The 576,716-nt window shown below is 46.9% G+C and overlaps 4 protein-coding genes and 1 long non-coding RNA gene across 10 annotated transcripts; 4 read left to right on the forward strand and 1 right to left on the reverse strand.

Annotated features, from left to right (window-relative positions):
• Positions 1–53,702: 53,702 nt before the first annotated feature.
• XKR6 (XK related 6) lies at positions 53,703–324,255 on the forward strand (the record flags this gene model as incomplete). The annotated part of the gene is made up of 3 exons (XM_079926345.1): positions 53,703–55,306; positions 302,436–302,632; positions 323,291–324,255. Exons 1-3 carry the CDS (start codon positions 54,573–54,575, stop codon positions 324,253–324,255), a joined length of 1,896 nt encoding a protein of 631 aa, XP_079782471.1. The 5' UTR covers positions 53,703–54,572.
• LOC307188769 lies at positions 142,765–187,832 on the forward strand. Of its 2 annotated transcripts, none has more exons than XR_013829063.1 (3): positions 142,765–142,838; positions 159,799–160,013; positions 187,151–187,832. It is a non-coding gene; the product is annotated as an uncharacterized lncRNA (long non-coding RNA). The 2 variants fall into 2 exon arrangements; XR_013829064.1 differs by lacking the exon at positions 142,765–142,838 and adding an exon at positions 157,856–158,051.
• Positions 324,256–370,792: 46,537 nt separating the features above from the next.
• Positions 370,793–475,622, forward strand: PINX1 (PIN2 (TERF1) interacting telomerase inhibitor 1). Of its 4 annotated transcripts, XR_013828950.1 has the most exons (9): positions 370,952–371,202; positions 375,202–375,311; positions 376,880–376,972; positions 378,708–378,786; positions 389,506–389,598; positions 395,675–395,751; positions 451,699–452,425; positions 455,473–455,558; positions 475,474–475,622. XR_013828950.1 is itself a non-coding variant. In XM_079925612.1 (7 exons), exons 1-7 carry the CDS (start codon positions 370,907–370,909, stop codon positions 452,170–452,172), a joined length of 945 nt encoding a protein of 314 aa, XP_079781738.1. In that variant the 5' UTR covers positions 370,793–370,906; the 3' UTR covers positions 452,173–452,616. The 4 variants fall into 4 exon arrangements, 2 of the variants coding, with proteins under 2 accessions (XP_079781738.1, XP_079781737.1); XR_013828951.1 differs by lacking the exon at positions 475,474–475,622 and having other exon boundaries at positions 455,473–455,685; XM_079925612.1 differs by lacking the exons at positions 370,952–371,202; positions 455,473–455,558; positions 475,474–475,622 and adding an exon at positions 370,793–370,925 and having other exon boundaries at positions 451,699–452,616.
• Positions 475,623–477,770: 2,148 nt separating this feature from the next.
• On the forward strand, positions 477,771–484,493 carry SOX7 (SRY-box transcription factor 7). Of its 2 annotated transcripts, XR_013829178.1 has the most exons (3): positions 477,771–478,127; positions 481,536–482,875; positions 483,034–484,493. XR_013829178.1 is itself a non-coding variant. In XM_079927446.1 (2 exons), exons 1-2 carry the CDS (start codon positions 477,890–477,892, stop codon positions 482,462–482,464), a joined length of 1,167 nt encoding a protein of 388 aa, XP_079783572.1. In that variant the 5' UTR covers positions 477,771–477,889; the 3' UTR covers positions 482,465–484,493. The 2 variants fall into 2 exon arrangements, 1 of the variants encoding a protein (XP_079783572.1); XM_079927446.1 differs by having other exon boundaries at positions 481,536–484,493.
• Positions 484,494–507,368: 22,875 nt separating this feature from the next.
• Positions 507,369–533,662, reverse strand: LOC307189575 (uncharacterized protein C8orf74 homolog; the record flags this gene model as incomplete). The annotated part of the gene is made up of 4 exons (XM_079927759.1): positions 507,369–507,608; positions 509,976–510,379; positions 531,948–532,140; positions 533,615–533,662. 4 exons carry the CDS (start codon positions 533,660–533,662, stop codon positions 507,369–507,371), a joined length of 885 nt encoding a protein of 294 aa, XP_079783885.1.
• Positions 533,663–576,716: the final 43,054 nt, after the last annotated feature.

Below are 576,716 nucleotides of genomic sequence, written 5' to 3' on the forward strand. Positions count from 1 at the left end.
TGCCGTTGCCATCCTGGTCACGTGCTCTGAATGTTCTTGAATAACCTCTGTCTGCTTAAATTGTCCGGCCCAGAACGGATGGCACTGCTCCCTGGAATGTTCTGTGCAAAACACAGCAGCCTTCCATCACAGGCTGTTTCTGCAGGGTCCCATCCATCCCATCACCAGCTTCCCATTGACATACATCTTCCAAGTCTTTGCAGGTTATGATGCTGCTCTTAAGACATCTTCCCCACATCCTGTGCTCATTTGTGCCATTGACCTAAGTATATATAACCTTTCACACGTATCCCTGTTAAGCTTCAACATTTTTTCTTTTTGGCTGCTCTGCATGGCATGCAGGATCTTAGTTCTCTGACCAGGGATTGAACTCGTGCCCCCTTCAGTGGAAGCTCATAGTCTTAACCATTGGATCACCACGGAAGTCCCAAGCTTCACCTTATTACTTGAGCCCAGCCTATCAACTCCGTGAGATCTTGTGGGATCCCGATTCCACCATCCAGTCACTCCCAGCTCTACCCCATCCACCAGTTTCACCAACATGTCTGTCGTGTGCTGTTCTTCCTTCACTAGTCCATGTGACATACTGACTGACCATCAGCCGTGGGTCAGCACCATTCTAGGCAGTGGGAACACGGAGACAAGAAGGCAAACCCCTGGCCTTGTGGAGTTCACGTTCTAGTGATGGAGACAATAAAGAGATTGATGACTGGTAAGGAGAATGCCAAGTACTGAGGAAAGTTATAAAGAAAAATAAAGTATGATATGGGAGACAATAAAGAGATTGATGACTGGTAAGGAGAATGCCAAGTACTGAGGAAAGTTATAAAGAAAAATAAAGTATGATATGGGGTTTGTGGGATGTGCCATTGTAGATCTAGTGGCCAAAGGAAGTGATGTTTGTGCAGAGTCCTGAGTGAAATAAAGGGACGAGCAGGGCAGTCATTTGGGAGAAGAGCCTTCCATGCAGAGGGAACAAAGAGCGAGTGCAGAGGTCCTGAGACAGAATGTGCTGGGCTGGTAGGGCTGGAGTGTAGGGCCCTCTCAGCCAGGGGAAGGGATTTGGATTTTATTCTGAATGAGGAGGAAAACCATGGGGGGCTCAGAGAAGACACGCAACATGGTCTGATGGATGTTTCTTTTTTGTGAAATACACATAAAATGTAACCATCTTAAGTGTACAGTTCAGTATGCTCAGGCTGTTGTCTACCATCACACCATCCACCTCCAGAACTCTCTACTTCTTGAAAAATTGAAACTCTGTATCTATTAAACAACTTCCCAGTCCCCCCACCCCTCCAGCCACTGGTGACAACCATTCTACCTTCTGTCTTTATGAATTTAACTATACTATGTACCTCATAAAAGTGGAATCTACAGTATCTGTCCTTATGTGATTGGCTTATGTCACTTAGCATAATGTCCTCAAGGTTCATCCATGTTGTAGCCTGTGTCAGAATTTCTTTTCTTTTTAAGGCTGAATACTATTCCATTGTATAAGTAGACAACAGTTTGTTTACCCATTCATCCATCGATGGACACTTGGGTTGCTTCCGCCTTTTGGCTATTGTGACTAATGTTGCTATAAACATGGATGTACAAATACATCTTTGAGTCCTGTATTCAATTCTTTTGGGTATATACCCAGAAATGGAATTACTGGATCATATGGTAATCCCACGTTTAATTATTTGAAGAACTGCCATACAGTTTTCTACAAAGGCTGCACCATTTTACATTCCCACAAGCAGTGCACAAGTGTTCTCATTTCTCCATATCCTTGTGAACACTTATTTCCTGTTTTTTTTTTTTTTTTGTGGGGGGAGATATCACTTCATACCCATTAGCCACCCTAATGGGTATGAGGTGATATCTTATTGTGGTTTTGATTTGTATTTCCCTAATGATTAGTGATGTTGAGCATCTTTTCATGTACTTATTGGTTGTTTGTATGTCTTCTTTGGAGAAATGTCTATTCAAGTCCTTTGCTCAGTTTTTAATTGGATTATTTTGTTGTTGTTGTTGTTATTGAACTGTAGGAGTTCTTTATATATTATGGATATTAACCTTTTTCTCAGATATATGATTTACAAATATTTTCTCCCATCCATCGGTTGTCCTTTCACTCTGTTGATTGTATATTTCAATGCACAGGTTTAGATTTTGATGTAACCCATTATCTATATTTTTTTCTTTTCTTGCCTTTGGTATGATAGCCAAGAAATATCTGATGTCATGAAGTTTTCCCCCTGTTTTCCTCTAAGAGTTTTATAGTTTTAGTTCTTGTGTTTAGGTCTTTGATTCATTTTCAATTAATTTTTTATTTTTGATATGGTGTAAGGTAAGGGTACAACTTCATGATTTGCATGTCAATATCCAGTTTCCCAACATCATTTGTTGAAAAGATTGAGTGGTCTTGGCACTTTTGTCAAAAGGCATTCGACCATATATGCAATGGTTTATTTTGCCTCTCTATTTTACTCCACTGGTCTATATGTCTGTCTTTATACCAGTACCACACTGTTTTGATTACTGTGGCTTTGTAGTAAGTTTTGAAGTCAGGAAGTGTGAGTCCTCTAGCTTTGTTCTTCTTTTTTAAGATTCTTTTAGCTATCTAGAGTCCCTTGAAATTCCATATAAATTTTAGGAGAGATTTTTCTATTTCTTCAAAAAAACACTGTTGAGATTTTGGATAGGTATCTGTAGATCACACTGGGTCATATTTAAACACTACTAAACACAACCATACAAAATTTCCAGGATGCAGCAAAAGCAGTTCTAAGAGGGAAGTTCATAGTGGTACAGGCCTTCTTAAAAAAACAAGAAAAATCCCCAATAAACAACCTAATCTAACACCTAGAAGAATTAGAAAAAGAAGAACAAACAAAACCTAAAGTCAGCAGAAGGGAAGAAATCATAAAGATCAGAGAGGAAATAAATTAGAGATTAAAAATAATAGAAAAAAAATCAATAAAACCAAGAGCTGTTTTTTTGAGAGGATAAACAATATTGACAAACCTCTAGTTAGGCTCACCAAGAAGAAAAGAGAGAAGATCGAAACAAAATAAGAAACGAAAGAGGAGAAATAACAATTGATACTGAGGAAATATAAAATTATAAAAAGAAAATATTATAAAGTTATATGCCAACAAAATGGACAACCTAGAAGAAGTGGAAGTTTCTAGAAACATACAGCATACCAAAACTGAGTCAAGAAGAAAAAGATGATTTGAACAGACTAATCACTAGAAGTGAAACAGAATATGTAATAAAAACAAAAAACAACTGCCTGCAAACTAAAGTCCAGGACTGAATGGCTTCACTGGGGAATTCTACCAAACATACAAAGAAGAAGTTATAGCAATCCTTATCAAATGCTTCCAAAAGATGGAAGAAGAAGGAACACTCCCATAGTCATTCTATGATGACAAAATCACCCTCATACCAAAACCAGACAAAGATAGTAGCAAAAAGAAAATTATAAGCCAATATCTTTGATGAATATAGATACAAAAATCCTTAACAAAATATTAGCAAACTGAATCTAACAACACATAAAAAGGATCATATACCATGATCAAGTCGGATTCATTCCAAGGTCACAAGGATGGTTCAACAAATCAATCAATGTGATACACCACATCAACAAAAGAAAAGACAGAAACCACATGATCATCTCAATAGAGGCAGAAAAAGCATTTGATAAAATTCAACATCCATGCATGATAAAAACCCTTATGGAAGTGGGCATACAGGGAACATATCTCAACATAATAAAAGCTATTTATGACAAACCCATAGTCAATATAATACTTGACAGTGAAAAGCTGAAAGTCTTCCTGCTAAAATCTGGAACAAAACAAGGATGCCCTCTCACCATTTCTCTTCAACATAGTATTGGAATTCCTAGCCACAGCCATCAGACAAGAAAAAGAAATAAAATGTATCAAAAGTGGAAGGAAAGAGGTAAAGTTGTCATTATATGCAGATGACATGATGCTCTATATAGTAAACCCTAAAAACTCCATGCAAAAACTATTAGAACTGACAAATGAATTCAGCAAGGTAGCAGAATACAAGACTAGTATACAGAAATCAGTTGCATTTCTTTACACTAACAATGAAATATCAGAAAGAGAACGTAAAAAGAAATCCCTTTTAAAATCACATTTAAAAGAATACCTAGGAATAAAACTAACCAAGGAGGTGAAAGGTTTAGACACTCAGAACTATAAAACATTAATAAAGGAAACTGAAGATGATTCAAGGTAATGGAAAGATATCCATGCTTTTAGATTGGAAGAATTAGTGTAGTTTAAATGGCCATACTACCCAAAGTAATCTATAGATTTAATGTAATCCCTATAAAATTACCCATCACATCTTTCACAGAGCTAGAATAAGTAATCCTAAAATTTATATGGAACCACAAAAGACCCAGAATTACCAAAGCAATCCTGAGGAAAAAGAACAAAGCTAGAGGTATAACCCTTCCATTCTTCAGACAATACTGCAAAGCCACAGTAATCAAAACAGTGTATTGGAACAAAAACAGACATATAGATGAATGGAACAGAATAGAGAGCCCAGAAAGAAACCCACACACCTACAGTCAGTTAATCTTTTTTTTTTTAACATCTTTATTGGAGTATAATTGCTTTACAATGGTGTGTTAGTTTCTCAGTCAGTTAATCTTTGACAAAGGAGGCAAGAATATACAATGGAGAAAAGACAGTCTTTTCAACAAGTGGTGCTGGGAAAGTTGGACAGCCGCATATAAATCAGTGAAGTTAGAACACTCTCTCACGCCATATACAAAAATAAACTCAAAATGGCTTAAAGACCTAAATATAAGACAGGACACCATAAAACTCCTAGAAGAGAACACAGGCAAAACACTGTCTGACATAAATCATAGCAATGTTTTCTTAGGTCAGTCTCCCAAGGCAATAGAAATAAAAACAAAAATAAACAAATGGGACCTAACCTAATTTATAAGCTTTTGCACAGCAAAGGAAACCATAAACAAAACAGAAAGACAACCTATGGACTGGGAGAAATTGTTTGCAAATTATGTGACCAACAAGAGCTTAATTTCCAAAATACACAAACACCTCATACAACTCAATAACAAACAACCCAATCCAAAAAACGGCAGAAGACCTAAACAGACATTTCTCCAAAGAAGACATACAGATGGCCAACAGGCACATGAAAAGATGCTCAACATCACTAACTATCAGAGAAATGCAAATCAAAACAACAGTGAGGTATCACCCCACACCAGTCAGAAGAGCCCATGACCTCGGTTTCCTCATCTGTAAAGTGGAGCTGGTGGTAATAACAATATCTGCTTTATAAGATTTGGGGCAGGAGGAGAGGAAAGGAGGGGGACTTAGTTAATGGGTACGGAGTTTCAGTTTTCAAGATGACAAGAGTTAAAATGGCTCACTTGGCAAATTCTATGTTATGTGTATTTTACCACAATTGAAAATAATTTATAAAAACCAAAAAAAAAAAAAAATTGGGAGGAGGAATAAGGAGCTCATTTCTACCTGGTACCCCTGCGCCCTTTGCCCTCTGCTGGGGCTCGTGTTCACATCATTACCTGGTAAGGGTCAGCAACTCTGCTTGCCCTCTGGGCTTCAGTTTCCTCACCCTTAAACTGAAATCACTGTGAGAATTAGAAATAAAGCGGAGACAATTGTTAGACCGTAGTCCCAGCCTTAATAAACGGTAATAGTCGTGACTAGCCTGGAATCTATCTGGGAATGGGGTTGACCCAGCCGCCAGTGACCCGCACCGCAGACCTGCAGGGGTGGTATCCAGACAGCCCCTCGTTCGGGGGCGGGAACACGGCTTCCAGAGCAAACCAGAGGGGCAGAAACATTGTAGCAATGCCAACAAGAAGACAGAAATGTGGTCAGTTTCTCTCAACGGGTAAAACCTGACCAAGTTCCACGGAGCGCGGAGCATGAAATTATAACTTATTTTTGAAGCACGTGTGCAGATTTAACAAGACGCGTGTATCACTCGCGGTCGCGGCCAGAACACACTCACCGCCGGGCTTTCAACGGGTCTTCCCTCCGAGCCTGCCCCTCTAGCTCCAGGCCTAAGCTGCTAATTGTCAGTTGCTCTGAGATCCTCGCAAATACGGCCTCCTTAAATGAAGGGAAGGCTCAGGAGGGGGATGGGCCTGACCTCGGACAGGATTAGGAAACTGGACCGTGGTCTCCTCTGGCCTGAGGGCGGGAGGGGGGCGGGAAGGAGCGCGCTGCCTTGGCTGGAGCTGCCCACCCTACTCTCCTTCTCTTAGATTCTCCTCCCAGCCCAGCTGGGAGAGAAGCTCTGCCAGCTTCTCTAAAGCAGGATCCAGTTTCCTGATAGAAAAGCCTTCCTTCCTTTCTTGAATGGCTGTCAGCAGCTGGAAGGAAATTATTTGGGATTTACGACCAAGGCGGACCTAGCATAATTAACACCTGGAGTGGATGGTTTTTAACACTTCCCCTTCCATATACAACAAAATTACTTTTAGTAACAATATAATAATATTCAGTAGCTATTCAAGTTTAGAATATATTTCACATATGAACAAAATTTGCACTTGCCAATGGAAAATATTAGATATCACAGTTCTCACTCTATTTTACTGTTTAAAAAAGTTTTATTGAGATATAATTGAATATAACATTGTATTAGCTTTAGGTGTACAACCTAACAATTTGATATATGTGTATATTAAGAAATGGTCACCACAATAAGACTAGTTAACAACCATCACCACCCACAGTTACAATTCTTTTTTCTTGTGATGAGAACTTTTAAGATCCACTCCCTTAGCATCTTTCAAATATACAAAACAGTATTGTTAACTATAGTCACCATGCTGTACCTTACATGCCCAGGACTTTATTATGCTATAGCTGGAACTGTTTTTAATTTTAAACACAACCAAAACCTCCAAGTTTGTATCATGTAGAATGGCAAAAGTGAAGTAACTCAAGGCCTGTTCCTTTGTCTTTGCAATCGCTGCATTATCATGGTTCATTTTGAACCTGCTATTTAAACAGGTGTTGGAGACAGTTGCTGCTCAAGAATTAATCAAGAATTAAACTCCAAGCTCTCAATGTTTCTGAATCAAATGGAACTTACCCTGGAAGGAAAATGCACGAAGCTGAGTCCACGGAGCAGGAACTTCGGAACAACGGGGATTTCTCTGGATTAACTTCCAGATAGGATACAATTATTAATGGATAAATAAGGAAATGTACCAAGTTGAAGCTTACATATGTATTAATAAATCACAAGCATACCTGCCAGAAGTTTAGAACTTCAAACAATGAGAGATTTATTCTTTATTGTGTGTGTGTGTGTGGAGTATTTTACCAGAATTGCTGGCACGTGGTGATCTAAAAATATGAAGTGACTTCTGGTCGGTATTATTGTGTGGAATTACAAACGATGTGTCCCTTACTGCCTGCACCAGGACAGGCGGCTTCCCCAGCTCTGCCCTTTGTTTGCAGCTGATTTAGAGAGGCAGCCTCAGTGCTGCAAGATTACACATCCGACTTCATTTAAACGAACAGTCTCGAAGTTGAGTGCTTTTATTTTAGGTATAGGACCTCTCAGCGGGGAAGGGGAAAACGAATGGAAAGTCGCTGAATCCCTTTTCTCAGATACCAGTGCTTAGGATTTTTAGAGCATGTTTTATAAACTGAGAATTTGGGAGCAACGCTGGACAACAGCTTTTTCAAGTTCCAGGACAGTGTTTGGCGCGCCCTCTGGTGGACAGTTTGAAAATAGAAAGCTCAGATACTATATAAATTAATAACAGCTTACGTTTACATTGTTTATTAAGTGCTCTGCTTCTGGCTAGGCCTTTTGCGGGCATTCTCTCATCCTTACAAATGACTATAATTAGGCATCTGATTCCAATTTTACCAATTATAGAACTAAGAGAGGCCAAGTAAATTAACTACAGCTACCCAGCTAACAAGTGGCAAAGCTGGGATTGAATCCAGTTTTGTCTCATTCCAGAGCCCGAGATGTTAACCACCATGGACTGACTTGCTACCAGCTCCACATCTTAGAGCCTGGGGGCTTGAGGAGTGCCTACCCCAAACTGTGCTTCCAGAACTATAGCTGCTTGCACAATTGTGGAAGTTTTTGATGTTCACTTAAAGGTGGTGATTGGCTCTCAAAAAATCACTGTGGCTTGGTTTGTCACTCCTTTCTTCATATATTCTCATTGCCTTTGTGTCTTAACATGTTCTGGCCAGTTCACGGCAATGGACTTTGGTGTCCAGCAATAGTAACTCTCAGACTTCAAAGAACATTAGCAATATACCTCATCTGTGAAGCCTCGGCCATCTCAGAAGCATAGAGTTGAGGCAAGCTGGTCCTGGGAGCAGGTTGGGGTCATCCAGTTTAGTGGTTTCACAAGGTGGGCATCTTGAAAACCTCTGGAGGAAGTTTTGGTTGTCACGTGTTTGGAGGGGGCTACCGATGTTTAGTGGGAGAGACACTGGATGTCCTGCAATGCCCAGAGCAGGTCACACAAGGAGTTTACCCAGGTCCCTTAAGACTTTCCAACGTCCTGCCGGACATTCTGAGCTAGAACATCTGCTTCAACTGTGTGTGATGGGATTTCAAGATCTGGGATATCTTTTCTGTGACATTTTAAAATTTTTTTATTGGAGTATAGTTGATTTAAAATGTTGTGTTAGTTTCTGCTGTACAGTAAAGTGAATCAGCTATACATATACATAGATCCACTCTTTTTTAGATTCTTTTCTCATATAGATCATTACAGAGTATTGAGTAGAGTTCCCTGTACTACACAATAGGTCTTATTAGTTATCTACATGATATATAGTAGTGTGTATGTCAGTCCCAATCTCCCAATTTATCCCTCCCCCCCTTTTCCCCCTTGGTAACCATAAGTTTGTTTTCTACACCAGTGACTCTATTTCTGTTTTATAAATAAGTTCATTTATACCATTTTTTTAAGATACCACACGTAAGCGATATCATATGATATTTGTCTTTCCCTGTCTGACTTACTTCACTCAGGATGACAATCTCTAGGTCCATCCATGCTGCAGCAAATGGCATTATTTCATCTTTTTTTATGGCTGAATAACATTCCATTGTATATATGTACCACATCTTCTTTATCCATTCCTCTGTTGATGGACACTTAGGTTTCTTCCATGTCCTGGCTATTGTAAATAGTGCTGCAATGTTTTCTGTGATATTTCATCCCTCCCTCATCCCATGTCATCACAAGGAATTATTTTGACACTGCACTTACACATAAGGCCTGGATGATTTGCAAAGAAGTCATCCTTTCTTATTTTGCTCTGCAATCTATGACTTAGCTCGGCATCTTCTCTCTATTTAACTTAAGGTATTTTCCCCTTTCTCCTGCCATGTACAAATCAGTCAGCTCTGTTGATATTTAGCACTAACTTTTATCCCTTTGTCTAGCTGTTCTTTGACTTTCTCATTCGCTGTCCTTCTAGGAAATGAATCCTGATCTTTGACCTTTTTTTTTTTGGCCGTGCTGTGAGGCTTGTGGGATCTTAGTTCCCTGACCAGAGATCGAACCCACGCCTCCTGCAGTGGAAGTGCAGGGTCTTAACCACTGGACCGCCAGGGAAGTCCCTGACTTTTCTTAAATCTAAACTTATTCATTATAAGTAGGGGCAATAAACCATTTCCTAATGTCTTGTAGTCTAGTTCTGTTAAAAATATAGTGTATTAATATAAAATTTGAAGTATAGTAAGGCCAACAGGCCAAGAGATGACTGCCATTGAAATGATAGTTTGTTACCCACAGTTCCCAAGAGGGGGTACACCACGCCATGGGGGTGGGACACACAGGGAAGCACCAGGGTGGGTCAGGAGGCAGAGGGAGCTAGGGGGAAATGTGGGCAAGAGTCTTCACTGTGGTTTCTATGGGAAAGAACAAGTGAGGCAGGGGAAGCAGGCTTAGGACTGGCTAGTCTGGATAATTTCAGTGGGCTCTGGGGCATGGGGGCTGTCCCTAGTGGTCTGGTACCTGGCTCTGGGATGATTAGGACAGGGGGATAGTGGCCTACTGGGAACGTGAGAGCCTGAGAAAGGAGGTGGCTGGGTTGTGGGCTCTGAACTGGTTGGTTTGAATTTTAAAATCCTACTCTTGGGAATTCCCTGGAGGTCCAGTGGTTAGGACTCCTGCTCTGGGGCAAGTTGCTTACTGTCTCTAGGGACAGGCTAGCAGCCCTGGGAGGCGTAGTCTCTCCAGGAGCAGCAAGGCCCCAGATGTCAAAGCATCAGAATACAGACAATAAAAGACAGGTTTAGTACACTGCCCAAGCCTTTACAGATTAAAATACATATTATTGGTTACAACGTATTCACTTGAATTTTCCACTTAAATTACAGTTAGGGCACCAGAGTGGTTTTAAAAAATTATGTCTATAGGTGGTTATAGCTACAATTTTCATTTTAGAATAGCAAAGAAGATGTTACAAATGTTTATTTCAAAGCAGGACATAGGGGACTTCCCTGGGGGCCCAAGTTCAATCCCTGGTCAGGGAACTAGATCCCACACGCATGCCGCAACTAAGAAGTCCGCAGGCCACAACGAAGATCCTGCATGTCTCAACGAAGACCCAGCGCAGCCTAAATAAATAAATATTATAAAAAACAAAACAGGACGTAGGATCGATGAGGCCAGGAACCACAGATGTTTTACAGATGAGGAAGCTGAGGCCCGGGGATCCCAAGTGGCTCTGCTAGGGTGCACAGTGTGTTACGGGAAGGGCTGGTTCCAGGCACAATCTCCTGGTTCCCCAGGGCTTTCTTTGGCAGTAAGCAGCCTCAGTTGAGTAAAAGCTCTAGAAAGACAGTATTAACGTGCTCTGCAAATACCCTCGATAAATACCTAAGATAATGCTCTAGTGTGAAGGCCAAGTGTAAATGATGAATTACAGCAAAAACATGCCAACAAAATCGAGTCTGCGTTTCGTCTTTTGGTAATACTGGGGGGACAGAGCACCTGTGTTCCATCTGCTGCATCCTCTCTGCTTTTTCTTGCTTCCTCTGCTTCTGTGTTGGTCAAATAGAAGCAGTGGTTCACTCTGCCTTTTTGACCCTCTTAACAGCCCGACTTCTCCATGAAGTCTTTCCTGACCAGCTAACAGTGAGACCATCATGGTCTCCCAAAAACCTCCCAGGCGTGTGAACACCCTACACCAATGCCTCCCACGTTTTCCTGCCAATCGTCTGGGGAGCCTGTGAACATGCAGAGTGGGTGTTTCTAACAAGCTCCCTGGTGAGGGCCCTGGCAAGGAGAGCACACCCAGGCCAGCAGAACTCTCAGGCGAGATCTGTGGTTTACCATCACAGGCATCTGAGCAACTTTTGAAAAATACAGCTTCCCAGCCCCACTGCAAAGCTGGATCGTCGTAATCTCTAAGAGCAGAGCCTAGAATATGAATTTTTAGAAACTCTCCAGATCGCTCTGATAACTAACCAAGTTCAGAAGAACCATCTCCCTATAACAACCACCATAAAATGTTGACCTGATGTCTGTGGGTACTACACAGACCTTATAACTTAATCTGAAATCGGCTTTGGAATTAAGCACCTTGCAGGCTGCTGAGAACCTAGAGTGAGAGTGATGTTTTTTTCAGGCCAGATTCCAAGAACTGTACCTTCCCACACAATTACAGGACCAAACCAGATGGGGAAATGGTCTAAAACAGTCTTGTGATGTTAATACCTTATTTACATGTATTTATACATCTCTTAAGATGATCACAGTCGTTGCCAGACCCAAATTGAAACATTTTACTGCATCAGAATTTAAAAACTAGGGCATTGATGTATATGTAATTATGTAAATATGAGCGTAAATTATGTAAATATGAGCGTCACCAGACGCTCATATTTACATAATTATGAGTGGCCTGCAATTTATTTTTTTTAATATTTTATTTTATTTATATTTATTCATTTTCAGCTGCGTTGGGTCTTCGCTGCTGCACGCGGGCTTTCTCTAGTTGCGGCGAGTGGGGGCTGCTCTTCGTTGTGATGTGCAGGCTCCTCACTGTGGTGGCCTCTCTTTGTTGTGGAGCATGGGCTCTAGGCACGTGGGCTTCAGTAGTTGTGACACACGGGCTCAGTAGTTGTGGCTCACGGGCTCAGTAGTTGTGGCGCATGGGCTCAGTTGCTCCGCAGCATGTGGGATCTTCCCAGACCAGGGCTCGAACCCGTGTCCCCTGCACTGGCAGGTGGATTCTTATCCACTGTGCCACCAGGGAAGCCCAGCCTGCAATTTCTTAAGTCTATCTCTGTGTCTTAGTTAAAGGCTTGAAGTAGCCCTAGCATCGGGCCCAATCTTACAGAGGGAAATGCTTTTTTTTTTTTTTTCACTCAGCAAACATTTATTGGGTTCTTACTTATTTGACCACTATTACACTAGGTCCTGGAAGTTAATGATAAACGAGACACAGCCCTGACTACATGACTCTTACAGTCTAGCACAGGGCTCAGCAAACTACAGCCCATGGGCCACATCCACCCTCATTTTGTAAATAAAGTTTCATCGGAACAAAGCCACACCCACTTATCTACCTGTTGTCTATGGCTGTTTTAAAAAACTAGCTTTGTTGACATGTAGTTCACATACCATGAGATTCACCCCTTTACAGTGTACAGCTCGGTGGGTTTTAGTACATTCAGATCCTGAGGTTGCTTGCTGATACGTTCTCCCCTCCCACCAGCCCCTGGACGCCGCTCATCTATTTTCTGTCTCTATTGATTTGCTTATTCTGGACATTTCACATAAACGTAACCATACAATACACAGACCTTTGTGCCAGGCGTTTTTTCACTTAGCGTCGTGTTTTCAAGGTTCATCCTTGCAGCTCATGTCGGTGGCACTTTATACAGCTCTCTGGCAGCTTCTGCACTGCACTGGCAGAGCTACGTAGCTGGGACAGAGACTCCCGGGCCAGCAAAGCCTAAAATATTTGCCAACATTTATTAAATATTATCAAAGGACTTTGTGACCCATGGGCTAATGTGGGAAGAAAAAGACATTTTAGAATCAGAGTTGGAGAAGAGTTTATGTCAGCAAGTGCTATCCCTCACTTAATTCTGGAATCTCTTCATTGGCCCCCGCGCTGGATGTCGTAGTCTGCTAAGAGAGCATCTGATAGATTCTTTTTTTCTTTAATTTCTTTTTTTATTTGAGGACACATTGGTTTATAACATTCTATGAGTTTCATGTGTAAAACATTCTACTTCTACTTCTGTGTACACTACCGTGTGCGCACCAACAAAAATTTAGTTTTCATCCATCACAGAGGGAAATTCTTCTAACAGTCTCTTCCCCACCTCCAGAAAAGGTGGAAGAGGATGGGAGGGAGAACAGTGCAGAAACCCCCCCAAATAAGAATGCTGCTATACTCTACTCAATGCTCTGTGGTGACCTAAATGGGAAGGAAATGTGTAAAAAGACTGGATATATATATATATGTGTATAACTGATTCACTTTGCTGTACAGCAGAAACTAACACAACATTGTAAATCAACTATCTAATTAAAAAAAAAAAAGAATGCTGCTGTAGACTGAATGTTTGTGTTTCCCTAAAATTCATATGTTGAAAGCCTAACTCCCAATGTATTTGGAGATGGGCCCTCTGGGAGGTGATTAGATCAGGAGAGTGGAGCCCTTTTCCCTCCCCGACGTGGGGACACAGAGAAGTTGCCCATCCATGAGCCAGGAAGCGGGCTCTCACCAGACACCGAATCTGCTGGCACCTTGATCTTGGACTTCCCAGCCTCCAGAACTGTGAGAGATAAATTTCTGTTGTTCAGAAGCCACTCGTCTATGGTACTTTATTACAGCAGCCCGAATGAACTAAGACAAATGCCCCTCTGAGCTACAGAAACACTTACATTTCTTTTCCAAAAGAGCACAGTAGAGAACCGCGGTGATGGACGGTGCCTGCTGCAGACAGAGCTTACACAGTCTGACAAAGAAATAACGCTGAGGCCCGGATGCGAGGATTCAGACAGGTCCTCGGGCTGCTGAGAAAACTTTGGAAATGCCTCTGCTGGAGACTAGGAGCTCCAAAAGGCAGGGTCTTTCTTCCCGCCCAGCACGCCATATAGTGAGAGATGCATGATGTCTTGGGGCCCAAATGTGCCCCAGAGAGACACGCCTCCAATTTCAGATGACAAATTGTAACAGGGAAGAGCTAAATTGGACTCCATGTTGGATCTGTTTCTTTGACTTTGCTTTTCGTTGCTTTTGTTATTATAATCACACAGAGTGGCCTGACTGGGAACCGGGCCCTTCTGCATGAGTGTTAAGTGCCTTTGTTCCGCTCACTGGGAGACAACCTGACCCCGCTTACCAGTAAATGGCTGAAATTAACACAATTCCGCCCTCAGGCTGGCCATTCCAGGAGATGTTTTGCAAGACTGATGGCCCTTTTTACTTTACTTCCTCACCCCCTCTCCCTCTCTGATTCTGTAAAAGAAACTGGCACCCAGACCCCGATAAGATGGTTATTTGGGGACCTTAGTCTGCCATCTTCTTGGTATGCCCGCTTTCCGAGTAAAGTGGTATTCGTTGCCTCGACACCCCGTCTCCGATTTATTGGCCTGGTAAGCGAGCTTGGACTCGGTAACAAATTGAGTGGACTCGGTAACAAATTGAGTGTTCTCGGGGTGGGTTGGGGTGGGGCGGTCATTAGGCTCCCCAGGGAGCTGCTGAGGACTTCACGTAGCGGGTCCCTGCGAGGGCTTGACCCCAGGCTCCACGAGGCAGGGCCGGGTCTGTTCAGTTCACCCCGTCCGCCCAGCACCCAGCACGGTGCCTGGCTCGTGGCAGCTACTCAGAGAACACTTACGACTGATGGACTAACTTGAGGGTGAAATGCGTTTTAGTTCTAGCAGTGCCTTAGCTGACACGCCTCCTCATTTCCACATTCTTCTGGCGTCGCCTTCAGAGCCACGTACTGCTTTCATGTGACTTTGAATTAAGTATGTCTCTTTACTCCGATGCTTTGACATCTGGGGCCTTGCTGACCCGGGAAGGACCCTCTCCTGCCCCCAGCGCCAGCCGGTTCTTGGGCAAAGTAAAGGAATGGGGTAGGTGCTCACCTTTCATGTGCAAACCAACCAATTCCAGCCCCCTTCCCCAGCCACGTCCTTTAACCAGCGCCCACACTCTGGGCCACTGTCCCCCTGTCCTAATCACCGGAGGCCCAGGTACCAGACAAGTAGGGACAGCTTTGGGCCCCAGAGCCCGCTGAAATGATTCAGACTGGCCTATCCTAAGCCTGCTTCCCCTGCCTTGCCTGCCCCTCCCTGTGGCAACCATGATGGCCCCTCACTCCCTCTGCCTCCGGACAGACCCTGGCGCTTCCCCGTGTGGTTCGGTGGGTGTGGCCCCCTCCTCTTGAGAACAGTGAGTCATAAACTACTGCATCAGTGCTGAGTCTTCTCCTGACCTGTTAGCCTTACCATACCCGAATCATAATAAAACCCGCATTTTAAAAGCAGACATATTGTGAAGTTGCAGGATATCAGACCCATGCACGTTCAAGTGTAGGTTCCAGGACTGCTTCCACTACGTAGAGTGAGTATCTACTGTGGATCAGAAATAGTGCAGCTTCTTGAAGCTGTGTGTGGGGCTGTCCCAGGCAGGGTTCCATCAGTGCAGCAGAGCCACTAGCTTCTATATCTCGCCGTGTCTCCTACCAGGGTGCTGGTGTGGCAGATCGCCTGGAGAGAGAGGGGTGTGGCCCTCGGCAGGCAAGCGCAGGTGTGTTTGCTGTCTAATGTAAGAGAGATTCACATTTTGCCCTGGGGAGCAAAATTCAGACCAGCTTCCTGCCCTTTGGAAATGACTTGGGCTCAGGAAGCTCCTTCCCCTTAAGCCACCTGTTCCTGTGCAGGCAGCGCTGACCCCATCACAGCACCCTCTGGGAACGGGGTGGGGGAAGACAAGCACAGATGCTGATACCCTGTTGTTGCTCTGAGTAGTAGGATCCTTTGCCTCTGACCCAGAAGTCTCACGTCTCCTACCAGCAAGCAGAAAACTGGCAGGTTAACTCACTAGCTTGTGAGTAGGGTAAGTCTTAGACACTCCCCCGCCCAGTTGTTGGCCCTCCCTACCCAACACCAGTCTCCTGGGTCAGGGGGAAGGGGTCTTGCTCCTCCCTCTGTCACTGTCAGTGAGGATGTTCTCCTTGAGGAACGGCTCTATGTCCACCTCTGAAGGGACAGGTGTCAGGAGGGGTCAGAGCTGGGCTGGCTGTGCTGACCCAAAGGAAGGGTCACTGACCACTGGGCCACACAACCCGCCCACCACCAAGCCAGGTGACAGAAGAAACTCCCTTGGGGCGAGCCCCGCTATGAGAGTTCCCATCACAAAATGCCACAGACTGTGTGGTTTAAATTGCGGAAATCTATTTTCTCAGTTCTGGAGCCTGGAGGTCCCAGGTCAAGGTGTTGACAACTTCAGATCCTGGTGAGAGCACTCTTCCTGGCTTGCAGACAGCCACCTTCCCGATCCGTCTTCATACAGCCTTTCCTCTGTGTGCGCGCGGGGAGAAAGAGAGTGTGCCAATGTCTCTTCCTCTTTTTATTTTTATTTATCTTCTATTTTTAATTTTTTTTTTACTTTTTGGCTGTGCCACCCGGCATGTGGGATCTTAGTGCCCCGACCAGGAATGGAATCCGCGCCCCCTGCAGTGGAAGCGTGGAGTCTTAACCGCTGGACCACCAGGGAAGTCCCACTTCCTATTTTTATAAGAACACCAGCCCTACTGGATGATGGCCCCATCCTTATGACCTCATTTCACCTTAATTACCTTCCTAAAGGCCTCACCTCCAAATATAGTTGCATTGGGGGTTAGGGCTTCAACATATGAATTGGGGAGGGGGATGCAATTCAGTCCACAGTAGCCACCCAACAGCTGTGAGGTAATTCACTTACACTCATCTTAAAACATGACCAAGCATCTTTTTTTTTTTTTTGACCAAGCATCTTAAAGCATCTACCTGGGGGAGGAGGAGCAAAAGGTAAACAAGGCCACAGATATTTTACTGTATTTGTCTTTATTTCATTTTTAAATTGTGGTTAAATAGACATAACCTAAAATTTACCATTTTAGTCTTTTTTTTTTTGCGGTACGCAAGCCTCTCACTGTTGTGGCCCCTCCCATTGCGGAGCACAGGCTCCGGATGCGAAGGCTCAGCGGCCATGGCTCACGGGCCCAGCCACTCCCCGGCATGTGGGATCTTCCTGGACCAGGGCACGAACCCGCGTCCCCTGCATCGGCAGGCGGACTCTCAACAACTGGGCCACCAGGAAAGCCCCATTTTAGTCATTTTTAAGTGTCCAGTTCAAATGTCATTAAGCACATTCGCCTTGTGAACCATCAACGCCATCTATCCACAGAACTCTTTTCATCTTCCCAAACTGAAACTGTGCACCCATTAAAACTAGCTCCCCGTTTCCTCCTCTGTCCAACTCCTGGTAACTCTACCCTCCTCTCAGTCTCTGTGAATCTGACTTCTGTAGGACCTCATGTAAGGGGCACATACAGTATTTGTCCTTTTGTGACTAGCTGCTTTCACTTATCATAACATCCTCGTTTCACTTATGTTGTAGCCTGTATCAGAATTTCCCGCTTTTTTAAGACTGGGTTTTTATTTCTAATAACGGTGCAGCCCTGAATACGTTATAGGCAGAAGAAAAGAAAACAGTAAAGAAAGACAGAAGATGAGAAGGGTGAGGGTCTTGGAGGAAGGCGGGGGAGGGCAGAGGGAAGGTTTGCTTTGGAGCCAAGCAGATCTGCGTTCAAATTCTGAAATTTCTGCTGCATGATTTTTTGAGTAATTCACGTCATTCCCTCCCCCAGCTTCCTCCGATGTGAAATACAGTTAGTGATGCCCTTTGCTAGGATCAGTGTGTGCGTCCCACAGAAGGGAACCCACATCTGCTGAGTATTTGCCTTGTGCCCTCCTCCATGTTTGGATCCCTGCAAAGGATTGTCTTACTTAAGGGAGGGTTTGCCCTTGTTTTCTGCAGGAAGAAACAGAGGGGTAGAGAGGATATATGACCTGCCCAGGATCCCCGAAATGAGGAGAGAAAGAGCTGTCATTGGAGCCCCACATTTTCCTGGCTCCCAGCCCCCCTCCAAGGGCACCAGGCTGCCCTGTGCACCACCCTGTGAAAAGCAGGAATGTGCACCTGTGCTTTCCTTTTCCCCTGGAGGGAGAGGCACCACCCACCCGTCAAAGGGAAAGGGGAGCAGGTGGTAGTCAGCTTGAAAAAGAATGTAAGGATCCCATCACTATGGGGGGAGGGGGGAGCTTGGTAGACAGGGAGAGGCGACAGGTAGCTGCCCCAAAACCTACGAGAGGGAGTCTGGGGAGAAGGGCATCCAGGATGCAGGATTAACACCAGGAAGGCTTGTGAGACTCGGTGACAACTCCAGAAGCTGCACAGAGATCCTTGGTTAGCTGGGTTCAGTCTTGCTTGGAGGTACCACATAGATGGAGTCAGTTAAGACCTTTCCAAATGCCAACGGACAGAGGATTCTGAGTAGACCCTATCCTGGGTTCATACTCCACAGGAGAGAAGTCAGGGAGGAAAGGCACAGAGCCCCTTGCTGCATGTCTGGAATATTTTCTCCAGGACAGCAGCAGGGAGCTGGCGTATGTGTGCTTTCCAACGTACATAGAGGACTTCGGGTGCTTCACACAGACATCTGCTCAACGATCTCAAGCACCTGCCAGCCATGGAGTTTCAGATGCATTTCTTACATAAGCAGAGGGGTTTTTTTATTCCTGTTAGAAATCACTGAGTGACAAAAGCACAGATTCTTTCTGGGACTGGGGAATGCTGGCAGTGTTATCCCGAGGCTGCTATCTAAGGAAAACGTTCTGCTGAGGCCTGTGGACAACATGATTTCATGCACTCATTTGTTTCACGCCCATGTTTTAGAATAATTCTTTTCAGCTGAAAATGTATCTTCACCTAACATAATAGATGGACGTTGTGAGCAGGTTACATTCCCCAGTGACATTAGTATATGGACCGCCTGTCCTCCAGAATCCCACCCCCTCTTTCTGCTTTTCTGTCTTTTTCTGGCGCGAAGGAGGAAAATTTGAAAAGAGAATATTACCTGTATAATATACCTCTTGCTCACCTCCCTTTCCCCAAACTTTTTACAGGAGAAGGTGGGGAATCTTCCTACTCAGGCCCTTACCTGTCCCCACCTCTTCATCCCCACAGGCTTTGCCCAACTCAAGCGCTTGTCTTCTCACACCTGGATCATTACAATATCCTCACCCTCTCCTACTGGTCCCTCGGTCTTCAGTTTTGCTTTATAATCCATCCTCCCCACTGCAACCAGAGTGATCTCTCTAAAACTGCACACTGGGTCCTGCTACTCTCCTGTTTCACCCTTCACTGACTTCCCATTGTTGCAGGATGCATCCAACCTCCTTACCAAGCCATTCACCTCTCACCCTTCACCCTCCTCCATCTCTCCACCTGGTGTCAAGCTGTTCTACTCATGGACATGGATTTTCTATCTTCCCGAAATGCTTTTGCCTTCCTTGCCCCCCTGGCAAACTCCTAGTCGCTCGCTGGGATGTGGCTCAGGCATCACTCACTCTTGGAAGTATCTCAGGTCCACCCAAGCAGAGCTGATCACTTCATCTGAGGCTCCTCCACCAAGCATGGACCTGCCCCCGGGAGTCTCCGATGTCGCCCCTGCCTGACAGAGCATCTGGCTCTAAGGACTGACCTTCCTCTTCTTCACAACTCCAGCACACCAGTCCAGTGTTTGACTCAAAGGAGACTCTTTAAAAATGTATGTTGAATTGAAGAGCTATGTTGAAGAAGTCTGGCTGGCTGGTGGCAATGGTAAATCCTACCCTCTATGATAATTGGAAGGGCCACTCCAATTCAACAAACACATATGGACTATTCACTCTGTGCCAGGTGTTCTTCTGGGCACTGAAGATACCCAAGTGAACAGAATATCGTTCCTTCTGTTAATGAGCCTAGAGCTACTGAAGGCAAACCAGCGAGGAATATTCCTAATACAAAATGATTGTTACTGTACCAGGGGTAGGAGCAAAATACTATGCCCAAAGTCCTCAACATGGCTATACAGCCAACTCTAGGGAGTTTAAAAAAAATATGCAAGATTCCAGTTATATTAAGTATCTAAAATAGTCAATCCCAGGAATTCCCTGGTGGTCCAGTGGGTGTGCTCCACGCTCTCACTGCTGAGGGCCCAGGTTTGATCCCCGGTCAGGGAACTAAGATCCCACAAGCCATGTGGCGTGGCCAAAAAAATAAATAAAATAAAAAGTCAAACACATAGAAGCAAAAAATGTAAAGGTAGTTGCCTGGGGGAAGAGGAAATAAGTTGCTAGTCAACATGTATCAAATTTCAATTATGCAAGATAAGTTAGCTCTAGAGATCTGATATTTGTTGTACCTATAATTGAAATCATACAATTTGTACTCATTTCTGTGTGGCTTCTTTTTATTCAACTTTATGCTCAAGAGAGTTTTCCATGTTGCTATGTGGCAGTATTTGTTCATTCTTATCACCATAAAGTAGTCCCTAGAGTAAAACACTCATTCTACTGTGTTCCAGTGTTTGGCTACTGTTGCCTTGTGCTGCTATGAACATTCTTGTGTCTTTTGGTGAATACATGTACATTTTAAAAAATAAATTTATTTATTTATTCATTTATTTAATTTTTGGCTGCATTGGGTCTTTGCTGCTGCAAGCGGGCTTTCTCTAGTTGCAGTGAGGCGGGGCTACTCTTTGTTGCGGGGCCCAGGCTTCTCATTGTGGTGGCTTCTCTTGTTGCAGAGCACACGCTCTAGGCGCGCGGGCTTCAGTAGTTGTGGCTCGCAGGCTCTAGAGTGCAGGCTCAGTAGTTGTGGCACACAGGCTTAGTTGCTCTGCGGCATGTGGGTTCTTCCCAGACCAGGGCTCGAACCCATGTCCCCTGCATTGGCAGGCGGATTCTTAACAACTGCGCCACCAGGGAAGCCCCATGTACATTTTTATGTAGAGTATACACCTAGCAGTAGAAATTCTGGGTTATAGATTATGTACATGTTCAGCTTTATAGATAAAGTGAAATATTTTTTTCAAAGTGGTTGTACCAATATACACTCCTATCGACAGTCTATGAGAGTTTCAGTTCCACATCTTCTCCAGTACTTAATATATTCTGTCTTTTTCATTTCAGCCATTCTGGTTGGGATAAGGTGGCATCTCATTTTGGTTTTAATTTGCATTTTCCTGATGGCAAATGAATTTTAGCCCTTTTCATGGGTTTATTGGCCATTTGGATGTCCTTCTTTTGAAGTGAATGTTCATGTCTTTTCTGCATTTTTTCTATTGAGTGATATTCTTATTTCTTATAGATTCGTAGGATTGTTTTCTATATATTCTAGCTAAGAATTTTTGTTTTGTATACATATTACAAATGTCTTCGCCCATTCTGTGAGTCACATTTGACTCTCTTATGGTGATGTTTGATGAACAGAAGTTCTTAATTTTAAAGTAATCTAATTTATCTATTTTTTTCCTTTATGGCTACTGCTTTTTGTAACCTGTTTTAAAAATCTTTATCTACTTCAAGGTCATGAAAATGTTCTCCCATTTTTTCCTAAAATCTGAGTTTTACTTTTCATGTTTAGATATTCAATCCATTGGGAATGGCTATTTTGTTTGGTGTTAGGTAAGGATCATGATTAATTTTCTCTCATATGGAGATCCAATTGATCCAGCACCATCTATTGAAAAGCTCACCTAATGATTAGAGAAACAAATCAAAATTACAATGAAGTATCACCTCACTCCAATCAGAATGGCCATCACCAAAAAGTCTACAAATAATAAATGCTAGAAATGATGTGGAGAAAATGAAACCTCCTACAATGTTGGTGGGAATGTAAATTGGTACAGCCACTATGGAGAACAGTATGGAGTTTCCTTAAAACACTAATAATAGTTACCACATGATTCCTCAATCCCACTCCTGGGCACATATGCGGAGAAAAGCATAATAAGAAAAGGTACATGCACCCCAGTGTTCATTGCAGCGCTATTTACAATAGCCAAGACATGGAAGTGATCTAAATGTTGGATCACTTTATCCATTGATAGATGAATGGATAAAGAAGTTATGGTATATATATACACCATTATATGGTATATGTTATGGTATATATATACACCATATATATGGTATATATATACACCATTATGTTATGGTATATATATATTCCATTATGCTATAGTTATGGTATATATATATTCCATTTTATATATATATAAAATGGAATATTCGTATATCTATTATATCTATTATTATATATTATATATATTTATTATATATTATTATATACAGTATATATTATATATGACATATTATATAATATATTATATAATTATATAATATGTTACATATTACATGATATATAATATGCAACATATTGCATCATATATCACATGTTAATATATTATGTATTACATATTACATATATAATATGCAATATTATATAACACCATATACGATATGTAATATATCATATATGATATACGATATATCATGTAATATACTATGTATTACATATCATATAATATGCATGATATATTATACATAATACGCATATATAATAAGATACATATTACATATAATATATCATATATATTATATGTCGCATTTCACATGTTATATATTGCATATTATATAATATGTGATATGTAATATATTATATATGTAATATATAATATACCATATATTATGTATGTCGTATATAATATGTGATGTATTATATATGATGTATATTATATAATCTTTATATATGATATATTATATGTAATATATATTATATAATATATTATATATTATATAATATTATATAATATATTATATAATATTATATAATATTCCATTATGTATATATAATGGAATATTAGTCATAAAAACGAATGAAGTAATGCCATTTGCAGCAACATGGATGGACCTAGAGATTATCATACTAAGTTAAGTAAGCCAGACAGAGAAAGACAAATATTATATGATATTGCTTATATGTGGAATCTAAAAAAAAAAAAAAGATACAAATGAACTTATTTACAAAACAGAAGTAGATCCACAGACATAGAAGACAAACTTATGGTTAACAAAGGGGAAGGGGGAGGGGAGGGATAAATTGGGAGGACGGGATTAACATATACACACTACTATATATAAAATAGATAACCAACAAGGTCCTACTATATAGCACAGGGAACTATACTCAATGTTTTGTAATAAGCTATAAGGGAAAAGAATCTGAAAAAGAATATATATATATATATATATACACACATATACATATATATGTATGTATAACTGCATCACTATGCTGTACATCTGAAAGTAACATGACATTGTAAATCAACTATACTACAATTACGATAAATAATTTTTTTTAAAAAAAAGAAAAGATCTGGGCTTCCCTGGTGGCGCAGTGGTTCAGAGTCTGCCTGGCGATGCAGGGGACGCGGGTTCGTGCCCCGGTCTGGGAGGATCCTGCATGCCGCGGAGCGGCTGTGCCTGTGAGCCATGGCCGCTGGGCCTGCGTGTCCGGAGCCTGTGCTCCGCAGCGGGAGGGGCCACAGCAGTGAGAGGCCCGTGTACCGCAGAACAAAAAAAAAAAAAAAAGAAAAAAGAAAAGATCACCTTTCTCCACTCCACTTCAATGTCACCTTTATTGTATTTCAGGGGACCATATATGTACAAGCCTATCTCTGGACTCTCTATTCTGTCCCAGTGGTCTACTTGTCTATTCTTGCACCAATACCATATGTGACTTAACTACTACAGATTTGAACAGGTCTTAATACCGGCAGTGTAAGCCCTCCAGCTTTTTTTTTGAAACTCTCCCTCCACCCCCATGACAAATGAGGAACAACGCGAGATTATCCACAACCATCACTTCCACTCCACATCCCGGCTGCTGTAGACCATGCAATAAGGCAAGGGGGGAGAAGGTTCTGTTATCATCCCATTTTACCAGATGGGGAATCTAAGGCAAAGAGATGTTAAGTGACTTACCCAAACCAAAGACACAGCTCATAGGACGTCTTAGAATCTGATCTCAACAAGTCTGGCCCTTGAGCCTATATAGACTCTATTTTTATTTCTGTGATATGCTGCTTCTCAATATTAAATCTTCATTTGAAAGTTAACTTTGGCAGCAGTAGGAGGGCGGTTTGAGCCTGTGACGGGAGAAAATTCAGACAGAGATGACTTAGGAAAGCATCAGTGGCAAATTTCTGAAACAGAGCAACAGCAACGGGAATGGAGAAGAAGGCGTGGATTTGACCGACATCACTGAACAAGGACAAGATTTGGCAATTCACTGAGTCGCAAGACGGCTGAGAGTAGGAGGAAGAAAAGGCGGCCAATGACTAAACCCTGCCGGAAGGTTGTACTGTTTTCTTACACGGCACTTTGCTGGGGAAAGGACACAGATATACCTATGCTCAGCTCTGTAGGTGTAGGAGCCCTTGCAGTGGGCTTGGGAAGACAGGGGTTTTAAGTTACAACAATGAAAACCACTCGAAGTTCAAGTTTATGTAGTCCAGTTCCCCAAAAGTCCCTAAGTTATTTCTAAACCATGGCTCCAACCTCCCTCTCTATTTCTCTGTAGCCCCATCCTTCATTCCTTCTTTTTTCTTTCTCCCTTATACGATTTAAATGCAGAACAGTTCAGCAATTGTTTTTTGTTTGCTTGTTCTGTTTTCTGGGTTTGTTTTTGTTCTTTTGTTGTGTTTTTTTTTTGGCTGTGCCACGCAGCTTGCGGGATCTTAGTTCCCCGATCAGGGATTGAGCCCTCGCCCTGGCAGTGAAAGCATGGAGTCCTAACCACTGGACCGCCAAGGAATTTCCTTTTCTTGTTTATGATGCCCCCTGGATATCAGCGTCCAGTGTCAACATGTTTATCAAAGACAGTTTCCTCTCCAAAGAGGAATTCTGGTGCCAGGTGTTAGGAGCCCGCGTTTGTTACTCCATTACAGAACATCTGGTCTTTCATTATATATAAATTCGACTCTAGAGAGGTCTACCCTGGGGCCTGATGTCCTCAACTATGAACGGTTATATTCATGTGTTGACTCTGTATTTTAATTTATAAACGGAAACCTAAATACAGAGCTCTTAAACATTAGCGTGAGTTGACAATCACTTGGGGAGCTCATAGAAATGCAGGGTTTAAGGCTTCACTCTTCAAGAGTACTTTAGTAGGTTTGGAGTAAGGGCCCCAAATCTCCCTTTCTGGCATCTTATACTCAGCCCTTATCCCAGACAGTTTTGAGAAAGGTGGTTCCGGCACCCCGCTCAGAAGCAAGGCTTTGGTGGGTGTGGAAATGCTCTGGTACTCCACCCACAAGGCAGCGAGCCTGTTTCCACTGCCCAAGAACAACTGGCCTTGGATAAGCACTAGACATAGTGGATCACTCTCCCAACAACCCTATGGAATAGGTACTATTATCCCCTTTTCACAGGTGAGGAAACTGAGGCTCAGAATCGTTCACTTGCTCCAGGTTTCACAGCTAGTACTCGGCCATTCACTGACTCATTCATTTCTGCACCACCGTACGCTCTGCACTGTTCTAGGTGTCAGCGGGTGACAGAACAAGAATATGAACTCAACTCCGGGCCCATGTTCTTCACCGCAATGACATTATTTCTTCCTAAACATTGTTCAGACAGCTTATAGACCGTGGAGGCTGTGTACAATGATACGGCAGAGGATGCAGGTAGGAAGGAGGCTTCATTGCACTGGGCCAGTGCCTGTGGCGACTTGTGGGCCTGCAGGGGGCATCCGTGGGTGCAGAGGCATGAGGAGGGGCCCCTCCAATCCTCCAGGATGGTAACACCAGGAGCAGCGGGAACAACTCCCACCAGAGCTGGGAGAACTGGGATTGAGGAGAGAGGGGAGTTCCTGTTCAAACCTGTCCACCTTCTCGGAACTCCTGTCCCCCTTCCATTTCCTCTCTCTTCTTCCTTCTTCAGCCCCACCTTCCCTTTCCCATTTCTCCCTTGATCTCCTCTCCTCTGGCTCTCTTGCTAGGTGTTCCAGGAGGTCTGGGTTCCTGGGAACATATCTCCTGGGAGGTCCCCTTCTCTGGGAGTATGCTTACAGATTCGGTCCCACCCCTGGACCCCAGGACCAGTCGTGACAGGAGACAGTGTGAAATTGCTCAGCCATCTCTCACCTGAGCTCCACTTGGGTTCAGGGACCATGTAGGGGGCTATGAGAGCCTGAGGGGAAATGAGGTCTCTGCTCCCAAGAGGCCAAGGACACAAAACCCAGAGGGGGAGGATGAGACGATAAAGAAAGTGGGAAAATGTTATGAAAGAGATACAAAGGGATTCCACCCAAATGCCTTCTCGATCTGTCGCCTTTTCTACATTCTTACCACCACTGCCTTGGTCTTTTGTTTAACTGTATCCTTGTTCACCTGGTTCACTGCAGGGGCCTCCTTTAGACCTGCAGGCACCAGCATCACCTGGAGAGCTTGCTGAAACATGAGACTGGGGCCCTATGTCCAGGGTTTCTGATCCACCAGGTCTGGGTTGGGGCCTGAGAACTGGCATTTCTAACAAGCTCCAGGTGACCTGCTGTTGCCACCCAAGCACCCCACTTAGAGAATCCTCTATCTTCCCCAGCAGAACCACTTGCCGATCTGCTCTCTGCTGCCTCTGGGCCTCTGAGACTGGGCTCATGCCGTTCCTGCTCCCTGGGATGCCCTTCCTTACTCTCTGGCCACCTCCTAGCAGTCTTCAAGACTCCTTTTAGCTCTCCCTGCAACCCTTCCTCCCGTCCCTCTGCCCCCACGCAGCCCAGCACCCTCTACTTTCAGGCATCCGTCACGTGTCACACTGGCATGTCTTCTTTGCCTTTCTGTCTGCCTCTCCCACTAGACTTCCAGCTCTCCAAGTACAGGGACTGAGGCAGGAGATAGATGGGCTCCGAGCTAGACATTTACAACTGGCCTCCTGTTCACACTTCCTGGGGTGAGAAGAAGATGGCCTCCAACCCAGACATTCATTACCAGCCCCCTGTTTACATCTTCCGAGGCAAGAGACAAACGGGCTCTGGACTGCATATGTATGACCGGATCTCCTGTCTATATTTCAAGATCCGCACTTCGATATAAGAAAACAACAACAGGAATAGGGTAGATAACTGGACACTGGACACTTTTATGAGGGACAGAGAGGGGCTAAACCCTGTTAAAAGATCAAGAGGTCATACATTTCCCATCCTTGGGGCAAGGGAAACATTGCACATGTGCAGAAAGGCTCCTTGGGGGTCAAAAAGGAGGGGTCACCACCCCATAATATGTGATGCTAAGGCCGTCCCATAGGCCTCTGGGCTAAAATCCATCTTGGAATAAAAGTTGCACACGCATATTGGAGAGGGTCCTAGGGCAGGGCAGGTGTGGAAAAAGAAATCAGGTAACTGGCCAAAGGTAAACAAAGACCCGGAAGAACTGCCCTATATCAATGACTTAACCGTCTCTTTACTGAGCTTCTCCTCATTAGGGAGGATGCCCACACCCTTTCTCTCCGGGTATGCATCTCTGCCTTGCTTCTGTCTTAACTAAACAAACTGTTTCTCTACGTGCTCTCCCGCTTGTTGTTGTGCTATGTCTCTAACAATAAATTTGGTACCTGTTTTTACAGTTTTTGCCTCCGTGAGAAATGCATTTTTCACTGGGGGGCAAGAGCCAGGGGTGGTGGTGGCCAGGATTCCTGGTTTTCATCCAGGCTACCCGGGTTCAGTTCCTGGGCAGGGAAGTAAGATCTCGCTTCACGCCACCACTCACTGCTGCCTCTCCAGGACGAGAACGAGCCCAGAAGAGTGTCTTGGAATGGACACTTCATCCATGTGCCCAGACTGGTCCTCTTCTGTCCCATCTTTCTCTCCGGGCTCCCACAGTGCATGTACTCTTGTGTTTATCTGTTTATCCAGGGCACTGAGTATCAGTAACCTACAGAGCTGTGCACCACTCTCCTTCTGAAGTATCAGCCCTGAACCATTTTTGGTCCAGTCTCAGCGAGATGGGGCCCAGTGTCTGAGCCTCTGCCTTTGTGTGAATTCCCCTCCCAGCCTGCTGTCAGTTCACCTGCCTGCCACTGCAGGTCCCTTCTAGAAGCCACAGCAGATATCTTAGAATGTGCCCCTATGCTTCTGATGTGGCAGCATTTCCAAAAGCAAAGCGTATCAGCTTACTGAACCCTCTCCATCAGGCCAGCTAAACTCAGTCCTGTGGCCCTAACGAGAATGGGGATTTCAGAGAAGACGGGAGAGGTGAGCTGCACGTGTTAAAAACAAAAAAAAGGCAAAAATCTTTTCCTTAACATTTTCAGCAGCACTATAGCAGCAGGCACTATTTTAAAGTCTTGGATAATTCAATCTTAATTATATGATATGCAGAGACAGTAATAAGTTTACAAATCTGCCAGCAACACGAAACCCATATGTCTTAGAAAATGTTACCCTTTCCCTTGCTTATTGTAGGACTGGGAACTTGGGAAATTGTGAGCAATTAAGAGGGAGTGACCACATGGTGGTTCAGAGGAATCCTCCAGAGACAAGGAAGCCCATGGAAACAACAAGTCTGGCTGGGTGGGTGAGGGGCACCTGAGGGCTAGAGAGGCAGCATGGAGCTCACAATTGTGGATTGATCCATCCCAGCTGAATATGATCCAGAAAAGCGGGTCAGGAGAGCCAAGAGGCCTAACATGGATGCCAAGAGGCCTGTGGCAGCTTTGAGAAGGAGAACGCTGTGGGAGAAACACAAGTGTCTCCGAGCGCCTCGAGCCTTGGTGGGTAGAGCTGGTGTGGACCTTGGGATCCAGCAGTTCACAGGGCTCCCAACCTGGGTCTCCACTCATCAGCCAGATGTCAATGTATAAGTTACCATGGGTGTCCCTTGGCATTGTAAGGTCCGTTGGCCCGGGTGAAAGGAGGCCCGGCGGTAAGAGAAAACATCCACCAGTATGAGGTAGGAGAGGCATTGGGACATAACGACCTCACCTGTTCTGGGAATCAACAAGAGACTCTAACTTCCTGCCCAGAAAACAATGGGGCTGAGGGGAAGGGAAAATGGGCTTACGCCCCACAACAGACCAACCAACACCTGGCCCTGCTGTATCCTCACCAAATAAGGAATTACCCTGTATAGCAAACCACCCCCTCCCCTTGCAAGCCGTCTTCTGCTTTTACCCCAGTAAAAATCCCCCTCATCCAGTACTGGGAGCAACTTCTCTGGCCCTTTCTCTCAGACCAGTGAACCTCGCCCGGGAGCGCTCCCTAATAAAGCTCACTTGAAGCTTTCCTTCCTTTCGCGGTGCCGTTTGTTAAGATCGGACCTTACAGGCATCTTCCTTGCAGAACAGGGTAAATACCTCCCTCTTGGGAATCATGTTGGAAGTAACTGACACAGCACACGTGCAACCACCAGCAGATGTAGGTATGCAGTTAATATCCATTCATTTCCTTCCTGGCCTCCTTTCTTCAGAAGAGGATAAAATGCTTTCACTAAGGTCATCTGTGATTGATACATTTCCTGGCCCGTGGAGGGTACGTGGAAGGTCCCTACCGGCTCCAGGAAGGAACAAATAACTGTTTCCTACTAAATCAAAAAACCAAAAGCACAGAGAGGCTAAGTAAGTTGGCAAAAGCACACAGTAAGTAGATAGTAAGCTGGACTTTAGACCTAACAGCCATCCAAATTCAGCACAGCTGAATTCAACATGAGAGAACAAAACTACAGTGCGAGGCTCTGTCCCTTCATCTTCATTCTGAGGTTGCACTATTTTACAAGAATGTTTATTTCAAAGAGGATTAAAAGAAACACCCAAAGAGCTGAAGGAGTGTGAATGCCTGATTACAGTCTTCTTTGGATAAAAAAGAAACTTTGCTTTTGTGGTATGTGTGTTTAGGCAGATTAAATTCATGTTGATTACAAACCCCAGGGTAGAAGGAAAATAAATACGTTCATAAAGACTAGGAGTTCCCAAAGGGGAGGAAGAGGAAAAACTCATTAGTTAATACCCTGATGCCAGCTGTCTTTAGGAGAATCCAGATAGATCTCACCATGGCACCCCTGTGCTCAGAGACCCTCTGTGGATGGCTCCCCATTTCCCCAGAATACCCATGCTCCCATGCACGGCACTCACGACCCTCCTATCTGAACCCGAAATATTTTCTCTTCCACCTCCTTCTCTTGCACCCTCTCCTAAGTCACACAGCAGAGGGCTTACTGTGCCCCGAATACCTTCCGAGCTTTGCTGCCTGAGGGTCTTTGCCCCTCCCCTTCTTTACCTGTTGGGAAATGCTAATCAATCTTTAAAGCCCAATTGAAATAGCTAAATCCTCTCTAAGTCCTTTCCTAGCACCTTGGTAGGGAATGATTGCTTCCCCTGCAGCTCCAGAGCCTTTGGTAGTTTTCTTGTTCCATTCATCGAAATCTGCCTTTTATTAAAATGACATTTATTTGTGAACATGTCTGACTTTCCCTCTGAATCTGTAAACATCCTCTTGGTCCCCCACTCACAAGGCCCCGCACATTATAAGTGTTCAAAGAATGTTAATTGATGGAAAATGATTTCAATAGAGGCCCAGATGAATCGGGTATGGATCAGTTATGCAGTGGGGTCATGCCTTAAAAGATACAGAAGTATAGCTATCGGCATTTGCATTTGTGCGACCCTGGTGTGACCACAGCTACTCACAGGACGTTCCGTCTGCTTTCACGCATCTTCCCGTCTCCTTGCCGTGGCTTAGGTGGGACCATGCGCGTATTTAGCCAATGGGATACGGCCACAAGTGATTCTACTAAAGCAATGGAAAGCCCACGTGTGATCCGCCCAGGTTTTCCTCTGCTGCTGCGGTGACTGACACGGCCGTGGGGTTCAGACAGTGCAGCTACCAGATGGCAGTGCTTCCATCACCTGGACGCCTGAGCGACCCATGTGCAGCAGAGGGACGGTGCATAGGTTTCAAAAATGAGAACTGAAGCTTTGTTGTGTTAAGCCACTGGGATTTTGAGCAAAACACAAAACAAAGATGCCAATACCACCTGTAGAGTCTGCTGCGACCATGAAATGATAGCACAGAACCTGCCACAGTCTTTGCATACAGTAAATCCCTGCTCAATACTAGCTCCGTCTCCCCTTCTATTCTCCCATGTGGTGACCTTTAAACTTTCCATTAGTAGATCCAGTTATTCAGCAGAGTGCAAGTTGCGATGGAGCCCAGAACACGTGGTGTTGCACCTGCTCTGAGTGTGGCCCAGATGAGTGGTCTCGGAGGAAACTCCAGCAGGACCAGCGTGAAAGCTCTGAGCCTCCACCATGGATGTGGAAGTGGGGAACCCAGGGGTGCCCCCAGTTTGGTATTTTGACTTCTGGCTTGTTTGCCCTCTCTTACATCATGGAAACAATGAATCCTTGCCTGGGTGGGGCAAGAGGGTGAGGCAGACAGAGGCATTTCTGGGCGTCCGGTGTGATGGACAGGGCAGAGAGCTAGGGGGCTGTGTCTGCGGTTAAGAGGTTGTGAAAAGAGGTGAGGCTTAGGAGGTTCCCGGAGAAAGAAAAGCGTCTCCTTTAATCCTATTTGTCCTGTGGGAGTTTTCCCAAACCAGACAAAGGACATCTTATCTAACGCTCAGTCACATACAGACACCCAGGGCGGTCTTCGTGTTCTCTTTATACTCTGCCACACACTTGGCTGCACAGATTTTAAGAAAGACAAAGGTTGTTTTAATAGCATTAATGAGGGGTGATGGGCAAATCATAATCTTATAACCAAAACGGTTCACTCATTTGTGTCAGTTATTGAAAGCAAAGACTCTTTGGTAAGTAAAGAAGAAAAGGACTTGAAATTGCTTGCCACCCACCTCCTCCACAGGAGAGCTGTGAGCATTAATGAGGGAACATCTCAGTGCTGTGATCACCCTGGAAAGCAGCTGCTTTGCCAGTTTCAGATGTTCCTGTGACTTGCTTAGGCAGAGCTGAAGGAACGATGCGGGTGGGAGGCTGGGCACTACATGTGGTGTTTTTGTTCTGGGGCTCCCAAGTCACTTCAGAAGCAGAACGATCACTGAGAAAAAGCCCAGGGAGAATGGAGCACACAGTCTGGATTCTTTTTCCCACAATGCACTTGCCTTTCTGGGGGACCCTGGTCTCCATGCGGTGCCTTGCTGTGAGTTCACGTGGCTTCAGCGGCTGGCTTTTAGACACCTTTGGAGGGACACATTCAGAACTTGCAAAAGCTTGTTGGAAACATGTAACTAAATAAATACCATTAGCATAGTAATGAAATGAAGATAAAGCATAAAAATGTTGCATCCTCTTCCTTGCCAAACAGCTTAAAATGCTTCCAAGGGAGGATTTCATTGGTGGAGAGCTGTGTGTATAACTACTGGAGTGAAGTTGGGTGGCAGAAAATAATCACAGTAATAATAACTGTCTTTTCTTTGTAAAGCAGTTTAGAACTCACAAAGCACACTCCAGGGCTTCCTTGGTGGCTCAGTGGTTGAGAGTCCGCCTGCCGATGCAGGGGACACGGGTTCGTGCCCCGGTCCGGGAAGATCCCACATGCCGCGGAGCGGCTGGGCCCGTGAGCCATGGCCGCTGAGCCTGCGCGTCCGGAGCCTGTGCTCCGCAACGGGAGAGGCCACAACGGTGAGAGGCCTGCGTACAGAAGAAAAAAAAAAAAAAAGCACACTCCATGCACTTTATCTTCTGCAGTCCTACAACACTGAATTCAGGTAAGCAGGTGAACCTGATCGTGATTGCCTCCATGTCACAGGTGGGAACAACCACGCTCTTCAAAGTGAAAAGTCTGAGCAAAATAGCTAATAAAGTCTTCTGGTTTCAAATGCCCCCCCCAGCCCCTGGCTTTTTTTGTCCTACCAAACAAAAAAAGAAATATACCAAAATAAAAAGCAAAATATACCAAGAAGAATAACAAAGACACATACTCAATGATTTAAAAGAAGGGCTTCCCTGGTGGCGCAGTGGTTGAGAGTCTGCCTGACGATTCAGGGGACCCTGGTTCGTGCCCCGGTCCGGGAGGATCCCACATGCCGCGGAGCAGCTGGGCCTGTGAGCCATGGCCGCTGAGCCTGCGCGTCCAGAGCCTGTGCTCCGCAACGGGAGAGGCCACAATAGTGAGAGGCCTGCGTACTGCAAAAAAAAAAAAGAGAGAGAGAGAAACAATGTCAGGAGTGATGGGGAGAGGCTTTATAGAGGTGTAAGACGTGATTTTTAAACAAATTTTGTTTGTTTTTTTGCATAAGGAAACTGGTATATTTTGGTGGAAGAGAAGAGAACACAGACTTTTTTCATGTGGAAGAAGAGAACGTGGGATCTCTAGAGGCAGGAGAGAAGCTAGTGCTTTGCTAATCTGAAGATACAATGAAACCTCTCTTGGTGCCAAGAGAGGGCACTTGGATAAATTACAGTAAGTCCCCTACATACAAACCTTCAAGATGCGAACTTTCAAAGATGCCAACGTGTGTTCCATCAGCGTCAGGTGTGAGTGACATTGCAGCCTGCCCTCCATCTTCTATTGCTGACCATCCTTCAGCTCTACCATCTCCCACCTCCCCTCCCTCCTCCAGTCAGTAACTCTTCTTAACTGTTCACTCCATGCCAGCCCCATATGCCAGCTGTTTTACTGTACGACTATATTTTTCAAAGTACTGTACTATAAGATTAAAAATGTTGTCTTTGTGTTTGTTTTGTATGTATTATTTGTGTGAAAAGTGTTATAAACCTATTACAATACAGTATTATATAACCGACTGTGTTAGTTGGGTACCTGGCTAACTTTGTTGGACTTACGAACAAATTGGACTTACACACACACTCTTGGAATAGAACTCGTTCATATATAGGGAACTTACTGTAGTGGAAAAACCTCAGAGTGCATAATTAGTTTAAATTTGACTCAAGAAACCATTAGAAACCTGCGTAAGTTTCTAAGAAGGGTTGTGACAGGAGCAAAACGCTTGAGGGAGATGATTCTGACAGCACATGAAGCCATGCAACAGGAGGAAACAGGTGTGTAATTGGGAGATGTCGTGGAGAGAGAGGTGACAGAATGCACTCCCAGGAAGACAGACAGGAGTTGCACTGGTCTTTAGAGAGGTACCTGGGGTGGAGGAAGCCGTATTGGAGATGGACAATCAGAGTCACCTATGAACCCACTTGAATGACAAAAACCTCATGCTTGGGCTTCCCTGGTGGCGCAGTGGTGGGGAGTCCGCCTGCCGATGCAGGGGACGCAGGTTCGTGCCCCGGTCTGGGAAGATCCCACATGCCGCGGAGCGGCTGGGCCCGTGAGCCGTGGCCGCTGAGCCTGCGTGTCCGGAGCCTGTGCTCAGCAACGGGAGAGGCCACAACAGTGAGAGGCCCGTGTACCGCAAGAAAAAAAGGACAAAAAACTCATGCTCTACTCCCCTGCTTTCATGCATATCTTCAAGATTCCAGATAGACTTTCTAGGGGTTGGGTGTGTATTGGAAAAGGCACTCCAGGTGATTCTGACATGGGATACAAAAAAGGATGAAAAATAAGACCCCAGTCCCAGGAGAGTTGAGGTCTCACACATGAGTAGCTAGATAGTGAACCAGAACTGCACGATGCTGTGCCATGTGGTATGACGGAGGTATGCAGAGAAATCTCTGGAAAGTCACATGAAGGAATGATTCATCCCACATAGAGAAGAGAGGGTCACAAAAGGTATAGATGAGTCGTTCTCATCCCTGGCTGCACATTTCAAAACACCAGTTAAATCAGGCTCTCTGGGGTGGGACTTGGACAGTAGTATATTTTAAAAGCGCCTCAAGTGATTCTAGTGCAACTGGGGTTGAAAATAGTTGTTCGATATCAAAGTTATCCCAGCCTTTGTACAAGGAGTAGATGTTTTCTAGGTAAAAAGAGTAATGGAATTGCTAAAGGCACAGAGATATGGAAGGAGCATGTTTGGAGAATGGAGAAGAGTCTAGTGTGGCACTTTGGTGATGTGGAGGACAGACTGGAAAGGTAAGCTGGGGCTGCATGGTGAAGATGCTGGCAGCAGTGGCAGAGGAGAAGGAGACAAAGAGGGAGGGGGAGGAGGAAGAACATCGTCCTCAAAGTATTGGCAGCATGTTTTTCAGAAGAGTGATAAGAGAGACCCATTTTATAACAACTCTAGAGGGTGAAGATGGACAAAAAGAGACATAAGGATATCTAACTTTGTCTTAATTTCTTTGGGCCAGGGGAGCCGTTTTTGCCTGTACTATAGTTGTGATAAAGCAATGGTCATCGAGTCTTGGAAAGTATCATGCTTGATAGTCACAAAGATGGATGTCTTCATTCTCCATGACGTTCTGTTTTTAGTAGAATGAAAAGTGTCGGCGCCCACGTCCCTACCAAAGTACCAGTGTGACATTTTTCTCCCTTCCCCCTCCTCTGAAGATTAGAAGTGATTTCAAGACTGCCAGTCCTTTCCAATTTAAAAAGAGGAATTTAACCCCTCTGCCCCGACCCTTGGTAACAATTTCAAGCAGTGCATTCATATCCTACACACTTAAAGGCAGGCATTTCAAAGGCAGTCAGACAATGAGGCAGATCTTTGCCCCGGGGTCCAGGGAGTGCTATGTGGGCTTTGAGTCTTCCCTCTTCCCTGTCTTTCCCTTTCTTTCCTTGTCTTTCTAAGTGGTCTTAATATTACACTTAATATTAGCTTTTACTGAATAATTTTATTTCTGTTTTGAAATTTAAAAGCTGGTGAATGAAAGTTCATATTTAACCCTTTTTAAAACCTTTCAATTAAGTTGATTTTTACACATATGTTCTTGGATCGTGTGCTTTTCCTCTTTCCTCTCCTTCTGTGAATCCTAGTCGTTCATGCGAAGTGCACAAACACAAACAATTTCCAGATGGTAGTAAAAGTGTAATGGTGGGTAGGAACACTGAGGACTTGAGGTTTGCAGATGCTTGATTTTATTTTTAGACTCAGATGGATTTCCTTCTTCAAGGCACCCTTCAAGTATTCATTGAACACCCACTGAATACCCACCGTAGATCAGGCCCCCTGGGTTGGGGTGGGGGACACAGTCAGTCCTTGGTCCCATCTCATCTTCCTAATAACTTTAAGATATAAGTAGGGGTGGGCTTCCCTGGTGGCGCAGTGGTTGAGAGTCCGCCTGCCGATGCAGGGTACATGGGTTCGTGCCCCGGTCCGGGAAGATCCCACATGCCGCGGAGCAGCTGGGCCCATGAGCCATGGCCGCTGAGCCTGAGCGTCCAGAGCCTGCGCGTCCGGAGCCTGTGCTCCACAACGGGAAAGGCCACAACAGTGAGAGACCTGCGACCGCAGGAAAAAAAAAAAAAAGATATAAGTAGGGTACAAGATTATTTTTACATAATGAAACCGGGGCCCAGAAGGGTTGAGGGCACAGATGGAGGCTAAACAAATGTGGATCCCAGATCATTCTATCTTTGGAGTGGTGCTCAAAGCAAATCCTTACATCATGTGACACGTCTCAATAGCACCTGAGTTACTGCGGAGGTAGTGGCAACTAATAATTTACATTACTGTAATGGAAAAAGTGACATTTCTATTATGTATTATTGTTTTGAGATTTTAAAACATGGACTGAAAAAAATGATAGAACCTGGTAAAGCAATTATTTAACATAGGGAATTAAATACTTCATCCCTAACTGTTGCCTGTTGGAAAAGAACAAAATGTTTTAATAAGACACTTCAATAAATATATTTTTTAAATTTAATATTTTAATAGAAAATTTTCCTCAAAAATCCTTTTATAATTACAAACCCTTAAAAAGTATTAATTGATCCAAGGACTATTAAATTCCATATGGTTTGTATTTATATTTTTAAAATTTTAAGTAAGAGCACTGATAACAATGAGGATGATTTTTTATTTTCATATAACTATCTTAAAACGTTGAAGTACCTTGAAATCATTAGACACTAAAATATGAAAATTCTAGACTACAAGGAATCTTTCTGGCTTAACCCATACCAGTGTTTTATACCTTAAAAAAAAATTTTTTTTTTACCATATCCTAAGGGATCCTGTAATTCTTTATAATCTCAACTCACTCCTGAGCTTCATTTTAAAAAAAAGCAACAGCAAAATTTCTGAGCTATTGAATAGACACATAAATAGTTACACTTTCCCATTTTACTCACTGCTATGTTCTGTTCCTTCACCATGCCATGTCTTCCTTTTTCCATTGGGTAATAGAGGCGATTCTGATAATTTCCTTAAATAAATTGAGGTAGCTGAAGTGTAATTCATTAACTTCATATTTTATGTTTTCAAAGTTGAAAGTTTACCCGTGTGGGGCTTCCCTGGTGGTGCAGTGGTTAAGAATCTGCCTGTCAGTGCAGGGGACACAGGTTCGAGCCCTGGTCCGGAAAGATCCCACATGCAGAGCAACTAAGCCCGTGCGCCACAACTATTGAGCCTGCACTCTAGATCCCGCAAGCCACAACTACTGAGTCCGTGCGCCTACAGCCCGTGCTCCGCGACAAGATAAGCCCACTGGGTAAGGAGCTAGGGCTAGGAGCTAGCTCTTTTTGGTTTTAAGCCACAAATCACATTCACAGTCTCTTCATCCTGAATCAGACATTTTCAAATGCACATGCCATGAAAGCTGGGTTCTTATTTCTATATCTCTAGAAAAAGAGCAGCTGTATTAACTCTCTTCTCCTTTGCGAAATGCTAGCTTTCACTTCATAAATCAGAACCTTAGGAGGTTGGATTAAACATTTGAAAAGTCAGTTGGGTTGCAATTTTAAGCACATTTAAGTAAGTTAAAAATATATTTTATTATTTCTTTCTATAATAGTGAACACTAAAGATGGATGCTCTTATCAGTTGGGAAACCAGCCATGGGTATAAATGATAAATCTGTTTGTTCTGGACTTTTATGAGATTTTCCCTTCTCTTGGGAACCCAACCTTTCTGTGGTTTACCCTGTAATGTTCTTCCCTGACTTACTCTGCCCTTCTGCCCCAACCATGATTGATTGGCCCAGGAGAGGGCACCTGGAAGTAGAGCCAATGAGTCTGTTTTCTAGGATTTTTGGCCTCAAAACAAAAGAGGTCAATTAGAGTTTCTCTACTGACACAAACTATAAGATGTGAAACTTGAGACTCACAGTGGACATATTTCCCACCACTTGGATAAATCTGGTAAAACAAATAGGGATGAAAGATCTTGGATGTCTCAGGCACCAGTTGCTACACCCTTTCCCAAGTGAACTTGTAATCCTCCAGTTAGCCATCCTTGGGGATCTGCTTTTCTTTATTCCCAAGATAAAGTATTTTGATTGTGGAGGTGGGAGAGGAAAAAAGGAGGAAGGGAGATCAAGTCTTCTCTCCTTTGAGAAAATCTTCTCTGGAGGTAGTTGGTTTTATTTATTTATTGAATTTTATTTTATTTTTTTTATACAGCAGGTTCTTATTAGTCATCCATTTTATATATATTAGTGTATACATGTCAATCCCAATCTCCCAGTTCATCCTACCACCCCCACCCCCACCACTATCCCCCCTGGTAGTTGGTGTTAAATCAATCTACTCATGACAATGCAGCAATCACCACAGGTGATTATTTTAAAGTTTGCAGGCTAGAGTCTGCAATCAACTGTTTACTGAGTTGTCTGCCTCCTTTTCATCAACTAATTGACCCATACCTTTGATAATAAAATCATTTTGGGTGAGGATCAGAAGACAAAAAGTATGTGTTCACGTGTGTGTCCTAGGACATCTGGAGCACAGGTGCTTCATGATTAAAATGAAATGATAGTGAGTACTTACTATGTGCTTACGTGCATTGTTCTAAGAGTTTATATGTAGCAACTCATTTAATTCTTACAATATCCTACATCAGGGTAGTTGTTGTCTTCCCCATTGTATAGTTGAAGATACTGTGGCTGAGAGAGGCTAAGTAACTTGTCCAAAGTCACACAGGTAAAATGAGTGTAGCGTCAGTATTCAAATCAAGACAGCCTTGCTTCAGAGTCCTTGCTCTTACTGCCCATGGCACATGATTTTTTATGATAGGATGCAGGATACAGTGCTTCACAGGAGTGCTTTCAAGCCCCAAGGGATCACTGGACTCCTCTTGGGGAAGGAACGTTGTTTTAGACCTGCGGCCATTACCTGCCCATGGTGGGTCATGGGCTCAAGTATGTGTTTAATCGTCATCATCTGGGGCTTGTTGGAACAACCTAAGCTGGAATCCGAAAGGCATTAGTCAACCCTGTTGTAAGAAATTCTGCATTTAGGGAGTTATTAGAAGCACAAGGATTTCCTTACGCATAGTAGACATCTAATACACAATTGATGAATAAACAAATGAGCAACAACTAGTTATAAAGACTGTCTAAATGTATAACAGGGATCTAAAACTTAATGGCCCACTTCTGAGTGGTAGGATTACAGATGATTTTCACTCTATGTTTTCAGCTTTTTAACCAAGAACGTGTAAACAGACACGTTTACCTTTTTTTAAATCAGAAAAAAAGTATGTTTTAAAAGAGGAACATTCAGAGGCAATAATGATTGTGTTGGGTTTTGTTGCATCTTTGTGCTTTATACCCCAAGGTCCAGAAATATTTCATGTGTCCTCAGTGTAAAGTTTAATATAGGTCCTCAACAAGTACTTGTTGTCATGATATTTATTAATAATATATTCCATTTCTGTAAGACCCTGTCATTCTTGATTGAAAAAAATCATACAGTTAGAAAATACTAAATGGAACTCTTAGAACACTGGAATTAGAAAAAATACAAACGCTCCCGGACACGTGTATTAATTATATGTAACTAAATAGTAGTTTGAAATCCTAATTTTTTCTACATTTTTTGTATCTTTCAATTCAAGCACATCCTTCGTCACCTTAGGGAAAGGCAGAGGCAGGTAGGAAGTAGAAAGAATCTATCAAATCTCCAGGCTTGTGTTTCAAAAAGTCTAATTCATTAAGGATGATAGAGTCTGAGGTAGAGAGGGCCTTCCCAAAACCAAAAAGAAAACATTCTCATTTGGATGACAGAATCGAGGACTGGAGTGTTGGAATAGCAGAGTCCTCTCTGTCATTACCCTGGTGGGGGGGCAGGGCAAGATGTGCTTGGGACATGGGACCATGGGCACCAAGGGATCGTAGCCTTAGGGACCCATCCTGATACCCCAACATGGCTTGAAAGCAGTTGGCCTGAATGTACCCAGCCCTTCTTGGCCCGAGATAAGGCTCTTACCTCTGCATGGAAGACTGGCTGATGGTCAGAAGGAGTTACCCCAGTCTAGGCTGTTATGGGCTAAGTTGTGTCCCACACCCACATTTATATGTAAACGTAACCCCCAGTACCTCAGAGTACGATTGTATTTGGAGAGAAGGTATTAAAGAGGTAATTAAGGTAAAACAAGGTCATAGTGGTGAGCCTTAATCCAATCCTACTGGTGTCCCTATACGAAGAGGAGATTAGGACACAGACATGCACAGAGGGAAAACTTGTGAAGACATAGCAGGGAAACAACCATCTACAAGCCCAGGAGAGAGGTCCTCAGGAGAAGCCAACCCTCTTGACACTTTATTCTTGGACTTCTAGCCTCCAGAACTGTGAGACATAAATTTTTGTTGTTTAAGCCACACAGTCTGTGGCACCTTGTTATGACAGCCTGAGCAAACTAACACACACTGAGTCTACATGTGATCTCAGAACCTTATCACATCCCTGGGAGGACCACTCCAGGATGATCGGGGCAGGAAAGCTGCCAATCTTATAGGATTAGGGCTTGGAATAGAAACTCAATTGTTTAATGGAGAATAAAACCTTATTTCTTCCACACCAAAACTTGAGTTCTATGATTCAAACTTATTACTCACACTATTTTGTTTCATGTTGATTTTGCTGCATTATATTTGAGGGATCTGATTTTATTTCTACTATTTATTATTAATTCTTTTTTTTTTTTTTTTTGTGGTACGCAGACCTCTCACTGTTGTGGCCTCTCCCGTTGCGGAGCACAGGCTCCGGACGCGCAGGTTCCGGATGCGCAGGCTCAGCGGCCATGGCTCACGGGCCCAGCCGCTCCACGGCATGTGGGATCCTCCCGGACCGGGGCACAAACCCGTGTCCCCTGCATCGGCAGGCGGACTCTCAACCACTGCGCCACCAGGGAAGCCCTATTATTCATTCTTTTTAATATGTCTCTCTTAGAACTCATTATTTTATGACCCATTGTGAAGTTGTTCGAAATCATCTAGTACATTTCTCACTTTCTTTTCTTCCAGTAAGCTAGGTTATAGGAAAATTTGTGTGAATTGTTCCAAACTGTGTATATATATATATATATATATATATATATATATACACATATATATATGTGTATATATATATACATGTATATATACACACATATATATATACATGTACATATATATATATATATTCTCAATAGGAAATCTTCACAAAGAAATTCCACTATAGAGACAAGACTTGGGAGAAGGAATTGGAAACCAGATCCCCCAGTTTGCAGCTGATTCAGCTGATGGAAGGCAGAATAAACCACCAATAAATAGTGAGAACAATGGAAAAGGCTTGGAGACTTTTGTGATTTTATCAGCAGATGGCAAGTGTAATTTAATATAGACAAACTAATAATTAATTGGGGAGCAAGGAGGCCAGTCCAGTGATGTACCTAGGCAGAAAATAATCCTCTAACACAGAGATCAAGAAAAGGATTTAGGGATTATTCTTGAAAAATCATTAAAACCCTCAGTCTAGTGCATAGTTCTGGGAACAAAAGCGAACACAGTGGTAGCAAAGAGAAAGCACAGAAACTGGAGGTGGCAACCGTTAGTTTGAAAAGGACTTTGATCTAGTCAGGAATCTCACCATGTTAGCCATTAGGATGCAAGGAGGTGACAGAAGAAGAATAAAAACTCAAGAATCAAATGTATTCACTTACATAAGAGGGACATGAACTCAAATACCTCCAAGGACCAAGCAGGTGAGTAAATGTGTGAGTTGTCATGGTAAGACTTCAGGGAAGGGTGGGGACTGGGTCAGAATGGAGAGTGCTTAAAGGCTTTTAGATTCACGTATGTGAGCACGCCTCCTCCCTAATCCGAAGGTTCCTGGAGGATAGGGCTGTGTCTTACTCAGTCTTGTATCCTGCACTGCATTAAGCATAGTACTTTGCCCCATGAAGATTGGTTGAATATGTTGCAATGAAGAAGCTGCTCTATGCCATACATAGCAGAAAATGCTGCTGACAATTGCTGCGTCTGTTCCTCTCTGGCTGCTGCGTCTGAAGTTGCGTGTCTAAAAGAGCTTGTGAGTGGGCCTGAAAGCCCACTCTGTGCCTGGCTCAGCCTCACAGCACCTGATTTGCATGCAGTGTGTAAATTATTTCTGTCTCTGTTATGTATAATACTGCATTTTCTCTCTTCTGTCAGCTCCTCCCATTTAGCTCGGCCTTCCTTCATCCCAGATTTTCCCCTTTCCTTTTTTTAGCAACATAAAAAGGAATTTCTCAGTTGGTTTTTCCTTTTCTGTCTTCTCATCCTGTTTTGTTTTGCTTTGTACTCTTTCCTTTTTCTCATTATACCTATGCTACAAAATATGGGAAACAAAAACCATCTCAATGAATTATGTCCTCAGGTTGTGTGATATTCTGGTTAGCAGAGTTTGTGTTTAACTACCTTTTTGAAAGGTAGTTGAAACTACCTTTGAAACTACCCTTTCAAATGGCACAATCCTTTTACGGTAGGTAAGAGAAATAGGTTAACAATTAAGAAGTACATTAGGCTGATCTTAATGTTTATTTATATTTTTTGACATTCACTGATATATACAAAAAACCTACGACATATATATGTAAATTATAAAGCATAATAATAAATGAATAGCTATGAACCCACCTCTTAAGAACTAGAATGTTAAAAATACAGTTAAAGCTTTTGTGTTTTACTTAGTGTTTCTTTGGTGCCTACCAGTCCTGCCTTGGGACCATTACTATGAGCATCAGTTACAAGTGTACCATACTCTGGATGCACAGCGTAATGCTTTTGTCAAAATATAAAATAAGGACTTGCCTGGCAGTCCAGTGGTTAAGACTCCATACGTCCAATGCAGGGGGCATGGGTTCAATCCCTGGTCAGGGAACTAAGATTCCACATGCTGTGAGCACAGCCAAAAAAAAAAAATGTATATACATATGTATATAATATATATATGCACACACACACACATATATATTATATATATTTTTATATATGTGTATTTATATATATATATGAAATAAGAGTCTGAGTTGTTCCTTGCATCTGTCTCCTCTTCTCCTTCCAGATTCCATTGCTGAGGCCCAGCCTGGAGACATTCATCTAGACCATGACACCAGCCCCTTTACTTCTCTCTCTGTCTCTGTCTTCACCCAGGGTTGAAACTGCAGCTGGATGATGGGGCAAGCCAATAGGGCAGTTGTGGATGGGGAGATTCAGTCTACTAGAGACACAAACATATTTGAACCAATTAGAAATATGGTGCCAATTAGCTGAATTTTTATACAACTCTAAATAACCAGCGAAGTGTGAATTGATTCTATCTACCTGCTATATTAGTTTTCTATTGTTCTGTAACAAATTACTACAAACCGAGCAGTTTAAAACAACACACAGTTACTCTCCCACAGTTTCTTGGGGCAGGAGGTCAGGCAGAGCTTGGCTGGCTCCTCTGCTCAGCTCTCACACGGCTGTGATCAAGGCGTTGGCTGGGCTGCATTCTCATCCGGAGGCTCAACCGGGGAAGGATCTGCTGCCTAGCTCAGGTTGCTGGCAGAATTTGTTTCCTTGTGGTTTTATCACTGAAGGCCCTAGCTTCTAGCTCTCCGTTAGTATGAGGCTGCTCTCCCATCCTAGAAGTCATCTTGCCACATCCAGCCCACCAGGGGAGTCTCCAGCTTCAGCCTGCTGAGATGGAGTCATATATAATGTAATGTAATCCAGAAGAGTGACATCATGTCACCTCTACCACATTCCATGGGTTAGAAGCAAGCCACAGTTCTTTCTACATTCAAAGGGATGGGATTGCACAAAAGTGTGAACACCAGGAGACAAATCCTTGAAGGTCATCTTTTAGGGTCTGTCCACTACATATGCCTAAGTAGACAGTGATTTGGAGTAGGAAAAAAAAAATCCTAGTCAGCCATATATATATATATATATTTTAAAGTCTCTTCCCAAAGATTATGTGTGATTATAATTAACTGAAAGTTGGCTTTCCACGGAAATTTTAAAACCAAAGAATGCATTGCATAGTGCTGACTGTTTGGAAGGAGTGACTTATTTTAGTATCTAAAATGTAAATCCTTTAATGTGCTCTCCCAAAAGTTCTTTAGTTTAGAAAGTCATAAAATAGAACTGATAAATGCAAGAGAACTATATACAGAAGGAACTTTTTTGCCAATTTTTTTTTTTTTTTTTTTTGCGGTACGTGGGCCCCTCGCCGCCGCGGAGCACAGGCTCTGGACGCGCAGGCCCAGTGGCCATGGCCCACGGGCCCACGTGGGATCCTCCCCCGGACCGGGGCACGAACCCGCATCCCCTGCATCGGCAGGCGGACCCTCAACCACTGCACCACCAGGGAAGCCCCAATTTTGCCAATTTTTTAAAGGACAATTGATTCTGTTTGGGCTAGGAAAATTTAATCTGTTTATGAATATTATTTTTATCAAAAAGAATATTAGTTTCTTCCTGTCTGCACTAATAAAGGTTGAGCCAAAAAATACTGGTTTATAGAGATGCCAATTAATTCGTCAGCTTAGGATACCTGCATGTTGTCAGCTTTTGCTCTAACTTCTACACTTTCATCAAAGCTGTTGGTCTAAAACAAAAACTTAATTTTGTCATTTCTCTGAATCAAAGCCTCTGATGATTTTCCACTGCCCTATACAATCAACTTTAAAGTCTTAAACCTGACTTTTATGTATCTTCAAAAATGACTCCAGTCTACGCTTACCATCTTCCTCTTCTTTCACACCTGCATCTGATGCTGTAGGCACACTGAAGAGTTCCGAGAGCACCAGAGCTCCTTCATGGTGCTGCCTCTGCATCTGTTACGTCCTCAACTTGGCATACGTCCATCCCCTTCTCTGGGAGTTCTAGAGATTTTGCTTTGTTCTACTAGATTCCTTGGGCAAAGTGCTTAATACTTAGTAAGTACTCAATACCTATTGCTTGAATAAATGAGTCTCAGACTATTCTTATGTAAAATGAGAGATTGGATGAAATGACGGTTCCTTATGGCTCTCTTTTTAAAATAATTACACGAACTTAGACAATGTAAGAGTACATATAAATAAATGAAAATTTGTGATTGAAATTCTAAATGCTACAGGATTTCAGAGGAAGGAGGTATCATTCTGTGTTGGAATAATCAAGGACTTTTTTTTTGGTACGCGGGCCTCTCCCGTAGCGGAGCAAAGGCTCCGGACGCACAGGCTCAGCAGCCATGGCTCACGGGCCCAGCCGCTCCGTGGCATGTGGGATCTTCCCGGACTGGGGCACGAACCCGTGTCCCCTGCATCGGCAGGCGGACTCTCAACCACTGCGCCACCAGGGAAGCCCTCAAGGACATTTTTTGCTGAAGAAGGTGGGATTTGAAACAGGTGTTGAAAGATGAGAGTGATTTTGAGCCATTGCTAGCATGATACCTTCTTCTTGTAAGCCTTCATTAAGTTTATTGATTTGAATTTTTGAATTGAATGATAGACAAAGGGGAGGTAAATAGACTTTGTGAATGAAAAACACAAGGAGATCAGAAGCTCTAGTGCAGGAATGAGCCAGATATGTGTGGACCATGAGAAAATTTTCCTGATAAGGGTGTGTTCTGTTCAACAGTGAAGATTAATTTTGACTATGTAGGTTGGGAACAAGATTATGGAAGATCTGAAAACTAAGGGGTGCAGACTGAACTTTGTACTGTAGTAACTAGTGAGCTATCACATGTTTTCACAATAGCATGATAGAATTTTACGTTTGTTAGCCTGGTGATGGTAAGCAGGCTGGGTGGGAAAACAAGAGAATAAAGTCATGGAGATTAGGTAGGAAGCCTCAACTTGGATAAAAGTCATTCCTTATATTTTTTACATCTCTTTATGATTTAGAAAGCATCCAATAAGCCTATAAGAGAACTTCTCACAACAAGCCTCAGAGGAAGGTAGGGCAGACATTAATATTCTTATCCTATATAGAACTGAGATTCAATCTGGATTTGTCCAAAGTCACAGAACTGGCCAATAGTGTTCCTGGAACTCAACCCTAATTTGTGCCTTTTTAATCTCTAAGACCAGTATTCCTGTCATTAAGAAAGAGAAATGAAAGAGGAGATATCAAAAACTGAAAATATACAACTTTATAAGGTATAATTCACATTATGTAGCAGTAAGTTGTGGCCTGAATATCAGGAAATGTAAGTCCTAATCCTTGAGTTAATGTGATCTAGTGTGACCTTAAATAAATGTCTTCTACGGCCAGCTTCCTCTTCCTCATCTGTAACATGAAGGGTGTTCACAAAATGCTCTTTAAATTCATTCTGGCTCAATGGTCTTGGAGTTTGTGAGTGAGTCATCAGCTAGGGGTCTGGATGACCAAGTGAGGCTGGTATCACGGCAGTATGAAAATTGGAGGACAGCATCAATTTGAGGGCCAGGAATGATGAAATCAGGTTTGCACAAGAGGAAAAAGTTAAAGGGAGTGGTTGGCAGAATAACAGTCCTCCAGATATGGCCACATCCTTATCCCTGGAATCTGTGAACATGTTACCTTACATGCAAGAGAAATTGCAGATGTAATTAAAATAAGTATTTTTTTGAGATAGGGAGGTTATCCTGGATTATCTCGGTGGGAAGAGGGAGGAAGGAGAGTCAGAGTTAGAAAAGAAGATTTAACGACAGACGCAGACGTGAAGTAATTGCTGGCTTTGAAGATGGAGGAGGGATATGAGCTGAGGAACGCAGGCAGCCTCTAGATCTAGAAGAAGCAAGGACATGGCCTCTCCCCTAGGACCTCCAGAAGGCCCACAGCCCTGCTGACACCTTGACACTCGCTGAGACCCCCTCTGGACTTTTTTTTTTTAATGATTTATTTATTATTTATTTAATTTATTTTTGGCTGTCTTGGGTCTTAGTTGCGGCACGTGGGATCTTTGTTGAGCCACGTGAGATATTTCCTTGCCGCGCGCGGGCTTCTCTCTAGTTGTGGCACACAGGCTCCAGGGCGCATGGGCTCTGTAGTTGTGGTGCGTGGGCTCTGTAGTTTGTGGCACACGGGCTCTAGTTGAGGTGCACGAGCTCAGTAGTTGTGGTGCGCGGGCTCAGTTGCCCCGCGGCATGTGGGATCTCAGTTCCCTGACCAGGGATCGAACCTGCGTCCCCTGCATTGCAAGGTGAATTCTTTACCACTGGACCACCAGGGAAGTCCCTCCCCAACCCCGGCTCCCGGACTTACGACCTCCAGAACTGTGAGGCAATAAATCTGTGCTGGTTTAAGCTACCAAGTTTGTGATAATTTCTTACAGCAGCCTCAGGAAACAAATCCAGGGAGTGTCTAGGGAGGGAGGACTAATATTCACTGCCACCTACTGTATCCCAGGCGTTGATATCACAATAAGCTTGTGGGGGAATCAGTGTGCTCACTGTTTTATCCATCAGGAAAGTAAACCTGAGAGCGGAAGTAACTTGCCCAGGTGACACAGTAAGAGTGGGAATTCAGATTCCGGGCTGTGTGACTGCCGGTTCCATCATCCAATTTCCGGTATGAAAGGCAAAGTCCACAAGAAACCTGCATGGTTGCTTAATCTCGCAGTGCTGGAAAACCAGAGGAAATATGGTAAAAAATCAATGAACTAGGAGCTTGGGAATGGCGATGATCTAGCAACATTAAGATCTAGCAACATGAGGCAGGGATGGGCCAGCATCAACACTAACTCAGTGGCAGGTACATTTTACACTATTTCAATTAACCGTCACAAACCATGCTATGAGGTACATTTTATTCTCCCTGTTTTTATGTCTGAGGAACTGAGGCTTAATTAAGAAACTACCTTGCCCAAAATCCTTTAACTAATGACAGAGCTGGGATTTAAATACAAAGCTCACCTTTTTGACTAACAAAACAAAACAAAAAAACCCAGAAACTTTTATTTAAAAAAAAATGAGGGGCTTACCTGGTGGTGCAGTGGTTAAGAATCTGCCTGCCAATGCAGGGGACACGGGTTCAAACCCTGGTCCAGGAAGACCCCACATGCTGCGGAGCTACTAAGCCCGTGCGTCACAAGTACTGAGCCTGTGCTCTAGAGCCCATGCTCCACAACTACTGAGCCCGTGTGCCTAGAGCCCGTGCTCCGCATCAAGAGAAGTCACTGCAATGAGAAGCCTGCGCACCGCAACGAAGAGCAGCCCCCGCTCGCCACAACTAGAAAAAGCCCACACGCAGCAATAAAGACCCAACGCAGCCAAAAATAAAATAAAATAATAAATTAAAAAAAAGGAAGAGCCAGAGAAAGGCATAATTTAATTATCACTTGAAAGTATACGACACACACACAACCCCCAAGCCAAACTCACACAGAAGATTGTAATTGGCTTGAGGTCATGGATGTTTATATCATTATTTGCTCTCCAGGGTGCTTAAAACAGTCTTGAGTAGATTGTAGGCACCCAATGTACACTCACTAGATGGAATCTGTCAGCGGGATCCAGGGGATTCTGTATAAGGATGACTGAAAAGACTGAAACCCCGAAATCTGGAAGGATGAAGGTTGAGATCTGATGGAACCCAAATGTAGCAGAGTCCCCGCTCCCCCTTAAAGTTTTTCTCTGTGCCTCCATCCATCACTGATTTCCTCTTTCTCCTTCCTGATTTCTCCTTCCTGATTGCCCCAAGTGCTTGGGCACTGGATCACTCAGTTTTGCACTTCATTCTGCTGCACTGATAGCAACAGCGCCCCCTGCCTCCTGTATCAACCCAGCTTTCTAGTCTCCCCATCCCTCTCTCTCATCCTTGCTCTCCAGCCTGATCGCTTGTCTATGCAAATCCTTGTCTCTGGACTGCCTGATGCCCTGACTAGAGCCGGTGGAATCCCTGCCTCACACCAACCTGTATCTAGATCCTCCTTGCCCATTGCTCCAACTTTTGGGGTTAATTCTCCCTTCCCCCACAATGCCTTCTTTAACTCTTCCAGCTCTTTTCCTCCACTTCCTCTAATCCTTATAGAAATATAAGAAAATTCAAGAAGGGTTTAAGTCAATTCACAGATGGTAGAGTTCTTAAGAGACAGAAAGATTTACAAAATACTCCTCAGTGGAGCTGCTGTCCAAAAATACAGATGTACCTACCCCTTCATTCCTACCTGTCTCTGCAACCCTGCATGTGTGTGCACACTCTGCATCCTTCAAAAATAAAACCCTCCCTCAACCAATTATTGCCTTTCTCCCATCCCTCCCATTTCTTCCTACCACTACCACCATCCTATAGGTATCACTGTAATTTTTTGGAAAAATACAAGCAAATAAGAATAGGTAACCTTATCCCTTCCCCTTCCTTACAGAAAACATAGCAAGCTGTATTGTTTTGCACCTTACTCTTTTTGGAGAACAAAGTATACTGCAACTCTTTCTATATCACTAAAAAAGAATAGTGTAAATTTACAATATCACTGCATGTATTCTGTAGTGTAGATATGCCACAGTCTAACTAATTTAACTAGTCTCCTTTTGGATTGACACTTCATTTTTTTTCTCTCCCATCTTTTTCCTTGCTATTATAAACAATGCTAAATGAATAATCTTGGCCACATGTAATTTCTGGCATGTGCATATTTATCTGTAGGATAAATTCCCATAAGAGGGACTGCTGTCTCAGAGGGTGATTGCATTTGCAATTTTGATAGATACTACCTAATTCCCTTCCATAGAGGTTGTACCATTTTGCAACACCAGCAGGAGTGTGTGAGAGGGCTTGTTAAAATTTCAGTTCTTAACATCAAATATAGAAATGGAGCTTCTCAGGATAATGGGTTCTCTGTGCTTACTCTGCAGTGCTCAAAGAAGTCCTATATCTATTGAAGACAATTGGATACGAGGAATAGATTTGATAAGGATGACATCCACCTACTGGTTGTGAGGCTTTACCTAGGCTCAAAGTAGGAAAATCTTGTGAAGAATGTAGGAAGCCCTTTTGCAATGCTTTTTCTGGGGCAAATCCTCGTGTTGGAATTCAAGTGTCCTGTCTCTCAGATGTGTATCAGCATCTTACATAATAGGGTCCCTCCAGTGACTAAACCAGTGACACTGACTTCATTTCGAGGGGCCAATAGCTGTCTGGCCCAGGGCAAGGGTAGAGTAAGTGGTTTAGGCTTTAGAGTCTAGTCCATGCCTACCCTACCTCCTAAGGGTGAGACTCTGGGTGTCATGAGACTGATTCAAGCCTGTTTCTAGACCATTAGAATGGGGACACTAACGCTCATGCCTTTTTGGACTGTTGTAAGATTAAATGGAATAATGTTTGGGATAGTGACTAACACACAACAGTATTCGACACTAACTTGCCCTCTTTATCTTTCTGAAACTCACAGAGAATTGGGACAAAAACCCCAAAGTTCTCTCTAAACAGCCAAAATGTATGCCACAATTTCCATATATTAACTCTGTCTCACTTTACTCATAGAAGAGGCTCTAAAAATCTATTTACTGTTATTTTACATGTTATTCCAGCATCTTTTGTAGTTTGGCTTCTCAGCCTATATCCGAGTGGAAATAACAGGAGCCAAAGCTGTTAACTGACTGATGAAAAGCAGAGCTTAAAAAAATTGTTATTTCGAAACAACAATAACAACAAAAGTGACCAGTAGGCCTGGGTGCCTCTTTAGCAGGCCCATAGACAGTCAGAGTCTCTTAACATAAGGCTACCTTAAGGGCAAATCATCAAGAAAGGGTTAAGTGGTGTGCTGGTAAGAAAGCAGACCAGTGGGCAATGCATTTCTTTTATTCCCTTCCCCACCCCCGGTTTACTAAAGAATTGAGATATCTCTGTAATATATCAATTGAGTTTTATGAAGATTTACATCATAAAATGTAAAGTAATGCAATGAAAGTCACTTCAAAGGGTAAATTTCAGTTACGTGAAAAATTAATTAATTCACTCATTTAACCAATATTTATAGAGTGCTCACTAAGTGTTCAGGACTGTGTTAAATGCTGCACTGGCTTGGACATCTAATTGCCCCAAAATTCTAGGTTAAAAAAAAAAAGGACCATTCATAGCACAGTCCAAATTTATGTTAACCTTTCAATGAGTCTTCATGAGAGGTTTATTATCATTGATTTCAATTTTAGAAACTCCTGGGTTCTACAAAGTATCCCTTCCATAAAAGGCAGAATGGTAAAATTTTTGAAACAGCAAATGTAAAGTTGAAATCACTTGACAGTCTGTGAATCTTATATATGTACTTTAAACTTCAATTGTGATAAACCCTTTTGACTTAGCCTCATTTGTCCCCGTTATATAGTGACTGTAATTTACTTAGCTAATTTCACTAGTAGATTATGTTCCTTCAGGGCACAGAGAAACAGAAAATCGTAAATATGTCATTGCTGCTTGCTTTTTTATCTCATTTCACAGGCTCACAGGCTCAAATAGAGAAAATGTATTTAAAAACAAACTAATTGCATCTATTTCCTAGAATTATTTGAAAATGCTTTCATTTATTAGAGATACCAAATCTACTGGATGATAGAATTTAAGTAACTATATGTTGGCATATGTGAACATAGCAATAACAATAATAGCAATAGTAATAATAATAATAGTTATTATTAATCCAGTGCTTACTACCTATCAGGCATTGTGTTGAGAGCTTTGAATAGACTATGATCTTTAATCTGTCCAACAACTTCTTTTTAAAATAAATTTATTTGTTTTATTTATTTATTTTTGGCTGCATTGGGTCTTCGTTGCTGCTAGCGGGATTTCTCTAGTTGCGGTGAGCAGGGGCTACTTTCTGTTGTGGTGGCAGGCTTCTCACTGTGGTGGCTTCTCTTGTTGTGGAGCATGGGCTCTAGGCACACGGGCTTCAGGAGTTGTGGCACACGGGCTCAGAAGTTGTGGCTCACAGGCTCCAGAGTGCAGGCTCAGTAGTCGTGGTGCACAGGCTTAGTTGCTCTGCGGCATGTGGGATCTTCCCAGACCAGGGCTCGAACCCGTGTCCCCTGCATTGGCAGGCAGATTCTTAACCACTGTGCCACCAGGGAAGCCCTGCCGAACAACTTTTCAAAGAAGCCACTGTTATATTCCCATTTATATAATGGAGGAAACTGGGATTTAAAGAGGTTAACTATCTTGTTCACTTTATTCATGTTTTAGTGGAACTGGGATCCAAACCTGGGCAGTCCTACTCTACACCTATGCCATCTTTTAAAGGTGTTATTAACTCAAATTCAGTAAAGAAAGAAGTAGTATCTCATCTAAATGCAGAGTAATCCTTACCTGCTGGCTATAAGTTTTACGCCCATAGGAACAAGGAGGCTTAAATTATAGTGTGAAGTAAAAGGATACCCTTATGTGACATGTTTCCAAAAGTAGATTTTGGATTATTTCTTCCCCCCCTCCCCCCTCAAATGGCAAAGGTAAAAATTCTCTTTGAGTACTTTCTGTAAACGTCTTTACAGGTTTTAGCTTGGCATAAATACCCATGAAACGTTGTGTACCAAAATGTGGAATCCTCACCTTGCCCTGCCACCCCCAAAATTTAACTAGGAGCTATAGTGTTAAATATTATATATCTCAAAATAATGATACTGAAAATTTCAAAGGCATCTTTCTTCCCCGAAACCTCAATGCCATACAAATATTACCTAATTTGTCCTATTTGAAGGAAAATTATTGGCATGATTAGAAGGTTTTACTGAAGGAAGAAGTAGACAGAATCAGAAAAATGAGCACAAAAATCCAGAGAGGTCAATGAGAAAATTCAGGGTTAGAAAATTTTTTCTTTTAACTCCAAAATGTTCCATTCACCTGATCAGTAACAATTGTGACCATGTAGCTTTCTCTATCTGGCTTCAAATATACTTTCACTAGAAGATCATTGTAATTCAAATCCATTCAGTGCTGCTTCACTTTTGTAAACTGTTAGTTAAGTAGTGTACCCTGCACCTATTTTAATCATATAGCACATTGATAACATTTTCACTTATTTAAAGCCATGTTTACTGACAGATCCTTAGCACCAAAAAAATTCTGAAAGGCAATTTTCACACATCCAAAAGCTTGAAGAAGTAACTGACACAGCTTAAACCCTGGCTAGTTCTGAATTTTCCAAGTTAAGGTCACAGAATTGAAAAACTGCATACTTAAAAAAAAAGTTGGTAGAAATACATTTTAATCGTGAAGAAAATACACTCAAGGTCACAATATGCCAATTCAGTCTTCGCTGTAATTTTCAAGACCCAATCAGGCTGGTTATCACTGGATTTTTGCCTGCACTTTTCTTAAGGGAATGGTGAAAACTTTATTGCAAAAGATGGTAAAGTTATCAGTGACAAGAAAATCAGGGGGTCAACAGAGGTAAAAGAGGGAGTTGTCTAAATAGAAGTGAGAATCAGTGTGTATGGGAATCTAAACTGACTTATACAATTTCTAAAGACCCTCAAAATAAGAAAAGGAGACAAATTTAAAAGAAAAAAAATCAAAAAAGGAAAAGAAACAGCCAAAGAGGTGAGAGACAGCCATTTTGATGGGGGGGGCGTCTAACTACACAATGAGGTCATCCTATCTCCCGGAAGTGACACGTAATCACCTGCTTTGCACTAGCTCCGCCCCTTCCCTCACAGGTCCCGCCCCTCCGCCAGCAGCCGGGAGGGTGTTAGGGGGCGTTTCTCCAGGAGGAAAGCTGTGAGCTGCGACGCTGAGGAAGGGGACCCCAAAACGTCTGGCACTGCCCCCTCCAGGGATCACTTTGGACCGCCTCACTCGGCCCAGCGGGATTCAGAAACGCCGAGGGGTCAACCTGATGGGTTTCGGGGTCAACGGAAGAGGGGAAGGGGAGCCCTGGCGGGGTGAACCCCCCGGTCCCCCGCCCAGCAGCTGAGGCACAGGAGGGCGGCCATCTTGGCCGGGAGGGTAGGGCTGGGGAGCTGCGGGCGCCGTGCGATTGGGGGGCTCGCCCGGAAGTGACGCCAACTACCCGGAAGCGGAGGGGGTTCCCTGGCCCACTCCCCCCTCGTTCGTTTGCTCCCCCGCTTCCTCCCCGCCCCCCTTCCTCTCCATTCGTTTCCCCCCCCTTTCCCTGCCTTCTCCCCCCCCCCCACCCGTCCCTCCCCCCCCAACCTCCGGAGCTGGGAAGAGAGTCAAGATGGCGGCGAAATCCGATGGCGGTGGCGTGGGGGTGGGCTTCGCCCAGCTGCACAACCTGGACGAGGCGGTGGGCAGCGGCGGCGAGGAGGACGGGGAGCCCGGGGGAGGCGGCTGCGGCGGCGGCGGCGACGGCAGCGAGCCCGGCGAGAGCAGCTCGCTGCACATCTGCCACTGCTGCAACACTTCCTCGTGCTACTGGGGCTGCCGCTCCGCCTGCCTGCGCTCCCTCCTGGGCAAGAAGCCGCGCCGCAGCGCCGCCGCCGCCGACGGGGGGGACCAGCCGCTGCAGCCGCCCGGGGCCGCCGGCCGCCACCCCCCGACGCCCTCGGCCGAGCGGCCGCAGCCGCCGCAGGTGGAGCGGCCGTGGCTCGACTGCCTGTGGATCGTGCTGGCGCTGCTAGTCTTCTTCGGGGACGTGGGCACCGACCTGTGGCTTGCCCTCGACTACTACCGCAAGGGGGACTACGTCTACTTCGGGCTGACCCTCTCCTTCGTGCTGGTGCCGTCCCTGTTGGTGCAGAGCCTGAGCTTCCGCTGGTTCGTGCAGGACTACACGGGCGGCGGGCTGGGCGCCGTGGAGGGGCTCAGCAGCCGGGGCCCCCCCATGATGGGGGCCGTCTACGGCCATGGCGCGGGGGTCCCGGCCACGCCGGGGGCGCAGCGCCTCTGCCGCCTCTCCGTGTGGATCTGGCTGTCGGTCATCCACCTGCTGCAGATGGGGCAGGTGTGGAGGTAAGAGCACTGCGGGGGTGGGGGCGGGGGCGGGGGCCTGGCCAGCTGGCCCTGCAGAGGGCCCCGCGGGCGAGGCCGGAGCCCTCCGGAGTGCGCTCCGCCCTCGAGGGGCCCCGCAGGTGGGCCCCTCGGACAGGCCTGGCACGGGGTCTTGAAGGAGGGCTTTGCCACGCACTTCCCCTGGCGTCTCAAAAAGACCATCGTGCGGTCTGGATCCCTGGCCACGCCTTTTGGCCCGGGGAGGCCCAAGTCCCGCTGTATGTCTTCATCCCTGGTTCGCACTTAGCGGAGACCCTGCCTCATCCTCCCTCTCCTCTGTCTCTGTAGATCTCTATATTCCCGTGGTCCCTTGCCCCTGTATCCCAAGGTAACCAGGCGCTAGCGCTTTTTATCTGCACCCTAGCTCGCCTCCTGGGGGAACCTTCCTTCTTCCAGCCGGTTTGCACTCGGTTTTGTGCCCCGGTGAGACACCTTCCCCTCTTTCCCCGTCTTCTCTCCGCAGTGGCCTGTGTGGGGCTCTGTGCAACTCCCCTGGCTGCCTCTCCTTTCAGTGCTCCGTTATTCCACGCCCCCTCCCCCCTTCCTGCGACCCCCATCCCCTGCAAAGGACTCCAAAGCGCTGCTCTCCTTGAAGGAAAAATGACTTTTATTGCTGGATTAGACGTGCCCTTTTCTTAGTGACAGGTAAAATTGTATAATATATGATAGGTGTAAGCGTTTGTTTTTAACTCTCAACCTCCGAAAATCACTTAGCCACCTGGACATCTCTTCTGGTGGAACGTTGTTGTTGGTAGCCAGGCCAGTGCGCAGGTGATTTATGTTTACACAAGCCCCAAGCTTAGCCCTGGGGCTCTTTCCCTTCTTGTAAATTTCCCATGTGCCAGGTGAATCCCTCAAAAACCACTTGCAGATTTTTTTTTTTTAAATAGCTTAACTTGCTAAACTAAGGAAATGATTTCATTAAAACGTTGGTAAATCTGTGCCCTCCAACTTAAATCAGCTTGAGTGTATTCTGCAAACAGTGAGTTGTGGGTGAGAGCGTTCGCAAGAAAAAAAAAATCTTAAGAGAAATTATACAGAGCTCCTCAGGTACGTTGCTTCTGTGAGAAGACATTTTGCCTACACTGCTCAGGCACCTATTCCTAGTAGGAGATATTAGGTGCTCAGAATTTCAGTTTACTGGTGTGTACTCAGGTTAACTGAAATGAAGTTCAGTGTGTTTTGAATTGTTTGTCTAGGTCTCTGTTCAGAATTTTAAATAAAAACATTTCAGAAAGCATGGGGAGGAATTAAGTCGAATCACGAAAGAACAAGAACTTTGTCCTGCAGAATTTACATGCAAATTCAGGATAGGGGACATGTGAGTGGTTCTTGATTTTTCTGGTCCTTGCAGGGTAGTTTACTGGTGTTCCTAGATTGAACCAAGCAACTTTTTTTCCTAGCTCTGTTTGTCTGAAGATAATTTATTTCCTGCTGATAGGTTTGTAAGAAGAGAAGGAATAAAATAGAAACAAAGATTATTGATTAACTTTTAGCGATTATGAGCCTAATATGGGGTCAAGGAAAATTTTGACATATGTTTTGAATTTGAAATCTAAATCTAAAAACTCCCCAGTCCATACTGAATCAAAGATAGTGTGTTTAACATAGGGGATACCTTTTTTGGTTTCTTGCAGGTTGGTAAGATGCAAAGGTATGAAGGGGAGAGGGACAAAAAGTATGGGGAGAGATTTTGAAATAGTAGTAAAATTGAACAGCATCTAATTAATAAGTAGGCTTGTACCGAAAGTCACCTATCTCTCCATGTTAGGCGTGGAGATGTGGGCAATCAAAACCTTGGTGTCAGGTTAAAATTCCTGAGAGAATTGTTTCTAATGTAATCCATCATAGATATTTATTAGCAGTAAGCTTTTGGGACATACTGAAATTGGAGTTCTGTTTCACAGATTTTTTAGGCAGAGTAATCCCGCACTATTGACCTAAACCTTAATTGTATTTGGTAAAGTAGTAGAAGTCCCGGTTGTGGACAAACTGGAAAGTATATTTTAAATATGAATTTAGCTTTTATAATTGTTTAAAACAGGGTTGTGTATTATTTTTCCAGATTTTTATTGAACTTTCAGAGTCTGTAGTGGTAAATATATATATATATATTTTTTTTTTTTTTGAAAAGATGCCTGTGATATTACTATGTCTAAAGTTTTTGGTCCTTTTTCAAGATTAGAATATATGTCTAAATATTTTATGAAGTTAAGGTATTAAAAGGCATGCTAATTCATCTAAGTTATTTATTCCAACGTACTATACTTCAAAAGAAATATTTACTGAGGAAGGATTTTATTTTTTTTCAGTAAGCTTGTTTACTTGAAATACTCCAGGAGCAGAGTCTGCTCTTTAATACCTGCTAGGCATGTGGCTTGCATGGAAATCATTCATAAGTAAAAGCTTTGGAGAAAGGTATTTATTCTTTTCTAGTTTTAATCTCTTGGCAAACTTGTCAGTGTGTATAAACATACATCATCTCAGTTTTTTCTGCAGATCTTTTGAGGTTACAGTTTGTTCCCTTAATCATATTTGCTACTTAAATTTTATTTCATGTGGTCATGTGACATAAAGGTTAGGGTCTAAGAATTTGATTTGGGCCACATTTCTAAGAAAAGATATTGGTGAAGTATGTTGTCAAAACCGATTGCATTAAACCATGAAGCGTGTCTCTTCATATGCTTTTTTTTAATGTAAAATTATTTGACTCGCGTGAACAAAAGCACAGTGCTTATTTAAGAAAAATTAGTTTCTCTTGACATTAAAGTGGTAAATTTCTATGCACGTTGCCTTTGCTATCAAGATGGAAAATACTTGACATCTCTTTCACCAAATGACTTCACAGAATGTAAGAAAATATTTTTGGCTAGGCCAGAGTTGGAGCGTGGAAGAATAGTTGCCTGTAGGATGATTTGGTTTCATGAACCTTGTTTTGCAGAGCACTACTGTGTGATTAAGGTCTGTTTAATGGATGCTTTACCTTCCCTAATTAATTACTTAACGTGGAACTTACCGTCTACCTTTATGTGCTCTGTTTTTCAGGTGCTTTTCCCAGGGATAGCGGGTCTGTGAGTCACTCATACCAGGAATAGGGGTCTCACCAGGCTTCAGTTTAGTACAATGTGTTGTTATTAGAAAGTGAGATCATTTCCTTGGAGGGTTAGAGCTTAGAAACAGGTTTGCATATTGCATTTTTGTGTGTAAATTTTTTCCTTCAGTGTATCGGCTTTTCTTTGCTTCTGTGCTACTTTTAGGGGGTGCTTAGTGTTGGCTTGGCAGTTCACTGCAGTCAAGAAGCAAGTTCTTTGACTAAAATTTCATGTAATGTCATGATGTTGTAGCCGAATCATTAATCTCCCTCTTTATGTATTTATTTTTACGGGTATGTTTTAAAGACTTAAAACTTTTAATTAAGATTAAAGCCTGAATTTTATCTGCCATTTTTAAAGTGAACGTCAGCTGTTCTTTATCTTGGGAGATGAGGTGATGGAGAAGGTTGCCTTCAAGTGAGAGGAAGGAAGCGGTGTTTCACCTGCCGTAATGGGGTCATCAGTCTGTAAACAATCTAAAGCTTTGTTGTAGCATTTTTTCCATTTCAAGACTTTGATGTAATATAGGGATACAACTCTCTAATCAGCAGCAAATGTTGCTGGGCTGGTGAAGATGCTTTTTTAACTTATCTCCCCCTACCCTCCCTCAGTGTAGGGATACTTGGAAAATTATGGGGCTTTGTTCTTACTGAATATTTTAGAATAGCGGTTCTTAACTCTGGCTGAGAATAGAACCTACTACAGCTTAAAAAATGCCTGAGCATTGCTGGACCTGCTGAGGAAGAATCCCAGGGCGGGACCCAAGCAGTCTTAGTTTTAGAAGCTCCACAGGTGATCAGATGGGCAGCCAGGCTTGAGAAGCACTTTTAGAATTGGGTTTCAGGCTTATTCCATTTCGAGATTGTTATTGGGTTTATGTTCTTAATAAATAGGATGGAACAGTCGGAAATGGAATGCTTTGGTATTGTGAAGCTTGGTTCCTGGACAACACCATAACAAAACAACTTTACCTTGGAAACATGAGTGTCTAAATACAGTACTTGGGGCTGTCTCAAGTGTATGCACTTATAGTACTCAGTGTTTTTTTCTTTGAGCCTAAGTATGGATCTTATTCTAAAAGGATTCCTAGATTCAAAGCATTCTTCAATAAATGTAGCTCACTTATCTGACTTTTATGTGATTCAAATAGCAGGTTTATGATTGTGTTGCATGTACAAGGGAAATTAATTTTGAAATGATTCTCTTAAGTAGGCTTGAGGTAAACAACGCGATTACGAGAGGTGTTGGACTAAGTGATCTGTAATGTCCCTCTAGCTCTAAGATGTTGTGATTTAGGAATGGAAATGTTACCTTTCAAATAAGAAAATTCACTCGTGGGGCCAGAATACCAGCCCTAGTCACGATAAAAGATTGTATATGTGTATTTGTGTGTGTGTGTCCGTTTGTGTAGGAGACTTTATATAGTATCGGCTTATTACTGGATGAGAATCTCTATATTGTAAAAATCTTTTTTTTTTTTTCCCATTTTGGTCCATATGTTTAATGGAATTCTGGTTCAAAAGAAACTCAGTGGGATTTTTTTGAGGGGAAACTTGAGGAAAATTGATTGGAGAAAAGTAATGTGTTTGAGTAGTCAAAAAAACCTTTCAAAATTCAAAAGAAAAGTGTTGAGAAAAATGTTCCTCTGTCAAGAAGTGAATGTGCTGTAGTGTCAGTAATTAGATCAATGTGCCACTGGCAGAGGAATTAAGCAAATAGGTGTTGAAGCAGAGTAAAGAGAGAAATTGACAGGTTTGTGGGAATTTAGTAGGTAGTAAAGGTGGCATTCCTAATCAGTGAAGGAAAAAAAGATTATTTATCAAATGATATTGAGGCAATTGACTACGCAATTGGGGGAAAAATAGCTCTCTACCTTACATAAACAAAAATTCTAAAAGAATTAAAAGTGTAAACATGAAATATTAAATTGTAAAAGCACTAGAAGAAAATGTAGGATAATAATTTTATAATCGTGAAATGGGCAAGATGCTTTGACACCATCAAGGAGAAAAGGGATAAATTCAACAACATAAAGTCTCATCTAGTTACTCCCTTCCTCCTCCCCCTACCTGAAAAATCGTGGAAATGCGTGATGAGTTGTGAGGGTAGAAGAGTTATATTTAGACAACGAGCTACTTACCTAAAGGAGAGCGAGTATGAAGAAAGCATCTCTGAAGATTATTTCTCATTTTTGAGTGAACAGAAACAGTAAAAACTTGACATCTATGGTGAATTTTCAAGGGAAGGTGATGAAAAAATGGCACACTTTGAGTAAAATTGCAAACAGTGCTGATGGATAGTATTTCCAGAATGATCTAGAAACAAAACACCAAATTTGTATTGCAGAAGGCTAGCATTCCGGAAACCTAGTAGGCACATGCCAGAAATCATGAACAGTTCATTTCTGCCTTTTAACATCATTTGCTTTGCTTTTACAAACTTTATCCCTAAAGCCAATTAGTTAGCAGTATGTAATGGATAAATTCTGGAGAGTTGGCAAGATTAGGTGGGATGCAAAAAGAAATAAACTGTCTCAATTGTTGCTATTTTCATCATGGGTTGGTTTGATTTACAGTATGCTTTCTGCAAACAAGATTGTGGTTAAAACTTTACTCCTTGTGATACTCTGTTTACCTAGTTCCCAGTCAGAAATTGTGAATTTCAAAGAATTAATTTTTTTTAAATCATGAAAATATAGCCTTGTTTAAAAAGTTCACTGACTTTTGTTTTTTGCCGAAAGACAATCCACTATTTACCACTACTGGAGATACTCAAACAAAACAAAACAAAAACGAAGAAAAACACCACAGGGCACAGCAATAGTATAAAGGGAACATTGGAGTTAAGAAATCAGGTTTATCATTCTGCAAGTTCAAAAAAATCTCTGGCCTCCATTTCCTCATATTTATCAAATAAGGAGTTAAACTAATTGATCTTTCAGGTCCCTCAATTTTAGAAAGTCTATTATGCTATAGGTATTAGCACTCCGAAGTTTTAAACAAGGAATTTCAGACTCTAGTTTGAACAATTAAAATATTTAAAAATGTGGATTTCTTAGGAACTGCTTTGAAGTCCTATCATGTATTATTTTGACTTATTAATTTAAAAAATTTTCATCACTTGTAATCACTTTGCTACCTATAGAGGCATTATGTATATATTACTAGCTAATGTCAAAATTTATAGCAGATAAGACTTTCTGAAAAACTTGGTATCCTGGTTTATTAGCTACTTTTGGGCACTTGCAATTTCAGCTAAAATTACGTTAAGGTGTCCTTTTATAATCCTATGTTTAAAATTTTTTACTGTCAGGTTAAGCTAAAGCAATGCATATATCTAACATATATTTTGGAGGTTTTTCTGAGTCGTTTACCTAGATTAATTTCTAATTGGGGAGGAACCTCAAAATCTCCTACTGCAATTTATCGTTTGATATGTATTCTCTAACTTTGAAAAGTTACTGTTTGTAAAATTTTTTTTTTTAATGATAGCTTTTCTGTCAGTTGTGAGCTGTTTTAGGAAATGATTCTAAGTGAGTTTTTTTTGTGTTTTGTATTTTATTAGATTAAGGTATAGGTACTTTTTTGGTTTAAGTTGAATTTGGGGAAAAAACGTGATTTGTTTGAAGGATTCAGTGAATATTACTATGACAAGAACACATTTGTACATAAAATTCAGCTTTAGGTTTTTTTCTGTATGTCTAACGTAGGTGGATCTTGGTATATTGCATTACTGTATTTTAATATACTTTAAAACAAATGACAGTATCCTAAGGTATTTTGTATATTGCTAACAAAAAGGGTCTTTACGAGTATATTGCTTTTATCCTGAAATATCAAACAAGTGGTTTTAAAAATAACTTTTGTATGCAATATTTTGGTCTTTTTTCTTTTTAATTGTGAGAAAGCTATTTCTGTTTTATATTGGTCATTAATATACAGGGCATGGATTATATGTCCATCAAATCATTTCTAGGAAGAAATTTGAATATTCAGTTCACAGAAAGGTAAACATATCAGTTTTCTTCACAGCATCCTGGGAAGGGAGGAAGAGTTGATAGTTATTGTTTACCCTGGCCAGATGTTCTCAAAGAATCATAGGTACATGAAGTAGAAAGTTTCTCTTTGACCATTATGTCCGCTTTTTCATTCTGTCTTAAACATACTGTACACATGAAGAAAGACGGCAGAGGTGAGGAAGACACCAAATTCATGGCTTGGAAAGCCTGGTGATAAAATAGAGCCGGCAGGAAATTAGGAACCCAGGCCCTTCCAGACAGCAGACACTTTCTGCTTTCTCTCTTTGGCTGTGTTTCTTAGAGTGGTCAGAGAACCTCTTGTATTAGGATAGGCCTGGGGCTTGTTAGAATGCAGATTTGTGGGTCTACTATGGGCTTAAAGAATCAGAACCTCAGGGAGTTGGACCAGGGAATGTGTATTTTTGCTCTCTTTATTATGGAAACTTTTAAGCATACAGGGAAATAGAGGAGTATATTGAACACCCAGTACCAACTACTTGGATTCTGTAATTAACATAGATAGCTTTATGTGTGTTTAACATGTGTCATGAGGTTGCACCTCTCCATACTTTGCCTCAAATACTAAATAATTAGACTAATTCTACATAGCTATAATACTATTATCCCATCTTAGAAAATTCATGGTAATCCCATAATTATTCCATAATTGAAGAAAATCATCTAATAGTTGTTTCACGTTCAGATTTGCTCATTTGTCGCCAACAATGTCTTTTATAGGTTTTCTCCCTCCCAACACGGCTTAATCAAAATTGCTTAATCAGCATTGCTTTTATGTTTCTTTAATGCTAGAACAATTCTTAAATTTTTCTTTTCTTCATGATGTTAACTTTTGCAGAGTCTGGGCCACTTCTCTTGTATGTTCCGTATTTTGGATTGCCTGATTGTTTCCTCCAAGTTTGATCTGCCCTCTGTATTTCGGGTAAACTTGAAGGTGCTTCTAGGGGCTTGATTATATTCAGACTACATAGTGTTGTCAGAAGTACTGCTTTCCACTTCATATTTGCATCATATCACATTATAACATGATTCATCTCACTGTTCGTGATGCTAAGTTTTATCTCTTGGTTAGGGTTCTGACTGCCAGATTCTTCTGTATAAAGGTACATTTTCCCCTTTGCAGTCAGTAAGTCACTTGTGGAGTAAGACTTTTGGCAAGGTGTCAAGGCCTATTTCCTGACAACCTTTTACCTAATAGTTTTAGTGGCCATTGAGAATCCTTGCCTGAATCAATTATGAATTGCTGGTGGGAGGTGGGATTTGTATTTTAAACAAGCTCCCTAGGCGTTCTTAGCTCTCTAAAGTTGGAGAGCCATTGCTGTACTGGAATCAGGAACTGAGAGTTAAAGAAAAAAAAAATCCGTCCTGAAGAAGTTACTATGAATCTAGGCACTGGTGGGTTTTCAGCTGGTTGTCAGTAGACAGAGTTTAAACTTCATGTTAGTTTTGGAGGAACAAATTTGAAATATGTCTCATGTGTTCTCTGTATGTAACAGCAATAACCTGATATAAGGGCTAATATAACAGGTTACAGTGTATGACTCAAAGGAGAGTGGAGGATGCATAGAAATTACTAAGGTGGAAAGGAAACAATATTAGAAATTCTTTTTTTACAAATGTCTCGTTTAAATTTTTGTAAGTTTTTTTGGTGCCCATTTTCAGATGAAGAAATGGGTTTAGAGAGGTTAAGTAATCTGATAAGTCACTGGTGACTGGTGGAGGAAAGTTTTGAAGCCAGATCTCACTGACGGCAAAATATATGCAGTTTTCTATATCTCTTGTAAGGATCCGGAGCCTCTTCTCACTAATTACTTTACTTTACTTTGGGACTTCGCTGTTTTGGCTTATTGAAAGTGGAGGAATGATATTCTTGAACCACTGGGGCCTCTTCATGTACACGCTGAGGTTCTTTGAGACCTCTGATTTCAACTCTAGTGTATTAAACTCTGCAGACAAGATGCACCCATATGTTGATTCTCTGTTTACCTGTTGGAAATACCAAGAGTAGTAGCTCTTTCCTTAAGGTTATAAAGCAGTTTTCAAACTTGACTGTGCTTTGGGGTCACCTGGGGAGTCAGATATTTGGGTTTTACCATAAGAGATTATGATCCAGTAGGTCTGGGATGGGCCTTAGAATCTATTTTAAAAAGCCTGTGTTTTCAGAAAGATCCCCAAGCAGTGCACAGACAGGGATGAGAACCACATTTCTATAGGCTGATTTCTACCAATATTTACAGCGGTAGTTCTCCGGGAGAAGGAGTTTATATTAGAATCACTTGGGAATATTTTTTTGTGTGTGTGAACTTGAGCACTAGGCATATCAGATATAGAGGGGTGGAATGAATAAAGGAAGCTCTGATGATGATTTTAATGGAACACCAGTTTTAATGGAAACAGTCTCTGGTTGGACCGTACTCTTAGCTGGAATGGTTGGTGAAAGTGTGTATTAATCAAATGGTAGCTATATTTGCCATATACTATGGCATATGGGTTATACATAAGTTTTAGAATACTGTAAAGGCATTTTACGTTAAAACTGTACAGCATATAATTGAATATTCTTTTGATTCAGAAGCTTCTTTGGAAGTTTGAAGTACTTCAAGGTCATTATTAACACAAATGATCACTGTTGGTGCTCTAAAAGTGCCAGGTTAGAGGCATTTCATTATGTTGGGAAAATTGATACTCAGTGCAGAGTGAATTTCATGGCTCAGATTTTCAGAAATGTTATATTTGTTAAAATTGGTGCCAAGGATAGGATTCCTAAAAAGAAACTGGTGAATGAAAGGGGAGAAGTGTCCTAATAGGTATTAAATAGGTGTCATTAGAGACAGGAATGAAGGAAGCAGAGAAGGAAAATGACCTAACTACATTTTGCTTGATGGATTCACGGGGAGGAATAGCTAGGGGAGGGGTTGGGAAGGGGTTTTACAGTCTTTACTCTTCCCTGCTGTAAGTTATTTAGTACAGTGGATCAACAGGGACCCCTAAACTCTACATACACCAAAATAACATCCTTTGAGCTCCATCTAGCAATGGAGCTCAAATGTGGCAGTGGTGAGAAAACCCAGGCTCCTTGTAACTCGGAAGCTCAAGGTCAGAACCTCTAGGAGAGAAAACAGCTGGCAGAGAGGGACACAGGATGTATGGGCAGGCACACCGTACACTGGGTTGGATCCTCTGTGATTCTGGATAAAAATGAACAGAACTCCAAATCTGTCATTTTGCTTGGTTATAAGGAACACAGCTTTTGAGTAGTAAACTAAATAGTAGTTATAAATAGCCCTGTTATAATAGTAGTTATTAATAGCCCTGTATGTTTAGGATGCTGCCATTTTGCCTTTTGTAAGGCAGTTTTCATTAAAGCTTTCTCTGAAGGAAAAGATATGCATTCCAATAGAGAAATTATGTATTCAAAATTTAAGCAACCTCAGATGGCTTTGCTTAGACCTAGTGCGTGATGGCGCGTTTTGGGGTTGGAAGAAAAGAGAAGCAACATGAAGGACTTTTTACTCTGTTCACAAATTAAACAAAAGTTATCAAAACGAAGCTGAAGTTAAAAGCAATTACATTGTAAATTTGGAAAAATAGAGAATTACAACATGTTTATAGCATTTGTGGACCGTATTTGTGGTTTCCACTATTTGATAGGGACCACATAATTTTTAGGTAGTTTTCAAGATGTAGTCTAGGATTAAATGAGATGGTATTTGTCAGGCATGTTACAAGATTTTGAATAGGGCCCTGTGAGATTGGAATGTGTCATTCTATTTGTTTGGCATCTGCAATTCACTCTCTCAATTCGTGGTATAATCATATCTACCATAATGTGATAGTCCTGAAAACCCTCTCATTCTGTAAAATCACACAATGCAAACAACAGGGCTGTGGGAAAAATAGGATTAAGGCTAGACTACTTAAAACCATGTGACTTTGTAACCAGAACACTAACAAAACAATGACAATCCAAATATTAGCACCATAGTATCGGGGACATTTGCACTCAGCTTCATATCCAGATGGTTCAAGGCCTTATTTTATCCTGGGACATGCTTTTCCTTCTTTGATATGTAGATTCTTGTAGGTATTAGCTTCTACTGGAGGCCATTTTCACCAAAATTGAAGCTGTGGTCCAGGGTTTAGCCTTCATGTGTGCCCACAGCATCACTAGGTAGAGGAAAGGATAAGGAATATGGAAGACACTAAACCAGCCACCACTGCTTGTACAAAAGGAAGGTATTTTGGTAAGATTCTCACCGGTTTTCTTATTCTTGTTTTTTCCTAAGTCTTTATTATTTGTGAAAAATCTTGCCCTTGATAGCTTCAAAACATTAACATGCTGGGAAGAATCACTTACAAACCAAAACTATTTCCCCATTATACTATTGTCGTTCCCATTTTGCCAGTCATGTGTGAAATAATACATGTTACGGGAGCATGCATTGTGGCATAACTGACATGTTTTTGAATCTGTGATGGTGTCAAGATGCAGCTCTTGGAGTTGTCAAGGTTCTATTGTTTTGCGAAGTTCTAGTTTTGGAGATAGTACAGCGTTTCAAGGTTAAGTGAAAGTTATTCTTCTCATGCTTTGTTGGCCTTTATATACAATAAAGAAATGAAGAGGGGCTATTTCAATCCACTTTTAAATTTCTGCTTCTGTAACATAGTCATTGGATGGAATGAGCTAATGTCTCAATGCCACATCAGCCCTTGAACTACATGTATGGAGCAGGAATGGCTTTAAATTTCGGCCCATTTGAAATGTAGTTATAGTGAGGCTTTATATTAAAATTCATCTGAGTGTACAGTAAATGGAAAAAAGAGCAACAGTAGCCAGTTGTCAAGGAAAAAACTGATGGGTTTAACAAACACGGCTTTCAGCAATATAAACAATCTGTTTTCATAGGGTGGTTTTGTTTTGTTTTAGGATTGGGAAAATGTCCACATTAAGTCGAAGTTAGTAAAATGTGAAAGGCAGCAAATATACAATGTGTATGTTGAGTATTACAGTGTTTTTCTTCACTAACTGTAATAACAAACATTTCAGTGGCTTAACACAAGAGGTGTATTGTCTTCTGTGGGTGGTCCTGGCTGATCATGGCTTTAGCATCCTTTAGAGACTCAGCGCCCTCAGCATTCAGCCAGAGAAAGGAAAGAAAATATGGAGAAAGCACAACTGCTTCTTAAAAGCCCTGGCTTGAAGTGACTCACATCACTGGTGCTATCATCCCACAGGGAGAACAGCCCTGTGACTACGCCCATATAAACGGAAGCCGGGGGAATGTGGTCCTGCCCAGGGAACAGCTTTGTACTACAGAAGAGGGAGCTTGTGTTTTGTTGACTAGAGACTGAGGAAGAAACAATTCTCTACTTAGGTCAGGTATTCTCCGGATTAGATGGAGGGAGGGAGGGAGGGAGGGAGGGAGGGAGGGAGTGTGTGTGTGTGTGTGTGTGTGTGTGTGTGTGTGTGTGTGTGTGTAATGTAAATTGCTATTGATTGGAACATAAAAGAGACAATTCCTTTTAAAACTTTGATTTATATTTAATATTTTAGGATTTGCTAGCCATGTCAGGTGTCTCATTTTACTTTTTTTAAAAATCTTTATTGGAGTATAATTGCTTTACAGTGTTTTAGTTTCTGCTGTACAACAAAGTGAATCAGCTATATGTACACATATATCCCCATATCTCTTCCCTCTTGAGCCTTCCTCCCACCCTCCCTATCCCACCCCTCTAGGTCGTCACAAAGCATCGAGCTGATCTCCCTGTGCTATGCAGCAGCTTCCCACTAGCCATTTATTTTACTCTTAAAAATGTCAAAACTGTTCTTAGCCTGAGTGGCATACAAACACAGGTCAACCCTATTTTAACTGGTCAGGTAAAACAAGTAACTCTATTTAAATTAACTTTTAAAAGTAACAACTACGTTTAATAATTTTAAGTGTGATCTGTGCTAAATATACTAAATTAAAATATAATGAAATGGTACAACTAGAGTTTTGAATAATTTTTCTTCAGATGAGATTTCATTGAGGTAAAAATGGCCTTCATAGACTAAATAAAAAGTACTGTAGCCTTGTCAGTGTTTCATGTCTTAAATAGATCATCTGGTTTAGGACAGTTTGGGATCTTGACATGTGCTCACAGAGGTTGTAACTTTAACAAAACTGTGTCCCATACTTAGGGAACTTGTTGGCTTCTATTCCCCAAATAACTGCCCCCCAAAATCACTCCTTGTTTTTTGTCTTTTAATTGTACAGGCCACCAAATAAATACGTGTGCAAAATTCATACCTAAATTTGGAGATTTACACTAAAACTTTGTTAGTAAAACTGATTGGATTCTATTTGTTTTGCGTGTTAATAATCACTGGGAATGGATTAAAATTATCTAAAAATTCCTTATAAAGGTGTTAAAGCATCTAAATATGATTTAAAGTAAAACTGAAATGTTTTCATCAAAACACGTCGATATGTTTTATAAGTTCTTCTAGAAATCATAAAATATTATAATATAGAGACCTGTTAGTCTAGTAGTGAAGGTTTAACGGTCAACTGTTTTAAGATGCTTGTTCTGTTAATTCCAAATATGACTTAGGTTACATTTTCTGGTATTCTTTGTTTTTTGTTTTTGCCTTTTTTTTGCGGTACGCGGGCCTCTCACTGTTGTGGCCTCTCCTGTTGCGGAGCACAGGCTCTGGACGCGCAGGCTCAGCGGCCATGGCTCACGGGCGCAGCTGCTCCGCGGCATGTGGGATCTTCCCGGACTGGGGCACGAACCCGTGTCCCCTGCATTGGCAGGCGGACTCTGAACCACTGCGCCACCAGGGAAGCCCCCCATTTTCTGGTATTCTTAATTGGCTTTTAAAAAGTAGGTTGCTAAAGCATTAAAATAATAAATATGCGTATTTATTTAGAGGCTATTTAATAATTAAAGTTTCTCTACATAATATTATCACCAGGTGAGACTGTACCAGGGTCTAGATGAGGATCCTTTTTTTTTCCTTACAAAGCCAAAATCTGTGACCTGTATGGCTAGTACATAATTAATATCTTCTCAACTATTGTGCTTGAGAGATAAAACAGCAAATTATAATTAGAATAAAAATCAGACACTGAAACCTTTAATAGGAGCTGTATGGTGTTACAGGTCAAATACGCACTACTTGAGATAAAATTTTTTGCCTGGTTGATCTTATTAATATAATTTTAATACTTTTAGTGTGTTTACTTATATTATCTGGTGCTGGCTTAGTCTTTCACTCCCAATATTGCATCTGTTGTATCCAGACAACATTGCCCAGACTACAAGCAGACGTGACTCCCCAGTGTCATAAGAAGCCACTGGGTGACCCTGTCTGAGCTTGATCAAAATAATTACTGTTACGTCCAGGGATTCCAGAATGTAATACTGCTGCAGATGTTAAAATGCTTACACTGTGTTTAGAAACTTACTCCTAAGCCTTTTCAGTTTTCAATTCATAAGCCCACTTGGGTGGATGCTCCAAAATTTTACTTAGTGACATTGTAGTAATATTAATCCACACAGATTGTAGGACTTCTCAAGACCAAAGGAAAAATGAATTGCTAAACTTCACGATAGTCTTAAATAATAGTGTTTAAAAAATCCAACAGGGACTTCCCTGGTGGCGCAGTGGTTAAGAAGCCACCTGCCAATGCTGGGGACACGGGTTCGATCCCTGGTCTGGGAAGATCCCACATGCCACGGAGCAACTAAGCCCATGTGCCACAACTACTGAGCCTGTGCTCTAGAGCCCATGAGCCACAGCTACTGAAGCCTGCGTGCCTAGAGCCCGAGCTCTGCAACAAGAGAAGCCACTGCAATGAGAAGCCCGCACACCGCAAGGAAGAGTAGCCCCTGCTCTCCGCAACAAGAGAAAGCCTGCGCGCAGCAATGAAGACCCAAAACAGCCAAAAAATATAAAATAAATCATTTATATAAAAAAAATATATGCAGGGCTTCCCTGGTGGCGCAGTGGTTGAGAGTCCGCCTGCCGATGCAGGGGACACGGGTTCGTGCCCCGGTCCGGGAAGATCCCACATGCCACGGAGCGGCTGGGCCCGTGAGCCATGGCCGCTGAGCCTGCGCGTCCGGAGCCTGTGCTCCGCAGCGGGAGAGGCCACAGCAGTGAGAGGACCGTGTACCGCAAAAAAAAAAAAAAAAAAAAAAAAAAAAAAAATATATATATATATATATATATATGCACAAAAAAATTCCAACAAATAATACTTCACACTAATTAAGATGGCTCCTAACTACATCTGAAACTAGCATGATATTGTAAATCAACTATACTTCAATAAAAAAAAAGATGGCTCTTATCAAAAACCCTGAAAATAACAAGTATCGGTGAGGATGTGGAGAAATTGGGACCCTTGTGCACTGTTGCTGGGAATGCAAAATTATGTAGCCATCATGGAAGCAGAACGGTGGTTTCTCAAAAAATTGAATATAGAATTATATATGATCCAGCAATTCCACTTCTGGGTGTCTACCATAAAGAACTGAAAACAGGAGCTTGAAGAGATTTGTACAACATGTTCATAGCAGCATGATTCATAGTAGCCAAAAGGTGGAAACAACCCCACTGTCCGCAGATGGATGAGGAGGTGAAATGTAGCACCCATGTGTAATGGAATATTATTCAGCCTTTATGAAGGATGGATATTCTAACACATGATACAGCATTGGATGAACCTTGGTGACATTATGCTAAGTGACATAAGCTGGTAAAAAAAAGGGCAAATACTGTATGATTCTACTTTTATGAGGTAACTAGAGTAGCCACACTCAGAGAGACAGAAAGAATGGTGGTTGCCAGGCCCTGGCAGGGGGGTAATGGGAAGTTAGTTTCAGTCTGGGAAGATGAAAAGAGTTCTGTGGATGGATGGTGGTGATGGTTGCACAGCAGTGTGAATGGACTTAATGCCTCTGAACTGTGCACTTAACAATGGTTAAGATAGTAAAGTTTATGTCATGTGCATTTCATCAAAATTTAAAAAAATCAACGGACCTTTCGGATAGTTTTATTTCGTCATAGTCCTACTCACTGATTAAACACAGAAAACAAATGAACAAACAAAATCTTTTTCTCTTCCTTGCCCAGTACTGTTGTTAATTTAAAAAACAGAAGTAATATTAATTATGTCCCCACAGCCAATCCATTTGGATCAAGGCATACTGCTTTTTTTTTTTTAGTAAATTTATTTTTTATTTTTACTTTTGGCTGCATTGGGTCTTTGTTGCTGCACACGGGCTTTCTCTAGTTGTGTTGAGCGGGGGTTACTCTGTTGTGGTGCGTGGGCTTCTCATTGTGGTGGCTTCTCTTGTTGCAGAGCACGGGCTCTAGGGGTGTGGGCCTCAGTAGTTGCAGCACACGGGCTCAGTAGTTGTGGCACGCGAGCTCTAGAGCGCAGGCTCAGTAGTTGTGGCTCACGGGGCCAGCTGCTCTGGGGCATGTGGGATCTTCCTGGACCAGGGCTTGAACCCACGTCCCCTGCATTGGCAGGCGGATTCCCAACCACTGCGCCACCAGGGAAGCCCCAAGGCATACCTCTTACCAGTGTTCTAGTCACACTGTGCAGGGGGGCACCGGCTTCAATTGTGTTACCTAAAAATATTATTTTGAAATTGGTCCCTTCCACTTCTACGGCACAGTGCAACCGTTGTCCGGTAAGAAGTTAGTGTTCGTCTTCACAGTGATACTCATAGTCTCAGATTGGAAAATGAGAACCCAAGTGTTTTTAAATCTGAAATGACTCCAGTAAAGGATGGGTAGGTAGTATTTTAAATCAAAAGAGAGCTCTTCTGAGTTCTCTCTCCTACAGCCTGACCTGTGGTGATGAGGCACTGCCTGTAAGGAGGGCCAGAGAAGCCCAGGCCTTCAGAGCATGCCTTTTGGAGGCCAAGTGCTGGGTCTCAAGCCTGCCCTGGACCAGCTCTTAACTGGTTACAGTTATTTAACCACTCTGTTCTTGGGTTTCCTCACAGGTAAAATGGGGCTTATTTTGGGTAGAAAGATCAGGAACAGCTTTGTGGAGGAGGATATTACTACCTTACAGGGTTGTTTTGAGAATTAAGACTTAATACATGTAAAGTCTGAGGATAAAGCTTTGATACACTTACTTACTAAATGTTAGATATTAACAGCTTTTTCTACCTGGCCCACAGGATTGAAAATTGTACCAGGCATTGATAAGGTTCTACCTGGCCAAATTTTCTTTCTTTATTTAACTGTATCCAACCCTCTTTCTACACGTAGAAATATGCCTTGCTTAGGTGTTCAAAGTAAATCCTCCAAATAAAAATGTGATATTGTTAAAGCAGTTTGAACTGTGTATCTATTAAATGATTGTAAGTGAAATGATTGTAAGTTCTCATTGTAAGTGAAACCAGGGAGAAAACTATGGTCACTTTGTAATTTATTTACATATTGATAAATGCTTGAATAAAAAGTGGATTGTCCATGTTCAAAAATACATTAGGTAGGCAGTCTTTTGAAACAGTCTTGTCTAAATGTCAAAACATATTATCTAGCACCCAAAAAATCTAAAATGTTTATATGAGCTTTCTTAAGGAAAAAAATGTTATTATGAAATATGCATGTATAAACTTTTGATGGATAAAGAGTTTACCACCCTTTAGTTGATAAGGAAAATATTACGTATAAATGGTGTAACTATGCAACAATTCTTTAAAATCCCCTCAGTAAAGAAAGATGTTAACCAGCCATTTTACACCCTTTCCAAACAACATTGACAGATCTTCGTTCTGTGAACCTGTCAGCAGATCAAAGACCTTCAGTGGTCCCTGTTTGTTCACAGAATGTACCCCAAACTTCTAAACCCAAAGTGCTAAGTACATGGTTCCAGAAGACTTTTCTAACCCCATATTTCATTCCCTCATTACTCCACTGTCCCATTTTCATAATGAAACATTCTTACAACACTATTTCAACCAAACTGTTCTCATGCTCTTTACTGTTTGTCTCCGTGCAACCTTGTCTCTATTGCAACCTTGGAAACAGCCTTAGCAATTTGGGGAGACGTTTGCTGGTGACCGTCTCCCAGGGTCTGGTTGTTTCAGGCGGTGGTTTTGATCTCTTGCCTGGGAAATGTTACACAAACTGGAAGTATGTAGAGGTTTATTTTAGTCTGTTCTCTATGTGTGGTAGCTACAGTCCAGGTGGGAATTGGTAGATTAATAATCAGTTACTTGCTTTTCATAAAGAAGGCATCTGTCAACTTGTAGTCCAGCTGTTAACCTTAGATGTGTCTTCTCTAGCTAGATGCCTGTTCTGTGGGCGACTGGTCTCCTGTAGGCTCAGGCAGAACCAAAACCAGTCAAAAACTGGAGAATTAAAGAGCAGAGGAAGAGTTCACTTGGTACTTCAGCAACTGTCTGTAAGTGCTTTGTCTCACTCCTATTTACAGCCAAAATTACAGTAAAACTAGAAGTTTTTTGTTTGATCCAAGCTCCTCTCCCATTTCTTATTTTTTTCTAACCTCTCAGATGTTTGTACTTGAAAACTTGGTATTTTTTAAAGTGATTTCTCCACGGTTGGGATATTTTGTATCCTTTTTTTCTCAACTTTAATGTGTGTATATAACAAGTTCCTTTTTGATTGGAATTCAGGTTGTACTCTTCCCTAAGCCTGATGACCACATAAGTAAGACTATTTAATGAAGTTATCCATTTTTAATATACTAATTTGGGGGGCCCACTTGTAATTTTCAAAGTTTCATAATATTATATTATTAATCCTTGAGGTTGTTACAGGTCACTCGATCCCAGAGCTGATAAACTTTTGAAAGATTAGACTAGAGGCGCTAATTCATTGTTGAGCATGTGAAATTACTGATTTGACTGGAATACATATCTGTGGTCTGTTTTTGGTAATTCTGCCTGTAATGGTGTTCATTAGGGTAACCTGTCTCTCTGTAGGACGGTTTCCTACTACTTCTGCCTGTTGGTTGGAAGACCTGGCTTCCACCTGGCCTCTGTGGCTCGGTACCCTGCTCTCTGTGCTGTAGTCAGCTCTCGCCTCTGTTATAAAACCAAGTGTGATGGGATCAGTTCTGTGTAGCTTACAGTTAAGAAGGACCTCAGACTTCAGGCTTTCTATGTCAGAGAGGCCTCAGCTGGGCAGTACCTTGGAGTGTACATTAGCCCATTGTATTAGTTTCCTCCTAAGGCTGATGTGACAAAGTGTCACCAGTGGGGTGGCTTAAAACAACAGAAATTTATTCTCAACAGTTCTGGAGACTAGAAGTCTGAAACCAGGGTGCCAGAGGGCTGTGATCCCTCTGAGACCCTGGCTAGAATCCTTCCTTGCCCCTTCCTAGCCTCTGGTGATGGCTGTCAGTCCGTGGCATTCGTTGGCTTGCAGCTGCATAACTTCGTTATCTGCCTCTGTTGTCACATGGCATCCTTCTCTCTGTGTCTGTGTCTAAATTTTCCTTTTCTTATGAGGATACCAGTCGTATTGGACTAAGGCCCAGCCTACTCTAGTATGACTCTGTCTTCACTTATTACCTCTGCAACTACCCTGTTTCCAAATAAGGTCACATTCAGAGATACTGGGGTTAGTTAGGACTTCACATGTTTTTTTGGGAGACACAGTTCGACCCGTAACATCCACGATTTTTTCTTTAACCTAGTAGGTTTGGAAATTCTCTTTTGTGGTTGACCCAATGTCACTCTGACTAAAAATGAAGGCAGTTTGCCTGGGTATAGTAACCCTTCAAACAAGGAAATTATGTGTTTGTGAAAATGTGCTGTAATGAAGATTATGAAAAAGGTAAAAACTACAGCTTTGCTATGGGATAAGCGAGGGTCTTTGAGCTGGACTGTTCTGTGTGATGTTATACATCCTGTTCCAGCTAATGTCACACTGTAACAAATGGAAATACCGTGGGGCTTCCTTATGCATCACTTTAACCCTGCAGATAACGCATTTTTCTCAGTTCCGTAGTGCCATAGGCTTAGGTTTTGGAACAGATCGCTGAGTTCTCAGAGCCTTGGTTTGCCCCTCAGTGGAGTGAGAACACTACCTCCGAGGTAGGGTTTTCAAGGTTTGGATGAGTCGATGTTGGCGTAGCGTCTGGCACGCATGGCGTGCTCGCTCTGTGGGACTTGCCCTCTCCCCCTCTCCGTCTATCTTCTCATCGTCTTGGCCACGGTGAAAGTGGCTGTCAGTGGAGCAGCTGGAGTCCACCACGCTGCCAGCAGTAACATCTTGCTGCCAGTGGTGCCATACTTTGCCCAGTGTTGAGATGTCTAAGAATAGTAACCAGGAAGACGGCCAGAGGAGGCCTCTCACTCTGATCTAGAGGCTTTGCGCGGGTTTTCTTTCAGAGGGATGCTCGTGCTTTATTACGGTGCGCTGATTGCTGTGGGTCTGAGTGCCAGCGGGTGCAGTGCTGTGGGTGCCTCGAGTGGACCTCATCTGCCTTCTCACCCAGATTTTTCAATAGTCCTTGGATTTTGGGGTGGCGGGGAGCACTGTGGGGCAGTATCTTAATGCTTCGGAAAACAGTTTAATATGAAATTTAGCTTGACGTAATTTTAAAAAAAGTATATATATTTATTTTAGAAATAAAGGGACATTGTAATAAAAACACCAGTTTACCAGTATATTTGAACCATTTTTTGCCCTTTGAAGCGTCAGTAACATGCTTAAGTGTTCTTTGGAGGGGAATTTATTCTTGACATAGTAAATATGTTTGATCCTCACTTATCTGTTTTATTAGGCCATTTCCTCAGCTCACCCGCAGTTTCTGATTCTGTAAATTGGAAATGATAGTACCTATTATACCGACCTTAAAATTATTATAAGCATCAAAACAGGATATAGGCATATGCTGGTCAGTTGGACTAGGTCATTTCTCAGGTTTATTTCAACTGTGAGATGCTTCAGTTTTTTGGAGTTGGATAACTTGTAAAAGTGCTTGTGTAAAACAGTGATAATGTCCATTTGGGAACACTCGGCACACAGGTTGGGAACTTGTAAAATGAGTTTTACACTCACAGAATAGTGTGTGAGACAATCTCTCTCAGAGGTCAGAAATTAGTATTAATTTGTCAGGCTTTAAATGCAAATCAGCATTCCTCTAATTCTTTGACAAGGATAAACTTGCAAGCCTGTACTTTTGTACTTGCATTATGCTATTTGTACAGTCAAGAAAAGATCACGAAAAATGCTGAGTAGCACGGTTGGTACTGTTGACGCTGCGGGAGGTATAGTGATGATGTTGAGGTGTCATTGGTCTGGTAGGAGAGGGAAGCATAGTGAACAGGGTTTGAAGAACCATAAGTTGCTTTCAAAGTGAAATAATTATCTTCAAGTAGATAATCAGAATAAAAAAAAATTTTTTTTAAACCTATTACAGAGGGATCTGAGGAATAGATCTCGTAAATGCTTTCTATTTCCTTTTTTTCCTCCTGTATTTTTGTAAAATAAATTTTCACTTACCTGTTTTAGAAAGGGCATAGGGGTATCCTGATAATTCTAAATTCCTTTGGAATTTTAGTTAAATATTCTCCTATCCAGAATGTGGATTGGGGGTGTTTGAGAAAGTGGAAAGATCCTTTGGTTGTCCTTTCTCCTTTGCTTCCCTGGATCTTGAGGAACGAGTTACTGAAGGGAGCTGTGGGACTTGTCAGGAGATCTCAGGTGAGAGCTGGAGTTGGAGCAGTGCTCAGGGCAGGGTCTCCACGACTTAAGGCAGTGTAACCTCTCAGTGGATTAATGAGCCACCAAGGGAAGGCATGTGTGTTCTTTGCTACAGTCAGAGCCACTTTGTTCTTTGAATCAAAGGAAAGAACAGAATGTCTAATTATAATAATCTGCTAATAATTACAATATTTTGCATTCATTTTCTTAAAAAATCTATTTGAGTAACTACTAGCCTTCAGAAGATGTTGGAAAATAGTATTTAGGCAGCAGCTGGCAGCTACTAGTGTTGGAGTCTGTGCAGTGCTCAGCTCGTAAAAGATTTCATTAGTTGGACATATACTTTGATTTCCTTATTGCCGCACAAGTACATTCTTTTGAGCAGCTGCTTTGGAAGGGAACGTACACTAATCATTTCTACACTTGTTTTAAATATGTGGGTTTTGTTGGAGTGTCACTTGCCGTCTGGTAGAGAGAGGAGTGGCTTACTAGTAGAGAGGAGTGGCTTACTCGTAGAGAGGAAGTGTCTGGAATCTCTGCATGTTCTCCTAATGCAATTTCAGGTCCCCTCTTTGTCATTCACTGAGAGGAGATCATTGACAGCTGTAGTTATTTTGTTCCCTTAGATCCTTAAGAAGAATTACATGTAGGATAGAATTTATAGAAATGTTTTGAATTGTACCTGATCAGTAGTTGTTTTAATTTGAAACTGAATTTTTTATAGTGTTTATTGAAACTTAGTATATTCTAAACAAAAAATATATTGTAAACAAGTCAGACGAAAATACTGATATCTGTAAAAAAAATATAAAAGAACTCCCCTCATCCCCAATCACCAACAGCAGAAAGGTGCCACATTCACCCTCCCCCCACCTTTTTTTCCCCGTGTCCCAGCAACTAACAGAGTGATATCTGAGCGGAATTCTTCGAGTAGTGACTTGTGGTCGTGTCATAACCACATTGATTGCTGTTGATAAGAGCGATCACACATTAGTTCTCTGGAGGCTGCAGGGGCATTAAGGGACTGGTGGAGGTGGGTTGAATAAAGGAAAATCCTGCTTCAACAGAGAAGTGGGCAGGAAGGGTCATTGTTCAGGAACTTACTCATATTTGGAACAACCACCGTCACAACGACTGACTTATGTTGAGGGTCTCCCACGGGCAAGGCATTAAGCGCTTACATACATCTTACTGAGTCCTCACGGCAACCCTGTGAGGTGAGTACTCTTGTCCCCATTCATTTTACAGACATGCAAATGGAAGCACAGAGACATGAGTGGCCCAGCATCAGACAGCTTAGTGACAGGTTTGAATTTAGCTAGTCTGGCTCCAGAATCACGTTCTCACAATGTTGTGCCATCTTTTGGAAACACACCTCCGTTCTCTGGAAGCTGTTATATTTTAAAATCATACCTTTTGGTCCCCAAATGAGACAAATGGAAATTATAGATATGTTAATGACTTAAATAGCAGATGAGAAAGTTGGTATAATTAATTAAATCTATGACTTGAAACAATCCCACTCTTGCGAAGACTTGCAGGAATCCTCCTTCTGGTTTCGCTTGTTAAAGTAAATGTTTTCCCCCATGAGTCTTCTGTGGTGTTTTATTCTTGGTGTTTTTCTTTGGGGCCTGCATGCTTTCTGGCTTTTGCTCCTGCTGAGTAGGCAAACATATCTGGAGACAGCCATGGAGTAAAGGAAAAGAAAAGCTTTGCAGTTTAGAATTGATTTATGGGGAAGCTTCTTCTGTGGTTAAAAAAAAGGAAAAAAAAAACCCCAAAACCCTACCCTCCTTTCTATATTAATCATCCCGTTACAGTAAATGAAACTCATTTTATTTGGGGGGCAGGCATGAATGTGTCAAAGCACTCAGAACAGGGAGGTCAGTGCCACTGTGTTAATCATGTGATCGCCATGAGAAGTTATTGTTGAGAAAATGTACTTGTGTGGATGCAAAATGTGGAGGGAAACCCCCCTGATGATGGGTAACCTGACCTAAAGTATGTGCCTTAGTGAAGGAATGGTATTTTGAGGGATGCAGCTCCTTAACCTCTGGTAATTAGTAGTGAAACAGGCAATATTTCCTGGGCTGATTTTTCTTTTTTTCGCTCAGCCATTTTTTGAATTAGCTTGGTTTCTGTATGTGTGTGTGCACATCTGTGTATGTATATACATGTCCTTAATTCTAGTACGAGCAGAATTCTTAATGGCATTTTTTTTTTCTGAGGTGCCCGGTGTTCAGTTGATTTCTTTGGTGGCCCGTACTCCAGCAAATCCTTTCTTCTTTATGCAATCTGTCCCTTCACCTGACAAAGCATGTTACATTTATGACAAAATAGACTTCAGGAACTCAAGAACAATGTATGTAAAGAGGACAAAATATTTTCTTTTTCTTTTGTTTTTTTCTTTTGTAATTTCTAAACCAGTTAGAGTCAAGAAGTCAAGGTTGCTCATCTAAATCCTTAAGTTGGAGTAGCCATTGTGAAGGGTGATAGAATAGAATATCATTTAAATTATTCAAACCTAGGAATATTTTCTAACATTGCAAAGAGTTAAAAAAACAAACAAGAGGGTTTCCCTGGTGGCGCAGTGGTTGAGAGTCCGCCTGCCGACGCAGGGGACACGGGTTCGTGCCCCGGTCCGGGAAGATCCCACATGCCACGGAGCGGCTGGGCCCGTGAGCCATGGCCGCTGAGCCTGCGCGTCTGGAACCTGTGCTCCGCAACGGGAGAGGCCACAACAGTGAGAGGCCCGCGTACCGCAACAAACAAACAAACAAAACAAAACAAACAAACAAGAGTTGAATGTCCTGTGTGTTCAGATGCTATTGTTTTTCCCCTCTGAGATTTTGCTTTAGCACTTGAGATGATGATCAGAATGTTGACGGGCAACAGTTATTTTTAGCAGCGTTAGATATGTTGACCTCATAAAATTTACCCATTTGAAGTGTTTAATTCTGTGTTTTTAGTGTATTCACAGAGTTGTACAACCATCACCACAATCTAATTTTAGAACATTTTCATCCCTCTGAAAAGAAACCCTAACGCGTTGTAGCCACTCCACCTTCTCCCTTTCCTGCAACCCCTGGGAACCGCTGACCTACTGTCTCTACAGAGTAGTTGCCTATTCTGGACATTTCATATAACTGGAATCATACAATATGTAGTTTTTTCTGAATGGCTTCTTTGACTTTTACATAGTGTCAAGGTTCATCCCTGCGGTAGCCTGTATCAGTACTTCATTCCTTCTTATGGCTGAGTAATATCCAGCTGTATGGATATACTACATTTTGTTTATCCATTTATTCGTTGATGGACATTTGGGTTGTTTCTCCTATTTGACTGTTTAACAAATAGTGCGGTTAAAATTTGTGTGCAGGTTTTTTGTGTGGGCTGTTTTTATTTCTGTTGGACATATACCTAGGAGTGGACTTGCTGGGTCCTGTGATAATTCTGTGTTTAACATTTTGTGGTATTGCATAGGGTAGCAAGTTAGCACTGTATTTTTTGTTCAGTACAAGATATTATCTAATAATCAGGAGCTTAAGTCACCCTTGTTTAAGGTTACCCTAGGGTACTAGTTACTAACCCAGACCTAACATCAGATCCAACTAGAAGCTGCAGACTTCATTTTTATGTCTGTACAGGAGAAATTTTATTACACACACCTGTAAGATCACAGACTTTATTTTCTTGCTTCCTCTTTGTTTCTATATTGCAAAAATACAGTGGTAAAATACTAAACATAAAATATGCCATTTAAGATTTTTATCATTGTGGTAAAATACACATAAAACTTACTGTTTTAACCATTTTTAAGTGTAGTTCAGTGATACTAAGTCCGTTCACAATGTTGTGTAATAATCCTCACCATCCATCTCCAGAACTTTTTCGTCTTCCCAAACAGAAGCTCTGTACCTATTCAGCAATTCCCCATTGCTTCCTTCCCAAGCCCCTGTTCTACTTTCTGTCATTGTTTGTCTATTCTAGATACCTGATAGAAGTGGGATCATACATTTGTCCTTTTGTGTCTGGCTTATTTCACTTAGCGTGTTTTTGAGGTTCATCTGTCTTGTAGCATGTATCAAAATTTCATTCCTTTTTAAAACTGGAAAATATTCCATTGTATGGATATATACCACATTTTGTTTATCTGTTCATCTGTTGGTGGACATTTGGATTGTTTCCACTGTTTGGCTTTTGCAAATGATGCTGCTGTGAACACTGGTGTACAAATAAGTGTTTGAGTCCCTTCTCTCACTTTTGGGTATAGGTGTGGAATTGCAGGATCATATGGTAATTCTGTGTTTAACTTTTTGAGTAACTGCCAACTGTTTTCCTCAGCAGCTGATGAACAAGCGTTCCAGTTTCTCCACATCTTTGCCAACACTTGTTACTTTCCTTGTTTTTTTCATTAAATTCATCCTGGTGGGTGTGAAGGTATCTCACTGTGATTTTGATTTACATTTCCCTAATGACTGATGATGTCGAGCTTGCTTGTTGTCCATTTGTATATCTTCTTTGGGGAAATGTCTGTTGAAGTCCTTTGCCTATTTAATTGGCTTGCTTTTCTCCCTGGCAATCACTACAGTTTCTGTTACTCTATTTTCAGTAGTGTTGTTGACTGAATAGTAGTGTTAATGTTTTTTTCCTATCAAATATTAGATTAAATAAATAGTAAGTACTACATATAAGATTTTTAAAATTTTTTATCTATTTTATTTATTTTCGGCTGCGTTGGGTCTTTGTTGCTGCACGCGGTCTTTCTCTAGTTGTGGCGAGCAGGGGCTACTCTTCTTTGCGGTGTGCGGGCTTCTCATTGTGGTGGCTTCTCCTATTGCAGAGCACGGGCTCTACACACGTGGGCTTCAGTAGTTGTGGCTCGCGGGCTCTAGAGCACAGGCTCAGTAGTTGTGGCGCATGGGCTCATTTGCTCTGCGGCATGTGGGATCTTCCTGGACCAGGGCTCGAACCCATGTCTCTTGCATTGGCAGGCGGATTCTTAACCACTGCACCACCAGGGAAGCCCAACGTATAAGATTTTAATTAGGTTTGGTGCTGTGTGATCTTTATAGCTTAAGGCCATATTTTTGTTTTTTTTTTCCCTCGGCGTAAATGCACCTCTGAAATAGCCCAAGGCAGTGGTAAATATGATTTGATTTATTGTTTTATAGTTATGCATCTACTGGCAAAACTGAAATATAGCTAGAATGTTTTTTTATCTAGTTGGTAGATAGTATGCATTTATAATCAGCTTGCAAATATGGCATCACTTGGCAAAACATTAGACAGTGACCACTGCATGTGGCTTTTGAAGACCTTACTGCCCTCTTATGTAACATGAGACAGTATAACACAGAGTGTATTCAGAAGAAGACAAATTCTAGCATTATACATGAACTAAAAATGACCATTTGGACAAAAATTTGAGGCCCTTGGATGCAAGAATATATAATGTTCTTCTGCTCTTCTTTGTCTACTTTTGTCCCTGATCAGTCATTTTAATACTGGATTGGAATTGTTAATTTTTCAGGAGTGTTACTTAGGAGTTAACTCGTTGCCTTTATTCTGAAGACTGAGTTGGAGAATAAAAATAGAAAACAGTTGGTAATAGGTTATGGTTTGTACGAAGTGAACCTGAAGCTTGCTGTGACCGTAGACGGCATGCCGTCTTCCCAGCTGTACCTCATTGCCCCTCACTTTGCTTGTCCAGGCTTCAACTTGAAATGTAATTTGGTTCAAATTCTCCACAAAAGCATAGGAGTTAGTGGGTCTGCACTTCTCTGCTTAGGATAGTAATTACCAAGGGAAAGGTTGGATTACTTACTATACGTGTTGCTTCGGGGGATTTTTTTTGGACTGAAGGTATGTCCTAACCCTTTTGGCACCTCTAGTTCTTTCGTGACACATCTCCTTTGAACACTCCATTGGGGAGGTAAACAAAACTTTAATGACATTAAAATGTTTCGTAAGTAAGTGATGGTGGTGATCTAGGAGCCACGTCACAGAGGTCCAAGGCTGATGTTGCTTCTAATATTTCAAATCTGACAAATGGATTTTAAGAAATAGTTGATTATGTGATTAGAGAAGAGCAGTGTAGTTAGAAACTAGTGGATAGAAAAAAAGGAGGGATCCTAAGAATGAAAGACGACCCTGACTTTTATGGCATATATGTGTGTATTTATTTACTATACTTGGGCCGTATATTCCTTATGTTTTGACGCTTGGTTTATTTGAAAGGAACAAAGCCATTATACCTGTTGAAACAGTGACTTAAAACAAGACTTTCTTGAATTTTCATTTCATTTTATTAGTTCTACTTTTCCTCTCAAACCTTTCATTTTCCCCACAGGAATCCATAGGGGAGAAGACTTAGAATAACATAAATGTAGGAGCAGTAAAAACCAAGGGGAAAAGGCTAACGACAGCTCTGAGTAGGTGCTGGGAAAAGAGGCTGAACACCAGGGATGGAGAAAAGGGAGAAGTCTAGCAAGTGCCTAGAGTAATTGCCCTCATTCTGGCACGGCTGCTATGACACACAATTGCAGAGTTTGATACTGTAAAGGATCAGAGAACTGTTGGCTCTGCTTGAGGCACTTTCAAACCTCACTCGTGCACCTGAATTGAAGTAGAAGCCTGCGGGAAGGTTGGCTTTATGGCTGTGAATAGGCCAACTCAGTAGGGGAGCAAGTAGGAAGTAGTGCTGGCTTGGTCATGCTTATTCTTCCCATTTTAGAGGGGAGATGGTAAGGGGGGACCTAAGATGAGAGACACTCCTCCAGACACTTACCTTCACGTTACCATTCAGAAGCATGTGTCTGTAACCTACCAGAACAGTGAGGCTGAGGAAGGGTTGTCTCCCCCCACGCCCCCCCCCCCGCTCCTGGTGCCACGCAGCATGTGGGATCTGAGTTCCCAGACCAGGGATCAAAACCACCACCCCTGCAGCGGAAGTGCAGAGTCTTAACCACTGGACCGCCAGGGAAGTCCCAGGGTTGTCTTTTTTATGTTTGTTTGTCCTTTTGTTTTGCATGCATTTTTCAGAGAGAGCTGGGCCAGGGACAGCAGAGACGATTTAGAACAAAGTAAAATTTAAACCCTTCATTTAACTCTGTGACTGTGGGTACCTTGGACATCAGTGAACTCTCTCTGCCTCAGTTCCTCAACTGTGAAATGAGGTAACATAGGTAAAATAAGTGAGTTGATGTATCTAAAGTGCTGAGGCAGTGCCTAGCACAAAATAAGTACTACAGAAGTGGTGGTGCTGTCAGAGACTAAAAACAATGAGTAACAGACCATGTGAACAACAAAATGATATGTATTCTATCCCACCTGAATAAGTACCACTACCAAATTCAGTATTCATGTATTTTGTTACTCACTATGCGTTTTTAGAGTTTCGCCCTCAGATTTTATTATGGAACTTAATTTTATCATGGATGTCTATCTCCAGTAGATGCAGGACATCGTTAGTTGTGTGACCAAGTTAAGACATGGTACATGCAGATTTGGGTGGATTTTTTGAGCTCTTTATACTAGGTGAGAACTCAGAAAATGACAGTGGAAACATAAAAAAGACAAAGTCTCTGATGTGCCAGTCACATTTTTCCTGCAACAGTAAGTTATTAGAATTAAGTGCATATGGAAATAGGCTTAGTAATACATTATCTTGGGTAATAAATGCTGTGCAATGCTTATACTTTATATGCAACTGTATTTTTAAAAGCACTGTATTTTAAAAAAAACTGTATTTTTAAAGAAGTTTGAAAGAATGGTAATTATTAGGACTGACCCTCACAGAGTATGACTTAATGTGTTCTAACAATTTCTAAATTATTTGTTGATTTCTTGATCATTTTACATGTCCTTGGTTTTATTAGAAAATAATTTTAGGTTATGATCACTTGGCTTTGGTATGATATTGTATTAGTAAAGGGTTCTACTCTCCTTGTTTTCATGTGAGGGGAAACAAATTGGGTAAAATAAACCATTTCTCTTTAAAGAAGAGCTGTTTCGTTTTTCCTAAAGTGACATTTTTGGAGGCCCGTGGTCCAAACAGATTAGCTGGACTGAGAATGAGATCTCTGATGAATGCATAAAAATGTCTCTGAGGTCTTACATGCTTGTCCTACGGAGTTCTGCTAGGACTTGGCCATTGGATGTGACATCTAAGTAAATGGATAGTGGTTTCTGGTTCATTACAGAGTTCTTTTTCTGGATCCCAAGTGTCAGCCAAACAGACCACCTTAAAACTTCGAAGTTCAGTGCCTCACTGGGTTAATCAATAGGCCTTTTGTAATGTCTTAAAAATTTTGGAAAGTCTAAAGTCACACTTTTATATAAGCCAAAAGCAAACAAATAAAATGAATTTCTTATATTGTAGTTTGTGGAGAAGAAAGTATGTTCTGTAAATTTTCACTGTCACAGTGTCAGTATAAAACCATTTTCAGATTCTAATTTAGCTGCCTTTAAGTGAAATTGGAAGTGAAACTATGTACTACCTGATTATAGTAAAAAAAATTAGTATATTTTTCCCTTTCCACAATTGGTCAGGAGCATTCTACTTTAAGTCGTGACCTTGGTGAATCTTTATTCACCATTTAGAATGTTAAGGCCATAAAGCTTCAGAGAGTTCGGGATATCTTATGGACTAGGAGAAGGAGACATTTTTTCTGGGTTTACTATGTGGTAGGCATATATATTCCTATTTAATTTAATACAGTCCACTTGCATTACCTGCTTTTCCCTCCTTCCCTCAACTTTTTGTACCCTTAACTCTTAGATTCATTTCTCTGTTCATTCTTTTAAAACACTCTAGAGGCTTCCTTTTTTAGTTTTCTTTTACAATTAGGAAGGTTCCTGACTTGGAAAATAAAAAAAAGGACCTTTTTTTTTTTTTTCCTTTACTTTGGGCATATCACTTCATTTTTCTGAGTCACTATTTTTATATATAAAAAATGATGGAGTTGGATTACTTTTCAGATATGACATTCTGTGGAGTAGGATAAGATGAGATTGATCCTTCCGTAGTTTGCTTTCTTTTTCCTTTTCATTTATTCAGCTTCATGTATTTGCCAAGACCTGGATAACTAAGTACAATTCCTTTTTTACAAAGGCCTTTTATTCTTTACTTTCCTTCTTTGTTAGTTTAAGCCCACCAGAATTTTGAGTCACAGGTACTTGATGATATAGTTTAATAAATATTTTACCATTATATAAATATATTAAATATTAAACTCCTGAAAGATCTGTGATAGTTTCTAAAGTGATTGACTAATCAGTAAGGTTTATTAAGGGCTTAAAATGCTCCCAACATTGTAAAGAACTGTGGGGGCCCCTGATTGTGTTTACATTATAATTGGAAGAATAAAAACATCTGAAAGAACAGTCAGGTGCTCAGTCTTGCCCTCTTGAGTAAGTGCAGTCTCAGTCTAGAGGGAGTTGTGTGCTGTGCATTATGGGAGTTGTTGGCAGTTACTGGCAGGAGAATCATGGGGTCCATCCTAACCGTGGGACTGGGTATTTTGGTTGCACTTTTCAAGATTTACAAATTTCAGATGGGCAAAAGGGTTAATGCCATCCTAGGTTTGTAGGGACATCCTGAACAAAGGCACTAGATAGGAATTAGGCTGAGGTGGGTTTAGGGGAAGGTTATGGATAACTTGGAATGTGGACACTGAGTGAGTAGACTCCTTTTGGAGTGGAAGCTGTGTCAAGGTAGGTGGTGGTGGAGAGTTAACTTTAAATCCCAGCCACAGGAGTTTAGATCGGAGGTGGGTAGATCTTTGAAAGTCTTTGTTTTTAAAAATGAACATGAAGAAGGGGCCTTCTTTCTTCTAGCCTGTAGATGTTGTTGCTTGTTGACTTGATGCTTAGAGCTGCTGTAGTCATCTTATAACCCTGCGAGGGTTGTGAATTCTACGCCTCAAAGATATCTTGATTTCTTGAATTTAATTTCTCCTAGGTACTCTGCCTAGATCAGGTCCTACTGGCAGTTTTGATTTGATTTTGTGTTTTAATGAGTTTTCTTACCTTCGCTATATTCTAGTATTTTAGAATCTTATAGTTGAAAGGGTCCTTGGAGGTATTCATACCCTTAGTTTTTCAAGTAATTGTTATGTTTCTGCTGGAGCGCATGGACCTTTTTAAGACAACTCTTCCATTGGTAGATTTCATTCCTTAGGTTAAAATCTGCCTTTCCCAGCTTTATCTGGATAAGGTCTAATCCTTTTTTAATATTCCAGCCCTTCAGGTATTTGAGGACAGTCATGATGCCCTCTTCTAAATGTTCTTTTCTCAGTCTAAATATTTTACTTTCTCTTACTTCATATTTCAAGATTCCGCACCATTATTCTTGCCCATCTTTCATGTATTCTGTGTCTTAGTGAAGACCCAGAATTGAAAATAATATCCTTTTAAAACAATTATGATGTTTTTATAGCAGTAAGCAGCAGGAAACCCCTTCTTATTTGGCTTAAACAATAAGGAATTTACTGTTTTCAGTTGGGAGATGTACCTTTTCTTCATATCTGAACATTCCTGAAATTGAGACATTTTGAACATTTAGGTGAATAGCATGTCAGGGTAGTTGACAGCACCCCCCTTCCTTGATGACTTATAAAATAGTGATGCATTCTACCATTGCTGTATCTTACATTTGATGAAACATGTTGTTATCTCAAATAGCAGGAGGTCTCATGGAAGAGTAGATTCACAATTGGTTATTTTTTTCACCTTGATTATATCAAGGACCCGGTGTGGCAGATAGACTTGGCTTACCCTCTCAGAGTTACAAGATGGCTGCAGAAGTTCTAAACATCAAACCTCTAATCGACAACATTTAGAGGCTAGAAGAGAGAAGGTCCCTTCTTTGTGTTCGTGTGTGTGTGTGTGTGTGTGTGTGTGTGTGTGTGTGTTCATTTTAAGAATAAGCAGAATTTCCCAAAGTACCCTTCCTAGGTCAGAATTGTCACATGCCCATTCCTAAACCAATCAATGACAAGAGTTAGAAGTTACCATTATTAGCTCAGTGGTTCTTGGTCAATGATTCTCAAACTTGTGTACACCAGAATGACCTGGAGAACTTAAACACAGATTGGTGGGCCTTATCCCTAGGTTTTTTGATTTAGTACATTTGGATTGGGGACTGAGAATTTGTATTTTTCCCAAGTTTGTGGGTGATGCCAGCCAGTGCTGCTGGTCCAGAGAGTGGAGATGGGCCCAGTCCCCCTTAAAGTGCATGGCCAGCTGATATCCAAACAAAATCAGGGTTTTGTTAGCAAGAGGTGAGGCGGGGCAGTGTGAGGTAGGCAGTTATCCATTTCTGTCACAGTCTAGATCAGCATTTCTCCTAGATGTTGTAACACTGAAGTGTGGCTGTTACTGTGTACAGAATATATTATCATTAGTAAACTAAGATTTGAGAATGACTTACTTAAATCATACGGAGTAGATCAAGTAGATTCAAGATAATGGTTGTTACTCTCTGACATACTTTCTTGATGGAGGAGAGGACAGGATGGCCATTCAGTGAGGGCACAGAGAATATACACTTTTGGTAGTATCAATATATAGTGCCTATTAATAATAGCTGACAATGATAGTTAATAGTGTATTAACTACATTTAGACATCACACTGATTCATTAGGTAGGGACTGGTAATATCCACATTTCACAAGGCAGGAACTGAGGCACAAAGAGGCTAAGTAATTTGCCTAGTGTCATAGAGCCAGTTAATAGTAGAGTGGGGCTTCAAAACCCTGCAGTTTGGCCTCACGACTCCATACTTTTAACCATATGTTCTACTGTCAGGTGGGGCCTCTGATGCGGGAAGGGGGAGGCTTGAGAGGTTTATTTTATATTTTTGGCTTGTGTCAGTATGGTGAGATTAGTGTGGTGGTAATTATTCTTTCCCTCCATTCCTTCCTTTTCTCCTGGTTCACTTCTACCTGTGTTTGTGTAATTGATACATTTGAGCATAAGTGCAGGACTTAAAACATTGTGTTAGCAATGTCTGCCATCTATAGATTTTACAAACCTGCCTTCTTTGTCTTTTTGCACATACTGGGGAGAAAGATAGGAAAGTATAGAAAGTAGATAGGATTGAGCACAGAGACCTATGGTTAAACGCTAAGTTTTTGTTGTTTTTGTTGAATGTTATGGTGTGGAGGCTAATTATCTTCATAAGAGCAGTTTTGTTGGTCAGTCTTTATGGCAAATAATGAACTAAATACAAAGGTTTAAAGCTGCTTCAGAATTCTTGGGAAAGCTAAAGAAACTCTAGGCCAAGCTTCTAGGCACAACTCCCAAAAGCAGAGTGAAAAACTGAGCTGCCTCATTGCTTGCCATGCCCTGCTTAGCACTTTAGGCTGAAGCCCTACTGAACAACTGGCCATGTTCTCTCACTTGTAGGTCTTTGTGTAGGCTGTTCCCTTTGCCTGGTACGCTCAATCCACATTCTCTTGGCAAATGCTTCCCATCCTTCAGATCTCATTGTAAACTTTACTTAATTTTCCTGATCCTTCCGCCTTACTCTCCCTCAGACAGCCCAGTGCTCCTGCTCTGGCCCCCATTGCACCCGCTATCCCCCTGTCGTGGCACCTAAGCGTTTATTATTGTTTGTTGGTCTGTGTTTCCCCGCTCATTGTGTTGTAGTGCATTGTGATGCTTGAATGTAGAGAGTTGAATGGTTCAGATTTTAAATGTCACTAATTACACATTTGAAGCTTCATTATCAAGAAATAGATGCCAATCACTAAGTTCTAAGTTGTAATTTCTAATTTTCATAATTATAATTGACAGATTTTTGCTTTGGTTTGAGTAAAACACTCCTTATGGCATGTCTAATGTAACTTAATGGAGATTGGACAGCCGATCTGTTAGCTAATAGTTCTTTGAAGTTTGGAGACTATGAATCTGAGAAGTTTGTAATTAGGTGAAACTAGACTCTTAAAAAATAAGCTTTTTATTTTTGAATAATTTCAGGTTTACAGAAAAATTGTAAAGAAAGCACAGAGAGTTCCCATATACTCCTCACCCAGTTTCTTCCGTTGTTAACATCTTACACTATCATGGTACATTTGTCCCAACTAAGAAACCAGTGGTGTACATTACTATTAACTAAACTCCAGACTTCATTTGGATTTCACCAGTTTTCCTATTTGTATCTTCTCTCTGTTGCAGGATCCAGTCCAGGGAAGCAAATTGCATTTTGTTGTCACATCTCCTTAGTCTCCTTTGGGCCGTGACAGTTGCAATATTCCGTTGTTTTTCGTGACCCTGACAGTTTGGGGGAGTACTGGTCAGGCATTTTGTGGACCGTTCCTCAGTTTGGGTTGGTCCGATTTTTTGTCATGGTTATCCTGAGGTGATGGATTTTGGGAAAGAATACTAGATTTTTTTCAAGAAGGAGTGAAATGCCCTTCTTGACACATTGTATCAAGGGGCTCTGATGCCTACACTACATCATGGGTAAGGTTAACCTTCATCACTAGTAAGGTGGTGTTTGCCAGGTTTCTTCACTGTGACGTTACTCTTTTTCTCTTTTGCCGTTCTGTTCTTTGGAAGCAAGTCACTAAGTGGCCCACCCTCAAGGACTGTGTGAGCACATGTGCATGGGGGGATTAAGCTCCACCTCCTGGAGGGGGCAGTGATGACATGTTATTTAGAATTCTGTAAGCAAGATTTGTTCCTTCTCTCCCCGCAAATAAATATTTAGATTCATCACTGTGCAGTCACTTTGCAAGTATATTGATGACAATTTTTTTTTAAACATGTTTATTGGAGTATAATTGCTTAACAATGTTGTGTTAGTTTCTGCTGTATATTGATGACAATTTAATAGACACTTAATGGGTCTCTGCTATGTGACAGGTACTGTGCTAACTTAGGGGGAAGTATTTTTAAATTCTTTGGAGTCACATGCCTCTGTGAGAAACTGATAACTGCTATAGACTTTCTCTCCAAAAACAAAAGATATGGGAAATTTTGCATACAATTTTAGGGGTTTCACAGATCTTTGACTTCCTTTAAGACAGTCTCTGCCTTCCAGTAATTCAGTTCAGCTGAGGAGACAGGCAGGCAAGAAAATAGAATATGACGTATTGCCTGCTATCAGGGAAGTCTGAGTTAAGTGTTTTGAGAACACAGTTAAAGGAGTAGTTTTATTGGGGTGAGAGGCTGGGGAAAGTTACAGAGAGGAGATGCCATTTGAGTTTGGGCTTGAAGAATGAGAAAGTTAAATGAACAAAAGGTTGGAAAAACATTCTAAGCAGCGGGAACCCAAGGAGCAAGACCTATGCAGAAATGCATGGTGAGGATTTAGGTCTTGCCACCGTATAGCTAAAAGCGAGAGGTAGGTGGGCTAGATAAAAACTTGGAGTGGTAGGAGAAGCTCTAGCTGGGAAAGAGACTTGGGTAAGTTTCTGTTTATAAATCTTGAAATGTTTAAAAGTGTAATGGTTTTGTCCATAAATTATTTTCATCTTCAGTTTTATGGCTCAGTAATTTACTACTTCACTTGCATCATGCATATATGATTAAGGAGTGAGTAGGAGGTGAAGAAATGCAGACCACTTTCTCAAGATGTTTGGATATAAAGAGACTTGAGGAGGGAGAGAGCTAGAAGAGATCATGGGGTCCAGAGAAGCTTTATTCAAGTTGGGAGAGACTTGAATGTATTTAAATAAAAGGAAGGAGCCAGTAAAGAAGGAAAGAGGGTGATTGAAATAGGCTGCTCAAAAGGTAGCAGGGTTGATCCAACACCGAATTGACACTTGGCATCAGGAAAGAATGGGTAAATAATCTAATTTGTAATGAATGGCTTGCGTACATTGTATTTAGAACTATCGGACTTATATAAGACTTACAGTTGGCTTATAGGTAAATTTGGGCTGTGGCCTGACCTACTATCTTGCTGTTATTGTATTCATTGTGTTCATTTAATTCCTTTTCTTTGCTAGGTTCTGGTGATAGGAGAATGTATCAGAGAGTCCATGCCCTTGAACTTAGTTGAGGTCATTAAGGATATAGGACAGATATATGAAAGGATCAAACATAAATATAAAGTGAGAACTTCCACAGTTCTTCCTCATGCTTTGGGCTGTAGGCTTTGGCATTTTTTTTTCAGGGTGTGGGGAAAATGAAGTTGGGGTCTATGGTAGTTTATCTTGTTCTAAATAGTTTCTCATTTAGAAGTGAATTCAGCCGGTTCTACACTTAGTAAATCCTTGCTGGGCATTTTTCTTTTACTCTTAGATAATTTTAACTATAAACTATGAAGAGGATTAATTTTTATGGTGACCTGTTTTCTTTGTTTTAACTTAGGCCACAATGTTAATCGCTAGTTTCTAATCTCATAGATACTATTTATAAAGAAATCAGCTTCTTATGAGGGAAATTCTGCCTAAGTAAAGCATTAAAATTTAGCACATGTTTGAACATAGATTTGACCCTATGCTTAACAAAAGGAGGTTTTTTGGTTGTGGTTATAATGCCCTTTGGGCATGGCATTAATTGGCTTCAGAAATTAAAATGAAACTTCATTAGGCGGCCATTACTCTTGCATTTATATTCTTTCTGCTCTGAATCCTTAGTGAAAACATATGCTCTTTAAAGACTCAAAAATTGTATACTGGTTTTATTGTTACAAACCTGTGTAGTATTTTAATGACAAACTTTCACTTGAAAGAAACCTCTTTTGTGAGGGATTCTTGAAAAGAAATTTTAATAAGATTATATAATTAGTACTAATAATGGACTGAAGCCTTTAAGGTCAGTATAGTTTATGCTTCTAGACTCAATTCATTCAGCAAAATATGTGCAGAAGCACCGTGTACATAGCAGGGGATAAGAAAATCATGGTTTCTGTCTCAAGCTTCCTGTCGAGCGGAGACAAATTGAACAAGAGTAGTTGGTGCTGTGAGAGGTGGGTTGTCTGATGTGGGCACGTGTGGCTGTTTATTACTTCGTTTGTGCCAGCAAAGACCTCTTCGGTACTGTGAAACCTGCAGCCTGAGGGATGGGTAGAGTCTGGCGGAAGAGTGGGGGAAGGATGTATGAGGCAGAGGGCGCAGTTATGAGGGAGGGAGCGTGCCTGGGGAGAGTGGGGTTCCTGTACAAGCAGACCCAGAAGGCTGAAGTGTACGTATGCAGGGGGAGAGCAGGACATGGTGACTAGGGCCACATGGTGAGGGTCTTGTAAGGATTTTGGCTTCATCCTAAAGGCTCCAGAAGACCATTGCTGGAAGAAGATCAGGTTCTTTTATTAAGTTTTGGGGAAGATCACCCTGGAGTGGAGTGGAGCGGAGTGGAGCAGAGATTGATGGGAGGTTTGAGCAGATGTGGGGAGGCCAGTTAGCCTTGTGTAATAATAGTCTGCAAGGGGTGATGATGGGTGCTTTGTGAGAATTAAGTATTAAACTCTCTACACTGAGAAATCACTGAAATAGGTGGAAAACTGCATACTTGTGTAAAACAAACAGCATGTGCCTCTTTTCAGAAGTGTAAAGCTTTAGATAGTGTGTATAGTTCTTGAATCTCATTTAAGGATCCTGAATTCTGCTAAAGATCTGTATCCTAAAGATAGTACACGACTCTTGTGAAGTCTTTCATTTTTTTTCCCTCAGAGGGGGCGGGTGTCCCTTGTTTATTTGATTTTTTTAAATGAAGCTTTAATGTTCAAATTATAAAGTCTTTGGTCATACTGATTTAAAAACAGATTTTTCTTTTCAGTTTTGAACGTATCTGACTACCACTCTGGAATACTTGACCCTTAATTAACTAGTAGGGCAGGGAATTCAGTCTGCCCAGATGTTAAGTAGCGCTATTTAAAATTTGGAAGCCTGAAGCAAGACAAGGCTGAGGTGACTATAGCCAAGCCAAGCAGCCTCTTTTTGAGTAATAAAATAAGCTTGTTAAATGAGCGCAGTTCCAGGGAGTATGTCATGTCGAAGACTGGAGAAGCAGGTGCCAGTGGTTGGGGGCCTCAGGATGAAAACATGGGCCTGGCCAGAAGATTCTTAATTGTTTTCATCTCTTATTGCAGCTCAGATAAATACGAGGCTGTGCCTGTAGAAATCGTTTGTATTCCCTATTTGTCTTTCCCTTCCAGGAGGAGTAGAAACTTTATATAGCAGGTTTATGAGAATATGATAAGAAAATTTTAGGGTTCAGTTTTGAACTTCTCTTACTGAGAAGACTTGAAGAGAAGGATTGAAGCAGTCAGTGGAGAGAAAAGAAGACAGAGGGCGTGTGCTTTCATTTTCTCTTAAAGAATGGGATGATAGGCCATATTTATAGGCAGAGAAGGAACCAGCAGAAAGGAAGAGATTACATGTACATTAGAAACTCTTTTAATTTGCAAGAAAACTGCAAAAACACACTGGCTGATACCCTCCCGGAGTTAGCCAACTGCACAGTTTGAGGGCACAGTCCCCAAGACAGCCCTTACTTCTGACACCAATTGTAAGTTCATGAGTTTTATTTTATTTATTTTTAAAATTAATTAATTATTTTTCGGGCTGCGTTGGGTCTTTGTTGCTGCGCTTGGGCTTTCTCTAGTTGGGGCGAGCGGGGGCTACTCTTCATTGCGGTGTGTGGGCTTCTCATTGCGGTGGCTTCTTCTCTTGTGGAGCACGGGCTCTAGGAGCACGGGCTCAGTAGTTGTGGCTCACGGGTGCCAGAGTGCAGGCTCGGTAGTTGTGGTGCACAGGCTTAGTTGCTCTGCGGCATGTGGGATCTTCCCGGACCAGGGCTCGAACCCATGTCCCCTGCATTGACAGGCGTATTCTTGACCACTGGGCCAGCAGAGAAGTCCCAGTTCATGAGCTTTAAATAACATGTCATTCTGAGTGATGAAATCTTGTGCCATACAGCCAGGGACACGAAGCATCCCTTTGTCCAGTGTATCCCGTCTGTTAGTCACTCAGTAGCTGTCTTGGTTATCAGAGCAACTGTCGTGGTATCCCAGGGCTTATGCTCATGGGATATGACCCTTATTTTACTTAGTAATGACCCCAAAGTGCTAGAGTAGCAATGCTGGCAATTCGGATGTATCAAAGAGAAGCCATAAAGTGCTTCCTTTAAGTGAAAAGGTGAAAATTCTCAAGGAAGGAAAAAAAATCATATGCTGAGGTCGCTAAGATCTTCAGTAAGAACAAATCTATTTGTGAAACTGTGAAGAAGAAGAAATTCATGCTGGTTTTGCTGTCACATCTTAAACTGCAAAAGTTGTGGCCACACTGCATGAGAAATACTTAGATAAGGGACTTCCCTGGTGGCACAGTGGTTAAGAATCTACCTGCCAATGCAGGGGACACAGGTTCGAGCCCTGGTCTGGGAAGAGCCCACATGCCGTGGAGCAACTAAACCCGTGCACCACAACTACTGAGCCTGCGCTCTAGAGCCCGTGAGCCACAACTACTGAGCCTGCATGCCACAACTACTGAAGCCCGCGCGCCTAGAGCCAGTGCTCTGCCACAAGAGAGGCCACTGCCATGAGAAGCCTGTGCACCTCAACGAAGAGTAGCCCCTGCTCGCTGCAACTACAGAAAGCCCACATGCAGCATCGAAGACCCATTGCAGCCAAAAATAAAAAAAACAAAAACTATAAAAAAGAAAAGATGGAAAAGGCATTAAATTTGTACAATATTTTGAGAGAGACCACAACCATATAACTTTAATAAAAGTATATTGTTATAATTGTTCTTTTTTATTGTGTTACTGCTGTTAATCTCTTACTGTGCCTAATTTATAAATAAAACTTTAGTATGTATGTACAGGAAAAAATATTGTATATATAGGGTTCCATACTCTCCGAGTTTCAGGCATCCACTGGGGTTCTTGGAACATAACCCCTGCGGATAAGGGGGGACCACTGTGTACAGTAAACAGTACACATCTTTGTTATGGTTAAAGGAGGTAGACAGAATAAAAGAGAGGGGAAAACAATAAAGGACTTCAAGGTTGGAAGGAATTTTAAGTGATCATTCTGTTCAACTCCCTTTTTTCAGCTAGTCAGATATTCCAATTTAAGAAACAAGGTGGAATCAGGGAGGAAGTAACCCAGTATGGAGGATGTGGGTGTAGAGAAGGAAGTCCTACCTAATTAAATTCACTTTCACCTTGTTTCCTACTTTTATATGAAGGATGAAACAGCAGTGGGTTTTTGAAAGATTTAAGCATAGACATTCTGGAAATGTTTTCATCTCATTAATTTTTTATATAGTTTTTCACATTACAGAAGTGTGATACGTATTGGGTTGGCCAAAAAGTTTGGGTTTTTCCATAAGGTGTTATGGAACCCAATACTTACTTCAAAAGTAGAAGCCATTCTGGACATGAAATATACAGAGCAAAAATTTCCCATAATTTCACCCTCACAGAAATAACACTATTAAAAGTTTGTTGAGTGACCCTCTATATTATTCTTACTCACTTTTATTAAAAATGGGAGTATACTATACGTATCATGTTACAATTTGGTATTTTAACTTAACATCTTGCATGCCTTTCTGTATCAGTATATATAGCTCTGATTATGTTAAATGTATATGTAGAATTCCATTGTGTTGTACATTGTGCCATAATTTGTTAATTCCTTATTGAAAATATTTAGTTAATTTCTGCTGTTTCTATGAATGCAAAAATTATACATATGAATACAAAAAGTTCTTCAGTAAACTTCTTGATACATATTTACCTTTTGTACTTGTGTTAGTATTTAGTAGGGTAAATATTTCTGTATCTCATGAAACAAACATAAAAAAACACTCTAAATAGGTACCAGTTTGCATATACTTCAAAGAAGTATTATCAGTCTTTTAATCTATTTAGTAGCCAAAATTTATATATTAATTTGTAGTCCTTGTTGAATTCAAGTGGCTTTTTTTACGTTTTCGCTCAGTGAATTTTGACAAAGTGAGTACTCCCATGTGAGCAGCCTCTAGATCAAGAAACCCGGACCACAGAAATATCCTTGGTGACCCTTTAGTCACTAAAACTGCTCTTCATCTCAACTTAAATATTCTTCTGTGTTCTTGGTTTTTTACTTACTCCATCTGTCAAGGCCTGGAAGAAGTTTATTAGAAACCTTTATTGATGGATGATTTTATGTCCATTTCTCCTTTGTAGTATTTAATGTGTAATATGCACATATTTAACTTTTTAACAGGTTCATTGAAGTATAATTGACTTACAGAAAACTACACACATTTGAAGTGTGTAATTTGATATGTTTTGAAATGTATATCCTCACCCTTGGGATCCACAATTAAGGTAACCAACATATCTGTCACTGCCCATAATTTCCTTGTGCACCTTTGTAACCCCTTCCTGTCACCAAGCAACCACTGATCTGCTCTTTCACTATAGATTAGTATACCTTTTCTAGAATTTTATGTTAATGAAATTATACACTGTTTTCGTTTCTGTTTGGTTTCTTTTACTCAGCATAATTATATTCAGATTCATCTATGCTGTTGTGCATATTAATAGTTCATTCCTTTTATTGCCCAGAAGTATTCCATTGTAGAAACCCTAGTTTGTCTGTCCATTCATCTGTTGATGGATGCTTCGGTTGTTTCCAGTTTGGAGCTATTACAAATAAGCCATGAACATTTGTGTACAAGTCTTTGGGCTTTTACTTTAGGTGGTAAGTACCTAGTTGTGGAATGGCTAGATCATATGGGAGGTGTATGTTTAAGGTTTTAAGACATCGTTACTGTTTTCCAAAGTGGTTATACCATTTGGCATTAACATGAACTGTGTGAGGGTTACTGTTGCTTCATATCCTTGCTGGATCAGTTTGCTAGGGCTGCCATAGCCAAATACCATAAACTGAGGGACTTACACAACAGAAATTAATTTTCTCGTGGCTCTTGAGGGTGGAAGTGCAAGATCAAGGTGTTGGCAGGGTTGCTTTCTCCTGAGGTCTTTCTCCTTGGCTTGTAAATGGCTGCTCTGTGTTGCCTCTTCACATGGTCTTTTCTTTGTGGTCTTTTTTTGTGTCTAAATTTCCTCTTCTTATAAGGACACAGGTCAGATTGGATTAGAGCCCACCCTAACCTCGTTTTTAACTTAATCATCTCATTAAAGACCCATGTATTCTGAGGTACTGGGGGTTAGGGCTTCAGCTTATGAAGTTTGGGACACACAATTCAGACCATAACACTTGCCAACAGTTGGTATGATGAATTGTTGTGATTTTAGCCTTTCGAAGAGATGTGTAATGGTAGCAGTCTGCATTTCTCTAATGACTAATAATGTTGAGCATATTTTCATCTGCTTATTGCCATCCATATATCTTCTTTGGTAAAGTATCTGTTAAAATTTCATGCCCACTTTAAAAATGGGGTTGTTTGGTTTCTTACTGTTGAGTACTGAGAAATGTTTATTTTGGATACAAGTTCTTTATCACATACATGCTTTGAAAATATTTTCTCTCAGTCTCTGGCTTGTCTTCTTGTTCTTGTAACAGTATCTTCTAATGAGCAGAAGTTTTAAATTTTGATGAAGTCTCTTTTATTAATTTATTCTTTTATGGATTGTGCTTTTGGTATTGTATTTTAGAGATCTTTTCCAAATCCAGGAACACAAAGATTTTCTTATGTGTTTTTGTCCAGAAGTTTTATAGTTTTAGGTTTTACATCTAGGTCTATGACCCACTTTAAGTTACTTATTGTATATAATATGAAGTATGGATCAGTCCTTTTTTTTTTTTGTATCAACATCCAATTGTTCTAGTATCATTTGTTGACAAGGTTATTCTTTACTGAATTGCCTTTGCACCTTTGTTGAAAATCAGTTGACCATAAATGTGTGATTCTATTTCTGAGCTCTGTTCTGTTCCATTGATCTTTTTGTGTATCTTCATGCCAATACCACACTTTCTTTATTACTGTAACTTTAAAAATTAGTCTTGAAGCCTTGTACTGTAAGTCCTCAAATATTCTTCTTCCTGAAAGCTGTTTTGGCTCTTCTTGGTCCTTTGCATCTTCACATGCATTTTGGAGTCAGTTTATAAACTTCTACAAAACAGCGTGTGAGGCTTTTAATTGGGATTGTGTTGAATTTGTAGATCAGTTTGGGAAGAATTGAAATGTTAACAATATTGAACCTTCTGATCCAATAACACAGCATAGTTCGCCATTTATTTAGGTAGTCTTTAATTTCTCTCAGCATTATTTTGTTGTTTTCAGTGTAAAGTTCTTGTGTGTCTTTCATCAGATTTATCCCTAAGTATTTTATATTTTCTGATAATATTATTTAATGGTATTTTGTTAATTTCAATTTCTGTTGGTTTGTAGAAATACAATTGATTTTCATATATTGCTGTATCCTGGAACCTTGCTAAAATTAGTTTTAGTAGCTTCTTTGGTAGATTCCATGGGAATTTTCTATGTAGATGGTCATGTCAGCTACAAATAAATTTTATCTTTTCATTGTTTGTTTTGTTTCTTGGCCTTTTCAGCAAAGAAAATCATTATCTTCAGTGTTGGGAAAATTTTCTAGCACTACTCTTTTAATCTTTTTTTCTCTTTCTTTCTTTGTAGTGTCAAACTGAGCGGTTAGTATTCTAGTGTATGAACAAGGAAGGGCTCTGGAGATAAGGGCTTTTATTTCTCTTGTGGAGTCAAAATAGAAGGTAGTTGTTTGGTATATGCTCTTCCCAGTCTCTCGATGGTTTTTAGTAGTTACACTGTGTCAACATATAGCCATTAAATATTATAATCTCTCTTTTAACTTTCACTTAATCTTTGTTCTGCAAGTAACCATACAGTTAGTTGATGCTCATAGCAGTCTTTATATATGTCTTTGTAGTCATTTTAGTTTTCTAAAGCTTATTCTCTAGTAGATTACCCAGGAAGTTGTTGACAACTCTTCTTGAGTTCTTTGCATAGTGATAACTGTTCCCTTAATACTTGAAAGTCACTTTTGCTGGATATAAAATTTTTGACTTGCATTTTCTTTCCTTTAGTATCTTAATTATGTTTCTCTGTTTTCTTCTGTCATAAAATATTGCTGACAATATCAAATGATATTTTCCTCTGTGAGTCATTTGTTCTTTTTGCCTAGAAGTCCCAAAGACTTTTCTTTCAATCCAGTAATTTTTTTAAAATTTATTTTTATTTTATTTATTTATTTTTGGCTGCATTGGGTCTTTGTTGCTGCACACGGGCTTTCTCTATTTGCGGCGTGCAGGGGCTACTCTTCGTTGAGGTGCGTGGGCTTCTCATTGTGGTGCCTTGTTGCGGAGCACGGGCTCTAGGCATGCGGGCTTCAGTAGTTGTGGCACGTGGGCTCAGTAGTTGTGGCATGCAGGCTCAGTAGTTGTGGCTTGTGAGCTCTAGAGTTCAGGCTCATCAGTTGTGGCACACGGGCTTAGTTGTTCCGCGGCATGTGGGACCTTCATGGACCAGGGCTTGAACCCGCGTCTCCTGCATTGGCAGGCGGATTCTTAACCATTGTGCCACCAGGGACGCCCAGTGTTTTTTGAGAGTATGTCTGGTGTTGTTCGTTTGGGGTGAATAGTCTCAGATAAATGGTATGGTCTTTCGATATGTAGGTTTATATCATTTTTTATTCAGGAAAATGTTCTTGTATTATAATTTTCAGTATTTGTTCTTTTCCATTGCTTTGTTGTTGTTTTAGTTAGAGACTCCTATTTTCTGTTAGATTTTCCTTTCCTATCTTTAATATTTGTTATGTTTCTCTTGCATCTTGCATCCTTTTTATTTATCTCTGTTTTCTTTTATTTAAAAAAATTTCTCTTTTTAGCCATCTGTTTCTCTTAAAAGCATTTTTGTGTTTATTTGCTCTCGTCTTCTAAAATAATGTTCATTTCTAAAATGGTGTTTTCTTTTATTTGTTGTTCTTCCTTGAGTTTTCTGAATTACCTCTTCTGTGAATTTAAAAAAGAATCTGATAGTCATTCATGCCTTGTATCATTTTGATATCTTTTATCTGGTTCTGAAATTGGGGGTGGACGTGCTTTTATTGTCTGTTGGGGATATTAGCTGTTGAATATCTTTTCTTTACAGTAATTTTGTATGGCATCTGACATCAGTAGATTCCGTTGCTCATTTTTATGTGAAGTTAGTTTTCTCCATCTCTTAGAAGGAGGATTAGTTTAGTTTGTTTTCCCCTCCTCATAGTACTCCTTCTTTTGTGGTTTTTGCACAGACAGCTTACTTTCTGAGATTTTATGGTTCCTCTCTCCCAGTTTTACCTAGACCTGTTCTTTCTTTCATCTTGTTGTCCCTGTTTTGTCCAGTTTTGATTCCACTCACTGCATTTTCTCCTCAGTGTGGGTCCTTGTCCCGGAAGGGGGGTCCTGGAGGGTCCGTTTCATTGGTCCATGGAGGCACACTGCTGCAGCCCTTTCAGACCTGCATTCACCTGCTATTGGAGTGGGCAAAACCTCTCCCTGTTTCAGCTGCTCATCTGACGTTGGTCCATTGTGCTTTCCAGTGGGCTGGAAACTCGAGGGCTGTGGGGTTTCTTCTGTTCTGCCAGCCGCAGACATCCCCTTGCTTTTCTCTGCTTTCTTCGGCACAGTCATCGGTAACATGGTCTTACGGCTGCTGGTGGTTTGTCCTCGCCTGCTTGTACTGTGGAGTTGGTGAGGATTCTTGTCACTGAGTTACGTCATAAATGTTGTCTGTGAGCTTTTGGTTTTGCTACCTAAACTGCTTTTATAGTCTGTTTTTATATTTCACTTAGAGAAAATTCTACTTTTCTGTACAGAAAAATGAAGAATTTTTTGTTATTTCACAGAGAAAAGGATCTGCTTTTATGAAGTAACAGCCTTGTGAGGAAGGCCAAGAGGGTAAATTGCCAGTTAAAACATAGCAATTTGTGTTTAATATTTACGGTTAATGCATTGTTTTATTGTGAAATCACCATAGAATGGGTTAGAGTACTAATTGCTTTTATTAGTCACCAACAAGTAACTAAAAATCCAGAATGTGGCAACTAGCTGACTATATATTAGTATGTTATTGGAAATTTAAATGTGAGGTTAATTTATTATCAGCTAATAAGTGATACAGATACTTCAGTGGAAAAAAAAAGTGCTTCTTCCTTGGGATATAAGTTATTTCTTTTATATGGTTTTGCCTATTTTGAGAATAGAAAACACTTCAAGTAAAATTAGTCATTTTTGAAGACTCAGAGAACTGAGAACTTATCTAATTGTCCTCCCTATTACATCAATCCTGATTTCCCCTTTTTCATCAACTTGAAGACCCCCTTGGTTGTAATTTTGATTTTTTTTTTTAAACTGGCAGCTTCCTGTGTTATGTAGAGCAGGGGAGGGCCTAGAAGGGAGAACTAAAATTAAATGAGATAATTCTGCTTCTTCATACCTTCTCAGTTTAATTATTTCAGTAAGAATCTGAAATCAAATATAGAATGGAAAATGAATGTAGGAAAACCATCTGAGAACCAGTAGTATAGTTTAGACATCAAATCATAGCATTCTTTCAGTAGCACTTTGGGTACCTATGACATTCTATATTGAATAATTGTTTTGAATAATAAAGAAACTTGCTTGAAAAATGTAGTTTCTTTTCTTATATTAGATATATAACCAGTGTTCTGTTCCTCAAATAAAATAAATTCTAATTCTAATCCTTGGTTATTTATACTAATAGGAGAAGATGGTGGGAAAGCCGTACCTGCCAATGTTTTGACATGAGATCTGTCCTAAGTATAGGTGATTCATTGCGGGAAGTACGTGCAGGATCTCCTTATGATCCTTGCATTTATAAAATTTTTCTGGAATGGATTTTAAGGGCAGAGTTTTAGCAGGTAGTCAGTTTCTAAGGTAGAGGCAAGTGTTTTAAGAATGTTGTTTGAATGAAGTGATAAGAAGAGCCTACCTGACTGACTGCTCTTCTGTCTCGGAAGATGGAAGGGGTTGCTGCCGCCTCAGGCAAGGCAGTTAGAGAGAAGGGCTAGTGCGTTTACCGTGGGTCAAGGGAGAGTTGTTTCAAGAAATAAGATTTTGGACTTAAGTCTTATTTTTTGGTATGTTTTATATGTCAGCCTTGTTCCAGTATTTCTTTGTTAATTCTAAAGAGCTTAGAATTCTTGTACAATTCAGAAAGCCTGAGATTTAAGAGGAGAAGATAAAAAGGAAAAAAAGACTGGAAGGAGATTCAGAGCTAACCTGTTTTCTTCTTATTTCAGTTCAGCAGAATCTCTCTGCTGCTTGTGCTTTGTACATACGTTGCTCACCTTGTAGAATGGTATTTTTCCATTTAGGAAAAATATTTTCTCCTTATTCCATTTGACCCAGAAGAGCAGGTTTTAGACCTTCTCCATGCTCTCCTTTTCTTCCAGAAAACTAGGGGTGGCTGAGATATGGTGGCAGTTTGCTTGACCCTCCCCTAGAGTGGGGTAGTAGAGAACCTAGTCTTAGATAATGACTTTAAAGAGACATTTATGAAGTCTTGAGATGTGAGGGCTACTGTCTAGGTTTGAGAGACAACTTCTCCTAACTGTTCTGGCTAGAATATGCAAATGAAGAAAGGTTTCTATTAGCCTTGACCCCCTGTAGTCTTTATAATCGTTTCTTTTTTATTATCTAGTATGTATTGGTTTCTTGGAAGAAGTAAAGCATAATTTCAGTAGACATTTCCTCCCTGCATACAGCTCTTTGAGAAAACTCCATGGTAGAATGGTGGCTCTGCTCTGCTGCCATGTAGCTGCACGGTTTAGCATGGCCATGGGTTGACTGGACTGGAGCTAGCAGCAGGGCTAATTGTGCCCTGCCCAGGTTTCAGAAATATCAGAGAGGAATGTGGAGACATTTATGTTTTTTATTTAGGTTTGAGCCTAAAGGATGCTTTTGGGGAAGTACAGGTGATTTGAGGATGAGGCTTTTTCTAGAAAATCAGGGCAAAAGGTAGGAGGCCAGGTCATGAATGACCTCATAGGCAGATTCTGTCAGTGAGGGGAAGTCATTGCTAGGTTCTAAAATAGGAGATGGCATGATCTGATTGGGTCCATGATATAATGGAAGGCATGGAGTTAGTGCTTTTCAAAGTGTGGTCCTGGCATAGCAGCATCCCATCACTGGGGTGCTTGTTAGGAATGCAGATTCTTGAGCCCACCCCGGACCTGAACCAGAATCTCTGGGGTGGGCCCAGTCATGTTGAAGTTTAAGGTCCAAGTATTACCAAAAATATGGCTCTTTGGATCAGTAGTGCTAGGAAGTAACGCTAGGTATGTACTCTGTACTCTGTTTTAGAGATTCTTTCTCCTGGGCAGTTCTTTTTTGCTCCAGTAATCCTTATTTGTACCTATAATTTCGATGAAAAAATAAAATCCAGAGACCCGATGTTGTATTAAATTGAGCGTGTATGTGTTCGGGTTCCACTTAGCAAACAGCTTTCATTTTCTATATCTTTACAGCTTTTGGCCTTTCTCTGTATTTGTTATATAGATGGGAGAAGTATACCCTCGTTCTGTTTCCTTTAGATTCTTAATCTGGATTATGCCTTTTTAGATTTCTGTGTGGAAATGTATGTGTGATTTTAGGAATTGAAGTTTACTTGAAAGATATAAGTAAGATACAAAGAAGAGAGTAGTGATTAAAATAGAGAATTGGTGCAAAACCTTTTATTGAGTTTTTCTTTTAAATTTATGAGGAGGGACAATTCCTTAGAAACATAAATTTCATGACCTAACTAAAGTTAATAGGTAAAAATTATTTTGGAATGGTTTAATGGTATAAAATACCTTCAGAAGGTAAACAGGGATTCACAGTCTTCCTTTCATCCATGTCCCTCAGCCGCTGGTTCTCTTCCCCTGAGGCAGCCAGCGTCGTTTGCCTGTACACACGCGCGTGCACACACACACACCTTTGTAAATATATTACCATTAAAGTATATTTATTTTTGCCATAAACAGTAGCATACTATACCTCTTATGATGGACAGTTACATTTTTTGAAATCTTTTGCCGTTGCTGCCGTAATATGGTAAGTGTATATGTATACCACACATGCATACACATAACACATCTAATCTTCACACATGTGTTCATATATCTACAGAATAAGTTTCTAGAAGTCCACTAGCTGTGTCAAAGGGTATGTGCATGTGCAGTTTTGATAGCTATTGTCAAATTGCCCTCCATAAAGACTATTTACACTAGAGCAAGGTACTAGCATGGTAGGTCTTTAAAGGGAAATTCAGGGTTTCTCTTTTCTAGTACCAGTTTGAACTCCCGCCAGCAATGTGAGGAGGTTATTTCTCCACAGCATCACCAACAGATTGTTTTGAATGTTTGCCAATGTGGTTGGTAAAAAGTAATTTTTCAGCAGAGCTTAATTGTGTATAATGTTGATCATCTTTTTATTTGTTTCTGCTCCTTTCCGATGAATTGCTGATAGCTTTTGAGTATACCTCATTTACTCAACAAATATCCTTTGAGGAACTTCTGTCTGGTACTTTGTGGGCCTGGGAGATACCAAAAGGAAAAATTTGCTGTGGGAAAAAAAAAATTTGCTGTGGGGTTAGTTTTTGTTTTTAAGACGGGAGACACTTTGAAATGAAACATGCTGAAGAAGACAAGCCAGGAAAAGAGTACCCCGGTATGCCTGAAGGTACACGAAGCGAAACGACTGGTTGATAGAGGATTTAGGGGACCAGGAAATGCCTATTTAGTCAGAGATACATTGTGTGTGATGTCATGACATCATTTCTGGGTCTTCTGCTCAGAGTTCAGATAGTTTGACTACAGAATTTATTATTTGGGAACACATTTGTTTTTCACATGATTAGTGGTAACATTGCTGCAGTGAAGTGGAATATTAAGAAGGACTGAAGGTTCTGATGATGTTATGCTGATTCTAGTAGGTGTGTACATACATGGATCCAATGTTCTTTATAAAGGCCCCTAACTTAACTTCTCATTACCATGTCACTTTCACATTGCTTCTCACTTTGTCTGGGTGTCCCATGGCTTGTGATGGAAGGTCTACAATCTACCTTAGTCTAAAGGGGATATATATAGTATTTCATACAGGGTTCTCAATGACTGTCCTGTAGGCAAAGTGCCCAGAGCAGAGCTAGGTCAGAGCAGATCCCAAGTAGGTAGGAATGAGAACCAGTTGCAGAGTAGCCAAAGAAAGATTTTTTTTTTAAGGACCAAGTATTAGCCATAGTGGGGAGGTCCTAGTCCCTTAGCCTAAAGAATTCCAAGGAGACCATACCATTTAGGTTCAGACTTTGAATGACCCTTTCCTTTGTATCTCAGTGCCCTTGGCACTGTCTCTGTGTAATGTCCAGGCCCTGGTTTTTGCCCCAGATCCTGATGAATCCAAGGAACATGGATGGATACTGCGAGGAGAGAAAAGAGAAACCCTGAATTTCCCTTTAAAGACCTACCATACTAGTACCTTGCTCTATTGTAAATACCATTGTAAAATGCTTGTTCTTTGGGAAACTTAAAAACTTCAGATGCAGGTCTTGACTATAAAGTGAAGAGGAACTGAATTTACATCTTTGCTTAAAAATATATCATTTTGGAAGCATTTAAAATAATTAAACTTTGAGAGTGAACAGTTTAACAGCAACCCAAAAATAAATTAAAAAGTGAAACCACCCAACAGATACAAACTACTGTGCATAAAATAGATAAGCAACAGGGATTTACTGTACAGCACAGGGAACTATATTCAATATCTTGTAATCACCTATAATGGAAAAAATCTGAAAAATATGTATAACTGAATCACTTTGCTGTACACCTGAAACTAACACAATATTGTAAATCAGCTGTATTTCAACAACAACAACAACAACAAAAATGACACCAGCTGCTCAGTAGTTTTACTTTATCTTAAGTGCTAAATGCTAGTCTGAAAATGACTTACTTGTCTTTTTTCTAGAAGTATATGTTTTGAATATGTAATGAGATTTCTTTTTCTGTGGCTTTGAAGAATTAATTTTACTACTTTATTGTCAGACCTTTCATGTAAGAAGTGTGATCAGGGCTTTCCCATGCAATCTGGCACAAGAATGAAGATTGACACTTAAGCTTTGTACCTCAATATCCCTTTTCCTTATCCCCTTTTATTATATATCAAGTAGATGAGATTTTTTAAAGTGAAGATAGAATTGTTTTCTCCCATTTATTGTGAACTGGCAGAAAAATGGAAAGGATCATTCTTTGAGACAGTTGACTTGGCTGGAGGAGAGGAGAAAATATTCCTCTCTGTCTTATTTTCCTGTCCTCCTTTTCACCTCGATTTTAAAAATTAGGTGCAAATGCAAAATTCAAAAACAATAAATTTAGGATGAATTACAATTCAGGTAGAATTAAGATATTGTAATTAAGTTATATAGCATTTGACACTAAATGTACGTAAATCTTTTTTTTTAAATTAATTTATTTTTGGCTGCGTTGGGTCTTCGTTGCTGCACGCAGTGTTTTTCTAGTTGCGGCAAGTGGGGGCTACTCTTCATTGTGGTGCGCAGTCTTCTCATCGCGGTGGCTTCTCTTGTTGTGGAACATGGGCTCTAGGTGCGCGGGCTTCAATAGTTGTGGCTCGCGGGCTGCAGGCTCAGTAGTTGTGGCGCATGGGCTTAGTTGCTCCGCGGCATGTGGGATCTTTCACGGACCAGGGCTCGAACCCGTGTCCCTTGCATTGGCAGGCGGATTCTTAACCACTGTGCCACCAGGGAAGTCCCTGTAATCTTTTTAAAAATGGTATTTTATGGTGTTTGTGTCCCGTGAATATTATTCAATTTCTAGAGTCAGTTATTAACTCTTGAAGAAGAGATGGTTTGGGCATCTAGTGGGCTTCCTGTGGAAATGGAAAGCAGATCTATATGCTTGGTAACATTTAAAGTCAGGGATGAACCACTCAAGAAATGTGTGATGATCAGATTTTTTTTTTTTTTTTTTTGGTGTGTGTGTTATGCGGGCCTCTCACTGCCGTGGCCTTTCCCGTTGCGGAGCACAGGCTCCGGACGCGCAGGCTCAGCGGCCATGGCTCACGGGCCCTGCCGCTCCGCGGCACGTGGGATCCTCCCGGACCGGGGCACGAACCCGTGTCACCTGCATCGGCAGGCGGACTCTCAACCACTGCGCCACCAGGGAAGCCCCAATGATCAGATATTTTTTAAAGTCCCATCAGTGGACTTTAAAAGTCACTTAAATACCTGATTTTGCAGTGATAAACCTTTTTTTAAAACCAGTATTTTCCACAAAAAGGAGAGAGTCTTTCTCTCTCTCTTCGCCCCCTCCCGCCACACCCCAATAATATATCTTTCTAAATTGAGAAATCACTTGGCAAATGAAGAGGAAATACTCCTTGAAGGCAGAAATTTATCTTACTCTCACTTTTGAATTGTGGTATCTGTTTTAAAGCACAGGTACGATAGGAAATACTCACTAGGGTGACTGTCATTAAGGAAAGGTTAATCTGTGGTGCGCACTCTGCTGTAGAGCAGGGAAATGTGCACAACACAGGAGCTTGCTTTCAAATAGGTTACCACGAAGAGCTTCTGCATTTAGAGTGATTTAATTCTGAAGGTTAGAAGAGACCTCAGAGATCATCTAATTTAGCCAATCCTCCTAATTGTATAGACACAGCAGCTGAGACTCAGAGCATTTAAATAGCCCACGCAGGCAAAGCTGGCATTGTAGCCAGAGCTCCTCGCTTGTAGCGCACTGTACAGTGCTTGAGGGGTGGGGCAGAATCCCCCTGAAATTGACCTGTGTGCTTTTCACCTGAAAACTCTGCATTACTACCTCATAAAGCAGGGCTGGCGAGAATGGAAATTTTAGGTAATAGTAATATTTTTGAGTCATTTCATGTGTTCACTGTGCATTGAACTCCTGCAAGATACCTACATTGTGGCTTTGACTATGTTCCACAGTACGAAGTAGTCATCTTTGCACTGTTCATTCCTAATTAGTTAAAAATACTCAGTTTTATATCCTCTTGAATTAAAAAATGGTGTTTTACATTTCCAAGTAAATGGCTGTATTTAATAGCCTTTTGTTGTTATTTTCCAGTTCCCTTGCAGTTTGACTAGCAGATTGGGTTTTTCTTGTGGAATATGTTGAGATTTTCTTCATGGCCTAATATGTGATCAGTGTTTGTGAATATTCAAATGTATATTTGGAAAGAATGTGTATTTTCTGTTAAGTACACGTGTGTGTGTGTGTGTGTGTGTGTGTGTGTAAAATGTAGCTTATTAATGGGTCTTTCAAATCCTTTATGTCCTTACTTATTTTTTGCCTGCTTCATATTTTGATTTCTCAGAAGGGTTTTGCCATAGTCTGAATGTGTCCCCCCCAGATTCTTATGTAGAAGTCTAGCCCCCAAGGTGATGGTATTAGGAGGTGGATCTTTTAGGAGATGATTAGGTCATGAGGGCAGAGCTTCCATGAATGGGATTCATGCCCCTATAACAGAGGCACTCGAAAGCTTCCTTGCCCCGCTCTGCTATATGAGTATGCCAGCTCTGCCCCGGGGAAGAGGGCCCTCACCTAAACATGCTGGCGTCCTGATCTCGGACTTTCAGCCTCCAAAACTGTGAGAAATAAATTTCTGTTGTTTATAAGCTCCCCATTTATCCAACTTACCCATTGGTATTTTGTTACAGCAACCCTAACGGACCAAATTTGTTAAAGCCTCCCTCAGTGAATGTTAATTTGCCAAGTTTTGTGATACTTTTTACCAGAGCTGTGTTGGTGGGTATATAAAATTTATTATTTTTATCTTCTTAGTGGATTATTCAATTTATTATGGAATATTCCTTTTTGTCTTGTTTATTGCTTTTTTTAAATTCTACTATGAAACTAGTACTGATACACCTATTTCTTTTGGTATATCTTTCTTCCCCATCAATTCTCTGCACAGATGAACCCTCCGTAGACCCAGCCTGGTGACAGTATAAAACCTTCTGTCCCTCTCTATCCCTCTAGTCTGCCAGCGTCTTATCCCCATTGTGTCTTACCTTTATACCACTCAAGTGTTTCTTGATTTGCTTATGGTCTGCCTCCCACTTTTGAGTGTTAGCTTTGAGAGAGCAGAGGCGGTACTTGGTCCCATCCTCCCACCCCCATCTTTGTCTTAAACATCTTGCAGAGTCCTGGCATATAGTGGGCATTTTATGAATGTTGAATGAATGAATGGGGTAATGGTTAGCATAAGAAGTGGTCAGCAGGAGGCCTTCATGAGGTTGGAGCGTCGCTGGTATGTTTAAAAGCGTGATTTTGGAGGGGGTGCAGTTGTTGGTGATGGGGCTGTGCACTGACCGCAGCAGTGGGTGGCTGAGGTTAGAGGCAGAAGGGGTGACTGGAGACCCGGACTTGAAAGGCCCGATGGCTGGGATGGGTTTTCAATGTAGGCGTTGAAATCCCTGACAGAGATCACAGGAGTCCTTTGGCTTTTATCGCAGGAAGGTGAAGGAAATGTTCACTCACGGGTGCTGGGCTCCCTGCACCCTTTGTGCTTCAGACTGTCTGTGGCCCTTAGTTTTGGAGGAACTCCTGGAAAGGAGGTTTTAATGTTCTCGGTCATAGGTTCTTCTTGGAACTAGAGAGGTGCTGCTCTGTTGCCTTCTGCCGGTTAATGTGGCTGCAGGAAAGTCTGAGGCCAGCCTGATTTCTTTTCCTCCTGGTGGGGATTGCTTTTTCTCCCTGCATGCTTGAAGAAGTCTTCAGTTATAGCCTGTCTTTTCCTTTCTTTTGAGTTGAGAGCATTGTATGTGAAAGAAGACGAAATGCAGCTGCGTTAGGTAATTGGCCTGTGAGCCCCCTTAATTAAATCTTAAAGTGACTAGAACTCTTGTGTTTCTGAATATTTATTCCTTTACTTGTACGAGGCTCCTGGGCATCGGCAGAGATCAGAAGAACTATTCTAGGTCTGGGCTGCGTCTTCCTGCAGTCACTCAGCTCTCCAGGCCTCCTGTTGGATGGGCTCTGATTGTGACCTGAAGTCCAGACTGGCCGTGAACCAACAATTGTATTTCAACCAAGTACAATCAACATGATTCCATTCTAGAATTAATCCCTTCAGTCTGTCTAATAGGGCTCCCCAGTGTTAGAATCCGATTTTTCTCTAACAGTAAGACCTTTGGTTAGTTACACACCTTCTGAAATTGCACTCAATTGGGTTTAGAATCTAGGAGGACTTAGGACCCTAGAATTTCCTTCGGGGCTCAGAGGCGGCAGGGTATAGTGGATGGAGTATGGGCTTTGAAGTCAGCCCCACCTGAGGTCAAGCTGCAGAGGTGCCTCTGATTAATTTGATTCAGCACAAGTTGCTTGGCATAATGGGATAGTGCTTGGATGTTATGAAGAATGCAGATAATATTCGTAAACTATGTTGCACGGTACCTGCCATAGAGTTGGTTAAGTGATCATAGTTTTTATCAGTATTTTGTTAATTTGTGTAGCTGTTGCATATTGAGTTTTAAGGACATTTAAATTTGAACATGTTAAATCTAGTTCATGCTACTTCTAGATGGCTAGTCTTATATGTTGCTTAGTGTTTTTCCTTGATGTAAGCAAATTACTGTAGTCAAACTCTAGTTTGTTAACCTGTGTTAATTGAGATTAAACTTTGAGATGGCATAATAGTTGGTCAGCTCCCTGTTTTATCTCCTGCGCACTTGGGGCTCTTTAGCTTATGGCTTTAGGAAAGTGGCCTCTTTTATCTCAGGTAATCTTTCTTCAGCCCCTCTCAATGGCAACACTCTCAAGCTCGTTTTGAGCGCAGTGTTAAATCATTGACTGGGGCACCGGGGATAATCTTACGTATGACTCATGACAAGTTAGGTCATCATAGAAGCCAAAGGAGGACAGTTTGCTGGTGTGTCTTGACTTGGAGCCTCTTCTCTCCATCCTTATAAGACTAGCTCTTCAAAATATTTTTAGCTGCCTCCCTGAGACCTGTATTCATCATGGGCCTCCCAGTCTGAGCATATCCCCTATTGGTCCTAATAGAAAAGATGGTTAATTTTTTATGCCTAGCACTTTACAAAGTATTTTTATTGTCATTATCTCAGTTAATCCTCACAACAGTCCAGTGAAGGATCTTCCTTTTACACATGAAAAGAAACCCCAGAAGTCTGCAGAGTTGAAGAGACTTGCTCCAGACCATGTGGTTTAGTGAAATGACCCAACTCACCCACATACAGTGGTGTTGACACAAGGTTTTGTGTTGTCCTAAACTGCCTGAGTGAGATTCTGTTTCAAATAATATAAAATAAAATCCTGTGTGTGGGGTGTTTTTTTGGGGGGGAGGGGTGAAATTCACATAACATAAAATTAACCATTTCAGAGAGAACAGTTCAGTGGCATGTAGTATGTTCAGTGTGGAGCAGCCATTACTACTACCCAGTTCTAAAACATTTTCATTGCCCTAAAAGAAAACCTGTACCTGTTAAGTAATCACTCCCTATTTTCCCTTCCCCCAGCCCCTGGCAGCCATCAATTTACATTCTGTATCTATGAATTTACCTATTCTGAATATCTTATACAAATGTGATCTTTGTGTTTGGTTTCTTTCACTTAGCATAATGTTCTCAAGGCTCATCCCCATGCAGCATTGTATCAGTACTTCATTCCTTTTTATACCTGAATTATATTCCATTGTATGGAGTTACTGCATTTTATTTAACCATTTATCTGTTGATGGACAGTTGGGCTGTTTCCACCTTTTGGCTGTTGTGAATAGCGCTGCTGTGAACATGCATGTACGTATTTCTATTCTGTTACACAGCACTTCATGCTCCTAGGTATTTACCCAGGGAAACCATATGTCCTTGAAAAGATTTGTATAGGAATGTTCATAACAGCTTTATTCATAATAGCCCAAAGTTGGAAGTATTCCGAATCTTGATTGGGGTCTTGGTTATATAGTGGATATACTCATTGAATTGAAACCTAAGATCTGTTTAATTTCACTATACATGAATTTCACTTTATTTTTAAAGAGAAGGAGAATAGGGCAACCCATGAACCTTAATTAGAAAAAAAAAATTCTGGCTGCTGTATTGTTTTAGTCTGTTTGGGCTGCTGTAATAAAGTACCACAGACTGGGTGGCTTCTGAACAACAGAAATTTGGTTCTTATAGTTCTGGAGGCTGGAAGTCCAGGATCAGGGTGGCGGCATGGTTGCGTTTTGATGAGGGTCCTCTTCCTGGTTCATAGTGGGAGCTTTTTCCTTGTGTCCTTGTTCCTTTTCCTTGTGATGGAAGGGGTGAGGGAGCTCTCTGAGGTCTTCTTTTATAAGAGCACTAATCCCCTTCGTGAGGGTTCCACCCTCAGGACCTAATCGCTTCCCAAGGGCCCCATCTACTAATACTGTCACCTTTGAGGGTTAGGATTTCAACATAATGAATTCTGGGGAGACACAAACATTTAGACCATAGCATATATTAATATAGGGGGATAAGAGTGGAAGCAGATCAGTTAGCAGTATGGCTTGGCTCAAGATGGTATCAGTGGAGCTGGTAAGTGTTCAGATTCTAGGTCTATTTTGAAGGTAGCACTAATTGGGTCTGCTGATGGAAACGATGGTGGATTCGAGGAGAAGAAAGTTGTCAGGGGTGATGCTAAGGTTTTGGATGGGATGGAGTTGCCGTATACTGAGCTGAGGAAGACTGAGGAGCAGGCTTATAGGGAAATGAGGGATTTGGTTGGGGACATGCAGAGGCACCTGCCTGACATCTAAGAGAAGGGATGGAATAGGCAGTTGTGATCTAGGAGGTGGCAGTTCAGGGCTCTGATCTAGGCTGGAATGTAAAATTCGGAGTTTTCAGCACAGATGGTGATTCAAGTCCTGAGACTGAAGGGCTTTCCCAAAGGAGTAAATGCAGACAGTGAAGCCTGAGAACTGAACCCTGAGGCACTTTTAACTTTTAGGGTTAGGGAGACGAGAGGAATCCAGCAAAGGGCAGTGAGAAGGCCTGGCCAGTAGGGTGGAAGGAAAACCAGAATACTATGGTGTCTTGAAAGTCAAGTGTGGAAAGTGTTTCATGGAAAAAGATTCATCATCTTGGCTAAATAATATGAGTACCAAGAATTGACTGTTAAATTTAGTTGCACAAAGATTACTGATGACCTTGATGAGAAGTTTCTGCGGTATGTTAAGGGCGAGCACCTGGTGTGTGAGCTCTGGAGAAGATGGGAGGAAGGTGATTGGAGGCAGTGCGTGTGATGGGGAAAATTGCAGCCTGTTTGTGTGCTTATAGAAATGATTCACAGAGAGGAAAAATTTGATGAAGCAGGAGAGAGGGGAGCTAGAGCTAGAGCTGCAGCCTCAAGTTGGTAAGAGAAGGGAAGAGGCCAAAGGCTGAAGTGAAGAAATGGCAATTAACCCAGACCAACAGGAGGGAGAGGAGAGTATATGGGCAAGCCGCAAGTCATTGGGTAGAGGATGAGGGGAGATGGTTCTGTTGGTTTCTGTTTGCTGAGTGAAACAGGAAGCAACAGCTATCAGCGGAGAGTGAGGATTGGGGAAGAAAGGTTTTCAGGGTTGCAGAGAGGGAGGGTGTGAGATAATTACCTGGGAAAGTGGAATCCGTGGATTAAGGAAATGTAGTTTGATTAAGGGGCAGCTGTAAGGGGCCATTTGAAGTTAGTGGTGGAGGTTTTTCTCCTACCATGTTAAACTGTTCTTGGGCTGGCATGAAGTAGGCAGAAAGTTGGGTATTAAGAGTGTTGGGTTTTTGCTAGCTGGGGTACCATTGAGATGAGAGAGGGGAGGGGCGAGAGTGTATTCAAAGGGAGTGATTACAATGATGGATTGTAAGGTCTACACTAGGACGTGAGGATCAGGACAGGGTGTGGATAATGAAAAGGTGGTAGGATCAATGAGTTGAAGGATCCATCAGGGTTGGGGAATTGTTGGCGCTGGCATCTCCAGGAGGAGGTAAGCAGCAGTCAGGACCACTGCGGTGGAAGATTCGGTGGTGGGCATAGGGCGTTTGAAATTGAGATGACGGGAAAGATTGCAATTGTTTGGTAATGACAGAGTTTAGGGTATGATTAATAAACTCAGTAGCTTGTTTCCATCCTTTGCATATTTCCTATTTTTAATAGGAAAAACTCAATAAAGCATTTAGATTCCCTTTTATATATTAACTTCATTCTGGCTAATTTGTCCTGTATTAATTGGTACAGTGTTAAGGCTTTAGTGATTGCTTAACCCATATTTTCTTTTCTCCTCCATTGATAAATCAAACATCTGCCATTTTGTGTGTGAAAACTGAAATAGAAAAATGCAGTCTGATTTTAGTATGAGCTATGCATGGAAGTAGCCATGTCCTCCTTAGTTAATAGTATAGAAGTTTCAAGATAAGCTGAATTTTTCCACCAAATTTAAAATGGCTAACATAAAATCAGTGGTGAGACTACAGTACAGTAGCTCTGTGGTAGGCAGAAACATGATCTTCCAATGGTGTCACATCCTAATCCCCAGAAACTGTAAGTATGTTACCTCACGTTGCAGAATGGACTTCACAGATGTAATTAAGGATTTGGAGATGGCGTGGTTATCCTGGATTAGCTAAGTAGGGTATGTAATCTAAGGGTGCCTGACGAGTGGAAGGAGGAGGCTGGAGGGTCAGAGGCAGAAGGATTTGAAGACGCTGCATTGCGGCTGACGCTGGCTTTGAAGGTGGAGGGAGGGGCCGTGAGCCTGTGAATGCATGTGATGCAGTCTCTAGAAGTTCCCCTAGAGCCTCCAGAAGGAGGCGTTGGCCTTGAACTCAATCAGTATGACTCCAGCGTCTATAAAACAGACTAACTTGCAGGCCAGCTGAGCTTGATCATAGCCCCATGGGGTAGGGTACATTATATCTAATTAAGAAGTGGGACTGTCAGAGGGGAGTTGGTTAGTCAGATAACGGAGGCAGTTTTTAACACTGTTTATTCAAATACCAATCAGAGTAGCCCCATCTGCTGCTCAATTGTACTAGAGCAATAACCCTGTGGTGGAGAATGACACACAAGACTGTTTACCCTGAGGTTTTTAAATATATATTAGATAACTGTTTTTAAATATATACATTAGACAATATTATATATATAATAGCTATATATAGATAATATATATATTATAAATATGTATTAGATATATTAGATATTCTTTTGCTTAGATTTCTGTGCTCACTAAACAAATGCTTGATTATGATTTGGCTTCCCGTGCTGCACGTCTACATGGAAAGAGCTCAGTGAGCAGATGATTCAATTATCTGGTTCCCTTTGATTACTATATGGGTTTCCAATATGGTTTGTCTGTGGACAGGCGTGGGTGAAAATACATTGGCCAGAGGGCTCTCATTTCTCTTGGTCCCCTTGGCTGTTGTAATTTTCACTTAACATTGCTGAATTGGTATTCTGGTTTGAGTTAGTCCGTTGAAAGTCAGTCGGTCCCTGGGAGATGGCTGTACTCGATACACTTAACGATCATTTTGCTGACCCTGTGAGGATTAGTCTCTGGACCTTGAAAATTCAACAAGCTAATCTAACCCCAGAAGGCTTGTGTGAGACATAAGATGTTTTCGCCAGGTGACATAGCCCTGCTTCTTCAAAGCTGAGAGATAAAACATGAGCGAGCTTTGCTTAAATCTGAATTTCTGTAATTGAAAACCAGGAAAGAGGCAAACACGTTAGTTTTCAGAATCAAGATAATTGCAACACCTGGATAGGTTGGAAAAATAGGCCAAAAGTAAGGTGAAATACAGCATAACCAAGTGTAGAGTTTTGTACCATATCATTTTTAAAAAAACTCGAAGTGTTGGTTGTAAGAAGATAAAGTTTATTGGAAGCCAGGAGAAGGATGGTACCAGAGAAGCAACATAATGTTAGATGGTATTGATAGAAGTGTAGTATTAAGCACATGGGAGGTAATTAGCATGTTGTACTGGTACAAAACATTTTAAGAGGATCATGGGCATTTTATAAGGGCATTGGCAAACTGCAGAGCGATCAAGATGGTAACCATGTAGATATGAAGTCATATACAGTCAGCCCTCTGTACCTGTGGGTTCTGCATCCACAGATTCAACCAATCTTGGATCTAAAATATTAGGAAAATTCCAGAAAGTTCCAAAAAGCAAAACTTGAATTTGCTGCCTACTAGCAACTATTCATATAGCATTTACATTGTATTAGGTATTATGAGTAATCTAGAGATGACTTAAAGTGTATGAGAGGATGTGCTTAGGTTATATGCAAATACTGTGCCCTTTATATAAGGGACTCGAGCATGTGCAGATTTTGGCATCCATGGGGGAGTAGGGGGGAGGGTCCTGGAACCAATCCCCCATGGATACCGAGGGACACCTGTAGACAGAAATGGGAATATTTAACCTAGAGAAGAAGTTAGGGTTGAGGAGGAGGTGAACCTAATAGTGTTTTTCATATACAGAATTTGTAGTACAGTTAAGGAACAGGGATTTCTCCAGTTAGATCTAGAGGTTAGAACTAGTGCCAGTAGGTAGACATTAACTGAAAGACAAGTTTTTGATGCCATACACCCATAGCAAATGTTGGATCACCTATACATATCCCTGCCCTTTTTCCCTCCCTTCCTCCTAAGGGAACCTTGATTTTGTCTCTGTAATCTACCCTCTCTGTAGAGGTTTGTCTTTCAAGACAGGCAGACCCTAGCTTCAGAGGGGCAAATCATGATTAGTCTTAGCCAATCATGATAGACCCCTTTTCCTTATTGGTGACTGGCCAGACGTAGTTCTGGTCAGTAAGATGTGTGCCAGCGGTCTTCAGACACAAGCATTCCTCTCTGATAAAAAGATTCAGCAGGGAAGAAATAATCTTACACTGGACATTGTTATGTCTGCACGTGAAGCCTGGAATGATAGGTGCCATCCTGAGACCATAAGGAGAGCTAAACCAGTGAGCTAGTGGCTGAGTGAAAAGAAGGATGTAGCCTTGGGTGACACTGAGCCACTGAAATAACAAACCTTGGAGAGACAATGACCTCAGGACTTATTATTATTGAACAATAAAAACAGGTGAGTTATTCATATATCCTGACATTGCTGATTTTTCCTGAATTGTATAGGACCAAAATGATGCCCAACAGAGCTGCTCTGAAATGAGAAAGATTATTTTCCAAGGAAGCAGTCTTTTTGTCTTTGGAGATATTTAAGCAAAAGTTGAGTGAACATTTGATAGACTTGGGATTCCAGCACTGGTGAAAATTTGGACTAGTTGACTTTAGCTCCTTCCTAATTAAAAGATTCAGGCTTTACCGTTCTAAAAACAAAATAAGGAAGCAATCCGCAGTTCAGACAGAAGAAGTTGGGACTCACTTAGCTTCTCCATTTGGTGCCCTCTTAACTCTCCTAGCATCTCTACTGCCCTGAGGGATGAATGGGGAACATTGTTTCTCATCATCCTGGATAGCCCATGATCTGCTGCTTTATATCGATAGCTTCCAGAGGGAAGGAAATAGGACACAATTGTGTTTTAGTGTAAAAGACCTTTTCTGTTTAGATGCACTGATTTATGGAGAGAAGAAAGTATCTCAGAGTAGATATTAGAAGTTTTGTTTTATTGTAGTAAAATCTTTCAGCTTAGTTTTTTTCCTTTTGGAAAATGGACCACTTACTCCAGTGTTATTACTAGAGGATGTTGTAGAGACGCAATGAAATGATGTAATACATTGGAAAATAGTTGTAGTGGTGGGCATTTATTAGAAATGTTTTCTGCTGTTTGAATAGTTTATGTCTTTATTAAATTGAGGCCAAAATAAGTAGCTCATTATTAAATTGATACCCCTGAATTTCAAGATGATAGTGAGAAGCTAAGTGATTTTAAAAACAGAAATGAATACCAATGACTCTACCTTTATTCATTATGGACATTATCAGAAACACTAGAGTTAAGTCCTCCTCAGTGTTTAACTGGATTGTCTTACTGTATTTTAGAAATAAAGGCAAAAGAAGGTTTTAATTCAGGTTTCAATTTCTAACATGACCCGAAGGTGGTATAGAAAGAGAGGAGTATCCACATATTATTGTGAAGTTTCTTTTTGAACTTAGTTTTTATTTTCTCATAAAGCATGTTTGGCTTATGCTATCAGGAAAATTAATTAACATTTATGGTTACGTTAAAAAAAATGACAAGCTTCTCTTACACATTACCACAACATTTCAGAAGCTATAAGAATGACTCAAGAGTAGACAAGTTTGATTTCTGGAATTGTGACATAACTGGTAGTTTTGGGAGCTTCTCGTTTTTCTTCTCATTTTAGACTTCTGTTTCATTAACTTTCCCAAGACCCACTCTGATATTAAAACTTTTTCCTGTCCAACCCCGGATTCCTCCCTCTCCTTGCCTAACAGGATATTTTTGAACCACGGCTAACCCTGGGCACTTAGTCAATAAGGGAAAAGTTGTCTGTGGTCTTTTCTGTCCCTCTTCACGTTGCAGATTTCAGATAAAATATATAGGGCTCTTGTCTTCCTGCTCTTGGGCAGCCATATTGATCTTTCTTGGGTATTGATAGACGCCAGATCTTCTTCATGATGCCTTTCACCAAAACGTAGCAATTCTATATTTCCTGCCTACTGTGCTCCTGTCTGTTCGGTGGTGATTAATCTCATTTTCAGCCATGAACTGAGTTAATAGATGTTTGCTTGTTAACCCTCCACCCCTTTATTTAAAAGCAAACGGACCTGGGAATGCCTGGAGATACATTTTGGCCTTGATATGCCCTGTGAATTGTGCCCTGGACGCCGGTGTCCTCTGTGGGCGCCTGCTGCACTGAGACGTGGCGCTTCTCCTGCCTTTCCCCCACCCTTGCTGCTGGGAGCAGTGCTAGTTGCCCTGCGTCCTGTCTTCAGCTCAGTACGTAGGGCTGGCTTCCTGGGCCAGCGACCTGTGCAGTTGAACAGGGCCCCGCACTTGACTTAATGTTTTCCTGTTGCCATCCTGAAATTCTTAACTTTTTTTTTTTATAAGGGCCCTGCATTTTTATTATGCACTAGGCCCTGGAAATTATATAACTTTCTCACCAATAAGCTTTGAACTCATTGCCTGCTTTCTCTCCTCCATTTGCTTCCAGCTTTCCCTGTGGGCTTTCTGTGCTGCCTCATAGCTTCTGCTCACCCCACTTACTTCACCCCCCACCCCATGTACGACTACCTCACATAGTGGAATCTGCAGGAAACATAAAGTCTGAATTACCTAGTAACTGTCTAGCTGGTATCTGTCAAGGCTACCTGTTAAGATCCTCACAGCTGTTTTTTGTTTTAACATCTTTATTGGAGTATAATTGCTTTACAATGGTGTGTTAGTTTCTGCTTTATAACAAAGTGAATCAGTTATACATATACATATGTCCCCATATCTCTTCCCTCTTGCATCTCCCTCCCACCCTCCCTATCCCACCCCTCTAGGTGGTCACAAAGCACCGAGCTGATCTCCCTTCGCTATGCAGCTGCTTCCCACTAGCTATCTGTTCTACATTTGGTAGTGTATATATGTCCATGCCACTCTCTCACTTCATCCCAGCTTACGATTCCCCCTCCCCGTGTCCTCAAGTCCATTCTCTACATCTGCGTCTTTATTCCTGTCCTGCCCCTAGGTTCTTCAGAACCTTTTTTTTTAGATTCCATATATATGTCTCACAGCTGTTTTAAGGTTAGTCCCCTTGGGATCGACAATATCATTCTATTATGTTTACATTTCATTTGGGTCCTTTAAGTCCCTCACTATTAATATTTTTAGCGTTTAGCTATATACATATCTAATATTGTGTAATATAGTCTGCTTAAACCAGTCTGATTAGAAGAAAACATTTATTCAGAAATACGGAGAGAGGTGACATTATTAAGAATCTGAATACTTGCCAAGAGATCAGGCCTCCAAGCTAGTCAGCTGTGTTTGAAGGATTATGTAGTATAATGTATATGAACGTACTTTGTAAACTCTACATTTTTGCCAAGTGCCAGTTTTCTTAAACATAATTGTTTATCATCCTGTGTACTGTTGATGGGAATGTAAACTAGTAGAGCCACTATGGAAAATGATGTGGTAGTTCATCAAAAAATGAAAAAGAAAATTACCATATGATCCAGCAATTCCAATTCTGGGTGTATACCCAAAAGAATTGGAAGAATCTTGAAGAAGTATTTGTACACCCGTGTTCATAGTAGTGTTATTCACAGTAGACAAAAGGCGGAATCAACCAAGTGTCCATTGATAGATGAATGGATAAGCAAAATATAGTCTGTACATACGAATGAATATTATCCAACCTTAAAAAGGAAGGACACAAAAAATAAACACATGAACCTGGAGGACTTTACGCTAAGTGAAAGAAACCAGACAAAAAAGGGCAAATACTGTATGATTCTGCTTACGTGAGGTACCTATAGAGTAGTCAGATTCATAGAGACAGAAAGGAGAATGGTGGGTGTTGGAGGAAGTGGGGAAAGGGGAATGGGCAATTACTGTTTAGAGGCTGAAGAGTTTCAGACAATATGAAATGAATTGTGGAGATGGATGGTGGTGGCAGCACAACAGTATGAATATATACTTACTACTGCTGAGCTGTATACTTAAAAATGGTTAAGATGGTTAAAAAAAACTTAGTTGTAACTTTTATCTCAGGGGGAAAAAAGGAAAGTAATAATCCTCATCAAGTTGGGGAGTGAAGAGTGTGTGGAGAAACAAAAGTGTCAGAATGTTGATAGTTATTGAAAGTGAGTTGAGGGTACATGAGGGTTCATGGCACTAGTCTGTTTACTTCATATACATTTGAAATTTTCTGTAGTGAAAATTTTTTAAATGGTTGCCATTCAGTTTAGAAGACCAAATTTACTCATCAGGGGATTCTAGTGGCTGCTGCAACCCTCCATAACGATGGACATTTCCAGTGATGAGAGAGGGATATGGCCGGTGAGGAATGGAACAAATTGTGAGGATTTCTGACTAGAAGAATGATGTCGCTTTTCACAGAGAAGGACATTGAAAGGGCTGTGACTTCAGAGGGCAAGAGTATCTCATAGGAAGTTAAAGTACCTGAGTCCTTCTTATTTGCTTTCCTTTTACTAGAACAGTTACTGACTGAGGCCAGGAAAACACTAAAAATTTTTATTGTGCATTAGTGCTCTTAATAACTGTATACCTTCTTCTTATGAGCCCAGACCGGGCTGTAGTTGTTGCCTGTGTCGTTGGGAATTACAAAAAAAGAATGACACTGTAAAGTTAATAGTAAAACCGCGAATGGCCTGCACTTCATTGAACGTGGACTTGTCATAGACATCTCTGCATTAAGACAGTGTGGTTCTGTTTTCCAGCACAGGCACTTTTTTCTATTTCTGTTTCAATGCCAAACACAGGCACTTTCTTTCCCATCATGGGCAAAGTGACCACCCAGTTATAAAATGTTTCAACTATTAGTCTGATCATTTCTTTTAGATAACACAATCTCTCTTCGCAAGGCTGAAGCATCTCAAAGAGATAGAAACCTTTTAATCTACTTCTAAGAAAACTAGACATCAGAAAGCAGAAACATTCTGATATGTGTATACACATTAAACTTCAGAATGTACAAATCCGGTCTTCTAGCCATTGTAAAACAAAGGATGAAGGAGAGGAGAATGTTTTTATCATTTACATTTAAATTTTATAGAGTTCTCACTCTTGGTTATAAAAGATACATAATGTGGGGAATTTGGTACAAGAACAATGAAAGTACATTTTGTTCGCTTTGTATAGAAAATATCTAATTAAGCTTAATTATATGATGGGCTGGTTGTGGGCACAACTCAGATCATTCTGTAGACATAAAGAAAAGGCTTGCAAAGAGGTAAAACATCTAGAGCTCACGGTAGAGGAAGCATATTACTTTCTAAAATAAACAGATCTTACATTTCTTTCTAGATCAGTACCAACAGTTCTAATAGAATGTGGGCAGAACCCTTAAATGCTGAACCTAAGAAACTTGACATCTTGCCCCACCTACCAGAATAAGGTGAAATTACTCGCTGCTTGTTTTCATTTACTGGAACATAAGTATGTTGATTTCCTGCTCAGATCTATAAATGTGGTGGCCATTGACTTTTAGCATTTGCTAAAATTATCAAAAATGAAAGGAATAGCATATTCTACAAAGTTTCAAAACGAATAGCCCATACATACATACATGTAAAGGGAAGCATACATACAATAACTTGCAGGATATAATGGCTAGTTGGTGGGGGATGGCATCAGCTTGTATTCTTTGTAACAGGAATCATACTTTTCAGTTAAATGTCTATTTTACCTGGATGTCTGTTATCTAATTTTAATAATTTCAGTATGGGAGAACTAGACCACTGCCATGCACCCAGCTACTGCAGTAAGCACAAATGAATGGCAGTGTAATCTGAACATGTGTTCGCAGACTGATCAAATTATATTACGGCATTTGTTTAAAGGAATTTCTTGCTTGAGTTTGTACCTGTTCCATCACTGTGAGAGAGAATAAGGCATAAGATAAGGCAATTTCAAATATACTACTAATAGGGAATCTTATTAAATATGCTTGCTTTCCTGTACTGTTGTAATTAACTTTTCGTCAATGTGTTTTCTTCTAAGACTGATTTATCCACTGTGTACATTTTGAATACCTACTATGTATAAAACATTAAGCTAAATACTGAGAGAAGTGGAAGATACAAAAATCAATGACAGCTCGTGCTTTCAAACTTAGGATAGAAGTCATTTCACAAGCTGAACTGTCAGTTGAAGACTGAAAAGGTGCTACATGTTAGGAGCACATATAGAGCCTGTTAAAAGAGTGTGGGAGGAGTAGAAGTCAGGCTGCAAAGAGCTAAGGAGTTAAGGGTGAGAGATGAACACAGTCCCTGGTGCACTTAGGATAAAGCCACAGCCCTCATCGGGCCACGTGAGATGGCTGGCCTGGCTGGTGCCTGTGTGCTCTCCGTCAGGGTCTGTTGACGAACCACTCTTCTTTCTGGTCCTCCCAAGTCACGGTGTTCTCTGCTGTCCAGCGCTTTCACATATCTGGTTCCCTCTGCCTGGAATGCTACTTCTCTTGTTCTTTGCCTGGCCAGTTTCTGCTCAGCCTTTAGATCTCATGAAATGTCACTCCTTTCAAGAGACCCCGCCATTGCTGCTATGCAATGTGTAGGACCACAAACACACAGGTCGTACGGAATGGCAGCCCAATCTGAATTAAGCCCCCCAATGATACTGTTATAGACGCCAGTGTTTTTCCTTTGTGTCAGTTAACATTTTGAATCCATAAATGTATCTGCTTATCTGTGTAAATGGAATCATAAGCTCCCTGAGGGAGGGGGCCTTGCTAATTTGTGTCCCCAGGCTCTGGTACATAGTCACTTTTCAGGAAATATTTTTGAGTGAATGAACAAATGTAGCTCACTCTTCAAATTTGGCATTTTGGCAGTAAAGAAAAAGAGGAAGAAGGACATTCTAAAGTCAGTGATGTGTTCAAGGAAATGGATTGTGCCTCAGTCTCAGGATCAGGAGATCTGAATGTGTCTGTAGGCAAAAGGAAAGGAGCCATTGGAGGGAAAACAGAAGATGTAAACGAAGGATTAAAATTCCACAGGAGCTGTGTGATAGAGGAAGAGTTAGCCTTAGAAGAAGATCCCTGTGTACCCTTAGATAAGAGAGAGAGAAGGGTTTGGAAATTGTGATCTATTAGTGAGGGCGCAAGTAAAATTAATATTAATCTGCTGATAATTTCCACAACACTTTCAATTATAGTGGCCTAACATCTAAAGAAAAATGAAGGTTGAAAATGTTCAAAATTGTGTACGTGCCAGTGGTTACGCACCATGGCTCCCAGTGAGAAGTGATGCATCGTGATTGTTAGGCCCATTTGCCGTAAACTTTTGAGGGTGGAGGGCTCCTGCAAGTGCCAGCATCTAGTCGTGCCAGGGTGGACGCGCCTCCTTGACCTGCTGAATAATTCAGGGATTCTGCCTCCGGTTAGTGCTGATTTGGAACAAATGTGAACAGGATTATAGAGTAAAGACCATTTTTAAATGGACAAATATTTTTTTTAGCATTGTTTGTTTCTTCTACCTAGGAGGCTGATTTTCTTCAGTGATGTTTTACTGGGAAGCCTGACCAGTTTCATGTATTGTTTATAATAGTGGATATCACATAATATAGCAAGACTGTAATTAAAAAAAAAAATAATTGATTTTTGGCTGCGTTGGGTCTTCATTGCTGCACGTGGGCTTTCTCTAGTTGCGGCGAGCCGGGGCTACTCTTCGTTGCGGTGCGCGGGCTTCTCGTTGCAGTGGCTTCTCGAATGTTGCAGAGCACAGGCTCTAGGCGCGTGGGGTTCGGTAGTTGTGGCACGCGGGCTCAGTAGCGGCGGCTCGGGGCTCTAGAGCGCAGGCTCTGTAGTTGTGGCGCACGGGCTTAGTTGCTCTGTGGCATGTGGGGTCTTCCCGGACCAGGGCTCGAAACCGTGTCCCCTACACTGGCAGGCAGATTCTTAAGCACTGCGCTACCAGCAAAGTCCCAAAACTGTGATTTTGAAGGAGCTGGGTTTGGAGTCCAAGATCACTGGAGAAGTCCAAAGCAACAACACACTTTTACTGGACTGGCGCCGGCTCTCGGATGGGAGGGTGTGGTAAACAATCAATAACTGACTTTGAGGCACACGCACACTGAGCTATTGGATAGCCCATTAGGTCCTTAAAAGTAAACTCAAAACCTCGCAACCTGCCCCTGGTATATAGGAGTCAGGAGTGAAAGTGAACTTTGCCTGTCACAATGTGGTGTGCAGATTTAAGAACATGAGAAGAAGCAAGCGATGGCCAGCTTCAAGAAGCACAGTGCCCAGGACCATGTTGACAGTATATATCAGGAGTGACAGCTGAGTGCCTCTGTGGTCCTCAACAATTCTCACATTCACAGGGTGGCTCTCAAGACGTGACTCAAGGCTATAAATTCTTTTCCATTTTGAGAAATCAATCCATAGTCTTGAAATGCTGAAATAGGAAAGCATCCTTGAAAAACATTTTAATTGTAATTATTACATATATAACAAAAATTACTTTATAAGTAGACAGTCCTTCTCCCCATTCTTATATGTTTTAAGAGTTTCTTAGATAGCTTTTCATAATTTTCGTGTTTTTCCCTTTCTTACTCATACTGCACGCCTTTTAAAAATTATTTTTGAAATGAACATTATATTTCTGTTCAGCAGTGTCATTTATGCACTTAGTAATACAGGTATTCCCCAGTTTTCAAAAGTTCGCTTTATGCCACTTCGTTTTTAAGAAAGTCCTACTTAGTGCCTGTTTTCACTAACCAGAAGAATTCTGAGGAGGATTTTTGCTTTTATGAAAAAAGACAGAAAGCAAAATAGGGTTCAGTGTCTGTTTTCCAACTAGCTGTGACAAAGGCAGTGCACACCCAAAGCAGGTAAAGCGGCCCCACTGAGCTCCTTCCCCAGGAACTGCACTCAGCATCTCGGCATGCAGCCACCATAGCTTTGAAATGTATGAGCATCTGTGCTTTATCTCGATTTATTTTGTGCATCTGTTAGCAAGATTGCTTCCTTGCTTTATGCCATTTTGGCTTGTGAAGGGTTTCATAGGAACACTGTCCTTTCAGATAGATAGTGGGTGAAGCCTGTATATCTAGGACATCTCCCCACAGCTATATGAGATGACACATAATTTTTTGGAAACAGTTTCCTTTTGACCGATGTTAGGATTGTTTTCCAGATTTTTTCTTTCATTTTTTGTATATTAATATTACTGGTGTAGTATTGTCATTATAAATAGTCTCCATGTACAAATAATTTTGCTTACATGAAAGAAGAAGTATAAAGGATCCTAGTCCCCGAAGTCAAATTTGTGGGTTTAAAGCATGTGGGTTTCTACACTTCTATAGATATTGCCATTGTTCCACAAAAATTTAGCACCAGTTTACACCTCTCCCAGTGGTAAATTTGAGCACCACATCCCCCAGATTCTTGATAATCATTCTTCATCTGTTAGTATGTTTTAATTTGCATTTCTTAAGTTTTGAGTGAATTTGAAGGTATTTTCATATGTTTACAGATCATTTTTATTTCTCAGTGAATTGTCTATAATCATTGTCCATTTTCCAGTGGATTGTCTTTTTCTTAGCAATTTGTAAAAACTGGATATTAATATTTGATGCAAATATTTACCTTGGTTTATTGTTTGTTTTTGTTTATAATTGATTTTTTGTTTGGTTTGTCTTTTGTAAAATCAATTGTAACTTCTAGTTTTTTTTAATCATAATTAAAGTCCTTCCTGTGTTTCAGAATTTATTTAAAAAATTTTTAAAAATATTTTTATAGTCTCATGTTTTAACTTTAAATGTGGTATACCCAGAATTTGTTTTGGCTTAAGGAATGAAGTTAAAGATTTGGCCTTAAGTTTTCCAAATTGCTAGAATTGTCTCAATGTCATTTTTTGGAGCATTTTCCCTTCTTCCTATAGAATCCTTGAATTTGAGATTTTCTGACTGATAAATGTATTTATAGTAACATCTAAACTAAGGGACTGATTTTCATGAGAATGTATTTTACATTGGATGCTCTTGAATAGATAGGCATTGTTTTTAAAGAAGTTTGATTCTATGATTTGTTGAAATTTATTTTTTTTTAAATAAATTTATGGGCTTCCCTGGTGGCACAGTGGTTGAGAGTCCGCCTGCCGATGCAGGGAACAGGGGTTCGTGCCCTGGTCCGGGAAGATCCCACATGCTGTGGAGCGGCTGGGCCCGTGAGCCATGGCCGCTGAGCCTGCGCGTCTGGAGCCTGTGCTCCACAGCGGGAGAGGCCACAGCAGTGAGAGGACCATGTACCGCAAAAAAAAAAAAAAAAAAAAAAAAAAAAATATATATATATATATATATATATATATATATATATATAAAATTTATTTATTTTGGCTGCATTGGGTCTTTGTTGCTGTGCGCGGGCTTTCCCTAGTTGTGGCGAGTGGGGTCTGCTCTTCATTGTGGTGCGCAGGCTTCTCACTGCAGTGGCTTCTCTTGCTGCGGAGCATGGGCTCTAGGCACGCGGGCTTCAGTAGTTGTGGCCCATGGGCTTAGTTGCTCCATGCATGTGGGATCTTCCTGGACCAGGGCTCCAACCTGTGTCCCCTGCATTGGCAGGTGGATTCTTAACCACTGTGCCACACCAGGGAAGCCCTGTTGAAATTATAATTAACTTACTGGCACTCAATGATTTTATTAAATGGGAGACCTCAATGTATCAGTCTTGAAGTGACAAATGGAGTTTTATGATTAATATAACAAGACTGAGTATAAAATTACTTGCCTTAATAAGCTATAAAGCATGTCTTCTGAGTATTAAAATCTCACTACTTTATCATTAAAGGTCTTGACCAAAGTGAGAGTAGTGAAAATTGTGGAATTCAAAGAATAGGGTCAAATATTTGTTGTTGTTGCATTCTCTGGGTTGGATGGATTGGTTCAGGGAATATGATAGAACTGTAACTTGTATAACAAAACATACTGTGATTGAAGCAAAGGGGGGAATGAAACTGTGAACATAGTATGGATGAGGATAAAAGTTACTTAAGGGAAAGACCTGAGTTTTGGAGAGGCAGCTACTTTTCGTTTTTTGCCAAAGAATGTTAGCAAATATGAATTGAGAAGAACTGTGGGTTCTCTTTGTTGATGTAAGACACAGATTTGGAATTTACAGATAAGTGAATGTTTAAGGCTTATAGCAAAAGTGTATCTATCAATTATTTATGTCTTCTTTGAAATTTATTGCAACTGGAAAAAGCAGGGATCTATGACATACATGATACATTGACTGTTTACAAATCAGACCAGCATGCAGTTTTCCTTGATGAAGATGTGAATGCATCACAAGATAAAACTTATAGAATCATCTTATGAACATCAGTGGGAAATGGACTTCAGAGCTCATTGATTTTGTTTTTAATATTTTCACTTGAGGCAAGCCTTAGCCTAAACCTAGATATGACTCAAAACAGTTCTTTTCTTCTTTATTCTAAATACTTAAGTGTAGATTACAGTTTATTCCTCTAAAGTGTGGTTCTGAGACCTAGAAACTTCAGAGTCAAACCATTTAACTTTGTACCAGTTGTCCAGATATTAAATTTAGTTGGAATTCACATGTAAAATGAAGGAAGATAAGCTAACTCAGACGTGTTTATAGACCCTTGATTTAAGACAAACATAGAGCTTAAATTGAATCATGTGTATATATTTTAATATTTTTTGGTAATGTACCATATTCCTACACAAAGAATTTCATTGGTATAGATCAAGCAGAGAAATGAAAAACATTGAACAATGTTAGTATAGACTCTAATGGTAATTTATGTATTTAATTTAATGGATATGTATGAATGGTATAAAAATTTATGAGATACTTGTCTTCATTACACTATAGTTAAGGCCAACTCTTTAAGTAGCTTTGGCAGCAGAATTTCTGATTTTAAATTGTGGCTTCAGGTGAATGAAGTACTCTTCTATTAAGTGATTTTAGTTTCTTGGCTGACATAACCTTACAAAGTAGTCTGAGATGTTTATACTTGGGGTTGAAACCACCAGTGCTCTCCAAATGAAGGATAATTAATTTTCAGGATTGATGTAGGTTTTGAAAACACAAGCTTCACATGGGAAGAGACCGACTGGTGACTGGCGTTCACTCGCAGCATGAGCGTGGGGCTTCTGAGTGGGTTTTGTTTCCAGTCCTGCAGTCTCATTCAGCTGTCGTGTGATACATACCGATCTCCTCCTCTCATGGAAACAGCAATCCTTATTTTCTGTCCCCTTAGCATTATAGCCAAGACCCGAGACAAAAAATTAGGAAATAAAAGGCTAGGACCCCACTCGCTGAGGTTTGGAACCATCTTTCATATTCAGCATTTGACTTCCAGTGCTTCGAAACATTCAATATTTGTGGAATGAGTGAACGCTCACTTTGTAGAAACAGGTTAATTTTCACTTACTACTAGCATTACTGTTGGACTAGGAGTTCTAAATACACAAAAATGTGTTTCTTAGGGCCAGATCATTGTTCTGGTTCAGCGTTACACTTTACTTTCTTGCCTTGGTTTATGTGCGTAAAGAAGTGCTAAGTTGCTGTCTAACATCATTAGCTTCGTTAATGATATTGTTATATTTAACTCTGTAAGAAATAAATAAATGTTTCATAATCTCAGGAGATGAATAAAATATTACTCTTGCTTTGTTGAACCACCTTGGAATTAAATTGTCATTATTGTTATACCCAGCAAGCTGACAGGGTAAGAAGAGCACACTTTCTAAATAAGGGTGTGGTACTCTGGATGGAAATGTGTACATTTTCATTTTTCTGAGATTAATAATGCCTTCTAATATTTTACATTTTAGTGTCATGTTCAAGGTTTCATTTCATGACCATTTGTTCATTCACATGTATTTTTATTTTTAGCTCTAAGCGAAAGACATGAGGCCTAAGACTGAAATGAGGTTGTTTTGAGGCCATCTGATTTCTGGCTAGAAGGTGTGCGATCGCCTCGTCCTGAAACCACTGCAGACAGAATGGTAATGGCAAAGCCTGAGACAAAGAGAGGCCTTCATGTTTTTCCATGTCTCCTCTCCTACCCCAATTCCTTTCTTTTTAAGCTTAAAATTTTAAGTTGTGAACAAAAGGTATTAAACAACATGCTGCCATTCTAACTAAACTGGTTCAAGTGTTTAATAACAAAAGGATTAATTATATAAAACTACATATTAATTAAACCTTTAAGAGTTGTTTAAACATAACTTTAAAAAAAATGAGCTCTTGTGAGGTACTTAAGTAACAACAAAATATTTATTATACGAAAGCACCTGAGCCCATTAGGTATTTGCAGATTGAAATAATGTTTTTCCTTTGCAAACCAATACAGCTTGCTCTTAACAGGGACTATGGGCTTCATAAGGTTTTCAGAGTAGGAAGTAAGGATTCTTGCCACAGCTTTGCTTTTCTGTCATAAAGAATTTTGATGTTTTATGTATGTGTGTGTTTTTTACTTTTTAAAAGGTAAAGTGCCCATTAAGAATGTTAGTTGTATCAGTTAAACTCTGCTCTAATTATTACATGTATCTTAGTTCAAAATATATTTTATAGTTGAAGATAACAGCACTCTATTGTAGTAAAACATTTTTCAGGGAGTGTAGTGGCTCTCTTTATTAAGTTTATTCCAACGGACCATGTCCTGTTAAATGTGTTGATATAGCCGTGCTGATAAGGCAATCACTATCCCTCCACCCCCCCAGAATAGAATTTCAGTAGATTCTTTGCTCAAGTTCGAATTTTATACTAAGCCACTTTTTCTGAAGAAGTGCCTCTTCATATTATTTCATTTCCTGTACTACATGTAACAGCATTAATAGCAAAAATAATATTATAAATGTACTTATATTTAGTCTAAATTATGCATCAGTTTGTTTAATTGTGATGAGGTGCTGAGAAAATGAAATTGTCATCCTATTCCAGAGAGTAACGCAGAGGGCAAATTCTAAGGAACTGACAACAATAAGAATTATTATTATTTTTTTAAGTCATGCTTATTTTCATGTTCTCTTCTAGAGGCTCAGTTGTAATATAGTTCTAAACATCACCTCATTTCCTTACAAACAGTGTTTTCTTAAAAACAGTATTACAAATAGTATTTTACTGACAGTATTTTCTCAGATGTTGAGAGTGACTTAAAATTTATAAAATATATTCTTCTTATTCATGTATGTGACTTTCTATGATAATAGACTTATTCACATGTTACGTAAATCCAGGCACTGTTTTGGTTGACTGGAGTGCAATGACTATATATCTGTGACCTCAATTTATACTTAGATAATTCAGCCTAGCCTTGTTCTAAAGAAAAGCAATGTACAATAGGTTGTTCCCTTGTTTTATCTTATCTCTTAATTTGTTGTTTTACTCTTCTTTTGGAAATGTGAACTCTGAACTCCTGATTTTCTATGGAAAAATTAAATAGGCTGGTCTAAATAGCATGGTTTTTAAGCGTGTAGTTAGAAGAATTGTTCATATAGTTCATTTTTGTGTATTAATGTTTTAATGAGAATTACTGATTATTTTTATTTTTAGAAATTCTCATTTCTTGTATTTTCCCAAACAAAATTGTTTTTCTTTTTCAAATAAAGCCTATCTAGATTGACCCTTTTTGAGCTTACAAGAACTTTGAAGGTCATCTTTCTTATTTCATGTGCTAAAAGTTAATGAAATAGAAGCACAAAGACTTTCACCACTACTAACTGGCTAAAACATAGTTTCTAAAGGTATGAGTTACATAAGAATGAAATCAGTAATTTCATTTATGCATCTGAATGTCTGTTACCTTAATGGTAGCTTTTCAAAGAAAATAAAGACAAATCTAATACCACTTTAAAGCCTGAAGCTGTACATATGAAGATATTTTGACCCAGTAAATATTTAAATAGGTAATGTGTATGAGTATAGTTTAATATTTATTTTGTTATAAGTAAACTGCCTTGTTATTAAGGAAAACTTTAATATTAGACTTACAAGCATATAACTGTAAATGAGAAAAAAATTAACTTTAAAATGTTTTGAAAATTATAAAAGTAAATATTGACCTTTTCTAAGAAAGTCTTTTCCTTTTGACATTGTTTAATTTTTTTTCCTTTTTGTTTTTTAGGTTTGCAATTTTTTTTGGTGATGGCATGTTCAGAATCTTGGATCCCTAAGTTGAATATGTTGGAAATATTTAGGAACTCTGGAAATTGTTGTTTTTGTATATATAATGACTTTCTAGGTGAACCAATAGATTTAATAAAAAGTATATAAAAGAATAGGCATTATAATTTTGTATTTCTAAGTTAGCATGCATGTCTCAAATTCTCAGCTATCATTTATTAGTGTCATACTCTGGAGACAATTATCTTTTGAAGATTTGGGGGCTCTCATTGACCTCATATTTTTCCAGGCAGTTTATGTAATCCTCCCGTGCCAATTTGGTCAGCTTCTTTGCCTGCCTACCTTGTAATGTAGCTTACGTAGATCAGAGGTAATTTTTGATCAGGAGGAGAGAAGATAAAATAATCATCAGGTGAGTGCTCGCTTCGGCAGCACATATACTAAGATTCGAACGATACAGAGAAGATTAGCATGGCCCCTGTGCAAGGATGACATGCAAATTTGTGAAGCGTTCCATATTTTTTTATTAATTAAAAAAATCATCAGGTGACAGTCCTAAAGGTAGTAATTACAAAACTTCAACCTGGAAATGGCCTCAACATGGTCTATATAAGAATATGCAAATTCTATCCGATATATCCAATACATTTGTGGCAAAATGCTGCCAGTTTTCAAGTTAGATATTATTATGTGGGACGGAAGTGCCAATGAGGAGGGAAAGGAGCTGCTCAGTTTCACCTCCTCCTCTCCCCCTGTTGTTGAGTGAATAAATTTGGAGAGGAAAATGCCAAGAGGCAGACTGTGTGAATGAAAAGAAGGAACAAAACCTGACTTTCCAAGAAGGGCTGTTTCCCTTAAAAAATAGAAAGTTGCCTATATTCTATGTACACTGTTCTAAAACTATAGGCTACTTTCATGTAGACCCAGAATGTGAACTAGGTCATTCTTGACCCTAGAAATGGGTGGAGATGTATTTGATAAGAGAATCAGTGCTTGGGTGACTGGAGTTCCATTATTGGTGGTTATCTTCTCTGGCCTGTTCCTGCTGGGATTAGGAACTTGAGGAACATTCTGGGTGGGTAGTTATTTTGATGGTCAAATATGATTGCCTCCCTATCGTTTTGACCAAAACTGGAGAAAGATTGATTTTTTTTTTAAAGACCGTATTCAGAGCAACTTGAAAAAGGATTAAAGGGAAAGGATAAGTAGAATTCAGGGAACTACAGAGGTTGAGTGGTAGCTCAGTAGGATGTTAATTATTTGTTTATTGCAAGTTTTATTATTGGTAGATTATCCAGTAATACAGAAATTGGTGTAGAACAGAAGTTTTCATAACATTTCTATTAGAAGGCATTTAGAAGCTAAATAAACTACACTGTAACCGCACCCTCCCCCCTCCTCCCTTGCTTTGCTTGGTTGAAGAGGAATTGGCTGATATATATTTAATGGCACAATGAAAACATCAGATAGATTTTTTAAAAAATCAAGTTATATTTTAATCTAAATGTGTTGCCTATTTAGCTGCTTTCCCATTACAACTGGTTTTAAAAAACTCTCTTTCTGTGGGGCTTCCCTGGTAGCACAGTGGTTGAGAGTCCGCCTGCCGATGCAGGGGACACAGGTTTGTGCTCCGGTCCGGGAAGATCCCACACGCCGCGGAGCGGCTGGACCCGTGAGCCATGGCCGCTGAGCCTGCGCGTCTGGAGCCTGTGCTCCGCAACGGGAGAGGCCACAGCAGTGAGAGGCCCGCGTACCGCAAAAAAAACAAAACAGAACTCTCTTTCTGTGATACTTTTGTCAATAGAGGCGTTTCCTCTTAGCCAATTCTAGCCACAATATTGACCGGGCCTAGGCATTTGATATACCCTAAAGGAATTAGGCAGGAAAAAACTTGGTCCCTACTGGAATGAATATTTTAAAGATCTTCTTAGATTCTGTGAACACTGTGAGTACAAATGAAAGAGACCCAGGAGAGGGGAAAACTTAAGAGCCTAAGAATGAAAATGATGGTGGGGATGGGGGCGGGGTGGTAAGCTCTTATATAACTAACCGAAGGTGCACTAAGGGCAGGGAATTCGTTTCCTGGAAGTTATGAGGTAGCGTGTGAAATCCCTTGGACAGGAGGCATTCCGATTTAATTTGGGTACTTCACACTGGCATGCCGCAGTATTTTAAGGATAGTGGCAGGTGATCTTGGGAAATATCAGTGCATTTACTAACAATGAGTTTGATTTTATTCTGGTATGTTATGAATGGGCATGTAGCTCAAAGATTAGCTTAATTCAAAATAAATATCTTAAATATTAGAGAAAATATTTTAAAAATGGGTCTTTCATCCCTGCTGTATAACTTTAGGAAATAATGCAGAATACTGAACATAGTAGAGAATTGATGGCATGAATATAATCAGAATTTGATGGTTGCTTTCTAGAAACTTCTAAATAAAACCTAAATTTGTTTAAAGTTGTACTACAATAGCATTTCTAGTGTGTATGTCTCATGGGAAGGTCTGTACCTTCTTGGATCACTGCACTTCACGGCCTTGCACATCGCTGTGAGGATTCAGAAATTGACTCAGTTACCCAGGGATCATTAGATCTTTGGGTACAGTCAGTACATAGGGGCACATAGAGAAAGTGAGCCTCGAACGATGGCCATTTGTATTTTGGAAGTTTTAAACCCCATTTTGAAAACCGGCAGAAAGCTATGGATCGTTTCCCCAACAAAACTTCCATTTCTGAGGGTGGAGGGATGGCCCTTGGTTGTCATTCAGGAAGCCCTGATCTAAAAGACCATCTTCATTTTACTTCTGACCTTGCTCCAGCTTTGTTGTCACTCTCCGTCTGTAGTTCTCTGTCACCTTTGAATGGAGCGCCAGATCCTGAAGGATGCTTACTGCCTTACCCACTGAACTGAAGCCACAGTCCAGAGCTTTGTGATGTCATGGAGCAAAAACTCTGCAAAGGGCTGCCCCAAAGGTGCAAATGGTAAGAATAGGGCCTGAGGCATGGGACAGCCCTCCTAGGTAGTACCTACCTCCTGCTGGTTTAGGGGCATTTATTTCATAGTCAGTTGAATATTAATGTTTTGTTTTTAAAAATGAGCATATTTCTCCTAAAATTTTTAATCATTATAAAGGTGTTCTACCTAAATGTAACTTTTTTTCTCATGTTTTAAGATATCACATTCATGGTGTGAAATGTGTACTTCAAATTAACATAATGACTGGAAATTTGGGATTCTGTTATTTTGTGACTCTGAAATTTGTAGCATATTTTCAGGAAAATTGTTGAGATTCCTAGATATTTTGTTCTTTATTCCTTTCAAGTTTCCTGCGTGTATGATTATTTCTGAATTTTATTAATCTATTTGTAACTTTAGAGAAAACTGCCTTCAGTTCATATTTTGACACAGAGGGATGCTTTGATTTATCTTATTAGAAACGTGTTTTGACAAAAAATTCCATTTGAGTGGCTCTAATCTCCATTTCGGAATCTCAGATCAACTGCTTGTTACGGCATTCATTGGGACTTTTCTGCCAAATACAGCTTCACTGAGAAGGTCATCCTTGAAAAATCAAGAAATCTGAAGGAAGTAATTTTGGGACCGAGTAGAAAGATGGAAGATCATCATCAGATTACAGCACAGCACACTCTGGAAACATCTTAGACTTCACCGCTTTTGTACGTGAAACATAATTTGAATGTCTTTTATGAATTGGACCTGTAGACAGATAACATATATCTTGAATGTAAGAAAAACACAACTCTAGCCTCTAAAACACTGCCGTCAGTACAGTCGACTCTTGATCATTCACACTGGTGGAGGGAGCCTGGGTCCTTCAGCTTAACTAAAGTTAGACGTCATGTGTTCCGATTCAAAGGTGTTTCTGTGTTCCTTTTGGAATATAGTGTTTAGACTTTTACAACATGTGCCTCCCAATTTCACCTGCCCTGAGAGAGGAGCCTGAGTTCATCTGTGCCCAGATGCTTGTTCTCTGTCCTTTTTTTTCTGTACTGTTGACCTAAATGTGGGGAAAACGTTGAGCATATAGGATTCCAAAATTGATCAGAATCTGTTAAATCTATCCCACTTCTCCTTCCCAGGTAACTTTATTCCATTTCCTTTTCAGCTCTTCTAAATGTTGCCCAACTTTAGCCCCTTTGTCTTAGGTCAGGATAGAATTATAACAGCACTGTCCAGGCTTCTTCCCTCTTGTCCTGTTTCGTTCTGCCTGTGATGGGAGGTTTCCGTTGCTTTCCTCTGAAGGAGTCTACTTGTGTCCTTGCATTTCCATCTCCCTCCCTGCCTGCGGGGAAATAGAATAGATCCAGACTTAGCAATCTTGGCTCTCTAAGATTTGCCTATAAAAGTTCATAGTATTGTATTTAAAATAGAGCTTTTTTAGCTGTGGTGTTGACAGGTGTCTCCATTGGCCGTCTGCTCTGTTCTGATGCTCAGCTGGGTGTGACTGTCCACTCTTTCCCTCACCACCCAGGCCTCTTGAGGCCAGGAGTGAACCCTCACCCTGCCTCAGGCACAGGATGAGCCAGAACTGACTTCTCTGTGAGCTTGCCTAGGTCCTAGAGTCATGAGTTAATGAGATAGTTGGAGAGATCCATATGTTTTCCCCCAGATGCTAGTAAAACAAATCATGTGCAGAGAAAATGATCACATCAATAAGATTTTGAAAGCAAGATTTGTCCAAAAATATGCCAGATTTGAGGTTAACCCACATGAACCCACATTGACCATCCAGGTATGTCTTACTTTAAAAAATACACAAAGTAACATAACCCTTAGAAAATATTACCAAATTATCCTGACATTTTCAAAATGTGATAGTACTCTAAACGTTTTTTTCTTACAAGTAGCTTTCAGAAACACGTGCAAATGTGTTTTGTGTAAAGGAGTATATACTGTATATAATATTCTGACTCTTGCTGTAATAAAATTAAACTTAAACAGTCTCATTATTTAAAGCCTAAGAGTTTGAAATTATTTTTTTGAGTAAACTTTTACAGCATACAATACTATGTTTACTTCTCATGGAATGTACAAATATCCTTAGAAGCTGCTCTTGTGTGTTTGTTTTCCGCACATTCCACATAAAATAAAAATATTGTAAACAGGGTCCATGTCTCCAGTAAGAGTTTCCAAACTTTTGGCTGTAATTACCAAATGCTTGGGATTGGGCTGGCTGGAAATGCATATCAAGTATTTCTGTGTATGCAGCAAACTTTGTCCAAATAAAGTAGCTTTGTACTCTGAAGGAGCTTTTAGTAATGATACTTTTGTTAAATAAAATATGTGAGTTAAAGGAAAGGAAATGAACAAAAAGATCTGTAAATGTGATGGTCTAAATAGGAGGTTTGTGACCGTTTTCTGTCCAAGTTAACAGCAGTAGTAAGTCAGTAGGAATGGGGTGGAGGTGGGATTTGTAGTTTGAAGGGAAAAGAAAGATCCCCATCTGGAATTAGCAGTGGTGTGGGTCAGTGTGTGTAAGCTGTGACCCGTGGACCCTGAATGCAAGGTCAGGCTTGGTACTAGAAGTCTATCCTCACAGTTCCTGAATGAGCAGCAGAGGAAGGGTGTTGATCTGAGGCAAAATAGGAAAAAAAAAGCAAAGACAGTGTAAGGACTTCAAAATATTTTTTCAGTTAAAAAAAAAGAAATGTCCTTTAAACTTTCATGTCCTCCTGTCTACTGTATGCCCTTATTTGGTAAAAATGAAAAGCTTGCCATCCCAAGTTAGTTCTCTAAAGATATTTAAAAATTTTTGTATTGGCCTGTGAAATCGGAAGGCTGGGAGCTGCTACTTCTTGGAATGTTAATTCCAATATTCTGTGCAATATTAGCATATTAAGGTCCCAGTTGTTTATCCCACAACCCATAACTCATAGGACACTGATTAGGGTGCCAGAGAACAGTTTGGGAAGGTGTAGATAATTACTTCAGCACTGCTGTGTCATGGGAGTCATTGTCATAACCTTATTATGGGTAGCAGTTAAAAGGATAGCTGGTATCCTGTTTCAACCAGTGGTTGTCTGGAAATCTGTCAGACAAATTGCCGGTAGTTTTGTGTGAAAATGAACTGATAATGCAAAGATCTGCTACAATACAAACTTTGAGGAAACCATTTTTACTACTTTGCAGGTGATTTTTCAACCTGTGAAATAAATAGTCATCAACATGCAGGAAATTCTACACTAATATGACCAGGAACTATGCAGTGGTTATAACATTTTTATTTCCGCTTATCTCTAATACTAAAGTTCAAGATTGAATAGTCTTGTGTGACCAGACTACTTTTATTAGTTTTAAAAGAACCGGAGAAAAGAATCCCGAAGAAGGAGAAACTAAGGATGACTCCGAGATGTGTTTGGGCCGTAGGGTGATCACCTTCATTTTCCCCCACCAGAAGGGCATTTTTCAGAAAAGTATAAGCCACACAATACCAATTTTTATGTCTCGTCTACTTATGTGCTAGCCACTCGTGTAAGTGACATATATATATATAAAAGGTGTCGAGTGAGTTTCCAAGAAAGATACTGAGATTTCTTCCTTTGGCAGCTTTAAGATGAAGGTCGGTATCCTTCCTGAACAGGTGCTTGTAGGCAAGTTCGGAGGAAGTCAGTGATCTCTAGTCATGATTTACAATACTCCAAAGTACCTCCCTTTATCTCCAGGGATGTTGCAAAATTCTCACTGAATTGCTCATTAGGGAAAGCTTGTCATATTCTACATTAAGTGTTTTCCTTAGAGACTTTTTCTTAGGAGACCCAACTTTGAGTTATTAAACCCAGGGCTATGATGAGTGAGGCAGACACCTGCTTTCTGTATTCACTGGAACTTGAAAGCAAGAATGAAATTACTAAATAAGATGAAATTGGTTTGAGAGAGATTTTGGACTTCATTTGCTATGTGCTGTACGTCCGTTCCCAAGGGTGGAAAACAATCAGCAAGAGTTTTAAATTTCTCACTACTGGAAGGCACTACTTTCCCATTAAAATTTTGGATTAAATATTTTGAGCATTCTTAATTTTGTAGCAGAAAAAGAATAATTGATTGAAACCGTTTCACCTCAAATATGACCCAAAATTTTGGTAGATCTGCAGTTTTGTATTCTGAAGAGAAAGCACACGTCTCTTATTATGGGCCTTTGATAACACAGGTTATCAAAGTCCGGGATTTAGTTTTTTTCTCTCATCAATATCTCAGTCTTGTTCCAAACCAAGTAACAGTTTTAGTCAAATAATACCGCAGGAACTTTCCCTTAGGAATTAAGACTTTCTTTAGCTCTTGAGTTGCTCTCAGAGGCTTCTCCAGGCCCCATTTTGACCTTAGAAAACCACATCACAGAATGAGTTATGCAATTTTCAAAGCCCCATTTGCAGAATCTGCTAGCAAATGTTAAAATATTCACATCATTTTAGGCTAGTTTTCCCACTTTAAAAAGGGAGGGATTATTCTGTCTAAGTACCAGGCTAAAGACAGGTGAATGGGTGGTTCGTGGATCTCGTTTGGGACCTCCCCTGGTTCTTGTTGGCCCTGATTCAGCAGGACTCCCCCTGGTGTCGGGGCTGAAGGCCATGGCTGGATTTTAGGAGGTCTGAGGCAGGTGTTGGAGCGTGGCTTTTCACATCTACCACCATAAGCAGTTCTTGTTTGCTTGTTTTATAACATCCTTCCAGGAAGTCATTGTAGCAAATTGTTGTTTCTCCCTGCCCCTAGATTATTTAGATTAATGTGGTTAAATTGAGATTAACAAGTAGAGTTAATTCAGTGGTTGCCATTTCCTCTAAAAAATTGCTGTCAGCTGCTGATCTAGAATTCCATCTTCCATGTCCTAAATTCTGATCAAAAAAATATCAATTTGGTCTGAGTACCATGTAAAACCTTGTAATAGCCCTTTCTCTTGTCTTTCTTGGTCTCCTGCCCCACAGATCTTTCTGGCTCACTACCAACTTTTTGTAGTGAAGTTGATGAGTACCTTAAGGATTTGAAATTTGGAGCAAGAATCAGAGGTGATAGAAGGGAAGTGGCACAGGGATGGGTAGAAGTTCTTATTAAAGTGCAGCAAATACTGGATTAGGATACAGTTATCACTGGTTTATCAGGATGTTTTTATGGCCAAACAGCACAGAGCTGAGTACTGCACATTAACTCTTGCCTCTTCCAGTTCTGTTTTTGTCCTCATCTTCCTCCTGCTGATGGAGACTTGAATCCTCACAAATGAAATGTCTGAGCACTGGATTACCCTGGTGCCCAGCCGGGCATCAAGTGGGCAGAGTTTCTGCATCCTTAGACGGCCGAGTGAATGAAAAGGCCACGTTTCTCAACAATTGGAAGTTGTCGCTTGCCAGTCTTGTTTCCTGTTTCTCCCCACCTTTTTCAGTATGAGAGTCTCCAGCAAAATCATTTCCTCTAAAAGCTATTCCGTAGGGGTCTTGAGAAGCGCAGTACAGTTGGACATGGCACCTAAGTAAGTTATTCATTCCTCCAACATACTGGACGCTTACTGTGCTCTGGACTCTTGGGAAACAGAACACACAAAGCATGGAGTTTACATTCTGGCAGAAGTAAACAGACACAAGTAAATTATCACACTGTGGAATAAATAGAAAAGAGAGAATGTGCTCAGGACCCTGGTGAGGGATGGAGGGGTAGGTGTTAGTTTTCAAACAGGGAGATCAGAGGAGACCTCCCTGGAAAGTGTGATTTAGGAAAGACGATGTTTGTAGTAATTGGAGCTGAGCAACAGGTTTATCTTAAGGAAGAGAGAAGATATTGAAACATTTCCAACAATGGTGTATGGCTTTTCTTGCCACTTCTTGATCTATGCTAGAGGCTTGCACCGCGTCTAAGACCAGCTGTGCACATTCCTCCTTGTTTCTGCCACTGTCGTTCCTTCTGCCCAGAATCTCCCAGGATCCAGCCCAGATGGCATCTACATGACGTTATTTGTGGAGATAGGCAAGGTCATAACAAGCTGGACTGCATGGCAGAATCTGACACTGAGAGTCCTGAGGGCCCACTAACAAAGGATGGGCTTTTAAGGGGGCCCCAGGGGCCACATACTTCGCAAGGGGGTTAGAAGGACAGGCCAGGCTGAGCAAGGTCAAACTCAAGGGTGGTGAAAATGAGACAGATCATGGAGGACCCCAAATGCCACGGAGGGAGTTGGGGTTAAGTTCTACAGGCAGCAGGGGACCACTGCTGTCCTCTGGGGCTTCTCCCATGTGGGAGTTTCCACTGAGTATAGCAAAGATTCATTGGCTTTTGGGGGTTCGCAGTTTATAATCTCTGGCAAGTGAGGAATGGAGAAGAAGGTGGTTAGTAGTAATTTCCTCTCTTCCATCTCTCAGTACCTGTGTTTCCAAAAGCATATAACTTTTTTTTCTCATAAAAAGCATATGATTTGTAAAAATTTCAGCTGGCATAGAAAAATAAAAAGCAGAGTTCACCATTTCACTGCTATTAATATCCTGATCACCGTCAGTTTAGACTTCTTTCTTCTCAGGAGTATACAGTATTTGCTAACAACATCCTTTGTAATGGGTGCTCCATGCAGATATAACCAACACTATTGCTGTAAGTTTAGTGGTTTACGATTCTCGTTTTTCAGGTTCTTTCCAGTTTTCACCCTTATAAACTCAGTTTCAATAAATAACCTTCTGTATAGTATCTGCACTAACCCAATCATCTCCTTGGTGTAAATGATGGACAATTCCAAAAACGGGGATGCTTATAACTGAGATACAAGATATTAGGATTTTGCGCTGTAAGACGTTACCTGGGAGCAGAGTGTGTGGGCGGGGGGGGGGGGGGGGGCGGGTGCGTGCGTGCGAGTGCGTGTGCGTGCGTGTGCGTGCGTGGGTGCGTGCCTTGCGTATGCGTGCGGGCATGTGCGCATGCCTGCCCTTTCCTGTGCCCTTCAGCGACGGCTTACGTCTTCAGACCTGCGTGGCGACAGCAGCAGGTGGGTTGAGGGCTGTGGCCTCTGCGTTGGGCGCGGAGGGAACCGCGTCTCGTGTCACCTCGCGGTGGGAGCACCTGTGGCTCACGACGCGCGTCTGCAGCCGCTTCCAGAGCCCTGACTCGCAGGCGGCGGCCCGCAGAAGCCTTGGGTATGTAAGTGCTTAGCCCGTATCGTAGCCAGACCCGGGACTTTCTAGCTTCTTCCCATGAAGCTCCTTTGATTCCACGGTTTACCGTTCTCATTAGGTGGATGAAAGAGACAACACATTCTCCTAGGAAGTTGAACATTCTACCACGAAACCCCGATCTGTTTCTCAGTGTAGAAGTTTTTAGGAGGGTTAAGTTTGTTACTTTAGTTCTTTCAGGGAAATGTCCTCTGGAGGTGGTCGAATTGGATTACTCAGAGAGTTTTATATCTATGCCATCCTCCCCAGCCACTTCTCATCCTCAAGGTTTTTAGATGGTTCCTAGATTGAGCCATTGTGCACTAGACACAATGAGCAGAACTCAAGGAGTCCAGGACTCAGAGCCCTGTTACATGGAAGGTTTGGCTTAGGTTGAAGTCATAAGGTCTATTCCCTCTTCTTAAAAATGGGTGCTACTGGGACTTCCCTGGTGGTGCAGTGGTTAAGAATCAGCCAGCCAACGCAGGGGACATGGGTTAGAGCCCTGGTCCGGGAAGATCCCACAGGCCGTGGAGCAACTAAGGCCGTGCGCCACAACTACAGAGCCTGCGCTCTAGAGCCCGTGCTCTGCAACAAGAGAAGCCACCGCAATGAGAAGTCTGTGCGCTGCAACAAATACCCAACGCAGCCAAAAATAAATAAATTTACCCAAAAAAATGGGAGCTACTTAAAAACCATAGCTATGTCACCGGTTCTGCTCATCAGCCAGCCCCGTTGGTGATTACCACTCCTTTCCATCTCAGGGCCTTTGCCCTCGCTGTTCCCTTTGCCTGGTAACGTGCCCCCAGGGGCTCACAGGGCTCCCCGCCTTGCTTCCGTTAGTTCTCTGTAAATTGTCTCCTCATCAGATGTGCGAAGCAGCGTCTCTGGTATTAGCTCCCTTATTTCCTCCTAGCAGCTATCGCAACCTGGCATGAAAGACTTGTCTCCTCCACTAAGCCATAAGCTCAGAGAGGGCAAGGTCTTTGTTTTGTTCCTGGATGTTTCCTCAAAGCTAGAACAACACCTGACATATGTTAGAAACTCAGCAAATACATAATATTTGAAGGAGTGAATGAATGAATCCCGGACTGCTCCCACTTTGGGAGTTGTGAAGAAACTTGGAGCTTTTAAAGGCTCTGGAAGAACGCAAAAGACATACAAAAAAAGCCCCAACTGCCGTAGAGGAGCCTCGGGGCAGGGTCTTCAGGCCGGGCGGCCTGGCCAGCAGGTCGTTCCTGCTTCCAGCCCCTTCTCTGCCTGAATGTTCCATTGCAGCTAACAGTCCCCCAGCTGGATGGTGACTGTGCCTTTAGAAAACGTTTTAATGGATGACTACAGTCAACAAATACTTTCTGGGCAGCAGCTATGGTGCCAGGTATCGTGCTGGAGGCCAGGGTTACAAAAGTCATCTGGACAGACTCACTGAGCCTGCAGTTTTTCAGGGTGTGAGTTTGGTTGGACAAGACTGCCCTTCTGCCATCCTCACACTAAGAGAAGAGCTCTGAGGGAGGGGAGCTTTGTTCAGCGGGAGGGGGGCTGTAATGTGGAGCCAGCTGTGCATGAGGAGGTGGTGGCTGCCCGTGTGGTGTGTGGTCCTTGTGCAGGAGAAGGGCACAAGTGGGAGGAAGACAACATGCCCGGCCTCAGGGTTTGCTTTGACCCCCTACCCCCCAAGCCGGAGGCCCAGGGGAGAGGGAGGAAGCTCGCAGCATGCCTGTTTTCTCCTGCGAAATTCTTAAGGCCCACCACTTTCTAGCTTAGACTTCTACAGAGGAAATTCAGGAGCTAATAATGATTTTAAATATTTTTATGGGTGAATGTTCTAGAAAGTTCCTAGACTAGAAAGTATATTTAAAAACGACTTTTGAAACGATGAATTTGTATTTCTCCTCCCACTTAAGACTCAAGGAACAAAGAAGACTGTTCCTCCAACAATACGAATAGACTGAAATTTAAGGGAACAGGATTTCTAAGTGATTTTGCTCACTTGTTCAAGCATAAATAAATAATCAATCCTTCAACTACTCTAAAGGAGGTATCTTGAAGTTTTCTGTAAGGAATCTTTAACTGAAAAGGAACGTAGTACAAACATGCATGACCATGTAATCCAAACTGTAAGTGACTCAGAGATGAGCATGGAGACAGAATTTCTGCCCTCTAGTTAGGAAATTACTGAAATACTGTTTTCCAGTATTTAGACATTAGAACGTTAGAACACATAAAATTCTAAGGATGAGAAGTACACATGACATTAATAGCATCAGGAAAAACCATAGACAGATAAGAATAGGACCTCATTTTCATCCTGTCCTCTGGGTCCTCTAGATCACATGCCAGCTTTCAGAAATAACACCCAGATCAGTTCTGTGTGTGTGTGTGTGTGTGTGTGTGTGTGCGTGCGTGCACACACACATGCACACAACTTGGGGACCTAGTTCAATTGCAAATTCGGATTCAGTGTTTCTGGAGTGGGACTTGGGATTCTGCTTTTCTAACAGGCTCGTTGGTGAAGCCAGTACAGTTGGTCCACGGATCACACAGAGTAGCAAGACTCTTGCTTACCAAGAACTTTCACAAGCATTTGTCCATGGAAACTTTGTAACTACCCTGTGAGTTGAGCAGTGCCTGTGTGACCTCCTTTTACACATAATAAGACAGGTTCCAAGAGGTAGAGTGACTAAATTTGTGTTAGAACCCAGGTTTTCTAACTCCTCATGGAACCTCTTAGGCTAGTTCTAATTTAGTTGTTGCATCGTGAATACAGAACAGGGAGGGGGTGTGGAACTAAAATACCATTTTTGGAAACCCAGTAGAGAAAATAACGTGGAATTTTATTACGACGGTGGTGTCTCCTGAGGTCTCCTGAGTGGCGCTGATGGACTAGGGGGGTATCAAGGTCATGTGTGAGTTCTTAGACTTGACATTTGTAGGCAACAATGAGACACAGCAGATGGTGAGCGCCCTGGTGGTGACAAACTTAACTGTCTTTGGGAAAATCGGATTTACCTTGACTAGAGGCTACCTTCCACATTCCAGATGGAAGTAGAGCTCTAGGGCTCAGTGGCGTTGATTCAAGGAGCACTGTACTTGTCACATGGGGCAAAGGATGTGCAAATCCTGTGCAAATGGTCTCAGTCTCACTCAAGATTTGCTGACAGGAAACACAGTGTCTTTATCTCAGCTAGATTTTAATTGGTCTTAAGATAACTTCCAGTGAGGTCTTGATGATGCTTGTTCTTCATATGGATTATGCTGAGAAATCACTAAATATTGTCAAACAGGGAAAGATACCTGCGTGGAAACCCACTGTGGCCTCTGTGAGCCTCGGGTCTTGGGCCCCAGTTGGCAAGAGGAAGCCGACTGTCCCTGGGTCCATGAGATTGGAGGCCATTGACTCTCATACGGCCTTTTACTTTCACGATGACTATTTTCTAGGGAAAGGCTGCTTTATTATTGATGTTGGTCTGTCTTCCTTCCTTTTCCAAACTCTCAGGCATTTGCCACTGAGCAATCGAGCGGTAGCATAGAAAGATTTGATTCGTTTGGCATCTGTTCAGCTCGAAAACACGAGTGCCTTGATTTTGCAGTGTTCTGATGGTGTCTTGTTATAAACATAATACACGTTCACTGCAGAAGTTTTGGAGATTAAAGGAAAGTACAAAGAAAATAAACACTATACGCCTACCACCCAGTGATAACTATTGTTACCATTTTGGTATCATTCAAGAACATGTTTTAACAAATCGACACCATTAAAGTTTTTTTTTTTTTTACTATTAAGTTTTGTAACCTATTATTTCGCATAAGAATATTAGAATGATTGTTTTCCCAAATTTTGAAATATTATTTAAGAGTGTTCTTTTTTGGACTAGTTGGTATTCCATCACACAGATGTACCCAGTCATCCCTTATTGATGAACATTTAGTTTGTTTCCTGTTGTTTAATATGTTATGCTGCAAGGGAGATCCTTGTACCAAATCTTTGTACACACCTCTGGTTCTTCCCTTAGGATAAATACTGAGAATCGGAATTACCAACTCTAAAGATATATTTAAAATATTTGTTAGATGATTGATGCCTCTTGATAAATATTAACAGAGCATGCCCCAGAACAGTTGTCCAATGTACACCTTTAACTAACATGCACCCTGGCTATTTTGGGGCATTGTTTTTAAACTTTACCTCTTTGACCGTTGAAAAAGGTATCCTTTTGTTTTACTTTGCATATATTTGATTTTCACTAAGACTATATTTCTTACATGTTTTTCCTTTTGTGAAATGCCTCTTAGGTCGTTGGCTCATTTTTCTCTAGGAGTTGTGTTGTTGTTGTTGTTGTTGTTTTAATGATCCCTGAAAGCTCTGTATATTAACATATTAACCTTTGTCACTTGTACGCATATTTTCCCTCATTTGTTATTTAAATTTGTTTATAGTATTTTTCACATTTAGAAAAATTTACACTTTTACTTAGTCAAATTTTTCAATCTTTTATTTATTTATTTTTACTTTATTTATTTATTTATTCTGTGGTACGTGGGCCTCTCACTGTTGTGGCCTCTCCCGTTGCGGAGCACAGGCTCTGGTCGCGCAGGCTCAGTGGCCATGGCTCATGGGCCCAGCCGCTCTGCGGCATGTGGGATCCTCCCGGACCGGGGCACAAACCCGTGTCCCCTGCATAGGCAGGCGGACTCTCAACCACTGCGCCACCAGGGAAGTTCCAATCTTTTATTTTATGCTTTCTTCTGCATTTATACTTTAAAATGTCTTTGCAGTCTTGAAATAAAATGACTGAAGTTAGTTTTAATTGTAGACTTAATTGGAAGACAGTGGAATTAGGAATTGGCAGCAAGCATTTTGAGGAAAATACAACCACTAATTAAATGTGAGCTAGTTTTAACCAAATGTGTACATCAAAATCACCTGTTACGGCTTTTAAAAATTTACCAGTGCCTGAGTTACACCCCAGAGCCACTGAATCTGAAGCTTAAAAAAAAGTACCTTACACAAGTCCACAGACTTAGGAGCAGAGCCAAGTCGCACATGACTCCCACCCCACCCCTTGCTTTGAGGATTAAATTTTACTAGTGTGGTGGGTGTGTTTTGTCTTACCCTTTACAGTCTGTTAATAATGAAGAGCAGAGTGCTTTCATGAAGAAGGGGATTCAGAGCGGAGTGCTGGGGAGCCCCCTACAATGTTATGATGGGTCTCTGGAAGCACCAGTCTCCCAAGTCCACATTTAGTGCACATGCATGTGATTGTGTCCAAGCTCCATGGCTGACCCACACGCTTGCCACTACAGTATGGCAAGTGGACTTTTTTTTTTATTGGAAGAGATAATACATTTACAAATGTAATATATCTGAGGAATACATAGAACGTAATCTATTTGAAGAACATCTAGAATATATTAGAAGATACGCTGTATATACAAATTATGAATGTAATACCTCACATTTATATGTTTCTTTTAACCACGATTCATTATTTTTTGATATATGGTAGTATCTCATTTGAAATGGGGTGTAGACCTTGCAAATTAGTGTTTACAACTTGGGAAAAGAAAGTCAAACCAAAAATGGCCAGTTTTATATCTCTGAACAGATTTGAATTATGCTCATAGATCAGATAGGAGTGAAAGTACACTCCTGTAGCCTGGAGTTGTCTCATTGAAAGGTTTTATAAGGAATTTGCCCACAAATCAACCTATGTTTTTTTAGTGTCCACCCCATAAGTAATATCCTGCATTCTAAGGAGCAACCAGTCTACCCATGGGAGGTGAGAGGAAGACACAGACCATCCTTGGCTTTGGACCAAGAACTTGGCATCTCAGAGCCTCGGAAATAGTAGTGATGATGGTGATGGTGATGATGACGATGATGATGATGGTGGTGCTGCCCCACAGGGCTGAGAGGAGGACTAGGTGGTGATTTAACTCCAGTGTCTGGCAGCTGGCAACTACCCCACTAAAGTTGGTGCTACCATCCCGCAGTCTGTTCACTGCTCCAGATGATTTGATGAAGGATATCTGGGTGTTAGGGGCAGGAGGCAGAGGGTTCCAAGGAGAGGTCCCTTTGTGTGTTTGAGTTCCCCTGATCAGTTTGAGAGAGAAATTACATATGCCCCAAACAAAAAGAGATAATATAAAGACACTGAAGTATAAAGTGCTAAATTTCATGTTACAGATAATACATTTATTATTTATAAAAAATCAAAAAAGGGAGAGACAGATGTGGCCTGAAGTACACAATTTTTAATATCATTTTCATGTATAAAATGCTTAAACCAGATCTGAATGCATCTCAGGTAATTAGAAGAAGAAGAAGAAAAGATCATGGTGCCTAAAATTCCTATCATAACTAGGAGGTTGAGAGTGTATGAGGGGATTAAGTGCTGGTGGGCGAGATCCAGTCCATGGTAGAGCTCAGGGAGCAAGGGAGGCACTGAACTTCATGCCAGAGTTTTTCCTGCATCACCATCCTTGTGCCATGGTGGAGGCTATGGCTTGAGATAAACGTGCAGCACAGCTGGATGCCATGGGCGTCCCAGGCAGGCAGGCAGCCGGCTGGGTCTTCTGCACTGTGAGTCCCAGCGCCAGCCCCCAAGGTCTTCCTGCCTGTACTGCCTCCCGTGAGATGAGGGGACCGACTGGCTGATTTGTGTGGTCTTTAGGCCCCTTTCAGCTCTGATATTTCATGATGAAAAACCAATTTATTGATGATTGCGGGCCAGAAGAATTGAAAGAGGTTGAAAGGGATGCTGAGTTCTTTTCTGGCCGAAGTTCCTCCAGAAGTAGAGCAAAGTGAGCTTCTTGATCACCATCCAGGAGGAAGAGTATATCTTTGCACCTCTTTCTGGTTTTCTTGCTCATCTTTGCCGGGCAGGACCATGGCCAGCTCTTGGCAGATTTGTGAACTAAGCAGTTTCTGTCTTTTATGACCCAGGATATATCCCCCATCCCTCATATCCTGGCTTCCAGGGGATACAGATCTTTACCGCCAGGGTCCCCTCCTAGCTACCCAAAACCTAGAGGGGGTCTCAAGGTCAGAGTGTTCCATGTACAAAGTCCACAGTGGTGTTTGTACAATTATTACTCTTCATTTTGCTCAACAGACGCTTACCCAATAGCTATTGTGTGCAAAGCACTGTGCTGGGCTCTTGGGCAGTATTTTTCAAACCCACTAGTGGGCTTTGACCTCAATTTAATTGACTACAATCAGAATTCTAAAAATAAAAAATAGAATAAAATAGAAAATGTCGAAGTGCCTCACATACTGTAAGGGAGTATTATTTAATAAAACATCTGTTTCAGTTTTACATTCGTAGGGGTGTGTGTGTGTGAGTGTAATGAGTTTCAGTGGAAAATGTATTTCGACTCTGCACTGTAGTGAGAAAAGCTTACGAAACAATGCTCTGGGCTCGCGATCCCTTATCTGCAATTCCACGTTACAAAACACGAAACTGTTTTCTGGTGCAAGTTTTGGTGCAAGTTCATTTGGCAGCAAAACATGACCTAAATGCTTTAAGGGTATTTATGGTCTCGCTTTATCCCACTTCCTGTGAATATGTGTACACTTAACTGCAGAATGGAACTGTACCTTAAACTCCAGTGGGCTGTTGTACTTACTTACTTTCCTAAGGGCCAAAAAATTCTGAACCATAGCGATTGTGGACCTGTGTAACAGACAGAACAGTTTTCATTCATTTAGCAAACGTTTATCGAATGCTTCCTGTGAGCTTGGTGTCGTGCTGGGTGTCAGGTGTGGAAGGAAGAAGAGTTTGCGTGAGACTATTTCTTGGGGAATTTCACGACCCCGTGGGTGAGATAGAGTTGGGGCCACCAGAGCTGGACTTTATTCCTCTCCTTCCACGTTCTCTCTCTCTGTCCGTTCACCCAGACCCTCAGCGGCAGGGATTCTCTGCAGGAGGCCTCGAAGTCTCCGACACCAGGGATCCCCAACCCCCGGGCTTCGGACCATTACGGGTCTGCGTCCTGTTAGGAACGGGCCGCAGAGCAGGACGGGAGCGGTGGGCGGGCGAGCGAAGCTTCATCTGCCGCTGCCCATCACTCGCATTACTGCCTGAGCCACGCCCCACACCCCTGTCCGTGGAAAAATTGTCTTGCACGAAACCGGTCCCTGGTGCCAAAAGGGTTGGGGACCGCTGTCCTGCACCACGTTTCCAACACCATTTCACGCCAGCACTTCAGCATGTTAAAAATCAGGCTCCAAACACCTTCCTCCTGTATTTCTGTATCCTTAGAAGTACCTCTGTCTCCTGCACCTGGACGCAGCCGCATCCTTGTCCTTGGCCCTGTCACCTGGTTACTGGTCAGTTTATGTGGATTTTTTTCTGCCTGTAGCCCCTGCCTCTTTTCCCTTCCATCCATTCCCAACACCACCTGTTGCTGCCAGAGTGGATGGTTACTTCTCACCAGAAAGAGAGGATGGTCTAGAAGTGTAGCTGGGGGAAGCCAGGGTCTTAGGGTCGTGAAGACCTGGGCTCAAGTTGTCCCTCTTCCCCAGTCTGGCCGAGGGGTCTCAGGCAAGTCTCACAGGACCAGTTTTCTCATCTATAAAGCGGAGGCAATGATAACAGTTTTCATGAGCTGTAGTTAGGAATTGAAGCATGTACACCAAAAACAATACTAAAAGATAAGCCACAGACTGTGTGCAGATATCTGTAGGGCATGTAACTCACAAACGGTTAGTATTCAGAACTTATAAGTAACCTCCTTTAAACCAACAAGGGAAAAAGACCCAGTTTTTTAAAATGGGCAAAACATATGAACAGAGAGTATCTAGGCAGGAAATCAAAAGACCAATAAATATATTAAACGATGTTTGATCTCATTAGCAATCCAGGAAATGCAAATTAGAAAAAAGAAATTTGGGTTCACGCCCATCATATAGCACCACACGTAGGCGCGGATGTCAAGCAACAGTAGCTCACGTTGCTGGTCCACCGTCTCAGAGAGCAAGAGAGCAAGGCCGTGGGTGCCCACCGCGCAGCAGCCCGTCACCAGGGGTGCTTTCCACAGCCTTGTTTTTAATGGCAGGAACATCAGAAATAACAAAAATATCCGTTAAAAGGAAAGAGGATAGTCCTTCAGTGGAATACTCTACAGCAATTCTGTACTGTACAGAACTGCATTTGTATCCTCATGGCTAAGTCTGAAAACAAATGTTGAGTGAAGAAAGCAAACACAGACTATCTACAGTATGAAACCATTTATATCGCATTTTAAAACATGCCAAACAATGTTTATTTATATATTATATATAGTTACCTATATATGTGTATATATTTATATGTGTGTGGGTACATATATGTATCTAGCTTATGAATAAGTGTCTATCTAGCAAAAATATTAAAATATGCCCAGGAACAATTAACAACAAATTCATGCAGTGGTTATGGAGTGGAGAAAAGTACAGAGAGGCTTTCAATTGTATGTTAAGTGATTTGTTTCTCACAAAGGAAATGGAGCTATTCATGCAGAATGTTAAGTTTTGACAAAGTTGGGTGGGTACATAAGTGTTCCTTGTATTATTCTCTTTTCTTATGTGCTTGAAACATTTCATTTTTAAAAAGCACTTAGCTCTAGCCTGGCACTCAGTGAGCATATAATAAATATTCCTTCCGTCCCATTCAGAAGGTTTCTAAGATTTCCTTTTTCCTGACTAGTCAAATTCCATTCCCTCCATCTGGCATTCCACATCAGACAAGGTCTAAACCCCCTGATGAGGCACAGACGATTTCTAGCCTTTACTTTAGCGCTTCCCTCATTGGACCTGCTGCCATGGGGTCCCAAGTTATGCTTGATGCTTTCCTGCTCCTTTGTCTTGGCCTGTGTGGTTTTCTTGGCAGGAATTTCCTTGTCACTTTTCCCTAGCTATACTAACCCAACCCCCCTTCCTTCCTTCCTTCCATCCATCCATCCATCGATGCATGCATGCATCCATCCATTTCTCTATCCACCCACTTCCATCTATCCATTCATCTGTCCATCCATCCAGCCACCCACCCGTTCATCCATTTATTGAGCCTCTTTTATGTGCAAGGCACATAAAGCCTACCCAGATTTACTCTGCCACAAATAATCACAACTTTCACAAAAGCCCCTGAATGCCTTATACCTCTAAGATGGTGTTTATCATATTACAGTTTATTTTATTTTACCAAATTAGGCACCAAACGGCAGGTACCATCCTATTCATTTTTAATGTTTTGCACTTGTGAGCAAGTACAAAAATATGCTTATGTATTTAATATCATATACTTAATATCATTAAATATACTTGAAGAAATAAACAAATTTCAGAGTGTATGTCCAAAACGTTGAAAGCAATGTTAACATTATGATTTAATCCTCCTTGCTCGAATCTAAGTATTTAGTGTCTTCAGCTCATTGGATTTAGTGAGCGTGTCACGCCTTCACTTCCATCTGTCACCTGAAGGAAAGAGGGACATTCTTCCTGAGCCATTCTGCCTCCACATTTACTGAGAACCCGACTCCAGGGCACCAGGCATAATCTCACCTTTCTAGGGACTTGGCATGAAGTTAGAAAAGGAAGATGGTGCCACAAAAAATTAGTAACAGGACAAGGCAGTGTGAGGTGTGGGTCAAATAAGCGGTGTTGGCATCATGATCTGAATCCGTCCTTAATGAAACACCTTGTTTTATGCTTGGCTGCGTAAGACTGGTTCTGAGAGATTTATTCTTTTGCAAAGGGATCTGGGTCAGAATTATCATTTTATGTCAGATTGGGTTTCTGTAAAATCCTTTTTTTTGGCTCAAGTAGATATTTAACAACATCTTTATTATATGTAAGCTGATACACAGGTGTGGATTTGAAGTTGTCTTCTGATATCACAGTTTTATGAGGTGTGAGTCTGAAATCTTTCTGACCTCACACTGAATGGAATTTTCTTAGCACTTTTTCAAAACAGGTGTCTGTGAATTCTGAAAGCTACTAATGTTCTTTGCACCCCTTCCTTTTCCAGTACACTCCCAGGAAACAGTTTTCAGTCTAACTGTGGCTAACTTTATGTTTCCAACAACCAGTCACAGGTTGGTTGTTTGTTTTTGTGGTTATTCTTTACCCAGGGAGGCTATTTGAAACTCAGAGTTGGAAGGAGTCTTTCCGGGACTTTGCTCTTCCCAGAAAGAAGTGTCTCCTCTGCCTTCTGTGTCAGGTTGAGTCTTTCTAGTGATGGGAAACTCATCATTTCTCACTGTTGATGACCTCACTGTGGGATTAAACTCCACGCTGTCTAACGTAGTGGAGGGCTGGGCTTTCCCCAGCAGTGGTGCCCACGTAGCATTCCAGGGAGACCTTATCCTCCTTGCAGGATTCAGGATCTGCTGGTGGATCCCAGTCTTTTAGAACAGTGGGTCTGTTGCAGCTTGTTTTGAGTCTTGGCATTAGTGGAGCCCTGACCTCAAGAATGCTGGTCCTGTTCATTTACCATTAGTGTGAATGACGCGTCTGGCCTCCGCGGTGGCAAATAATGGGATCCAACTTTGGCTGAGTGGGGGAGGGGTGGGAAGAATGAGCTTGAAGGTATAGGGAGAATTTGGGTGCCTGAATACGGATTGGACAGGAGACAGATGACCAGGGAGAAGCTGCAGAGGCCCTGACAAAGTCACCCTAGCAGGAACAAGCTCTTCAGAGTTGCAGGTGTGCCCCTGGAACCTCCAGGCATCCTGCGGCCTGGTCAGCGCATCTGATTGGCTGAGACCGAGTTACGTGTCCTCTCCCCAAGGCTTGTTCCCAGCGTAAGGAACTGGCTGGGGCTTTCCACCTGCAGGGTGGGCAGCGGCCACCACCTGCTACCAAGACGGCTGACACTGGAGGCTAGGGGCCCAGCCAATGGGGAGAGGGCTGCTGGACTGCCAAAAACCAACAGGGGGTCCTTTTCAGTAACAAACTTTGATGAAGTCCTGAAGTCACCGTATTGAGTATGACACCGTCTAAAAAAGAAGAAAAAAAAAGTGTTTTCCTCTTCCCTGTTCTTTGCTTTAAGCTTTGGCATGTCTGTTTTATTGGCCAGAGAGGTAAATGTGAGTTTGTAATGGAACCAGTGCCAGCTTAGCCCTGCCTAACAGGGTCCAGAGGCCGTCTGCCAAGACCAGGCCGGCGCTGGCATTAGGAGGTGTACTGCAGAACGTGATCGAGTTCCTACACGGCTGCGGGCTTCTCACTGGTACAGCACCATCCCTCCCTTACTGGGTAATCTCAAAGCGTGGGCAACATTGTTGTTGGAATTTAAGTGTTGATGTGACCTTCCTAACACTCAGAAGCGCGTTTTCTGTGTCTCTGGGTTGTGTGAGGTGGGACAGCCCCTAGAGACCCAGGAAACCCAGCCCCTGCTGCCCCCGCCACTTGACTGAGCCCCTCCTGCCCTGGCTGCATTTTGGCGTGCTTTCTGCCTCGGTTTCCGCTCTCCCCCCACCTTGCTTCTGAGCCTTCTGACCACACATCTTTCTGCTCTGGGCCTCCTGGGTATTTGATTCACCAGTTTGACCCAACAGAGAGGTCTTCAGGTGGGACAGGGATGGTGACTTGGATTCTAGAAAGAGTCCAGTTCCCCAGTCTGGATTCTCTAAGGAACGTGAACATAAATAGTACATGCGCTCTTCGGCATGTGTTTAAAAGGCCATCATTGTAAATGCAACTGGGGCTTAAAAGCTTAGAGTAAGTAATGGCTTCACAGCCAGCTTGCGTGAACGCATGGGGGCTGGTTGCTGGATAGTTAATGGCCACAGTTGACTGAGTGGAAGGATCTTATAGACAGGAGTAATATTTAAACTACTGTAAGACTTGTAAGGCCCCTGAATCAAATGATGCTCCCTCAGGCTGGGGCCCCTGCTGGGCCAGGACAACCCTTTAGTTGCAGGACTGTGATTAGTTCTGGGGCCCCAGGGGTGGGGCAGGGTAGCAGGAAGAGCACTTGGGGGTGGTAGTTTACCAGGTAGGCAGAAAAAAAATTGGTTCAGAGTCACTATCAGCCCTGCTTTAAGACAGATGCTGTCTGTATTCCCTCTGCTGCTTTTTCAGGGAGCTGGGATTTTTTTTAAAATTTGGTTTTTTATTCTGTTTAGATGGGTGAGTTGGATTGTATCACCAGCGGACACATTGGCAATTTTCTCCTATGCCGTCCTATTCTTCTCGCCCCTGTTAACCCACCCCGCCTGCCCCGCACAATGCTGTGTGATATCGTGGAAACCACTACCCTCTGTAAAGTGGCCCTGAGAGTGCTTCCCTTTCGGGGATGTTGCTCGGACTCAGTAGGGTGACATAGGTGACAAAGCATCTAGCACTGTGCCAACCACTTCAGTCATGTCTTGGGAGGAGGTGCTGATAGAGTCAGAGCAAATTGTTTTTCAGATCTGAACACTGGTCCCAGACAAGTTCTCAGAGGTCAGCTCACTAAGTCCCTGTGCTGCCCTAACGGGGACACTGAGGTCCCATAGCTACTGCATGGAAGAGCGAGGACCAGCTCCCACACATCGTGTTTCCCAGCCCTTTCCCTCTTCAGTGGCGTGCAGGATCCTTTCACGAGGAGCCTCATACTTAGATGGAACATGAGACAAAGACAGAGGCTCCAGTTATGAAGGGCTTCCCTTGCATTAAAATGGTGCAAAAGCCACTTAATTATTTTATCATTAAAATATTGCCAGATGCAGATATTGCCCGGAATCTTTTCATCTACATATTTTTCATCTTCTACACTTGAGTCTTCATTTTATGTGAGGCAGTAGTTCTTTAAAAATCAGATTCATGTATATTTTTCTTTTGCTTTGAAATTAGAGTGGTCCCTTCATGAAATGAAGTCTTCTATGTCAAGATCTAAATCGGGAGAATAGAATCTGTCCATAAATCTGAAAATATTGTCTGGTAGCCCTCCAAGTCCTGCCACCACCGTACATTCAGGTTTAGATGGAATTCCAGGGAGGGGGGATGAAAGAGGTGGAGCTGTAGCCTTCCATGCTTGGAGCTAGAACAGTAGGATCAGCCATCCTCCAGTCTCCAGCCCCAGTAATACCAGGTGCCTCCTCAAAAAGAATGTCCCTGCAACCCCGGCTGCCGCCACCATGACAGCGCACCTAATAGGCAAGGGAAGGGCAAACATGATAGTAACTGCTACCATTCATTGGTCTCCTTCTATGGCCTGAGCCTTGTGCTAGCCGATTTCCTATATCATCTCCGTTCATCTTCCTGACTCTATGAGACAGGTGTGAATTCCATTTTTAAGTTGAGGAAATGGAGACTCAGAGAAGTTAACCTGCCTGAAATCACAAATGTAGTAAACGGTGGAGTCGGGATTCCAAGCCAGTCTTGTCTTTCTTGAAAGGCCATGCTTCTAGAGAAACAGAGAAACAGAAGGCTTCTCTTGGTTGACCATGGTCAGGCACATACGTGGCTCCAGGTTCTGTAAACGCTGCCCTCTGAGCTTCTTAGGCAGCGGATGGACATGCCACCATTTCTTGACACTTTCAGGTAGGGTCGGGCAGCCCCACCCTTTCCCCCTGCCTGAGTCCCACTCCTCTTGCAGTTGGGCGTGACTTCTTCCCACCCTGGGCAGTGCCTCCTCCTCCCACCACCTGGGCCCGCCAGCATCTCCCACTGGATGGCAGGAAGCACATCTCATTCCCACTGTATCCCTGTAGTGCCCACTACCTAGTGAGCTTTCATAAATACAGCACCTGTTGAATGAGTAGCCAATGAGGGTGTGGCCAAGAGAAAAAAAATCGCATGGAAATGTTGAGCTGGAATGGGATTTAGAGCCTCTCTCACTTTACAGATGTGCAAGGTGTTCCCATGGATAGGGTGGGCGGAGCTGAGTCTGGCACCCAGTCTTCTCAGGACTCCCGGCACAGTGCTCGCGTCATTGCGGCCCAGCGCCCCTCCCTGGCCTCAGGCTCAGCACGTGGCTTCAGCGCCCCCAATGCCATCGTTCTTCACTGGCTCTCTCTGTGTTGTTCTTGTTTAAAAGTACAGTGCAGAGCTATGTTTGTGCAGCAATCTGTGTGAACTCCAGGTAATAGATGCTGTGGGAGTTCAGAAAGAATACGCAGCACTCCCGGCTGGGTTGGCAGAAACCACTTCCTCCCAGTAGCCCAGGTATAATCTCCAGTGGGCGAGTTTGGGAGTCACCCAACCCCATCCCCCATCCTGCAAACCTGGGCTTCATTTTCTGGTTTGAGGGACTTGGTACTGGGTCACAGTCTCTTAGGCTAGAAGGGGAGGTCAATTTCCATTTTCCTCCATTGTCAGGAACTCAGATACAAGGAGGATGAAAGCAAGTTCCAGGTCCAAAGAAGGATAACAGCTGCACATTAATCCACGCCGCTTTCTCCGTATCCCTGCTTACACTGGAGCCTACAGAGGCACTGATTATTTGTCGCATTCCTTTTGCCTTAAAGTCATGGTTTGACCTCCAGACTGTCTAACCTCAAGCAAAATTGTTTGTGTTTTCCTGAATTTAAACAATACCACAGTAAAAGGAACACAGTCTTCGGTTAATATTCAGCTTCTCCCTGTCCCAGGGAGCCTGCCGGCTTATGTTGATAAACAAAGTGACACTACGTGACTACCCTTTCCCTAGAGCTGTAAACATCATGAAAACCCTTCCCGTTTACCATCGGGCCACTACTCTGGTTTGATGTAAAAGACTCCACTATGGATTTAGGTTTTAGAAATGAAGGAGTTCAACTTACGTTCCAGTCATGCAGGAAAAATTTCTAAAATGTTAAACACTTACACTAACGTGTAGTATGTTGGTCCTATACATAGTTTGGAAATTCGTGTTGGTTATACTCTGTCTCATCAATTAAATGCAAAGACCATATTGAGAAGAGAGATTGCTGATCAGGGTGCTTTGGGCTACAGGTACAGAAAATGCACTTCAAAGTAGCCTATGTAATAAGGAAAATGTGTCATGTCATTTAACGAGAAGTCACTAGGTAATGTTACTCTAGGATTGGTTCATTCAGTAGCTCAAAGATGACATCACAGACCCAGCCTCCTTCCGTCTTATTGCTCCGCCATCCTCAGAAGGTCAGGCTGGGTCCCACTGGGGCTGCAAAGTGGCTTTCAGTGATCCCAGTGTAGTATTGCGATATGACAGTGGCCAGAGGAAGAAGAGAAGGTCTCTTTCCACGTGTGTCTCTTTAAGAAGTAGGAAACCTTTCCATACTTCCCGCAGTGGGCTTCCACCGTGCCTCATTGGCCAGGACCCATCACGTTACTATGCCTAAAGTTAATCCCAGGAGGGATGGAGTTGCTGAGATTTAGCAGGCACGCTGGAAGCCACTCCAAACCTGAGATCTGCCGCTCTCCCCGAGGGGAGGAAAATCCTCGAGATCAGAGTTCTGCTGGCAGGGAAGGAGGGGAGGAAGGAGGTGGGTGGTCAACCAACAATGGCAGCCCAAAGTGCTCTTCGTGGAGACGCTGTCGCATGCCTCCTCAGAGGATAGGTTCAGCCGTCTTTGAACAGTGCAGCCCGCCCTGATTTTACAAGATTTGGTAGGAGGAAAAGAGGCAGCTAAAGAGAAGGACTTCCAGACCCTGGAACAGAGGGTGGCGAGGGCAAGACAGAGGAGAATGAGCGTGTGTTGGGTGGAGGGTGTTCCACTTGTCCACACTTCAGTCCTGAACGAAGGCAGACGCCTGCAGGGGGCAGCCTTGCCGCGGAGCCACTCCCTGGCGATCTCGAGGAAGGGCAGGCCCGAGCCCTGTGGGACGGGACTGGCCAAGTGACCTCCGAGGCCTCTGTTCTGTTTCAGATGTTTCTGGCGTTAAATCTTCTCAGAGGATGCAGGCAGCAGCCGCACCACTGCCTCTGTTGGTAGCGGAGCAAACTACTGCACTGACTTTTTATTTGAAGTCTCCCCTTTCACCGAGGAGGCAGCAGGATCTAGAAAGGAGATGCTATCAGAGTGGGACACCGGAGACCTGGATTATATTCCTGCCTCCCCTGGGGATTTACTTTGTAGCTGAGGTAAGTCACTTAACCTCTGCATGCGGCTTTCTAGTGTGTACAGCTCGACTTGAGGCCATTGAAAGCTTTTTACTCTTTCTGACATTTCAGAGGTGTCGGTCTCTGGTTGCCTTTATGTGGGCCGGGCAGGATATAGTGTCTTCATCCCATTAGGATCCTTTTCAGTGACTGCACTAATAAGTGACAGGACACAGATCTGATGAGCACCTCCATGTTTGATGCCCACCTCTGCCGAAGGCTGACAGTTACCGATAGCAACGGTAACAGCTAGCACTGCTCGAAGACCTACTGTGTGCCAGGCTTATCTGCAGCCAGGGATTTGGGCTCATTAGTGCTCAGACTTCCAGAATATTCCATAGGTCAACCGAATTAAACCTCTGTGTTTTACCTGTAGTGTGATTTTTTTTTTCTCAAATACCTTATTTACATTTAAGCAAACATTCATAAACCACCGAGGCAGTGCATTAGCACGAGTCTGGGTTAGGGACGTGCATTCCACTGGTTTTTTTTTTTTTTTTTAAAAACGCATTTGACTTCTGCTCCTAATTCTTCCCCTGAGGGAACGTGGACAGCTGCGGTGCCCTGAGCACTTGCTGAGTGTCCTCCAGGGGACCCAGGCCCACCTGGAGACTTGGTTCCTTCTGTAGGTGCTGCTCAGTCTTCAGTGAGCATGAGAATCCCCCGGGGAGTTTGTGAAGCCCTGGGTCCCCACTGCAGACATTCTGACCCGGTAGATTTGGGGTGAGGCTCAGGTGCGTCTTCCCAGCTCCCCAGGTGATGCTGAGGCAGGACATCTGCAGATCCCAGTTTGGCAAACACCAGTCTTGCTGATGTGTAGAACACCGGCCCACGGAAGCCACCGAAAAGACCTGACAGAACAACTGGACTAGGACAAGCCAAGTCACTTAATTCTCCAGAGAGGTGGGCACTGATGTAAATGGCAGGGGGGCGAGAGCTGAGTCTTCTTGCCCAGCAAGCCTTCCTTAGAGAGAGAGTTTGAGCTGAGGTGGGAAGGAGTTCGGGGAAAGATGGCAGGAGCGGGAGGCCACTGCTGTCCCCAGGTCCACACCAGCAGCCCACGGGTGAGAGTGTTTGAGGAGAGGTCTTGGGTGGCTGACCTCTCTCCAGAAAAGAGGGGTTACTAGCAGCCTGACCTCTGGCAGGCTCTTTCCTGGGCACCATGCTGGGTCATTACCCACCCTGGCACCCTCCCCCCCATCACTGTCCACTACACTCTTCCACCCTTGGCCAGTATCATTCTATAAAATGAGGAAAACTAGCTCTTCTCATGGGATTGGTTTGAGGATTAATGCAGTCATCACACACACACACACCCCTTTCACATCTAACACACATGTGCTCAGGCACTCTCCCCGGGCCAGGTCCCCTGCACAGGGCTGTGGGCTCCTTGAGAGCAGGAACAGTGCAACCTGGCACCTGGCACGCAGGGCAGGCATGCCGTGAATACCCATTGAACCGAATGAACCGTGCTTGTTGCCGGGGATACAGAGACAGGAAGATGCGGCCCCTGCCCTTAAACAGCTCACCTGGCACAGGGTAGGGGGCACGGAGGTAAACTTGTGAGGGTTGTGGGGTGAGGCGAGTACTGATGCTTGTAGAGCTCTTCTGGGGTGACAGAAGGCAAGGCAGTGCCTAAGGGTCCCGAAAGCCAGAAAGGAGCGCTTGGAAGAAAGAGAAGGAGGTGACCGTGGGGACAGAGGAGAGTGGGGACGGGGCGGTGAGGCCATCCCCAGCAGAGGCAGAGCTGGGAGATGAGAAACAGTTTAGGGGTGCAGCTTGGGGCCCCAGACCCCAAAGGCTTTTTTCTCAGGCAAAGGAGATTGGGATTTGCCTCGTAGATAGATGAGGAGCATCCCCTGGATTCCATTACCCAGCAGGTGCTTCGTCTCATAGGTCTAAGCCGGTGTTTCCGTAGGAGCTGACCGGTGGTGAATTGGTGAGGAAGACGAAGGGTGCTAGAGTTCTCTTCCATTCAGTGTGTGAGTAACTGCCCCTTCCCTCGAAGCCGGCATCAGTCCCAATACTGACAGAAAAGGATGGAGAACCGTCTCTGAGTCTTGGGAAATAGCTAAACTGTTACTGGCAAGTGCCTCTTTGTAAAAGGGGAAAAAATAGATCCCACACATTAACTCTGAAAGCTGGTGAAGTCTGGTAACTTATTTCAAACAGATTTGGACTGAATCAGAAATAACGCCAGGCTGGTGGGTGGAGCTCTAAATTTACACCTTCATCTCACCATTAAGATCCGGTAGATGTTTCATTAGTGTGAGGTGCTATGTAAACATGAAGAACTTTCTGAATAAATATTTTCTCTTTCCCTCCCAATCAGGAAATGCTCTCTCGTAAATAATGCAATTCTTAGAGACAGGAGAGTTTTATTTTTAAATGATGATAGTGTAAATCATACCTAAATTCTGGGAAGAAGTGCTAAGTGATCCAGCGTCGAAGCAAGATAGTAGCTTCTATTTGTGCAAAGTCGAGCACGGCTGAAATCGTATGTGGCAAATTGCTCTGAGCTCTTGAGGGCACAGTGCGCACAGATGGTGTTCCGGCCAGATTTCCATCTCCCTTGGTTTGGTAAATACTGATGGTCGAGGCCATAGTTTAATTAGGTCAGTAAGCACTGTTTGTGGGTGGACAAAACTGTAGAAAACCAGAACTGGAAGATACACTGGCAGTTAACACTGTGTAACTTATTACTCAGTGTATGTGTGGAAACTGAGGCTCAGAGAGGCCTGGGCAGGGCCACATGGTGAGACCAGGCAGAGACAGGACTAGGGAACCCCACTGAGGGCCACCTTTGCACCAGATTCCTTATTTTTTTTCTTTTGTTGTAAAAATATGTTATTAAAGGAGTTTTTTTAAAACTTATCTTCCTACCTCAAAAACTTTAAAATATAGATATGTATTACTGCATTTCTTTACAAAAATTTAAAATATGTAGTTGCAGTCATAGTAGGCATACAAATTCTGTGTTCCCCTTCTTAATTAATATAATACAAGTCACTTCCCTTTACAGTTGTGTCTTTTTTTAACATCCATTTTATTTATTTATTTGTCTGCATCGGGTCTTAGTTGCGCTACGCGGGGTCTTTGTTGAGGCGTGTGGGATCTTTCGTTGCGTTGCGGGCTCTTTGTTGTGGTGTGTGGGCTTCTCTCTAGTTGCGGCGTGCGGGTTTTCTCTCTCTAGTTGTGGCACTCAGGCTCCAGGGCGCGTGGGCTCTGTTGTTTGCAGCACATGGGCTCTCCAGTTGAGGCGCTTGGGTTCAGTAGTTGCGACACGAGGGCTTAGTTGCCCCGAGGCATGTGGGATCTTTGTTCTCTACCAGGGATCGAAGGCGGATTGGAAGGCGGATTCTTTACCACTGGACCACCAGGGAAGTCCCAGTTGTGTGTCTTTCGTAATTACTTTTAGTTATGACAGTTTACCAGAGCGCCATTGATACTGAACATTTCCTTCTTGTTTGGCCACTTAGATTGTTTTCAGATTGTTAACGTTGACATCTAATGCGGGTGTGGACAGCTTGGTGCGTTTGGCTTTTTCACATTGAACAAGTTCCTCGCCCTCTTCCCCCATGGAAACAGCCCCAGGCCCTGAAGGGGAAGCGCATGCAGGGTGAAAGGGAAAGCTTTGACTGGGGCTTGGGGAGAGCCCACCCAGGAGCGCAGTAAAAGCACACAAATAAAGCCCGAACCCCAGTGAGGATGCCACAGCCCGTCAGATCCCACAGAGATGACATAAGAGAGGAGATGACGGTTCAGGCCTGTGTGCTCCGCTGGCCCTCGGTGGCGGGGAAGGGGGAGGAGCAGGAGGGTGGGGAGAGTGCTGTGGTCACCCCTCGCCCCTGCCCTCCAGCTGCACTTGGGGCTCCCTGCCAGCCTGGCGCGGGGGTGACGGCAGGGGCCCCCACCAGCTCTTGTAGGCAGCCAGGCGCCCCCCGTCCACCGGCCACTGAGTCTCAAAGAGGGCGGTCCTGAGATTGGCCTCGTTCTGTGGTGGGAGCCGCAAGTTCCAGGGCAGGGGCATTCGGAGATGTCAGTCCGCCCCCTGGCTTTGTAGAAAGGGCCGGGAGCCCAGAAAGCCTTGCTCACTTGCTCCCGCTCTCGTTCATGGGAAGGCCACCCCCAGGGACCTGTTGTTATCCTTTCTGGCTTCTTCAGCTCCTTTTCAGTCCTTGAACCCTGAGTTATCAGAGTAGCAGCACGGCCCAGTCCCTGTTCAGGAAAGTGGGGTGTGTCCACTAAATCCTGGGCTTTGTCAGATCGTGGCAGAGTGTCCCAGTCCAGAGGGACTCAGGAAAGCTGGGTTGCCGAGGGCAGAAGGGAGGCTTTGGGGCCACTCTTGGAGCAGAGGGCCCTTCTTTGACCTTGTCCCAGGTTGCAGGTTGAACCCACGTTACTTCAGCTCAGATTTTGAGATTCACCAGCCATTTGGACTGTGCCCCTTCCAACTTTGCCGGGCTCTTGTTCCTGCCTTATGGCGAGGTATGGACGGCTGGCATGTTATTATTTGAGCCCCATCCCAAGACGAGATGTTCTGGATCCCGCTTGTCAGCGAGATCTTACAGAGAGTGAGGCTGCGCTTTGCAGATGCCCCCGCAAGCATGGCTGGACAACCTTTTCTGTGTTCAGGGCAGAAATACTCTCCTCAGATTTCCTACGCCCAGCTCTCTGCTCCTGGCCACGTGGTAGCATGTTCTGGCGGCAGAAGGAGCTGTCTGTCAGCAGAGCCCAAACTGCCCTGCTTTGACTTTTGACTCCCCTCCACCTGGGGTCCCTGGCCATTCGTTCCTTCCAGATCTTAGCAGAGAGGGCGGGCAGGCAGGAGCATCCTTAAGTGGATTCCCTGAACTGTGCACAGCCTCTCTGGTCTGTTGGTGCCCCATCTGGCCTCGAAGGACCAGGAGCATGTGCTTATGCCGCCTTTGACTGCGGCCGTAAGGCTGCAGCCCGACTGACACTGAGGAGAACAGTGGGACTAACGCTGACTCCTAATGAACTATTGCAAAGTAAACCCCCTACTAATTAATGCACGTTAAAGCTTCTCTCTCTCCCCATTAAGCCGACAGGGCTTATTCTTGTTTACATCTTCTTTGATTGTGAGCTTCCCTTTCAACTTGATGGTCAGAACTCGGGGTAGAGAGCCGTGGGGAAAGGAGGGAAAATCCAGGCTGAGCCACGTTCCCACTGAGGGCTCACCTGAGCCTGCTGACGTGGGAATTTCTGGGATGGAGCAGCCCCAGGAGAGAAGGCAAGGCAAATGCATTTAATTTCTCGTTTAAAATGCGTTAAATGCCCACAGTTTTGGTGTATGATCAGATCATATTTGAAATACACTGGGCCAAACAGATTTGAGATGAACTGCTGTGCAGATAATGGACATCATTTCAACAAAACTCTCAGCCATGCTAAGACCTTAATCAAAGGATAACCTATTTGACATTGGATCACAGAGAACTGTGTAATTCTGCCCCTGCAGGAATAGATTTATTCCATTTGAGTCATTATTGCATTAGGAAGCTTAGGTCATGCTAAAGTTACAGTCCATCTTCTGGATTTCTCGGGCACCTTCGCTTTTCTCAGTAATCTTAGTTTCCTCAGAATTTGGTCTTTTCTGCATGGAAACTATGCCGTTTTGAGGTAGATAGCCTGGAAAGTAGGGGCGACCTCTCCTGGTTCCCTGTATTACTTTTACCTAAACTTAGTCCTTTCGGCTTAACCAAAAGTTTTGCTGTGGAGGGCTTTGTCCCAAATAATCACAGACCCCTGAGTTTCCTTCATGATTATTTACCATTGATGTGTCCTTTACATTTTGTCATTTTATTATACGTATCTTATTCAACGAGCCTTAGTTTCCTCCTGTGTAAAATGCGGTTGATAATATAGATCCATTCTCCTTCCCAAAGAGGTTGGCAACACAGACGGGCAAACAGAGCCTGACCGGCTGGTGTAAGCTGCCGAGAACAGCCAGACACTGCTCTCATGCCGTTCCCTCTGAGTTCTTCTCTTTCTGACTAGGTTATATGCTTTCTGGGGGCGGGGGCTGTCTGTCTCCTCCCCCAGATTGTTTCCTGGCACGAGCCAATGCTCAGCAGAGACTTCTTGGCCGGCCAGCTGGACAGAAGTGGGTTGTGCAGACAGCTCTGGAGAGCAGCCAGGGAGGCTTGCAGAGCTCGTCCTCAGCACGGCAGGCTGGGGACAGACTCGACCCAGTGGCAAGCACTGCCTTTACATCTCCAAGGTTTCGATCATTACATTCTGCTGGGAGAAATAGATAAATAGTTAAACTGCTAAAATGGGCCCGATAGTCAGGTCAGTGGAATTGCAAGCGATGTCTCTTTTAACGTGTTCTGATTTCTTTTTTCCTCTTTCCTTACCTTCCTCCTAAAATCTGTCCTTTCTTATAAAGAGACAAATCCCTGATTTGGCATATGCTGTAGCTTGGACAAATTGTGTGAGAAGAGACCTCTTTTTGTTAGTTTGCTTAGGAAGCTGTCTTATTATGGGGATGAAAATGACTGGAGAGGCCGGGCTCTTCTAATTAGGCAAAGAACAAAAAAAGATGTCAATGAAAAATTGCAAGTGGGCATTTTTTCTTGCTTTTTGATGTGGGTCTCTGCAGATATATCAGGGTGTTGCCCATTTGAGGGAGGACGCTGATCTCAAGCGTGTGCTCTCCTTTGGGGGTATTTGGGTACCTTCTGGAATTTTTTTACCTTGTTGGTTTTTTTTTCTTTTTTCTTTTTGGCCGCACCATGTGGCATGCGGGATCTTAGTTCCCCGACCAGGGATTGAACCCGTGCCCCCTGCATTGGGAGCGCAGAGTCTTAACCACTGGACCACCAGGGAAGTCCCCCTTTATTGGTTTTTTAATTACAAAATGTTACCTGGTCTTTGTAACAGAATTCAAAGATGTGTATAAAGCAAAACCACATTCTCCCCTTTCTTCCTTGCCCCTCCTCCCGCCCCAGCCTACCTTCCCCTCCGACAGGTGACAGGTGTTAACTGCTGGGGTGACGTGGACTTCCGCACTGTTTATGCTTAGTCAAACTCATATACAGAGCACAGATTTTATTTCACAAAAATAACGTAATAAGAGACATATCACCTGCAACTTGCTTTTCTCACCGTGGACATATCTCCAGTCAGAAATACAGATCTATTCAATACTTCCTTATTTTTAAAGGCTGCATTTATTCCATTGTTCGATATAACCTGAATCAAACTGTTTGATGATGCGGCAAAACGTATGCATTTATTTCCCTGCTGATACATATTTAGGTCGTATCTCCCTACCCCTGCCTTCTGCCATTGCCGACCAACAGGAGAAGCTGCCCACGCACGGCTGTATACACTGGGCGTCTGCTCAGAAGTCACGTTTTCTGTCGGGGAGAAGGAGTTCTCTTCCTGTAAGCGGTGGCTGGAGATCGGCCCCCGGCCCTCGGGTGCTGCTTCCTGCCCTGGAGGAGCAGCGTGCAGGCTGCAGAATGGTTGGAGTTTTAAGGCCCACTGGTGCCCTGCTTCTCCGCCTTGCTCACTTTCCCCTGTGGTCTTGGTTCGGCCCATGGGTTCCTTTGCCTTGACTGTCAGCTGAGGTTGGTTGGAATAGACTGCTCATGGGGATGGGGCCGCCTCAAGGAGGGGATGTTTGCCTTGGGGGCTGGATGGCATCACTCTGAGATCCCACCTGCAGGGCTGGCTGAATGGGCACCCCCTTCCTCTCTCAGCATCCTTGGTGTGCCGAGAACCTCCAGATGGGCTCTTAACAGCCAACTGCTAGGACCTCCCTGGATTGCCATTGAGACCAGCCTGGACCTCTCTCCCGGGGGCGGCCTCTGTTAGGCACAGGGGACCTTGGGCCAGAGAGGCTGGGTGACTCGGCACCAGTCAGTCATGAGCGCCCATCAGTGCCATGCCTAGTGGGCCTGCAGAGCTGGAGGAGAATAAGTAGGGGCTACTTCAGAAGACACTGAGGTGGGGACTTTTGTTAGAGAAGGTAGGTGTCAAGCCAACGGAAAGGAAGAGCCAGCATGGGGTGAGCTCAGAAGCCTGTTCCAGGAAGGGTATAGGGCGTGCAAAGGACCTGGGGCGGGGAGATCCTTAGGCTGGGAAAACAGAGCAGCTCTAGGACCTGGCAACAGGACAGGGCGCTGGACAGTAAGTGAGGAACACATGCAAAGGGGCCCGACGGCCAGCGTGGCGTGCCAGCAGGCCTGGGTCACTGTCAGGGCCCCAGTGCATGTCCTGCCCCGACGCATTTCTGGTGTCAGACTTCCTCTAGGATGAAACTCCTTCGTTTGGGGGTCTTGGGGGTGGAGTTAGAGAAACGCACACTGCTGGCTCTGAGGTGAGAATGCTGAGTGCTGGGGGGCTGTCAACAGTGCGAGGAGCTCCGGGCAGAGTGGCGCCCCTGCTGCGGGGTCTCGAGGGTGGGCGTTGGGGCCGCACAGGCACTGGAACAGACTGCTCGTGGGGGGCGTGCCTGGCAGAAGGAGCCTGCAGCAAAGTTCCCGGGCTTGCGAGCAGGGACGGGTATGGGGATGGTCACGAGAGCTCTCTGGGCCTCTTCTCCTCATCTGTAAGATGGTGACAGTGATCCACAGGCTCTCAGTGCTGACTGAAGTTGATGATGTTGATAAAGGCTCAGGGTGCAGAGTAAGAAATTCAGTCAGTGGCAGCTCTCCTTTCCCTCTGGAATTCCCTCCCCTACTTTAGCCTTCCAAATGAAGTTTTAAAAATAGGTCTGTCTTCCCCAGTAGACTCAGCAAGACTCAGTAAACCCTAGAATAGGGTACCAAGGGAGGTTGTAGAATACCTTTCCCCAGAGAGCTCTAACGACACAGCTGTCTGGGATGGCCCGGGGTCAAGATCCAGGTCAACGGTGAGGCCCTTCCAACTGAGGGTAAGTGCTCTCGTCACCCCTGCCCCCTGCCCACCCAGATCTCACCCCTGACCCCCAGGGCCAGCTCGGGCCAGCGCACTTGGACCCTGAGGCTGTTCCCGAGCTCAGCTTCTCTCTTGTGAATCCCCTGGGGTCCTGATTCTGAGGAGCAGAAAAGGCTGAGCGTGCGAGGGTTTCCCCCTCCTGTAATTTTAGCAGCAGCAGACTCTGTTGGCGTTCACACTGACACAGATTGGAGCGGTTGCCATGGAGACCAGAATCCGTGCCCAGATTCGCTCTGGAGCTGGGAAGATGGTGCAGGGTTTCTACTTTATAGAGGGGGCTGGGGGGAAACAGCCCCAGGCTCTTTCCTTGGCTGTTCTAGCTGCTTCAGCCAAAGGTGACCCAAGGAGGCCTGGGCCTGGAAAGTCACCTCCTCCTCTGGGCCCTGCCCGGTGCACAGTGTCGCGCTGGGCCTTCACTCACCCAGGGCTGCCCATCTTCCTCCTACACTCTTTTCCTGGCATGCAGTGAGGATGAGGACGAAAGGTTTATACTGGGGGGTCTGTGGTCCCTTGTCCAGAATGCTTGGGGCCATTCGTGTTTGCGATTCAGAATTTGGGGTTTTTGAAAGGTGACATGGTGCTTGTGTGTATATCGCACAACTCTTGAGTGTGAGGTTCTGGGCAGCACCTCGTAATCAAACCCGTGAATGTTTCCCCAGCAAAGCACAAGAATGTGCAAGCGCATAAAGATTATAAATAACCTGTCGGTTGGGGGCAGATCTCGCCTCCAGGAATTATGAAGAAGCTGTTGGTGTTTCGAGTCTTTTAGATTTCGGAGCTGTAAATGCGAACGTAGTTCACAACTGTTTCTGCTTCGCCAGCACTTTCACATTTGTCTTCTTGTTTTATTCTCCTGCAACCCTGGGTATTACTCCATCTATTTAACAGATGATACAAGTGGGTCTTAGGATAAGGGACTTGTAAGATCACAGAAAGCGAGGACTGGTGTCGGCATTCAAACGTGGGACACGCTAAGTCCAAATTCCAGGTTCTTTCAGTTATTACCAGATTTTATGGAACTTGGTGGAGAAGCGCTTTGCTTCTGAATAACAATAACAATAATAATAATGGCACTGGGACTTCCCTGGTGGCGCAGTGGTTAAGAATCTGCCCGCCAATGCAGGGGACACGGGTTCGAGCCCTGGTTCAGGAAGACCCCACATGCCGCGGGGCAACGTAAGCCCGTGCGCCACAACTACTGATCCCACGCACCTAGAGCCCGCGCAACGCAATGAAGAGTAGCCCCCTCTCGCTGCAACTCGAGAAAGCCTGTGCGCAGCAGCAACAAAGACCCAACGCAGCCAAAAATAAAAATAAATTTATTAAAAAAAAATAATGGCACTTAATTAGGAGCTAACATTGATAAAGCAGTCAGGGCAAGCTGGGTGTTGTGCAGAATGCTTTTGTGTGGCGTCCTCAAGCAGCCCTGCAACTACCCTGTGAAGGGTGCTTAGACTGAGTATTTGTGTCCACCTCAAATTCATATGTTGAAATCCTAACCCCCAAGGTGGCCATATTTGGAGGTGGGGCCTTTGGGAGGCAATTAGGTCTTGAGGGTGGAGCCCCCAATAATGGGATCAGTGTCTCTATAAAAGAGACCCCGGACAGCTCCCTCGCCCCTTCCTCCGTGTGAGGATACAGCAAAAAGACGGCCGTCTATGAACCAGGAAGCGGGTCTTGATCTTGGACTTCCAGCCTCCACGACTGTGAGAAATAAATGTGTGTTGTTTATAAGCTGCTCAGTCTGTGGGATTCTGTTATAGCAGCCTGAATGGACTAAAACAGAGGGGTGTTATTCAGCAGCATGGTCAGCTTGGGCCTCATAGGAAGGTGACCTTTGTAGGTGGAGATGGAGTCAACCCTGTGGAGTCTGGAGGAAGAACACTGCAGGCCTGTGCTTTCCAGCATGGTAGCGGGTGGCTGTCGAGCGTGATCGAAACGTGGCCGGTGCAAATGAGATGTGCTGTAAGTGTCCAATACACACCAGATTCCAAAGACTTAGAATGAAATTCAAGATTATGAAATAGCTCACGAATAATTTTTATATTGGTTACATATCAAAATGATAATATTTGGATATATTGAGTTAAGCGAAATTAATTTCATCTTCCAGAAGAACTTTTTAAATGTGGCTATTAGAAAATTTAAATTTACATACGTGAAATGTAAGTTTAAATTACACACGTGTGAAAACAGTTATATCTGTGGCTCGCATTTGTGGTGGACACTGCTGTGCTAGGTGGGAGCAGCCCGTGTGGTCGGGGATGAAGAGAGGGCCAGGGTGGATGGGCACAGTGGGCGAGGGAAGGGGGGCAGAGATTCATAGGATTTTGAGCAGAGAAGTGATGTGGGCCTGATGATATCCTGTTGTCTCTGCTTGAGCTGCCACAACAAAGTAACACTGACTGGGCAGCTTAAGCAACAGACTAATTCTCTCGAAGTTCTGGAGGCTGGAAGTCCAAGATCGAGGTGTCGGCAGGGTTGGTTTCTGGTGAGACCTCTCTCCTTGGCCTGTAGGTGGCCACCTCTCTGTGCCCTCACATGGCCTTTCCTCTGTGCACACATCCCTGGTGTCTCTTCCTCTTCTTATAAGGACACCAGTCGTCATGGGCTATCACCCTTACCACCTGATTTAACCTTAAGTACCTCTGCAAAGGCGCCACCTCAAGGTACAATCACATTGGGGGTTAGGGCCTCAGTACACTTGGGGGGACACATTTGGTCCACAGCACACGCTCAGCAGCCGTGTCCATTCTGCCCAGCTAGCATGAGGGAAGGTCGCTTGTGGGCAGGACCCTCCTTGGCTCTTCTCCCGTCCCCAACGTGGGTACTCGGTCAGCCCTAAAACCTCCTTTCTGCAGCTGTGGGCCCTGGACACCCCCAGAACCTTCTAGGAAGCTCTCCAGTGTGCTTCTCAAAGGAGACAACCTTACTGAGCCCCCCTCTTTGCAGACGCTCAAAGCCCAGGACCCCCTCTAACCCTCTCAGTCACCCTGAGGGGGAGCCATCATCCCCGGCGGTTCCCCGCGGTGCTTGAAGAAATGCAGCGACCTGTCCAGGGTCACACAGTGAGAGGCTGCGCTGAGGCCCCTTGGCCCCCAAGCCTGTACTCTGGCCACTGCTCGCTGCTGCCTGGGCTTCCCGGCAGCTGGGCGTAACTTTCTACTCTTTGAAGCAACAAGAGAGTGAGACTCTCACTTGTGAAAGACTGGACTTTCTCACCCCCGTGGCTTGGGAGGCGAGGTTGCCATGGATGAGTGGATGCTCTTCTGCCCATCCACTCCTGGGCAGGTTGAGGACCCAGGTCCTGGCTGGATTTAGCCGGACCCATCCTTAGCCCACTCTGACTTTCACGGGGTGCCTGCCTGGGGCTTGGGATACTTTACTCCATTATTGTGTTTCAGCTTCAATGTATAGCTTAGAAAATTGAATCTCAGAGAGGCAGAGACCAGGTCACAAGGCCAGTGAGACTCTCACCCAGCTGCTGGTCTGATCCAGTCTGTGTCTCTTCCTGGTGTCCGTGCCACCATCACTCCTCAGCTGGTGGCGTAGAGAGCAGGCCTGTGACCTGATGGTCAGGACATCTCGGTTCAAGTCAGTTTTTACAAAAACTTTAAAAAAATTTAAATTGTAAATACACATAACAAAATTACCATCTTAGTTATTTTGAAGTGTATAGTTCAGTAGTGTTAAGTAGTTTCACATTGTTGTAAACCGATCACCACCCCCCTTCTCCAGGACTCTTAAATCTTGCAAAACTGAAACTCCATACTCATTAAACACCAACTCCCTGTTTCCTCTCCCCAGCCTCTGGCAACCATGCTTCTACCTCCTGTCTCTATGAATTTGACTACTCTAGGTACTCTGTATAAATGGAACCATATGGTATTCTGTATGTGTGTATGTGATTGGCTTCTTTTACTTAGGTTCATCCACAGTGTAGCCTGTGTCAGAATTTCCTGCGTTTTTAAGACTGAATAATATTCCATTGTGTGGATAGACCACATTATGTTTCTCCATCCGTCTCTCGATGGACGCTTGGGTTGCTTCCACCTTTTGGCTATTGTGAATAACGTCACGATAAGCATGGATGTGCAAGTGTCTCTCGGAGATCAGGTCACTTTGTTGAATTGATAAACTGGGAACAATAGCACCTGCTTCTCTTATGTACCTCCCAGGATTGTTTCGAGGATAAAGTTGTGATCGTGTATGGAGTCCTTTGTGAGTGTAAAGGACTGTCTCGTGTGGGGGCTTCATCATAGTCCTTCTCGTCACCAGCCTTGACTGGCAAGAGCCAACTTTCACCAGGAGGAATCAAGCTGGGAACATTTTCCCTAATCCCAACCCTGGGAGGAAACTGACCCGGACCCTAGTAAAGCGGTCGGCTTAGAGGGCAGACTCAGGCCCAGCTTCGTTGTCTATACCCAGTCTCTGTTTATTTCTCGGATAGGATGAAGTAGGGGGAACTTGGCTCATTTCTAACCAAGGGACCCATGGCCGGTGTGGACCCATCATATGCTTCCCGGAGCAAGGCTTGACAGTGTTCCCACATCCCACCCCCAGATGTGATGGGCTACCTTGTGGGATCCCCTGAAGGGCTGGGGCAGCTTCCCCTCCCCTCCCCACCTTGCCCAGTGCCTCGGCTTCCCAGAATGGTGCCACCGGCCGCATCCTGTGGGCCATTTGGAACCTCTCCTGTCCCGAGGCTCTGCTCCGAGTCCAGGGCTGGCCCACCGCCCTGTGGGAAAACGACTGTGGTTTCTACCGAAGCTCCAGCGGTTTTTCCCGCCGCTCTGTCAGCCTTCCTCCCTCATCCTGGGTCTCAGCGTTGTTGGTTCTCATCTTGCTCCCAGAAGACTGCTTCCTACAGATGCTCCAGCATTAGAACTTCATTCCAGAACAGTTCGTTATCGCCTCACTGGGGCCTGGCATGTGGCCTCCACTTGGAAATTTCTCCTTGGGGGCCAGGGCCCCGAGGCTCACCCTGGGTAGCATATACACTTTGCCGTCTTTCCGCCCATCTCCCCCAACTGGACTGTGAACTTCCTGGGGCAGGGGTGGTGTCCCCAAGTGCCCAGCGGAGCTCTGGGGCATAGCACGTGCTCAGAGAGTGTTTGTTGAGGGAACGCAGGTCTAGGCTGATTCTCCAGGGCAGGGCCTGTGAGTCAGGAATCATCTGCATTTCTTTATCCATCCCCTACATCCAGCGTAGTGCCTGGTACACAGCCAGGGCCCGGGAAGTGATTGAGTGAGTAGATGAATGCATGAATGAATCATGAGGCCGCAAGCTCTGTCTGCGCAGGCGGGGCTGGGCAGTGCTGCAGGGCGGATCTCAGATGTTGTATCTGGCAACTGACAGTGGGCCACGGGCCGTGTGGGTGCTGCTGAGGTCGGGGAGACCCGAGGTGGGAGAAAGAGCGTAGCTCCTGCTAACCAGAGTTGTGCGTGCCCTGGCTCCGTCCTTTCTGCGGCTGCTGGAGCTGGTACACGGCAGACCTGTGGCTGTCGCCGGGAACCTCAGAGACAGGACTTTGAAAAAATGTCCGGCTCCCTGTGGCCCCGAGAGTAGGCAAACCTGCCTCTTTGAAGTCTTACCTTCCTGCTCAAACACCCTAAACGTCTAAAATTCCTAACCTTCCATGATGTACCCCGAATCTATGTTTCAACACTTTTTGTTTTTCCTTCCAATTCTTTGCTTCAAACCAGCCGAAGAGACCACTGGGTGTTTTCCGTGTCTCTGGCTTGTTTCCTGGCAGCAATCCAGAACCTACTGCCTGCACTCTGGGCCTCTTGAACGGGCCGTAGAGCCCGGGCCACCTGCCCGGGAGCGGCTCCTGAGTGGCCGCTGGACAGGACTGTCCACCTCAGGGCCTGTCGTTTTACTCTGAACTCCGAGGTCCACTTCAGCCCCTCTCCATTTGCCGAGGGCCAGCGGAACAGCTTCTTGCCAAGGGTTTCTACTTCTTAATCTAGTTTCACAACCTGTGATTGAACTCGGTACAATGCGGGCCTCAGAACTTAGTGGCATCGTTTAATTCTCCGTCGTTGATGAAAATTTTTGGTCTGGAAAGAAAAGCTGGCTTTGGGATTGATTTTCATCAGTTTAATTCATCTTCGGCATTGATCGGTGCCTATGTTAGAATGAAAGGCTACATCTGGGCTGTTCCAGATGGACGGGGGCTGTTATTACAGAGTGTCTCCAATTGGGGGCAGTTATGGGACCACTGTCACCTTTGGGCACGTCTCCCTTTCTGCCTTGGACAGAGTCCTTCCCGTGTGGGTCTCCTCTCCCATGTTCGACTGTGGATCTTTGCAGGCAGGAGGCATCTCTGAATTACCCTTCTAACCCCGCCCCAGACCCAGCACGGTACCTGGCACAGAGCTGGCTCTCAGCCAGCACGTGTTAAGCACATTTGTTTAAACACAGCCTCCAGAGTTCATTACAGTCCTTAGGTACTGCTCATCGGGAGGGAATCCCAATATTCAAATCGTGCAAGCATGCATGAATTCCATAGGAATGGGGGTTTGGGTAAAGGTACTGGATATCAGTTGCACAGCTGATGAACGATTACCCTTCTCAGGAAAACGCCGACAGGACCCTGGCTTCAGACTGTGCCAGTCACAGGTTCTTGTAGCACCAGGTGGCACCGCTAGCAGGCAGCTCCTGGCACAGTTCACATATCTGACCACAGATCCAACGCCTCTGCCACCAGCGTCCCCCCAGGCCACCTCCACACCCTCATGCTGTTGCCTGATAGGTGTGGCCCGCTGTCCCAGTACCCAGAGTCCCGGGGGCAGCGCGGGGCTCTGGGCAGACTTGGAGTTCCCTTCCTTCTCTCTCCCTCCAACATGAGACCCGTGCTGGACTCTTGGATCCAACCGTGTGGGACCCCAGGGACCCAGGGATCGTCAGATTCAACCCTTCTGATATGAGACGGGGACTCTTGTGCTCAGAGGGGAGGTGACTTGGTCAAGATCACCCTGGTCCAGGTGTCTGGGATTCGAGGGAATCCAGGGAAGGATGCAAGTTCAAGCCACATATGCAGGTTTATTCTAGAACCTCGAGCTGCCACGCCATGCTCTTGCCCTTGCCCTGCTGGGACAGTCAGAGCCACCCCTCAGCAGCCGAGTGAGTCAGACACCAGCCTCCGCTGCGTCTGTGCTCCCCACTGGCCTCCGTTGGCGCCCTAAGCCACGACTTCCACAGGCCTCTCTCGTGCTCGCAGCCCTGTCCTTACACTCCCCCTGGCCTGGGGTCTTGTCCCTCTTTCCTTGCAGCTTCCGCCCACACCTGCGCAGCCCCATCTCGTTCCATGGCCTCACAGCAGCGGGAGGTGAGGGAGGACTCGTAGCTCCTGCCTCTGGGAGCTGAGGGTCCAGGGAAGAGGCCACAGGAAATAGGCAAAGGCAGAGCAGAGTGACGAGCCCCAGACGGGAAGCAGGCCTGACACGGACCCAGGGAAGGGCAGTTTCATTCCACGTGGAGGCCTGGGAAGTCTCCCTGCGAGGTGCCAGCTGAACTGAGTCGTGTAGCAGGAGAACCTGCAGCGGCGGGAGAGGCAGCCCTGGGCTCACCCCGGCCTGAGGCCGCTGGAGCTGCCGGGTGTGGGGCGGCAGTGGCCAGACATCCAGACCGTGAGGACACTGCAGGCCCCAGGAGCCTGGGGGCGGGGGGACAGGAGGGCTCAGCTGGTCTTGGGGACAAAGGACCACCCTGCCTGAAGGGTCCTCTGTGCTGTGGCGAAGGGCGGGAGGCTCCTGCCGGGACCCTCAGTGGAAGAGAGCCCTGCAGGGAGACGGCAGCCCCCCATGTGCCTCAGTCCGTGTGGGAGGACAGGGGTCTGGGCTCTGGGGCCCTGTGTGCTCACACCTGTGGCTCAGGTGTACCTCTCGTGCTTCCCCAGGGCACTGGGGGTGGGAGGTCGGGATTTTGAAGACCTGGATGCATGTCCTTAGTGAACTTCTCTGAGCCTCAGCTTCCTCATCGGGAAAATGGCCACATTGATTATAGAACTTCGTTTTAAAAATTGGACTGGTTGGATAGCTTTAAAGAGATTTTTGATTGTGGTAAATTCCACGTGACATAAAATGTACCATCTCAACCATTTTTAAGTGTACAGTTCAGTGACGGTATATATATTCACGTTGTCAGACAGCAGGTCTCCAGAAATTTTCCATCTTTCAAAACTGAAACTCTGTCCCCATTAAACAACTTCCCATTTCCCCCTTCTTCCAGCCCCTAGTAACCACCATTCCACCTTCTGTTTCTACGAATTTGACCTCTTTAGATACCTCACATAAGTGGAATTATGCAATACAGTCGTCCCACGGTATCTGCGGGGGATTGCTTCCAGGACCCTTGTGGGTCCCAAAATCTGCAGATGCTCAAGTCCGTCATATAAAGTGTTGTGGCATTTGCATATAACCTATGCACATCCTCCGGTGAACTAAATCGTCGCTAGATTACTTACAACAATACAATGTAAATGCTATGTAAACTGTTGTGGAACCCTCGGATACAGAGGGCTGATGGGGTTTGCCTTTTTGTGACTGTCTTATCTCACTTAGTATAATGTCCTCAAGATTCATCCATATTGTACTGTGTGTCGCGGTTTCCTTCTTTTTAAAGGCTGAATAATATTCCATTGTACCTCAGTTTGTGTGTGTGTGAGGATCAACGGACTGTGTATGAGAAAGTGACGTGTAAACTCTAAAATCTGTGCATGTGTTTTAGGGGAAAAGCTCTTCCCGGAGTTGGCCTCATTAGATTGTGGGGTTTGGGGCTGACTTGAGCTGAGCCCAGGAAGTAGCAAGGAGCAGAGGTAGGACCTGCAGAAAGCCACACGGTGAACAGCACGGTCTCGTATGGTAACTAAGAGACAGCCCGGGCAGTGTCATCCCTGTTGGATAGATGTGGAAACTGAGGCTCAGAAAGGTTAAGCCAAGTTCCCAAAGGTACAGAGCCAGTAAGTAGGTAGAACAAGTAGAATGCCTGTCGTCGTCAGTCCAATGCTCTGTGGCTTGTGTGCAGAAAAAATGGTTTATGTTTATACGGGACAAAAATGTCAGTGTCTTCCTAAAGATGCCATAGAAATGGAAACAGGGAAATTGAGCAGAGAAATTGGAGGTTGAAAGTAGTCTGGGTACAACGAGCAGATACTAAGGGCGGTTTTAGAAGGAGGATCAGGGACAGAGGACTGTCCGGGATGCTGGGATGTGCCTGCCATGAGCAGAAGGCGAGAAGCAGAGAGAGCTGTTCTACAGACAAGAACAGCTACTGACTGCTGAAGATTCCACTGGAAGGACACACCAGTGGGAAATGCAGGGCGCGCTCGCAGCAGAGAAAGCCAAAGTCAGGATGCACATGGGGGAATCCACACGGCCGGCAGTGTGGCACCACAGAGAGCAGGAGCAAAACGTGGGGGCAAGATGGCAGGGGCCTCGGAAATATGAGGTCCCCTCTGCCAGCTTCACTGCCGTGCTATAGTTGGATAAGCAGAAGCCTGAAGATGACTTACCCAAGAACCCAGGGCTCCTGACCCCAAATTCAGTGCTCAGCCCTGACACGTGGCCGTGTTTACTGGGCATCTAGTATGTGCTTAGCTGCTAGAGCGTATACACAAGAGCTTACTATGTATTTTAGGCCCGCTGCTGGGAGCCAGGTGAGTGCTGTTGGAAGTTCGTGGAAGCAAGTCCAGGTTCAAGGTTGATACCAGGAATGACTTCATGGAGAAGGTGGGACTTGAGGAAGAGGCAGAGTTAGGGTGGAATGTGAGGAAGGAGGAGGTCATTCACAAGCCAGGAAGGAATAAAAACGCTCCCATTAGCTGCGGAGAGGAAAGCAGGATGTCAGCTGTGATGGTTTCTGACACCAGCATGGGCAGAGTTGAGTGGAAGCTCGAGGGAAACATTCTCAGGCAAATGTTCCCTTATGAACTGTCTTGGGACAAAGCAAAGAGGAGGAGAGCTGGTGACATCAGACTTGCACTTACAGAATCTCAAGAATGGCATCTGTATTTATAGGCTTCTATCTGTATTTATAGGCTCTTTTTATTTTGGGGCATTAGGGAGAACATCATGCAGCTAGCACGCCAAAGCTGTGATTTCCTAGGATGACATGACATTTATTAAGTAAAATGCAAGTAGAGTTAAAGGAAAACAATGTAGACACGACAGCAGTTGGTGTGGCTAATCTGGTGCAAATCAAGGTCAGGGTGCCCAAGTGTCTGGGAAACACCCAATCAAAGGATAAAGTCACACTGGAGGCAGAGTCGGGTAAGATGACGAAGCCTTTGGACAGTGGAGTACACCAAGAAACTTGAGGATTACGTGATTAAAAAACAAAATCCTTGGAAAGTTCTTTCTAAAGATTAAGGGCAGTGACAAGACCCATGAGACAACTTCCTGTTATAGTTCATAGCTAGGAGGCAATGCTCTCTGTAACTGTAGTTAGGAAAAATCCAGCTCCGTGAACTCCCCGAATTCCCATCTTTACCATGGGTGCTGGGAAGCTTCCAGCTAAGTTCTGCACTCATATTGTGTTCACCCCCTTGAGTCTAGCTTTTAAAAGAAAGTTGTAATTATCCCTCCTTCCACATATATATTCCCACTTAGCATGTCTCTTGTCTTTATGATAATGATTTTTGTTGTGTCGTATCCTTTTAGCAAATAGGCAGGAAGTGAAGAAATATTTTTAAAGTATTTCCAAGACTTTATTACAAGAATAACAAGACAGTCGTGTACGGTATGCTTCCTAATATTAACCATTGAGATCTTTGTCACCCCTCCTGTCTCCCATTCTACTTTGTCATTAACTCTACTTGCATCAGAGTTTAGGGCTCAGTTTTATGCCCAATGACAGTAAGAATCCTTAGTCTTTACAGATTCATAGATCTTATCCCTTCCTTAATTGGTTTATATTCTTTTATAAGTTATTTTATTATTTTTGTGCCTTCTTGTGATCTTTTTGGAAGTGGAAGATGTATAAATACCTGGAGAAAAAAAAGGAATGAAAGGATGGAGGATGCAAGTATTTGAAATGCAGAAGGAGATCTGATAGAAGTTGATGTGTATATTTCTTAAGATGGCAGAAAACGGAACGTTTAAAGAGGTAAAAGTCGAGAACGAATCCTGATGATTCTTGCAATATCCTTTTGACTAAGCAATTTATTTTCTTCCCTACAAATTGTTATGCTTCCTTTCCTGAAAGATGGAGGGTTTTTTCTCCCCTTAGCGTGATGAGAAATTAGGACGTATGAGATCAGAGGACAATGGGCCACCACCACAGGAGATAGGGGAGTACGAGGGATAATGGCCAACTAATTTTTTAACAGTTATCTACATGTCTCGACAGAGATGAATAGGGATCGGAAGGGAAGCTTTAACTTTTCTTTCCTAGTTGGCAGATTAATGGGGAGGGAATGTGTCTCAGAGAGTGAGCGGGGTTGTGGTGGGAGGGCTAGGAAGGGGGGAAGTGCACTGAGTATGGAGGGAGCCATTTATAGGAAAAGAAATGGGAAACAGGGCAGAGCGGAGGAAGAGACTGGAGGGCGTGAGGAGGCTGCTGTGTAGGGAAGTGAAGCATGAAAGAGATCTAACCCAAAACACGGTGTAAATGGAGGGTTGATGGGCGTCGCTATAAAAGGGAACTTTAGAAGGCTGAGTGAAATTGAGGGATGGAGCAAGGCACTCAGTAAGCTTTTTGTCAGACCCAACGGCAAGTTTGGAAGATTTTAAGGGAAATTATTAGCTCAAGGAAGAAGTTCGAAGAGAAAGAGATGCAGTCACTAATCCCTAATTGAAAAAGAATGGGGATGTCAGTTAAGTCCAAATGTCTGGCAGGAGAGCCGCTAAGGGGGAGAGTTGATCAGAGGTGATTAGTGAGTATCTGTGGCCAGGTCCACATTGCAGCTGGGGAAGGGTGGGGGATGGGCAATGTGCCCCAAATTTGCACTGAGCCAAAAGTCTCTGGGGACGTTCCTGGCGTGGCCCCTGCCCCACATGTTCAAATTGGACTCTGACTTGTACATATGCCACCCCAGCCTGACTCGCCATATACTGTGCACATAGTAAGTGCTTCTGGGAGTAGGCTAATGTTGGATGCTGTAATAGGTAAATGCCAGCGTGTCAGTGGCTTAACAGGATTTAAATTTATTTCTCGTCCACATAGGAGTATAGTGGGGTAGTTCGTGGCAGCCTTCCATGGGTGATTCAAGAACCCAGACTACTCACTCTTCCATCTTCAGGGGTGCTAGAGTCCTTCACTTCTAGCCAGTGGATGGGGAAAAAGGATGGACAGCTACCCATGGGAGAGTTTTATGGGCCAGACCTGGAAAGGATGCTCACCTCCACACACTTCCCAAGAACTCAGTCCTGTGGCCACACCGACTGCTAAGCAGGCCGGGAAATGCAGTCTGACTGCATGCCCAGGAAGAAAGAGGGAAACATTTTTGGTAGATACATAGCTGCTTATATCATAGTATTAAAAAAGGTTTGTTCCATAAAATAAATGAAACTCACACTTTAAGACCATGTTTCATGAGAGGAAAATTATGTTTATTCCTGTGGGATTCTTTGCTCTTTTGAAGAACTCAGTGAAATTGCCGTAAAAGAAACTCTCTATCTGTAGTGCATTTAATCAGTTGCTCGATTCCCATTTTGTTTGGGTCCTATGTTGTACCAAGCACGTAGAGGAGAGGTGGCATTGAAGAAATGACTCCTGACTCATGAAGCCGGAGACCTTGGTCTCTGCACACGTGATTTATAAGTTCTTACTGGGGGATTGAGGGAGGGTGGGGCTAAGTGAAGGAACATAGAAATCAGGCATCAACCTCACTGGAGATCTGATTCTGCCTGTGAACATTTGGCTCACAGATCACATGTTCACCCCCTGGGTCTCTCAAGAAGCCCATCAGCTCCTCCTCACCCTCCGGCCTTGGCTCCCCAGATTTCCTGGGGTACCTTAGTTGGTGTTGCTTCCTGAAACCCACACCCCAGCCCGTGGCAGGCACCTCGTATGCCCTGGGCAGAGTGCCTTTCCAGCCAGAAGGCCCCAGCCAGGTGAGGCTGGGCAGGAGTCGGGATGCAGGTGGGGAGGAGAGATGCAAGCAGCCTCTCCTCCCGCCCTGTCTCACCTCCAGATCAGATCTAACTTGCTGTCTGCTGTCAGGTCTGGTTTCTCTCAGCATCCTGGTTATCCCAGCCTGTCCCTGCCGTGAAGTCCTGTGTTTTCAGATTGCTTTCCCCTGGTGTATTAGCCTGCTGCCGTCCTGCTTTCACCCTGTTACAATTCCTGTCTGCTCTTCAGAGGGCCGAGCGCAGCTGAGGGACACAGGCCAGGGAGCTAAGGGCAGCAGCATCTAATGCCGGCTGCGTCCTCGCCTGACCCATGCACAGCGACTCAGACTCATTTTAACGGCCTCAGGTTAAGTCCTTGCTCTGCTGGCCGACAGCTGTCCTCCCGCCCTCCCTCTTCCTCTGCCCAGCCTCCTCCTCCTTCTCAGTCTATGGGCCAAGGAGGTTGAATGGGCCTACTCTGCTCTCAGCCGCCGGCTCCCCGCTAGAGGGGACTGGACTTTTAACCCTCCTTCCTCTTCTGTCCTCCCTCAGCACCCCGGACAGGGCCCTTCCAGCCCTAATAACCTTGCGTCCGCTGTGTCTCCATCTCCCGGATTGGGGCTGGAGTTCTCTAGGCAAGACAGTCTTTCAGGGTGTGTTGAATGACAGAATTGATGAGTGGATCTGCACAGAGAGAGAGTGGGGAGAGGCTTCTCTTCACCTGCCCAGACCTGGGGGTGGGCCCGATGGGCCTCGGCTTCTGCCAGACGGGACTGTCGGGTGGTGGCTCCTAGTTACGTTTTTACTGGTTCAGCATTTTTTAAATGGGCTCCCCAGGTGGACTCCTATTCTGCTTTAGCCTCAGCGAAGAGTTTTCACCACCCATGGTTTGAATGTGCTCCTATAACCCAGCTGTTCCAGTCGGGAACCAGGAAACTGGCCATTTCCACCCCCTCCCCCAAGCAGCTGTTGCAGTCAGAACATGGCTTTGCACCTGACTCCAAACCCCGGCTTGGAGACTGGGGATAAGTTTTCTCCTCTTTGAGTTGGCATTTCCATATCTGTAAAACGGGGATAATCATACTTACTCTTCAGCGTTGTTAGCAAGTTGGTGTCCGGATTAAAGGAGGCATTCCCTGATGGCTCATGTATTGTCACTGGAATTACTTTTAAATGCTTCTCCTTGACTACAAGACATCCTCAGGGCCCAGTGCATGATGCAGTAAGTATTTATTACCAGAGAAACACCAAACTTAGCACTGGGCACAGGGTAGGTAGACAAAGAATAGTGGCAGTTCCTGCTTTTTCTGTCTCCCCCGCTAGAATGTGAGTCCCTTTGTGGGCAGAAGGTATGACCTCCTCTTTGTCCTCACTTTGTAACCTCTTCAATCTGTAACAAAAACCCGAACAAACCAATACAACCAATACAGAAGCAAGCCCCTGGGTACTGAAAAATCCAGGGCAAGCACGAAACCACCTCTACCCTTGGAGAGCGTATGGGGAACACCCCCAAGTCATGCCCAGCTCTGGCGCCATGGAGGCCCCGCCGGCTTACAGAGAAAGCAGGAGATCTAGACACAGGCGCTGTCTGGGGAAGGTCTGTGGTAGAGCCGGTGGGAGGGGGTGGTGGAGGGGAAAGTGGAGGGCTGCCAGTATTGCCCTCTCATAGCTGTCCCTCCAAAGCCTTGCTCGCAGCCACCACCGCCCAAAGCCATTTGGAACCTGAGTGAGCATCCTCACCTTTGGGATGGAAGCCAGCCCCCCTCTCCAGACCTGCGCTTAGGAGTGGACTTTGCCTGGGATTCTTCTCCTTAGTCACCCACCGCCTGCTCCCCTCCCCAAACTCTGAGCTCAGCCTGGGGCTTGTGGCTGCAGGGTGGAATGGCAGTCACCATTCCATTCCATGCCATCCCATGCCGTACTGTACCATACCGCACCCAAAGTGGGAACACTAGAAACACACTTATATCAGAATGATTTTATTTTTTGAAATGAATTTTTTCTTTTCCTGCGTGAATATTAACCTGGGCCTTATCATCTGCACCTGGGACTGTCTGAAATGGGATTCCTGAGTTGGGGGATAAATCAGACTAGAGAGACATTTTGTGAAATGCTTAAGCTCCATCGAATCACCCACAGTGACACCACAATAGCTTAATAAAACGCCACTGTGTGCATTACCTCACTTAATCCTTAACGCGCTTTAATAACATAGATACTGTTGTTACCACGGTCCGTGTTCTGGATGGGGTAGCACGGCTGGTTGCGGGGAGGGGGGGGACTGGACCTCGGGCCCTTGCCCGTGGGTTGGAGCGCGGGCAGGAGTGGAGATGCAGGAGAGGCAGGGGACAGGCGGCATGCGGGCCACGCCCTACCGGACGGTCCGCGGCCCCAGCCCCCGGCCCCCGACGGCCCCTCCTCCTGGGCTGGCAGCGGCTGCCGCGCGCCTGGAAGAGGAGCCGTGTTTCTCTCGCACGCAGAGCCGGGTTTGTAAACAAACACTGGGGCGGGCGCCGCCGCCCGCGCAGCAGATGGCTCTGCAGCTGCCTGCCCGGACAGTCCCTCCCTCTCACTGCGACGCCCGCCCACACAAGGGGCCGGCGGCGCCGCCCAGTGCCCGGGGCCCAGTGGACTCCGTCCCATCTCCTTACGAGAAGAAGCTTAAGCCAGGGGCCTGTGGGATGCTCATGCTGTTTATTTCATCCATTCGTTAGTTCGTTCATTCATTCAACAAAGATCTACAGTATAATATGAAAGGACCAGTGCAGGGACCAAGGTGGTCCCTGCCTTCACCACACTGAAGTGAGACGGAGAAGTAAACAGGTCTTGCAGTGCAGCGTGGCGAGTGCTATGATAGAGTGCGAGGTCAGAGCACACTAACCTGCCATTTAATGGATCCAGGAAGGCTGCCTGGAGGAGGTGCTGTGGAGCTGAGAAAATGAGCAGCAATTAGGCAAAGTGGGAGGAGGACAGGGAAGAACTGTTCCAGAGGGAGGTAAGGGAGCTTTCCGAACATTTGCAAAGAGATCCTTCGGAGGAGGAACTAGCTTGGGAGGAGCTGGGCTTGTGCCTGAGAGCAGGAGGGAGCCAGTCAGGGTTTGATGCACAGGGCGAGACCCTTCTGGGTCTGTGTTCTCATTCCATAAAATGAGGAGATTGAACTCAATCTGAAAGGTAGTTCCCAAACAAGGCTGGCCCTGGAGTGTCTGATAAAAATTCAAGTTCCAGGCCGCACCCCAGACCCCTCCAATCAGAGCCTTCTGGGACGGGCTCTGCAATCTGTAATTTTAGCAGTCTCTCCAGGTGACTCCTGGTGAAGGCTTGAGGTCCGGTGGTCTGAGGAGGTGGCAGATGTGGGGTGAGTAATCACAGTGTTGGATGAGGGCGATCTATAGGCGATCCATGGGCAGAGTTCCGATTGTCCCAGTGCGCAGCTCCTGAGGCAAGTCACAGAGCGAATGGTGTCTGTCCCTGGAGGGCATCACAGCTGGGCCAGCGCTGTGGATGAACAGGCGATAGGAGAGGGTTGGGGCCCCAGCTCGCTCTCTGGGCCTCTGCTTCATCCACAGTAAAATGGGGATGATAATACCTACCGGCTTCGTGGGAGGATCGGGGAGGATCCAATATGGTAACTTAGCCCAAGGGGCCTGACCGGAGAGAATGCTCTGGCCACGTGGGCAAAATGTCAGCTTTGCCAGTGATTCTCAGACGCTTCATCTGGCCTGCACCTGACCACCTGTAGGAACACGCTGGCCGCTGCTCTGAGATTCTGAGCCAGCAGGAGGACAGGCTTCCTTAGGCTCCACGGATGATGCTGGTACCCACCAAAGTGCAAGAGCACTGAGCAAGCTGTCGTTCACTGAAGGAGTGCACTGAGCTCTTTCTTAAGTGTCTGTACCTTAGGTCTACCCAGTGAGGGCACGAACGGAGGTGACCAGTAGCACCAAGGAGAAGAAAAGTATGAATGGTCTGAACCCATAAATCATACCAGGTCTCACTGTCTCACGGTTTCTGGCTACTGAGGAGCAAACAGCTCTACAGTAGTGGATCTGGGTTCAGCTCTCGACTCTGCTGCGTACTAGATGGGTGACCCTGGGTAGATTATTTAATGCTCTGTGCCTCAACTTCCCCACCTTTAAATAGGGGTAATAATATATGTCATGAAGTTTTAATGTAATTAACTAAAATGATGCTCCCAGAGTACCTAAATCAGGGCCTGGCGCTATATAAGTGCTACCTATTGTTATTAATATCTGCAGAGTAAATAACCAAATGAGAGTCAATTATCATTTAATTTACCATTTGGGGCAAAGATTCTTATCTTGCCCCAGAATCCATCTTCTTCTTTCTAGGCACACGGCTGGCCTGCTCAGCTAGACCACATTTCCCAGCCTCTCATGGGCACGGTGTGTCCATGAGACCAAGTTCTCATCATGGACCCTGAGCAGAATTCATGCTTGCAGCTTCCTTACGTGGGAAGGACATGTAGGCTTTCCACCCTTCCTCTCCACTGGCTGGGAAAGGCAGCAAGTATAGCAACCTTGGAAGCCATGGGTTGAGAAGGGCACAGCTGACCCATTAGCCAGTCTTGATAGGATGGCTTCTTTTTTTATTTTTTACAATAAAAAACATTTTAAGCATATATTTTAGTGGTTTTACCACTAATTCCAGAACATTTTCATCATCCCCCAGAGAAACCCTGTCCTCCTTAGCAGCCACTCCCCTCTGCTCCCCTCCCCCCAGCCCCTGACAACCACAAATCTACTTTCTGTCTCTGTGGATTTGCCTGTTACGGACATTTCGTATAAATGGAATCTTAGAATACATGGTTTTTGTGAACGGCTTCTTCCACTTGGCATAATGTTTTCAAGCTTTATCCATGTTGTAGCATGTATCAGTACTTCATTCCCTTCATGGCTGAATGCTATTCCATTGCATGCATGTACTGTATTTTGTTTATCCATTCAGCAATTGATGGACATCTGGGTTTTTTCCACTTTTTGGCTATTATGAATAATGCTGCTGTGAACATTCTTGATGAGTTTTTGTGTGGTGGGTACAGAACTAGGAGTAGAGTTGCTGGGTCCCATGTAACTCTAGGTTTAACTTTTCAGGACCTGCCAGGCTGTCTTCCAGAGAGGCGACACCATTTTACGTTCTGATAGAACCTCTTGGAACAGAGCTGCCTATACACCTGGACTATCACATGCAAGAGAATCCAAATCGTATTTTGTTTGAGCCGTTGCCTTTTGGGGTGCCTTTGATATAGCAGCTCAGCTGTCACCCTGATGTACCGTCCTACTGGATCTTCCTACCAGTTGTGGGAATAAAAGGACTAGAGCAACACATTTGGTCTGGTATAAAACCTACACATGTGGAATGGTCTTGCCATAAGGTGGGAGAATCCCACGATCCATGCATCCATTCATTTGTTTGTCTATTCATCCATCAGAAAATTTTGAGCTCTGAAGATTTGCCAGACATTATGAACCAGGGTCCCTGCCTTCGAAGATCTCACAGTCTAGCTAGAAAGCCAGGCAGGCAGTTTGGCCACCAGGATAGACGCTGGGTGTGGAATTCAGGCAAAACTGGGTGGGGTCCAGATTCTGCCTCACTTGCTGGATGAAGGGTTCTGAGCAGGTTACTTCAGCTCTCTGAGCCTCACTTTTCTTCATCTGTAAAGTGGGGATACTAACACCTACTTGCAGGGAACTTGGGCCGGTTAAGAACAATGTGTGCTAAGTGGCAGGCATGAGCTAGTTGCTCTCAGTGGTTATTTTTAATAACCCCTCACTGTGGAGGGCACAATGGGTTCTCCTCCAGAGCTGGGGTCAGGGGTCGGGGGCAGGGAGCGGGATTCAAAGGGCTTCACAGGGGAGAGCATAGTGCAACTGGATCTGAGAGCTGGGGAGGGGTTTACCAGGTTGAGGGGGTGTGGGACGGGCAGAGGGGGCCACTAATGCAAAGACGGAGAAGTCTGGAAGTTCACGGCCTGGTTGGAGAACAGTTCTCAGCCTTAAGTGGGTAAAAAGCAGAGTCTACTTCCCTGCACTTCCACCCCAGCCCTGCTGCCCCTGCTGTCCAGCCCTGGCCTGGCCCCAGGGCCTCTGCGGCCTCTGCTCAGGAGGCCTCGGTTTCCCACCCCACCCCACCCCCGCCCTTGAGCCCTCTTCTCTCCTCCCCACTCTGGAGACCCGAAACTCTGCTCATTCAGATGCGGGCTTTAATCAGAGCTTAAGACCAGTCGAACCCCCAAGGATCCTGGTTGCCTGACCTAATTTTTGAAAAATCCAGTCTCCATCCGGGTTTGGGGGCTGTCGGTGCTTTCTTACTGCACTGGGGACAAAGGAGTGGGGTTTTTCCATTCACATGAAAATCAGGAAGATGACGATGATGTTGACAGCTGTATTAGTATTAATAAAATAATTTCCTATTGAATCACTCAGGGCGGTGGGGTGGGGAGAGCACAGTAAGAGTTAACAGGGGATCTAGACTGCGATCCTGATTCTGTGAGTCATTCTCAGCCAGTTTCCTCTTCTGAAAAATGATGGACTCGTCTGGATGCACTCCCAGGGTCCCCCCACCTGACAGTCTGAGGCTCCATGCAGGGACCCTAGGCTCTGCCACCCAGCTCCCCATCACTGGGAGCACTGGTCCTGTGATGAACTCAGCCTTACCATCCCCTGGGTGACAGGGGCGAGTCCTTCACTACTCTCTGTCCTTCCCGGGAGTGGCCTGAGGATCGCAAGCAGGTGTGTGAACCAGCCCGGCCTTGCCCCTGGAATGGAGGCCGGGGGAGCATTTTCCTGGAGGAGAGTGGTCAGGCCTAGTGGGGCCTGGAGGCCCAGGGCTAATGAACCGGCTCCTCGAGCCCGAGAGCGTGTGCCCCCTCAGAAGGGCTGTGTTACTGTCATTTACTGCCTGTGCTTTGATGCTTTGACATCTGGGACCTCGCTGACCATAGAGGGAGCTCCCCTCCCAGGGATAGCCCATTCGTAGAGATAGTGAGAAGCTCACCTGCCGGTGCACTTTTCAGATACAGTCCCCGCCGCCGCCACCTCCTTTACCCAGCCCTCACATTCCAGAGCACTGTCCCCCTTCCCTAATCACCCCAGGGCCAGGTACCAGACAGCTGGGGGCAGCCCCGTGCCCAGCACGCACTGAAGTGATTCAGACTGGCTGGTCCTGAGCGTGCCTATCCTGCTTTGCCCTTCCTTCCTGCAGAAACCACAGCAGAGCCTCTTGATACACTCCCCCACTCCTGCTGCCTCCTGGCTGACCCTGGTGCTTCCCAGAGTGGTCTCTCCTATTGGATCTATGAATAATCAAGTATCTTTTCAGTGCCAGGCGTCTGTTGGAAACTCACATTTTCCAAAACACTGTATTTTAAAACATGGGCCCCCTGCAACGACGTTCACACCTTCTGAGCTTCCCGCACCTCCAAGTAGCAGAGTTCCTCTCTGGCACTCAGCTCTGTGTGAAGCCAGGCATCCTCAGGACCTCCTGGCATCTGCTGCAGCTGTGCCAGGCCGGCCTGCCCCGAGGCAGCCTTACCCGCCCATCCCTCTGGTCCAGAGGCTAAGTCACTGCGCCGTGCCGGGTGGTCCGTGTGCTAGTACCGATCTCAGGGTGATGGGATCCAACGAACGCCAAGGTATTTCTGTTTTCTTCTGTATCCTTTTCTGTGTCTTCTAAACGTCCTAAAGTGAATATACATTCCTTTCAAAATCAGGAAGAATGTTGCAGAATACTTACTCTCCCTCCACGTTTAAAGATTCATCCAGTTCGACTGAAAGACACTGCCCCCTACCAGGTACTCATGCTGTGTGCTGTTGGAACACAAATAGAATGAGGAAACCATACTCCTTGCTCTCAAGGAGCTTTCAGTCTTGGAATATTCTAGAACGGTGCATGGGAATCAAATAAGCCAGGAGGATGAAGATGGTCGTGTAGAATTAAGGCAACAAACATGTGACAAGACACAGGCAACAATTTGTTTTCTTCTTATGACCACCTCCACCCATTTTGTTCACTGCCCCACTCCCCCATCTGCCAAACAATTTTTTTTATTTGGCTCAAAGCAACGTTTTTGCTGTTGGTCAAGACAGAAGTTACTTACATTGACTTGCAAAATATGAGTTTAAGAGAAATACTTAGATGTTGAAGAGGAAGGTTAGGGTTGAAATACTTACAGGAACAGTGTCGTGCATGACAATAATTACAAACTACCGTAGAAGTACCCTTAAGTAACACGTGAAGAATAGAGTGAACTTCGATGTGTGAAAATTGTGAAAAAGTGTTAGCTATATTTATGAGAAACTTCGTATATATTTTACCCATTCATCTGTATCTGTTGCCATCTTCAAAATTTATTATGCACTGACTCTACTATGGTTCAATCAGCCCAGACAAAGCAATTTTAAAGCTGTTTTCTTTCATTTCATTCATTTAACAAATGCTTATTGTATGTTCATTATCTGTAAGATGCTGCATGTGCTCTGGGCTGTGATTCAGATGCGGCATATGGGGAAGGGAGCTCAGAAGCAGAGAGTGATGTCTAAGGGCTTGGGCATTGGGGTCAGTCGGGCCTGGGTCCTTCCTCATTCCTCTGAGCTCGGGGACCATCACGCTGAACAAAGCTACAGTGGGCTCCTGAACCTCCCTGCCGACTCTGTGACTTGGGAATTCGCTGAACGTTCTTGCCGGTGTGACATGAAGACAGAAGTTCCTACCTCACAGTGCTCTCACAAGGATGAGCTAAGATGATGCACATGAAGAGGGGTGCTTTCTGGACATGTGTCGCTTCTCGTTGTATGTTCGTTCATTCATTCATTCATCACTCAGTGGTTGAGCCCCTACTGTGTGCCAGGCCCTGTGTGGTTCACAACAGTGAACAAAACAGACAAAGATCCTCCCTTGTAGAGCTTCCATTCTAGTCTGCAGGGGAGATGGAGAACATGAGAAATAAGTAACGTGTAGTGAGTTAGGTAGGGGCAAGTGTGATAAAGACAAATAAAGCAGGGGATGAAAGAGGGCGGGGGGGAGGATGCCATGTAGGGGAGTTGATGTCACTTTTGTTTATCGTTTCATTTGGGTGGAAAACCGGGGCACAGGGAGTGGGGGTGAGTAGCAGGCAGGTGCTTGTGAGATGGGTTGGGTCTCTGGGCGCTGAGCGAGGCTTTCGAGCAGCGTGGGGCTTCAGCTCCTTGTTCCAGGCTTGAAGTGGGTGGGACCAGGCAGTGGGGAGGCCGCAGCAGCCGTGGGAAGGGAGAGAGCAGGAGCGTGGGAACTAGGCCGCCGAGAACCAGGCCCCAGATCTGGGCTGGTGGGCACTGAAGTTGGGGGACGCCATCTTGCCTGTGGGCTCCTCGGCCGGGTCTGGGCCATCCTGGGCTGGGAGAGGTGAGGCCGGGGGTGAGCCAAGAGGGGTGATGCAGGACACAGAAAGCTTCCTCTTCCCAGCTGACCACCTGCCTGGAGCCTGGGAAGGTGAGAGGGGCAGGAAGGTAGACACAGGAGGCCGGAGGGACATGAAAAGCGGTTAATGTCTCCCTCTTCCATTGAGAAAAGCTAGTGGGTTGCGAAGAGTAGGAATAATCCTCAGGTTTCCCCCAGATCAACAGAGGTGTTCATTGTTGCACGCGTGTGGCTGCTTCTGTGGACCACTTGTTCTGGAACTCAGTGGTCCCAACACCCCGTCACGGGAAAGCTGGGGTCCGACTCCAGCTGTGAGAGATGCTTTTATGAGGATGAGTCTGTCGGCGGAATTGCCTTTGGGGGAGCTGTTCGTCTCTCAGCCATGAGCCCAGTTATTTGTAGAGAAGCTGCTGCCCCCTCTTTCGCCACTTTCCCAGTGAACTCGGGGACTATTTACCCAGCAGTTCTCAGAAGAGCCTTGTGAGCTGCTGGCAGTCGGCAGCAACTTGGTAGTTCCGCATCATGGGGAATGGAAGGGGTCTGGGGAACCAAGGAGCTTGTGGGAAATGAAAATTTCAACAATGTAAGTAAAGAACTTCCCAGTAAACGTATAAATAAAAGGCAGGCAGTCTCCTGGGAACAGCAGTCAGGCTCAGCTGAGTTCTGCCTTCCCAGGGTTTGATGGAAGTGGCAGGAGGCCTCCTTCTGTTTTTAACAGAATCACCTCCATGTAAGGTTACTGCCTGAGCTACAGAGCAGAACTCGGGCAGGAGAGCTGTGAATGCAGGGCAGGGCCTGGAGGCGGGGCCTGGAGCTCTCAGGGAGGGTGAGCCCTCTTCCCACAAACGTCCAAACAAAAGCCCTGGATGTGCCCCCTCGGGCTGCCCTCTGGCTTTCCCCTTTCAATTTTAATTTTTTAAATTTTGTATTGTTTTTTGTCCACACCACACGGCATGCGGGATCTTAGTTCCCGGACCAGGGATTGAACCCAGGCCCCCTGCATTAGGAGCGTGGAGTCTTAACCACTGGACCTCCAGGGAAGTCCTTGGCTTTCCCCTCTTACAGAGGAGAGCGCAGGCCCGACCCCCACCCGGGCCTCTGCTAGCCCATAGGGCCTTTGCATGAATTAGGAAGCGGGCTCTGCCTTGAGTAACTCTTGTAGTTATGTACAAGGTGGTCCAGCCCACTGCTGCCTGGGGAGCTCTCAGGGCCCGGTGGGCAGCAGCCGCGGCAGCCCCCACTGCTGGCTTCACACACAGGCCAGCAACATCACACCCTATCCATTCCCCACCCTGCACCTTCTTTCCACCCACCACCAAGGTGAGGCAGCCATTCCATGTTGTTCTCTCAGAGGGAGCAGGAATTGGGCTTCCAGAGGGGGTAGGCAGGAGAAAGAAATGACTTCAGGTCCCTCCCGGGGCGTAGTTGGGATATGGTGCCATGACGTGGGCACGTACTAATGAGTGTTGCAGGTGGATGTATGTAGGAGGGCTCCTTCTCTTGCTGCCGTGGGACTCAGTCAGGAGGCCTGGAACCGCAGTGCCCACCCACACACTCTTTAGATAACTTGGCTTATGTTTACAGTGTAAATGGCACACCACCCCAAGACATTACATCCTTGGGCAGTGCACAACCTGAACACCTGTACATGGGTGACATTTTTGTCCAGGGCACACAGCTTCATACTCAGGCCTCATGGCTTCTAATGGTCCTCAGTGGGGAGTTAGTAGTTAAGACTGAATTCCTTGAGCAGTCTTTCTCCTCCTCTGGTCCTGCTCAGCATTCAGTCTCCAGATGTTGCTTGCCTTGGACGTGGGAAAGGCCATGTCTAGTGGAAGAAGGAGGATATGGCTCCCCTCACAGTGCCTTGTTTCCTGTGGAAGGAAGTTCCATTCCCTTAAGCTGCTAACGTCACTAAAAGACGTTGATTTATAAGGTATCATTGCTGGGTGCTGCCTACCCAGCAACCATGACAGTCTGTGTTCTTGGAACTTGGACCCTTTGATTCCATGTTCACTATTCCCATCCTATTTTATTTCTCATAAAACAGTAGAGAGAATTTAAAGAAGAAGAAGCATCCATCGTGATTCCACCTTTGCAGCACAGTGGTCCAGCGGCTCCTTCCCTTTCCCGTGTTTCTGCCGGGGCTTGCCCGTGTGCACGTGTATTTGTGTGTGTTTGAGGATGCTTTTAAATCACTGAATTCTAGGAAGCTGAAGGAACTAGAGAATATCTCCCGACACTCCCTGCTTAGGTGGGGTGTGGGGGGTGCCTCCTTTCTCCTGGGGTGGGATGTGTTTGCTGGAGAGAACAAAAGAAGGAAAGTGTTTTGTGGACGGGGGGTGTTTTTCTTCGCAAGGCAGAGCTAGTGAATCTTGGTCCCCGTGGGGATTCTCAGGAACAGAAGGCTAGAAACAGAGTTGATCAGTGAAAGTTGTTCCAGAGAGAGGGAGCCATTGATAAATTCCCACATGCCCAGAGGGTGGTTGGAGCTCCTATGTTTGTGGGAGCCCACGGGAGCTGGGAAGGGGAGCAGGGGGACCGGGCCGGGCTGTGGTCCTACCTGGGAGATGCTGCCGCCTGCTGCCCACTCTGCGCTGTCTAGGGATGAGGGAGAGGTCCAGCTCCCCAGAGCCAGCTTTCGTTCTAATCGGTGCAAGAGCATCAGGGATTGATCTCTGCCCGTGACTGACGGGTCCACCCAGGTCCGTGGGGGACGGCGACTCCCAGGAGAGGGAGAGGTCCCTGGAGGGCTCGGGATTACTTAGACATCAGAGGAGCCCCACCTCCCGTCCTGCCCCTCCTTTCTTCAGAGCAGAGGAGAGTGAGGCCCGGAGCAGGAGGTGGTTTATCCAAGAGGACACACTGCGCCCATCCCAGGTCACCACAGGGCAGGGGAAGGGCCAGCCGGGAGTCAGCCCCTTGGACGCCTCTGCAGGGCCCACCCCTGACTTAAAGCCTCTTCAGTGCTGCCACCAAGTGTCTGAGTCTAGACCCCAAATGGCCCTGATGGGCGAGTGACAGTTTTATCTGCGCGGGTTGAGCCCTGGGGGTGCTGGTGTGAGGGGGCAGGTAACCGGCCAGAGATCAGGCAGTGGTGCACAAGTCCCCGAAGCCCTGGTTGGGTAGGGCGGGCGCCCTTCTCAGCAGAGCCCGGGCTGGTTGTCCCAGCGGCTCTGGGTCAGGCTGGCAGCTCTCTGGGTGCAGGGAAAGGATTGCCACCGGAGGAGCTGCACATGCATGGGTGTGTACACGCACACACGCACAGGCACACACACAGGCATCATCGTTGCTGTTAGAGGTGATGGTAACATAGGTATTTACAGGGACCTTTCACCAGGCAGGTGCCTTGTGCATTTTCACTCCAGTGGCTGCGGCGCTGCCGTCTGAGTGGCGGCTGGATCCTCACGCTCCTGCCCCTGCCCCTGCCCCTGCCCCTGCCCCTGCCCCTGCCAGGCTTTCTCTGGCTCCCTCCACCGTCTCTCCCTCCTGTCCCTCCTTGTGCTCTCATCTGGGGCACTGAGTCCCACACCTGTTTACCTCTTGATTTGCCGGCTTTGAGGACAGAGCATGCGTCGCTGGACGTGTGGATGTGACCGTGTCTCATTTGGCAGGTGCAGGGAGGGGAGGCAGTGGGGCTGAGCAAGAGGGGAAAAGGTGGAGGTGTGTGAGTGGCGAGCGGGGAGAGCGAGCCCCAGGGCCTTCCTGCACACAGGGCAGGCACGCAGTCATAAATCAAAACCGGGCATCTGCTGCTGCAGGGCTGTGTGTCCCTGAGCAAGTTATAGAACCTCTCTGAGCATGTGTGAAGTGGGAATCAGGCACGCCATCTGCCTCCCCCAGGACGCTCGGGCTGGGAGGGTGAGGGCTTTGTCGGGAGCGCTGCCGTATGCCCCCTGCCTGCACGGTGCTCGGTGTGTACAGATGCTGGTCCAGGTGCTGAAAGAAGGACTCTGAAGTAGCAAGTGGAAGACAGTGGAAGCGTGCTGCCCGAGAATCAGGAAGCCGGGCTTCGGTGCTTGTGTGGTCCATGATGTTCTATTCGGGGGCTCTCCCCCCAGGGTGCTCTGGCCCTGCATTCTTCTTGCTTCCCTTCCCTCTTCTCACCTTCTAGTTCCCTGAAGGGTGTTCATAGGCAACTTACTACCCTCCTCTTCATTCATTAATTCAAGAGCTGGTTATGGGGCACCTGCTAAGTGCCAGATGCTGGGGACACAAGGTGAACAAGGCACATTCAGTCTCTGCCCCGATGAGTTTGCCTTCTAGTGGGAGCTTCTGTGGGACAGGCAGCTAATAAACAGACTCATATGCTAAATAGTTAAACTTTGCTGTAACTGCTGGGAAGCAAAGAAGCAGGAAAAGTGGATGGATGGGTAGGGAGGGTCTGCTTTGCATAGAGGCTGAGTTTCCTCACTCGTAAGACCAGAAGGTGGACTAGGTCTCACAGCTTTCTCTACCTTGCTCTGCCTGGATCAGTAGCTGGTTGGGAAGGCAGCTGGAAGGGCACCACAGGGCACTGATGGCTGGTCAAGTTTGCAGGGTTTCAGCAATGGAGATGTCTCCAGCCCTGACCAACAGCCCTCAGGGAGCCCAGAGGGCTTCCCAAAGAGAGGAAGCCTGCAGTGATTGGAGTCTCAGAAGCGAGGAACCTGGTTCATGGAGGTCCCTGAGCTTTCCCTGTGGGCCAGCCTCGGGTGGGTGAGGTGATCCTGACCGGAAACGGAGAGAAGGGAGGAGAGACAGCCAATTGTGACTCAAGGTGGGCGGGAACGGGTGGAGAAAACCAGAGTGAGAGCAAAGCGGGCCGGGCCGGAAGAGATGCCCTGTGCCCTCAGCACTCCTTCCTTCACTCCCTCCTCAGACAAGTACTTACCAGGCAACGTCTGTGCGCCAGGCTCCGTTGTAAGCACTGGATGGTGGTGAACCAGACAGAGAAGATTTCCACCTTCATGGAGTCTCATGAGGAAGGCAATAAACAAATATAATAAATCGTTTATAATCTCTGATGATAATAAATGCCATGGAGAAAAAAGCCAGGGAAGGGGAGGCATCTGTGGGCCTGGAGGTCAGGGGAGGGCATCTAGGCTGTGACATTTAAGTGGAGCCCTTAGTGATGGGAAAGAGCACATGAGATCTGAGAAGATCTGGGGGTGGACCTTCCAGGCAAGGGAACAGCAAATATTAAGGTCCCAGAGTGGGAACATGCTTGGAATGTGCGAGGACCAGCAAGGAAGCCAGTGTGGCTGGAATGGAGAGAGCGGATGGGAGAGATGTAGGGATACAGAGGCAGGAGAGGACTTGGGATTTTGTGGTAAATGTAATCGGAAGTCATGGGTGGGAGGCCTTTGGCTGTGGGAGGGCGTATTAGTCAGGGTTTTCCAGAGACACTGAATCAATGGGATATATATAAATACAGGGAAGATTTATTATGAGGGATTGACTCGTGCAGCTGTGGAGGCTGAGGACTCCCACAGTCAGCCATCTGCAAACTGGAGTCCCAGGAAAGCTGGTGGGGTAGTTCAGTACAAGTCCGAAGGCCTAAGATCAAGGAGCACCAGTGTCCAAGGGCAGGAGAAGATGGGTGTCCCAGCTCCAGCAGAGAGAGAGAATTCACCCTTCCTCTGCCTTTTTGTTCTATTCAGGCCCTCAATGGATTGGATGATGCCCACTACAAACCCTACCCCACAGTGTGATGGTATTAGGAGGGGGGTCTTTGGGAGATGCCTAGGTCATGAGGGTGGAGCCTTCATGAATGGGATTAGTGCCCTTATGAAATGTACTACTCTCACAAGAGAACTTCCTTCCTCTCATTGCTTTCTGCCATATGAGGATGCAAACAGAAGAGGGTCCCACCAGAACCCAACCGTGCTGACACCCTGATCTTGGACTTTCAGCCTCCAGATCTATGAGAAATAAACTTCTGTAGTTTATAAGCCATGTGAGCTATGGTATCTTTGTTATAGCAGCAGTAATGGACTAAGTCACTTGGGCAGACATAGAACTTGGAGACATAAATTTGGGAGTCTTCAGTGTGTAGGTCTCTGAATGAGATCACCTAGGGAGAGAGTAAAGAGAGAGACCTGTGCTCAGGTCTGAGCTCTCCAACATTTTGGAGGACAAGGAGAAGAGGGGGCAGCAGGGAGCCCAAGCATGGCCAGTGAGCTAGAAGAGACCTAAAAGGCTGTCTGAGGACCAAGAGAAGAAAGGCTTTCAACAGAGTGTGGCCCACTGGTTATTGCTACAAGGCCAAGTGAGATGGGTACTGAGAGTTGATCATTGGACTTGGGAAGACTAAGGTCTCTGCTGAGTTTTGACAAGAGTGGTTTTGGTGGGAGGCGTGGACAAAAGCTTGAACGGAGAGAATGACAGGTGGTGGCAGTGGGTATTGATGGTTTCTTTGAGATGTTCTGCTCCAAGGGGAAGCTGACAAATAAGTGTGGTGGCTGGAGGAGACTGTGAGGTCCAAGGATGGTTTTAAGTTGTTGTTGTTGTTGTTTTTTGCGGTACGAGGGCCTCTCACTGTTGTGGCCTCTCCCGTTGTGGAGCACAGGCTCCGGACACGCAGGCTCAGCGGCCATGGCTCATGGGCCCAGCTGCTCCGCGGCATGTGGGATCTTCCCGGACTGGGGCACGAACCCGTGTCCCCTGCATCGGCAGGCGGACTCTCAGCCACTGCGCCACCAGGGAAGCCCCCCTTTGGGTTTTATCAGCTGGGTGTTTCCCTCGGAGCCACCCTTATGAGCCCCTGGGGGAGGTGGGAGCATCCAGCACCTGCACAGGTTCCTGCCTCGCAGAGGTGGGTCTGAGTGCCCAGGCTGCTTTGTTTAGTTTCCTTCTCTCTTGTTTAGCCTCCTCCCCTCGCGTTTCCCAGTAAAGAATTGGTGGTGTTGGTGTTGGCAGATGCCAGGGGCCTGAAAGGCTTGGGTCTTCAGGCCCTGGACGGTGCTATCCTGCAGCCCCAGCGGAGGGGTCTGGGGAGGGGAGTTGGGGAGCTGGGGCGGGGGGCAGCCAGCCTCAAGCCCGAGGCTGTGTTCGCAGCATCTGGTTCTGCTTCAGGCATCCATCTCTCTACAGATAAACAGACTAACCACGCACAGCACCAGCTTAAGGAGAGCTCTGAGCCCTCTGCCCAATCGTGTCCTGAGAAACAGGGAAACAGACAGAGGTTCTGGCTGCTCAGCAAATAAGAATGAAATGAGGCAGTGGGAGAAGCCAAGGGAAGATTTCATGAAGCCAGTAGGTCTGTTCTAGCCAGGAGAACTCCATATAAGACTTCTACAAGAATAAGCTGCCTCGCAGCAAGCCAGCGAACAGCGTGCCCATCCCAGGGAGGGCCTCTGAGCTCCCCAAAGCCCAGACCCACTTACCCTCCCCAGAAAAGTTTCCTGCCGCCAAGGCCAGCCACTTCTGCAGGGTGACCTCCACAGTGCCAGCCAGGGCAGCCGTGACAAGGAACCTGTCCTGACTCGTTCCCAGCAGACGCCCTGTTGATCCCATTGATAAAAGCTGGCAGCTACTGCCACCGCCGTGTGCCCGGGCAGCCAGCCAAGCCCCGCTTCCTTCACTTGACAGGCGGCCGGGCTGGGGGGAGTGTGGTAGGGAGGTACAGGGGGACTCGGGCCACGGAGGAATGGAGCAGAGGCCAAGGTCGGCCCCAGGGCTCGGCGGAGCCAGGAGTAGCTCCAGTCCCGAAGGCCATGGGCCTTGAGTGAGTCCAAGAGTAACCCAGAAAGGGAGCCCACCCCCCGTGGCATCTTCAGCCTGAAAGGGCCCTGTGAGGACTGCCTGGATCAGTTGTTCGCAAACCTCGGGGCTCATCCGAACCCCCTGGGGTGCTTGAAAAAATACAGATTTCCCAGTTCTACCTAGAAAATCAGACACCTTGGGAGTTGGCCCCAGGACTCTGTATTTTTAACACATTCCTCAGGTGTTTCTCAGGTGTGCATGCAGTCCTGGCCTGGCCTTTGGCGACCCTGAAGCTGGCTATGCCCCCGTCCAGTCACGAAGGCGGGACTCAAATGGAAGCCAGCTAGGAAAGCTACAGGACTGGACAGGAGTGCACTTCGGGACCTGCAGACTGTTCAGTTCAGATCCCCAGCCGTCTTGTGGTGGCTGTAGGAGGGTAGATGTACAGACCAGCCCTGGCCTGGAAGGCTGGGCTTCAGGCACTGCCTGTAACTCTATCACATCACCTAGTTAATTATTTTATACACAGTGCTCAACACTCTGAAATTATCTTACTACTTGCTTACGTGCCTGAGCAAGTAATTAGTTGTCTATCTGCCGCCATTGAAATTGTGTTTCCGTGGGTTCGTCTGTTTTGCTTACTGCCGTCTGCCTCATACCCAGAAACAGGCTGGCACGTCACTGGGCCTCCATTCCTGCTTGTTTGTTGATTTGAGTTATGAGGTACAGGAGGCTCTCGGGAAAACTCCCAAAACTGTTGAGGTTTTCAGGGAAGCCCCTGACGTCCCGGGTCCCATTTTCCCTCTTTAGCCCCGTGACTTCCTCAGGAGTAGAGCGGGAGGGTGTCGGGGACGATGGAGCATATCGGCTTGTCTCAGAGTCAGGACGTCCCACTAGGGCCTGGATGGGGGTGTGTGTGTTTGATTGTTTGTGTTTAAAGTGAGTCTCCCTGCAAATGTCATGTGTGTCTCATGCAAGTATGCATTCAGCAGCATTCCCGGAACAGATAGACACGGCTCAGGCCCTGTCCATGAGCCAAACCACCAGGCGTGTGAAGAGATCTCTGTGGGTTTCTGCAGGTCTGAATCCATTTCATCAGAGGGACGCAGGGACACAGGCGGGCAGGGAGCGAGAAGGCAAGGCTTCCATAGAGACAGGAGTTCCTTTTCCTGCCAGGGAAGAGCTGAACTTCCTCTCTGACTGATCCGCTCTAAACAGTGTGTTTTTTCAGAACTGCAGGCGAATAAAATTGAAAAACAGGGACAGAATGCTGCTTGCTGATGGCTTCCAAAGTCAACCCTACCATCCATGTAGGCGCTGATTTTCCACATGACTGAGTGTCACCAGAGCAACATGTGACCTCTGGCTACTGCTGTGACCGTGTGTGTGTGTGTGTGTGTGTGAGAGAGAGAGAGAGAGAGACAGAGACAGAGACAGAGAGACTAGAGACAGAGGGAGACAGAGACAGAAAATCACTTTGTTATTGCAGAAAAGGTAGTCCTGTTCATCGTGGTCAAGGGAACGCAGGCTTTAGGGTCCAACAGGCTTATGCTTGAGAACTTCTTAGGAAGGCAGTTAACCTCTCTAAGGACAGTTTCCTCATCTGTAAAACTGGGACTTTTACCACTAGTCATAAAGTTGTCGTAAGGTGCAGCTGAAAAAAGCATGGTTCACTTAGCAGAGTTCCTGGGACCATGTAGTTCTGTCATAGCTGCTGTTGTGGCTAGTGTGTGTGTGTGTGTGTGTGTGTGGTAAAAATACACAACATCAGAGTTACCAAATTAACCGTGTTTAAGTGCACAGCTCAGTGGCATTAGGTACGTTCATATCGTCGTGCAACCATCCCCACCATCCATCTCCAGAACTTTCTTATCCTCCCAAACTGAGACTCTGTACTCAAATAACTCCCCACTTCCTTCTCCCTCCAGCCCCCAGCAGCCCCCATTCTGCTTTCTGTCCATGAATCTGACCACTCCAGGTACCTCCTAGAAGTGGAATCATGCAGTATCTGTCCTTTTGCGACTGGCTTATGTCACTTAGCAGAATGTCCTCAAGGTTCATCCGTGTTGAAATGTGTCAGAATTTCCTATTTAAGGCTGAGTAATATTCCGGTGTATGTATAGACCACACTTTGTTTATCCATTCATCCATTGATGGACACAGGGGTTGCTTCCACCTTTTGGCTGTTGTGAATAATTCTGCTGTGAATGTGGGTGTGCAGATATCTCGCTGAGACCCGCTCTCCATTCTTTTGGGTATATACCCGGAAGTGGGATTGCTGGATTATATGGTAATTCTTTCACTTTTTGAGGAACTGCCACATGGTTTTCTCCAACAGATGCACCGTTTTACATTCTCACCAATAGTGCACAAGGGTCCCAATTCTCCGCATTCTCACCAATACTTATTTTCTGTTTGTCTGTTTTTACTAATAGTCACCCTATGGCCGTTGCCTTTTAACTTAGAAGTGTTGAGACATATTAAATGTTTCTGTTCTTCCAGTTTCCTTGGTGGTGTCCACTGAGCCACACCAGCATACTGGATGTGGTGGAGACCACAGAAATTCAGTAAAGAAGGGGAACAGGAGAAAGCTGGGGGAGCACTTCGTAATTCATCAAGAGCTAAGGATTATCTATTTTGTGGCGTGTGTAGAAGGTGGACGCCCTGTCAGAGGCGTGTCAAGTGGGCGGGGCATCGGTCTGGGAGGAAGAACTAACATGTATTAAGTTCCAGTTGGTTGTTAGGCCCAATGTGGGGCATTTACTCTTCCTAGTAACTCTGCTTGGGAGGAGGTGTTGGAAGCTGAGGCCCCGGGAAGCTGAGGCTGAGCAGGGGCTCCCACGGCTGGTGAGCGGCAGAGCTGGGACTTGAATCTGGGTCCTGGGACTCCACATTGGTGCCGAGGAGGCGGCCCTCAGCCCTGGCGTTAGCGTACAATTTGGCCTTAAAACAAGTCGCGTCTCCCCCCGGGGCCTTGCCTCCCTCGTCAGTGATGTGGGTGTGGGGGCGGAAGGCCGCGTGAGCCCCAGGTTCTCCGCTTCTGTGAGGCTCTGCCCTCCATCTGGTCTCAGGAGGGTCCGGGCCTGGGGGCAGCTGGTCGGACGGGTGGAAGCCTTATCAGTTGGTCATGACACGCCATCAGCAAGCAGCATCCTGTCCCTGTTTTTCAATTTTATTCGCCTGCAGTTCTGAAAAAACACACTGTTTAGAGCGGATCAGTCAGAGAGGAAGTTCAGCTCTTCCCTGGCAGGAAAAGGAACTCCTGTCTCTATGGAAGCCTTGCCTTCTCGCTCCCTGCCCGCCTGTGTCCCTGTGTCCCCCATCCCTGCAGGACGGTGAGCGTTGAGGGCTGCACGTGTGTGTGCGGGGGTGTGTGCTGGGTGGGGAAGGCCAGCTGACAGGGAAGTCACAGTGGGGACCACCAGAGGAGCCTTCTGGACACGTCCATGGACTCTGGGCAGGCAGCGAGGGCTCTGCTTTCTGTGTCAGCTGCAGACCTAGATGCTAAGTGGCCGCAGGCTGGTGGCCCCCGTCTCCCAGACCCCGTGCTTCTCCCCGTGGCTAGGATGATGGGGATGGCCAGACCAGCTGGGGCAGTCCCTGTGCGGCGCTGTGTGCTATAGATGAGTCACTTAGTCCACCCCTCCCAGGAACTAACTCTGCGAGGTAAGTAGTCATAATACCTCCCTTAGAGAGAAGCTTAGCGTAGTTAGTCCCACCGACCATAGGAGGTAGGGGCTGGGATGGGGGTACCTGCCCTTCCTCACCTCCTGGGGTTATTGGGACAATCAGAACTGGATGGATAGAATTAACATTTATAAGAGTGAGTTTAGGGTGGAAAATATAATGCAAAGAACAAATAAGATATTTCCACGGGGAAGCAAAGGTCTTTGGAGTTGAGGTTAGAAAGCTAATGTCTTTTAGCAAGTTGCTCATCTTCCCTAAGCCTCAGTTTCCTCATCTGTAAAATGGGAAAACCATCACCCCATGTGCTTACAAGACAGAGCTGGTGGCAGGGTGATGTGAGAGAACATTTGTAGATGTGTTTGATCAGCCACAAAAGCACACTCCATGCTGGCTGTGGTGACAGAGAGAGGCCTAGGGCTCAGGCCATTGCGGGTGGGGGGGGAGTTCATTCATGTGGTGGAAGTTTCTGGGGCTGTCTCTGTCTAAAGGAGGACGCATTCAAAGACGTACAAGATCCAGTCTCTGCCTCCAGGGGCTCTGTGGATGGCAGGCAAAGAGACCAGGACATGCATAACCAAAAATTAGCTCCTCCAGCCAGAGAGTGGGAAGTTTCTTAAAGGCAGAACTTCCGGAGAGCCCTAGGTAGGTGAAGGAAGGAGAAGTCAGGGCAGGCTGCATGGAGGAGGTGGGCAGCCTGGGAGGGGGAGGCTTGAATTCCCATTAGCAGTTTCCACGATGGCCTGCCTGGGAGACTTCCCCAACCCTGGCTTCTCATCCTTGGCCCACTGCGAGTCCTCCCACTTAGAGCGTTTGTCATTTTTCTTTTTCCCCCTTTTTCTTCAGCAGAAGTGCATTGGGCATGTATTATTTATGACAATTAAGTTAATATTTTATATTTTATAAGCTTAAATCTTTTATCGTCTCATAATGCATGGAGTCCCTGGGGAGCCAGCGTGCCCTGGGCACTCCATGGAGGTCCCACCTGAAAAGGAGCCCCTCTGGGTGGCCTGGGCCATCCTGGGCTGGTGGGGGCACTGCGGCGCCCAGGGACCTGGCAGCGTGACCCGCAGGCTGCGTCCACCCCTGGACTGCAGCTTGGCAGCCGGGCTGCGCTCAGGCCGGGCTAGCTGGCGGGGCGGCCAGTGTCCGCCACCCACGTTCACTGAGTTCCAGAGACCCGGCAGGAGGAGGCACGTGTAGGGCCTTCTCAGGGCCCGAGTGCCAGGGGCGTCCGGCAGAGCTGCCCCACTTCTGCAACGTCAGGGGCCGCGACGGGACCACGCTGGGGACCCCGGTGTTAGTGGTAAGTGGACAAAGTGGTGCGAAGTGAAAAGGGCAGAGTGCAGGTGTGTCTCAGATGCTTCCTGTTGGTAAAGAGACGGAAATCAGACAGCGTGTTCCTCTTTGCTTGTGTGGGCATAAAGGGCTTCTACAGGGCTGGAATATGGTGCTGGCCTATGGGCCCCGGGGGCCGAGGTGGCAGGAGGGCCTTATACACACGTATGTGTAGTTTCTGTATTTATACACATAATCATGTGTGTATATATATATTTGTATATCTATAATTTTTGGAACAGTTTGAGTATATTAAAGCCATCTTTAATGTCTTATTCCACCAACGGTGTGAAGCCCCAAGGGCTGGCCTTCCCTGGCCTGGGCCTGATGGAGGTGGGCTTGCCCTCAAGCCCCTGCCCGTCCCCCACTTCCCAGGGCTCCAGCCCTGCTCCCTCCTCTCCTGGGCGCTGACCTCCCTCACCATTCCCTCCTTCCCAGCCCTCTGCTCCTCCGCCCTGTCCTCGGGTCCTGGCCGGCTCCTGCTCTGGGACTGGTATCTTCTACCCCAACTCCCCTGCTCACTTGTCTCGTCTGGCCCAGCTGCTCAGCTGGTCTGTCCAATCCGTTTGTTCTGAGATGTTCATAGCTGATAATGATGTGTGTCCACCAGACCAGGCCCCTACCCCCAGACCGTGACAGCAGTACGTTCTCATGGGATGAAACTCGGAAAATATCAAACCTTGATTTCTGAATGACCCACAACCTCCTACCCAGAGGTCATCGACTTTCACCTCTGGTTCCTTTCCTTTGTTTTGTTAACATTTGCACGGTCAGCGTTATTTTCAAAAGCCAAATTGATATTGTGCTCTCCCTACACTTTTCTCTTCTGCTTGTTTCCCCTGAATATTCTGTTACAAGCATTCTCCAAGTTTTTATGAACCCTTCGTGAAAAACATTTCTAGAATTTATTATAGAGATGCACCGTACAGCGAGCTGCTCCCTAGTTTCTAAACAGCATTTACACTCCAACAGCGGCTGGGGAGGTGGCCTCTAACTCCGATGGAAGGGACAGAATGTGCTGATGTCCGTAAAGAACCCAGAGCAGGTGTCCAAGATGACACAGAGGGCCCTCATGTGTCCGCCTGACCAACACACACACCTGAATCTAGGAGGCCTCTTCAGGCCCCCAAATTCTGAGGTTTGGTTTTCTCTGTGAGAAAGCGACACATATGACCAATGATCCCCTTTAGATGGGAGGACAGGAGGCTGCTGGGGCCAGGAAGGAAGGAAGGGAGGAAGGAAGGAAGGCAGGAAGGGAGGGAGGGAGGAAAGGAGGAAGGAAGGAAGGAAGGAAGGAAGGAAGGGAGGGAGGTGGAAGGGCAGTGGAAAGGGGGGGCTCCTTTGCCTGCCGGCCGCCCACCCTGTGCTTCTCATTGCAAAGCCTTGGCCTTTCTAAGGAACTGCCTGGGGTTACTCTTTCTTCATACTTCCTCCCCTCCCTAAACTGAGGGAGGTGGGGGACTGGCTGGAGCCAGGATGGAAAAGGTGAGTGATTGTTGAAAGGTGGGAAACCCCAGCCGTGGAGGCATGAATAATTCAGTGCATGAGCAGTTAGCAAGTTATGCTTTTAGGGAGTGAATGGGAAGCTTGTTCTGCTAAGGGGCTGACATCCTTTTGCTCTTTGGAGAGCAGCTTCCCCGAGTTCCGTGGGCCTGGGACAATCGCTCATTCATTCAGCAGACATGTATTCAAGCCCCCGCTGTCCTGGGGGCTGTGCTGGGGAAGGGGTGAGTACAGATGAGAGTTGGCACAGATCCTTGTGGAGGACGTGTGGTCCTCAGGTGACCTCTCCTCCCCTCATACCCAGCAATCTCTTTCCTCCTGCTCACCGTGGATGAGTCTCTGCTCCAAGTGCTTTGTTGGTACCAGCCACGTCCCTGTCTGGGTTCCACTGTCCTCATCTGTAAAAGGACAGAGGTACACAGAGGTCCCTTACGTCCTTCCAGCCCATAAACACTCGTCCCCCCCCCACAGGGGGTGTCTGGTAAGAGGGGAGGGGTGGGCTTGGCCCGACCATAGTGGTTGCAGGGCCCTCGAGGCTGCAGTTCCGCTTGGTTTCACTGGCCGGTCACTCCTTGTCACCCCAGGTCCTCAGTCTCGCTCCTTCGGTGGTGCCTGCCCCTGCCTTTTTTATCCACACTTCGCCTCTTTTCTATTTCAGACCTGTAAGGTAGATCTATAATGGGTTTTTGAGACTTGAATGCATTTGCATGTTTCCTCCTCTTGGCCTTTCATTGGTAAAGTGGGGTTGAGTGGTGAGCTGTTTCCTTTCTGGGCCTCTATGGCAGTTACCACCCTTCAGTCTTCCTTCTGCCAAAGTCTCCTCCGGTCTCACTGGCTCCGGCTGGGCTCTGGTCCTCCCTGAACCCGTCGCTGTGGCTGGATCTGAGAGACCTGCCCTCCCTGGAGCGGAGAGTGTGTGTGAACTGCGAGTTGGGGTTTTGGGGCTTCCATGGTAGAAAATGGGTGAACGTAACCAGGTAGCTAAAGCTACAGAAGCCCACCTAACCCCCTCTGGCCAAACTGAACAAAGCTAGTTATTCCTCCAAATCCCTGGAGGATGACAGCCACGTAATTTATTAAACGACTCAAATTGCTTCTCTGAGTGCCTGAAGTGTATTCTTCCTCTCTCCCCTCCATTTATTAGTGTCCCCTGCACAACAAGTATTTCCCTGCTTCCTAGTTTAATTATACTTTAAAATACCTGTGTCACCTTGGGTGAATCCCCAAACCTCATGGGGATGCGGATCCCTTATCTATAAAACGAGAGGGCTGGCCTGAATTAGTAATTTTCTAACACTTTTAAAACAGAGGCATCTTTTTCTCAAATTAAATCCGACACGAAGTCCCAAAATACAAAACAGATACCAATAATGTTCTCATAAAAAAAAGGGTCCCCACCTTAAGACTTAGAATATTCACTTTTTATCAAATCAGTAAATGAGAAAAATGGGTCCATCCTGACAACACTCATATTCGAAATTAGGGATTGTAGTTAATATATTTACACATCAGTCTTGGCATTTAATTACATCCATTGTGTGTGTGTGTAACACAGTCTTAAGAAAATCCTCATCAGCTCAAATCAGTAGTTGTAAGAGTTTTCTAACAGCTCAATTGATAATTGTTGAGCTGTTTCATCTTGAGTGAAACAGATCCAGAGACGTGATGGAGGGTATTGCATAATTGTCTTTTCACAGTAGAATCTCTAACCCATGTCCATTCCTTATCACGCATGTGAATAGGATACTAATCCAGACAAACGCCACAGAAGGCACTAACGTCATCTGTGGAATGATGAGAGCATGACGGGTTGCGTTTTATCTGAGGCTGCACATCTGCCTTTCATGCTGAGTCTGGAAGGTGTTTCAAGCTTATACACGCCTGGCGTTCTCTGAGCGCAGCCCATGGGAGCCTTCGGAGTGCCCAGGCTCTTGTGTTTAACAGGGCTGGGTGTGCCCAGCTCTGCGCTCGCTAAAGACCTCTACACGGCCACGGCCATGTTCCAGGGAGTTCACATATGAGGGGCTTCCGGGTCCCACTGCACAAATGTGACATAAGCCCAAGTTAATGGTATTGGTGGCCTCTGAGGTGTCCAAATTTGGCACATAACTTAGAGCGTTAAGGTTGCTTTTCTTGTGGTTTGAAAACATAGTTATATCGACTTAATGAGACTTGCCTTCAACTTCTTGAGAGCAGTGTTTCTCAGCTTTTATCGTGCGTCAGGTTTAGCGTGCCAAATTTTCAAAACGTAGCGTGCGGTCGCCTGGAGGGTCTGGTAAAGTTCAGATTCTTGGGCCGCACCCACAGTGATGTGACTCAGCAGGTCTGCGGGAGCCTGAGAATTTGCATTCTTGACCGGCTCCCGGGTGATGCTGACGCTGGCCCACAGTGAGTGGTGAGATTCTACTTCAACAGCTTGAAAATGACCTGGTCAGAGAGCTCTGTGGGGTCCTTCTTACTTTAAACACATATGACTCGCTGAGGTGGGACACAGAGGGTATTTCTCTAGGTCCCCCTCCTTTCACAATTCCAGCACAGATGACCACCTAGGAGAGCAGACTAGAAACTTTCTGAAAGTCCTGTAAGCTCTAAAATGCTCTTCTCTCTGCCAGTGAGGAAGGGGCTTTCACAGGTAACTTTCAATCAGACACAGAGGAGCACTAGATGCAGAGTCAGACCTGCCTTTCTCCTTGCCAGGCGCTGCGGCGCTTCGAGGAGACCCCTCACCTCGCCGTGCCCAGTGTCCTCGTCTGCAGCGTCAACTGACTAATCTCCTCCTGCCTTCCACACAGGAGGATGGATCTGAATGTGTTTTGTATGCAGACCTACCACTGTCCGTACACCTGTGAGGAGCCCTTACTATCAATATCTGTGAAACCCTTTCTCCTGCTATTTCTGGGCAGCACGGGACACTTGAGGCCTCTGAATTCTTTCTTTTTCTTTTTTTTTTTTGTTTGTTTTTTGCGGTACGCGGGCCTCTCACTGTTGTGGCCTCTCCCGCTGCGGAGCACAGGCTCCGGACGCGCAGGCTCGGCGGCCATGGCTCACGGGCCCAGCCGCTCCGCGGCATGTGGGATCCTCCCGGACCGGGGCACGAACCCATGTCCCCTGCATCGGCAGGCAGACTCCCAACCACGGCGCCACCAGGGAAGCCCTGAATTCTTTCTTCATCAAGAGCCCCGCGATGCGGCTCAGGTTCCAGAAGTATAGCTGCAGAGCAGAACTCACTCTCGGGCCTCGGGGTCCCCCTCCAGGCTACCCTTTGTGTGGATGAACGGAGCCCAGCTCACCCCACATGATCCTCTGCCCCGGGGCGGGGGCGGCGGTCAGACAAGCCTGTCTGGGTGCCGAGATCCGGCCTCGTGCTCCACTGCTCCTGGAGCCACACTCTGCTCAGGGCCCGAAGCAAAGGACCCCGTCGGTGTCTCGGTCTCCTGGCTCCTGCGGGCTGTTGAGGGGCGGGAGCGGCCGCGACTCGGGAAGATGACTCGATGGTACTGCTGATGCTGGCGGTGATGCCGATGGTGCGAGCTGGAAATGGGGTGCTACGTCATCGCTGTCATCGTCATCATCATCATCCGAGCAGCCACCAGGTTGTGGGGCTGGGCACTGGGCTGCGCGCGTCGTACTTTGTCTCTCGACCTCAGGGCAGCCCCTTAAGGTAAGTGTCATCATCCCCATTTGACAGATGAGGAGACTGAGGCTCAGAGAGGATCTGCAACTGACCCAAAGTCACACTGCTACTAAGCACGTATGGATCTGAAACTCAAGAGTCTTTGGGGCACCTGCCGGTGGCCAGCACATCAGCAGCGCACCCCAGGGGAAGCCTGTGTTGATTCATTGGTGCAAGGGAGCAGGCAAGGCTGGGCTGGGATATGTGGAGGTGAGCATGCTGAGGCCATTAAATGTCACACGTACACCCTTGCCATCTGTCAGCCCTGTCCCCATCAAAGGCCGGGGGACGGGGAGGTAAGACGGTAGACAGGCCTGGCAGCCACTGGCCTCCCTGGGTGCTGGCGCCCTTAGGGGCCTGAGCTCAGGGCCAAGGTCGTCTCCCATCCCGTCCAGTTTTAAGCTGCCATCAAGCTGACCTTCGTAAGATGCACGCCGCCCCCTTCCTGGAAAGCCCCCTAGGGCTCCCTGTTGCGTATAAGGTCAGAGCCAGGCTGCTCAGCCCAGCGTGAGGCCCGTGTCTCTGGCTCGCTGGCCCTGCGCCCTGTGTGGCCCCGTCCCACCTGGAGCTTCCTCTTGTTTCCCATAAACGTCCTCAACACTTTGCCTTTTGGCCTTTGCTCATGCTTTCATCTCTGCCCTCAGTGTCCTTCTCCTTATTTAGTTTGGGCAAGTCCTCATCCTGCAAAGCTCAGTTAAATTTCCTGTGCTCCATACTGTCTTCCTTGACCTCTGAGTCCCTCCAGGCTTCCTGCTTCTCTCCTCTGGACTCCCTCAGCCCCTCCTCTGTTACCCTCACCTCGCACTCACCACTTTCCCACAGTCTCCTTTCCTCCTCCGCCCAGGATGTGTGCTTGTCGAAGGTGGGAACTTTGTCTGGTTTGGTTGTGGTCCCGGACAGCGATCTGCAGACAGCTGGCACTCAGCACATCACTGTGGGAGAAATGACAGGCGATGCTAGGCTGGCAGGCACACTGCTCTTGGAATTTGAGGATCTGGGTCTAGTACTGGCTCCCTGTGTGGATCCGCGTAATTCACCCACAGAGGGAGCTTTCCGATGCAGGTGCTCTCAGACTGCTCTTGGAGCAACTCTGGTCCAGGTGGACTTCGGGGCAGGTCCTTTCTTTTTTTTTTAATTGAAGTATAGTTGACTTACAATGTTGTGTTAGTTTCTGGTGTACAGCAAAGTGATTCAGCCATATATATATATATATATATATATATATATATATATATATATATAAAATTTTTCATATTCTTTTCCATTACAGGTTATTACAAGATATTGAATATAGTTCTCTGTTCTATACAGTAGGACCTTGCTGTTTATCTATTTTACATATAGTAGTTTGTATGTGCTAATCCCACACTCCTAATTTATCCACTCCCCTCCCTTTCACCTTTGGTAACCATAAGTTTGTTTTGTATGTCTGTGAGTCTGTTTCTGTTTTATAAATGAATTCATTTGTATCATATTTTAGATTCCACCTATAAGTGGTAGCTACCACTTATAGGTGGAATCTAAAATATGATACAAATGAATTCATGTGTCTTACTCTATCTGATTTACTTCACTGGGTATTGTAATCTCTAGGTCCATCCATGTAGCTGCAAATGGCATTAGTTCATTCTTTTTTTATGGCTGAGTAGCATTCCATTGTGTATATATGTACCACATCTTCTTTATCCATTCCTCTGTCGATGGACATTTAGGTTGCTTCCATGTCTTGGCTATCGTAAATAGTGCTGCAATGAGCATTGGGGTGCATGTATCTTTTCTAATTATGGTTTTCTCCAGATATATGCCCAGGAGTGCAATTGCTGGATCATATGGTAGCTCTATTTTCAGTTTTTTGAGGAACCTCCATACTGTTCTCCATAGTGGCTGCACCAATTTACATTCCCACCAACAGTGTAATAGGGTTCCCTTTTCTCCACACCCTCTCCAGCATTTATTGTTTGTGCACTTTTTAATGATGACCTTTGTGACTGGTGTGAGGTGATACCTCATTGTAGTTTTGATTTGCATCTCTCTAATAATTAGTGATGTTGAGCATCTTTTCATGTGCCTTTTGGCCATCTGTATGTCTTCTTTGGAGAAATGTCTAAGTAGGTCTTCTGGCCATTTTTTGACTGGCTTTTTTGTTTTTTTGTTACTGAGTTGTATGAGCTGTTTGTACATTTTGGAAATTAAGCCCTTGTCAGTCACATCGTTTGCAAGTATTTTCTCCCATCCTGTGGGTTGTCTTTTCATTTTTTATAATAGTTTCCTTTGCTGTGCAAAAGCTTATAAGTTTGATTAGGTCCCATTTGTTTATTTTTGCTTTTATTTCTATTGTCTTGGGAGACTGACCTAAGGAAACATTGCTACGATTTATGTCAGAGAATGTTTTGCCTGTGTTCTCTTCTAGGAGTTTTATGGTGTCCTGTCTTATATTTAAGTCTTTAAGCCATTTTGAGTTTATTTTTGTGTGTGGTGTGAGGTAGTGTTCTAACTTCATTGATTTACATGCGTCTTTCCAGCTTTCCCAACACTGCTTGACGAAGAGACTTTTTTCTCCATTGCCTATTTTGAGGCAGGTCCTTTCTGAGTCTGAGGGGCTAGTGGAGCTGTGAGGGGAAGAAGGGGCTATGGAGCAGTGCCCACAGTGGGTGAGGCAGGAGCCATCACCATCGTTACCATCATGATCATTATTATCACCTTCATCATCTCATCGTCACCCTCATGATTATTACCACCATTATCATCACCGTCATCATCATTATTCCCGTCGTGGTCGTGACCATGATCATCATTATTATCACCATTACCATCATCACCGTCATGATCGTCACAGCCACCATCACCAGCAAAGCCACCACCACTCCTCAGTGCTCACTAGGGGCCATGGCTTGTACTAATGCCTCTATGGACATTGTCTCCTTCAGTCTTCTCAAGAGCCTTGTGAGGTGGGTCCCGGGAGTACAGGAGGGGCAGGGCTCAGAAGGATGCCTGGCCATGCCCTGGAGCAGACGCTGGGTGCTCGAGTCTGTGGATGGCTCAGGTGCCGAGCCATCCTGCTGCGGAATGAGCCTGCGCCTTCTCTGGTGAGCCTGGAGTGAGCATATGGGGTGCTTGCCCCTTGATATCCATTCCTTCGCCCAGCACGTCTCTATTACAAGCCGTCTTCGTACCAGATGCCAGGTTTGAATTTGATCCAGGCCAACATTTTTTTTTCCATTTTCACAAAACAAAGATTTTCTTTTTCCTTTCCTCAACCTCTCCCTCCCCAACGTAAACTCCTGTGAAAATAGCACGCGTAGCTGAGCCTCAGGCCAATTTGTGTCTCGGTGCTCAGCACACACACTCCATCTTTCACACCACAAACAGCTTTGCTCGGAAGAAATATGTTTTCCCTCTGCAAAACTGCCATTTCAGGCCAACACATAGAAGGCAGAAAGAGACTACTTCACTTTTTCTTCCCCTGGAAGAACCCACCAAGATGTTGTTTTCCCTTGCTTTTTCTGGCGGGGAGATATTCTTTGACAGCTTTCGTTGCTATCTGGCTCTCAGCCCTACGTCTAGTGCCAAGTTGTGAAGGAAGCAAAGGAAAAACTAGATGAGCAAAGGCAAGATTCCCCTAGAGGGGCACCAGAACGCTGGAACTCAGGAGTTATAAGGGACCTCGTGGTAAACCCTGTCTCCTGACCCCCCACCAGGAGCTCCCTCTCAGAAGTCCTGGATGGGGATACCCCTATGGCAGGGCACGGGCTACCTGCTGGGGGTCCCGAGGTGCACTCATTCAACACACATCCTCCCACACTTTCTTCCTACAGGCTGGAGACTGGGGGCCAGGGGCTTTGGGGTTACAAAAATGAATCAGTCATGGATTCTGCCTCCATTCTTTCTAGTCTAGTAGGGAGTGAAGATTTGTATATTTATTTACTGTAATGTTGAGTAGAAATGAGATGTATTGACTGGGAGGTGTGAATAAAGTCCTAGTTTCACATGTGAGGTTCATTTTAGCCAGGGAAGTGAGCGGGGTGTTGGGGGAGGAGCTGGCACTCAATCTGAGCGTGACTTTCCAGCGGGGTCCTTGCAGGTGCACTGGAATTGGCTGCTGTGAGCCTCGCCTTCATTTGCCCTCCCTCTTCTCCCTCGTCCAGCTCGGTGTGAATCCCTCCTTGTGTGTATGGCAGGTCTTCAGGTGCTGGCGGACAGCTGCTGAGTGTTCCTGAGTCTCCACTCTTCTGGGCTCGTTTCCTGGACCCTCACAGCCTTGTGGTTCTGTTCTCATGGCCCGTCTCCATGGTGGGAGTGGAGTGGCTTCCCGAGCCAGGAGCCCCTGTGGGCCATGCTGGTCTTTGCAGGGCTTGTGTGGTCAGACCCCATCGCTCAGCAGCCTTCTAGACGCAAGAGAAACCACTGAGCTAGCACAACCCAAAGGAGCTATCCCATGAGACCCAAGGCAAGAGTGCAGCTTGGGCCTTGGGGTCACCATGGACCAGGAGGTGGACGTCCAAAGGATCCCAGGCACCTCCCTCCACCTGCCCCCCTCAGCATTTTCTCTTTCAGTGCCAGATTCTGTTGGGCTCAGGTTGGGTCAAGTGCTCTTCTGGTGACAGGGAGGGATCAGGGGAAGGGCCTCTGATTGGCCCAGCCTGAGTCAGTCCGTCTCTGGCCAAACCAACAGTAGCCAGTGGACAGGGTCATCTCCTCAAGGCTGGCAGGGCCCACCCCATGGTGGGGGAGGGGCGGTTAGAGAGATGGGAGGTTCACTGTGGGCCGGGGAGATGGCCGCTGGGCGCCCCCTATGCCAGCTCTGCTTTTACCAGTTGTGCCTGGGTCTCCATTGTCTAGTCTTTAAAATGGTAGGAAGACCACCTACTCCACAGTGTTCTTGTAATAATTAAAATGGGACAGCACGTAGAGCGTTTCCATAGTCCTGGCACGTGGCTCCCATCTGTTAAACGGTAGCGACCTGTGTGCTGGATGATGGGTCTGAGGGAGGCTTTCCCTGGCTGGTCTCCCCATCTGGGGACTTTCAGATGAGGGTATTGAAGTAGGGAGGCTTCAGCTCACACCATCCCCACCTCCACACCTTGGAGACCGTTGTTGTGGCTGGTTAGCAGTCTGTGCCATGAGTCTTCTGACGTGCCCAGCAGGGCCCGCTTCCCTCCTGCCCAACAGGAGGCTGAGCCAGGGGAACCTGGTCCTGTCCTCAGAACCACAAGGACATCAACTGAGTCGTCTGCCCACACCCCCAACCCACTGCCCCGCCAGAAACATCCCTTCGACTTGCACGGTCTCAGGTTCTAAGGGACCCTTGCAGGGGGTCATTGCTGGTGGACTGTCATTCAGACACAAGCCATATTTCTCAAGAGGAAGGTTATATTTTACTGGGGCTTGTCACTAGAATTATTTTCTACTTTTGAGTTGATTAGGGTATTCAGTCTGAGGATTTCTGGGTGCCTCCTCCCCGTAAAACACCCTTTTGGTGCACAGAGGACTCCGGCTACTAGGTGTTAGGAGAAAAGAAAACAATGGCTGCACAGGGTTCTGGCTTCAGGCAGTCTGGAAGGAGCAATCCCGTGAGGCCGACGTTCTCAGGACAATTGTCCTGGCATGGCTGGATTTGGGACCATTCTGGAGGACCTGTTGGCATCCAGATGGAAAAGGAAAAGGGATGAGGGCATTTCAGGCCAGGGGACGGTATGTGGAGCCAGTCAGAGACGGAAGTGAGCCCGGCTTGGGCAGGAGAGAGAGAGGGAGCTGGCTGGGCTGGGGTGGAGGTGTGTGCAGGGTGAGCTGAGACAGGCGCAGGGTGGGAGCCCGGATTACTGCAGATTGTGACTACCGAATAAAGAATGGTCTTAATTCAGCGAGCACTCGGGAGCCATAGCAGGTTGTGGAGTGACGTGTGTATGTGGCTTGGGTGTTATTATTGCTGCAGATTTGTGTGTGGGATGGACTGGTAGACCAGTTAGACCAGCGGTCCCCAACCTTTCTGGCACCAGGGACTGTATAAGACAATTCTTCCACGGACGGGGGTGTGGGGGATGGCTCAGGCGGAAATGCGAGCGATGGGGGGCGGCAGATGAAGCTTCGCTTCCCTGCCCTCTGCTCACCTCCTGCTGTGCGGCCCGGTTCCTAACAGGCCCTGGGCCACTACTCCGGGGGCTGGGGACCCCTGAGTTAGACTATAACAATTGTTCCAAAGTGGATGGAAAATAGCTCCAACCAGCATGGTGCAGCAGGGATGAAAAGGAAAGGATTAGTCCAAGAGCAGTTTTTTATTTTTAATTAAAAATTTTTTTTTATTGGAGTATAGCTGATTTACAGTATTGTGTGTTTCTACTGTACAGCAAAGTGAATCAGTTACATATACATCTATCCACTCTTTTTTAGATTTTTTTCCCATAGAAGCCATTACAGAGTGTTGAGTAGAGTTCCCTGGGGTATGCAGTAGGTCTTTATTGGTTACCTATTTTATATATAGTAGTGTGTCCAAGAGAAGTTTTGAAGGGAGAATTGCGAGGTGAGAATATGAGTAAGAGGAGTTAGAGAATCTCAGGTTTCAGACAGGCAGGAGGGCAAAGGGAAGCCTGCTGAGGACATGGGGGTGGATGGCTTGGCAAGGGAGACCATGAGGTCCTTTACTTGACGTGCTGAATGTCATAGTCTACTTGGGCTGCTACAACAAAAACCATAGACGGAGGGGATTACACAACAAACGTATTTCTCATGGTTCTGGAGGCTGGGAGTCCAAGATCAGGGCGCCAGTGTAGTTGGTTCTGATAAGAGCCCTCCTGGTCCACAGACAGCTGCCTCTGGCTGTGTCCTAATATGGTGGAGAGGGGCAGCTCTGGCTCCGTCATCTCCTTCTAAAGGCCCTGGTCTCTCATGACCTCGTGGAACCTGAATCACCTCCCAGTCACCCACCTCCAAATCCCGTCCCATTGAGCGTTAGGGCTTCAGCACATGAATTTGGGGGGACACAGCATTTGGTCCATAACACTGAACATGAGGGGGCAGCAAGGGCCTTCTAAAGGGAGAAACTAAGGATGGTCAGAGTTACCAAGGGAATTGGAGGTCCTCACACAAAGCCAGGTTGGGTATAGGACTTGGGGGGTCATCAGCCCAGAAGGAAAATTGGGGTTGCGAGGGTGCAGGGCCTGGGAGGAAGGGACGTGGAGAGAATGGCAGAGAAACAAGGCGGGATTCTTGGGGACAGCTCGTTTAGGAGGAAAGAGCACTGCCCGTGACACAGGACTGGAGGGTCATTGAGGGCTCAGGCAGCATCTGCTGATGGCTGCCGGGGAGGCACCAGGCGCAGGCATGATTGCAGGTGAGTGAGGTGTGGTCCTGGCTCTTAAGGAGCTCACAGCTGAGAAAGATGGAGAGACACGTACCAGCAGCCTCCCAACCCAAGGCTCACTGCAGAGGGTTCAAATCCCACCACTTCCACCCAGCAGCAGGGTGACCTTGGGCAAGCCACTGGACATGTCAGAGCCTCAGTTTCTACATGTGTAAACAGGGAGAATGACAGTCCCACCCACAGGGCTGCTCTGAGGATTGATGGGCTGGTACATGGGAAGAGCTTTGCCCGGTGCCCGGCTCTTGTTAAGTGCTTGCCATTAGCATAATCATTATTAAGGAGCAGCGTTGTATAGTGTACTGAGTGCTAAATGCAGCCTGCAGGGGCACCTGTAAGATTGGGTAGCTGGGTAGGCAGGGAGCACAAAGCTGGAGTCCCTAGAAACAAGAAAACATGGTGTCAGCTCATCAAAGGTACTGTGGTCTCATTCCCTGCTGCTGGGAGTGCAGAAACAGTGCAGCCACTTCGGAGGACAGTTTGGCAATTTAGACAAAACTAAATATATTCTCACCATACGATCTAGCAACTGCGCTCCTTGGTATTTACCCAAAGGAACTGAAAACTTATGTTCACACAAAAACCTGCGTGTGGATGTTTATAACAGCTTTATTCATAATTGGCAAAACTTGGAAGCCACCAACATGTCTCTCAGTAGGTGAATGGGCAAATGCACTGTGGTACATCCAGACGATGGAATATTATTCAGCAATAAAAAGAAATGAGCTCTGAAGCCACTGAAAGACATGGAGGAACCTTAAAAGCATCTTAAGGTGAAAGAAGTCAACCTGAAAAGACTACATATCGTTTGATTTCAGCTATATGAGATTCTAGGAAAGGCAAAACTATGCAGGCAGTAAAAAGACCAGTGGTTGCCAGAGGTTGGGGGGAAGGAGGGATGAATAGGTGGAACACAGGGGATTTCAAGGGGGCCGAAACTACTCTGCGTGGTACTGTAATGGTGGATACATGTCATTGTACATTTGTCCAGACCCACAGAATGGACAACACCAAGAGTGACCTCTAATGCACACTGTGGACTTTGGGTGACTATGACGTGTCAGTGTAGGTTCTTCCGTGGTACCAAACGGACCACTCTGGTGGGGGATGGTGATAGTGGAGGAGGCTGTGTGTAGGGGAGCAGGGACTATTATGGGAAACCCCTGTACCTTCCATTCAGTTTCACTCTGAACCTGAACCTGCTCCATAAAACAAAGTCTGTTATTTTAAAAATAGCAAAAAGGAGTGTGGCCGTGCAGAAGGCCAGTCCTCACTTTAAATAATGAATTGATGAAGCAGTCGTTTGAGCATTGACGGTTCAGAGACCGCAGCGTCGAGCCCGGGGGATGCAGAGAGGAGGGTGGGCCCTCAGGAGCCACTCTCATTGTGCTGGTGATGCCACACAGAGGGGGCACCATGATATAGGGGCGCGGGGAGCAGCACCTGGAAGAAGGGGGCTCCCAGCGCAGCCTCGGGGGGCTGTAACTGTGGGCCTTGAAGGCAAGAGGCACTGGACGGAGGGGTCGTTCTCAGGCTGTGCCACAGGACGGGCACTGACACCGCCCGAATGCCACGTCCTCCCTCTCCTTCCGTTCTTCCTGCACCACGTCAGGGATGCGTGAGTCCCGTGGCACAGGTGAGGAAGCCGGTGAGCCCTTGAGCCTCTGACCCAAATGAGCTGTGTGGTGTGACGTGGGCCAGTTCACCACATCTCTGAGCCTTGGTTACTTTGGCTTTAAAATGGGGCCAATGCCTGCTTTGTAGAATTGTGGTGAGAATTAAATGATGTAACAGATACGAATGTTCTAGATCTGTGCTGGCCAATAAAATATAACGTGGACCAGAAATGTGAGCCACGTTCGGGATTTGACATTTTCTGGTAGCCACATTCAAAAAAATAGAGAAGTAGGTGAAATTAATTTTAATAACATATATGTAAAATGATGTTTCACTTAATCCAGTGTGTAAAAAATTATCATTTAAATGTCATCAACATAACATTTGTTCATGAGATAGTTACACTTTTTTTGGACTAAATCTTTGATATCTGGTGTGTGTTTAGTGCTCACAACACATCTCAGTTCAGACCAGGCACATTTCCCAGGCTCACTGGCCACGTGTGGCCAGAGGCTGCCATACTGAAGAGTGCAGCTGTTCATAAATATAGGCAGTTTATATTTCTCCCTCTACAATATCACAGTCCAGAGCTTCGCTAATCACTCATCCAGTCACAGTCTATCTAGCATGTATTAGTACTATTAGATCAAGAGCTCTATTTCATGCACCATGATTGTATATTCATAAATTCTAACTCATGAATTCACAAACTTGCAATCACAGGCCTGTGCAAACACAGGAATTAGGCTTTTGTTCCCGAAGCAATTTGTGTTCACCTCTTTGGGAGTATTCACCAAGCTGGGCATGTGTTCAGGCTAGTGTGTGAATCACTGTCTCCCCTGACACTGCCCCAACTCTAAGCCTCTTGGAGGGAAAAGATGTGTCTCCTGCATCCCTCCATCTCCGCACCAACCCCTCCCTGCATCCAGAGTGTCTAGATCCTAGCCGGCCCAAGCAGGTTTTCAATAGGCATTTTTTGAATAGACTCCATCAACCAAAGTATCAGTTCCTTTTAGAAGCGAAGCATATTGTAAAGAAAAGGCTCTAAAGTCAGATTATGTAAAAATGTGTTGAAAGGCAGCAGGGACATCAAATGTAACCAGTGGATTGAAGTTTCTTTTCGAGTAGACGTGAAGCTGGCAGAGGTGAGTGCAGGGTGCCGGCAGATGGGTGTGTGTGCGGGAGATGAGGCCGGAACAAAAGTGTCTGGAAATTTGTCACAGGCATTTGAACTTTTGATGAAATGAATTTTGTCTCACCCCCGTGTGACACACTCCAATCAGCTCAAAGGTCTTATAGAAGGTGGGAGCTCCCTGTTCTCCCTGTTCATGTCAGAGCCGTCATCCGGGGACATCTGACCCCTTGACGCCTCCTGCACCTTCAGTTGCTGGTATCCACGGGGACTCAGAGACAGCCATGCTAGGGAGCAGGCTTTGACCAGCTTAGTGGTGACCGTGCAACCGGGCCAGCCATGGCTGCTACCCCACCCCAGGACATGCCTGCAACCCCAGGGAAGGAGGGACAGTCCAGTTCTGGGCATTCCCAGGGCTCAAAATGCCCATTCTTTGCAGCTGTCTGCTCACCTGTACTGTCTCTTTGAGAAGTATTAATTCTACACTCTCTTCCACATTCTTAGGGCCGCCACAGGGGCCAGCAGAAGCGGCACCTGCCAGCAGGCAGTGGAAATGTGGGAGGGCACCTCATAGAAGCCTGGGTGATTTGGCCTCATGGACAGAGGTGGGATAGTCCTGGCAGGAATGAAATTCTGGTGAGCAAGGCATGAGGCGGGGCTGAGGACAGCCACATATGTGGTGTACGTTGGTTCGTTAATCCCAGTAACAAATCTCTACTACGAGTTATCGAGTGTTTATTATGTACCAGACACGTTACTAAGCGCCTTACCTGGATTACGTCCTCTGATCCTTGGAGCATCCCTGCAGTAAGGGTCTGTTGTGTTCCTGTTTCACTGATGAGGAGACAGACTCAAAGGTTGGGCAGCTTTGGGTGATGGGGGGCAAGGGGACAGGGATCAACAGCCCAATGAAAAACGGTGAACATTTGGATGGGGAGTCAGAACACACACACACACACACACACACACACACACACACACACACACACACACACACACACACACACACACACACCTCTTAATAGGCATGTTGTCTGCAACAAGGCAACAATAATTTATCAACATTTCATGAAATCTCTGGGAGAGGGAATTCCTGAACCACTTCCGTGGAGCAAAGGGTGGAAACTGGAAATTAATTGTACGTGATCTTTCATGACTACTTTAAGATGTGTAAACGTGTTTGGTAGAGGACTGTGTGTGCGGCAATGTGTTTATTGTAATGTAGGTGAAGATATAGTCATGAGGACTTTCCCAGGTTTGATTGCAATCATGATTCACCCTGTAAGCTTTTAAGTTCCCCTTCTGCAAATGTTCCCACCTGCCCAACCCACCTAGCTGGGGAAAGACGATTGCCTCAGTAGTGAAAGAAGGTCTAGAGTGACAGGCAGGCCTGAGGAGGGGAGCAGTGCCTCTCCAGGTGATGCAGAGGCAGGGGAGAAATTCTCAGTGGAGGAAGGCTGTCTGTGGAGGGGGCACCTTTGGGAAACGGTAACTGAAAGAAAAGCAGCTCTGAAAGAGACTGAAGGCATCTTCTCTGGGTGGGGGTTTCCTCCCCACCAAATAGAGCAGGGGTGGCCTAGAAGCTCTTCATGCCCCTCCTGCCGCTCCCATCCCCAAGGGACCATCTTAGAGTCTAAGACAGAAAGCATCTCTTTAGAAAGTAATCACCGCCGGCTGACATCACATGCCCATCCACCGCAGCCGCCTGCCCCAGCCTAGGACCCGCATCGCCTGCCCCAGCCTAGGACCCGCATCGCCTGCCCCCTGCAGTGTTTTTCAAACTGGGGCCTATGGAGCATCAGATGCCTTGGGGGGGGCCTGTGAGGCACCGCAGCCACCCGCCGGGAAAGAGCGGGGTGGGTCAGGGGTCTGCAGGTGATTCTGGCACGCGCTGGGTCTGAGAGCAGCGCCCCCCAGTGGCGGCCAGGGCGGGACTCGGGGCGGGGGTGGTAGTGGTGGTTGCTGCGCGACCCGGGGAAACGTGCCGCCACCAGCGCTGTCCTCTCCGCCCCGGCACTTTCTCACCACCACCCTGACTCACTGATTGAGACAAGTTCCTGCCCCTGTTTGTTGTTCAGCACGTCAGAAGCTGAGTCTGAGCCTTCGGTCTGGAGTTTGAACAAACTGGAGCTGTACTGTCAGCGCCGACGCGGTGCGCCAGTGGAGAGGGACTGGAGGAGCGGCGCTTCCCTCCCTGGGGCCTGGCGATGCAGGAGCTTTGGGTTAGAGATGCCTAGCTGCCGCCCTAGGACACTGAGGATGTTTAAGGGGTGTCTGATGAAGTAAATATTAATTAAATATTAAGAACAAATATAGAAATGGAAATGATTGCTCTATTTTTGTAGGCTGTGTGGTATAGTTGAAAAAACTCAGGCTTTAGGGATAAAAAAACCTCGGGTCTTTGTTCTACCACTTAACCACTGAGGAGCCTTGGGACAAATAACCCCTTTGAGCTTCAGTTTTTGCATCTGTAAAAGGGGAATAATCAACCTTAATTGTGTTGTAAGGACTAGAGAAGAAAACAGGTGGAAGCATGTCAGTCCTCCTCTGCTTCCACTGCCCACTTCATCCCTTGATTGATGACTCAGTCTGGCATTTTGATGCCCAGTCTTTGTCCCATACACTGTATCCAGGACCTGACTTCTGGCATTTGTCTAATGTCGTCATGTGCTCTTGCACTTGGAGTGGACCTTGCCTTGTGGACTCTTCTTATCTGCAAGCGTTTTGGCTCATTGATCGCAGAGGACAAAAACCCGAGTCCACAGTGAAAAGTGCCGCTCCTCCTAATGATGGCCATGGTAACCTGGGCAGGACGGTGGGCTTGGCATGACCTGCAGGCCTTTCTCAGGAGTGCTCATGGGAGCACTGTTCTGCAGTCCCTTTTTCTAGACTTGTGCTTTTGGCCCCCTACTGTCTGTTCCATGCATAATCACACGAGTAAGAAGGGTTAGATTCTCTAAGAGAGGGACCATTCTGTCTAGGACACACTGCCTGGACAGGGCAGGGGCTGCTTTGGTTACATTTCTTGAAAAGTTCCCCAGTGGGCTGTAGGCTCCTCAAGGCCAGTGCTTTGTTTCTTTTCTTCGTTTTCTGCAGTGTCCAGACCAGTGTTCAGCCGGAGGCAGGGGCTAAGTAAATGCTGTTGCGGACTCAGAAGCAGTTGGTCAGGGTTATTTATTTGCTTGAGACTCTGTTGTGTCTTCTCTCAGAGGCTGCAGTGTCTTAGGACACAGAATCTCCAGGCTGAGTTTGTAAGACAGCCTCTTTCCCAAGGAAGCTGTTATGTGGAGGTTGGTTAAGGCCTGGGGAGACCAGGGCTTGATGTGTCTTAAAGCCAAGCATTTGTCCACTAGGCTCCCTTGGGTCCTTTATAAAATGTTAGCTTGAATCCTCCCGTCCCACCGGCAGATCTCATCATGGTCCTAAGTAGCTCACCTTTACATAGTACCCACTGCGTGCCAGCCACTGTTCTAAGCACCCCATATATATTAACTCTTCAGATCCTCACAGCAGTCCTGTAAGACAGCTACCCTTATTATTCCCATTTTACAGATGAGAAAACTGACACACAGAGAGGCCAGCTACCCGCTTAAGGTCATACAGCAAATTTTGGGGAAGAATACTTTTGTAAAAGTCTTGAAAATATAAACTAAATCCTCATATTAGGAATAAGTACAAAGTTGGCCTGAGAAACTAGCCCGTAAATGCCAATCAAGGGCTCCTTGGCTGGGATTGCAAGGACCAAGGGAGGGGAAGGAGTCCCTTAGGGGCTGGAACATTCCTCTCTCGGAAGCACCCAAAGGGCTTCTCCCTGTCAAAGCCATACCTCATAACACTTCACAGGCTGCAAGCACATGGCAGTTGTCTTCTCGTTTGATTCTCACAAATACCCTATGAAGCGCAGGCAGAACCGTCGCCGCTTTACAGGGGAGGTCACAAGGAGCTTAGCGCAGGGCTAGGTACAGAGTAGGGACTCAGTTCTTACTTGTTGAATTAATTCTTGAATGAGCTGATACTTGGACGACTGGACGATGGATGAGCTTCTGTGAGGATGGAGGAATGGCAGGGGAATGGGCTGGGGTCTCTGTGTGGAGGTGGGGGGGCACACACAGTTGCCTTTGGGGACCTGTTAGAAGACAGAGTCTGCCATGAATCACACAGGCTTGAGTGTATCTGTCACCCCCAAAGGCAAACACGCGGCTTTGTTTATTTTCATGTCCCTCTACTTCTCGGGGGTCAAGCATAGGGCCAAAGTTAAAGGCAGGGTTTAACTTCCTGCGTTAAACTGCATTAAGCGGGGCCAGTCCCCGTCTCCCCCAAGAGCCCAAGCTCAAGTGCCAAGACCTTTACGTGAAGTCCCCTCTTCCTGTCCCCAGCCCGGAGGTCCCCGTGTTGCAAGAGTCAGGGCAGATGCAAGCCCTTCTGAGACAGGCCAGGGGACTGGGGCTGGGCAGCGGGAACGTGGCTCATTGTGTCCTGTCATCTGCTCTGATTGGGCCTGGCTCTTCCCCGAGAGGCAGCCATGCCCCGCCCTGGGGAGGAGAGCCATCATCCCTCCTCACCATTGATTTCTTAGTGGTTGCTCCTCCACTATTTATGCTTCAGCCCAGCTGGGAAGTGAGCACCACGACCTCTGATCGTATTTCCCTTTTCTCGGTTCAAGCTTAGAAGGAAGTGAAGCATCCGCGGAGGTTACAGCTTCTGAGCCCCACGGGTGCCCAATCAATGCTCATACTCCTAGCCGAAGGTTGGAACCAATTAACTACGTTAGCCTCGCCTCCAAGAGCTCTGTGTGCAGGCTCAGCTGGGGCCTCTCGGGGTTGCAGCCACAGCCTCGGCCAGCTGTGTCCTGGGGGCCAGAGCCTGCTGCCACCTGCTTAAGGCCCCACCACTCGGTGGGATCCGTGCCCTGGGGCTGGGACTGGGTATAGCTGGAGCACCATGCATGCATTCTTGCAGCCCATTTCCCGAGTCTCTTGCCACCTTTGACTAATGCCAGGGAGCCCTGTCTCCACCCCCAGAAGAAAATGCCCAGCGGCCCACCTCCCCTCAGGCAGCTGCAGCTCTGGAAAGCTGGGATGGAGGCAGTGCCACTTCACTGGGTCTGGAAGTCCCCGGGTGAGGGATCTATGTGTGAGCGTGGAATGACGGTCCGACCGAGGTCTCCTCATTTATCTTCGGTGGAGGTCTTCAAAGCCTGCCTAGAGAGGAGAGAGAGGGTGAACCAGTGCCATGCAGTTCCCGTTCACTTTGGCCCTGTGCTAGGCCCCCTGAGAAGCAGAGGGACACAAAAATAAACAAAACCATGTGTTTGCCTTTGGGGGTGACAGATACACTCAAGTCTGTGTGATTCATGGCAGACTGTCTTCTAATAGGTCCCAAAAATGCAACCAGGAAGAAGGAAAGGGGGATGAAATTTTAACTGGGGATAAGAGAGGGGCCGAGGGCCTGAGGAATGGGGCTGAGCCTTGAGGCTGAGGACGACTTGAGAAAGTGACTGTGCAGTGAAGCCCAGGCAGATGGTCAGCTGAAGACAAGCATGGCAGCTGGAGACCCTTTGGGAAGCAGGAAGCAGTCTGCTGAGGCTGTGGCATGGGGCGGGGAACAGCAAGTGTGGTCACTAGGTAGCCTGTGAGAGATTTAAAAGGGGGGCTGAGGCCAGGGTGAGGAGTTGGTTTGAATCTTCTTTCTCGGCACTGGGGAGCTATGGAATGTTTGAGGCAGGAGAGTAATGGGCCACGTGTCAGGAAGAGTATTTTGGTGCTGTGAGCATGGGTGTGTAACTCTGATAAGAATGATAACCTTTGACAAATAAGCGTGCATCTCTCCCAAGTGTATTTGTGAAGGATACACATGTGTCATGACCTGGAATAGTGGAAAGTCCTGGTTTTTCCACAGACAAACTGGATGGTAGCTCTCAGCTCCTGCCTTCATGTGCTTTGTCCCCCTCCCTCCGGAGACCCGCATCTTATGGAGAGAAATACCAGCCTAGAGTCCCCGTGGTGGAGGCATCTGTCATTGGTCTCCCGCTCCCTACCGCTGCCCTCACCCCGGGTTCGTGCAGGGGGGGAGGGCCCTGAGATGCCGCCTGACACACACCTCTGCAGGTGAGCAGCTGTGCCCAGGCATTCCGTTCAGGAGCAATTTAGACATCCAGGTCTCAGGAGCAATTTAGACATCCAGGTCTCATCCGGAAAGACAGGTACGAACCGGGCTCCTTGCGGTCACCATGGTAACCGGTCACACGTCTCAGCTGGTGGCAGGAAGGGAAGGAGCCAGGAGCTGAGTCACCCTGAGGGGGAGGCCGTGCCTGGATGGGGGTGAGGGGATTAAAGTCAGACAGATGGAGGGCCTGCTGACAGCAGTGCAACCCTGTGACATCCGGAGCTTCTCCAGTAGGAGGGCCGATTAACTCTCGGATTGTCATGTGTCCATAGTTTGAAGAGCTGGCCCAGAGGCCTGGGGACAGGTCTAGCAGAGGGCACAGGAACAGAAGAAATAAGCTGGTGGTCAGGGCCTCTCTCAACCTGGCATCAGCCGACCTTCTCCTCTTCTCTTGGACGCTGTCTACTACCCACCATCACCTTAGGGAACTGTGATCCGGTCCCACCAATCTGCTTCCCATCCCGGGAAAGATGGGGCACCCACTCCTATGGGTGCATCCTGGTGCATCTGCCTGAAAGGCCATTTCTTCTGGAAACTCCCAACCCTCTCTTCAAGACCCAGGTCAAATGCCTTCCCTCCAGTGTTTCATAATTCTCCATCCTTAACCTCTCCCAGGGCACCTGTCACATGGAGTTACTGTGGGGGGGTCTGATGCCCACCGGAATGTCAGCCCCCAGTGAGCAGGCACATGCCCTGTCGGTCTCTGGGTGACAGGACCCGACAGTGTGTGCCTACAGCAGGCTCAGCGGGTGCTGGTTGGCGGAACAGATGAATTAGTGTGGTGATGTTGGTAGGCAAGCCTGGCAGAATCGGAGCTGTGCCCAAACCATCTGCAAGCAGAACTTGGGTTTCCAGTCCAAGCTGCTACTGTGGTTAGTTAGAAAGAGGCGTAAAGCACTTTACAGTTTGCACAGCTTATGCAGCCGGAATGCTGCAGCTTCATTTCTATTAAGCAGGTTGTGAAAGCCTGGGTGCTGTCCTGGCCAAACTGGGGTCCTGGGTTGTCCCTTCAGTATACATTCGTATCTCTGTCCCTCGATCGATCTATCTATCTCTCTCTCTCTCTCTATCAATCATCTGAAAGGTGACTTGCTCAGGATTTGGGCGCTGGAGGGTCTGAGAGAAGGTGGAAACTAGGAAGAAACTGGGAAACTAGAGGAAGAGAAGGGTAGATTGGCTCTGGGCCTTCCGGGCTGGGCTCGGGAAGAGATGAGGTGGTGGGTAGGAACGATGTGCTGTTTCCGAGCTAAGGTGTGGAAGAGAGGGGGCACCGGTGGGGCTCGGACGCCGGCCGCAGAAGGCTAAGACGTGGGGACGAGGGTTCCAGGGGAATGATGCCATGCACGGCCGTGACAAGGGAGGCGGGGGCTCTCGAACGCCCCCGCCGAGGGCTCCGCGCATCCGCAGCCAGACCCCGGGAAGCGCTCTCGGGACGCGAACTGGTAACAGCCCTGGCGACACCGGGCAGGAGTGTGCAGGCAAAGGCGACGGGCGCCGAGCGGAGCCGGGAGGAAGGTAGGCGGGCTCCCGGGCGGAGGGGCTCGGGAGCGAGCGGGATGCTCGCGCCGCGCGCGCACACTCACCCGGGGTAGCCAGCTTGGGCGCGCGACGTCACCAGCGGCCGCGGCGCTGACTTGCTTGTGCGGACCGCAGACTCTCCCCACCGGGGCGGGGTACGAAGGGGACGCGGTGGGGGCGGAGGAACGTCCCACCTGGGAATTGGGCTCTTTGTGGAGCCTCTCTCCCTTTCCCCGCCTCCGGGGCGCGAGCCCCTCGGAGGCCCGGCTGCGTGGAGTCTGAGGAGGTGCCCGGAGGAGGGCGCGTGGGGCGGACGGCGCAGGGCGCAGGGGGCGAGGCCAGTGGGCTGGGGCGGGATGTGTGTGTGTGAAGCAGGAAGGGCAGGATGTTGGCGACGGATCCGCTGAGAGTCCCGAGTGTCCAAGTTCCTCTGGCCTCCCCATTTGCTGCCGGCCCCGCAGCCCGAGATGTAGCGGTAGAGGCCAGAGTCGGCAGGGTTGCGCTGCCACCCACCAGCGCCCAGCTGGCTCTCAGAGCCGGTCAGTTTCCCCCCTTCCTCTCTCCTGCCTTTCCTCAATCCTCCCCCTCATTCCCTTCGTCTCCCTCCTCCCCCCGCCTCCCCAGCTTTCTCTGCCCCCTCCTTCCTTCTGGTTCTGAGCTCAGCCAGTTTCTGGAGGGCCTGGCAGTGGGTCTCAGGTTATCCAGCCCTGCAGCCTGCCTGAGGCTGGAGAAACCCGGCACCACCTGGCCTGGCGCCCATTCCCAGCTTCAAAGACACTCAACAGGGAGACATCCGTCTTTGCCAGACCTGACTGAGTTTCTCTGCCAGCTGCTTCCACACCTTCCCACCGCCAACCCCCCATTAGGTACCCCTCTCTAATGTGGTGGGGTTTCTAGCAGGTGTGGGAGTTACGGGGCAAAGAACGGCAAAGAAGCCCCTCGTCCATTTAGAGATGTCCGTGTTACTATAAAGACCCCCCACCCTTCCTAAATCCAAAATCTGGACAAAGGAGGAGTGACCCTTTTCACAGATAGTTGGGCATTCTGGATAAATAAGGTGCAGCAGGAGGGGATTTGAGAGCCATGCCAGGAGAAACTGGGGGGAGGTTGAAACTGGAACTAAGGGGATTTGGATTACCTCCAAAAAGAAAAAGTGTATCGCTTTGTGCATTTCCCCAGAGTGAACACACCCAGGGAGACAGCACCTAGATCAGGCTATTACCTGTGCCTGAGAAGTGCCCCACGTCTTCTTTCTAGCCCCAAACCCAGGGTACCCCTGGTCCTGGCTTCTCTCATCGTAGGTTCTTTTTGTCTATTCTAGAAGTCTATAGGAACGAAGTCATACAGTATGTACTTTTCAGGCCTGGCTTCTTTGGCTCAACATTCTGTGTGTGTTTGGGGAGGGGGGGCGGGGTGCCCATGTTTGACTGTGGTTGCAGGTGTTTTGGAATTTGGATGTCCTTCCTAACAGGACAGATTGTTTTTCCATCCAAGAGAGTGGAGGGGCTGCAGGGGGCGTCTTTCTTGTCTTGGATTCATCTTCCTGGGGGCTTTTTCTCACTATCCCCTGGGGCTTTCTTCTGCAGGAATCAACTTTCCTGTTGCCCACAGGGTAGAGGCTTTTCCCAAGATTCCTGCTGAACAGCCCACAATCCTGACACCTAAGTTTCTCCTGGCAAATTTCCGTTCCTTTCTGCAGGACGGGCTTTGGGCTGAGACTAAAACTGGAAAAGTGATCCTGAAAGAGATGTTCAGGTGAAGCTGTGTTCTTAGAGGCTCCAGGAGGGAACCAGTGTGGGAGCGGGGAGGGCTCCAACCTTCACTGAAGCATTTGCAGGGGCCAGTGTGTAATTAGTACCCCTAGGAGCCCGCAGGGGAGTTTCCTGCCTTCAAGGAAAGAACATTTGCAGGCCTACACAGGTTAACAGCTTCCCTTTAAATATTTTCCTTTTGTGGTTAGCTCCGTGCCTGCTTTTGAAAACGTGGTCATTTTTGAAAACAAGAATCAATTCTCCCAGAAGGGTTGTGAAGGGCTGCTACACTCCTTGGAAGCCTTTTCTTTCTCATGCATAATAAAGATTGAGATTAGGAAGGCAGGACACATGCTTAGGGGCTCTGAAAATATGGATTATGCAAATGAGCTATTTAAGGACCTTTAAAAATGCTCACCCGGTCCCAGAGTATTTACTGGCTGTTAGAAAATGGGGATTGTCTAAATGGGCATTGGGGGACCTTTAAGCGCTCAGATTATGATGGATCTGGAGAGCCGAACAAATCCCTTCTGGCCCGTTAGGCCTGTCTGCTGGGTGAGGAAAGGCATGGTTGGACAAAGCTGAGGTTTCATGCAGTGGCCGGGGATGGGTTGGGGTCTGTCCTGCCGGCCTGGATGTTGGAGGAGGAGGAGAACGGACGCTGGAGGAGTTGGGTGGCCTCACAGGGAGCCGTCCGCATGCGTGGCTTGGGTACAGGTGGGCTGGAAGACAGAGCCATGGACAGGGTGACTCCAGAGGTTCTTCTGTGGCCCCCAGACTTCATAAAGCAGATCCCTACTCCTTAAGGAACCTTCTGAAGTATGTTTTGATTTTTGTTGAACTCGTTCTGCCAGGCAAAGGCAGAGCATCCATATAGATGTGCGAGCCCTGGTTTCCATATGCGTTTGGGGACCTGCTCTGTCTGCACTAGTTCTGGGTTAATGGGTGGTGTTGGTTCCCGTCAGCAACACAGCTTCGGGGCCAGATCTAGGCACTGTGGCATCACAGAAGGGGGCAGATATTAAAGGGTCTCTCTTGATGGATCTGTGGCGACAGATTGCTGGTGTGAAAGTCAGTCCTTCGCTGTCTGGAGCCTGCCTCTGCCAGGCAGACCCAGACAGAGCCCTCGGGCAGGAGTATGCATCTCCAATAAATACACATGGCCTTGTTTCCTGATGCGTCACTTTTGGGGCCTTATGAGCCTGTATCCCAAGAGGTCACTTTGCGAGATGCTGTGGGAAATCCTTCTCCTCCCCTTCCTGTCCCACAGACCCCCTTTCCTCTGCTCCTTCTTGACCGAGAGACTCCTAGAAAGCCTCACGGTAGGTAAGGTCAGTCTCCTCAGTCTCCTCCCTCTGCATTTACCTACAACGGCTATCAGGAGATGTTGGGCAGGTCCTTAACTTCTCTGAGCCTTGTTGTCTTTCTCCACAAAGCAGAGGTACTGATGGTACCTGCCCTCGAGGGTCACTTGAGGATTAAATGCCTGCTGTGGAGCAATACATGCTAGCTTGGAAGCCCAGGTTCCCACTGACTTGGCGCCCAACCTGCTGTGTGACCTTGGGAAATTCACTTCCTCTCTCTGGGCTTTTTTTAAATCTTCAAGCTGAGGGAAGGGGTGGTCTACAGATATGTAAGGACTCTTATAGCTCTTATAAGCCCAGATGCTGCAACTCAGCAAGGCACCGCCTCTTTCCTGGGGGCTAAGGGTTGTCAGAAAGGCCTTGGATGAAGGATGCTCTGGGAGTGCAGAGGATTATTAGAATAGAATTGCATTTATTACAGCAGTTGATTAGACATGGCCTGACATGAGGCAAAATGTATTCGTTTGTGGTTGTTAATGAGCTGCTAATGTATTTACAGTGCGTTCCTGGGGAGCGCTATTGACACCAAGAGAAAAGAGGGACACTAGATTGGAGGAGAAGGAGTGAATGGGCGGGGGGAGGCACATAAGCTGGGTAGGTGGTGCGAGGGTGGAAGACAAGTTGAGGGAAGGGGGTGTCTTTTCCATTGTCTACGTTTCTCCAGTTCTTCTCCCTCCCCAGTGGTCCTGGAAACCCTTAGGTAGACTATGAGTGTAGTTTGGGGCTACTGTCAGTAATATTGATAATAATAATAATAGCAGCAGGCACAACCACCCTAATAATGGACAGCCACTCACAGCTATTGAGTTCCTATTATGTGCAAATGGTGTTGTGAAGACTTTACATTTATTAAGTCATATCATCCTTCTTAGGAAATAGGGGCCATTATTATCCCCATTTCACAGATGAGAAAATAGAGGCCTGGAGAGGTTTAGTAACTTGGCAGGTGAAATTTATCTGCATGGCAGTTCTCCAGCAGCTGAGATCCTATAGAGGCTTGGGCCATGGCCTTCTCATGTGTCACCATGCCGGCAGTCAGGGTTGGGGTATTGGGGTGTGATGGGGGGTCCTGGGACCTGGAATGTCAGGCCAGGGGTGGCTCCTGTGGGGCTGGCCCTAGCCATAGTTGAATCCCTTCACCATGTGCTCTGATAGGGGCTTCAAGGCCCTGCCCACCATGTTCCAGATCCTCCCCACCAGGGTCATTAATGAGCGTGAAGATCGCTAAGGCTCTTGTCACTGGCATCCGGTGGTCCTGAAGCTGGCAGCATGGTGCCCGGCACGATCGTGCCTGAACTGTTTTGTCGCACACGTAGGGATAGTGTGCTGCTCCCATGGTACCAGTGCGGCCCCTCAGCGGCCCCTCAACCGGGCACTTCTTCCCTTCCAGCCTCAATTTACCCTTTGCCTCGGCTGCTTCCTCCACCTGGAATGTTCTTCCCCTGCCACTCTCACTGCCAGCCACCCTCACTCCCTCCTTCAGATCGTTACTCAGATATCTCATCCAGGCCTTTCCATCCCTCTGGCTCCAGGTATTCCCTGTCCCCTCTGCTTTATTCTGCTCCCTACACTTAACTGCCATGCGTATCACTTATTTATTTATTATCTCCTTCCCAGTTAGATTGTAAATTCCGTGAGGCTGCCGTCTGTGTACCCTTGTTCTCTGCTGTATCCTTAGCATCCAGGACAGGCCTGGCACTTAATAGAAGCGCCACGAATATTTGGTGAGTGAATGAATGAATGGGCAGATACAAAAATGAATGCAGACCTTCAGGACCCTCCTCATCCCGGTGCCCACCTGCTTTCCCGTCTCATCCCCTGTGCACCTGTGTCCTTCTGGCGAAGGCACCTTTGCTCTGTGGCTGCCGGACAGGATGCTGCCCCCTCCCGGGGCCCCGCCTGCCTCCTGCCTGGGAAGGCTCTCTGGTATCCCCCGAGGCTCCCACTTCCTTTCTCTTGGTTCCTGTGGTGTCCCCCACTTGCTTGTGTGTTGGCACTTTTGTCATTGTATTGTTGTAATGGCTTGTTTCCATGCCGGTCTCTCCCAGTAAAGGGGAGCTTCCCTGAAAGGACTGTGGTTTTGGTTTTTGGGAAGGAACCTGAGTTTTGAGCCAGAGTTCAAATCCCAGCTCTGCTAGTGACTGCAGTAGGACTTTGGCAAGTCACTTAACTGTTGTGAGCCTCAGTTTTCTCATCTGTCAAATAGGGATAATGGTCTTGACTTGATAAGGTTGCTGAGAAATGTGAGACAATGTATACAGTGTCCTTAGTAAAATGCATGGTGTGTGGTAGGCAGGGCGTGGCTTAACAGGGGGTTGAGTGAAAAATGACCACATCACTCAAGCCAGGTTTCAGCTCCCACTCTGGTGGGAAGCTTCTGCTCTTCGACCTCCTGGGAATGTCTGGTTTAAATTTGTGTCAGTGTCATGAAAGAAAAAACGGGAAGGAGGGGGCCACTGTTTTAGACTAAAGGACAATAAAGAGGCCTGACAATAAAATGGAATACATGAGCCTTGATACTGGGCCAAGAAAAAGGTTATAAAGGACATTTTGGGGAAAACTGGAAATTTTAAATATGGGTTAATTATTTGCTATTATTGAATCTTAACTATATTTCTTGGTTGGGACTTAAAAAAGGAATGTTTAATGAGTACAGATTGTGTGCTAGGCATTATGAAAACATTCTACACATGTTTCATCACCCCCATGAGGTAGTTATTATTATCCCATTTTATAACGTGGAACTGAGGCTTAGGGAGGGGAAATCATTTTCCCAAAGTTACACCACTATTAAGTGCCTGGGACCAGTTATTATTATTATATTTTAATAAACATTTTATTTCAGAACAGTTTTAGATTTACAGAATTATTGCAGAGGTGTTACAGAGAGTTCCCATATACCCCATACCCAGTTTGTCCTGTTATTAACACTTCACATTAGTGTGGAACATTTGTCACAATTGATGAACCAATATTGATACATTATTATTAACTAAAGTCCATACTTTATTCACGTTACCTTAGTTTTCTCTAATGTCCTTTTTCTCTTCCAGGATCCCACCCAGGACACCACATTACATTTAGTCATCATGTCTCCTCAGACTTGTCTAGACCGACAGCTTCTCAGACTTGTTTTTGGTGACCTTGACAGTTTTGAGGAATGCTGGTCAGGCATTTTATAGAATGACTGGGACCAATTCTGAACCCAAATTTGTCTTACTCCATAACTCATGCTATTTCCATCAGGCCCTATCTCATTTCATGGAGAGAGAGAGAGAGAGAGAGAGAGAGAGATATTACCCTGGAGCAATTTGCCAGAGGCTGTGGAGCTCTGGAATAGGACCAGCCCACATCCACTGACTTGAGGAGAGGTGTAAATCGGGGCCTGGTTCCATGTCTGTGCTAACGAACCCCTTACACAACTTTAGACAACAGTTTAAGAGGAATAATCCTTCAGGCCTTTGCTCTTTATGAGCTCGAAGGTCCTTGTGCACGTAAGCCGGTGTCCCTCAGCTTGGGGAGCCCCCCGGGGCCTGCTGTGGCTGCTGGCGGTGGGGTGTGATTGGAGCAGCTTGGCCTGTGGCTCACCCAGGGCTCCCGGCAGCACCCAGCCCAGACCGACATGCTGCGTCCGGCGTGGAGCCCCGGTGGCCTGAGGACAGGAAGTGGCGAGGGGCGCCTCGCTGAGGAAGAGGGAATCAAAGCCCTGGGGTAGTTTGCAGGGTTTCCATGGGCTGCCTGAGAGCCTGCGCCAGCCTTTGGCCTTCGGATGCACACCGGAGCCGAGTGGGCGACAAGCCCTTAGTGGTGGGGGGTCTTGTGGAGGGCCGGGCGAAAGGGAGTGGCCTCAACTCTGTAGATAGCAGGAGCCACTGAGGGTATTTGAGCAGGACGGGCGCCGTGAGAGTGACATGCGAGCGTGGTTAAACCAGGCCGCTTCTCCCCAGGTGCATCACAGTGCATGTAGGAACCGCGCGGCAGGACCTGGTTGGTGCAGGGCTGCATCGTCCTGCTCCCTGGGTGAATGCAACGGTCAGAAATGCACTTCAGTCTCTGAATAAGGCAGACACGTGCTCCCCTCTCTTCTCTCCCAGGCAGAGCCCACTCAGCCCTGGTTGCTTTGCTCCTGGGCCCTGCACAGCCCAGCTCTGCCATCTGTCCCTATGATCTCAAGCTCCTTGCCTGCCGGTTGCCTCATTCACCTGAGTTTTGCCTCTTCTGCCTCTAGGGAAGGGGAGCAAGGGCGTCTAAAAGGAAGGCAGGGCCTTCAAAGACGGCCCTCTGGTACCCCTGGTGCAGACGTGGCCACCCTTGCATCCACAACGAGTAGATGAGATCTGGGTGGACTTTTTTCCTTTTGTTTTGTTTCCTGCTTCTTTGACCAAGTGTGCTTTGTTTGGGGGAAAGGAAGAGCTGGCTGCATCAGCCCATCTTCCTCTGTGGGTTTGGTATAATCTGTTCTGCACGCAACTCATCAATATTGAGGGCAATGATGCTGATAGCTGGGTGGAAAGTACAGCTTTATTAAGTCAACAGCTTTATTTCTTTGTGCATGTAGAAGGCTGCAGGGGAGGTGTGACCTGATGGAAGGGAAATATTGGCTTTCAGGCGTCAGATGACCATCGGGATCACATCCCAGTGTGCCAGACCCACAGAAGCTGTCGCGTTAGCTCTTGGTCTTGAGGCAGGCACAGAATAACCAACGTAAGGTGCATTTGGCGGCAGGAACAGAATAACAAACTAGCAGAGGCTTAATGACAAAGGCATTTAATTATCTTACATAACAGAATGCTGGAGATGGGCATTTCTAAGAATGGTCTGCAGTTCAAAAATATTAGGAGGTTGGACCCTTGTCTCTGCGACTCTCCTAGCCTGTCCCTCATGCTCATAAATTGGCTGCCACAGCTCCAAGCATCAGAGCAGCATCCCAAGCTGGATCTAAGGGGGCAGGTACAAAATGAACCTTTTCCTTAGCAGCTCTTTCCTCTTACCGAGGAGCAAAATCCTAACTAGAAGCCACCTAGCAGGGTTCTTCTAAGGGTTCATTGGCCAGAATTTTGTGATATATCTACTTCTACACTAATCACCGGAAAAGGGATACAGGATTAATTGCTTGACTTGAACCAATCATGTTCATCCCCTGGGTTAGGGGAGGAGCCTACTTTCTCCACTTTGCAGCTGGATCAGAGATGAGCTTCTGTAAACTAAGGGAGAAGAGGGAGATGGCTGCTAGATGGGTAACGTGCAGAGGCAGCCGCAGAAAACCCCGTATCCAGCTGGGCAGGGATGTCTGCTTGTTCTGTGATGTCTTCAGGGGAAGAAATCCTACAGGTTCTGTTGGTATTGTACTGCCAGGCTCTCTTGTGACCTCTGAGCATTTACACTGTGCTCTGTGTCCTCTGCTTGGAACACCAAACTCCACTCCCCTGGGGCTGGCCTGCATGAGTCTGCAGGCCCCAAGCTCGCAGAGAAGTCCCGTTTAACTCAGCTCCTGTGCCCCTCTGCCGTGTCCCCAGCACTCTGCACATCCACGGATGCCTTGCTCCATACCACTTGGTGGCTTGTCTTTCTGTCTCCCAACACAGAACGTACATTCTGGGAAGACAGATAGAGTATCTTGGTCACATTGGTGTCTCCAGTGACTGGCTCTGTCGCAGGCATCCAACATACAGGTAAGGAGTGAACAATGAAAATTGCGATACTGTTCCTTCTGCCCCGGTTTCCCCCAGGTGGGCACTGAATGAATGAATGAATCAAAGTCCCGCTGCCAAGGCCGCTTCACTGGCTCTCCTCCTGTTTTTTCCTCCCCAGCCTGTTTCTCATCCCACTCCCTAGTGAATCCATCATGCCATCAATCTGTCTTGCATATTTTTCTTCCTCCTCTCTTTAATTGAAAACATTTCTTATTATAAGTTATAGTGTCCGTTGTAGAAACTGAGAAACACAGATATGCAGAGGAAGAAAATAAAATGTAATCTCAGGGCTTCCCTGGTGGCACAGTGGTTGAGAGTCTGCCTGCTGATGCAGGGGACACGGGTTCGTTTCCTGGTCCGGGAAGATCCCACGTGCCGTGGAGCGGCTGGACCCGCGAGCCATGGCCGCTGGGCCTGCGCATCCGGAGCCTGTGCTCCGCAACGGGAGAGGCCACAACAGTGAGAGGCCCGTGTACCACAAAAAAAAAAAAAAACAAAGTAATCTCATGGTTCAGAAATAACCACTGTTAACACTTTGATTCGTATCTTTTAATATTTGGGCTAGCATATACATATATGTTTAAAAGTAGGATTAGGGGGACTTCCCTGGCGGTCCAGTGGTTAGGACTCCACGCTTCCACTGCAGGGGGCACGGTTTGATCCCTGGTCAGGGAACTATCCCACAAGCCACATGGTGCAGCCAAAAAAAAAAAAAAAAATTAGGATTATAACATAACATGTGTTTTTCCTTAACCAGCATGTTACAGCGTATTTCTGTGTTAATGCACGCCCATATCATCATTTTTTATTGTGGTAAAATACACGTGATATAAAATTTACCATCTTAACCATTTTTTTTTTTTTTTTTTGCGGTACCCGGGCCTCTCACTGCTGTGGCCTCTCCCGCTGCGGAGCACAGGCTCCGGACGCGCAGGCTCAGCGGCCATGGCTCACGGGCCCAGCCGCTCCGTGGCATATGGAATCTTCCCGGACCGGGGTACGAACCCGCGTCCCCTGCATCGGCAGGCGGACCCTCAACCACTGCGCCACCAGGGAAGCCCCATCTTAACCATTTTTAAGGCTACGATTTAATGCTGATAAGTACATTCATATTGTGCTCCCATCAGCACCATCCAGCTCCAGAACTTTCCCATCATCCCAAACTGAAACTCTGTCCCATTAAAAACTAATTCCCTCTTCTGCCCTCCTCCCAGCCCCTGGCAACCACCATTCTACTTTCCATGTCTATAAATCTGACTCCCCCAGGTCCCTCGTGTAAGTGGAATCATACAGTATTTATCCATTTGTGTCTGGCTTATTCCATTTAGCATAATGTCCTCAAGGTTCATCCACGTGTCAGAATTGCCTTCCTTTTTAAAGCTGAGTGGTAGTCTACTGTATGGTTAGACCACATGTGGTTTATCCATTCATCCATCCACGGACACTTGGGTTGCTTCCACCTTTTGGCTGTTGTGAATACTGCGGCTGTGAACACAGGCGTACAAATATCTGTTTGAGTCCCTGCCTTCACTTCTTCGGGATGAATACCTGGAGGATGAATTGCTGGATGCTACACATCACCGTGATTAATGACAGCAGAGCATTCCATTGTGTGGATTAGCAACAGGTTCACTGGAGCAGTTCTCTGTTCCTAGCCTGGTAAGCAGTTGCCACTTTTTATAAACATCAGACTCATAAACATCCTTGTCAATATATCTTCACCCCGCAGTGAACTTTTTAAAGTAGATTTGAGCATTTCACTGCCCTGGCCTAAGACTCGAGGTTTCCTCCTAACACACAGGCTTACCTCCATTTCAGCGGCTCAGGGGGTGCGGCCCTCGCATCCTGGTCCCAGCTGACACTACTCTCGCTCACCCACTCATTACTCACTCCTGCAGTGTTCCAGGACTGCTGTGCCCTGATCGCCCAGCATCCTTCCCAGTCTCCTTGGAACACATGGCCATCACTCTTTCCACCAGGACTCGAGAGCCTTCCCAAGGTTCACCTCGACTATATCCTCGCCTGTGAACTCCTGGCTCGCCATCACAGCAGAATTAACCAAAGCTCCTTGCCTATGTCTGTTAGAACATTTATTACATGTTAACGTAACTATTTGTTGATGGAGGTAGCCTGGAGGGCAAAAGAGGGAAAGTTTTGCAGTCTAGCAGACCTGCTCCAGAATCCAAGTTCTTATAGTACCACTTTGGGCAGGCTGTGTGCCTTCTCTGAGCCCCACTTTGCTCATTTGTAAGATGGGGATTATAATTCCTACTTCAAAAGGAATATTTGAGCATTAAAGATGAAGAATGTAATCCACAGTGCTGACACAGATTAGGTATTAGAGTATTAGTATCAGGACGGTAGCTATGATGGCAAGGCTGTTGATGGTCATATGGTATTGATGTTGGCGATGATGACAGAGATGATGGTGGTGCTGTTAATGGTGATGATGATGACAGTGGTGATTCTGGTGGTGGTGATGATGAGGGTGGTGATGACGAGGGTGGTGATGACGACAGGGCGATGATGATGGTGGTGGTGATGAAAATTGGTGGTGATGATGACAGGGCGATGATGAGGGTGGTGATGGGAGTAGTGATGAGGGTGGTGATGATGGTGGTGGTGGTGATGATAATGGTAGTGATGATGACGGTGGTGATTCTGGTGGTGGTGATGCTGGTGGTGACGATGAGGGTGGTGATGACGACCGGGCGATGATGAGGGCGTTGATGATGGTGGTGGTGGTGACAACGAGGATAATGCTGTACTCGTCCTTCTGTTAGAATGTGATCACTACTTGGGCAGGGGCTGTGCAGCTTCATCTCTGCTTCCTGTGTCTTGCATAGAGCAAATACATAGTAAAAAGTACATCAGTTACTTCAGGGCTGATTTGCTTTGCCGGGGGCTGTGGTACCCTTCCCGAATTAACCTGTTCAGTCCCAGCCGAGCCTCCTTGGGGTCCTCCCTGGCTGTGAATGTTGTGAGCTGAGGCAGCACAGGGGGTAGAGCCTCCACCTTGGAGCTACAGAGTTGGGGTCTACCCTCAGCACTGTCCTTAACCGGGCCAGTCACCTCCCTTTTCTGGCCTTTAGAGCCCCCATGAGGCCCTCCCGTTCAAACCCCTGGTTTCCATCCAGAAGTGACTTGCTGTGTAACTGTGCCCAGATTATTCCCACAAATGAGTTTTCCATCCCAGCTGGGGTAGGCACCAGCACCTGAGGATGGAGACTGCGCCCCGCTTCCCTTTTGCCTCCTTTTCCTGGCACTCCAGGTGCCCAGCGTGCTACTCACATCTTGGCGCTGAGGGTGGTGGGGCTGAGTGGGAGGCCACAGCACTCACAGTCCCTGAACTCACATGTCCACCGTGGCCTGGGCTGTCCCGTGGTCACCGGTGGGGAGAGCCGTTAGTTGTCACCGGTGCGTCACCTGTCAGGGACGGTGCTGGCTGGGAGGGGAGACAGCCTCTGGGATGTGGACGGTTCCTACACCTCCGTCCTTTCCACTTGCTACTGATACTGGACAGTGTGTATTCTCTGCCGTTCTTTTCTCCTACCTTCTTCCCCTGGCAATGGAAAGAACTGCAAGCACTGTGAGCATTTGGTCTTGGTAAGGATTCTTTTTTTTTTTTTAACATCTTTATTGGAGCATAATTGCTTTACAATGGTGTGTTAGTTTCTGCTTTATAACAAAGTGAATCAGTATACATATACATATATCCCCATATCCCCTCCCTTTTGCGTCTCCCTCCCACCCCTCTAGGTGGACACAAAGCACCGAGCTGATCTCCCTGTGCTATGTGGCTGCTTCCCACCAGTTGAAGGTTTTACATTTGGTAGTATATATAAGTCCGTGCCACTCTCTCACTTTATCCCAGCTTACCCTTCCCCCTTGCCGTGTCCTCAAGTCCATTCTCTAGTAGGTCTGCCTCTTCTTTGTAAGGATTCTGAAACCGCTGTGCATGTGCACTGAGTGATTCTTCCCCCAGCAAGCTCCGTCTAAGAGGGAAGATCCTATGTGGACACAGTAATTTCCAGACAAAGAAAGAGGCCCGCAGGTAAATTACTTTGGAGTTCAGAAGGGAGGGTCTTGGAGGAGGATGGTGCTGGCCACCCAGGACAGGGGCAGGGGAGGCATTCCTGGCCTCTAAGACTTGCACAAAGTGTACAGAGGAGGAGGTGGTTTGAAGTGATTTGTGCTTTCCGGGCAGGAGCCCGGAATAAGTCTGCATTTGGGGGAACCCACATAAGGAACAACATGGATTTATCCGTCCACTAGAGAAGAAGGGCAGAGTCATCCTTATAATCCCAGAGGTCTGACTAGGAAACAAGGTCTGTTGGAAGGACGTGCTGTGAGGAACAGGGGCTGATGAGAGAGCGAGTGGGGACTGGGGCAGCCTGACGTGCCCAGGGCCAGGGCGCCTGGAAGTCCCAGCCCTGGGTGGGCAGGCCTCGGGCTGAGCCGCTTGCCCCTGACTGGTGGTGAGCGGCCTGCAGGGGCTGCTCTGGTGACCTGTGGGGCCAGGAAGTCCGCCTTTACCTTGTCCCAGCTCCTCTTCAGCACACGGGCTCCCTCTTTGCGCCCCTTTCCTAACTCCGAGATGGGCAGTGGCAGCAGCCCTTCATCCCTGCAGCTGCCTGATGCAGGGGGACCCGGAAGCAGTGTCTGAGTGGGCCTGGCTGGCCCAGAATTGGCATCTGGGGGCCGTCTCTAGGAAGCAGAGGAGACTTTCTCTTTTTTTCTTTATTAATTTTTACTGACGTCTCGTTGCTTTACAATGCTGTGTTAGTTTCTGCTGTACAGCAAAGTGAATCAGTTATACATATACATCTATCCCCTCTGTTTTGGATTTCCTTCCCATTTAGGTCACCACAGAGCACTGAGTAGAGTTCCCTGTGCTCTACAGTAGGTTCTCGTTAGTTTTCTGTTTTATACATAGTAGTGTGTATATGTCAGTCCCAATCTCCCGATTCATCCCACCACCCCCTTCCCCCTTGGTATCCATATGTTTGTTCTCTATGTCTGTGTCTCTATTTCTGCTTTGCAGATAAGTTCATCTGTACCATTTTTCTAGATTCCACATATAAGCGATATTATACGATGTTTGTTTTTCTTTCTGACTTACTTCACTCTATGACAGTCTCTAGGTCTACCCACGAGAGGAGACTTTTTCTTTACACAGTAGACAAATTGCTGCTCAATTGGAATCAAGTATCACTGCCGTGAGATAATAGTTTAAATATATGAGAACCAAGGCTCTGCGCCTCCCTAGCTGTCTACCTCAGCTTCTATTTGCGGGAGCCTCAGGGCAGTGCGTTATAAGAGGCCGCTTCCTAACTGGGTGACCCTGAGCAGGTGACTTTTAATCCTCTGACCCTCAGTTTCCCCATCAAAAATGGGATTCTTCCTTCACAGGATTGTTTTTGAATAAGAATAGAAAATATATGTGTGGCATCTAACATTTAGCCTATGATCAATAAGCATTAGCTCTGTTTCTTATTTCCCATATGCTAAATCATTAGAGAATGCCAGCAACTATTCTGTTGTTTCCTCCCCCTAAATCCAGATTTCAGATACGTATAGAGTTTCTTTAAAGTTGGGGCACGGGGTGGGGGGACTTCCCTGGTGGCTCAGTGGTTAAGAGTCCGCCCGCCAATGCAGGGGACACGGGTTGGAGCCCTGGTCCGGGAAGATCCCACATGCCGCGGAGCAGCTAAGCCCGTGCGCCACAACTACTGAGCCCGTGTGCCTAGAGCCTGTGCTCTGCAACAAGAGAAGCCACCACAATGAGAAGCCCGCGCACCACAACGAAGAGCAGCCCCTGCTCAACACAACTAGAGAAAGCCCACGTGCAGCAACAAAATCTCAATGCAGCCAAAAAAAGTTGGGGGAGGGGTGCACCTTCCTAAGCAGAAAGGCAAAGGCTTGAGGGCTTGAAATAGCCGAGAGAATCTCTAGGAAAGAATAATTATGCTCTAAAACATATATGTCTATCCAAATGCAGCTGTGTGTTCAGCGAGGAAGAAAACGATATGTCGTGATGCACTGTTTCTCACTGAGACACCATTTCAGCCTTGTGCGCTGCTTAGCTGCAGTGACCTTGTTTCTTCACCTGAGGGCACCAGGGCAGTAAGGCTGCATGTGGGCTCTGCTCCTGCTCTTTCACGCAGAGCTTCAAACACGCCTCTTGGCTTGACTCTGGGGAAAATCACTTCACCTCAGTCAGTCTGTTTTCTCATCTATAACTGGAGCGTGTTGGGTTAGGTGTTCCCTGAGGTTCCTCCGAGGACAGAGCTTTCTGCTTGTCCTCACAGATGGACATGTCTATTAACTAAACCCATGGAAGGGTCAGACAGTTTCCTGTCTCGTATTTCTCTGAATCCTCTGAATTGTCCGTTTATAAGCCACATGAGAGTTCTCTAGGTTGGCCTTAAATCTTGGGGTCCTGGGAGAAGACTTCCTGACCCTGCCCATGACTTGCATAGTGGCCTGGAGCTGAGCATCTCCTGCTGTCCCAGGAGTGACTGATGGGGCTCCGTCTACACACGTTGATTCCCTTGCACCCCCGTCCGCAGGAGGAAGGCTAGTTACTTTGAAGCTTCCTCTCAACTCATTTATACCAACCAAACCAGGTGTAGAACAAGACTCATTTCTCTGTCTCCTTGGGCTACCTCACTGTTTGGTCAAATATGGCAAACAGCATTTTTTCAGAACTTTAAATTAATTTTGTCATCTAGGAAGAGACTGTTTGCCCCCCATGATGGTGGCCCAACTCTTCTCTTTTGAAACAAGAAAAGGCCGTCGATTTCTTTAAGCATTTTTGTTCTGGAAATGAAAAAGCATAAATAAAGAGAAAGCGCTCACTGATAAGTCCTCTGCCCAGAAACAATCTGTCAGCGTTTTGCCTAGCTTTATTTTCATGTTTTCATTCACATTACTGAGATCACACTGTAAATACAATCTGCATGCTGGTTTTTTCTCTTAACATCATGTTATGAGTGTTTTCTCATGTCAGTAAAATAGAATTTGAGTGCTTGCACACGACTTCATAGAAGAGATGAATCATAAGTTAGCCATTTCCTCAAGGTTGGATGTTGAACTTGCCTCCGGTTTCATAAATGATGCTATGAACTAACTGAAATTTCCCTGACTTACTGTTACCTAAGTGTGTTTGAAAGAGTAAGACAGCTGGGCTTAGGAAGGGGAAGAAAAGCGTTTCTGTTACCTTCCAGTCGTGGAGTGTAGGGTACCCTGTACTTTACGTTTATTCTTTTCTAAAATAATTAATTAATTAATTTACTGGCTGCGTTGGGTCTTTGTTGCTGCAGGCCGGCTTTCTCTAGTTGCGGTGAGCGGGGGCTACTCTTTGTTGCGGTGTGTGGGCTTCTCATTGCGGTGGCTTCTCTTGTTGCCGAGCATGGGCTCTAGGCGTGCGGGCTTCAGCAGTTGTGGCATGCGGGCTCAGTAGTTGTGGCACGTGGGCTCAGTAGTTGTGGCTCATGGGCTCTAGAGCGCAGGCTCAATAGTTGTGGAGCACAGGCTTAGTTGCTCCGCGGCATGTAGGATCTTCCTGGACCAGGGCTTGAACCCATGTCCCCTGCATTGACAGGTGGATTCTTAACCACTGCGCCACCAAGGAAGCCCCTGTGTTTATTCTTAGAATGATCATGGGAGCCAGGTTTTACGGATGGGAAACTGAGACTGCGAGAGATTTAGGAATTTGACTGTCAAGTCATGCAGCTAGTTAGCAGCTGTGTGGGATTTGACCTTGAGCTTGTCTGCCTGCAGAGCTGCCTTCTCCCTTGCTGCCATACTGCTTGGAGGCAGAAGGAGCAGAGTCTGTGGGGTCTGGGCTGCAGGGAGCTGATGGGCCCACCACCAAGGGGTGTTGAGATCTTAGCTGTTGGGGTGCTTGTCTGCGAGGGTCCAGGAGACCTGGAGCCCCGGGGGCAGTGGAGGAAGTGAGTGCCCAGCTTGATGAGCTGGGGAAAGTCAATCCCCGGGGGTGTAGGGCTGAGGATCCGCCAAGGTTTCCAGCCTGCTTTGCAGAAAAGCAGCCCAGGTCCCTGCATCTTCAGCTTCTGCTCCTGTCCACCACTTTCCTCTACCACTCCTAGTAAATCTGAATCACAGTGTTTGGCTTTGTACTCATAAATTTTAAGTGGAGTTCTAACCAGGCCTGTCAGTAAGATGGAGAAGGGCGGGTGAGGAGAACTGAATTCTAGGAATCTGGACTATTTTTAAACACATCCTTGTTATTCTAGATCTTGCAGGTCATTGGTACCAGAGAAGAATTTTGCAGACCTGACAGCTGGTGTTAAAACAATTAGGCTCAAAATGACAACCAAGGGATGTGTGTGTGTGTGTGTGTGTGTGTGTGTGTGTGTGGCACCACACTTCCTCGTTCTCCTCCTTGAATCGTGGGGAAGCTTTCCTAGGCATGTCTTGAGTGGGGCCAGCTGGGTTGGTGGGAGGATGGGTGATTTGGGGAGTGAGCTCCGGACTGTGCTTCGGGGGAAGGTGGTGACAACCCCTCTGTCGCACACACAGATGTCACCCCAGACCTGCGCTCCCCTCCCTGGCCTCAGCCTTCTCTCCCATAAACTGCAGGGCAGGGTGGGGAGGCGGGTAGTTAGGACCTCTCTAAATTCCCCTTCATCTCTAGATCTGGATCCTGTGATTGGGACCACAAATGCCTCTTGGCATGCTATTTTATGGTCACTGTGGGTCCCTTTCCAGTCGTCCCCGACATTCTGCTCTGAGAGTCTATGGCTTGGCCTCTTGTTAACAGGAATTCTCTTGGGGGGTTGGCAAGAGACAGCTTTGTCTAGCTCCTTATCCTTCATGGCCTCCATCATTATCTGGACACAACGTATCTTTTATTTTCATTTCCCCCAGCACTTCCCAGGGTTCTCCAGAGAAACAGAACCAATAAAAATAGAGATAGAGACAGAGTCAGAGAGAGAGTTATTATACGGAATTGGCTCACACAGGTATGGAGGCTGATGAGCCACAAAGTCTGTAGCTGGTAAGCTGGAGACCCAGGAGGGCTGACGTGTAATTCCAGTCTGCGTCTGAAGGCCCAGGAGCTGGTGGTGTAGTTGGCAGTCTGGCAAGCTCAAGACCTGAAGAGCTGATGTTTCAGTGTGAGTCTGAAGATGGGAAAAAAGTCATCCCAGTTCAAAGGCTGTCAAGCAGGAAGAATTCTCTCTTATTTGGGGAAGGGTCAGTCTTTTTCTTCTATTCAGGCCTTCACCTGATTGGAGGAGGCCCACTCACATCAGGAAGAGCAATCTGTTTTACCCAGTCTACTGATTCAAATGCTAATTTCACCCGGGAACACCCAGCATAATGTTTGACCAAATGTCTGGGCCCCCATGGCCCAGTCAGCTGACACATACAATTAACCATCACACCACCCAATATTCTTTACCCAGCCGTACTCTCATGGCTTTTCATGCCCCCCTGCAGATGTTCATGTCCATAGGCCATTGCATGTGCTATCCCCTCCCCCTGGAATGGCCTCCTCTCCGTAACTCTCTTCTGTAAGAAGAAATTCTACCCATGGTGCCTTAATTATTTGTTTAAATGGTAACTCACCAGCTAGAAGGAGAGAACAGGGTTTGTGATATTCTGAGGTGGCTGAAAGCATAGACTCTGGGTTCAGAGCCTGGCTCTTCTGCTTGCTGGCTGTTCTGGCTTTGGGTTAATTTGTGCTCCATCTTCTTGATCTGCACAGTGGAGATTATAATAGTACTTCCTTCCTGGGGTTGCTGTGAGGATTGAGGGAGCTAAAACATGCAAAGCTCTTGGAACGGCATCTGACTCACAGAAAAGATGAGATACTTATAGGTCATATTGTTGTTGTTGCTGCAGTCCCTGGGCTAAGCAGGTGCCTGACATATACTGGATGCCCCGTAAGTCTTTGTTGAGTGGAGTCATTTACAATAAAGTATATATAGAAAATATGAAAGTCAGTACAGATGTTGTGGTCTGAGAGAAAAACTATGAAGACATGGGGTGTCCTCCTTGGAGAAAAAGTGCATATGATTAGAAAGGTCATGGTGAGTGCCTGTGTGTGTGTGTGTGTGTGTGTGTGCGCGCGTGCGTGCATCTGTCTGGCTGGTGGGGAAGGACTTTGCTTATTTCTCTCCCCCTCCCCTAAGGCCAGTCCTTTTCTCATGGACAGAAGTTGTCTTTACACAACCACATATGCACGATTCTGTTGACACCGCCTCTGCGTACAGAAGACAAAAAGCTAAGAAAATGGGGATGGGTGGGTGTCATGTTTTATTCTTCTTCAAAGAGGAAAATTGCAGAGGAAACCTGTAATTGGGAAAATTTTATTTCTTGCTCTCAGCAGAGTAGAGATGTGTTCCGTTCCTTCACACTTAACTTCCGCCGAATACGAAGCACGTAAGAAAAAAGTAGAGTGTATAGAAAAGCAACTCAAAGCCTCTCCTCACATTAGCTGGAGGCCATCAGAAAATATTGTCAGGAGAGGACAGAAATCACTGACAAAGGAGGAGAGTGAGCTTTGGAGCTTTAGAACTTTGGAGACACAGCTATGGTGAAGCTTAGTGTGCTCACTGGTCCCCTCACCCCCGGAAGTGCCCCTCAGTAGACCAGAGAGAATCACAGTGAGTTACAAAGGTATATTTTAGTCAATATCTATGGAAAATATTATTGATCTGAGAAGTTGATAGTAGATAATGATGACCAAAGAAAAACATTAAATTTTCTAGGCATTGCTTCCTTTAAAAGTTCTCTCTCCATTTAGATTTATGTGCACCTGAAGCATAGAATCCCAGAACTTAGTCCTGAAGGAGTTTTTGAGAGGATCTGTTTCAACCTCCGTGATCATGTAGGTAAGGAAACTGAGGCCCAAGAGGGTGACTCACCTGAGGACACATGGCCGGTGTAAATCGCAAATCTTTCATTGATCCATCACGTTCACCCAGTCCTCAGCTGACTGTGTTCAGCGAAGAGACGAGATATTGTCAAAAAGTTTCCAACACTTGGGGCTTCCCTGGTGGCGCAGTGGTTGGGAGTCCACCTGCCAATGCAGGGGATGCGGGTTTGAGCCCTGGCCCGGGAAGATCCCACATGCCACGGAGCAACTAAGCCCGTGCGCCACAACTACTGAGCCTGCACTCTAGAGCCCGCAAGCCACAACTACTGAAGCCCGCATACTTAGAGCCCGTGCTCCACAACAAGAGAAGCCACCGCAATGAGAAGCCCGTGCACCACAATGAAGAGTGGCCCCTGCTTGCAGCAACTAGAGAAAATCCACACGCAGCAACAAAGACCCAACTCAGCCAAAAATAAATAAATAAATAAATAAATTTATAAAAAAAGATTCCAACACTTGGAGCCAAACCAAGTCAGGGGAGGGTATGAGATTTGTGGGTAATTGATGAGTGGCGTGTGAATGTGCACAGATGCGTAACCTCTCCAGACGTCACCAAACAATAGAATAATATGCTGACTCCTAATCACTGGGACCCTGTCGTGATGGTCCAGCAATATTGCCCCCAGCACCATTAGTCACAGTGAACACCAGCCTAGGAGGAGAACTGACTCTGGAACAAACTAACTTTTGTCCAGTTTATAGGCTGTGTTGGTTAATTTTATATGCCAAATTGCCTAGGCTAAATGGTGCCCAGACAACTGGTAAAACATTGTTTCTGGGTGTGTCTGCGAGGGTGTTTCCAGAGGACACTAGTATTTGAATTGGTGAACTGAGTAAAGCAGATGGCCCTCCCCAGTGTGGGGAGGCCCCATCCCGTCCACTAAGGGCTCCAATAGAACAAAAAGGCAGAGGAAAGGCAAATTCACTCTCTCTGTTGAGCCGAGACCTCCATCTTCTCCTGCCCTTGGACATCAGCGCCCTCGGGTTCTCAGGCCTTTGGACTCGGACTGAAGGAATTACACCACTGGCTTTCCTCGTTCTCCAGTTTGCAGGCAACAGATCATGGGACTTCTCGGTCTTTGTAACCACGTGAGACAGTCCCCTCTTCTGTATCTCTACCTATGTCCTACTGGTCTGTTTTCTCTGGAGAACGCTGGCTAGTACATAGACATAATTCCACCAGATCTTCACAACTACCCAGGCAGTAGGTAGAGTGAGTCATCCCCTACCCCAGACCCAGTCACAGAGCTCAGCCCCCTGCCCTGCTGCATCTCTGAATATCATCCAGGCTGGAACGAAAGTCATTCCCATGAGTGTCTCACGAGGTAGCTCGGATTTGTGGTAGACATGAGGGGAGAGAGAAGGATTGGAGCAAATGCAGATTAAAGCTCCCAGCCCAACTCAGAGTCCTGGCCGTGCAGTCGAGTCCTGATCTCATTGGTACTGATATTTCCATGAAGTTCCTTGAAGCCTGACAGTTCCTTGAAGCCCGGCATCGAATGTAAGCATGTAGGTCATTGTGCGTAGCTGTCTTATCCTGCAGAGAGTGGCCACTGCTACTCTAGGATTCTCAGCAGGTGACTGACCCCCGCTAAAGAGGCTAGAGACCACGTCTGGGGGTGCAGTATTTAGGTGGTGATGTGAGGGGGGGGAGGTAGCCCTTTCCTTGGGATGTGGGGACCTTAAGGCCCTCAATAGTAGGGCCCATCATGAGGAAGCATCTTGAGAAAATCCCGAGGATAGTGATCATGGGGGACATGGGGTGCCCCCAGAGCCTGTCTTTGAAGGAACTAGATGTTGACTGGGAGGACCTTGCTGGGGCCGACCTGCTCCCCATACCTGGAGGAGGGGCCGCACCCCTGGTGGGCTTATTGCTCTCACATTTGTAGCATCCCCATTGAAGGAGGCTCCCCTTCCTCCGGCAATTTCACCCTCTGCTGTGCTATAGCCCCCAGTTAGGCAGCTTTCCTGATTTCTGGCTCAGCCTCGCGAATTAACACACCAAATTTAATAGCTCACGAATTGATTTTTCTGATCTCCTGCCTCTTACCAGCATACACTGGTAGCAAAGACAAAAATGCTTTCTTGTCTATACATCTTGCGTGGTCTCTGCTTGATGAGGCAGATGGCTTCTTACAATGTGGGTCTAGCCTAAGTCCCCCTTGTTGCGGAATTTTCTCAGACAATGCTGTCTGAATACAAGGGAGACCTTGCCACCAGACTGGTGAATGTAGCTCAGGGGTTGAACGTACCTCTTAAAATGGCCTTGGCAAAGATGTGACTTGTGATAAAAGAAGTTTGTTTCTGTACATCACCATTTTCTTTTCCCTACCCCTTTGCTTTTTTTCTGTCCTTTTCCTGGGCTAAGAGGGGGGAAGACATCATGAGCTTTGGGATTAGACAGATTTTTATTTGCATTCTGGCTCTACCATTTATTAGTTCTCGAGCTCAATTTACCAAAGTCCTCTGAGTTAGTTTCTTTATCTGTAAAATGGGTATGATTTTTCTCTTTTCTAGCTGTTCTGCTGATTAAATGGAGTAATACATGTGTAAGTGGAGGATAGGTACTTAATAAATATAAGTCTCCTTCATCCTCTGAGGCACCTGCATTTGGAGATAATGTGGAAGTAACACATGGGTCGTTTCTAACTCTAATCGTTGAGCCTAGCTTCCAGATTTGGTTCTTAGAGTAACGGTGACCTTGTGACCAGGCTGAGGACAGTCAACTCATGGGGCGCCCCCCTCCGCCTTCCATGTGGCATGGAGTCTCCTGCAGGTTTCCCACAAATCCTGAACTTTGAGCCCAAGTCCTGCAGTTGAGTCCTGCCTGGGAAGCATCAAACTCCAAGAGGCTTAGCCGAGTGCCACCCTCAGGAGCAAGCCAGGAACCAGGCCTGGGGAACTGGGCCAGTGAGGACAATGCAGTCACTCAAAAGAACAGTGTCTGGAGGTGTATGACAAGCTCAGGCTGGAGTCAGATTGGTGCGGATTTCCCTGGAGCTCCCAGGTTGTGATGTTGGTGGGTGGCCACGTTGCATCATGGGTGCTTATAGAGGGACCTCAGCTCCCAGCTAGGGGTTGAGGTCAGGGCCCAGGGGCTGGCAGGGCTTTCAGGTGCCCAGCCAAGGAGAATGCAGTTTCTAGTGTTTCTGGCTGCAGCAGATGAGTGGAATACCAGGCGGGATCTATGCCACATGATGGGGGCCGCCCCAGGCTGGGTGAGCACAGGGGTTTGTTGAGCTCAGACTTCACCCCAGACACAGTCCTGCCAGCTTGGGGGGGCTTGAGGCTGCAGATGTGCAGCTTGTGTAGGGCTGAGTGGGGTGGGGAGCCCGAGACCCCCTTTGCAAGAGCCTGGCTTTTGGATGATTGAAACTCCAATGGAAGCGTTCCAAAGGACCACAGAGGAGGAACCCCAGGGTGTGTGAATGGGTTAGGGGTCAGGTGGGCTGGGGGCAGGGCTGCTCCATGACAACAGGACTCCAGGCCAGGGATGGGCTCAGGCTGAGGCAAGGAGGGAGGAGCGCAGCAGAGGGAAGACTCAGGGGGCAGCCACTCGGCCTCCCACCTCCTCTGCAGCCCCTTCTACCCTCCCTGCGTCAGGAGCTTCAGTTGCAGGGGTACCTGCTCCTGGAACCTGAGCTTTGAGGTGTGTCCCCCTTGAAGACTCAGGCCCCTCACAGCTCACCCTCGACCGGCTGGGCCGGGGCCTCCTCCCCCACCTCAACAGCTCTTTCCCACCCCCTTTCTCTCCTTCCTTCCTTTTATGACGTCACCTCTCGCCACTGCCCTCACACCCCGTCCCCTCCTGCTGTCTGTTCCTCTGCCTCCTGACTGCAGGGCTGCCGCGAGTGGTAGGTGCTGATTAAGATGGATGGGTTCGTAAGAGGCGTTCAACGTGACTAGAATAAAAAGCACCACAGCCTCGCCTGGACGCCAGGGCGTGCGGCCAGAAAGTAGCATCACTCGGGAGATGAGTTTACGACTGCAGCTTGTCCTTAAAATAGCATGTGCCCCTCCACGTTCCACTTTGGTTTCTATTTATATAAACGTAGATACGCGTACGTTGACATTTTTAAACGAATCTTTTCTCGATTTCCCGCCTACCCTCTTGTCTTCCTCCTTATTTGTTAAGAGAGACCAGGCACCAATTTTTAAAAGAAGTGTAAGGATCCAAGGTCACTGGGGAAAGGTGACATCCTCCGACCTTCTGAGGTGGTGTTCAGCTTCAGGTCAGCATGAGGGTAGCACCATTCAGGAACTTAGGGGAGCTGAGCTTGAGATCACCAATCTCCATTTGGCAGTGCTCTCCCAGGGGCTGTGGGTGTGCCCCAAAGACCAGTCCCAGCATCAGCCATCCTCTTGGAGACTTGCTCTCCGGATACAGGATTGACTTACTTGACACACAGTGGCTGCTTGGTTAGCAAGGTGGAGGAGGTCAGGAGACCTGTTCAAGGTCGTGTGGAAGTGGAGGCTTCCCTCCCAGGTCCTTCCTCCTGATGTCCAACCTAGGCCTCACTTTATGTTGGGAACAAGAGGGATGAGAGTTCCCTTTAACACGTCAGATGTATTTTAAAGGTTCACAGACTGCTACTCACTCAAAGTTGAACCCCAAGTTTCGAGTTCCTCAGTATTCAAAGAAATCGAGACCTTGTTTATGGACAGTGCCACTGAATTATCGAGAGAAGCACACCTGCCCCTCTAGGCAAGGAGGGAGCATTAGGAGCTAGTTAGACTCAAGATCCCCAGCATACAATCGGAGGGGTGGGCTAGATGAATTCTTCATTCTAATCAGTAGCCACTAAAATCTGTTGGTCTGTGGGGGGGTGTGTGTGTGTGTGTGTGTGTGTGTGTGTTTATGGTTAAATGCAGCTATAGAATTTACCACCATCTATTAAATTTTTTGGTGAGCTCTTTGATAAATAATTGATAGCTGAACAGCAACAGGCTGGGAGATGATGATATCATCACTCTGCTATTTATAGATCTCCATTCCCTGAAGAGTGCAGATCTTGATATTTAGATTGTGAAGGCCTGTGGGTAGGACTCCTGCCCAGTTCTGTGCTTCCTGCTGTACCCATCATATGGCTGTCTCATGATATCCGTTGTCAACCACCTGTTTATAAACAGGAAGCTGAAATATGGAGCCAAGATCTAAATGGAGAATGGAATTACCCAGTTCTATTTTCTCACTAGGCTTTACTATATCTATCTATATCTATATCTGTATATGTATGTATGCATATATTTGGCAGCAAAACCAGAGAAGAACAGTGTTTGAATCAATTCCAATCTAGCTGTATGGTCAGGAATAAAAAGAAAAATGCTATCTTACACAGGATGAGGAAAGAAAGTTGAGTCAATAGAGATAGATACTGAAGATAAATTACTGAAGACAGCAATCCTGCAACTCTACCTTTAATGAAGTTTAGACTAGAAACCATGATTCTACTCTGATCTGGGTCTAGAGGTTCACTGACTGCTCACTCAAGTCCATAGAAAACCTTTCTGGAACCTGGGTCATTCCTAGTGTGGAAGGCCCCTTAGAGTCTGCTTTTATATTGATTTGAACGGTTGTTTTGCTGCAAATTGGGACCTGTAGCAATCCTGAGGACCCAGAAAAGATAGACTCATCTTGTTCAGATCTTAACGTCCAAATTAATCTTGAAATAGAACGTGCTTCTTTGAACCCCCTGAATCAGAATGATCCCCAGGCTAGTCTGTGAGGAAGAGGATCAAGGAAGAACTAACTAGAACTTTCAAGGGGAAAGAGGAAGGCAACTTCAGCTAGGACAAATCTTTGAACTCTGAGAACAAGTATGAGCTACAGTGGGTTGTGACCACAGACAGCTCCTGTTTGGACCAGAGAAGACTTTTCAGGACCATGGTCAGCAATTACCGGTGTGAGAACAGCGGTAAACTATTCTGCATCTGCTCCGCACTGTCTCCCAGCCACACTGGCTTGTGACCGTGGACAGCTACTGGGTGGGTGGGGAGCGGAGGGGGGAGTGAGGGCACAGAGCAGATTTTTCAGAACCATGGCCAGAGGCAGCCCCACCCTCAAAGCCCCTGGATACCTCCTTTGTACTGGAGCAATTCTTTGCTAACGCTGCATTGAAAATTACTGTGTGTATAACCACTACCCATCCAGATACCAGGCTGTTGCAAAACTTAATATGTGTGTGTGTGTGTGTGTGTGTGTGTGTGTGTGCGCGTGTATAAAGGGTCTGTCACCTTTACAACCCCTCATGTGAGGTGGGGAGTATCATGACCTCGATCAGCATTTTACAAGGAATGCCACTGCTTTCTAGGAGAGAATGATAACCTCCTGTAGATCACATTGTGCAATGGTGACCATAACCTGATTTCCCAGTTTGTGATCTTCTGTGTAGATCATCTGATCACATGAATACCGACTGATCAAGACTGAATCATGACATTTCATCTGATGCCATCACATGTAACAAACAGAAGTTAGTGAAAAGATACCAAGAGGGAGGGACTGGCTTGGCTACGTTGTTTCTCACATAATCTCTGCCAGACCACTTCCCATTCATAAGGAAGCACTTTTTTCTAATAGTCTGTAAGCTAGACAGGATATTTACGTGTGTATTTTACATGTGCATCATTACAATATTATTATTAATACTTTTTCAGCACCACCTATGTGCTAAGCACTATTCTGAATGTTTTACATGCATGATCTCATTAATTTTCATAACTTCAGTTCTGTGAGATACCGATATTGGCTCATTTTATGGATAATTTAAGACTAAAACCGAGAGGCTAAGCAACTACTAAATGTTACCTATCCATCAGATGGTGGAGCCAGGATTTGAACCTATGCTTCCAGCCACTCTGCTATATTGAGAGCTGTTATTTTAGCCTCCTCTCTCTTCCCTGTGACTTCTTTCAACTACTGAAATGGATTTGGTGTTTAGAATTATGTCTAATGTAGATATTGGTGATCTCACGTCTCACATGGTTTGTGATTTTGGCTTAGCCAAGTTTCAGCTAACTTGTATGTCCAGTTGTAAGTCATTGTGTAGTGACCCCTCTGGCTATCTTGTTTTTATCACAGACAGTTCAACCAAAGGAATGATAAGAAAAGTATTAACCCATGTACAATTTTTGTCAGACTTGGTGGTTCACTATTCATTTCCCTTATTTCAAGCAAATGAGTCAATTATTCACTCTTTCTGTTTAACCACTGGGTTCTCTGGGTGGTTGCACTCACCTGGATATTGGCCCTGTTGGGCATTACCCAACTCCCTATATAATATAACCTTCATGGAGCCCAGGCCCCTTACTAGGCTGTAGTCTAGTCTGTTTCTTGGTACTTAACACAAGTAATTGTGTTGAATCAACAGAAGAATGTAGCTGGGTCCCAGTGGTGTTCAGTGACTGTCAGGACTGAATCTCATTGCCAATGTCAAGTAAATCCTTCATGTCCAGGCTGGTGTCCTCTGTCTCTTCCGTGAGTCATCAAGAACGCTGTGACTTTTTGTCCTCGGAAAACACTCCACAAGTCACTGAAGGGAAGGGTAACTTTGCAACTTCAGTCCACAGCAGGGCCTGTGGCAGATTGTAGACCTCGAATTCAGAGAGCCACGGTTCTCTTTTTTTTCCTTCTGCAAGTTTGTTTTGTGAAGAATTGGGACCAGTAACTCTCTCTGACCTCTTTTCTTCCTTTGGCATCCTAGGTTGGGGCCAATTTCTGTGCTGTGATACATGTTACACCTCTTGGCTCTGAGTTACTGATGGACCTCAGAACAGGCCCAGATCGTTCCCCTTTGTATGTAATATGTAATGAATTCTGTACAGTCCGCTCCTCAACAGCTCCCGTGTCTGTGTGCGCCTTGCATGGAAAAGCAGAAAAGGGATGGGGGGAAATGGAATTGAGCTTAGAGTCCCTGCTCCTTCAGATTGTGGGTGACACTTGCGTGGCAATGGGGTTCTCAGCTCTCTGGGAAATGATGGTGGTGTCTATAGGTCTACATAATGTCTATAAGGCCTGCTGGGGATTTCCAAACAATGAAAAACAAAAGGTTCCAAAGGAGACCAGGATTCACCAAAAAAAATCACTGGATGTCTCAGAGAGAATGACTGGGTGTATTCATCTACTTGCTTACTCAGCAAACATTTTCTGGGCACCTCTTTTGTGCCAGGAGCTGTGCTAGGTGATGGGGAGTCAGTAGCAAACAAAACAGCTTAAAAGCCCATGCTCTCGGGCTTCCCTGGTGGCGCAGTGGTTGAGAGTCTGCCTGCCAATGCAGGGGACACGGGTTCGTTCCCTGGTCCGGGAAGATCCCACATGCCGCGGAGCGGCTGGGCCCGTGAGCCATGGCCGCTGAGCCTGCGCGTCCGGAGCCTGTGCTCCGCAACGGGAGAGGCCACAACAGTGAGAGGCCCGCGTACCGGCCCGTGTACCGCCAAACAGCCCCCCCAAAAAACTCCCCATGCTCTCATGGAACTTATATTCTAGAGGGGAGTCAGATAATAGATAAAATAACTAAGAAAAATGTTAGACAGTGACAAGGAACAAAAAGCAGGGGATTCATATATGAAGTATTGTTGGAGGGAGTGCTGAAATTTTAGATGGGATGGCCAGAGAAAGCCCCATTGAGAAATTGACTTAACTAATATTTTAGTGGAAAAATTTAAATACACTCCAAAGTAGAGAAGACAGCGTCACTCACTTCGTGTACCCGTGACCCAGAGAAGGTGGTTCTCGAGTAAACACCTGAGAGTAGTGAGGAGTGAAACATGCAGATGTTGGGGAAGGAGTGTTGCAGGTTCCTTCAAGGCCCTGAGACAGGAGCTTGCCTAGAATGTTTGGGGAGCAGCAAGAGGCCATTCGGGCTGGATGGGGGAAGAGGACAAGGGAAGGTAGTGGGAGATGATGTCAGAGAGGAAATCGGGCCCATATCATGGGAGAGGAGGGGGGTCTTGGGAGCCATAGTAAGGACTTCGGATTTTTTAAAAAAACTATATTGTGACCACCTAGAGGGGTGGGATAAGGAGGGTGGGAGGGAGACGCAAGAGGGAGGGGATATGGGGACATATGTATACGTATAGCTGATTCACTTTGTTATACAGCAGAAACTAACACACCATTGTAAAGCAATTATACTCCAATAAAGATGTTGAAAAAAATAAAAACGTACACCATGTTGTACATTAGATACTCAGACCTTATTCATCTTACAGCTGAAAGTTTGTACCATTTTACCAACTTCACCCTCTTTCCCCCACTCCCTAGTCCCTGGCAACCACTATTCTACTTTGTTTCTATGAGTTTTATCTTAATTCTTAATTTTAATATTAAGATTCCACATATAAGTGAGATCATGCAGTATTTGTCTTTCTCTGCTGGCTTGTTTCACTTAGCATAATGCCCTCAAGGTCCACCCATGCTGTCACAAATGGTAACATTTCCTTTTTTCTCATGGCTGGGTCATATGACATTGTGTCTATACTCACCACATTTTGCTTACCCGTGTGTTTGTTGATGGACCCTTAGATTGTTTCCATATCTTGGCTATTGTGAATAATACTGCAGTGAACATGGGGCGGGTACAAATATTTCTTTGAGGCAGTGATTTCATTTCCTTTGGACATATACCCAGAAGTGGGATTACTGGATTGTATGCTAGCTCTATTTTTAATTTTGTGAGAAAACCCCATACTGTTTTCCATCGTGGCTGTGCCAATCTACGTTCCCACAAACATTGCACAAGGGCTCCTTTTTCTCCACATCCTCGCCAACACTTGTTATTTATTTGTTGTCTTATTTATTTATTTTTAAAAAATTTTTTGTGGTGCGCGGGCCTCTCACTGCTGTGGCCTTTCCCGTTGCGGAGCACAGGCTCCGGACACGCAGGCTCAGCGGCCATGGCTCACGGGCCCAGCCGCTCCGCGGCATGTGGGATCCTCCCGGACCGGGGCACGAACCCGTGTCCCCTGCATCGGCAGGCGGACTCTCAACCACTGCGCCACCAGGGAAGCCCTATTTGTTGTCTTTTTGATAATAGTCTTTCTAACAGGTGAGGTGATAGGTCACTGTGGTTTTGATTTCCATTTTCCTGATGAATAGTGATGTTGAGCATCTTCTCATATATCTGTTGGCCACTAGAATATCTTCTCTGTAAAATTGTCTATTCAGTTCCTCTTCCCATTTTAAAATCAGATTGTTGTTATTTGTTTTGTTTTGCTCTTGAGTTGTATGTGTTCTTTACCTACTTTAAATATTAATCCCTTATCAGATTTATGCTTTGAAAAATTTTTTTCCCATTCCATAGTTTGCTTTTTCATTTTGTTGCTGGTTTCCTTTACCGTGCAGAAGTAAGGTATTTGTATTTTGAAGTAAGGTCTCTGGATTTTGACCTGAGTAAAATAGGGAGTCGTAGATTTTTGAGGAGAGAAGAGACAGGACGATTTACCTTTTAACAGGGTCCCTCTCATTTCAGTGAAGATAGACTGTGAGGACAAGGGTAGCAGTTCTTTCCTGCAGGCAGTAATCCAGGTGAAAGAGAAGGGGATTGGATTAAGGCAGTCACATGAGGACTGGTGAGACGTGGTTAAAATATGAAGATATATTTGAAGTCTACAGTAGTAATAATAGATTGGATGTGGGTGGTGTGAGAGCAAAAAGTCAAGGCTGACTCCAGGGTTTGGGGCCTGAACAGGCGGAAGGATGGGTTTCCCCGTTTCCTCAGCTGTAAATTGGTGCTACGTGCTGCTGCTGCTCTTATCAGATGGATTATTGAGACTTTGAGTGAACTGACGAACTAGTGATGCCGCTTGAGATTCCTTGGACAGAAGGCACCTCTTCAGGACATAGTATTGTGGCACCTAATTGTTCACCTATACACATATGTGTTTCTCTGTCATATTTTGGAGTTTCTTAACGATTGAAAGCTGCTTAAACATTTCTTTCTTAATACATAGGGAGTGTTTGTAGATTACTATATATCATGCACTCAGCTAAGCCCATCACATACATTTCATTTAATCCTTAAAGCAAACCTGTGAAAAAGATCTTAGTTAGTATCATTACTTTATAGATAAGAAAACTGAAGAGAGGTGAGATTAAAAGGAATACTGCCATATACACACTGCTATATTTAAAACAGATAACCAACAAGATCCTACTGTATAGCACAGGGAACTCTGCTCAGTATTCTATAATCACCTAAATGGGAAAAGAATTTGAAAAAGACAAGTTTATGTATAACTGAATCACTTTGCTGTACACCTGAAACTGACACAACATTGTTAATCAACTGTGCTCCAATATAAAATAAATAAATACCTTGCCATATTTGCTTTATTTATCTAAAAATAAAAAAATTTAAAAAGGAATGTTACCCACATTCACTCAGCTCATATGTGGTAGAGCTGCAATTTAAGCCCAGGTGTGTCTAATTGTAAAGCTTTTTCTCTTTAACTGTTCAGTCTGCTGCCTCCCATTTCCTTTTCTTTCTCAAAAACCACAAACCTCAGGGCTGCCCTGGTGGCGCAGTGGTTGAGAGTCCGCCTGCCGAGGCAGGGGACACGGGTTCGTGCCCCAGTCCGGGAAGATCCTACATGCTGCGAAGAGGCTGGGCCCGTGAGCCATGGCCGCTGAGCCTGCGCGTCTGGAGCCTGTGCTCTGCAATGGGAGAGGCTACAACAGTGATGAGGCCCACGTACCGCAAAAAAGCAAACAAAAAAACCCCCCACAAGTCCCTCTCTTGTTGATCAGAGTTCAACCACCTCTTTGTAGCAGAATCAGTTTTTAAAGCTTCTCCATAGTACCAAGATTTTGAAATATAAAGATGATTGTGGTCCTTTTATCTTCAATATGAGTTACAAAATTTTTCCCAGTTGGTTGTTTGCCTTGATTTTATGGTATTTTTGTTTCATGAAAAAAATTATTTAAAGAAATCACAGTTAGAGATCCTTTTTATGGTGTGGGGCATAATGTCATATTTATTTAGCAAGGCTGTCTGAATGATGAGATTATAAAATAATTTCCTAATTCTAATATAATTTCATTTTATGTTTAAATATTTGATCAATCTGAAATTTACTTGTTGTATGTTGTGAAGTAGTATCCACTTTTCACTTTTCCAGAAGTCTAGTGATCTGTGTTACCATCATTTATTGAACAATCCCTCTCCATCCCCCATTGACTTGAAATAAACGCCGCCCTTGTGGCAATATATCCCAATATGCTTTTCAGTCAATGTCTGGCCTTTCTAATCTATTCAGTGGATCTGTCTGTATCTTAAGTGTCAGGACTACACTGTTTTAACTATTATGTAGCTTTGTAATATTTTTTAGCTAGTAGTAGTCTCTTCTTATTACTCCTATTTTTTCAGAAATTTCCTAAGTATTCTTTATGTCTATTTTTCCATGTGAATTTGAGAACCTGCTCATCTAGGTAATCTGTTGGTATTTTTATTGGAGTCAAGTTAAGTTTTCAGATTAACTTAGGGAGAATTTAAAATTTTTTGCGATGTTGGGACTTCCTGTCCAAGGACACAGGTCGCCTTTCCATTTGTTTAAGTCATAGTCGAGCTTTCATATTTTCTTCATACACATTTCCTGGTGTGTATTTTGTCTTTTGTGTTACTATTTTATGGTACTTTCTTTCATTCACTGGTTGTTTTCATTTGGAAAGCTGGTAATTACTGCTTATTAATCCTGTAGTCAACAACCTAGTTGGATTCCTTTACTTATCAGTTGATTCTCTGGCGTTTTCACCTGAAAATAGTAACGGTTTTACCTCCTCCTTTCCAGTTTTTATATTTCTTTCTTTCTCTGTCTCTAGCTTGAGTTCACTAGTACCTTCGGACCAATGCTAAAAATTTGTATTGCTAATAGACATTCCTGGGATACTTGTAATGTTTCCCAGATAAGCATGATACAGCCTTTTGAGTTGAGAGGTGTGTGTGTGTGTGTGTGTGTGTGTGTGTGTGTGTGTGTGTGTGCGATTGTGTATGCAAGTTAAGAATTTTATTGTAGTTTAAGATAAAGAGTTTATTTTGATTGAGAATGGATATAGAATTTTATAAAATGCCCTCAGTGTCTATGGAGATGATCATATAATTTTTCTCTCTTGGTCCATTAGTATGGCAAGTTATGGTAATAGACCTCTTAACACATCCCTACGTTTGTGGGCTACATGACTCGTCTGAGACAATGTCTTTCTTTTACTGTCCTGCTGGATTCTGTGTGCTAATATTTTATTTAAGAGTTTGCAATGTTTCTAGGTAAGATTGATCTATAGTTTTATTTATGCTTTTGTCTTTCTGGTTTTGTTGTCAGCGATATGCTGGTATTATTTGAAAAAATTAATAAGCTTTCCTTCTTTTTCTGTGTTCTAGAACAGTTTAAATAGCATGGCAGCTGTCTGTTTCTTAAGGATGAGATAGAATTTTCTATAAAACCAGTTAGGCCCAGTTCTTTTTAGTACGTTCAGCTCTGTAACAACTTTCTTTCTATGATAATTATTTTCCTTACCTCTTCTATCTTTCTAAAGATTGGTTTTGGTAATTTGCACATTTCTATAAAAAAATTCATTTCATTCAGGTTTGCAGATTTAGCTGGGTAGAATGGAGCAAATAAGTCTTAAATGTTTCCTTTAATAACTTCTGTGATCGTTTCCCCATCCCATTTCTTATTTTGTGCATTTGTGCTTTCTTCCCTTCTTCTCTTGATTATGATAGCTAGCACTTTATTTTATTTTTTCTCAAAGAAGCAGTTCTTGAATTCGTATACCATTTAAAAAATTGTTGATTCATTAATTCTTTATCAATATTAATTCTGCTTTTACTTTGCTTAGGTTTATTTTATTACATTATTTTCTTCTCCAGATCCACCTCAGAGCTTACATTTGCACAATACTATTTACAAATTGCAAGACATATTCATATATATTCTTTCATCTGATTCTTACGAACCTATAAGGTAATTGGCCTGTACCCCCATTGGACAGATAAGAAAACAGGCGTAGGGAAGTTAAATGGCTTGCCCAAGGTCACACAGCTGGAAAGGAGCAGAAATGGGGTCCAGATGGGGCCACCCATCCCCAGGGGTCTTTTCCCAGCCTGTCGTTCCTCCCCAGGGGCTCTTTTCGCACCCTGTCCTTGGACCTGCAGCCACGCCGCCCCCCACCAATACTTTCCCGTCATTGTGCCGACCTCCACCCTCCTTCCGCCACTTCAGCATCTGCAGGTGAAGATCACAGCGTGCGGAGGGGTTGAGAAATGCAAGGGCTCTAATTCCAGCCACAAATCAGTTTCTGATTCTTTTCTTCACTTGCACCCAAATCCCTCCCTGTAAGCTCATGAAACTGACTCCAGAAGGATCTCTCCTGGACTCTGGCCTTTTCCCCAATACTAACTTGACAGCGAATAGAACATTTTCCATATTTTTCTCTTCGTCACAACAGAGCCGCTAAAATTCCTTCTCAGCCTTGGGGGGTGGATCAAACACAGGTTCAGGGCCCACGTGTGGAGGCACGGAGCAGCAGAGGTAGGAGAGGCGGGTGCTTGTAAAGAGCGCCGCGCGTCCCGTCTCACAGAGGTGGGGCGGCACCTGGGGAGCGGGTGTGCCTGTCACTTTTGCACACATTGTACAAAGGCATCTTAGACAGGGGAGCCGGGACACAGGGGACATCTCCCCAGACTCCCTTCTTTCTTGTAAAAGTAAACGTTTCGTTTGCTCTCTTGGAGATGATTTTCAACTGGGAGAAATCAAAGGGAAAGTGCAATTCTCACTGTATCTTTTATTTATCTTTGCTCTGCTGCCACATATTAATTTTGCCACCTGCCATTTGCCTTTGAAAAAGAGCTGATCAGAGAGACAGCATAAAGAGTTGAGTTGACATGTGCAGACTTCACAGCGACAAAATGATTGCATCTCCACTTGAAAGTCCTTTCCTCGTGGCAGCTTTGCCGTGGGGCAGCAGCTAAGGCTTCTGTGTTGACTGTGGCCTTAAGTGCACGAAAGTTTGTTTGGATGGGATGAGCCTTACTCTGTATAGGCTTAGCAGCTAGCCTTATTCCAAGCCAGAGCTTTTCCTAAACAATTAGTCTTTGGAATAAAAGCACAATTCATGGATTTTCCCATTTTTTCATTAGCCATCCTTTGGCTTTGAGATGTGACATCTCTACATGACAATAGGTCCTATTATTAACCATGAAATGGTAGCACTTCCACTGGAGAAAGAAGGAATAATCAAAGAAAGACTTAAACTAGAGCATGAAGGATTAAACTTAGTTATAAGGAAGAAATTGCTAGACACGGAGGTAGTCAGCCACTGGAACAAGTTATAGAAGGTAGCTGGGCAATGTCACTGCCTGGACATCTTTAAAAGAAATGGTGTTATATTTTATTACTTGGGAAAGTATAGTCAATGCTAAATTGGGAGGTTTATTCTAGATCCCCTGTGCCTGTAATCTAGAAATTTTTAGATTTAGGGTTAAAAATGGTAGACTCTCTCCTCCTCTTAAACTATTGATACTTCTATCCAATCCCCCTGCCAGTGGGGTTCAGCAAGACCTGGGCTCTTCCTGAAACCCCTTCATCCCTTCGCAAAGCCTTCGTCCTCCTCACCCTCATGTCTGATCTGTCACCAGGGCTTGCTGGCTCTGTCTTAGAAATGTCTCCTCTTCTTGGTTGGTCCTTCTTTGCTGTGCCTGCTGGTTCCGTGCTGTGCCTTGATGCAGAGCACCCCAGGCCCACCTGCAATACTGCCATGGATCCCAAACCACACGGACGATTGATGGAATTGATCCTTCCGTAGGAGCTCTTCATGATTTCGCCCTCAGAAAATTGATTTACTTCCTACGTCTGCACTCAGACCCACATCCACGAGCGCACGGGTCTATCTCCAGGTTTGCGGTTTGTGCATGAGCTGTGGCTCTGCTCTTTACTCATGCATCCTCTTACCTGGGCCTACCTGACAGTGGATGAACAGTAGCAGATGACAAAGGTTTTGGGGGCAAATGGGATAGGAATTTAAAGGTGAAAAAAGTATCTGCATTCATCTGGTATTTTCTCCCTATGAACTTACTTTTAGGACTGGCTCTAGTCCCTCCAGCCTCAAGGTGGCTAGAGCAACCTTTTGTAGAGGACCTGGCTGGCTGGGGAGGAGACTGTCAGGGGGATTGGGTCTGACATGGTGACACTGCTGCCTCTTCTCATTGGGAGTCACCTGGGCTCCAGACAGTCCCCCCAGGAACCAGGAACACGCTGGCTGCTGGGTGGGGCTGAATGTACCTGGGGCTACCAGGTCTCCTGCACCTGTCATGTTCCTTTTTCTGCAAGTACAAAGGAACATTCATTAGCTTCCTTTATCTGTTACTTCAGCAAATGCGTATTGAGCCCCACGGGGCCCTGCAGGGGTTGGGGGGACGGGGTGAGTGGGCCTCAGCCCTTCAAGGAGCCCTTCCTGGTGGGAGAGGGTGGGAAGAGGGGCAGAGTCAGGTACGCTCCCCCGGGAGACCCGCAGGGGAGGACGAGCTCTTTTCCAGCTGGGGATTCAGAGAGACTGCCGAGAGGAGGTTGAAGATGGGGCTGGGTCCTGATAGTCAGAGGGGACTTCGACAGGAGGAGGGGAGTGGCGGGAGTTCCAGGCCAGGGGAAGGTCAGAGGGCTGGGTGTGGAGGTGGGAGCCCCGGCCGGGGCTGGGCATGGCGGCAGGGTGATTCGCCCAAAGGGGACCTTCTGTGTGGGGTGAGAGCTGTGGCTGGGAAGGTAGCAGGACGATGTTTGGGAGGCCTGAAATGTCCAGCTGAGGAGTGTGGCCTTGCCCATAGGCCATGGGAGCCCCCTGATTTCCTAGTGGCAGGACAAGGCTGTACACCAACCTTTGGGGGGTCGGGGGGTCGGGGAGAGTTGTCCAGCTACCTCTGGGGCCGGGGAGCGTGGCCGGTGGCCACGGCCCCGCAGCTGCACCAGTGCGCTGAGCCTGGGGCGCTGATTTGGGGTGGGGAGGCCTCAGCAGTCTGTGGATGTGGGCGTATCCACGGAGGCTGAGGATAAGCGCCTTTGTCAAAGCAAAGAAGCGATGCAGAGAAGAGAGGAGGGCCCAGGACAGAGCTGGGCAGGCAGGGCAAGAGCAGCCCGTTTCCTTCTGTGTTAGGGTCAGAGGCTAACACTGCAGCTCACGTAGCCACCGCGAGCAGGGTGCCTGGGGTGCCGCGCTCTCTTTCTTTGGAAGAGAATGCATGAGTCCCTAATAAGAAGCTCATAAAATACACCTATTTCCTATTAAATCAAGCTTTAATAAATTGTTCAAACCACCCCCCCAATTACATGCATTATTTAATTTGTTTGAGATGGAGTGTATTTCCCAGGATGTATAAATCCATGGAAATTTATTAAGTTTTGACAAGAGTTATTGAAAGTTACATTACGTTTTTCAAATTAGCACATGTTGGAGGGCATAAAAATTATTAATTAATGCATAACATTAAATACCAATAAATTGCACGGCGTATTTATGAACTCTCTTTGAAGGTCATCAAATATGCATATCAGGCAATAAATCTATTCTCTCCTATAAATCTGTTCTGAATTGGGGCGAGTTATGGTTTGGGTGGTAGTGGGGGAGAGGTGGGCGTCACTGGATGTCCCTGGGGTGCCAGGTGGTTCACGGGAACAAGGGACCAGTCTCCTTCGTTTCCATCACTCCCTCTAATGGAATGGGAAGCAGGCTCAAGTCGGTGGGCCCTTTAGGTTTCAGATGTGGAGTCAGAAGAGCAAAAATCTGGAAGTTGGAGAGACGCAGGCGACAGTTTCTGCCCCCAAAAGCTGTGTCTTCAGTCATCACCTGCACCACTCTCAGCTGCTGCAATAAGAGCTGCCATTAGTTAAGGGCCTGCTGTGTGTTCTCATGACACTTTTCAAGAACTCACGCACCTCAGCCTAACCCAACTGCGGAGGTTAAGTGCCTTTCCTAAGTAACTCGCTCATTCCAAAGCCCCGCCTCCCCATCCCAGAGCCTGCCTCCGTCACAGACCCTCAGAGACAGAGGGACTCCAGCCGTCATGCCTTCTGAGAGTGGTGACAAAAGCGATGATTATTCGGGGTGCACAAGCGCAGCCGTCCTGGTGCTGTGACAGCTGTTGGTGACGATTGGCTGTGTTTGTGTAGGATCAGTTGTTACATATTTTGAGTCACATCCAGGGTTGTCATGTAGTCTGCTCCCAGATTCCCCCAATGATGGGGGCCTCACCCCCTCCCAAGGCCCGCGGACAGACTGCTTGTATCATTAGACACTCTCTTCTTTCTTACCCTGCGCAGCAGGTTAGATCATTTCTCCGGTCGGTCTTCAGGTGTCTTCTTCCGGCGGTCACCAGAGGGCAGTGTGGGCCGGGGCGGAGACCGGAGGCAAGGGTTCTAGACTCTGCTCTACCACTGGTCAGCCAGGTCACTCTCCCCGGGCTCCGTCTTAGTCAAACGAGAGTGCTGGCCTGGACGACCTCCGTGGTGCCAGCCAGCCTTGGGAGGCCGTGAGGCTGCTCCTAATGGGAGCTTCCAAGAGACGAGGTCTCACGGCAGAAGCACAGGGTCCTGGATGTGAGCTCAGAGAACCTTACTAGCTTTGTGATCTCGGGCAGGTCACTTGACCGTTGACGTCTGTTGCATTTGGGGGGCATCCTTAGACGCTAGTAGTCATTCAGCGTTTCGTGGCCCAGGCCTCAGGAAGGTGGTGGGCTGAGTGACACAAGCAGGGGAGTCGTCACTGCCTGGGGTCTTCGAGCTCAGACACTTGATGGCGTGTGTGCTCAGACTCCCTGTGTCCACACACCCGTTCCTCACTCAGGTGGGTCCTCACGTAAACTGGCTCTCGGTGGCTTTCGGGGGGGCCACGTCGGTTTGGGAGGGATTAAAGCAAAGGTGTCTTAGGTAGCCTGCTGTGAGAGTGAGACAGAGGGCTAGAGACAGAAACAGAGGCAGAGACCAGGAGTGAGAAAGTCGGTGGGTGAGCCGCTTAGGAATAGGGGCCGCTGAGCCGGTTCAGTGGCTCTGAGACACGCGCTTATTCAGCAAACGTTTGTCGGGCCTCCCATGCCAGGCCTGAGAACGCAGAGGAAAAGGCACAGTTTCCGCTGCTGCTCAGCCTGGACTGGAGCTGGCCCTCCTGGGGCAGCTGTCCCCTCCTGTCCCCCTGTGCTCACTGCTGGGCGCCTCGTGGACACTGCTAACCGCTTGCTGGATGCACGAGAACAGGGCAGTGTCCAGAGAGCAGCTGGCCATCGGGTGGGGATGGCCTGAGTGCACGTTCATTGCCCTGCCAGACCAGGTGGGACGCACGGTGGTCACCTGCCAGCTCCTCTGGCTCTCGGGTCCCCGACCAGCATGTGGACCTGGACCAGCTGCCATTCGAGCCCCCCTGCGGCCTCCCCATGGCAGCTTCCCATGTGCAGATCCCCTCGTTACACGGATGATAGAGGACGATGTGGGCCCTTCCCTTCTACCCTCTCATCCGACAAGTGCATTTTGCCATTCCTGACCTCATAGATCCTCCCACAATGTGGCGGCAACTTCCGGTGCTTCCCTGTTCCCCATGAAGGAGACTCAGAGACTGAGTGGATAGCCTGTGTGACCCAGCGGGGCTTTGAACCTAAGTCTCCCAGCGGGACGTGGTGGAGGCAGTGAGGCCTGAGCAGAGACCATCGGCTTGCCCTCATCTCCCAGCTGGGATTTGCATCCCGGCCTCCTGACTCCCCGACCAGGGCTCCTACAGGGGCTGTGCCTCCCTGTCTTGAAAAGCTCGTGGACCGGATTCTTTGCCCTTTCTCCAGCCCACAGAGGAAGAGTGGGCTGAGCAGAGAGCTTTTCCTCCTTCCAGCCGTGCGCCCGGATCGGGCTGGTGGCCAGGGCGTGGGAACACTCCCCAGGGGGAAGGTGCCAGGTCCTGCCCTCTGAGGGCATGAAGGATGGGAACACATTGCTTCGCTGTGTCTGCTTCTCAGTGCAGCTTTATTTGAACCTGCCGTTTCAGAGAGCTGGGGGATCTGCCAGAGGTGCTTTCTTTCCTGGGCAGCTGTCGGCTGACACTGCTGTGCTCTTCCTCCTGGAAGAAGCAGGTCTGAGGCTCCTCGTGAGTGTGAGGTCATGTCAGCCACACCCCTCTGCAGCCCTCTGTCGGGGCAGCTCAGGGGCTCTTTGCCAGCACGTGGCTACTGGTCCTCTCTGGTCCCCTGTAGCTGTTGACCCACCTGTGGGAGGCTTGCTCAGGTCAGGATGGGACCACTTGACGGAGGAAGAAACTGAGGCTCAGAGAGGCTAGGCAGCCCCCCACTCAGGTCACCTGCCACCGAGTGGCAAAGCTGGGTTTTGAACCCAAGTGCTGTTTTAAAATTTTTATTTTTTAAACTCTGGTAAAATATACATAAAATGTGCCATTTTAACCACATGTCAATGCACCGTTCTATGACATTAAGTACCTTCACACGGTTGTGCCATCAGCCCCATCCATCTCCAGGAGTCACCTACTCAATGGAAACTCTTGTACGCACTAAGCAATAACGCCCCGTCAGTCTCAGTCAGCCCAGGCTGCTGTAACAAAAAAAATAGACTGGGTGCTTTAAGCAACAGACGTTTACTTCTCACAGTTCTGGAAGCTGGGAGGTTCAAGATCAGGGTGCCAGCAGATTTGGTTCCTGGCGAGGGCTCTCTTCCTGGCTTGCAGGCGGCCGTGTTCTTGCTGTGCCTTTCCATGGCCCTTCCTCAGTGTGTTCATGGAGGGAGAGAGAGCTCTCCTCCTCTTCTTTTAAGGGCACTAATCTCATCATGAAGACCCCACCCTCATGACCTCATCTAGACCTAGTCACCTCTCAAAGGCCCCACCTTTTAATACCATCGCATTGGTGGCTAGGGCTTCAGCATATAAATTTAGGGGAACAAACACCATCTCCCCTCCCCCCATGGACCCTGATGCGCTGACATCGAATTCTGTGCTCTTTCCTCTGTTGCTTGGTACAGATGGAGCCTTTTTCCACGGAAGCAGCTCTTGGAGAAGAAATAGAATCTCACTAAGGTGACATTTCTTGGCGAGAGGGAGAAGTGCAGAACGAGGCTGAAAGTGAGACCATTTTCTAGGCACCCTAGATGGCAATCCAGCTCTTCACCTGGCACCTCTCCCTCACCAAAGCTGGGGATGGGGGTGAAATAAATAATTTTTCCAGCAAAGGCCCGAGCCCAGGATGTGGCTGGGCTGCCCTGTGACCAGGGTCTGGCAGGGCATGTGGTCCACGTTTCGGGCTGAGGAGGGGGACCCTGGCCTCTCCTGTGATATCTTCCTCCCCCAAGCTGGTGGTCACCACTCTGTGCTGCCCATGCGCTATTTTGAAGAGAAACGCAGGAGAGGATCCAGCAACACTGGTCCCACTGGGTGACTGTGGGAAGGTGCTGTCCTCTGTGTCCATCCAGCTTCCTATCAGTAGGAGACCTTGCTCATTCCACACTCCTAAGGAGACGTGTTTCACTCTAATTCCTGGCTTATCTGTTAAAGTTAGAAACATACAGCACAGTGTTCTCTTAAGACTAACATATCGGAGTCCGCTAGCATCCGTGGAGACCCAACTAGCTGTCAGGCCCTTCCTGAAATACCTTCTCCTCCCTCCTGCCCTACTGTCTCACAGTGGCAACTGGGACATAACGGGAAGCACCACTGGGCAGTTGGAAAGATAAGAATTCCAATTGGGCTTTATCATTCACTCACTGTGTGACCTTAAGCAAATGGCTTCACCTCTCTGAGCTTCAATTTCCTACTTGTAAACAAAACAAAACAAAAAAAGGAATGATGGTAATATCCAGAAAACGGAGATCCCATTTGGAAAGCACCTAGCCATGGTACCAACACAAAGTGGGCACTCAAGAAATACCAGTAGCCTTACACCTTCCCTGGGCCTCAGTTTCCTCATCAATGAAGTGGGAATTTCAGAGGGAGTTTGGAAAGACTGAATGAAGAGTGTGTGGGAAGTCTGGTACACTGAGGCTTAGCTAGTATCACTCCTTCCTCCCTTTGCAGTTTGGAGCCCAGCAGACACGGATCCTAAAAGTAGGGGATGCTTTGCAGGCTTTCTGGGCAGTGGGCATTTCGATGACTGTCCTGGGAGGCATGGCGCCTGTAGTGTGTTCCTCCCCCACCATGGTTTTGTTACCGCTTGGTGGTGTTCACCGAGATACTGGGACATCCATGGCAGTTAGTAAGGGGTAACTTTAAAGTATTCGCTTAGAACATGGGTCAAGTTCATTCTTTCAGAATAAGTGTTCCGTCCATTCCTGTTAATTGGATCTCTGGTCCTGTGATGTGTGTTCTCAAGGAATACTTCTGCGTGATGTACAGTAATACCCTCCTGATCCAGAAGAATCTAATCTGAAGCTTCATCTATTAGGCATGTTCTCAAGGAATGAGAAAGAGCAAAACTACTACTGAATGACCAAATTAACTGCTACAAACTCCATGTACAAAAACTTAGGAAGCTTCCTCCCAGAGGTGCCAGGCTGTCCCTTGGGACTTACAGAGTGTGACTCTTGGCATAGTTCTCTTTTAAGTTGTGTGTGTGTGTGTGTCTGTGTGTGTGTGGTAAAATACACATAACATGAAATGTACTACTTTAACCTTTTTTTTTTTTAAACTTTAACCATTTTTAAGTGTACAGTTCAGTGGCATGGAAGACATTCACTGTTGTGTAGCCATCACCACTATCCAGGTCCAGAACTTTTTCATCTTCCCAAACTGAAACTGTACCTAACTCCCTATTCCTCCCTCCTCCAGCCCCTGGAAACCCCCATCTTACTTTCTGTCTCTATGAATTTGACTACTTTAGGTAACTCCTAAAAGTGGAATCATACAGTATTTGGTCTTTTGTCACTGGCTTGTTTCACTTAGCGTAATGTCCTCAAGGTTCATCCATGTAGCATGTGTCGGAATTTCCTTCCTTTTTAAGGCTGAATAACACCCTGTTGTGTGGATGGACCACATTTAATTAATTGGTCTGTCACTCCCAGTGCAGTTTTAACGAACTTGCTCTCTTCCCTCCGTGCTGATACATCCCAAGACCATATGACTTGACAATAACCAGTGGCCCCTTTAGAGTTTACAAAGCACTTTTACGTGTATGTTCTGTCCATCTCCTATCTACTCTGTAAGGCAGATAGAAGGAGGTTAAGTAATTTGCTCAAAGTCCTACGTTAGTACTTAGCAAAGCACACACTCAAACTCCGTCTAATGTCAAACTCCAAATTCCGTGTTATGTCTCCTAGAAAGCTCTGTTCTGCTGAGGCCGGGCTCATATTCAAAATATTGACCAAACTGTGAGGCACAGCCATCAGCTGGTCTCCTCAGGAGGGAGGTCGCCCCGAGGCCCCTGCTGTGCCAGGATGAACCCTAGGGCAATCAGGGCCAGGGGTGCTCAGGGTGTTCCAACCAATGGCTAATTGGTGCAGGAATATTTAACAGATACTTCAGGTCCATGGTCCGGAGGCACGTCACTGATTGTCACTCCTGGGATTGGGTTCTAGTGGGATTTACAGAGGTGGAGGGAGTGTTGTAAGAAGGGGCTGATAAATCCATTTTTGGAAATCAAGACCGGAAAATGTGCCCCAAGAAGTGCTTCCTTCGAATCTGTCACCCAGTGCAAGAAGTGACGCGACTGCTTCTTTTTTTTAACTTTATTTGCTACTGAAGTATAGTTGATTTACAATGTTGTGTCAATCTCTGCTGTGCAGCAAAGTGAAGATACTCCCACCCCTCTGTGCACAGCAGGACTATTCACAATAGCCAAGACATGGAAACAACCAAAATGTCCATCGGCAGAGGAATGGATAAAGAAGATGTGGTACATAGATACAATGGAATATTACTCAGCCGTAAAAAAGATGAAATAATGCCATTTGCTGCAGCATGGATGGACCTAGAGAGTCTCATACTGAGTGAAGTCAGACAGAGAAAGGCAGATACCATATGATATCACGTATATGTGGAATCTAAACTATGACACAAATGAACCTATCTACAAAACAGAACCAGACTCACAGACACAGAGAGCAGACTTGTGGTTGCCAAGGGGTCGGGGGCAGGGAAGGGCTGGGAGTTTGGGGTTCGCAGACAGGAATGTTTCTGATTGGGTGACTTATTCCCACGGTGGGCTCCATGCTGGCGCAGGGTCTGAGCAAGAGCACATGGGATGCCGGGCCGGGGGGGCGGGCAGCCAGCACCCCGACGTGAATGTGGCTGGCACACGTCCCTCCCCGTTTGGGACCTCAGCTTCCCCACTGGCAAGAGGGGGTATCGCCAGGGTCCCCAGAGAAGAATGTGGAAGTGAAGGTAGTTAGGAATACTGGGCAGGGGGACCTTGACTTGGGTCCCTTTTAGTCCCAAACCACTGACTAATTTTAGGAGGTTGCTTACCTTTTCTTGGCCCAAGAGAAGGTCTCTTTCAATTTTCACATTCTACGACTCTCTGAAATATTTATCCCTACTCAATTCCAAAATGTATTAAGCCTGCTCACAATTGTACAGGAAAATTAAAAGAATACAGAATAAAATCCCAGTTACAAGAGACCAAAGAGGAGATGGGCCAGGGTGCCTGAGTTGAATGAGGCTACGGTTGAGAGCTCCGTTTATCTCTGAGCTTTCCGGCAGCTGAGGCAAAAAGGGAAACATATCACACTCTCTGATCCAAGGGTGCTTCAGATTTTCCTTAAGAGGGAGAGACATCTTCCTGGCACTGAAGGGGTTTATTACCTGAGTCCTCATATCAAAGGCCGAAGCAACAAGTTCTGGCTGAAATTTTGTTACAAATGGACAGCTTTCATTTTGCTCCCTCATAAAACCTGAGGGCAAAGACCTTAAATTTTATCCCAGGGAAGGCCTTTCTATAGTTAAAATAATGAACTCTATGTATGTGACCTGACTTAAAACTGAGGCCTAACAAATGAATTAATAATCCGTCTTGATGAGGGCCAGCACTGAGAATCTACAGGAATGAGCAGTTAACAGACAGTATCTTGCAAACATCAGCGTCTCGGTGAGTTTGGGGCAATTCTGAGTCCCGGGCATTTTGTGTTTATATTCTCTGGGGTGGGCCTGTTATGTTGTTAGTCTGCAACTCTGTGCCTTGGCACCAGGCAGCACAGGTACGTGCTGACACTCCATAAATATTTGTGGAATCATATGTTAGGTTCCAGACAAGGATTCAGGCCACAGAATATCTGAGAGCATGTTTGGTTCGATGCCCTCGTTTTACAGACAGGAGTCTGAGGCGCAGAGGGCGTCTCGACCCGCTGGGATCACGCTGTTATCCAACGTGGTGGGTTCGGGTCCAGCACACAGGCTTCGTCCCCCAGGCCCCGCTCAGCTCTGTGTTGCTGCCAAAGCCTGGCACCCTGACCTTTCAGGATGGCAGTCGCTTTTGTACAATCCGGGAACGTGTCCCGCTCCCTCCTGCTTGATTCAGAGGGAGACCATTCATCTACTAATCGATACAATCCAAACCTGGTTTGTGTAGTAAACCTATTTTACAGATGAGTAAACTGAGGCTCAGAGAAGACAAATGCTTTGTTCATGGATCTGTTCAGTAGGTATGGGCGGAGGGGTGTCTCTAGATCAGTGGGACTTACACTTGATTGTACACACCAATCACTCAGGGGTCTCTTCGGAATGCAGATCCTGGTTCAGGAGATGTAGGGCCTGAGAGTCTGCATTTCTAACCAGCTCCTGGGTGATGCTGACACCGCTGGTCCCAAGACCACGCTTGTGTAGAACCACCTAGACCGGTGGTTCTCAGGCTTGCCTGTGCATTGTAATCACCTGGGGAGCTCTGAACACGAAGGGGCCTGTACCCCACCCCCCGAGATCAGCGTGCAGACTGAGCACAGGAAGTGTTCCCTGGGTGATTCTAATGTGCAGTGAACGGTTAAGAACTGCTGCCCTAGCCCAGCGCTTCTCAAAACGTCAGGGTGCATCAGAATCGCCTGGAGGGCTCGCTCAAACCCAGATTCTTGAGCCCCGCCCCCAGAGATGCTATTCTCGAGGTTCTGAGAGCAGGGCCTGAGAACTCGCGTGCCTAACGGATGTCTAGGCGGTGCCAACCGTGCTGGTAGAGGCCTGTGCTCTGAGTGGCAAGGTTGTGCCCGCCAGCGTCTCAAAGGGTGGTCCCTGGGTGAGCAGCACCTTTGGGAACTTGTTAGAAATGCAGATTCTCGGGCCCCACCCCAGACACACTAAATCCGAAACTCTGGGGGTGGGGTCCAGCAGTCTGTATTTTAGCAGCCCTCTCCTCACCCCCCAGGCAATACTGATGCACTCTGAAGTTTAAGAGCCCCCGCTATAGACCTTTAGGCATCACTGCACCTGAAAAGGATCCCGGCTCCATCTGCCCAGCTTGGGCTGAAAGGTGAGCTTGGTGCCCTGGAGGAAGCCTAGTACTCGGGATGCGGAAGATGATTCTTTGGTTCCCAGGGAGCCAGGCGGCCCACACCTGCTGGGCGTGAGACAGCACCACATGGAAATCAGAAGTGCCTCTGCTTGGCCCAGACCAGATGCATCACAAGCTTCTCTCCATCGTCTGAACTGTCAGCAGCAAGAACATCTGTTAAATTGTTCTCACTTTCATGTTCTGTGCGGAGTAAGAGTTAAATTGCCAAATGCTGTCAGACAGCCTTCTGTTGCCCCGGCAACACCCTGCAGCTGCTGGAGAGGGAGAGATGGTGCTTTCAGGCCCCAAGCCCTCACTCCCCCATGTCTCAAGTGAGCTGTTTGCTGTCCTGGTTTTCCTTCTGGAAAGAGCGTAATCCAGAACGGCTCCCACAGGGCCCCTGAGTGCCTGCGATTATCCTGTAAAATGACCAGAAAGCCAGAAGGATAGCCATATTCTTGTATTCTTCCTCCCTGCGTCCATACAGCAAATTATCTGTGTGCACAGGCGCTGTGCTAGGTGCCAGCGGTCCACAGCGAGCCCGGCAGCTTCTCGTGTAGGAGTGTCTGTGGGCCCTCAGAGCCCTCAGGGACCACGGTGCTTAGGGAGGGGTGTGTGTCATGATTGTTTTCCTGCCCCGAACGTAGGAAATCTGGGGTCCTGTGACTGGGAACTGTGCCTCCACCTGTGCCTTTGTGCCTCTGGGGCTGAGCTCCGGCCCTGAGCAAGGCTGTGTCTTCAGGACAGGCCTGGGGGTTCAGTGTGCTCAGTCCTGCAGAGCTGAGAAGACCGGTGTCCTGGGAGCCCCCTCCGGAGGCCGTGGGGTGGAGGGTTCAGAGAATCAGCCACTCATGTCTCCCACAACTGCCTCTCCATGCAGGCTGTCTCCTGGGACACATAGATGCAGCCCTGCACCGGGGAGGTTAGTTGGGACGGTGAATGCAGCCCAGGCACCCAGGAGAAGGTTCTCAGAGTTCACAGACCGCAGGTGGTACGCTGGGCTGATGCCTGAGGGCTGGGGACGCCCTCCCGTCTGTGGATTCTGGGTGGCTGGGATGCCCCACCTGGGGTACCAGGCACACTGGGCTCTTCCACCACCACTGACTCTGCAGCCACTGAAGGTTGGGGGTGGGCGCGTAGCAGGAGATGGTGGAATTCTAAGATCGATTGCGTCTCTGCTCTGTGCCACTCACTGTGCTGGATGGTTCACACACTGCGCACAGCCACCCTCTGAGCGGGTACTACGTTGCCCATTACAGAGACACAGAAACGAAGGCTTAGAGAGGGGTCCAGTAGCTTCCCCAGTGGCACGTGGCTGTGAGCTAGGAGGTGAATTCCCGACTGACCCCAAAGTTCATTTTCTACTCATTTCATTCACTGAATGAATGATTAAGAGCCTACTTTGCACCAGGCACTGTGGTAGGTGCTGGGGATTCACACCAAGCAGAACTCCCTGCCCTCGTGCCGTGATATCCTAGTGAGGGCAGACTGACAGTAAACAGGTACCTAAGTGAAGTCGTGGGAATAGGAGAGATAGTAAAGATGGCTTGGAGAAAAGTAAAGCAGAAAACGCGCAGTGTTTGGCGGGGGCTGGGGGGTGGGGGGCAGGGAGCTGCCCTTTGAAATGGGGTGGTTGGGAGAGGCCTCGTGATACACAGGCCTGAAGGGGAGAGCTGTGTGTGCCTCTGGGGAAAGAGTGTTGCAGGCAGAGGGAGCAGGTAGTGTGCAAAGACCCTGAGGTAGGAGCAGGCTTGAGAGCACCTGTGGGACTAAAGCCAAATGAGTGAGGGGGAGAGGTGGGCAAGGACACGAGGAAGCAGGGGGCTTTTGTTGAGTCCGTGGCTGTGTGCCTCTGAGTGAGTAGGAGGCTGTACTGGGTATTCAGTCTACCGTAGGGGCCCAGGGTGGTTGCAGGGGGACCAGTGAGGATGCCCAGGTTCAAAGGGCAGTCGTTACTTGGAAATTCAGACAGGGGCCAAAACAGATCCTATCTGCTTCAAAAACAGGATATATCAGCTTAAATATAGGGGAGCAGGGGAGATAAGTGCTATTGCACCAAATCCCCTTGCAGGTTCCAAAGAGGCAAAATATAAAAAGAAATAATAATACACGTGCACCCTCTAGAGAAAGTCCTCCCTGGCCCACAGCTTCAGAAGGAGGCAGTAAAGCCCTTCTCCCTCTTAGAGCACCAGGGGGCATCCCTCTGAGGGTTGCTACAGCCAAACTCCCAACCCCTCAGTGGCAAATTGGGCTGAAGAGAGAGTTGGGGGGCTGCAGAAATGTAGCAGGAGACTGCGTCACCCAAAGCAGGTTGAGGAACTGAGTCGCACTGGGCGATTTAATAACCTCTCCACCGTATGATAATATTATGCTTCGGAAAACAGCATGTAAGCCTACTTATGGTTTGCATTTTCTTACCTCTTAAAAAAGATTGAAAATATGTCCCCTCTGTGCTCTCAGAAGGTACCCCCTGCTCGCCACTCGGGCACCAGCCCCCGAGCACCAGAAGTGAAAGTGGCAGTTAAACCAAGATCCTTCGTTGTACTTCAGAGAGCAGCGCAGGCAGGGCAGCACTTAAGGGAGAAGGTGCTTGACACTCTCCCCTGAATAAAAGGTACCGCTTTTACTCTAGAAAGGTGGTGTGTAATTAGACATGCATTTGTATCTGATGAGTGAGAAATGCCCCCATTTTATCACCAGTGAAATAACTATTCTTGTGGCCCTTGGCATGATGAGAGGTCCCAGCCACAGTCCCTGGCCTTCCTTCTTTCTCTCGAGACACCCACACCCTCACGTTAAAAAAGTGAAAAGAGGCAAATCGGAGAACACATTTCCTGTTTTCCAGCCCCCTGGACCAGGGTGATCCTGATGGTACGCTGGAGCCGTTTCCATCCCCCATCCAGGTGGGTCCCTGTGCATGAGGTTCTGCCCGAAGGGGCAGTCTTGAAATTCTCCTGGGTTTCTTCATTTATTCGCTCATCGGAGGTTTCCTGTTTCTCCCTCCACGTGTCAGGGGTGTCTGCATTCCGGCTCATAGCGAGTCCCACCCCTGACTCCTGTTTCTGCCGCCGGCCCCGGCCAGGCTGGTAGGAAGTCACACGGCTTTCGGTCTAAAAGCCGTTCTGTGTCATGACGTCTGTCCTCCCTACTGCCCACCGTCACTCACACCACTGCCCTCTCTTGTCTAGAATGTGGCCAAGAGCCAATTGGCTACCCCGTGGCACCCAGCTTCCCCGCTGGTGGGCACACAAAAGACAGAGCCAGCTTCTTAACTAGTAGATTGGATCTTGCCACTTTGCCGTTTAAATCTTTAAATCTTATCATTCTAAAGCCTTCCCTTTTTACTTAGGAAAAAACCCACCTTCTTGTGGGGGCTCATGGGTCACCTCTGCTTTCCTCTCTGACCTCGTGTCATGGTGTTTGCTGTCCCCTGCTCACCGTGCCTCAGCCATTCCGGGGACCTGGGCCCTCACCCTGCCCTCTGCCCGCAGCGTTCTTGCCCTGGACCTCAGGTCTCAGGACACGTGTCCCTTCCTCAGAGAGACCTTCTTATTGGTCAGTCCAACCTGGGCACGCCCAGGCGTTCCCTGTCACATGGCCCTAGTTTTGTTCTCTTGATGCCAGCTGTATCCCAAGCGCCTAGAGCAATTCCTGCTGTGTATCAGGCTCTTAAATACTATTTGTTGAAGGTGTGAGTGGTTAAATGGTTGAGGGAGTGAGAGTGAGTGAAAATTCAGGCCTTGGGACGTGACGCGGCTTTGATGTCAGACCCGAAATTCTGATTCTCTGTGACCTTGGACACATCCTTTGACACCTCTGAGCCTCTGCTTCCTTATCTGTAAATGGAGAACAACCCTCCCTCGCTGGACTATTTTGGGGATCAAATCAGATAACCATGCCTCAGTGGCAGTCCCATGGTGGAAATTCACAAGATTTCTTTCCCTTCCCCTCCAGCAGAGGTGCAGGGTTACTCCCCTGATCAAAGGAAAGGCCTCAGCTCACGCTCTAATCTGCTTCTCTCCTGCCTTTGGGAGCATGTGAATCCTTTCCCCGGGACTGGGCTGTCAAGGGTATGCCTCTAATACTGCGTGATAGTCATGGCTTAATGGGTTTGAGGCTTCCCTTGACATCCTGGAAACTATACCTGGACCCACCTCCCTGGGAAGAGATCTGTGTGTACTCCCCATCAGGAGGCAGCCTGGACCTCGGGCAGGTTGAAGACAGGGCCCAGACGGCGTGAGGTGAGCGGGGCGCCAGGGCACAAAGTAAGGAGGCCGTCACTCTTGGGGCTGTGCAAGGGCAGGGTCGCACCTGAGAGCGGGGGACACCTTGAATTCTCTCCCTTCACCCCTCATGGCTCCAGCCATTTGTTTGGAAGGGACCCTGAGAAGGACCTCCCACCCATTCCTGCCCCTGGAACACGGGGTATCCAGCTCCGTAGACGGTTGACTCTTCTGTTTCTTCCTCCTGTCTTCTCTGAACTGGGTGGTACGGACTGAAGGCTTGTGTCCCCCCGCAAAAGTCATGTGTCGAAGCACTAACTCCTAAGGCAATGGCATCCTGATTTGGGAGGTAATGAGGTTTAAGTGAGACCATGAGGGTGGGGCCCCTGTGACGGGATTGTGTCCTTATAAGAAGAGGAGGAGACCGGAGCTCTGTTTCTCCACCGTGTGAGGACACAGTGAGAAGGTCGCCATCTGCAAGCCAGGAGGGGAGCCCTCGCCAAGACCTGAGCCTGCTGGCACCTTGATCTTGGACTTCCCAGCCTCCAGAATGTGAGAAATGATGTCTGTCTGTTGTTTAAGTGCTCCCCGCGACCGCAGTCTATGGTATTTGGTTAGAGCAGTCCCAGCTGACGGAGACGGTGGGCAAGACCGGTCTCCCTATAATGTCGATCCATTGCTCCCTGCCCTCCGGGGTCACAGGGGACAGGGGCCAGCAGAGGGAGCCCAGTTCCTCTGTCATTTCTGCAGTCTCCATGCCAAGCTCACTGCAGAGGGGTGAGAGGAGAGGCACCGGAGGAACCCTTCAGCCATCCTGGAGGGTGGGGAAAGCCACGTGGTCTGTCCTTATCCCTGCGTGCGTCCACGTGCAGGAGCCCCAGAGCAAGTGGAGCCCAGGGTGAGCAGGCGAGGTGGTCAGAACTCAGGGCATCAGCACCCCACTTCTGGCAGCAGGAGCCCTGGAGAGGGGTGTCCTCCGGCCTCCGGGAAGTTTGGGGCCCCTTCTCGGGCTTAATGTTTTCCCGTTGAAGCATAGACGTGTCTTTTGCACAGAAGGAGGGACCCGTTTCCCAAAGCAGGTGCTGCTTCCAGGCCTGGCTGCCCAGCCCTCAGGGCAGGATGCCCACAGCACAGTCATCATTCCTGACGCCTCCCCTGTGTCCCGTCTCCAGGGACTCTCAGACTTGGTGTTACTTTCTCAGCTGCGCGCCTCGTGCCTTGTGGGATAGAGACGAAGGAGTGAGTCAGCCCGTGCAAAGATGAGAAATTGCAGCTGAAACGGTACCGCCTTTGTCAGCTAGTGACCGGCCTGCTTCTCCATCTGGAAATGGAGAACGGAGGTGGGAGTGGCCTCAGCTCTTCCCACCCCTGCTTCTGCGACTCTCACCCCTGACAGCAGCGGGCACGCCCCTTCCCAGGTGACAGACGTCTCCGAAACTGCCCGTCCTGCCAATGGATATTCGTGTCTTGGGATGACCCCCGCCCAGAATAACTCTCCGTGGGCCCTTCTGGGAGAATGGTGTCACCCACCAGGCAGCTCATTGTCACTTTTGATGTAACCACGTGAAGCGCAGTGAAAACCAAGATGAACGTCCTAATCATATAATTACATTAGTGCCGGCTCCAAAGAGTCAGCAGGCTCCCCGAGCCCCAGGGTTCGGTCCCGTTTCCCAGGCTCCTCGCAGGTGGCACGTATAGAACATTCCTTTTCCAGACGACTTGCCTTTGTTATCATCCAGGCAGGGGAACTGAATCTCATGGAAGGGCAGTGCAGAGTCCAATTGGAGACTATTTTGAGATTCAGGGGTTAGATAAGCAGGGCTAAGAGCCATTTAGATCTTCTAGCCTGACGCAAATGAGGGAAACTGAGGCCCAGAAAGGGCGAGTGACTTACCCAAGGTCACACAGCACATCCCTGGACCAACAGACTTTACAAATCACCATGATTTCTTCCACTTGTCTTGGTCTAGTACATATAGGAAACGTCTGTGTTTAATTACGAATCTAACTGTAATAACTTTTTTTTAGCAGTTAAAAAATCAGCTTAAAAAAAGAACAATATACTGGGGTTCATTCTGAGATTAGGTATACTTGTCGGCTCTTCATGTGGTTTAGTTCAAGTTTCTGGACCAAACATGACCAATTCTGATCTGAATGGATTTCCTCAGTCTCCAATTTGGCTGGTTCGGAGGAGGGAAGGAGAGGCCTGCCCTGGGTTGGGGTGAAGGTCCCCCTTGGCGAGCCCCATCCTACCCTGGCAGTGGGACTGGACGCCAGGGAGGGATGGAAACACGCCACGGAGGGAGAGTGGGCCTCGGCAGGTGGAGTCTCCATCTGTCCAGCCGCCCGTCTCATCTCTTCTTCCTGTCAGTGACTGCAGCATCGGTACCCCAGGGCCTGCCTGTCTGTCTCCTGGGAGGCCGCCAGACGTTAACACTTAATCCCTCAGTCGCTGGGAGCCTGTCACTGCCAAGGGGGAGTGAGTGGGGTAGGGGACATGCAGGGGACCTCGGGTCTGCTTCTGGAAGCTCCCTTCAGGCCTGCGATGCCCAGCTGAGTGGAAGGACCTGTCTGGAGGGAATGGGGTCTTCCTTCCCATGGGGACGCAGCTGTGAGAGAGGCCTCACCTGTACCCAAGAAGCTGAAGGCAGTTTAATTGCAAATTCTGGTCCAGTCTCTCTCCCCACCCGCCAGTGGGGTGGAGGTGGTGCGGGAGATGCAGAGGGGGCAGCGGCCACTTTGCGGCGGATTTTGGCCGTGGCCCCTTTCTTTGGCCCCTGCTGCTTTCTCCTGGGAAGCCCCCTGCCTGGCTGAGGACCCCTCACCCCCTGGGGCTTGCCTGGCCTCTCGGCGCCAAGGTGGGAAGAGCTGTCCTTCCAGTGGTGTGTGCGCATCACTGTGCCTGAGTGTCCCTCCTGCCCTCAGGTGAGCTCTCTGCCCCTTGGGAGATGTCTCCTTCGAGTGTGGGGCAGGCTTGCTCCTGCCTCGTAGAAAGGGTGGAGCTGGCGCCCCAGGGCCGAGAAGATGGACCCCAAGTCAGGGCTAGAGGCGTGACAAGCTGCCACCCACCCAGGTGGGCGGTGCAGAAAGTAAAGGGGAGTGAAGCCAAGCCAGTGACCACTGGGTTAAGGGGGGTGATCTGTCCCCCAGGCCCCAGAGGAAGGTTCTGCAGCTTTCCTTTCCAGCCGGAGGCAAATTGTGAGAGTAACATGGTAGCCCAGCTCTCCTGCCTGCCCCCTTCCCCCCCATAGCACCTGACCCCAGAAGAGGACCCGTGAGAGGAGGCAGAAGACGGCAGAGAAATGCAGGCTGGGCGCCAGGAGACCTGGGATGCATCACAGCCAGGCTCTTCTCCTGGAGCCTCAGTTTTCTTTGTCTGCAAAGGAATTGGTTGGATTTCTGCCCCTTCTGCCTCTAACTTTCTGTTATTCTTGCAAAGCGAGACGGGATATGCTACCTCCTTTGGCTTAAGTCAAAGGAATGACTGTCTTAACAGCAGGAAGGGGACCGGAATTTGAACCCCTGAGTTCAGAGCCCCTTCACCCACACTCTGCACCCACCCACCTCCTTGCCAGACGACCACAGGGCCGGCACTCGCCCAGAAAGCATCAGCTGAAGGAAGAAACAGAGATGCCCCTTCTCTATGGACGGTCCTAGGACTCCATTAGTTTGCCAGGACTTCATGACAAAGTGCCACAGACCGGGGACTTAAACAACAAGAACTTATCTTCTCATCGTTCCAGAGGCTGGAAGCCTGAGATCAGGTGCCAGCAGGGCTGGTTTCTGCTGAAGCCTCTCTTCCTGGCTCGTGAATGGCCGCCTGCTCCCCGTGTCCTCAGGCGGCCCTCCGTCTGGTCCGGGTGAGCACAGAGGGCGAGATCGCTGGTGTCTCCTCCTCTTCTTATAAGGACTCCAGTCCCATCAGGTTAGGGACCTCATTGAACCTTAACCACCTCCTTCATTGCCCTGCCTTCAGATGCAGTGGGGGTGAGGGCTTCGACATATGAACCGGGGGTGGGAGGACACAGCTCAGTCCCTGACAGCCGCCTCCTTGCTGTGTCCTCACATGGTCACCCCTTAGTCTGTGTGTTACCTGTGTCCTAATCTCCTCTTCTTACAAGGACACCTGTCACATTGGATTAAGGTCCACTCCTATGGCCTCATTTTACCTTAATTTCCTCTTTAAAGATCTTATCTGCAAATATACTCACAGTCGGAGGGGTTAGGACTTCAACATACACAGTTTAGCTCATAACAGAGTCCTAGGCAGACATTTCTGGGAGTGACTTCCCTGTAAACAGGGTGACAGTACTCCAGGGTGATGATGATGATGGATGGAGCTGTGGGGAGGTAGCAGGAGCAGGGAGCCACGTGGCTACGGAGGGTGATCTTGGAGACGCCAGAAGACCAGCCTGGGCTGCTGTGCCTGACCTCAGGTCTTGGTAGGTGAGAGTCAGTGAGGCAACCTCACGGCCTCGGTGTTCTCATCTGTAGCAGGGGAATGATGAAGCCCACCTTGCCTGTGTCACAGACACAAAGGAAACGGGACAGTATGATGCGCTGCGTACACTGGTTGCTCCGTCTGCTTGGGGGAAACACGTGTCTTTTGGGTTCAAGGACGAATTTTTGTGGCTGGTCAGATGGACTCTTCTCTACAGAAAGGTGGCTTTGGAGCGAGGCAGGGCCATTCTTCGCGTAGAAGGAAGGATGGGGGGGGCGGGGGACATGGCCCATGCTGCGACGACGGGAACCCTTTGGGACGCCAGGAGCCATCATTCCTTTTATTTGAAACGTTTCTCTCCCTTGTTTGGAGGGATAGTACCTTAAGCCACTGTCATCTTAGTGTGAATTAGCTTGATCATTTTTTCTCTTCTGTGACAAAAGGAATTTGAAGCACACGAGTCCCGACTCTGGGTTAAGGGGGGGTGGTGGGCCGGGAATGAGGAGGTGGGCTCCCAGCTGGCCCCTGGGGGCTCCCGCAGGGGTTCCAGGAGCCTTGCTAAGCTGCATCAGTGGGGAACTTGGGCAGCAGTGATCCAACGAGCTGCGAGAGACCCGCTTCAACAACGGGGTGACTTTTCCAGTGCTTTCCCGGGGGCGGTCCACCGCTGATCCATCCATTGATTTAATCAAGACTCATTCATTCATTCACGCACAGAAAGTAACTGAGCACCAGCTGCGAGCCTGGCCCCGTGTGGCCCAGTCCTTGCTCTAGGAGCTCACGTTCTCATGAAAGAGGCAAAGGAAAAGCAAAACAAGCAACACAAAATTACAAGTACGATAGAGCGTGCTGAGTGCCACGGTGACAGGTGCCGGGGCGGGAGGGGAACAGAGAGGGTGCCACACACTCCCCAGGGGAGCGGAGGGGAGGGGAGGAATCGGACAATTCCCAGAAGGGATGTTGGGGCTGGGTATTGAATAATGAGGAGTGAAAGGGAGAAGGGCAACCCAGGAGGCCACAGAGCGTGAACAAGGGAGTGAGGAAGGGTTTGGCCCTGGACGTGTTGAGGAGGGTGTCTTGGGATGGCCAGGAGGGAGGTGCTGGGGCAGGTGGCTCAGGAGTCAGGAGCCCACTTCCTCTCTGGGACTGCAGGGGGGACGGGACAGGGGAGTCTCAGCCACCCCAGCCCGACCTTGCTGGCCTGGTGGGCCTGTCGTTCTCAGACAGCTGTGGCATCAGTGCCGGGCTCTGCCCAGTGGGACCCTCTGCAGGGCCAGGAGGGGCAGGGAGGTCTCACCCAGCGCTCGTAAGGTCCAGGCAGTGCGAATCCAGTGAAAGCTGCTGACTGACAGCTGCGAGAGACTAGCACCCAAATGGGGGGCCTGTAGCACCGACCTGGTCACCCCGTTCAGCCAGCATCAGCCAGAGCTGCTGGGTCCCTGCCAGGGTCTGGGCTGGCTGCCGCAGGGTCACAAGCATGGGAGACGGGGCCACTAAGCTCCTGGAGCTTATAGCTGCTGGCCCAGGGATGGTACTAGTTGCAAAGTGATGGGCACAGTGACCCCATGCAGTCCCCGTCCCGGGCCCCTTTCGCTGTGAGAAGGACCATGGATCTGTGGAGGGCTGGGCCCAGCATCATGGCCCCACCCTCTTGCCCAGGGGCCAAGGGAATCACTGCACGGCCACTGTGCCCCTCCCAGCATTTTGACAAGTCATCCACATTGAAATGAACATGCAGGGCTGCATGGAAAGAGGAGGTGGCCAGCGGGGGCAGAGACCAGGAGCTCATCCTGCCTCTGTCACACTGAACCTTGGACAAGCCTCTTTGAGCCCCAGACTAGCTCACTCCATGTCTGGCATCTCTCTGGGTGTCTGTCAGGGAAACAGGAGCCACACGGCTCGGGTTCCCCTCCCAGCTCTGCCACCTACCACTTGTGTGACCTTAGGCAAGTTATCTGACTTCCTTGTGCCTCAGTTTCTTCATCTGTAAAGTGGGACTATGGTAGAACCTATCTCACAGGTCACGTTAAGTGAATTAATACACACAAGGCACTTAGACCTGCATCTGACATAGGTCTCCACTCAGTAAATGTTAGAAGGCAGAGAGAGAGTGAGAGAGACAATCTTGAAAAAGAATGACAAAGCTGGAGTAATTAAACTTCCTGTTTTCCAACCTTACTACAAAGCTATAGTAAACAAAATAGTGGTGCTGTCATAAAGGCAGACATGTAGGTCAATGGAACAGAATTGTCCAGAAATAAATCCTTACATTTATGTGCAGTTGATATTTGTCAAGGGTTCCAAGACAGTTAAATGCGGAGAGAATATTCTTTTCAGCAAATGGTGCTGGGACAGCCAGCTCTCTACAAGCAAAAGAATGAACTTGGGCCTTACTTTACATCTTACATAAAAACCAACTTCAGTGGATCATCGGCCTAAACATAAGAGCTATAACTATAATACTCTCAGAAGAAAACACAGAAATAAATCTTCATGGCCTGGGGTTAGGCAAAACCTTCTTAGACGTGACACCAAAAGCACAAGCGACAAAAGGAAAAATAGACAAATTGGACGTCATCAAAATTAAAAACTTTTGTGCTTCAGAGGACATCGTCAAGAAAGTGAAAAGACAAGCTACAGGATGGGAGAAGATATTTGCAAATCATATATCTGATAAGGGACTAGTCTCCAGATTACACAGAGAACTTTTACAAATCAGTAATAAAGAGATGAATAAGCCAATTAATAAAGGACAAAAGGTCTGAATGAACATTTTGCCAAAGAAGATATACAAATGGCCAATAAGCATATGAAAAGATACTCAACATCATTAGTCATTAGGGAAATTCAAGTGAAAATCACAAGATACCACTTCACACCCACGAGGATGACTAAAATTAAAGACAGCTAATAACAAATGGTGGCAAGGATATGGAGAAATTAGAGCCCCCCTGCATTGCTGGTGGGAATGTAAAATGGTGCAGCCACTCTGGAAAATTGTCTGGCAGTTCCGCAAAAAGTTAAACCTAGAGTTACTATATGACCCAGCAATTCCACTCCTAGTTCTGTACCCAAGAGAACTGAAAACACATGTCCACACAAACAGTTGTACATGAATGTTCACAGTAGCATTGTTCATAATAACCAAAAAGTGGAAACAACCCAAATGTCCATCAACCAATAAATGGATAAACAACGGGTAGTATATCCATGTAATGGAATATTATTCAGTAATAGAGAGGACTAGAGTACTGACACATGCTACAGTGTGGATGGACCTTGAAAACAGTGTGCTACGTGAGAGAAGCCAGACACCGAGGGACACATATTACATGATTCGATGTATAGGAAATGCCCTGGGTAGGCAAATCCATAGAGACAGAAAGTAGACTAGTGCCTGCCAGCTGCTGTGGTATGAGGGGTGGGGAGTGAGTGATACTGGGTCTGGAATTTCTGGGGTGATGGAAGTGTTCTGCAATTAGGTAGTGGTGTTGGGCTGGCCTGGAGGCAGGTGGGGCTGAGGCATGGGGTGGGAGCTCTGGAAAGGCCTGAGACGGGCTCACAGAGGCAGTGAGAGGCCATGCTGGGGACCTGTGCTGAGCCCAGAGGAGAAAGACACACCTGTACCTCTGGCCCTTCTCCTTCCCAGCCACCCAGTCCCAGTTCCAATTCATGCTGAAGCTGATCCCAGTTTCTTAGGGGCTGGATGCCCACTCCTCGCTCTGACCCCCTCCCTGGGCTCAGGCTCCCCACACCCAGCTCAGTTTGGTAAGGAGGAAACCTTGTCCCTCCAGTCAGCTCCCCACCAAGGCCCCCTACCATGCAAGGCCCATTTCATGCTGGACCAAGCAACAGTGGACCGTGGAGGGGCACAGGGCTCCCGGACATCCCAGCACGTGCAGATGTCCATCGGGGTCCCCTGCCCAGGAGGCGCTCGACAGCCTCCTCCCTGAGGACGTCACCCGAGCAGGGAGCACAGGTCGGGCTGCATGTCCCCAGGGAAGGTCAGTTCTGGTCCCAGATGCCCATTGATGGCCAGTAGATATGGAGTGAGAGGAGGGGCGGTAAAGGCCACGTGGCCAGGCTTCTCATTTTACAGGTGAGGACACTGGGGTCCTGAGAGGTCGAGGGACTTGTGTAAGGAGGTGGAGAGACCGGGGCACAAAGATCAGAAGGGAACAGTGCGATGTGTAATACACAAGAAGCTACTACTGTTACTGGGCACTAAAACCACGTTCCTCGGTGATGAGCCCCAGGTCATCCTGTCTCCCCGCGTGCCTGCCCAGCCTGCAGACCCACCGCGTTCCCGCAGCCCCTGCCCAAGCCCGTTCCCGTCTCGGAGTTGTGGACCATCTGTTCCTTCCGCATGGCTGGGCCCCTGGCTCCACGCCTGCGCACACGCACCCACGCGCATTCCGCCGTCTCTATCCCTGGGCTTTGTTCGCGCCAGGCACTTACCACCCCGGGGATGATGTTACATAATTATTTGCTCCTTTGTTTATTGTCTGCCTCCACCTGGAACATGAGTTCAAGGGCTGGGGCCTGAGATGCCGTGTTCTCCAGGCTTCCCGAGTACCTGGTACAAGGGACTGCGCAGGGTAGCTGTCCCTGGGGAAGCTGGTGGACTCTGGTTGGGTAGCTCGTGGCGGTTTTGAAGACACCATCACAGGGAGACAGTAGAGCATGCTGCTTGGGTTCTGGGGCTGAATCCCAGCTCTTCCATCCTTGCTGTGTTACCTTGGGCAGGTAACATACCATCTCTGGGTCAACCTCAGATTGCTCATGTATAGAATAGCACAATAATAGTACCTGCCTGATGGGGCCGCTAGCTATGAGGGTTGTGTAAGGTGGCCCACGAGAAACTTCTAGCAAACTGCCTGCCTCGTAGAAAATGTCCAACAATTACTCACGGGCAACCTTGGGAGGGGAATGGTTTGGCCTGCGAGCGAAGGGTCTGTGGTGCCGTTCAGCTGTATCATGTGCTCTTGCATCTCAAATTCTGTTCAGGATGTGCTGAGGTATGAATTAATGAATAATTAAGCATTCTGTGTCTGAGGCCAGGCTTTATAGTCTTGTTACATATTCTTAGACCGAGACTTGTACGGACTTATCCCTTTCTTCATTTGCACCTGTAGGAAATCAAAAGCGAAGCCACAAGAGACCCTTATCCCCATTTCATGGATGACGCGATTGGTGCTTAAGATGTTGATGTGATTCTGGCCATCTCAGGCCTGGTCGGTGGGGATGACAGAAAAGGCCTGGGCCCCTGGGCCCTGTTGTAGCCACCCTCTGCCCTGCCTGGGGCTGCTGGCCCAGGGAGGATGCTCTACTCTCACAGGCTCCTAGGAGGGGCGCTTGCTGCATCCTGGCCTCGGGAGCCCCTGGGGGCTGGGGCATCTGAGACTGGGCTGAGAGGGTGCCCTGTGCCACACTGGCTTCAGGGGGCACCCTGTTAGCAGGGCCTAGAGGGTCTGGGGACTGAGAGCAAAGAGAAGCCCCCATACTACCCACTGGCCAGGCCGAGACCGCCTGCAGGAGGCAGCGGAATCCCACCCTCCCCTGCTCAGAAGCCATTCCTCTCTCTCAGCGTTGGCCTCCTCTGGTCCCAGCCACCCCCTCCCCATCCATCCTACCGTCTGTCCGTCCGTCCGTCCATCCATCCATGGGCTAGGGAGGATGGCAAGGTGAGAACAACCCAGCTCGTGACCTCAGAAGGCTCCCAATTTCAGCCCCATGGGTTATCTCTCATTAGGAAGATCCAGGAGAGGGCCATGGTGGAGGAACCGTGAGCTCAGCCTGTGCGCCCTGGGTCAAGGCAGGCGACACTGGGAAAGGGGCTTGTGGCTGTAGAATTGGTCCCTTTGGTAGCTGAGGTTCCGCCCAGACTTCACTTCCTCCTGGAACCTTCCTCACTCGCCCACATTGGGTTAGGAGCTCCTCTTCTGTGCTCAGAGCCCCTCCTGCTTCAGGGTACAGTCCGTAGCCTCTGGCCCTTGACTCTGTGTCGTTGGATGAGTTATTTATGCCCATGTGTTTCAGTTTCTTCATCTGCAAAGTGGGGGAACAATAGATGCGCCGTGTTCAGTAGCATCGTTCCACTTAGCCTTAGGTGCCCTTGCCTGTCTCCCTGCTGGATGGGAGCTCCTTTGGGGCCCGATTGCACCTGGCTCTGTGTCCAGCACGTGGGAGGCCTCCTGAACTCCTGTCAGGTGACTGTTCCATGAACGACATGCCCTCCCGGCCACAAGAGCAAGAGGTCAGAGCCGCAGGGAGGGGACTGGGCCCAGGGCTGGCCCCCCGCACTTACAGCCTGTGCCCTGTGCTGCTGGGGGCCACTGCCTTCTGCCCTGACTGCAGGGGAGACTCCAGACCACCCCTGGCTGGAACCTTAAGAAGGTGACGAGGAAAGGTCAGTGCAGGTGTGTCGGAGGGAGCGGCGAGTGTACACAAACAGGGAGAGAAACCAGAGAGTCATTGTATTGTTTATTATTCTTCTTAAGCCCCGTCTGGTGTGGGCCTGAGAGGTAGTGCCACTGCCTGAAAGCAGGGGATCTGGTGGGACGGACCCAGAAAGGACCGCCCCCCCCCCCCCCCCCCGCCCCGCAGCAGGTGATCTGAGCTCAAGGCCAGACGCTGCCTCCCAGCCCACCCTCCCCCAGCCCAGGTGGAAACGGCCAGCTCTCAGCCTACCTACATGTATGAGGTGTTGCCCCGGCTCTGTGGCCTCGTCCCAGGCACTGCAGCCGTCACCAAGATGGGCCCGGCCCCCTGCAGGCCGTGGAGCAGTTAGGGAGAGTCTGCACGGCTGCCCCCTTGGACGTGGAGATCCGGAAAGAAGTTAGAAATGATCGTTCAGCTCTTTACGGATGGGGAGGCTGGGGTCGGGTAAGGGGGACAAAGCCCCTTGCCAGGCTCTAAAGCCAGTCACCTGCAGAGGCAGCCCTGGCTGCCAGGCGTCCTCTCAGCCCAGTGCTCTTCCTACATCCCCTGTGTCCCCAGCAGCTCACTGGGACACCGTCGCGGAGAGAGCAGCACGAGTGTGAGGCTCACACAGCGAACTCTGGCCTGGGTGCCCTCTCTCGTGTCTGACTTTGGCGGCCTCCCGGGGAGGCTGGACTGCCCAGGGCGTTGGTAAGCGAGCTGGGCTTGGGCATCACCTGGAGATGGGCTCTAAGATGTGGAAACGTCACTGGCCTCACTCCTGGTGCAGTGCAAACTCGACTAAATGTCACCTTCTATTCCTATTTCTAGCCTGCTTCCCTGAAAATCTCCAGGAAGCAGCACACGTGATGTTGTCTGGCTTCCCAGAGTGGGGATGGGGACCTGAATACAGAAGTGGGCTTGGAGGGGCAGAGGCTGCTCTCCCGGGCAGCCCTGAGCCTCTCCCATGCAGGAGAGCAACCTGCAGGGGGGTTTGGGGGGGGTGCCCAAGAGGAGATGGCCCAGGTCCTCCAGGGTGACCACTGATCTGGAAAGATCTCTGGGAAGCAGACCAGGCCCTACGAGGCCTGTGAGGTCAAGGTAGTGCCAGGGCCTGAGAGTTCATCTGGTCTTACCTGCTCATTTCACTGAGAAGGAAACACGGGGGAGGAACGTCCCCAAGGCCACAGAGCCAGGACATGGTGGCAGCAGGACACAGTAGAAGAGCCTTGAAGCCAGGGTCAAACCCATCAGTGAGTGGTCCCATGGCTTCCTCCTCGACCCATCCCTCACCCTCCAAGGGCAGCGTTCACAGCTGGAAGGCAGTTTCCGGAGCCTAAACCACTAACCGTGCCCGACACTGGTGCAGAGATTGTATCTCCCGTGGGTCAGAGAGGCAGCATGATGCAGAGGAAGGACACGGGGACTCGGGCTGGGTCCCCCGTGCCTGGCGCAGTGCCTGGCGTGCAACAGGGGTGTACGTCTGGGAGGGGGCTGGATTGCAGCAGTGAAGCCCTCCTGAGAGTCTGAAAGGGACAAGTTCAGGGCACATGAAAGGACAAGACGGCCCACAAGGAGAATAAGCCCCAAGAGGTAGTATCAGGAAACCAGAACACCTCCTTGAACGTTTCAGATAAATTCGTTTGCCGCAGACCCAGTATGGGCTAGAAAAGGGGCGCTGGGACATGCTAGCCACACCCTGCATGAGAGGCTTATGACAAAGGCACGGGCGTGGCCTCCTGCCAAGTGCCCAGGGTTCCTCAGGGCCGCTGCCCTGGGGCAGGCTCATGTTTATATGTTGATCGCGTGATTCAGAGCTCCAAGCGAGGTGCACGTGACTTTACTGTGGGCCACTGGATCCCCGTCAAGGTCATGAGGTACTTTGTCTTGTTTTTCTTTTCAATTTTTAAATTCATTTCTTTTGGAGTCTAGTTGCTTTACAATGTTGTGTTAGTTTCTACTGTACAGCAAGATGAATCAGCTATACGTGTACGTACGTATGTGTCTTCTTTGGATTTCCTTCCCGTTTAGGTCTCCACAGTGCATTAAGTAGAGCTCCCCGTGCCATACAGTATGTTCTCATTCGTTGTCTATTTTATACATAGCATCAATAGTGTGTATGTGTCAATCCCGATCTCCCAGTTCCTCCCACCTCCCTTCCCCCTTGGTATCCATACATTTGTTCTCTACATCTGTGTCTCTGTTTCTGCTTTGCAAATAAGATCATCTATACCATTTTGCTAGATTCCACACATATGCGTTAATATACGATTTTTGCCTTTTGGTTGTGAGGTACTTTGAACACACACTAATGTGTCCTTTGTTTGGGTGGAGCCGACCTCCTCCCAAACTGCTCAGGCAGCTGGGTGCGGACCGGCTGCCTCGGATCGAGCAAATCCGTTGCACCAGGATGCAGGCAGAGCAGCACGGGCTGGGCCGTGGTCAGAGTCTTCAGTTCTCATCTGGGGGAAGGTGAAACGGGCTTTCCCACGGTGGGCACTGCAGTGGTTCCAACTCCAAGCAGAAAAGCACAAGGGCGGCGCCAGTGATGGGCTTGCTCTCTTGGTTGGAAAGAGTCTGTGCCAGCTGGGGAGAGGAATGCAGTCACGTATTCATCCAGGACTGGGGACTCAGCTGGCCAGAGAGGGAGGCTTGAAGACAACTTAGGGGTGGGGGGAAGAAAAGCAGGGAAGAGGGCCCCAGGTTCTGCCGCTGCTGCTCCCGGAGGATCCAGGCTGACCTGAGCTTTGAGAAGAGGGGGGCTTTCCTTACACCTGCCCCGCAAGGTTGGACTATAAACTTCCTAGAGCGCAAGGATTTTACTAGCAGCCTGCCCAGTCGCTTCATGCATTCATGAGACAAACACCAAGTGCCCACCGAGTGTCTGACAGTGTGCCATGCACCAGGTATGCAAAGATAAACCCAAACCACAAAACTTTGGTCTTGGGCTTCCCTGGTGGCTCAGTGGTTAAGAATCCGCCTGCCAATGCAGGGGACACGGGTTCGAGCCCTGGTCCGGGAAGATCCCACATACCGCGGAGCAACTAAGCCCGTGCACCACAACTACTGAGCCTGCGCTCTGGAGCCCGCGAGCCATAACTACTGAGCCCATGTGCCACAACTACTGAAACCCACGTGCTTAGAGCCCATGCTCCACAACAAGAGAAGCTACTGCAATGAGAAGCCCGTGCACCGCAACGAAGAGTAGCCCCCGCTCGGCAACAGACCCAACACAGCCAAAAAAAAAAGAAAAAACAAGCAAAAAACCCCCAAAACGCGTTGGTCTCTGTCCTTCTGGGAGTTTATAAGGGGGAACAAAAAGCATTTCTCCAACATGTAGGTTTGCAAAGGTGTTTTGATTTTTAAATCAGGTTTCTTGCAGAGTCTCAGAGAAGGAGCAGTAGCCCAGGCCCCACTGTGCCGGTGGGAAAATGAGGCTGGTGGGGAAGTTTCCACCCACGTTCTGCTGTGCTGCACCCTGGGGTGTTGAGGGATGCTTAGGCCACCTTGCCACCAAGACCCTATATCCAGGAAGACTACCAGTGGTACCCACTGCAGCCACCTCCCTTCCCTGAAGCTTTGTGGAGCTTTTCTCTGCTATCTCCCCTGGGCCCGGCAAAGCCATGCCATTTCACGCCTGCTTTCTCGGATGCGTGCCCCAAGCCGGCCACCACTGCTCAGCTGATGTCAGATGCTGGAGAGAAGGGCTAAAAATAGCTCCGATTTGATGTGCTGCTCTCGGGGGCTGAGCTGGCAGCTGGCCCCTCCATCTTTCCTACACGCTGAAGGCATCTCAGCTGGAGTTGGGGGGGTGGGCGGGAGTGTGAGGTGGGGAATCAGAGGGGCTTCCGGGCCAGCCTGGCAGTGGAAGGTTGCAGAGTCCATTCTCAGACTCAGAAAGAGCCCATGGCCCACAGCCAGGGTTGCATTGGTGCACTGTTCCTGCTGTGCCAGCTTGGGGGCCCCTTGAGCCACCCAGACCTGCATTTGGGTGGTTTGAGGGGGTCCTCGGCTAGGACTTGTGTATGAACACACACATGTGTGTGCCCAAGCGGACACTGGGTACACCGCGCCGCGCCTACGATAAATTGAGAGGACACTTGCAGCCCCTGTGCTCCGTGAGTTGCGAACCTCTGCCATCTGACAGCCCCGTAGCTTTGCTTCTCTCTGAAACTGTCCAGAGAGGGGCAAAAAACCTGCCTCGTTGTAACTTATCCCGTCAGGCTGGTTGGTAAGTTATCTCTTGTCTCCAACCCAAATCCTTCCTGATTTAATTGTGCTCCTTGCACCCATTCGGGTCGTCTGCCTCGGGGAACATGTATTTTACGTATTTGAAGGTAGTGTTGCAGGCATCTCTTTGGTCAAATGAGACCGTCAGAGTAGGGGACAAATTCACCTTAGCGCCTCTGATTTGATGTTTACTATGGTGGGCTGGGGGCAGCGGCTGTACAGACGTCCCTCCTGGGGGTTAAGATCTGGCTGGAGACGCATCTCTGTACGTAAGTGACTCCAGTACAGCGTGGGCTGCGAGGAGAGCTGTAACAGGGCAGGGGAGGGGCTTCTAGGGGTGGAAAACAGGCGTGTAGCACAGCCAAACAAATCGAGGCTGAAATTTGGCTTTCCAACTTGGCATGCCATTTAACCCCTCTGAGCCTCAGTTTTCTGATGTGTAAAATGGGGCTAATAATCTAATTCATAGAATTGTGGAAAGAAGTAAGTGAACTGAGGAGAGAGGGAATGAGAGAAAGATAAGGGACAGGAGAATATAGTGTTCTGGGTTAGAAGCACCCTCTCTGGAGTCCAGCAGCCTGGTACGAGTCTCGGTAGTGGCGTCCTCAGGTGCTTCAGTTTCTTCATCTGTACATGACTGTAAGGTTCTCACGTTAAATGACTTAATACATGTAGAGAGTTTACACTGTGTCTGGTTTGTAGGGAGAACCCAGTAAATGGAAGCTATTACTATACTGAGGACCCAGTATAAGGGGAGGATGGGAGGGAAATACTTGGACGTAGGCATGGGGTAAGGCACGTGGGGAGAGCTGGGCCTGGCCCAGGGGTGGCTGCTTGGGCGTGGAAACAACAGAAGCAAAGACACAGAGATGGGCACATGCTGGGAAGGTCTGGGATGGGAGGGCCATCACGTGTGGCCAGGGGTCGGGGGCAGGTGTGGGGCGGGGGAAGGCAGGAGACTGGCCTGGCTGCACAGCCAATAGGGAGCCACCCAGGTTACTGAGTCCAGGTTAGCCTTGATTTCCTCATCTGTAACATGGGAATGGCGAAGATAATAACCTGGCAGATGCTTGCAAGCTGAACCCTGATCCTGTCTGCGACAGCTCGGATGCTGGTGCCCCTGAGATCTGTGATGGTCTGGAAGAGCTTGAAGGACTTTTCTCTATCCTGACCTGGGACCACAGGGAACAGCCGCGGGGGTTCCTACCTGGGCACAGAATCTATGTCATGCAGGTGGGAGCACAACCTTTTTGACATAGCAGCCTTGGAGCCCCCGTTAACGCCTGGTGACCCAGCTCAGCAGTCCTCAGCGGGTGACAAGCCCCAGACTGACAAGGTTCCTGCACAAGCCGCATGTAGCCCGGGACCCTGAAACCTCCCCCACCCCCCTTTTGGGCCACTTTCTTCTACAGCCACTGCATGGCCACCGGGCCCTAGATCCCTGGGATATGGTCAGCAATGGAATGGACACAAGGGGGGAGCTCCTCCACCCCTCAAAAGATGGACCAGATGAGAGTGCAGATCACACAACATCACAGTAGCCCTCAGTGCCTTTGCTGCAACCACAAGTCAGGATTCCCGAATCAATCAGGCACAGGTGGAGGTGAAGCGGGACAAGTGTGAACGGGGCTGGGGGCTGCGCATGTTCAGATGTCAGTGAACCCTTGGGTGCTTCGGTGGCAGCTGGCCCAGCTCTGTCCTTGGTGTCGGGGGCAGGATGCTGTCTGACTGGTAGCTGCAGTGCCCCGTCCTCTCTAGGGTGGGTTCCCAGCTACCAGGAAGTGATGCGCGTTTGGCTTTCCCTCTGTGCCTGCTGTGATGACAGCGAATGGTCGGGGCAGGCAGGGACCCACCCCCTCAGGGATCTGGGGTTGGATCATGTTGACACAGGGATGTGATCATGGGCTACAGGTGTCTCTACAGGTGGAGCCCTGGACGTGTGCAGTGTGTTCGTGTGTGTGGTGGTTGGTGCATGTGTGTCTGTGTGGTGTTTGTGTGGAGTGTTCATGTAGGTGGTGTGTGTGTGGCTGTGAGAGTGTGTTCCACGCCCACCCAGGATAAGGGTCAAATGCCCCTGGAGGTGTGGCTGCTTATATTGAAATACAACAAAAATATAGAGGTATTTTTAAAATTGAAGTATAGTTGACTTACAATATTATGTTCATTTCAGGTATATAGAAGGGTAATTCGATCGATATCTTTGTAGATTATACTCTGAACAGAGTAATTATAAAGTATTGACAGTATTCCCTGTGCTGTGTGTTGCGTCCTTGTGATGCAAGGGGCTCTTAATCCCCTTCACCTATCTTGCCCCTCCTGTCCCCTTAAGGGAGCTAATTTAAGTGGTAGGTATGTTTTTAAATTTCAATTTCCAATTGTTCATTAGTAGTCTACAGAAATATATTTGATTTTTATATGCTGACCTTGTATCATGAGACTTTGCTTACCTTGCCAATTAGTTCTGGGAGCTTTTTGTGTATATTTCTTGGGACTTTCTATCTAGACAATCATGTCATTTACAAATAGGGACAGTTTTATTTCGTTCCTTGCAGTTTGTATATACTTTCTTTTTCCTGATTTATTGTACTGACTGGGACTTCTAGTATGATGTTGAGTAGGAGGGGTGAGCTTAGACATTTTTGCCTTATTCCTGATCTTAAGAGGAAAGAATTCAGTCTTTTTATCATTAAGTGTGATATTAACTGTTATTTTTTTTTTTCTTTTGGCCGCGCTGCATGGCATGCAGGATCTTAGTTCCCTGCCCGGGGATCAAACCCGCACCCCCTGCGGTGGAAGCGCGGAGTCCTAACCACTGGACCACCAGGGAATTCCCTAACTGTTAATTTTTATAGATATCCTTCATCTATGTCAGGTTAAGGAAGTTCTTTTCTATTTCTAGTTTGCTGAGAGTTTAAAAAAAAGAATGGATGTTGAATTCTGTCAGATGCTTTCTTTCTGCATCAGTTAATGTGATATGTGGTTTTTCTTGTTAATATCATTGATTACATTTATTGATTTCTGAATATAGAATCAGCCTTACATTTCCAAGATAAACTCCAGTTGGCTATGGAATATCATTCTTTCTGTATATCACTGGATTTGTTTTGCTAGTATTTTGTTGAAGATATTTGCACCTATGTTTATAAGGGATATTATCTGTAGTTTTATTTTCTTGTATGTGTCTGGCTTTGATAGAGTCATGCTGACCTCATAAAGTGAACAGAGAAGTGTTCTTTCCTCTTTTATTTTTTTGGGGGAAAAAAGTGTGTAGAATCGGGCTAGTTCTACTTTAAATGTTTGGTAGACTACTTTTTTTCTTAAAGCGAATTCTCTAAGCTTCAGGCCCCACAAAACCTAGACTCAGTCCTGTTTGGGGCTTTGAGGATGAGTTGCTGTCCACAATCGGAGATTTCAAAATGCTGCTTCTGAGGGTGTCATAAGAAGCAGCAAGGGCCTATAGGTCCAGACAGGTGAAATTATTCAGCCTCCTGCTTTTGCAGAAATCACTCATTTCCCTTAGATTTAGCCAGAGCTATAGCTGACTCCCAATGGGGTAACACGATTTGGGCAAGACCTCTGATTCGCCTGAACCATGACTGACTGTGTGACTTTGGGGAAATCACTTATCCTCTCTGAGTCTCAGATGAACCAACGGGAAAAAGATGACAAATGTGTCTCCTTCACAGAGCTGCTATAAAAGTGAAAATGTGCTCAAAAAACTATAGAGAGTTCTCCTGGAGGTATAAGGAACTTTAAACAGTTCCATGGTTTACAAAGTAAGGGGAGGATACAGACTTGGAAGGAGAATAGAGTGGACCGAAGGAAAGACAGGAGGAGAGCCCCTTTGGCGGGGGGGGCATCTATTTGCTCAGCCTGTCCTAGGGTCCTGCTCTGGGCCAGGCATTGTATAGATGAGGACACTGAGGCTCCCTGAGGGTAGGAGATGTTCCCCAAGGCAACACAGCCAGTGACAGACCTGGAAGAGAGCCCAGGTGTTGGGGGCAAACAGTGATTTTCCACTGTAGTGAAGGGAGCAAGTTGGACCAAGTTTAAAAGAGAAGGGACAACTGGTCTACCTCTGAGGGGGCGTGTGGGTAGGAGTTGAAAAGCACTGGCCCCAAAGCAGACTGCTGGGCTTGAAGCCCTCCTCAACCCCTTACTTAGCTGGGTAAACTGAAGCACATTTCTTAACCTCAGTGCTTCAGTTTACCATATGTTGAAGTGAGGGTAATAGTGCATCTACCCCATACATTTGTTGGAAGGATTAAATGAGCTAATAAGTACAAAATGCTCAGAACAGTGCCCGGTACATATATATGAGTGCCACATAAACAGGGGTATTATCTGTAAAGATGCTAGGCCATCCTTAAGGCTCTAAGAAGCCACAGAAGGATGGCGTTAACGAAAGGTAGGCAGAAGCTTAGAGGTCCTCCCGTCCGCCCTCTGTTTTGGATGAATCCAGCAGGCCCGGCCTCGGGGGTGACTCGCCCAAGGTCGTGCAGCCCTGCAGACCATAGGCCAGGCCCAGCTTTCCTGAGTCCTCACTCCATGGGGACACGCTGTACCCCTGCTTTTAGATCCGTGCGTTTCATGATTCTTAGGAGAGAATGGTGTGACAGGAGGCTACACAAAATCCAGGCGGAAGCAATTCAGGAGGAGGAGAGTTGCGTGTCTTCTCTCCCGCACTACCTTTCCCGGGGAAGGTGAGCTTTCTGGAACCTGCCAGGGAAGGGGAGAAGGTAAGGGAGCAGCAGCCCACCGTGTGTCGCCTGCAGATGCCGGGCTTTCCCATGGGGACTCGTCACACCTGGGCCTGCCCCCAGGCCTCGCCTGCTGCCCCCTGCACCCCAACGCTGCCATCGCGTCGGAAGGTGCAGGCCTTAGGGGGCCGCTGGCTGGGGATGAGATCAGTGCGCGGAGCAGCCTTCCTGCGTGGCTTAGGGTCTGGCGCCACCTTGTGGCCACGGGCCAAGGCTGTCTTTGCACAGGGGCCGAAGGCTTAGCAGGAGGCCGCTGGCTGGGCGGGCAGAGAGATCACCTAGACCCACTGTGGACTTTACAAGGTCTACTGGGAACCCAAGGACTTAAGGATAGAAGAGAGGGGTGCAGGAGCCAGAGGGGGTGGAATAGGCCGAAGGCCCTTGATAGGGAATTTTGAACTGGACTCTGATTTAGCTCCTCCTCCACGGTGGGTGACTGTGTGAGCTGGTGTCCCTGCGAGGCAGGATTTCCAGTTTGGGTCTTGGACTCGATCCCAGTGCACTCTGGGCTCCTAGCATCTGTTTGCTCATCGGTGGGGAGAGGCTCTGACTTTGCCCACTCCCACCCTCATCTACTCCCATATTTGGGGATGTTCTCACAGAGGAAATGCAAGCTTGGTTTCTCTGGCAGGTGTTACGGTTGAACCAGCATTTCTGGGCTTGTTGTCTTCCACTGCACTGGCCAAGATGGGCAGAGGGGCTTGTGGCTCGGGGAACATGGGGATGGCGGGGCGGATCGAGTTGCTCCCTCTGCCCTGGTAGGGCAGACCTAGGTGAACCTGAGTGTCGCTGTTACCGTGGCCTGGGACCTGGAAGCATAGGCTTGGCTCTGCTACATAATCATTCCTCCACCTTGAGCCACCTTCTGAGTCTAGGAGAGGTAGAGGCTGTGGTCCGAGTGCACCCCTGAGAGAATATAGATTTGTGGTCTGGCCCCTGTGGGAGTCTGTGGCCCACAGTACTGTGCGTTGCAGGTGCCGCATCTGGGCAGAGCTGAGGTTTGGAGCACAGAGACCACAGCTGACCTGGGAGACCCATGGCACCAAGGCTCTGCCGGCCACAGGGCGGTTTTGGGTGCTGGTGTGGAGCCTCTGGACCTGAAGCCCTGCTTCATCACCTTCACCTGTGCGCCTCGTCCCCCACTGCTCTGCCTCCCGGGCCATCATCCAATCTGACTAATCTGACCCTCCCCTCTGCCCTAGATTCAGAGTCGGACTTCCCAGCGCCTCCCAACTACTTGTGACCACAGGTCCTTAGGGCCAGCCTCCCACCCAGGCTCTTCCTACTGCCACCTCATCTAGTCGGTCTTCTCTTTCTGGCCCCAAATTCTGATGTAGCTTCCCTCTCCTTTGTCTCTTTCTCTTTCCATTCTCTCCTGCAGAGCTCTGTCTGTCTCTCTGTCTCTTCTCTCTGTGTGTCTGTCTCTGTCTCCCTCTCTGTCTCTCCATCTCTGTTTCTCTCTGTGTCTCTCTGTCCTTGTCTCCGACTTTGTCTCTTTCTTTCTCTCTGTTCCTCTGTCTTTCTGTTTCTGTCTCTCCCTATCTCTCTGTCTCTGTCTCTCTGTCTCTGTATCGCTCTATGTCTCTATGTGTGTCTCTCTGTCTCTGTGTGTCTCTCTGTCTCTGTCTCTGTGTCTCTCTGTCTCTGTCTCTCCATGTGTCTCTCTGTCTCTCTGTCTCTCTGTGTGTCTCTCTGTTTCTGTCTCTCTGTGTGCCTCTCTGTCTCTCTGTCTCTGTGTCTCTCTGTTTTTGTCTCTCTGTGTGTCTGTCTCTGTCTCTGTGCCTCCCTGTCTCTGTGTCTCTCTGTCTCTGTGTCTCTCTGTGTCTCTCTGTCTCTGTGTCTCCCTGTGTGTCTCTGTCTCTCTGTCTCTGTCTCTCTGTGTGTCTGTCTCTGTGTCTCTGTCTCTGTGTCTCTCTGTCTCTGTCTCTGTGTCTCTCTGTCTCTGTCTCTCTCTGTCTCTCTGTCTCTGTGTCTCTCTGTCTCTGTCTCTCTGTGTGCCTCTGTCTCTGTGTCTCTCCATCTCTGTGTCTCTCTGTGTCTCCATGTGTCTCTCTGTCTCTATCTCTCTGTGTGCCGCTCTGTCTCTCTGTTTCTGTCTCTCTGTGTGTCTCTCTGTCTCTGTCTCTGTGCCTCTCTGTCTCTGTGTCTCTCTGTCTCTCTGTCTCTGTGTCTCTCTGTCTGTGTCTCTGTCTCTCTGTTTCTGTCTGTCTCTCTGTGTGCCTCTGTCTCTGTGTCTCTCCGTCTCTGTGTCTCTCTGTGTCTCTCTGTCTCTGTCTCTCTGTGTGTCTCTCTGTCTCTGTCTCTCTGTGTGCCTCTCTGTCTCTGTGTCTCTCTGTATCTCTCTGTCTCTGTGTCTCCCTGTGTGTCTCTGTCTCTCTGTGTGTCTGTCTCTGTGTCTCTCTGTCTCTGTCTCTGTCTCTCTGTGTGTCTCTCTGTCTCTGTCTCTCTGTGTGCCTCTCTGTCTCTCTCTGTCCCTGTGTCTCTGTCTCTGTCTCTCAGTGACCCCATAGCTTTACGGGTCAGGTACAACAACCTCCCTGCCCCTTTCCTAGCCCCTCCCCTGGTCCTTTGATTTTGGGAACTTACAGATGGAGGCTCAGAGAGAGGCAATGACTTGTGGGAAGTGGCGCAGCCAATAAATGACAGAACATGGAACGGAACAGAATTCAGGGCCCTTTCACTTCAGAGCCTCAGTTTCCCCAGGTGTTAAATGATGACAACCAGACCTGCCCCACAGGGCACGGCGGGGCCTCCGGAAGATGCCTGGCCTGCAGTGCCTGGCGAGGCTGGAGCCCCGGCCTCTCCACGCTGGCCCCGACACCGTCCCCGCTGCAGTGCCTCCCTCCCCTTAGATTTCTGCAGGGTTGTTCTCCGCTCACTCCAGGGAGTGTATGTGCAGAAAATAAGGTGTCCGTCCCAGCCTCCCGTGTGGGTCTTTTCAGAGATCCAGTCCCTTAAAGGCTCTCAGGAATCTAGAGAAGCAGCCATCAGGTGTTCGTCAGGTGTCGGATGCGCTCGCCGTCACCAGCACGTGTGGTTCAGGTCACACCGATGGTTCAGGTGGGCTGCTTTGTGTCCCGATGCCCACTCTGGGGGCCCACTCGTTCCTCTGTGGGTCCAGTACACGCTTAGCGCACAGGAGGGAGGCCCACTGTTTTGGACCTGGAGAGGGCATCAATTACAGTTTTAAATTATTTTACAAATGTATGTTTTTGCGTCTTTGCCTCTAAAGCATGGGCTTCACTAACGTCGATGCAAGGTTCTTGGGCAACACCCACTTCTCCCTTTGCTCCCAGGGGGTGGGGGGTATAGAGCCCCTGCCTGTGAACCTCTCAGGAATCCGGTGTAAACGTGGGCATGAGCTGCCTTCGCCGTGTTGTGACAGTGCTGCCCTGCAGGAGTCTGAGCACTGGGGGCAGGAGTCTTCCTTCTGCATCCACAGCCAGGAGATGGCGTGAACACAAACAAACTCAGGTGTCCGTGAGAGACAGAGAAGACACGAGAAGGGGGCGCGGGGAGAGAGACCGGGCGGTGGGACAGGAGGGGCGGGCAGGACCCCATGAGCCGAGGGAGGGGCTCGGATTTTATTCTGAACGTGACGGGAAGCCACGGGCGTGTTGAAAGAAGGTGGTGACGTGATTGCATTTGTGATTTTCACAAAGCACCTTGGCTGCTGTGCAAAGAATGGGTTGTTCTGGGGCAAGAGTGGACCCTGGGAGACCAGTTAGGAGGCTTCTGCTTCGATCCAGGAGAGATGGTGGTGGCGGGGACCAGGCTGGCGGTGGTGATGGGGACAGAGAGAAGGGACCGTCCAGCAGCCCCAAGTAGGCCCCTGACGGTGCTTGAGGACAGTGGGGACTCTGTAGGGGGGTCGACCATGCTCTCAACCTCTGTGATTCCGGCTCGGCCGTTTAAAAGACACAATGATATACATTCCCAGGGGGCGGCCAGGGACGCAAGTGTGGGTCTGTCCTGTTGTCTGTGGCCTCAGTTTATATGCGTATTCTTGATCCTAACTAGGCCCGCAAAGTGTGCCTTCTGAACCCTGCTTTTGTCCCGGCGCTGCCGGCTCCTCTGGGCCTGGCCTGGCCCCAGAGACGGCTGGCTGGCTTGGACGCTACCTTCCATCCTCCCCTTGACTGTGGCTAGGAGACAAGCTTCCGAAGTTTAGGTGACAGTGAGGCAGGCCTGGGGGCTTTCTCACGTGGACCTGGATACGTGCCCAGCACGCGGATTATCTCCCTAATCTTCCCGCCAACCGTGTGATGCTGTGATTCTGCCGTGTGAAAGAAGAGTAACAAGGACACAGAGTTGGGTAATTAGTCCAAGGTCCCACAGTGAGCAGATGACAGAGTCGGGATTTGAACCCAGAGCCTGTGCCCTCTGCCTGCACCTGCTCCCTTTGCCCCTTGTCCCTCCTGGGTGGAGTGGGCTCAGTGGTTTGTGTGACTGAGTCTTGGGCTATACCTGGATAGAGGCTCCATTGCAGGCCGTCCCTAGTGTAGAGCGGGGCACGCACGAGCTTTGGTGTCCAGCAGCCTGGGGCCGCCTCCTGGTTGCTCCGCCATCGGGTCTGGAGCCTGGGCAAGTGAGTCCCGCCTGTCTGTCCTACGTGGGAACTACACCTGCCTGTCGCCTGGGACCCAGGCAACATGCAGTCGCCAGCCAGCCAATGATACTTAGTAGGAGCTTCATAAATGCTAATTCCCTTCCCTCCTCCTCCAGAGACGTGAAAACCCTGCAGGAAGGTTCCCCCTGGGACCCGGAACTTCGGCCAGCCCACCTGCTCCCTGAGCTCACCTGTGGTGCTTCCCTGGCAGGCCTGTGAGAGCACCTGGTCCCACTCTTCCATTTCTTATTTTACAGATGAGCAAAGTGAGGCCGGGGAGGGGACAACTTGCCTGGGACCCGTTCCCTGGCCTGCCCCCACCCCACCCCACCCCGAAGCCTCAGCACCCCGTCTGTGGTCCGGCAGAACCCCTGGAGCTGGTCCAAGCACCCGGAAAACCTCAGCGCCAAGGAGGGGATGCTAACCCTCCCACAGCTCCCACGCCGACCCACGCTCTCTGTGTTCTGTCCCGTCTCTCGGCAGGTATATCCGCACCATGTACCTGGGGATTCAGAGCCAGCGGCAGAAGGAACACCAGCGACGCTTCTACTGGGCTATGATGTACGAATATGCAGACGTTAACATGCTGCGCCTCCTGGAGACCTTCCTGGAAAGCGCCCCCCAACTGGTGCTACAGCTCTGCATAATGATCCAGAAGAGCCGCGCCGAGACGCTGCCCTGTGAGTCCCCTCCCCCTCCCCGGGGCTGGGGGCGTCGCCCTGACCCCGAGTCCTCACTCCCCCGCACAGGACTTCTGCGCCCCTGCGTGCGAGCCTGCCCCGCCGTCATGTGAGCAGAGGAGAGCCGGGTCTCCGTGTCCCTGGAGCAGCAGGGCGGAGGGCCCTAGTCTCCCAGTCCTGGGGGGGGAGAGGCCCCTTATCTTGGCGCTGGCCTGAGCCACGGTGTTTGCACACATGCGGGCTATGGGGAAGATGCCTTAGCCGAGAGGCATTAGCAGTGTTAGACGTTTGTAAGCTGTGGTGCTCCTGCTTTAGACCCATGTAGAAAAGGTAGAAGCCCCACTTATAAAACAGGCTCGAGTAGCTCTGTTCTAGGTAGATGCGGATGGGGGTCCAGAGCCCAGCATGCCCCGCCCACTGGCCGCACCTCCCCACTCCTGGCCATTGTGGCCCCAGATGGTCTCGGAGTGCCCAGGGCCCGGTCTGGACACTGGTCTCTACAGCAGCGGGAAGCCTCTGGCGGCCACCTGACTGCCCACCTGACTTTCCACATTGGCCTCCTCTGGTAAAGGTGGAGTCTCACCCCAGGTCGCCAATGTCAGGGCAGACCCCAGGTCAGACCAGCCTGCAAGTGTCATTGTCGTGTCAGAGCCCATTTCAGCAGGGCTGGAGCTCCAGCAGGGGAGAAGGTCTAGGGTGACGAGGGGCTGGAGATCACAGCACTTGGGGGGCCCTGGGGACGTTTTGCCTGGGGAGGACTTGAGCTATGTGAATTTCACCATTTGAAGGGATGTCAGGGAAGGATGATGCTCCAAAGGGTCTGGAGGGAGCTGCAGGGAGACCGTTATCGATTCTACATGTGGGAGACGTTTCAAACAGCAGGAGCCGTCCAGGGATGGAAAGACTCTCAGGAAGTAGAGAGCTTCCCGTCGTGAGGAATAATCAAGCAGGACTGTTGCTGCAGGGACTCAGCCCAGAGGTTCCTGACTCGAGAGGGCTCGAGCATGTGTGATCTGGAGTAGCAAGGCAGCTGGGGCAGAGGGTCTGTTCGCCATGCCCACCTCTCCCTGGCCAGTGGGGCCTGCTGGCCTCCTGGGTCCTCACCTCTGGGCCCACAGCTCCCCAGCTGCTCCAGCGGGCCCTGGGTCCCACCAAGTTCATGAATGAGCACCTGTAGGGGGGGCTTTCCAGCGGGATACCCCCTTGCCCCACGTGGCCCCAAGCTCTGGCCTTTCATTGAACCTCTATGCCTCTTTGGTATAACGGGGGAGATGACAACCGTACCTAATTTGGGGGAAATGCAATGATATTCGGCACGTAGAACACTTTGTTACCCAGCTCTGCAGGCATCTAAGGGGGTGTGTTTCGCCTTGCCAGGGAAGTGGCATGGGCACAATCCTGGGTGACCCCCCATCTTCCGCCCCGTGGGTCATGCTGCCCCAGCTGCCTTGCTGAGCCCACTCTTTCTGTGATCACTGCTCAGGTTAGAAATGCAGAGAGGCTGGATGTGAAGTCCGCAGAGAGGAAACTCGAGGGGCAGCCGATGTTGCTTCCTAGGGGTCCTTCTGACATGGGAGCCCAGGCGGCCCATGTCAGCAAAGGCTAAGGGACCGCTGGGCGAGCCTTTGTCAGCAGGAGCCTGGGAGTGACAAGAGCCAGGCTACTTTGGCCTGGGGAAGCACTCCCTGGCTCTTCTGCCCACATGCCTGTCTTTTCATGCCAGCGGCTCAGAGGTTGGGGGAGCACTTCCCCACGTGTTTGGTGAATGGAATAGTTATTTCTTGAAATAGACGTGCACAGTTAAATACATTTGGGGGCTGCTGGGCCTGACAGAGGTCAGTGGCAATCTTTGCTGTTGGGCTGTGAGTCCCCAGGATGAGGGTCTGCAGGGCTGGCTGGGGTGATGGGAAGGAAGGAAACCGGCCGTCACTGTCATGGAGCATAGACTGTAAGCTCTTGGCATGTTCCTTTTTCCTTTTTTAAAAAATATCAACCCTTTAATTAATTTATTTATTTGGGGGGCACATCGTGCGGGATGTGAGATCTTAGTTCCCCGACCAGGGATTGAACCCGTGCCCGCTGCAGTGGAAGCACAGAGTCTTAACCACTGGAGCCAGAGACGTCCCATGTTCCTCTTTCTTAACTTCTAGAATATCTGCTCATCACTGGACCCTTGTGTTATGGTGGTAGATGCCTTCCCTCTCTTTTCCCATAAAAAGCTGCATGAAATGTATGCCCTTTAAAGAAAACCATTTTAAATAGTAGAAATTGGAGGAGAGGAGACAAAGTCTGTGAACTTGGAAGGGACGTGTTGGCGACGTGGACTCTGTGAGTTCTTAGAGGACCGTGGCCTGGAAAGATGGGGTGACTCCGCCTGCTGCTGGACAGCTGTGTGACCTTCAGCAAGTGACCGAGCCTTTCTGTTCCTCAGTTTTCTCGTTTCTGAAATGGGGATAATATTGGTACCTACCACAGAGGGTTGTTCTGAGCATTTTTGACGTGATGAATGTCAAGGGCCTCGGGCCGCATCTGGTCATTTTGTGGTTGGTGATGGTCGAGCTCTTACTGCAGATACACTTTCTGAATTGGACCACGAGTTACTAGTGAGATCATGGCTAACTGGCCTTGTTTGGTGGGCTTTTGGTGACACCTGTCCACTCTATACCGTTAATGCTAGTAGATGGCTAGAAAGATCACTATTGCTGTAATAGGTGAGTTTTCCATGGATCTTGTCCAATGCCAACCTCTTCCACTTTTGCCAGCTATCCACCTTTTATTCCTCTTTTATCACTGGGTTAGCAGTACAGTATTTGGCCTGCAAGATGGATTTGTATCCAATTTACCCACAAAACCAGACTCAAGTCAAAAGATAATATTGGTTAGCCAAAAAGTTCGTTCGGGTTTTTCCGTTAACACCTTAAGGAATCTTACGTAAAAACCCAAACGAACTTTTTGGCTAACCCAATAGTAACAGTAATAATAAATCATGGAAATCTTATGCTAGAGTCATTTGGGTACTTCAGTGGGGTCTTACTTAAATTTGGTGTTTTGAAAGTTTAAAAAAAGATATAAAAGGGGCATGTTATCTGATATGCCACTTACACTAGTAGTGAGTCTTTTGTCTGCTGAAAGCTTCACGAGGCTTCTAGGCTGTGACAGAGTTTGGAAAGCAGTCCTGAATAGTGAGAAAAGCCCAACAGAGCTGCGTATAAATTCCACCTCCACCATTTATTGGCTTTACGACACGGGGCACGTTAATTTCCTAACTGGGCTTCTTCATCTGTAAAGTGGGCATAATAACTGCTTTTGGGTGGTGGTGAAGGTCTAACGAGCTGCACGTACCCCTCTACAGCACCTTGGCTGGCGTATTAGGGGCACTTGATACAGTCTGCCGTTCAACAAGATGCATTAAGTCAGGAGCCGTACTACGTGCTGAGGGTAACAGGGAACAGATGTGGTCCGGGCCCTCATGAATCTTCCATTCTCTCTTGGGAGACATAACAGAAACAGCTGGACAGCTAGCACGCTGTGGGAAGTGCCTTAAGCAAACAGTCAGGGTGCCAAGACCACAGTACACGGGGTGGGGTGTGGAGAGAGCTTATTTGAGCAGGAATGTCAGAGGAAGCCTCTGCAGAGAGTTGACATTTCAGCTGAGCATAAACACTGAGGAGCCAGCTATGGGAGAAGCAGATGCAGCCTTCCAGGCAGAGGGGACGGCATGCGTAGAGGCCCTGAGATAGGAAACGCCTGGCTTGCTCTAGAAAATGAAAGGACTCAGCACAGCTGGAGGTTGGCGGTGTGGGGAAGGAGAGTGATGTGCGGAGGATGGAGGGGAAGGCAGGGGCCTGGCAGCTTGGGTTTATACCAGGTGCCGCGGGGAGGGTTATGTAGGAAGTCTTTTAAAGAAGATGCCCTCTCCTGCTGTGCAGGGAGGAAAACAAGAGCTGAGCCAGGAACGCCGGTTAGGGGCAGCGGTGGAGGTCCAGGGTGAAACGATGGGGTTGGAGTGTTTGGGGGTGGAAGCCAAGTGCACGGGCTGGAGGGCCGCTCTGGAGCGGAAATCAACAAGACTTAGCAGGCCTGGTGCAGGCAGTGATAGAAGGAGGGCTGGGGGTTTCTAACAGGGTATGCTGTTAGAAATCCCCTCTACGGGGACTGGGTCAAGGGTTCGTAGCTCTGTCACCTTTCCTGGCTTTTTGGGTTTTCTGACCCTCCCACGTGAACATCGGCAGGGCTGGCGAGCGCCACTGGCGACACCCACACGGCACCTGAGCCTGCCTTTTGGGGTTGAGCTCACCGTGAGGAGTTATCCGCCTTACAGGGCTCTGATGACCACTCGCCCGTGGCCTCACAACCCCACTTGTCAGGCACCTGCTCTGCTGTAGGCAAGATGCTGTGTCAGGAATGGGTTTGCAAAGATACCTACCCTTCGGTAGGTGTTCTTAAACACCAAGCCCTTAAGCATTGGTTTTCTTTTAAACAAACGTTGAGCTCTGAGATACAAATAGGCCTCTTGTCTTTCCGTCCCTTTGGTGCTAACCTCCCTAATAGTTTCCTTCTTTCTTAACCTCACTTGTCAGCTCCGCTTACATCAGAAGCCCACCAGTGGCGTGTACCTTAGCTTCACATTTGCTCCTTTCTCCAGCAAGAGAGTGCTGCAGAGAGGCAGGTGTTCGTCCAGTTTCTCTGCTCCCGTCTGTACCTTTTTCTTCAGCTGCCACCCCAGGAGCTCTTCCTCCTTTCCCGAGTGAGGACGAAAGTCATCCCAATCAGCTCCCTCTCCGGGCTTCCTCTCCGGATCAGGTTTCCATTCTGCGTGAGGGCTAGGCTTCCAGGTTCCGGTTCTCAGGGGAGCGAAGGCCAGGGTCTGCTTCTCAGCTGTGGGCTTGGTTAAACGGCCCTCCCTGCCTTCCCCTCCCCACAGTGAAAGACGTCCATGTTTCTCCCCTTGGGAGAGTTCTTTTCTGTAATGTGAAAAGCGCTGTCGTGTCTCTCCAGTCCCGCTCATATGGACATTAGCTGTTACCCTCCAAATCTGGGACACAAAAGTTGGCTCCTTGATCATTTAGGATTTTGGTTACACTTAGGTGAAGCTGCCACCCAGAAAGTGAGGGTGGTCTGGTTGTGTGGCCCATGACCACAGATCTGTGTTCTATACCAGACCTGGGAATTTCCTACTCAACTTTCCTCATTACCAAGGAGTAAACTTTGTTATTGAAACAACCATTTCACTGCATCAAACACCATCAGATAATGAATCACCTTGAGCAGAGTTATGGGGGGTTTCGGTGCCCCCGATCCCCTATTGTGTGAGCCACCGCCTGACTTAATCCTGGTGGAGTAGCCCCCTTCTCCCTGACTCCCCCTGGCCCTCACCCCCGCCCCGTGCTGAGCTGGAGCCGCTAGCTCTGAGAGATGCTCTGGGGTTGCAGACCAGGTTGGTACCACGATCTTCCAGCCTCGGATCTCAGCTCCAGGCTGCTCGTGCCATTTCTCGGTCTTAGCCTCCAGGATAGATAAAGGAGAAGATGTGCGCTTCCCTGTTCATGCCCTTCCCCTGGCTGTCTTGCATCTTCACCTGTAACTGCAGTGAAGAGGGACACGCCTTCCTTCTCCCCTCAGAACACAGACTCGGCCTCTCTCGTTTCCCCGGGGTACGCACTCTCCCCAGCTCTGTTTCTGTCTCCTTCTGAGAAGCTGCCCCTCCTTCTTGCCCATCAGATACCCGCTTGGCGTCTACACACAGGGTGCCCTGAAAAGCCAACTCCAGCTCCCAGTTCTGCTTCAGCTCCCAGTGGCTTCTTGTCAGACAGAACATTAAAACCTCACACTTCTAAACAAAGTTTGCAAGGATATTAAACAGAGACATCACTTTTGGTGCATCAAAAAGAGAGGAGAGTTCTTTTTTTTAAACTGCGATAAGAACACATGTAAGATCTACGCTCTTAACAAATTTTAAGTGTAAAAGAAAAGGCAGTATGTACGTATGAGGGAGCGTTCTTAAAGCAGCAGAAAGCGTTTGAGAAAGGCAGGCTAAATCAGTTTCACTACAGTTAACACAGATGAAATAACCATTGGCCACCTGAAAATGTTTGTGCATGAAACGTTGGGACAAAGCCAGTGGGGCTTCTTGGGGGAGGCGCCGAGTGCTGCCAGTTCAGAAGCCTGAGCCATAACTGTAACGGGGCCACTTAGTCAGTAACTGTTTATTAAGCACCTCCTATGCACCAAGCATGGTTCTAGGCACTGGGGACAGATACGAGCAATAAACAAAACAGACAGAAAGCCCTGCTCTCGTGGAGCTTGCATTTCTTGTAGGGAGAGACAGACAATGAACAAAACAGCTATTAGAAAATGGTAGGTACTCAGCAGAGCTCTAAAGCTGGGAAGAGAGAGGGGCGGGGGAGCAGAGCCGTGTCAGCCTTCAACAGTGTTGCAGGAAGGTCTCCCAGTCTTCAATGGGGTGGCAGGAAGGGGACCTCTGAGCAAAGATATGAAGGAGGGAGGGAGCCAGCCCACAGATCTCTGGAGGTGAGTGTACCAGAGGAGGGGACAGCCAAGGGCAAGGCCTTGGGCTAAGAAAGTGACTCCAGTGTTTGGGGAGCAGCCAGGAGGCTGGGAAGGTGGGTGTGTCGTGCCTGGGCTCAGCCCTGCCCCGGGGGTCCTGACAGCAGAGCATCTCTTCCTCTTCTGCTTTGTTAAAAAATCTGAAACTGCTTTATTGAGATACACTTTACATACCGTAAAATTCACCCACTTGAAGTGTACGATTCAATGGCTGTTAGTGTATCCGCGGAGTTGTCACCATCACCACGACCAATCTCAGAACAGTTTCACTGCCCCACAGAGACACGTCACCCTTCTTAGATTTGCTCTCCTGTCTCCCACCCCGCAACTTTCCTGCATAGGGAGGCGGGCAGCTGAAGGAGCCCTGGGTCCTGAGTCCACTGTGCTAGAACGTGGCAAGGGATGCTGGGAAAATCTCTCCCATCTCATCTCTGAGCCTGAGTAATATGAGTAAGGGCAGGAGGGACTCCTGAAGTCCTTTCAGTCTGGCAGGCTGTGACTGTAAGGAAGAGAAAAGTGGGGGAATCTGAGCAAGAATCGGACAGGAGCAATGTTTAATTATTAGGCTAGACATTCACATTAGAGGCAATCGCAAACTCAAGGTCTCGTGGGAACTCCCAGCTCCAGGAAAGACGGCAATTAAGTGATCTTCAAAAGATCTTTTCTATTTCTTAAGATTTCCAAGGAAAGAAGGCCTACAGATTTCATGAATGATGTCTTCCTGTGTCACACATCTCTCACTCCTGGGGAGTGGGTGGAATGGAAGAGACCCTGAGAAGGAAATGGGGGAGTCCCTGGAAGCTGTTCTCCTTCCTGTCTGAGCCTCACCTTCTTCATCTGTAAAAATAAAAAAGGGATCCTTTCCATTCTAGACACAATTGGAGGTGTTAGGTGGGTCAGGACAACAAGAGGAGTCCTAGGGGTGAGGCAGTCACTCCCTGGCCAACCTGGAGTGACGTTTGGGTCTGACGCTGACCAGCGGAGAGCTGAGTCCTCTCTCAATTCCAGGCCCTCTTATGTGTTCAGACCCCACGTGCCCCAGGCTGCCAGACCCTGGGGTTCAGGAGCCTGCCCGCTGTAGTACCTGCCCACCTGTGACTGCGTGGAGCTCATCCCCATCTCCTGCTGTTCTTGGGGACCCCATCATTCCCTTCACCCCCCCACCCTGCCCCAGTAATAACCAAGTACCTTGAGGCCTTCTCTGCTTGTCCCTCCGGTAGTCTCCTGAGACTGTCGCCTAGAAGAAAAGGTGCTGCCTCCTGTTTTGAGTGGTAACAGGTGTGGACCTGGCTTCACACTCTGATTTGCACTTAGAAGCTGCATCAGTCCCATAAGGCCCTTAACCTCTTTGAGCCTCGGGGTTCTCGTTTGTAAACCATGCATCGTAACTCCTGCCTCAGAGGGGTTTTGTCAGGAGCAAGTGAAATACATTTGTCTGTGTCACAAAGGGGGCCCCCTGGCAATCACCCATCCGAGGCCCGCTTTGCTGCCCTGCTCAGCGAGGCTCTGGCTGGGCGACGTCACCTGCTTGGCAGCTCTGCTTCCTTCGCCAGGCTGCTCGCCTGAGCTGCCGTGGAGCTCAACAGCGGTCGGAGAGCCCTCCGCAGCCTCCCGACACAGTCCCTTCCAGGGCTCCAGGGGCCGTTCCTCCTGTAACCAGGCCAGGACCGTGGAGAGTGCTGGCTCTAGCCCAGCACAGTGCCGAGGGTGCAGCAGCAGCAGCGAGGTCAGCCTGCGATGGCCAGTCTCGCGCCTCTGTCCCCCCCATTTCTCCCGCTTCTCCCTCCTCCCCACCCTTCAGTCCCTGGTGCAGAAGTGGGCGGTGCCCCTGCCCTTGGCCCAAGCCCTTCTCCTCCCAGGATTTCTCTTGCGGTGGTCAGATCGTGCGGTGACCTGTCAGGGACACGCAGAGCTGGTTGGCTGGAGGAGCAGTTCACGGGGGAGGAGGCGGGATGTGACAGGAGAAAAGGTGGGAACTACAGCTGTGGGCGCCGGCTTCTAGCCACCCCCCTTGCCTGTTAATTTGGCTGGGATCTCTGACACATCACTTAACCTCTCTGAGCCTCGGTTTCTCCTTTTTAAGTTGGGAATAATCGTACCTGCTGTAATCTACTCAGAGGGGATGGGTGGGGACCCTGTGAGATTAGAGGGGAAGCCACCTGGGGACTAGGGGTAAGAGTTACACATGCGGTTACTTTGTGTCTCGGGTGAGGGAATGACTTTGGGGTTTAGATTAAATTACATCATTGTAGCTTAGAATCCCAGCAGGACCCTCATCTCCCCCCACTTACAAACCTGGAATCCCAGGGCCCTGCAAGGGGAGATTGAGCTGGAGATGCTCTTGCCCCCGGCTGCAGGCCTACTTCTCTCTTGGGAGGGCATGATTGCATGAGAAAATCAGTTAGGTTAGGCCTTTGTCAAAATAGTATAGGTATGGGCTTCCCTGGCGGCGCAGTGGCTGAGAGTCCGCCTGCCGATGCAGGAGATGCGGGTTCGTGCCCCGGTCTGGGAAGATCCCACATGCCGCGGAGCGGCTGGGCCCGTGAGCCATGGCCGCTGAGCCTGAGCGTCCGGAGCCTGTGCTCCACAACAGGAGAGGCTGCAACAGTGAGAGGCCCACGTACCACACACAAAAAAAATGTTATAGGTAAGTCTGACGGTCAACGATAATACATCACACAGGCTCCCTGAAACACATCTGCACTGAGCACGCCTGGCCCTGTGCTAGCCTCTGGGGGAACAGAGGTGAGCCAGGCAGGCGGGTCTCTGCCCTTCGGGGGCCTACATCTTAGTGGAGACAGGCAATAACGAGTAACACATGAATAATACCATTTCAAATATAATTGAGTCTATATACGTGTGTACGGGGGAATAGGACATGTAGGCACACCTTTATTGCCATAGGATACTGTATATGTACACCCTATATATTCACCACGTATGTACATTGTACTATACACATTCTCTGTCTCTGTCTCTCTCTCTCTATATATACACCATATATAGATATATAAATATATAGTATAGTATGTGAGTACATCAAAGATGTACATATATCAAATATACATTGAATATTCCAAATCCATGTTTTTACGCATGGGTCACGAACAATAAACTAAGGCCCAGTCTGCTTGTACCAAAGCCCATGCTTTCCAGGGCATCGCACGGCCTCTATTAAAATGCAGTCCGTCTGGGAGCATCAGGGCATTGAGACTGGTTGGCTGTTTGCTCCTCAGTGAGGGTGGATTTGCTGGAACTTTCCAGGGATAGCAGACGGATTTCTTCACAGTGTGCTTCAGGCCCACCAGGATCCAGGCGTCTGCGAGGCTTGTGCCAGACCAGCTGAGTGGCTGACATTTGTTCTAGACTCTCTAAAGTTTGCCTTTACCTAGTTGGCTGTGAAGATGGTATTTCAATAGCTCTGACAGCATCTTAGAAAGAAGAGGCAACCGAATCAGAGGGCTGGATTTAGCTTTCCTCCTGCCCGGTCCTTTAAATACCAGTGTTTGACCTTGAAGCTCCTTGAGAGGGGGGGCTGTTGCCTTCCCCCATGTTCCCAGAGTGACCGTCAGCTCGTGGTCAGCCGCTCAGAAGAGACTCCTTGTCTAGGCATCCGATCGCAGAGATGCTGTTCTCATGACCTCTCCCAAGGTCACTGGTCTGCGCCCCAGGGGCCTCTTTCAGGATATTGAGCAGTTCTCAGGAGGAACTCTAGAAAGCCTGAATCTCCAGCTGCTTGACACATGCAGGTTCACAGTTTGTTTGTAACTTGAGAACATTGAGGAAATAGGAATAGGAACCCCGTCACAGGGTTTCTCATTCTCAGCACTAGTATATCTGGGGCCAAATCATTCTTTGCTTGTGTATTGGGGAGCTGTCCTGTGCTCTGCAGAATATTTAGCAATATCCCTGGTTCCTACCCACTAGATGCCCACAGCGCCCTCACCCCGAGCTGTGACAACCAAGAAAGTCTGCCAGATGTCCTGGGGGTGGGGGGCGATGGGGGAACGTAACATTCCCATTGAGGACCTTTGCCCTGCTATTAAATGGGTGACTGTGGGTGGTGTCAGCTGAACATGGCCCCTCAGGATGTCTACTTCCTAATCCCCTGAGCCTATACGTGGCACTTTATGCAAAAGGGACTATGCAGGTGTGATTGACTTAAGGATTTTGAGATGGGAGCTTATTCTGGGTTATCCAGTTGTATCTGATATAATCAGAGGGGTCCTTATAAGAAGGAGACAGAGGATCAGAGGGACAGAAGGCGATGTGACAAATGGAAGAGTTGAAGATGCTACCCTGCTGGCTTTGAAGAGGAGGGGAGGGGCTGTGAGCCAGGGGATGCAGGGAATGCAGCTGTGGGTGCTGCAAAAGGCAGGGAAGCAGATTTTCTCCTGGAGCCTCTACAGAGTGAGCCCAAACCTCTGACACCTCGGATTGGGACCAATGAACCCCATTTCAGACTCTGACTTCCGAACTGTCAGCTAATAAATCTGTGCTGTTTCAAGCCACTAAGTTGGCGATAATTCGTTACAGCAGCCATAGGACACTGATATAGCGGGGAAGGTGACACTTGACAGCAGGGTGGCAGAATCTATCCTGGTTCCAGAGCACACACTCAGAACCACGGTGCTCTCCTGCCTCTGTGAGTGCGTTAATATCACCAGGTCCTGACCACGGGCCTGGGAGCAGGGCCCAGACACAGCGGTCTTGGGCACCATGAGTGGGGGCTTGGATTTGAGCCCATGGGACAAGGGAATTCCTGGAGGCTTTTTAGCCTTGTAACCCCAGGCCATGGGGGACTTTGGAGCTGGAGATACTGGGTTTGAAGCTCCCTCTCCAACAGTTTGCTAATGTTGTAACTGTTTAAAAGACAGGTTTTGTTGTTATTTAGGCGTCTCAAGGGCAACAGATCAGGAGACAACTGCCATTGAAAAGATCGCTTGTTACTCAGAGATCCCAAGGGGACAGGGCATGCCACACCATGGGGTGGGGGGCCACCTGGGGAAGCACCAGTGTCCATCAGCAGGCAGAGGGAGTGAGGGGAAAATGTGGGCAAGAGCCTTTATTGTGGTTTCCCAGGGAAGGAATGAGTGAGGCAGGGGAAGCAGGCTTAGCATAGGCTAGTCTGAATAATTTCAGGAGGCTCTGGGGCACAGCGCTGTCCCTAGTTGTCTGGTACCTGGCCCTGGGGTGATTAGGACAGGGGGATAGTGGCCCAGAGTGTCAGAGCCCAACAGAGGAGGTGTGCGTTCCGGACTGGTTGGTTTGCGTATGAAAAGCACTTGTGGTTTGCTATTTTGAGGAATTTGCTAAACCTGGGAGGGGCGGTCCCTCCAGGATCCACAAGACCCCACAAGGCAAACCATCAGAATAAAAGGACATGCTTCGTGCAGTAACTAGACAGATCCTTTTACCTCTCTGCGCCTTGGTCTCCTCTCCTATAAAGTGGGACACCAGTAGACACTTCAGGGGATTATTGTCAGGATGAAACGAAATAACTTAGGCGAAGTATCTGGCATAATGCCTGATGCATTGGGAACATTCACTGAATGTTATTCCTCTTCATCTCCGTCTTCTACCCTCAAGGTTTTCTTCTAAAGGACACAGGCATAAATGAAGGCTCCCGGGGAATTCCCCTTTCCCCGGGGGAAAATGGCGTGAGGGGAGATGGCTGGTGGGTCACAGACCCCTTTCCCTATGGGCCCCTTTGAGAATCAGAGGACAGCTGTGGACGGTCTCGTGAGAAAAATACCCCCACGGTTTTGCACATAGTTTCAGAAGGACCTGACCAATTGCTGCACTGCCCTTGGGGGCTCACATGCATCACGGTACCTACGAACTTAAGGAAAAGGGGAATGAGTAAGAGAGAAAGTGTATGGAGGTGGTGGGAGATGCTAAGGTGGGAAATGAAGCCTGGAAGGTGGGGGAGGCATTGGGGGGTTGCAGTTTTCAGTGTGCTGGCCAGCGGTGGCCTGGCTGAGAGGCTGAGCTCTGGTAAAGGCCTTAGTGAGGTGACACTTGGGGACATGGGGAAGGGCCCCCAAGGTGGAGGACAGAGCCAGCGCACATGCCCTGAGGCGGGACTGTGCCTGGATCACGTGGGACAGAGGGGGAGCGAGGGGCTGGCGTGAGGCGACCCTGGAGCAGGAAGGGGCCGTCTCATGTAGGGCCCAGGATGAAGGTCTGGTGCCCTGAGAGGGACTTCGGTTTGAGGCCATCGGAGAAGGCAGGTGGTGAAGGGCGTGGGTGGGGACTCCATGGTATACACTTGTAACTCCAGGCAGTGTCGCGAGGGGCCCTACAGGCCGTATAAGGACCACGGCATTAACCCTGAGCGAAGCGGTGTGTCAGCAGGAGAGGCTGGCCGTGCCGGGTTTAGAGGCCAGAACCATTGCCCTGGCTTGAAACAACTTCGGTTCATTTCTTGCTGTTGCGCGTCTATCACAGGTCACTGCGGCGGGGGTGAGGGAGCATGCCCTTCCTCCTGGATGTGACACACACATGCTTCTGCTCATGTGCCAGTGGCTGGGACAGGTCACGGGCACAGCTGAGTTCAGCAGGGCGGGAAGGCATAGCCTCCCTGGGAAAAGGTTGAAAGTCAGGCACCGTTGACAGGCCGCCATGCCTGGGAGGCCACGAGGAGAGACGTACGTCAGCTTAGTCACTTTGGTGGAATTGCGAGTGGCCTGTCGGGACGAGGGCGGATGCAGGGAAACCCACTAGGAGGTCCTCCCAACAATCTGGGCAAGAGAGATGAAAAAGAGGCGTCACCACCTCTGCACTTACTGGCAGGCTCAGGGAGGGGCCTCCAGGGGGGGTCCTCGGCTTGGCAGGCCTACAGATTGGCCACCGGTGCTCTCAGAGATGATCAGAGGGGCTCGATTACCAAATTGATAAGAAATTGATGTATAAACCTGAATGCTAATTCCTTCACTTATGAATGGGGATGGGAAGACATGCCCTTCCAGTGATTCAAAAGAGAATCTGAGTTTTGCAGTTAGGTAGCCTGTGTTCAAATCCCGGTTCTGTGATTTCTTAACTACTTGATCTGGAAAAGCGGCTTAGACCGTGAGCCTTCATTTCTGCATCTTAAAATCAGCCTCAGATACGTTTATAGGGAAGAATGATCTGGTTAATGGGTGTCACGGCATAGAGTCTGGGCCAAGGTAGCTGTTCAGTAGAGGGGCTTTTATTGTTATGGAAACTTATTAGAGATTAGCAGGTGACATAATGAGCCTGAATTCAGAGTCAATGAAGAGATTTGTCACAGAAACCACGGTAAGACATGCTCTGTAACGGAGACTACTGCTGTGGTGGCCTGATTTGAATTCTGTCCCCCGTGGACCATCTCCCTGACGTTAAGGAGCATGTGAAGGTATAATTCCTCACATGTCAGCTCTCCTGAATTATTCCAGTCCTCCCTTCCTTCCTATGTTTACACCATGCCACCCTGACTGGCCTTGGGTTTTTTCAGGTTGCCTCAGCCACTGGTGTGTCTGTCCTGAGGGTTACATCCACAGGGATGGATGCCATCTTTTATTATGACCCTTCCTAAAGGTCAGTCTGGAAATGTCAGGAGTGTCTTAAGGTGACCCCATGTGGTAACCTCACGTGGGGATCACACTCTCTCCAAATGGGACTAAAATGAATATGTCAGTGCTTGCAAAAGTCTACAGCTCAAAGAAAACTGTTAGACCTTAAATTATTTACTGTGGATGTATTTTCAGTGTAAGTTGAAAAAAGAGATTGATTTCTTTGTTGCTGCCACATCAGACTCACAGAATATAATTCTGACTGATCGCCAGGCAGTGCGTCTGATTTGCTTAGAAGTGTGGAGTAGGAATGTGGAGGAGAACATTATGAGGCTCCTCTAATCGGCAACAATGTTCAGCAAGTTTAAGGGGTGTGCTGGTAAATGCTTAACAACCAGTTCTTAGCAGGGTTGGAAGGAACCCTAATCTGTAGCATTTGCCAATTTCTGTGGTGTAAATATTCCCACCACACCTATTTCAGGCCTCTCACATGACATCAGCCAGCCCACAAAATTTCTGCCAATTTGACAACTGGATCTCGGAAGCCAGTATGACTGGCCGCAGCACACAGACCGTGAGTGAGGAGTGAGATAATCCCAGGGGTCGGTGGTCGCACTCTTGCTTACTCCTGTGTAACCTTGGCCAAGTTACTTGACGTCTCTGAGCCTGGTTCACAGATGGCATCCTTGAGGCTGGTTTCCTTTCCCTGGTGGCCCGGGTAGGAAAGTACCTTTGTATCATCACTCCCTTGCTGTGTCTCCTGGGTGGAGGTTAGTACAGGAGACAGGCAGTGATGCTTAGAGAGCTGTGCTCACAGCTGCCTTATCTTTTTTCTGAGAGCATTTCTAGGCACAGACTGGGCTTTTTTAAAATGTAGGAAGATGGGTGAAGTTTGATGGGTGGAAAGAGAAGAATTGCCCGTCTAATAGGAGCTCAATCTGGAGAAAATAGACAGTGGAAGTTAGACAAGCAGGTGGTGGAGTTCCCCCAAACCTTAGCTTCAGTGGTAAAAGGAGGGAGGAGGTGAGGGCTGAGAGAGGCAGATGTTGACCTTGACGTGTGGATAGACAAATAGCAACTTGAGCCTGTTTCTTGGTTTGGGGAATCTCTGGGGGACCCGCCCATGGGGGTACAATGCCGTATAAATCAGGTGAGTCACAACGGGAGTGTGGCCACATCCACATCTCTTAAATTCAGATTCAGTCTCCTCACCTGTAAAACGAGGATAACAGCCCAGCAGGGAAAGGATGCCATAACTGGGGACTAGCTAATGGTCAAGTGTGAAAGGCAGAGTAAATCCAAATGACAGATGTCAGAGTCGGGGGAGATGCATGGACCCAGTCCTCTGAATGCCACCCTTAGGAATTGGTCGTCAACCTCACCGAGAGCTCTCGGTTGTGACTCGGGGGTCAGGAGTGAAGGGAGGTGGGAGAGTTAAGGGAGCAAGGAGGTGACCCTCGAGAAGGTTGCAGAAGAGACGGGAGAGGTGGGATCTCACGGCAGAGGGTGCAGGGTCCAGGGGGCTGTTCTTTGTAAGCTGGCGGCGCTTGCCCACGGAGACACGCTGATAGGAGGGAGCTGGGAGCTAGGAGTCTGCACAGCTGACTCTTCTGCGCCTGCTCTGCTCTGCTCAGCGCCCCATCCAGTCCCTCCTCCTCGAGTGTTTTCCAGTGTGTGATTTAGCGGTGGGACCAGAAGGGAGCTCTTTGTGGCAGAAGGGAGAACAGGGCAGCTGGTGACAGGGCCGGGCATTCACCGCCCCCGCTCTGGGAAACAAAGTCCAGCAGTGGACCCCACTCGCCCAGGCTCACAAACAGCCTTGGGGCCAATCCAGGTGCTCCTGCGGCTTCTCAGAGACTCCTTGAACCCACGTGCAGCGTTCCCCCGGCGAGACTGTCTCGCGATTTGGTTTCTCCTCAGGTCCCCTTTCTGGCTCCCATTCACTGGCCCCCAGTGCCGTTCTGCTCTGGTCCATCCGGGTCATGGCCCTGCTTCTTCTTGCCAGACTGCAGCCTCCCTACCTCACCCTGATGACGGCCCTCCTGCCGCCCTGGTCCCTTCCACGGCATCACACCTTTCCTCCTGGTTCCTCCACTTCATCTGCTCCCCACCCCTCTCTGATTTTAGGGTCCCGATCTTCCCCCAGACACCCTGTCACTCTGTCTGCTTCTCACGTGGTGGGACATCCACACTCATTTTTTGCTTTGCTCCCCAACTGGCAACAGTTCAACTGGCAGTGACCCTTGGGTATTGCAGGGACACCACCAAATTGGTGGTGACGGTGACTTCCCAGAGGACTGGCCCTCCTTGGTCAAGGGCCTCCAACTGCAGGCTGCAGCCCCTCATGCTCTTGCTCTGTTGGTCATAAGGTGTGGACATCCTGTTTCCGGAAACCTTAGCCCCTGGGTCTGGTGATCAGAGCCCCAAGGCCCCTGTCCCAAGCCTTTCTCAGGGGGTGGCCCCCATGAGGCTCTGGCTTAGTGACCTCCCAGATGGTGGGGCTGAACTTGGTTCACCCAGTGGGCCAGCTGCAATCCCCCCTTCCTGGTCTGCGGCAGGAAAAGAGAGCAAGCCGTGAAGGTCACTGCCCAGAACTCGTCACAGCCGAACGTGGAGTGTTTTACAATTTCCAGTCTGATCTTTGCAACGCAGAAAATGATGGAGCTGTAAGTGAGAGGAATCATAAATGTGCCCAGGCCTGTCTGGGAATTTCACTGGGGGCCACGAGGCTGCTTCCACAGCCACTTGCTGTGGTCCTGGGGTCTTGGTCAGGATAATGCATTGACTTTTGGGTTGACCTCGGGCCAGACAGAAATCTCCAAGTGAGCCACTGCAGGAGGAAAACCCTGCACTTCCTCCCTCTGTAATAATATACGCTGCAGGCCTTTGAAGATTAATCACTTAACAGAGGGAAAGTGATCTCAGTTAATTCTGCTGGAGTCATCTCTTTCTTTGTGGCTTGAACGTTACTTTCCTGAGGAAAGTGGAAGAGAATTCAGATTTGGTTTTTAGCTCCATACTCAGGGCCCTCTCTCAGATACCTGTAGGTACTACACCTCCCATCCACTCTTGGCAAAAGATTCAAATCCTTTACACCCAGAGGGCCCAGTCCCTTCTGAGACCAAATCTGGAGGGTCCATTTAGTACAGTGGCTACTTTCAAGGCCGTGGAGTCTGAGTTTCAATTCCAATTCTACTTCTTGATAGAAGTATGATTTTTGAAAAATATCTTGTTCATCAAAAAAATGGAATTGGAACACTGTATCCAATATCACAGACTAGGTGGCTAAAACAACAGAAATTTATTGTCTCACAGCTCTGGAGGCTGGAAGTCCAAGATCACGTGTCGGCAGGGTTGATTTCTCCTGAGGCTTCTCTCCTTGACTTGCAAACGGCCGTCTTCTTGCTGTGTCCTCACGTGGTCTTTCCTCTGTGAGCACATCCCAGGCATCTCTGTGGGCCCAAATGATCTCTTCTCATAAGGACAATAGTGATTAGGGTGGATTAGGGCCACCCTAATGATCTCATGTTACCTTAATTGCCTCTTTAAAGGCCCTATCTCCAAATGCGGTCACATAGTAAGGTCCTGGGGGTTAGGGCTTCAACATAAGAATTTGGGGGTGGGAGAGGTGGGGACATTGCCCATAACAAGTACCTACATCACAGGGTTCTTCTAAATAAGATACATGCTCAGTGAATCATGGTGTGTAGTTTCTCTGGGGTGGCCTCTGTTTCCTGTTGGATGTGTGGGTTTGAAGTGGGTGGTCTGTGAAGCTCCAGAGGATATAACGTTTGGCGATCTACAACTTCACCATGTCGGGAGCAGATGAGGCAGAGAGGTAAGACGGGGGCTGGACATCAGCCAGCCCACAGGCCCCCGGCCAAGTGTCAGCTCTCGGTCCTCCACGTGACTGTCTCCCGAGCCCCCCTTGTAATTTAGCAGTGATGTCTTACGACGTTTGCGGAACATTCATACCACATCCTAGAGAGAACTTCCAGAAGCGCTGACCGTGGTCCGAGGCAGTGTGTGCGTCGGCTTAGAGGGGAGTGATTTCTGCAGTACCCTGAAACCACAGGCATGGATCTGGAAGTGGCGTAGGTGACCCAGAAGATAGATTGACGATGAAGGATTGAATTTCGCTTCACCAGTGTGGTCAGTGGACGTTTGAATTCCTCTTTGCTCATTTTGGGCGTGGATGGGGCTACCATCACAGCACACCGAACAATGAAATCAGGACGGTGACAGCAGAGGGGCTGTCCTGCTTCTGCACCCCAAGTTTGTTCAAGAGCACACTCAGAGTTAGACTGGATTAGACCACGCTTCGGCGAAAGCTAACTTCTTACTTCACGAGCTTGTGCTTTTCTGCAAACAGGGGAAGTAGTACCTTTTGCTTGATTAGAAGAAACAGAAAAATCAAGCCTTCTTTCCATCCAGCTGCTGTAGAGATCCCCCTGATCACTGAGGGTCGGTAGCACCTCTGAGATGTATCACTTTTAGCATCAAGAAATGGGTTCACCAGGAGAGGGGTAATGCCGCAAAGAAGCTTTCCGAGGATGCTCCAGTGTTGGCAATAAGCCTGGCCCAGACGATCAAGATGACTGCACGTTCCCTGCCGTCCAGAAACCTACAGCCTAAATCACGTGACTCCCAAGGGAACCCATTCCCCTCCCTGCCCCAGCCTCAAAAGAACACGAACACAGGGGGCTCTGAAAGGTCAGCATAGCCACTGTGACATGGTCGCAAGAGACCGCATGGCTTCAGCAGAGGCTGGTGGAAATGCCCTGTGTGTACAAAGGGCAAAGCAGCACACACCTAAGTATTGTGTTCAGAACTTTCCAGAAAAGTGAGAGGAAAATCACCAGGTGTTTTCAAGATTGGCTTCTATGGAGAAATTGGGATTGTTTCTTCCCTGTTTATTTTCCACATTGGCTGTGATTCTTGCAAAAGCAACACATACTCATTGTCACAGTTAACCTTCCAGGCTTTTTCTGTGCTCTGCCAGCACACTGGTTTTTGGCATCAGACTCTAATGTTCTGCAAGCTGCAGACCGGTGCGTCTCCCTGAAATGTCGGAAGGGAGGTGCCGCGTGGGCTGGGTGGGGAAGGACAAATGCATGGGGCGGGGGGGAGGGAGCGACAGAGGACTTTGATCCTTCACTGAGGGTCAAGTGGAGAGGTGAGGAGGGGCCGGGGAAAGACCAACAGAAGGCTGGAGCTCTGGGCCAGCTTCATGGGTCTCTTGATGAACGAGGCTCCTGGGTCTGACCTTTGGCCTTAGGAGAGAAAACGACCAGGTCACTTTGATGTCAGCCTGGAAGAACGCTGTAGGGGAATCGTGCTCTGGGGTGAAGGTGGGGACTTTGATTAGGAGATGGTGGCCCATGGGGTAGTATTCAGGGCTCCAGCTGAATTTAGCTGCATTTAATTCTGAAATCTGGGGAGAGAAGAAAAACAAAAGAGGCACTAGACGGACTGAGTGGAGATAGTGCTTGAAGGAGCAGAGGGGCAAGGGGGTCTTGCTCCAGAGGAGATGGTATGACGATGCCTGACTTCATGATTGCCTGCTCATGGGTGGATTTGGAGAGACTCCAGCCACTGTTTATTGTGTTTAGATTGATTGAGTTACAAATATCACATAGGCAGCGTCATAAATAAAATTGCTCTACCGTCCGTTGGGATCAGACACATTCACTTGCTCGTTGAGGAGACATGTAGGTAATGACGTGCAGAGGCCTTGGAGAGCTCACCGGGCTAGGGAGGGGAAAGGCATCCCCAAAGCCCAAGTTACACTGCTCATTGCAGGACAGAAGCAGAGAAGGACAGGGCCTCACCAGTCAAGGCCTCGGGGAACCTTGAGCAGTGGCTGATTGGAGAAGGCAACAAGGAACGTGGGGAGACCACGAGAGACAAGAGTGAATGCGAAAGCAGTCAGAGGAACACAGGCTATCCCCGGGTCCTTGATCAGGGTGGCCTTAGGGAGTGGATGGGGAAATGCCAGATAGAAGAAGATCCCCTTAAGGGCTCCTTGGCCTTGAGCGAGCTGGCGAGAAGGGGAAGGGTGACTCCAAAGCCTTCTCAAAGTAGAACAGTTGTGCAACTTGGGGCGTTAGCAAGCTCTCGGTCTTCACAATCGGTGATCCCGTCTGCTGGCTGCTCTGAGAGCACAGCCTGGTAGTGACAAGGACGCCGACCCCACCGTGAGCTTATGATCTCTTACAATAGAACACATGGGGTCCCTCCCACAGCAGAGGTGATGAGCCAGCACAGCGGTCCTGGCTCTCCAGCCCCTTGGCAGGGCACGCCAACCTCAGCTTCACTCTTGAGCCGCGGGTCTCCAGAAGTTCTGGACCGGGTCGTTGACACTGAAGCTAGATTTCACAAGCTGTCAGCTTAGGGGGCAGCCATGGCCTCCAAGTTCGGGTCCTGATTTTGTGTTTCTTTCTCCCTCCTCCTTTAGATCGTGGTGTGTGTGGGCGTCTCCTCGGCTGGCAGCCCTGCTGTGCCCGGCGGTTGAGGTCCACGGTTTTGACTGTGTGGGTTTGTGTCTTTCCGGCAGGTGTCTCCTCTGTGACTTCCCTGATGTCCCTGGCTTGGGTGCTAGCCTCCTATCACAAGCTGCTGCGGGACTCCAGGGACGACAAGAAGAGTATGAGCTACAGAGGGGCCCTCATCCACCTCTTCTGGCGCCTCTTCACCATCTCATCCAGAGTTCTCTCTTTTGCCCTCTTTGCTTCCATCTTCCAGCTCTACTTCGGGATCTTCGTGGTGGTTCACTGGTGTGCCATGGCCTTCTGGATTATCCATGGCGGAACAGACTTCTGCATGTCCAAGTGGGAGGAGATCCTCTTCAACATGGTGGTAGGGATCGTGTACATTTTCTGCTGGTTTAACGTCAAGGAAGGGCGGACTCGATATCGAATGTTTGCATATTATACGATAGTCTTGACCGAGAATGCTGCCTTGACGTTCCTTTGGTATTTTTACAGAGACCCGGAGACCACTGACTCCTTTGCGGTGCCAGCACTGTGTTGTGTCTTTATTAGCTTTGTGGCTGGGATTGCACTGATGCTCTTATACTATGGTGTGCTGCATCCCACGGGGCCGCGAGTTAAGATCTTGGCCAGCTCCTGTTGTGCCGAGCTGCTCTGGGGCATCCCTTTGCCCCCCGATGTTGAGCCCATGGCGCCTCAGACCCCTGGGTACCGGGGGACCCAGGTCACGCCTACCAGAGCCGTAACGGAACAACAGGAGGATCTCACGGCTGACACTTGCTTGCCCGTTTTCCAAGTGAGACCCATGGGGCCCGCTACCCCGTTGGGGCGTCCTTACCTCCCAGAAGGGCCCCTCATTAAGATTGACATGCCAAGAAAGAGATACCCAGCTTGGGATGCTCATTTTGTAGACAGGAGATTGAGAAGGACTATTAACATTCTGCAGTATGTCACCCCCGCCGCGGTAGGCATTCGGTATCGAGATGGACCGCTCCTTTACGAGTTGCTACAGTATGAGTCTTCACTCTAAGAGCATCTTGACCCAAGTTGAGAAGGGGACCTTAAGTTTGGTTTGCGGTAAACGCCGCTTGCAAGAAATATAACTCCTCCCTTCCTTCAATACACAGAACTACCACCACCACTACCACCACCACCACCAATGCTACAAAAAACAAAAAGAAAATAAGTCACAACCCCTTCAGATAAGCTTTCTTTCCAGTCGCTGTATGTATACAAAGATATTCTCTATGTTTTGTAAGTAAAAACAAAAAGAAAACCTTTCTTTTGTTTTTTACACATAAGTAACAGTATTGAAAAAAAAATCCCACACTATGGTTCATACGGTGGAGAAGAAGGAGTTGTCTCCACTCCAAAAGAAAAACAAAGTTTTATACCTTTACACCAAGTGTAGGTCATTTACGGGATTGGTGCTGATTGAAAGAACAAAACAAAACAAACACAAACAAACAAACAAACAAAACCTTCAACTGCCTTATGCCCTTAGGTGCTGAGTTTCATTAAGTACTGTCACGTTTTCTCATGCAAAACTCTCTGGTGATTTTTGCACTGGGAGAGGGAAAATTAAACAATCAAATGAAACCAATCTAGAAACGAAACAAAAACCAACCAACCAATAAAACACAAAGCAATCATTCTTCCTATCTGATGATTTGTATTGAAGAAAACAAATTGACCAAAAGCAAAAGCATAGAAACCCCTCCCTCTTTTTGGTTTCTCTCCCCCTTCTCCCGTCCCTGCCCCCAACTTCTCAGCCCCTTCTCGGAGCCAAAGGGCCATTTGAAATTCAGATGGTTGGAAAAGCTCCTTGAAGGCTGATTAGGTGCCATTTTAGCATTCACCTATTAAGAATCGCATTTGTTTCCTGGTGAAAAAGCAAAACAGAACAAAACAAAAACCACCCTAATAATTCGCTAAGAAAAGGAAATTCTAAAGCAAATTAAAGGAGATTTCCATATATGTAATCAAAGAGAATCAGTAATAATAAAACTCAGCATAGTAGCAAAAAGAATGACATCAATTTAAAGGCACAATACTTAATCAGTGACTGGCAAAAATGATTTGTTCTGTCATTTTAAGGCCGTGAAAGGTATACATTTATCCCATGTGATATTGTGTAAGGCCTCTTCTGTTTCCATTTGGTGGGAAGCCTTAAATTGATCTGGAAAGAATTCTTCATTTTTCGTTTGTGCTTTTTAAAAATAGTAACACAAAGAGGAAAATTAGAACATAAAAAATAAGTTCAATTGTAATAACTGACCCATTTCAAAGACTGTTTGGTGCTTCTGTCTTTCACCATTGTGGTTGGCTGAAAGTTCTTCAGCTCACTCGGTGCATCTGGGTTGAGTGGGAAATTCTGTGTGTGTCGTGTGTGTGTGTGTGTGTGTGTGTGCGCCCAGAGCACACATATATGTGTGTGTGTGTGTGTCTGTGTGTGTGTGTGTGTCTGCTGCAAGGTCTTGCCAGAAATGTAGAAAAAACAATATATGACAGACTCTGGGTATTGCTGAGGTGGAGTGTAAGGGGCTGGGAAGTGGGGAGCAGGGGGAGGGGATGTTGCTTTACCCTGAGCCCCTTTATGAGGGCAAGAGTCACACCAGCAGCATACTCTGGGTCTTAGAGACCGTGTCATTGGGGTGAAGATTTGATTCAATTATTTATTTCCTCATTGTACCAAGTTGAATTTCTGGAGGTGTTGCGAGTATGTTCAACCATTTTTTAAATGTTATTTTTCAAAGTATTGCTCTTGTAAGGAATATTCTGTTCTAGGGCATCGTTTCAATCCCATCTTATCTCTACTTGGGCACAAAAAAAAAAAAAAAAAAAAAGGAAAAGAAAAAAATCACAAAAAGAAAAAAAATCTCCACAAAAAAGGTATATATATATAAGTCTCTATATATACACACAATATTTTTAAGTAAAAATACTGTTAGTCTTTGTTGTGTGTAGCGGCGATTTTTTTTCTTAATTCCAGATATAACTGTTTAGGGTGCAAGACCTCACTTTGAGCTACTCTTAAGAGAAGTTCAAAAACTGAGGAATTTTTTTTTTTATGTTTGTGGGGTTCTTTTAAAAATATATATTATTCAAAGAGGTTTCTCCTTTCCTCCCTTCATTGTTTATCTAAACCTGTAAAAAACAAACAAAGCAAAACAGAAAACCCCACAAATTTTAAATTTCAGTTGGGTTGTAAAACTGGATTCTCCTTTCTCTGTTCAGACCCCTTTGATTTCCTTGATTATTACTAAATTTGCAGTGCCGTCCTGCCCCCTCCCTCCCCGACGTGACTGTCCCCTCGGGTTCTCCCTGGCAGCGGGATGGAGGGCAGAGGGCAGGAGGGCATGTCCAGGAAGCACTCCGCACAGAGCACACCCAGGCCTGCTGAGGACCAGCCCTGCTGGCCTGTCCCCACCCCTCTGAGGGCTGGGGCCCCTTGGCGATTAATTGGGAGTTCCAATCTGGTCAGAGGTGCTTTTCCTTTTTATTCTGCTTCCCTACCAAGGGCTTATTAGCTCATGGCTTACTCTGCAGAGGCTGGAGAAGGTGAGGCCATTTGAGTGGGGCTTGATGCTGTCCATCCTGTGCATCCCTCTGGGACCTCGGCCACTCAGACTTGTTTGTTCTTAGATTTAGTTCCTTTCTCTTTTTCATTTCGACGCAGTCACGGACTTTAATTTGCCACCTCTGTTTTACTAATACACATTCAGTGTGCACGCGCGCGTTCGTGTGTTTACACGCAACCGAGAAAACTGCTGACGTCCGTTGACCTGGAGCGCCAAAAGTCGGGGTGACTCAGGGAGGGCTCTCTGGAGCCTTAGCCACTGGGAACAGAGTTGAAGACCACAGGATGTTTCAGGAAGCCTTTCTTTCCACCTGCATTGGACTGGGCTCCACAGGACTCAGGCAGGAGGGTGCCCTGCTCCCCTGACATGCTATTCCCCACTCCCTTCATCGTGCCACAGCCTTTCCTAAGGATGAATATACGTGTCTATGAGCAGCAGCAGGGAAGTCCAGTTCTGCAAAGAGACAGGAAAAGGAACAAAAGTCAAGAAAGAAGTAAAGAACATGGGAGGGTGGGAGGGAGGAGGGAAACTTAAAGTTTTCATCTGTCCTCTTACCCCCTGAGAGGTGGTGGCCTCAGCCCACCCCAGGAATCCCATGTTAATCAGCATTTGCCTGACCCCTGACAAACCCTTAAGGGCGTTGAGGCACCAGCTCATGCTGCCCCAGCTGCTCCCCAAGGGAACGCTTAAGATGTTTAAAAAAACAACTCTCTGGGGCAACTTCTTGCCCAGAAATTCCTGATGAAAACTAATTAACAAGCTCCAATATTTAGTTCTGGTAGGAGATTAGCATACTGTACCAGGAGCTAGAGAATAAAATAAGAAACTAACTTTCCTTATTGCATCCCCATCAGATATGCCCACAATCCCCCACAGAAAATCTGGCCCTTCTTTTCATTCTCAGAAAAGAATGAAGAACAAAGATGGTGGCATCTCTAAAATCAGGCTGATTTTGTTAGCATCGTTTCTGTAAGCTCTTTTTCTCCCTTGCTCAGTAGGTCTGCCTCTTCTCTGGGCCCCTGCGTGAAACCTCAGTCCCCTCAGACGGCATCAAGGCGATGTCCCCTGAGCTCACTGTCACAGGCCTGTGACATCCCACACCAGAGCTAAGAGGACTTAAATTCAGCAGATGAGCCCCAATGACCTTACCCACCCCCAGAGTTTCTCATTTCTCCAACACATTCCTCCACTCTTTCTCCAGAAGGTTCCCCTTGTTCTGCGGGGTCAGACTTGTCCCAGCAGGCAGGGGGCCGGGAGTGCTGTGGAGGGCAGGCTCCATCTCTGTTGGTGGTACATGCTGCCGGCATGTCCCTCTTCAGTCAAGAAAGACAATACTTTCTTACGGCCCGGGGGGGCCCCTTCATCCCTCCCAGATCCCCCAAACCCCACCTCCCCAGGCACAAAGTCACCCCAGACACCCAGAGGCCTAACCCATCCCCTCAATAGCCACAGCCCCTTTGAGTCCCAGGGTGGTTTAAAAGAGTACAAACACCTGTCTGGACCGTGGTCCTGAGGGTGGACCACAGACATCAGACCCTGTCCCGATAGGAGCCTTATTCTCAGGAAGAAAAATCTATAGGTTCTTAAAAAGCATCGAATGACATCATTTCCCCCATTCTCCCTCTCCTTTTATCCCCTCCCATACGGTCACAGGGGCAGAAGAAGAGGTTTCCGGTGCCGATCTTGTCCAGAGGCCCTCTGAACAGGCATGGCCTCACTGTACGCACCGAGACTCCCCTCACGGTGTTGACAGGCCCTCTGCTGGAGGCATACTTCCTCTTTCCCCTTCTGTTCTGCTCCTTGCTCCTGGGGGTTGGGAGAGCTCTAAGGAGCCCCAGGCCCTAATGGCCCCAGACCGTAGCAAAATTTTGTTTCTCCGTTACCTAGGAACAGAGGGAAGAGGAGAACAACAGTGCGCCCGCTCAGAGCCTTTGGGCTGGAGGAAAGGGTGTCAGGCCCTAAATTGAAGGGGGCTGGGGCGTCTTCTACACACAGCTTCCACACCCTCCCGCTGCTGGCTCTCAGATGGGGAGGAGGGGTCGGTTCCCTAGCATTCGCTTGGCCCACACGATGGCATTGTCTTTGCCAAGGAAAGTGGCTTCTTACTCAAAGTGAGCCTTTTTGAGGCCTCTGAGGTATGATGACAGCAGCTGGGGGGGGGGTGTCTTCGTGAAGGGCACACTCCTTGTGCACATTCATTTGATTTTCTCATCAAAAAACTAAAATCTGTTATTTCTTCACCAAAAATATTAAAATAACACTACCAGATTTGGCATGGGGAAGGGGGTCTGTATCTGGAGAGTGGGAAGAGAAGATGGCTTATTGCAATGACTTTCCCCTGATTCCAGTGATATTCCCAGTATAGACCAGAAAATGGCCAGGGAAATCTCGAAGAGCTCAGGGGAGACCGGGAAGAGCCTCCGCATGAGGGGAAAGGGAAGGACGCACAGGGCAGACTCATCCCCAGGGCCTGCATCTGCCTTAGACGTAGCAGCTCTGCTCATTTCGTTCTCAGACATTGATTGAGTACTAGATTCTGTCTGGCAGCCTTCCTCGTGAAGCACACACAGGTGTCCTATAGGAAGTGAATCTAAGTCAACATCCGCTCCTTTTCTTAAAGCCCAGACGTGCATGAAATCCCTTCATCCAACACCGGCCACTGCTGTACGAACATTACAGTCACACACACGGCACAGAAACAAGCATTCCATCCAGATAAGCCACATTCCGTTCTCATCCACAGCTTGACCTCCTGGACATGGAAATTGCAGTGGTCAGCCTATCGCAGGCTACAAAACCGTAAGCTCGTAAGAGGACTGTCCCAGAGGATCTGAAATCAGTGCTTCCCTGTCCCAGTTGCAAAGCCTGTGAAAAGGCCATCCTGCCTTCTCAGAGATTTTTTTCGAAGCATCTCCCTGGGGGAAAAAGATGATGCTTAGTCTCATTTCCTGCAGTGGCAACCTAAGCCTCTTTCTCACCTATCCTGAGCTATTTTAAAGGTTTCATTTCTTGCTTGAAACACTGCATCTTATGCTATTGGCCAAATATCAAAAGACAAAGGCACTGCCTTGATCTACCTGCAGCTTTATTCCTCTGCCTGCCTCTTTCTGTCTGCCTTACTTGACTCTCCCGGGCACCATCTGCTTCTTCCCCTCCTCCTGGGAAGGAGCTGTGCCTTCTTATCCTCTGTACCTTTCCGCGTAGTGGCTGGCAGGACAAGGCTGGTATGTGTTGGAGCCAAAGGTTGGGAGTCCTATTCATGGCAGCTCCTGAGGGCAGCAGACGGACGCCGTGGGAGTTCCCCCTGCACACAGCCAACACTTTGTGTCAAGGACTAAGAATAGACCAAATGGGAAATGAGCAGGCAGGACCTCAGGGGCTCCTGCCCTGGTGTGCCCCATCCCATGCAGAACAGTACGCACGCCCCAATGGGAGCTGCCTGCCCTTGCCAACCCCTAACACGAATCGCAAGACTCCACACGGGAAACTGAAGTCAGTCAGCTCACTCATGCTCGTCCAGGAGGGTCTACTCCTAAAATACATCCTCAGACCAAGGAGAACAAAGGAATAATTTCCTTTGGATATAGTGCCAAGTGGTCACCCAGCAAACATCTCTCTAGAAACGGCCTTTGGCCATTTGACATGGTGGGTACAGACACCTGGTCACCTAGTAGATGAACTCCCTTGGTCGATTTCTCCATCCTCACCATAGCTCAGGGGTCCTCGGGCTAGAGTGGGGCTGGGAGATTTGTGTCAGCTGTAGACCTCCTAGAAGCTCATCTTTAGACCCAGAAAGATCAGGAAATATCACAGGCTGATTCAGGGTCCCCACTGTGATCGTGGATAACTCACTTCACCTCTCGGTGCCTTGGTTTCTCCATCTGTAAAGTGGAGAGAAAGAAGGCCAGCTTCTTTCCTGCTCAGGGATGCTGTGAGGATTCAGTCATTATTGCCTGTAGCGGAGGCATCATATAAGGAATAGTGGTGGCCTCGTTACTTGGGAAGTGGAACCACAGAAAGGTAGCGTGTTTTCTGGGTGCGGGGCCACCTGGAAGCTCCCAGGACAAGCAGCACGGCTGGACAGGGAAAAGTCTCACATAGTTCGTAGATACTGCACAGCACTGTGAACCCAGCACAGTGGGACTCCAGTTAGGCAACCGGCAGTCCCCTGGCTCAAGCCGGCCCCTCGTAGTTCTAAAACCAAATGTCCTGATGTTAGTTTTTCCTAAGTATTGGAGAATATAGGGACGGATCAGTTTGAAAACTGAGATTCATTAAGCTTTGGGCAGACAAGAGGATGGGTGAATTTGGAGAGTATTTGGAGATCGTTTTTAAGGTGGTTGAAAGCTCTTTAGGAAATAGCTCTCGCTTTTGTTCTTCCTTACAATCTTTTTCAACATTGAGGCTCCTCTCATCAAACGGACTGGCCTTCTCTTTGCCTCTCTGCAGAATACAGAAACAAAACGTCATTGTTGTTGTTTTTTTAAATCCCTTCAGGCAAAATGTGGGTCCCAATGTTGGGTTTTAATCATTCCCTGGTGTGCTTTGAGTGGAGCCTGCAGGCAAAGATTCAGAGACAAACAGGGGTTGCTGGATATATCACTAACGGTTTTTATCCAAATCCGGGTATTTTTTCCCCTCATCATTTGAATTGGAAACGTTCAGTTGAGTTTTTCTTTCCTTTTTTTCTTTTTTTTTTCCTTTTTACTATGGGGTGGCTATTATCAATTCAACTATTAAGATACCATTTGAGCAAGAAAGCAGACCTATCCTAAGGACCTCCATGTATGATACTTCTTAGGGTCTAAACCAGAGTGAGGGCAGGTGGGAGCAGTGGAGAACGACACCAGCACCCTGGGAGGGCCAGCTGTAACACTGATTTTCTGTTGGCTCTGAGAACCTTCTTGGAGAGGAAAATTCTAGAAGCTTCACCAGTTGTAGCTCAATCTGGCTCTGGTCCTTTCCTGGGAGTTCAGGTGTATTCTCATGTAAAAATTCTCACCCGAAAAAAAACAGAAAACAAAAAAAAGGCACCTCCTGAGCCTGTCCTAAAGGTCCAGGTACTGCTGCAAACCCTCCTCTGCTCTTTGTGCAGCTCTGACGAGAGCTCCTTTCCCACCTGCTCTGACTCTGCTCTCCAAAGTTAATATTATTGTTTTGACAGCACAAGGGACCAGATCATAGTTTGGAATTCAATAATGACTTCTGTTTGATTTTGTATCTGATCGTTCTGTGGATAGGCCAAATCGTGCTGGGATTATTTCTTTCCACAAGCATTTCTGATGGTAGCCAGAGGAAGGAATAAATGAGACGTCCATTCTCATCGGCACTCCTCTTTTGACCGGGATGGATGGCGGACGAACTGTATGGCATTTGTGACCAAGGACTTCGAAGTTGGCCACGTGGAGCCACAGAGAACAAAGTGACTCAGTAGATGTGCAGGAAGAGTGATAAAGAAGAAGAGGGTTCCCAGAAGTATGTGGAAAGAAAACGGCGGCCACCATCTAATCACTACTTCCTACGCACTCTGGGGCAGAAATACCAAGGCATATTCTCTTCAAAAGGAGGAAATTGATTTTATGGAGTGACGTATTTAAGCATTATTGTTTCAGTAAAGGGTCAGAGAAAGCATCTATGGGAAGGAAAGGCATGCTCTCACGAACAGATCATGTCATTGGAAGTGAAAACCCAGGACTCTATCCTTCTGCAGACCTAAGTGAAGTCACTCTTGGGGCCAAATTCTCTTTCTGTAAAATGAGAAGAGTATTACTTACTTACCTCACAGGGGTGTTGTGAGGATAAAGTCATTAATGTCTGGGAAAGCACTCTGAGGATAAAAGTATCACTATTGTCAAGTTTGCTTCCTATTTAAAATCCTTTTAAACATTCATTGAGCACCTGTTGCGTGCAAGGCACCACCTGGGTGCCGTGGAGAAAGGGGAAGACGATCTAGCTCCCTTTCTCTTTTTTGATTAACGAATATTTTAAAACAGTACAAGAGGACAGAATTAACAGAGTTTTCTCAATATGGGTCAGGAAAGATGTTCTCTGTCTTTCTACCCCAAAAAGGCTACTCTCCTTTTTTTCCCAAGTATTTGGGCAAGAAGGGAGAGCTATAAATCTTCCATCAGAGAATGCTCTTCTGAGAAGCAAACAAATGTTGGTTACCCTTCTCCCTTTGGGGGTCAGCGAGCGTGTCCTGTGACCAGCAGATGAGGTTCCATTGTTTCCGTCATACCTCCGGGCTCAGCGTCAGTTTACCATAGCCTCCATCTTCTCTCTCCAGACCCAGAAGACGGTTGCTTATGCTGTGCTGGAATAGCTGGGTGCTTTTTGGTCGGTTTGTGTCCTTGGAGAGTCTGGTACACTGTTGTTTGCTGGAAAGTCTTGGCTTCCAAAGACAAGGGTCTTCGCTAGAAAACAAATCAAAACATGTGACTGCCTTTTTTTCTTTGGTGGTGGCAGCAGGGTGGGGGAATTTTGAGTTCCTTAGCTGCCTTTTTAAATTTCACATTTGTTTTTCCATGTGCGAAGTTCTTCCCTTCCAAAACACACTCAAGGAATCAAGTCTGGATTCTGAAATAATCTAAAATATAGCACATCTCAATTTATTTCTCCAGTGCTGTGCCCAAGGTTCACTCGTTTCTAAAAGAGCCAAAACCACCGACTGAGCTAAGCGGGTTGGAAATCTAGCCCCAAATCAAAGCTTCTGGAAGTGCCCGCAGTCCCCTGTAGTTTCAGGAATGCTCTTTCAATACCACTAGGGCTGTCTCCCAGAATCCTCAGAAATCTTCGTGCCCCAGAAAGCCATCCTCAGAGCTCAGCGGGGCTTCCTCTGTGTCTTAGAACCAGAGTGAAACCACCTGTTACTCTGAAAAGTATGATATGATGCCAGTCTTTAGGGAAAGAGGAGAATTACTTTCTCTGCCTTTCAGAGGGAAGAGGGAACAAAGAGAAAGGGAAGGTTATTAGGTTTGAAACGTGGCTCTTCTGTGGCTGAGAAAAGATGTGGGACTCAGTGGTCCACAGTGGTCCCCTCTACCTTGGATGTGGGATTGGGGGATCCCCGTGTGAGTTCCTTCAGGAACCCAAGGTAGTACAGGGGCTCTGGGTCCTTTCCTTCCGACCCAGGACCTGAGGAAAGGATGTCTTCAGCTTTGGCGCTGCCTGGCCCCAGAGCATCTTGCGCTCCGCGGCCGTCTCTCTGCCCTTCTCTAGCCTGTGCTCTCCTGACAGCTCCCACAGCCCTGCGTTGATTCCAAAGAGCCTTCTTTCCACGAGGCCAGTCCTTACGCGCACACAGCTTCCGGGTGGGGCCGCTTGTCCAGACTCAGCCCCTTCAGCCTCTCCCTGGCCTGGATGCCTCCACCGATGCGTGCTTCCGCTAACTGCGCAGGACTCCGAGCTGTGGCCCCAGCCTCTTCGCGGGCCAGCCTGCCTGAGGTCAAGGACAGGCTCCCTCTCTTCCTTCATTTAAATACATACGCCTTTAAAAGGCACGGCCCTGGGTCCCAGCAGAGACGCGCGAGCTGGAGGGTGGGAGAGAGGGGCTGATTATGTTACTTAAACAGCCCGGGACACTCTCCAATAACTTAGGAGGCCAACTTGGGCCTCCAAGTGAAAATACAAGTTTTCTCAGTCCCTGGGCTATCTAGGGCATCCTCTCATCAAAATAACAAAAAGCCTTTGTGGAAGTGATTGCCCACAGCTCGGTAGGGGCCCCTCCAACCTCACAGGGGACGCTGTCTTCCTCCTTACCGAGGGCTTCATTTTTATTTGTTTGGAATTATAGTGATTATGAAATGCTTGAGAGAGAGAGTGGACACAGAAGCTGTGAGGTGATCTGAGATTTTGAGATTATGGTGAATTGGGCAGAAGTGAGGGTCCTGATTGAAGTCCATGATCCTATAACTGCATTGTAAGCTTCTTAATCACATCGAGATACATAAATATGCCAATCTTGGGCATGTATACATATATATATACACAGACACGTGTGTCTCTGTATATGTATGCGCACACACGCGCGCACACACGCACACACACACACACACACACACATTTGTATATGTCATTTTCTTAAAGGGCTTAAAAAGTTGCTCTAACAGAGTATTTTGATGTTAGGGCTCTTGCCGGACTTGAAATAGACCCAGCCTAGATGGGCTTTTCTTTCTCCCTGGCCGGGGCCATGAAGGCTCCCCTGGGCTGGGATATGCCTGCTTCTGCTACACCTGGGACGGGTAGCAGGTCTCCAGAGCAACCCGGAGACTCCGGGCTGCAGCTCACTGAGGAGCTCCCCACTTTTGAGAATTCAGATCACACCTAGGAACTCTGATCGTTAGCACGGTGGTCCTCAGAGCGGAAGGAGAGGGAGGCACAGGTGGACAAGGAAGGTGGGAAGTTACTGCTTGGAGCCCAGGCAGCGTTAGATGTCCTTCGGCCACCAGCGTCTCCGGCCACTGAAACTCACGCCTGACGGGTGTGGTCGTGCAGTATGAGTATCTGCAGATGGCGTGAGGCTGCCTAGTGAAGCCCCCAGCGACTCGGGGAATGTGACCCCCTTCCTGGCGACTCTAACAGAGACATTTCAGAGCAATCGCCCTTAGGAGGCAGAACCGACTTCAAAACCGGGCCACATCCCTCCCCAATGCAGTGACAGTCACAAGTCTGGGGACAGACCTGGGAAGAAACAGGTGTACATGGAGTGGAAAAGTCATTCGAATTCCCTCCCTCTCAGGTGACAGGATGCACGTGACCCAAAGTGCCAGGGGATGTGGCGATGCTGGAAGGGTCCTTCCACAGAGGGGAAAAGAGCTTCGGGAGTTACCAGGAGGGAAAAGGTGCTGAACTTGTGCTTTGCGTCACAAGCCTCTCTTGACCTGCATCCTGTTCTGAGGTTTCTCCTCTGACCGGAAGAGTGAGGGAAGCCAGGGGCGGAGCCATGTCCTAATGTTTGGGATCCAGACAAGAGCTGCCACCCAAAACACCTGTGTCAGGTGGGAGAAAAACCACAGGGTCTGAACAAGACCCCTGGAAACCTTTTCAAGCCCACTCCAGAGGAGCAGCTTTTGGGGTGCCCTCCCCGACCTGTCACATGTGCACGTCTGTGCCTCCCAACCCCCGGTGGTGTGGCACGCTGCCAGCTGCTGCAGACCACCACGCCAGGAGCACGCGTGACACCTCCTCCCCCAGTTTTTTGTCCCTTTATTCCCAGCACCAGTCCCCAGTGTATAGTAGTTCCATTATCTTTTTCCCTGCATGGACTCTTGTGACAAGACGTGTTTCCAAGAAGGCTCTTTTCTATTGGTGTTACAGGGAGGGAGATGCGGAGGTGGGACCCAGGAATGTGGGAGTACCATCCTGGAGGGACTAATGTGGCTTTTTTCTTTTACTTAAAAAAAAAATGTGCACATTCGAAGAAAATACATGAGCAGGAGAGGAAAGGGAGGGAGGGAGCAAAGGAAGGAGGGAGGGAAGAGAAGGAAGGAGGGAGGGAGGGAGGGAGGAGGAGAGAGGGCAAAGACAGAAAGAGAAATAGACTCTCATCAAGTCCCTGCCATCTCTCAGCATCTGCAGGTCGTCACTGTGGTTTGGCAGCCGCTGGAGCTTCTCAGCGTTCCGATTCCGTGTACGCCTGGCAGACAGGCCACAGAATTGTGGCTCCGGCCTTGCTGAGCTCACCCTGCAGGGATGCTTGGGCACCTCTGGGCTCACCTGGTCACTGGCTCTCCCACCCCATCTGCCTGGTGAGGGGAGGCTGCCTGCAGGGTCAAAAGGCTGGAATCCAATCTCTCTTCCCCAGATAATGGTTAATTTTTAGGACGTTTCCTGACAGTTGCTTAGTTTTTCTGGGATACTTTTCTACCAATCATTCTTCCAATTTTAACCCCAATGAAACTGATGACTTGCTAACTGACTCTTTATAGAGCAAAGCTATTTGAAATTCTCAGGTAATTCAAAGCTTTGAGTGCATAATATTTGTAATTTTCCCTAAAGGGCTAACAAAATATTCTCTTCACTACTCTTGAGTGTGAGCTGGGTCTGAGAAACTGGTTTGGATGTGTATTTGAGGGTTTGAAGGAAGCAGAGTCATAAACACCGTTCACTTTGAGATTCCACCTATTGCTGCCCCCATCCCCCCACTGAACAAATGATCAGACACGCACCTATAAAAGGAACGTTCTAGAACTTGGCAATTCCAATCGGATGATAAGTGCCCTAGTCTCTCTTGTTTTGCCGAGGTGGGAGTTTGCTGCGGGAGCTTTAGTCATCCTTCTGAGACTCGCCCTTGCATCCCGCTGGGAATCTTTTCTTCCTCCCTTCTCCTGTATCTCATCTTCATCATCAGTTCCTCCGTTTCATGAAGCAGCTGGGTGACTAAATACAGCTTCCACCGCTCAGACCATGCCTTCCTTTACTCTTGAGTTTGCTGGTGTTAAAGATAACTTACAGTGAACTCTAGGCTGAAGGTTAAGCCTATCAGCTGAACCTCCCAAATACAGCAGGTTTATGGCCACCTTGCTGTTGACAAAATTCTCAACCTAAGGGAATGTAAATGAGCCTATTTGTAGCCCCTTCTCTCCTGAGCAGCTCTATGTGGAAGTGCCTTAGCCAGAGGTGGGGGACGGCTAAGGAGGTACCCTTGCCCTTTATCACACCTGACCTGCACAGGTACTGCTTATGGGAAGCCTGTGTTACAGGCCAAGGAGAATCCTTATGTCTTTGGCTGATAACCTAGGCTGCCTAATTAATGGACCCCTTTGGATGGAAAAGGAAGCTCTTAAGAGCACCTGTTGTATGCACAACACAGTCCTGGCCCATGGGTGATGCAGCAAGAGAGGAAAAACAGTGCCTCGAACCGTGGAAGGTGTAAAGGCTAAGAATGGCATTCCACCTGTCCTAACAGGGCAGTGTAAAGACTCCCAGTAGGAAATCAGTGTGATCTTAGACCAATGATTTAGCCTCTCCAGTCATCAATTTCTTTGTTTCCAAAAAGTTCCTTTTGGCTCTAACACACTCTGGCCGCTATGACTCAGCTGGAAACTCAAAGCACTCTACCAGAAGGCAGGCTGATAAATACATAGAGATGCAGAGCGAACGCTGAGCCCCTCCAGCCGAGGCAGCACTTGACTCTGAGAGTAAGAGGAGACCTCTGAGCTGGGCCCATCAGTATTTCCCTTCTCCAGAGCTACAGACCAACGGATCGCCTGGCCCTTGGTCTCGTTTAGGGACACATGTGGGTTTCCCTTCTCTCTGCCGTCTCTGCTGGCCGGCAGCGGCAGGAGAAGCTGGGGAGGCTGGGGGCGGGGCCAGTCCTCCCTGTCCTGGCAGCTCAGCACTGCACGTTCCTGTCCAGACTCTACCCGCTGTGGTTGCTGGGACTGTGGTCAGGACGCCAGTGACCTTGAGTCAATGGAGAGGCAGGGGCTTGGAGGGCAGCAGTGCATTTCTTGTCTAGAAGGAAGTTTGAGGAACCCCTGGAAGGAACAGATGGGCAGAGACCGTTCTCCTGAAGCCATGGGCAGACTGACTCCCAAACAGCCAAGTCTGTTACTGCAGGAGGCATGTGGGTGGAAAAGAGCTTGAAAGGAGACGTGGGGGCAGGGGCAGGTGGTGTGTCCAGGTGGCTTCTCTCTGTCCCAGGAAGGTGCTAGAAGAGGCCCTTTACAAACAGAGGTTTCTTCTGTCAAAAGCCTTTTGGTTGTCCCTTGTTGTCCATGCCCCCAAAGTAGGTTTGGATAAATAATTCAAATTGCTGGAAGGTGGTAGGAATAATTCATTTTTCCTCATACTGAAATGGGAGTATCAATTTCAGTATAGACAAGCATCAGAATTTGAACACCAACTTAGGCAAAACAACAACAAAAAACCAACCCCAATTCAAGAAACCAGAAGGAAAAGCAATAGTTCAATTTAAATACGCATGCCACTGAGACTGCTGTGTCAGACTCCCTCTGAGCAGGATCCTGTGTTGTCACATTGACTAGGGTTTGGGAAGAAGGGTCCCTGCAAGCCTTTTCTTTTTTCTTTTTTCTTTTTTTTTTTTTTTTTGCGGTACGCGAGCCTCTCACTGTTGTGGCTTCTCCTGTTGCGGAGCACAGGCTCCGGACGCGCAGGCTCAGCGGCCGTGACTCACGGGCCCGGCACGTGAGATCTTCCCGGACCGGGGCACGAACCCCTGTCCCCTGCATCGGCAGGCAGACTGTCAACCACTGCGCCACCAGGGAAGCCCCCTGCAAGCCTTTTGATCCTGGTCTCAGGCGCCCCCATCCTGTCACCGTGGGCTTAGACAGCAAGTCCCGGGAGCCTTGCAGGTCACACCAGCATGCCCAGTCGGCTTTCCTTCTTCCAACCCAGACCAGGTGCGAGGGAAGGAAAGTGGCTGGTGAGGAAGGCTCTGCCCCCCTCACCCCACGTCCAGACCTTTCTGCAGCAACCTCGTGTGGAGTGTGGCCCTCGCCTGGAACGAGAAACATACGAAGGGCTATTTCAAGGCCGGCAAGTCACTAATAAAAATTAAGATGCCATTTACCATGCACTCTGCAGTCCGCCCCCTCTTCTTTTCTGGTTCGTCAGTGGCACACGTCATTCTCGGTGCTCCGAATGGCCAACGACTTCCCGTTTTCTTGGCCAGACTATAAGGATGGAGTAGTTCTAATGTTGATTTTAAGCCAACACTCATGGTTCTCAGCGATGTGGACAGGTGTGGACATCTCTCTGTCCTCATTAATCTAGAGCCGGTGCTATTTGTGGCTAACAGTGCCTACGGATGTAATTCCTTCATTTTCTTTTTCTTCCTAATGCGTTATACCACCAAGGAATCATATCAGAAAGACAGATGTCCGTGGAGGACTTTCCTTAGCACAAGATTTTGGTTCTTATTCTCACTTTTTTAGGAGGTATTGGTTTCTAGTGTCTCAGTAACCGCCCCCCCCCCCCGGCTTCTTTTAAAAAATGGAAACGTTTTCCTTTTCTATTAGCCAAAAAAATTTCACTAAAAAGAACCACATCAGGCTCTTTCTTCCCTCTCTCCCTGGTGAGTTGAAATGGACAGGTGTACCTGAGTTGGGGTCATTTTTGAATCACTTGCCCCAGGGTTCTTCTAAAGATGAAAGATTTTTCTTTTCACCTACCACAGAGAGGTCAGGGCGGTGACGACAAACAATTTAACTTCTCGAAACCTTGTGGTGCCTTTTCTCGTGGTGCTTCTCTCGTGTAACTCCAGACAAGGCAGCCACCTGCAGCAAACAGCAATGCCAGTGCTTTTCCTTGGTATCGTGTGCCCGTGCAGTAAAAGACTTAACGTATACATGTATAAATAGATATATAGAGATATCACTATAGTTATATAATTATATAATTGAGGTTCTGATGCAGCTTTGATGGGAGTTGATCATTCCTCTGCAAAAAAAAATCGACACTACTCAACTGGAACTCACAGCTCTGGGGAGAGAGTTTTGACTTCCGGGAAGGACACCAACAAACGAGATGGGTTACTCCTGTGATGAGTTTTCTTCTCCTTTCTTGTGAAAGTTGCTGTCTCCATAACATGGAATGTTTGCTAAGGGAGCAAAGAGCAGCTTCTTTTGAACTTCCTTTGGTGCTGATATTTTTTAAATTGTTTGTTTGTTTTGCTTCCTCATCAGTGGCCAAAAAGCTGCTTTTCCAAAATCTCAACTCACCAATCAGAGGTGACAGGGGACAGTCTGGGAATAAGAGGCTAGATGTTGGGGATCCCCGACTCTGTGACTTAATCCAGACGGTTTCCTCTGTGACCTGCATACGTCTCCCAGGCTCTGTTCCCTCATCTAAAATAGACATCGTATTTCCTTACCTCATGGGGAAGGGTAACTTCAAAGGATGCATCTGTGGCACTCAAACGTGAAAGCATTATTAATTTGGAGACGGCAACTTGACATGTTTTTAAGATTTTGTTTGTATGTTGCTAAGATTTTGATCCTGGGGTTTTGCTTTGTCCCCCTCCTGCTTCTCCATCTCCACCACATTGTACGCCCTCCCTTTGGCAATACCTATGAAAATCGTGTAACTGATAGACCTCACCTAAAGGGGTGGGTAGTGCTAATTTCTCCCAAGGAAACAACGTCACTAACACTGTATAAGGTGCTAGAATCAAACCTCATTTTATAGACTTTGGTTCTTAGAGAAAAACAAAACATGCAGAATTCTTTCTGTGAAGCCTTACTATAGATTGTTATAGCCAATTGTTTATCCAAAAAGAGAGAGAGAATAGAAGATAAAGATAAGATGCAGTGATTCTGTATAAAATGTAACTAAAAGACCTTTGCTATTTCCTATATTGATGTAAACTATCATATATATGTGTGTGTGTGTGTATATGTATATATATATATATATATATATATATATATATATGCTTGAGGCAGATAGAAAGAATGAAAAAGTGTAACGTATGTTCATCTTTATTCTAATTTTCAGTTGGTTCACAACTTTTAGGACATGAGCAAGAGAGGTTTATGGTAGGATGAGATAAGGGATGCCCAGTATGATATAGGAAATTACTCTTATTTCTGTTCTGTTCTATATGCTATTAGAAGGAGTTTGGCTGAATGAGAGGACAGGAAAATCAATTAAAACAGAGACGTGCTTTCTAAACGTTCTGAGCATCGACGTTAGACTTCGGTGTTGTTTCCTCCTTATTCTAAGGTTTCTGATAGCACTGTAAAACACGTCTGCCGCCTAAGGTGTTAACAAATAATGTTTACCTCAAGAAAGCTTAAAAAAAGAGGCAGTTGTCTCCCCCCATCTCTTAGAAAGCAGTGAACCCCTAGGCAAAATGTGAGGCCTTTCCACAGAAGTTCAATAAGAGAATAGAACCATTTCTGGTGCTTTCCTCAGTGCCCCCATTCTCACCCGCCCCTTCCTTTGCTAAAGAGAGAAATAACCCAAAAGATGAGTTTTGACAGGAAATGGGGTTAGGCTGTAGCAAAAGTGTATCGATGAATACAGACTTTGCCCGGAACAAGTGTTGTGGGGTCCTTTTAAGTACGGCTGTGTAATTCAGGTGTTTAGTGCTAGCATGTGTGTGTGTGTGTACTGTATATATGCTTCAATGGATGAAATGTTTGATGGACAGAGAAAAATACCATAAACAGACATGAACAGAAAAAAAAAATTATCAAATGCTATTTTATCAGACGACGCACTTGTTCACCTTGATGAGAAGCCACTGTTTCACAACTATGCAATCCCTCCCGCCTTCACCCCCACTCTCCACCTCCCGCACAGATTTTCCTTTGTACCAGAACCACAGTATCCACCCCCTGGTTCAAGGTGAGCGTGCTACAGTGATTCTTTTCCTAAATTTAAGAGCTCCCGAGAAAAATTTTCCTTTTCTTTCATTTTCAATGATTCAATGTAACCCTGTTTGGTTCTATAAGTGAACTGATGTGTATTTTTATGTTTCGGTTACATGTTTACAAACTGGTTTCCATCCTCTTCTTGATTCAAAATAATTATTTTCTTTATAAAGTGTAACTTTTATAGGAAGTTTGGGGGATGTGTTGACTTAACGCAAGAAAAAAAATTTTGGCTTAAGTGGAACAATGAGCGTGTGACCTCGGGGGTTGGGGGTGGGGCGGGGAAATTTTGTGGACCTGCAGCTATATTAGCACCTACACCTTGGTCCTGAATAGAGACCCTGGCGGGGGAGCCGGCTACTCTGGGCAGGATTTGACCTGGGGATTTTTATTTCCTTATGTGTGGTCCTCTATATGGAGTAACCTATCCCAGAGGGTGAACTCATATGTCCTACCCAGCTTTATGCCAGCCTCAGCCTTCCCACCTACCATCCCTCCGCACTCTACCCAGTGCCAAAACCCAGTTCCCTGCCTTTGCGCTGCTTCCTGCTGATCCTTCTCCTCCCCTGGCAGCCACTGACTGGGGTTATTGCATCTGCTTTCAATGTAAAAGATAGACATAAAGAAAGTCTCCAAGAACCTGACCTCTGAAGCGCATGTCATTTGAGGGTATTTGCAACACACTCTTAGCTACAGAGAAGAGCGGATCCAGGTTCATTTACAAACTACCCAGCTTGGCCAAGCCCGTCTTCACGAGGTGTTAAAAAGGAGTCTCTGGGAAGAAGAGAGATCCCGAGGTTAGACAAAGCACAACTTAGGCAGGGGCAGCCCTGCACACAGAAGTCAGGTCCTCTACTTCTCTGGTTGTCTGCACAAGTCTGAGTTTTGCACACGGTTTACAAATCTTGCACAAGGTGGCCGAGCCATCCGAGACAGTTTTCAAAAGATAAATTCAGACACTGCCTAACTGCTCTGGCACAACCTGCTTCCGCTCCACGGCTGGTGGGAGCTCGGATGGAGTTCCTCTGGAATGAAAAAGGTCGGTTCTTTGACAAGAGTGCATTTTCTCTGTCAGCCTCATTCCTTGCCTGCTCATCCTACACATATTCTTAGTGACTCAGGGGATCTTACTTAAGTGCTGTGCATTTGCTTTCTGTCCTGTTCCATAGGTCACACCTGCTAAGACCCATCCCAGGAAGTTATCACTCACTCTTTCTCGTTTCCTCCTGAAAAGGAGTTCTCTTACCCTTGGAGGTACCATTCGAGACACTTTTAGGTCTATCAGACACAGACCCAGGAGCCTCTACCAGAAGCCAGCTTGTCTTTACAGCTCAGAGAACATCAAGGGAATTAGCTCCAGGATACTAGGAGATTTCTCAACTCCTGTCCTTGCTTAAAAAGTGGCTGGGGGGGCTTCCCTGGTGGTGCAGTGGTTGGGAGTCTGCCTGCCGATGCAGGGGACACGGGTTCGTGCCCCGGTCTGGGAATATCCCACATGCCACGGAGTGGCTGGGCCCGTGAGCCATGGTCGCTGGGCCTGCGCGTCCGGAGCCTGTGCTCCGCAACGGGAGAGGCCACAACAGTGAGAGGCCCCCGTACCGCAAAAAAAAAAGTGGCTGGGGGCTGGCGGGGCCCTGTCAACGTTGTGACCCCACTCTGCTCCTGCCTGCCCAACCAGCTCAGTCCCTGGTACCAGCCTAGAGGCCCCGGAGGCTCTGGGTCTTCCAAGAAGTTCAGAGTTCAGGGCCAACAACAAAGGTAAAGGGTGGAAGTGGTCTCCATCTCCACTCCTCAACCAGGGCCGAGTCAGAGCGTCCAGCACCTCTTTTGGAGCTGTGACAACCTGCCTCTTTGGGAAGGGACATGCCCACGTCTGGGGGCTGTGGCATCCTTGAGTTTCCGCCAGAAATCTAGACCCAGGGATTGTGCCTGTCTGGAGGTGGCAATTCACCTGCAGCACGAACAGAACGTTTGCCGAGGAGAGCCCTCCCCCTCAGAGGGGATGAATCCTGCTGTGGGGTGGGGGCTGACCCTCTGTCAGGTGGGCTCTGGCCATCGACTGGCACCTGAGACCCTGAGGGGCCCAGAGGTATAGAGTTCCAGATGCCACGACGCCAGAGAAGTCAGGCGCAGCCCAGAGCCCACCTGGCAGTGGAGGAGGAGTCCCGTCAGAGGTGTTGTGTGTACTTCTCTGGGGGAGGGGACAGTTGCTTTAGAGGAAAGGAGTATTTAGGACTCCTGGAGTCTCAGGAACATCGAGGGTGTCAGAGCAAGACCAGCGTGACCTGCACAGGTGACGTCAGCCCTTTGGGAGGTTGGGAGAAGTCAGATGCAGCTAACATTAACTGAGGCCAATGATGACGAAGGCTTTGTCCCAGTGCCTTCATACAATGATCTCACCTAAATCCTTCTGATACTCTGGCAAGGTGAGAAACCCCACCCATTTTACAAATGAGGAAACTGAGGCTTGGGGAGCTTCTGTGATTGCACAGGGTCCCGTGGTCATCCAGGGGTCCAGCTGGGGGTCAGACCCGGATCTTTGGTCCCATTGGTCTTCCAGGCTCCCCCTCGTGCCATTTCCCAACAGTTCACAAAGGCCAGGTAGCTCAGAGTGCCTGGTAGGTACAGCTTGGGGCTAGGGCTGTCTTGACATTTTTGTTTCCTTGCAGATGGCCATAGAAGCTGGAGAAGTGTGAGGTTTTAGGGGACTAAAAGCTTAGTGACGTTTTATGAAATAGGGTATCCCCATGGAAAAGGACACCTGTTTTCCATGTGAGTCCTTGGAGAGCTCCTCCTGCAAATGCTGTGAGATGTCTATTTTGGTGTCCTGAGAACTTTTGTATCTCCTTCTTTAGGGTTTTGTAGTGGTGGGTTTTGTGTGTCTGATCTTGAAAGGTGAGGTGACTTCCGGACAAGTGGATTATTTCTCTAAGGATCCCGTAGAAGAGTTGAACAGTTGGAATTAGGACAGAATCAGAAATTTAAGCTTCATGGGATAAATTTTGAGAAGGTTTTTAAAGATACTGGCTATGACATGACAGAGGGAAGGAGAATTCTAGACAGGAAACTCCCCATGCAAGGCTGGAGCAGGGAGCAGCCTGGGAACCTACATCGTCTTCCTGTCCCCACATCCTGGGCCAGTCAGTTGCCTTCTGTGAGCCTCGGTTTCCTCATCTCTGAAACACGGGTGAGCTTGGTGACCACCGTGATGGGTCCCAACCAGAAAGGTAAGAAAATAGCGAGACAGGCAAATGCATTTGTGAACGTCTTGACAACTGAACTGATCCATTGGGATTTGGGATGATAGCTGTTGGGACCTACGGTAAGTTCTTAAGCCAGGGGATGAAATGACCAACATGAAACTACTCAGCTTAAGAAAGTGATTTTCACTGTCATGTGAACTGATTAAGGGAGAAAAACAAGATAAATGAGAGAGGAGGGGAACCCGGGAGAGGAAAGGGGCAGGAAAGGGCAGAATAGAGAGAGTTGGAGGAGGGGAGAGAAGAACCCTACGTGCTATTTCCCCACAAACATAGGTCAGCCTCCTGCTTCATACGTTTGATTACAGTTATGTCAGCTTGATGCCAACTGGGTGTGCGCACACGTGCACACACACACACACACACACACACACACACACACACACACACGCTTAATCCTGCTATAGTCACAGCAGTTACCCACGAGAAAAATCCCTCAATCCTTGGGCAGAGCTCAGGCTTCTTCAGAGCACAAAGGAGCAATGGAATCTCGGGGTTTGAAGGAGACTCAGACACCACCTAATTTTTTTTGTCCGCACAGTCATAGACAAAATGATATCAATTTTTTCTCAAGGCCTCCGAGGTAAAAACTCTTTGCCTTCGCTCCCTAGTGAATGCCTGTGGTCAGACAGTCCGCCCTTGTAATGACTCCAATGCTGTCTGTTGCTCACCAGACTGATTCCTTTTGCTTTGGGTCTCCGAGGGGACAGGGAATCTAGTCTCTGGATTACTGAGCCCTCGGCCTCCCCTTCCCAGGGAACTCCTGGAGGGCAAGACTGGGAATCAATTGAGAAGGATGGTCATAAGCTCACCTTGTCTTTGCCTCCTGAAATTATGTGAAATTCAGATAGATTGCACCACTCCCTCACAACCTACTGGCCCAGCCGTGCTGGAGACAGCGGTCCACTTTGCTGTGACTCAGTTTTCACACATCCTCAGACAGATTGTTTTTAGTTCCTCTCCCGCTGGGTCCTGCCACTGTATTATTCCTTCTCAGGATAATGTTTTATGTTCAAAATTCACATGTGACTCTTGCCTTGAGATGTACCTAGGAAGACAGGAGGAGGCTCCTGGGTATGGTCTGGGGGGAAAATGTAGGGTCTTTAAAGCTCTTACAACACCGTGGACACCTTCCCTTCTTCCCCAAACCGTTCTCTTGGTGCATTTTCTAAAAACGCAATCCAGCCTGGGTGATGCCCTCCACGTGCCAGGCGCTGTGCCAGGCGCTGGGGAGGTAGAGGGGAAAGAGGGTCTCTTAGGGTATCGACAGTCCAGCAGGGGAGAAGGAAGACCCACAGACAAACGGGACAGTGCAGTCAGCACTCTGATTCTGGAGAACAGGGCCTGGCCGGGCCTGGCGTGGGTTGACTTCAAGCTTCCCTGGTGTGCACTTGCTCGGGTACCAGGCTTCCCACCCCCTCCCCTCCCCCATCCTGCCATTCTCCCAAACTCACCAGGCATTCTTCTTGGACCCCTCTGTCTTCCCTCTTGCTCGAGCTGACCTGTTCCCAGCTATTTCCCGGTAGAGCAAATCCCAACCAAAGCAGGATCACATCCAGAGTCAAAATAACTATTGAGTAGTCTGAGGAAGCTTGATTCAATTCCACTCTTAGGCCCATCGGTGTCTCTGAGCCTCACTTCCTCTGCACTTTCTCTAGGGTCTCTGGGGCCTTTGAGTCACTGGCAACAAACTCAAGTTTCTCCTTGGCTTGCTGGTTGGAGCCCCTTAGATCTCCATCTGCACTTGTCTGAGCTGACCCTTCCTTGGTTCGTCATTTCATGGTTCCGTCCTCCCACCGGTTGCCTCAATCAGCCAGGTGTCCTCTCCTGGTCCCTTTCCCTCACTCCATCCTCCTCCCGTTCAAGACATCAGACAAGGACGGAGTTGGTTTTTTCATCAGCTACCACTGCCTGACAGTGCATTTTACAGTGAAAATGCATTTATAGTAAAAACTGAGGCTGAAGATGGCCTTCTTCGTGGCCTTTTAAGCTCTCCATCGGAAAGACTGTAAATGGAAATGACAAAGGGAAAGGGACAATCCCAGCAACCCAAACCAGTAGGTGCTTCTGACCTCACCCACTAGGAGAGCAGGTGATCCTAGGAAGGTAAAGTCATGCCAGAGACTTCAGGGCTAAATTGATGTCCAGCTATTCCCAGGCACGTGTCAAGGGCCCTCAGAGGCTAGCGGTCCCTGGCACAGTGGCTGCAGAGGTGAGGATGCATCTACAGACCCTTACTGTCATCCCCCAAGTGCTGAGCTCCCAAGGCTGCCGCAACCCCACCCGCAGGGATACAAAGGAGAGCCCTGTGGGACAGGTTACTCCAATTACATAGGTGAAAATTATATATATATATATATATAAATATATAATTATATATATTTTCCTGGGCACAAAAGCAAAAACAAAAACTTTATTACACCAGGGCTTTTAATTGAACACGTCTGATTCCCTGACTTAAAAATATTTTTCTTTTCATCTTGAAGCAGGTGTTTTTTCAATGGGGCTTATTTTTGGGTTTGGGATCACTGGGCTTCTCGCCCTGTGAATCCGTGCTTGCTGCTGTGTTGAAAATCCGTACATTGGTGACCGCAGTATTAAGCCAGATTGGAACTCTTTAGTCTCCTCCATCTGTAAGTGTTATGTATCTACCTCATTATGAGTTTTTTGGTTTCCTGTGCTTTCGTGTTGTGTACGACGTCAGAGGTGAAATGTAGATAAAAATATATATATATAAAAATATATATTTTTTGCTTTGCAATAAAGTTCAAAGCTATAACACAGACTCTTCATGACATGTCATAGCCTTTTATTGTGCTCTATCCTCTTAGTTGTGAACTGTCCTGGGAGCCCTTTTGCCTATTCACTAGAGTCAATATTATTGTTTGTGATCTGATGAATTATTCTGATTATTTTAACGGTACTTTTTTGACACGTTGAATAAGACACTAGGATTCTTGAACAACTCTTGGTTCCAAAGGTGCTTTATTTCTGTGGACTCATGTGATCAAATGGAAGGCAAGCGTCTCTGCAGACTTGAATCTTCCAGATAGAAGTATTGATCTCGATGCCGTTGGGTTTAGAACAAAAGGTTTGTGCGTAGGGGGAAAAAGGAAACATTGGTTTGGCTTAGACTTCTTGAAGCTTTCAATGTTGATTTATGTCCAACTTCTGTTTTTTCATTTCGATCTCTCGGCATGGAACATGGTACCCACTGACTCCCTAGCATCCTCACCTGAGTTGGCAGCTTTCAACTTTTTGACTTCGCCGTTTTCTCTCGGTCGATTTTATGTGTTGTGCTGTTTGGTGGTCAAGTGCCCTGTGCCCAGCCCTTACATATTCTCCAAACCTTGTGAAACCCTCTTCCATACCATGTGTTCAGAGGGATGGCGATCTGGAAACATTTGTAGTCTGCAAGCCAGCGATGCCATAAAGACCCAAGTTCTTCAGAAGAATCCTGACCAATTACAGGACAGGGCGAAGGGATCTTGAATAGAAATCGCAAGGTGGACTGTCTGCAATTGATTCCCTTCTTCTGTAATTCGAACAGAATGACTTTCCTTTAACTAAGCAACTTAGGTCGTGAGCCCTAGATACTCTGTATGGTTCAGTTACCCTTGTTTTTCTGCATCTTTTGCCAAAATCTGGAAGACATTTCTCAACTTCAACGGGATAAAGAAAGGTCTACACGTTAAAGATCCTTTAAAATGTTACTTGAGTGAACATGTGTTTTTATCCCCCAGCTCCAGAGAGCTAGGGAAGAGTTGTAATCGAAGCGGGGGAGAATCATTTCTACATGTGCAGTGTTTTCCCTTAAAGTACTTACAATGACTACAAAAAAGAAAAATGCTTACAATTCAATTTCATAGTATGTTCCATTTTCCTCCTGTTTTGTTTTCTTCTGAAGATCATAAAGAATTGCTTGTGTGTATTAAGAAGAGACATTTTCATTTGTATTTGGGGAGGTTTGCTTTTCTCCTTAACAATGCTGAACCGGCATTTAAACAACTCTGGCTAGGTTATACTTTGCCTGTTCTCAGCTATTTCTCTCTTTTAATAGTATAATGGTCTGTGTATCAGTCGAAATGCAGATAAAATATGTACTGAAGTTGGAACACACTGGTGTTGACCTGAAGGGGGAAAAAATCTAATGATAAATATATATTTATCTATCTATATATATATCTATATGTAGGTGAGTGGAAATATATGATATATTCGCACACCCACACACAAAACACACACATAGGCACAATGACAGTATACTTCCAAAGTTGGTTTTTGGTTCTGAGGAATTTGCCACCTCACTGAGCTTTCCAAGATTCCCAAATTTCTGTTGAAATAATTGTTTAAGAAAGGTTTTGCTTTGTGTTTTAGGTACTAGAAAGCACAATTCTAATTATTCCCTGTTCTTTTGGGGACATAACTATTGTAGATTCAGAGGAGCCCGTTTTTAGGTGAGTTTCTATGGGATCCTTTCTTGTACCACCACCTTCCAGCCCACCCAATGCCAGAAGAAAGTTACCTACAGAGCCATCCATACCGCCTTATCTTTGCTCTGTCTTTCCGCTCATCTCAGGTCCCCAGTTTTCCCACAGGGGAGGCCTTGTTTGCTGGAGACCCTTCTGAAGTTTGGATACTGGGCTGACTTCTCTCTCCATGTAGGTTCTGGGCATTTCCACACTTGGTGTCACCTTTCCTGGATGACCAGACCCGTTGTACCTCCAGATCTCTACAGGACACAGCTAACTAGGAGGTTCCGGGGTGAACAGAAGGAACTTCTTGCTGCAGCTGGGGTAGGTGTGTTTGTAGTCCTACCTGTAGCACCAGGTTTCGTCTGTTTCTTACAGAGCAAGGATCCAAATGGACCAGACGCTATAGGTGAGGGCATGACGCGACTTCTGATCCAGACCAGCCCGTTTTGTTCACGTAGTGTCCCACTGCTGGCTCCCAAGCCAAGCTCCCTTGGTGGAGAGGGGATTCCCAACATGACAGAGCGAGCCTGGGAACAGGGGAAAGGGCACTGAGCTTCACCTCATTGTGAAAAGGTATTTTCTTCTCTGCCCTTCGTTTTCTGTCCAGAGACCTTGTGTCTGCGTGGCGGGTTGGTCTTTGGTCTTGACGTCGTTGTCGGGTCGTTGTGGGAAGTTTCTGTACTGCCGTGAGGATGCTGTCCATTTTCTTTCATTGTGACTAGTCTGGGTGTTTCTCCATCCCTGTGAAGGGAGAGGGCGCTGTCCTGGGATTTGATGGTTCTAGATAGAGAAGCTTGCAGCCCTGCTTACCGTTGTTCGTTGCTCCTGAACCTCCGGGGTAATCTCCAACTTGGAATCCACTTCTGACTCTTTGGCTGCTTTCTAGGTGGGCTGTTTTGAGACAAGGGCAGCTTCTGTGCCTGAGATACTTTGAAATCGCTTTGAAATTCGAGGTGGGAAGTGTATTTCAGTGGGGTGTGGCAGATGATTTAAGGATTTCTCTTACCTTGAATTTGAAGTATGGTACAGCAGTGGTAGAGACTTGTTGACCTTGGACCACTGGGTCTGCCACACACTGACGCTCCTTGCGAGGACAAGGTGGTGGACGATGAACTGACTTCACCGCACTGGAGCATTCCTGCCAGACAGTATTCCCACTTCAAATTCAGTCAGTCAACTGGCTCTCAAATATTTCTTGAACACCTACTATGCCAAGTGCAGGGCTAGGGCAGAAGGGGCTCCAAAGAGAAAACAAACCTCAAGGAATTAAATATGAGAGGGAAGAAACGTGCATAAATAAGTATAATACAGTGAAAAACAGAGCCCTAAGAGAGTGCACGGTGCTAGGGGCACCTCAAATGGGAAGCAGGGTTTCCAAGCAGCGATATAGGAGGAGACTTTAAAAAGACTGGGATTTGAGTTGGGTTTTGGAGGCTCCGTAGGATGCCTGAAGATGGGTGAGTTGAGTTGACTGTGCCTACAGTCATGTGACGTCATTCATTCGAGACGTTGCCTGCCTTCTGATGAGAAAGCAAGACAATTTCCAGCAATGTCACCGTCTGTTAACATTCACCCAACCTCGTTGAAAGAATAGTCCTTCAAGCTGCAACCGGTTTCTCTGCAGTTGGTAATGTGATTCAGAGAATGGCTTTCCCTTGTCGCTAAACCCTCTCCCTCCTCGAAGGCTTCACGGAGCTCCCAGAGCCGGGCTTGTGGGTGCTCATGTGTGTTCACGTGCACATCTTGGCTCAAAGTTTAGTTCCCTGCAGCTTTGGTCTGTTTAAAACCCATTCCTCTGGTCCACCCAGTGCGGTGGAAGCCAGAGGAATGAGGCCTTCAAGTGGTGGTGATGTGCGTATCTCCGCAGGTGAGGGCGAATCAGGGGATTGGAGGGTGTCCGTTGACCATTCCAGGTTTGAATTAAGGCCAAAGGGGAGGAAGGCTTGAATGATGAATGGGATTTCTGAAAGCCCAAAGCTGCCCATGGGACACAGAAGAGCCCGGTCTCTGTTTCTTAATGAGGTTTCAGTTCAATCCTGCTCAGGCCAACCTTCCAGAATATTTGAGACCACTGCAGCCTCCCAGAGGGACTCAGGCCTGCAGACCTCAGCCAGCTCTGGGTGCTCCCTGTAGCAGCTGGTCACTATGGGCACAGCATATCCTAAGGGGGTCTGAGTCTTTGGGATCTGGGGAAGGGCCCAGTTTCTTCTATAATTAATGCGGTGGTTCTGGGCCTTTCCAGATACCACGAAAAGAATATCGATGAAAAGGAGGCCAAGAAAAATTGGGGTTTGTCCGACCCTTTCCCCAGTGGCGCCCAGTTCCTTCAGCCTTACACACAGATTACCCCACAGTTTCTTCGGCTTAATTTCATGTTCTGAGAGTAAATAACAAAAGACATTCAGACACTGGATGAGAGATGCAAGGCACAAAGAAGCAGGGTAAGCGTGAGACCCTACCCACTGATGGGTCCCTTCCTGGAATTCATGTTTCCCATTCGGAGTGGCCTGGCCTTTGGTACAGACCTCAGATTCTCAGCATGTCTAAGTGGACATGCAGGGGTGGATGTTCTGAACATTAGACCCTGTTAATAGAATACATGGGCTTGGCCCTCTAATTGGAATCCCCTGATTTCCTTGGTCTGGTTCATTATAGTCATTCCCTCTTTAACCTCCGTAAAATAAGTCTTTGCTGCCAGTCCATGGCCCGGACTCTTTCTAGAATGAGAGGGATGATGACCCCCTGCATCCCTGAGGCTGACAGACTAAACGTATCTGCCTAGCAACCATCCAGAAAAGGTGGGCTGCTACTTTGCACAAGTTATTTTTAAAGAATGAGTTAATAGTGACCTTATTATCTGCAGGAACCTAACGTAGGGCTTTATTTTACAGAGGAGGAAAGAGACATAGGGGTTTGAATGATTTGCCCAACTTCCCTTGATTAATGAAACACAAACCACGACGTGGGCTCAGGTGTGTTGGCTGAAAAGGCGCGCACCCCTACTTAAACTGCTGGGGTCATCTTACCTTTCTTTCCTTCTTGCTGCCTAATGGGACTCTGAGGGTCCACCCTACAGCGAGACGTTTATCTAAGCCTGTAACAACCCAAACGGCTTGACTTGGGTATAAACAACTCCTACTGAAATGGGCAAAGAGTAGGGCCCCTGCTACTCTATCAGGGTACAAGGCCCCTGATACTCAAGGTATCAGCTTGAGTCGACATATGGGAAAGAAACCCTTTCCCTGATTTCCAGTGGTGCTCTGGGAAAAAAAAAAAAGGGCCTAAACAACATATTTTTAAGTCAATCGGTGCTCCTCTGATTTCTCCCGAGGGCCTTTTTGATCAGGATCCACCCGTGTTGTAGAGAAGAAATCAGGGCATTGAGTGTCACCATTATCTTTCGGAGCCCAAGCTGCTAAAAAAAATAAAACAAAACAAAACCAAAAATGCAGACAGCAAAGCTCTGCCTTCAACAAGAGCTCCTGCCTCCAGAAGGACTGCCCCACAGACCCGGGACAACCCTGGCTCTAACTCTGCTTCAGGAAGCTTGTGAAGACCTGGCTTGGCCTCACCCCAGCTGTCAAAGCTGCAGCAATCTGTCCTGATGTGAAGGAGAGCCCCTTCTTTGAGAACCAAGGGCTCAGGACTCTTGACTCACGGCCAGTCTGTTCATTCTCTTCATAATTTAGTCTCCTTATTTACTCACTCACCCTTCAACCAGAAAGTATCCCAGGCATTGGACTAGGCCCTGTCCTCAAGTAATTCACAGTCTGGGCGGGGAACTAAAACCTGTACATCGAGGGCTGAAGGGTAAGCCTGAAAGTGATGAGTCCAGATACAGCTCTCTGAGCTCTAATGGGGAGGAGATGACATGGGTGTTGTCAGCTCTTTGCCTCCACCTGTCTTTCTGAAAGACCGCTGAGCCTTCTTCGTGGGTGGCACACTTTGGATTTAGGACCTTAACACAATGTGTCCCCTACTCTTCCTCTCCTTTCCCTAAAAGTAACCCCCAGTGTGCACCAATATATTGGTTCCCTTGACCACCATTTTTAGCAGATACCTCTTGTAAGATCACCAGGACCCCTGCTCAAAAGCAATGCTCTCTTGGGAAAAATGGCTTGACCAGAAAGAAGAGACAGAGACAGGAGAGAAATGAGAAGATTCCGCTTTCCCGAAGATAGATTGCTCTAGAAAGAAAACAGGTTGCTTCATCCATAATCATGTTAGCCTTGACCTGGAGCTTTAAAAGGGATGCAGATGAGGAATTCAGGAAAGGATCCGGTCTTAGTTTGGGTTTCTATAATAAAATAACATAAACTGGGGTTGGGGGGTTGCTTAAACAACGAACATTTATTTCTCACCGTTCAGGGGGCTGGAAAGTCCGAGATCAAGGTGTCATAGGTCTGGTGTCCGGTGAGAGGTCTCTTCCTAGTTTGCAGATGGCTGCCTTCTTGCTGTGTCCTCATGTGGCAGAAAGAGAGAGCTCTGGTCTCTTCCTCCTCTTATAAGGGCACTAATCTCATTACGGAGGCTCTACCCTCATGACCTCATCTAAACCCAATGATCTCTCAAGGACTCCACCTCCAAATACCATCACATTAAGAATTAGGACTTCAACATTCAGTCCAGGAGACCTCTTTCCTGCCTTGCCTCCAGGAGATGTGAAACTCAACATTCCTACCCCATTCTAGCTATTGTTCTTAGCCATCATTTCTTCATGTCCACGAACACATACCTCCATCCTGAGTTTAGGGCTTACAAGGTGTAGGTTCTGCAATATGCTCTGAACGTGTACATGGGTTACAGAGAACAAGAGAGAAGGCTATTCCCTTAGGAAGAGCCACGAGAGAAACGAGGCGCAATCGCATGACTGTATCAGTCAGCTAACCTTCTAAGGCTCCCTGTGAAATACGAAGCCCTGGGCTGGTCCCCACAAAACACTCACGATGCCCCTTTAGGCCAACGAAGGATTGTCATTAATTCCTCTTAAGAATGATCCTTCTGGGGGCACTGTTCTGTTCTCATGGTGAATGCTGAGGTATGTCTTGAGGTCAAGACATATAATGATAATGAGGTCTGCATTATCAAAAGAGTTTTTGAAGTCAAGACATATCACACTTACTGCATCCATCACTAACCAGGTGCCCATCTCTAAAATATTACATATTAATCTCCAAGTAAGTTCATTTTAAAGCTACAGATTATTCAATAGGTGGTGGGGTTTTTTTTTTTTAAGTCCTCGATGTTTAACAGTGATGAGAAATAGTGGACTTTTAAAAGTTATTGTTAATTCCTTAATCTCCTAGTTCAGTTCAGCCAACTGGACCACTATAAGCCTATCAATAGTTTATCCAGTTGCTCTAAGCATGGCTGGGTGAGAGCAGGGTAGAAGAACTTCTGTGGCAGAAACACAGATTGTTTAGGAAGATGTGCTGTTACATCACAGGGCCAAGGAGAGCTGTGCTCCAGCCCCATCTCCCCTCCAAGCAGGGTCCCGCTTCCCTGCAATCCATATGCAGAAGCAGGGCCACCGGAGTCACCACCAACCCACTGAATCAGCTCAAGGACAGTTTCTCTCCTGCCAAATGAAGACGACACTCCCTAAGGTTCCTTCCCAGCCTAAAATTCTGTTATCAATACACCCACTCACTCAACAAATGTCTGTGAAGCTCTTAATTGTCTCCAGACTGTGAACTAAAATACCCCAGGGGAAAAAAGGTAGCTTTTCCTTTTAAACTCATCCTCATGTTTATAAGAACCTAGGAGATCTTCCTTAAATGGAACGTAAACATCTCCAAAATCAATTCAACTATATTTCTCTTGCTTCAAAAGAAAAGATGAAGCCAACTTCTCACCGTCTTAATAAACATACTCAAAATATGTATCTTGAAGGTAAAAAACATTTTATTTCCCTCAATCCCTCTTCTGTTGTGGTTGTCAAACAGTTTAAGTGTATTGGGGTAACGACCAGAGCATCTGCTCGTCATGAGAGGAGAATCAGCCGTATTGGAGGTGCAGAGATTACTGACCACCCCACTTCCCCCACCATCGTCCCCGGGATGATGGTACCTATGCTCTGCAACACCACTCCTGGAAATCTCTTTCAGCCAGGGCAGCTCCACAATTAATGGTAAATAGTACGAAATAGTCCCAGGAACCCAAAACAGGGCGTCACAGCCCAGTTTTGTACATTTTCACCAGGCTTCACGTTTGCCTGGGGATAGCAGTAGGAACTCAGCACAGAGGGATCTTGGAGCATTTCTTTCGCCTTCAAGCCACACTACATATCATTTCATTCCCTAACTCCATCCTGTCCCTTCGCTCGTGTAAATACACCTGTGATCACAAATCCTCAAATGATATTTCAGTGGCCAACTGCCAGATTAGAAACACACCACTTGGAGAGAGCAGATCTAGCCGGGCAGGGCTTCTGGGATTTAGGTCAGGAAGAACGCAGGCGTTTGCTGAGGCCATTCGGGCAAAGCAGCTTGCACCTTTGAAAAGTCCTCCACTGGAGGGGAGACCCATGATCAGCGGTCCCTGTAGACCGCAGCTGGCTTGGAGGTAACCAGCCCCTTAGTGGCACCCAGAGCTGTGAGCAGAGGGCTTGTTTGGAGTCCCACCACCTCTGTACACCAGAGGACCAGGCTGTGGGCTGTATTTCGAGTCAGAGCTGGGGGACGAGCACAGAGAATGTTTCTAGAGCAACTGCGTTGCTAGAACAGGTCGGGTTGGGTAGTGAACTCTGGGTAGGCTGGGTAAGAAACGGGATCGGGGAGCCTAGGAAGGCGCAGGGTCTCTTATGGCCAAAGGGATAAGGATGCGTGAGCATCTTATGCTAAAAACGATGGACACACACACACAGGGTCTGCCTGATTCCACAACCCCTAGGGTCAGAACAAGCCAGGGAGGTGTGCTGGGGGAAGCCTCGTGCTTCAGCTGCGCATGGCGGTCCACTTCCCCGCTGGGGAGCAGAGCCAGAGCCGTGCGGAGGCGCTGGGCCTGCAGGGTCTGGTGGAGATTTCTTTTCTTGAGGAGCGTAGCAAAATGCAGAGCAAGCCCAGATTTCCTCCAGTGACCAGATCACAACCAAACAGTTGAGTGCAGCACCTCACACTCTATTTCGAAGGTAGAGGACGGAGGAATGTGTGCTGCTTCTCTTTCTCGGGGATGTGGGTGTGAGTAAAGGGGTCGCTCACCTACGCAGGTCACTCGTGTGAGGCAGGTAGATTCCGCCACCCGGGCCACATCCCAGGGGGATGGGAGACTGGGCTGCCCACCCCTTATGCAGGACTGGCGGATCCCAGGCCCTGAGTGACAGCCTTGGCTGTCGAAAACTGTCCCTTTTAATTTCAACAAACCTGGGAAGAGTTTGCCCCACTGAGTTAGGAAGAATTCAGAGCGAGTTCTGTGTGGGTCTGGGCTCGAGGATGAGGCTCGAGACGGGCTGGGAGGAACGGGGGCTCTGCGTGGCCCCCGCAGGCTTCTGGCTTGATGTCTGTGCCCACAGCTGCCAACATCCGCCCGCTCCCCTTGGAACGGAGACAAGGGCTCTTTGAAGCTTTCCAGGGTGTCTTGCATCTCCTGACCCAGGCCGACTGTTGGTTCTAGAGTGGAAAAGCATGATTCCTCACTACCCTTCCTTCTTCTCCTCTCCCACAGCATGAACGTGAAGGCTGTCGCCTTGTCACTTCATTTAGCCAGCGGCCCTCTTTGGGCCACTTGCCCACCTCCCAAAGGCAGACTCTGGGGCAACGGTGGCTCTTCCTCTGAGATATGATTTGCGGTTCTTGACTCCTTCCTCTGCATCCTTTCCAGAACTGGCTCTGAGAGTGGCCTTGACGAGGGCCGTCCTTTTGCCAGACGAAGGCTCCTCAGTCCCTGCCCCCCCCCGGCCCCCCGGCCCTTCTCAGCAGTTCCGTTGTCCTTTCCTGGGGGGCGATTCTCGATGGTACAAGGCCGTGACCTCCATCACGGTTTCCTTTGACCCCGTGAGGTGGTGCTCCTTCCTTTCCCAGCAGCCTGGGATGGGGGGTGTGGAGCGGGACTGAAGCACAAAGCAGCATTGCCCAAGGAGGCTCATGCTGAAACAATTCTTTTTATTTTTAAGTACAATGGGAAAGCTCAGTGACGCGGGAAACTCCCTTCAGATGCTCTGCCCTTCAGCCCCAGATTTCCAGTCCTTTTCTTGTTGGAATTTTAATACCATCCGTTTCTTTTTCTTTTTTTTCAACGGAGGAAGAAACTCACGCTAATGAGTTGAGCAAAGGACACCATCTTTCGTTACAATTCGAAGGGGTGAAAGCCCTGGTGAACTGTGTTTCTGTTGAGACATCCTTTTCTTGTGCTGGGTTGATTTCAGATTGGTGCATCCTCACTTATCAGGGACCTCTGATTCCAGCAGAGCAAAATCAGCTACTTACTCTAGTTACTGTAAGCAGACACATAACTTTTACTGTAATTTGAAAACACCTTGCACTGTAATGGTTTAAAAACAAACAGACACACGAAAAGCAAATCTTATCGAAACTGATTTTGTATTTTTGATTACATCTGAATTTTCACATTTTTGTATCTAACCGTGACCATGGTAGTGCTTCCATAGCTTGTGTTCAAGGTCTTGTTTCTTTCCAGGTTGAATTCTTAGGATCGTGTTGACGCCAAATGTTTCAGGGGCAGGACTGGGGCCTGGCTAGCAGGCCTGTCAGTGGGTTGTGCGCTCCCTGCACCAGATCACCAGCTGGCACGGGGAGCTTGGGGACCCAGTGAGCCGACGTCGCATTCCACTGCGTGAATTCCCACAGACAGCTCATATCTCCAACTAATCTAAGGCCAACGGTTTTGGCCAAACCTTTGCCAAGGACTCTCGAAACTCAGCTGCCCCGACCCCTGCACTACCCAGCTTCTTGGGTAAGGGAGGACATTTTTAAAACAAAACTTGTGAAATTAATTTGTGATTATGGTTTTTTTTTTTTTTTCTTCTCGCTGGAAACGTGTTGGGAACCAGACAGCATGATGTCAATCGCTCTTTCTGCTTTTCCAAACCAATACACCTGTTGTGCACTTTTGCTTCTTAGTGAAGAAAATTCTAGACACAGACCTAACTATGAACTCTCTTCCTCCTGTACTTCTGATTAGCAATTCTCCCTATGTATTCCTAACTTGTTGAAGTGTTTTCCTTCTTAGCATTGCTTCTCATATTTTTACTTTATTTTTTTTTTACTGAACAGCAACAAACCCACCAAGGAACAAATAATCTCTTTCTCTTTTCCTCTCTTTCTCTCTCTGATGTGTAATGTTGTGTTGTCCAGATTCTGTATAAAAATATGTATATGATATATCTGATACCTGGCAGCCACTGGCTGTTACTTTAACCAATATAATTAACAAAAAAAAAATGCATATTGTTGGTGTTTGATTTTTTTACAAAAAAAAAAACAACCTAGTTAAGATGTCTGTGTATTTTTGCATGGTTAAAATGTACTTAGTGCATTGAGAAATGTCGTGGAGGTACTCAGTGAAAAGGCCGGTTTACTTTTTTGATTCTAACGATGATTGGTTGTTGACCAGACTATTCCCTATGATGTCCGTCTTTAATTTAGCATAATTCTATTTACAACTTGTTTTATGACTCGAGATTCAGCATAGTGTATCTATCTATCTCTATTGTATTTACTGTTCCTTAAAACCAGGTGGTGGAAGTTCACGTCATTTGGCACAGATGTCTCCATTGCTGATTTCTGATGAGTTGTGTTCCGTTTCATTTGCTGTACAGTCCAGATCTGAAGCACCCCCAGCCCAACAGACAAAGGCTGTCATCTCTCCTTCCAGAGGTCTGTTCCTCTGAGCAGTACTGTGGTTTTCCCTCGCCATGGAACATCTATTTTTGTTTCCAAACCAAGTTATGTAAAGGAAGAGAAAAGGACAGGGAGTTAAGCAGAAATCTACAAATTATTTATATTTTATACATAAGAGAACATATATTATAGATAAATAGACAGGTAGACAGACTTTAAATGTGAATGAAGCAGAAAGGCAATGGAAGATATCAAAAGAGAGAGAGAGAGAGAGAGAATGAGAATGAGAGAGGGAGAGAGAGAGGGGCCCTGGGTTCTCCTGCGAGGTGTGTCACTAGATCAGTATGAGAGCTGCAGAAAAACTGTTTGTCCTTGCTGTGCCTCAGTTTCCCCAGATGTAAGATGAGGAAGGGCAGTGTTTGGGGTGGGACGAGGGGAGGCAACTACAGTTTCCTGAATCTTCAGTGCACTTACAGCAAGAGTGGTCTTTACCTAAGAGATGTGACTGCCGTGTGTCTGGAGACCGTGCTGGTAGCATCCTCTCTCCTCCTCAGGACATCTAGGCCTGTTCAGGGGAAAGACGTGTCTTAAAAGGCACGAGCCACCCTGGTTTGGCACTACCCTGGCTTCTGAAGTCTTCTCTTCTGTGAGGTGGCTCCTGCCCAGCTTGGAAGGAGGTGGGATTGGTAGGCAATATCTCTGGTGAATGGAATTGACTTTCTGTCCCCTGGAATCCTATCTTTTCTCTAATCGAGTCAAAATCACAGGCTTGCTTTTCCCCGAGCACTCAAGGAGATTGCTGCTCTATTTTTTCCCACCAAAAACTGATAGACTCTCCCTACCCTGCTAGGAAACAACATGCACAGTTGGTATTAGAAGCACCTGTATTTCCAGCATTTGTGGTTTTGCAGACGTTGGTCTTTTGGCAGAAAAATTCAACTGTCTCCAAATGGGCCTTTCCTTCCACCTCAGATCTAGAGACACAGCCAGTTCTCTGAGGTCTTCAGGCTTCTTGGCTTTGCAGTGAAATATCAGTCCTGACAGGCAACCAGGTGGAAACAAGCGCTTACTGCTCTTTTCACTCTTCTGAGTGGAGACCTCAGAGCTCAGTTGCTTGTCATGGGCACTTCATCCTGTTGGGACGTACGTGACCGTGAGCACCGAGCCCATTACTGACCATTGCCATGGACATCTTTCAGGATATATTGACATTTTCATTAGGTTGAGTAGCACTTGCTACACTCCCTCAGAGTCAAGGTTGACCGCATAGTGGCAAGATGAGGAAACTCCAGTCTAGAGAGAGGAAGTAATTTTCCCAAAGGAACACAGTTAGTAATTTACATCAGATCCCCAAGGCGATGCTCGTTTGTCCCTCTCCTGACTTATAAGCGGTAGCTCAGAGACCTTCTTTTAATTTGTGAAACTCAGATGATATTTCCCAAACCGTCATGTTTTATGTAAGTTTCTGGGGAAGAAATGCATCTATTTTCTCAGTTACTGTGGGCAATGTGAACACACACATAGACACACGCCCTCTCCAAACCCAGCCCCCTGTAAACCAAGTTAAGAAGCTTAGGGTATTGAATAAAAAATGAGCTGATATCTTATTTAACCTATATTTTGAGGGACAAGGAAGAACAATGAGAGTAAGAAATAGCAGAGTTGAAATCTATAACTTACTAAGTCTCTTGCCAGAACAGATTTTTCTAGATAATCGGAGGGGTCTGTCCATCCACCCAGGCACCCCATCTCTCCTTCAGCCATTGCAACTTTCCTGGACATCTTCCATGCCCAAGGCATGTCATCTCTCTATGAGAACATTCCACAGTTTCTTTTAGCTGTTTCGGGAAGCCCACACGTTTAAAATCCAGGCTCATGTTCATAATTCTTACTATAAATTCCTTCTGTTTTTTGGTTTTTTTTTTTCAATCTCACCTCTCTCTGCTAACTTTCATCTCAGCTGAGCCACCAGAACCCAAAGCGTGGTTTCCTTGTGCAGAATGATGGACCCGGAACTTTCCTGGGTGTTACTCTTCTAAAATTGGTGCAGGTCTTCTGACCTCACCTTCTCCCTGTTGGGAACATGGAACTGCCTGGCTTTTATGGCCTGATTTCCTTTGGGAATACACCCTTTGAGGTGTGTCCTCATAAGCTTACAAGGATGTATCTAGAACATTTTTAATTTTCAAACTAAAGTCTACAACTTGCTACCGAGGCCCCTTGGTTCCCTACCCGTGTCATCACTGTGAGAAGAGCCCTGTCTCCTGTCTCCCTTTCCCAAGCCTCCACTTCTTAAAAGTCTTTTTCTTATTAAATGGATGAATGTCTTTGATTTCAATTAGATTACAGTGCTCTTTCTCTAAAGAGATCGAGTAACCTGGGTTGAAGATTTTTAAAGGGATTTATTCCCTTCAATGGCTGCCATACCAGCCCTTTACACCTCTACCCACCCCCCACCCCCCCCCCCGACCCCGTCGTAAGTGTGACACTCCCCTCCCCCTACCGGGCCCTCAGTCAGGCTCCAGAGAAAACTGCACACGGCCAGGAGCTCAGGAAGGACATTCAGTGCCCTTCCTGGTGGTGGTTCCCTTGAGAAGCAGCTACAGTGACTGCTTTGTCCCAGGAAACCTTAGGGGACAGTGTTTCCCTTTGAAATGCTGGGACCAAAGAGAGCCTTCACAGAAAGCGCCACTGGTGGCTTTATGGGAGAAGGGTACTTGCCATTATTATTATGTTCTTAGGGCTAATTGGCAGGATTTAAAAACCAAAAAACAAAAAAACCCCTGCTTCTCAGCATGGTAAGAGCAGAGCTCAAGAACCTGACATTGATTTCCGTATGTCAATCCAGCCCATGTATCTTAATCCCTGCAGAAAGCACGCTGGGTTCTAGTACCGGTATTGCATGAACTCCCCATGTGATTTTGGGTGCTTAACCACTGGGTTCTGTCTGGAAAATGAGGGATTAAGTTAGAGAACGTCCAAGGGGCCTTGTTTTGTATTGTGGGTAATTTCAAAACATATATTTAAACACAAATGAAAACAGAATTGTACAGTGAATTCCCACAGAACTCCCCATGGGCTTCAACAATGATCAACTCCTGACCAGTCTTGTTTCATCTGTACCCTCACAGCTTGATGATCACATTGACTTTATTATAGATTTGTTATTATAATCCTTGGATTCCTGGAAGAAATGTCACCCATTTTGCTTAGGACCAAAATCATACGGCTTCCACAAGAGAAAAGTCAGGCAGGGCACTGGCCCCCAGACGGCATTTCTCGTTCTGCACATCGGGTCCCCATGAATGCCCCCTTTTGAGGGGGTGCTGAGTAATCAGATCACAGCTGCCACCGTGTCCAAGTCATTGCATCCTCGGCCCCAGGCATCTCACGGAGAGCTCTGGCGTTAGGCTGTAACCTAGTGCTACAGGATGGAGGGGACATTGCCTTGTTTACTGACCTCACATTTGCTGGAGTGAGTAGCTGTACCTTTTAGCAACTGCCTGAGAGTCAGTTCTTCAATTCTAGGCCTCAGCAGTCAAATCACCCTGTGTTTTGCCAGCAGCCTGCCCAGAATGGAGGCAACTGTTAAGGTTTATCCTTCCCGTAGCATGTTAAGGTCTATTTCCTTCACTTCAGAACAAGCGCAAAGGAAAAGATTCTTCCATCTGTTCTGTTCAGTCTTCTGTACGTTTCCCTGTGAGTGGATTCAGGTCAAAGGAGCTTCTTTCACTCCCCTGAGGACCCAGACATGAGCTCACAAACCTTCCCAGGACCTCACATTCCCATGGACTTCGTAGCCGTCATTCCATCTGATGCAGGGGGAACATTTCTGAACCCTGAAGGGCTAGTCCTGTTCTCCAGCTGAGCATAGGTCTCACTGGGGCATTCGAACATCAGGCCTTGCTTTCCAGGACGCACAGTGTTCAAGGCCACTGGGATGGGCCAGATGGTCTGCGGCCAAGGACTTGCCCTAACTCTGCGTGAACCTTGGTGCTTCCACTTTTCACTCAACAGCTGGGTGACCATAGCTTGCCCTCCTGAGAGGACCTCAGGAAAGAGAGTCTGGAGCAAGGAAACTTGGGTCAAGTTGCCCAAAGCCAGGGATGAGCCTTCTTTTCCATGGAGCTTCCAAAGGGCAAGCCCTCCGCTACCGCGTACTATAGATTCAGAGCTTTGTGAGCTGAGACCTCCCGTGCTTGGGGCGGGAAGGTAGCCGAGGAGAAAGGGACTCTTTCTCACCTTTTGTTTGCCTTCAATCTGGCTGAATTTAGCTGCCCTTAACTTCTAGTTTGCTGAAGTCCTTATTGCCTTAACAGCCACCTAAGACGGGAACCAGAGGAGGAAGCCCCTTCCGTGGCATTCATTGAAGCCCCACACCCGTCCCCGTCTCCCCCATGCTGCTGTGCCTGAAAAGAGTCCCAGCCCTGTCCCCAAAGCGCTGGGTTAGCCTCTTGCTGAGACAGAAACGTTCCCAGGCTGAGGGCAAACCCAGAACTGCTCAGGTGGGGAGACCACCCTGCCCCACAGCAGCCACTGTTTCCATCCTGCCCACTTGCTTTGCTTCAGGTCTGGACTCATGCTCTCAGCGCCAACACTTGCTCCAGAGACCCTCCACACCCCCATTCTCAGAGGCGTTCCTGAAGACCGTCCAGACTTTCTGTTCTCCTGTACATCCTGCCCACCTCCACCTCAGCATACTCCTTCAGCCTCTCCACCAAGCTCTTTAAAACGAAAGGCAGCTGCTGTCTTCCCGTGGACAATATTGAATGTATCTACTGTTAAGTGCAGACCATGTAGAGAAGTGGCCGGGTTCATCAAAAAGAGGGTTTTTGTAAAGCCTGTTTATTTTTTTAAGTCGGTTTTGAGCATTTCTATTTTATCACCCTTCACATGGTTTTGGGGAACCCAAATTGTATCAAGGTCTCATGCCAAAACAAGCCAAAAGTTGTTTTCTTTACCTTTTTCCTCCATGCACCATGATTTAAATGATTGTTTCAGTGTCATTTTAAATGTTTTCTTGTGACATGTACTGACGATAAAAGTCATCTTGACAAAAAAAAAAAAAAGATTTATACATGAATCAGAAAGTATTTATTTCAATTTTGTACCTTTCCATTTTAATACATTATAATGTATTGACTCAACTGAGATATATAAACAGTTCATTTTAATAACATGTGTGTACGTGTGCCTTTTCCTTTGTTCATGGAGGGGGAGGGACAGATGAGTGTGGAGTGGAAAACTCTGGGTGCTTACTGGCAGCAGTGTAAGCTGAGGTGGCCTCTGACTGGACCAAAGGCTTCTCAGAAGCAGCTGGCAACCCCCAGGAGAGGAAGAGACCTTACAGGGGGCGGGGGGTGGGGGGAGGTCGGGGGGTGGGGGGAGGTCAGTGGGTGGGCCCTTCAGGCCCTGGCCACCTCCTGATACGCTGATACCACCCCCCCTCTCCAGGTAGGAAAAACCCCAGACCCCAGGCTACTGGCTCTTGGAGTCCAAATGCAGGCTGGCAATCAAAAGTTAGGATACGGGGCCATGTAGGGGACAAAAATCCTCCCTAAAATTGTGTTTACCTGCTTTGCTAAATGGTTTCATCAAAGGCAATGTAGAAGACCCTTTCCAGCTACATGGAGAACATGAGTCTAGAATGTCAGGGTCTTCCCTGTGCCGTATGGATTTGCACTTGGGGGTCTGTGATTCTGGGCCCTCTTTTCTGTGTTACTCGTAAAGACAAGTTCGGCTGTCTTGGTCCCTAGCAGTTGGAGTTGGGTGAGGGGCTAACTGGGTGAACCACTGTCAAGTTCCTACTTGCTGACCACACACACACACACACACACACACACACACACACACACACACACACCACGACACTCTACTCCCAACACACCACCCATCAGCCCCAGGCCCCCGAGCAAGTGCTGCTGAGGCCGGTTAGACTCACTTCTTCTGTGCCCTGCCCCGTCCCTCAGCTTTTCCACCTCGCTTTCTTCCTTCCAGCTCCTTCTTTAGCTTCCTGTGTGGTCTGGGCCTGGTCTGATCGCCTCTGTCCCCAGATTTCAGTCCATGCATTTGACTTGTGGTCCCATGAAGACCTTGAGTGCCACAGGAAGGGAGCGCTCAACCCAGGACTGGGAGTGCCTTGCACACGATATCATTATACAACGAAAATAGTGACAACACCAAATGCTGGGGAGGCTGCGGAGAAACCAGATCACTCATACACCGTGGATGGGAAAGTGAAATGGGGCAGCAACTCTGGAAAACATTCTGTCAGTTTCTGGGAATTCCCCGGTGTCCAGTGGTTAGGACTCAGCACTTTCATGGCTGGGGCCCCGGGTTCAATCCCTGGTCGGGGAGCTAAGATTCTGCAAGCCACGTGGCTGCGTGGCCAAAAAAAAAAAAAAAAGTTTTGTCAGTTTCTTACAAATTTAAACATGAATTACCCGATGACTCGGCAATTGTACTCTTGCGCACTTATTGCAAGGCAATGGGTATTTATGTTCACACACGGGAATGTTTGCAATAATAGTTCAGAACTGAAAACAGCCCAGATATCCTACAACAGGTGGATGATGAAACAGTGATACATCCATACCTGGGAATGCTGCTCAGCAATAAAGAAGGTACAGACTGTTACACATGCGGCAACTTGGATGAATCTACAGAGACCGAGACCATAGATGGCTGGCCTGCCTGCAAATACTGCAGATGTCATTTTAATCAGAAGAGAGTTGCAAAGCCATATGACTGACGTCTTCGCATTTGAAGCTTCCCTCTCAGATATCTAGAAATTTCCACAGAGTTGTGTCACAGGCCAATGCCAGGCAGGGCTGCCCGAATGGAGCCAGACAGGTGGTCGTGGTGTCTGAGCACCTGGGGCAGGAGAGGTCCTCAAGAAATCAGGGACCAGAAAACCAAAGAAAGTCGAGCCAGGATCAAGAAGTGGGAGCCTGGAGGTCAAAGATCCCCCAAAGGGAGAAATTCAGAAGTAGGAGCTGGAAAGCCACAGAGAATCAAGGTTGAGGGGAGTCTGAAGTAACATGGACTTGTGGCAGAGCCCACAGGTCCACAGGGTCCGCTGCTGTACCGCTGGGCATCATTCCCAACGGTTCCCTCTTCGTCTGTCTCTGCCTCAGGAACATGCTAAAAGTGTCCAGTGGTTTCCAAAATGTTGACAGATTACTGTCACCTGTGCCCGTGACAGGTTTCTAGTGTGTCTTGGATTGAGTGGATAAGATGGGATTAAATTTCCAGGCAAGATATTTATGTCTGTTCCACCAGACAACACTTCTATAGGGAGCATGCATATTAATACATATTAATACATATTTAAACTATTGTGATATAATAAAGAAGTAACGTGTTATTATGATTTAAAAGTTCTGATGATATACAAATATGTATTGCAGAAAATGAAAAGTCTTCCATAATTCCTTTCCCCACTCCCCTGAAAATGCCAGTATTAAGAGTTTGGAATATAGTCTCCCCCAGTTTTTCCATGCATATGCTAACTGTATATGTATGTATATATAGACTATTATATATACTTTTTATTTTTTAAAGTGGAATTTTAAAAAATGGGGTTCCTACAGCTTTGCGAATGGTATTATTTACTTAATGGTATCTCTCATAACAAAGTTTTTTAAAAGAGATCAAATGTGAATGAACTCTGTGTAAGTAAAAGGTGACCCTAAAACACTTATAGAGATTTCCCTAAAGTAAGATGGTGGCCTTGGTGTGCAGTTAAAAAACAAAACTGTGTGCACGCAAATACAGACAGAGCCATTTCTCGAGTTCCTTCTCCATGCCAGACACTGTCCTCCAGTACTTCAGAACTTCGTTTAAGACATTCATTAAATCACTTCATTTAATCAGCACCACAACCCTTTGAGGCAGGTACCAGCATTATCCTTATCAGCTAGATGTGGAAAATGATGCACAGGACATTTAGGGAGCTGCCGAAGGTCAACAACTGGTACTCGGTAGGAGATGAGAGAGGAACATGAAGAATAAGGATGGGGCAGATTCGACCCAAGACCTGCCTGTAATTCTCAGGGTAAACAGCCATGGCTGCCTACAGTATTATAGTGCTGTAGCCCACAAGGTGTCCTCATGTGTTTTCTACCTAATCCTCCCAGCAACCCCATGGGATAGCAGATGAGGAATCAGAGAGCAGACATAACTTGCAGGTGTCAGAGCCAGATCTGAACTCTGTAACTTTGGAGCCCATTCTGTTAATTACTGCACCAAGGAAAATCATGGTGGGGGGGACAGACCATGTGGACATAGCTCCCTGGGCTGTGCACTGCTTACCCAGAGAGCAGCAGAAGCCGGAAGGAAGATGCCAGAGGGGTCAGGGAGAGCCACAGTGAGGCTCGGGGAACCTCCTAGGGGATCCCAGGGTGTCCATCATCACTGCCATGGTGCAGTCCCTGCCTGATATGATGCTTTCCCACCCTCAGGACAGGGGTCCTCGGCCAGCAGCTCAGGTCTGGAAACCCTCTCACGTGGTGACCAAGTCAGCCCATCCTCCTTCATCATCCAACTCCAACCCTGTGTCTACGCATTCCCTTTGCAGGCATCTCCCTGCCCCCATCCCCCATCCCCCTCCCCACTACCACCTACAGTCCTAAAACTATCTCAAGACAAAGAGACTGAAGTGTCACCACCTTGCTCCAAAACTAGAGAAGGCTAACCTGAGACAATAAAGAAAACGATCATAAGGCAGTCAGGAAATCAGATTTTTTTCCCTTTGATGTCATTAGGTGATTTGATCTCTGGACACGATGTTCCATTGTTGAGCTTTACAGATTTTGTGGAGGCTAAAGCTTGAAGTCATAACATTTTTTTTTTCCTTCGGTACGCGGGCCTCTCACTGTTGTGGCCTCTCCCATTGCAGAGCACAGGCTCCGGACACTCAGGCTCAGTGGCCATGGCGGGCCCAGCCGCTCCGCGGCATGTGGGATCTTCCCGGACTGGGGCACGAACCCGTGTCCCCTGCATCGGCAGGCGGACTCTCAACCACTGCGCCAGCAGGGAAGCCCTGAAGTCATAACATTTTGATAGGGAGGATCAACAGAGGAGGAATTGCAGGCCAGAACTGCTGCCGGGGAGCCGGGAGGTGTTCCTGGACTAGGGTCAAGAGAGAGTCTTCCCTGCACAAAGCAGTTGGCTAGGGTTTGTCTTCCTATTTGAGCTTTGACAACAGACAAAGACTGCAAGAGAGGACAAGATAAACTACTCGGGAGGCCTGGAGGATGAGAGTCCTGAGTTGGCATTCACTGGCTTGTCGACTTAAGAGAAACAGTATCAGCGACACATTCCCCTACTCAGAGGCATAAGCAACAGAAATGGGGTGGAGTTTAAAGCGGATCGCAGGGGGAACAACCTGGCAAAACCAGACACCCCCCGCCCCCTCCCCCAGGATGGGTAAATAAATCTCAGCAAGACATCAAGCACCCATTTCTAGGGTACTGGATCTCAGGGTGGGTAGGTGCTTCTCAACTTGTGTTCCTTGTGGGGCCTGAGGAAGATTCGGTGAGGACCGCAGGAGAAATCCTCCAGGGAGAGATGAGCCTTCCACTCTCTGGGTAACAGCAACCGGATTGGATTAAAGTAATTCTCTGAAAGTCTTTTAGATTTGGAAATAATCTGAGATCATCCTTTTTTTCATAGATTGAAACAGTGATATCAAAAGAGGTGAAATGACTTGCCCAAGGACTCACCCCAAGCCGGTAGCAGAATTTAGGCTCTGTCATGTTCTCTGACCGCTCCCCTCCCCTCCCCCACCCCACCCCAGCCCTGCATTGTGTCCCACTGGTGCCTCTTTAGGAATGAGCTAAATTCAACTGGCAAGATTCAGCTTTATTTCTTTTATAGATAAACTGTTAGTGACATATCTGGAATAGAATATAAAGATGTAATGCAACACATTAAGAATTCCTTTCTGTGACTGCACAGAATGTGTGGCTAGTTTTTACAATTGTACGCATGTGAACGGTGTGGGGATGGGAGGGATGGACATGAGACTTACCAGAGCTACAGAAAAGAAGGAGGGCTTCCCCAGTGGCCCAGTGGTTAAGAATCCGCCTGCCAATGCAGGGGACACGGGTTCGAGCCCTGGTCTGGGAAGATCCCACGTGCCGTGGAGCAACTAAGCCCGTGCGCCACAACTACTGTGCCTGTGCTCTAGAGCCTGCGAGCCACAACTACTGAAGTCCATGTGCCTAGAGCCCGTGCTCCGCAACCGGAGAAGCCACCGCAATGAGACGCCCGCGCACCGCAACGAAGAGCAGACCCCGCTCGCCGCAACTAGAGAAAGCCGGCCTGCAGCAACGAAGACCCAACGCAGCCAAAAATAAACAAATTTAGTAAAAAAAAAAAGAAGGAGTAATCATCGGTCTCTAATAGTGGTCTTCACTTGCCTGAAGGCAGGGGAATAGCATAGATGACTTACCTAAATACCTTCTTGGTTCAGTTCTTTGAAATATTTTGAAAGCGTTTATCACCATCACTTTATAAAGTGTTCTTCATAAAGCACTTTTCTTGAACAGGAAAAAAGAAAAGAGTATATTTTAACCCTGAGTTCACTCATACCTTTGGTTGTTTAATGGCCTGCTACACAAAGTAAGCCCATCATCATCCGCGTCCTTGGAAGCTTGTTAGAAATGCAGAATCTCTGGCGCCATCCCAGACCTGCTGAACCAGAAACTGCATTTTTAACAAGATCCCCAGGTGATTCACCCAAACATTAAAGTTTGAGAAGTCCTGCTCTATGCGGGTCTGCCATGAGACTGAAGAATAAGATGGAATGTCTTACACTGAATCACCTTATTTTTAAAAGTGCAATATCTACTCCCAGCTGACAATTTTAAAATATCAAGATTCTGTAATAAAAAAAACCCTCCAAACTTAATAACAGCTCTTTTTAGTGGATGATCCTTATAGATATTTCATAGACACACGGAATGCTGGAGTTGGAACAAACCTTGGAAACCGCGAGTCTACCCAGCATCCACCCAGATGCAGTCCCAGGCTTCCCGCGCCCCGCCCATTCGCCGCCGCGCGGTCCGGGAGCGAGTCGCGCCTCACTGACGTCAGCAGCGCGCGCCCTCGCCCCTGCAATTTGCCGGGCTTGCGAGGCTCGTGGTTCTAGCTTCTCCGCGAGACCGCCGAGCGGTATCCACCGTCGCTCAGGTCCCGAGGCCCGCGGTGTCACAGGGTCGGCGACATGTCGATGCTGGCTGAGCGTGAGTGTTGGGCTCGGAGGCCCGACCGGGCGCGAGGGTGAAGGTTCCGGGTGACGCGGCGGCCGGACCGAGTGGCGGTGGGCACCGGTCGCCGCCGCACGGTGGGCCGGGGGATGCGGGGGGCCGGGGTCCCGGACGCCCTGCTCGGCTTGCCCTGGCTGCCGCGGAGATTTCCCAGCCCAGCCTTCCCCGAAAGTTAGCTGCGGTCTGCTGGTGAGAGACTGCGAGTGCCCACTTGGGATGCTTGTTCTCACGTTCAGACCTGAACACGCGAGTGGTGGGTTCGAATGGGGGTCCGGACACCGGTTGTGGGAACCCGGACTGGCTCTTTCACTTCCCCGGGCCTCAGCTTCCTCTGGTTAAAAAGAGGCGGTTGGGCCAGCAGAATCTCTTCAGGCAGTGAAATCCCGTTCTTGAAAGTGTATTGAATCAAGAAAAAGAAAAGCAAAGGGGTTAGAAGCATCAAACACAAGAAGTTAGCGTTTTTTAGGGGAGGCGGGGCTCATGAGTGATTATAAGTAAGACAGTGGCGGTTTTGACTTTAGTAGTTGGAATTACTAACACTCTACTATGGAAGGAATGTTGGCCTCAACGCCCCACCCTGCCTCAGTTTGCCTTTGACATTTCCCATCACTTTGTGAAGTTCGTTAATTCCCTCCCTCTGGAGAGGCTGTTTAACTTCTGAACGATACCTGTAGCTAAGGCTGCCGGCCACCAGATGGCAGTCGTGCCTTGGTCCTGAAAAGCCGGCCGGTATCTTTGAAAGTGTCTGGTGAGCCAGGAGCAGAAACAACTGCTAAATTTTAACAGACCCAACAGACGCTACACAGGGATTCCATGAAATAAATGCTGTCGGCATCCTCTAAGGGGGTGGAGGAATGGGAACACAAAACGGAGTGGGTAAGGCACCATTCACATTTTACAGGGGCAGAAATTGAGGTTCAGAGGAAAATAATTCACCCCAAGGTCATTGAGGTAGAAAGTGACAAAATTGATCTAGTTATCGCTATATCTTTACGTTCTTGTCACCAGGGTCAGCAGATTTCTATTGTTTTTTAAACAGGGACTTAAAGAAAGGAGTGTGTTTTAGAGTGTGACCCTGTGGGCTCTATTTCTTCATCTGTGTAACCAGTGTGGCTAAGATTTCTTGTGGTTTTAATATTCTTTGATGTATGCTTAGTTCAGCGTGCACTTGAGAACATTAGCCCTGGCTCTGCTATTCATTTATGTTTCTTTCCCTGATCAGTTTCTCTGGGGCTATTAAAAACTTCTTTGATTATGTTCATTACTAGGTTGGCTTAAATCAATGAGATGGTGAACGTGAAAATAGTTCAAAGTATGAAATGATATACAGATGTGAAGTGCCATCTGTGGACATCAGCAACTCAAGCTGCATAATTTCATGAGAATATTTTCCGTTCTCTTCCCACCATGACTCCAAAATTTCAAATCTTTGACATTAATAGTATATAATATTTTGTGTTTTTTTAAACAATTTACTAAATTAATGTCAGTGGCATCCCTTATGATTAGATATTTGGGACTGGTGTTCTTATTTTAGAAATGAGAAAATAGAAGCATAGAAAAGTCCCAGTCTGCCATTTCACTACCTAGCAGTTATTTTCTCTGATAGTTTATAAAATTGGGATAATTCTGTAGGTACAGTTTTATAACCTACTTTTTTCCCCTAATTAATCTTAGTGAACATTTTCACTTCAGTAAGTATGCTAATTTCCTTTGTTTTCTCTTGCCATATGGACTATATTTTGTTTTCTTTCATCTTCTCCACAGTCACTTATCCCATTTTTAAAATCTAGTAGTTTGCTTTGTTTCTCAAAAACATTTTTTATCCTGCATTTCTCTAGTTATCAAATATTATTTTATTGGTTCTCCCCTATGTAAGGTAAGAAATCTCGCTTATATAAACGTAAGAGAAGAATTTCATTTATCACTGTCACTTTTCAGTCCTTATTTAATTCAGAGTCTTAGACCCATATTTTATCAAGATACTACTTTTTTTCATAGACTCTTTTCAAGACCAGTTTTTGACACTTGCAGTTATTACATTTTCTAATCAAATGACAACACGATAGTTAATGGATTTCATTGCATTAAGATTTTATGCTGCAGTTGCTGTAACCTTGAATATGTCTTGAATAATATTTTAATAAGAATATATGAATGATATATTTTTTGAGGTCTTGAATATCTGAAAGTGTCTTGGGGCAAAGAAAAAAAAATTCTGTCCCTGGCTCTTGGAACTCAGCACACCTTTCAGAGTAAGCTGAATCCTGGCATAAACCTTATGGAATTAGGCCTGGCAGCTGTTGTGTGCAGGGCTGTTTATTGGGGTTACCCTGGAAGTATCCTATTAGATCTCCATGTAGGAGGAGTCCCTGCTAGAGGATGATTACCCCCGCCCCGCCGCCGTCATCCCAAAGAGTGATTGTGCAGATTCAGGGCACTCTACCCTGAGCGGAGTAGCTGCCCTACTCTGCTGGGTGAGGCTACCTGCCATTTCCCTGGGGAAGAGGAGCTGACCTCGCTGCCTCTCCAGTCTTGTGTCAGCATTAGAGTCTGCCGTATAGACGTTTGTGACATAAACTGTATGCCGTCTTTGTTGCAGAGGGTGGGTGCAGTCATTCTCAAAAATGTCTCCTTCATACAAGCCCCAGTCGGAGACCCTTGGCAGACACTACAGTAGAGACATGAACTCTGACACACACCAGGAAGCAGCCTTACAGAGAGAGAGGCTTGGTTAACAAGGCCCATCTTGTATGCTGTTCATTAGCTGAGTATTTACTAGATAAGTGGTAACGTAGTCACATGTAGCATTTTGGGGTCACCTTTTTTCTGCAAAGCACTCTAAATTGGAGCCCAACTCATTTTTCTTTGTAAGAAGTCTTTTTCTGCCTGCATGCTTAGTAAAGGTTTACTTATTTTTGCTAGGGTGTGGATAGTTACAGGTCTCTATTGATTTTACATGCAGTACACTGAGCCTCTCTGACTGGAGGCTGTTATTTTTATACTCGTTAGGAGACTGCCACGGCGTGAGCAGCTGTTGACAGTGAGATGCTCTGCTTCCATTGGTGCAGTAGGTGAATGATGATGACACCTGACCTCCAAATTCCCCGCTTGGCCAGAGTTTACTTTTGGGTTTCATATGCTTGTTTAATAAACTTTTGGAGTTCATTCTCTCTGCCATAATTGTCCTTAAAACTATAGCGATAAACTTGAGTTTCTAATGGTCAGCTATTTATATATATTAAAAAAAAACTTGTAGGGACTCAAAGCAGTTCCTCAATTCAGTTATCTTCCTCCTCTTTTTTTTATCTTTCCCCTTTTCTTGTCTCCTTTCTTCAGCCTCCCCTCCTTTTTCCTTTCTCAGTCATTCATACATTCATTCATGTTTTTCCTGAATGCTTGCTGTGGGCAAAGTGTTTTTCACTTCTTGCAGTGAAGCATAGGAAAGAATAAGACATGGATGTGAGCCTTAAGGAGATTATGGCATGATAGCAACCATAAGAGATGGATAGAAACAGCCATAATACAGAAGAATGTTAATGACAAAAAAAAGCAGCAGGTAATTTACTGTGTGAGTTCAGAAAAGGGGTCATATGGCTTTAGGGCGTTTCTGTGAGAAGGGATGATTAGTATCTGTAGGTTGCACGGAGGGTGACTCTCCCCAAGATCATGACTCGTATGCTGTGAATTAAAAATAAAAGCTTTGGAGTTGGTAGGACCTTGGTTTGTATAGACTCTGTGTTTTGCTTGGGGGCATTAGGAACGTTCTTTCTGTAGGCCTCAGATTTTCTCATCTGAAAAGTGCAGATCTCTCCTCATTGGGTTACTGTGAAAATTGAACCTGAGAATGTATGGATGGCATTTGGCACTTAACGTATGTCTGTGATGACTGCTGCTGGTGATAGTGACACTGGTGTCACAGGTGCCTTAGGTTGCTGCCAGTTGCTGAATTGGAAGGCCCAGCTGATGGTACCTCATGTGTTTCGATTTGTCACATTTGGGGGAATATTTTTATTTTAATCTTACAAGGTCAGTTTGTATGTTCAGAATATACAGTTATTGGGGAAACCAGGATAAATGATCCAAGCTGATACTATCCATTGGATGCCAAATCTGCATCTGTATCTAATAAAACATAATGTTTGTTGTATTTATGCAAGTATCGTGTGTATGCATTAGGTATGTGTGTACTTGTGAGGTATTCTCCAGGTTTGAAAGATAAGTTGCTAATGAGATAATTTGTCATTTACAGGTCGGCGGAAGCAGAAGTGGGCTGTGGATCCAAGAAACACTGCGTGGAGTAATGATGACTCCAAGTTTGGCCAGAGGATGCTAGAGAAGATGGGGTGGTCTAAAGGAAAGGTATCTTGGGGAAGAGCAAAGAAATTGGAGCCAGGCAGAGAGATTTCAGATCAGGAGAATACATCTTCCTTAGGAGACTGGGAGAAATTTATTTTAGATCAATAAGTGATTTTGGAGAAATAATTAAATGATAATGACCTTGTGATGATAGAGTTAGAACTGAACATAAACGTCAGCTGTCTTTGTTTATTGTTTAACCTGCTGTGATTTTCATAAATGGTGCCTTTTAATTAGTTGCGTTTGGAATCATGCTTAACCATCAGAGTTTTATGTTGCTTAGAGTAAGATTTTATTCACCCTTAAAGCTAGACTACGCATTTTCTCCTTTTTCTCACATTCCCTTTATTCCTGACTCACGTAGGACTTCTGCTGATATCTCTGCACTTAAACGGTTCTTGTCAAGGTCTTTAAAGATCTTGCTAAATCCAATGGATCCTTTTTTGTTCTCACATTACTTTATCCCTTAGCAGCACTGGACATAATTGACTTGAAATACCACTGTCTTGGCTTCCACAATACTGCCCTCTCTCCCGGTTTTTCGTCCCACATTACCAGCCACTGCTACATTTTTGTTGCTGGCTCTTCCTCCTCTAGACTTTTGAGCTTTGGAATTCCTTGCGGTTCAGCCCTAGTCCCTTCTCTGTCCTCATCTCAAGTAGCTCATTTTTATTATAAAACTCTTGATTCCCCCCCGCCCCCCACAAATCTTTTTCTTCCCAAGTTTTCCCCATTTTTGCAAATAACACCCTATCACCTTACTCAAACCAGAAACCTGGGAGTCGTGCTTGATTCCTTGACCTCTCTCACTTCCCGAATCCCCAGCCATTATTCCTCTCTATCCGGGGCCCCATCCTGGACCAACCACCGCCATTGCTTGCCCTGATCAACGCAGCAGCCTCTCAGCTGCCTCCCTGACTCCCTTCTTTTCCTCCTCTGGGCCATTTGCCATACAGCAGCCTTAATGAGCTTTTAAAATACAGAAATTAGATCATGTCATTCCTTTGCTTAAAAGTTTGGTGGTTTCCCATTGTTTTAAAAAATAATATCCAAATTCTCCCCATAGCTTCCAAGGTCCTTAAGGTCTGGCCCCTTTATATCACCTTATTTTCTCCATCCACTGTGCTGGAGCCACTTGGGTGCCATTTAGTACACCAGGCGCTCTGGGACTCTTTACAAATGAGGGTTAATGATGCGGGGGACTTGGGGTCCCCTTCCTCAGTGTTGCTTTGTAAAATTATTTACTGGAAGCACCATAGACTTTAATGCCTCTGGTGGGCTTCTGTTAGTTTGGCAGTAGCACTCTGCTTTTGAGCATCAGAGAAAGGATGTTCTCCTTAGTGTTTCCATGGTCCTTGAAGTGGGTCACAGGTTGCAGGATTGGCATTCATTATTGTAAGTGCATCCTTGATATTACAGAATCTTGTAAGAATCCATTAGACTGTGTCCTCTTTGAGAACAAGGATAATGCCTCCTAGATGTTTAGTGATTAATCAAACAGTTGATGAAGGAAGAGAGGTATTTTTATACCTGATAAAAATGCTAACTCTCTTTGTGTTTAATCTCCACAGGGTTTAGGGGCTCAGGAGCAAGGAGCCACAGATCATATTAAAGTTCAAGTTAAAAATAACCACCTGGGACTAGGAGCCACGATCAATAATGAAGTGAGCAACAGCGTCTGCTGGGGGTTTTCCTTGCATAATTGATATCTTTGTCAGTGTAAAAAATTTAATCCAGTCAAATTGATTGATCAGTTTTAAGCTGTTCAAGCGTGTATCATACATGTTTTCGATAACTGAGGAGCCCATAACTAAGCTGCTGGGCATCTGTAACGTGTCATCGTTTTGCCTCATTGCCCTATGGGATTCTTTACTTGCTTATGCATAAGAGATCCAAAGTAGCTTTATTGCTGAACTTTGCAAAAAGTGTTCTTTTTAAAGAAATATTCATTTCAGGACAGAGAGGAATTTTCATCTTTACCTGCGTTGTAATATTAGCTTATATTGTTAAAATTGGTGGCATTTCATTTTGGAAATACTGAAAGAAAGTGTCTGTCCCGTTGTCTGACTGTTGGTGTATAGCACTTGAATTTATTCACATTTCCCCTTAAAACACTGACACTTTGAAAATATGACCCTGTAATTAAAAGTTCATGGCTTACCCTGCCTTTCATTTTCAGTATCATTGCTCACTGTAGAAAGGATCTAAACTGAAAGCTTTGTTCTTACATTTCTGCAGCCAACAGAATCTGGTAGGAAATCTGGGGAATTACTTTAGGTAAACTGGGTTACATTGCTTAGTTCAATAGCTCAGAGTAGTGGACTGGAGCAGCTAAAATTGTTTGGGCTAACAGCTAAAATCTTCAACCACTAAAGGAAGAGTTTAACATATACATGTTGTCAAATCATCATGTTGTACACCTAAAACTAATATAATGTTATATGTCAACTATATCTCAATACACTTGAAAAAAGGGGCAGGGGGGTGTTCTATTTCTGAGGACAAAATCCAAGACCAGTACTTCAAAATGTTTGGAATGTCACACACTTACTAGATGGAATGTTTAGCAATATTGTCTATTTTCATCAATTAATAAACACACCTTGGACAATTTAAAAAAAAAGAGTTTATGTAAGGTTGATTTTGAAGGTAGTTTTGAAGAGGTGGATGTACAGATACACTTAACTTTTTAGGAGAAGCATTGCCCGGTAAACCTATTCAATATACCTTAACCTTAAGCATTCTTTAAAAAGTACGCATGAGGCAAGTTCCCGAATTGAATTGAAACCCTGCTCCCCACAGGTTGATATTGTTTTGGAGATGTTCATTCTCTTTTAAAGCTAGGTCGTCTTTGTTACGATGAGCTTATTAACTGAGCCCCTTATAAATGGGTGCTGATTGATTCAGGGAAGCTGGAGTCCTTCTTCCTCCCGTCCCCACTGCTGTTTTCTGAAATTGGGCTGGATGCAAGCAAGCAGAATTGGGCAAAATATTTTCAGCTCAAATGAGCAAAGAAGAGAGCCCTCAAATCTGTCACTGCTTTTTTCCTTTGACCTACATAATTTTCCCATAGTGAGAAAAAAAATATTTTATTTTGCTTTATTTTAACATTTAGCACACAGGTTGCCTGTTGTTTATTTGACTATAAGTTGACTTGATAAGTCACCTACATTTGAAGTCAGGGCTTAAGCTTCCAAGCTCCTCATTTTTAATAATGATATAGATAAATTACATTTCAAATTATACTATTTCTTTTTCATTCAAATTTATAAAATAATATTTTGGTGAAACATTTAAAAATTCACATTAACTACCAGATTTCCCTGATTCCAATATATATCTTATCGCAGCTTAGGTAGACTACAGGCTTGTCTCTGATTGAGTTTTTGGCATTTTCAGGACAGCTGGATTGCTCATCAGGATGATTTTAACCAGCTTCTGGCCGAACTGAACACTTGCCACGGGCAGGAAACAGCAGGTAAGGAAACTTTGCTTTTTATCCATTGGCTTGTAGAAGACGTAATCTCGATCTAAGATGCTTTTATCAACTCTTTTTTACTGTAAGCATCCTATATCTGAAAGTTAATCGATTGTAGCTCTCACAAATAGTCATTTCTGTCTATGTTTTAGGGGTATTCTCATTGAATTAACCTTAGTCATAAGCAAATACTTTTTTCCCCATTACGAGTTTGAGAATGATAAGGTAAAGCTTTTATTCAGTTTACATTTCTCTGTTGCCTTTCCCTTATCCCAGCCTGACGATGTCCGGGGTCCCGCAGTTCCGGCCTTGGCCCTCTCTCATCTTTCCTTGGCCCTGGCTCTCTTCTTACGCCCTCCAGTCTCACGGGGCGATGTGTGGTGACCGCTGCCACACTTCCCTCTACTCCTTCACCCTCTCTCCTGAACGCCCTGCTCAGTGTCTGCATTCAGGGTGTCGTCGACTCCTGGCACCTAGCAGGTCCAGACTCCAGTTCTGTACCTCCCCCACCTGCACCCTGCAAACTGTTTGACACCCGTAGCCCACAGCCTGTTTTCTCCACCATCTTCCCCATTTCAGTTGATGTCAACTTCATCCTTCCAGCTGTTCCAGCCAAAGAACTTTTTCCACTAGGAAATTTTGTTGGTTCTACCTTTACAATATATTCAGACCCTGACTGCTCCATGTCACCTGCACGGTAAGCAGCATGGTCTGAGCAGCTGTTATCTCTTGTCTGGATTATTGCAGGAGCCTCTGAAGCCGGTCTTCTCAGCCACGGCACTGCTGATGTTTTGGGCTAGATAATTCTTTGCTGTGAGGCATGTCGTGCGCATTTTAGAATGATTGGCAGCATCCCTGACCTCTACCCGCAAGGTGCCACTAGCACCCCTTCCCCCTAGTTGTCGCCACCGAAAATATCTCCAGATAGTGCCAAGTGTCCCCTGGGCAGAATGCCCTGACAGGGAGCTGCTGCTCTGAATTGATCTTTCTCCGTCCACGCGCAGACTCCTCCAGCGTGTCTCAGCCCAACAGCCAGAGTGATTCTTTTAAAATGTAAGTCCGTTTGTGCTGCTCAGGATAAAAGCCGAAGCCCCTGCAGCGGACTCGCAGCCTTACACAATATGGACCCTCTCCCTTTCTGACTTTGTCTCCTACCCTCCCCCTTCTTACCAGTTCCATCCTGACCACACCGACTCCTGTACTGGTTTTTGAATACACCAAGCGTGCTCCTGCCTTGGGGTTTCGCACTGGCTCCTCCCTCTCTCTAGAACACTCTTCCCCCAGATAGCTTCTGTGCACCTTCTCAACAAGGTCCATACTCAGTTGCCAACTTAAAACTGCATCCTGTTCCTTAGTTCCGTTTTTGGAAGTCAATTGAAAATTGGTAAGAAATAGCAGCATGAGAATATTATTGAGAAACATGTAGTAAGGAAAATGAGAAGAACCAGCTAAGAGTGCGGGGTCAGGGGACAGGGCAGGGAGTCGCTGCACTTTTTGTTAACAGCTTTGTTGAGGTGTAATTCACAGGCCTACCATTCACCCATTTACAGTGTGCAATTCAGCAGCTTTTAGTATATTCAGAGTTGTCACCAGAACCAATTATGAAACATTTCATCACCCCCCAAAGAAACTCTGTACCCAGTACTATTCATTCCCCACTTCCCCCAGCCACCCTAGGCAACCATTGATTTACTTTCTGACTCTAAAGATTTGCCTATTCTGAAATCAAAACTGCAATGAGGTATCACCTCACACCGGTCAGAATGGCCATCATCAGAAACTCTACAAACAGTAAATGCTAGAGAGGGTGTGGAGAAAAGGCAACCCTCTTGCACTGTTGGTGGGAATGTAAATGGATACAGCCACTATGGAGAAGAGTATGGAGGTTCCTTAACAAACTAAAAATAGAACTACCATATGACCCAGCAATCCCACTGCTGGGCATATACCCTGAGAAAACCATAATTCAAAAAGAGTCATGTACCACAATGTTCATGGCAGCTCTATTTACAATAGCCAGGACATGGAAGCAACCTAAGTGTCCATCGACTGATGAATGGATAAAGAAGCTGTGGTACTTATATACAATGGAATATTACTCAGCCATAAAAGGAACGAAATTGAGTTATTTGTAGTGAGGTGGATGGACCTAGAGTCTCATACAGAGTGAAGTAAGTCAGAAAGAGAAAAACAAATACCGTATGCTAACACACGTATATGGAATCTAAAAAAAAAAAAGTTTCTGAAGAAACTAGGGGCAGGACGGGAATAAAGACACAGACCTACTAGAGAATGGACTTGACACGGGGAGGGGGAAGGGGAAGCTGGGACGAAGTGAGAGAGTGGCATGGACATATATACACTACCAAATGTAAAATAGATAGCTGGTGGGAAGCAGCCACATAGCACAGGGAGATCAGCTCGGTGCTTAGTGACCACCTAGAGGGGTGGGATAGGGAGACGCAAAAGGGAGGGGATATGGGGATATATGTATACGTATAGCTGATTCACTTTGTTATAAAGCAGAAAGTAACACACCATTGTAAAGCAATTATACTCCAATAAAGATGTTAAAAAAAAAAGATTTGCCTATTCTGGACATTTCATATAAATGGAATCTTGCAACATGGGTCTTTTGTGACTGGTTTCTTTCACTTAGCATAATATTTTCAAGGTTCATCCTTGTTATAGCATGTATCAGTACTTCACTCCTTTTTATTGCCACATAATAGTCCACTGTATGGATATTCTACAGTTTGTTCATCAGTTGAAGGACATTGGGTTGTTGTCACTTTTTGTCTATCTTGAATAATGCAGCTTTGAACATTAACTTACAAGTTTTTGTGTGGACATATATTTTAATTTCTCTTGGGTTTATACTTAGAATGGAATTGCTGGGTGATACCAGCGGTGTATGAGGGTTTTAATTTTTCTGCATCTCAGCCAATACTTTCTATTATCTGTCTTTTTGATTATGGCCATGCTAGTTGGTGGGAGTGGTGTATCTAATTGTGGTTTTGATTGGCATTTCTATAATGGCTAATGATGCTCAACATCTTTTCACATGATTATTGACCATTTGTGTGTCTTCTTTGAAGAAGTATCTATTCAGATTTTTTGCCCATTTTTAAACTGTGCTATGTGTCTTTGTGGTTGACTTGTAAAGATTTTTAATATATACCAGGTACAAGTCTTTTATCAGACATACGATTTGCAAATATTTTCTCCAGTTCTGTGGGTTGTCTTTTCACTTTCTTGAGGGTATTATTTGAAGACTAAGGATACAGAAATAGATAAAAAGACTCATTCCCCCTCTGAAGAAACTTCAAATCTAGTGTGAGAGAAAGAAATGAAGTAAATACCAAAATAACTAGATCTCCCAATTTTTTTCAGTTCCTGAATAGTTGAGAGAGAGTAGCAAAGATAGGAGGGATTTATTTGAAAATTTATCCAAATCTCTTTGTTTCCTAAGCTTTTTCTTTCCCGTCAGGTATTCATAAGTTTGCATTATTGATGACTTTAGGTGGCTTCTAACACACAGGTTTGGATACTGAATGTGCTTTTGGGTTTAATAAAGTAGACACAGCTGAAGAAAGTGTAGACCATAGATTAGAAGGTAGTATCCGTAATGCAGGTGTGAAAGGCGAAAAGATGGAAATATGGAATAGAAGTTTAGATGGAGGATAAAGTGAGAAAATCTAATATCTAATAAAAGTTCAGCAGCACAAGAAGAGAGAGGATGGAACAGAGGCAAAATTTAAGGAGATAGGGGCTTCCCTGGTGGCGCAGTGGTTGAGAATCTGCCTGCCAATGCAGGGGACACAGGTTCAATCCCTGGTCTGGGGAGATCCCACATGCCGCGGAGCAACTAAGCCCGTCTGCCACAACTACTGAGCCTGCGTACTGCAATTACTGAAGCCCGTGGGCCTAGAGCCCGTGCTCCACAACAAGAGAAGCCACCACAGTAAGAAGCTGCTCACCGCAACTAAGAGTAGCCCCCGCCGCTCACTGCAACTAGAGAAAGCCCATGTGCAGCAATGAAGACCCAACACAGCCAAAAATAAATAACTAAAATAAAGTTTAAAAAAAAAAGAGTTCTGACTGAATGGTACTTTGAAAAAAAAATTTAAGGAGATAAGGGCTGAAGACTGTCTAGAACTGGTGATAAAGCAAATCCACAGATTAAGAAAATTGAGAGAATCCATGCAGATTACATTAAAAGTCTCTACTCGCAAATGTAATAACAGGTGTGACAACATAGCATCATGGCAGAACAGCATACACACACACACACAAAAGAGCGAGAAGATTCTTAATGCAGCCAGAGACAATATACTTATTATCTTCAAAGAAGCAACAGTTATATATGAAAGCAGAGTTCTTAACAATGGGAGCCAAAGACATTGGAGTAATATATTGAGGGAAATATAACTGGCAACCTAGACTTTTACATTCAGCAAATATATCTTTCAAGAATAAATTTTCAGACAAAAAGTTTACCATCAGTAGGCCATAAATAAAGGCAATTTCCAAGGATGCACATCCTTCAGTCAGAAGGAAAGAATACTTAAAACACTATCTGTAGTATCCCCAAACTGGCCATAACCCAGATGTCCGCCAACAATAGAACAGAAAAGTAGACTGCCACATTTGTAAATACAAAGAAATGAAGAATAAAGTACAGTTACATGTGAGAGTATAGGGCAGGGTTTGGCAGACTTTCCACAAAGGGCCAGATAGAGATATTCTGCAGACCGAAGCGTCTCTGTCACAACTGTTTGGCTGTTGGAGTATGAAAGCAGCAAGAGATGATATATAAACAAATGGATGTGGCCATGTTCCCATAGAACTTTATTTACAAAAGTAGGTGGTGGGCCGGATTTGGTCCACAGGCTGTAGTTTGCTTCTGGTGTCGAAGACTCTCATTAACTCAATGTTGACTGAAAGAAGTGGGACACATAACATGCAGTGTGATTCCACTTACATAGAACTTCAAATGGAATGCAGAAATATGATATTTAGGTACTAGACTTGGGTGGTAAAGTTATTTTGTTACTTTGTTAAAACAAAGTTATTTTGTTATAACTTTTGTTATAAAGTTACTCGTAGTAGAAATGAGTACTCTACTGTGAAAGTCACAACAGTGATTACCTTTGGGGAGGGGGAGGGGTTTGGGATTGAGAAGGGGCTCATGGGGAACTCCTGGGCTGTTATTCTTGTTCTGTTTCTTGACCCAGTTGGTAGTTACACAGGTATGTGAGTACATTGTGCTTTAGGCACTTTCTATGGCTATTACCCCCTCTCCCCCCAGAATGGTTAAAAGCAGAACGAAAAGTAAGGGGAGGGTGGTTATCCCCAAAATCATGGTAATGGTTACTGTTAGGACAGTGGTTCTCAACTGGGGATGATTTTGCCTCTCATGGGATATTTCACAATATCTGTGGACATTTTTGGTGATCACAACTGGGGGGATGTTACTGACATTGATTGGGAGAGGCCGGAGATGCAGCACAGCTGTGTCTCTCCTCCTTGCCCTGAACAAATTATTCAGCCCAAAATGCAGTAGCTCCGAGGCTGAGAACCCCTGTTACAGAAGGAAGAGGCACAGGGGTGCAGGATGCTTCTAGATGCAGGTAGTGTTCTGTTTCTAACCCTGGAGGTGGTAACGAGGGGTTTGCTTTATAACTAATTGTACAGACTTCAAGTACTCCTACGTGTGGTGATGTTTGTGGTGATAAAAGATTCCTGAAAATTGCATGGGCCCTTTCCTGGAGGTAAAACATGGCAAGTGTAATTTATGTCATGTTAAACCTGTAATGAAGGTTAACTAAAGAGTACGGCTGCAACAATTTGAGTATCAGGAATCAATGTCTACCTTGATGAAAATCTGGTGGTGTATAATGGCCATCACTTTTCGTAAACAGGGTCAGTGACATGATTAAGGTGTCAGACTTGAGGTGGCCTTTACTGTGACCATCGTCATGGAGGCAGAAGCTCTTGAGTTTGGGTTCTTTTACCTAGAGGCATTCACAGGTTCATTTTTTTTTAAATAAATTTATTTTATTTTTATTTATTTATTATTTTTGGCTGCATTGGGTCTTCGTTGCTGCACACGGGCTTTCTCTAGTTGCGGCGAGTGGGGTCTCTGTTGCGGTGCGCGGGCTTCTCAATGTGGTGGCTTCGCTTGTTGCGGAGCATGGGTTCTAAGCGCGTGGGCTTCAGTAGATGCAGCACGTGGGCTCAGTAGTTGTGGCTCACGGGCTCTAGAGCACAGGCTCAGTAGTTGTGGCACATGGGCTTAGTTGCTCTGTGGCATGTGGGATCTTCCCGGAGCAGGGCTCGAACCTGTGTCCCCTGCATTGGCAGGCGGATTCTTAACCACCGCGCCACCAGGGAAGCCCCCACACGTTCATTCTTGAACAGGGAAAATTCTCACCTTGTTTGGTATCATAACTTTCTCCTTTGATGTACTGAGTTAGAGAATACTTTGTAACTTTTCAAGTGATAGGGTTGCCCAGAAATTATCACACCAGGATTCCATAGAGGAAGGAGCTATGAGATTCATTTTTGGAGCTGTGGAAAAGAGAAAGCAGATTTTTGAGCAGTTTGCTTTTGAGATTTGACAGTGATAGCTGGAAAGTTACTTTTTTCCAATTTGATGGTATCTTGATTACTGTTTGCTAACTGAGAAATGCCATTGTAATAGGCATGAAAACCCTGGTTCGGGACAGGTCCCTTTGTGCTGATTGCCCAGGCTGAGCACAATCACTGCAGCTGGGCCTTCCTGATGGATTCCCGCAAGGGCGGTCAGGGAAGTGTTGAAAGTGACTCGGGGAAGCCTGTGTTATTTGTCAGGAAGGTGGCCAGGGCATAACAGACTCCAGGTGGTGGTGCCTGTCCGTGTGCAACCCCATCCACTGGTTCACCTGTGCAGGCTGAGTCTTTTTCTGCGTGAGCCATAGAAGTGTAGTAAATCATTAACTGAGTTACTGATCTATAGGTTAACTTCCACCTCAAGACCACTAGAGGGTGCTGCACCCCTGCGGTAGGGACAGGGCTGTTAGCTCTGCCTCCGTCTCACTCAGTACAGTCCAGCCTTTAGAATAGTCCTTTAACAGAAAAGCTGGCCCGGAAATGGATCAGGAGAGCTGAGATTATTTTTCTGCCAAGTCATCTTTGGTAAATACAGTATCTTCATCCAAATGAATTTTTGGTTTTATTACTTGAATTAAAGCTGACAAGCAGATGACACGATAACCTAGTAACATATTTTTCTGGTATAATAATATTTTTAGCTCCTTAAGATTGCTTACCGAATCAACACAGTTTGCCTTTCAACTAAACAGAAATTCTATACTATTCTCTTCGTAGAATCTTGCAAAGATTCTAGAAATAACCCTTATTCCTTTGTGGGACACAAAAACCTCTATATTCTTTAAAATTTCATTTTTAAAAATTATCCTGTCTCAATTAGTTACTCCCAGCCTCAATCCAGCTTTTTGATAGACTTACCTCATGGTTTAAGAAGTGCTTTTTACTTCTGTCAGGTATCTTGTCCCTTGTGATTTTAAATATTTTGGAAATAAACTGGGATGCTGATAACCTGTCGTCCACAGAGGTGTGGTTTAGGACAGGCATCTTCAAATTGTTTTGCTCCCAGGGCTCCTGAGGGAATTTCGAAAACCAGTATGCCCTATCTCACAGTTTTAGATCGACATCTATAATGTTTTTAATCACAGCTTTAAATAGTTACAAAGAATATAATACCTGCCTATTGGGAAAATTGACATTTTAAAATAAAAGCATTCCGTCAGTCCCAGATGTATCCAGTGGATGTTAAATCCCAGAGCAACTTGATATCCATGGTCATCTCTTTAGAAATAGAAAAGTAAGTCCTTTAATATGCAGAGATATTATGTTTCCTAGTTTCTTTTCCTCTGAAATATTTCCCTTGTATATATCCCATAATATGTTAATATATTTTTTTTGCTTGAACTTTGAAAAATTCATTACCCTGTCATGTTTCTCCACTACAAAACAAATACATATAAATTTTGGGTTTATTTCTCATAGCCCCAAGGCCTAAGGGTAAATACTTTTACTTTGGATTAGGTTGTCTTTATTAATTAGTAGATTGTAATGCACAAAACCAGGAAATAATAAATTTTGATAAATAATTATTAGAACAGTAAAACCTTTTTGGAAGTGCTGGGTTTGCGGCTTTGAATAAAGGACGCCACCATGACACCAGTACTGTGGCTTGTTCCTTATTGATCCTGGTGAGAGGAGAGCTGTGCTCCCCTTGTGTAAAGTGGGAGGAGGACACAGGGGAGAAGCAAAGAAGGAGGACCAGATTGATGCATCCACACAGAACAGAGCAGCTTTAGGAAAGCGTGTGTGTGGACAGCCAGGTAGAAACTGCTCCCCTAGGACGTGTCCGGGCTCGGGTTTGCTCTGGAAAGGCTGTGTGCTCGGAAGGTGGCGAAGCTCCCAGGAGGTTCTCACGTCCCCAGAAGTGTGAGCGCAGCTCCGCTGGCACACAGTGTGGAGGTTAAGGATGTGTGCTCTCATGCAGATCTTCCTGGGTTCCAGTTCCGTCATAGCCACCGCCTTGACGGACCTTATTTTAGCCCTCTTGCTTCAGTGCCCTGTGAAGTCGGTTTATTAGTCCTAGCAGCTACCTTCCAGGGCGGTTGCCGAGATGGAATGCAGGATGGCACAGAAAGCTTACAGCCCAGCGCCTGGGTAAAAGCCACTTCAAACTGGTACTGTGCTTGGTAGTTTGTGTTTGGAACATCAAAATTGAGACTGTTGGGCTTCCCTGGTGGCGCAGTGGTTGAGAGTCCGCCTGCCGATGCAGGCGACACGGGTTCGTGCCCCGGTCCGGGAAGATCCCACATGCTGCGGAGCGGCTGGGCCCGTGAGCCATGGCTGCTGAGCCTGCACGTCCGGAGCCTGTGCTCCGCAACGGGAGAGGCTGCGGCGGTGAGAGGCCCCGTACCGCTAAAAAAAAAAAAAAAAAAAAATTGAGACTGTTATGTGCTATGTAAAGTGTTTGGCCACAGAAAAGAGCAGAAAGTTTCCTGGTGGGATGTTTTTGAAAAAGTCCCAAGCTGATCTTGGGAAGTGACTGCGGAGGAGAACGTTTCAGGTTGTTGATGTGATTAAGCTGTGCTAGGCATTGTCTGAAAGCTTGAAACATCTACCTTAACATTGTTCAGAGCCTTGCTATGTAATTTACACTTTGCTTTTGAAATGACTAATTTCCTGGGAGGGATTACCCTTAGCTAATGTGTTTAATGGACATGTGCTTGTTTTGCTTCACTACTAAGGTGAAAATTTCCTTTTTTCTCCTTTCTCTAACCTCGTATTTATATTTCCTTATGACATAACCATAGGAAAATTCAGTCTCTTTTCTACCTATGATGTGCTCTTTCTGCTACCTTAACTTGACAAATAGATAAAGATGAGGGAACACAGGCAGCTACTGAGATTCCTGTCACTGACTCTCACCCCGGATCTACGTGCTCTGATATTTCAGGCAAAGGACTAAGACTGCTTTCTGGCTCACGTTTTCCTGTTTTGTCAAAGGAGTAACCACATGAGTTTATTCCTCAATGATTTGTTTTTGTTGTTGCTTTTGTCCTGAAAGGCGAGCCTCCAGTGAAATCTGGTGTTTGAGGCGGTGGCTCAGTGCCAGCTCTGCGCCTTCACGCTCTACCTGATTAGCATCTCTGATCTGTTTTTGATTATCATTAATCTATCTTACCTTTATTCACTTTTTAAAAGAACTTTTTATTTGGAAACAATTATAGACTTACAGGAAATTGCAAAAATAGTAGTAGAAAGAGTCCTGAATACCATTCACCCAGTTTCCCCCAACGGTGACATCCAAGGTAGCCGTAGCATAACATCAAAACTAGGAAATTGACACTCATGTTGACTATTAACTAGAACGCAGACCTTATTCAGTTTTCACTATTTTTTTTTAGCCTTCATTCATTTGTGTGTGTGTATGTGTGTGTGTGTAGTTCTGTACAGTTTTATCACATGTATAGATTCATGTAGCCACCACCACAATCAAGATACGGAATTGCTTCATCACCACAAAAGAGCTGCCTCATAATGCCTTTTTGTATTTACACCCACCTTCTACCCCTCCAACCTCCAAACTCCACTTTCATCTTTGTCCCTAGAAACCTTTCATCTGTTCTCCATCTCTGTAGTTTTGTCATTTCAAGAATGTTATAGTCTCAGTGGATCATATAGTATGTAGATTGACCTTTTCATTTAAGCATAATGCCCTTGAAGGCCATCTAGGTTGTTGCACAGTATCAACAGCTCCTTCCTCTTTATTGCGGAGTCGTGTTCCCATATAAGGGAGTACCAGAATTTGCTCAGCCATTCACCCATTGAAGGAATTTTGGGTTAATTCCAGTATTTTACTATCACAGATAAAGCTGTCATGAACATTCATGTGGAGGTTTTTTGTGTGAACAGAAGTTTTCATTTCTCTTCTTCCAGGATGTTATAAACTTATGGAGAATAGCCCTGCCAGATCCATGGCACACAGTTTAAGAATATTTCTGATCATTTTTAGAGCTCAGTAATACATAAGAGGTCTCACAGGATTTTATTTAAATAAGACTGTGTCACTGTAAGAGAATGAGAATGGAATGCAGAGAGTTTAATGTAATGCTTTTCATGCTTTTTTAAAAGACTCCTCAGACAACAAGGAAAAGAAATCTTTCAGCCTTGAAGAGAAGTCCAAAATCTCCAAAAACCGTGTTCATTATATGAAATTCACAAAAGGTAAAATTAAGCATTTCTTTCCTTGTTTGAAATCTCTGTGTTCACACTGGATTTCTTAAAGCATTTTTAGCTCTTCGCTAGCATCACTTGTTTTACTTACAAAATGGGGAAGGAGGGCCGCGCTGACTGGATTGATCTGAAGCAGCGCTGACGTTTCAGCTCTTGCTGTGAGTCACCGGGGGTCTTGTTAGGATGCAGATGCAGACTCATTCGTTCTGAGGTGGGCCCCAGGTTCGGCTTTAGACTATGTACGAGTCCTTCGGTAAAAAGCTGAGTGTGGAAGCTAACTTGCTGTTTAGAAGAGAAAAGGAACTTTATGTGGCTAGATCAGAAAATTTTAATTTATCGCTCAACATTTTTATTTACATTTTCCTGTTTTTTAGAGCTTAATGTTGGTGTTGAACAGCTCCTAAAATGTGCCAATTTAGAGAATTATGCGCCATGTTGAGATCTCCAGTATGAGAAATCTCACTCCCGAGTTGACTCTTCTATTATTCCACACCGTTTCTGTGTTTCATGCAGTGTTAACTTAGGTGTTCCATGGTAATTGCAAAAATAGTGTTAGAAAGCATGTCTTCCTTCATCACCACCTCCCCACTCCCCCAGTGCTGTACCTACATGGTCAGTCGTGGGTGCAGGTGTCCTATTTAACCACTAGGTGGCCGTCTTGTATTGGAAAGAAACCATTTAACTTGAACTCATCAACTCCCCAGATGTTTTCCCATGGAACAGTGTTGTGTACTAAGTGTACTTTTCAGGCACAAAACGTTATTTATTATATTAATATACTTAAAGTGTAAGTATGATAACTATGTTATCTAGTCACCATTTGATGGTTCATCTATGGGAGAGTGGCTGTATGTTTCTACCTCTGTATGCCAGGAAAAGCACGGGTCTTTGCTTTAGTCTCGTTGGCATGATTGGGAATTCCCTGACATCTAGAACCCTGCTGAATAGCAATGGGCACTGGAATTCTCACTACTCTAAACTGTTAATGGTGGCTCTCATTTGGAGCCAGGACCCCAAAAGGTAGACTGGGTTTGGTTTGAGGGAGGGCTCATGGCAGAGCTGAAGGGAGGAGAGAGCCGATTGGGTTCGGGGACGCGTGCAGGGAGAGACTGGGGTTCCCCTTCCCTGTCCCGGCAGGTATGGCTTGTCTGGCTCGTCGTGTTAGCCTCTCTTCTTTCTGTCAGGGTAGAAGCTTCTTTGTCGTTCTCCCGTATGGCTTCTGAGCAGGGTTCCTCTCCACCCCTGACCTGCTGCAGGACAGAAAGCAATCCTTGTTGGCCCCTCTGTCCTTGTCGGGAGAGGCTAAATGGTCACTTAATACCCATCCCCTTAGGGAAAAAAAAAATAGTTACAGCAGGAGGGGTGCTGAGCACAAATGAAATTAAAAGTGCGCTGTGACTTTTGGGTAGTACAGCAGTCTTTTAAGCTCTGACTTTTGAGAATAGAATCTTCTCATTTTCCTTTTGTACCTGACTACATGCATGATTTCATCTGAAGCATTTGCCGAAGCTGGGATAAAACTCTTTAATCTAATGGATGCCGGGAGTATCTCCTTTCTGTTTCTAGTTAAGCCACCCCCTTGCCAGGTGACCCTATCAACCTGCTTGGTTTGTTGTGCTTTCCTTTTCTCTCTTTTAAAATGAGGTTTGCTTATTTATTAGCCTTGTTTGGGGAGCAGGGGGCATTGGTATGTAGGGAGGGTAATTCAACATATATTGTAAGAAAGGTAGCAGAGAAGATTGAGTGGAAAATAGAGGAATTGCAGATTGGGAATAAATAGGAAAGATAGAGGGAGGCAGAAATCCAGGTAGTGAGGAAAATACTCATTTACTGTCCATCGCAGCAATCCACAGTGAAAGTTAATTTTTATTTACTTATTTATTTATTTTAAATTTTATTTATTTGGCCGTGTGGCGCGGCATGTGGGATCTTAGTTCCCTGACCAGGGATTGAACCCATGCCCCCTGCAGTGGAAGCGCCTCCATGCTGGACCGCCGGACCGCCAGGGAAGTCCCCAAACGTTTATTTTAAAGTTCTTCAACTTACTGAAAGAAATCTTTCCTTGTAGAGCAGCTGTTGTCACTGGATGTGAATGATAACCTCTCAGTTTCCTCCAAGAAGGACTATCTTAGGCCACAGGAAACTGGATTCTGGCCATGACTGTCTCACACAAATCACTCAACCTCCTCCCCTCTTTTAGCCTCAGTTTCCATTTTTGTGAAATGAAAGATTTTTAAGTCATTGTTGAGTTCTAAAATAGGTTGTGCTTTAGAACTTACCAGAAATGATGCCGTTGTGTGGACATTTTGATGTCCACAGCATAGTGGATGATAAGGAGTTTTGCCCATGGGTATGCTCGTAGTACAGTAACTAACTCACTTGTTTAATGAGGATGATTCATACTGTAACTCCATCTATATGGTCCAGGAAACTAAAACATGGAAAGACGGCATTTTATTTAGCTTGGTGTGAAGAGTGAAGATAAAGATTACAGTAGCAAATAGCATTGTAAAATTTGTTACTGCCTAAATATTGGTTGTAGCATTTTAGTTCTGATACATAATTATTCCTTTCTTTAGTCCTAAATTTATAATTTAAATTTGACATCATTTATTACATAATTTCAAAATGTTAGTTTCATCCATATTTGTTTAAAAGCCTAACTTCAGCAGTGGTTTCTTTTAATTTGAAAAATATTTGGCAAGGCCATATCTGCAGAGAAAAAACAATAGGGAAAATATAAATTTCTCCAAAGCCGTTTTCGAGGTTTTTAGTATTATACAGTGAGAAGTTGTCCAGAGGGCATTGCTTGTTGCTCCCAGTCATGCAGTGGGTGGGTGGAAGGTTGTGTACACTGTACTTGTGTGGCTTCACTGTGGTAATTTATTCAGGCTTCTCATTCCTGTGACAACTTGTGATACTTCACTCCTTAAACAAGGAAACTACACTCAGCGTGCGTGTCCGTGTGGTCGGCTCCTGGTCTGGAGGCGGACTGTAGTGTCCTGGCCCAGCTGGCCCCCTGCTGTCAGGCTCGGGTGATGGGTGTTCCGCTTCCTCTTCAGGCTCTGGCTCTTCTGACATTTCACTGTGAAGTAGCACCACTGCAGGCTTTTAAAAAGTTCTGACTGTCTTATTATTAGTTGTGAGGGTCTCACTTATTTTACCCCCTGCTCTGATTCTCTCAGGTTTCCTGATTTTCTCACATTATTACCCTTTCAGTGAAGTTTTCTTAATCTTCTGTCCTAGGCTTATTATCAGTCCTATGTGTTTTCACTAAAAAACAAAATCAAAATATAATATCATTTGTTTTATCCTTCTTGATTGGGGAATGCAAATAAATTTTCTAAGCAAGTGAAGCTACCTATGTAACCCTTCAGTGTTTTTTATTTAATGAACATATTTCTCAAACCTGCATTTCCTTACCCTTGCCCCTTTACTCTGAGTAGAAGAACTCAGTTTTTTGAGTCCTGGATATAATACAGTGCTATAATACAGTTTTCGCCTTAGCACTTGTTGGGGTGACTTTTGTCCTTAAACTAAGAGGTTCCAAATTTCCATGATTATCAAGTTCTTACGTTTATTTTTTATCGTTTTATTTGCTTCCCATATGGACTTCTTGGTGTTGTAAGGGTGTCTGGCTGCGGTCATGTTCCTCTCTTCCCATTTGCTGCGCTGATAGACAGGAACACCCGATAATCCTCATGATTAGAAAAACAGCTAAAATGATCCTAAATAAACTGCTGTTCTCTGAAAGGATCAGATCATCCCTTCATGGACTTTGTTACATCAGCTTGGCTACTAGAACCTTTTTTCCTCGGTTCTTGAAATGATATGGACGGTTGAAGACTGGTAGATAAATAAACCAAATCCAGGCAGATAACATATACTTTCTATTCTGTTCAGTTTTTTGACTGTCATTTTCTCTGAGACAAGTTTATCAACAGTATTTGCTATGATTTGACCGTCATTCAGAACTGAGGCCAATAACTTTCAAACTCATTTTTAATATGTATATTTTATTCAAAACTGGCCATAATTTTATAACATTTGTAAACTATTCAGCCAGGACCATTAACTAATAACTATTTCAACATCACTTCCATCTTCACAGTTTTATCTACCTTTAAGTTCCTTTCCATTGGTCTCTGTTAATTCTTCTCTGTGTTTTGTTTTCCAGATCAAATCCAGAGCAAGGCCTGTAACAATCCTGGTTTCTACATTTACTTAAGTGAACTTTGCTAAAGGGTAGACATTTCTGATACGAGAACCCATCACCAAAACTTTAGAAACACTTGCGCCTTCATTGGTACATTCTTTACTAGCTTGACAGCTTTCCCTTTGATTCTAGATTTGGTTTTCATCACTGCGTGTTCATGTTTTGACATCCTGTTTTAGAATTGTCATCTTGCATGTACCCTCCCTTCCTTAACCCCTGCAGCATTCCTTTTAGTTCAGTTGCTGTAAAAGAGATTGTCATTTGCATTTCTTTTAGGGTATCTGTTCCATTTCAGGAGCTAGCTTAGGGATGGGTGGCTGCCACGTATTTTGAACTCAGTACAACTCCTTTTTCTGAACTAGAAACTGCCACCCGAATGTGCTCTGCCGTGCAGAATGGGTTCTGCTGAGGGCAAAGCTTGGAATAGATCTCAGACCTCATGAACGTTGTCCACTTCTCCCTACCAGTTTTATTCCCTACTTTTCTGGTTCATTTTCTGAGTTCCCATCTGGGATAGACTTCATTTTGCTCTTGAGTAGCTTTCCTTTGGGGTCTTCTGTCTGGGTTCTACGTAATAGCCAGGTAGAACCAGGAAGCTTCATTTATTTCCAGCTCAGGAAGAGAGGCGAGAGCAGCACAGAGCCACGCACGAGCCTGTCCTGGCAGGAACAGGTTGCACTGACTGGACCCATGAGTCTGGTACTGCAGCCTAGGAAACTGGTTTTGGCGCCTCGTTTTGCATTAAATCGAAGGGTGTTTGTTTTTTTAATTTCATGGAGTCACTAAGCAATATCATATTTGAATGCCCCAGTGATAGTCAGTGAACTAGAACCCTTCTGGGTCATGACGGTACTTTGCCAAGTCAGTTTGCTGCAGGAAACCAAGAAGATAAGTGGGTCTGTGACAGTGGAGCTCAGGCTTCCAACGCAGAACAAAGACTCTGGTGTCTAACCCAGAGCCTCACTCCCCCGGAGCCTCAAGACTTTATATGTAGTAGTTACATTTTAGAATACATTTACCGTGAAGTTGACAAATGGGACTAGATTTGGTCCACTGCTCACAGGGTATTATTGGTAGAAGTGGAAATTCCGTAGAAGTGAATTTTAAATTAGTTGGTTTGTGGGTTTGAAATTAAGTTAAAGAGTTTAGGGTTTTTAATAAGAATCAAGGATCCTTTGGACACTGTTTTTGCCAGAAGCCATTTAATTTCCGACTCTTATTATGTATCCCTTTATTTAAAAAAGATATAGCTATTACAGTAAAAAAATTTAAAGAGAAACATCTGAAACCCTTTCACCCTAATGCAATGAATTTTATTTGCATTTATTAAAAAAATTCATTCATTCAATTAATTATTGAGCTTCTATGTGTCAATTAATTATTGAGCTTCTATGTGTCAACCCCTGTGCTCATTTGGGGTTTTGGAGCTACGTTTCTTAGCAGCGTTTTTTTTATCCTGCATTTCATAATCCTAAGTAAGTAGCTCATGTCTCCTTGAAGTAAACAGGATCTGTTTTCTAAGTGGGGAGCCCAGAGGCCCAGAAATCATACCTTGAAGGCATACCAGTAGTAGAGCTGCTGTAGAATTGAGCTTTCCTCTCCATCTCCATGCTCAGGGCTGTTTCTAACATTAAGAGAAAGTCAAGGGTTCTGGTTCACTTATTTGATATTTAAGTGATTTTTAAATTTATTTAATTGCAGTAATCTGTGAAGGGGAAACAGAAGGTCAGTAGTTTACAAAATTGTTTATTTCTTTTCCAAAACCCATCTTGCTTTCAGGAGTTTCATGGTTTATATTTGTATTCCTTATTTTAGAAAGAATATATTACTGAAGGTGTCACGTTTTTCTAGGGAAGGATCTCTCATCTCGGAGCCAAACAGATCTTGACTGCATTTTTGGGAAAAGACAGAATAAGAAGACTCCCGAGGTATTAAGCCACATACGATTGATTTTTCAACTGTGTATAGAACTATGTATATTTATTATTCATAGCACTTTCCAGGCAAAGTTACCAAAAAAACCTTCTAGAGGCTTCATACAAAGGCTGAATGGTATCCTCTGAATAGTAATACTTGATAGATGATATGTATTATAAGGAACTTTAAAAAGAATGTGTGTTCTCTGGGCTTTTTTCCCTCCTGGTGTGAGGACTAGACTAACCTCCGGGAAGAACGCCTGTTGCTGATGGATTCAAAGGGGCCAGCGTCTCCCGGCTGCACGAGGGAGGGAGGCGCTCGCTGCAGGCAGCCATTTTGCTCGCTTTGCTCAGAGCGCGTAGCTCTCTCTGGAGCATGGCTGTGGGGGAGACCGTCAGACTCACGCTCAGTCCTGGGCTCTTCCACCTGAAAAGCATTTTGAGACAATGTTGGATCGGCATGGAGAATCTGGAAGGGATTTAGATGTGGTATTTCCTCCATTGTACAATATTGTTTGTTTCAAAACTAGAAGACAAGAATCGAGTGACTAAACTGCACCCTGAATGGGGTGCATCCGTAATTCATGATCCTAACTATTAAACTGGGCTCTGTAATACAGCACAGAGTTCTTTGTGCCATTTCCAACTGGAAGACACAGCCCTGGATGTCGTTTGCATATCAAAATAGTAGGATTCTTAGAATATGCATTTCTGGAGATAATGGGAGAAAAATATTTAAAATTGATCTTATTGATATCTATGAAAATCTGAAATATACGGTTGCTCTCACTAGCTATGGTAACTATCACTCAGCTAATCTGATGTGTCATACTCACGTTCCTTTATTGGTTCCTAGTCAAGGTCCTGATGACTACAGAGCAAAAAAGACGTGTTTCATTTATTTCTGACATTTCTCCAGACTGTCAGAAAATTTTCCAGGATGGTAGCTATTTGTTACTTAATATAATTTTCAAAGACTTCAGAATTACCAGTTATTGGAAATTTTGTTTGGTGACTTCCTTTGTAGGTTAGGACCAAACTCCTAGTCTTTCAGCACTTTTCTGCCCCCGCATGTGTAGCCATTAGGACAGAGGAGGGAGGCCTGGGCCCTGGGGCCTGCTGAGCGGCACTTCCTGCAGCTCTGCTGAGTTACGTCTGGGTAGGTGGATCATTAGGGAGGGAGCATCCCGAGTTCAGGCTGCACTGGATGCTTCATTCACAGGAGGCTGTTGAAAAGAGCCGGGGTCATCAGACAACCCAGCTTCTGGTCACACCTCTGCTCCGCCCCTCCCTGGTTCCTGTGGGATGTGGATTAGGCCCTCTGCCTGGTTCACCAAGGACTTCCGCCCCTGGCTTATCTCAGTTTTCCCCTCCTTCCAGTGTCCTCAGTACCCTCAGGGATGCTCTCTGAGCCTCTGCTCTGCCCTAACAACCCCGCCTGGCCACACCCTGCGCCTTGACCTCAGTGCCTCGCCCCTCCCTGGGTCCCCGGGGACTGTCTTTCTGTCCCAGCTCTCCCAGTCGTGCATTCCCACTGCACCGGCTTTTCTGAATCTTTGCCTTGGATTACTTGATTCTCCCTGCTGCCAGCCTTCATTGCCCCCAGCCTGCGTCCTCTCTCTCCAGCATCCTCTTTGAAATTGTACAGTTGAACAGATCGGGGAAGGAAACATTACTTATGGGCTTCTGGTAGAATTTTAAAAGAATTTATGTGGTAAGCACAGGAAAGCTTTTTGTTATAGGAGATGAGAGGTTTCTCATCCTCTGATCGCCATCTATTTGAGGGCTTACTGGTGTGGGATGCCATAAGGTTTTTCAGCACTGTGCGGTACTTGACTTTTTGGCGGTATAGTCATTTATGATCTGGTTAAAGCGAGCTGTTCCCCTGTATTTGAGGAGTTCCAGAAACAGTTCCCTAGTACTAGCCCAGGGAAAATCTGTTTCGGTACACTTGGTGTGGAGAAGACCAACCTTGATATAATTCTGTGTTTTGTGCAAGAATGGTATCCAGGCACATCTTCATCTCTCATTCTGCTGATGCAGTTAAGGTCCTGCTTGGTGGAGAGGCTGTGTTCTATCAAGATGCAGCTCCTGCTCTAGAGCTGTGCTTCTCCACCACGGTTGCCCAAGAATGGGCTGAGGAGCTTTAAAAAAACTGCTCTTGTCAGGGTCCCACCCCAGATCAATGAAATCCAAAGTCTGGGTTAGGGTTTGGGCATCAGCACGTAAGAAAAAGAGAGAGCCCTTTTGTGTTTTTTTTTAATTAAAAGAAAAGATATCCTACCCAGGTGATTCAGGTGTTTATTCTGCCGTGTAATGAGGAGTAAGGCTTGAGAACCACTAGTAGAGGCCCTGACGGGTAACTCTGCAGGTGGAGCCTTGGCTGTAGTGTCAGGACTATTGCCTAGAGCAGGGCTTCTCAATCCTCATGTGTACACAGATCCTCTGGGACTTTCGTTAAGCTGTGGGTTCTGTTTCACAAGGGCTGGGTGGGACCTGAATTCTGCATTTCTGAGGAGCTCCCGGGCGATGCCGCTGCCGCTGGTGGCACTGCCGCATGTGCCGCAGGGAGCGCATGGGGCCTCTGCAGTGTTTTGTTTTTTTTTTAACATCTCTATTGGAGTATAATTGCCTTATAGTGGTGTGTTAGTTTCTGCTGTATAACAAAGTGAATCAACTATACGTATACATATATCCCCATATCTCTTCCCTCTTGCGTCTCCCTCCCTCCCACCCTCCCTATCCCACCCCTCTAGGTGGTCACAAAGCACCGAGCTGATCTCCCTGTGCTATGCGGCTGCTTCCCACTAGCTATCTATTTTACGTTTGGTAGTGTATATATGTCCATGCCACTCTCTCGCTTCGTCCCAGCTTACCCTTCCCCCTCCCCATATCCTCAAGTCCATTCTCTAGTAGGTCTGTGTCTTTATTCCCGTCCTGCCCCTAGGTTCTTCGTGACCTTCTTTTTTTTAGATTCCATATATATGTGTTAGCATACAGTATTTGTTTTTTCTTTCTGACTTCACTCTGTATGATAGACTCTAGGTCCATCCACCTCACTACAAATAACTCAATTTCGTTTCTTTTATCTCTGCAGTATTTTACATTTGACACACACCTGCATGTGTATATGTACTTAAATCTAATCACATTTTTTCGGCACCAAATAAAACACCTGTCTGTAAAGCGGTCACTTTTAAATTTGTCTTTTACACACATATGGATTTTCATATATTGAGTTCGCTTTTATTGAGGCATACCTGTACCTTCGTTGTTGCTAAGTAAACCGTTGCTAAGAAACCTTACCATGTTAATTACAACAGCCCTTCTAGCTGAGGGCTGGAGTCCTTTGATCAGATCTGTTTGAAAACACCACCTCTTTTGGCTCCAGTGTTCAGCTGGAAGGAATATTGCTTTGTTTTACTCCCTTGACCCCCATAGCAACATTGGCCTCAAGTCAATCTTTGGCATTACCGAGGCCAAGGCGCTGCTGGAGGTCAGATGCTGGAGTCTCAGAAACCATGGTGGTATGAAATGTTAAAGCGGTAGCACCTCTCTGGGTGCTTTGGATAAGGTGCTGATACTGGTCCTGTCTTTGCATCTAGGTTTAAAGAACCTTGGGCGTTGTCCACATCGGGCTTGGGGAGCATCATACCTCTCACATGAAGCGCAACCCGCTGATTTCTACACCCCCTGGCTGTTACGATAATAGAAATTACAGCTTTATTAAGCATCTGTGTGCCAGACACTGTGCTAGACACTTATTTCTCTATTTAATCCTCATAGCTATCTTATGAAGTAGGCATCATTATCGACCTTCTTGCAGAGAGGCTCAGAAAGGTTTGTTACCAAGCTCCGAAGTGGCACAGATGGGATTGAAATCCAGGTCCCTCTGACTCCAAAGCCAGTGCTTTTTCCCCTATACCACACTACTACCAATGTTAATTAACTTTTGTTGTGTTTAAAAAAAAAAAAATCTGCATTTTAATGATCTAGTTATGATGTAGAAATTTTATTTGAGATTTTGCCAGAGACATAAATAGTTAATATTTTAACAGAACTTTGTGGAAAAATGATTCTCGTTTTGCTGAAAATAATAGTTTAAGTTTCAAAACGTCACTACCTTGCCTTCAATCAGAGTTGAACTGTTAGGGGTTTGGAAGCGTATTACCAAATGCCTGGGCCAGCTTTGGGAACATTCTACTTTGTCATTGGAGCTGTAGGCAGGCTGAATTAAGAACAAGCTAGCTTGAGTTCCTGGAGCATAGGTACCATGTTACTTGTGTATTTTCTGGTCTCTCAAATGAACTGAATGATCTAAATACACATACACATACACACACATATATCCCCAAAACATTAGCAGCCCTCAATTAATACGTCATGAGGTTTTTTTGCTTTTTGTTTTTTTAAAACTTTTAATTTTGAAATAATTATAGATTCACAGGAAGTTGCAAAGATAGTACAGAGGGGTTACATCTTATTAACTATCATACAAGATGAAAACTAGGAAACTGATGTTGGTGGGATCTGTGTGTAGTTCTGTGCCATGTCATCACGTTTGTGGATCCTGTAACCACTGTCGAATTCAGATGCAGAACTGTTCCCTCACCACGAACGTCTCCCTCATGCTGGCCCCATTTATAGTCACATTCCCTCTACCACAGTTCCTCCCCCCAGCAATCACTGTTGCTAACTGAATTGTCTGATCTGAAATAGAATATCATGTATATGGCTCATTGGATCTCCCACGGTCTGATGCTGAGTCTGCTCATATCAGTAATGATCAATACCCAGGTTTTTAAGGGCTGATTGTAGTTTCAGTGACCTGCCTCCTGCACTTTTCCATGCTAGATTTTATGTCTTCTGTCTCATGGGTCTTTCGAGAACGCCTTGTAGAATCAGATCATTTGATGTCTCTAAAGCCCAAGGTTATCGGTTAAGTCATTTACTTTAGTAATTCTGGAAGTATATCAAACCGTAAAGTGATATATAAATATAGGGTGTATCATAATGTGACAGGTTTGCCATCTCTAATGTGTCAGCATGGGAGAGCTCCTTGGGCAGTGTCTTGGGGTACACTCATTATGGGGAGGTTGGTGAACTCTTTTAAATTGCATAAAGAATTTGTGTGTGGGTCTGTCTGCATGTGTGTTTGAATATATAAAGTCCAGTGCTTTCATCTGATTTTCACAGGAGTCCTTGAACCCTAAAGAAACTTAAAATCCAGGACTATGCATAAAAACAAAACAAAACAAACTCTTCCCAATCCAAAAAAGAAATCACTTAAAATGAAAATTTTCTTTGTGAGGGTAGTACGAGTTATAATATGTAGAAATAAAAAGAGATTCACATCAAAACAAAACAACAACCCAAGCTAAACTCAAGATGTCCAGGACACGTTTAGGAAGTTTAAATTACGCCTTCTATTCTGTCTCTGACCTTTATACATTTAATGAAGAAATCGATCCACTGTATTTTTTTTTTTTTTTTTTTTTTTTGCGGTACACGGGCCTCCCACTGCCACAGCCCCTCCCGTTGCGGAGCACAGGCTCCAGACGCACAGGCCCAGCGGCCATGGCTCACAGGCCCAGCCGCTCCGCGGCATGTGGGATCCTCCTGGACCAGGGCACGAACCTGTGACCCCTGCATCGGCAGGCGGACTCCCAACCACTGCGCCACCAGGCAAGCCTGATCCACTGTATTTTTACATGTGGACTTTCTCATCTGTCACATACACTGGACAATGACCTACTTAAAGAGAGAGGACTTATGCTGTGCTTGTTCCTGGGTCCCCAGTGTGTGATCTGTTCAGTGCTTGGCACACGGTAGGGATTCAGTAAATTGAAATTTCATTGTACTTCTGTTTTTAAAAAAATAGACTTGTTACCCATCTTAAAAATCATGGCTTGTATAGCTTTACGGTTGATATTTGAAGTATTTTTTTCTTTTTGAAATGTTTTGATCGGTAAATAACTCCCTCTTCTCTGAGAACAGGAAAATTCCATCAACTAATTTCAATCCAATGCCAAGCGTAATCCACTAGTGTCCTTAGTAGATTTTTGAGGAAGGATTATTGAATGAATGTTTGCTTATGCCATTTTATGTTTTTAAAAATCAAGCCTGTTTGCCAGAAATTGGTTTTCCAACATTGCATTTCACTCTGGAATAGTTATTCACAGGCTTGACTGTTTTTCATCGCGGTAGAAGTAAAAGCCTTCCTGTCTCTTCAGGGACTACACTCTGACTATATTCATGGGAAGACGGTAACTCTGGATTGGAGTACGCCTGAACTGGAGATGTATGCGCTTCCTACGGAGACAAGGAAATGATTGAATATGTTGAATTGAAATTACTAGGGCCCCATGAGACCTGCAGCGGGTACTTGTGCTGGCCAGTGCCTGCTGGGAGTTAGAGGCACGTGTGTGTGTGTGTGTGTGTGTGTGTGTGTGTGTGTGTGTGTGTGTGTGTGTGTGTCTTTTCTCACTTGGTTGCAAGTTGAAGTTGGAGATACTGAAAAACAAATTCTGTTAGTTCCTATCTTGTTGAACTTCCTGATACTCCTTTTTTTTTCCCTTCTCTCATTTTTTCCCTCCCCCACCTTCCCAGTTTCCTTCCTCTGTCCAGCTTGTTTCCTGATTCAGCCTTATCACTAGAGAAAATACTCCTAAACCATAGCGAGGACTGAGAGTGTGTTACCAGCATTTCTACTTTGTTTCTCTAAACAACACACTTCTGGCATAGGCTTTGGGCCAAATAATTGTCAATTTCTTCACCTTTATAACCTGACTGAATTAGAAACCATGTATTTCTTATGTTCTCTCAGGATACCCAGCTAATGATCACTTGCCGTGCATTCCTCTGATAGCTTTCGCTTTTTGAACCAAAGCATGACTTCATTGTGGTTTGTGTCCCTTTCTCATTAATCATCACCAATCCCCTTTCCCGTATCTTGCTGACTGTCAAATCTGAAAACTAACTTCCAAGCAGACTCTTCTCTTTTGGGTGGTTGAATTCATGGGGTATTTTAGGCCAGTCTTTCTTCTAGTTCTATAGACTACCCTAAAGAACTCAGAGGGGAAGATCACTGGGAAAAGAAGTCTCTCTCTCTCTCTCTTTTTTTTTTTTTAATTTTTTACTTGAAACACCTTTGAAATGAAGGCTGTTTCTCACTGGTTCTGAATTTTCATGTTCGTAACCCGTATTTGTGAACTGGGTTGAGTTTTGTAAATGGCTTACCAGATGTGGGCTCTTATATTTGAATGTCCCCACTTCCTGCAAACCTCTGTCACTCTGCCTCCTGCCTCACCCAGATCTGCATCACCATTCGAAAGGTGAGCAGCCTTCTAGCCTAGTGCTTGCTTAAGGTAATCTTACGATGAAGAACCTTTTAGTCAGAGGTAAATTTAAACTAAGCCCACAAACAAGCTAAATAATACATTTATATATAATACTATATAAATAATACTAATAAATAACATTATTTTTAATAATGTAACTGTTATAATAACATAATGTATTTATTAATACTAATAAATAACACTATATAAATAATACATTTATATAGTTTGTTTTTTGCCAGCAATGATGACGTCAGTAATTCTTGTCAGCATGTGTATTTTTTTTTTTTTTGGCTGCGCCACATGACATGCAGGATCTTAGTTCCCGGACCAGGGATCGAACCCATGCCCCCTGCAGTGGGAGCACGGAGACTTAACCACTGGGAAGTCCCAAGTGTTTTGACCACTGATAACAGAATCAAGATTCAAAATAATCTCTCTAAGCTGGGACATTTGGCCAAAACTAAATAGATGAAATTTTGTGAAGATATGTAAAGTCTCATTTAATCCTTGGAAAGAACTAATCTGGTAGCAGTTGAATGAGAATTACCTTAGAGCCTGGGACATGTAACCTGACCACAAGTTTAACCTAAGCAAAATATGCAGTGTGGCAACTGTCCTGAATGCAGGCTTGGGCTGCTGCTTTAGAAGCAGCTGAAAGCAGCAGGTGTTTGGAGTGTTTTCTGTACTGGTGACTGTATTTGAACTGTTCTGTTCAGGCCTGGGTCCCATATGTTATAAGAATGTGTTCAGAGCATGGCATTAGGGGCAGAGGTATCTGGAAAGCATGTTATACACAGGAACAATTAGATGAGCAGTTAGGAAATTCTGCCTGGACTACAGAGAGATCCTGACTTTGAACTTTTGAATGGTTTCAGGGGTCCTCTAGGAAAGGAACAGATTTGTTTGGTAAACTTCAGAGGAGGAACTAGTACTGATGGATGAAATTCACAGAAAGATTTCTACTCAGAGAAGGGAGGCAGCATGGGCCGACAGAGCCGGCCAGCTGGATAGGATGTACCTCGTGGTTAATTTCCTGGAGGGACTCCTGTAATAGGTGAGAGTCTGAACTACGTGCATGTGAGCTCTTTCAAGTCTAAGGTTCTCTGATTCTGGAGGAAGGAGAACACGTGAAATACTCACATTTGAAAAGGCACTTGACTTGAAGTTTTACATTTTCCTAGACTACAAAGGAAAGAACATTACCTGATTCCTCTCCCTTATTCTCATGTACTTGGGCAGTTTTGACTTTATCTACTTATGGTCTTTATCCAGGAGATGAATGTGAAAAGTGTTTGATGTGTTCAAATACGAAATTAACTAATAGTGAGGTAAAATAGCAAGTTGTCCTAGAGATTCAAGACTTAAAAGAGTTACTAGAAATGGCGAGTGTCAAGGTGAAGGTATCCTGTCGAGACAGTTGTTGTGGGTATCCCCATTTTATCTGTCAACTTCATGTTCTTGTTTATAAAATGAGAGTGTTGAATTATATGTTCTTGTAGTAGATTCTGTTTTCCAAAGGCGGCCTCAGTGATGCCTCGCATTCCACATACTCTTCTAGATTGACCCCTGCTGGTTTCTCATCAGGAGATGGAGCCCGGTCCCCTCTGCTTCCATGTGGGCAGGCTTGTGACTTGCGTGTAGCGGTGGGGATTTGTGCGACCTTTGAGGCTTCGTCAGCTAAAATTCTTGCTCTCGAAGCCTTCAGCCTGCATGTAAGCAGCCCAGCTGCCATGAGCCCCCAGATTGTCAGAAAGCCCAGAGCCCAAAGTAGCCTGCATGGAGAGGCCGTGACATGGAGAGTGATGCGGGTACCCAAGTCTACACAAAGAGCAAGAAGTGCCTGGCCAGCCCCCTGCTATGCCAGCTCTAATCCCTTTTTGACAGTAGCCACGTTAGAGACCCCGGGCAGACCCAGCCAGCCAGGCTTTTCCTCGAATTGCTGGCCCAAAGAAATAGTGTGCTAATGAAATGGTTTTTCTTGTTTTAAGCTGTTCCTTTGGCGGGGGCGGGGGGCGGGTGGGGGTTATCTAGATAACTGAAATGGCTCTTCTAGGACCCGTCATTCTATGGTTCTGTGATTATCCATTGATGGTAAGCCTGGTAGAATTATCTTAACCAAGAGACGGAGGAAATGATGTCATCTAATGAAATGTTCCCTTTCTCTGGTTTCTTCTAAAGGGAGGTTCATTAAGTGGAATATAGTATTGAGAATAGACACTTCAGAGTTTCATAAACCTATACTTGAGCCCATGAGTAGTTTGAAGACTGTGTGATTTAGGGTAAGTTATTTAACCTCTCTGAGTCTCAGCTTCTTCCTTCATAAAATGGGGATGATAACATATCTAGCAAAGCTGAAATAACAAGCCATGTAAAGCTCTTAGCAAAGTCCCTAGCATATAGTAAGTGCCCAATGCATCTGAGTTGCTGCTGCTAAGAGCACTGTCATCACTGGAATTAACACACACAAAGTTATGATGGTGAGTAATAACTTCCACTGAATGCTTAGAAATGTGAACATTTTAATCCAGTGTACATAGTCACATGCCGACTGACATTTACTGTAAATGTACCGACTAAACCCACTCATTGCCAATGAGTCCTTCCTTAAACTTCTCTAGCAGAGAGGCTTTTGTTGTCATTTTGCCATTACAGCCATTAGAGAGGACTTCTTAGCACATCAATTCTGTTTCAATTAACATTTAAAATAGGTAATGACTAAGGTGGTAATCTTCCTTCTAATATGATGTCCTGTACAATTTGGGGGAGAGGTATAGGCATTTGTTTAGAGTGTAAAGAACTCATTGCTTTTAAAAAATGAAAGAAAACTGAAATGGAAGCTTTTTATTGTCATCGTTTATTGAGTATCCATGGAGATGATGGGAGTGAAGTTAACAAAATGTTCAAAATGCATTTCGTGCCGTCGCTAGTCCCAAAAGATTTATAGTGTTTTAGTACCTTTGGAGTCTGTTTGTTTATATAAGGATAATGGATCCCAAGGACAGAAAGACCCTTAGGATCATCTAGTTTATGCCCCTGTACCCAGCAGGACTGTTTCTGTCATCATCCTGCAAATCGGTCTGTTTGCATTAGCAGTAGAAAGGGAAAACATTTTTAATGTGAATTTCAGAGATTAAGTGAGATAGAAAAAATGTTCCCATTTAAAGAGGGTGTGGACAGTACAGATTATCTAGAGAGGTCCTAGAAAATTTCACTTTTGCAGACATTTACCAGTAGAATCAAATGCCTAAGAGAATTGAGGGACAGTCTATTTAAGAGGTATCAGGACGCCATTATCCTATCCTTTCTTTTCACTGAAATCCATCTAAGCAACATAAACATCCTTGGAGATATGAAAACTAAGACAAAATAGTAAATAGTTTACCAAGGATATTAAGTTTTGAACCAACATGATTCTTTGTACCTAGTGTGACCTTTACTTACTGAGACACAAAAGGTACTCTCTTACAGGTTATGTATAGTTCTGTTTTCTTCTCTTCCACAGAAAGTATAGTTTCTTGGTACTTATTAATGGAAAAGCAGGAAAAACTTCAAAGTTATAAACATTTAACCATTCTGTAATTATTTATTGAGTACCTAGTGTGTCCCAGTCATTACTCTAATTGCTGAAGCTACAGGACAATAGGACTCGGCTCCTTCGCAGAATTCATGGTCCTCTGCTAGAGGAGATGGCCATATAAACACCTTGACCATGATGTAAAGTTACCTGTGAGAATCTAATACATAGAATCTTTTCTAGAGTATTTTTCCCAGAGCAGCTTGAGTGATCTTTTGAAAATGGGATTGAGATCATGTCACTACTTTGTTCAGAAGCCTCCCAAGTTTCCCTGTCACACTCAGAGTAAAAGTCCAGTCCTTACAGTGGCCTGAAGTCCCGCGTGACCACACCCACACCTGGCGGCTCTCACACGCGCTCTCACAGTCGCTGCCATGCTCACCTCTGGTTCTCCCTGCCTGCTCTGCTCTTGTCACTCTGGCTTCCTTGCTGTTCCTCCAGTGGTTCAGGAGTGTTCCTGCCTTAAGTTTCAGTACTTGGCAGCTCCTCTGCATGGACTGTTTGCCCCCTACCTACTTCACGTTTTTGTGCAAATGTCATCTCACTTGGCCTTCCTGGTTTTACCCTGTTTATAGCTGGAAACACAAACAATAACAACAAAAAACCCTGACACTCCTGTACCATCTCCTTTGCTTTATTTTTCTCCATAGCAGGAATCCGAGATTCACAAAATAGTAACAGTGATGGCGGAGGTGGTAAATCCTCTTCAGGACAGATGAGACGCGTTTGTGATCTCATCTGACACAGACTGCTGGTTTGTAATCAAGTGCTCTTTGCACAGCAGAGACTGGCTGCTTAGACCCGTCTTGTTGAGTGTGCTCAGCAGCGTGCTAAGCATGGTTAAGATGTGCTTCCTGTCTCCTGGATATGTGAATACTCACATCTGTCCTCTGTAGGAACTCATATTCCGCTGATATTTGAACGTCTACTTCTCCGTGCTTTGGTGCCTGTCAGGGGCGTGGAGAAGGGTAAGAAGCTTAGAGAACTTGGAGCACAGTGGGCAGCTGCCTGACTGCGGTGAGGTCGGTGTATAAATAGTGCCTTCGATCAGGTTCCTCGCTAGCCTCCTCTAATTCAGAGTGCAGGTGAAATCGTTCCAAGTGAGGAAGAAGCATTGCAGAGCTAAGTTTTCTATTGAGCACAGCTTTTGATAAAAGCAAGAAGAGCTAGATATTGACTTTTTGGTGCCTGTTCTATCAGTGGTCTGTTAATCAACAGAGAATAAATTATTGCTCTTCAGAAACAGGAAAGGATCCCCCTTGGCTTGAACGGGTTTCCACCTTTCTTTTCTTTGTTTTTTTCTCTTTATTGGTAGAGGATCTTTCCTCCAGCCATTTGCTCCTTGGGGGTTTTGTTAAGGACTGAAGGGAAACTGAAGGGAGCTCTTTTGATTTATCTTCTATCCTTTCCTTTTGGTCACTCCACAGGGTAAAATAGCCGAGTTGGCTTTAATGTGTCGCCATTAGAGACCAAACATTAGCTGGAATAAACCATCATGCCTCACAATGAAAAATGTCCCCTGATTGGCTAATTAATCAGTCAAAGGGGAATGACATGGCTCTTGGCTTGAGGGACTCTGCTGGAGAGAAACAGGCTGTTGATAAATGGTTTTCCAACAAATTCATATATCAAGGAAACTTAGTCATTTTTTAACTATAGTTTGTGTGACTGCAATTTTTTCCAACTTTCCCTTTTCTGCTGCTCTTGCTGTTTAGGCTGCGTTTTTTGTTGTTGTTGATAGAAAAATATAGGATTTTAGGTATGAGAAAATAAATGCCTTCTCCTTACTCATGTCTGTTAGTCTGATTGGTTTTGATTGTCTAGGTTTATCAGTAGGTGAAAGAAAATCAGATAGCTTTTTCCAAAATTATGGATTATAAATTTTCCTGGCTTACTTCAAAGTTAAGGTCTTCAGATTTTAGTCCACACTGTCTAAATTTGAATCCCGGTTCCATCAGTTGCTAGCAGTGAGACACTGGGCAGGTTACGTAACCTCTCTGTGCTTTAATTTCCTCATCTTTAAAACGGAGATAATAATAGTTTCACCTAATAAAATTGTGAAAATTAAGTGATACCGTCTATAAAGCATTTGGAACAGTTCCAGCACAGTGTGATTACTCATTAAATATTCATTGTTATTTTTTAATCAAAGTAATATATGTACATAGATTTAAAAAATTAAGCTGCCCTAAACATCACGAAAAGCAGCATTCATCTTTTGTACCCCTTGCCTCCTTACCTCCTAAGCCTGCTTCCTACAGCACCTTCATTTCTTACATGGTATCTTGTGTGGTATCTATAGGGCAATTATCTTATGGTATTTATCTTCATATTTAAAGCACATATCTTGCATTGACTTTCTTGATGTGTTAGTCTAACATTACCTGGACTTTTATTTTGGTAGGTTAGGATTTAGGCCTTTTACCATTCAAAATACTGATGTATTATACTTATTAGTTATTTTAGTGTTTGGTGTTTATATTTTTATGACTATGTAAATATTGTTCACTGCTAAGCCAAGTAGTGTACCATAACTATATTTCCTTTTACAATTTTGTGTTGTTTTCTGGTGGGGAACGAAAGGCGTAACCATGTAATTCTCCCCGTGCCCTCTACTAGCCACGTCATATAAAACTTGCTGCAGTGTCACACGTGTCTGATAATCTGTCAGCTCAGTCTTTTCCCCAGAAGTCCGCCCTCCTCGGACTCTTTCTGCCCGCTCACTCTGGACTGCTTGTTGGGTTTGCTCTGCGCTGTCATCCTAGACATTCCCCTCCACTTTGCTCCTGTTACCTCCTCTGTCCTGCATCCTGCGTCTGTCTCCTCACTCACCTTCCAGCAGCTTTCTGGGAAGGCATGCAGTTCTGAAGATCTCTGTCATAATGCCATGGCAGATTGTGTGGGTATACAATTCTGGACTGAAAATCATTTTCTTTCAGAATTTTGAAGGCATTGCTCTAGTGTCTTCTGATATCCGTTGGTGCTCTTCTTATTTCTATCCATGACATATATCTGTTTTCTGTTTTCTCTTATTTCTATCCATGACATATATCTGTTTTCTCGCTGTTCTTATTTCTATCCATGACATATATCTGTTTTCTGTTTTCTCTTATTTCTATCCATGACATATATCTGTTTCCATATATATGATATATGGATCTCATATATCCAGAGAAAACAGGATCTTCTTATCCTGGGATTTATAAAATCTTGTGGAAATGTGAGTTGTTGGACATTTTTATTCACCAGACACACTTGATAGGCCTCCCAATGTGAAGTTTCATGTTCTATCAGTTCTAGAAAATTACCTTTTATTGATTCTTTGATTATTTTTTCCCCTTTGTTTTTTCTGGAATCATTAGTTATGTGGTGGACATCTTGGGTTATTCCTCAGATTTTTCTTATCTTTTGTCTCCTGTTTTTCTATATTTTCTACTTTTGGGGAGATTTTCTTAGTTTTATCTTCCAACATTTCTATTAAAATTTTAAGTGTTATGCTCATATTTTTAATTGCCCAGAGCTATTTTTCATCATCTGACTGTCCCTTTATTTTTAAATAGCATCTTGTTCTTGTTTCATGGATATAATATATTCCCTTGTCTCTGAATGCATTATGTTATGAGATTTACAGGTGGTTTTTCTTTTTCCCCAGAGCTCCTTTTCTCTTTTGGTTTTGGTTTGTTTCTTTCCTGCTGGAGCGTTTCCCCACAGCCTGACGTTCCTTTGCTGTCTGTGCTGATTTCAGAGTCAGTGAGCAAATGTTGAGAGCTGCTCAGGCAGCACCGCTCAGCTGGTGAGTTGTGCTGTGCGGAGTGGTCACGGCAACTTGGCTTTTTCCTTGGGGAACCCCCAGATGTCAGAATTTTTGCAGGTCTTTTTTTCAGTGGATTCAGTTTCTCTAGAAGGCACTCTTGCTTGGGGAACATGGGTGGAGGTCATTGCATATGTGCTCTGGCCTCCCCCTTCTTGGGCGGCTGTCTCAACCTGCCGTCCAGCTGCAACCTAGCGGAGCTTCTGTGTAGCAGAGCCTCTCAAGTTGAGTCTTACCAAAGAGTAAACCTTTTGTCTCCTCACACATTTTTATTTTAGAGGGAAAAATCTCTATTCCCCATTCCATAAGAGGATAGGGATATTCAGCTCATAGTTACTAAAGGAAAGAAGGTTAGAAACACTAAGATCCAAGCGTTTCACAACAAAAGGAAAATTTGTTCAAAATTTAACAACTCTTTTTTCTCATCCATCAGTTCCAAATTGTAAACTGTTCTGTCTCAAAAGACTTGGGCAGGGGTGTTGTTTTCAAATCCTGACCCTAGTTTTATTCCAATTTTAAAACAAAAAACAAAAGCTTACCCTATTTGCTATTCAGATTTACTTCCTTATGTGAGGTGTCTGGAAATAACCTAAAATTTAGATTGCCCCGGGCCTCTCCTGTGGGCCTCCCCTCCCTCCTCTTCTTTCTCCACTCCCTCATCCTCATCCTCATCCTCATCCTCATCCTCATGAGTGTCTCCTACTCAAGCCATTAGAACGTGAGCCTGATGAGACTGCAGAAGCCCCCACTCTGAAGTGAAGGAGGTCGTGTATTTGTCGTTACCCTCCTTTCCTTCAGCTCTAATATTCGTTCTTCCTGTGAATTTAAGCGCAAGTCATTCGCTGCATGCCTCAGTTGTCTACAGTGTGTCATGGAAGCATGCAGTTCCTAATTCAGCCCATAGAAATGTGTGAGTGGGTTGCAGAAGGTACTCTGAGCATGCAGAAGTGCACTGTTGTTGCTGTGAGCCCGGTGTGGAAGCCATTTGGGCTCATTCCTGTAGGCAGAGGGAAGCCATGGGTCACGTGTCTGCCGCTGGCTCCATTTTCCTCTCCCACAGAAAGAGTGCAAGGTGCTCTACCAGGCGAGATGGGCCTCACCTGCTGCAGGTGTGCCTTTCTTAGAATTACAGTTGCTCTGTTGGGAAAGATGAGTGGAAACTAGTATGATGTTGAAGTGGAAAGAGTCACGAACTGAGTGACAGGAGTATCTCGTCTTTAGTCTTAGATCTCTCTTGGCAGTCACACTTGTGACTCCGAGCCAAGCCTTTAACTTCTCTGGTCCTGAGTTTTAGATTGAGGCATCAGCGGGGTCACTCCAGGTGAGAATGACGATGAGTGAATGAAACACATACCCGAAGTCGCAGGGAAAAATGTAAGAGCGTGAAGCATCTTTTTCATCATTGTGCATCTTATTTACCCTGCATAGTTGAATAGTGGACTTGAGTATGATATTTGATTTCTTTCTTTCCTTTTAGCTTCATATCCCTTGAGACCATCACCAGCTCCTGTTGATTTTGTATGTTTAACATACCTACCGCATTCATCCTGCTTTTCCATGTTTACCGATGTCCTGATCGTTATTACCCCTGAATTTCTCTCGGAACTGGTCTCCCTGACCCCAATTTTTCCTTTTTTCAGCGTGTCCTATTATCATCAGTTTCCTCAGAATCTCTCTCTTGTAGTGTTACTGTCCTGCTCAGTCATCGCCAACATCACACACACACACACACACACACACACACACACACACACACGCCCTTAAACACCCGCACCCCAGACCCTCCACCACGTTGCCGTGCTCTGTCTTCCCAGTGCTAACGCCTGTTGCCCCACGCTGCAGATCTCCCCCAGGACGGTTCCAGCCAGCCCCAGGCAGCCTTTGTCCTACATCTTTGTTTCCCCACATCACTGCCTCTTCTTCCATTGCCCTCGCCTGGTCCACTCTGCCTGTCCGAGTCCTTCCAGTGCAGTTCAAGTCCTGCTTCCCACCACTGAGGAAGGAAGAGGAGGCACACATAGTTGTTCTACTGAGCAGCCACTGGAATTAAAGTCCTGGCTCGTTGACGGCTTCAGCAGATTTTTACTAAATGCCTGTGCCAGGCACTGTTCTTGGCTCTAGGGATGCAGCAGTAACGAAGCAGACGGGAGTCCCTGCCCTCGGGGGGCCTGCGTCATAGTTATACCTTCATGAAGGGGTTCCTCTCCGCAGCCTCTTGCTTCACCCAGCTCTGCGTCCGTCTGAATTTGCTCTCCACGTGTGCTGCCTCAGTGTGCTACCTCTTCATTACGCTTCTAATAGTGTCTGTCTGACTTTTCTACCTTAGATGGCGGCCGTGACTTGTGTCCATTCACAGGCCCTGGCCCAGTGTCTTTAATAGTTGCTCACTAAGAAACTAGGTAACTGTGAGTTAGACAGATTGAACTTTTTTAATACTCATGGGAATCCAAATGTATTGTTTTAATTGCAGGTTAATTTTCCTGCTTCTTAATTGAAAAGTACATATAAGCATTGTTAAGTTTCTGGTTACTGCTTTAAAATTACATTAGCAAAGAACAAAGGAATGATGTAATGATGTGGCAGAACCTCGTTAACTGTTGATAAGAATATTGAGAGTTCACCAATTTTTATATAGATCTGAAAGTTTTCATAATACAAAATTTGTTGGGGAACCTACTAATTATAATATTCTTTAACACTTATTTAGCTCTGCTCAAAGAATGGTTCAGTTATTTCATGTGGTGCGTTCACAATGTCATGGTCATTCTTCAAGTGCAAAGTTGTTAGTTCCCAGTTTTTGTCATAATGTGTCCTAGTTGGCTCCTCCCTTAAATCCTTTCAATAAGTCTTCTTGTCATCTATGTTAATATTAATAGAAATCAAAGATGGAAGCTGGAGGTGAGAGGGAATAAAGGTGGATGAAAGATGCCTGCCACAAGAGAATAGATATTTTGATTCTTTTGCAGAATGTAATTCCCCTGTTCTGTGAGCACTTCCTCCCCCCCATACCTAGAGGTCTGCTATGTTCCTTACTTATGGTTCATCTGCTTGATTGTGTGGGACAGAGTTGAGGCGTGGAAACAGTAGAGTTCTTGGTTCCTCCTGGGCCCACTGTCCTCTGTCTACTCGTGCCTGCTTGGGAAATCTAGATCTGGGAGTAGCAAGCAGGAAGGAAGATTTAGGAATGTAGGGTAACTCATAGGTTTTTGTCATCATTTGGGTTCTGGCAAAGGGACTGCAGTCCCAGAATGGGAACAAGTTCAAAAAATGGTGGTTTTATCATCGGACTTAGGAATGGAATGCAAAGCTCTTCCAAGCCTGGAATATCCAAATTAGATTGGTGTTCCACGAGTGAAAGTTGTTTTCATAGTGAAGTTTACCCTTGTACGTGGAGCAAGAAGTTCTGAGGGAATTGTCTTTGGTGCGTGAGGAACACACTGCGTAAAGTCTCAGAGGTTTGTTTCAGCAGTCCAGGTGACCCAGGCATTGTCAACTCCCTGAGCTTATTCCTGAAGTTGTTCCGTGTGCTCCTGGGGAGGGAGTTCCTTGGACTGTATGTGATGGGATTTATGACTTGTATGTCCTTTACTTCCCTTTCACGCTGGAGGGACAGTGCCATAAGTTGGCTACATTTCAATGGCTCCCTTGCATGATATGATGTTTTCTTTACCACTTTCAGTCTGTGACCAGCAGAGTCTCTCATGGGGCAATGATGAAATCCATGGTCAATGATAGAAATGCTTTTGTCTGGCTAGTAGTTAGGATTCTTGAGACACTGACCACAAGCTCAAAGCATCCAGGATTGGGTTGGAATGATAACAGTTGTTCTATTTATTAGATGGGGGCTTGGCACAGTTCAGTGAGTATTGATTGTTTTAAAAGCCGGAAGTCTTAGGTGCAAGTCCCAGTTCTGTCACTTAACCCTCAGTGCGACTTTGAGCAAGTTGTAGGGTTTTAGAACTGAAAGGGACCATCTAGGTCCTCCCTTGACTTGAGGTCCATAGAGGTTGAGTGCAACCACAGGCGGGGTGAAAGGGTTCCATTCTTCACTTCTGGTTGAGGGACCACACTGCTATCTGGCCACTTACCTGCGCTGTGCTTCTGCTTCCTCACCTGGACAGTATGGATGAAACAGTGTGTGTGTGAATGCATTTTGGAGACTCATTAAGACGTAAAGCAAATGTAAAGAGTGTCATTATCTTTGAAATGGTAGGAAGTAAGTACAGGCAAATAACCTGGATCGTATTTATTTTCGCCTACTTTAGTATATGAGAAATTGAGTTTGAGGTGCAGTTTTGTTAAGTCTTCAGTGGAAATCCATCCCGTTTCTTTATTTATCCCCACCTTCTCTCTCTGCAGGATTAATCTGTGATATTAGGAAGAATTCACCTAAGTTTTTATATGTTCTAGCATTCTATTTTTAGTAGCAGTGTACACATGAAACGTATTTGTCCCTGTCTTGCTGAGCTCGTGATAATAAAATGTAGAGCTGAAAAGACCTATGACAAGGATCCAGCAAGGTGGCGACTACCTAAACTTAGGGTCTGCTGTGCAGAAAGGAGAGTTGGGTGGGTTTATTGTCCCTGCTAAGCTAGCGCCTCAGTAAGTGCTGTGACTGGAGGCCGTGGGGAGGCGAGGCGAGAGAGTCGTGTAACCTTAGGCATTTGTACTTTATTCTCAACCAGCTCGTGTAGATAAACTCCATTCTATTGTTTTAGTTAACCGTGACTAAGAGAAACCCAGTTTACTCATAACAGCACTTGCAGTAAAAGAACCGCAAAATAATTATCGTTGACATTGTGTAGAACCCTGTGGTGACATCCAAATGCATCAAGGTGGTTTAGCAACAGGGTCACCCTTAAATTGGCTGCTTCGTTCACACATTTGCCGTGTCAAAGCAGTCATGAAACCTCAAGGCTCGTACCAAATAACAGACTCTTCCTAGGTAATGTCCCTGTGCCCAAGGTCTCACTTTGTGGAAGTGACCAGTGTAGATAGAAAAAAGTAATTTAAACTAAGAAGAACAAAAGTCTTAAAGAACAGAAGTAACGGACGGTAAACGGTGTAGGAGAGTGGGCGGCGTGCGGGCTTGCTGCAGACCTGGTCTCAGTCTTGACTCGGCCCTGTGAGTTCTACCACCTTAGACAGGAATTTTACTAGCTTTCCAGGAGTCGTAGTGACAGATAGCCCAGCAGCGTTTTCCTAGACCCTAGTTTGGAGCACGTTCCCTGTTCAGCTTTGTTGGAGGTCACCCTAACTTGGAAAAAAACCTGTTTTTCCCGATAAAATTTCTAAGATCCGTGTTCAAGTCCGTAGGCCTTAAACATTGTACTCTGACTCCCTGTCAGCTGAGTTCTTATCCCATGGACCCTGGCTGCTTGCTCGGATGCCAGGCCCCTTCACTCAGACGCATGCAGACATGCATGTTTTGTCCACTGCGCCCAAACTGAGAGTGGCAGTGGGTGATACTAGACAGCTGTGGGCTTGTTGCCCACTTGGCTTTGGCCCAAGTATCTGTGCTTTTCCCTGCGTACTTCCTCTAGGTTAGGCCACTTACCTGTGCATTTCAGACTCTGTCAAGGACGGACTTTCATAAGCCAGGCAGATGCAGTGGGAATGAACTGGAATCTTTCATGGCAGCTACAGAACACAGAGTAAGGTGAATAGCAGAGCCAGACTGGAGAAGAATGAAAAAGAGCAGACAGGTCCGCTCGTCTCCCCAGCAACTGTCAGGCCTCTGGGGCCTGAAGGGGCCTGTTCATCCTGTAATGTAAAAGCAACAACGACGAAGTGCTTCAGGCGTGAACACACATTTTGAAGTCTTGTCAGTTTTACTGAAACTGTCTCACATTGATAACATATTCAAGTATAGTTAATAGTATAAAACATAAGTGCAGGTCTGTCAGATATGTAACTGGGCCTACCATTTTCTGTAGTTTTTTTCTTCTGTCCAAATAGAATAGATTACGACTGCACTGAAATTAAAAAGTGGACAAAAGTAGAAAACCTTTCTGTAAATATTGAAGTTTATTCAAATACATTTTAAATATCATGCTGCACTTAATCATTTTTCTAAGAAAATAGGAAGAGCCCTCATCTCTTATTTTCTGTAGAAGTGTGTTTAGGTGTGAGCGCTCACTTTCCTGCAATTCATATGACGGAAGGAGCAAGTTTTCTTACAAAGAGAGCAGAAAGTGATGTGCTGGCAAAACATGTACCTCAGGCATCATAGATAATCCCTAACCAAGTTAACAGGCAAGGAGAGGGGAGGGCTTTTCCCCGTTAGGGCAAGCCTTTTTTCTCACCACTGGTACTGAAGATTTGGGTGATGATTGTTGTTCTAATATCAAATACTTGCTTCTTGTGCACAATTTGGGAAAACCGAGTATTTTCTGAAAAGCTGACACTAGGAGGCGCTACTAAGCAGTGATTTAGTCACTGCTTCCCATTCTCAATTCCAGGTCTTAACAGGCAGAAGAGTCACCTAGTGAGCTTGTTAAAAATGCATATTGTAGATTGGCTGGCCTCTAGAAATAATTATTCTTTAACAGGCCCCTAGATAACTGCAGTTTCAGAAACACTGACTAGGTCATTAGACTTGAAAGAATTTACCTTTCTGAAATTAGGGTGGTCTTCCCCCTTTGAGAGAGTTGCAAAAGCAATTGATGAGGCTATGGAAAGATGTCGGTTTCCAGCAGCTTGCTGCCAAAGGAACTTTCCTAAGTACGCACCAGTATACAGCTTTTGAATCTCCTGGTTGACTTTTCATAATCAGGAGTCCTAGCTGTAAGCTTGAGTGATACCAAGAAGTTGTATTTTTTCTCCTTTTTAGTAATTTCTGTTTTATGTTTTCTTTTATGTATATATCAATTGAAAGTATACCTTCATATTGACTTTTCCTTTTTTAACCATGTGCTAGTTAAAAACTGGTAAAAATAGTATGTAGCCACAATACCTCGTTCACCAGTTATGTTTAGGGCAAATGGATGTGGAGGGTATGGAAGTCACCTTTCAGTAACTCCTTGGGGCTGCCCATCGTACTTCTCTCAGTATTTGAGCCGCACACATATGCACATACTTTAGTGGGCATTAAAACCTTTACCCAGATCACATGTACTCGGAGAAGTTAAGTTTTCCAAAAATTTGGCTGACCAATTTATTCAAAAAAAGCCTACCTACCTATGTCTTATAGTCATCTCAGAAGCACATCCATTGCTAGGGTAAATCCAGAGTGGACTCTGTCTCACCATCTATTCTTCATTTTTAGTATAGCTTTTACTCATGAGAAATCAAGGCAACTACTTCATATTTTCTCAGCTTAAAAATACTTGCTTTGGGTTCTGAATCAGGATGGCAAGTAGGAAGATCCTGAGCTCACCTCCTCTGGTGGACACACCAATACTACAACTACATATAGAACAACTATCTCTGAGAACGACCTGAAGACTAGCAGAGCAGATTTCCTGCAACTAAGGATATAAAGAAAAGGCCACATTGAGATGGGTAGGAGGGACAGAGATGTGGTCTAGTCAGAATCCACCCGCCTGGCTTATGGGTGTGATGACCCATAAGCTGAAGGGATATCACAACCGTGCAGGTCCCCCATGAGGAGCAACTGGTCTGAGCCCCACGTAGGGCTCCCCAGCCTGGGGAACCTGAAGTTGGGAAGACGAACCCCCATAACATGGCTTTGAAAATCAATGGGTCTAATGTCCAGGAGAGCTGGAGGGCTGTAGGAAACCGAGACTCTGCTCTTACAGGGCTCATGTATGATTCACTCACTCTGAATCCCAGCACAGAGGCAATCGATTGAAAAGTGCCTGGCTCATTGAAGAGTGCTCATACAAGAGGGAGATTCATTGATAATTTTAGGGCTCTGCTGGGGGGACAGGGATCTGGTTGAATTTCCTCCAGGGACAGAAGTGCTAGTGCCTTTTTTTTTTTTTTTTTAATTCTTCTTCCACCCATCGGGGCTAGCACTGATGGGTGCCATATCTGTCACTATCCATCAACCTAGCTAACACAGTATGCTCCACCCCAGCATTCCCTTGAATACTGCCTGCCCCACCCCAGCCAGCCCCTCCAAAGCAGTTCCCACCCTGCCTCACTTGGCAGGTCACCTCGGCTAGCGCTGGCACCCCTCCAAAGCAGCTCCCACTTTGCAGGGCCAGCCTTGCACACCAGTACACCCACAGCAGTCCGCAGCCAGGCTTCACAGACAGCCAGGCTGGAGGCCAGCCCCACCAATCGGTATGCCCATAGCAGTCGTGGCCCAACTGTAGCAGGAAGATTGCAGCCCACGTGGGATATACCCCTGGAGCACCTAGCTTTAGTGACCAGGATGATTGCGCCACTGGGCCCCACAGGACACCTACACAAAGCCACTCTTTCAAGACCAGGAGACATGGCTGATATACCTAATACATAGAAACAGCACAGACAGGTAAAATGAGGAGACTAAACGAAACAACAGGGCAAAACCCCACAAAAAGAACAAAACGCAGCAGAGGTACAAAATTTACCAGAGAGAGTTTACGGTAATCGTCATAAAGATGCACTCTGAACTCAGGAGAAGAATGGATGAACTCAGTGAGAACTGCAACAAAGAGATAAAAAATATAAAAAAGAACCAATTGGACCTGAAGACTATAATAAGTGAAATGAAAAACACACTGGCAGGAATCAACAGCAGATTAGAGGATGCAAACGAATGGATCAGCAATCTGGAAGACAGGGTAATAGAAGTCAACTAATAGGAACAGCAAAAAGAAAAGAGAATTTAAAAAACTGAGGATAGTTTAAGGGAACCCTGGGACAACATCAAGCATACTAGCATTTGCTCTATAGGAGTCCCAGAAAGAGAAGAGAGAGAGGAAGGGACAGAAAACCTGTATGAAGAGATAATGGTTGAAAACTTTCCTAACCTGGCTAAGGAGATAGACTTCCGAGTCCAGGAAGCACAGAGTTCCCAAAATTAGGTGAGCTCAAAGAGACCCACTGTCAGACACATTGTAATTAAAATGTCAAAAGTTAATGACAGGGCTTCCCTGGTGGCGCAGTGGTTGAGAGTCTGCCTGCCGATGCAGGGGACGCGGGTTCGTGCCCCGGTCCGGGAAGATCCCACATGCCGCGGAGCGGCTGGGCCCGTGAGCTATGGCCGCTGAGCCTGCGCGTCCGGAGCCTGTGCTCCGCAGCGGGAGAGGCCACAACAGTGAGAGGCCCGTGTACCGCAAAAAAAAAAAAAAAAAAAAGAAAAGGAAAAAAAAAAAAGTTAATGACAAAGAGAGACCCTTAAAAGCAGCAAGAGAAAAACAACTAGATACATACAAGGGAACCCATATAAGACTGTCATCTGGTTTTACAGCCAAAACTTGACAGGCCAGAAGGGACTGGCATGATGTATTTAAAGTGCTGAAGGAAAAATACTTGCAACCAAGAATACTCTACCCAGCAAGGGTATCATTCAGAATTGAAGGGGAGATAATAAAGCTTCCCAGACAAGCAAAAGCTGAACTTTAACTCCTTTGGTTCATCACCAATAAACTGGTCTTGCAAGAAATGTTAGAAGGATTTCTTTAAATGAAAAAGAAAAAGTCGTAACTAGAAACAAGAAAATTATGAAAGAAAAAAATCTCACTAGTAAAGGCAAACATATAGTAAAGGTAGCAGATCAACCACCTATAAGGCTAGTATGAAGGTTAAAAGACAACAAAATCATCTATATCTAAAGTAAATGGTTAAGTTTTACACAGAATAAAAAGATGTAAAATATGACATGAAAAACATAAAATGTGGGGCAGGGGAGTAAAAATATAGTGCTTTTAGAATGTGCTCAAAATTAAGCAACCAGCAACTTAAAATAGACTGCTGTATACATAGGTTGTTATATATGAACATCATGGTAACCCCAACTCAAAAACCTGTAACACATACACAAAAAAATAAAGAGAAAGGAATACAAACATAACACTAAAAATAGTCGTCAAGGAAAGTCGTCAAGGAAAGAAGAGAAGAAAGGAATAAAAACTCCAAAAACAGAAAACAATGAACAAAATAGCAATAACTACATACCTATCCAGAACTACTTTAAATGTAAATGCACTAAATGCTCCAATCAAAAGACATAGAGTGGCTGAATGGGTAAAACAAACAAACAAAAAAACCCACCAAGGCCCATATATATGCTGCCTACAACAGACTCACTTTAGATCTAAAGACACACACAGGCTGAAAGTGAGGGGATGGAAAAAAGATACACCATGCAAATGGAATATGTCACACAAAATAGATTTTAAAACAAAGACTGTAATGAGAGACAAAAGCATTACATAATGATAAAAGGATCAATCCAACCAGAGGATATAACACTTTTAAATATATACACACACCCAACATAGGAGCAGTTAAATACATAAAGCAGATACTTACAGACATAAAGGGAGAAATTGACAATAACACAATAATAGTACGGATTTTAAACACTCTACTTACATCAGTGGATAGATCATCCAGACAGAAAATTAATGGAACACTGGCCTTAAACAAAACATTAGACCAGATGGACTTAATATATATATAATAATATATATACATATATATGTATGTATGTGTGTGTGTGTATATATGTGTATATATATATATATATACACACACACATATATGTGTGTATATATATATATATATGAGAGGGAGAGAGAAAGAGAGAACATTCCATCTGAAAGCAGCAGAATACACATTCTTTTCAAGTGTATATGGAATATTCTCCAGAATAGATCACATGTTAGGTCACAAAACAAGTCTCAGTTAATATAAGAAGATTGAAATAATATCAGGTATCTTTTTCAACCACAATGATATGAAACTAGAAACCAATTTCAGGGGAAAAAGAAAACTGGAAAAAACACAAACACATGTAGTCTAAACAGCATGCTTCTAAACAACCAATGAGTCAATGAAGACATTAAAGAGCAGATTAAAAAAATACCTTGAGACAAATAAAAACGGAAACACAACATTCCAAAGTCTATGGGGTGCAGCAAAAGCAGTCCTAAGTGGGACGTTTCAAGTGATACAGGCGTACCTGAGGGAAGAAGAAAAATCTCAAATAAACCACCTAACCTTGCACCTAAAGGAACTAGAAATAGAAAAACAAACAAAGCCCAAAGTTAGTAGAAGGAAGGAAATAATAAAGATCAGAGTGGACATAAATGAATTAGACTTAAAAAACAATAGAGGGCTTCCCTGGTGGTGCAGTGGTTGAGAATCCACCTGCCAGTGCAGGGGACATGGGCTCGAGCCCTGGTCAGGGAAGATCCCACGTGCCCAGAGAAACTAAGCCTGTGCGCCACAACTACTGAGCCTGTGCTGTAGAGCATGTGAGCCACAACTACTGAGCCCACGTGCTGCAACTACTGAAGCCTGCGCACCTAGAGCCCATGCTCCACAGCAAGAGAAGCCACCGCAATGAGAAGCCTGCACACTGCAACCAAGAGTAGCCCCCACTCTCCACAACTAGAGAAAGCCCACGCGCAGCAACAAAGACCCTACACAGCCAAAAATAAATAAATAAAATAAATAAAATTTTAAAGACCAATAGAAAAGATCAATGAAACTAAAAAATTGAATCAGTAATCAAAAGACTCCCAACAGACAAAAGTCTAGGACCAGACAGCTTCACAGATGAATTCTACCAAACATTTAAAGAAGAGTTAATACCTATTCTGCCCAAAAAATTGAAGAGGAAGAAACACTTCCAGACTCACTCTATGAGGCCAGCATTACCCTGATATCAACAGATAAAGACATTACAAAAAAACATAGTAATGAACATAGATGCAAAAATCCTCAACAAAATATTAGCAAACCAAATTCAATAGTACATTAAAGAATCCATACACCACAATCAAGTGAGATTTATCCCACGGGTGCAAGGATGATTCAGTATCTTCAAATCAATCAATGTGATATACCACATTAATGCAATGAAGGATAAAAGCATATGATCATCTCACTGATGCAGAAAAATTATTTGATAAAATTCAACATCTTTTATGATACAACTTCAACGAAAAGATATATTCACCCCTGTGTTCACTGCAGCATTATTCACAATAGCCAAGATATGGAAGCAACCTAAGTGTCCATCAATGATAGATGAGTGGATAAAGATGTGGTATCTATTCACTTTGGAATACTACTCAGCCATAAAAAAGACTGAAATCTTGCCATTTGCAACAACATTGAGGGTATTATGCTAAGTGGAATAAATCAGACACAGATAAATACTGTACGATTTCACTTATATGTGAAATCTAAAACATGAAAAATAAATGAACCAAAAAACAGAAACAGACTCATAGATACAGAGAACAAACTGGTGGTTGCTAGAGAGGAGAGTTGTTGGGGGATTGGGCAAAGTAGGTGAGGGAGATTAAGAGATACAAACCGCCAGTTATAGAATAAGTCACAGCATAAGGAATATGGTCAATAATATTGTAATAACTTTGTTTAGTGACAGGTTGTTCCTAGACTTATCGTAGTGATCAATTCGTAATGTGTATAAATGTGGAATCACTGTGTGGTACACCTGAAACTAATACAATATTGAATGTCTGCTACACTTCAATAAAAAATTACTTGTTTTTATTTCTGACTAAGTAAAGTAGCAGTTGTTTTGGGTTAATCCATCATTTAGAACTAAACACATTGTAGGAAGACTGAGATTTTTCCAACACGTGTTAATGAAGATTTCTTCTCTCCATCAGAAACTGAAAGGACGTTAGTTGCTGTTGTACCATTTTGTAATTACCAAATGTTTAAAGAAATTTATTAATTTCTTTATGACTGGAAGTATGCTATTAGTTTTCTTTTTCCTCAGTTTAACTAGAAATTGCCAAAAGATGGCTTTGGAGCTTTTTGTCATGATGATGAAGCGCTAGGAATACAAGTGAATTTCAGACGTCTCTGGTCCCAGCCAACTGTGCTTAGATTTTTTTTTTCTACATCTCTGATTCAGAGATTCTTTTTTTATTTTGAATAAAATAATTGTGTATTAATACTCCCAGACTGCAATAATGTACATGACTCAGACTTTGTTTGTCTTTAGAAGGTTTTTGTTGTTGTTGTTGATTTTGGATAACAACTATATTGCCTCCTGTAACCATGTGTTCAAAACTTTCACTGAGAACAGTAGAACCACTGTTGACCAGTTCAAGCTCTCCCTGGCAGGTTTGAGCTAAATGCAGAAGGTCCATGCTGTTAAACTGGAGCCTTTTTATTAGACAGGGAGTCGTTCAACAACAACAATAATAACAATGCCATATTTCTTATGGGGCTTTTGGTTTAGAGAGTACCGTCTCGACATTGTTTCATTCTACATCATTAGATACCAACCCTGAGAGGTAGGCAAGGCAGGTGTTAAATATGAGGAAGAGGGCTTCCCTGGTGGCGCAGTGGTTGAGAGTCCGCCTGCCGATGCAGGGGACATGGGTTCGTGCCTCAGTCCGGGAGGATCCCACACGCCGCGGAGCGGCTGGGCCCGTGAGCCATAGCCGCCGAGCCTGTGCGTCCGGAGCCTGTGCTCCGCAACGGGAGAGGCCACAACAGTGAGAGGCCCGCGTACCGCAAAAAAAAAACAACAAAAAAAAAAAAAAACTGAGGAAGAGTCAGAGGTTCAGTGACCTGGTTGAAGATTCAAACCAGTGTCAGGACCTGTGCTGTAAAGCAGGTGTCTTGATTTCAACTCAGCAGCAGCCTTACTGCAGTTCTGCCATCCTGTGCAGACATAGGGGAGCTGTGCTGAAGTCAGGGGATACAGAGACTGGATCAGCTTTAGTTCAAGCCTTGATACTGTTTCTTCTCATTGGTTCTTACTGTCAGCATTGCTGTAGGGCAGGGTTTCCCAAAAGGTATTCCCTACAGCACTAGATGGTGTTAATAGCTGTTGAGGGGGGAAGGGAGGGCTGGGGGTTGATGATTGTCATGTCACATGTTTGAATACATTTGGGAAACACCTGATGAAACATATAATTATAAAGCAAGTTTTGTTTTGTTTTGTTTTTTTTACTGCACCCTTCTTAGAGTTTTTTATGTGGTAATGGACATGGTGTATCTTCAAAGCTTCTCTGACTTATTTGACTGTGGACGCCTCTTTTTGAAAAACCACCTATTTATGCCTCTTAAAACAAGCTGAGGAACACTGCTCTAGTAGGCAGAGTAACAGATTTTTATAATCTATCTGAAGTTAACAAGTTAGTTTTCTAGGTCTTCCTATGTCCTAAACATTTTATGTTTTAAAGAAAATGTATTACCAGAATAAAACTAAACGAATAGAACAGCAGTGTCCAAGCCATGCCTCACCAGCTGGGTCTTCAGTATAACAGAGAACTATTGTCATTTCTTTTCCCATTCTGTTCTCTGGAATGTGATTTGATGGGCAAGTGAATATTAGGATGGAGGCTAGAATATAAGGTAGAAAAGTTCTGACTCATCAGATTCTTATAGATTATCTCCACTCTGGTTGAAATTAACCAAATCAAAATTCCTGTCAGCTCCACCTGGCCCAGCGGACACCAGTGTCCCTCACCTGGCTAGGGTCTTTGACTTCAGATGGGCGCCCTCCTCCTCAGGCTGCCCTCTACCTGGTTTTTGCACATAGATTCATAGAAGCCTTTCTTACCAGAGCAAGCAAGCTGCTTCATGCATTCAGTGGTTATTGGATGTGCTTTTCTCACCATTATTACCTGCAGCCCTAGACACCTTCCATCTCATTCTTACTTGAGCCCACTGTTTCTCCAAATCTCTGAGCTCTTTCACCACTTGGCATCCAAATTCTTCAGCAAGTTCTCTTCATGAAATACCTTTACCTTTCTTCTGTGGGGATAATAGTTTTGCTTAAACCATGCCAGGCAATTGAAGGAGTCACTTCATTTTATTCACCCTTACAAATTCTGTGTTCCGGAACTTCCCTGGTAGCGCAGTGGTTAAGAATCTGCCTGCCAACGCAGGGGACACGGGTTTGAGCTGTGCTCCGGGAAGATCCCACATGCCGCGGAGCAGCTAAGCCACAACTTAGTTGCGCCACAACTACTGAGCCTGCGCTCTAGAGCCCACGAGCCACAACTACTGAGCCTGTGCTGTAGAGCCCACGAGCCACAACTACTGAGCCTTCATGCCTAGAGCCCGTGCTCCACAACAAGAGAAGCCACCGCAGCGAGAAGCCCGCACACCACAACGAAGAGTAGCCCTGCTCGCCGCAACTAGAGAAAGCCTGTGTGCAGCAATGAAGACCCAACGCAGCCAAAAATTAATTAATTAAAAAAAAAGCTGTCACAAGCATTAAAAAAAGAAAATTATGTGTTCAGTTGAAAGGGAAGGACGCTAAGGTAGCATGAAAAGGATTCAAATGATTTTTGTGGGTAGGGGCCTTTTGGTTGTTTTTTGATGACTATCATAATATTTCGAATTCCCTATCATAGATTTTAATTTTTTTAAATGTGAGATCACTTTAACTTTACCTATTTAGGTAATATAGTATTCTTTGAGAGTCTTGGATTTTTTTTTATAAGTAGTGACTATAAAGTATGTCATGAAGTTACAAGGTAAAGACTTTCTTTTACTTAAGGTGACATTGATTGTTGAACATTTTTGTTGGCACCTTTAGAAAGGACCCTTTCTGCCTCATTGATTATAGCAGCTAAGAAAGACTGCATGGGAGTGAGCCAAGTCCTTCGTCTGTAACCAGGTCAGGGGAATTCTATGACTTACTTGGCTGACGTGGAGGCTTGATAACCCTTAGCCATGTAGGTCTGGTGATTTTTCTTTCTTTGATATTAGCACTTTACCCAGTCCAAGTGATCTTTGCTGTTGTTGTTGAGTGAATTAATCTTAGAATTTTTCACTGTTAAAATCAAGAAACTTCTGAATTTTCTGATTCTCTAAATGAATACCCACTTTCTAAGTGGGCATAACGTTGACCCTCTTTAAATATTTGGAAAGCTGTGATGTGTTTATTTCTGACTTCCACCTCCTTTATCACTGTTTCTCTTCTTCAGTAATGTTAAATTTCGCATTCTGACATGGACAAGGAAGTTTGCCCTGAATAAATACAGTAAATAAATGGTCTTTCTCTTCCTGGCAAGAATTCAGAGCACTTTGTTTTTGATGTCACACACACACAAAAATGCCATCTTAAAAATATTGGTGCACTTGGATTTTAGTTTTAAATTCTAAAAGTCTAATTTGAATGCATATATTATTTTCCCACTCATTTAAAAGTGATAATAGGCAAAAGGTTTGATGCTTTTTACTTTGCAATATTGTTTCAGCCTTAAGCAAATGTATAACAAAGCTACTTCTTGTGAGAAAACAAAAGTTCCTTTTCTTCTTGGTTAAAGGAGGTGTTTGTGTGAATGTTTACAGAATCTATATATTTTTAAATATATTTGTAATTGCAAATTTTAATTGGTGATAAATTACCAATCAGTGAGCATTGGTAACTTTAGCTCTTATGAGTCCATTCCTAGAAATACCCCCTCATTGCCCTTCCATAGCATTCTCATTTTTGAAGAGAAAAATCAATGAAGAGAGGTATTATATTACTTGACAAACAACTGCTAGGCAACGAGCAAATGCATTTTTTAACAGTTTACATTTGTTCAGATTCCTAAATCTTTGAATGTAGTTTTCTTATAAAAAAGCTATGCGGGCAGCGTAGCTTCCCACACACCCATTTGAATTATTTTGCTCCTTGCTTGAATGTGTTAATAGATATCTGTTAATAGATATCCATTACAATAATGTTTGTTTTAAGTTTATCTTAAGTTAAATCTCCACAGGTAATAAGGAGTATACTAAAATGGTCTTAAGTGTTACCATGATTTGTTATAACAACGTTCATTAACTATATTCATGTTGCTGCTTTGACAGAGATCCCTGAGGCTAAATGACTTGTAAACTCTGGCTACTTTTATTTTTGAAAATAGACTCCTTTTTGTTTGGTTATTGAGACTAATGACCTTTCGTTATAAAAATTAAAACAGGTGCCTACGTTCCACTGGACCCGTGTGTTCTTCTTTTAGCATTAGCCCATTAGAAGCTTTTGAGTGGGAAAATAGCGCAAGACATTTGAACAAACCGGGCTCAGGAGCATAACTCTTGGCTCAGAAAACTCTTGTGTCATACATAATAATTTGGTTTGAAACTTTTTGTAGACCAGCTAATAGAGGATTATATAGACAATATGCTCATTAAAATAGTTTAGGGAATGCAGACACTAGTAGATACGTATTTGAGGGCAGGAACTACTCAAGCTTACGCTTCTAGAAGCTCCTGAAGGCAGATCTCTATCCCTAGCAAAGTCCTAGCACATAGTAGGCACTCAGCGGATGTTACAAAGGTTGGAAGAGTGAGTGCACTGAGAGCCACAGCCAGGGGAGCATGATTTGGGAAGAAGGCAGTGTGGAACGGAGCTGGGAGTCCGAGTGGAGAGTCAGCATCCACGTGGGTGTGGGAGATGCCTACCTGGGGAAGAGGTTGAGCTGTAATGTATAATTACAACTGTAAGTAATACATGTTATGATATAAGTAATATCACAGGTTATAACTATATCATATATATGTGTGATGTGTATACATACATGCACACACAACATAGAATGCCGTTTGTTGCTAATCAGAGTCATGTACACTATAGGCCATATATCTCACATTAAAGCAATCCTATCCTGTCCCTTAACTCAGCGGTCCCCAACCTTTTTGGCACCAGGGACTGGTTTCGTGGAAGACAGTTTTTCCATTGGTGGGGGGTGTGGTTCAGGCAGTAATGAGACCAATGGGGAGCGGCAGATGAAGCCTCGCTCGCTCGCCCACTGCTCACCTCCTGCTGTGCGGCCCGGACCGGTACCAGTCTGCAGCCCTGGGGTTGGGGGCCCCTGCCTTAATTAGTGCCTTTTTTCTACTACATTCACCTGTTGATAAACTGTTAGTCTGAAGATCTTAAAATTATCATCAAACCTGCAAGAGTCCCTTTTCTGCGTATGGTGCGCCATTTGCAAATCTCTCATAAATTCAATCACTAAGATTATTTTACTGTGAATATGCTTTACTTCCTTCATTAATCATGAACAGTTCTTGAGTGTGTGCTGTGTGCCAGGCGCTCTTCAATGCAGTGGGCTGGAAGACAAGGCTTCCCAGACAACCCTGTGCAGACACGTGCCGGGAACTTAGACCATAATGTCTGCATGCATTTGGAAGCAACTGAGGGATTTGAGGCATAGAAGGGGCATGATTATTTTTGCAATTTAGAAAGATCCTTTGGCTGCAGGATATATGGAAGTAAGAATGAAGGCAGGAGGAGGAGGCAATAGGCAATTCAGTGAAGAGGCTGTTGTTCCAGAGAGGCATGGAAAGCCTGAGCCAAGGTTGTGGCAGAGAGCTGGAGCGACAGGAACAGATTTGAGTGACACCAGGGGCTGGGGTGGATGCCCCAGGACTCAGGGTCTGACTCGGCTTAGGCAGCTGCATGAGTGGATGGTAGTGTGGCCCCCTGGGCTGAGGAATGCCGAGGGAGGAGCAGTTCCGTGTGTGCTGATCAATTCAGCAGTGAAGTACCAGCTTGCAAAATGTGCACGTCGTCCTGGGCCTTGCCTGCAGTCACACTTTTTAACTTTGTTCCCACTCGCTGTATATTCACTTGCCTCTCATTTCATTGCTGTTTCTATTAATTGGTCTTTTCCACGCTTCACCTGATGCTGTGCGGTCCTCTTTTTGTGGACCTATCCACGTCTGCCAAAGCCTTTCTTCCCTGGAGCCGTGTCTTCCTGATAAGCCTCCTTCGTTGTAATTGGGCTACTTTCTCCTGTCACTTCATGTGATTGAAGGCTTTTTTCCTTGGGTCTCATTAGAATCCCCGTAGACAGGAGCTGGTGGGTTTGGCGGGGAGGAAGCTTGAGAGAGGCATAGGGACCATCTGGAGATGAAAGGGATGAAGCAAGGAGCTGGGCGAGTGGCAGAGGGAACTCAGAAAATGCCTCCTGGGACTGGTTCAGAGTCAAGGGCCACACCTGCCACTTGGCACGACAACAGTCTGCCCTAAGTGCAATTATCCTGGAGGAAAGAGCACTCTGCCCTAAGCTTGTGGGGGTTTTTCTGTTTGTGTGTGTGTGTAAATTTCAGATGATTTTTTATTATAAAAGCAGTAAATATTCGCTGTAGAAAAACGATTGCCTATAGGTATGCATTAAGAAGAAGAAAAAAGCCATGATCCAAACACCCAGCGGTAACCATAATTAAACCTTGGGGTGTGGAGGACCGTGCGTGTGCTAGAGATGGTGTCCACCACTTCCTGCCGTCTCAAAAGCAGGATCACCGTGTACATGCTGTGGTGCACCTTTTTAAAAAGTCGCACGTTTTGTCCCTTCAGGAGCTTGCGTTTTTAGCTCTGCCGCGGAGCCTGAGGCACGTGCTGCTTATGGGCCCCAAGCTCCCTGGCTGTGCTCTGAAGGCGCCTCGCTGGACCGCTGCTCTCTTGACAGCGGAGGGAGCTCATCCAGCCTGCCTCCCCACCTTGCTGGCCCTCTGTTCTTCTCTTTGCCTAGCATCCCCTCAGTCCTGCTTGTCAGCTATGGAGAAGATAGGCTTTTTCACTCCCCCAGCATGTTTTGATGGCCTAAAAGTTGCCTGGTAATGGAGGGAAAGAAGGAGCTGGCTGGAAGGGGTGAGGCTGGCAGGAAGCCGTCCTGGGCTGGGCCCCTTTAACAAGCCCACGAGCAGTTTCCATTCCCCGCCTCCACCTTCATCCTGTGCTCTTCTCTACCCCTCATCCTGCTTTTCCCAGTCTCCTCAGTTCCCTGGTATTACATAATATTCCTGTTAGGCTCAGTTCCTGTTTTGCTAGCAAGAGGAATTGTGACTCTTTCAGGGAAAAACCCTGTTCTAACATTAGCAGTGGCTCTTGGTGGCCAATCCATGATCTCATATGGGAAACACACCGCTTTGCTGGCTTCTGTGTTCCCGTCCGAGTCAGTGCACAGATGGGATTACCTTTCTGCCTCGGTTGGGTTCCCCTCTGCCTTGTCCCTTCTGTGGGAGCCCGAGGTGGTATCTCTTAGGATAATGGAACTGCCAGCTTCAGTCCAGCCAGTTAGTGATCACTTTCACTCACGAGTAGGTGCCTTGGGTTACTCACTACACTCCGGAGACAGTTCTAATATACTGGCAGACAAGACGTACATTCACTTCTTAAAACATTTTATTATGGAAAACTTAAAATGTAGGGAAAGTAGAGAGAATAGTAAGGGTCCCCACCTATCTGTTCCCAGCTCAACAATGATCAGTTCAAGGGCCAATATTATGTCAGCTGTACTCCACCCACTTTCTCTCCAATTATTGAAGCAATTCCTAGACATCATATCACTCTATCTTGTTACCTGATTTTAGCATTTCATTATACATCCCTAAAAGGTAAGGACTCTTAAACACACCATCCCAGTGCCGTTATCATACCTGAAGAATGAACCACAATTCCTGAATGTCATCAAATCCAGTCAGTGTTCAAGTTTTCCCAGTTGCCTCTTAATTTTTTAGTTTGTGTGTGTGTGTTTGAATCAGGATCCTAAGAAGATTTGTATATTGCAATTAATTGATAATGTCTTTTAGACTCTTTTAACCTATAAGTTCCAATTACTCCTCTCTTTTTTCCTTGCAGTTTATTGTTGAAGAAACCTTGAATTTCTTGTCTTACAGGATTTTCCATACTCTGGATTTTGTTGATTTCATCTTCATACATCCTTTAATACATTTAATACATTCACTTTTTAAACCCTACAATGAATCCTTTTATAACATAAATTACCATCCCTGCTGAGACCCCTCTTTTTTTTTAAATTTATCTATTTATTTATTCATTCATTTATTTATTTTATTTTTGGCTGCTTTGGGTCTTCGTTGCTGCGCACGGGCTTTCTCTAGTGGGGCTACTCTTCGTTGCAGTGGCTTCTCTTGTTGTGGAGCACGAGCTCTAGGCGTGCAGGCTTCAGTAGTTGTGGCTCGCGGGCTCTAGAGCGCAGGCTTAGTAGTTATGGTGCAGGGGCTTAGTTGCTCTGCGGCATGTGGGATCTTCCCGGACCAGGGCTCGAACCCGTGTCTCCTGCATTGGCAGGCGGATTCTTAACCACTGCACCACAAGGGAAGCCCTGAGACCCCTCTTTTATCATTTAGGAGCCCCTTGCCTGGCTTTTACCAGGTAAATGGTTCCTGCCTTCATGTAACTCACAATGTACTCACAAAGACAGTAGTTAATATTGTAAGCTCTTCCAAAGTATTAACGTCCAGTAACAAATATTATGAAGCATAATGTCAAATATAGGCATCCCTGTTATAACACAATATATGTGTTCTTGAAAAATGTTACATTTTGCAAAATGCCATGTTAAGAATGATAGAGCTTGTGGGGAAAATCAGGTAAGAGGTAAACTGCTAAAACCTATGCAGTTTTGTAACCAAGACCACACACGTTGCCTGCCTCGCCACACCACCTCTTTCTCTCTCTGACACACACACACACACACACACACACACACACACACACAGTTGCCTCATGAGATAATTCACTCAGACCAGGAAGACTAGTTCGGGGGATCTTTAAAATGCTCAAAAACAGTAGAATGAACACATTGGCTTATAGGTGGTGAGTTACTAAGGACGGAAGTGGAGCTCTGAGCTGTGGGGACGCCATTAGGGTTGGTTCCCTGGGAAGCAGACCTTCACATGGACATTAATTAGCATGAAGGAAATGTATTGGGAGGTGCTTCTGGAGTCTTAGCTGGGAGGGGTGCCCGGGGGGAGGAATCAGGATCGGGCACGGGGAGAGGTTGGGCTGCCATGATGTAGTCACAAGTCCTCTGCTGACTCCACAGGGACCTCTTCAGAATCGCCCCAAATCTTTGCAGGATGCTGGGCCTTCACGGCCCTGCAGTGACCACTAGTCACCAGGGCCAGGCCCCTGCCCGCCGGGAATGGGAGTGTGACCTTACGCCAGGTGGCTGCTCCCAGAGAGGACTGACCCAGGAGCAAACGCTTCGGTCCTGAAGGGCGGGTCTGGGGATACAGCACAGCAGTTGCTGCCAGAGCTAGTTTTAGTTTTCTGAAAATAGAGCCAAAAGGGTCCTGCCTGAGCAACAGCCAGACTGAGAGGTTTGGGGTTTTCTTCCTTTCCTTCGGGGAGTATGTTTCTACACACACTGCCCTGGCTCCCCTGGCCTAGGAAACATCACACAACTTCCATGTTTTACTATGACTATTCCCCTGTTTACCTGTGGCAGATGAACCGCTTGGTGTTACAGAAAGAGATGCTGTCACGCTGCAAACTATGCGAAAGAAGAGTAAAGGAATAATATCAGGGCCTCTTCACTTTTTCATTGACCTCAGAAAGTGTCGCCATTCACAGACGTGGCCTTGGCAGTTAATTGTCAGGCTTAGTGGCCCTGAGAAATTCACCTAAAATGTAAGGCTCTTGCCATGGTTGCACATGATATATTGTACCTAACTTAGGCATCCTCTCCCACCAGATGTCACATCACAGACTTACAATGGTTGGTTACTACAGAACATCAGAGGAACTGAGAAAGTAGTCATTTCTCTGGCCATCAAAACACTGCTGACTAATTCCTTTCAGTGACTCTTCAAATACATTGACAAGGAAACAAGTGATGAAGGATAGTTCTGAAGCATTACAGGGCATTTTGGATTAATGAAAATGTGAAAGAATGACTAGGATCGTGAACTCCAAATAGTTTTCTAACAAGTGCTTAGACTCATTTTATGTCTGACTTCAGTAACCTAGATTCAGTGAGGTTTCTGTTTCTATAGACAGGGAAGCTATTTTACCTAAGTATAATCTGAACATTTCAGGTCCTGTGGAATCTGTGCACCTTCAGAGATAAAATGGATGGCCTAATCTTGCTGCTGACCGTGTCCTAGTTCTGACATGTTAGCCATACAAAATCCCTTCATCTCCTAGCAATAGACCCAGCCCAGAAATTTTAGGCAACCAATCCTACCATCTTCAATTTGATTTCCCTGGCAACAAATTGGAACACTTGTCTAGCTAAGGAGGAAAGAGCTATTCACAGTACATTGCTTGTTCCTCTTAGGATGCATTACTCCGTCCTCACATGGCAAGTGTGTACCCACATATATAGAGAGATGTAGATAGACATATACCACAGCGTGCACTCATGAATTGGGTACTTAAAAATTGATCTTCCAACACTGGTTTGTTCAGTGTTGTGAAAAGTATTTGCATTTAAGATTTTCTTTCATTTCTTATTTATGTGTGGGGTTTAAGAACCTTTGTTCCATAGGTAAAAAACAGCTTCAACCCCAGCTTATTGTTTAAACTGTTCCAGTGGGATTGCTTTGATAAGAACTAATTATAATTAGTACAGCAAATATTTATAAATGAGCATTCCTAAATTTCTTGAAGCCACCTGAAAGCATTTCTTTTAAGAAATTTACATAAGTATTTATCTGAGCTTTAGGAGTTCTTTGTAATTTAGACTATTTTGTAATTAAGTCATCTGGATAATTGATCACTGAAACACTATTGGATAGAGCTTAAGAATCTTGTCTTTTGTAGACTTTGGTTGTAAAGTAAAGTATTAAGGAGGATTCTGATTTGTTTATTTGCTAGGCCATAGAGATAATGTGAGAAGCTTAAACCCAGCCCTAAATTAGTAAGATTTCACTAGGAGCTCTAGGTGTAGTTTAATATAGTTCTCAATGTTTATCAGTCATTAAATTGTAATCCTAAGTAATTCCACTGGATCCACATTATAACAGCCAAAAACTTCTATTTAAAACTCAATCTTTAACCTAAAGCTTTACAGGAATTTTCCAGGTAATTTTTTTCCTCCATAAGATGTAAATGATAAATAAGTTCTCTGTGTTTATTGGGAGTCAGCATGCTGGTAGGTCTTTCTGTTAGTCAGGGTTCTGTTACTTCTTATCTGAAGCCCAGTGAGCCACGAGCAGGAAGTTCACTGGGAGTTTTATTTCTTTGAACAGCACTCAGCCTCTGCAAACAGCACAAGGCCAAAGTGTTTGGGTTTTGTTTTGTCATCTGGTGTCCTTTGACAAGTTTATCTTTTCTGCATCAGAAGGTGTCGATTTAAGCATCGTAGTAGCAGTAGTGACAGCCAGCCTGCAGTCACTTGTGTCCCCTGACCTTTGTCCAGGACTCCTTTTATAATTCCCATTCCAACTCTTAAAATCATATGGAGGATCTCAGTTTTACTTGACTGGTTTTGAAGCATTTTCTGGGCCTGAACTTTAAATAGCTTTTTTTAAAATATATATATAAATTTATTTTAATTTTGGCTGCTCTGGGTCTTCTTTGCTGCGCACGGGCTTTCTCTAGTGGCGGCGAGCGGGGGCTACTTTTCGTTGCGGTGCGCGGGCTTTTCATTGCGGTGGCTTCTCTTGTTGAGGAGAGCGGGCTCTAGGTGTGTGGGCTTCAGTAGTTGCAGCACATGGGCTCAGTAGTTGTGGCTCACGGGCTCTAGAGCACAGGCTCAGTATTTGTGGCCCATGGGCTTAGTTGCTCCGCGGCATGTGGGATCTTCCCAGACCAGGGATCGAACCTGTGTCCCCTACGTTGGCAGGCGGATTCTTAACCACTGTGCCACCAGGGAAGTCCCTTACATAGCTTTTAACAAGTACTTAAATTTATTTTATGTCTTGATTTTAGTGACCTAGATTTAGTGGGGTTTCTATTTCTCAAACAGAAAAGCTAACCTGGGGAAGGTACTTTACCTAAGAACAATCTGAACAGTCATGTCAGTGCCCTTTCTAAAAGGAAGGTAGCTTTTATAGGAAACTGTTGAGCAGACTTTGGAAATCAGTGCCGTTAATTTATTCCTGTGTATCACTGAAACCTGTGAATAGAGTATCAGCTTTAGATATTCATCTAATTCTTATTCCAAAGTTGTTGAAGTTTCATATTGGAAATTGTTTACCTGCTTACTTTGTGATCCTAAGAAAAGCTTTTTTAAAAATGTATGATGTACTTTTTAAACAGTGACGTTATTCATTTAGTTAAAGCAATTATTTAATTTGAGTCACCCTCATGCCCATCCTATCCGTTCCTGCCTGTTAAGATGATAATTACATTTTTAGGGAGTCAAAAGCATAGCATTTGTATTATGCTGTTTTTTAATGGACCCCAATTACTAGATCCTGTAGTTTAGGCTGTAGAACAGGCTATATAACTATATAACAGGCTATATATAAAGAGGCTCGAGGCTTGGTCACGACTCCCTGCAGTGTAATCTATCATTATTTCATCATTCTTCTTCTGAGTAATGTTATTTTAATTGCTTTCTCCATTTCTAGTTCCCCTGATCCAGACCCTTCCAATTCCTTTTTCTTCTTAACTCAGATGTTTCTCCTTGCCATCCAAGAGCATTGTTGAATGACAAATGATTAAACGAATAAGACACAACCCATTTTCACAGTCTAGTTGGGAAGTCAGAGATGTGCAGAATCAACTGGAGCAAAGGCCTCGAGTGCTGTGCAAGAGGTCTGGGGACATACGTGATGTAGTGATAAATTCAGCTTGCAGAGATTAAAGCAGGTAACGTATGTGTGTCGTCTTAAAGGAGTAGCAGTTGCCAGGTTGAAAGGCCTTGCAAGGAGAAAAGAAAACCATACCCACAAAGACAGATCCTTGAAAAAGCAAAGGGCCTTTGGGGAGCAGCAAGCACATTTATAGGGCTAGACTGTAAAGGTGGGTAGAGACAGGCAAGCACCCCATACACTTATACACTTCTCCCCCCTGTGTTACTATAAATAAATCCCAGAAATCATAACATTTCACCCACGAACACTTCAGTACTTCAGAACATATCTCTAAAAGGTACTTCAGGACATATCCCTAAAAGATAAAGGACTTTTAAAAAATGTATAACTCCAAGACAATTATTATACTCTGTAAAACTTGGTAAAAATTGCATACTATCATCAGTAAGTGTTCAGAGTTTCAATTTTCATAAATGTCATCAATTTTAGTTTTCTTTACAGTTTCTTTGTTTGAGTCAGGCTCTAAGTAAGGTTCACATATAATGATTGGTTGATGTATCTCTAAGTTTCTTTCAATCTGTAGATTCCCTCTCCATATCTCTTTCTTTTCCTCTCTAATTTTGAGAACGAAATTTAGAATAGAGATTTTCACATATCTACTATTTGATTACCTAGGGGTAATAAATAAGTAATATTTTGTTTATTTCCTCTATTTACCAGTTTTCAAATGGAAGAGCTTCTTTAGCGTTCTCTGAAAGGGACCAGTGAGTTTTCCTTTTCTGTATCACTCATGGATTGAAATATATTTATGTTCCAATGTGTTGCATTTGTCATGTTTGTTTTTTATTTTTTTGCGGTACGCAGGCCTCTCACTGTTGTGGCCTCTCCCGTTTCGGAGCACAGGCTCTGGACGTGCAGGCTCAGCTGCCATGGCTCACGGGCCCAGCCGCTCCGTGGCATGTGGGATCTTCCTGGACCGGGGCACGAACCTGTGTCCCCTGCATCGGCAGGTGGACTCTCAACCACTGCGCCACCAGGGAAGCCCTGTCATCTTTATTTTTTATGATGAAATTTTCCATCTGCCCAGTGAGAACCTCTTCAAGTTGGTTCCTAAATTCTTTTGATGTGACCCTAAATGGTATTTGATCACTCCTTCTACCTGGTATAAGCTTTTTCAGACCCACCTTGTACATTTGCTGCCCCAGGTTTGGAGTCATCCATTTCTCCCTGGTTCCTTTTTGTGGTAAATGATATTTAGAGGCCAAATCTAGGCAGTAGGGTTGCTCAGTGCTACTAGGTTGGTCTTTGTTCCTGGGCCTTAGAACACTGATAGAACTGTAATTTTTTTTAATGATAAAGTATATTATGAGTCTATATTCATATTGCTTTTTCAAATTCAGGACCACAAGACTTAACCTCATTAATCTTTTATCTTTATTTATCCACAGTAAGATTCTTGGAATCTATCAATTCTAGAAATAAAAAGCATTAAAATATCATGTTACTCATTTGCTTATTTCCCATCGTATGTACTGTAGTCACAGAATAACATCTATAATTTGATTATAAAAAAAAAAGTACATTGAGGGGTTTTTAGAAAAAGGGTTTTTTTGGCCAATTCTTCCTGTCCTTAGGGTATATCCCATTAGGTTATGTACAGTCAAATTACAGTGTTTTAAAGTCATTTGGAATTTTCTTCTGTGAAAGGATTCAAGCAACTGGTTGCAAAGTCAGGTTCATTTTTTTTTTTAAGAAATTGCCTTCTTAAATTTTAATTGTGTTCTATGTCCATTGATTCCTGATTATGTTCTCCATTTTTATTCTCTTGATTATTTTGTAAATTATTCACTGCTGTAATTTGAACTTTGCACAGACTTTTACAGGGAACCCGATTTCCAGATCTTTCTTCTTTACTTGGTTATCCCACTGGTCAGACCGTGCGGCTCTTACTGCTTGCACGTAATCCCAAGGAGAAAATATGGTTATATTGTAGGCAGTCTTTAACCTTGATACCTACATACTTGGCATGATTTAGGACATATTATTTCTCTGCCACCGTCTATTCCAAGGTGGAAGAGTGATTTTTCTGACTAAGCCTGGGAACAGATATTCCCATTTCAATAATGGGATAGCTAGGGAAGAGCTAGCCTTTTCTCCCAAAGTCACCTAGCAGACTGGTTGTTCATAACGGAATGCTTACCTGGTCCTCTTTTCACCTCCCTACCGGGTATCTGCCATTTTTGGTAAAAGCTCACCCCCTTAGACAGGCCAAGGTAGATCAAAGATTTAGGAGAACTACTCATTTTATCCAGATCATGGCAGTGTCTGTGTGAGCAGACCGTCTCAGAGTAGGTTCAGCATAACTATGCTAATTCCATGGGGTGGCCGGGGATGTTATACCCCAAAGGGTTCCAAAGTGAAATAAGTCTTGGAAATTCTGAAATTTAACAACTACCGATCTCTCAGATGATGGTGTGCATTATGAACTGAAGGGAGGAATAGGTTTGTTTCTCAGGCTCACTTAACTATGAATCCATCCCAGTTTGTCATCAGGCGACATGTTGTGCCGGAAAATAAGCCTCCTTCTAGATTTCCCTTTACAGGACATAGGCAGGACATGTCACAGGGATCCACTCAGCAGAATGCAGATTCTGAGAGAATTCTGTGGGACACACGGCTTGGTTCCATCAGCAAGAACTTGAAAAAACAAAAAAGACAGGGGGTGGGAACCTATAGTCTGAAAGAGACAGGAGACATATCAACCAATCACAATATATGAACCTTATTAGGAAATAGATTCAAATGAATTATAATAAGAAATAACTTAAAAGTCAATATATTAAGTCAATGTGAACACAAACTAGATACTTAGTGATGTTAAGGGATTTTTGTTAAATTTTTTATGTGATAATATAGTTGTGGATTTTTCTTGGAGCTGTTGTCTTTTAGAGATACATACTGAAATACTTATAAAGTATATGATACTTTTGATTTGCTTTGAACTAATACGAGTAGAGATGGTTATAATGGTGATGGTTGTTGTGATAAAGTTTGAAGCTGGGTAATGGGTACGTTGTGTTCATTATACTAGTTTATCTGCTTTTCCTTATATTTGAAAATTTACATGATAAAAACATTTTAAAAAGAAGACTGCCAGGACTTCCTTGGTGGTCCTGTGGTTAAGAATCCACCTTCCAATATAGGGGACGTGGGTTCGATCCCTGGTCGGGGAACTAAAATCCTGCGCACCACAACCTGCATGCCACAACAAAGATCCCACAGCTGCAACTAAGACCCAACAGAGCCAAATAAATAAAATTAAATACATTGCTTAAAAAAAAGAAGAAGACTGCCAAATCTGTATCACTTTCACATGAGTTCCTTAGAAATCGCCGAGGCCATAACTGATTTAAATTACCTTGCTCAGTGTAGCCCAGTTTAGCTGCTCCAGCAGCCTTGTTCCCCAAAGAGGTCATCAGTGACATCCTCCTATGTTTGGAAGAGTATCTCAAAGCCTTGCTTGTTTCTTTGCGATACGGAAATGGAGTGGTGAGTGGCCCCAGAAAACACTGGTTGTCTGAATGGAGGCACGTGTGCCTGTAGGAAGCATTCTCTCTGCAGCCTCTGGTTTATAGGCCCCTGGCTGGAACATCGACAAGCAGATCGGACTTGTGCTACGTGCCCGGGAGCCAGTAGCACAAAGCAGTTCGGGGCAGGGCTCAAAGCAAGGAAGGTGGTGGTGCATTCCAACCAGAAAGGAAGTTCTTGTAAAAACTTCTGTCCCTGTTGCTGCAGTTTTAGCAAAATGAGATGTAAAATTTGTGGTTTTTTTAAAAGACAGTTTTATTTGAGCCAAACCATTTTAAGGTGTGTTAAAAACCTCACCTCTTTTCTTCATTCTACACCCCTTCCTACCTCCCTCCCTCCAATCCCCAAGCTGCTCACCACCCAGCCCCCCTTAGGCTAGTTTGTTGCCAGTCATGGTGCTGTCCACTCTGGAAAGTAGCAGGAAGAGCTGATAAGGTGCTGAGGACAGAAATCTCTGGTCTTATCTCTGTCTAGCACACGGTGCCGAGAGTGCATCCTTTTCCTGTCCTCAGACAAGAGACATAAACCGACCATCTCCTGGAAGCAAGGACTTCAAACAGGGCTTGGGGGCCTGCCTCTACTTTCTGTAAGGCCAGAAAGGAGAAAGTGGGTCATTGCTTTTTTTGGAGGTTGTTTTAGTAGCAGTAAAAATGTATGTTGTCTTCTAGACCAACAAACATAACTTCATAATAAGACATGAATTAAAAGAGCAGAAGAAAAGAAAAAGAAGCAAGGGCTGAGGGCAAGGGCTACCAAAACAACCAGAGCTGTAAGTCACTGGGCTGTTTTGCTTGGTTAGACTTTCTGTAGGTTTGCCCGAAAGGATTAGATTTGGCTTTTTGTTTGTTGACAGATCAAGCGAATGGTTTTAAGAGCTTTTGTGATAAGAAAACATTGATACCTAGATGGCCCAGTGTTGGAGGAGAAGAGTGAAATATTGGTTCATTTTTCCTTCTGCCCCTCTGTTATGGCAGGAAAGCAGAAATAACATTCTCTCCCAGATTTTCATCCTGCGATGTAATGAAAATAAGATGAAGAGGAACCTTCCTTTGGGTTTTAGCGCAGCTGGTGGCTGGTGAGGTGATACTTTGCTTCTTACGCTATAGTCTGGAGTGACCGTGGTAGGGACACCGGTGACATGGGTGTAGGCGTTACCATCTCCCTCTGGGTCCTCCTTGGAGCCTCACCAGTAGACCCAGAAGAGTCAGTCAACCTCAACTTCATCCTCAGTCATCTGGATCCTCATAAAGATCCAGTTTGCAACATAACACTTTACAGTATGGAAGAGACCAGGCTTGGTGCTTTGTTACCACTTTTGGAAGACGTTGGTCGCTGGCCAGTGCTCACAAACAGCCAATTGTTGGAATTCCAAAAGTTAATGACACCTTAAGAATTGTGCTTATTATATAATAGTAAAGGTCCAATTTTATTCTTGCAAGTTTCTTAGTCTCCTGTTACTGAGTGCTGTGAAATTATCTAGGCTACAGTGAATGTTAGAATTATAATGGACCTTAACAACATAGCTGTTGCTTTTCAAACTGTATTCCGTAAAGCCCCGAGAGTTCGTCAAAGATGCCTCGGGGGCCTTACAAAGGGAGAGGAGGGTCAGGACATGAGCTTTGGGTTCCCCCAACGCCACCTCAACCACTGTTCCCCTGGTATGTTATACATTGGCCTTCTGTTTAAGATTTCGTCTGGAGAAAGACACACACTGCTAAAACCATGTTTGAAAAAAGTCACTGAGTAAGCCCTCCTTCCTTGTTTTGCAAACGATTTGCTTTGAGGCCCAGAAAGTACAGTGACTTGTCCAAGATCACACATTCTCTCAGATGTGAGTCAGATTTCTTGACACCCAGGTCATGGCCGCTTCTACTACACTGAACTTAGCACCTTTCTTACTTTCCTTTGAGTATTTAATACCAGTGCCACTCAAAGTATCGTCCACAGGCCAGCCCGTGACAGGACAGAAATTGAGAGTAAGCATTTAGAAACTTTTATAGTAGTGTGATTAATTTTTAGAAATTGGAACTTGTGTTTTATATGTCTTTTTGAAATTTTGTTTTCTAATTTTTTTTTTTTTAACAAAAATCTTGGCCCACAGTAGATAGGAGATTTTAAAAAGAAAAATAATTGGCCCTTCACCCCTGGTAGTTTGGGAAGCACTGTGATGCAGGGCATTGAATCTCCACAGAGGTTGAGCCAGTTATGGGCTGCAAACAAGAGGCAGGTCTTGCTTTAAGGAACTTTTTTGGATTTTGAGCAGGTAAGGAGGCAATATTACTTGTTCTTTTTCCTTAATATGTTTCTTGCTTATAAAATAAAATTATAGCTTGCATGAAACTAAGAGATGATATATTTAAATATATATGATAGTAATATATGAGAATTATCTATTTAATAGCAGTAATAATTTTAATTTTTATGAACTCTTTGGAATTGTAATCTCAGTTTAATTGGTTAGAGGTTTTGTTGAATGGAGTTGTATTGTAGTTGGTTTTCTTGTTTAGTTTCTGTCTATTCTAAAAAATAAATTCTCCTGTTGCATTTTGTTTTTAATTTTATTGTGGCAAGAACACTTAGATGAGATCTACCCAGACCTTTTTATAATTTTTTTTTTTTTAACTGTGTGTCTCCCACAGATGGGAGCTCCTGTCTGGGCCCCGGCCCTGGTCAAGTAAACAGCAGCTGCTGGAGCTGCTCAGTGGTTGTTTATGAAGGACTGGATGGCCACGGCTTTGGACCTCAGCCTCCTCAAGATCTTATTTTTTTTGTATAATTTACTTTTATTCCACGACTCAGTGATTTCAGGATTTTATCTAATTATTCTTACTAGCTTAAATATCCTTTAAACATAGAATTATTTTGCCCTACCAAATTTACTCCTAGAAGTATTTTTTAAATATTTGTTACTTTAGTTTCTGGTCAGTTAAAAAGAGGTCTATATAACGATTAATCCCATATAGTATACAGGAGCTGAGGGAGAGGACTTTAGTAATAACTTCATTCACCTGAATTAATTTACCCTTCTCTTCTTATTCCAAATAACTATTCATACTCTATTCCTTGTTTCAGAATAGTACGGTCTCTAAAATCTTCAAAAGATGCTATGCTTTCTATAATAAGGAGCCTAAATTTGAGTCGTTAATGATTCCTAAGCGATTTTCAAGTCAGTGGAGTAAAGGTGGAAGAGACAGGCCCTTCGTCAGCCTCTGCTTCTGCTTTTGGAGGCTCAGGCATTAGGCTTCAACTACTTACAGAAGCTTTTTGTCCTGTCTCCAGAGAGCAGGGAACAGAACCAGTTGACCTAGAATCATAAACGATAGCCAGTTTGGATTATTTTTAGGCTTCAATCAAAGAAATTGGCACCTGTGCCACATTGATCATTTCTAGCTCTGGAGGAGCCTCGTTTATCTTGTGACGGCCAATGGGTTGTGAAATGTTGTCACATGGATCACTGCAACTTTCCAGGCCTTAAGACTGGTGAGGGAGGCAGGAAACCTGCTCCTTTTTTCTTTTCCCTCTCTTTCCCCAGAGGCTGTATGACTCTTGTCAGTAGCTCTGATGTCAGTTACTTGAGAGAGGTTGTTGCCATAGAGAACCATCCCTTTAAAACATGTTTATGTTGGCTTTTCGTAATGAGTGGTAATTTGAGCAGCTGATGAGGCAAGTGGAAAAAAGAAAACGAACAGCTTTGTTAGCACTGGCCTTCCTACGAGGCATTTGGCATTATTTGTAGTTCTTTGCTGTTGTTCAGGGAAAAGCAAGATATTCTGTCCCTTCCAGTCCCCCGTTATCTTCTCTGAGCTGTCCAGTTCATTTATCTGAGTCTGTAAATTCCAGGCAGGGTTCTAATGCCTAACGTTAGAGAGGTATCTGCCTGCTTACAGTGGGTTGGGAGTTCTCTTTGATGTCAGATCACTTCGTAAGCAAACTTCGTCCTTGTCTGCCAGAAATCAAACGGCAGATGGCAGCCCTCTCTACCCCTCACTAGCATAATTCAGTAAGTTAACAAGAGACTGAGATTGAGAACTTCATCAAAACCCAGAGCCCTCCAACCAACTCCGTGTGTGTGTGTATATACTTCACATGCATCTAACATTTCCAAAAAGCAGACTATATTTCATAATAAATTTTATTCATTCAGCAAATATTTACATAGCATCTGTTATGTTTACTTATATACTAGAGAGAAAACAAATTTTTCTTACTGATGAAATTCAAAACTTTATTTATGGACACTGATATTTGAAATTCACATAGTTTTCATGTCATGAAATAGTCTTCCTTTGATTCTCTCCCCCTCCCTCCCCCCATTTAAAATGTAAAAACCGTTCTGATCGGCAGCAGCCGGATTTGGCCCTCGGGGCATGTGCCAGCCAGAGAGCCCTCCTGGAACCCCTGCACAGGTCCTGGGTTCCTAGAACCTGTTTGCATGAGCATACACACACTGTACACATGTACACACTCACGTAAAGTTAAGAATTGCTGTGTAGTTCTAGTTCTGTTGTTGTATTTTTTAATTTTTAACCCCTCTTCAAATCAAAACTTCCCGTCAGTCAGTGGAGTCTTGTATTTGTTTTTAACTCTTGTGATGCTTGCTAATCCTGCAAGTGATTGTGTTTCCCAGGCAGATTCCATGCGGCTGGTTATTTCTGAGACTTCGTGTGTTTATCCTAACTCCACATGTGAGTGAGTGAATGATATCTTGAAAAAAACACCAGATTTTACCCCTGAGTAAACTTCTTGTGAGTGCAAACATAGCTCATTGTCAGTGAAACAGTGTTTTCAATCATGTGGAAACCAAAAAGCTACCATAGAAAGCAAGAGAAGAAATGCTGACATAGTCGCACAGTCTCTGCTCTATGACCAACATGTTGATCGCTCCTTGCTTAACCTCTGGAGGCAAACCATTCTGATGACTCGCGGGAATGCGCAGCTTCCCAGGTTGTGTGATGAGCTCAAGATAACATGTAGGCTGCACCTTAACAACCTGCTGCCGGGGGCTTCTCGTGGAACTTGATCCACCTGTTTGTCTTCTCAGAGTCATCTCCTGACTTTGCCTTGGATGTACTCTAGAACTCGCTTGCTTTCCAGCCTCTTCTCTTGATGGCGAGAACAGTCACAACCCGCGCATGTCACCTTATTGCTGATGTTCAGCCCGCCCCACATCATGCATGTGATAGTTCCATAAAACACAGCACCCCATTTTCCCGATTTACCTAATCTTCCAGAAGGTGACGTGATGACATGTGGAATAATAGACCAGAAGAGACATGTATGGATCGTTTGACTGAGCTGTTCATCGCTCAGGGCCACAGGGAGTGATGGGCTGATCACACTAAAAGGCACTGGGATGCACCTGCAGAAGTTAGCGGAGCGATTTGCACTGGGAGGCAAGGTGGCATCTGATTAGAAGGGTGTGGTTTCATCTGGGTGGGAAGACTGTCCACTGCAAAATGCTGGTTCTCTCTTTGCTTGCCACCCTTCCAAGCCCCTTCTAGTCATGAGCCCCGCCTGGCACGCAGAGGAACCTGTGCTGACAAATACAAAGCTTCTGGTTCAGTGGGGGGGTGGGAGTGCTTCCCAGCCTGGATCTGCCTGGGGCTGGTGTCTTTTGTGCTTTCCTGGAGCGCTCACCATGTGTTTGTTCTTCCTTAGAGGCTGTGCTGAACCCAAATGAAATAGGCATGATTTCTGCCCTCAAGGAACTTAAAAATTCCTTGGGAAGATGCTTAGAAAGCAAATTATACAAAACCAGAAAGTACAAGTAACCAATTGCTAGTCACAGTAGTAACCAAGGGAGGTTGTTCACAGGGGACCAGCTTCTTGAAGGAGGCAGCTTTGCACTTGACCTTTAAGGGAGTGACGCACACAACTGTGTATGAAGAATCTGGAAGAGCGTCGCGGGGAGCATCACAGGCGACCGCGGCAGTGCCTTCGGCTCCCTCTGTTGGCGAAGGGTTTTGTGCTCACATGTCCTGGCACCCCCTCACCTCAGCACTGCCCCCATCTTGACGGGCTTCATACCTGAAATGGCTTCATACCTGAATTCATCGCTGTCCTAAGTGGATGGGCGCAATTTCTGCCTCCCAGGAGACATCAAGACATAACTTGTGTTTGTCAGAGCTGTCCTGCCGAAAGTTTAGAGAAGATGCAAGTGTTCTTTCAAACTACTCACTTGCCAAGCTTTCTTAACTCTTCACAGACTAATGCAGCACAAGCTGATGACACAGGCTGGGCTGGAAGTGTGCATTTGTTCATCACAGGCAGTAGTTCTCAGAGCTAATGACCCTGTTGCTAAGTCCATTACCCTTGAGCTCTGGCTGTCTGCTTTTTCTTTCAATGAGAAAGTTCATTGAAGGGTTACTGTTGCAGCCTGTGTCGCAACGTGGAAATCAAAAGGCTTCAATCATCTTGTCACTTAAGATCGGCAGTGACATATGAGAAAGGCTGGTGAGCTAAAGCGTTGTGCCTTTGAAAGCTCATCCTGGACTGTATGCTTATCATAACTGATAAGATTTTATGCTTGTGGTGCATCTGCCCCAAACACCTCCCTGAATTCTCTATCCAAACTGCGGTGATCCCTGCCCCAAAAGTTACTAACAACATTCTTCCGAGAATAATAAAGAGAATCCTCTATATTTGGGCAATTCACTGTTAATCCATCTCAGTAGACATGGTTGAATGACACCGAGGACTGGGAACCCAGAAGAGCTTGAGCAGACAGCTCACTGAGCTGCAAAGCCTCTAGGCAGAGCACCTAAAAGAAGCGAAGAACAGGCCCATGACATTCTGTAGCCATTTGAGAAAAGGCAACATGCATCTTTCAGGCACCTGAGATGATTATGGTATATGATAGCTAATTTCTTAAGTGTCTCTCTCTGCAAGGTCTTGTGTCCTTTGCATCCAACTCTTCCCGCCCCCCGCCCCTACCCCATTTGTAATTCAGAATGGCCAGAGATAGGTTGAGGCCTTAAGATTCTCCAGCTCTAATTATAAAACTCTTGGGCTTCCCTGGTGGCGCAGTGGTTGAGAGTCCGCCTGCCAATGCAGGGGACACGGGTTTGTGCCCCGGTCCGGGAGGATCCCACATGCCGCGGAGCGGCTGGGCCCGTGAGCCATGGCCGCTGAGCCTGCGCGTCCGGAGCCTGTGCTCCGCAACGGGAGAGGCCACAGCGGTGAGAGGCCCGCGTACCGCAAACAAACAAACAAAAAAACAACAACTCTTAAGCCTGGTTTCAGGCTATCTTTTTATTTATATGAATTGCAAACTAGATAATAGAGTTTTTTTCTATTTAGAAAGTAGTATCTATTTCTTGTGGCCTTTTTTTCGACCTGAAGTTTTAGCATCAGTTAACTTCTGCCTCATAAAGTTGAGCATGGACCAATTGATATATACTTAAGTGTTGGGATGATTTCTGAAGAGAGAAACAGTGACAAGTGGGTCTGTGTGATGCAGGCCGGAAGTTGGGATGCTGGCGTGGAGGGCGTGGAGGGAGGACGGGCTCTGCGCCTGGCAGCCTTGGGCCAAATCCTACTTCTGCCAGTTCCCACCGTCAGGCCTTCTGAATATTAAGTGCTTTGAGGTTCGGTTTCTACCCCTGTCAAGGTGAGGTGACACACGATAATAAGTGATTGCCACACTGAAGGCATTCAAGAAATGATAGCCGCTTTCTTCAGTGCACCGGGCTGCGGGCACTCTGGGTCAAGTCTCCACACATGATGGAGGGAGTAGTCCCGCCGGGCTCTTCTGGCTTTAAGCCACTGAGGCTCTGTGAGCTGGGGAGCAGTCCTCCTGGGTTCTGACCCTCAGAGTGTTTATTGGTTGGGGTAGAAATTAAGGCCCTTGCTGTCACTTGGGAAAATCCATCGTCAAATGTTTTTTTAAACACAGGCTGTACACTCACAGGTTCTGAAAGAAATGAGAACACTGCGGGGTTTTCTGAGGCAGACAAGATTGACCCATGAAACAGTGTTTTAGAACAACACAGACTATTTCATTTTATATTTTTAAAATGGTAGCTTTTAAAATATATGGAAAATAATTCAAGATTCTCAATGTAGCTTTGGATCTTTCTTTTTAATTAACAAAAAGGGAGGTAGAGTAGTGGATATATTACAAATTTAGGGAGAGATCTTTTAAACTGTTTTGTTGTTTCCCTTACCGTTTCCCCTCATTGACCGAACTGTGTCTTTGGAAAGCTACTTCGTCTTAGGTGCACTGCATGGCCTCGGATATGCACAGCTGCAGGCGACATGTCCCTTCCCCAGCTGAGTGAGGAGACCAGTGAACTGACGGGACATCAAGGCCAACAGAAAGGCTGGAGGTTCTACAGAGAGACCCCTACCTAGCTCCTACTATAGAGACTCTATCCCTCACTGTCCCCAGGGGAAAGCCTGACTGTCCTTGCGTATGCTGTGACTGGACAGCTATTTTATCTCTTGGCATTCAAGCAGGACTTAAGGAATCTTAGACTGTAGAGGCATGAAGCTGAGGGAGAGCTTGCCAGGTCATTCGTTCCAGAAACCCATCACATTTCCGCTTCCGTCCGGATATTGGTATTTTCCATTGGTATTATCCCGACTCTCTGCCTCTTGAGAACACAAATTTTTAGGGTATGTAAAGGATCAGTGGAGACTTTCAAGCCAAGGTATCTAAAAAGAGAACCTTCAAAACCTTAAGTACAAAATGGGAATTTATTATCATTTTCAAAGTTCCAGCTTCTTACTACCTTTCTTAGAAATATTAGGATGATTTCCAGGACTTAGGTTTAAAATAGATTCATATTCCAGTTAGTAGTCACCCCAGTTTTTTGCTTTTATTGATTTTAGCTTCTAATATATAGTGTCAGTTCTTTTAAATGAATGCTTACAAATTATTCATTGCAAAATAGTATTTGGCCCTTTCTGTTCTCCTAAGTGGTATTACTAGATGTGCTCTCCCGCTGTATGCTCTCTTACAGGTGGTGTAAAATATTCTCTGTGGATGGACTTGTAGGTGCATTGCTGTCACTCCTGCATCTTGGCCTGACAGTTGGGGTGACAGTGGTCTATGAGCTGAGCTCATCTGCTACCTGCTTATAGAGCCTCACTATCCCTCCTCTGCTGTCTGGTGTCACAGAGGAATGGCCAGCCCAAATGTCATTTCATAGTTCAGTAAATTTTAGACTTTCAGGTCTAATTTAACCTACTTATTTGACTTGATTAGTAACTGAGACCCAGAGAGGTTATGGGATTTATCTAAGGCTCTCCATTAGTTAATAGCAGGAATTGGAATTTTAAAAGAAAAGGTTTCCTAAATCCCTAAGCTTAAATCAAATGTTCGGTAAGATCATTAGTTAACCATACCTCCCTTGCTAGTATTTTGTATGGAACAGGAAGTTTTCAAGTTATTTGTAAATTTATTTTACTAGATTTTAGAACACTGTTAGCAAATTGGGATCCTCAAAGTTTATGAAGCAGTGAAAGTCACATTTGGTATTACAGATTTTTTATTTTTTGGTGGGGGGGTTGCATTATGCGTTTAGTGGAAATGTGGGAAGAAGCGAGTTTGTTGCTATTTCAGAGTACTAAAAAGTTGCCGGTGCTTTTCTCAGTACTTGTTTACTTTGAAGAAGAGACCAGATATGAAAAGTATTCATTTTCTTAAAAAGGTGTACATTGTTCACATTCATGCATTCATGGCTGAGAATATAGAAACAGGGATTGTAATCACTGTAGTAAAACTGGGTTTATGATTTATAAAGTCATGAAATATGAGACCTGGGCTTTGCTTCTACAGCAGTCAGGTCTGCAACCTATTCCTCCTTTGTTGCCATGGTTTTCAAAACAGGTACATTCCTGGAGTGTGGGAGGCTGCCCACCACTCTCCCCTGCAAGTCATTGTTTCGCCTCTACTTCCCTTGGGTGCTGGCATCTCTCTGGCTTGTCTCCACGCCCCGCTGAGCTTGGTGTGCAGTGGCCCATGATTATTAAAATCCTTATCACCAGAGGACTTGATTACGAGCAGAGTTATTTTCTAGGATTAGAAAGACCCGCAGAGTTCAACAAGTGACTCAAAAATGATCTTGTATTTTCTAGTAATTAAAAGTGTGATTAATACCAGTACTTAGTTCCTGTGATTTAACTGTTAAAAGCAGGAATTCAGAAGGTAATAAACAGGTGAACAAGGTAAGGAGCCATAGGATATGACTCGAATTTGAGTTCCTAGGACACAGATACACTCCAGAGGAGGTGGCCCACGTAAGACAAACTCCTCTCATACTGTGAAGCTAAGTGAGACCTATTTTATGTAAACAGGCCTGCTTCATGGAGACTTGCCGTGTGTGGCTGTGTGCCGTTACTAAACGGAAGGCAAGACCTTTCTCGTCCATCAGGCGGGGATTGGCTGGGATCAGGAGAGCCTTGAGAAGATTTTTCATCCTGCTGTGCAAAATTTCAGCTCTTTTTCAACATTTGAGGAACAAAAAGACAAAGTGACCTTGTGTTTTTGGCTCCTGTGGCAGCTATTTTTAAATTTTTCTCAAAATTACCTCGTGGGATTCCAGCCCAAACTGAATATTGATAGATAACATTTAAAAAGCTCATTTGGTTTATTCCACATGTTCTGCATTTTACCTTTTGAAATTTAAGAAACTGACTACGTGATTTTGTGGTTTTAGCCCTGAGTAAAATAAGGTTTGTGCTGATTAGATAAGCTGTGATGTTGTTGGTAAGGTACCCTTTGGGGAGAGCTTGCTGGGTCAGCGGCCATTCAGAGCCCAATTGCCCACTGATATAATACTGATTCAGCCGAAATTTCAGACGGGACGCAACTTTGATCCCACTGAGCCGGGTTTTGAGTGCTGCTGTAACAAGAAAATACCTTGTCCAGTTATATGTGTGGTTGTAATAAAGTTAGCTGCACAAGCAGAGCTTTGCCCGCCCAGTTCAGAATAATTTGCAGACTCCTAATTTGGAAACTGATTTATTCAGAAAACTGTTTTCCCGCCTCATGAAAGGGTCGGACCACCCATCTCGTCCTGTGTGAATAAGTGAATGTGAAGGGAGAAGCCAGGTAATTATGAAAACCTAAGTTTAGTGTATTTGTTTAAGGGCTTGATTATTTTAAGACTGTGGGCAGAATTATTCCAGACACTGACCTTACCTAAAGCACAGTCCTTATATGCTTCCATTTGAAGGTGCTTCCTTTTTCACGCACACCTTTTCATCTCCCTACTGCCAGCCAGCCACAACCTATATGGTGTGATAGCAGCATTTGATTTTTTATCCCAGCCTATTAAGTTAGCATTTTTGTTTTCCTCTTCTCAAGCCTTCTCGAGCCTTACAACTGAGTGTATTCATGTAAAATTAAAATGTAAACCACACTTAATCCCGGCGGTTATGAGTGAGTAATTCCTCCATTTAGAAGCAGACGGACACAGCCATGGGTGTCTAGTTCACGGCAGTGTGTGGGGGGGGGCGTCTCATGTCTCCCACCCCCAGCTGAGGGCAGAGGGCACCCCAGCTCTCCTGTTCCTTCCGGGAGGAAGGGGGCACACGGGCCCTTCCAGCCCCAGTGCCTCCTCTCTCGAGCGGCCAGAGGGCCACGCTCTGGACACACCAGGGTCGAGGCTGGCACGTGGCTCCTGGTTTAGCAGGGGCTCCCATATACGCGTGGCGTCTGAGCTTGTGGGTCAGGGCGCAAAGGCCTGTGTATCCACAGCGAGACCAAGTAGGTGTCTGACGACACCCCAGAGCTCCGGGCTTTTAGGGTCCTTGTTTCTGATGGAGACTCTGGGAACTTCGTTGCCATTTATAAGGTTGTTGCCAAGGGGCCATTCTGTCAGAATGGCGTCCAGGTGACTCACCATCTACCTTGTGAAGTTAGCCTCCGACTCCCCGGCCTCCCACCCCGTACGGCCCTCAGCTGGTGCGCGTGGCCACTGCATTCCGCACCGTGCAGCTCAGCTCTACCCGACGGCCGGCAAGGGGTCCAGGGGGAGCCCGGCCCCCCAGCCACGCGGGCTCCGGGTGGTGGTGAGTGACTAGCTGATGCGTAACCGGTGTTACTCTTCTCCCCACCTCAGGGCCAGCCCAGTCCCGACGCTGCAGAGGGGACTGACGTCTCCCCCATGACCACCAGTGCCTTCACCATCCGCGAGTACTTTGCCAGGCGCATGGCGGAGCGCAAGAGTAAGGCACAGGGCACGGCCGTGGGGCCAGAGGCTTCAGAGACCCCAGTGGAAAGGAAAGCAGGGAAGAAAAGAAAGAAAGAGGCGAAAGATAAAAGTGTGGAGAATTGCACCCACCCCAAGGCCAAGAAGAAGAGAGACCAAGTTGAGTGGCAGCTGGGAGACCCACGCTGGGACGAGAATTCTGGTGCTGCTTCTGAGGGTGAAGAAGGTTGCGTGGCGCCACTCGATGACCGGGACCCTCCCTCGAGGCCCAGAAACAGGAAAGAAAAGAAAAGGGGACAGAAGCAAGCTGAGACAGCAGAGGACGGTACGCTGGATGAAACACCAGTGAAAAAGAAGAGGAAAAAGAAGAAAGGTTCCAAATAAATTCTCTGGAGCCAGGGCCTCCCAGCTTCTCAGCTGTCAGGGCGCTGCTGGGGCAAACTCCCTGGCCCGACGGCAGAGCCGGTTCACTCCGCGAGCCGCGCGCAGCCTCGGACACGCCCGGCCCTGCTGCATCTCGCCCTCACGCTTTCCCAAATCGGATTCCCAGAACTTCTTAGTGTCCCAAATCATGGCTCTCAGAAACAAATACATTTCTTTCTTAGACTCTGAGTCCACCGTATTTATTCCCCTTCATGTGAGTACATCGTTATGTGCACGTGCTTGTGTGTGTAGGTCTCTCACAGTCTGTATTTGCTCTTGATTTCTTTCAGTAACAGTGAACTGTGCTTCCTGCTGAAGGACTCGGTCTAATTAAAGGATTAAGAGGCAATAGTTGGCATTCAGATAGCTCTTTTTGTTCTATAGCCAACCGTATGTTTCTGCCAAGTTGCTTTTATATCATTACATTCCCAAATCAGAGAGTTGTTTTGGTCTGGTCTGGTTTGGTTCTGATGGGGAATTTGTTTTAATGCCGTCTTTTCCACTAAGCAGTGGCAGCCGTGTATTTTGAGGAGTTTGAGCTGACGGTGGGGGCAGTTTAACTTCCCAGCGCTCTCACAGGAGCCCTCTTGCGGTTCCTCAGCGAGAGTCGGTGGTCGGATACATTTCCATTAGGTGTCCTCAAGGACAGGTGCCCTAGAGTGGACTCCTCCTTAACGGTGACCGTCAGGGGATCCTCAGGAAGTTGAAAGAAAAACTGAGACTCTAGGCTTATGAAATTACTTTCATCTAGACTGGAACTGCCTTGTGAAAGCTCCTAAAAGTATAAATATCACATAAAGAGTAAAAGACACCTTCAGTCCTGCTCCCACCAGATGGTGTCACCTCCTGGGTTTATACTGCCTCTGCCGTCCCGTGGCGTGTCTCCCCATGTGCAGCGTAAACCCTCCCCACGCGGTTTCCCCGGAAAACTGCAGACACCTTCACACCCTCTTTGGGACACAGAATGCAAAAGAAAGCACATGTTTAAGATTTAGAGGTCCAGCACTGTGGTTTCCTCTCTTCTGCTGTCTTTGTTCTCTTGACCTCTCCCTCCTTTTCTTTTTCATCCTTTCCCCCTTTTACTCCATCTTCCTTGCTCCCCCCCCCACCCCCCAGATTTTCAGTTCCCAGTTTTCTCTTACCCCTTGCTGGCTGCCTGCTCCGGTCCTGCAGACCTTTCGGGAACTCTGAGGATGTGGTACAAGGGCGGGTCGTGTGCTGCCTTCCACCTGATTTATAGATGCTCCTGGGTAACAGTAACGAAAACTCACTACCACCTGATGAGCTTTTGCCCTGGATTTTAACCCTCGGGGTCACACATTAGAAATGAAGCATGGCCCCAAGTTTCTTAAAACTGAGAAAATATATGAAGAATGTTTGATTTTAGTCTCCTAAGAATTCCGAATGGTGCTAGTTGTTTAAAAGGATACACACGCACACACCCCACAGAGAAAATTCGTATGAATTCAGAGCCTGAGTTGTAGTGTCTGAGTTTATTGTGGCCCTCAGAGTTTAGAATCCCAGGCAATGTCCAGTCTAATAAAGCACCAAAGATTTTTAAAGTCACTTTTCTTCACAGAGGGCACATGCCAAGTTATCTGTGCTTGTCCTATCTTGTATATGAAACTAGAGTTCCGAAAGAACTAGAGTTCCAGAAGGGAGTTCCAGAAAGAAACTAGAGTTCCAGAAGGGAGTTCCAGAAAGAAACTAGAGTTCCAGAAGGGAGTGGGTATGTATGAAACCTAAAGAGAATTATCTTTATTTATATATAGATATAGATATATGGATATATATTAGACTGGGGTAGGGTTTTTTGCCTTTTCATTTACTTTTAACTTCATTTGCCAGTAAAAATGAGAGCCAGGAGGATATGCTGAATTGTATGCAGGGGAAGGAAACAAATGGGCATTTAGGGAGCAGGGAGCTGCATCTCGGCCAGGTGGGGTGAAGTGGGCAGTGGGAAGACCAGAGGAGGGAGGTGCTCAGGGGTGCTCTCAGAGTTGGGAACCCAAGGCAGTCGCATCGCGAGACTGTTGCAGTGCGACTCTCATGGAGAGCCCCTGTAGACCGTGGCAATTATTATATTAAAGCATCGCAGAAAGAACTGAATGATTTTAATAATCGAGTGGGTAGCCTGAGAAAAAGGTACACGCTCAGCAAAGAGCAGACATCGTGACCATTTGCTTTGAATAACACAGAATATTTCCTCTAGAAATGCTCAGCTTTCATTTTTCCCAAGTGTCTCCTTTTCAGGCCACTTAGTTTTCTGAATCAAAGTGGAATTTAGAACAATGAAATGTATGCTCTCTGGACACTTGAATTTCATAGGCATGATATTTTAAAAATTGTTAACATATGAGCCCTATTTTTTGCCTTAATTTATTTCACTCGGTGAAAATGTATTAATTCTGTAGTCATCAGTGCTTTTCTTGGCATCCTTCAGTTTTAAGAGGGAAAGTAGGTTCCCAGGAAAAGATTTGTCCCATGAAGAGGTGCTTAAATGTTGTCTTGTAGTGCCCTTCTTTTGTTTTCTGTTAATTGTAATAGAAAATAATTATCACTCTATGCTGTTTTATGTGCCCGGCCCTGTTCCGAACACTTTAAATAAATCAACTTGTTTAGTCTTCAGACAACCCAGTAAGATAACCATTATTGTTTATCCCCTTTTACAGATAAACTCTGCTTTATAAAAGGACCTCTTTTGATTTTTATCACTAGGTTTATGCTGCTCCCAGGGAACCAGCAATGCTCTAGTCTCCTCTCTGCCCTGGCCACACGCCCGCACTGCTTTATTTAGTCCTCACCCTTGTGACGTCACCTGTCTTTAGCAAGATTTTCTGTGGCTGTTGCTCTTCACATGCCATTGTTACATTTAAATGAGAATATATTTGAAAGCAGCTGGCAAACTGTGAAGAGTTTTGCAGTTAACTTGAGTTAGTATTGTTGATACGAACTGTTGAAAATGCTTTCTAACACCGCATGTTAGAAATTCTTGATGAGTTTTCCTTTCCAGTGTGGTCAAGAGGTTGGTGGGAAATTGTTTAAGTAACTCAGCTTCATAAGGCCTGTTTGCCAGTCTACGAAACAAAGACAGAATTTCTTCCAATTTGTAGAAAATACTGATCCTTCTGAAAGGCGAAAGCAAAACCAGCATTCGTTCTATACCACAGTGCCTGTCCCTGCTTCTCTCCTCACCTGCTGCTGACCCTGGCAGGAGCAAGCCGGGACCTGTTTTTTGTTTTGTTTTGTTTTGTTTTTTAGGAACAGCATCAGAGAAATGTTTCAGCACCGTCTCCCCGAGCGATCTCAGCCTCTGGACCAGCAAGCAGCGCCGTACTTAGATTTGAGTAAGAACTTCCCCACTGTCACCCTGTTTGTCTTTCGGGTTCTGCAGCCACTGCAGTTCAGAGCCTGTTGCGCTGGCTTGTGAGGCTGGGGAGGTCAGATCGCTGCTCTGATATCTGACTTTATAGTGCTCAGTTATTAGTGAGCAAATTAGTATGTCCTAATAAAGAGGATGACTAGACTCCTTGTATGAAAGTACGCTCTCCAGTTAGGAGACACTGAATACACTCAAACGACATGCACAAAGCCCATAGAGACAGGGCCGAGGAGGCCGAGAGAGGCGCATGCAGGGCAGGGTAGCTGGGACAGGGGGCGTTCCGGTTGCTGGGGCCCTGAGGCTGCCTGCAGGGCGTGGGCTAAAGCACGCATGCCTACCGTGTGCTTTCCTCCGACCTGTGCTGAGCTTATTTATATAAGCATTAGCAGTCAACTTTTAAGGAAAACTACAGTGAATTATTTGACCAAAGGAAGAATTTGGTAATGAGTTACATCTCAAATTTTCTGTTGGTATTTCCTATATTGCGTTTCCTTAGAGCAAAGTACATGGTTGCCGAAAGACATTTATTTGTTCTAAAAACATTTATTGAGCTGCAACTTCAGGCGGAGCCCAGGCCAATTCAGGACGGGGAAACAAATCCACTATAGGGTTTACCCACCCTCAAGACCTACTAACTCGTGCCATTGAGAATGGGCCGCTGTGCCCTGGGACGCTCTCTGTGGGACGTACCTGGGACCTGGCTGCGTCTACAAGGGCTAGACGGTGTTGCATCTCCTTCAGCTTTTGGCGGGTGTTAATCGAGTTGGGTGGTAAGCTGTGAGACATTCTGTGCTCACTCATTTGACTTGAACCTGAGGAATGACTTTCTACTAAAATCTCCCTATTAACAGGATTTCTAAGTCTGTGATACATAAGCAGAGTTAATGTGCACATTCCTCCATGTAGAGTAAACTAAAAATGTGTTTTGCGTAAGTGGGGCGTGTGAGAAAGATAGACCCCAGCTTCTTGCTCTCATCCTCCCCTCCCCCCTCATCCCTCCTGCTACCAGCACATCGGCTGAGGGAACCAGGTGTGGAAGTTCTAGGAGGGGTGGCCTTCAGGTAGCCTCACATCACCTAGCAACCAGGACACCCTTTGAACATAGATGGAACAAACAGCTATTGACACACATTTGTTAAGGAAATGGAAAATGGCTGAAGGCAAACCCCAACTCCAGCCTTCAGAACTTGGGGAAATGAGGGTGTGAGAACTCCAGGGGCGATGTCCAGCACCTTAGCTGGTGGAAGCATCCCCTTCTCCCTCGTCCTCGTGGCTTCCCCCCGGCGAGGGGCTTCATTCCAGGCTGTCTCCGTCTTCCGCCTTCTCCTAGACTCCCTAGAACTCCCTTCCTGAGTGTCCTTTCGTGAATACCCCTGGCCCTTCCTCCTACTACTGTCAACTAAGCATGAGACGGAGGCAGGAGGTCTTTGAAGGTTTCGGCCTCACTCTGTTCTCTCTCTCCATTCCCTGTACATATGTATTCATGGCTGACATTTCTGCTCATTTCTGGACGAGTCTTAGCGCTGTGTCTCTGTCCCACACCAGTCAGTCTCAAGCCAGGTGATGTTTTCATCCGGCATCTCCAGCCAGCCAGCCAGCCCGAGGGCCCCTCAAATTCAGTGGGTCTGGAAGGAATTCTGGTTCACCCTTCCCAGGCCACCTTCCGTACCCTGTTACTGCTGTGTGTACCCCGTGCTCTCAACCCTCTGACTTTAGCATCTGTGGTTGTTTGTAATAATTCAACCTGATTAAGTGACCATCGTCAGTGTCCTAGGTGAGTCATCGCCCCACGGGGCTCACAGCTTAGCGCTCCCTCCCTCCTGCCCCCTCGGCCTGGCTCGTGGCCTGGCTCTCCTTTCCATTCTTCCAGTTCACTCTGTAATACACCCTCTCGGACCCTTGCACCCACTGCCTCGAGGGTCCCCCACCCTGGCCTGCAGTCTCTTGTTATTGCCCATGACTGGCTCTTCTCTATCCCCGCCCCCTCTCTCCTGCTGGCCTGTCTTCTTCACCTACTGGCCTTCAAGGCCTGCCTTCGTTGCCATCAACAGCTTCTCCAGCCTTTTCTCATCAGCCCCCAGAAGCAATCTCTCTTTCTTGCGAATTTTCATAACGCTTTCTGACTCAGAGTCTACCCTGTAATAGAACTTTGGGGTGTATCATTTTCCCCATGCAGGTCGAGGGCCTCTGGAGGTGGAGTTACTCTTTGTATCCCTAGAGCACCCAGGACAATGCCTTGCACACAGCAGGTGCAGGAGGACCCTTAAATGAAGGAGCAAACGAACCGAAGGCCTGAAGTGTATCCCAAGACCAAGATGACTAACCAGGGCTGCGCGGCTGTGGCCCCGGCCCCGCTTGGAGATCCTTCTGATTCTCAGCACGAGAACCCGAGAACCCGTATGTGTGAGACCTCCTCGCCCAGCCTGAGGGCTCAATCGTGAATTCCTCCCCACTCCGCCTGTACCTTCCGTGTGACTGTCACCCTGCCACTGGGAGCTCGGATGACCCCCTCCCAGGGCCCCATTTTCAAGACTCCCTTCCTCAAGTGGCGGCGGTAGGATTAAATGGAAAAAGGACCCAGCGAAACACCTGACAGAAAGCCCTCAATGCATTTCCTCTCCTCCTCCAAGCACAAGAGGAGAAATGAGAGTAAGTGCTGCCTATACAAAGCGGAGACCCCGGACGCGGGAAGGCGCTGGCGTCCCCGCCCTCCCAGTGCCCCCTGTCACCGGGGCTCCCGAACCACTTCTGTGCTCGTGCTCGAGGCCGACCAGCTCCAGGGTGCAGCACAGGAAGGCGTGGCCAGGTCATCCTGAAGACACCAGAGTCCCAGGAGGGCTTAGGGCTCCCCACTGGGAGGTGAGCTGCGAGCTGGGCCCTGGGGCAGGCCAGGTGTGGTCACATTGACTCAGACTTCTCAGGTGACAGGCTCTGGGACCCTGCCCTCCCTGGGTCTCCTTGGTGGCCCAAGTCAAGCAAGTTGTTGCAATTTGGCCTGGAGGGATTACAAAATCCTGCCGTGATGGGGCGAGGCGCTGCCAATCTGAGATAAACTATGTTAGCTGCGCCGGCAGAGGGGGAACAAAGGGGGGACAAACATACTCAGGCTTCCAAACCGGAGGATCCCTCCAGACATTCATCCCTGAGACCAGTGATCCTGCTCGCCTCAGCCTCAGCCTGTAAGGGCTGCAGTATTACATTCCTTGCTTTGTAGATGAAGAAATAGGCTCAGAGTTTCTAAGTACCTGGACCAAGGTCACCAGTTCATAGAGCAGCGGATGGAACGGTGTCTCCCCAGCCCTAACCCGTTTTTGATCCTGGAAAGGTGATGGATACTACGTTCGAGTTTTGTTTTGAATAGTTGAATTTATTCTGCTCAAGGTGTGCTTTAGTCCATTTGGGGACGGAAGGTGCCTCCCTAGCCCCTGCAGGGTGATTCACCAGTAAGGGGAGAGTTGTACTTACTCTGAGGCAGAGTATTGTCACATGTGCCCACTTCGTCTTCCCACAGACCTGAAGCAGCAGGGGCTAGGAATGCAGATATGACGAAGACACGGCCCCAGCCCTCAGGAAGCTCATCGTGCAGTGAACTGTGTCACAAAGGTTGGAAAAACTAAGCCGTATGATTCATTTGGATAGTCACAATCTTATGTATCCAAATGCAGAAGGAAGTTGTCAAGAGATTTTGCAGGCCAAGGAATGCTCATTTGCTGTGCATGGGCAGCAGGACCCCTGTGAATGAAGGCATGAGTGTGGCAGTTCAAAGTCAAAGGAGCTGCTTAGTGCCAGAGGACTTTATCAGAGAGGTGATATCCTTGAAGTCCCTTTGCTGGGATTTTGTGTTTTGAATTTTGCTTCATGGATCATGGAGTTTTAGAACCGGAAGGAACTTTAGAAATTTCACTAGGAAGATGCAAGTCAGAGCAGTGATGTGGTGCAGAACCACCCCAGGCAGAAGGGAAGGCACTGGATGACTTCCTGGGTCCTCTGCCAGTCCCTGGGCCAGGGCCATCTCCTGGCTGGCTCCTGAGAGGACACTCCACCCCGACTCCACTGGTCATGACACTTTGTGAGTCTTGACTCTCAGGGGTCCCAGTCACCTCTTTCCTTACCCTCGTGTTTGACCAGGATGGTAGAAAGAGTTTATCATAAATGGCTGAGAATGGCTGATACGTGTACCTCATTATCAGTTATTAATGACATCCTTCATTAAGCTGGATGCTTTGTGATTATTTTAACATTTATTTTCAGAACAACCTACAGATAATTATGATTACCCTGATTCTGGGTATGGAAAAAATGAGTTTCTGCTTGATTGACATTTTTGCAAGGTCCGACAGCTAGTCAGCACCCAGACCAGCCCTGGGGCCCACATCTGCCCGACTGGAAAGCCCCCGCTGTCTCCTCTGCGTTACAGAGCCTCCTAGCTCTCCCTGAGGATCGCCGTGTGAACATGTTTGGGAAGGAGGAGCACAACATATTCATGATTCCAGATTTAGCTCAGCAGCCGCCTGCGTCCCTGACCACTCTCGGTCTGGGCTACACGTCCCTCTCCTGTGCTCCTTTGGAGCCTTTTCCTAAACTTATCACAGAATAAGCTTTGTCCCTCTGTATCCCCAACACCTAATCCTGTGCCTATCCCCTAACACGTATTTAAGAAATATTTTTTAATAAATAAATAATGGAATCAATGAGTAAATGAAAATTGTTTCCTCTTATTCCACATTTCTGTGTATCTTGGGGCAGTGGGCACCTGTAGCCCAAAGAAATCTGTGCCTAGCACTCAATTTTGTACTTTTAAAGTCAGACTGATTCCAATGTAATTTACAAACAGTAAATTCACCAATTTTAAGTGCGCCATTTGATGAGCTTTGAGAAGTGGATACAGTGTGTCATCATCACAACTATTGTGATTAGAACATTTCCATCAACCAGTAAGTTTCCTTGTGCTCTTTTGCAGTCAGTTCCCTCCCCCCGTGCCCTGGCCCCCTGGCAACACTGATCTGCCTTCTATCATTGTAGCTTTATTTTTTCTAGAATTTCATGTAAGTGGAATCATTTCAACTTAGCATAATGCTCTTGAGATTCGACAGTGTTATTGTATTTGTCAGTGGTTCATTTTTATTACTAGATGAATTACATTTTGTGGAGAGACCACCGTTTATCTATCACATGAATATTTGGGTTTTTCGCAGTCATGTACTCTTGTACGTAAAACTGCTGTGAACCTTTCAAGTACAAATTCTTATTTGGATATATACTTCCATTTCTCGTAGAGAAATACCTAGGAGTGGAATGGCCAGGGCATATGATCATAGGTTGCTTAACTTAGAAACTGCCGAGCAGTTTTCCAAAGCTGCCACGTTGCATCCTCACTAGCTGTTCGTGAGGCTTCCGTGTGTCCCACATCCTCACGAACACTTAGTATTCTCATATCTTTTAAATTTTAGTCATTCTAATGGATGTATAAGATTATCTCATTGTGGTTTTAATTTGCACAGTCCCCTGATAACTAATAATGTTGAGCATCTTTTCAGATGCTTATTGGCATTCTTATATCTTCTTTTGTAAAGTGTCCAAATTCTTCGCCTACCCCTTCATTGCATTTTGCTCAATATTGAGTTGTAAAATGATTGTCTACATAGAAAACCTCTAGGAATCTTCCCCCCAAATCTCCTTGAACTGATAAGTGAGTTTAACAAGCTCACAGGGTACAAGGGCGACACACAATTATATTTTTTATACTTTAATGAACTATTGGAAATAGAAATTAAAAACACAATAGTATGTTCAGTCACTCAGAAGAATTAAATACTGGGGACGTCAGCAAGGTGGCAGACTAGGAAGATCCAGGCCCTAGTTCTCCCACAAAAACATCAAATAAACAACTATATGCTAACCAAAATAACATTTAGAAGCTCTGGAAACCAGCAGAGATCTGCAGAAACCAAGTGAACACTCAGTCAAGAAGAAGCTTCACTCAGGATGGTAGAAGGTTTTGTGATGCCTTTACTTGCCCTCGTTCCACCCCCCACCATGCAGTCAAGAGGAAGTGGCCCGATCTTCATTTCTGTCCCTTGGACCAGAAAGAGTTGAGTGGAAATTGTTAACATTCTAGCCTATCTGTGGGCTGCCCAAGGGACTGGTATCTTTCTTCCTGATTCAGAACTCAGGGAACAGCAGCAAAGTTTGGATCTTAGTCTGGAAGCCATGGAAGGAACTGGTGGGCACCTTGGCATGTGAAACTGCAGGGGAACCACAGGTCCACAGGTGCCTGGGGGCAAAAGATTGTGGGCAGAGGAATACACAGAACATCTAAGACCCTGAGAAAAAGCTGGAGTGAGACTCTTTGGGAAATAAATACATTTATTATTTTTTAATTAAATTTTATTTTTTTATACAGCAGGTTCTTATTAGTTATTTTATACATATTAGTGTGTATATGTCAATCCCAATCTCCCAATTCATCCCCCCACCACCCCACCCCCTGCCGCTTTCCCCCCTTGGTGTCCATACGTTTGTTCTCTACATGTGTGTCTCTATTTCTGCCCTGCAAACAGGTTCATCTGTACCGTTTTTCTAGATTCCACATATGTGTGTTAATATACGGTATTTGTTTTTGTCTTTCTGACTTACTTCACTCTGTCTGACAGTCTCTAGGTCCACCCACATCTCTACAAATGACCCAATTTCGTTCCCTTTTAAGGCTGAGTAATATTCCACTGTATATATGTACCACATCTTCTTTATCCACTCATCTGTTGATGGGCATCTAGGTTGCTTCCATGACCTGGCTATTGTAAGTAATGCTGCAATGAACATTGGGGTGCATGTGTCCTTTTGAATTATGGCTTTCTCAGGGTATATGCCCTGCAGTGGGATTGCTGGGTCATATGGTAGTTCTATTTTTAGTTTTTTAAGGAACCTCCATACTGTTCTCCATAGTGGCTATATCAGTTTACATTCCCACCAACAGTGCAAGAGGGTTCTCTTTTCTCCACACCCTCTCCAGCATTTGTTGTTTGTAGATTTTCTGATGATGCCCACCCTAACTGGTGTGAGGTGATACCTCATTGTAGTTTTGATTTGCATTTCTCTTATAGTGGTGTTGAGCAGCTTTTCATGTGCCTCTTGGCCATCGGTATGTCTTCTTTGGAGAAATGTCTATTTAGGTCTTCTGCCCATTTTTTGATTGGGTTGTTTGGTTTTTTAACATTGAGCTGCATGAGCTGTTTATATATTTTGGAGATTAATCCTTTGTCAGTTGCTTCATTTGCAAATATTTTCTCCCATTCTGAGGGTTGTCTTTTCGTCTTGTTTATAGTTTCCTTTGCTGTGCAAAAGCTTTTAAGTTTCATTAGGTCTGGGAAATAAATACATTTAGAAGCAGCCAGGGGAAGGGGGTGGGCGGGGGCAGGGGTGGTTGAGAGCATATACACACAGGCACAGCATATATACAGACAGGATATATTCCCAGAAAAGACCTTAGAAGCTCTTAAGCCTTCACCTTGTGCTGATCTCCAGGCTCAGGGACCTGCTAATTAGTAAACGTCTCCCATGCCAGTCTGCAAAGACTGGTAGAGTGGCTGTTTTTTCAAATGCCTGGTTTTCAATAAAAGATCACAAGGCATGCAAAGAAATAGGGAAACATGGCCCATTCAAAGGAACAAAATAAATCTCCAGAAACAATCTCTGAAGAAACACACACAGTGGACATGAGAGACAAAAAGCTATAAGCATACAGACAAGTACGTTACAACAACCGTCTTACATATGCTCAAAGAACTAAAGGAAATTAGGAAAACTACATGTGAACAAGGCAACGATATAAAAATGAGCAAAACAGAAAATTCCAGGATGAAAAATAATGAAATTTTCACAAGAGGGATTCAACAGCACATTCAAAGAGGCAAAAGAGGGCTTCCCTGGTGGCGCAGTGATTAAGAATCCGCCTGCCAATGCAGGGGACATGGGTTTGAGCCCTGGTCCAGGAAGATCCCACATGCCATGGAGCAACTAAGCCCGCGCGCCACAACTACTGAGCCTGAGCTCTAGAGCCTGCGAGCCACAACTACTGAACCCACATGCCACAACTACTGAGGCCCACGCACCGAGAGCCCATGCTCCACAACAAGAGAAGCCACCACAGTGAGAAGCCTGATCACCTCAACGAAGAGTAGCCCCCGCTTGCCGCAACTAGAGAAAGCCCACACGCAGCAATGAAGACCCAGCACAGCCAAAAATAAATAAATAAAATAAATAATTTTTTTTAATTAAAAAAAACCAAATAGGCGGAAGAAAATCAGTGAACTTGAAGGCTGGACATTTGAAATTATCAAGTCTGAGAAGAAAAAAAGAAAAAAAAGGAAGAAAAATGAGCAGAGCCTAAGAGACTCGTGGGACAGAACAAGCAGACCAGTATAAGAATCATGGGAGTTCCAGAAGGAGAAGAAAGAAAAGGGGCACAGAGAATATTTGAAGAAATAATTGCTGAAAACGTGTCAAATTTAGGGAAATATACAGATATAAATTCAATAAGCTTAACAAACTCCAAGTGGGATAAACCCAAGAGACTCACACCAAGACACATTATCATCAAAGTGTTGAAAGCCAAAGGTAGAGAATCTTGAAAGCAGCGAGAGAAAAATGACATCACATTGATCATCACAAATGATCCCCAATAAGACTATCAGTAGATTTCTCAGCAGAAAACCTGCAGGCCAGAAAGCAATAAGATGATGTATTTTAAATGCTGGGGGAAAAAACCCTCAAGTTGCAATACAAGGACACTAGAGAATATGTCTATACTCTCATATGAAAATAAATGGTTTTCTAGTAAAGGTAAATACTTAGACAAATAGAAAAAAAAGTATAGTAATTTTGGTTTGTAACTCCAATTTTTGTTTTCTACAGTCTTTTAAGACAAATTAATTAATATAAATCTATGTTAATGGATATTCAATATATAATGATGTAAGTTGTGACATCAGTAACACAGAGTGAGGGGAGTGGAGCTGTAAAGGAATAGAGGTTTTATATGTGGTTGAAATTAAGTTGGTATCAATTTAAGGTAGATTGTCATGACTTTAGGATGGTGTATCTAATTCCCATGATAACCACAAAGAAAACATCTATGGACTATACAAAAAAAAATGAGAAGAGAATAAAAATGTGTCACTACAAAAAGTCAGCTGAACACAAAGGAAAGCAGTAATGGAGGAAATGGACAAAAAAGCTATAAGCATACAGAAAATAAATGGCAAAAGTGTTCTTATATCAGTAACTAGTTGAAAAGTAAATGGGTTAAACTTCTCAATCAAAAGACATAGAATGGGAGAATGGACAAAAAAAAATAGTATCCAACTATAAGAGGCACTAGATTTTTTAGATATAAGGATCATAGGTTGAAAGTGAACAGATGGAAATGTATACTAGAAAGAAGCTATTTCAACATACTAAAGGCCACATATGAAAAAGCCATAGCCAACATGATACTCAGTGGAGAAAGACTGAAAGCTTTTCCTCCAAGATCAGGAACAATTCAGTGATGCCCACTCTTACCATTTCTATTCAACATAAGACTGGAAGTTATAGCCAGAGAATTTTAGAAAAAAAAAAATTAATAAAAGCTATCCAAATTCCAAAGGAAGAAGTAAAACTACCTCTGTTCACAGATGATATTATCTTATATACAGAAAACCATAAGATTACACACATACCAAAAAAAAAAAAAAACTGTTAGAACTAATAAATTCAGCAAAGTTGAAAAATCAACACACAAAAATCAGTTGCATTTCTATACACTAACAATGAACAATCCAAAGAGGAAATTGAGGAAAATTCTCATTTAAAATAGCATCAAAAAGAATAAAATAGGAATAAACTTAACCCAGCAGGCTAAAACTTGTACACTGAAAACTACAAAATATTGCTGAAAGAAATTAAAGAAGACAAATAACTGGAAAGACAGCCTATGTTTATGAATTGGAAGACTCAATATTGTTAAGATGTTAATAACTACTCCCAAACGATCTACAGATTCAATGAAATCTTGGTCATAATCGCAATGAGAGATTTTTGCAGAAATAGAAAAATACATCCTAAAATTCATATGGAACCTTAAGGGACTTCAAATAGTCAAAACAATCCTGAAAAGAACAAATTTGAAAGTCTCACATTTCCTGATTTCGAAACTTGCTACCAAGTTCTGGTAACCAAAATTGTGTGGTATTGGCATAAAGACAGGCATATAAACGAATGGAAGAAATATAGAGCCTGGAAATAAGCCTTCAGGTATATGGGCAAATGATTTTCAACAAGGGTGCCAAGACCATTAAATGGGGAAAGGACAGTCTTTTCAACAAATGGTGTTGGAAAAACTGGATGTCCACATGCAAAACAATAAAGTTGGACCATTGCCTTATACCATATACAAAAATAACAAAAGGGATCAAAGACCTAAATGTAGTGACTAAAACTATAAAACTCTCAGAAGGAAACACAGGGGCAAAATTGGATTTGACACTGGATTTGACAATGATTTCTTGGATTGACGTCATAAGCACAGGCAACAAAGGAGAAAATAGATTAAGTTGCACTTCATCAAAATTAAAAATTTTCGTGTGGCAAGGAACATTATAAACAGAGTGAAATGCAACCCACAGAATGGGAGAAAGTATTTGCAAATCATATAGCTAATAAAAGATTGATATCCAGAATATATAAAGAATTACAACTCAATAGCCAAACACATCTCTATTAACAAATGCTCAAAGGACTTGAATAGACATTTCTCCAAGGAAGATATACAAATGGCCAATAAGCACAGGAAAAGATGCTCCACATCACTAGTCATTAGGGAAATTCAAATTATATGCAAGATACCATTTCACACCTACTAGGATGGCTGTTATAAAAAAGAAAGGAAAAACAACAGTAGCAACAACCATAAAGTTACAAGTGTTGCAAGGATGTGCAGCAATCAGACTGTTCATTCCAGTCTCTCCTCCTTTGGATAATTTCTGAAGAGAAGCCCCGTGTAATTCGTATTCTTGCTGCTCTACTGGTAGGACAATTTTTCCTCTGGCTTCTATCAGGATTTTTTCTTTGTCTGATTTTCTGCCGTTTGAATATGATGTGCCCAGGTGTAGTTCTTTTGGCATTTTCCTATCTGGTGTTCTCTGAATTTCCTGAAAATGTGGCTTGGGGATTATTATTATTGCTTTCAATATTTCTTACGTCCTTTCCTATCTTCTCCTCCTGGTGCGCGGGAACATGCATAATTTCCGTTACATATATGCTACACCTTCTGTAGTTGTCCCACCATTCTTGAATACACTGTTTCAAATCTTTTGTCCTTTTTCTCTTTGCTTTTTCAGTTTGAGACGTTTCTATTGACATATCCTCAGACTCACTGACTCTTTGCTGTGTGCAGTCTACAATGAACCCGTAAAGGCATTCAATTCTGTGACAGTGCTTTTGATTTTGAGCATTTCTTTTTTATACTTTCTTAGAATTCCCATCTCTCTGTTTACATTACCCATCTGTTCTTGCATGTTGTCTAGTTTTTCCACTAGAGCCCTTAGCATATTAATCATAGATTTTTTTGGGGGGGGGCCTCGCCACGTGGCTTGCAGGGACATTCGTTCCCCAGCCAGGGATCCAACCCATGCCCCCCTGCAGTGGAAGCGCAGAGTCCTAACCACTGGACCGCCAGGGAAGTCCCAATCATAGTTATTTTAAATCCCCAATCTGATAATGTCAGCATCCCTGTCTTATCTGAATTTGGTTCTGATGCTTGCTCTTTCTTTTCAAACTGTGTTTTTGCCCTTTCGTATAATATAACAAGACTGCCCCCCACGAGATACAGACACTTCAGACAGCAGTTGCAAGCCCAGGTTATCACCTGTGCTTCTGACCAACAAATTACAGATCAGAGTTTCCAACAACCCTCTCCTTGGGTTTGATTAAATTGCTAGAGTGTTCACAGAACTCAGGGAAACTCTTACTTACGTTTACCAGGTTATTAAAGCATATGATAAAGGATGCATGTGAATAGCCAGATGAAGAGATACATAGGTGAGGTCTGGAAGGGTCCCCAATGCAGGAACTTTTGTCCCCATGAAGCTGGAGTGCATCCCCCTCCTGGTGTGGATGTGCTCACCCACATGAACACTGTGCTTTGGGGATTTTATGGAGGCTTCCTCATGTAGGCATGAACAATTAATAACTCTATTTTCAGCCCTTTTCCCTTCTCTAGAGGATGGAGGGTGGGGCTGAAAATTCCAAGCTTCTAATTGTGGTTTAGTCTTTCTGGTGACCAGCCCCCATCCCGATGCCCACCCAGAGTCACCTCAATAGAACAAAAGATGCCCCTAGTGCTCTTATCACTTAGGAATTTACAAGGGCTCGAGGAACTCTGTGCCAGGAACCAGAGGCAGAGACCAATATATATTTTCTATTATCTCACATCCTGTGGCCTAATTCTCTGATGGATCTAAGAAGAGTTGTTGATTTTCAGTTTGTTCATCTCTTTGCTTGTTGTTAGAATGTGACTGATAACTTCTAAACCCCTTCCATGACAAACTGGAAACCAGCATTCCCATCCTTTTACTTTGAATTTATCTGTGTCTTTGTGTTTAAAGTGGATTTCTTATAGTCGCCATATAGTTGAGTCTTGCTTTTGTATCCAGTCTGACAATCTCTGCCTTTTAAATGGAGTATTTAGACCATGCTTAATGTGATCATTGCTTATGTGATCATTGCTTAATGTGATCACTGACATGGTTGGGTTTTAATCTAACATCTTACTCTTTGTTTTCTATTTGTCCCATCTGTTTTTTTGTTTCTTTTTTCCTCTTTTCCTGTCTTGTATAAATTGGATTAATTGATTTTTTATGATACAGTACTATCTACATTAATAGTCTATTAATTCATTTTTTAAAAATTGGTTGTTCCAGGGTTTACAATATTTATCTTTAATTGATCAAAGTCTACCATTAGATAATGTAATACCACTTCACATATGGAACAAGAACCTTACAAGTATATTTTCATTTCCCTCCTCATGGTCTTTGTGCTATTTTATCCTAACATTTTACTTCTACATATGTTATAAATTCCATAATATATTGTTTTTATTTTTATTTTTTGGCTTGAAACAATTATCTTTCAAAGAGGTTTTTAAAAATAGAGAAAAAAAAAGTCTTTTCTACTTACCCGTGTGTTACCATTTCTTTATGTGGATCCAAATTTCCATTTGGTTTCACTTTCCTTTGTGATAGGACTTCCTTCAGCATTTTTCATAGTGCTAGTCTACTGATAATGACCTCACTAAGCTTCTGCATGTCTGAAAAGTTTTTATTTTACCTTCATTTTAAAAGATATTCTGGCTGGGTACAGAATTCTAGGTTCAGAGTTTTAAATTTTTTCTTCCAGTGTTTTTAAAAATGTTATTCTGGATTGCCTGGTTTCAAGCACAAAGTCTACTGTAATTCTTATCTTTGTTCCTCTGTATGTAATGTGTCCATTTTCCTCTGGTTGATTTTTAGATTTTCAGAAATTTGATTATCTTGTGCCTTTATGTGGTTTTCTTATGTTTTGTCTGGTTAGAGATGGTTGAGATTTTTGAATCAGTGGGTTTATAGTTTCCATTAACTTTGGGAAATTTTCAGCCATTATAGGTTCAGATGTATATTCTGATCCCTCCATTTCTTCTGGAAGTTCAATTACTTTTATGACAGGCCACTCAATACTGTCTCACAGTTGTTGCTTCTCTATTTTCTGTCTTTTTTCTCTCTGCTTTTCATTGTGAATATTTGTCTCGTGTTCACTAACATTTTCTTCCGTAATGTCTAGTCTGATGTTAATCTTAGCTAGTGTATTTTACATTCCAAATATTGTACATTTCAACTTTAAAATTTTGATTTTGGTCTTTTTAAGATCTTTTCATCCTTTCCCCATCATGTTCTTGTTTTTCTCTACCTTCTTGAACATATGGAGTGTATTTAAAACAGCTCTTTTAACATCCTGATCTGCTAGTTCCATTACCATTTCTGGTTCTATTTCTATTGACCGTTTTTTTCATCCTGGTTATGCATTGTATTTTTCTGTGATTTTTTTCCCCCAAAAGCCAATACTCTTCTGAGGACACTAGCTGATGCACCATGTATTAGGACATTTTTCCACCCTGGCTGGTAGTAACAGAAACTCCTTCTTTGAAAGAAACTCTTTCAAAAACTTTTTTTCCAGTGTTTTTTCCACAGTCTCGGTATTTTTTTTTCACACATGTGCATATGAGTACTCAGCCCAAGATTCAAGGAGACCCTTCTGCAAATACCTGAGGCCCTCCCTCTCTGCAGGCCCCTCTTCTTTGCTTTGTCCTCCCTGAATTCAGAGCACTGTCTCCTCAACACAGCAAGACCACCAGTCTCTGTTTCAGTTTCTCTTCCCTGTGCTGTGACCTGGAAACTTTGTCCAGACAGGGAGCAGGGAACTTCCTGGGTTCACCTCGTTTGTTTCTCGTTTCCAGGATTATTGTTCTACATCGTGTACAATGTCTGAAAACTTTTGTTTCATATATTTTATCTAGTTCTGTGTTGGTTCAAGGTAGGAAGAGAAATCAGATCCCTGTTTCTCCATCATGGGCAGAAGTGGACGTTTCTATCATTGAAAAGGTGACTTTCTTAAGTGCTGTTGTTCGTTTGGATCCAGGCTCATTTCATTCAAGCCCTACATCTTGTGGAGAATTAAGCGATGAATGGGTGTCCTTGAGAGAGCCTTGGAATGAGAACTGTTTTGCCACTCACTAGCTGTCATTTCATTTCTGTGGGCCTTAGTTCCTCATCTACAAAACTAGGGTAAGAATGAAATTACTATTACCCTATTTCTACTACTTCCTTTGGGGGAGCTTTGAAAAACCTTTTGAAGGAAGGGCATTGTGTAATGTATGTGGGAGGAAGGCGTGAAGAAGAAGGTGACACACTTCTTTGCCTTGACGTTGGCCTTTGGGAGGGAAGGAGTATTGTGATGAGTTACTTAGTTTCTTATCAGTTTTAAACCTCTGATCTTCTCACCACCACCCTCTCACACATACACACACATCATGGTAGTTTGAAGACATGGCCACAATTCTTTGATACTCCCCATATTGAGAATTGGGGATCTATGTTCTTTCCCCTTAAATCTGGCCAGGCTTCTGACTGCTTTGACCAATAGAGTATTGGTGACGACAGAGTAGAGGTGATGCCATGTGATCTCTAAGCCTAAGTCATAAAATACCATGAAGCTTTTGCTTTGTTTGTGGAACACTCATTCTTGGAGCTGAGCTGACAGGTAAGAAATAAACCTCCTCTAAGGCCGCCATGCTAAGAGGAAGACAAAATAATATGGAAAAGCCATGGATAGACACTCCGGCTAATAGTCCCAGCTTAGCCCAGCCTTTGAGTCATCCTAGCCTTGGTGTCAGACATATGGGTGAAGAAGCTTCCAGATGGTTCCAGCTTCTGGCCATTCGAGTTACTCTGAGCCATTCGTGTCTTTCCAGCTGACACCTCAGACATCATGAAGCAGACACCCTTGCTGTACACTGTCAAATTCCTGCCAGATTCCTATGTTCAGAGTCACTGAACATAGTAACAGTGGTTGCTTGCACTGCTGCGTTTGGGGTGGTCTGTCACACAGCCATAGGTAACTAGAGCACATCTCTTCCCTGATCCCTGTCAGATACCAGCAGAAATGCAGGGTGAATGGTTCAAGGACCAATTTAAACAGGTATTCTAAGTGATGTTGAATGAGAGGCGTGTTTCCCAGTGAAGGCTTCATAAAGGGACATCTAACACTGCTGAGACATCCCAACTTTCTGAATATAAATCCAGGAGCTCTTGAATGGGGTCCCCCCATGAGCTGCTGTGGGCAACTCCCTTTGACACTCGTGGGGAGCGAGGCTATTGAAGTCAGCCCTCGTGTTGCCCAACTAGCCAGCCCACTGTGCGCTGTCCCCTTGTGTCCTCCCTCACTCCCTCCCTTCTCTTTTCCCTCCATCTTTCCTCTTTTATTGAGTGCCCATTACATGCCACACATTATTTTAGGTTCCGGGGTGTGAAAGCTGAGTGTATGTTAACCATGTCTCTTATTGTCTGTGTGCTGATGCTTTGACACCTGGGGCCCTGCTGACTCTGGAGGGGCCGCCCCTCCCAGGGCCAGCTACTTCCCAGAGCAGTAAACACCTTGCTGGCTAGTGCACTTCTCAGGTATAAACCCCCACCCTAAACACCTCCTTTAAGGAGCGCTTGCACTCCGGGCCACTATCCTCCAGTCCTAATCACCCCAAGGCCAGTTACCAGACAACCAGGAACAGCCCCTATACCCCAGAGACCACCCACATTATTCAGCCTTGCCAGTCCTAAGCCTGATTTGCCTCCCTCCCTCGTTCCTTCCTGAGGAACCCGTAATAAAGTCTCTTGCCCAGTCTCCCCGCCCCCAGTGCTTCCCCACGTGGCCCCCATGGTGTCGTGTGCCCTGCTTTCAATGGCAATTGACTCCTTGTCTGTCAGCCTTGCCATGCCTCACGTTTTCTCTTCATATACTACATTTTAAGACACCATGACACCCAGTCCCTGCCCTAAAGGAACTTAAAAGTCAGTGGTAGGGGGAGCCTTAGCCCAGTAGGGCTGGCAGCATTCTGTTTCGTGCTGTGCGCACTGCTTACGCAGGTGTGGTCACCTGTGGAATCTCCGCCATCACGCACGCCTGCGCACTTCTCTGTGGGCACACTGTACTTCAATGAGCATCTGATTAAAGAAACAAAACGTAAGATAATGGCAGCTTGAAATCTGCCCATTAAAGCAGTCTCATAAACCAAACAAGTATCCCTGGTCTCTCACAGCGGAATTGTTGGCCGATGACAGAGTGATCCGTGTTGAGATCGCTATCAGTCCTGCCTCACGTCACTCATTATCCTGACGTGTGTGCACCTCGGCTCAGAAAAGACTTACTTTCCATTTTGTATTATTTACAGGCGGTTTCTAGTCAATCTCTCTTCTTCCTCTTAGGCATCTGGAAAGAAGAGGCAATAGGATTAAAGAGATGGAGCATACGTCCTTAAACCAACTCTTAGTTTTTCTTGTCATCTGTTGGTTTTTCCATTTAAATTTGTCAGAATTTAGCTTCTGACCAATTAAGTAAAGATCGTTTCAGTGCAGTAATCCTGCACACGTGCTCCCTTACAGAAGGAAATCTGATCATTGTTCAGAGTGGAGCGGGAGAAAATTAATGTAGCAAAGGTTTGTTCTTGGCTTGGAACTCTCCTGGCCCCCAGGGCTAGGAGGAAGCAAACACAAATCCCAGGATGAGCAGAGCTTACGTCGGTGCTGTCCTCGGTGTACACACAGCAGAGGCAAGCCCGTCATTGGTTCACTGGGCCTCCGAGGCTCTCTACCCTGTGCACTGGCTAAGAGCTCAGATGTGCTCAGCCAGTAGTGGCAGATGGGACTGGACTTATGTCTTCTGGCTCTAAGTCAGGATCCATCCACCATTCGCTGGGAGACATGACTGATCAGAGACGAGCACACACATGTAGAGGGGGCATTCTATGGTAACCAGAAAGCCTGATCTGGGGAACTTGGGTTTCTCTACCCCAGTGTTTTGTTACTATAAAGTCCCTCTTACAAAAGAGTTTTGATGTTGCCAGGGGGTCTACACTACCCATGCTCAGAAGCAATGTCATCTGAAAATCCTATTCCTTTCCCCCTAGTCCCCTGTAGAAGAGCTGTTAAACCTAGGACACTGTGAAACTCTGTCCAGGTGTCCTTGTGTCCACTCAGGTAGGCCCTCAGATATATCTTAAATCTCTGAATTATTCTGAATCTGAGACCTTGACGAATTTCTCCTAAATGACTATGAAGAGATTTCTGTTGCTTGAAAGAGAGGAACTCCGCTTCTTGGAGGGAAGCCAGGCGCGGGGCCGGGTGGGGTGCATGGAGGGGAGAGGAGAGGGCAGTCAGCAGGCCTGGATGAGGTCTCCTGGCTCTCCAGCATGCACCTTACCCGTGGCCAACAGGGTTTACCCATTTGCTTTTCACCTTACCTTGAACTTCCAGTGCCCTTTGGATGAGGAAAGGTCCAGTGGGACTTGAGCGATGGGTCTGGAAGGGCACACAAGCAGGGGGAGACGCAGCAGCTGGTTAGAAGCCCTTCTCTCTGGCGTGGGGCTCTGCTTTGAGCTGGAAGCTGACCCGGGGTAGCCCCGGAATGGGGAAGCAGAGACCTGAGGACGAGAGATGCGTATTCAGGTCTCTGCTGTGCCACCTGCCTCATCTGGGAACTGGCTTACTACTACAGCCTGGGCCGCCCAATCCACAGAGGGTTGTACAGAGGCAAGAATGAGCTGGGAATGACCTTTGCAAAGACTGTCAGTCGAGTACAGATAAATCAGTGTGAGCAAAGGTGATCGCGGTGATGGTGATTTCAGCCACCAGCCAGATGTGAGGGACAAAAAGCACCAGCAGACCATGTGCACAAAACCGTTGCAGAGAGGAGGGCTGGGAGCCACGGCACCTCCAGCCTGGCACAGCTGCCAGCACTTGGTCTTGCGCAGGGCTCCAGTGCCAGGGGCCAGGGCTGGAATCGGTTCGAGGCAGGAATGTGTGCCCTACTCCCTTCTTTCTCCTTCCCCTAGAATCACCGAAACTCTTCAGTTTGGAATAGAATAAGGAAAGCTCCTCACGGGGAAAGTTTTGTGGGCTCGACCCTATTAATTTTATATTTAGAATTCCATCCATTCATTACGTTACTATATTTCACAGTTATTTAAGTGTACGAGGTTCTTTCACAAACACCACATCAGTAATCCTGTATTATCCCCATTTTACTGGTGAAGAAACCGAGGCTGAGATCAGCTGAATGAATGATCATCACACTGCTAGAAACTTGAAGCAACCGGTTTCTGACTTCAAGTCCTGTGTTCCTGTAAACCCTGTTCAGTGAACTACAGACCTAAATGAAGGTGGGAGGGAGGGGAGAGATGGGGGAAGGGAGGAGAGAGGGGGGAGATTAGAAAGGGAAGGGGGGAGGGAGGGAAGGAGGGGAGCAGAGAAGTACAGAAGGAGGAAAGGGAAAAAGCAAAGGAAAGAAAAAAGTCGTTTGAGAAAGAGAGCAGCGTTCACACAATACACACCGCAAGAGTAAGATTCAGTCTGTGGGCAGGCAAGGCCCACTGTGCCCCCGAATCGTCACACGCGGACCCGCCGCTCTACCCCCATCCCATCCCGCTGCGGGTCCAAGCACCGCAGCCCCATACGTTTCGACCCTTCTCGGCACGGTTGCTCTCTAATTCACCGCGCAGAGTCTCCACTGATGAGCCTCTACCAGCAACTGGCCGCGGTCCAGGGCCCAGCGCTGGCCAGGCAGGTGTTGGGGATGCCTCGGAGGACGCCAGCACTGACCCTCTCGCTCAGGCCTCCGAGCCCCGGCCTTTGGGGACACTTGAGGTCTATGCGGAGCTCGGCGGACTGAAGGTCGCAGTGACCCGGCATCCCTGAGCGCCGCCCGCACCAGGGCGCGCTTGCATAAAGTTGCCCAGGTGAATCAGTGCAAGTGAGTGAAGAAATAAAGGAATGGAGCGAGAGAGAGAGCCCGGTTCCCTTGTGCACACAGCTCACGTGCTCGGGGCGAAGCCCGTGCTGGCGATGTGGAGTTTAACACCCAGGTCCTACACAAGCCAGGCTCGCGCGCGCTCTCCGGACGAAATGCAAGACATTATTATTGGAGACAACAATCACAACATGTATTCTCTTTGTCCCCGCCCCCGCTGTTTTCTCCATCTTTGCTGTCGGACTCTGGAATCCAACTGGACCGCTCTGCGCTCCCCGGCGCCCGCGCAGCTTCCTAACCTGGCTCCTGGGGGCGGCCCCACAGCGCGCACGCTCTGTTCTGGAACCGCTCACGGAGGGCGCCAGGGGCTGCGAGCCGGGAAGGGGACGCCCACGGCCGGCAAGGGGGCGCTGTCGCCAGAGGCCTCTGACCCTGCGGAGCATCGTCCCGCCCTGGAGCGACGGTGAGGTTAGAAAGGGTAGCAGTCGGTTCCTTCCAGCGGCCCTGGGCTGCCGCGCAAATACCCCTGCGGGGATCCCTTCTCTCCCCCAACAACGAGCTGCACCCCCGGCCGGGCGCGGCCCTAGTTCCCCGCGGTTCCCGGAGCATTCTGGTCTGGGGATTTTTCTTAAGGAATTTTTGGCAGAGGGGTTCAACACGGGAAACGGCCTAGGCTTCCCAAAGTAGGGAAGTCAGCCTAGACCGCGGACACATTCTCCCCGCAAATCACCCCCTTCCCGCCGGATCCCCGGTGCCAGCCAGCCCCGCCCGCTCCACCTCGGGTTCCAAGATGCTTTCCCGGCTCCCGACACCCACTTTCCAGCCAGCGCTGCGCCGCGCCCCGCGCCCCTCGCTGGTCACCCTCGGCCCGCGAGAGCGGCGGGTGGAGGGCCCAGGCCTAGGGTGCTGCTTCTAGGTCCTGGCTGTAAGGGAGAGGGAAACTACTCAGTCTGTTCTCTGTGAAGTCCGGGGCTCTGGAGGTTGAAAGTGGGACTTAAAAACGGAGAAGTTGCACTTCTCCACCCACTTGCCCGGTCTTAGCCGTGGGGCCCGGTCCGGGAGGGCATGTTGCACACGAGGCATGTGTGAATTCAGTCATTGAACGGGGGGCCCTGAAATCCAGGGTTAGAAGTTACGGGATGCACGTGAACAGTTATATTAACATCAACCATCATATATGTGTAGAGTTTGAGCTTTCACACCCAGCCCTGTGAGGTCAGTCTTATCATCCTCTTCCTTCTAGGATTGGGAGAGGAGGTCTGGGTCATGCACGGAGTAACCCACCACTGAAGACAGGTCCTGACTGCAGACCCCCTCGGTCCTCTCCCAGTGCCGCCTCCTTTCAGGGTTGCCTCTGCGGAGCCCTGCACGGGGTGGAGGGGGGGCGCTCAGTAAATATTTGTGGATGGGATTCCAGGATCTCGTCAAGCCTTATGACTGCCCTGTTTTATACAGTAGGATGTGTCTAAGCCGTATCTTCGCACTCATTTATTCATTCACTTATTCTACATTTCCTGAGTGCCTCCTGGATGCCTGCACTGAAGTGAGCGCCAGGGGAAGAGCCCTACTCACACGGAGCAGCGGGACGCGGAGCTGTCCTCTGAGCAGGGGGTTCGCGTCCGCGAGGGATGGCCCTGAGCTCCCAGTCCGCAGCCCTTGGAGTTGAGCGCAGGCCCAGAGCCCGCAGCCCCGTCTACTCTGGGGTGTCAGGGGGAGGGGAACTCGGGAGCCCCCGGGTCGTGCCAAAGCCTAGAGCATGCGGGAGGGGAGGGCCAGGATGACTCTGCTCGGAGGAGAAGAGAGAAAATACGAGAAGGGAATTCCGTGAGGGAAGGGCTAGAGGTGAGGGAGCGGGAAGCCGGGACACCGGAGACCAGGGTGGGATGGGGGTAGAGGTGTGAGAAGAGAGAAATCAGACCAGACGGCAGGGTGAATAAGGGAGAACTGAGGACGCCGACGTGCTCTCCGAGAGCCAGGGAGCCGCGGGCCGTCGAGGGGGCCCTCGGGTGGGCATCACGGCGAACCCGACGCGGGATCCAGCCCTTGCCAGCCTCTCTGGCCGCCCAAGTTGGCTGGGGGCGAGGTTGTCGCTCCTTAGGTCATTTTAGAAAAGCAGTAGGTGTGTTCTGTCACAGGCCGGGATTCACGGTCAAAGTCACTCGTGCCCGGCCACCCCCAGCGAAACCTGTTTGGCTTCTATTCTCCGCAGGATTCCACACTCGGGAGAAGCTGGCGGAGCCTGGCCCAGGGAGGCCGCGGCCAGTCGGGACAGGGGGCTGGAGTCCGGCTCCCGCACGCGGGCCCGGTGACTGCGGGCGGCGCCCGCCTCCCGGCCAGCGGCACCTGAGAGGGGAGTGGGCGGGCAGAGCGGCGGTCCCGGGGCGGCGGGGCGCGGATCTCCGGGAGGGACCTGGGAGGCGGAGGGGCGGGCCGGGGGCGGGCGCGGGGGAAGTGGCCCGCCCTCCCGCCTCCCCTCCCTGCAGGTCGGAGCCGGGACGCGGCGGCCCGGGACGCAGGGAGGGGGCCCGCGTCGAGAATGAGGGAGTGGCCGCGCCGCCTTCGAGAGTCATTGGAGGACGCGGCCGCTCGAAGCTGATAAATAAGGGGCCGGGCCGCGGCTGCCGGCCAAGCTGGACGCCCCGACCGGTGCGAGGGCCAGGTCAGCGCCGGCCCGTCGACGCGAAGCGAGGCGACCCCCGCGCGGCCATGGCGGCGCTGCTGGGAGCTTACCCGTGGCCCGAGGGGCTCGAGTGCCCGGCGCTGGAAGCCGAGCTGTCGGACGGGCTATCGCCGCCGGCCGCCCCCCGCCCGCCGGGGGACAAGGGCTCGGAGAGCCGTATCCGGCGGCCCATGAACGCCTTCATGGTGTGGGCCAAGGACGAGAGGAAACGTCTGGCGGTGCAGAACCCGGACCTGCACAACGCGGAGCTCAGCAAGATGCTGGGTGAGTGAGCGGGCGGGGCGCGGCCCGAGGTCGGCGGGCGGGGGGCTGGCGGCTGGAGGCCGGGCGGGGTGGGCCAGACCCGGCGTGGGGCGCGCGCCGTGCCCGCGAGGTTGGGCATCGGGGCGAGCGTGGGTGTGCGCTCGGGGACGGGGATTCCGAGCAGGGGTGCCCGGACAAGGCCCAAAGAGAACCCGCGCGCCCCTCGGGGTGGCCGGAGAGGCCCCCTCGCGGGGACGGGAGCCGAGTTAGGGGCCCCGCGAGCACAGACGGGCCGGGTCGGAAACGCCGCGGCTGGGTGCACCGGGCGTTCGCCAGGCATACCAGAGCGGGAGACCCCCTCATTCCCTGAACTCCACCGCGGGCACAATCGCAGAGGGTGGTCGTAACTCTCATTAACGAATATTCGTGAAGAGAGACCTTGCGGGAACGCATTCCTGCTTTACCTTAATTATTAAACCGACAGCAACGTGGACTTGATTCGAGCCTCTGTTTCTCAGTCTCAGGAGTGTAGAAAATTTGATTCGGATGCTTAGCGCGGCCAGTGCGGGTCTGTCCTGGAGCCCGGCCGCTTCTCGCGGGCTGCTGTGCGGTCCCAGCCCCGGCGACGGGACTGGGGACAGGGACAAGCCAGGCCCAGGAGCCTAGAGAAAAGATGTTCTCCGGGGTCTCTTCTCTCTCCCTTGACAGAAGCTGAGCATTTATCAACTCCGCCCAACTCCTAACCTCTTTGCCCTTCAATGTGGTTTTTATTCATTTCGAAGGATGGGAACTTTTAAAAGCACTTTGTGTGCCCAGCGGACACCAGGCTCTGTGAGAAGGGACAGTGTGTGGTCACCCGAGGCTGGCCCTGCCCTCTGCAACCCCACCCGGCCCAGGCTGCAGCCTTTTTCCTTTTTCCGTTGGGGCTCGGGGCACCTTCCCCAGATCCGTGGAGTGAGGGCTGACATCCACCTTTGTGCGGGGTAAAGCCACAGGCCCTCCAGTGGAAAGCGTCCTCCTGCAGTTAGGCGCCCTTTCAAAGCAGCTGATGGAGTGCTGGTCTCAAATAGCCTCCTACCCCCCAGCCCAGCCCCCTGGCTAGCTGTGCCCAGGATGAATTAGTGGGCCAGTGTCTTAGTGAGCCCCTTCTCTCATAAAAAAATATTTTAAATCATACTTTATACTGTGTTGGCCTAAAGAAAAATATATTAATATATACAATAATAAAACATTTCTTCAAGCAAAAAATTTACATTTTTCTTCAGGTTTCCAAAGAAATGAAAACACCTTTTTTGTTTCTGGGCCACTAAAAGTTTTTCTTTTGGTGTGCCCAGGTGCCATGCCTTTTGCCCAAGCACAGCTCTTGTGACCAGGATAGAGCAGGCCCAGGCCAGGGATGGGAGAACTCAAGCTGGGGAGCCTTGCAGGATTAGGGCTGCCTGCTCTCAGGGAGAGGACAGGCAAAGGGACTTGGGTGACAAACGCTTCCTGTGAGCTGATCCTTGTGGGCAGTTGGCACTTAGGCTTCCAGAGGTTACAGTGCACTTTGCAGGAAAGACACTGATTCCTTCCTGCTTAACCACACAGCCCCTGGCACTAGGCAAAGGAAACCAACATGGTGTTGCTTTGAAAAATGTGGACTTTCTACACCTGCTACTCGGGGAGCAGCAGGATGATCTATTTCCACCCCAAGCCCATGATCTCGCCCAGCCCTTTCCTTTCTGACTTAGGAAAGGGAAGGGGCTGATTGTGAGAGCCCAGACTTTTTTGACGATTAGCTCTGCAATCTTTAACATTAAAAACTTCACCCAGTAGCGCTGGTATTTTTTATGTTATGAGTGAGAAAGCATGTAAAGACAGTTATACATTTAGTGGTTTTAAAAATGAACCTCTATTTTATGAATACTACAATATCCAGGTGCACTTAGAAACTAGAGTCACATTTTATATTCAGTCCATACTCAGGGTGTGGGTGTATCTGGGTCTTAGGCCTCTTGCCACGACTGTGGCCTCAGCCACGCTCTGGAAACTAATAGCCAACCCCGAATCTGGAGTTCCTGACACGTTTCAAGTTGCCTTTATAAGTGAGAGCTAATTGTAGTAATTGACAAGTCTGTCGGAATAGTTATAAACTTTCATCCCAACAGGAGAACGCCTTGAATAATTACCCTCTCCAGCCCCCTCTGTGGACCCGGCACACATGGCCAGCCAGTACACAGCTCTGGACTCAGCGCTGTGCAGAGTGCTCTGGGTGGGAGATGTGGCCCCTTTCCTTCCAGGGCTTGGTGGCGGGACCTGCCCTCTGGGCTAGCTTGTCTCAGACTTCAGGATACAGTAGAGTCATGGGAGAACTTGTCAAGTTATAGAATCCCAAGCCCACCCTAGGAGGTAACAATCTAAGGGGTCCAGAAGCAGCCTTTAGAAAACCTGCAGCGGGAGGGATGTGCAATGTACTTTGAGAGAGAAAGAGATACTAAAGCGGTTCACAAAACAAAACGTAAGTGAATAAGGATGAATAGAAAATACATGTGAAACCAGCATTTTCGCACCAGTGGGACACACGTGTGCGATGCTTCTTCAGGAGAGAGTTTTGACTTGCGTAACATCGCAATATATTTTTTATAGTGAGGAAAACAGAGACCAGGGGAAGGTAAGGGATTTGCTTCTGTACAGGGAGTCAGTGGCTGAGCAGGTGCCCCCTGCCATGGTCAGAGGGTCCTAAGTAGACAACCGGAAACCATGGCTTGTGTGCGTGTGCGTGCGTGTTGCATGCAGTAGGGTCCTATTTGACCTTCAGATGTAAGGGATAATCCTCTGATGCCCTAAGTGAGATCCTGTAATTTACGTCCATCTGTAAAACTATTAACTGAGCCTGAGTTCCCTGACAAGAAGGCCTGTGAGATTTATGCCACAAATAAATATTATAGCATCACTTCCTTGATGGGGCAGCGATAATAGAGGAAGACAGAGTTTTCACTAAAATGCACAAATGATTAGCACTGACCCTCAAAGGGTAAAGGCAGCCCAAATCAATGTTGTAGTCGTGACATGTTTTTGTCCTGTCGGTGACGTTGGGTCAGGTGGGCCTTTCACCGAGAATCCCACACTGTTGATATATGTTCGCGTTATCTGGTGGCTTGGACAGGAGAGGTGCCAGTGACTATGTGCCTAGTTGGTACGAGCGCCTTGGGGCATGCAAGCGGGAGAGGTTGGTTTGGCCTCACTGTGCGTGCAGGACGTGGGCTGGGCAGAGGATGCGAGGAGTGCGGTGCGTCCTGTGCGGAGGGGGGACCGCGGGGGGGGGACGGGGGACCGAGGCGGCCGGCGTGTGCACGTGCGATGCTCCGAGGCCCGAGTCGGAGACAGGCGCACGGGCCGTCCGGAGCCGCGCAGAGGCTGAGCGCGGTCTTCTCTGACTTGTGTGAGCAGGAAAGTCGTGGAAGGCGCTGACACTGTCCCAGAAGAGGCCCTACGTGGATGAGGCGGAGCGGCTGCGCCTGCAGCACATGCAGGACTATCCCAACTACAAGTACCGGCCGCGCAGGAAGAAGCAGGCCAAGCGCCTGTGCAAGCGCGTGGACCCCGGCTTCCTGCTCAGCTCACTCTCCCGCGACCAGAACGCCCTGCCCGAGAAGCGGGGCGGCGGCCGGGGGGCGCCGGGGGAGAAGGAGGACAGGGGTGAGTACTCCCCGGGCTCCGCGCTGCCCGGCCTGCGGGGCTGCTTCCACGAGGGCCCGGCCGGCGGCGGCGGCGGCGGCACCCCGGGCAGCGTGGACGCCTATCCCTACGGGCTGCCCACCCCGCCGGAGATGTCGCCCCTGGACGTGCTAGAGCCGGAGCAGAGCTTCTTCTCCTCCCCGTGCCAGGAGGAGCACGCGCATTCCCGCCGCATCCCCCATCTGCCCGGGCCCCCCTACTCTCCGGAGTACGCCCCCAGCCCTCTCCACTGCGGCCATGCCCTGGGCTCCCTGGCCCTCGGCCAGTCCTCGGGCGTCTCTATGATGTCCACCGTGCCCGGCTGCCCCCCGTCTCCTGCCTATTACTCCCCAGCCGCCTACCCTCCTCTCCACTCCAACCTCCACGCCCACCTGGGCCAGCTCTCCCCGCCTCCCGAGCACCCCGGCTTCGACGCCCTGGATCAGCTGAGCCAGGTGGAACTCCTGGGGGACATGGATCGCAATGAGTTCGACCAGTACTTGAACACTCCTGGCCACCCAGACTCTGCCGCCGGGGCCGGGGCCCTCAGCGGGCAGGGCCCGGTCTCGCAGGTGACACCGACGGGCCCCACGGAGACCAGCCTCATCTCCGTGCTGGCTGATGCCACGGCCACGTATTACAACAGCTACAGCGTGTCATAGAGCCCGGGGCAGCCCGGCCGGCCCGGCCTGGTCGCAGCCTCTCCTTCCCGCGCGGAGCGGAGCTGATGCGCAGCGCCCCGGGGTGGGCAGGTCTGTGCTGCGGACCGGCTCTGCGGATCCAGGGCCCCTCCGCCCGCCCCCTTCCCCGCCCGCCCGCCCCGCCCCGCCCCGCCCCGCCCCCTGCAGCCTGCGTTTTGAGTATATTCCTTCAAATGAGTTTTCATTGGCCACACCCTGGGAATCAGGCCCGGTCGTGGCTGAAAGACACTGTTTCCCGCGAGAATTTTCACTGACCTCTCCTCCCATTTCTCATCCCGGAAACAAATTCGGGAAAAGCCCGGAAGCATTCGCATCTCTCCTGCTTCTGACACAGCTGCAGGGGTACAGCCGTCCTGACCCTTGGTCGTCCAGGTGAGGAGAGCCCTGGGCTAAGATTCAGGGGACCCGGGACCCAATCCCAATTCTGCCTCAGGGGGCTGGTGAAACCCGACTCCCCTCCCCTCCCCGCCCATCCCCCCCATCTGTAGAGTGAGGGACAGACGCCGCATCTAAGGTCCCCTCTGCTCCAGGGTTTTCTGATTTAGGATTCTCTCGAGGCTAACACAGGAAGATGAAGTTGGCCTCAGTGAGCTCATTCACCTGCAACCTGGTGACGATTCCATGCACAGCCCAAGGACACCAGGCTGCTGCACTTGGTCACAATCTTCCAATATGATCATAGACTTCCAAAAGGACGCTTTGAGAAAGGACACTCACCTTGATTTGGGAAATTAACCCCTGGCGTTAACTGCATCACTGAAAATGAGATTGAATTCAAGATTTTAAAACAAACAAACATATTTTTTTAGACAAGTTCTTTTTTTATTACACACACATTTCAAGAGAATATACACAGCCTGAATACATACAGTGTGTGTGAGACACACACAACACACGCATCTCCATGCACAGCCTGAATCAGATACTCTTTGCTGTCCTTTGCAGCTTCTCGTCAGCCCTCTGTTCCTAACAACCCAAAGAGCAGGGAACTGGAAAAGAATTTCAGCACAGCAGCATCGCTTTCTTCCAATCTGAATGTGTTGATTTCTTGAGCAAAATTTCATCACGCTCTCCCTTCTGCAGATGCAAAAGGATCTTCCTTCCTGCTGTCTCCATCTCCCTTTCCTGGAATTTCTTTTTTCTCTTCTTCTCTGCTCGTTCTCCACCCCGGAATTGGCCACTAATTCAAAGATCCCTTGACTTAAAATTGCAGGCATGATTCCTACGGCAGAAATGGGAATTTGTTCTCCTCACCAGCCAGCTGGTTCTTTGGGTAACACCTTCAGCCCACACATCAAAGGAACTTCCCTTTATGATACTTACTTCCCAAAGAACAGAAGTGCACTGTGATTCAGAAAATATTTCTGAGCCCTGACCCCCTCCCCAAAACATTTCCATCCTTCCCCAAGCCTCCTTTGAAGGAACATACCTGTCAGTGTGCTAAAAGACAGTTGTTTGTCTTTTGATTTCACCATATTATTGCCTGTATGAAATATGTACGTGTTTTATATATTCTCCTATTAGTTTCACCTTATATTTCATATTGTTGAAAGATCCTTTTTCTTTTTTCCTTCCGAGGAGTCCTCTTGTAAAATCTCTTATGTGATTAATCTTTATGCTATTACTGTATATGACATTTGGTAATAAATAGTAAATCATGGACAATATGATTGGTGCAGTCCAGAATGTATGTTAATAGTCTTATAAAACAATATCACAGACATTAAGCTAAACTGTTCCATTTTCTGTAAGAACTACACATGCTTTGGAATGGTTGTAGATATTGATTTGTCTAAAATATTTAATTTAAATAAACGTTTTTGTACCGTGACCATTCTATCATTCGAAATACAGTTTTGCAAAAAGAAAACGTTTTCAAGGGAGGCGTAGGTATTACGCGCAGTGCTCCTTCCAGCATTGGTCAAAATGTTTTCTCCCTCAACTTTTTTTATTTTAAAAAGTTATCTTGTAGGAGTGGCTGGTTTTCTTTTATGAGTTATGGTAAAGAGATAAAGCCTAATTTTACACCTTAGAAGCAGTGTTGTTGTCATTGATATCGAAAGAAAAGATGGATTCATAGCCTGCTTGCAAAACGGTTTTCTCCTCGGGAGCGATGACTTCACACTTGTCAAGTGGAATGAGGTGGCTGTCAGCTCTCTCAGGATGGGAAGTAGTGCCCAGTTATTTGCTTCCTTAAGGCTACCACATTTCCCCCTTCTTTTTGAAATCATCTTTTGAAGAATATTTGGATTGCCTTCTTTACTAGGCATTTATAGATGTGGTATTACAAAAATCGTGTGCTCTCAAAGCTCCGTGGAGTGCTGTGGAGAAGACAGGGGAGCACAAGGTTGGGTAATTTAATTAAAGGATATAGCATCTTGTGAGGTTTAGGATGAAAATCCCAGCCAAAAAGTGCCTGGAAAAAAACTGATGATCCCTCAGTCCCCAGGCAGGTCACCGCGTCTGGCTCTTCTCTGCAGGGAAGCCGTTGTGACTTGTTTATGTCAGTAGTAGCCTTGTGTTCTTCCATGGCCTCTGGGCCAAGGAGTAGGTCTTGGGAGGGTCCGCACAGGCAGACGTTCATCCTGCAAATTTGATCGTAATCTCTCGTCATTACTTTCATAGCACTTTATAGATGTAGGGAGTTTTACAGCAAGTTTCATGGTCTGTTTCTCATCCCCAGCCCCAGGTGGGGCCCGTCATCACTCCACCTCATTGCACAGTCAGGAACACTGAGGCCCAGGGTGGGAGGTAACACCCTGGAGTCACCCTACCAGCGGAGGCTGAGGTTTCAGCACTTTGTCAGATGCATCTGCTGGCGGTGGAACAGTCTCCCAGCTGAGTCTCCCAGTTCCTTTTATAGAGCTTCACCAGGCATGGGATTACACGCGGCCCATTCGTACCTCTCACAGCCCAGGGAAAGAGGATGGACCAAGAGGAAATGGCAGGGCCGGTGTTAGATGACCCCCGAATTCCTAGCTGCTCAGGCCCACGACCATGGCCGCTGACAGTGGCCGTCTGCGGGGTCGTCGGCTGGCGGGAGGGCTTGTCGTGCAACGTCTGCTGGCCTTGTCTGTGTGTCAGCGTCCGGCCCTGGACGCTGCCAGATGGGCGTGTTTCATTCCAGGCCACACTGTGCGGGGTGGAGGCGTTGTCCCTGCCTCTGGGAGGGCAGGAAACTGGCAGGCGACAGGGTGCTCTCTCACTTTTGCTCAGCTATGAGTGAAACAGTCATGCCCGGAAGCGGGGTGTATTTCAGAGTTTTAGCTGCCCATCCCGGGGACCCAACTCCCACCCCCACCCCCCCACACACCCCCACACCCCCGCCCCGTGACAAAAACACTTTGGGCTTTGGCTGATGGGAATTGATGGGTGTGCACAGTTATGAGCTGTTTTCCTAAAACATAGATGTTAGCACGTCACGCTTTTCCTTAAGACCCTTCAGTGCCTGTGCGTCGCCCACGGCACACAGGGTGAGTGCAGTGGTGGGTCCACAGGGAGCCAGCGAGGTTCCTGGGTGCTGGGAGGGTGCTGTGTTCACATGGCCAGCCCTCCGCCCCTCCCCCACAGTGTACCTACTGCACGGAAAGCCTATTGTTCTCTGAAAATGCTCTCTTTTCCCATGCTTCCATGCTCTTCCCAGCGCTATTCCCCGACCAGGGAGACCCTCACTCCCATCACCTGTCTGATGACACCCCACCCACATTCCAGCTCCAGATCAGACGTCCCCACCTGTGCAGGCAGAGGGGCGGGTCACTCTCCTCCCTGAGCTCCCGCGGGACGTGAGCAGATCTGGCACTTAACAGCTGGCGTTGGTGTCATCCACCCACGTGCATCTTCCCCAGCAGGGCAGACACGTAGTAGCTGCTCAACAAATAAGCGAATGAATAAATGAATAAGGTAAACATCTGAGAGGTCCTGTAGGTATTCCAGTTAGTCCTGGTGCTAAAGACCCGAGACATTCTGGGTTCCTAATCTTCTCACTCATCTCTCTGGAAACCCAGACTCTGGAGCCCTTGTGTGTGCAGAGCTCTGAGGCTGGATGTGATGCAGCCATGGCTGTTCACCTCCCCTGCGACAATACAGCCTGCAGTAAACAGGTTAGGAGGTGGGCACAGGGGACCAGAGCATCTCTCCCGTCCCATCCTAGGGCAGCAGAACAGAGCTGAGGATGGGTGATTGGCAGCTTTTGTAACTGCCTACCTTTCCTTTCGAAAAAGGTGTGCTGTTGATTTCATCCCAAGTGAAAGGAATTTGGAAGGAAGGAAGGAAGGAAGGAGGGCAGGAAGGGAGAGAAGGAAAGAGACATTATCTACCTATCCATCCATCCATCCATCCATCCATCCATCCATCCATCCATCTATCCATCCATCCATCCATCCATCCATCCATCCATCCATCCATCCATCCATCCATCTATCCATCCATCCATCCATCCATCCATCCATCCATCCATCTATCCATCCATCCATCCATCCATCCATCCATCCATCCATCCATCCATCCATCCATCTATCCATCCATCCATCTATCCATCCATCCATTCACCCATCCACCCACTTCACCTACCCGTCTCTCTATCATCTTTCCATCCATCCGCCCACCCACTTATCCATCGATCTGTCACTTATCTATCTATATCGTCTATTGATACTTTAATTCTCAAAAGAGACACAGTCTTTGTAGAAAGTTTAGGAAAAAAAATCATAGAGAAAAAAATAAATCATCTATTGTCAGCAGCCTAGAGACATGACTGGTAATTTTTTTACACATATCCACCAAGTCTTTTTTGTTTGTCTGTCTATAGCTCTACATATACACATGTCTCTTTTAATAGATATTTTTATTCATTAATATTAAATAAACGTTTTCCTATGTTCTTAAACTTTTTCTGCAAAAGGTGTTTTCTTTGCGGTTGAAAAATCAATAAGAAAAAATTTCAGAAAAAGAGAAAAATTACCCACTCCATGACCTTGACATAACTATTTTCTTTTTTTAAAATTAAGAAGAATTGTTTTTTTTGGCTGTGCTGTGTGGCTTGCAGGATCTTAGTTCCCCAACAAGGGATCAAACCCATGTCCTTGGCAGTTAAATGGCGGAGTCCTAACCACTGGACCACCAGGTAATTCCCAACATAACTATTTTCAACATACTCATTTTTGTATACTGAACTCCCCAGTCCTGTATTCATGTGTTCAAGATACAGATACCATTGGTTTTGGGCTTTATCCTTTCATCATCCTGTTATAGAAGTTTTGCCACGTGGATATCTGTCTTCATATTTATCATTTTTGATGATAGCTCAGTACTTCGGCGCATGAATGCGGTTTAATTTACTTGACCATCCCCTTGATATTAGATAACTAAGTTGTCGCATCTTCATTTTTGCCATTATACATAGCACTGCGGTGAACATTTACTTGTTTCTGTCCTTGGCTAGATTCCCAGTGGGGTATCACAGGTCTAAGCTATGAACACGTTTCCAGCTTTGGAGCAGACTGCTGGTTTGTTGGCCCTCCCGGCGCATCTCAGCTGGCTGTCGAGGCACAAGGTGGCTCCGTGCGATTCCCAGGATGAACTCTTTCCTACCAGGAAGAAGGAAAACTCCTGAAGACTGTTTATCACTAACTCCAATGCTCCGTGGGCTTCCCCTGTCATGGTGGCTTGTCTTCGTGGGGACCAGCTATGTGCCTGCTGCTGGCTTCCTCGGCACGTTGGAGATGTTCCTTTCCTCAGGCGCTATGGTAGAGGGCACACCCTCCCATCTGCATCAGCTTACTGTGTGGGGGAAAGGCTTCCTCTGTCAGTCAGCACAGGTACTGGGTTGGTGCCCAGAGTCCCCTGGAGCGCAGAGCAGCTGGCTGCGTTCACAGGGCGCTCGGAGATCCAGGTAGTGGGAGAGCATCTGGAAAGAGCCGGAACTCAGGGCAGGGGTGTGACCTCACCCCATCACTGGACTTTGATTGGACTGGCGGTAAATCTCTGGACCTGTTCTCTCCTCCAGGACAGGTAGTTTGTGAATTTGTGGGCACTTGAGAAATTGTAAGACTTTATACACATGTATAAATATGTGTATATATACACATGTACGGAACAGCTATTGTCTATTTCAGATCTCTTTAAACAAGTTAGATTTCTTTTAGACCTGGAGGCTGGTACTAGTTTAAAAAACCCAGAGTCACGTGTTCAGCAGTTACCGCGCCGAGACGGATTGTGCAGCAGAAATGAGGGAACGGACCTCATGAGAGGGGCTTGTAGAGGGTCCATCCATTTCCTTGTTTGGCACTGAGCTGGGGTTGACAGAGACCGTTTGGGTCATTGAGTCCACTCCCCTGCCTCTATTGAGGACTGCGTCTTAGCCATTGTCGGCAGACGGGTTTCTATTTGATTGGAGTCCTCTAGAGAAATGGGTTTTCTCTCTGTAAGTTCGTCTAACGAGTTCCATCATCCAAAAGTTCTTTCTTGGACCTCACCTAAATCCCTCCTGCTCAGTCTAAATCCACATCCGCTTGATGTTGTATGAGGAGATGTACAGGATTTGTCCCCAGGTGGTCCTCCCCCTGTAGTGGTCACACTCCTTTCGTCCTTGTAATGGGACCATGTTGAGGCCCCGGTGTGGGTTGAGTTTTCCTCCAGATCAGGGCTGTTTTCCCCTGAGCCGGAGGCTGAAGGTTGTAGGGACGTGGGAGGGGGAGGGATGAGGAAGGTTCCATTATACAAACCGTGATTGAGGAAAGCGGGGGATCGCCCGGGACTGGGAGAGGGGTCTCTGTGGGCACTTCTGGAATGTTCTGCATGTAGGCCTGGGGTGCAGTCGTCTCTCAGAGGGCCACACCTGGGCCAAAAGGCGGATCCCCTAGCTCTACTCACTGCCCTTTCACCGGTCACTCACCTTCCTTCCATCCGAGGGGCAGGGGGAGGCACAGGTCTGGGACAAGTGGGGGGACCTTAAAACAAGAAAAATATTCCACTGGATTCTGGAAAAAAATCAGTGGATTCTGATGACTGAAATGTCTTTGCAGCCTCCAGGGGCCTCAAGGAGCTGGCTAGTGCACCTTCTGATGACAGGACCTGAGAGATGTGGTCGACTTCCACGGATGGGGTCCTGCCACTGGGGCAGGGGCCCAAAGGCGTCCACGTGCTCCACGTGTGTCCCTGCATGCTGGTGTGTCCTTATCATGTCAGAGAATCCAAGAGAGCTTTGTAGCTCCTCCACTCCAATTCCGACAAGTGTCAAAACTTTCTTTTTCTTTATTCCCTTCCCTGAAAAACAGAAGCACTGGCTCCCACGTCTCAGGGCGCTGTGAAGGTCCAGGAAAGCATGCGACATCCTTTAAAATCTGCAAGACAGGGTATACTGAGATAAAGCCGTCTGTTCCGATGAGGACCGTCAATCGATCGAGGTGTCCTCGTGTAAACAGAGCAGTTACATTTTTACTGGAAAGAATTCTCCTCCCAGCTCTGCGACCTTGAAAAAAAATCGCGGAGGTCAGAGCTGGAAGGAATTGTTATCGTGTTGTCAATCCCCAGATTTGATGAAAAAGGAACTGGAGGCCTAGAGAGGTCAGGGGATTCGCCTGAGACGGAGCAACTCGGAGCAGAAGCAGCGGGGTGGGGTGGGGGTGGGGGGAGCCGGGTGAGACCCCTCCCCTTGGGCCCGGAGGGTCAGTCATCCTCGGCAGCGCTGGCCAAGGAGGGCGGCTGAGGCAGGGCTGAGGGAGATCCCCACCACCACCACGGGGGCTGGCGGCACAAGTGCAGGGATGCGGGTGATGGGAAGAAGGGTTCCTGGGAGTGCAGATGGGAGGGGACGCAGGAGCCTGTGGGTGGGCATGCCTCCAGGAGACTTCCCTAGAAGTTTCCTCCTGGATTCTGGCAGCCTGGCTGGCCTTGGTGGTGCTGGCCCAGGAGAGGGAGGCTGGGGATGGAGAGCCCCGGTACGCTCTGGTAGGGGCAGGCCCACGGCCCTAGGGTCCCAGACACTTCTGGGAACAGGAGGTGGCACAGAGGGAGCCAGACGTCTCTGGCAGCCAGTGCCCCTTCGTCGTGTTCCTGCCATACTCGTCTGCCCTCTCTGTGACCAGGCTGCCCAGAAAGGCAGCAGGTGGTCCAGGGGCAGCAGAGGGGCTGGGAGGCCAGGGCTGCCGGGCAGAACCCCGAGCTGGCCGCCACAGCCCACCATACTCTGCTTCCCCAGTCGCTGGGGGACGAAGGCCGGCAGGAGGGGCCTGCAGAGGGTGGAGGCGCAGCCTGTCCGCTGAGCACTTTCCTGCCCACGGGAGCCGCTGTGACCAGGAGGAGGAGGATGTGGCCCGAGCCCAGTGTTTCCTGCCTGATAAGCCGGCCCCTCCCTGGGAGCCCTGGCCTGGCTACCTTCGGGCCCAGAGCCCTGCCCGGGAGGGGCCGGCTGAGGAGGAAAATCACTTCTCCAGATTAGCTCGCCCAGGCCGGGCGTTCCTCCCCCGCCCCGTTCTGCAGCCACAGGAAACGGGGCCGGGGCCCAGCACGCCCAGAGGTCCCCACCTTCAGAGCACTCAGGCTCCAGGCCCAGGGACTCCGGCCTGTCTTGGGGCCTCAGCGGCCAAGTCCCCTGAGAGCGGAAGCCTTCCTGCTCCAAAGTCAACCATGTCCAAGGAGGGCAGTGACTGCAAACCTTTTTATGTGTTTGTCAGATCTCATGCCTGGAGTTCGGGCCTGAAAGCTGGTCAATTTCTTCACAGTCAGTCCACGCACCAGCCCCCTCTCACCTGGCCACTGTCCGAGGGCAGAGGGCGGAGAGCGGTGGGCTTGGGAAGTAAGACGCCAGGCTGGCCCAGAGGGAGGGGCAGGGGCTGGCCCAGGACCCAGCTGCTGCCCTGTTCTGCCCTGACGGGCTGTGTGGCCAGGGTGAGTCCCTGACCCTTTCTGAGCCTCGCTCCCCGCCTAATTGGACGGGGGAGCCACAGGGGAGCCACAGGGGAGCCCCTCCCGGGAGTCATGAGGGATCGAGGACTCGGGGAGCAGCTGGGGCAGTGGCCGCCCCCGGGGAAGGCTGGCACGCTGAGCGCAGCCCACGCCCACCGTGGGAAGGAGGGAGGGCCTGGAGGGACAGCACCTACTCATCAGTGTCACCAGCAGCTGCCCCCGCCCCTGCTCAGCTCTCCTCTCCCCTAGAGAACATCCTCCCTGGTTTCCCTCCCACCATCCTGCCCCTGGGGCCAGACGCCTCCCTGGGAGCCGGGCTCCCCGGGACTCCAGGTTGGGGGCAAGGATTATGCGTAGGACCCCAAGGTCTGGGAGAGGGGCTTCTCAGAGGACTAAGTCCTGGAGAGGGCAGAGGGGCTGCTCAGACACACGGCCATCAATGGGGGCCCCAGCAGGACTGCCGGCCACCGCCATCCAGGCGCATCCCCCCCCACCCCCGATAGCCGGCTCTCCCACAGGCCCCCTGCCCCGGGCAGTCCGGCCCCAAACTGGGGATGCATCTCCTTACTCACGCCCAGACCTGCTTCCCAGGCCCCTGATAAAGGCGCCCCCTCCACCCTCATCGGGAAGCCGGTTCTCGGTGAATAAAAGCACCCAAAGGGAGCATCTCAGGCCCAGCACAGGTGAACATGTGCTCGCCTTGGAGAAAACATGTGCCTAGGCGTTGACAGATCCCCGAGTGGGCACACAGGACGTGCGGGCAGCACTCCGTCCTTCACGTTTGGGGGCACGGTTATTTACAAAGCCCTGCTGCGTTTGGTGTTTCACGTGGCCGTTGCAGCCATCCCGATGTAGGCGTGATTATGCCCTTTCACAGGTGGAGCTGATGCTCAGGTGGGGCAAAGAGGGGCTAAGGCCCCGTCGCTGGTAAGCAGAGATGGGGATCCCGCCAATGAAGGTGGAGACAAACTTGCCCTTCCCAGTTCCTGCCCAGGAGAACGGGCTGTCTCTCGACTGCGCCTGGGGTGAGCATCCACCCACCACAGCTGAGCCTGAACAACTGGTGGGCGACGGAGAGGAAGGTGGGGGGATTCCCTGGGCAGCGAGACCGCTCGCAGCCTGGCTGATGGCACAGGGCCACCCGAGCTGCCTGGGCTGTGCCGTCCTCTGATCTGGGGTCGCCTGGTCATGGGAGGCCTGCAGATAGGAGAGGTGGGTGAAGGAAGGAAGACTGGGGTCTAGGCCTTTCCATTTTATGCTCTGCAGGGCTGGCCCAGCCACTTGTCTGCTGTGTGACCTCGGGCAAGTCACTTTCCGTCTCTGGGCCTCTGTAAATTAGGAGTCCAGACTTGAGAGTTTCTAGGGGCTAGAATACCCTGGTTCTCTGAGCCTCTGAAAAGGAGCAAGGAAAAGAGAAGTGTGCCCCTCCTCTCTGCTCCTGGCCTCAGCATGGGAGTGGTCTCTAGGGAGGTGGCAGTGGTGGGGGTCCCGGGGCGGGGTTCCCCTGAGCTGCACACATCTGTGCTGGGGGTGTGGCTCCCGCACCCGGGCCCTGAACACGTCCCTCCTCATCATCCCTTCTCACTTCAGCTGCCCCGGGTTGTTGCCCAGCCTTGTCACCAGGCCGTGGCATAAGGCCCCCAGACATCTGGCCCGGCCCCATTTCCATGTGTCACCAGGCCCTGGCCCCGCCTCCTTGGAACTCTGCCTCACCTTGCCCACATCATCTGATCTCTCTACCTCTCCACACAGGCTGCTGGGCCGCGCAGGGTGAGGCAAGAGGCCTCTGTTGTCTGAGCTCAGCCTGGCAGGTCCTCACATAACCCTGACACCCAGGAGCACCCCTCCCGTCAGGACCAGGTGTGAAGACTGCAGCTGGTCTCCCAAGGGAGGCTGGGCCCTCTGTGGCCCAGGGGGACTCCCAGGCTCCATCCTCCCCACCCCACAACTACTGTCCACTCCCGGGCCTCGCCACAGTCACCTGGCTCTCGCCCTGAGCCTCCCCCCATCCAGGCCAGCTGGAGGACCCATAAGATCTGCAAGTGTCACCCTTTGGGGCCAGCTTCTGCCTGCCTGGTATCGCCAGCAAAGCGGAGCTCGGACCTCTCAGAGGGACATTCAGGCCCCGGTCCAGCTGGCAGCCACCTCTCCCCTGACTCATTCCCCACAGCACACCCTGTGTTCTGGGCACAGCAGATTTCCAAATAGGATTTGTTTCTGCATCCCCCAGTGCCTTTGCATAGGCTGTTCCCTCGGGCTGGAATGCCCTTCCCAGCATCTTGACTCTGTGCACTGCTACTCATGTCTCAAGACCCAGCTTGAATGTTCCCGCTCTCAGACAGCCTCTTCCACACATCCTCCACCCATCCGACCCACCTTCCCCCGGCCCTCAGCCCCCGAGGGTGTGTGAATATTACCACAGCCCTCTCACACAGTACCGAGGGTGTGACGATGCAACCTCTGTTTTCGAGCCTCTATCCTCCCGCTAGTCTGGGAACGAATTTATCTGGAAAGGGCATCTTTATCTTTGATTCCACGGGGGCTACTTCGTGCCAGGCACACAGTAGGTGCCCCGTCAGTGTCTGCTAGATGACAGAATCTACTCAGGGCTCCAACACGTCCTGGTCCCCCCTCTGCTCAGTGTTTGATCTTAGACAAGTCGCTTCATTTCTGTGGGACTCAGTCTTTCTACCTGTAAATTGGTACTAGCTTATGTCAAGAGCTTTCAGATTATGGTAATAACTAGAAGCTCAGGAGATGATCAATGGTGAGGGATAAATTCCTGATGCAATCACCTTTTGATGATTGCTGGAAAAATGTAATTCTCCACTGGCTGTCTGCCACCTTTCAGCCTGTGTCCATACCCCACCCTTGGCCATCTGTCAGGAATGAAAACTATTTGTAATATTGTCCCCACCAGAGCAGATCAGGAAGAAAATTGCTGCTGCATGTGGGGAGCTGAGTGATAACACAACACACACACACACACATGTGTTACATATACATATTACACACGTATATATTACACACACATACACACATGTATATATTACATATATATTACATACACACATATTACACACATATATTGCACACACTCACATATACAGGAATACATATTACACACATATACACACACATCATGGCTTTCCAAGGCCTGATATAAAAGACTTCGGGATAGCTTCTTCTCTCGCCCCAAGGGGACAGATCTAGGGGGCCGACACTAATGGTCAGTGTTCGGATTTATCAAAGTAAGGAGCTGGCAGCTAATTCTATCGTAATAAGGATGCTAAGTTCCCTTTGGAAGTAAATCGAGCCCTTTGGTAAGTTATCTTCCAGGTCTAACTTAAAAACCTTTTATTATTTTTTGTTCTATTCCTTCTAGGCTTTTTTTTTCCCCTAGGTTTTTGTGTGTGCTCACACACACATTTTTAAACTTTATTTCAGAATATCGAGATTACATCATTTTGTAAACTCACTTTTTTAAAAAGTGAACATTGTAGCCTGAATACATTTCCGCAGCAGCGCATGCCTCTGAACAGGTGATGAACTCTGTTGCGGGCGCTTCTAGAAGCCACGTTTCTGTGCCCCACGTTACCAGACCCCACGGATGCCCCGCAGTTTGCTGAGCGAGCCTGCGGTGCCCTAGGTGAGGACCCCTCTCCTCGACTGGAGAGCAGTTCACGGGCTCCTTACACTGAGGAGTGAGGTGAGCAACCTCCACCTTTGGGGTGTCTTGGCTCTCAGCTGTACCCATTTTCAGAAGCCTCGTCACCCAGGACTCTCTCCCGGGCATGTTCCCATCGCCCAAGGGTGTGTGGGGCTTTTTTGCCACAAAGGTCAGTAGCCACATGTTTGCTTTCTACATGTGGGGTCTACTTGCCACCGAGCGTCAGTTCTCAAACGACGTGTTCCCTGCTCCCCTGTGTCATCCGCCCCTTCCCCGCTGGACCAGCTGACAGCTGGCTCCGGTGGGAAGGCCCCTGGGGCCCAGGTGCGGGCCACCAGGATTCCCACTTGCAGTGCCAGGCCGGGTGCCCGGGGCGGGGGGAAGTGACTTGTCCGAGGCTGTGCCGTGACTCAGCAGCTCTGCCCAGCCTCCCCGACTGCTGGGAACCGGCCCGGGCCCAGGGCTGCCGCCCGGCCTCTAACATGCACCGTCCTGCTCAGGGTGGAAACCTCTCTTCCTGTGAAGGAGGGCAAAGACCCAGGGGGGCCCCAGTCCTGGGGCGCCTGCTCTGCCAGAAAAGGCCCAGTGGCTTTGGGGTGGCCTTTTCCTGTGTGTGTCCCTCGGCCCAGCCTCACTGTGACTGTGCAGGACATGGTCTTCCTGTCCCTTGCTGCCTGGGGGGAGAAAGTGTGCGCAGAGGTCAGGGCCTCGGGCCAGCTCTCGGCTCCCCTCCTTGCTGCCTGTGAGGCCCAGGGTGAGTCACTCCACTTCCTTGAGCCTCAGTTTCCTCAGCTGGAAGAACGGGAATCCTGAGAGCCCCCCGACACACAGGGTGGATGGGTGGATCAAAATTCCAGGCTGTCATCAAGTGACTCAAAAGCGGCACTTAAAAAATGTGCGCTTTTCTTTTGACTTCATCCTGTCACTGCCCATCTGAGAATCACGGTGGTTCCCTCCCGGGAACACGGCTCAAAAGTCCCAGCCTCACACCGAGGGCCCATTTCCATATTCCCCTCCCAACCCTGGTCTGCACCAGACTGGCTTATTGGAGGGCGCCTTGGTGCACAAGCAATTAAAAAACAGTAGGGTCGCTGTGCAAACGCAGCTTCAAGACAGGCTCCCTCATTCCCCTTTGAACCTGGAGTCCAGGAGCCCCCCAGGCCTCTCCCCTAACGTATACAGACATTCCAAGCCCCGGATTCCACCAGCCAGCCTGCCCTCCAACACCGCTGCCCACTCTAACCATCACCCTCCTCCCAGCAGGAGCCCTGGCTCAGGTGCCTCCTGTCCCTGAGGCCTGCCCTCCTGTGCCCTCCAGGGTCCCGAGGTCCCTCCTGCCCGAGTCCTGCCTCTTCCATGACCTGCATGCCTGTGGGCCATTGCCCTTGGTCACGCAGTGCCCTATGGACTGGGTACCAGCTGTACCAGGCTTACCTCTAGATGCAGCCCCCTAGAGGGCAGGGGTCGCTTCAGTGTGATGGCTGATTTAGGGAGAAATATAGACGTTTAGGTTTAGGTGTGAGTGGCCTGGGTTTGAACCCCAGCAGGTCACTTACTAGCTCGGGAACAATAGGTAAGTTCTCCGACTCCTCTGAGCCTCAGTGGTCTCATCTGTAAAATGACGACAATGAAATAAGGCGCTTGGCACCTGGTAGGTACTCGGTATTAAGTTAGAGATGCCCTTCATGGTGCTATTTTTGCAGTCTCCTCTGTGTCTCGCACATTCCAGAGGTTCCACAAATGCTCCTGAAATGGGGCAGTAACCAGCGTGCTTGGCTGGGCCACGTGGCCGTGATGGGCGCGAATGTAGAGCAGGCCAAGCTGTACCTGGAGGTCTTACTGGTTCCAGTCTGAGCTCCTCCTCCGTGCTGGCGCCTCAGCCCTTTCACAGACTCTCATGCTCACAGTAGATTGGATTGTGGCATTTCCAGGTACAAAGACTCAAAGGCAGGGAGGAGGCAGCCCTTCCTACACCCTTTCACCCAGCATTCCGGTGTGCTGGGAGGGTCTGGGCTGGAAATTTGAGCCCTGGGTTGGTATCATCACCAATGACCATGATGGTGACCTTGGGCAAATCCCTTTCTCTCCCTGGGACTTATTTCCCTCAGTTGTACTATGAGGTGGCTGAAGGAGGTACCCCTAGGATCCCTTCAGCTCTGCTGTTCCGTGACTCTGAGGTCAAAAAGCTTCCTGGTCTCAAATAAATAAAGGTGATATTTTATTCTCAAATTTCAGGTAGAGTGACACTGCCTATACGGGTGGGTGGGAGGAATAGTAATTGTTGAATAATGGCTGGTAGCATTAATTAATGAATTTGCTTCTGTAATTAACCATTTATTTAACTCTTCATTTATCTAGTGTTCCGTGCCACCGTGGCAGATCAAAGTTGGCTGAGAATGCTTTGTCACTCCTCTCCCTGAAAGGCATGTCTATTTTCCCGCTCCCGTGATTCTGAGCTGGACCTAACACTGCTTTAACCAACAGAATACGGTAGAAGTGATGCTCTGCTTTAAGACGACTGTCACCTTCCACTTCCTCCTTCTTGGAACCCAGCTTGTGATGAAGCCCAGGCAGCCACACGGAGAGGCCCGTGTGGAGGAGGGTTAGGGCTCTGAGTCAATAGTCTCAGCTGAGCTCCCAGCCAACAACCAGCACCAACCTGCCAGCCATGGAGGTGAAGCATCTTGGAAGTGGCTCCTTCAGCCCCAGTTGAGCTGTTCTAGCTGATGCCACGTGGAACAGAGACAAGTAAGCAGTCCACGTGGACCCTGCCCCTATAGCAAAATCCTGATTGTTTTTTTTGTTTGTTTGTTTTTTGCGGCACGCGGGCCTCTCACTGCTGCGGCCTCTCCCGCTGCGGAGCACAGGCTCCGGACGCGCAGGCTCAGCGGCCATGGCTCACGGGCCCAGCCGCTCCGCGGCATGTGGGATCCTCCCGGACCGGGGCACGAACCCGTGTCCCCTGCATTGGCAGGCGGACTCTCAACCACTGCGTCACCAGGGAAGCCCTGATTGTTGTTATTTTAAACCACTAAGTCTGGGGATAGTTTGTTACACAGCAATCATCACTGAAACTTCAGAGCTAGTGCTGGTCTATGGGAACCCAAAGATAAAGACGTGTCTTAGCCTACGCTCCTCTCAAAACCAGAACCTAAGACAAAGGTTTGCTTGCAGTATACAGTTTCTTTGAGAAGTGACCTCAGAGAGCAGAAATGAAGACCAAAGGGGGAAGACAGAGGAAGGAAAGCCAGTATTTAGGTGTGTCCCTGAGTTGTCCACCACAGTGGGTGACTAGTACTTGAGCCCACTGGGACCGTCTGAGGAGCCCCAAACATTGTGTCTCAGAATCGTCTGCCTGAGGGATGAAAGGGAGAAGCACTGGGTTCCCCCCTCTATTGGCCGGAGGGGTCCGTGGGATGTTCAGTCCCCCCACACTTCCAGGATGTGAGTGTGTGAATGCCACGCGGGTTCCTGACAGTGCCGCAGGCTGTGACATGAGAGAAGTCCCGGGCCAGGAAGCAGGGGACATTGGCATATGTTGGAGTTAGGTACTGTGAGCACAAAGTGGACAAAGTGGCATGGAACCATTGCTGTAGCCTCGGCTGGAATCAGAGGTGAGGCCGTGAGAATGGGAGGTGGCCCACGAGAGATGTCTAGAATGACACGGCCCTTGGAGAAGCTGACCGTCTAGTGCCCTTTTCAGCACGTGGGCAGTGGCTACTCCATGAAGCTGTCAGGCTCTCTCAGCCGCACCTGCAGGCTGGTGTTAATTCCGGGCTTTGAGTCCCAGTCACCAGCAACCTCCTGGTTCAGAGTTTGAAAGTGAGTCTCCTCTGGACGCTAAGATTTCCAACTGGCATTGTCCCGGAGGCAGTAGCCACTGGGCCAGGTTAGTGCTTCTTGCAAAGAATCTTAAGCAGCGCTGCCCACCTTTCACCAACAGCTCTACCCTTTGGCTAGAAAAGTTCCAAAGCCTTTGTCCACCTGTCTGGCCTAAATTATTCACAAAAACTTTAGAGGTACTTGGAGTCCTCTAGAAGGAAACACCTAAGGCCGGTTTACATGAGAGGCTCTTTCTAGCTGTGCCACTTCCCCTGCTCAGAGGTCATGGAGGTGACACTTCCACATGCCGCTGGAACTCTGAAACCCACAGGAAGGGCAGCCTCCTAAGAAACTCTTCTGGGATGATGGGGCCTGGAGAATACAGTCTCATCGTAGCAGGTTCAGGAAAGTATGTTCCTGGAACCTAGGCTGGGAATCACGTTGCCGTGTTCTCAGAAGGTTGGAGTAGGCAGGGGGCTCAGAAAGGTCACAGGGGTTACCTTGCCCCTCATTTCAAAAAAGTGGGCACTGGGAATGGCCTCTGGTTTCTCAAGCTTTGGAGTAGGTGTAAAAGAACTTTACAGAAAATGTCAGAAAGCCCTTTGGGTTCTTTGAAGGACATTTTCAAAGTAGCATTGTAAGGAGTTATAATAATAAAACATGAACGGTTGACAGAGGTTTGCACTTAATGCATTTTATGGCCGAGACCCTGTTGAACAAGCAGGGTATGATGACATTGCTGTTGGGGTGGATGTTTTCTGAAGAGAGGATAATAGCGTTGGGTAAATTCAGTTCATTGCTGCCTAAATCCTCCACTGGACTTTGAGGGTCCAAGTTCCCAAAGAAGAGGTTCTGTCCCGTGGACCCTGAATAGTCTTCCATCTAAGAGTAGATACTGTGTTCTGGCTCAGAGTCCAGAGCAAAAAGTGTGACTTATACCCAAGAGCAATTACACCTGTGGGTGGGGCAGTGGTCTTGGCTACAGGGACGGTGCCTTTTGGGGCAGTAGATGAGACAAAGCTCTCATCTCAAGGCTGGAGTTCTGCTGCATCTGTCGTGGCTTCGCCCCCTGTTAGTCAAGTGACCTTGAGTAATCATCTCACCTGTGTGAGCCTCAGTTTCCTTATCTGTCATGGGAGAAGGTTCCCTGCCTCGCCGGCTTGCTGACCTCAGTCAGATAATGGGTGTGTGCACATTGGCTCAAACCACTGACGGGGTGGAGCTGCCTCCAGGTGATCGGTAAGGAGCAATCTCTCAATCAATCTCTCCTCTTTCTTTTCTGCTTCCCTTTGCACGGTGTCTTCCTTCTCTCAGCCAGGAATCTCAGCTACTAGAATATCAGCCTCCTAGAATCCTTACAGCCTCACACCTAGAGGGAGGGAACCCTGCCAGCTCTAGGTACAAAAACACCTGAATCAATCACCGTGGCTGGGGGTGTGGTGGGTGGGGTGACTATGGAGTATTTTGATTGGTCTAGCTTGGGTCATGTGCCCATGCCTGGTCCAATCACTGTGGCCGAGGGCAATGGAGTACTAGGATTGGTCCACTTGGGGAACATGCTCATCCTTTGGCCAGGGAGGGAGGCACTATACCTGGGAGCGTCCATCAGAACCGCCTGGTTGGTGCAGGAGGTGGAGGACAGTTTTTCAGAGAAGGAGCTGTTGATCTGGGCAGTCGAAACTGTAAATGTCCACTGAAGTGGAGGGCTGCTTTGTGAGCCTTTAGGCGCCAGGTGCCTGTAAGGCGACGTCAATATTTCTGTTGTTAGCCCTGTACCTGAGTTTCTGTGAGGAGGACCAGGGACGAGGAGCCTGCTCCACTCTGAGTATCCTGGCCAAGAAGGTTGGGGACTTGATTTCTCACCTGTTATTGAAAATTCCAATGTCTTATCGATACAACAGTTCTCCCCTTTAAAACAGAGAACACATGGGACTTCCCTGGTGGCGCAGTGGTTAAGAATCCGCCTGCCAATTCAGGGGACATGGGTCCGAGCCCTGGTCCGGGAAGATCCCACATGCTGTGGAGCAACTAAGCCCGTGCGCCACGACTACTGAGCCTGTGCTCTAGAGCCCGTGAGCCACAACTACTGAAGCCCGCGTGCCTAGAGCCCGTGCTCCGCAACAAGAGAAGCCACCACAGTAAGAAGCTCGCGCACCCCAACGAAGAGTAGCCCCTGCTCGCCTTGTCTAGAGAAAGCCCGTGTGCAGCAATGAAGACCCCAGAAAAACCAGAGAACACAGCGTGCACAGCACGAGTGCCCTTAAAGTGCTTCTCCCATCATGGTTCTCCTTTTCTACTCCGTCCACGCAGCCACTCTTTGCTGAACAGGTGGTCTTTGGCAATGCTCTCTGGTCTACACGCGTACAATGTGCCTGACAACATGTGAAAGTCTAAGAAGACACAACAGAGGTACAATGGCTCCTGGCTCTCAAAGGAGTTGCAGGCTGGCAGGGGGACAGCTGGCAAAAAGGCATGAACGCTCAGGAGCTGTCAGCATGGAGCAGAGAGGGGGGAGGCCGAGGGGCTCAGAATGCCTGGTCTGGGGAGAGGATGGCCCCTGCTTGTGGACTTCTCCCCACTCCCTGCCATTGCCAGGCCACCAATACTTGAAAGGCAGTAACACGGGGAGGCAAAGAGTATGAGCTCTGTCTGGACTGGCTGGTGTTATCCAGCCCCTGCCCATCATTTTTCTCATCTATAACATGGTGATGATAATAATAGTACACACTTCACAGGGTTGTCATGCAAATAACATGTTACTACATGTCAAGTGCTTACAAGTGTAAGCACACAGCATGTGTCCAACTCACATAACTTGTTGCCATGTGTCACATCAAATATTTGCTTGTTACTTCATTGACTTTCTGTCTCCCCACCAGATTATAAATTTCATGAGCAGGGACTTTTTTACAGCTGGGTGCAGTCTTCTCAAGGCTCAGAATAGTTGCTAGCACACAGTAGGTACTTACTAAATATTTGTGTACTGCATACCTGACAGTTAATCTTATACTTGGCTTGAATTATTTTAAGAGCCTCCTTCCTGGTCTCCCTTCTTCCAGCCTCTATATCCCTCCAATCCTTTTGCTCTTACTCAAAAGGTCAGGGTTTTGTTGTATTAAAGCCTTCAACTGATGGGGTGAGGCCACATGCTGTGGAGATTAGGGAAAGCAGTCTGCTTTACTCAGTCTACAGATTCAAATGTTAACCTCGTGCAGAAACACCCTCACAGAAACACACCGAATAATGTTTGACCGGGTTTTAGACAGTCTTTCTAAAGTTAATGCTGACCTTTGAGTTAGATGCTGATGATTCTGGAGTGGATTCATGTCTTGTTTTTTATATAGCCAATAACACCGCTACAGTTCTCAGGGTGGATGAAACGCAGAGAAGCATTTGCGCATGTTACCATCTCATCATTAACTTTCTTGAAAAAGAGAAAGTCAAGACCTTTACATTTTCATTACTTATGCACTTTCCTTTTTTGTCAGACTCATTGCTTCTAAGGGTCGTTGAAAAGTGACAACGCGATTGCAAACACTATGATAAATAACTGTAGGTTTACACCATCCAGTAAGTGGCAAAGTTGCTCCGACTACTGCCTGTGAGCCCTTCAGCAAGACTCCTGCCTTTGAGGTCCCGCATGTCGCGAATACGCCCTTCGCCTGTCACTCCCCGTCCCCCACTGGCTCTCCAGTGGCCTTGTGGCCTTATGCCTCTTGCAGGCCACAGCATCACCGACTGGATCAGCAATACTGAGTCTGTCCCTTTGCACCACCCCAGCCGGGGGGGAGTCAGCTCTCCTGAGTTGCGAGCATTTCAGCATCCCCAGGAGAGCCGCAAACCCTGTCCTTGAGAGCATTACCCTGAGACAGGAAAGGCCTGGGAAGGAGTGGCAGGTCAGCCCTCGTCATCTTCCGGATTTAGCCTCAAGTTTACTGAAAGCTTGCTCACTGCACACGTGACTCACACACCAAGAAGCTGGCAGGGGAATGTAAATTGATACAGCCACTATGGAGAACAGTATGGAGGTTCCTTAAAAAACTAAAAATAAAACTATCATATGACCCAGCAATCCCACTACTGGGCATATACCCTGAGAAAAGCATAATTCAAAAAGAGTCATGTACCACAGTGCTCACTGCAGCTCTCTTTACAATAGCCAGGACATGGAAGCAACCTAAGTGTCCATCGACTGATGAATGGATAAAGAAGATGTGGCACAGATACACAGTGGAATATTACTCAGCCATAAAAAGGAACGAAATGGGGTCATTTGTAGAAATGTGGATGGACCTAGAGACTGTCATACAGAGTGAAGTAAGTCAGAAAGAGAAAAACAAATATTGTATATTAATGCATATATGTGGAATCTAAAAAATAAATGGTTCTGATGAACCTAGTGGCAGGACAGGAATAAAGATGCAGACGTAGAGAATGGACTTGAGGACACGGGGAGGGGGAAGGGTAAGCTGGGACGAAGTGAGAGAGTGGCATGGACATATATACACTACCAAATGTAAAATAGATGCTAGTGGGAAGCAGCCGCATAGCACAGGGAGATCAGCTCAGTGCTTTGTGACCACCTAGAGGGGTGGGATAGGGAGGGTGGGAGGGAGACACAAGAGGGAGGAGATATGGGGATATATGTATATGTATAGCTGATTCACTTTGTTATAAAGCAGAAACTAACACACCATTGTAAAGCAATTATACTCCAATAAAGATGTTAAAAAAAAACAAAAGAAGCTGGCAGGAGCTGGAAGCCCAAGTGGAAGGGCACCAGTCGCATCCTGGCTTCTTTTAGAGCAATTCTTTTTTTTTTTTTTTTTTTTTTGTGGTACACGGGCCTCTCACTGTTGTGGCCTCTCCCGTTGTGGAGCACAGGCTCCGGACGCGCAGGCTCAGCGGCCATGGCTCACGGGCCCAGCCGCTCCGCGGCATGTGGGATCTTCCCAGGCCGGGGCACAAACCCGTGTCCCCTGCATCGGCAGGCGGACTCTCAACCACTGCGCCACCAGGGAAGCCCTAGAGCAATCCTTATTAACACTCCATTAAACAATGACAAACCAGGCAGGACTCCAGGACAAAAGAGGTCAGCCAGGACTGTCCCGGACAAACCAGAGCGTGCGGTCGCCTCACTTATGGGGCGCTTTATCCTCGGGCCCTAGGGGATGCTCCAACCTCAGCCGGAGTTAGGGGTGGTGTGTGCGTCCAGGCCTTGCACGAGCGTGCGGCACAGGTGGGAACAGCAGACTTGGGGTCCTCCACGAGTTACTGCAAGAGGCTGCGCACTCCTGCTTCCTCAGGGTAGTGAGAGGGAGGGTTTTCCCAGTAGGACCATCCATTCTGTGGCCTTACCTTGATGTAGAAATCCCGGCTCTAGCTCCCGAGGTCTCCACTCCCGTCCCCGAGGAGGCCTTGGAATCCGCTCATCGCAGTGACTTTCCTCCTCAGCTCTGGCCCCTTGTGACCTCTCTGTTCCCCCCTCCTTCACTAATGTAACTCAGCTACACGTGAAGTAGATATTTGACAAGTACTGTAACCAGGACGTTTGCGTGTTTGAGAACGAGCTGGAGGAGGGCGGCTTCCTAAGCCTGCTCGGGCCCCGCGCCTGAAAGCCAGCATTTCCAAAGGCGCTTGGTCTGCCCTTGGGGTGGAAGGGCCTTGGGGTTCTGTGGGGTGTCTTTCTCTCGGATGCCCAGCCCCCAGCCTCCTGTGCTTGGCCTTGAGCAGATGACACCAAGTGACTGTGGCAGCCAGCCGGGTATGAGGGGCATTTGTCTCTCTTGCTAAGTGGGGCAATCTTCTCAAGGGCAGAGGCTTCCAGCACAGGGCCGGGCCGAGCCCCTGGAGGGTTCCACGGGGAAGGGCAGGGTGGGAGGGTCTCCCTCTTCCATCACAGGTAGAGCCTGCAGCTGTGCTCTAGGCCCTGGCAGGAGGAAGGGAGCGTTACACCTGAGAAGTTTCATAAGCTTCCCAACACCCCTGTGGACAGAGGAGGGAGGCTCAGGGTTTTCTTACATTTTTTATTCATTCACTCTTCCTCCCTCCCTCCCTCCCTCTCTCTCTTTCTTTCCTCCCTCCTTCCTTCCTTCCTTCCTTTCTTTTTCTTTCTTTCTTCCTTCCTTGCTTTCTTTCTTTCTTTCTTTCTTTCTCTCTCTCTCTCTTTCTTTCTTTCTTTCCTCCCCCAAACACTTGGTAACCTCTGCACGTGCTATGTGGCTGAAACCCTCACTCTGACCCCACCCAACCCTCCCAGGGGGAGGGGCAGCGCTGCCCCTGAGGGTGAAGGCAGGGTCCGGGGTGCAAGCAGCGTGGACACGAGGCTGCAGGAGCCCCCTTCCTCCTCTCAGCCCCCGCAGCGCCCACCCCACCGCTGGCAGCTTGGCTGGTCCTAGGAGGAGGATCCCGGCCAGGCCAGTGGTCCACCATGGGGTAGCGACCTGGGGCTCCCACGGCAGGAGTCCTCCCCGGGAAGGTCCGGGTCCAGTGGGGAGGACAGCGCCCCTAGTCCGCTGCCCACACAGCTCACTCTCCGAATGAACTGAGTCTGAAAGCGCCCAGAGCCTCAGGGGTTTTTCTGGGCACCGGCAGGGCAAGGCTGGGACACGGATGTGGACGAGGCTGTGGACAGGATGGTTGAACCTCCCGCAACCTGGGAGAAAGACAGGGCAGGAGGGAGCTGTCGACCCCTTTGCATGTCAGTGACCCAGCCCAGCGTCAGCCAGGACTTCCAGTGGCTTCTGGGCACTAGAGCAGTGCTCCCAGCCCAGCTGGTTCCCAGGCTGGCCAGGGCGCCCAAGTCTCTCTTGCTCTAGATGGGGGTCCTCCAGCATATGGCCTGAGCTGGAGGGGTACCCACTTTCCCCCTCCACCTCCTCCAAACACACACATACACACACACACACACACACACACACACACACACCCCACCCACACAGGCTGGGATCCTGGTCAGGCCTGGACCGTAGTGGTTTCAGCCACACGGTAGACATGGATGTTGAAAAATGCTTGTGGAGTGAAGGATGAATCCATGAATGAACGAATGAATGAAAACATTTAAGGAAAACCTGGATCCTCCTTCCTCTGTCCAAAGAGGTATGGGGAAGCCTAGCACACTTCTCAGGTACGGAGCACTCTCTCTGCAGCAGCAAGGTAAGGTGGGCAGAAGAGTCGGGATTAGCTCTCCCAGAGGGGTCCCCTTCCTAGCCGGGGGTCCCCTGTCTCCCGGACTTCTTTCGGAGGCTCCAGGGCTGCTGACATGCCCGCTCCAGGGCTCCCTCGACCGAAATCCAGCCTGGCCTCCAAAAGCAGACCAACTCTGCCTGCAAACGTGTAAACCCAGGCACACCTTAGGGGCAAGACCCAGGGAGCAGCGGTGGCCCTGGAGAGCTGGGTGTGAGGGACGGGAGTCCTGCACAGTGGCCTGGCCCGGCGTGAGCAAGGACCACGCAGCAGACGGCCGAGGAGACAGAGTGGGTCTCTGGCCCGGCGAGAGGCAGCGAGTGGTCCCATCCTTTCTGCCCTGATCTCAGGGGCCACAGTCACCTGTCAGCTATATAGCTGCATTACCAAGCCAACAACCACAGGGTTTGTGAAGCTCTTTGCACGAGGCCAGGGCTGCAGGGGAAGAAGCACAGATAAGCATCCCACGGCCTGAGCTCCAGTCCTGATGCTTTCACTGCCTCACTCTACAGCTTTGAGGAGGTACTCAGCCCCCTCGAACCTTGAACCCCTTGAAAACCGAGAAGAGCCGGCCGTGCTTCGTCTCTCCCTTAGAATGTTAACGTGGGAGAGGGGCCTTCCACACTAGCCAGCAGGCCTCCCACTTGACAGGAGAGAGACCTGGGCTCAGAGATGAAGGGACACGAGCAAGGTCACGCAGCCGGCCAGCGGCAGAGCTGGGTTCAACGCCAGGTCTCTGACATCTAGGATGACACCTGTTCCTCTGCTTCCGGCTAAACGACGTGGATTCACACAGAAGGAAGAGTATCGCAGAGGCGTGGGCTCTGCGGCCCCCAGCAGGAGACCCGGCAGGCAGGGCAGGCTGCACGCGACAGATCGCCTTGTACAAACCTCAGGGAGGAAGGAGTCCCAGCACCTGTTTCCACCCACTGTGCTGGCTGCAGGTCCTCCCTGGCATCCGGTGTTGCCCTCCCTCTTACCTGCTGAAACCCTCTGGGGGCTGTTCTGTCGTCCATGTCTGAGCTCAGGCTTAGTCAATGATGTTTGCCTGGGCTTACAGGACAGCCCTCTCCCCTACGCAAGGAAAATCCATTTGGGTTGGACTTTCACAGGGTGTAAGATGGTTTCCAGCAAGAAGATAGAGAAAATATGATAAGCGTTGCTTTATTTCTTTGAATTGCTAGAAACCTCTGATCTTTGGGGCGCTGAGCACACCACATAATCCTTTTCTATCATCAGTGGCTCTTCCTCAATCAGTCTTCAGACCGTGGTCACCGGGGCCTTCTACATCTTCTTTGCTTTTGCTTTCCTCCCTTTGTTTGCTTTGTACAAATTAAGAGCTTTATCTTGGCCTGACTGGCCCGTGACGGGGAGCGGGGAAGGGGTGGGAGCGTTGAGGTTTAGAGTCTTCTTCTGCAGTTTCAGGTCCAAAATATCAAAGGTTGTTTGTATCTCACACTGCAGCAGCTCCTTCAGGCATTCAATCTGGATGTGAATGGCCTCGTTGATGAGATTTTCTAGCTCCTGAAAGAAACGGAATGTGGCTGGTGAGCAGGGCCTGGGGAAGGCTCAGGCCGTCTGCAGACACAGTCCCACCGCAGTTGCAACTTCTCAACACAGCCGCCTCCTATCTCGGTGTGCTGGCATCTTCCATCCCCCCCCAGACCTACTCTCCATCTGTCTCCACCCCACTCTGTGCCCTGGGAGGCTGACTTTTAAGGTCTGCATCAACCAGCTCCCTTGACCTGTGGCTGCTGGTTGAGTTCAGCCAATGGGAGACCCTGGCAGGAGATCTGAGGGTGGGGAGACGAGGAAGTCTCTCACCTTCCTGCCGGCCAGCTGGTGTTGGACATGGCCATGGTCCTCTACCTGCAGCTGCACTTCCCTCCCTGTGGCCCTCTCCTACAGCTCTCTTTTTGCTTCCTCTCTCCTTCCTTCAGGCGTACTGTGGCAATCACCCCATTTGAGTGTGTCATTTATTGTTCACACTGCTCTGGGCTCGGAGGCCAGCCCCATATCCCCTACTTTCTGGTTAAGTTCCAGATTTTATTTTCTCTGGGCCCCGCAGCATGGTATGTGGGATCTTAGGTTCCTGACTGGGGATCCAAACGGCACCCCGTGCGGTGGAAGCTCAGAGTCGTAACTACTGGACCACCAGGGAAGTCCCTGGTTAAGCTCCATTTAGATGCCAGCCCCCTTCCTTCCTCTTCTGCCCTCAACTCATTCTCACTTCTCAAAGCTCCAGTTGCAGGCTTCATCGGAGGGGTCAGGGGAAATCGCTCAGAGAGTGGGTGTGTCCCCCACCTAGCCAGACTGGGGAAGAATGAAAACTCAGCCACCACGCGCCAGCTTCAACAGGAGACCCTGTCATCGCAATCAGGATCACGGCATCATAAAATCCTGGCGACAGGGACCGTGTAACTGTGTTTCTCCAAGTTCCCTGCCCAAGCAACCAATCAGTAGCGGAGAGGTCATGCTTGTCCTGGGAGTGTCAGGGGACATACCTTGAGGATCTGGTTACCTACAAGTCATTGTTTTGAGATCTCATATTTTAACTTAGAATCCCATGCAAAATCTCACATTTGCCCTAGAAAAATAGCGTTCTTCCCCTAGGGCGTCGGGGAGGATTGGGCTCCGAGAAGACGCACTATGTTTATCCTGCGGTGTTGAGTGTCCCCAGCTCAGGGCCACAGAGCGGAGGGGACTCTAGCCTACAAGCTCCACCTGGCAGGGACCAGCAGGCCTGGTAATGGAGGCCTGCAGGGGAGCTGGGGGCAGCAGGAGGGGAGTCGGCCCCTTCCACCCGTGGCCTTGCCCACGTATCTTGGAAGGTCCCTTGAAGGAGGTGGAGACAAGCCGCTGCTTGTGTTCTGTTGGGTCCCCGCTCAATGCATGAAGGGCAGCCGATGCGCTATTTACCGGGAAGACTTAAACTTAGAAGAGTATCATTCGTTCCATTGTATTAATTGTTGTTTAGAGATTTCCCCAATGTTTTATGCATATTTAAAGGAATGCGTCCCAAAGCCACCCACTCTTTGGCTGACAATTCAGAACCAGGACGCTTTTGGAACACAGAGTCGCTGAGACTCCCCATTCCCACCCAGCTCAAACCTCCCTGACACACGCACACATACATACACACACGCGCATACTTGTCCCTGTGTTCAAAAACAAGCCACAGTGATGCTATCAGTGCCTACATATAGTTAAAAAATGAATTTAGACTCGGCCAGGCCCTCAAGGAGTTGGCTGCCCTGGGACCAAGCTAGTAGCCATTTATTGAAGAGCTGGGCATCAGGGACTCTGGCTCCTGGAGCCCCAGGAGGCCTTAAGACCTGCCAAGAGGGCAGCCAGTTTCCCAGCTCCACACACACCCCTGGGCCGCTGGCTCTGCCCCTCCCCCACCCCATCACATCACTGCCCTGAGCTGTCTGTCCCCTACGGCCCTTCCTTCTTTCCCCCACTCCCCGCCCCACCCGGGCATCCTCCATGGATGCTGGCTCTGCAGCAGACGAAGGGCACTGAGGAAATCTATGGTGGTTCGCAGCCTGGGGGCTCTTTTGGCAGAATCTGCCAAAAAAAAGGACTAGGACTTTGGGGCCAGCCAGACCTCAGTCCAAATGTAAACTCTACCACAGGCTAGCTTGGGGACCTTGGGCCAGGCGACTAAAGTCTCCGAGCCTCAGTTGTCTCATCACTAAAATGGGGCCACGGATTATACATCTCAGGGATGTTTCATGAAACGTGCACGCAAAGCCTGTCCCCTTCTGCCCCCTCCTGGTGTGTGGACCTCTTGCGGGCCTCGGGGTCCAGCCCGGACGTCCTCTTTGTGGGAAAGGACGTTGGTGGGGGGCAGGCGAGCCTCCTCCCGCCGCAAGGACCCCACCTCACCTCTCTCTTCAGGACCTGGTGCTGCCACCTGGGCAGCTCCGGGAGCAGCTCCTGCAACAGGTGCTGCTGCTCTAGTTGCAGGGCCTCCTTCAGCTGCAGCATGTAGGCCCTCTTCTGCACCTCGGCCGCGCTGAGCTCCACCACCCGCTGTTCGTGCTTCCAGACGGCCTGGTCCTTGCCCGCAGCCAGCGGGAGGGGCTGAGGCGGTACATACACCTCCAGGTGAGTGACGGTCAGCTTGACGTCCTGGTCCTGGCCCAGGACGTACTGGTAGAGTTTGTAGTGGCGGATGAACGTGTTGTGGAAGTAGTCGCACTGGGCCAGCAGGTGGGTGGTGTTCAACTGCCCCCGGTAATCTCTGAGCTTGTTCCCCAGGATCGTCACAGCCTCATTGGTGGAGCAGCCTGTGGGCACAGAGGGGCCGGGCATCGAGTGTGAATGGGGCTGAAGCTGCATTGGTGGCTGATTGATAGACTTGGACCCCAGAGTCCACGTCCTACCAGCTATTCTATGTCACCAGTTATTAGGTCTTGAAAGCCATGGAGTGCATCATATTTCCCCTTTTACCTTGGCCTCTGGGATGCTCAGAGGCAATTTTATGCGGTAGCTTACATTTATCCCATTTGTTCCGATATGGTTATCTCACGCCTTACCTATATTTTGACACATAACTCTTGTTTTAAAGACTTATTTCAGCTATGCTTTATGTTGTTTCCACTTCAAACCCTTTGGGAAGGAGATGAGGGTATAAAAAAGGATTCTGAATCGAGTGGAGCATGAGATGATTGGAGAGACATTATATTGGCGACTTGGGTCACAGAGTTCGGCAAGTGTTGCGTAGACCACGCAGAGATCAATCATCTCTGAGGGTAGCACCGGGCAACGCTCCTTGGAGGGTAAACCACCTTCTCCCATGTCCTCCCTTTCACGCCTCTTGTTCACAAGCCTGTCAGAAGCCCGGGGTAGGGGTGTGGTTGGGGCTGGGGCAGGACTCTCTCCAGCGTATGATTGCATCTTAAGACAGGGATGGTTCATTAAAGGGTCGCGGCTAAACGAGGTGCGTGTCCTGTGAACGGACCCCGGGCAGGGAGAGGGCAGAACAAGGGACAGAGAATGACCCTGGCCCCAGTGCGAGGAGACCTGAGTCCTCACACGGATGCCGTCCCCGAGGCGCACTGTGAACTCGGCCAAGTCTCACCCGCCCCCTGACTCAGGGTCAGCTCTTCAGATCAGGAGCTTGGGCACAGGCTTTGGGGGATTCCACAACTCCGTCTACTGAAGACAGAGACCAGGCGTTGCAGGCGGGGAGCCTGGCTTTCCTGCTGGGGTGGAGGCCAGCCTGCCCGTAGATACCCGTCCTCGCTCCCCCTGGGTGGAGTCTCCCCGCCCCAGCCAGGGTGCCCCATGCGCCTTCAGGAGGGGCTGTCTCAGCCTGGCCCGCACCGTTTGTTTCTCAAACCCTCCTCACCCGCCGCCGATTCTGTGTTCACTTTGGCCCCCCACTCTCGGCTCTGCGTGGACCTATTTACCTTAACTCCCCCCTGAGTCCTGAGAAGGTAGAGGTATCAGGGTCTTGGAGAAATATTAGTACATGGAGCACTGCTCCACCTTGAGCCTCCTTAGCGAGTGCTGGGGAGTGTCACTGGGATTTAGGCTTCAGTCCCCTGGGGGATGGAGGGAGGGAGGCCCCACCACTGTGCAGAATTAACGGTTAGCGGGCTGTGCTTTCCCTTCCTTTCAAGGCAAATCAGCAGACTCCGAGGCCTGAGACAGCGCTCTGTCTCAGGGGGCTGGAGGGGAGGGCCCTGGGCCTGGACGGCTGACGCAGCTCCGTCCCTTCCCAGCTGTGACTCTTGCGCCTCCATTCCCTCGCGTGTAAAATGGGGGACAGTCATGTTTACTTCATAGGATTGTTAGGGGGACCAAATGGGATGACATGTCCAAGTGCCTCGCACAGAACCCACTACAGGGTAGTAATCAATGAATGCTGTAGGAAAAGAGGCATTTGTTTCTGTGCTGTGAGAAAAGTCTCTCCTGGCCACTTCTTTCATTCTATCTTTTCATCTCTCCATTGGTCTTTTCATTCATCCATCCATCTCTCCATCCACCCATCCAGTCACTCATCATCCATTTCTCCACCCAACCATCTCTCTATCCATCCATCCATCCATCCACCAACCATCCATCCATCCAGCATCCACCCATTCATCTATCCACCCATCCATCCATTATCCATCTACCCATCCATCTTTCCATCCATCCACCCATCCAGTCACTCATCATCCATTCATCCGTTTCTCCACCCAACCATCTCTCTATCCATCCATCCATCCATCCACCAACCATCCATCCATCCAGCATCCACCCATTCATCTATCCACCCATCCATCCATTATCCATCTACCCATCCATCTTTCCATCCATCCACCCATCCAGTCACTCATCATCCATTCATCCATTTCTTCACCCAACCATCTCTCTATCCATCCATCCATCCATCCACCAACCATCCATCCATCCAGCATCCACCCATTCATCTATCCACCCATCCATCCATTATCCATCTACCCATCCATCTTTCCATCCATCCACCCATCCAGTCACTCATCATCCATTCATCCGTTTCTCCACCCAACCATCTCTCTATCCATCCATCCATCCATCCACCAACCATCCATCCATCCAGCATCCACCCATTCATCTATCCACCCATCCATCCATTATCCATCTACCCATCCATCTTTCCATCCATCCACCCATCCAGTCACTCATCATCCATTCATCCATTTCTTCACCCAACCATCTCTCTATCCATCCATCCATCCATCCACCAACCATCCATCCATCCAGCATCCACCCATTCATCTATCCACCCATCCATCCATTATCCATCTACCCATCCATCTCTCCATTCATCCATCTTTCCATCCATCCACCCATCCAGTCGCTCATCATCTATTCATCATCTCTCCATCCATCAACAATTAATTTGTCAAACTGTTACTGGGGGCCTATTAACTACTGGGCACTATGCTAGGTTCTAGCAATATTATCATGTGTCTTATCAGATGCAACTCTTGCCCTCAAAGTCCTCACAGGAGAGATACACGAGCAAACGTTAATACACGTGTAAAGAGGAACAGAATCGGGTGATGAGGAATGCTCAGCTAAGATGGGGTTCTCCTGGAGAAGATGATGCGTGAGTGACCTCTCAGAAGCTGAGCAGGACTGAGCCGGCAAAGGTGGTGGGGGAGGCATGGCCTGGGTACAGCGTAAGCGAGATCAGAGGGACAAGCAGCCACGTGGCATGGGTGGGGAACAAGACCGAGTTTGTTGTTGGTGGCACCTGAAGGTAGAGGCAGAAAACGGCAAGCGTTGAGTGGAGAGGTGGGTGGAAAGCACACGGGAGGGCCTTGAGTGCTGCGTTCAGAAGCCAGGGCTTTGTACTCCAGGCAGTGCAGGGCTTGCCCAGGGAGACTCTGGTTACATGGTGGCCTGTGGGCAGACTGCGGCCCAGTCCGGACTGGAGTGCCAGGTCAGCAGGCGTGGGCAGAAGGGGCAGATTTGAGTGGCAGGACTGATGGCCAGATGTGGAGGGGGATAGAGGCCTGCCCGACTCCCAGGCTCTTCCTGGGGACCCTTGGGGAGTGGGGGCGGGGGACACCAAGAGTATATGATAAGCGTGGGACATTTACCTCTGTTGTGACCCCTGTCCTCAGAGACCTTCCAGTCTGTGGAAGAGGAGACTGTTGAACAGATGACATCCCCTCTTTGTTCTCAGCCCCCAACTCAGAGCTCTGTGCTCAGTAGGGGCCGATAGGTATCCAGTGAGTAAATGAACACATTCTGACATGTGAAGTGTGGTGAAGGAGCTGTTCATTTATCCCTTCAACAAATATTCGTTAGGGGCCTTCTTTCCATGTGTCAAGAACCCATTTATGGTCCAGGAAGGTGGTGAAAGGCTGGGGGGAAACACACAGATAGTATAACCCTGCTCAGGGCTACGTAGGGCTGGGCAGGTGCACAGTAGAAAGAAGTGACTTTCTCAGGGAAATCGGGGAGCAGTTCCCTGAGGAAGTGGTGAAGGAGCTGAGATGAGGAGTGTCAGAGGAGTTACTGGGCAAAGAGAGGTGGAAAAGAATGAAAGCAGGGAGGGGAAACAGCCTGTGCAAAGGCCCTGTGGTTGGATAAAGCGTGGCCCATTTGAGGAAATGAAAGGCTGGGGGTTGGAAGGTTGGCAGGCTAGAGAGCATCCGGTGGGTCCCACTGTTTCTCACAGGGGCCTCCCAGACCACTCCACCCCACACCACAGCCTTATCAACTGGTTACCTTCCTGTATTAAGCAAAAGTTGAAAGTTAAATTTACTGAAAATAGTTTTTAAGAAATTAATTTTGTCCATTGTTTTGCCAGAAAAATAACAGTTTTGAATGACATTTTAAGACTTGCTTGCATTGCTCTCATCATTATATATTTGTATACATTCTTCTTTGTCTACATAATTTGACAATTTACGCACATAAATAAGTCACATTAAAATTTACTCAGAAAGTATAGTTAAGTTCAACGTTGACAGCTTTTCAGTTTTTAATCTAACTTTCAAATGTTATTTAGTCATCTTTAACCTTGCATCGAATACAAAAGGTAAACTTTATGTGTATAAAGCAGATATACATATAGTATATAATCAGACGTACAGAATACCTAGGATATTAAAATTCGATAGCAGTGGGCAGTTAGGGAAAAACATCTAAAATGGCTTCTCAGAAGGATCCAGCAATCCCACTTCTAAGTATGTACCCAAAGAAATGAAATCAGGGTCTTGAAGAGATATCTGCACCCCCATGTTCATGGCATTATTTACAAGAGCCAAGATACGGAAACAGCCTAAGTGTCTGCCATGTCTGTAGACGAATGCATGGTTAAAGAAGTTGTGATACACACACACACACACACACACACACACACACAATGGAATACTATTCAGCCTTAAAAAAGAAGGAAATCCTGTCATTGGCAACAACATGGATGGACCTGAAGGAGATTAAGCTGATTGAAATAAGCAAGATACAGAAAGATAAATACTGTGTGATTCTGCTTGTATATGGAATCTAAAAATGTGGAACTCGTAGAAGCAGAGGGGCAGGTGCAGGGATCCACACCTGGTTCAGAGTTTCTGGGAGGCAAGGCTGAAGTCTGGGGGACTGGGCTGGGGGACAGACGGCCTGAGGTCTTCAGTCTGCAGAGGGTAACAAGCTGTGTAGGTCACATGAGAGAGCTGGGCTTCGTCACAGAAGCTGGGCTCTTGAACCGGAATTCATGAAACGCAAGGACATCCGAGGAAGGGCTTCAGGACTGACCGGGACCCCGGAATTGCATCTCGAATTTTGCATGCACATTTTTTCTGGGGAGAGTGCACGTTGGAGAGAATCATCAAATTCCTAAAGGAAAAGTGAAGAATCTTGGCTCAGAGCTGCGGACCACTCAGAGGCATTAAGCTGAGAAGCGAGATGTCAGGCAGGTATTTCCGTAGGACAGTATGTGGAGGACGGCGGGGACGGCCAGTGAAGGTGTCCCAGAGGGCAGGCAGCAGTGTGGGGTCATCGGTCTCTGATAATCAAAGCTGGACTTGAGGCCTGTATGGAGGCATCTTTGTGTGAACTTGGTGAGGTGAATCATGGAAACTTCTCTGGGCTCAGAGGAACTGGATTTGCAGGAAGGCACCCTACTCCTCCTCCCACCTGGCCAGGCAGCACGTGGGGCTGGGGTCACCTGCACCCTCCAGATATGGGCAGCCCCGGCTGCCTCGTTCGGCTAGGCCAGCCCTGGTCTTCTCCACTCGGCCCTGGCAGCCACGCATGGAGCCCAGGTTTGAATCAAGTGCGCGAACCCCGTCGCGCTAACACCCACAGGTATCCCAGCTGCCTGTCATCCTGGCAGATGCCCTCCTATGGGCTTGGCCATGGCCTCAGCCATAGAACACAAGTGTGGGCCTTGTCCCGGGTCAACAGGGAAGGACCCCTGGGCTGGATTCTAACTTTCAGCCCCAAGACATTCTTTGGACCAGTTCTGGTTTCCAGCAAAAATTGTCCCAAGCTGGCTCAGTGTCCCAAGCTGACACTTGGCCCCCAGACCACCCTCCATTTGTCATGGGTTGAGAAGCCCCTGATGACTCAGAGAGCCAAGGATTAAGTCTCAGGGAGAAGCCTCTGGCTTCGGGAGGACAGATCTGTCCTTGCAAGTTGCTCTTCAATTACAGGGTGTGGCCTTCATTTGCATTGGCTGCTAGGAACTTCCTGAAGACGGTCCGCAAGGGCCTGGAGGCCAGTACCCGCACCGAGTACAGGGGAGGGGCGGAGGGGAGCGCGGGGCCAGAGCGTGGGTGGAATAGCCCAGTTGCTCCAGAATCAGGGCAAAAAGGCACTGGGCCTGGATGGGGCGCTCTGGGCTCCCTCCCGCCCATCCCTCACGGGCTGGGTCTGGGGCTGGGCGAGGGTGAGCACAGGGGTGCATCCTGGGGGCTTGGGAAAGGAGAAGAGGGGCTGTTCCTTCGGGTGGGTGAAGGGGAGGATCCAGCTGCCACTGGTGCCCCATGACAAACCAGTTTGTTTGCCCCTGCCTTGGTTGTGAGGGGAGGAACCCAGTCAGGCTGCAGCCTGGCCCGGCTTACCCTTCCCAATACCCGAGCACCTATCAGGGCAGCCTGGGATGGTGGGAAAGGAAAGCCCGCCACTTCACCCTCCACTTCACCCCCATCCGGGGTCCGGAATGCTGCTCCCCGCCCCCTTTCTGCTCTTGAAAAGGTTCTGCCAAACTCATCCGCCCCGCGGCGCCGTTGCCAGCTCAGAAGGGATGTGTTTTCTTTGGCGGGGAGAGGACTCTTGTTCGGGGGGCTCCCTCTGTGGCCCGCACGCCCTGCGTCATCTCAGGCTCCGCCCAACGCCTCCCAGCAAGGTGAGCAGATGTAGCCACCATCCCCACTTTACCTGTGAGAGAAACTGAGGCTCCAAGAGGTCAAGGGATTTGCTGCAGGGCGCACAGCTGGCGAGTGGCAGAGCCAGAATTCCAACCCCAGCCTGACCGGGCAAGGCCCCTCTCAGCAACCAGACCTAAGAGGCTTGGGCTTGCTTTGTAGACCCTGGAGATGGACACCGGAAGGGCCGGTTTTCCAAAGGTTGTTTTGCAACAGGTGTTACATAAAAATGCATGGCCTTGAACGCATGCTGGATCCAGGGAAATTAAACAGATGTCCTGAATATGCTAATGAGCTCAGCAAAATATGCTAATAGGCTCAGCAAACGGCCAAAAAGGGTTGAGCCTATGCGATGTTTCTTAGATTTCGTTGAGGCAAATACAGGCAGACCTTGGAGATATTTCGGGTTCAGTTGCAGACCGCTGCAATGAAGCGAATATTGCAATAAAGCGAGTTTCCCAGTGCGTATGCAAGTTATATTTACACTATAGTGTAGCCTCTTACGTGTGCAATAGCCCTATGTCTAAAAAACAATGTGCATACCTTAATGAACAGATATTTTATTTCTAAAAAATGCTAACCATAACTGAACCTTCAGCGAGTTGTAATCTTTTTGCTGGTGGAGGGTCTCGCCTGGATGTTGAGGGCCGCTGACCAGTCAACACTCTGACCACCGTACCAAGGATCTGGTCGTACTGCACCTTGCCAGCCACGTGCTCTGTTTTCAGGCACCATTCACAGTCACGAGGAGGCCCCCAGTGAGCCCAGGGCACCCCTGGCCTGAAGATGGCCTTGATGCTGGGGCCGTTCCTTAGAGCCTGGTGTGGTTTTAAGAAGCACAGACTGGGGGTTCAGACAGCTGTGGGCTCACAGCCTGCTTCTGCTTCTTAACCACTTGTGCGAGTTATTTTGCCTCTCTGGACATCAGTGTTCTCATCTGTAAAATGGAGGCAATAAAAACGTCTACCTCGGGCTTCCCCGGTGGCGCAGCGGTTGAGAATCCGCCTGCCGATGCAGGGGACGTGGGTTCGTGCCCCGGTCAGGGAGGATCCCACATGCCACGGAGCAACTGGGCCCGTGAGCCATGGCCTCTGAGCCTGCGTGTCTGGAGCCTGTGCTCCACAACGGGAGAGGCCACAGCAGTGAGAGGCCCGCGTACCGAAAACAAAAACAACAAAAAAGTCTACTTCGTAGGGTTAGATGTGGGCATATGTGATGGAGGTTTCCGAAGCGCCAGGTACACGGGGGCACTCAGTACATCACGTGGTTGTCAGCATCGTCATCGTGAAGATCCTAGGCGTGGCCTCCAGCTCCCCGGGGACTGTGAGCTATTCTGGGATAAATCTGGCTTTCCAGAGGATCCCGCATGCTCCTCGGGCAATGCATTCCTAGAGGAGCATTCAATCCTCTCCCTCCTGGGTCCTCACCTGGAAGCTCTCTCTACCTTGCTGGGGGTGGGTCATGGATGCTGACGTGCTTTTTCTCCTGGCCACGCCGGCTGCTGAGGTCAAAGGATGGCTGGGAGTTGGCTGTCCCCAGTTAGGGGGTTCAGAGGGTAGAGGAAGGGGCAACTCTTCTGGCGAGACCATTTACTGAATAACCCAGTAGTTCATAGCTCTCCCCAACAACACTGGAGCATTCTCTTCTCTCTCTCCCTGCTACTGTGAGCTCCTCAGTGGCAGGAACCTGCTCGAATGGACCAGATTTCCCAATTCCAGAGGATCTTTCCAAAAAAACTCTGGACGTGTAGCTGTTGCCCAGTGTTCAGCTCTCAGTAAATAATAATACAACCAGCCTACCCTGGCATGCTACTTTAGAGTTTTAAAGCATTTAATTATCCATCAATTCATTTAATTGGTCGTAATCAACTCATAATAGAGGTGACTGCTGTCATTTAACAGATGAGGAAACTGACGCTTAGTGGACCTATGCAAAATCAGGGCTCCAACCCAGATTCCCCAGCTCCAAGGCGAGTACACCTCAGCTCCTGAAGTAATTTTGAGGAGTGAACAGAAGATATGACATATACAGAAGTACAGTACTTCCACTAGGGCATTTTAATTTTAATTTTATTGTGGTAAACTATACACGACATAAAATTTACCATTTTAACCATTTTTAAGTGCACAGTTCGGTGGCATTAAGTCCATTTGCACTGTTGTGTAGTCATCACCACCATCCACCTCCAGGCCTTTTTTCATCTTGCAAACCTGACACTCTCTCCCCGTTAAACACTAAGTCCCCATTTACCTTCTCCTCCCAGCCCCTGGCAACTCTAAGTTCTACTTTGTCTCTACAAATCTGATCACCCTAGGTACCTCATAGAAATGGAATCATGAGTATTTATCTTCTTGTGACTGGTTTCTTTCCTTTAGCAGAATGTCCTCAAGGTTCATCCATGTTGTAGCATGTGTCAAAATTTCCTTCCTTTTGAAAGTTGAATAATATTCCATTGTATGTACAGACCATATTTTGGTTATCCGTTCATCTGTTGATGGGTTTCTTCTACTGTTTGGCTACTGTGAGTAATGCTGCCGTGAACAAGGGTGTACAAATATCTGTTCCAGTCCCCACTTTCACTTTTTTGGGGTATATACCCAGAAGTGGAATTGCTGGATCATAGGATAAGTGTATGTTTAATTTTTTGAGCAAGTACCCTGCTGTTCTCCCGTTCACTAGGTTTTTTGTGTTTGTTTTAAACATAAACCAATAGTCACATTAAAGGAAAAATCTACTTACACATTAAGATTTAGAAAGACTTTGTTGTCCTTTTAGAGAGTTTCTCCCTGCTCACTTTCCTGGGACTCAAAGGGCAAACACAGGGTCGGGTATTTTAAAGACTGTCATGGGCTTTTGCCCAAGTTCTTCTCTTTGTCCATAGTGGTCCCCTGCCTTGTCTGCTTAGCAAATGCACCCCTCACCCCCATTCCTCAAGAAGTTGGCTAATACTAAAGAACTTTGGCAAGAAGGACTGCCAAAACTCTGGGGCCAGATGATCTCAGGGTTAATGCTGGTTTTGTTTTTTACTGTGTGAAGATTTGCAAGTTACCTAACCTCTCTGAACCTCAGTTGCATCATCACGAAATGGGGATAGTAGTACCCACCCAACAGAGCTTGGTGTGAACATTAAATGAGATGATCCACGTGGAGGGCTTGTACGTCAGGACTGCTGAGTGGATGTCCGCTCTTCTCCACGTCCTGGCGCGGTGCTCGGGCGATGCTTGCTGGACAATGGCTGAGTGAGTGGAGCAGGATTAAGCTGATTTGGGAGGGTTCAGAGGTCAGAACGGGAGCCAACAGGTGGAAGGCTCAAAGAGACAGATATCAGTTCAGAAGCAGGAAGAAATTTCTAGAAGCAAGAGCTTTATCAGCGGAGAAGTGAGGAGGCATTTAGCTGGGGAGAGAAATCCTGAATAATGTGTGTGTGTGTGTGTGTGTGTGTGTGTGTGTGGTGGGAGGGGCCTTGGATCAGGTGACCTCTCGGGTCCTCTTGACTCTAAGAAGTCATGGTGATTTCCACTGAGCTGACAGTCCCCTGTAGCCACATCTAGGGCATCGTGTGTGTCCTCTGCAGCCACCTCAAGTTTGGTGAGGGGCATCTGACTTTGGATTTCATCCGCCTCCTCATCGTCATCATCCCCGAGATGAAAACGACCACCTAATCCCACCGTCTCAGGGACAGGGCACTGTACTGAGACTAAAAGTTGGCAACTTCTTACCCGTCCCTTGTCCCCTCTGCTGCTGGGGAACTCAGAGACCGGCCAACATGTCCAGCCGACCGAGGAAGAACGTGGGAAGTTAGAGGGAGAACAGGGAGTCATTCCAAAGGGCCAGAGCTCTGGTCCCCAGGGCACCAGTACCACCTACCCACACTCGGGCACATCCATGCAAGACCACATTAGCCGACGGGCACAGCTCCCACTCTGGGCTGGGCCTACGCCACCCGCCGCATCGGAGCCGTCCTGCTGGGGCCAGGATCCCAGGCTCGTGCTGGGAGTAGCTCCAGGTGACCAAGTCAGGAACCCAGTCCCCAGGTGTGCCACCTGGCTTTCCAGGTGCTCAGCTCCCCCGGCAGGCCAGCAGCCTCATTCCACTCACCGCAGGGCTGTGGGCTCCTCAGCTTCTTACGTGCCCTGTGTACAGATCCCTCAGGTCAAGATGGAAGGTCCCATGGCCAGGGGTGGAGGCGGGAGGGCGGGGTAGGGGGTGTGCTCTGCTGTCAGACAGACCTGGGTTCAAATCCTGACTCCACTTTGACCTGGGGCAAGCTGGTTAAACTCTCTGGGCCTCAGTTCCTTCATCTTTAAAATAATGCCCATGATGCAAGGTCACAGTGAGGCTTACAGAGGCTACATGCGGAAATGCCAGGATCTCTGTGCCCCCCTACGCAGCAGGGATAGCCCCTCGGGGAACGTTGGGGAAGGTTCCACGGCATGGTTTTGATTTCTGGCCGACTGACGGGCTCATCCTCTCCTGGTGGGCTGTGACCCCACTCGGTGTCAGGGGCTGTGTTAACACAGTGCCCCCACTCCCCCTCGCCTCCGCCCAATGCATATGTTGAAATCCTAAGCCCCAGCCCCTCAGCATGTGACTGAACTTGGAGATAGCGTCTTTACAGAGGGCATTAAGGTTAAATGAGGTCATGTGGGTGGCCCTAATCCAATAGACTGATGCGTTTATAAGAAGAGATTAGGACAAGATACACAGAAGGGCCATGTGAGATACAGAATGAGGCCACAGGCCGAGGAGAGAGGCCTTGGAAGAAAGCAGCCTTGCTCACGCCTTGATCTTGGACTTCCAACCTCCAGAACGATGAGAAAACACATTGCTATAGTTGAAAGCGCTCAGTCTGCAGAACTTGATTACGGCAGCCCGAGCAAATGAGTACGCTCAGGGAGGGATCTCTGGAATGAGAGCTGAACCTTTGCCCCAAGAGATGCTCTAAGATCTCAGTCAGCGGCTTCTGTGGAAACTTCCACTCTCCATCAGCAAAGTTGCCTCCAAAGTCCTCTCCTCCAGGTTTGGTCTGAGAGGCGTGGGGTTAGGGCTGCCCAGGAGAAAGCTGCTGGACAGGCAGCCTTTCAGGAAGACAGAAGGGCCCCTGCTCTCTGCGGGGCCGCTCCTGAATGGCTGGAGGCTCGCCAACGTGGGCAGATGCTTGGGGGCTGGTGGCGTGGCCCCGGGCATGGCCGTGAGTGCGCTGGCAGGGAGAGGTTGTGCAGGGAGCTTGGGGGAGTCATTGCCTCCCTTCAGCCCCGGGCTGTCGGGGTCGGCTGGAGTGGCTGCCTTCCATCCTACAGCTGCCTGGATGACATTTCCGGGAGAATCAGGAGTGGCCGTGGGTAGGACTGCAGATGCCAGCGCCGTGACGCACTTCACCGGACACCCGCCTGGCCGCCTCGTGCCTCCACCAGCCGGTCATTGAGGCCCACTTCCTCCCAGACTCAGGATTTGGGGGCCAGGCCAGCAGGAAAGGGGTTCTTCCTAGCCCAGACGTCCAGGGGGAACACCAGAGAGAAGCCAGTGGCTGCCAGATGTCGATGACGACACGAAGCAGAAGCTGCAAAGTGGCTGAAGTGACGGTGGGCAGGTGGTCACAGGCCCCGGGCGAGCATCTGCGCTGGCTCGGGTGCCTGCAGCCTTGAGTGAAGCCTGAGGCAGGGGGAGGCTGCTCTCCACCCGCTTCCCCTGCTGCAATGTGCCCGTCGGAGATAAGAATCGTGGGGCTTCCCCAGGCACCCTGAACCTCTGCAGCTCCCCGAGGTCCCCAAATGGCCCAGCATCTCTCTCCTTTCCTCTCCGGGACCCGAGGCAGGGTATGCAAGATCTGCTGCTTCCTGTGATTTCCTCCCACCGGGATGGGGCTGGCAGCCTTCTGTCCCTCTGTGTCCAGACTGGTGACTTCACCCTGGGCCCCAAGGACGCAGCAGGATGGGATCTGCCCGGGGCTTCCCGGAGGCTGGCAGAGGAGGTGCCGACTAAAGGGCTGAGACCAGGACGTCCTGGTGAGCCATTTGCCAGCACGGAATCAGCTTATGCTTTTGAATAATGGGCCACGCTTTCCCTCCCGGTTCTGAGACTCGATTGGGCCGGGAGATAAGCGGAGCTGGCGGCCGTCCTGGCAGAGCTCTGAATCATTGTTGTGCAAACATGACCCTCCTTAAGGGCTGTCTGCCAACTTTGTTACCTAGTATGCAAACAGAACTCAACCATCACTAGCCCTAGATTAGCCCCCACCAAAAAAAAAAAAAAAAAAAAAAAAATTCATCCCTGGAGAAGCTAGCTTCCAAGAAGAGGAACAGCCCACTGTGGACTTTAGCCGAAACAGAAGCTGGAAGGTGAGCTGGCCGGCCAGTGTGACCACCACCCCCCCGCCCGGCTGTGTGCATCCCACGGCCCACGACCTGTGATGGGTGGGATGTGCCTGGGGGAAGGGGCAGGCGGGACACGAGATGCGAAGGACTAGAGCTCATTTGGGATCTGACCTTCCTGCCCCTGACGGCTGGGGTCCCCTAACAGGGGCAATGAAGAGACCATCTCCTCATGCTGGTGGGTACTGGGCCCTCCTCACCAGTGCGCCCGAGGGTGGGGCAGCTGCATTAGGGGCCAGTCTGGACCTCCATTCGGCGGGCCGATGACTTAAACCCATCTGCAGTCCTGCCTACAGGGGGAGGGAGAGACAAGAAATGGCCCAGACAGCAAGACCCTGGGTGTGGGGCGGGGCGGGGGGGTGCAGCAACCTCTGGTCCGGGACCGCCAGCCTCTGTTGTGCGGCCTGCCTCACCTCCACGCCTGGTGGGAGCTAACCTTTGCCGAGCATTTCCTACATGCCTCCCACTCTATTATACTCTGCAGGCCCTGCCTCTTTAGTTTTTCCAACCGCCCTATGAGTTGGAATTATCATGGCCCTATATTAGAGGAAAGGAACGGAAGGCACAGAGAGGTAAAGTACTGCTCTCTAGGTTGCACAGTAATGTGTTGGAGGCAGACTTGAATCCAGGTCTACTGACTGCACAGTTTGGTGCCTGATTGCTCGGCTATGCGGCCTTTAGCCCGGCCCAGCCTGGGCCTGGAGCTGATGCACAGTAAGGGGGAGCGTCTGGGGGAGAGAGGAGGTGCCCGCTGAAATTCCACCCCTGCCTCTGAGGACTGATACGCTTGTTCACGCTCTTGTGAGCGTTCCAGTGGTGGGTTTCTGGGAGGCAGTGTGGGCGTGGCTCTACGGGGCAATGTCGGGCCAGCGTGGCCGCTTTCTACAGCAGCAGGCGTCATCCTGATGACAGCGTGGCGGGGCCTGAGGTGCGTGGGCCTAGCCCAGGAGGCCGGGTTCTCGGGTGGCTCTCCCCTGCTGCACCCACACTCTGCACCCTCCAAGCCCAGTGTCAGCTGGAGTCGGCACTCACAGCGGGTCCGTTAGCCGGGGGTGGAGCCGGGACCGTCTTATCTGCGTCTTTTCTTGCAGCCCCACTTCGGGCACGAGTCTGCAGTTTGCTTTACCTCCAGGCGCCCTGCTCCCTGCCCGTTGTCCCGCCCTGCTCCCTGCGACGCATCTGAGGAGAAAGGGCCTGGGACCATCTCTGCTGCTCTTGAGAAGGGGCTGAGGTGACTCCTGGACGTTTGGAGGCTGATGTGAAGCGGGATCTGCACAAAGCACAGCCACACCTGATCGATCAGGCCATCCTGGAATCACATCCCCCCCGTCGCATCTCCGGGTCTTTGTGGTCCCTCCTGAAACTAAGGGCCGGTCCTCACTGAGCGCTGATGAAGCACCAGGCGCTGTGCTGTGGGTTTCATCGTCATGAACTCAGTCCTATGAAGTGGGCGCTCTTGTTTTTCTCCTTCTCTCGATGTGTAATTAGAGGCTCAGAGGTGGTGTGGCTGCCCAGGACCTCATGTCCTACAAGGGACTGAACTAGGATTTGAGTCTTCTCTCCAGGTTTGGAGCCTCCAGATGGACGCTATCTTCGCCGAGTCCAATTTCAGGCACTGGGAGCCCACCCAAAGGCTTCCTCCTACTTGATGTGTGTACCAGCCATGTTTCACACATTCGGAGCTGATTTAAGAGTAAGAGGAAAATCTTGTAAGCTGGATGTCCCAGGATCAAGAGTTAAAAGATGTCAGAAGGGGAATTCCCTGGTGGTCCGCTGGTTAAGCTTCTGTGCTCTCACTGCCAAGGTCCCGGATTCGATCCCTGGTTGGGGAACTAAGATCTCACAAGCCAACAATGGGCCAACACTGACAAGACGGAATCAGTGGGGATGATTGTAAAGCCTTGCATGTGCATTCATCATTGCCATGTGCAAGGACAGGATTGGGAAAATGGCTAGGGATGATGCAGTGCCTGTCCAATATGCTTGTGACGTTGATGCTGATAAAGAAAATATACCCATAGGCTATATGAATGGCCAGGACAAGGCTGATGATAAAATCCCTGGTCACTTCATTGATCAAATCGCAGGTGGTGTTGTGTTGGATCTAGGTGCCATATTTTAAGAATGATATTGACAGGCTTCCCCGGTGGTGCAGTGGTTGAGAATCCGCCTGCCAATGCAGGGGACACGGGTTCGATCCCTGGCCTGGGAAGATCCCCCATGCCGTGGAGCAACTAAGCTCGTGTGCCACAACTACTGAGCCTGTGCTCTAGAGCCCGTGAGCCACAACTACTGAGCCCGCGTGCTGCATCTACTGAAGCCCATGTGCCTAGAGCCCGTGCTCCGCAACAAGAGAAGCCACTGCAATGAGAAGCCCGTGCACCGAAAGGAAGAGTAGCCCCCGCTCGCCGCAACAAGAGAAAGTCCGCACGCAGCAACGAAGACCCAACACAGCCAAAAATAAATAAATAAATAAAATTAAAAAAAAAAAAAAAGAATGATATTGACAAACACAAGGATGCCCAGGGAAGGGCAGAAAGAGAGGGGGGACGGGGTGGGGAGGTGGGGTGAAGGGATCTATGGAAATGATGCAGTGTTAAGAATGATAAAGACAGGAAATAGTCCAGTGGAAGATTCTGAGCAAGGGAGGTTGCCCAGTGTCTTCAGTCAAAAGCTGATGTGCTTTGGGCCTTTTCTCACCTTCCAAGATGGCCCACACTCTGTCTATGGAGTGTGTTTCTCTGTGAATAAACCTTTTTTCTCTTTAAAAAAAAAATGGTAAAAGGCACTTGGAGATGTCCAGTCGACATGTGAAGATATAATGGTCAGACTGTATGAAGCCCATTCAGTATCTGCAGGGCCAGCCCACTGCTTCTAGAGGACAGACTTTGGACGTGTGAGTAGAAGGTGCGGAAGACGGGTGTAACTAAAGGAGGAATTCCTAATGATGAGAGTGGTTGTATAAAGGAATGAATTGCCTCAGAAGGAGGGAGCTCTGCATCGCTTGGAGTGCCAGCAAAGGCTGGGAAAACCTCGCTGGCTGGTTGAGGGGTGTCCCTGCAGTAAAGGGAATTACATTTTCTAATCATCGAGTCTCCTAGCAACTCTAAGCTTTAGGTCTACCAGACACAGATAGACTGTACTGGTAGGGTATGTGATAGGCAGAAATACTGAAAGCGCCAGTGCAATCTAATCTCCTCAGTTCGAAGTTGGGTTTGCATCATCATCAACTGTTTTTCAAGGGCTCAGCCTGTGGAAGGCTCTAATGGAACCTTGAAAGAGTCCGAGTTCCCACCTGCTTGGGGCTGACATTCTTCTCCTGCAGTCAGTGTTTGTTCTGGCCATGAGCCACTGCGGAGCTCAAACAACAGGGCTGAACTCTGGTAGCCAGGCGTTGCTGTGAGCAGTGGGGAGCGGGACCCAGAGGGATGCCAAGAACGCCCCGAGGGGGCAGGGGGTGTCTCGGGTGGGATGAATTTCCCAGGGATTTCTGGGAAATTTCTCTGAAACCAGCCCATGAGCATTGCCATGTCTTGCTTAAGCCTACAGGCTGGGACCTCTGAGTTGGAATGCTGGCCTGGAGGAGAGACATGGAAGGGCACCCGGGCAGCTCAAAAAATAAAGAAAAAGGCTGATGCAAGTGCACGTAATATGTGTGGTAGGAACACTGAGTGGCTTGAAGCAGAGGAGTGATGGGATTTTATGTGTGTCTGAAAAAAATCACGGTGCAGTTTGGTGAATGAGTGCAGACATACAAGATGTGAAAGCCGTGGACTGGTTAAGAGGTGGTGGTGGATGAAGACGTGGTGAAAAATGGTGAGACTGGACGTTCGGGTGCTGCTCATAGGACAGGTGGGTGAGCTCTGGGTGCATCTGGGACAAGGCATTGTGAGTCCTGTTTGCTTCGCAGCTGTTTACGATCTTGGTCAGAAGGCCAGTGGAGGACCTCAAATTACAGATTACAAAACTTTCATACTAAAACAATTGTTCAAAATAAAGAAAAGTTTCCCCAGAAGTACATAAGGCAGGGTGATATTGGCAAAACGATAGACAAATAGACCAACGGAGCAGAATAGAGCCCAGAAGTAGACCCATGCAAATATAGGTGACTGATCTTTGACAAAGGAGTGAAAGCAGTACAGTGGCGTAAAGACAATCTTCAACAAATGGTGCTGGAGCAAGTGGACATCCACATGTAAACAAACAACAACAGAAGAATCGACACAGACCTTACATCCTTCATAATCATTAACTCAAAACGGGTCACAAATCTAAATGTAAGATACAAAACTATTAAACTTCTAGAAGACAACCGGAGGAAATCTAGATGACCTTGGGTTTGGCAATGACTTTTCATATACAACACCCAAAGCATGATACATGAAAGAAGAATTGATAATCTGGACTTCATGAAAATCAAGAAGTTCCGTTCTGCAAAAGACAGTGTCAAGAGAATGAGAAGACAAGCCACAGACTGGGAGAAAATACTTGCAGAAGACACATCTAACCAAGGACTCTTAGGCGAAAGATACACAGAACACTTAAAATTCGACAATGAGAAAAAAAACCTGACTGAAAAAAAGGGTAAAAATCTTAACAGACATGTCACAGAAGAAGATATACAGATGGCAAATAAGCTTATGAAAAGATGCTTCACATCATATGTCACCAGGGAAATGTAAATTAAAACAATGACAGACCACAACATGCCTATTGGAATGGCCACAACCTAGAACCCTGACAACACCAAATGTTGGCAAGGATGTGGGGCAACGGGAACTCTCATCCATGGCTGGTGGGGATGCAAAATGATGCAGCCACTTTGGAAGGCAGTTTGGTGCTTTCTTACAAAACTAAACATGCTCTTACCATATGATCCAGCAGCTACCCTCCTTGGTATCTACCTAAGGAGTTGAGAACTTATGTCCACGCAAAAACTTACAGATATTTCTTGCAGCTTTATTCATAAGTGACAAAAGTTGGAAGTAACCAAGGTATCCTTCAGTAGATGAATGGATACATAAACTGTGATATATTTAGACAATGGAATATTATTCAGCCCTTATATCTAGACATTGGAATATTATTCAGCCCTTAAAAGAAAGCAGCTCTCAAGCCTTGTAAAGACATGTAGGAAACTAAAATGCATATTACTTGTGAAAGAAGTCAGTCTGAAAAGGCTACAGACTGTATGATTCCAACTCTATGACATCCTGGAAAGGCAATACTACAGAGACAGTAGAAAGATCTACCTTCTGCTCATTGAGGGGGAGGGAAGGATGAAGAGGTGGAGCACAGAGAATTTCTAGGGTAGTGAAACCATTCTGTGTGTGTGTATATATATATATATATATATATATATATATTTTTTTTTTTTTTTTTTTTTTTTTTTTTTTTTTGCGAGCCTCTCACTGTTGTGGCCTCTCCCACTGCAGAGCACAGGCTCCGGACGCGCAGGCTCAGCGGCCATGGCTCACGGGCCCAGCCGCTCCGTGGCATGGGGGATCTTCCCGGACCGGGGCACGAACCCGTGTCCCCTGCATTGGCAGGCGGACTCTCAACCACTGCGCCACCAGGGAAGCCCCGTTCTTCATATTTTAATGGTGGATACACACCATGATACATTTGTCAAAACCCTTAGAATGCATAACAGCAAGCAGGAACCTTAATGTAGACTATGGACTTCGAGTGATAATCATGTATCAGTGTAGGTTCATGGACTGTAACAGATGTACCCACTCTGTGGAGGGGGATATTGACAACGGGGGAGTCTGTGAGTGTGTGGAGACAGGGTTTCTGTGGGTGATCTCTATACCTTCTGCTCTATTTTGCTGTGCACTTAAAACTGCTCTAAAAAATAAAGTCTATTAAAAAAACAGTACAGCCTGAAACCATAAAACTCCTAGAAGAAAACAGGGAAATCTCCTTGACGTTGATCTTAACAGTGCTTTTTTGGGGGGTATGACACCAGAAGTAAAGGCAACAAAAGCAAAAATCAACAGGTGGGACTGCATCAAATTAAAGCTTCTGCACAGCAAAAGAAATGATCAACAAAATTAAAAGCCATCCTACAGAATGTGAAGAAATATTTGCGAACCATATGTTCCATAAGGGGTCAGTATCCAATATATGTCAAGAACTCATACAACTCAGCAGCAAACACCCGAATAATAAAATATTAAAAATAAAATAATAAAAATGGGGAAAGTATCTGAATACGCCTTTTCTCATAGAAGACATACAGATGGCCAGCAGGCACATGAAAAGATGCTCGACGTCACTAATCGTAAGGGAATGCAAATCAAAACCACAGTGAGATCTCACTTCATACCTATTAGAATGGTTATCCTCAAAAAAACAAGAGATAACAAGCCCCGGACAGGATGTGGAAAAAAAGGGCAGCCTTGTGCACTGTTGGTGGGAATGTACATTGATACAGCCACTGTGGAGAACAGTATGGAGGTTCCTTAAATAACTAAAAATAGAACTACCACATGATACAGCAAACCCACTCCTGGGTATATATTCAAAGGAAATGAAATCACTCTTGAAGAGATATCTGACCCCCACGTTCATTGCAGCGTTATTCACAATAGCCAAGGTATGGAAACAACCCATGGATCCATTGACAGACGAATGGATAAAGAAAATGTGAATATATACTATATATGTGTGTGTGTGTATATATATGTATATGTGTGTACACACACACACACACACACACACACGAATATTATTCAGCCATAAAGGAAGGAAATCCTACCATTTGTGACAACATGATGAACTTTGAGGGCATTATGGTATGGGAGAAAAGTCAGAGAAAGACAACTATTGTATGATCTAACTTACATGTGGAATCTAAAGAAAACTGAACTCATGGAAGTAGAGAAGAGATAGGTGGTTGCCAGAAGCATGGGTTGGGATGTGGGCAAAATGGGCGAAGGTGGCCAAAGGTACAAACTTTCAGTTATAAGATAATTAAGTCCTGGGGATATGATGTACAGCATGGTGATTGTAATTAACAAGTCCGTATTGTATATTTGAAAGTTGCCAAGCGAGTAGGTCTGAAAAGTTCTCATCACAAGAAAAAAAATTGTAACTAGGTGAGGTGATGCTCGTTAAACTTATTGTGGTAATTATTTCGCAATATATTCATATATCAAATCATGTTGCACACCTTAAACTTATACCGTATTGTATGCCAATTATATCTCAGTGAAACTAGAAGAAAATAGTACAAAGAAGAATTTCCCAAACTACTTAAAGAATAAGTGACCCACCCAATGCCCCACCCTCCAGGATCCTTTTGTGTGCATTTCCTCACACAAGGACATTCATAACCACAGCCACCAGAATCCGGAGAGCACCGTCGACACGTCACTACTGTCCAATCCCAAGACCTGACCCAAGTTTCTCCAGCTGTCCCAATAACATTCTTTACAGCAAAAGGACCCAAATTGGGACCACCTGTCGTGTTTAGTGGACACGTCACCTCAGTGTCTTTCAATTTGGAACAGTTCCTCTATCTTTCCTTGCTTCTCAAGACCTTAATGCTTTGAAGCTTACAAGAGAGCGACTTTGTGCAGTGCCCCTAATTGGGAGTGGTTTTTTTTTTAATGACATCACGTTCTGAGTCTTTGCTAGAACCATCACAGAAGGAGGCTGGCTAATTCTTTTGCATCCCGTCAAACGGCAGCATATTCTGTGTCCTCTTACGGATGGATCATTTGATTAAGGGGGTGTCTGCCAGGCTACCTCACTGTAAAAGCATTCTTTTCCCCTTTGCAATCAGTGAGGTTCTTGGGAAGTGTGTAAATATCCCATTTCCCATCAAGCATTCACCCACTGGTGCACCTACTGATGATTCTTGGCCAAGTATTACTACGATGGTGGCCATGGATTTGCTAAATGGATGAATCGGCAACTCAGAGCCTAAGGGGTGGACAGATGTGGCCACATCCCCTTATGCCATGGATCACGGGGAGAGATGCTTACCCTCTTCTCCTGAAGCCCAACGCAGGGTAGGGGTGGGAGAGACGCTCCCTCCATAACCTGACTGTTGTTCCCCCATCCCTGCCAGCAAGCTGACGCCTGTAGAGGATTCCCTCAAGACACGCAGCAGAGCAAAAACTGATGCTGGGAACAATTTGCAGTCTCTCAGGAGTACCGTGAAAAGTCAATGAAGGGCTTTAAGCAGAATAGCGACACATTTATGTTAAGCAGAAACAAAACAAAAATTCTAAATTATGGTCCCTGCTTCTCTCTTTTCTAAAACAAAAATTAACTTCCCTCTGAGCCTGCTCTCTACTAGCTGCCCCAGAGGTATGGGTCTAATGATGAAGTTCATACTAAAGTGTAAATGACTGACTGAAAATCAAATACCCCTGGTTGCTTTGTGAACAGCTTGGCGTGGTGCAAGTGTTTCCACCAGGGAGATCAGGGATGAGACTCAGCAAGGACATTCTGTTTGCTCCACTTTCCAGAAAATCTGGACAGGGACCCTCTTTGTGAGCATACGAGGAGGCTAAATGCCAGGGAAAAAAAGGAAGGGGCTCCAGGCTCCTTGGAGAGCTCCTGGGGTTCTGTGTCCTCCCCAAGCCTCTTTGACTCCTGCCCTGGATGCCCCGTACCTTTGGTTTCTTTGAGCAGCTCTTCTGTGAACTTGACCACCTGGGCCACCTCTACCCAGGGGAAGCCTTTGTCCGCAGCGAAGATGATACTTTCGTAGAGGGTGTCCAGCAGGATGCTTCTGCGGGAGTCTCTGAGCTCGTCAAACTCTTCCCAGTTCAACAGTCTCCGTAGGTGCTCCCGACCTTCTGGTTTCTACAGGGCATGATATATGAGGGGTGGCGGATGAGACTGAGGAATCAGGATGCCATCGTCACTGGGCAAAACACTACTGGGGGCCCAGCATATGCTCCCCAGCATCCTGAAGTGTGACCCAGAATGGGGGTAAGCTTGGGCAGAATTCATCTTTCATTTCTGGACAGGTTTCCCTCACCTTCCTAGCACTGCTCCTTCCTCTGGGTGTTCTCATGCTAGCTGCTGCAGTTCCAGGTTTCTACACCTCCAGCAGGCCTCAAGTCCTGAATTATTATGATCTTTGCTTCCCCTTCCCTCAAACAAAATTTGACATTCCTCTGAGATGACTCCCAACTAACTGCTCCAGAGATGGCGATCTGATCATGAAATTCATACTAAAGTGTAAATGACTGGCCAAGAAGAGGTTTGGAGATGCAATACTTTAGCAGAGAAATGTGTCTTGCTTGGTGAAGCTAGGCGATAGACACTGGTCAGGGTACCTCTTATTCCCCTCTATAGGTTAGGATTCATTTTACTTGAGAGTTCGCCTGGCCCTTCCAGAAGGTTCTTAGAGATCACACCGACACATGTAGGAGAATCCAGTGCCTTTCAAGGAGGGGGTAAGAAAAGGTGTGGCATGAAGTGGGCAACCACCAAACATTGGAGCTCCCCTGGGGTGCGGGGAGGGGAACTGATGGAAGACGGTGCCTGAGTCAGGCCCAGAGCCTTGTCTCAGCCCCTGGTCACTCCTCTCTCCACCCCTGCAGCCCTTTTAGATCCCTAGGTTGGCACCTGATGGGACAGCTGGCTGGAAGATCCAGGGAAGGTGGTGAAATCACAGGTCCCGGGCCGGGGGCTTCCCCAACAGTTTCAGGCTGCTGGTCAGAGGCTGACCTGTGCACAGAGCTGGCCTGGGGTCTTCTTGCCTGAGGTCTGCAGCAGAGCCCGGACACCCCTCTGGGGACAGCTCAGAGGCCCGGGCCCTGCAGGCTGGATTCTCTGCACTCCGCAGGTGCCCACCTTGCTCATGCCTTCCGGCCTCAGAAATGGTTCTGAGAAACTGTCAAAATTTGCCCCCTTCTTTGCCCTAGAGACACAGACCCCACCCTCTACCACACACACAATCACACACACACACTCCCTCCACACGTTGGCATACAATCCCAGAGGGCTCACAGGGCCCTGGAGCTCCTGGTGAAGGTGACACCCCTGTGATGGGCCCTCCTTGGAGTGCGGGGGGCGCACAGTGCCTCCATGCCCACCTCCTCTGTCCCTCTGCACAGGCTCTGCTGCATCAGGCCCGGAAAATAGCCCCAAGCTCCAAGGGCTGGGAAGACTTTGGCCTGGCATCCCCCGGGCACACACCCGTGGCGGACGGGCCTCAGAGCCGGTGTGCTGGGACAGGAGATCCTGTCCAGGGGTCCCTCAGAGGACACACCTCACTCTTAGATCAATCTGAGCACACTCCCTTTGAAAAGTCACGTGTTCTCTTCACCTGAAGTTGGAAGACTTTTTTCACTCCCTGGGGTGTCAGGGGTGCCATGGCCGCTACATCCAGTTGCTAGGAGACCTAGCCAGGACTGACGGAGCTTCAGGCTTTGTGAGGTCATGAAGACCCGCTTGGAGGTGGCTCTCCCAGGCTCCTTCCTCTGGCCCTGCTCTCCAGCTGCCTCTGGGTCCCAGCTCCCCACACCTGCTCGGCCACCTGGAACCCTTTCCTATCTCCAGCCTCCCCCTCATAAACTGTTCTCCTTCAGGCAGTGAGCCTTCTCAGGCTTCCCTTTACACACACACACACACACACACACACACACGGTCCCCCATGCTCCACAGTCTACCCACCCAAGTCCCACCCCCCGCCTTCTAAGCCAGGTCCCGCTTCTCCGCTTCCTTCCACAGTAGGAAGTGGGAAGTGGGAAGGTGAGTCCTGCTTCCCCCTGCCTCCCTGCCCATAAGCCCCGACTCCGTGCCCAGGAGCCTCAGGGGGGAAAGCCCGGGGCTCTGGGGGAGTCGCTGGCTGAGCTGTCTGGTCCTGGGGTTGCCTCCACTGGTACCTGCCCAGACTCTTTGGTGTCGGGCCTGGCCAGGGGGGGTCCTGGCCATGAGTGAGAGCTCACGGAGGTCCCAGCATCTGCCACGTCAACCACTCAGAGCCATCATTCCCGTCGGCCACGTGACTCCACCTTCCTTGTCCTCGTGGTCATATTACTTCAGGGCCCTCGCTGCCTCTCCTGCCGCTGGGAAGACCTGGGTTAGGGTTGCTTTGTTCCACTCCCGCAGATTACTAGGGACAAGGGGAGTGGGAGGGGATCCCTGGGGCCCCTCAGGAAAACTTACCCATTCCCTCTTCAGCAGCATTCACACCCCTGTTTATCTCATGGAGGGAACGAATGGACCAAGTGTGCCCCTTTGCAATGTGTGGTTGCTATGCCGCTGTCCCCTTCTGTCCTTGCCATCCCTGGCCGATGCTTCTGTCGAACATTTGTTTATTTCTTGGCTTCTAACGAGCCACTCTCTCCTGAATGATCTTAGGTCTCTCCACCCATTCCTTCTCTGCCTTCTGTGAAGACCTCCTTGCCTCCGTTGGTCCCTTACCTGTTGCCATGATCCAGGGTTCTGTCCACAACCTCCTGTCTTTCTAGGTCATGTATCCTTTTTAAAAATTCTAATGGTGAGAACACAACACGAGATCTACCCTCAAAACATTTTAAGTGTACGATAGAGCTATAGGCAGTCTACTATACAGCAGATTTCTAGAACTTATTCATCCTGCACACCGGATACTTAATGCCCATCGATCAGCAACTTCCCATCCGCCTCTCCCCCCGTCAGCCCCTAACAACCACCGTCCTATGCTCCGATTCTATGATTTGACTCTTTCAGATATCTCATATAAATAGAGTCATGCAGTATTTGTGCACTATGACTGGCTTAATTTGCTTAGCATAACGTCTTCAAGAGTCATCCCATGTACTCTCTTTTTATTTTTAAAATTTAATTCTTTTATTGGGGTAAAATATACATAACATAAAATTTACTTTTTTTTTAACCATTTTTAAGTGTAAGTTCAGTGACATTAAGTACGTTGACATTTCTATGCAACCATCACCCCCATCCATCTCCAGAAGTTTCCCAACTCCCCAAACTGAAACTCTGTCACCACTAAACACTACCTTTCCCTTTCCTCTCCCCCAGCCCCTGACAGTCCCATTCTGCTTCCCGTCTCTATGAATCTGAGTCCTCTAAGACCTCATGTAAGTGGAACATACAGTGTCTGCCCTTGTGTGACCAGCTTCTTTCACTTAACATAATGTCCTCAAGGTTCACAGGCCACATATTCGTGAGAGATTTTACACAGTGCATGACATTGACGTCTGTCCATAGAAGCGACGTATTTCTTCCAGATTTAGGTAATGGAAGTGCACTAACCTCTGTCTCAGCTTGGGGTATGCTGATGCCTTTCCCCGGAAATGGATGATTGAGAAGTTATGCTGCTTGGTAGGTTTCTAGGGGTCTCCGGGGCTGATTCGTGTTGGGGAGTGTTGCCAGAGGGAGTCTTCATGCAGTGGTCCAAGGGGGTGAGTCTCCGAGTCCGGGCCTGCCCAGCAGGAGCCGTCACAGCCTTCAATGCTGGGGTAGGGCCTACAGGATGGCCGCCATGCCTGGACTCTCAGGTGATGCCCCTTACTTGAGTTCTCTCCTAAGTCTGGGGTCCCAGAGCTGCGACGGGGCTTGATGTCCCAGACCTAGAGCCCCTTCTCATTTCCTTCCCCATCCCTTTCAATGTTCTCCTTGTGGTCTGTAAGTCACAATTCTCTTTGTTGCATCGGAAACTCAAGCTGGCTTAGACCAAGTGAGGATCTATTGTTTCACAGAACCAAAATGTCTCAGTGTGTGTGCTTCAGGCGAGGCTAGATCCAGGTGCTCAAATTTGTGTTCATTCCCAGGGTCGTCCCTGAGCTTTTCCTTTACGAGCCCCTTTCCTGAAATGCACTTCTAACCCCCGATCACCTAGTTAACGCTTACTGATTCTGCAAAGCTCCACTTGTGTGTCAGCACTTCTAGAAAGCCTCTGGACCCTCTTCTCCCCCAGGCTGATTCAGTGTTCCTCCAGCTGCCCAAACCAGCAACCTGCGAGTCATCTTACCTGCTCCTCCCGCTATTCCTCCTTCCCAGTCACTCCAAGTTCTGCTGACTTTACCTCCTAAATATTTTCGGGTCCCTTCTCTTCTCTCCACCCCCATCACTATGACCCAAGGATAGGCCTCCATCCTTTCTTGCCTAGGTACTATCATACCCAGACCCCAAACAACTATTCTCCACACTGTCACCAGAGTAAACAAAAACAAACAAAAATCTGCTTATGGACTGGAAATTGGCAAGGGGGAACTTGCTAGAGTGATTATAATGTTCTGCATCTTGTTTGGGGCGTTGGTTATTCTGGTATAACCTGCTTGCTTAAGATCTCTGAATTTTATTTTATATAGGGATATATTGTTCCCTCTCTCTGCACACACAGATACATAGATATTTAAAAATGGACTATGTCAATTTCTTGCTTCAAAACCCTCAACGGTTGTTTGTAGAGCAGCCCCCGAAGACTTCATGGGGCTCACAAGGCCCTCCGTGATCGGGGTCTTTCTTTCTTCTCCAGCCCTTTCTTCTCCTCCTTCCAGAACTTTGCATATGTTGCTTCTCTTCCTGGAAGCTCCTCTACTGTGTCTCTGCCTACATCCTTCTGGTGCCTCGGGTATCAGCTTAATGGTCTCTTTCCCAGGGAAATCTTTCCCAGGTCCCTGTGACAAGTCTGGTAGCCCTGAACGCGTTACCAGCAGCACTTTACACGTCATGTGTTCACTTAACCATTTTGATGATTTGTTCTGGTGCCTGTTTCCTCTAGGTTGTGAGACATGAGGGCATTTCCTCTTATTGATGACTTTTGCTCACCACTCTATGCGCCGCGGTGTGCCCCACGGCCTGCTGAATGGCTGTGACTATCTTTGTCGTGACCCTATGATGTGGCCTTTCACCTTTCTACTGAACAGTTGCCTCCCCGTCCAGCCTGCTTGTCACATGAAGGCATGGGCAATGTCTTCTTCACCCCTGGGGCCCCGGGGGTTGGTGTATGACCTGCATGGTGGCAGGCACTCAGTAGATGTTTGCCAGCTGAATGATTGGAAGCATCATGAAGTGATACTGACAGAATGAAAACAGGCTATGGACAGAACTTTCCTAGGCACTTGACTCATTTTGGCCACACCCAGTGTTCTTTCATTAAAAGGAACATTCTCAAGTTTCCCTTGAGATCCATATAAAAGCCACCGAGGGGCTTCCCTGGTGGCGCAGTGGTTGAGAGTCCGCCTGCCGACGCAGGGGACACGGGTTCGTGCCCCGGTCCGGGAAGATCCCACATGCCGCGGAGCGGCTGGGCCCGTGAGCCATGGCCGCTGAGCCTGCGCGTCCGGAGCCTGTGCTCCACAGCGGGAGAGACCACAACAGTGAGAGGCCCGCGTACCGCAAAAAAAAAAAAAAATAAGGCAAGCAGCTTTAGCCCTAAAAATTACGTTTTGATAGGATTTTTGGTTCCATGTGGTTACTTGCCCATGGAATGGACTGGAAGCAATTAAAACCAAAGTCAACTAAGTTTTGAGAGAGACATTTGCCATCGGAAGCCCAACCTGACCTGCAACATCCTATGATTCTTAAATCCCTAACACTATTCCTGAACATCCAAACCCAAACAAGAGGCGGGATTTAAGGGCTGTGAATTTCTATGGAAAGTTATCCTCCCAAATACTGTTCTGAGATGCAGCTGGGGGGGGGAAATGGATGAGAAAGAGCCTTCCAGAGGGGAGAACAATGGGGAAAATGTTTAAGGGAGATTCTCCCAGAGGGAGAGGGTGAAGCAACTGGCCAGGCTGGTTAGCCAAGGACAAAAGACCATGGCCAAGGCCAAGAGACCTCACTGGTTCTGTTCCAGAGTTTTCCATAATTGCCATGGACCAATGACTGCTGTGGGCTTCCCATTATTCTCTGTACTTGATGGGAGCTTTCACGACAGTTACCTTCTGTGCTAGGGCAGACTCTGACTTTTAGTTCTTAGAATTTTGGGCCACAGGGACCACATCTATACATGATGGAAAGGAGGGCATTGCCCTTAGTGGACATGAATATGAATGTGAAGAAGGGTTTTTATGATTGATGGGTAGCTCAAGAAGTGGATCCTGGCAGATAATCTTCGTGGTCTGTCTGATATTTATTCTCCCCTAGCCTTACCAATAGGGGCCCAATTTTCCCAGGGACAGCTGAAAAACATTTCCCTGACTACCTTGCCAATTGGAGTGGCCATGTGACATAGCTCCTGCGTATGTTTTCCAGGCTTTGAAAAGCCCTTTTGTCCTTTGCCCCTTTCTTTCTTCCAGTTGGGAATGCAGAGATGATTGCCGGAGCACCAGCAGTCGTGTTGCAAGCATGTGAATGGGAATCCCAACCCAGGGCCCTGATGATAGCCAAGGTCGGCTGCACCAGCCTCTGAGTACTGACCTCAGGACTTTTTGTGATGTGAAAGGAAAAAACACCCCCATCTTGTTTAAGCCACTGTTATTTGGGCTTAGAGTTACATGTAGCTGCACTCAACCTCTCAGTGTATGGAGACTAATTTCTGAACCTCTAGTTGGGTCAAATCAGGTCATGAGATGGACCAGGCAGTGAAACATTCCTGTTCACACAAGTAAAGCGATTTGCCAGAACCAGGAAGTGGAGGCGTTCAGGTTGCAGGATATGTCCCCTGGTCACCAGTGTGAGCTGCACGTCCAACTTCCTGGCAGGACCCTGAGAAAGGGACAGTCAGGCAGTCATCTTGGGAGATTTTTCCAGGACTGGGGAGGACGGGAAGTCTGCTCATTAACATAAAAGGAGCCCCACTGAGGACAAATGATCCTGATGAAACGAGTCTACCCTACTGTGGACACTTCTCGGAAGGCAGATTTAACCTTTGTGAGTGTGCAGCCCTTTGACAGGTGGGGGCCTTTTGTTTCCCTGGGGAAGGACCCCTAGAGGGATGGGCAGATACACAGTGGACAGAGGTCATTTTTAGGACACCTCAGCATGTTAGTAAACCTCAGCATGATTCTAAGCGTTTGTTCATTCATTCACTCCAAGAATGTTCATGGAGCACAGGAGAGTAGCCATCCTGCCAAAAGTGTGAAAGGATGCAGAGACAGCCTCCAATGTCTGCTCTGACACGGCCCCTGACTCCCTCACCCAGCCCATCGCACTCACTCTCCTTTGCTTTATCCGCACTGCTGGACCCTCTAAGCCTCGGGGCACACTCTTCCTCGGGGCTTTTTGACTTTTTCTTGCCTCTGTCCCGGAGGCTCTCCTCCAGGTGTCTGCTTGGCCAGCTCACTTCACTCCAGCCTTGACCACAGGTCACATGCTCAGAGATGCTTCCCCTCACCCTGCCTCTCCAAGGGCCGCCCCTCCTTCTCTCTCTAGCCTCTGGTTCTGCTTTTTCCTTCACAGCACTTAATGACCTCCTGCCACGTATCAGTTACTATGTGTCTGTCTTCTCCCACAAGAACGTAATCTCCATGACAGCAGGGGCTTTGCTCTGCTCACCATGGGGACGCTGTGCCTTGAACAGTGTCTGGCATGCGGCAGACACTTCATGTGTATTTTTTGATCAGATGGACACACGCCTTGCCCTCAGATGCTCCCAGTCTCAGGCAGGAGCAGACCAAGTCACAAGCAATGCCATCTAAATGGGAGGACAGGGCACTCAGGGGACTGTGAGGGAAGAGAGGAGGGGACCCCAGTCCAGATGGGGACAGCTTCCTGGAGGAAAGGCTCTGCCAGAGACAGAGTGGGAATAACAGGGAACTGCAGCTCGGTGCAGAGAGAGGAGGGGTCTGGTAGGTTAGCTGGGCAGGGGAGGTTGGGAGAGCCCTTCTTCTCCTAAGCCTGGGGAAGTGGGTGGATGATAAGATAGAAAACGGTGAGGTGCGGGTGTGGGGTCCTGACGGAAGGCTGAGGCCCGAATTTCACACCACAACACACCACACAGCCCTAATTTCAACGTGGGAACGAGAAATGTGGAAGTTAGCCTTAGAGCCCGGGGTAACCTCTTGGGGAGGGATTTTTTTAATAGCTTTTAATGAGCCTCTTTGGTTGTGGAAAGATGGCCGTGGGGAATGCTGGGGCTGAGGACAGAGGCCACATGATCGCTAGATGGCTGTGCATGGAAAGTGGCCGGACTCTCAGTATTCAATCCCAAAGAGTGGGGTTCTGTTGGCAAGGAAGAGAGCGGGCAATCAATCCCTCCTGCCATAGCAACAAGACCTTTCTGCCTGGGATGAGGGCGCATTGGCTGGAAAAAATAGGAGTGGCAGGACCTCAGAGGCAGGAGAGGTGAGGGATCTGGGGGGTGGTCCAGGAGGTTGGGGCAGAGGACACGATGGAGGAAGCTGGGGTCTGGGGAGAGGTCATCGAGGAAGGTCCTCAGTGGTGGGGGGCAGTGAGGACCAAGGGGTGTGTCAGAGCCACTTCAGAATGGCCTCCCTCGCTGGGCTGCGAGGAACCCGACTGCCATTCCTTACCTTTTCCAAGGCCACAGACATCTATTATGCACGATAAGCCGGTTGTGGAAGAATCAAGATCAACCTGGGATAGAGACAGGTAGCAACTCGAAAGCCACTCAGCAATATTGGGAATTTAGCCACAGTAAATGAGACTCAGGAGCAACGAGATGAAAGACCTAGCCCCCAAATCCCTCCAGAGATGTGGGGCGAGGCGCTGAGCTTCCCGTCTACATGAGATGGGCTTGGAGCTTAACTTCTCTGAGAGGAGAGTGACCCCAGTCTGGTTTTCACGTTACAGTAACGGGGCAAAGATGATGTCATCACCGAGGGGGAGGGGGCAGGGAGGGGGTCCGGCTGGTGGGATAAGAAGTCCGGAAGAACAGCTGTAGAGAGCAGGACAGTGACGGATATGAGGATAACCCTGCATCCCTGGACCCCGCACTGTGGAAAATGTGACTCAGTCAGAGCCTTTACCACTCTGGGTGAATGCGCTCGGTCGGGGTCTGAAGCTTCCCTGAGGGCCTCTTTTGGAGAGGAGACTGTGGCGGGGACGGCAGAGGCTGAGATGCTGGTGGGAGGGGCACGCAGCAAGAGAAGTAACGCTAACCCTGTGAACGAAGAGCCCAGATCCTGTTGCCCTGGTCAGAGGTCAGTGCAGACAGTGACTTGGGTTCGGAGTCATCCATAGGAAAGAGTGAATTCCTCCAGAAGATTCCAACCCCTGGAGGTGGAAAAAAAGAGGAAGGAGGTGGCTGGACTGATCAGCAAGAGAGTGGCTGAAGCCACGCCCCGTGGACTCTGGGCGAGTGCAAAGCAAAGTGGAGCTGGGAAGGGGTGACGGGATCGAGGAGGGTGGCAAAGGTCAGCTGAGAGTGAAGAGCAGAGGCGGTGGGAGGGGGAGAGGAAGAGCCAGGGCCTGATGGCCGGGGCCCAGACTCACCCCACAGCACTGAGTTTTCCGGAGCTGAGCCTGGAATGAGGGACTAGGCCTGGGCAGTGAGCTGGTGAGGTGGGGTGTAGACACAGGGGATCGAGTCAAGGGGATTTGAGGCCAGGTTGTGGGCTGGGTGCCACACAGACAACCCAGTCTCTGGGCACGGTGGCTAGACTGGAACGGGAGGGAGAGTCTCCATCAAAGGTGCCTAAGGGGACTGAGGAAGACAGTGCACGAGGCCAGACAGGACGGGTGGTGAGCCCCGCAAAGGGACAAGGGAATTTGCACCATGGTGAGAAATGCGGTCTGGAGGCCACAGTTTTGTGGAAGACCAGCCCCGTCCCTGGGAGGGCGAGGGGGTGACGCGGAGTCCCTTGAGGACATTAGGAGGGCAGGGCTGCAGTGACAGCGAGGAAGTGGAGGGTTCACTCCACGAAAAGGTGGATGACGCAGAGCTGTCGAGCTCGGAGAACACCATGCACGGGGCAGAGCAGCATCCTCTGTGCAAAGAAGAGTGAGCTCAAGGGCCACGTGGGCAGCGTGTGCAACGCCCATGAGGGACGGAGGGTGGCCCAGAGAGGCCCGAGCTTGGTCTGGTGCTGGCATGACGGGGACGGGCACCCAGGAGGAATGGCAGTCAGGAGGTGCAGCCGTCCCAGTTCTGGGGACACAGAAACCCGCAGAGGGCTCTCCCAGCTGTCTGAATGGTCTGTAGCAGAATTCACGTGCCGGTCCCAGGTCCCACTGGCGAGCCGTTACCCCTCCTCTCACTGTCCCCTCCCTCCTGCCTCCTCCGTCTTTCCCCTTCATTGGCTGGTGCCTTCTGCCGTCAGGCTGGCCCCTCTGGCCACCACCTCCTTTCCTGCCTTTCACCGGCAAACTCCCTAATAGAAACTCTCTGTAGCCCCAGCCTCTGTTTTCCCACCTTGCTCTCACCCGCGGTGTCTCTCGTGAGGTTCGCCGAGGCTTTCTGCGTTGCCTGCCCGCAACCAGGGCTGCTCGTCCCCCCACCTTTCTTCTCCTTGACGTCTCGACTGCCTTCACTGGATTACTGCTCCTTCACACCTGAAACGTGCTTTTCTTGGTTCTCCTGATGCTGGACTCTGCTGCTTCTTCACTCCTCCTTCCTCGTTCCCTTATGACCCTTCACTCTCTTCCTGCTCCTGTAAGAAGATCATTCCTTCTTTGGGCATAAGCTGCTCTCTCTACGGAAGGCAGAGCACAGGGGTGAGACCCAGGGAGGCTGATGCCAAACTGCCTGGATCCAAATTCTGGATCTGCCGCATACCAGCCAAATGACCTTGGCAAAGTTAGTTAACTTTTCAGGATCGGTGGCTGCTATATAGTAATTACAAAGCCTGTCTTCTTTGGAGTTTTCTCATCAACTGCTTTAGCTCCAGATAATGCCTATTTTTTTAAGCCTTTTTTCTTTTTAATTTGTTTATTTTATCTTATTTAGTTTTGGCTGCGTTGGGTCTTTGTTGCTGCACGCGGGCTTTCTCTAGTTGCGGCGAGCGGGGGCTACTCTTCGTTGCGGTGCACGGGCTTCTTATTGCGGTGGTTTCTCTTGTTGCAGAGCACGGGCTGTAGGCGCACAGACTTCAGTAGTTGTGGCACGCGGGCTTCAGTAGTTGTGGCGTGCCGGCTCTAGAGCACAGGCTCAGCGGTTGTGGTGCACAGGCTTAGTTGCTCTGCGGCATGTAGGATCTTCCCGGACCAGGGCTCGAACCCGTGTCCCCTGCATTGGCAGGCAGATTATTAAGCACTGTGCCACCCAGGAAGCCCAGATAATGTCTATTTTAAAGTCTTTGTCAGACTGTCTCATGGAATTAGTTTCATCTGGAGTGAATTCATGTTCTAATTGCTGATTTTGTCATCTGTGTCTTTCCTTACACTGTATTTGTCTTACGCTTTTAAATTTTGGTTTGCAGGTTTACCTTGGGGGGGAGGTTTGTTTTTTTTTTTTTTTTTTTTTGCAGTACGCAGGCCTCTCACTGTTGTGGCCTCTCCCGTTGCGGAGCCCAGGCTCCGGATGCACAGGCTCAGCGGCCATGGCCCACGGGCCCAGCTGCTCCACGGCATGTGGGATCTTCCAGGACCGGGGCACGAACCCGTGTCCCCTGCATCGGCAGGCGGACTCTCAACCACTGCGCCACCAGGGAAGCCCGGGAGGTTTGTTTTTGCTTTGTCTTCTCTCCCTCTCTCGCTGCTGCCCCTCCCCGTGTAGTAGTTTTATGACTGTCTTCATGTGCTTCTTGGTCTCCAGTCAGAACTAGTCATGACATTTTTAGAGTTCTTGTTCTACAATGATATTGGGGATATCCCAGACCCAGTCACCAGTAAGGAGGCCCCTCCCCTCTCCACTTATCAGGCCAATCACTTCTCAGCTCCAGCGCTGCTGACCTTTTGGGCTGGATAATTCTTTGTCAGGGGGGACTATTCTGTACATTGTAGGATGTTTGGCAGTATCCTGGCCTAACCCCCAGATGCCAGTAGCTACCTCCCCTCCAGCTGTGACAGCAAGAATGTCTCTAACCATTGCCACATGTCCGCTGGGGGCAGCCCCTGCTTTATGAGTGGAGATCCACTGCCATAAAGTCATACCCTGACCCTGGGGCTCAGCATTACGTTTTATAGCTTTGTTTTCCTAGGAAGAGTGGGTGAGCCCAGCCAGCCTATGGTTTCAGGCGTAATCACTGCTTCATGTTTTTCTTCTAATTTGGAGCAAAAGAAATGTTTGTCTTTTTTTTCCCGTAGCCCAGCTATACCTTTTTGGTTCTTTTTTTCGTTTTCTCTCTCATGGCTATGAACTTGGAGGGGAGCATGTGAATTCATGCATGCATTTAATCTGGATCAGAGTTTTCTCTCTTTGTATGTTTCAAGAACGGCATCCTCCTCTGTGAAACCTTTCCGATCACGCGAGTCTTTCTGGTACTTTCTGTGTCTAATACTCACTTGGCGTGCTCTGTTTCGGGCCAGTCAAATGGTTGTCGAATGCTGGGATTGATAGTTAACTTTTGCTTGCTTGTCTCTTGTCTCTACAATTTGATGTGAGCTTATCTAAGATTTCTTTGCCCCTTAAATAGCGGCTAAAGAGGCAGTAGGAACATAGTAAGGATCTTAGAAACCTATATAGTCGTGAATCCCTTACGACTATATCAAGGCTTTGATTGATTCAAAGGCTTCTGAGGGTCAGGCACAAAATTCTAGTGACCTTTTTACAGCTTTGAGTAATTTAAATCGGTTCTCTGGAGGACAAAATCTATCTGACCACACAACTCATGGAATCATAGATATTTACACATGGTTGTTCTTTTAGGTAGGGTAGCCCTAGGTCCAAATTGCCCGGGACAGTCCTTGTTCACTCCTGTCGTCCCAAAGTAATTGATCATTTCCTCTTTCCCTCCCCAAAGTGTCTTGGTTCGGCTGATAAACGATATGGTCACTCCACTTAGAGGTCACTTGGTTCACGTATGTGAATCAAATGTGGACATTGAACAGATTACATTTTCCTTTCGCTTGCAATGATTTCCCACATTCCTCTGGGGGGGGGAAGAAAGCCAGTGAATGGTTTGATTATCCTTACGTGCTTATTCATATGTTCAGATGAATTGACAGTTATTGAACACCCATGAATGTTGACCACTTCTCAGGTGCTCAATAGACGTGAGCCAACACACACCACCTGAAATTTCTTTGTGCCACCCATATTCTGCACTTTGCATGAAGCATGTGGAGCTCAGCCAGTGATGCTTGTGTTTGTTTTAACTTATTAAAATTACTTGGGAAAGTGCAGTGTGTTGGCTAACTGTATGTGATACCTTGACTGGGTAAGAGATGCCCAGATAGCTGGTAAAACGTCATTTCTGGGTGTGTTTCTGGAAGAGATTAGCGTTTGAATCGGTACACCGAGGGCAGCAGATTGACCTCACCAATGCAGTGGGCACCGTCCAGTCTGCTGAGGACCCCAACAGACTGGCGGAGGAAAGGTGAACGTGTTCTCTCTGTTTGAGTTGAGACACCCATCTTGCACATTGGTGCTTCCGGTTCTTGGGTCTTCAGTCTCAGACCAAGACTTGCTCCATCAGCTCTCCTCGTTCTCAGGTCTTCAGGCGTAGACTGAAACTAGACCATCAGTTCTCCTGCTGGCAGACAGCAGATCACGGGACTTCTCAGCTTCCGTTAGACGCATGGGCCAGCCCTTCCTTATCACTCTCTCTCTGTGTGTCTTTCTGCATGTCTATAGGTATCTTGTTGGTTCTGTTTCTCAGGGAGTGATCTCCATCATCCTGTAACCCACATCCCCTCATATGTGGTTGTTTGGACTGAACTGCTGTATCCGTCAGCCAGAAGCAAGCCTTGAATGATCCTGTTTGCAGAATTTGTCGGGTATATTGTTGTTGATCGCACAGTGGCTAAGTCTTTGCCTCTTGATGGCCCAGGACTCTCAGGCCCAGTAGTTTCCACAGGTGGCTCATTAACCTGATTAATTTCCAGTGAGGAAACTTCCAGGCTTCAGATCCCATAGTGCATCCCTGCCTATAGGCAACCCTGCACCACCTAAACACGATATCCTAGGAAAGCATCATTTCCTGGCCTCAGAGAGGGTGGATTTGAAAATTCCAGGCTTCCCCCAAAGCGTTGCCAACGTAAAGCCAAAATGATCAATTTAGTCTAAATTAGTAAGGACGGTCCTCCCAGGGGAAACTGGTTACTCAGCATTGGTAGAGAAGACAGCTGACGGATGGGTTTAATTGTCAGCTGGTTCCTTCAGGCCTCCAATGCACCTAATTCCTGTCTCATGCGACAGCATCGTATTTCCTTTTCTGCTTTATTCAGGGTTATGGAAACCAGCCAGTTATCTTTTTCCCCTGGTGTCCTCTACTCAGGACTGGTGTTTCCGTGGGGTACCCCAGTGTCCCCTGCCAGCACAGGCTGCTTGTGGCCCACGCGGGCAGCTGGAATCAGGCAGGGGGGAGACCCTGGTACACCTGGTGCGTGGAGGGCTCCTCTGCAAACCCACAGACTGTGTTTAACTGTCTTGAAGAGTGTACCCTTGGGCAGAGGGCCAGGAAAAATCTGTGTAGCCCACTAAGCTAATTATTCTCTCTGCAGATGGCTTCCCCCTAATCCTCTCTGGGTTTGTCATAATCCAGCTCTCTTCTGGGGAGAGCTGCCGGGTGTCTGGTCTCAGAGTAGGCAGGACGCCTGCTCTGTGGGGCTGGGGCTCTGGGCTCTCGGGCCAAGGAGAGCGGCCGTGAGGATGTTCCAGAGGAGGACCACCAGCACCGTGGCCCCAGGAGGCTGAACCGCGGCCGGGAGAGGGGAGGCACCCACACTGGCCTGACTTCCCTCCGCTGGACGTTTCCCTGGGGCTCAGAGGACTCAGGGGAGCCGGCCGTGCCCTTGTGCCCCCCGGAGGATGGTGAGTAGGTAGCCGTTGGTGTCCCATAGGGTCAGCACCCGAGGGGCAGAGCATCTGGGTCTGGGAAGTCACAGCCAATAGGGAGGCGCTTCTGCCTGAGTCTCCGGGACAGGCGTCCTGAGTGTGACGCTTGTGTGATGCAAGGCTGGGTCCCTTCCCCCGCCTGCTGGGCTGGTCTTGTTGAAACACGGTGCTGCTGAGATGCAGGTTCCTGCACGTTGATTTACAGGATGTTAGTATCATAGCCTGTCTGGTTCAACAACCTGGACCTGGAGGGGGAACAATGCGGTCGCTGGAGCCAGAGAGGGAGAAATCCCTCCCGAGGACCCTCTTCAGGCTCCTGGAGAAGCGGGGCTGCCCCTCAACCCCTTCAGGGGGAGAACCCCTATGTGGCAGTCGGGGCATCCTTGCTTCTCAGAGGATCTGGAGCCAGAGCAACTGAGAGAGGGAAAGGAGTGGGTCAGGGTCCTCAGACATCGCTTCTTTGAATTTTCTGGCCTCAAGGCTAGCATCACTGCGCCCACTTCTACAGAAGAAGGTAGGGAGGCGCAGAGAGATTAAGTTACGTAAAGGCCACAAAGCCAAACCCGGGTCTGCCTCTACCCTCTTTCCTCCTCGTTGCTCTTTTCACTTCATCCCTGGGCGAGGCAAGTACCATCCTCCTGTCCTGGGTTTGCCGACAAAGAGACCAAGGCCAGGGGAGTGGGGTGATTGGCAGAGGGCTCTCGACCAGTGAGGGCCAAGCCCGGCGTGACTGCCACAGACTGTCCCTGTGCCTCGGGTCTGCACCTTCCCCACGTCCTCGCCGACGGCTCCCTCCAGAGAGGAGGCATCTGCTCCATGGGAAGGGGAAGGGCAAAAGCCACTGCCTCTCTGCGGTGTGACCATGGAGGGGGCCCTGGGAGGGCATCAGGTCCTTCCTTCATCCAGAAGCATCCCTCAGACAGTGCAAACACCCCGCTTGGGGCAGCCTCCAGAGAAGTGCAACCCATGTTGTCCCCTGTGTGCCCTCTTAGACGTGTCGACGTCATCCCGAATTCCTCTTATCAGTTACGGAGACCTGGGATGGACCTGCTTGCCTCGGCCAACCTTGGGGGGAAAGAAGAGCTTGTTGCTATTTTCAGCACCTCGGTGCTTAAATGCATGTCTGTGTGTGCGTGGGGGGGGGGTGGTATGTGAGCCTGCACGTGTGCGTATGTGCACGGGTGTCCTTGTGTTTGTGCATGTGTACGTGTGCTGCTGGGGAGACCTGGCGTCAGGGAGAGATCGTTGCTACCAGCAACCACAATGCCCAGCCCTGCTCTGGCTGGCCATGTGGTAGCCCTGACCTCTTGGCCCTGGTTCCCAGGTGGGAAGAGACTTGGTTAGACGTGACCAGCCCTCGCTTCTTTCCAGCAAGATGGTGTGTGCACGTAGCGCTCAGCAGCTCCCGAGCTCCAAGTTCAATAACCCCAGTCCCTGTAACCTTTCCCTGTAAAGCACATTTTCCAATCCTTTAATCATATTGGTGATTTTCCTCTGAACTCCCTCCAAGATCCCTATGTCATTGGATAAGTATGTCGTATAAATTAGTCAGTAAATCAATCTGTGAACAATATCTCTTGAGCAACCACCCTGTGGCTTACAGGAGGTGCTTGGCTGACACAAGCCAACCACACAGGAACTCAAAGAATGTTCACTCTGCCTCAGATCATGGGTTCATTTGTCCGGCAGTGGCCAGAGGCACGGGGGTCACGCTGGGAGGACACTGTTCCTTTTAACGCCAGCATCCCCCAAGGAGCAGGGCTTTCCCCCAACATCAATGTCTAAAGGTACTTTAAGGAATCATTGAAGGAATCGCCGTGAGGGTTACAAAAACGGTCGTGATGCGGTCCCTGACCCCTGGGACGGGAGGCAGGGGCACAAGGTGGAGAGTTGTGGGAGTGGGCACGTGGAAGCCAAGAGGGCTAAGAGGAGCCTCAGTGGGGACCTAGCCAACCTCAAGTTTGCAGACGAGACATCGGTGCTGGGTGTGAGCTGCTTTGAAAGGTTTCCTCCCAGATGTAGCACAATCAATAACAAAGTGAAGCTGCCAAAAGACTTCCGAATTTGGAGAAAACCAGACCTTTATCTGAATAGTGATTTCACCACTCATTAACCGAGTGAATCTCGGGCGAGTTATTTAAGCTTTCTGAGCCCCAGGTTCTTTAAAGATAACGTGGCAGGATTATACCTACCAGGAAGGATTGTTTGAGCTTAGATGACATCACATTTGTAAACGGCTGGTGCATAGTAAGTTATCCGTATTTATTATCTCTTCTCTGCACCAAATTATGGACCCGTTTCTGAAGAACGTTCAGCTCTTTTGGGCGGGTATATATTGTTGGGCGTTCCACTGGCTGGGATTCTTAAGTTCTGTTAGTCTACTATGTGAGGTGCACAATAGTATTGCCTCTGCTTATGAATACTAAGATATTTTCTTCCGGGTTGAAGGACAATCTTCTCTCAATAGCACAGTGTATGCGTCATGATTATATGGTCTTAGGGCAACAGTTGTGATCTTCGCCGTTATCTTTATGGTTCGGGGTCCATATTCTCTCTTTTTTTGGTTTAGTCTCAGTTTTCTGTATTAGAAAGAGCCCTTGACTCTTGACAGAGACCCCTGGCTCACTGGGCAGGGCAACTTTGGACCATTCACCAAAGAGACAGTTGTGGTGCAAAGCAAACGTGAGTGTGCATCAGAATCACCTGGAGGTCTTGGTAAAAGAGATGGCTGGGCTCCACCCTGGAGCTTCTGATTCAGTGAGTCTGGGTGGAGCCCCATAATTGGCATCTCTAGCAAGTTGTCTGGTGATGCTGAGGCTGCTGGTCTGGGGCCTGGTCCGTGAGAACCACGGGTGTAGGAAGAGCATCCCTGGAGCTTAGTGGAGCGTTGCCCAGGTGAGCTGCCCCTCTGAGCCTGCTTCTTCATCTATAAACTTCCACCTTACAGATTGGATTGAAAGGTAATAATTAGACAAAGTATGATGTGCAGAGCACTTTATAAACTGTAGGACACAACATAATTATTAATATTCCCCATCAGCTTTACCTTACTCACCTGTAAACTGGGGATAATAACAGAATTTTTGTAAAGATTAAGTGTGATGATCTATAGAAAAGCAATTTGTGAAATATGGAGAACTGTGGAGTCTTATTCTTATAACTTCCCTAACCCTCAATTTCCTCATCCATCGTATGACAGGATGGCCCCTGGGTTCATCTTGTGCGCCAGCGCTGAGCATATGGCAGTTTACCGTTCTAGATGTGGATAATGCCAGTTTGTGATTGATATCCTGGCTAATGCTACCCTGAGTCCCTGGGCCCTTTCACTCAAAGCTGTATGTTGGGCCATTGCTGCAAGCTAGGATGCTTCTGCCTGCAAGAAACAGAATTTCCTGCTAAAAGTAGCTTTCAGACATGGGGTTTGTTGTCTCATCTGACAAGAAGTCCAGAAGGAGGGTGGTTTCAGAGTTGATTAATTCAATGACCTGACCAAGTTAAGACTCTGGAATTCTTTGGGCTTTTTCCTCATGGTCACATGGTGGCTGCAGTGGTGCCAAGCATCACATCCACATTTGGCAGCAATCAAAAGCAGGAAGAGATGAATCCCTGGCTTGTATTCCTTTTAATGGATAAAAACTTTCTCAGAAGACTCTTGTTGGCCAAGGTTGTATCACATGCCCTATGACAAGGAAATGGAATTGCATGATTGGCTTAGACAAGTCAATATTCAACCCCTGTGTCTGGGAAGAGGCCTATGAAACATGTGGTCACCCAATCAGTGTCTGCTGCACTCCGTGCCTTTTTCCAACAAAAACCATATTCATAAGGGCTTGACTTGCACGTCTACCGCACAACATGGGGAGAACTTCCTGTAGCTGGGGGCACAGCTAGGAAGGGCTTCCAGCGGAATCTCAAAAAGCTATTTAAATAGGTATTTGTGAGCCTTTACAAGAGGGACTGAGCTCTCTGGAGGCAGAGGCAATGATGCAGCCCTCCGTCCTCCAAGTCTAGAGGGCCAGGGCAAGACCACAGCCTGTGGACCCAACGGCCACAGGGTCTTTCCCAGGCAACATGCTTGACCCTAGGGATTTACAAATCAACATCACAGCATTACTAATGCATGTGGTGCTTCCTCCTGAATCCAGCGTAGGCCTAGTACCAGAGCAGGAGCCTGACAGTCACCTAAGTGCTTAAGAAAGATGCTCAAGGGACTTCCCTGGCCGTCCAGTGGTTAAGACTTTGCCTTCCAATGCAGAGAGTGTGGGTTCGATCCCTGGTCAGGGAGCTAGGATCCCACATGCCTTGCGGCCAAAAAAACCCCACCAAAACATAAAACAGAAGCAATATTGTAACAAATTCAGTAAAGACTTTAAAAATGGTCCACATTAAAAAAAAATCTTAAAAAAAAAAAGGATGCTCGAACTGCCACAATTGAAGCAGTCTGGTCAGCAAGAGGGTGTGGGGAGAGCGAAAAAGGCTTGCATGTGGAATAGGGGTTGCTGGCTCTGAGACAGGCGTATTTGTGGGTGGTTCCAATCTCAGTCTTCCTTCTCCGTAAGAGCTTTGTGGACCCATCAGAGTGGCGGATCCAGGAGTTCTCTATAGGAAGGGGAGACCCCACCAGGTTTTTATTCTAAGGAGCAGGTTCCCCTCTGGGCTCGGGAATGGCTGTGCCCTGAAAGGAAGCAGGGCAGGGAGGGGAGGGCATGGCGCAGCCTCACTGCCCTGAGCCCTCAGGCCGGCGCGATGGGTGTCCTTGGGCCGGGAGCCCCCTCCTAGCTTCTATGAACTGTGGTGGGAAAGCTGTGTGGTGGAGACCCTCGGGGGGGCGGACCCTAGGGGCGGTACATGCAGGATTGAGGAGGATAGACACCAAGAAGGAGGAAGACTGGGTCCGATCCCCCTGTGTGGGTACGGTGTCTGTCTGTGCTCAGTAGAAACGATCTCTCCCAACGAGGTCCTAGCTGAGTCTCATACCCAGTACAAGAGTTGCAGCCGCATAGCACAGGGAGATCAGCTCGGTGCTTTGTGACCACCTAGAGGGGTGGGATAGGGAGGGTGGGAGGGAGGGAGACGCAAGAGGGAAGAGATATGGGAACATATGTATATGTATAACTGATTCACTTTGTTATAAAGCAGAAACTAGCACACCATTGTAAAGCAATTACACTCCAATAAAGACGTTAAAAAAAAAAAAGGGGGTTGGAGCCAACGGCAAAGTCAAACAGATCTTATTGCTCTGCTGGCTCGAAGCTCCCGTTGTATTGGCAAAGACCACTTTGAAGGCCACTTCAAAGGAGACGGAGGACACAGGGCTCTGGACATTAGGGTCCCAGGCCTGTTGCACCGTTTCTTGGGATGTTCGTTTTGAAAGCTTGGAAATGCGTGTCCGATCTGTGCAGGAGCGGGACGCTGTGGCTACTGGATTTCAGAGCTGTGGTTCTCAAACCTGTCTGTGTGTCAGACCTGCCCGGGACACCTAAGAAACGCAGCACGTCTAGCAGGGGCCTGGGAACCTATATTGAACCAACAGCCATTAGGATGGTTACTAGCAAAAAACCTCAGAAAACGATGCATGTTTGTGAGGATGTGGAACCGTTGGAACCCTTGTGCGCTGTCGGTGGAAACGTAAAATGGTACGGCTGCTGTGGAAAACAGTAAATCGGTTCCTAAGAAAATTAAACATAGGATTACCATACGGTCTGGGCTGCCGTGGAGTCTCGATGGAGACGCAGCACATCTTCACAGGGAGTCTGAAGGTGGGATGCAGCCCCAACTTGGGGCAAGAGGACAGGCCTTCAGATCTGGGAGTGGACGTGTCATTGGATGTGCGCTGCCTTGCGAGGGCTATGGCCTTGGGCAAGGCTGTCTTCCACTGAAGCAAGCTCTAAGGCGGGGGTGACGCTGAGAGCTGTCAATTGAAAAAAAATGCATGCAAAGTGTCAATACCCATCCTTTTGTGTTCACGGTAGCACTTTGAGGCAAGCAGTATCTCCTCGCTTTGTACATAAGGCACCACACACTTAAGTCGTTAGCTAGGAGCTAGGGAGTAGCTGAGTGGGTTCAGAACTCCAGCCTTTGTGTCTGAGTCCGGGGCTCTGTCCACACCTCCTGCCCTTAGGTGCTGGTGACAGAGGCTCTGTCGTGGGCCCTGGACGTTTGAGGGGCTGGCTCTGGCCTTCTTCCGTCTACACCCCGCCCTAGGGGACGAGGAGTCCACAGGGACACGGAGATGCGCCCCACCCAGAGCTCATATCCTTCCCTCCCTTCCTACCACACACTGAGGACCTGGAATTCCCAGGAAGTTTCTAAGGCTTGCATCACCTCTTCTCTGGGTCCATCCTCCCAAGGGCCCTGGCAAGGCATGCAAAATCCCTCGATAACTTGTGAATAAAAGACAAGGTCTTAACAGGACACAGAGAGCACCTAGCCATTCAGAAAACCAGCACTGGTGTCCTTGCTTCTGGGCTCCAACCGCAGCTTCACTCCTCAGCTGCCGCCTGCCTCTAGGTCATTTAAACCTCTGAGCCTCCGTTTCCTCCACCATCAAGTGGAGATGACAACAGTGGGTCCTGAGGACACGTTGGCAGGGTGAGCCGTCCACGATCGGATACTGAGGCTGTGAGATCCCCATCACGGCAGACTCTCAGCAACGCTGCTGGGCCTGATGCCCGTCGCTGCTGCTCCCGTGGTATCTTCTGCTTTTCCTGACTCAGCCCGGCCCTTGCCTGTTTCCCAGACGAGACCCTAAGCTCCAAGGTTCAGGGGAGGCTTCTGTCGTGTTCTCCGTGGTGGCCCAGTGCCGAGCCTAGGGCTCCATCTGCGTCTGCTGAGGGAAGGGATGAAGACGGGGCAGGACGGCCTGCCGGGTGCTGAGGGATTCAGGCTTTCTGAGTGAGTTGAGGGGTGGGAGGGAGGGGGGAGCCAGCCATGCCAGCAACAGCGTGAATCTGAGTTCGCTGGTGGCCTCCACCTGGCTCTGTTACGACAGGGGCCATACTCCCTCACATGACAGCAAACTGCCTGTGGGCTAAGTGCCCATGCGTCACCAGAGCCCATCATTTACGGGGTCCCATTTCACAGCTGGAAACACAAAGGCCCAGTAAGCAGAACCCAGAGGCTCAAGGTTGTACCGCCTCTTCCTTCCAGGAGGCCCTTTTTCCTGGTAGGATGTGCCCATCCTGGAAGACACTAGCAGAGATTCTCCAACCTGGCCGTGTTCAGGACCACCTGGAACGGTGGTTCATACCCTTTCCCCACTTAGAAGTTTGCACTCACTCTAGGGAGTGGAGTTTGGAAAATTTGTAACTTCGATCAAAACCTCTGGTGGTTTGGACATATTTGGTCTTGAAGACTGATGAGTGGAAAACACTGGTTTGGAGATCTTTACAGAGATTAATTTAAGATTTTATTTTTTCTATTTGTTTATTTCCTCATTTCCACAAGAATCTGAAGTGTTATAGAAATCCAAGCAAGCACTGTATCCGGTCACTCAATGTTATGCAGAACAATGTTAACATAAACAGCCATTAGTACAGAAATGGGTCAAACCGGTTGTTAGTTTTGTATAAACTAAATAATTCCTTGACTGAAATTTTTATCTCTACTGGCAATAATGGCCCCCATATTTATGCAGAGTTGGAGAGAAGTGTTTCTATCCCCGGCTGTACACTGGAATCCCGCAGGGAACATTAGAAAAGTGCCCACTCAGTAGGGGTCTCTGAAGGGGGCTCTGGGTGGATTCTACCAAACAGCTAAGTGTGAGAACTACTGCCCTGGCATCCACAGAGCTCCCACCATCACCAGCTTCATGGCATCCTCATGGAAAGCCCGTGAAACAGGCAGGCACTTGTTTTTTGTTTTATTGATAAAAAAGTTAAGGTCCAGAGAGGTGAACAGACCAGTCAAAAGCTCGACAGGGAAAGGGCCGGTTCCATGTCTCTCTTCGTGGATGTGGTAACCTCACCTTGACCTGGTCAGCTCTTAGTCATCACAGCTCTCTGCATAGTTGAGAGCAGGGGTGAATCAGACTCGTGTGGCCTCGTGTGCACCTTCTAAGGGCAGGGGGGAGGCAGGGATGGACTGCCATAGGCTTCCCTACAGTTCAGGAGAGCATCTGGCTTCCTGCAGAATCACAGACTTTGAAGATGGGCAGACTCTTCTGGGACCACCTCGTCCAGCCTTGTCACTTTTTAGAGAAGAAACAAGAAGTCCAGAGATGTGGTGTCCCTGGGTCCTCACCGCCCCAGGGAGACAGCATCCGGGTCACCCAGCCCCGGTCCTGAGCACTCTCTCTATGGTGCCAGTTGCCCAGTCCTTGAATGGAGCTTTGGTCCTCCTGGAGAAGAGAGCCAGGGCAGGCAAGCTTCCCCAGACGGCAGAATTGGGCTGGATGCTCTCCGAACCCAGTAGGGCCTCCTCACATCCCAAACCAGTCCCTGGCGACACACGCCCTTGATTCTGCTGGGACATTCTGCTACCTCCCCACCTCCTTCCACCCACCCCTGGCCTTGTTTGCCAGAATGACACACAGTGTGTCCAGTTTTATTCCTCTGGTCTTGTACATCAGTTTTTTGGTAACATTCCAGTTGCTTCCATTCTCTGAATTTCCACGGATCTGTCAACACACTCCCGGAACTCCTCGTACCACCACCTGCCCAGGTGAGAGGTAGTCAGCAAGCCCCGGGCGAGAAAGGAGTGTTTTTGCAGCGCCCACACTAGGTTGTTGGCTGAACCAGGATCTTCTCTTTCCTGATGCGAGGACTGGCTTTCCTCTCCCAGGCAGGAGAGACCACATTCCAGCCTCTTCCAGACTCTGTGTTACCTGGCAAGAGAAACAGATGGGAAGACCCTGCTTCTGCCCCCCACCCCCACCCCCAAGACATTAGTATAAATGCTTCCTCCTCCTTTCTGAGAAGCTAAGAATGTGTCTCTCCTCACCGATCCTCAAGTCTTTCAGGTAGCTCACAGCAGATTGGTCATGCCATGGAAGAAGTTGGATTAGGAACGGTTAGAAGAGGGTCAGAATCGGCATGAGTATCTACTGTGTGCTGGAATTTTCAAATGCATGCTCTCATGTAGAACTAGGGGTCATTTTAATTTTCTTTTTCAGGTGAGCAAACAGAGGCTTGGGGCACTGGCTAATTTACCCAAAATGACATAACTAGTAAGTGGGGAGAAAAAACAAAACCTGATCGCACCTGTGTAGCTCTAAGCTTCGTTGTACCTTGACTGAAGTTCAGGTCTGCATGAAAAAAAAAGGAGAAAAAGAACCTCCCTGACTTTCCTCTTAAAAATTACTTTTTGTACTTTTAAAAAGTTGATCATAGTTTTGCTAGAACAGATGTTCTTCTGCCTGTGCCTCCTAAAATCACCTGCTTTCTTCTTATCTTTCACTTACATTACTGAACATCAGTATGGTACAGCTCAGGACACCCTGGGCGTGTAGGCCATTTGGGTGTAACCCAGATACACTTGGGCTGCCTGGCGGCACCTCTCAGCATGCTGTCACACTCAGGGAAACACTGTTCTGATATTTTAAAAACAATGTTTCAGAAGCCAAATCTTTACTAAAACTTCCCTAAAGGCCCCGAGGTTATTTCACAGCAAAACACCCAACAGATCTTCATTGATCATTTCCCCCCAGACTTTCCTAGAAGCTTCTCAAAAATTTTCTCTCTGGATCTTAGGCAGTACAATTCACTATTCTCTCTTCTTCTCCCTCACTCTCAAATTCCCAATTATTTTTGTGCTTCTTAAATGAGAAACTCAGAGGCAGTCCTGGGCTGGTATGGCGTCTTAGATACAGCCATTGGTATCCAAGCTCCTTCTGTCCCTTATCCTTAGTCCTGGATTTCATTGTGGTGGTAAGATGCTGTCTGTAGCTCCAGCCATCTTGTACATGTTCCCGGAATCTGGAAAGAGAAAGGAGTGAGGGAAAAGAGTTTTAGCAACCTTGAAAGAAGTTTCCTAGAAGTTCCTCTAAATGACTTCTGCTTAAAACTCATTGGGCATTCCCATCTGAAAAAAGAATCTGGGAAATGTAGTTTTATTAACTGGATATATCGCAGCTCCAATATATAGGACTTCAGTGACTAGGAAAAAGGGGAGAATAGATATTTAACCCTGCCACACATGGTAATAATTTTTATCTCTGTCGTTCTTTAAAAAATTAAACCTTTTATTTTGAATTAACTGTCGATCTATACGCAGGTGTAAGAAATAATACAGAGAGCTCTCCCGTACCCTTTACCCAGTTTCCCCCAGAGGTAGCATCTCATAGAACTATAGCACAATGTCACATCCAAGATATTGACACTGATGCAGTCGAGGCACAGAACTTATCAGCACCACAGGATCCCTCATTTTACCCCGTGATGGCCACACTCTCTTCTCTCCTTAACCCCGCCAACCATTCACCTCTTCTCCATTTCTATGATTTTGTCATTTCAGGATTGTTGTATGAATGTCATCATAGAGTGCGTAATACTTTACGTCACAATGTGCTGTGTGCATCAATAGTTTGTTCCTTCTTTTTTTTTTTTTTTTTTTTTGCGTTACGCGCGCCTCTCACTGTCGTGGCCTCTCCCGTTGCGGAGCACAGGCTCCGGACGCGCAGGCTCAGCGGCCATGGCTCACGGGCCCAGCCGCTCCGCGGCATGTGGGATCTTCCCGGACCGGGGCACGAACCCGCGTCCCCTGCATCGGCAGGCGGACTCTCAACCACTGCGCCACCAGGGAAGCCCAGTTTGTTCCTTCTTATTGCTGAGTAGTGCTCCACGGTGTGGATGTACCACAGTTTATTTAAGCATTCACTCACTGAAGAATATCTGGGTTGTTTCCAGTCTGGCTATTATGAATAAAGCTGCTATGAACGCTTGTATAGAGGTTTTTGTGTGAACCTGTTTTCATTTCTCTGGGATAAATGTGCGAGAGCGCAATTGCCGGGCCGTATGGTAGTTGCTTGTTTAGTTTCTAAGAAACTGCCAAACTGTCTTCCGAAGTGGCTGAACCACATCCTTACCATCATTTGATAGGGTCATTATTTTTTATTTTAGCCATTCTGATAGGTAGGTAAAGATATCTCATTGTGATTTTAATTTGCATTTCCCAATGGCTAGTGATGTTGAATACCTTTTCATGTGCTTAGTTGCTATTCATATCTCCTCTTTGATGGAGCGTCTGCCCACGTCTTTTGCCTATTTTCTAACTGGATCCTTTGTGCCCAGTTTGTCTTGAGATCTCTTTATATATTCTAGATACTACTTCTTTGCTGGATATGTGGTTTGGAAGTATTTCTCCCACTCTGTGGCTTGTCTTTTCACCTGCTAAATGGGGTCTTTTGCAGAACAAAAGTTTTAGATCTTGATGAGGTCCAATTTAATCAGTTTTCTTTTTCTGGATCATGTGTCTAAGAACTTTATTCTAGCCTTAGATTCTGACAATTTTCTCCTATATTTTTCTAAACGTTTTATTGTTTTATGTTTTACACTGAAGTCTGTGATTCATTCTGAGTTAATTTTTGTATAAGATATGATGTTTAAGTGGAAGTTAATTAATTTATTTTTACCACGGATGTCCGATTACTCCAGCACATTTGTTGAAAAGCTATTCTTTCTCATTTTGCATCTTTGTCAAAAATCAGTTGGACATATTTCTGTGGGTCTAATTTTGAGATCCCTATTCTGTTCCATTCATCGATCTGTCTATGCCTCCAACAATAACTTTTGGGGGGCTTCCCTGGTGGTGCAGTGGTTGAGAGTCCGCCTGCCGATGCAGGGGACACGGGCTCGTACCCCGGTCCAGGAAGATCCCACATGCCACGGAGTGGCTGGGCCCGTGAGCCATGGCTGCTGAGCCTGTGCGATCGGAGCCTGTGCTCCACTACGGGAGAGGCCACACAGTGAGAGGCCTGCATACCACAAAAAAAAAACCCCAAAAAACCCACAAACTTTTGGAGCTTTTAAAAGAAAATTATTTTTTCCACTTAAAATAATATATTACATTATAGAATATTGAAAATATACAAAAAAAATTTTTTTAATTACCTGTAAGTACCATAATCTAAAAACAGATTTATAAACATTTTGGAGTGTTTTCTCCATGCATTTTTTAAGAATGTGTCTTTTTACTTTTGTTGTTCTCATGTTTATATTATGTATTAGTATGGATAGGCTAGGTTATGCTGCAGGAACAAATCTCAGGGGTTTAATCCAATGACGTTTCTTTCTTATTTACACAGGATTGTTGTCAATCCAGACAACCTTCTGGGGCTATTGTGTTATAAGTGGTGACTCAGGGATCAAAGCTGCTCTAATTGGCTCTTCTGTCCCAACCCGAGGCCTCCACATTCACTGCCTCAGCATAGTGATGACACGCGTCATGTTTGTCCACCTTTCATTGGTGAGAGCTGGTCACGTGGCCCACCTACCTGCAAGGGGACAGAAAGTGGGGTCATACATAGGAAGAAGGAATATGATACAGGATTTGGTGAGCCGTGACATTGCATCTGCTACATATTGTATGAAAAATGTTGTATTTTATTTTATAGGTTAATATTATGACACAACCTCTTTCCTACTTACAAATTCTTCCAAAAAATTTTGGAATGACTTACAGCAAAGAAAAAAAAGTCTTAGCGCTTTACAAAGTAAACTTTTATCTGCAAAGTTGACTTCTGTAAAATGGCTCCTTCTCCAACTATGTGAGACAGATGAGGCCTCACTGTCAGAACAGTATCATTGTTAAGACGAAAGGGACAGAGTGAAGCATTTGGGTCATGCAGGTTTACATCCTGGGCCTGTCCAAGGCCCCTGTCAACTTCACTCTAGAACCTTCCACGTTTAGTACTTTCTTTCCTATGACCAGATCATTCCAAAGTAGCTTTATTTTTTGTTTTGTTTTTAACTAGAATAGAGTAGAACCAAAAGACACACAAAAAAACCCTAACCATTTAGAAGCCTATAATAAATACATCCCATGCAACATTCTGCCAATACCATCCCCTAAAAGGAGGGAAATGCCCCAGGGCCTTTGCCCATGCCATTCCTTCTACTTGAAATGCTTTTCATTTTGTCTTTGCCAAGTTAAACGCCCTTCATCTTTTGGATTTGTTGTCTAGGGATATTTTGATGCTTTGGTAGTGTAAATACAGCCAAGTTTTCCCAGGGGTCATGAAATAGGCTCACAATGAGATGCTCAAATAGCATGGTTTACTAAATAGATTAAAAACACTGGCAAGAAGCAAAAGGAAAGAGATGGGACAGGTTGACACACCTAGGATAGGGCTGCATTACATGAATCCTGGATTACAAAATATCTGTAGGTCCTGTCAATGTCTCTCTCTCTCTCCCTCTCGCTCTCTCTCTGCTGCATCACCTTTCCTGCTGGTAATGGGGTTACAAGGACCAGACGAAGGGTGATCAAAGAGCCTCAGCAGAAATAACACGTGCCTGCCCCATCAGAGAGCAGAGGTGAGAATGCCGGGCCCCAGCTCCCCATGGGTAGCTCCTCCATCAATCTGTTGAGCAGCTCATGGGTTTTATCCGCATCCCTCTATCTGGTGAACTCCCTTATTTGTCCTCAGCTCTGGTCTTCAAAATTCCAAACCTCGAACAGTTTGAGAAATTTTTATCTAATTTTGTGAGAAAATAATCAAGGCAATGAATTATTGCAGTTCTTCCTTCAATGTTTTTTCCACATGAAACAGTCTCAAATTCCTAAGTCCCCAGCATCCACGAAAATCTCCTACTTCATCCCTCCACTTATACTTTTATCATCAAGGTTAACCACACTGCTTTACTCTTAGGTCAGGCCTCAGTGAGGATCACAGCTGCCTGTGGATAAATGGAAATGTGTTGGAATGTGTGTTTACCTTGCACAGGCGAGCTGAGTCAATATTTTTGTGTTCACACTTGTCATCGACGTAAGCCATACCTGAAACAAAGCAAGTGTTTCCTAGTTGTTCTTTCTTGTCATGGATTGAGGGCTTTTTCCCGGGTCTGTGGGGTCTAAGCTGCTCACCAGCTCCCGGAGTGAGTGCGTCGCCTGCTCTCGCTGCAGAGGGGACCCGGGTCTGGGGCTGTAGACGGGAGGGCGGGGCCATCCCAAGAACTAGTTCCTTATCAAGAGGATACAGAGTCCTGAAAATCCCCCCACCCCCGGAGCTTGTATTTCCTTTTGGATCTCTGAGCATCTTTTGATCTTGAAACTAATCCATTTTTCCTCTCTCTCTTCCTATTTCCCCCCTTCTCTTTCCTCTCCTGTCGCAACCAATTTAGGGAAATAAGAGCTTATGTGGGAGATAAGTGACCACAAATAACAGCTCTATTAACTCTTTCCCTGCCGGAAAGCTCAGCTGAGCTGTAATTAACTAGAGCAACTGGTATACATCAAGTGGGTTGGCTGACTAAAGGGAGAGTTCTTTTGAGTATATTATTGATATGTTTATTCCTCCATTTAATGCCAGAGGAGTCTTCTGGTCCCCACATAACATCACACACAGTACGTGTTCTTTAAATGTATCCCCTAATTGGCTTTTGCTTTCAGTGCATTAGAGAAATACTGAAGGAGATTGTGGGCTCGCTCCACTCAGGGGCAACAGGGCCCTGTCACGCAACAGATTCTGCGACAAACCTGGGAGGCTGATGTCTCTGACTGTCTGGGTCGAGAAACCTGATCCAGAGGGTTCTGCTCTCTCTTTCCCTGCTCTGTGGGCCCTCAGCAGGCCCGTCTCTTCTCTGGGCCCAGGTTCTTTCCTTCTAAACGCTCTGCCTGTCTATCTCCCTCACAAGGTAGCTGCAAGGATCACCTGAGATGGGTGAAAGTGCTTTGTATATGGCAAAGGACCTCCCCAAGCAGGGCCTTTGGTCATGGCCTCAGGTCCTGAGGCTGGGCTGTCTTGGGAGCTGTCTCAGGGAGCCGTGTGGACAGGCTGACCCTTGCCCCAGGCACTCCTGCTCTGTTTGGGCATCTGGCATCTTCCCAAGGGGCATCTGTGCCCAGACAGCCTTGGTGTCATCAAGGAGGGGTTGGTTCCAACCTGCTGCAGTCATCAAACCCAGCTCTGAATTACCTAATCCCGGCTAAGAGCATTTCTGATTGCTTGACCACTGACCTCCTGCAGCTGGATTATCAGATGTGGCTTTGGGGAATAGGCTTGTTTATAATGCTGGAGACAAAGGGAGGAAACGCAGAGCAGTTAAAACAACAGTCCTTCCTGTTGCCCCAGCGCCTTTCATCCAAAGAGGTCATTGCGAAGCAGACTCCTCGGGGCTGGCAGGGCCCTGAGATGCGATTTGAGGGGGAAGGGGAAGAGGGAAGGCATTGAGCGAGGGCTCAGGGAATCCCCAGCACAACCCCGAGGGCAGGTGTTGATGTCACCGGCTCATAGGGAGAGGTGACCAGGCGCAGACAGGTTCATTCATTAGTCCAAGTTCAAGGTTTACAGATGTTAAAGGGTAGCCCTGGAACATCAAGGGGGTCTGGCTGACTCCAAACCTGCTTCTCTTCCCTTTGCCTTCTGTATGCTGGATAAAGCAAGTCTTAACCTACCCCGAAAGCCCTCAGCACCCCTTTTCAAGGTCCAGACATGAGATGGCCCAGAGCCTTTGTTATGGACTCAGAAAGGGTGAGCATTAGAAAGACCCATTAGCATCACTGAGTCCAAATAACTCGTTTTAGAGTTTAGGAAGCCAAGGCCCAGAGAGGGGAAGCAATTCATCCACACCCACACAGCATTCCACACCGTACCTGGTAGAAGGCGGGTCATCCACAGAGAGCTGTTGAATAAATGACGGAATTCGTGGCGAAGCCGGACAGGAGCCCAAGCCCATCCCCCAGCCTGGTTCTCTCAGCCTGTGCTGGCCGCTGCAATGGGAATGGTGTTTTCCACAGGTCAGTGCGGTGGCCTGACTGGGGTGGGGGGATAGGGTCTTCTCGTGCCTACTGTCCCTAAGCTTTCCACCCACTGGTCTCCACCCGGTCCCGAGCCCCCACTATTCGTGCTCTTTAAGTGAGTCAGATTTATTCTGAAGTAGTTCCAATGCTATCGAAAAGTTGCAAGAACGGTACAAAGAACTCCCACATCCTCCACCTTCTCCACAAATACCCCATCACCCTCACCAACCATTTCCTCACCAACAGCTCTGTGCCAGGAGGGGAAGGGAAGAGAGGAGCGAAGGACATGGGATGCTACTTGTGTTGCTTAAATCAAAGGGTTTTCCCTGTCTCAGTTTCACAATTGCTGGGAGAGTAGACCCTTAAAGAACTCCTCTGTCCTGAGAAGTCACCTAGTCTTCCTTATTGACAAGGCCCAGAACTTAGTAGGTCTTCAATAAGTCATTGCCCAATGAAGGAATGAATTGGTCTCATACAAGAACACTGGGTCTCTGGGGTGGGTGGGGATGGAAAGGTGTGTAAGGTGCCCAGAGATCAGCTTTGGTGGGGTGCAGGGTGCCAGAAGGGTCTCCTCACAGGAGAGCTAACGCAGTCAGGGCTACTGAGGCTCAAGGGTTCCTTGGAAAGCACCAAGCGGGTGCTCCAAGTAGGGGCCTCCGTTTTCTCCCCGACCTTCCCAGAGAGGTAAAGTGACTTCCTCAAGGACAAGGATTGGTCCGTGTCAGAATTAGGATGAAGACCCAGCCTTCTGACTCTCAAGCCTTTGCTTGTTTTCCCCACTCAATTCAATTGCTCTGTGCATGGATTGTAGGCCCACGTTAATGTTACAAAGAGGAGACGAAAAGCTCGCAATCACCCTACGCGCTTTCACAAGGGGCATTTCAGGAAAAAAGTGACTGAGAAGGCTCAACAGTACCCCAGGTACTGCATTTGTGAGGGAGGTGGGCCCCTAATTCCTGGTGAAGAGGGTCCCAAGGAGACTGGAGAGGTCACGTCTAATAGGCTCCCTTGAGGAGGGGGAATCCCCATTGAGGTTGGGTGGGCTGATACCAGGTGGAAGAGCCGTAATGCCCGGAGGTGGATTTGCTCTGCCCACAGGTGGGGTGGGGTCCCCAGACCTGGTGGGTTCAACTACAGCAACCGCCACCATGCCTGTACATGTGATTCCTGTTGGGATGTCCCACAGCCTCTGGGATGGTGTCCAAATCCAGCAAGAGCCCAGGGACTTGGTACACTTCTGCCAGCTGCCCTGCCAAACCCGGAGCCTCCTTCAGCTCCAGCAAGTGGTACCCAGGAAGTGCCAGTGACTTTGGGGGTAGTCATGGAAACCAAGCTCTCCCCATGCAGCAACACTGGACCCAACACCCACCTTCTACACTCTGGCTGCTTCACGCTCTTTGATTTGATCTTCCTAAGTCTGTCACAGTCACAGAGGGTCAGCTCATGTGTTTGCAGAAGCCTCACAGATGCCACCTGAAGATGAGGTTGGCCTGTAGGGTGCATCTTGTTCTGGGGTCCATGTGCTGAGCATCTTCCTGTTGTTGTCCCCAGCCCTGGTTGCGGCTCCTGCTTGGATCCTGGGAGAGCATGTTTTCTGAACTGTTTCCTGAAGAGAGGAGTAGACACGTGGTTGAGCTCACATAGGAGGTGAGGTGGTATCAGAGAAGAGCCAAAAGAACCTTTTCTCCCAGCGGGAGCTGCGTGGCATGAGGACTCTACCCTGTTCCATGCACCCATCACCTCTCTTTCTGTTCAGACAGCTGGGGTGTGGTCCAGCCTGACCCTCTGAGCCCTGTCTACTCTGCCTCAGCAGGCTGAAGCCACCTCAGGACTAGCTGGGGAGCAGGGTGAATTTGGGAGCCTGGTTAGGCCCGCAGACACCCTTGTTCATGGGTGAAGAGAGAGGACAGGGTTTCTAGGGTCATAAAGCCTGGGTTCCCCTCTCATCTGTCAATCAATTTCCCCACCTGAAAAAATGTAGGGATGGTGGAAAGAGATATTAGTTCTTGCGTCCCTCATGGGACTATGTGGGGATTACATACAATAATATGAAAAAGCCTGGTAGACAGTGACCCACCACGAATTCATGGTCACTGAAGTTCATGTGATCTTGATGTAGCTGTAGATCGTGACGTAGGTCTGGAGAACTTTCCAGGGTAACTCGGGTCACAGCCGTCTGGAGCTTTGGAGCCCCACCTGTTGCTCTAGGTTGACAACAGACTCAAGAAGGGTAAAAAAAGAGGTCATTTTGCTTCTTTCCCAGGACCATGAATTCCTCTGGGCAGGCTTATGACTCCCAGCAGTGCCTGGTGTGCAGAAGGGCTGTGGAGAGAATTTATGGAGCCAAAATGTACTCAAAGTCTCCAGGATGCTACTGGTGACGCTGCCCAGGGTTTCCTCTGGCTGGAAGCTGATCTCCTTTGAGGTGTTTGGCTTGTTAAATCTCCACCTGCCCTTCCTGATCTATTCTTAGTCCTTTGACCTGGGAGTTTGACCTCTGTGGATTACCTCTCAGGCTCCCTGGCCCTCTGGCTTCTGGTTGGATTTGGCCAGTGGGAGGCACGAGCGGGAGATCAGAGGGAAAGGCGAGAGAGAGGTTGCGATATTTGGTTCCCCCTTCCCTGTCAGGTCATAGCTTTGCCAATGTCTGCATTCTTCTACTCAAGGCCCCTGGGTGGCTGCTGTGCAGCTCCAGCTCTCACTGCACCAGCAGCTCTGTCTCTTCCCCGTGCCCTTCAGACATAGGGGCAGCATCGGCTTCCCACGGATACTGTCTCCTAGGCACATTTCTGTCCCTTGGTGGACACAGAGTGTTGGACACGCTACCCATGTGTTCTCCCTAAATTCCCTTCAATTAACCCTTTGACTGCATCCTGTGTTTCCCACGGGGACCCTGACTGACACAGATAGGTACATCAGATGCTGACCTTCCCTCTCAGATTGGCACCCGGGGTTCAGCAGCCCCAGGCCCTGAGCTTCTCGGGGGGGCCAGTCCAACATAATAGATACGCAAGGGCAGTGGCTGGGGTACTGCTCGTGTATCACAGTCTCAGCCCAAGGAGGAGTGAGTAGAAACTGATGACTCTGATGGATGGACCGAGCAGTCTCAAAGGTCATTCTCGGCTCCAAATAGTGTCAGAACCATCAAACGTCCCTCAAATGCTTTTAAATCCTAACACTGACCTCACTGACCCTATATCAACCTTAGCTGGAGAATCATAGGCTGTTCTGCCCGATGAACATTCATGCATTTATTCATTCAGGCACTCAACACACATTTCCTGAGCACCTCAAGGTGCTGCAGTGTGCCATGCCCTGGGGACCCCAAAATAAATGGCCTAGTGCTCACTCCCAACCATCTCCCAGTAGAGCAGGAGAGATAAGCTGTGCGCGCACATGACAATTATCCCGGCAGCATGAGAACGAGACAGGAAGAGATAAAGTGCTGAAGGAGTTAAGGGCAGAAAAAGGAAATGGGGATGAGATAGGGCATTGCCTCCCCTGAATCTTGGGTGGAGATAATCACAAAAATCAATAGGTTGGATCCTGTAGCCAAGAGCTGTTTACCAATAAGCTAAACCGAAAGGGAGACCTAATCTCTATCGATGTCCTACTATGTGCCAGGTGCTTCATAACATCACCACAGACTTCCTGGTAAACACTGTTATCCCCCCTGCGCAGGGAGGAAACAGCGCAGCTTTGAAGGTTGGACGGTTGCCCAGCGAGCTCCAGATTCAAGGTCTGTCTCTTTGCAGCCTCTTCTGCTTCCAGACGTCACACACAAACTGCTTCCATCCATTTTCCAGAAGAGAAGAGGCTGAAGTAGAAGGTTCGGCCTCCATTCCAGTGAAGGGCCATGAGTGGAGTGCTGGCCGGTTGCACCTAAACGTAATCAGGGGACTTGGTTCTTGCCCCCTATGGCTTCCCCAGGTTATTCTGTGTCACTTGTTAGAACCGGTGTGGGATGGTTAATTTTGTGTGTCAACTTGATAAGGCTAAAGGGTGCTCAGGTAGCGGGTAAAATTTTATTTCTGAGTCTGTGTCTGTGAGGGTGTTTCTGGAAGAGATTAGCATCTGAATCGTCAACTGAGTGAAGAAGACAGTCTTCACTGATGGGGGTAGGAATCTTCCAATCCATCGAGAGCCTGGATAGGATAAAAAAGAGGAAGGAGCATTCTCTCTCTGCTTGCGCTGGGACAGCCGTCTTCGCCTGCCCTTGGACACCTGTGCTCATGGTTCTTGGGCTTTCAGCCTCCTCTAGGACTAGTAACTTGTTCTCAGGCCTTTGGACTCCGTTTGATGACATCCCTGTTTCTCCTGGGCCTCCAGCTTGCAGATGGCAGACCGTGGGACTTCTCAGCCTCCGTGATCATGTGCTGCAATCCTCCGTGATGAATCTCTTTCTGTGAATCTGTATGTATCCCATTGGTTCTGTTTCTCTAGAGAACCCTGACTAACACAGTGACAGGACTGTGAAACCGGAGCCCTCCAGCCTGCACCCCCGGGCCTCCTCCCAGGGCTGGGTCTGCCCCATCTTCTCTCCCTTTCCTTCCTCGGCAGGACCCAGCCTCTGGTGGCCCCTCCCACGCCCCTCCCCCATCGCCCCCCACCGTGAGAGGCACGATGACAAAATGACAAAAACATTCTCGAGGAAGCAAGTTGCCCGGCTCACGGAGGCCACCGTGAGTGCCAGAGAAAGCAGGATTTGGAGTTATTCATTCCACTTCCATGGAACGATTCCAGATCTGCCCTGGGCTGGTTTCCCCCTTCCTGTTTTTGAAACCAGACACTTGCGGTCACAGTATCTTCCCCTCGGTGGGTACAGAACCCTTAAGGGCCGGCCGTCCTTGGTTTCCATTTCGTCAAGAATGGGCTGCTCCTCCTTTGCTTTCAACCAGCCCTCATCAACGTATGGAGGCCGCACTGGGGACGAGAAGGCAGAGTCTGCAGCCCGAGGGCCGAGGAAGGCTTCCTAGGGCATCCACATCCACGACCCGGGGCCGAGGGACCGACAAACCCTGGAACTCTGCCCACTCACCACTTCTCCGTTGTTCAGTCGGGTTTCCTGGCCTTTCCTCTCCTTGTAGGTCACTGTAGGAGCAGTGAGATAACACTTATGTATATATATTTATATTATTTAAAGGCTACTATATTTATATATTATTTAAAAATTGTTCTATAAATAAATATTAATTTATGTGTATATATTTATATAATATACATATAATCACTTTGTAAGCTGAAAAGAGCTTTACACATGTGGGCTTTAAGAGTTCTTTAAAAAAAATTTTGAGGGGCTTCCCTGGTGGCGCAGTGGTTGAGGGTCCACCTGCCGATGCACGGGACACGGGTTCGTGCCTCAGTCCGGGAGGATCCCACATGCTGTGGAGCGGCTGGGCCTGTGAGCCACGGCCACTGAGCCTGCGCGTCCGGAGCCTGTGCTCCGCAACGGGAGAGGCCACGACAGTGAGAGGCCCGCATACCGCAAAAAAAAAAAAAAAAAAAAAAAAAAAAAAATTGTGTTTATAAGGGCATTTATTTCAGTGTCGTATATAATAAACTCAGTGGGAAAATGTCCACCCATAGGGTATTGGTTACGTATGTGTGGTAAATCTCTTCAATGGGATATCATGAAGTTTTTTAAAATTTAACTTCATTTTTATTGAAATATAACGTACGTACAAAATAGCGTATAAATCAGGAGTAGGAAGCTGGATGAGTTATCAGTGAATGAGCCAATACAAGCACCACGCAGATCAAGAGTCAGAACATCACCAACACAGTAATTCAACTATACTTCAATACAAAACCAAAATGAAAACAAAAATTAAAAAAAAAAAGAGAGAAGCAGGACATCCTCAGTGTTCCAGAGCCGTCCTCGGTGTGCTTTCATCCCGCCCTCTGCCTCACATAGGACCTCTGTCCTCTCCTGTAACAGCATAGATGTGTTATTCCTGTTTTGAACTGCATAAAGGATTACATACTCTATGACTTCTTATGTCCAGTTAAGAATTCTTTAGGCTTTGTGAGCTCTTGCTGAGCCTATGCCTTGAGGAAGCGCCCCTCCCCTCATGGGTGTGTGTGTGTGTGTGTGTGTGTGTGTGTGTGTGTGTGTAGGTACTGTTGCCATGACAATATCCCCGCCTGGGCGTTACTCCCCACAGGCCCTCTGATCCGTCCTGCTGGCTGATCCTGGGCGATCACCGTGTTTACATCGTGCTCGTGCTTAGAAGCCCACCATGGTTCCCCACTGTGGTGGCCGCTTTATTTACAACCCCTTCTCCCTCAAACCAGGCAATGCCACCCCTCCTGAGAGGCAGGCGTTCACTATATCAAGCAAGGCCCCACTTGCAAAGCTGCTGGAGGCCTCGCCCTGCTCTGTCAATGTACGTCTTCCTATCCCTTCCACCCACTGGGAAGTCTCTGTCAAATCCTCTGGCCGTGACGGCCAGACACTCCTTTGACGAATCTCTGTTGTACTTAGACTTCACATCATCGTGTGGGTTGGCACGCAGTTGGCATCCAATCGTGTCCGGCTGTTACTTTAGCTCAGTGGTATTCAATGCTGGCTGAGAATCAGCTGGGGAGCTTTAAAAAAGAAAGAAACTGAAAACATTTTTAAATACTAAAAAATAGTTTGGGCTTCAGGCCAAACCCAAGTCTCTGAATCTCTGAAGGTGGAGTCTGAATGTCAGTACTTCCAAACGCTTTCCAGGAGGTATGGGCTGAACCGTATACTCCCCACTATACTCATATGCTGAAGCCCTAACCCCCAGTGCATTCCAAGGAATGTGACTGTATTTGAACACAGGGCTTTTAATGAGGTAATTAATTAAGGTGGGCACTAATCCAATATGACTGTGTCCGGTTACGAAGAGGAGATGAAGACACAGAACCACAGAGGGAAGACCATGTAAAGACACAGGGAGAAGACAGCCGTCTACAAGCCAAGGAGAGAGGCCTCAGAAGAAACCAACCTCCTAACTCTTTGATCTTGGATTTCCAGCCTCAAGAACTGTGAGAATATAAGTTTCTGTTATCGAAGCCACTCAGCCTGTGGGATTTGCATGGCAGCCCAAGCTGACTAATACACCCAGTGATTCCTCTGCACGTCCAGGGTGTAGCTCTGAGGCAGAAGCCAGCCACGTGAACCCCCCCATCCTCACCTCCCACCTAGATGGTAACCTCCCTGAGGCCAGGGATGGGGCTGTGCCTTTGATTCCCTTGGTGTAAAGCTGGCTACTGACCCATCGGTAAGTAACGGCTCATTGCACCATAGGACGTGGCCCCCATGCACTTGTATTCATGGTCCTTTACTTCTCATGCCTCCATCATACTTGGAGATGCTTTAGACATTTTTTTTTTTACAGTGTTTTTCTGCTTATCATCTTGGCCAGTTTTACATCATAAACAACTTCTATCATTTTCTGTTAAAGGCTTTTTTTCTATCCCAAGGATCCTGACTTTTGTTGGCATGTTTAACATTTTCTCATATGTCGGGTAAACATCTGACTCTTCTGACCCTCTATGTGGCCTGCTTGGCCCACTGGCATTAGATAACTTCCACTTCCATCGACGACATGCCATTTCTGGGAGAATATTCATCCTTTTTTTTCCCTTCTTTTTTTTGGGCCACATCGCACAGCATGTGGGATCTTAGTTATCCAACCAGAGATCAAATCCATGCCCGCTGCAGAGGGAGCACAGATAGAGTCTTAACCGCTGAACCACCAGGGAAGTCCCAGGATTTTAATCTTTTTCAGAGATGCCACTGGCCTTGCCAGCTCCCGACTCTCTGGGGCCATTGTCCTGTCACTTTTCCCATTGTACGTGCAGGAGAGAACCTTGCTGAAGGCCCACCCGCCTCCACATGTCTTGTATGGCTTCAGACCATCATGCCCAGGAGAGCTCCTCTTTCAAGAAAATGGACTGTTTAAGAAACAGTGGATTTGGGGTTTGGAAGTAAACTTAGAGGTCGTTTTACTGACGGGAAACTGAAGCCCAGAGGTGGAAGGCGATTTACCCACTGTCATAGAGTGAGGTAGTGGCCACACCTGTGCTGGAGGCTGCCTGCCAGGTAGCGCAGAGCTCTGCTCTCTGAGTCACCCTGCTACCCTGTCAAGGGCAATTTCTTCCCCTGGGAAATAATGTCGGCAGAGAGCAAAAGCAAAGCTCTTCGTTCTCCAGGATTCATCTTGAAGTTTTCTCTCTATCCTTTACGGTCCTCACATTTTATACCACTTTCCCTTTTCTCCACTTGAATGCCAACCACGGCCCAGAGGGGTCATCACTCCGGGCCTCATTTTGCTGTCTGCCGGTGCTGCGGCCACTTTCAGCTCCCTGTACAGGTAGCGATGGCCATGTAAGAAGGTTCTGCCATGGGATGTGGGCAGAAGTTGTTGGAGGAAAGTTTTGGGTCAACTTTCTAAGTGACTAACTCAGTAAGCGTCCGGCCTTTCCCCCTCCCTCCTGCCTGGAATGTGGGTAGGTAGCAAAGAGAAGAAGGACACAGAGCTGGACAAAAGCAAGACAGGGCTCTGGTTCCCAGCTCTTCACTCTCCACTCCCAGCTTGGGGTCAAGTGGAGGAGTATTGGGCAGGGAGGTGGGGGGAGATATCTAGATAAGGTGAGAGAGACACTCCAACAGCAGAGGGCTTCAGTCCAGCCAAGACCCATAAATAAGCTCTAAAGGAGACCTCCTTTTAGACCCCTCATCGCCCTCCCGCTCAGCTCAGGGCCTCATCAAGGTATATTTGGAGGATGGATTGGACGAGGCTCTGATGTTCAGCTTTCCTGAGCCACGTGCGTTCTATGGGGTATGGACAGAACCAGGCAGGAGCTCGGGGGCTGACTGTGAAGCTATAGGTGGTCTTGCTCAACACAGAGACTGAGGAGGTAGACCACTAGTGTCAGGATGAATGGATCCCAGTCAAACTGCAGGGTCCACAGCAGCCATCTTGTGACTGTGAGGAAATTTGAAGAGGGAAGTCAGCAGTAGGGCAATCAGGGCAGAAATATAGAAGGTGCCAGGAACATTGCTGACATCTTGGAGAATCTGTACGAGCTCAAGAGTGTCTATCTCTAGACTTCTTTTATGTGATAGAAAAATTAACCTCTACCTGGTTGAAGTCATTTTGTGGGAGGGCTTCTGTTACTTGCAGCCAAAGGCACTTTCTGACAGAGCAGTCATCTTCGGATCACTCCACTTGTTTAAAAGTTGTTTCCCAAGTTGAACTGAGATCAGCCTCTGTGTCCTAGGAAAGTCCTGGCCATTCCTAACTGCCGCTTCTGCCTTCTAGGGTCACCCCAGAGAAATCTAGTTCCTTTCTTGTCTCCAGCATCTTCCCAGTTCCTTCCCACTGGCTTTCTCATGTTATTGGTTTTCACTCCATCTCTTACACCTGCGATTGTTTGTTTGTTGGACCTCAGGCTCCCTTAGTTGCTTTCTCAGCTGCTCAGGACCCTGGGCAGCCTGAGGGTGCATGTCCTGTGTGTCACTTCTCATACCCTCCCAGCCCACAGCAGCTGTTGGATTTGCACTTTCCTTGGTTGTTTATTTGTTTCCTCCATGCCCTGACCCATGACTGGTCAAGAAAGCTTTCTTCCCTTGGGCTACCTTGCCCCCATTTTATTATTTTCATAGTCTTTGCTGACTGTACGCCTCACCCCACCCTTACCACTGCATGGCCTCCCAACCATCATTTATTCTGCAAACATTTGTCAAGCACTTACAATGTGCCAAGCATTGCCTGGGACAGCAGGGCCACAACCAGAACACTTCCTGCCTTCAAGGAGCTCAGCCATCCCACTTTGCCCGTTCCACTTTGCATTTTAAGCTCTGTAAATCTGAGCTACCTCATTAGCCTACTTCCCTTGTTGATAAGCTGTCTAGAGAATATTAGCAAGTGTGGGGTGGGGGAGAGGCAGGACAGGAAGATACTCTAATGCTGGTGTTTTTTTTTTTTAAAGACAGTTTCCAAGGATTTTCCTTCCTGTGTCAATATCAGATATCAGGGTTCTTCCAGTGCTAAGTCTCCTTTCCTGAGTTGCCATGAATATGTTGTGGTGTGTGTCTTTCCATTATCACCAGAAAGAAAGAGAACCATCTTTGGCAAAACTTTCCTCAGGACCTATAGGTTGAACAAGAGGGTTTATATTCACAAACACGATCTCTTTCTTTTTAAGTCACACCATCTGCATATACTGGGCAGCCCAGAGCTCCGTGTTTTTTCTCGCTACTGTTCTTCCTCTCCTTGGTTTCCTCATCTTCAAGGACTACATCAAAGATTCTTTTTCGTTTTGTTGTTGCAAGCATTTAAGTTCTATTCTCTTAGCAAATTTCAATTATGCAATACAGTGTCATCAACTGCAGTCGCCATGTTATGCATTAAATCCTCAGACTTCGATCAAAGGTTTATAACTTGGGCTTTGTGATCTCTGGGGGGTATTTTCTGCAATGGGAATGTGCTCATTTTTTAGAAGAGGGTCACTGTTCATAGTTTTACCATAATGTTGAAAGGGTAAGGTATTACCTAGAAATTTTAAAAAACTAATGCCTTTGATATTTTCTCAAGAGGTCATCCAGATTAAAGTGTAATCATTTATAACACAGCATATGCGCTATCTTTTCCTGCAAAACTCCTAGTGTAACCTCAGCAGCCCTTGTGTTTAGCACCTTCATTTTAGGATTAAAGTAGCTGAAACTCCAAGAAGTCAAGTAGCTTGCCCACAGCCATCAGCTAGTTACTGGCAGAGTCAAGGTGGGCTCATGAGCCTGGGGTCCCCTGGATGCAGCAGGGAAACTCACGGGCCAAAGGGTAAGGACTCAGGTGCAGAGCTTCTGTCTTCTTTCCTGGATTTTAAATTCTGTGAGGCATGAGCCCGTCTCACCACGCTAAGCCTCATTCTCTGTGTCTAACCGTATTTCTAGCACATCGTAGATCTCAATATTGGCTGCTAGATTGTTTTACATCTGTTAATTAAAAGTACTACTCTTGGGAGTTCCCTGGTGGCACAGTGGTCAAGACTCCGAGCTCCCAATGCAGGGCACCCGGGTTCCATCCCTGGTCAGGGAACTAGATCCCACATGCATGCCACAACTAAGGAGCCCGCTAGCCGCAACTAAGGAGAACATGTGCCACAACCAAGACCCGATCCAACCAAAAAAAAAAAAAAAAAAGATCCGATGCAGCCCCAAAAACAAAAGTACTGCTCTTGTTAGACCCAATTTCCCTCACATTCCGTTTATTTTCTTCCTGAATCCACCACTCAGAACCTCAAGCACAAGGGGTTCTGCTGTGTGGAGCTGTTTGCCTTCCCCCTCACCACCTCAGCCCCAGCTTTGGGAAGTCTCCATCCATCAAGTCGCCTTTCTTAAAGGGCAATTCACCCCACTTCCTCCTTTCTTACACTTACCCGCCTGGTCATCGTGACCTGACCATCAGGTTACAGCACAGTGGCGCCCTGATGCTGTCATCACTCGAAATCAATCAAACCCAACCTTGAATAAGTACTGGGTCTTCACCATGGATCTGCGCACAGCCTATGCTTGACTCCTGTTGTATTTCACTGACTTTAATACACCCAGGTTTCCTGCACCCCTCCCCCCGCCATGTTTTAATATCTCTGAAATCAGGATGCAATCTTGCAATTAATAGCATGTCTTTGTCTTAGTCTGTCACCATTTTTTTCTTTCTTTCTTCTTGGCTCATAAAATAACGGCAAATTCGAGTCCCTGAAAGGTGGTGTTGAAAGTGGCTCTAGCTCCCACCCAGCCTGGGGCGCTGGAAGACCCTGTGCAGGGCTGAGTTGCCTCTGATCGGTGGCGGTTCTCCCTGGAGGCTACACGCCGCCAGCGTTTTTCTCCAGGGACAGTGGCTGTTCACACCATCCTTGCTCCTTCCAGCTGTTCATTTGTAACAGCAATCAGTCAACCTTCAAGGTTTCGGGCACAGCATCCTCCTTCCCACCCCTTCCTGCTGACTCCTTCTTAGGTCGGCTTTGGTGTCTTTGCCACTGGAAGTTTCCCTCCTGCAAAGCCCAGCCTCTTATCCAGCCTGCAGACTTCTCTCACCCTATTTATTCTCTTCCTGACTCCATCACTCTTGCTGCCTGCTCCGCCCCCAGCCCCTGGCCTAGCCCACTTCCAGGCCTGCCAACAAAACTGTTTCCTCGCCCGCGGGCCCATCCTGCCCAATTCCTCCGCCAGGGCTGTCACCTTTTCGAGCATTTCCTGAGAATTCTATTTTTTTCTCCTTTTGCCCCTTAATCTGTTTTTCTCCGCTTCCCTCCCCTACCCACACACAGCTGGGATGACTCCTATACTTTCTTCCTCCTGAAATCCCCTGGCACCCTCCCCCATCCTTTGCTGCCCTAAAGCGGTCCCACCATTGCTAGGATTTGGTGCTGTGGGCCTGGCTTTGGCTGGGACCTATTTTGCACTAGTGATTCACCCCCCAGTCTGTATGCTGACTGAGATCACCCACCACCACGTGACAGCCAGACCCCGATCTCCTGCCTGGTCCTGTCCACCCCCCATTAGAACCCAGGTGGCTTAGGAAATCCGGAAATCAGAGCCTCCTCCAATCTGCTCTGCCCAACATACCTTGAGGCCCTGTCCCGAGTGGGAGTGGGGTGTGGGTCCCGAAAGGAGGTCTCCTTTAGAGCTTGGTCACGGCGCAGCTGGGCAGACGCTGTCTGCTGCTGCAGTGTCTCTCGCCTTATCTAGATATTTCCCACCTCCAATCTCCCCACTGTGACCCCAAGCTGGGAGGCAGACCCCATGTGCTGTCCCCCAGCTCTGCCCCCGGCTTCTCTTTGCCCTTCTCCCGAACACTTCCTTGCACCTGGAAGGGCCAGGCTCCCCACTTCCTCCAGAACCTTCTCTTGCTGTCCACCCCCTCCCCCATAGAGAGTGTTAATGGGGGAAGGGTTGTCTTCTCTCTCCTATGAAGTGGGTTCCCCATCACGTGGCTCACCTCGTTCACAGGTGGTAAAGAAGAGCTGCATGCACCCTCCTTATGGGCCAGGCCTGGTATCCTACCTATCTTGTCTTGTAAGAGCTCAAGTCAGGCTTCCCTGGTGGCGCAGTGGTCGAGAGTCCGCCTGCCGATGCAGGGGACGCGGGTTCGTGCCCCGCTCCGGGAAGATCCCACATGCCGCGGAGCGGCTGGGCCCGTGAGCCATGGCCGCTGAGCCTGCGCGTCCGGAATCTGTGCTCCGCAGCGGGAGAGGCCGCTGCAGTGAGAGGCCCGTGTACCGCAAAAAAAAAAAAAAAGGTCAAGTCCTCCCACTGCTGCTTAGGGAGAGAAACCTCATGATTTTGAAAGGAGGGATGCAACGAGGGAAAAACCCAATATACGTAACTTTGCATATCAGCTGAGCAGTAACCCTCTGTCCCACCTCTGAGGGTTTACGTTATACTCCCCCCTCCCTCATCAGGGCTTGCAGGAAAGGGATAGTTGACCTCATCCCCAGGGACAAGGTGAGAGGATCTGGGAGGGGCCTCAGAGCTCCACCCTCCCGCCCCCAGGGGCCTCCCTAACTGAATCTGGGAAAGACAGGGCACTCACTGGCGCTGTGCCTTGCGGGATCTGTGTCCCTTTCTGATTCAGGTGACAGAAACTCCAACTCAAATCCATTAAGCTAAGTTGAGAATTGTGGGCTCGTGTATCCGAAGAGCCCAGTTTTCCAGTCTGGGTGCTGGTTTCAGGCCTTAGTACGTCCAGGGGTGCGGCCA

Source organism: Stenella coeruleoalba (assembly GCF_951394435.1).
Source record: "Stenella coeruleoalba genome assembly, chromosome: 7".
NCBI lineage: Eukaryota > Metazoa > Chordata > Mammalia > Artiodactyla > Delphinidae > Stenella > Stenella coeruleoalba.

What these genes read in the sequence shown, in the direction of transcription:
- PINX1 (XM_079925611.1), top strand. Translation starts at nt 371,166, where the DNA reads ATGCTTGTTCTCACGTTCAGACCTGAACACGCGAGTG. An exon ending in CAGACCTGAACACGCGAGTG is followed by an intron (nt 371,203 to 375,201) that starts GTGGGTTCGAAT and finishes TGTCATTTACAG; the next exon opens with GTCGGCGGAAGCAGAAGTGG. An exon ending in CCACGGGCAGGAAACAGCAG is followed by an intron (nt 378,787 to 389,505) that starts GTAAGGAAACTT and finishes CTTTTTTAAAAG; the next exon opens with ACTCCTCAGACAACAAGGAA.
- SOX7 (XM_079927446.1), top strand. Translation starts at nt 477,890, where the DNA reads ATGGCGGCGCTGCTGGGAGCTTACCCGTGGCCCGAGGGGCTCGAGTGC. An exon ending in GGAGCTCAGCAAGATGCTGG is followed by an intron (nt 478,128 to 481,535) that starts GTGAGTGAGCGG and finishes TTGTGTGAGCAG; the next exon opens with GAAAGTCGTGGAAGGCGCTG.